Raw genomic sequence first — 498,399 nt, 5'->3', positions numbered from 1 at the left:
TGTTTGCAGGAAAGGAAAAAAGGGTTGTGAAACTTTCAACCTGCAGTGAATGAGAGAAAAAACTTAGCCAAGGTCAGGGGAAGCCCATCTACTATGGTGATGAAAGTGTTTTAAGAGCCTGCATAGACTAGAAGAACTAGCTGACACAGAAAAAAGTGTAATCACACTTAGAGGTCTATAAAATCCTTAGTGGTGTGAGCAAGAAAATGTTATTGACCCTTTCAGACAATACAAAAACCTCGGGGTCACGCAAGGAAATTAATATGCAGCTGGTTTAAAACTAAAAGAAGTACTTTTTCACACAATTTAACCTGTGTAACTCACTGCCAGGTGATGTTGTGAATGCCAAAAGTATAATTGGGTTCATAAAAGGACTAAATATGTTCATGGAAGATAGGCCTATAAATGGAAAATAGGCCTATTAGCCAAGATGGTCAGGCATGCAACCCCATGCTCAGGGCAATCCTAAACTTCTGACTGCCAGAAGCCAGACGTGGAAGACAGGTGGATCACGCCAAAATTGCCCTGTCCTGTGCACTCTCCCTGAAGCTCTGGTGCTGGCCACGGTGGGGGGCAGGATATGGCTGGATGGACCATTGATCTGACCCCATATGGCCATTCTCTTATGTATGCTGGATCCCCAACATCACTTCCTGAAGCATCTAGGTGTTCCATAGAGCTCTTCGATCCAAGTACTGACCCAGCCTGACTGCTTGGGCTGAGGGAGATGACAGGATCCTGCCACAAAGTGATATGACTGCAGGCATATCTTTCTCTGGGGATTCCCATAATACAAATGCAGATGACATGCAAGTAGCTTTTTTCAGAGGGTGGTATCATACTAGTAAAATATTTGGTGTCAGTTACTTTAATGCACAAATACAAATACATCCACATTTTGGAGTTCTATAGTCCAAATCTAACAGTAGCATATAACACCTCATGCTGGGATACCTAGGACAGCAGTGGTAGTTGCCAGTTCATTAAAGAATCTTTTGATACCAGAAACTTGACATCTTTCAGATAGTCTTTCTTCCCTCTCAGTTTTCCAATGAATAGCAGAAAGGCATCCTAAGTCTACTTAGATTTCTCAATTTCCCACTGGCAGATGACCTAAAGAGGAGGATTGGATAGATCCAGTGCAAAGAAGGGGAGGGGAGAGCAGGGGATGGATCAAAATGAGGCACAACACACAGGTGCGGATGATGAGTGATGTAGAAGAGAGGGTGGGCTGAAGAATAACCCAGCAACTGGAAGAGGCAAGATGATGGGGAGGCTGGACTAAAGGGTAGAAAGAGACCAGTGTAAAGGAAGTGGGTGAGGGAAATGGAGCAGAGGAGTGGACCAAAGCAACATTGCCAACGCTCACAATTTTATCTTGAGTCTTGCAATATTTGTCTTTTCTTAAAGCTCCAGCTCCTGGAATCATGTGATGATTGGAAAATCCAAGCTTTCATTTTAAAAAAAAGTTTCTAGCCTTCAAAGTTATTGAGCAATCATTGAAAATGTGTACCCTGGATGCTTACAAACTTTAAAGCAAACAAAAGGCCAAATTTGATTATTTTTTAAATCTCATGATTTGTAAGATGCTCCAAAAATTATGAGATTTTGATTCATGGTTCTTTAAAGGCTGGGTTCAATAATACCAAGGATTGCAGAAAATGAAGCTTTTTTAACAAGAATGTATAATTGTAGACACATATGGAATGTAAATTACTGCGCGTAATGCTCTTATTTAGTAATTGTGTAGATCTGGAAACCTCTACTATAGCTGGATCCACAAATACAAATCCCCAATTTTTTAAGTGTACATACCAGAGGATGTGTTTTTAGATTCAAGATTTCTTATAGTTTATATGGATTATACAATGTAATGTTTCAGCAGTGTCATTGACATTTTTTGTAAAGTGCTTTGAGATCTACTGATAAAAAGCACTATATAGGAGCTAGGTATTATTATTGTTTTATCATCATGCAAGAGCATTTGAAAGTTGCTGTAACGTCAGATGTTTTCCATATGCTGATATCAGGTGTGGAGATAGGAACATGCTGACATCATCCTCTCCTCTCTATACTGTTTAACACTCCAAACCGCCTCGGTTTTGTTTCTTTCTGTTTTCTAAGCATCTCTCTTCCAACTGTAAATTCTTTCCCTCATATGGTTCATAAAATGGTTTAAACTCAGTCTCAACAAAATCAAATAAACCTTCCCCCACAAATGTTTGTAATGCTCTTAAAGGAAAATAAAACAAAAATCCCCATAGTACTTCTCTAAACTCTTCTTTGTGTAGATATTAGTTCTTAAAAATGTCTGCCTGCTGTTTTCTTCCTGGACAGTCTTTCCCTCATACTAAATTCCCAGTCTGCTTACTGAAAACAAAATGTTTAACTATTTAGAAATCTGTTTTTACTTTACTAAAACTGTCTTATCTCTCTCTCTCTCTTTGTTAAAGCTAATTCTCTTTAAATTATACTTCATCTCATACTCAAACTGTAGGATTTTGCCTTTGTACTATAGACTAGCTGGTGTGCAGAGGCCATAGCAGCAATATCTGCATGCTATTACGCCAGTTCATTTATAATACATGAAGGTTATTCTACCTTTTGATAGTTTGGTTAGTCTGAACAAGAGAATTCAAGAGAAAAGTCTCATCATAAGCATTATTTTCACTTTTCTACTCTTATCTCACTGTTTTATGTTTGTTTTCTTTCTAGTCCTGTGGGAACGCTGAGAACCATCATCTACACAAAGAAGCAGCTATATAATCTCCCAATCCCAGTAAATACTGTTTCTCAGTTCCTTACTGATGGCCCTGGTTTAGCCTGAATTAGATACAGTTACCAACAACACCAATCCAAATGTTTACTGATGAAGGACAGGAGGACAAACCCAAGAGACAAGTGAGCTTCTCTAATATAAAGTAAATACCTTAACGCCAACGCTCAGCAGCAAGAAGGAAAGTTCCTGTTTTTTTTTTGTTTGTTTTTTGGGGGGTTTTTTGCTTGTTTTTAAATGTATACAAAATATCAAATATCTGGTACATTGAGAGGCTACTGTGAAAAAAACAGTATGGATGAAATTCACTCCTTTGCAAAGGTCCAACACAAGACCCACTGGACTGCATAAAGTCTTACTTTAGACTAGACTTGGCAGAGTTTGATTTTTTTAATATAATTTGGACCAATAATATCAATGTTTATTTTTAAACATTTTTATTTTGTCAATTTAAATTTTCACAGTTGTGGGAAATTATGTGGGGGGGAGTCAGACTAATTATTTAATGACAGTAGACATTGAAATCCAAACGTTAAAGCTTTAGAATAATTAAAACACAAATTGTGAACATCACAGGTCAAAATATACAACATAAGTAACCTAAAATCAAACTTGAATAAGTTCTCAAGAAGCATTTTTATTATTTTGCCTATTTGTAAATTTCAGTTATCATCAATGGAAATATTTTTTCATTGGTTTGTGTATAGTGAAATCAACATTTACTGACATTTACCAGTAGAAATCTAATACTTCCAAGCCTACTTAATACTTAATTTGAGGGCTTACACGGTGTATAGACTTCATGCTGGCCTTACAAACAGAGGAATTTCAAACCCTGTCAGTTTCAACCCCATCTGTTCTAAACATGAAATAAAGCGAGCCAAAGGGAAATTACTGATTCCTAATACTAGGATGTAGAATATCTAAAAAATTGACTAAAAGGTATAAATGGCTGTATTCAGCCTTGATGTAAGTGGGTGCAAGTCTCATTGACACTGAAGTCAGGAGCCATTGACTTCAATGGAAGATTTGCGCATTCATATGCGGGTAAATTTCTTGTTGAGATTACAGCCCTTGCCCAGGTAAGGACAAGGGAATGCAGGGAAATTCACATCTGTTCGTACGGCCATAGGGACAATATCAATGGATGACATTTTTTCAAGATTCTTCTTAGCGTATGTGCATTGTGCCTCAGGTGGCACGCGAACAGGATTCATCACCGAATTTCGTCCCATGGTTGGATCATTAGTTTCCCCAGGCTGGGTACTGACTGAGAGTGCGACATGAATGTTGCTCCATGCCCCTCTTTGCAATGAAGTAAGGAATTTGATGGAGGATATAATGGACTGGAAAATTACTTTGGTGCTGGTCCTGCAAGCTGTTTCACGTGGGTGGATCCCGTGGCCTAGCTGGAGCAGCTTGCAGAATTGGAGCCTTAGATGCCAAACCGGAATCCTTTAATAGTTCGATTGGAAAAGCTGGAAATTTGGAAATTAAATAAGCAAGATCAAGGATAGAACTGAGTATCAGTTCTTTTTTTGAAGTTATATGGGTGGATCCTACAAGACTCTGAGCACTCTGACCCCAATCCAGCATAGCACTTAAGTTTTCATTTTAAGCTTCACCTCAGTAGCATTACTCATATGCTAAAAGGCCAGGGCCAGGCAATCTGAGACCCTAGGACCACCTGTTGCTCTGCCTCCATGGACCCACCCCCCAGTCTTTGTCCCTCTTCTTCCAATGAGACAGGGGCAGTGGCCTGGGGCCCCCTTGTAATCTCAAGAGTGGCAGTAAGGTTCCTCTCTTCACTCACCCCTAGAGAGGCAGGGTGGCAATGTGATCTTTGATCGCATGACTCCAAGAGTTGGGGCCCTATAAGTACAAGTGTATTGTGCCTATCCCTTACCTGCCTTGTTTACAGTTAAGCATCTGCTTAATTGTTTTGCTGGATTGAGGATAGAGTGATCAAACCCATATCTAGAGTTGGAGCATATGAGGAAACATGATAAATAATCTTATAAAATCACTAGTCAACTTTATTTCCTTTGCTACTGAAAAGGAAGGAGATATGCAAGTATTCAGGTAATGTTCAATACTATATTCATAAATGGCTCATGTGCACAAAATGATTATATATGTTAAGACAGAAAGAAGAATTTAAAATCCCCATAGTGGTTAGGGACTGGGATTCCTGGCTCTGAGACAGGCTTTGTCTACGTTCTTTGGCAAGTCATTCAGGGACTTTAAAAAGAACAAAAAACAATTAGTGAAACCACTCACAGAGTAAGATCATACTCAGAATAGGGATGGCAGGCAGATCCACAATTCTTTGAGATGCTAGATAGGGGACACTATAGAAGTGCAAAGTATTGGTATTGTTTTTACTCCCATTTCAAGACACCAGTGCAGTGATCACATTGTTATATGTGGCTACATTAAGACCTAGAATATGATTCCAAGAATTATTCATTCATATAACGTGCAGAAGTTTAAAATGTCTAGTTTATGTTAAAATTAATTTACTCATTTGATAATTTATTTTGATTATAAACGTCAAAACAAATCTTTGATATATCTGCCATACACTGTGATGATTGTGATTCTAGATCACGGTTCTTGTTTATTCAGTAACAAAGGGCCAAATGCTTCTCACCTTATGAGAGTTTTCTTAGTTCAGGTGAAACAATACATACAATTAAAATCAGGAATTTTGTTGATATGAATAACTACTAGTGCAGAACACAGTCAGTTTCTTCATTCGGTTAAAATCTCAGGCTGATATTTCATTTTATGTATATTATTTAAACATTTTCTAGTTCCATAGTCAGACTCTTGATGTCATTTTCTCCTCCCTTGTTATTCATCCTCTACTGTAATTGTTTATCCTTTGTCCTGGCCCCCCACGCTCTAAATGATTTAGTCATCTCATTCTTACCAATAACCTCATCCTCACAGTACTTTTTCCTTTAAAATGTGCATTATTAAAGGTACATAACACAATTTTGATTATGTCCTTAAAATATACTTCCTCTGTGGAGTCTTTCAAAGCAAATGCACCAAGCTAAGCATTTTAATAAAAACAAAACCAAGTCTGCAATCTTTTGAAGCTGTACCTTTTTCAATTAGCAGTCAGTGAAATATAGTGCTTGCCCCCCAAACTGTGGCCCATGGTCTGTGGAGTACCTACTGATGGTTCATGGAAAGCTGACTGGTCATATGATGCTGACTCCCCTTATTTCCAACTGCAAAATTGCTTTACAAGAAAACTGAAATACATTGAATACATTACTATTATGCTTCTATGTCACCAGCTGCTATGTTTGCCACAGTTGAGGGAATGAATGGAAGCGGGGGGGAGGGGAGGGGTCAGTGCAGTTGGGAATGGGAATGAAGGTGGTTTTCATGATCACAAATGGAAGTGAAGCATCCACAAGACAATCTCTGTTAACATGAGGCCCCATCCACATGTGGAAAAAGTTTGAGACCCCTGCTCTGTCTAATTTAAAACATAAGCACCATAGGTGCATGGGCTATAGGGCAAAGCCTCAGCCAGTGTAAATTGTCATAGCTCCACTGAGTTCAAGACAAAGTCTTCAAGATGAAGTTCACGTGGCTATGACAATTTACAGCTGTTGGGGAACTGCTTCTTGTCTTTTTCTCTGTAACGTACAGGTCCAAGGACATTAGTGTCCTTCAGTGAAGGATAATGTTATGTTTTATGTCACATTTTTAGATTGACCTATAATGAATGACAGTGAGTGTAGCCATGAGAGGAGGGAGAGGTTACAAGAATGAATCAAAGTATCACCAAATATGCTTAATAAATCTATACAAGTTCATAAGTCACAAAAGTAAAGCTTGAGTACTTTGTTAATTTCAGCAGAATACTGTCTATTGCAGCCTTCCTTTATATACACTTGAAATACACATACATTATTTAATATCACAAAAAGAAATCCATGGTGCCACTGAAAACTGCCAGAGGCTCTGATATGCCCTGAAGCTACGTGGAACAGTAAGAAGTCATGGAATGGCCATAGCACCTTTGAAGAGCACTTGAGGTACAAAAAAAAACCATTTTGTTTTTCCATCATATTCTTTTTATCAGAAGACGGCTGGTTTTGCTTTTACATCTGTTCCATGAAATGTTTGATGACTTTTTTTTTTATGTACTTTTCAAATATCAGGAAAAAATCCTGGGACCAACATGGCTACAACAACACTGCATAGAGAAAGGTACATAGTGAAGCTACAAAATATTGTTAGTAATCAGACCTAATGACAAATATATACATATTCTTTTATATAGTACTATAAGCATTAAAAAACATTTTGGGAGCTGAGAGCCTGAGCACAACAGTTACTTCTTAGCTAATCAAGAGCATCACTTAACACAAAACAAATCTGTGTCATACAGATGCATGACACCTTAAAGAACCATTGGCTTAATCTAGTGAAGTACTGAGTGCCCTCAGTTCCCACTGTATTCCCATACACCTGTTTGGAAGAGGCCTCAAATTATCATGACTTTAATTTTGACTTCACTATATCAACTGTGGAAATTAATTTATTAAAAACTGGATTTTGGAACTTTAGTAATTTATTTTCAAAACACATGAAAAGCAGCTTTAACTATACTAGGAAAAAGGAGCAGTGTGAAAAATATATATATATATATACGAGAACGTGTGTGTGTGTGTGTGTGTTAAAGTTCTGTCAGCTGAGCTCAGCAAAAATAAAGCATGCTTCAGGTTCACTATATAAACTGGATAGAACGAGGATTCAAACAATCTGCCTGGCTAATTTTCAGGACATACATTCACCAGGAAGGCTTTTTAGATTACGATAAAAATTGCATCATCCATTAAAAAAATCAAAAAAAACTCTTGCCTATTTTTTTCTCGTTTTCAGTTTATAGTAACAATAAGAATCTCTCTGCAGGAACTTGGGCCATCAGCTTCTCCCAGCCTTTCATTTGTCCTGAAGAAATGCTCTTCACCCAAATCATTACTGTTTAACTGGAGTGCTGCTGCATAATACTAACACACTGTTGCACTTTCCATCTTTACAAAGACTAGCGAATTAATTCTCACCATGCCCTTGTGAGGTGGTGAGTAACATAGGTGTGCCACGTCCTGGTAAACATGGTAAACATGATTTTTGCTGACAATAGCAGACAGGAACTAAGAGAGAAGATCAGCACTGGTAACTTCTGGGCTTGGGTGGCCAGCCAGCAGCTGCCTCTGCCTCTATAGGAACCTCAAACTGTTTAAAAGGCAGGGTTTACTGTTTAAATGTTTGCATTCTAGGTTTATTTTCACCAGATACACATTTAAGGTGGGATCTTCAAAAGTACTAAGCATTGTGCCTTACTTGTGTAATACAACATGGCTTCATAGTGATAAGTAACAGTCAGCATGGATATGTCAAGAACAAATTGTGTCAAATCAACCTGATAGCTTTCTTTGACAGGATAACAAGTCTAGTGGATGGGGGGAAGCGGTAGACGTGGTATATCTTGACTTTAGTAAAGCTTTGGATACTGTCTCGCATGACCTTCTCATAAACAAACTAGGGAAATGCAACCTAGGTGGAGCTACCATAAGGTGGGTGCAAAACTGGTTGGAAAACTGTTCCCAGAGAGGTTTCAGAGTAACAGCCGTGTTAGTCTGTATTCGCAAAAAGAAAAGGAGTACTTGTGGCACCTTAGAGACTAACCAATTTATTTGAGCATAAGCTTTCGTGAGCTACAGCTCACTTCATCGGATACATACTGTGGAAAATACAGAAGATGTTTTTAATACATGCAGACCATGAAAAAATGGGTGTTTATCACTGCATAAGGTTTTCTCTCCCCCCACCTCACTCTCCTGGTGGTAATAGCTTATCTAAAGTGATCACTCTCCTTACAATGGGTATGATAATCAAGGTGGGCCATTTCCAGCACAAATCCAGGTTTTCTCCCCCCACTGCCCCCAACTACACCCCACTTTCCTGTTGGTAATAGCTTATCTACAGTGATCACTCTCCTTACAATGTGTATGATAATCAAGGTGGGCCATTTCCAGCACAAATCCAGGGTTTAACAAGAACGTCTGAGGAACAGTGAGGGGGGGGAAGGAATAAACAAGGGGAAATAGGTTACTTTTTCTAATGAATCAACCATTCCCAGTCTCTATTCAAGCCTAAGTTAATTGTATCCAATTTGCAAATTAATTCCAATTCAGCAATCTCTCTTTGGAGTCTGTTTCTGAAGTTTTTCTGTTGTAATAGCGCAACTTTCATGTCTGTAATCACGTGACCAGAGAGATTGAAGTGTTCTCCAACTGGTTTACGAATGTTATAATTCTTGACATCTGATTTGTGTCCATTTATTCTTTTCACAGAATCATAGAATATCAGGGTTGGAAGGGACCTCAGGAGGTCATCTAGTCCAACCCCCTGCTCAAAGCAGGACCAATCCCCAATTAAATCATCCCAGCCAGGGCTTTGTCAAGCCTGACCTTAAAAACTTCTAAGGAAGGAGATTCTACCACCTCCCTAGGTAACGCATTCCAGTGTTTCACCACCCTCCTAGTGAAAAAGTTTTTCTTAATATCCAACCTAAACCTCCCCCACTGCAACTTGAGACCATTACTCCTTGTTCTGTCATCTGCTACCACTGAGAATAGTCTAGAACCATCCTCTTTGGAACCACCTCTCAGGTAGTTGAAAGCAGCTATCAAATCCCCCCTCATTCTTCTCTTCTGCAGACTAAACAATCCCAGTTCCCTCAGCCTCTCCTCATAAATCATGTGTTCCAATCCCCTAATCATTTTTGTTGCCCTTCGCTGGACTCTCTCCAATTTATCCACATCCTTCTTGTAGTGTGGGGCCCAAAACTGGACACAGTACTCCAGATGAGGCCTCACCAATGTCGAATAAAGGGGAACAATCACATCCCTCGATCTGCTCGCTATGCCCCTACTTATACATCCCAAAATGCCATTGGCCTTCTTGGCAACAAGGGCACACTGTTGACTCATATCCAGCTTCTCGTCCACTGTCACCCCTAGGTCCTTTTCCGCAGAACTGCTGCCTAGCCATTCGGTCCCTAGTCTGTAGCGGTGCATTGGATTCTTCCGTCCTAAGTGCAGGACCCTGCACTTATTCTTGTTGAACCTCATCAGATTTCTTTTGGCCCAATCCTCCAATTTGTCTAGGTCCCTCTGTATCCTATCCCTACCTGCCACCGTATCTACCACTCCTCCTAGTTTAGTATCATCCGCAAATTTGCTGAGGGTGCAATCCACACCATCCTCCAGATCATTTATGAAGATATTGAACAAAACCGGCCCCAAGACTGACCCTTGGGGCACTCCACTTGATACTGGCTGCCATCCAGACATGGAGCCATTGATCACTACCCGTTGAGCCCGACAATCTAGCCAACTTTCTACCCACCTTATAGTGCATTCATCCAGCCCATACTTCTTTAACTTGCTGACAAGAATACTGTGGGAGACCGTGTCAAAAGCTTTGCTAAAGTCAAGAAACAATACATCCACTGCTTTCTCTTCATCCACAGAACCAGTAATCTCATCATAGAAGGTGATTAGATTAGTCAGGCCTGACTTTCCCTTGGTGAATCCATGCTGACTGTTCCTGATCACTTTCCTCTCGTGTAGCTGTCTCTTTTACGTAGAGACTGTCCAGTTTGACCAATATACATGGCAAAGGGGCATTGCTGGCACATGATGGCATATATCACATTGGCCGATGTGCTGGAAATGGCCCACTTTGATTATCATACACATTGTAAGGAGAGTGATCACTTTAGATAAGCTATTACCAGCAGGAGAGTGGGGTGGGGGGGAGAGAAAACCTTTTGTAGTGATAAACACCCATTTTTTCATGGTCTGTGTGTATAAAAACATCTTCTGTATTTTCCACGGTATGCATCCGATGAAGTGAGCTGTAGCTCACAAAAGCTTATGCTCAAATAAATTGGTTAGTCTCTAAGGTGCCACAAGTACTCCTTTTCTTTTTGTTCCCAGAGAGTGAGTTATAAGTGGTTCACAGTCATGCTAGAAGGACATAATGAGTGGGGTCCCCCAAGGATCAGTTCTGGGTCCAGTTCTGTTCAATATCTTCATCAGGGATTTAGATAATGGCATAGAGAGTACAGTTATAAAGTTTACAGATGATGCCAAGCTGGGAGGGGTTGCAAGTGCTTTGGAGGATAGGACTAAAATTCAAAATGATCTGGACAAACTGGAGAAATGGTCTGAAGTAAATAGGATGAACTTCAATAAGGACAAATGCAAAGTACTCCACTTAAGGTGGAACAATCAGTTGCACACATACAAAATGGGAAATGACTGCCTAGGGAGGAGTACTGCAGAAAGGGATCTGGGAGTTCTAGTGGACCACAAGCTAAATATGAATCAACAGTGTAACACTGTTGGAAAAAAAAGTGAATATCATTCTGGGATGTATTAGCAGGAGTGTTGTAAGCAAGACACAAGAAGCAATTCTTCCACTCTACTCTGCACTGATTAGGCCTCAACTGGAGTATTGTATCCAGTTCTAGGTGCCACATTTCAGGAAGGATGTGGACAAATTGGAGAGAGTTCAGAGAAGAGTGACAAAAATGATTAAAGGTCTAGAAAACATGACCCATCAGGGAAGATTGAAAAATTTGGTTTGTTTAGTCTGGAAAAGAGAAGACTCAGAGGGGACATGATTACAGGTTTCAAGTACGTAAAAGTACGTAAAAGGTTGTTATAAGGAGGAGGGAGAAAAATTGTCTTTCTTCACCTCTGAAGATAGGACAAGAAGCAATGGTCTTAAATTGCAGCAAGGGATATTTTGGTTGGACATTAGAAAAAACTTCCTGTCAGGGTGGTTAAGCCCTGGAATAAATCGTCTAGGGAGATTGTGGAATCTTCATCATTGGAGATTTTTAAGAGCAGGTTGGACAAACACCTGTCAGGAAAGGTTTAGATAATACTTAGTCCTGCCATGAGTGCAGGGGACTGGACTAGATGACCTCTCAAGATCCCTTCCAGTCCTATGATTCACTATTCCAAACCTCCTGGACTTTGGAATAAGCATTTCCCCCCATAATCTGGTCATTCGCCTCTGATCATTTGTCAAATCATAGCATTAGACAAGACGAGGTCAACTGGCCTAGATAGTCAATCTTCCTAGTCCTCACGATTATGGGCCACCGAGTGACCTGTGGCACATGCCCACATATGGGAATATGGGCCATAAAGCATCCACTCACTCCCTGTGCACACTGTCCACGCTGAGGTTAGCAATGCAAAACAGGGAGAGGCTCTTTCACTGGGTAGCTACTCCTCTTCTCCCCCATATGGTGTGGAGTAGGGAGCTGGCACAAGGGAGTGGGTGTAGTCTTGACTATGGCCCCTAAAACATATCTGTCAGCACAGCAGCATCAATATGGCGGGGCAAGTAAGTTGCACCAGCTAAAGTGCTGATGCAATTTACTTCCCCACTGGAGCAAGGGGGAACTCTGGATCACAGTTTGGTCCCTGGTTTTCTCCTAGGAGCAGCACAGCTATGAACTGCACCTTTTTCAGGGTCCATGACAGATTATCTAACCCAAAAGGAGCCTTATTGCTTAATATCATTTAGCAGCGGATTCAAATACTGCCTCTGCCACAGCACTGCGTGTACTGTGTCTCATTAGCATCCAGAAGTGATAAATGTGAGTAATCAGATTAATACAGAGAATTTTGTATCATTTCAGGAGCGAGCATCTTGATTCACAGCTTTTTCACTTCATTACTTGCACTGCATGTGACAAACCTACATCTGCATCCAAAACAAGAAAAAGTTTAAACATCATAAAACCAAACTAGACTTCAGAAATATTGGCCACAATTTTCAAACCTGGACGCCTAAACATAGGCCATGTCTACACTACAAAGTTAAGTAAGTCAACATCTAGCCTCTGATTTAAGCAAGTCGATCCTGCGTGTCCACACTACCCTCATTGTGTCGGCGGCGTGCATCCTCACTGGCAGGGCTTGCATCGATGCACGTAGCACTGCACTGTGGATAGCTATCCCACAGTGCATGTAGCCAAGTGGAATTTGGGGTTGGGCTTGCAATGCCTCGTGGGACCAGAACATTGGCATGGGCGGTTATGGGAACATGGCATTAGCCTCCCATGATGCACTTACCACCTCCCTCCCTCCCTGAAATCAATGGTAAATAAACCAAACCTTTTTTGTACCATTTTTTATAAGTCGGGGTTACCTGCGTGGATGCCATAGCACAATAAGCATGGACTCCGCTCAGCTGTACACTGTTGTTGTGAGCATTACAAACACCTCACGCCTTATCCTGCACTATTTACACAGCTGATACAGGAGCCCCCGCATGGAACAATGTGATGCCACGCAAGCAGCCCTGCTGGAAGACATAGAGCGGAGCAATTCGCACTTGCTGGCAACAGTCACGCATCACCTTGACATGGTTGAGCACCACTTCTGGCCCCAGGAAACAAGTACTGACTGGTGGGACCGGATCGTTATGCAGCTATGGGATGACCAGCAGTGGCTGCAGAACTTTCAAATGCGTAAGGCCACTTTCCAGGAACTGTGTGCAGAGCTTTCCTCAGCCCTGAAGCACAGCAGTACTAAAATGAGAGCTGCTCTGACAGTGGAGAAGCAAGTGGCGATAGCTCTGTGGAAGCTTGCAACGCCAAACTGCTACTGGTCAGTGGGGCATCAATTAGGAGTGGGTGTATCTACCATGGGATCTGTTATGATCCAAGTTTGCAGGGTCATTAACAGACTTCTGCTAAGAAGGGGTAGTGACTCTGCAGGCATCTGTGGATGGTTTTGCTGCAGTAGGGTTCCCTAACTGCAGTGGGGCGATAAAACACATATCCCTATCTTGGCACCAGACCACCTTGCCAAAGAGTACATAAACTGAAAGGGAAACTTCCCAATGGTGTTGCAAGTGCTGGTGGATCACAGGGGCTGTTTCACCAACATCAACGTGAGATGGTCAGGAAACGTGCGTGACACATGCATCTTTAGGAACACAGGTCTGTTCAGAAAACTGCATGCAGGGACTTTCTTTCCAGACTGCAAAATAACCATTGGTGATGTTGAAATGCCAATTGTGATCCTGCAAGACCCAGCCTACCCCTTTCTCCCATGGCTCATGAAGCCATACACAGGCAGCCTGGACAGCAGTAAGGACCAGTTCAACCATAGGCTGAGCAAGTGTGGAATGGTGGTGGAATGTGCCTTTGGATATTTAAAAGGTCGCTGGCATTGTTTGCTTACTAGGTTACTAGGGAGCAGATGCTGCAAGCCTCTGGGTACAGACCTGGTCCTTACGCTGCAATGCTGTGTGGTGCAATGATGCCATTGAGTTAATACCAGAGTGGTGTGAGAAAGTATCCTACCGTGGTGGACAGCCCTTCCCAGAAACCTTCTGCAAAGGACTACAGAGTACCTTCATGAAAGCTTTCTAAAGATCTTCATGGAGGATTCCCGGGCCATCCCCATGCACATAAACAGTCTTTTTTAGGGAGCACCTCCACATAGCTCAAGTGGCCCTTGGGAAACAGATACTCACTACACCTCCTTTTTTTGTTCAGATTTAAACATAAAAAATAATAGCATCTAATCCCTACAGTCTGATTGGAAGGGTGCCTTCCCCGGCATCACGCTCAGCCACCACCTGGTCCTGGGAGGGGATTGGCTTCAGGGTTTTAAACAATTCTTGGCTGTCGGGGAGAATGGATCCTCCACTTGGCTGCCTCCCATTCTCCTCCGCCTCAACAATATCCTTCTCATTGTTGCCCAACGTGGCCCAGGACTCCTGGGAGGTATGCACACTGCCTTTTGGGGTAGTGGTGGGGTCACCACCGAGAATCGCATGCAGCTCTTTGTAAAAGCAGCATGCCTGTGGGGAAGAACCAGAATGACTGTTTGCCTCCCTTATCTTCTGGTACGCTTGCCAAAGCTCCTTTATTTTCACGTGGCACTGCTATGTGTCCCTGGTGTAGCCCTTCTCCCTCATGCTTCGTGAGATCTTGGCATAGATGTCAAGGTTTCTACTGCTGGATCGGAGCTCTGCCTGCACAGTCTCTTCTCCCCACACAGCAATAAGATCCACCACCTCCTGTGTACTCCATGATGGAGTGCGTTTGCGGCCTTGGGTCTCCATGATCAGCTGTGCTGGCGAGCTCTCCACGCCGATCAAACAGGACATGAAAATTCAAAAGTTCCCGGGGCTTTAAAAAGGGGAGCAGCTGTTCCCTGTATACCTGGCTGACGTGCAGTGGAGTTGAAAGTTCTCTCCAGAGTGGTCACAGCGGAGCACTGTGGGACACCTCCTGGAGGCCAATTCATTTGAATTACACGACACAGTGTCTACACTATCCCAGTGTTGACCCGTGGATGTCGAATCAAGTGCTACGCCTCTTGCGGAGGTAGAGTACAGAAGCCGACTTACATGCCACTTAGGTCGGCGGAAGGGACTCGGTAGTGTAGAAACATACATTATTAGGTCAACTTAATGCAGCTTATGTTGACTTAAGTTTGTAGTGTAGAACTTAGGTTCCTAAATCCATATTTTGGCTCCTAAATAAGAGTGGCCTGAGTTTCAGAAGTGCGGACCACCTGCAAATCTCATTGAGGTGAACAGAAACGATAGGTGCTTAGCACCTTTGCAAATAAGGCCACTTTCATCTAGGTGCCAAAATATAGCTGTAGTAGCCTAACCCTAGGGACGGTTGTTATTTATTTGTATTGCTGTAGCACATAGGAGCCCCAGTCACAGACCAGGACCCTGCTCTGTGTGCTGTTCAAACACAGAACAACAGGACAGATCCCTACCCCAAAGAGTCAGATCTGACCATTTCTTAAAAGGATGGTTCCAAAGAAAACATTTTGGCCATTCAGACTAACCAAATTAATCCATTAAAGAAAAAAAAAGACAAGCACAGCAATTGAAATCCCCATTCAAAATCTTCACACAATCTTTGCTCTTCACAGTGAAATCCTTCCTGGAGGCTGTCAAAGAGCTAAATAAACTCTGTCTGCCCCTGGTAAGTAACTCCTATGAGCTCCATTTTACCGAGGGGGATATGTAACCGGAGAAGTTAAGTAGTATTCATAGACTAAAATGATGGGTGAGGTATAGGAATCTAAATACAATAGAAAGTGACAATCCCACTGCTGCTCGGAGAATGAGTAAGTGTCAGTCAGAAATAGCATTCATACGTCCTTGGTTCCCAGGCCTGGGTCTGAACTCTTCGGGCTTGTCCACACAGGAGTTGTACCAATGTAATTAAATCAATTTAGAAATCAATTCAATTAAATCAGTGCAGTCCATTTGTGCGGACATTCTTAAATCCATGTCTAAACTGATTCAGTCAAGTCAGTTCAGCTTGTGTGTGCAGATAAGGCTTTAGTTGAGACTGCTGTATGAGCAGCTCACATGTGACCCAAGATCTGTCATCTTAATAGGAAGTGGCCTGTGTTCCCTCTCCAGAAGTGAGAATGCAACCTTACAATGAAAAAAGTAACATTTTCATATACTGTTATTCTAAAAATCAAACCCAGTGAATGTTTTAATCCGTTTCAGTTAGAAAGACAATGTTTAAAAAAAATTAAAAATATTCCTACATCCAAAATTACAGCAGCAAAATCCATTCCTATGGCCGTAGGTAACATTGCTGGGTATGATTGTAGATTGCCCAGTGAAAACCTCTGTGCAGTACAAAGAGGTATGGAAAGATTTTTCTGTGACGAAAGTTTAAAAAGACTGGGCTGGTTGGTTTAGACAGAAAATGAATGAGGGCCTGATACTGATACACAAAATTATGAGCAGCATATAGACTCCTGCTTCATCCAACCCCACCATTCCCTGGCGGCCCCCCCGGGACCCCTCCCTCATCCACACACCCACCCCTGCTCCCAGTCCCCTGACTGCCCCCTGCCACCCCATCCAACCCCTCCTCTCATTCCTGATTGCCCCCCTGGGACTCCTGCCACATCCAACCACCCCTTCTCCCTGACCACCCCCAGAACCCCTGCCCACCCCCCACCACGCCATCCAACCCCCCCTCCTTCCTGACTGCCCCCCCCGGGACCCCTGCCCCATCCAACCACCCCTTCTCTCTGTCCCCTGACTGCCCCCTGCCACCCCATCAAACCCTTCCAATCCTTCCTGACTGCCCCTCCCCCAGGACCCCTGCCCCCATTCAACCGCCCTGTTCCCCGCCCTCTGACCGCCCCGACCCCTGTCCATGCCCCCACCTGAACTCCCCTGCCCTCTATCCAACCCACAGCGCAGCTCAGAGTGCCGGGTCAGGCCGGGCTCTGCAGCTGTGCTGCCCCAGGAGCTCGCAGCCCCGCTGCCCCGAGCATGGCGCCAGCGGTGCAGTGAGCGGAGGCTGTGGGGGAGGGGAAACAGCGGGGGAGAGGCCGGGGGTGAGCCTCCAGGGCCAGGAGCTTAGGGGCCAGGCTGGAGGGTCCTGTGGGCTGGATGTGGCCCGCGGGCCATAGTTTGCCCTCCTCTGGACTAGATGGATCACTGATTGCATTGGACATGATAGTTTTGTGCTATTTTTCCGAAAGAGACACTGGAATACTCATATAACATCTAATCTATTTGCTGAGCATCTGTATGTGCTTTATAATTAAGGAATCACTGGATATTTTTTAAAAAATCATGAGAATGGCAAATTTAAGTAAAGATCAGATTTTTCTTTAATCACTTATTAGGAGAAAAATGTTTTCTTGCTTTCACATCTTTTCATTATATTGCATACAGTTTGTGCAATCAAACTACATTTCACAGTTATACATTAACTTGGTTCATACTCAGCAGTTCCATAAATACTGTTTACAAAAGCGTTTTCAAGCTACTATATTATTACGAAGTCATTATTTTCTGCTAATTGGCTATTCTAGTTTGCTGACAAGAAAAATGAAAGTCATAACACAGGAAAGAGGAAGCCAGTAAATACCATTTGCTTCTTTCTGTAAATGGAAAGGGAAGGAAAAGGAATGCTTACAGGAGCTACATGTAAGTTAACTATCAGTGGTCAACAAGTAATGATGGTGTCACATGAGGAGGCAACTGTGAGCCTATTAATTACAAGATCCTGATTAGTTTACACTGAGGTCTGGGGGAGCCTTATTTTAAAATGACCTTGTTCCTCCTGTTATGATCCAAATCCTATTTTCAGTTACCCAGCTGAAATCCAGAGTAACCTCATTGACCTCAGTGGAATTAAAAACTGAAAAATGCTTTTCGAAAACTTTTGAAGGAAAACAAAGGTTGTGTAGTCAGACAGAGAAAAGTCAAGACATGCACAAATAAGGGCAAACATTCAACCTTTGCCCCTCTGCACACGTGCATTATAATATTCAGTTTAATTAAGGGCTAGATTATCACTGGCACCACATAGCTGCACAAGGAGGTAAGGGTGTGGGAGGGGGGCAGGGTGAGTAAGGCAGTACCTTGCACTGGGTATTTGTCGTTGGGTTGCAGCGTGAGATGGGAAATATATTCCACATAGCTACTACTCTCCCCTCATCCTCTGCGCAGGAAGGTGGGAAAGGACAGGGTAAGACTAAGCAAAGCTTTGGCTCTGACCTCACAATGTGCTGGTCAGCATAACTGCACCTGCATGTGGGGTGATGGTTACTGCATTGGTATAGACCCAGCATTGTTTACTTCTGCCCCAGAGCAGCAGGGAAGACACACCTTGTGTGTTGGAGCATAACAATCTGCTTCCTGGACATCTCCTTGCTCAGGGCAGATCGCAAAGTGACAGTTTAACCCTGAGTAACCACATGCTTTTTCAAATACTAGAGTACTTTTTATTGTGTACTTTTAGTGTTTCTTTCTTGTCATGAGACATGGAGCCAAATCTTGCTCTGTTACCCTGGTGTAAATTCAAAGGAATTCCATCCAGATTGAGGAGACTTTCAAAGGCACAGAGGGGAGTTGAGCTTCTGAAAATCACCCCCAGTATTAAAATGCACAAGTGCAAGGTGGCAAAGTTAAGATTGAAAGCTCACCCTAAACTATGGGTTTCTTGACTTTTGTCTGCTAAATTGCCCAGCTTTGATTTTGCTTTGATTTTGCACAAACAGCCTTTATTGCCAGGAATACCTACTGTGTACATGCAACTCTGTATGTGAGTTCACATTGCTATGAGGATCTTTGCTTTTTAGTATCTTACCTTTTCGGACTGAGAGCAATGCTATATATGTTCAGACTTAATATCGTGTTTCAAAGATTTTCCTTTTATTATATGTAATTTGGATATGATATTCATTAAGTAACATACAGAACTCTAATAAGACATGTAAGAGTACCTGATAATGCAGAGTACAGGGACTTCAAAAAATCCCATCTAAAATTTTATCAGTTGATGAAAAGAGCTTTCATTTCAATTGTTAACATACTTTCACCAAGGCTGGCTAGCAAGAATTTTCATTTTTTATATTTTTACTTGTTCAAATTGCAAAGCTACGAACAATTCTACAGCCCATGTAATAGAGGGAGGGCAGAAATACAAATTGATACAGGGCTTCATTACACCTGTATGACAGAAATCACAGATATATGCTATGGCTCTATAATCGCCTTAGGAAAATGGAATAAAAGGCCAAAGCACTGCAGATGCTTATACAGATAGTCCCAGTGAAGTCAGTGGAACTACCCATGTGAATAAAGGCTACTTGTGAAGATAAGAATTTGCAGGATCAGGCCTTGTGGGAGAGAAGTCTGTTTCATCCTTTCACTGCAAATGGTCAATCTTTGGAAAATTCATTCCATGGAGACCATGTTTCCATTTATGGAATGCCATGTACTCTGCTTTCTGATTGAGCAGAGAACATGATAGAATGAGGGCTCAGTCTGTACGTTTCCATATTTGTTGTGTATATGTGATTAGAAAAGTTAGAACATTGTCCAAACTTGGCGGAAGGACAGACGCATATCCCCAGACAGTGACGTTCTGTGCATGACAGACAGCAATGAAAACATTGCTGATTACAATGAGCATTGTTTTTTCTCCCAGAAACTGTTTCTGGGATTCAAGGCTGTTCTTGAAATAAAAATCATTGCTCATCTGAAATTTAAATATAGACAATTTTGAGATAAATGGAGACAAGGGAGCCCATAAGTGCTCCCTGTCCTATTCATATACATTCATTAACGCCGTTGATCAATGTGACAGATGACTGAATAAAATAATCACATGATGTATGGTATGTTCTGAGAAGGCACAGGAAGATGGGTTTAATGATGGGTATTTAGTACAGGAACTAAGATTGGCACTGGGGTCAGTTGTGCCACTTAGTAATTAACCTGTTTTGAGGCTGATATGCAGCCATACTATTCTAAAGGGAGCCCTTGGTGGCAGCCCACCACCACTTATGGGGTGCAGGTTGCTCCCCTGGGCAGTCAGTCAGCTCCATTGGCCAGTATGTAGAATTGACGAGGCATGGCCCTGCCTCCTGCCCTCTTTTTTGGGGGGTATTGTGTACCCTGGAGAGAGGTGGGAGAGAACTGTGCACAAAAGATATGAGCAGCTTATGGCTGGCCCTGAGTAAGCATCCTGCAGCGAAAGCCAATAAGTGGGTAACAACCAGCACATACTTCAAAGATTACAGAGTAGAAAGAACATCACCACATAAAAAGTAACCACAGAAGAGTGCATTAATCTATTGTTGAACTGTACTCTGCAGTTATTAACTGAATATACAACAAGCCTGAGGACAACACACGTGAAGACATCATTAAAGCAGAAACCAAGCTTGCCTGTCATTGATCAAACTGATACATAAGAACAGGCTTGAAGTGCTTTTGAAGCACATGCAGAACCCACCGTATGTGTACACAGGTGTAGAATAAGCTGTATGAGATATTGCATATGAAATAGTAGATGATCTTTAAAGATTATTGTACTGCACAAAGGGGCAGAGATTAGCTTGTACAGTTAACCCTAACATTAACATTTCCTGGGTTTTTTAGCACTTTACTACACAACTGTAAAACCAGTGTACACTCCCCAGGGTCAAATGCCATTGTCATTCAAATCTGAAATAGCAGTATCACTTCTGCATATCCCAATTCCATAAAAACACTAAGACAGACTCTACCACCCTTACTCACACTAAATGGCACCAAACCTTATTTTACCAATGGTCCCATTGAATGCAGGTGGTAGAATCTGGCTTTAATTAATTGACACAAGTGTTAAAGGAAAGGAGGTCTTAACATATCCTGAACGTTGCTAATTATGCAGTACTCTAACCTAGGGGAAATGTTTTCCTGACCTCAGAAGATCCAGTTATACTTTGAAGGATTAATAGCTTTAATGATTTTGTCTTAGCTAGTATAATTGCACTTGCTGCTGTTTGTTGAGACCATTTTTGTATTTTCATTATTGCAATTATAGTAGCTGGTGAAGCTCCCATTGCCCAACTAAGCCTACAATGATTAAACCAGGCAGTAAATCTAAAAAAATGTCCCTGTGTTCTCCCCGCCCCGTATTAGCTGCTCAAATGGAGAATTTTAAACTGCTAGATCAAAACAGTACCAGTTATTTGTTTTGTAACATCACACGCCAGTCCATGTTAGGCAACTAAAGAAAACATATTGAAGAAAACAAGAAACAAAAGTACAAAGAACTGCATAATACTATGTTAAACATTTAAAACAGCTCACTCTTAGTTTCTCCTCTCTGAGCTTAGTGCAGCATTATATCCATTCTCCCGCAGCCATCTCTCCATAGTCTACAAAGAAAACTAAAGCTTTGTTACTGCTTAGGAGTCAGTAAGGGTTGCCTGAAATGGGCAAAGATTGTAAGTATCTCTTTGTTTGCTTCCTGTCTAAATATGGTGAGGGTCAGGGCTTTTTAAATACTTGCATAATTTCAAACTAGAGGCGTGAGGTGTTGGTTTCTGTGTTTGTTTTTGCACCCAGGGAAGGCCAGCCACAGTCTCGTCTCATGACTTTGATCCTGCCTGGAAGCCAGCGGGAGTGGAGAGCGCTCAACACTTTGCAGGATCAGACCCTACCTGTCTAATTTATTATGCAGCTAACCCAGTTCTGCTCTCAGATGTGCATGCACAGCTCTAATTGGCTCCCGGCCACAAGAGCTGTATTCGGAGGTATCTGAGGGCAAACCTGGGTCCTGTCTGAAGTGGCAAAGAGCCTTCATTGCTACTGATGGCACATGCTGTCATTTTGGACATTTTCTCCCCCCAGTGTGTGTTATAAGCTTTTCTCTGTATTTCTTATGATGGAAATTGAGTTTCTGGAACAGGATGTACAGCCATGGTAAACCAGCATAGCTCTGTTGACTTCAATGGAGATGTACTGATTTACATCAGCTGAGAATCTGACTGGTTGTTTTGGAAGCGCCATTAACATAAAACACTGCCCCAGGGCTTATCTATCTACAGGGTAGGCCTGTGCTAACACAGATCAGTGTATGCTCAATGAACACCAACCAAGAGAACAGCACTGCATCTGCACTCCCCAAATGCTCTCATCCCCATGCCTGCACAAGTCTGAATCTGACTTCTCAATCTCAGGTTGGGTGGGGTGGGAGCAATTGCCTTTTGAAAACAAACACAAAAAGTAATGTTGATTTTTACTTTTTTTTTTTTTTTTTTTAAAAAAAACAACAGACTTACCCAAGCAGGTTTCAAACCAGCAACATTCAATCCCATGCCAAGCACTAAATGCCAGGGAGCTCATCAGGATACTCACCCCTACAAGGATCCAAACAGGCATGAGAAGGAGCTGAGGCTTGGGAGTGCACTTGCAAAGGAGCGGTGGAGCTAGGAATGCAGGGCAGACTCCTAGCAGGAACAATGGCCTCCCTACAGAGAAGCAGCAGGGTTTAGTTGAAAAATTGGAGAGGGTGCAACAAGGAGCCACAAAAACGCTTTGCTGGCTGGAAAAAATGCCTAACAATGAGAGACTTTAGAGAGCTCAATCAGTTGAGCTTCTCAAAAAGCAGACTGAGAAGTGGTTTGATTACAGTGTATAAGTACCGTGACAGGGAGAAAGTAGTGGGTACTAAAGGGCTCTTTAGTCTAGTGGACCAAATCATAACACAAACTGATGGCTGGAAACTGAAGCCAGAAATTCAAACTAGAAATAAAGCATACCTTTTTAACAGTCAGGGTGATTAGCCATTGGAACAAACTAACAAGAAAAATGGTGGTGGATTCTCCAGGTCTGGATGTCTGCAAGTCAAGACTGGATGCCTTTCTGGGAGATATGCTTTATCCAAACCCAAGTTATTGGACTCAATACCAGGAGCAATGTAAGGACCTGTGATAGACTGGAGGTTAGACTAGGTACTCTAATTGCCCCTTTTGGCTTTAAACTCTATGACTCTATGGTAGGGCACTGGACTAGGACTTAGTAGACGTCGGTTCTGTTCCGAGCTCTGATGTGTGAACCTTAGGCAAGTTATTCCACTTCTCTTTCCCCTCCCAGCCTTTATCTATTTAGAATTTTCTAGCTGTGGCCTATCTGTTACTACGTGTACGTACAGTGCCTAGCACGGCTGAGGTCTGTAGATGCCACTGTAATAATACTAGAGTTCATTGAGCCTACACAGAGATCTGTGCTAGCAGCAAGCAGGGCTGCTTGCATTGATTTATCCTGCAAATAGTTACTTCCTAAAATAACCTGATTTGAAATGCTTTTAAAAATAAACATTGAAAAAGGTGTTCATCTTTAAATAAAGAGATGAGCCACCCCATTCAATGCACTCTCCTGCCCTCCCCATGGGATCATAATTGGATCCCATCCATACGGTCTTCCAAAGTAAACTCATTTGTTCTCCTATGACTGGTAGTTTTTTTTAACGTGGAAGCCTTTCTGATCTCATAGTGTTTTACTGAGTCAGCAATGACGCTTTCTCCCAGTGGGATGGCATGTTTCATATATGCTATGACGCTTGATCTGTTCTTTAAGACGTGGGTCCAGCTTTCCTGGACTATTTTAATCACGATCAATAGAAATGAGAGCCCCGCAAAAGCTGCATTTCTAGAATGAGGCAATAAATGCACCCATTCAGTGCGCTTTGCCAAAACAGCCCATAGTATCTTGGAATGAAAAGACTCTTGTCCCTATAAACACAGACAATCCCAAGTGCAGACAGGATGGTCTTGCCTCCCAGGGGAAAATGCCTTTTTTTTCTTTTTTTTTTTACCATCAAGGGAAAGCACTGTTGTTAAGGCAAACAGATGTATCAAAGCAAATAACCAGGATGCTTATCCTGGAACGTGGGGGAGGAAGATGGGCTGTAGATAGGGGTCAGGGAGGTATGCATAGCGGTTTTGGGGAGCTGAGGTGAGGGAGAGAAAAGTGCACATCCCACCCTCCAGAGGCAATTCCCCATCTTATCTTCCTCACTGTCCTCCTCTTTCCCAATCCCAGTCCCATTATTTAAAAGCCTCCCTTGCTCCACATTTATTTTCTTTCTTCCTTGTCTCCTGCTGTTTCTATGCTCCCTCCTCTTCCTCCTGAGCTTTTTGTTCTCAGACTTTCTATGCCTTTGTCTTCTCCCGGCACCTACTCACTTACTCCTCTGCTTGTTCCCCCGCCTCCCTGTTCCCATCCTGCAGTGCAATTATTTCCATCTTTCATTTTCCTGTCCTAGATCCCTCCCTTCTGTCTGCCCGTTGGCATAGTTGGTGGGTGGTATTGCCGAGCTGCCTGTAGCCTGTACTCTTGCTGCTCCACCCACACTGCTCACCTGGGATAACTCACACGTGCAAGGGGTGCAGAATCAGAGCCGAAGTCTGTGCTAAGATGGAGTCGAAAGAAAATTAGAGGAAAGAGGACATTTCAAGAGAGGCATGCATACTGTTCTTATTAGCTAACTAGAAAGACATAGATTTGGGACTCCATAGACAGCTTTAAATTCTCCCACCAAAGTTCACGTTCACAAAAGTCCAAGGCAACAATCACATGTGAGGTACTCCTATCCAATGTGTATAAACATTCCATACACCCACAGATGGGAAGATGGTTTAAGCCTACCTTCCTTGTTCTAGCACCAAATTAATTCATCACTTCTTACTCACCTGCAGCAAAATTCCTGCTGGGAATTTGGTTTTAGTGGGAGGGGACAAACAGGATATTTATGGCCAGACTAAAACAAAGCATTTACTTACCAAAGCAAAATTATAACAAATATTTTGGTTAGATTCCAAATGGAAAGCTTCTGTCAAATCTAAGGATTTCAGGTACGCAGTTTTACAATCTGAAAATCATCCCTGAAACTGTCTTTTATATGTCCTTTGGGTCAAAACAATCTTACGCATTCAGGGTGTGGTGTTTCCAGCTCTTCCCTTGATCACAAATTCTCTGACAAGGGTGGATGGAAAAACAAAGTTTCATATCAATGAGTTCTTTTCATGTCTAAGATAAATAGACTTTTTCCTGTTGCTACTTGCACGGTGTTTGCATAGCTATGTTGGAAGTTCATCATTCTTTCTGATTGACATATGTTGAAAAATGGGAAAGCAATGTGACCTAGTGGGTAGAGCATTGGACTGGGACTCAGAAGACCTGGGAGCTGTTGCTGGTTGAGACAGTGGGCAAGTCAATTTACCTCTGTATGACTCAGCTACCCTATGTGTAAAATTGGGATGACGTTTGTAAAGCACTTGGATATCTCTGGAGGAAAAGAGCGAGGCCATATTATTAAATTGTGGTGATCTTTATCTCCCCTGGGTACAGAGCTAACTCTCTGAAGACCATTTAGTCACAGAGTCATCTGCTTTTTGAGAGCAATAGGATGTGATTTGTTCCAGGGCAAAGTGTTTTCTGAAGCAGCTGGTGCATGCTTTCCAGATGGGCTTTGCATTAGGCATCCATACTGTTAGGATATACTTAGACAGCACTGGCAGCAACAGGAAGGTGCTGATGTGCTTATTTGCATGTTTGACAATGTCTTAATGTAATCTACCAGATTTTCAAACAAAATTGTCTGTTCTGTATACCAAATATTTCTTAAAGAAAAAGTACTCCAAAGACTTTGCTTTTTGCCTGATTTTCTGGTAGCAGTCACTTGACCCGCTTGAAAAGAAGCTGAGTTTACAGTTATAGTAAACAGATAAGAACTATACAAAACTTTTTTTCCCCCTTCAATGTTAAATAATGCAAATAAATGGTTGGCTAAATAAATTAAACCTTCACATTTAACACACTGCATGTCAGTTGTTCTTCACGTTATCTGTTCTCCTCTCTACCAATATCAAGGAAGATAATTACACATGTGATTTTTCAAAAGCTCTCACTATCTTGTCCAGACTAGGATTTCAGGGTGTAATGGCACGTGTTAACATCACAGCATAAAATCTTAGCATAACCATGCCCATTGTTGGCCTTAATGGCAACTTCAGTGGGAACAAAGTTAAGCCTACACTGAGGCTTCAGAAAAGCCCGTTTTACACGGCGAAAGATAGTATTTTTTACAACCTGAACAAAAGAAATGTGCTGTGGGAACAGAAGCGTAACATCACCTTGGCACAAAAATGTGAACTGCGGTTATTAGGGTGCGCTTGCATGCTGGAGTGAGAAATGTGGCATGTATTTACAACATAAAAACAACCCCCAAAAAAAGTAGATTAAGAGCAGAAAATCCAAAGCATAGAGACAGTTCCCTGTGGACAGAGGCTTTTGTAAAGAAAAATGCCAATAATTAGTCTTAACCCTTTCGACACTTAAATAAATGCTAATATTGATATTAAAAAGAGATCTAAAACACACATGTAAAGTAAATGAATATTCCCCACCCCCCCACTTCCAGGCTCAGCTCTTGATCCCGCCAAGCGCTGAGCAGAGCTGTAAAGTGCTGACTCTCCTCAACTCCCATCAGAGGCAGGAAAAGTCAAGGCTCCACAGAACATCCTCAGTGCCTTACAGCAGTGCTACTCAAAGTGGTGGTCCGCGGACCGCTGCCGGTCTGCAAGCCATCGGGTGCCGGTCTACGCACACATTGGGGAAAAAAATTGCCAGTCCCCCACATCAGATAGCTTGAGAAGCACTGCCTTACAGGATCAGGTGTTAAGTCTGAATTGAGAGTTGTGTGTTTCCCTGTCCCTAGCTGATCACATCACAGACACTGACAGCACCGATGGGGACATTTCCCTTCTACCTTGTCAGCAACAGAAAGTTGCACTGCTTTAAACTGAGTTAGTTACCCCAGTGCTAAAGGCTGCATGGACACACATTTCATTTTAAACCAGGCTTGGTTAGGTACACCTTCAGTCTATTAGGAATTGGTTTAAACTGAAATAAGCCATTCTTAAATTGAAATAAGAGTGGCCACAGAGATTTGCACCAGTTTAACTAAAATGGAATTAAGTTAAACCAATGCAACTTTCTCATTGGACAAGGACACTCTCAAAACTCCCACTTATTTCTATAGGGCATTTGCATTGTCATCTGTTGGAATGTAATCAACGAGTTACCCTCCAACAGATGACAATTCAAATTTAAGGAGTACATTTTTAACAGTAAAAAGAAAAGGAGGACTTGTGGCACCTCTAAGGTGCCACAAGTCCTCCTTTTCTTTTTGTGAAGACAGACTAACACGGCCGTTACGCTGAAACCCATTTTTAACAGTGGGCATAATTAACCACTGGAACAATTTATCAAGGGTTGTGGTGAAGTCTCCATCGCTGACAATTTTAAAATCAAGATTGGATGTTTTTCTAAAAGATCTGCTCTAGGAATTATTTGAGGGAAGGTCTCTGGCCTGTGCCACATGAGAGGTCAGACTAGATGATCACAATGGTCCCTTCTGTCCTTGGAATCTATGAAAAGTCTGAATTTGGCAGGTAAGTGACATTTTCTTCAGGAAAAAAACTGAGTTCCAAAATGTTGATGGAATCTCAAGTTTAAACAAAACTACGTTTCTGCAAAACTTTGTGAACATGTCTCATATTTCTTTCATATCTCAGTGTAAATAAGCAAGCCTGATGCAATGTGAAAGGAACTAACAGAAATCAGTTCCCTAGTAGAGGTGATGGACAAGACAAAGTCAAACCAAATTGCACTGGAAGCTGTCAGGACACTTTGAGGCAGGATGGGTCTATTATTGATGCTTTTTTAATGCCATATTTGATTCCATCTATATTACAAAAATCAATTGTGTCAGGATGCAATTATAACACAGATGTGGTTACCAAATTGCCATGCCCCAGGCTTTAGCACAATTCAGCAGTTAGGGACAAAATTAAAAACACAGTTCAGTCCCATATACGCTGCGAGGTGGAATCATTTTAAAACCAAGTTGGGGACAACTGTGTTGTAACCAGAGCTCCTGACATTAGTACTGCCCATGTTAAGCACTCTAATCAAGAGTTAGGCCTCCCCCAAAATCATGAGATGACTTTAAATAATGACATTTAAATATATAAATGTACAGGTTCCTTTATTTGGCTTTTTGGTTGAGCTTTTAGGGTTGACTCACTTCACTTTGTCAAGCTTTTCTCTGCACAGATGTGGGATAGAAAGTTACTTTTTAAAAAAAATGAAAGCTGAGATTCTCACATACTCATATGAGTTCAGGAGCTGGGGATTTAAGAAAAAACACTAAATGTTGCATGACTGACAATAAAATTAACACAGTTGGCAACATGTTTATGGCTGATATTTGAAGTGTAGAAAACCTTTGAGTCTTGCAGCTCTTAGTCTAGCCAAAGTCCCACTTACTTGACATCAGTGGGAGTTTTGCTTGAGTAAGGACTGCAGGATTTGACTTTGTATTTTTCATACTGAAGTAGATACATGTATTCTGTTTATCACTTTGAGTCATCAGCTGTTCAAAACAACTTTTTTATGAAAGCTTAGAATTCCCCTTTAAGTTATGTAAGGGATTCATGCATTGCAATAGCTCATTTTTCTTCCTCCACACTTTTCTCACTTCCATATTGTGCATTCTGGCAGTCTTGATCAGTGCATTACAAAGCAAGGCTCTCTTGTGGAATTGTAAAGTTTTTGGAGCTGATTCTGATCTCACACTAGTGTTAATTCAGAGTAACTCTACTGAAGTCAATGGAGTTATTCCGGATTTATACCAGTGTAAAGTGGGATCAGAGTCTGATCCAAATTCTTTTGCACTTTGCAGAATTCTGCAAATTATTAATGATTGTAAAGTTCTTGAAAGATTAAAAGTATTCTTATGAGTACTAGTATTTATTCTTATTTACTGCATCTAAAATTAAAGTTCTTACTTGGAGTACTATGGGTCAAATTCTGCTGTCAGTTACATCAACATAAATCTGGAGTGACTGCACTGACTTCAGCCAATTTACACCAGCATAATAGAGAACAGAATCTGGCACAATATGTTTCCAAAAATATCACTGCAAAAGACTTTGGTAACATTTTTTTTTCTGGTGAAACAGAACCTGCCTTGAATTATGTCTTTTCTTATCATACAAGATGAATATCACACTTTCACTCCACTATGAATAGTCAGAGTCAGTCTTTTCTCAGACTCCTTATATTCTTGCTTCCAGTGGAGTTGCTCTTGCTTTATACTAGTATGAGTGAGAGAAGAATCAGACACTCAATCGTTAATGCTTTTGTTTCAAGGATAAATGACTGTGTTCTGCTGCTTTCCCCATGACTTATTCCAGAAATCAGGCTGCCAATTCAAACTGGCTCAGTGTCAAGGCTTGACAGAACAAAAACAACTGAAAAATAGCAACACTACATCTAGCTGGCTAATTTGGAAGTTATTTCCCCCAAAGATGTAACTGCTGGGAGGGTGAAAGGCCATTGGTATTTTTTATACCTATTCCAGTTACAGTACAGTGAGTTTTGCAAGATTTTGCTTTGCAAGTTTTCAACAGGAAACAGATGACTAGAAAAGCTGAACCACCAAAAGGGGTGGGAGGGAAGAGAGAAAGAGAGAAGCATAAATAGCTGCTATAGCATGCAGGCAAATGTAAATGAACAACCAAGGAAGAGAAGTCAGTGAGCCACATATGCATAGGAGATATCTGACAGCAGGGGTATTGCAACACTAGAAAGACATACTGACTGCATACAATTAAAGTCTCTTTTGTAAAGGATGGTCTGGTTTTACCATTTGATCCTTTGCAAGGAGTTGAGATTCTTTTATAACTTTTCACATTAAAAAAAAAGTTTACTCCTTGCAAAGTTTAAATAAAGAAACTAAAAGAAATAGGGCCTGATTCTCATTTATGTTAATGGCCATTTACACTGCTCTGGCAGTATAAATGAGAATCAGGTCCACAGACACCAGTTGAGAACTGACCACCCTTTTGCTAATGAAAATCACAGTCGTGAAAATAAAAGGGCAGTATGTGGTTCTGGTATCATTCTTACTGCACAAGTCCTATTTAGATGGATGGGAGCTCCATCATGGATAAAAGGCAGTTTATAGTCCAAAAGTAGGACTTAGATCTCAAATGGGGGTACCTATGATATGCCATTTTGGTAGCTGATTTTAACTGATTTTAAATGATACAAAGCTATATCTCAGTAGATCAGAACGGAGTTGCATTACTTTACAAGGTGCGAGCTGTGAGTAATCAGTCCTATTCACGAATGGGTCTTAGCTTTGCACACTGCATTCTCACCCATTTAGAGGAACAAGCGAACAGATTTTTTGAACATTTAGACCACACATTATTAAAAAACAAAACAAAACAAAAAAACAATTCCAGCTTTCTTGCAAAATGGTTTCATAATTTGGCTATAAAATTATTAAAGGATGGTTGGCTCTGAAATGGGACTCAGTAAAAACGCCCCCTTTTTACTTCTTTCATCTTTCTGTGCCTATCCAGAGTCATTGGCAGTCTTTATTGATAAAAATAAGCTTTGCCTACTTTTTACTCCTCTTGGCACTGAAGAGCAAATGCAACTGTGGGACAATAAGCTGGATTCTACTGCAGTTCATGAATTCTCACGGGCCTGATTGTGATACCATTAGTCTCACTGTGTAGCATCTTACTCCACAGCAATCTCACCCTGGAGGATTGTTAACTAATTTCCAAAAGCAGAGTCATTATTTGTGGGGATGTGAGACAGAGTGAACCCATCTTGACTGTCAGATTCCATACTTCAGCTCTGGCAGTTAGAAAGAAAAAATGAAACCTGTTTACTTGTCGGCCGGGCAGGTTTGATCTGACGAGACCCATGCAGAAACACATAATACAGTCACTTTTCAGAGTAGAACAGCATTTTAAAATCCAAAACTCCTCCAACCACAGCATCCAAAATGTTCCATATCAAAAATAAGGCCTCCTGATGGATTGTTCAATCAATTTTAAATTCTTGCAGTGGGGTAGGGACTTTGACTCGCTCTAACACAGACATTCTTTGGCCATCCTAGCAGCCCACCATCTGGAAAGAACATTGGACAGAATAACATTGGAATAACAGAGAGAACTAGAAGAAACTATCGGAAAGAGGGGACCATTGTCAAGTGCACTAACTCAATTTTTGATCAGCCTTACCTAAGTATTTCAGGATGTTCCAATATTCCTAACAGATCAATACATTTTATTTAATTTTATTTTTATTGTTTTGAAGGGGAGACCCCTACAGCTGGAAGTGTAGTCAGACACCAAATGCATCATCTCTTATTCACAACCAGCTCCATCAACAGCTCTGAGGTCATTAAAATACATGTGGGAGCTCTCTCCTTCCCCTGACGTTTTGGCTTCCACAGCCATAGTACCACTTAGTTGATAGTGATTAGCATTAGGAGAAGGGCTTGCAAGATTTTTCTGACTGCAGTATATTAAACTAGTATAGTCAGAAGAACACGTTTTCTTGGCTGCAGTCCAAAGGATTTACCATCGGATACTGACTCTGAAGCGATACCAACTTAAATCGGAATACCTGCAATAGATATGAAAGGTTCTGAATCCCAGAAGCAAACACCTGAGTCAGCTATTCTCCCCACAGTGAAAATGCAATGTTCTCATAGTAGCCGGTCAACACATTTCCAGTACTGCCAGCCCCAAGCATTCAAAAATCATGATTCAGGCTCCCAAACTAAGGAGACTAGGTGTGAACTCGTGTGACTTTTAAAAATAAAAAATTGGGGGCAATTTATTTGCCTTCTGGGTTTTGAGCTGTTAGGATTTGTAACATTTCTCCACAGCCAGGAGGGCTGGGAAAACACTTTTTTAAAAAAAAAAAATGAAAACCGAGATTCTTTCCTAATCACATGGCTCTAGGAGACGTAGCTTTGAGAAGACACCAGATAGCACAAGACTTGCAATAACATTGTGAGTGTCAGTAATATTGCAACTCCACAGCTTTCGGTAGCTCAACATTCCTTGACTGTCATAACAAAGGATATATTTTCCTCTTGGAGAAAAAAAAAACAGAAAGAAAAAAGAAAAGCTCCAGAAACTGCAAAATTAAAAATTAATGAGATAATCTGCTAGCAACAGTGAGACAACGAAAAGAAAAAACAATATCAGGCACAATAGGAAGCAAAGCAGATTGCCTTACAATGAATACTAATATTCACTGAGATCTGTTGAGTCCTCGTATGGAAACCTGGCCAATAGCACTGAATGTACATGAATGCAAAATTGTGCAGATTATGATCAAGAACATGGCAATGAATGTAATATGTAGACAGCACTGGGGAAACGATTTCAGGGTCACAGGCTGGAATTTCCTACGCTTACAGTACTTGGCAGAAAAAAAGAAAACAGAAAATAGGGAGCAGGATTCATGATAATTTTATTCTATCTGGGTTCTTATGCAGAGCTCATCACCACAGTATCTGAGCAGCTTCCAGCAACCGTGCATCTGTCATGCGTTTGTTCTCTTATCCTCTCTCTAGGGGAAGAAGTGTTTGAAGTAGAGTATCTTGTTTTAGTAGGGCAGTTTTGTTTTGTACTGTACAAGACATTACTACTGCCCTATTTCCTACGGGGTCAGACATGGGTTCTAAATCCCATAAGCAAACACCTGAGTCAGCTATTGTTTATTATTATAATAAAATAATGTTGTAACACCTGGCATCCTAAAAGATGCCAAAGTATTTGCAAATGATTGCTCTGATCCTTCAGACATGTAAATATGCATGTAACCTTACTCCTGGGAGTAGCCCCTTTGAAGTCAATGAAGTCAGGCAGAGCAGACTTGGGGGAGCATGAAATCCATGCTAAGTTTCTGAACTAGGGGTCCTTGGAGTGCCAGGGCTAATCCCATCTTTCATTTGATTGGTCAGAAGTATATTTCTGAAAGGGGAATGGACAGGGAAAAGTGTGTTGTCCCCTCAGAGTCTCATGATTCTTAGGAAGGAGAGATTCCCCACCCACTCCCTCCCTCCCAGGTCAGCGTAATGTGGACTGGGGTGCAAACATTCCCCCTTTATGGGGAATGGGGAAGAGAATATCCTTCCTCATATAAGTGGAAATGAGGAAGGGAGAAGATATTTTGATGCACACGCACTTCTAGGCCATTTGACTTGCACATACACCCTTGAAAATGTAAACTGATCAGTAGGGTTGAAAGTTTGTCACCAGCATTTCCTGAAGATCATAGGCTGCCCTTTGAGATCCATGAATCTCTAACTCTGGATTCCTTGATATTTGGGCAGACCCAGGCCAAGCCAGAGCTCTAGAGGAGGGCTGCTGCTGCCACAAGCTTCCTCCCGGACCAGCAATCATGGAACATCAGGGTTGGAAGGGACCTCAGGAGGTCATCTAGTCCAACCCCCCACTCAAAGCACGACCAATCCCCAATTTTTGCCCCAGATCCCTAAATGGCCCCCTCAAGGATTGAACTCACAACCCTCGTTTAGCAGGCCCATGCTCAAACCACTGAGCTATCCCTCCCCCAATACAATACAACCATCTGTACAAGGGTGTTTCCACACACATTTTCCCACCAAGCCTATGATACAAGGTCCCAAGGGTCTGTAATTATTGCTCTATGAAAAAGTGGGGGGAGGGACTGGGGAAACAATTAATTTCTTTTCCCATTTAAACAACATCACTTTCTCATCTTGAAGGAGGGAGGCCTCAGGACTTGGCAAAGGGGCCTACATTACAAGCCCTTGGCTGGAAGCGATTACACGTTGTCCTTGAAAAATATACTGAGTGCATTGATCACAATGCATGGTGTTCAGCTCGTGTTGTTTGAAATGGGAGGTGGGGTTAATGACTCCGTGGGACCTGATCCTCCTCCTCCCCCGGGAAGGTTTTTCTGTTTGGTACAACCTGGTCCACTTCAAAGTATTTTTATAAGCCCCAAAGATAAGTAATCTCTGGCAGTAGTATCCAGAAAGAGGGGTGACTGCTATCAGAGGCAGGGAATTCATCCCGAGTCTCACTTCAGCTGCATAGCAGAATTTTAACCAAGGAGCCCGAGATCTCCCTGCAGCATTTTGACATCTTAGGATACCTGCCTACTGCTGACCAGGCTTCTCCTCTGTGATCTCCAACTGCAAAGAGGGACAGAGGAGAGAAACAGCACAGTTTAGTGGACTAAACATGGGCCCGAGAGCAAGCAACACATGTATTCTAATTCCCACCCTGACCCTGAATCCTTCTGTATCCTTAAATCAAGTTACTTAACTTCTCTGCCTTAGTCTCTCCATCTGTAACATGTGGAATAATCTCCTCACCTACCTGCTTCACAGGGCGGCTGTGACAATCAGTTAGTTTGCAAAGTGCTAAGTAAGTGCTAGGATTCTCCGGAAAGCTTATAAAACCCTCCAGTGTCTGGCCCCTAGCTCATAGCTTATTTGAATGATTGACTCTTGCCAAATTCTTCTCAATATAGCAGCTGTGCAGGGACTCCAGCACAAACAGATGGGCTCCACTTTTCCCACAGCAGGAGTCTAGGGGATCCAAAGATCCCCATTACATGGGATTTTTATAAAATTAGACAGTTACATCTGGTTGCACTTAAAAAATCATCTCGCTTACCCTCTCCTCAGTCTGCAGGCTTGCCCTCTGCATAGTGGTAATATCGTGGTGGACCAGAGTTAGTCTTAGTGGGCAATGGGAGCCAGGGATGGTTGCACAGGCCAACCCAAAAATGCAAAGGCTATCTCTGACTCCGACAGCCTCAGACCGTGCTACTGCCGTTCCAAGGAGGAGCAGAACGTGCCTGTCTGAGCACTGGCTGCTAATGGCAACATACGCAAAGGGAGGCAGGGGACCTCAGACCTAGGCTGGCAGATCACAGATCAGATCCTGGGGCTGTGGAGCAGTGTTAGGCATGTTAGCTGGACCTTCTCACCAGCAAAAAGCCTGAGCAGTGCAAAATGGTCCTCAAGTGGTGCCTAGACCTTGTGCTGGCCCCTCCACATGCAGGAGAGGCTCCTTTTTCCTTTCCGGGGTATCCACACAAGACAAGGAAGATCCTGGCTTACATGGGAGAATTTTCAAGTTGTGTATGAGGCACAAGATTACTGGATCTGTAAATGTCATGAGTCTTGCCTGGCAAGAGCACTCTTGGCTATGTTACCCCACGCCACCACTGTAACTAATGGAGTGGGCATGAGGTGCCGATCTGCCAGTCCCACAAGGTGCTCTCTTTCCCAGCGACAGACTGACTGGACAAAGAGTTTCTTTCACGGTCACTGCTAAAAACTGGGAGGATGCTGTACAATACTGGACCCATTAGCCAAGGACCATGAAGAAAGAAACAAGTCTAGGATCCAGCTGCCAAAAAATTATGCCATGACCAAAGTGACATTTTTCATCTGAATTGGGACAGTTGCAGAATGTTTTTTGCTTTGAACATGCAAGGAGAAACAGCAATGCAAACCTCAAAACCCCAGCAACAAATGTCACTGTGTGTGTTACTTTTACACACACACAAAATATATTATAGGGGGAGCTGGTAGCAACCCCTATATTTAAGTCATCTAACACTTTCCATTATAAAAGATTCTCACAACTTTTTCTCTGAGAAGATCTTACAACTCCATTGTTTTCAGCAGGCCTTTGCTATTTGGCAGGGGGAGTGCCCCCAGGCTACAGAAGTGCCTTTTCTTTGTCCCATGAAATTCTTTGCTGAGAAACAAATGGCTAAAAATGGATATTTTCCTGGGGAAAATTGTGGCAGCCTGCCAAAATCCACACGTCTTCTCGGGTCAGGCTGATGCCAGCGGCAAAGCAGCTGATGTAGCAAATAGTGCACTGGGAACACCTAGATGCTTCAGCAACTCCTATGGGCGGGGGTAGGGCAGGAGAGAGAGAGCTGGGCTGGGTGCCCCCTCCCCACCCATAACCCAATATCTGGCTCCAGTGGCCCATACCCCCTTCTGGGGGCATTACATAGAGCAAGAGCTCCCTCAATATATAGAAAGGTAGGGATTGAGACCCAGAATGGGCTGGGTTCTCCCTCCCCCAAACTCAGGCTGCTGGGTCCTGGTGCTACCTGGGATAACAGCCTTCTCCCACTACCAGTGACTGTACTTAGGTTGCTCAAGGGGTAGCAGCCAGGGCTGTAGGGTCTGCGCTCACACCCTGCTGTGAATGCATAATGGGAGGTTTTTACAGTTGAACATTTTTGTTTTCCCCCTATCAAGGTTCCTTCCCCACTCTGAACTCTAGGGTACAGATGTGGGGACCTGCATGAAAGACCCCCTAAGCTTATTCTTACCAGCTTAGGTTAAAACTTCCCCAAGGTACAAACTGTTTTACCTTTTGTCCTTGGACCTTATGCTGCCACCACCAAAGTGCCTAACAAAAATAACAGGGGAAGTGCCCACTTGGAAACGCAACCCCCCCCCCAAAAAAAAAACGTCCCCCCAAGCACTACACCTCCTTTCCTGGGGAAGGCTTGATAAAAATCCTCACCAATTTGCATAGGTGAACACAGACCAAAACCCTTGGATCTTAAGAACAATGAAAAGCAACCAGGTTCTTAGAAGAGAATTTTAATTAAAGAAAAAGTAAAAAAAAAAAAAAAACCTCTGTAAAATCAGGATGGTAAATACCCTACAGGGTAATCAGATTCAAAACACAGAGAATCCCTCTAGGCAAAACCTTAAATTACAAAAAGACACAAAAGCAGGAATATACATTCCATTCAGCACAACTTATTTTATCAGCCATTTAAACAAAACAGAATCTAACGCATATCTAACTAGATTGCTTATTAGCCCTTTACAGGAGTTCTGACCTGCATTCCTGCTCTGGTCCCGGCAAAAGCATCCCACAGACAGACAGACCCTTTGTCCCCCCTCCCAGCTTTGAAAGTATCTTGTCTCCTCATTGGTCATTTTGGTCAGGTGCCAGTGAGGTTATCTTAGCTTCTTAACCCTTTACAGGTGAAAGGGTTGTTCCTCTGGCCAGGAGGGATTTAAAGGTGGTTAGCCTTCCCTTTATATTTATGACATCCCCCCAGGAAAAAAAAACCCTAGGAAATTACATACAAGAAAAGTACATTTGAAGAACACTATTGAAGTTGCAACCTCAAGCACTTAATTGGGACGATGCTCTGCCTCGAGTTTGGTGTGGTGTCTAGCTGCGCTATGCCAAGAGGAAGCCACAAAATGACTGGTGATTTAGCAATTCCTCCCCCTGCCCCCTTCTTGCCCCAGAAGGGAAGCAAGTTGCAATGCCCTTTTCAGGATACAGCTTATTTCCTCCCCTAGCACGTGGTTGATTCTAATGGCCGGCACGCAGGCAGGTACATCCATGGCTCTCCCCTCTTCCTGACCCTTTCCAACCCCTCACTACCCACTTCCTCATAGAAAAGAAAAGGAGTACTTGTGGCACCTTAGAGACTAACCAATTTATTTGAGTATAAGCTTTCGTGAGCTGCAGCTCACTTCATCGGATTCCTCATAGAAGGAATTATCAGATCTTGTGCTCCTCCCCCACCCACACCTGAGCCTTGATCAGATTAGGTCCTATGCAGCCTTGCAGGGTTTAGACTGCAGGATGCTGCCCCGTGCTATGGCAAGGGGCCAGAGTCTTTTTACAGTCTTGTCAAGCGGTAGCTTCCTCTTTCCCAACACAGTTTTACAAACTCGTTCAGTCAGTGGTTTTGAATGTTTTTGTTTCTGCTTTGGAAGTCGCCCTCCTCAGTGCTCTGTGCTCAGGTGGTGTTTTATTTTCATCATGCCTGGGGGGGAAACCTGTGCTGATAAGAATGGCAGGGTGATCACGCAGGAGCTGACCAACAGCCAGCTTGTAGATGTATGTTTAAAAACAGCTTGTTCCAGACTTTATAAGCTTCTGCTCCTGAAAAATCCCCAGCAGGAAGGACATTTTATCCACTGAGAGACTGCTCTGACTGTTCTGCTTTAGCTATTTGTCTTGCAGGAAAAACTCACCAAGTCTTCAGTTGGCAAAACAACCTTGTGACAAAAAGGTCATCACATTGCCACGGAACACCACAAAATGGGGCTACGCCAGCCCTTTGTAATTTGGGGTACACTTAAATTGCATTCCACATCCTGCTTGATCAAGATGACCCTTCAAGTTTTGGGATGGGTGGCTAACCAGCTGCTCTCTATCCCATCTGCCCACTCTGAGGTGTGCTGACTTCCAAGCCAGGTGTAGTTCATATACCTACATACATATGCACACAAATCTTCACACACTTTCGATCAAGTCTTAGAGTCCTCCCTCTGAAGTCTATGGGAGTTTTGCCTGACTCAGTCCCTAAGTAATCATTTCAGGATTTGGCTTGTAGCTTGATTTAGCTAATAGTGGGCAGGTGGCCACTAATCATGAAGTCTGCCAGATCCTCTTGATTTCAACAAGGTGGTCTTGCATCCTGCTGTTAAGGATTTACATTCCTGTTTCCCTGGGAGCTTCCACCTTCCAGTCTTCAGAAGCCCTTGCTCTCAGGGAACCTTTGAAAAAGAAAATCTCTCTGTATGCATATATATATTTAAATGGTCTGCAAAGCTTGTGTGGCATCCCATGGCAAGGGAAGCAATCATCCTAATGAACAGCACAAATTATTCAGTATTCAATGAGCAAAGCTAGGACTAAGAAGAGCTAGGATCTGGCTAAATCTGCTATCAGTTGCAAGACTGGGTTCTCTGATCCTCTTTACAATATTGTAATCTTGCCTTCCACTCTGCAAAACAGAAAGCACTAAACTTCTACCACAAGTGCCATTCTACATCTCACAGTCACTGCTTCTTTTCAATGGCAAAATGGTTTGCTTGCTGACATTTACATTTATACAGCAAAAACCCTCTCTTTCTTTAGGATGACATTTCACTCCTTTGAAATCAGATGGTCTCCTTAGAGGTCTAATTCCACGCAGGTGGCAGCATGGTCTAGGAGATAAGGCAGTGGCCTAGCAATTAGGAGCCCTGAATTCTACTGCAAGCTCTGTTTGTGACCCTGCAAAAATCACTTCCCATCCCACCCTTTGTCTGTCTGGATTTTAAGCTTTCAGGGCAAGGACAATTTCATACTATGTGTTTGTATAGTGCCTACCATAGTGGAGAGTGGATTTTGTCTGGGGATCTCTAGGCAAATTAATAATAATGATGATGGCTCAGATGGCATTTAGACCTGAAATGCTACACAGATTTGCCCCTGAATTTCAAGAAGAGAGTCACATCAGATCACGGGAATTATATCTCCAATGAGTTTATAGCACCTCCAGAGTTATGAGAACTGTTATGAATGAAAAGGTATGCTACAGCACAGAGCAAATGAACTTTCCATGGACTCCTAAATTCTCATGTTATTTGTATTTAGTGCCAGCTGTTTACATGATGCTGCGCAATTTATAAAGTGCCCAATATATAAGGAGCCTAAAGTCTAAGGGCCTAATTTTGCTCTATTGAAACCAGCTGCAAAATTCCTATTGTCATTCTATACTTGAACTATGTGCCAATGTACATGTATCGTCAACAGATACTGACCCCGATCCTCAGTTGCCTTGCACCTTGTGTAGTCATTTACACCAGTACAAAGTGGATTCTCCCAGATCAGCATAGTGGTGTTTTTCATTCATTCAGGCCTGGCATAAGGTATTACACAAAGAGGCTGATTGCCATTTAAATTAAGATCTCTTTATGTTGCTCTGCCAACGTAAAGTGGGAGTAAATGTGATTTTGTACCCACTTTAAGGCTTTTTATTGTGCTAGAGCAGTATAAAGAGACCTTCGTGTAAATGAGTTAGGCCCCAGGTACAGAGCAATGGGAAATCATGTCTTCTGTGTTTAAAAGTCACATTCAAGAGTTTTTGACTTAAGGAAATCAGTGTCAAACACCATGAAATGAAAGCAGAGTTGCAAAGCCTGTATAGCAGTGAAGATACTATCCAGCATGACTGCCATTGATGTCTTAGATGTGATACCGTCCAGTCAGCAGTTTTGTTGACTGAGTCATATCGAGGTCAACAAGTTTGCCAGTTGTTACACAATATCTCAGTGACTTGTGAGATTAGCAACCAAAGTCATCCTGCTTTAATCCCTAAAGCACATGGCTTCTTAAGCAGCACTATCAAACAACTTCAGAATACTGAGTGTATATTAAATATGGTATGAATTTCACTAGCCAAGAGAAAAGCCTCTTGAAAGTGGGTTTTGAAATGCAAATGCCGACAGACCCTTAAGTACCAATATATAGTGATACTAGAGGTAGTCAAAATGATTTGGTTGAAAGATCCCTCCCCCCCCGGCCTTTTTTCCCCAAAAAGCTTTTGCAAATTTTGTTTTTGTCTTTTAATGAAATTCCATTTTTTTTATGAAGTCAGAAAGCCAAAAAGTAGCTCTTTTTTATCAAATCAGTCCCCTGCACTCTAAAGCAGTGATAACCTAAGCGCAGAAGGAAAGTTGGACAGGACAATCAAATTTAAAGGGAAGAGCAGGCCAGATTCATCCCTGCATTGAAGTCAACAGAGTTAATCCAATCTAATGGTCTCTACTAACTTCAGTTTAGAGCGCGTCAACATTTTTTCCAACATATTTTTGATAATACGGAGAATTTTTCCATGAAAAACCTGTTGGTCAACATTCAAAGTAACAAGCCAGTTGCTCAAAAATGACTAGCGATATGACCATCGGGGATGAACAGGAGTTAGAGCTGAAAATGCCAGGGTTATGCTTCGATTATGAATTAACACTGAAAAAATCAGTATGGCAACCAAATGCCAGAGCAGAAAGATGGGAACTGCCAAATATAACTAACCACCCAACTCTTCTACGGGCAGCTGTATACTGTACAGATACTAGTTGTCAGTACTTTTGCATCAGTGGGGATTAAATTTGAATGCAGCATATTAATAAACTGGGCAGGTCTGCAGTAAATGAACAGTAAACCTTCTCTCAACCACTTGAAATAGAAGCTGGCACTTTCCTTCATTCCGGCTCCTTTCACTCTCTCACCCGATTGCCATAGGTTGCCAGGAGACAGTATCATTCCACATGCGGGCCAGCCATTAACTGCCTTTTGCTTTTTTTTGCTTTTCCGGGTCTGGCTCTTGCTTTTTTCAGTGAGAAAATCTGGCAATCCTCTGTTCTTCCTTCCCAACGTAAATGCCCCATTTTTACTTTGTCGTTTACAAAGCTGTCACTGGGTCTGTCAGGAGTAACTGAGGGAAATTCCAAACCAGCACAGATCCAGACGTGCATATGTAGACTGGAAAAGGATTGCTAATATCTTTAGAGGATGGAAGCTGTCCTAAAATGGAGGTCAGTAAAGTACTCAAGAGCTGTGTCAGATGGGAAACATCTAGGTTTGGGTCCTCAGAGGTACATAGGTGCCTAATTCCCACAGAAATCAATGAGAGTTAGGTGCCTAACTACCTTTGAGAATCTGGGTCTTAGTGTATACTGGGCAGACTCAGCGGCTTACCGCAGACATCATCCTAATCATTAACATTACACAGTCTCATTTATTTCGTCACTCCTACATTTGTTACATTATTACAAATCTTTAGTACCCCCCCCCCCCAGCCCCTTGAGCTATTTGAACTACTTTAAGGCTTCTATTTTAATACAGAGCTTGGAAAAAAATCCACTTGTGGGAAGCTCTCTCTGGTGATATGGTGACAGAAGCCATCAAAGTCTGCAAAACATAAGCTTTCATCTTTAATTAAGCAAGTTCATTGCCCTGGTGGTTGGAAAGAAGACCTACTGAATGGCATCAGAACGTAAACCAACGCAGTATTGCCCTCCTGAGTCTGCAAACTAGTCCAGTGCAGTGGAGAGCTGCCTACGTATGCAAGGTACACACTGCATGCCCTCCATGCTGCATGTTGTCCAGCTGGCGGCTCTCTGTGGGACGATTCTACCTAGGCCCCCTTGGAGGGCGTCATTTTGTAGAACAAAATGGTGTCCTCTGCATGACCTGACTTTGTGTGCACTATACCATGAGGACACCATTTTAGACTGCCTAAGTCATGCGAGTGAGTTCTTGCATGCCTCGCTAAAACGGTCACAGCCCATCACTGTTCCAGGCCCACTCCTGCAGATCGTACAGCAGCTTTGCTAAGCAGAAACAGTGTGAAGTTATTGAGACTTCAGTTTCACTGTTGCTTTTCAGAACATTATGGGTAGAGAGATTGCCAGGGGTCGTGTTTGTTTCATACTGCTGCTTGGGAAAGCTATTATTCATGGTGGTACAGGAGGACCTATAAAATGAAGGCTGAGGAGGGGAGAAAGTAGCAGAGGCCTCCTCACAGCACCCTGAACACTGTAGAAGAAACAGTGTAGCAGAGACTTGGCCCTAATGTAATAACTCCACAAAGTGCACAATCTGGCCTTTTGTCTTTTAGATCTACTTCTGGCTAATAGGTTTAGTCCTCTGGCCAGCAGGTGTCAACTAAATTTTCAACTTTGAATTTTTGTTTTAAAAAAAAAAAAAGTAGAAAATATTGTAGAACATAAAGCTGGAAAAGAGTTATGAAATCCGGCAAGATTTCCCCAGATACCTAGTGATTTTTGGTGCCTAACTTTAGACACCTTAAAGGGGTCTGATTTGGGGGAAGTGCTGAGCACTCATTCTCTGAAAACCAGTCCCCTTTTAGAAGTCTTAAGTACAATATCAAAAAATTGGGGGATTGAAAATCAATAGTAATTTGGAAAATCTTGGTCCCTTAAGCCCATCCCCTGGCCAATGTAGGTTTTGTCTTTATAACGTAATTCACAAATGTTTTGTCCAGTCCAGTTTTAAATATCAAACAATATCCCATCACTTCCCCTGGGAGACTATTCTTTATTGCTCATTCGGAGGAATTTCCCACTGACATTCAGCCTGAATTCTCCCATTTAATTAGGTGCCTCCTTTGCTCAGTTCCATATTATTACTCCTGATTATAACCCTCAGACCACTCTAAACAATTCTTCTCCCTCCCTGGCTCCTGATCCTGCTTTGATAGAAATAAATGGCAAAACTCTTATTGACTTGCACGTGCAGGACTGGAACGTTGGCATTTTCACCTTCCAGATGCTTGTAGACATGCATCAAATTCCCACTCAGCCCACTTAAACAATGGAGAAATGAAACAGAAGGCAGAAAACAGCGACAGTAACCTGATCAGACTGCTGTGCATATAATTTTACCACAGAATTTGCGTTCTGTTCCCCAGCCCGGCACTACACCATGAAACGTTTCCCCATTCTTTCCTTCTAGCGCTAGGAGCCAGTGACAAACAAAAGTCGCATCACACAGTGTTATTCCTTGTGGGATTCAGGCATTAAAAATAACTTTGGGGGAACGTCAAGCCTGGGAAACTTTAGTGTTAACCTAAGCCTATCACCGTGGGAAACAGATAAGCCATACCTGCTGAGACCAAAAATTAAAACAAACAGACTCCTCTCCCTTTATACTGGCAATGAAGTCGCAGGTTCTGAATCCCCTTAGCCAGACAGAAAGTGGAGCTGTTCAGCAGTGTGGAAATGGAAGAGCTATTTCATAGCCTTCAATCAGATAAATCTCATCAGCATAGCAGTTAGCATAACGGGCGACCTATTAGCGGCGCTGTATTAACAGGTGCATGTCAAATAAAAGCCAAACAGATAGCACCAGGCTGCTAATTGCACCCACTCTTGCCATGAAGACTAAATGATCATGTTAGGAAGCAAATTAGCCATGCTTGTAAACTTCACTAGCGTGGTTGTTTTGTTTTTAGAGCCAATTAAAATAATTGTAAGCAGGCCTGGTTAATCTGAATCTGTTTGCAAACTACATTTCCATTTAGCTCGAGATAGGTTTTCTAAACTTGCCATCAGTAGTTGGGGACTGTCAGACAGGATAAAATCTTTGGACATGGCAGAGTCATAAGTGAGGCACAGGTTAAAGGCAGGTCTCACTGTGCATGTGAGAAAGGTCAAGGGGTTATTTTGTCCCCTCGCTGCTTGCACATCTCTCCCTTTTGTCTCTCTTTGTGTGGTTTGTATCCTGCACCCATCCCCTTCGGCATCACTCTGGCCAGCTCGCGGACAGCCAGGAACATAAGTACAAAGAGGTTCACAAGCACACACACATACAGCCAAGGCTTTGTTCTGGCTGTGTTTACTTGCAAGGAAACAATCAGGCATTGTGCCTGTTTTTTAGACAAACTGTAGCTGTGTGGCTGCGAGTGATCTGGCTCTAGCTAGAGCGCTTTTGATTTCTATGCCTTATTTATTTAATACATTTCAGGCCAGCTTGTGCGGTTGACAAAGGAAGGTGAAGATACAGGTTGGTTCTTCACTTCTTCCATCACTCGGACAGGGGCTGAGCTAACTGGAAGTCCTTGCAGTCCAGTCTTTGCTAGCCACGTATTACAGGCATTAATAAAGTGGCATTAGCAAGTCCTACCTATGGTTGGTACTTACATGGCCCCCATTACCATCGTCTGACTACCTCACTATCATTAATGTATTTATCCCCCCAACACTGCTGTGAGGCAGAGCAGTGCGATTATCCCCATTTTAGAGAAGAGGAACTGAGGCAGAGAGAGCAAGTGGTTTGCCACAGTCATGCAGGAAGTCTGTGGTGGAGCAGGCAGGTGAATCAGAGCCCCAGGCTAGATCATCCATCAGCACTCCAGTCCAAGTGAATGGTCCACACTAACGGCTGGCCTGGAGACAGAGGGGTTAGAAGGAAGGCTCCTTGTACTGTTATCACTGCAGAAGGCCAGCCTCTCTCGAGCCCATTGCACATTATTGTATGTACATTCCTTGAAGTAACAATTATGACTTGACCATCTGTGTATTTTTCACAAAAGCTCCTGCTGCCCACTCTCTCCTGAATGGTCTCTGGCTTTGCACTTTACACTAAAGAGAGGGTGTGGAGGGATCATCATTTTAAAACAATCCTCTGGCTATGCTATACTGTCTGGCTAGGGAAACCGACAATCATTTCACCTCATCGTTTTAAATGCAACCACATGTTTTATGGCATCAAGGCACCAAATATTTCAGTCCTCTACCACTGCTAGAATGGCCGTATGAGGAAGAGAAACACTGACGCCGCACAGTGTCTTGTGGTCCTAGGAACTGCATATACTAAGATCCATTTAGGCTGCATGGAAGTATAGGCTTTTTTCAAGTTAGCTTTTATTGGAGAGAAAATATAGCAGTTCTGACACACAGGTGGGTTAACAAACAAACAATCAAAGTACAACAGATAAAGCATTCCATTCCCACAGTAGACTTCTCTGCTGCTTGTGATTGTTTTCCCACATCTTTTCCATTTGGTTTTATTTCCTTCCTCTGTAATTAAAACCCATCCTTCCCTGGTACTTAAATTCATTTGTACAATTTCCCATGGACAAAAAAGAAAACCTTTTTAATCCTTAATCTATTCTGCCTCGTCTCCAAAGAGCCCATCTATTACTAAGGCTGCATGTCACACTAATACAATAATTAATGCTTACACAATGTTCTGTTTTCAAAGAACTTTTAAAACTCTAATTGTCTGAATTACCTCATGTACAATTTAACCAACCTCTTACTAGAATTGAATCTGTGCTACAATGCAGCATTTCAAACACCTCTAAACTTTGGATCAAGAACTTTATGGCTTTGGCCTACAAGTATAATTCACTCTGAAATATTCAGAGAGTGGAAAACACTGTAAAACTTTTTACACACACACAGGCCACAATGGTTATTCCATCCTGACTGGAATCTTTGTTCCTAAAAATACTTTGCACTTGTGAGGCCTGCTTCTCTACTGCCTTACATTTTGTGTAGTAACTTTCACTTGTGCAAAACACATCTGATGACAACAAGAGCTTTCAACTGCAAGATCAGGCACTTAATTTTTTACAAGAACAAGTATCCACTCCAGTCTCCACCCAAAAGAAAAATCTATTCGACTTTTCAGGGTTGAGAATACTACACTAATCAATAGGGCATACAGATGCATGCAGAGTCAGCTGGAATCATACCACTGCACTGCAAGAAAGAATGATTCTAATTGTCTCTCTTGCTTGTTGCTCATATAGCAACTTCAAGAATTATTTTATAGATAAACTTCATTTTAGCTGAGGGGAGGAAATTACTGCAGGATGCAGATAGCCAGGAAGGATAGAGGCCTATTTCATGGAGAAAAAGCTACAGAAGTACACAGTCATTTTCCTGTGCAGATGGTAAAACAAGAACCTCCATTAACCACTCGAGTGCCATGCCAGTATAACTCAGTTCATACTGCATTGGCCTCTGTTGCTAGAGTGGTAAGTGACTAATGCCACACATCTGAAAAAAGAAAAGGAGGACTTGTGGCACCTTAGAGACTAACAAATTTATTTGATCATAGTCTCTAAGGTGCCACAAGTCCTCCTTTTCTTTTTGCGGATACAGACTAACACAGCTGCTAATCTGAAACACATCTGAAAGGCACTTACATTACTACCCCTTTTAAGCAACAAACAGGGATCGAAGAAGGCCATCTGGTGGATGGCGCTGACAGAGATGTGGGACCCTAAAACTCATTGACATCAATGGGAGTTCAGCCTGGACTTTTAAACCTAAGATGAGCAATTGATGTGCAGCGTGAAGCTGAAAGTGGGGTTTCGTCCTGCACTTGCCACCATGGTCTTGAGGGGAAAGGGAATTCTCCTGCTGGAAACAAAACCCAGGAGCAGGGAAGAGGAGTGCTGCTGCAGAACAATCCGTGAACAGGGAGGGTGTTAATACTGGTTTATATTTTAGGAGCTCTCTTTGGAGCACTGAAGGCCCTCCCTGACTCAGTTAGGTCTTCGTTTTTCCCTGGCAAGGAGCCTATATCACCTGTTGCAGATTGGGTTCAAGCTCCTTGAAACTTAAACAGGTAACCTGAAACAAAGAAACAGCTTAGCACTTTACAGCACACGACACAGTCAGCGATGACTGAATTGCTTTGGAGCACAGCAGAGGAGAGGTCACTGGGCACAGAGATGGTGCTTTATCCCAGGAGTTCTCTATGGATACATATGGGTCTAATCCTGTACTCCAAGTCCATGGGAACTCTCTCACCGGTTCCAGGAGCAGGATTGGGCTGTATGCCCAAAGAGGGGACAAATGTCTAATCATATACATGCAGCGTATGGGCATGCTATGGGAAATCAAGCACTTCTAAAAGATCAAGGAACGCAACGAAGTTTTCCGCTGCATAGTGTTTTGTTCAGTGAACCCTTTTCCCTTTTCACCAGTGGGAAAGTTAGTCCCAGCCCCTCACAGTTAGTTAGGCACTTAACACCCATGAGAGTTAGACACCTAAATAACTTTGAGGATCTGGGCCCAGGTCTTCCCGCATACTAACTTCCCAGCTGCATAACAAGCCCCTCAAGGGCAACTGACAAAGTTAATGCATTGGAAGAGTGCCACATTTCTAATTTAGAGAAAGAAGCAATGTTGCCTCACAGCTCCTTCTCCTATACTTCTTCAGTCAAAATCATACGTCTGAGGGTAGTTTCAAATATTTTTTCACACTTCTAGTCAAGAAAACAACTTAGAACAGGAGGCCTGTTTTGGCAGGCCCTTCACTTTGGGGGAGAATAAAAAAACCAAAACCCACAGCACTTCCATAGTATCTTCCTTTTGAGAATCTGGCCTGGGCATAGATGCTGTTTCAGTTAAAGACAGACTCTATATTCTATCTGCTTGATCAACTCACTTAGAGGAAGAAAAATTTCATCCTTATTCCAGGAGAAATATGTAGCTCTTGTGCTAGCTACACTAGCTATCCTGGAGGGCTGAAAGCACAGGCTACTACAGCTTGAGTGAAACAGCCAAGACTCTATAGATGAGGCTGTAAGAGGCTCAGAGCCTCCGCCGATTGGACAAAGAGTAACACACACTGAGTGCTGGGTTACACTGTCAGTAGAGAATGATAACTTACTGTCAGGTTTAAGAGGAATATCACAAAGCTTACATGTTAGGAGATTAATTACACCAACATCACCAAGGTACAGAGAAAATGGAAAGTTTGGCTAAAAATTGTTTTTGGTGGCCAGATTTGGACCTGGATATTGAAAGAGGTTAAATCATGAGTTTTCAGGGGTGGCAAACGGGCCAAAGTGTCACAACCATCCTTCATTTCTTTTAGGAATAGACAAAAAGCCTTTTCTGCTGTAACATAAGGACCCAGTATGGAAAAGGGTGAGAGCCATTGGCCTAAATCAATTCCCCCTGTCACGTGGTAGAGATGGGAACAAAACTCAGATGCCCAATTCCCAGAGCAGTGCTCTGACCAGGAAGTAGAGATAGAAAGTACAGCCCCTGAGTGCTGAGGGCCTGGGCCCTCTGACATCCTTTCCGCCATGCACTGTTCTTTCCCACATGCAACTGCAATTAAATGGTGTTCTGACAGCATGGGCAGAGACAGTTCCTGAACTCACTTTGTCAGAGGCAGGAGCGGCGGGTGTCAACTGTCACAGAGAAAAGGAAAGCACCTGGGAAGAAACAGCCATACTCTTCGAAAAAGTGGACGAAGGGTTTGCCAAGAGTAGGGAAATTTAACCCTGTGAAACCAAACTCATGTAAAAGGGACAAGGGACCAACAAGTAGGACTAGCCTTAGGGGTGGGTGATCAGGGCAGTTACCCTGGGTGCCAGCTTTCAAGGGCTCCAAATCAATATTCAGGAAGGGTGAGGGGTGCAAACTGTGTGGTGGGGTGTTTCAATGCTCAGCCATTTGGCAGGGCACCAAGAGAATTTTCTCCCCTGTGCAACAAAACACCTCAGACCAGCCCTGCCCGTACATCATGCTGGCACAAACCCCACCTTGCTGCAGAAAAGCCCAGCTACATTATGGGTTAGCTATTGCAGTGCAGCCGAGACCCCAGGACAGGCAAAGCCTCTTCATCCCCAGTTGTTCCTAGGGCCATGATTCTAAGAAAAGGGGGGGTGGGGGGGAAATGAGGAAGGGAGTGGCTCAGCTTGTCGTGTTTACCTCACCATTATTGGACTTTTCTCTCAGGAGAAAAACAGGAAGTAGAGCTTGGGACGCTTGCCTCTGCTTCAGAGAGCGCCTCCAAACACAGCACAAAGTCAGCTTTTCACTCCGAAAGAGAAGGAGAGCTGCTGGTTTCTTTTAGCAGGGCATGCTGGGAACGGGAGGAGTCTGGGGCTTGAAATAATTCAGGTTCTTCTACCTCTCAATCAGTAGCAGAAGAAAGCAGTAATGCTAAGGGAACAGGTGCTGGCCTAAAGAGCCTGTGATTGGGGTCTTCCTAGTTAAAAAGTGGCTATTGAGCGTTTTAAGGGAGAGACTTTGGGGAACCATTCATACTTTAATCACTGAGAAACTCGGGGATGTGGGACTTGGGTAACTTTGTCTATTCGCTGGTGTCACCAATGCTTCCCTCACTCCGGCTGCATTTACACACCATCTCTTTGGCTGTTCTTTATTTTGCTAGTTGTGTGGTGGTCTGTCTCATAGCTACAGCTTGCTGCTAGTGTGCTAAACATTGGTGATAACCAGGCCATTAGCTACCTGTAGGAAATAAAAAGTTAATGCTTGTATTTGGGGGAGCTTACACCTGTAAAAATGACCTAGGTCTTGCCTACGATAAGAAAATCTGTCCTGGAATACCTGTACTGCTGTAGCTACGCTATGGTAAACCTGTCACCTAGATAGGCTACACTGGCACAAAATTGGGCTTATAGCTGTCTAGCTTGATTTGCTAAAATACTGAGTCAGGATACACAGGTGTAAGCCCCACTCTGTGCAACCTGTAAGCATGATGGACTTGCCTCACTGTAATTACACATACTCCAGTGTAAGTTTTCCTAATGGAGACAAAGCTCCAGGGAAGCAGTTTGAAGCTGCAGATAAACCCCTCAAGGAACAACACAAGTTCACAAATGACTAAATTAACTCTAACGTTGGGCTACAGAAAGTGCTGAGCAGGAAGAACGCCTGACCAGGCTAGCTGGAACAGAATCGCTCCACCCAGATATTGTTAGCATTAATCCAAGCTGCATTTCAACCAAAAGGAAACCACACTCCTTCCTTTGCTTGTCGACAGTGGTTGTAGGTCAATATGGCACACAGTCGCTGTGAGAACCTCGCAGTCCTGACTCTTCATTGTTATGCTGCAGGAAGGAAGTTTGAAGAGGCACCAACACAGCTACCCAGGACCCTCCGTGATAGCCACAGTTTGTTCAGCACATCACATCAGACAGAGCCCTGGTCTATGGACTGCACATGGAACCTTCTGAACAGCAGCACCAAGGCTCGAGAACACCCTCCCCAAGGAGATTAGGAATAACCCTTCTATTTTCATGTTCAGATTCTACTTAGGATACGTATGTTCACCCCATCCCACAAAAAGCTACAGCACATGGAAATCTGACAGTGCATTCATAAATAACAGCCTGCAACTAGACTTAAGAGTAGAGAACTTGACAACTCTTCTGAACAGTTCTCTTTAGAAATGCTTCTAAGTAGATCGAAACGCTGTGCTTTGATAGGGTTCAATAGTACCGTGTTCTCTCCATGATCTGCAGTGCTACTTATGCAGCCCTTGAGTCTCCGGTTCCATCTCCTAAAGTCCCTTTCTTTCTCCCCTTCGTGCCAGCTTGCTTAATGCGCCAAGTGAGGTCTTGCGTGGATAGCATGGATGGCATAGAGTGAATAGCATGGATAACAGAGCATGGATGGCACGAGTGTGACAAACGCTTGGATTGCTCTTCCTGAAACCAGCCAGGCAGTAGCGTAGCCAGGGGTGGAGCGGGGGGGAGCAGCCGCTCCCCCTCTGAGCAAAAGTGGCACCTTTTTAATTTATAGTTGCCTTTTTTAATTTTTACTCACCCGGCGGCACTCCGGGTCTTCAGCGGTGGGGCCCTTCACGCGCTCCGGCTCCTCAGCGGCGGGGGCCTTCAGTGCCGCCGAGGACCTGGAGCACCACCCAGTGAGTCCACAGGGTGGCACCTTTTTTTATGTCCGCTGCCCCGTTCGCTCCACCTAGCTATGCCACTGTAGCCAGGGTGTGAGGAACTCCATCACAACTGTAGGTGGGACCACAAAGAGCCACATGTGGCACCAGCAATCACACAACAAAAACCACTAGCCCAGGAACCTATCCTTGCGACAAAGCCCGTTGCCAACTCTGTCCACATATCTATTCAGGGGACACCACCATAGGGCCTAATCACACCAGCCACACTGTCAGAGGCTCGTTCACCTGCACATCTACCAATGTGATATATGCCATCATGTGCCAGCAATGCCCCTCTGCCATGTACATTGGCCAAACCAGACAGTTCAAAAACCAGTTGGAGAACACTTCAATCTCCTTGGTCACTCGATTACAGACCTAAAAGTGGCAATTCGTCAACAAAAAAAACTTCAAAAACAGACTCCAACGAGAAACTGCTGAATTGGAATTAATTTGCAGACTGGACACCATTAAATTAGGCTTGAATAAAGACTGGGAGTGGATGGGTCATTACACAAAATGGGCCATCCTGATTATCAATACAAAAGGTTTTTTTTCTCCTGCTAATAATAGCTTACCTTAACTGATCACTCTCGTTATAGTTGGTATGGCAACACCCATTTTTTCTTGTTCTCTGTGTGTATATCTTCCTACTGTATTTTCCACTCTATGCATCCGATGAAGTGAGCTGTAGCCCATGAACGCTTATGCTCAAATAAATTGGTTAGTCTCTAAGGTGCCACAAGTACTCCTTGTTCTTTTTGCTGATACAGACTAACACGGCTGCTACTCTGAAACCTGTCAGAATTTGGGTAGTAAGGCTACCTTTCACTTGCATCAAACTTGAGAAAGATAGGTTAACTGGGATGTGTCAGTTAAGTGACTCGCCCATCATCATCTAGGAAGCCTAGAGGCTGAGAGAATCCAAATCTCTTAATCCCATTAGCTAACATGTTACACGTCACTGCCCTAGTGGAAAACTTGCAATTGCATATGCAATCACTCATTTTCCATTCAGAGTTTAGGAGTAGAATAAACTCTACACCCAGCCAATAAATCTATTAGTTAACAGTATTATCTAAGAATGATGCTGGGAGAAAGGTGGTGGGAAAGCTTCCACACTTTAAATTTTGCCTCACCTCACCCTGCACTGCTGCCTCTACCCAAGAGATTCAAAGTCCCAGTAACTGCCTTGAGTCCGCTGAGGATCAGTTACACTTACCCAGTCAAGGGATCAGGGACAATAACACATGACCAGTAGGCAATATAATCAGTACAAAACGTGTTTAAGTTAGAGGCATTGTGCCTTTAAAATGGCAGCCCACTGAATATCATGCAAACAGAGCGGAGGGAGGGGGGTTGCTAGTCTTAGCTTTGCAATTTCCCCTTTGTCACCAGTTCCTGAAGAAGTTACTGCTATCGATGCAACCGCCATTATTTCTGGAAGGGAAGGAAAAGGGGGCAAAGTTGCAAAGCATGGAAACAGAGCACATGGCAAAACAGGAAAGGAAGGTGACTACAGCCAAAAAGGAATATTTTTATATGAAACTCTAGGCAGTTGGAGGGCTGGGAGATGGGGGGGAGGAGTGGAAGAAAACCAGCTTGATGCTAATCCATAGATTTTAAATGTCATGTTCAGCCCTATGCTAAATACTTGCGGTGCCTGGTCGGGGAGCTGCAGACTAGAGCTGTTTGATGTACTGCCTGTAAACGACGGCCTGTCTGAATCTGGCCCATTCTGCTGTGACTTGTGTTGGTGGTTTGCAGTTCCAGGTGTAGGTCTTATGAACGGCGTACATTGGTGGTGTTTGCAAATTGGCCATAGCACAATAGCATGTGCTCTTCCAAACACCGTACTTGGAATCTGCTGCGCCCATTGTGTGATTGGGGTCTGAGTCACATGGTATCATTTCTGCTCCCTGTTTGGATGACCGAATGTTACAAACTAGAATGGTGCCTGTGGAGATTGCTGGGTTGTGAGTCTGTCGGGGAGAAGAGTGCTTAAGGAGAGAGACAGCAGAAGGTGTACAGGCCTCAGAAACTCAGTCTAAATCTTTCATCCACCTCTTGCATTACATTTGGCTGCATAAGTAAATGCCAGATCTTAAAAATAGCTGGTTTCCTTCCTGACTGAGGAGAGGGAGAAGCCATATTTATAAAATCTTCTCTTGTCCTCATTCAAACCAAGTAACTGTGTACACAGCATAGCTAGCACTTCCAGCACTAATACCCTCCTTCATACATATTTACCCGTGCTCACACGAATAAAAGCTCCTCCCCACTTATGAATGGGAACAAAACCCAGTAACAAACATTTCTAGAAACACAAACACACACAGCTAGCTCCAGAAGGATGGGCCTGTAGCTAAGACACAGGACACGGATTTAGATATCTGTGTTCAGTTCCCAGTATTGTCACAGTCTTCCCATTAGACCTTAGCCAAGTCACAATCTCTGTGCCTTTGTTCCCGCTCTGTAAAATAGAGCTATTTCCTTTCTCTTCCTGGTGGTCTCAAACTGGTCAGGAGGCTTGAGAATAATATCCTAACTTGGTTACAAAATGATCACAGACCCAAACCCCTGGGTCTTGGAACAATGGAAAAATCAGTCAGGTTCTTAAAAGAAGGATTTTATTCAAAGAAAAGAAAGGTAAAAGTCATCTCTGTAAAATCAGGATGGAAAATCCTTCATAGGATATTCAGATTGAAAACACAGAGGATTCCCCTCTGGGCAAAACTTTAAAGTTACAGAAAACAGAAAAAGAAAAGGAGGACTTGTGGCACCTTAGAGACTAACAAATTTATTTAAAACAGGAATAAACCTCCCTCTTAGCACAGGGAAAATTCACAAGAAAAACAAAAGAGAAACTAATCCGCCTTGCCTGGCGTACCTATACTGGTTGCAATATTAAAAAAGAAAAGGAGTACTTGTGGCACCTTAGAGACTAACCAATTTATTAGAGCATTAATAAATCTTTCATCCACCCTATTCATCATTAATAAATGCTCTAATAAATTGGTTAGTCTCTAAGGTGCCACAAGTACTCCTTTTCTTTTTACGGATACAGACTAACATGGCTGCTACTCTGAAACCTGGTTGCAATATTGGAGACTTGGATTGGGATGGGTTGGAGAAGATGGATTTCTGTCTGGCCCTCTCAGTCCCAAGAGAGAAAACACACACACCAAAGAGCAAACAAAAAAAATCTCCCCTCCCCCCCCCCGCAAGATTTGAAAAGTACCTTCTTTCCCCATTGGTCCTGTTGGTCAGGTGCTAACCTGGTTATCTGAGCTTCTTAACCCCTTACAGGTAAGGAGGAATTCTAGGCTACCCTTAGCTGTATGGTTATGACACAAGCCCTTAGTATTGCTAATTGCCACTGGCAGGGTAGTGAAGGGACATGACATAGACCTGCTCACCACTGCTGGGCACCTTGTTTCCTCCTGAGCAAAGCAGGTATAAAATGCCACCAAATCGTCCTCAGTGCTATCATCAGTGCTGGCAGCTTGTCATTGGAGGCTAGTATTTCCTGCTCCATCTCCTTCTGAAACTTGTGCTTTGGGACCCTCCCTGCTCCATAACACACCTTGCTGCGATTTAAAATGGGGTCACAGACAGGCACTGTGCTGGATTTTTGCAGCAGAGAGCATTTTTCTTCAGTACAGCAAGGCAGCTGGAAACCTATGAGTGGCAGCTACCTGTAAATAGCTGCTCTTTCCCTACAATGACAGGTTTCAGAGTAACAGCCGTGTTAGTCTGTATTCGCAAAAAGAAAAGGAGGACTTGTGGCACCTTAGAGACTAACCAATTTATTTGAGCATGAGCTTTCGTGAGCTACAGCTCACTTCATCGGATGCATACCGTGGAAACTGCAGCAGACTTTATATACACACAGAGATCATAAAACAATACCTCCTCCCACCCCACTGTCCTGCTGGTAATAGCTTATCTAAAGTGATCATCAAGTTGGGCCATTTCCAGCACAAATCCAGGTTTTCTCACCCTCCACCCCCCGCCCACACACACAAACTCACTCTCCTGCTGGTAATAGCCCATCCAAAGTGACAACTCTCTACACAATGTGCATGATAATCAAGGTGGGCCATTTCCTGCACAAATCCAGGTTCTCTCACCCCCTCACCCCCCTCCAAAAAACACACACACAAACTCACTCTCCTGCTGGTAATAGCTCATCCAAAGTGACCACTCTCCCTACAATGTGCATGGTAATCAAAGTGGGCCATGTCCAGCACAAATCCAGGCTTTCTTTTTTTTCCCGGGGACACACACACAAACTCACTCTCCTGCTGTTATTGTGTGTGTATGGGGGTGGGGGGGTGAGAGAACCTGGATTTGTGCTGGAAATGGCCCACCTTGATTATCATGCACATTGTAGGGAGAGTGGTCACTTTGGATAAGCTATTACCAGCAGGAGAGTGAGTTTGTGTGTGTGGTTTTTGGAGGGGGGTGAGGGGGTGAGAGAACCTGGATTTGTGCAGGAAATGGCCCACCTTGATTATCATGCACATTGTGTAGAGAGTTGTCACTTTGGATGGGCTATTACCAGCAGGAGAGTGAGTTTGTGTGTGTGTGTGTGGGGGGGGTGGAGGGTGAGAAAACCTGGATTTCATAGAATCATAGAATCATAGAATATCAGGGTTGGAAGGGACCCCAGAAGGTCATCTAGTCCAACCCCCTGCTCAAAGCAGGACCAATTCCCAGTTAAATCATCCCAGCCAGGGCTTTGTCAAGCCTGACCTTAAAAACCTCTAAGGAAGGAGATTCTACCACCTCCCTAGGTAACGCATTCCAGTGTTTCACCACCCTCTTAGTGAAAAAGTTTTTCCTAATATCCAATCTAAACCTCCCCCACTGCAACTTGAGACCATTACTCCTCGTTCTGTCATCTGCTACCATTGAGAACAGTCTAGAGCCATCCTCTTTGGAACCCCCTTTCAGGTAGTTGAAAGCAGCTATCAAATCCCCCCTCATTCTTCTCTTCTGCAGGCTAAACAATCCCAGCTCCCTCAGCCTCTCCTCATAACTCATGTGTTCCAGTCCCCTAATCATTTTTGTTGCCCTTTGCTGGACTCTCTCCAATTTATCCACATCCTTCTTGAAGTGTGGGGCCCAAAACTGGACACAGTACTCCAGATGAGGCCTCACCAATGTCGAATAGAGGGGAACGATCACGTCCCTCGATCTGCTCGCTATGCCCCTACTTATACATCCCAAAATGCCATTGGCCTTCTTGGCAACAAGGGCACACTGCTGACTCATATCCAGCTTCTCGTCCACTGTCACCCCTAGGTCCTTTTCTGCAGAACTGCTGCCTAGCCATTCGGTCCCTAGTCTGTAGCTGTGCATTGGGTTCTTCCGTCCTAAGTGCAGGACCCTGCACTTATCCTTATTGAACCTCATCAGATTCCTTTTGGCCCAATCTTCCAATTGGTCTAGGTCCTTCTGTATCCTATCCCTCCCCTCCAGCGTATCTACCACTCCTCCCAGTTTAGTATCATCCGCAAATTTGCTGAGAGTGCAATCCACACCATCCTCCAGATCATTTATGAAGATATTGAATAAAACCGGCCCCAGGACCGACCCTTGGGGCACTCCACTTGATACCGGCTGCCAGCTAGACATGGAGCCATTGATCACTACCCGTTGAGCCCGACAATTTAGCCAGCTTTCTACCCACCTTATAGTGCATTCATCCAGCCCATACTTCCTTAACTTGCTGACAAGAATACTTTGGGAGACCGTGTCAAAAACTTTGCTAAAGTCAAGAAACAATACATCCACTGCTTTCCCTTCATCCACAGAACCAGTAATCTCATCATAAAAGGTGATTAGATTAGTCAGGCATGACCTTCCCTTGGTGAATCCATGCTGGCTGTTCCTGATCACTTTCCTCTCATGCAAGTGCTTCAGGATTGATTCTTTGAGGACCTGCTCCATGATTTTTCCAGGGACTGAGGTGAGGCTGACTGGCCTGTAGTTCCCAGGATCTTCCTTCTTCCCTTTTTTAAAGATTGGCACTACATTAGCCTTTTTCCAGTCATCCGGGACTTCCCCGGTTTTGTGCTGGAAATGGCCCAACTTGATGATCACTTTAGATAAGCTATTACCAGCAGGACAGTGGGGTGGGAGGAGGTATTGTTTTATGATCTCGGTGTGTATATAAAGTCTGCTGCAGTTTCCACGGTATGCATCCGATGAAGTGAGCTGTAGCTCACGAAAGCTCATGCTCAAATAAATTGGTTAGTCTCTAAGGTGCCACAAGTACTCCTTTTCTTTTTCCCTACAATGTCATCATCATTTAGGTCCTCTCAGATCCTGTCCTCTCTCACTAAGACAGAGCAGAGACACATTAAACACTCAAGAGGTCAATCTAAACAGCAGCTACCGGTGAATGTGGTTTGATACAACAGATTGAGGCTCAAGCCTAAGGGCTTTTAAAACCCGCAGTGTGAAATGGAAGGGAGGCAGCTACCCTCTAAAAGCACTAGGCTACTACTGTTCTTCTGTATCACTGTAAAAACAAGGGAGTGGCTAACCCACAAATTTCTGATCAGGTTTTCAGTGGTTCACGGTGCTCAGATGCAGGTTGATGCTCTGGCCCACCCTCTAGCAGCATCTAAGCAACATACAAATGAAACATGCTCTGCCAGCTGGAAAAGCAAAATCCTTAGCAAGCTTTTGGCAGAGTTAATGAGCACATCTGTAGCCAGTTCTCCAACTGTCCCTGGGCTGCGGTGTTCTCCTCAACAAGCGTCCAGATGTGAATCAAAAAGCGTGGCTTTCCCTACTGCAAAAGTGTTGGGAAATAAATTGAGATTTCATGTGCATCAGTTGCAACTGTCCCTTTTCTGTGTTAAATGCCAGGGGATCTCCGTGCAAAAGTGAAATTGAAGAAACTGTATGTAATCCCATCATTCTTGCAATAACAAGCGGATGGCATTTCAAGTACATAGATGGCTCCTCCAGTCAAGACTTCTGAATTTCGAGGAGTTCAGCACTTTAACTCTCATCTCCAACGTGTAACGACGACTTCAGTTCAACCTCAGTTTTACAGACTTAGTTGAAACCTTTGTTGTCTGCAGTGTAGGGTTTCTCTCTTGCAGAGGAAAGTTGGCTTTAAGACACACACGCGGCACGCCCCATCCAGCCTCTTTTGTTGTGGTGGTGCTGGTGCATAGAAGTCCATTATCCATTCTGCCGAGTCATCCTTTTTTGTTTTCGGCTGGTGAAAGGCAGTTTTCAGATGGCCATCAATGGCGGACTCAAACTAGTTTGCTTTCATTGGCAGCTCTCCCAATTCTAACATATAAATTCTCTGCCAACAGCTATTGTGCACGACAAGTGACTCTTTGCTGGCAATACAGGACTCTCAGTAGCACAGTTCTTCGCACGAGTTGTGTTGCATTGCTAGCTTTTTCTGGTCCTCCGACATAGCTAGGATATCTGTGCCACATGACAATAATGTGCCCTCATACAGGAGTGCTGAAAGACTGTCCTGACTAAATTATCCACTAAAGTGCATAATATTTAATCAGTGATGGAAATACAAAATCTGTATGGACACAAGTGAGAGAGATTACTTTGTCAATTAGCACCATATTTTCCAAGGCAGGTGCCTAATCTGATGCTGCAAGATTTACTAAACCTTTATTTGTGTATGAAAATACCTATTTCATCAGTGCAAATTCTTAACTACATACTCAGGTGAGGGCTTTAGACCTGCACCCATATCATTTTGGATATCCAGTGACCCAGTGTTGTACATGCAACCATGGTAACTGTGTGCACGTCTATCTTTAGCTGTGCACAATTTAGGATTGAGCGCAGAGGGTACATGTAGACCTTTGCAGAGCTGACTTTAGGATCAATCTCAAAGTATGAACCACACTACCACCGCCAGGTATATGCACTCCAAATTATTGAACTTTGGTTGGTATTGGTATTTTAGTGAAGTTGCTATTGGCACCCTTCTTTGAAGGGAAGAGAAGTGGGGTTTAGATCTCTATTATTGCTAGTTACTCCCTATCTCTGTAGTATGGAACCAGGACACTGATACAAGAGCAGTCTAGGAATTCAGGAGTGCAAAGAGTAAAGCTCATTGAAACTTGGAATTTCTGATCCAGTAGAAATTCCAACATTTCCAAAAGTTCTCAATGGAATTAAACCAAATTTTCAAAATTGCCTGCAAAACTAAAAATCTGCAAAAAAAATTGTTTTGGATCAATCGAAAGATTCCATTTTGATAAAATTTTGCTCAGATTTCAACATTTTATTACTTTAAATTTAAAATACAATGAAATTTCCACAGTTGTTTTGAAATGAAAATGGAAACATCCCTCTCAAAAAAGAGCAAAATGCTCTTCTTCAACTTCTTTCTAAACAAAATTTCATCGAAATCAACAATCCCATAGAAAAGTTTTGATGTAGATGAAATGGCATTTTCCCTTGGAACATTTTTGACCAGCTCTAGTTAAGTGCATGCAGGGGACAGGTGAACTATTTATCTATGGTAGGTCTTTTCCTTGTAAGAGAAGTGAAAGCGCTCTAGATGAGTCAGAAAAAATTTCCCCTCTGTATAATGTGAATTGGAGAAGGAAGGTGGTTTTGGGCAATTCAGCACAGTGATTAGAGAGTTGGCACATCAGTGCATTAACGCTAACAAGAGTGACCTTAGCAGCTTTATCCCCATTCTGAAAATTGCCCCTTTCCGTGTCCATTAGCTTTCATGGAGAAAATTCCTATCAAGAAGAGTCTATGAATCTGTATTTATTAGTTCTAGTTGCAGGAATGCACTTACCTGCCAATACCTGGTTCTGTTTTAGCAGAGCTGAATCTCAGAGAAAACAAAGCTATGGAAGCTGATTTAGTAAGATACAGCAAGATGTTGGACCAAAGTAAAAGGTTTGCCACAGCCTAGTTATTTGGCATCTTATATGCCAAAGTTATATGCCACAGAACTGCTACTGGTGCCTTTTATGCCAAGTTTACAGTGGGAAATCCAGAGTGGGGTTTCAGTCCAGCCAAAATTAAACCCACATGCCAAAGGATCTAAGGAGTGGGGTTTTTTTTGTTTTTGTTTTTATTGGGGGAGGCCGGGGTTTTGCGCTTCACACAAAAGAGTTCCCAAAACTTAAGGGGGTGTTTAGAGATGGATGAACACAAGACAACAATTTTTTTTTCAAAAAACAAAACAAAACAAACCCTGCTGGACCAACCTCCAATTCAGATTTGCTTTAAAGAGGAGGGAACCTAAAGTGTGACAAAGCTGAATGGAAAATGAACCAAAATTGGAACTAATCAATTAAACTCTCACTTTTTACTCTGTATATAGAACAGTTTCCACCCACATTAATCTTAGTTTTGTTTTTAAACCAAGAGAAGAAAAGTGATGCAGGCACTTTGCAGAGGAAGTAACTTTTGCAGTAAACCATTTCAGCTCTGTGCTTTATTTTTTTCCATTAAATTCCATTCTTGTTTTGGGATGTTAGGTAAGTGTCACCTTCTCTGATGGTGGAGCAAAAATGTTCTTCTGCAAACCTCAAGCAAAAAACAAACACCCCCCCCCGCCCCAATGATGCACATTTTTGGTTTTACTCCCTTTATCTGATGCAATCCTTTTAAGTATCCTTGCACCAGAAGGGAATATGGATGAAATCGCAGAGTCCTATGAAAATGTACTACATGTGTTAGAGGAATTCTGTCTCCCTGACTATGTGCTGACAACCCTAGAGCTTTGACTAGATAAGTTACAGCTCTTCTTTTCACAGTAACACATGGCATGCCCAGAGATGGCTGCATGTCAGTGATGGAAGGAATAAACCCTGTGTATGATTGCTAAAGTTTTGACATGCATCTAGATGAAAGTCACCTTCATCCAGATAAAGCTTTAAGGATGGGATTTGTAGAGTTGCCTAGGAAATTTGGACACCCAGCTAATTTCTAATGGGAACTGGCTGTCCAAATTCCTTTGGCAGCTTTGAAAAATCCAACCCCAAACGTAACCACTTAGTAAAGTTCCAAGGCATGATAAAAATGTTTCATAGTTCTGTTTAAGACTAATCATTACAAAGAAACAACTGAGGCTTGTCAGGAATTGCTGGGTAGGAGAAGCATTTACATTCTGCCCACTCATAGTGCTTACAATTTCAGTTCAACAAGTTATCCTTTACTTTCCTTCCAAAACACTTGGTTATGTTATGTTGCTAGCACAGAGTGTCTGACATGCTTTCACTACCACAAGTGGCTGCATTTCCCTGCAGATATAATCTGCAATGCACTTAACACCAAAGTAAAGACACTATATACACATAACACATTACTGTCGCAGTCCAAAGGCTTTTCTGAGATCAGATCTGTAGATTTCTGTGCTTAAATATAAACTACGAGAGGAACTTGCATAATTCACAGTAAGCAGCTGTGGTGAAAGACTGATTTGTCCAAGTTTCAGAGTAACAGCCGTGTTAGTCTGTATTCGCAAAAAGGAGTACTTGTGGCACCTTAGAGACTAACCAATTTATTTGAGCATGAGATGCATCCGATGAAGTGAGCTGTAGCTCAAGAAAGCTCATGCTCAAATAAATTGGTTAGTCTCTAAGGTGCCACAAGTACTCCTTTTCTTTTTGATTTGTCCAAGGCATTCTAACCTTCCAACCACCTTAAGTCGTTCACTTTGGGTAATGGAACCCAGAGAAAAAGAGCCAAGGAGAGCCATTTCCCATTTTCTCCCTTTATCAATAAAAGCTTCTGAATATAAAGAATGGAACAGATCCTTCGCTATTGTAAATCAACCTTGTCTTTGAGGCTGACTTTCGCTAGCTGGGGTGCTGCTCAAATTCAGATCTAAAATGCAAGAACAGGATTACTCAGATTCCTACGTGCGGAGAATTTTGTCCATTTCACATATAAAGGTGCCACTTACTAAAACCAAAACTATTATACAACTGTGTAACAAAAACTCTAATCTGGTAGTTATTGCTTTCCTTTAACAAACCGCTGAACACGTGACACATTCAGTAATGTCAAGAATTCAGTCTGATAGCAGTCTCAGGCTAGATGTCCACTGCAGCTGGGAGGTGTAATTTCCCAGCTTGGGCAGATTTACAAGCACTAACTCAGCTTATGCTAATACACTAAATATAGCAGTGTGGTTGCAGGGCCACGGGTTGCAGAAAGGGCTAGCTGCCTGAGCACAATCCCAGCTGAGATCCTAGTACACACTCAGGCAGCTAGCCCCAGCTGCTGTTTGTGCTGCTATGGACATACTGTTATTTTTAGTGCACTAGCTCGAGCAGATGACATATGTCTACGTGAACTGGGAATTTCAACTCCCAGCTGCTGTGTAGGTAGAATCATAGAATATTAGGGTTGGAAGAGACCTCAGGAGGTCATCTAGTCCAATCCCCTGCTCAAAGCAGGACCAACACCAACTAAATCACCCCAGCCAGGACTTTGTCAAGCTGGGCCTTAAAAACCTCTAAGGAAGGAGATTCCACCACCTCCCTAGGTAACCAATTCCAGTGCTTCACCACCCTCCTAGTGAAATAGTGTTTCCTAATATCCAACCTAGACCTCCCCCACTGCAACTTGAGACCACTGCTTCTTGTTCTGTCATCTGCCACCACTGAGACCAGCCTAGCTCCATCCTCTTTGGAACGCCGCTTCAAGTAGTTGAAGGCCGCTATCAAATCCCCCCTCACTCTTCTGCAGACTAAATAACCCCAGTTCCCTTAAGCCTCTCCTCGTAAGTCATGTGCCCCAGCCCCCTAATCATTTTCATTGCCCTCTGCTGGACTCCCTCCAATTTGTCCACATCCCTTCTGTAGTGGGGGGACCAAAACTGGACACAATACTCCAGGTGTGGCTTCACCAGTGCCGAATAGAGGGGAATAATCACTTCCCTCGATCTGCTGGCAATGCTCAGACTAATACCGCCCAATATGCCATTGGCCTTCTTGGCAACAAGGACACACTGCCGGCTCATATCCAGCTTCTCGTCCACTGTAATCCCCAGGTTCTTTTCTGCAGAACTGCTGCTTAGCCAGTCGGTCACCAGCCTGTAGCGGTGCATGGGATTCTTCCTTGCCAAGTGCAGGACTAAAGGGATGCCTTTACTAATTAAAAACTCATGGCTGGCCTGTGCCAGCTGACTCAGGCTCGAGCTATGGGGCTGTTTCACTGAGGTGTAGACAGTTGGGCTCAGGGTGCAGCCCGGGCTCTAGGAAACAGACAGTTCTACGTTGATGGAAGAATTCTTCAACTCAGCTGCCACCTCTCAGGTAGGTGGATTACCTACACTGATGGGAGAGCCCCTCCGGTTGGTATAGGTAGAGTCTACACTGAAGCACTGCAGGGGACCAGCTGTGCTGCTGTAGCATTTCAAGTGTAGACAAGCCGCACCTTTTACTAGGGATACTGTGATACAGTAGTTTTTATTTTTCAAAGCCAAGCCCTTGACTCATCTATCTCAAACTGTATATGGCTACGTTTTTAGCCATTTGATTGAGAAATCTGGGAACTAAAGAGCTGATGTACACACTAATGAGCTTTTTCAGAGCTATTTCTCTCTCTAGAAGGAGATATAAACAGGGTCATTTTTCTTACACTAAGAAAATTCTAGAGGAACAACTTCCTCCTCTTCTTGGGTAAAAAAGATTTACATATAAAATTCCCCCTCAGTTTGAAAAACCACCACTCCAAATTCTGGTTTTATGGCATTTAAGCAATGAGCTGTTGCTCAAAACGTATCACTGCAAGGTGACTGCTAGATGTTGTTCTATACTCACTTGGTGAACCTGATTTAGGAGGGATAATTTAATCCAAATGTTAGCTGGGAATAAACAAAATGATTCACAATGCAGGGTAAGCCAACAGCTTCCTGGACCATAAGTTCATTAGGTATATCTGCACCTTAAAATGAGGAATTCTAATAGATGTAATTGCACTTTTAACAAGAATCTACATGTTATATACAGTCACCATATTACACATACTTATCAAATGGATCACTTATTGGTGTGCTGAACACGAAATAATTATGTCAATTCTCCCCTTTCCAAATTTCTATTGTTTAGAATTACACAAGCTACTTAAAAAAAAATGAAGACTTTTCTAAGTGACTAGAGATTTTGGGGGCTTTTTCTTATAGCACCCAACTTGAGATACTTTATAATGGGTCTGATTTTTATCAGAGAGCAGGTGCTTAGGACTTTCTGCAAATCAGGCCCCATTACATTAAATTAAATATCAGGCACCCAAAGTCATCAGTTGCTTTGGAAAATATTGGTCACTGTGTTGGAAGCAGGGATCATTCCCTGATTAATCATTATTAATTCATTTATTGATTAGTTCAGTGCTTGGAAGAATACCCTACTCACTAGAATTTCCATGCAACTAGTATACTAGACTTAGCAAACGGGAACCATATTCTTAAGGTTTTATCTGAAAGACCACAGGGTCAGCTGTACGGTACTACATCAGAAGGGCTGATGTGACCCTGCCAGGATTTAAATATTTGCTTTGAGAACGTCAAAAGTATTCACTAGGCCATGTCTACCCTACCGCGTATGTCAGCAAAACTTGTCACAGAGCTTCTCCCGCTGACGTAGTTACCGCCGCTCATTTATTACATCGATGGCAGAGCTCTCCCCATCAGCATAGAGCAGCTACATGAGCGATCTTACAGCGGCGCCGCTGCATCACTGCAGATGTGCTGCTGTAAGTTCACTAGTGTAGACATGGCCTAAGGTAACTACTGTAAGAAGAAATGTTTGGTAGACAGCCTTAATCACAGCTGTAAGTTCTGCCTTGTAAGGCCCATTGTTCTTTTTATGCAGTTCCCCTGGTCCATTGTGGTTGCTAATGATATGATCTAATTTTAATAGAGCTCCTGAAAGGCTACATGCTTTCTACGGTTATTAAAGTAATTCAACCACCACCACATTCTGTATTGAGTCTTTGACAATGGAGGCAGTTGGTTAGTTGACAGCTCTTTCCCGCTGGGTGTCCCACCAAAGGAGGGTTCTGCTGGTGAAGGAACATGAGACTCCTAGGTCAAGGCCAGGTCTACACTACAGATGTATCTCGGCATATCGACATCACTACAGGGCTGTACTTGAAGAGAAGCCACAAGACTGGCACTACAGGGTTGGGGGGTTTTTTTGTTTTGTTTTTTTAAATTGGTCAGTGAATGAGGGAAAGTCTTCACTTTAAAATACTTTTTGTTGGTGGTGTTGTAGGGCTTTTTAATGAAATTATCACTCCATCATTGCCAGAGTCTGTGAAATTCCTCTTCTCTGCTACCCTCCACTTAAAACAGCCTTCTCCACAGCTTGCTGTGCATAGTCTATTAAATAACTACCCTTCTCCAAGTTGAAGCCTGGATGGATGGCGGGCACCCAAAGCCATCATCACAATAAGGAGTTATACAGTCCAAGTAAAATGTTTTTTGCTAAACAAGGAAGCTGTGTCATGCTCCATCCACACTATAGCAAGCATGTCTGTGAAGAGGGTGCCCTTTATTCATCTCAATTCGGAGTTTAAAACTCATTTAAAACAGGCAAGGAGAACGATAGCAGCGAACTTCAATGCATCCTCACCCCTTGAATAGCGGTTTCTGAGAATTCCTCTGTTTCATTTAAACTTTATTCCCTCCAATGCCCATAATGTCCCTCAAGATGGACACGTGAAATACTGACATGTTTAGGTAGTCATGGCTATCCAGAAAGATAATTACTGACTTTCATTTGGCAATATGGTTTCAAAGAAAGCATGTCACAAGTTATATACAGTAACGGCTAGCTACAATGGTGCAAGTGATGCAGTCATGCCTGGGCCCACAAAGTATTGGGTCTCAACCAGATGGAGCGGCACTCCAGGACTTCACCTGAAGCAGAGAGTCACAACACCACTCACTCAAATTGGCTCCACTGCCCCGCTGTCCAACGGAAGGCTGGCGGGGCCAAATTCAATAGCATCGCATCTGGGCTTATAGGGCTGGAAGTGCCATTTAGGTTTGGCCCAGCTGCTTATCTGTCATGAAGAGGAGGCTGCCAGGCTAAATTTGAGTGAGTATATTAGGTCACAGCAGCCCTGTCTTTGGTTTCTGTGACACAAACCAAGTTTTCAAGAGAGGTCTATATATTTGTGACAACACGTGTTTGTATTTGGTGCCCAGCTACGTGACTGGCAAAAGCAAAGCAAATGCTGTTTGTGCTCACATTGCAAGTTCTTCCATGCACAAAATTGTGGGTTCAGCTATAAAGATTCCCCATTGCATTACTCCCCTTTTAGGGCCGGGTAAATCCATTTGTTTAGTTCCAATAGAGTTACACTAGCTTGAAACTGGAGTAACTTAATGTTGACTGAAGGCTTGGGCTTTTTGACTAGTTATATGTGTACTTTGGATGTGCTGTGCTACTTAAAGTTTGGTATAGAAAAAGCTAAATTACATGTTTTAGGTTCATAAGATGTATATTTATTGCTAATATGTGAAGTCTCAACTGCTGTTGCACAGATTTTCAATTAGATAAAATTTACTGGTGAAATGTTAGTTAGGTTTTGAATATGGGTGCTTTGTCTTATGGTGACATCACACACAAGACAGATCTTGGAGACTGTCACATGTGTCAAAATTACCATCTTGATATGATGTCTGCAGGGCTCCTGCACTATTAAACTTAACACTACCTCACTGCCAGTAAGCACTGTATTTCTTTGTATTGTTAGAAATTTATGCACTGTTTTTAAAACATTGAAACAACTGACTGGAGCTACTAAATTCAAGAAACAAAACAAGAGTAGGGAGTTGTCAAGGTTCCTTCCCCACTCTGAACTCTAGGGTACAGATGTGGGGACCCGCATTAAAGATCCCCTAAGCTTATTTCTTACCAGCTTAAGTTAAAAACTTCCTCAAGGTACAAACTTTGCCTTGTCCTTGAACAGTATGCTGCCACCACCAAGCGTTTTAAACAAAGAACAGGGAAAAAGACTACTTGGAGACGTCTTCCCCCAAAATATTCCCCCCAAGCCCTACACCCCCTTTCCTGGGGAAGGCTTGATAATAATCCTCACCAATTGGTACAGGTGAACACAGACCCAAACCCTTGGATCTTAAGAACAATGAAAAATCACTCACGTTCTTAAAAGAAGAATTTTAATTAAAAAAAAAAAAAAGTAAAAAGAATCACCTCTGTAAAATTAGGATGGTAAATACCTTATAAGGTAATCAGATTCAAAACACAGAGAATCCCTCTAGGCAAAACCTTAAGTTACAAAAAGACACAAAAACAGGAATATACATTCCCTCCAGCACAGCTTATTTTACCAGCCATTAAACAAAAGGAAATCTAACGCATTTTCTAGCTAGATTACTTACCAACTTAACAGGAGTTGGAAGGCTTGCATTTCTGATCTATTCCCGGCAAAAGCATCGCACAGACAGAACCCTTTGTCCCCCCGCCTCCAGATTTGAAAGTATCTTGTTCCCTCATTGGTCATTTTGGGTCAGGTGCCAGTAAGGTTACCTTAGCTTCTTAATCCTTTACAGGTGAAAGGGTTTTGCCTCTGGCTAGGAAGGATTTTTATAGCACTGTATTCAGAAAGGTGGTTACCCTTCCCTTTATATTTATGACAGGAGCAAATGGCAAAGTTTTTTAAAAACATCAATTTTGTGGCAAAGTATCACTACAGTAGATGTGCCCATGACAGCTTCAACTACCAGTGACAAAGTCATGGAAAATTATGACAGCAGCTGTTTAAAATGTTTTTAATTGCAGTAGCACAAGACATTTGAACTTGATAGTGTTCAAGGAGCAGACTTGTCTTAAATCCATTGAAGTTCAAACAGAGTTGTTCAGAGAAAATCCCACTGACAAGTAAAAACGTAGTGCTGAAACGAAGTAGGAGCAGAAATATTTTACTGTAAAACATGGCCCTTGTCAACTTGAAGGACAACTAAGCCAAATCAATGCTTTTCAACATCGTATTATGAAACTGTGTAGAAGGCTAGAATAAAAAACAAAAACAAACCTGGTTATACTAGTCTCCTGTGCTGGACAAACGTTACTGCCAACACTTGGCTTTTAGGGGAATCAGGAAAATAATTCTGATTACTCAGCATGGCTAAGTGGAATGAGAGACCGATAGCATTTACCTTGAAATAGTGATGACAATCCAGATGATGTATATTTTGAAGCTTGCTGAGTATCTGATCAGTGGTGTTTGCATAGTAACATTGATGAAGATCTTTAATCAAAAATAAGGAAAGGAAGATTGCTTCACCAACAAACAATGGCAGCTTTTTGTCTACTGTTGAACTATTGGCCAAATATGCTCCTGGTCCTGAAGAACTCATAAAGGAAGCCAAACAGCCCGACAACAAACCTCAGCCCCGAAATTCAACACAAGATCATATGGTTGCTATCAGACCAGGTTACAGAAAATTAAGGACATCAAGAATCCGCGATAATCAACACACCCCAGGACTTATCCAAAGTCAACCAAATAAGCCAAGGTTTTCGGTAGGTTGCCATAGAAAAAGACAAAAGGAATCCCGCCAAAACAAATATTAATGAGAGCTTTCCAGGATTTCATTACGTGAGTGGACAATCGGGTTCTAATCCTGAGAATAATTTTGAGAGTATGGAAGACAATGGTCTAGGACTACTGAGACGACGACAAGGACAGGAAGCTGAATGGCCCTATGAACATAAGTGGAATCTATTCTGGTGTACAAGCAAGAATGGCTGAGAAAATCTAATGCAAGACATGGGCATTGTGCTGCATACAATTTGCATCTAGAGTTAAACCATTCAGTACTGACAATCACAGAAGTTCAAAACTTTTATGATTTAGTTGAGAAATTCTATCTTTTTGGCCATTGTGTTAACTGATAGTCTTTGCTTTCTTCTTTTGTAAGCAAACTTAGCCTACCTCTGAAAACACTTTGTCCTATATGCCGGCCTTGGGTTGCCTTGAGATATCCACACAGAGCTATACTGAAAGCCTTGGCTCAAATTATTCTGAAGTCCAGTAATCCCAAAGCATGAGACAAAGCTTCATCTTTATGTAAACATTTAGAAAGCTTCAGTGTTGTTCTTGTGATTGTTTTTCAGACTAAAATTCTGGAAGAAATAAAGTGTAGTGTCCAAGATGTTGCAGCTGGAAAAATAAGAACTGGGTAACATTGCCAAAGTACTAGAAAATACATACAATTTAATGAAAGATTTAGAAATAATTTTTCTGATATCAGACTATCAGTGGTCAAAGTTACTCAGACATGGGGAATACGAGATAAGTTCAAATCTAAGTGAGCACCAAAAGCTAAGCATCATTTTAAAGCATGCCACGATATATAGCATCCACAGATGATGTCTGGTGTTTAACTCATCTGAAAGGCCCATTCATGGTAAAATGTAGTGCAATACATAAATTTACTGCACAAGGATTGGGCTGTCCCTGGTAGGATGTTAATAACACTTCATTCACATATTGCACCTTCCATCCCAGGATCTCCATATGCTTTGCAAACAACTTCTAACAGGAATGTTGTGAAGATATCACTCCCCATGGCACAAAAAGGGAAGCTGAGGTACAGATTAAGTTATCTCCTGATTCCCAGTCCAGTAACTGGACCATAAAAATCATCCTGTAGCTTGGTCTTGTGATGCCAGGGAGCTTAAGTATCCCAAAATGGACACTTCCAAAACTAAGTCCTCTTGTACTCCAGTTCCTACTGTAATGTATACTAGCATGGTCATGTTAGGCTTGAAGCCTGAAGGACAGGGTGATGAGAACTTTTCATGTTACATGCTGTTTAGGACTGGCCGAAGTGTCCAGGGTTAGATGAATTAGAAAGTCTCTCTACAGCTGAGCAAGGTTTTAGACCACAACAGGAATTTGCTAAAAACAGTATCTTGTAGATACAACAAAGTTATAGTGTAATAACTTAAGACTTTTGAACCATGCCATGTAACCCTACCATTCTGATGTAGGAAAGTTGGCTCCCACTCAGTGCTGCCAAGTCTCATGGGGGGGGGGGGGGGGAGAAAAAGAAAAAAACGGTGGCACTGCCCTTCTAAAGAAGCCCAACCCATTTCGGAGGGAAGGGAGTGCGGGTATTTATACAAATTTCTATTCTTAGTAGTTTGAGTTTTGCTGCATACAACATTAACTTGCATGTTAAAATACATCTGTGCACTTACATTATTAAGGTCCCTCTCTCCATCCTCTGTGGTCTTTTTGCCTCAACATCAGGTATGGGACAAAAAATTGGAACACAGGATGTGTCGAGTGGCCAGGCCAGAAAGTTCATGAATTTGAGTGTTTTCTTAATGGAACAGGATTGGGGATAGGAGGATTGGGGATAGAATTTTGTCTAAAATTCTGATGACACGTGTATACATTGAAACCAGTCAATCACTAAAACCACTCCTACAACCATTTTTAAACTATAACTTTGTGTTGAAGTCACCTATGACAAAAAAAGCCCCCAAACCCCACAACTCAAAAAATTTAAATGACTTCTTAAAAACAAACAAACCCAATTCTGCTTATTAGAAGTCCCTATTAACTGACCCTGCCACCTTGTGGAAGCGGCATAAAACTGCACTAACTCAACAACCAATGGGGCCTAGCAAAAACTCCAGAAACCACACGGCAACAACTGTTCACCCTTACCAACAGGCCTTATTCATCACAGTAAGGATTAAGGAAGTGAATTGCAGGGGCTGCACTTATATTTCTGGTTTTGAGAGAAGAAACCAGTTTCAGTCATCTCAGTCCTAGCAGCGTCAGTCCAACTGCAGTTCCAGTTTCACTTGTTTACCAGTTGATATTTTAAGAATGTTTTGAAGTGAACAGCTTCAGTTTTCTCATCTGAAATGTCCCTTGTATAGGTTCTGACCTACTTATTTGGTCAGGAATGGACATGAGCTCTGTGTAGTGAGACTAATAGGATATTGAGAAAATAGACAAATTCAGGGAGATCTGTGTCCACCATGATTTTACAGACTAAGGTGCAAAGGGATTTCTCCCAGTCCACTTATGTCCTTCCACCCCTCTACCATCTTTCTCCCAAATGGCACAGCCTTTGGCAGGCAGACGATAGTAGAGGTCAGTTGTATGCTGTCCTGGTACCTGCTTCTGATTTGTTTGAGTCCTCTCTGATCACACTAATGGAAATTGCATCACATATCACATTTTGTCTCCATAGTCTCAGGCTACATATGCTGACCAGTATTGTCTCATTGTTACCTTGTACCACCTGATTTGTTTGTTGCAACCACCTTTGTTGTGTGTCCTGTATTTAAATGTCCAGGTCACTGACCATATTTATGCTAGGTCAACCATTGCTGAAGTGTATAAACTGTCTGCGGTCTCCAACCATTTCAGCTCCTGCAGCATCTGGCCACATTTGTGTAGTACCTAGCACAATAAGGTGTTGGCTCCTGAGCAGGGCTCATAGGTGCTATCACAATAAATAAAAGGCTGTTAAGTGACTTAAAAATTGTGATTAATTGTGCTGTTAAATAATAGGATACCATTTATTTAAATATTTTTGGATGTTTTCTACATTTTCAAATATATTGATTTCAGCTACAACACAGAACCCAGTGTATAGTGCTCACTTTATATTTAATTTTGATTACAAATATTTGCACTGTAAAAAGTACTGTAGTGCAATCTCTCATGGAAGTTGAACTTACAAATGTAGATTTACAAAAAGTAACTGCATTCAAAACCAAAACAATGTAAAACTTTAGAGCCTACAAGTCCACTCAGTCCTATTTCTTGTTTAGCCAATCGCTCAGACAAATAAGTTTATCTCCCATAAATGTAAACAATGCTGCCCACTTTTCGTTTACAACGTTACCTGAAAATGAGAACAAGCATTCACATGGCACTGTTGTAGCCAGTATTAAGCCATTTATGTGCCAGACATTCTAAATACCCTTCATGCTTCAGCCACCATTCCAGGGGACATACATCCATGCTGATGACAGGTTCTGTTTGAGAATGATCCAAAGTAGTGTGGACTGACGCATGTTCATTTTCATCATCTGAGATGCCACCAGCAGAAGGGTGATTTTCTTTTTTGATGTTTTGGGTTCTGTAGTTTCTGCATCGGAATGTTGCTTTCAGAAGTCTTGAGAGCACGTTCCACATCTTGTCCCTTTCAGATTTGGGAAGGCACTTCAGATTCTTAAAGATTGGGTCAAGTGCTGTAGCTTTCTTTAGAAATCTCACATTGGTACCTTTTGTGTTTTGTCAAATCAGCTGTGAAAGTGTTCTTAAAAACGAAGAACATGTGCTGGGTCATCACCTGAGACTCTTAGAACATGAAATATATGGCAGAATGTGGATAAAACAGAGCATGAGACACTTAACTCCTCAGGGGACAAGTGTGTCATTTAATTAATGCATTTTTTTTTAAACTAGCATCTTCAGCAGGAAGCATGTCCTCTGAAACGGTGGCTGAAGCATGAAGGGGCATACAAATGTTTTAGCATATCTGGCATGTAAATACCTTGCAATACCAGCTATAAAAGTGCCATGCAAATACCTGGTGACATTGTAAAGAAGCAGGCAGTAGTATCTCTCGTAAACGTAAACAAACATGTTTGTCTTAGTGATTGGCTGAACAAGAAGTAGGACTGAGTGAACTTGTAGGCTCTGAAGTTTTGCATTGTTTTGTTTTTGAGTGCAGTTATGCAACAAAACAGATAAAAAAATCTACATTTGTAAGTTGCGCTTTCACACGAAAGAGACTGCAGTACTTTGAGGTGAATTGAAAAATACCATTTCTTTTGTTTATCATTTTTACAGTGCATATATTTGTAATCAAAAATATAAAGTGAGCACTATACACTTTCTATTCTGTGTGGTAATTGAAATCAATATATTGACTCCTGGGAGAATTCGGTGCCAAAAAATTAAAAATTCTGCACACAATATTTTCAGTTAATTGCATGGATTAAATGCAATTGACAGCCCTAAAAATATATAAAATAAATGGTTATCTTTGGAATAACTTTATTGACCTTCCATTGGTTTTTATTCTGCCACCACCCCGAGGTAATATCACTTTTTCTGACACTGTACAGCTGTAGAAAGATGGCAACTTTTTCCAGACAGACTTTTAGCTCACAGGGGAGCACTGTGTATAGCTGGAAGATCTGGCTTCTGATAGTCTAAGCACAGTTTATCCAGATGCCAGCAGGTGGTTAGATAACAGCTGGAAGAGATGCACTAAAACAAACATCTGTTTATTAGGATACTTGATGAGAAAGCAGTCAGCATGTTGCAATTTTACAATTGCTTAAACATTTAAAAAGCTTCAGAAGCAGCATTACTGTAGGTAGCAGGAAAGCAATAGCCCTGTGCTCCTTAGAAATTTACTTTCAGTCATCCCCTCCACAGATCATCAGTAGTGTAGTCTTGTAGTCCCCAGAGGTATCAGACTGTGCAGAGGAAAAAAAAAATAAAAGTGACATTAGTGACGATCACTGTATGCTTTCGTTTGCCACTTCTAAAATGATTTCTCCACACTTCCCCCCCCAACCTTTTTGGGCCAACCCAACATCATCATGTTAAGAGGAAATAAGATACTTGATCCTACTACTGAAATGAATAACTGAACTTCCATTTTTTTTTTTTTTTGGACTGGGAGAAGATTTAATCCATCATGATTGCAGTAAAATACTGAACCAGTGTAAAAAAAAAAAAAAAATCATGATTTTACAAAATCAACATACATCAGACTTCCTGCTAGTTTTACCTTCTCCATTTTGTAACTTTAAATTGCTGAAGAGGCTGTTCAGTACCAGTTTTCGTTTCCTACTTAGCATTTCAGATTTACATGGAGACTTTCTACTAGTAAAGTTGACACTTAATGCACATCTGTGGTGAAAAAAGACAAGTCCAGGGCCTCAGTAACTTCCCTAATAGCCTGTGCTACATTTACAACCAACACCACCTTCTGATATAGTGAACTTCCATAGGTCCAGAAAGCGGAGATGCTTTACCAGGCTGTACTCCTCCATCAGGGGTTTGTCATTTGGATTTGTGCTTTTAAATCTCTTAAATACAGATTTCAGGCTACTATTTGAAACTTTTGGCCCATGTGTATTTAAAAAAAAAAAAAAGGATGGTAACTGTCATGTTTTGAAAGTCAACTGTGCATTATTAACAAACGATTTTGTTTTGAAGTGATAGATCTCATGCTAAAGTCTTCATTAGCCCCCCCCCACACTACAAACACCCTTGCACATGCTTAACTGTGAGCATGAGCAGTGCCGCTGAAGTCATAGTTAAGCGTTTGCAGGATTAGGGCCTCAAGTTTCAGTACTGTTGCCTGCCTGCAGCAGCTTTACAGAAGTCATAAGAGCCCTCCAGCAGTAGTATTAAAAAACCCCCACTCCCCCACACTACAATTTATGACGCAGTTCATTATAAATGTTAATCTACATTTGCAATAGCACACATTTTTTAAGTTACGTTTACAAAGCCTCAACCTGGTTTAAATCCATGGGCAGATTTTTAGTTCTAAATCAACTCATTTAAATTAATGACTTAATTGGTCCACCCAGTACTAAACCAGTACTCAAAGACAGGCAGAAAGTAGCTGAGTGAAAATTGTTTAACCATAAACATAAAATCCAACACCTTCAAGCCCCGGCGCCTAAAGTTAGGTACCACAAATCTACATTTAGTCTCTTAAATGTGTGATCTCACTTTCCAGTATCACAGGAAGCTACAGGGGTTCAGTAATTCTGAAAAGTCAGGCAATTTTAACTTTTGAACCTATAAATGCAGATTTAGAAGCCTGCCTGTAGACAGCAGGTCAGAAAACGTTGACCACAGGAAGTTGTACAAGTTGAACTAATTGCTGTAAAAGGCTGTGAGAGTATCAATTTCATTTTAAGCCAGGGTTTTTTTGGTTTAGTTCAAACAGATGCTTAATCATTAAGCCACTCAAAGAAAAAAAAAAAAAAAGAAGTGTCCAGAAATGGGTTTGCATGAATTCAACTACATATGTTAGGACGACACCTTTAGTTGAGCCAGTCCAACTTTCTCATGAAGAGAAGAATCTAAGACTATGGAGGAGTACTCTGCAGCAGAGTGCCGGTATTAAAGAATACATAATTTTTTTCAAAATGTTTGGGGGGGGAGGGGGAGAAGAGAGAGAGAGAGAGAGAGAGAACACACAGTAGCATTATTACATTACAATGACAAGATTCTTTGAAGGCTGGATTAATATTTAAATGGTATGAAGGATATGTTGTTTCCCCTACAAGCTTAGCTACTCCTGGCATTTGTGTTCTACAGACATTAGCAATTTTATTCCATACATTTCTATGTGTTTCTCAGAGTACGAATTAAGTTATAAACAAGTTGATGGTTTAAAGGGCTCTGGCCCATTCAGTGAGTTTATCACTGATCAGTACCAGCTGATTGGTCAAAAATGGAATCCCATGTAGGTTTTCAGAATTCGTGCTTTGCCTGAACTAAGAAAAGTGGACAGGTTTAGCACACGCTTTAGCTAAACCAAACCTAAAATGCTACCATTTTTCCCAGTGCAGATGTAGGATAACAGACTACAACTTCCACCAGATGAATCAAGCAACAAGGCCTTACCCTGAATCTACACTAGGAAAAGAAAGATCAGGCTTAGCTAGCTCTTTTCCTAATCAAGAGAAAGCCTCAGGCACCCACTGATTTTGTATGGAACTCTAGGTTTTATCCTAAAGAAGAATTAATAAAACTCTAGATTACCACATGATTATGGTGCAGTTAGTTGTGATGATCAGCACTGTGCAATTCAGAGCTACATTATGGAACAGGGCTTGTCACATCAGTTCCGCCCCTAGCAACAGAACATTGTGCATCAATTTATGAAAGAGACGGACAGAAAAGAATCACTCAAGACTGTTTATTCATTTTTTAAAAGTACACTTCTGATTAATCTCCCAACCTCAGAAATATTTGAGCAGATGAGAGAATGTTGGCAGTTACTTGCTGGATTTAAAGCATTGAGGCAAGAAAGGATATCTGGTACATGCTCAGAAGGACTACCTGAGTGACATTTGGGGGTGGGGGCGGGGAACCACTCCAGCTTCCATTAAAGCAGAAAAAAGGTGAATAAGTCATTGGAAAGAGAAGGAAACTGTAGTCAGTGTTGTATGAACATAACTTTAAGAACTAAACCATTGTGTTCAATCGTATTTAAAATGAATTAACTATCTCTAAACAAAGTCACTTTAAGCCATTGGCATCACTTTCACAACTGGACTTTCACAACTACCCTGTTTCAGATAGCTAATAATGGTCCCTGATCTGCTTCTGAGACTATGAAAATTAGCTACCATACCACAAAACTAGTATTAGGGTGTAATGCTTCCCTGGTGCAGGTCAGCTGTGGGAAGAGTCACTGCAAGAGGCAGAATAACATCAGGAAACGGGGTCCTAAGCCTGCCTTTTAGCAATTTTCAATTCAGCTTTAAAACAGATGATTAAATGATTCTCTTAATGTTAAGACGTTTACCAAAGCTAGGCATTTCCAAACGTCCTGGGTATCAGACAGTATGGTCCTGTTCTGCCCTTATAATAGACTGAGCACCAAGGAGCACTCTGGCATCCTGCAGAGCTTCACTGGGTACTTCATCTTCTCCATTTATACCTGTTCACTGAGTCCTCACGTGGAGTCAGTGAGCTATGCTAATGGTTCACAAGTCTCTAAACATGCATTACTCACTGTCTGACAGATCAGCCTAGCTTGCCCACTGTGGGCTTGAGATGACCAAACTGAAGTCTCTTATTTTTCCACCCAAAATCCCCCACTTCCTTTCCACCCCATTCCCTTGGGAATTACACCACCATCTTCCTCCTAAGCACCTTGGGCTCCACCTCCCCATATAACTGGATCGAGTCTTGCCTCTTCTTTCTACAAAATGCACCAAACGTCTGGCACAATAGCACACATTCTTGTCTATTTCCTAGTCATCTCCTGCCTCCAGCTCTCTGACCTACTCAATTGCCATTTTACTCCATTTTGTCCAGAACACAAGTGCTAAAGCCAAACTGCTCTCCTCTTCAAACTCCTCTACTTATAACACATTTGGCACTTTCCAAATATAAAACTTTTATACATACCTCAAAGAGAAAAAAATTCTATTACAGGAGTGGCACATTTGTTAGGCAACTTTGTTCCAATATGCAAAAATAGTTCATTAAAATAATTCTTACTTTTATAGCAGAGTACAAGGAGCAGCCATAATGCTTCTTATATTCAGCCCGAATATCCAGCAGGTCAATTTCTGATCTGGAAACCATGATTCTATTAAGACTGAACTCATCAGTTCCAGCACCCTGATAAAATAAAAGAGAGCCATCTGGTACAATACACCATATAAAAGCATTATGCAAGTTAGGCTAAAATCAGCATCTCCATTTAGAAATGGCATTCTCCGTCCTACTTAATCTAACTCCAGGAATTACCTGTCGTAAGGGACCAGTGCCATGTTTATTATTTACAGACATCTTACAGACTCTTAGAAACTTGACATTCTCTTAAAGATATACAAGAGTTCAAGAATGGGTATGGAAGCTGAAAACCTACCTTCAAAGATTGGTGCAGCCTTTCAGCAAAGAATGCAGGAGTGTTAGTCACACATTGAACTATTAAAAGAAAAAGTTAAGAGTTAGTTTAAATGGCCTGCTCTACAACGATGCCACCATATAACTTGCTTTGGCTTACAAGCCCTCACTATGAATGGACAGGACATGCATGGCCAGATTTTCAAAGCTAGGTAAATACAATTGTATGCCCAGCCTTGTACCTGTAAATGACTGACATGCATGCACAAGTCAGGTATATACACACATGCACCTGGCCAATTCTGCATGGACTTTATCGTTCTCTTCCAGGCTGGTAAACTACATGCATGTTACACACACTCCCATAAGAGATGTACCCATTTATATGAAGGGTGAATCTGGCTATAGATTTTTAGTTAAAGCATTTCTGTTGTTAAGAACAAGACTTTATAGAACCCTCAGGCCTGCCCTGAAAGTAAAATACTCTAGTGCTTTTGAAATGGTTCAGCAGTATGGGTGGCTGAAGTCTGGTGACGAGTAAAATTAGTCATTAGCGTCACTACTAAAAATATCCCCAAGTATGGTTGAAGGTTTTTTGGCACTTGCAAAGTCAGTATAAATGAGGAGTGTGCCTGGTGTATAGGACTTAGCACAAAGCAGTCCTGGACCAAGATTGGGGCTGCTAGAGGCTATCACTGTACTAATTATAAACATCAACATAGTTGAATATATGCTACAGAACTAACAAGCTCTCTCTTCTTTTTGTAAGCCCAAGTCAGTGTTACAATGCTTAATGCAGGGATACTGCTTATCACTAAAAGCAAGAACTAAAGTCACTGTAAATCAAACTATTCAGACTAATATTTTACCTATCCTCCTTTTTTTTTTTTTTTGGTTTAAAAAGGCACAGCTTGTTTTCAGCCATGTCTTCCTCCTCCCCAAGAATCTTACCAATGGCTAAGAGTAAATCCTCAAAATGCCCTGACATTTCACCCTGTATACTTTCTTCAATGGTCTTCTTGCTGATGTTCCTGTATTCATCAAATGCTAAAAAGATAACCAAACATACGTAGTAAGTATATCAAACTATCACAAGGAAATGACTCAGTGTTCTCATGCATCAGGCTCCATTTGGGGTCTGATCCAAACCGTAGTGAAACTAACGAAAGTCTTTCCACTACCTTCAATATTGTTTGGAACATGCCTTTGATGAACACATATCCTATGATGAGAGCAACATTAGCCATCATTCTAAACTAATCAAGGTTTATATATGTAGAAATTTTGTTAAGGAACAAACAACCTTCAAGGGCCATCATTTTAACATTCACCATTTTCCTTCTCAAGGCAGTTTGCCTTTGTTCTTTAATGCGGTACGTCAGACCCCGCTTCAGTTAGCCCATTTACCTAATGGTCTTGCTTTAATAATCATAAAATTAGGAATGACTGAAATATATTGAGTGGGGTGGAGACAAATTTTATCCACTGAAGGCTTTCACAATCCCAGGTTTCTTTATGAAAAAAGAGGGTGTCTCATGCAGCACATTCCATCAGCCGAAAGGCAAAGATGCATTTAGTGAGTCACAATATAGCAAACAATTACTTCCTTATCAGAGGCTTGCTTGGTCCCCAAGTCTGCATGACATTTGTACATGCCAACAATTACATTTAAAGCATGCTATGCAATCTACAGTCTTTGGCGACAGGGATAAGTAAAAGACGACCTGTTGCCTGGGTTTAAGATCAAACTTTCATCTCTTCTCCTGCAAAAGTGGGAATGAAAATACCTTAGAGTAAAACTACACAGGAAGAGCCCATTTCAAATCTACATACATATTGATATGTGGCACACTCAACAAGGACAATACACGCCTCTTAGACCTATTGTTTCAGTTTGCAGCCTTCCATATGTGAACAGATACAGTACTGGCTATCTTCACAACCATAAGAGCTAGAAACTCAGGGGTTTTTATTCTGCAAGCTTTAGCAAAAGCTGATGGACCCACGGAAGTGATAGTGGGACAGTAACAGTGAGTGGCACCTCAATCCAAATTACACATAAAGATGCTTGGCTATAGAAAATAATTATCATTTACTAAGAAATACCACAAAATGGTCCAAAATCGATTTCATACTTAATTTCAGTTGAGGTATGCTCCTAAGGCACAGAATTTCAGTGAACTTATCTTCATCTGTACCCCATTTCTTCTCACCAGCACTATAGAGAACCTATTGCAAGGAAAGAAAGAATGTCACTGTGGCCACTAGACTAGACTTCTCAAAAGAAGATTGTTGAGCCATGCCACTGCAAACTAGTCTGCATTTTCCATAAGTTTTCGGAGGACAGGATTCTGAACCTGGCCGATGCAATGGACTTCACTGCAGTGCTGTGGTGTTGCTGTCATGGGCTGCTGAAACTCAAGCCTGGAAAGTTGAACTAGTTCTCTCTCTCTCTTCCCCCCATACAAAGCAGAACTTGCCTGTCTACTGACCTACACTGGAACACCTTCTACTGTTGGAAGACAGACATTAAGGGATTCATATTCAAAGTGAGAAGGAGATTTTTCTATGAATGACAGAATGGAAATATTTGCTTTATGAAAGATGCAATTTATCACAAAGTGAATGTTAGAGTTAATTCCAATACATCAAATACAAATCAGGACTTTATTAACATGTCTTATTCAGGAATGGGGGTTCCTTGGAGCTTCCCCCCATCCATTCCACTCAAGGGCATCAGTGGCTATGGTGTCTTCTTCAGACAGAGACTTCATTATAATCCTCCCACTGGCCAAACTGGGGATGGTGTTTTATGGATACCATGAGCACCACTCACACAGCAGCCCCAGGCAGGTTTTGAGCGAGTTATGAGCTGCACTTGCAGTGCGTGAGCCCAGCATTGCTGGGCCCAAATTCTGCACCTCACATGGTGGCAGCAAGGAGGGGGCAATCCAAAGTTTTACACTGTTAATGGGAAGTCTGAATAAAATGAAACTTTCCCCATAGGCCATTTAAAAAAAAAAACCTGCAAAGAAACCCATGTTCATGTCAGCTCTCACCACAGATAAAATGGCAATACTTACACTTCAAAGGTTATTACAGCAGTTTAACAACGCATTGTTGGAAATTGGGAAAACTGGGTACTCTAGACCGGATTATATATAGAAAACTAATGCCAGTTATAGGAAGGAGATAGGGAAGGAAGGAAAAAACAAAAAAAAAAAACTACACACATGTCTTAATCTGATGGTCTCCCTGCCCACTCCATTTCAACTTTGGGGTGTTCAAAATGCTGAATTTCTTGGGTGTGAGCCATCCCTGTAAGATGCTGTTTAGTAGATAATTTTGTATTGCAATAGAGAACACTTTATATCTATGTGTCAAGCGCAGCTTGGTTCAGCCGCTGTTTTGCTTTGCTGTACCTGTGCATCCTTCTTTGCAAGATGTTCATCCACTTTTACATTTTCATCTCTTCTGCCCTGCAATAAGGGAGAGTGAACTTTAAAGCCCATAAAAGTGCAAAATTTGAAAGTCTCAAATGGTCACACCTTCTCCCAGTCACCCACCCAAGAATAATTATTGTGGATTGTGAAACAGTAGCTCTTGCCAGCATCCTCCTAGGCCCAAAATTTGTCTGACAGTGTCATTAAAAGCATTGTGTGGGGAAGGTTGAGTACGAGCATTTGGGGCCTCCCATGTGTGGTCTAAGGCTAAAGCCACCACTCCTGCTATTTCTCCTCTTTACTTCACCCCCACTCCGAACAAGCCTGGAGTAATGACTCCCCCTCATCATGATCAACAATGCTGGGATCCAATAGGAGAGCGATGAATGAGGAAAACCGCATCACTCTGCTTCTTATGGGATAGGACAGAGCCTGACCCTTCAAACTTTGGATTTAGTACTCCTGAACGGAGCATGCAATAGCAAAGGTCAAAGCCAAGCCACAGCATGAACTGGCCATTGGCTTCACCACACAACTCCTCAATCCTGATCTGTAACACCCCAATTGCTACGGTGCTAAGAGTCCAAGAAGAGGATGCCAGTTATGGTTACTTGTGCTAAAACTATGGTGCTGTAACTGGTATAAAAGTAGCCAAGGATAAGAGGAGACCAAATCCATCTCAACCAACAAGTCCAGATAGGGACTCTGATCTCTCGAGGGGAAAATATTAGTACTCTAACCTACCATGCCACTCTCTTACCTTAAATTTAAATAAGCAAAGCTATGCACACCCTGTAAGTACTGTATCAGTTGTCAGATGATTCACTAGGACTGCCTATATTTACAATTTCAAGTAAAATCTAAATATCAAATCTGTACAGTAATTATGTTGACTAAGTTGAAGGAACTTACATCTGCCAGAGTTAACAGGGCTTTTCTGAAGTCACCAGAGGTGTCAGAACTGATGTCATCGCCAAGACTCTTCTTATATACTAAAAACAAAAATAATCAAACATTTTATTGAATTCTGTAATTTAAAAACAAAAAATCAAAGGTAAGATTAGCAAAAGCATCTAGATGTTAAGGGAAGATCACTGACCAGTAACGGATTTGTTGTAGCCTTATCCTCCCAGCAACAACTCTGACATATCAATGTTATGGTACTATGCAAGATCCATCAGTCCACCGACATAGGTTAGCCCCACAATCCAGCCTTTTCCCCTTAATACAGTGACATGCATGGTCATATATCTAGGATCAAAGAATGCAGGCCATACCTACAGAATGGGGGACTGTATCTTGGAAAGTGGTGAGTCTGAAAAGGATTTAGGGGTCATAATGGACAAGCAACTCAACATGAGCTTCCAGTGTGATGCTGTGGGAACAAGGGTACAATTCTTAGATGTATAAAGAAGGAAATAGTGAGTTGGAAAGTGATTCTGCTCCATAATTTACAGCACTGGTGAGATCAATACTTAAAATAGCATGTCCAGTTCTGGTGTCCACATTTCGGGGGGGGGGAATGTGGAAAAACTGGAGAGGGTGCAGAGAAAAGTCTTAAAAGTGACTTGAGGGCTGAATACAAATGCTATACACAGTGGGAGACTTAGAGAGCTCCATCTGTTTAGTTTATCAACATGAAGACAGGTTATTTGATTACAGTGTAAAAGCATTTTTATGGGAAGAAAAACACCAGGCTCTTTAATCTGGTGGACAAAGGCATAACAAGAACCAATGGGTGGAAGTGACAGCCAGACAAATTCAAATTAGAAATCAGACAAGTTTCTAACAGTGAGGGGTTTAACCATTAGAACAAACTGTGACATTGCACTCTATAGGATTTTATGGAAATATGCTAAGGAGTGTGAATATAATGTAACTGGAATATGCTTCATGCAAAAGGTCTCTTGTAAGGTATCATTACACAGTTTATAATCTACTGAGTGTGTTCATCCTATTTGTATGTATGGATCATTCTTGTATCTGAAACTAGAAATATGAAATATAACTGAGGTCCTATTGTAATTATGCAAAGTGTGGGCCATTAATGGTGGTTTGGAATTTTGATAGCTCCTATTAACCAGGACAACTGACTGTAGATGGCTTGTTTACTTGTAAGTCTTCCTATATACCTGTGTGCTGGCAAGGGGGTAACGAAGTCTTACAGTGACATGTGATTATGGCACCTGAACTGGAATCCATCTACAACCTGGTGCTTTTCCATTTAGAAGGAGGGGTGGGAACCAGAGGTGGACAAAGGATTCACGCCTTGTGCAAAAGATATATAAGGGGGTGGAGCAGAACAAAGGGGGCTGCAGTCATGAGAAATCCCCTAGCTACCACCTGAGCTGGAACAAGGGCTCTACCAGGGGAAAGGATTATGCCCAGACTAGGAAGGCATCCAGTCTGTGACAGAAGCTTATTGAAACATCTGAGGGAGAGATTTTATCTGTATTCAGTTTTCTTACAGTACTAGGCTTAGACTTGCATGTTTTATTTTATTTTGCTTGGTAATTCACTTTGTTCTGTCTGTTACTACTTGGAACCACTTACATCCTACTTTTTACTTATTAATTAACCCAGAGTAAGCGATTAATATCTGGGGGGGAAGGCAAACTGCTCTGCATCTCTCTCTCTCAGCATTAGAGAGGGCGAACAATTTATGAGTTTACCTTGTATAAGCTTTATACAGGGTAAAACAGATTTATTTGGGGTTTGGACCCCATTGGGAGTTGGTATTGGAGTGCTGGAGACAGGAACACTTAATCTGTTTTCAGTTAAGCCTGTGGCTTTTGGAGGACGTGGTTCAGACCTGGGTCTGTGTTTGTAGCAGGCTAGTGTGTCTGGCACAACCAGACAGGGCACTGAAGTCCCAAGCTGTCAGGGAAAAAGGGCTCAGAGGTTGTCTCAGCACATCAGGTGGCAGTCCCAAAGGGGGTTTGTGACCCCAACCCGTCACACAGACCACCAAGGGAAGTGGTGAATTCCCCATCTCTTGACGTCTTCAAATCAAGACTGGGTGCCTTAACTGAAGATATGCTTTAGTCAAACAGAAATGATTGGGCTCAAAACAGGGGTAACTAGGTGAAACAAAGGTCTTTGCAGGCTGCTCTGTGCTGGTTACAGCTTCAAAGCAGATGCTCAACTGCTTAGATTCTCTCTGTAAATATTAAATTGATTGACATTCTTACCTCCTGCTTCCTGACTGATGAAGCCATAATACTGATAGGCTGTTGCCATGTTGGCTAGGAGAAGAGGGACCTATAACTCACACCTGGAAACTATGGCAGGAGTTCTGCACATAGAAATTAAAATTCTGAGAAGTAAAAAGAAACTGAGCCATTATTATACTATTACTTGCTCATTTAACAGATAATTAATGCTACAACCATGTCCTTTTTCTTAAAAAACAGTTTTAAAGATTTCCCCAAGCCTGAGTTTGGTACAAAACAAAACGTTTATCATTTCCCCCATTTCTAGGTTTCCACAGTCATTTATAAATTCAAGTGTTGCAACGACAGCAGTGTTACACCGCAAGTTACAATGAAAAGTGATAGGGCTGCCAACTTGAGAGCAGTGTTTGAGAACCAAGGGAAGATTTGACATTTTTACCCCTTTAATAATCTTCATAATTCCCTAATCATTTAGGTACTTATATGCCCTCAACACTGAGCTGCAAGGGTTGCATCATCTGCAAACAGGTCTCTTAAGATGATCTCCTTCACCTTAGCTCTCTGAACCTTGCAATGTTAAGCAAGCCTCCATCATCTCTGGTGCTAAGATAGGCACCTTCTTGAACATCATGGAACGTGTGTTGAGGTGGGAATGAGAAGTAAATATTAAGATCTGTTTGCAGAGGATACAACATTTGTGGCTCAGTGTTGATGCTCTACAACATCTTATTACCAAGTTTTCCGATTCATGCAAAATCTTTGGGCTAGCAATAAGCTTGAAAAAGACCATCATGCACCTAGGCTCTTCAAAACCAGTTCCAGATATCATCTTAGATGGTGACAGTCTAGATGCCGCTGACTAATTTTGCTACCTTGGCTCTGTTGTTACCAACAATGTGGATCCTGATGCTGAGCTTACTAGTAGAATCAGCAAAGCAGCCAGAAACTTTGGTCTTTTGCCAGACAGAGCCTGGAACAATAACAAATTGTCAACTAAAGTGAAAATCCATACTCAGGAGACATGTGTTTTATCCACTCTTCAGTATGGCTCAAACATGGACAACTTGTGCCAAAATATCAAAAAAAACTAAACAGTTTTCATATCAGATGCTTGTGTAAGATTCTTTGAATAAGTTGGTAAGACAGGGTGACAAATGTGGAAGCGTTAAATCGTGCTGCTATGACATTCATGGGAATGTTGATTATTAAGAAGAGACTCAGGTGGCTTGGACATGTCAAGTGAATGCCGGATTACAGGATCCTGAGGAGCGTGCAGTACTCTGATGCTCGGGAAGGGTCTAGACAGAAAGGCAGACCGCTGCGCAGATTTCAGGGTGCTTGCAAAGCTGATTAGTATCATTTAGAATCTGGAAAGGGAGTGCAGAATACCACTCTGATTGGAGGAGTCAGCTTGTAGATGGAGCAAGGGATTGTGACGCGGATTGGATCAAGATTTGCGATGACCAGCGTCAGAGGAGGAAAGAATCCGCTGTTTGGATTCAGAGCATTGCTAATGCGTGGGTGTGCGCTGTGGACAGGACTGTTACTCATGCATTGGACTGATTAGCCATCAGATAACTCACTGGCGCATGCCCCATGCTCCGCAAAGAGCGAGGGTGCCATTGATATACCCTCATCACTGTAGTATGCAAGAGTCTCAGACACTTGTGGATTTTATCCTTCCAACACCTCGGGGAGGAGGGAAATATCTTCACCTTAGACAGGACCTGAAGCACAAGGTAAATTAAGCAACTTGTCCAAGGTCACAAAGAAAATCTGTGTCTGAGGTAGGAATTGAACCCAGCTCTCATTCTAGTGCCCTATTCACATACGCCATACTTCTGTCTCCACGAGCTTTTCTGTGCAAACAGACAGAACTATATAGTGACGTGTTCATTAAAGGGAACTTTTTTTGCTTTTCATTTGTTTTACCTCCTGCCTTCAGTTTGCAAAGCTTCCTGTGGAAGATTATATAATGCATTACAGTAGGCAACTCAAACTGCTCCTTATATGGTACTTTAACTAGCCTACCACCCAAGAAACTATAAATCTCCTAGGTCTGAATCCAAACAAGGCCGTACCACACATTAGATGTATCTGTTCCAAGCATATGCTTCCACAGTTTGCTCTTCTAATGTTCAAATCAATCTCACTTGCCATACTGCTAAGCAATTAGTCTCCTGGGAAAGGAGCAGAGTTGTTGCGAGTTACCATGAGAAACAATGCAATAAAAATCAAGTTTTCCTGTAATTATGTACACACACATACCGCCCCCTCCCCCAAACACCACACGTTCTGGTACATGAACATTTAAAATGAGAGCTGCAAGAAAGTTACTGCAGTGGTGTCAGGAGCCTTTCAACAATTTGTTTCTGCTTGACATGGACAGTATCTTTAAAATAGCATGACAATGAATTGCTCAGAGAATGTGTACGGCAAATAAAACATCGAAAAATATTTACTTAGAAACCTCAGTCTATCCTAGAATTAACACCTATGAGACCATTAGGTTACTGGATGCTATGCATGCCAAAGAAACAGCTCTTCAGTGGAATCACCCAGGCTATGCTGTGAGCAAGGGGGGGAGGGGGGGATTCCCAACTTCGCACACGTACTCGCGTGAGCTCAGCGAGAACTAGTGGGAAAACAAGCAGTAGTGTTGCCGCAGTGGCATGGCTTACCTGCCCTGAGTACATACCTGTGAGGTTCAGGCAGGTTTATACTTGGTCTTCCTGCTGCTGCCCATGCTAGGTCTTCCTGCAGCTACACGGCTATTTAAGCTCATGCTAGCTCTCTGAGCTAGCACAGCTAGCTACATACAAGATGGCAATCACACCCCTAGCTCACAACGTAGATGTAGCCATAGTGCAATGCTTAGCCATCGGTTCTGCACATTTTTCCAAAACACTAACGACGATGGACCCGATTCTCTGGTATCCAGTGGATGGATACAACTGGAGCGGCAGTCCCAAAGGTGCTGTTTGAAGCTCCCATATTATGGAACCGGTTCTACGCCAATCCTGGTGTAACAAATACCAGCCTTAGATAGCCTCAGTTACTTTGGATGGCTCTGTGCTATGGGAGCAAGTATGGTAAACTGGAGTAACAGGAGTGCTCTGGCCACGCCCCCTCAATATTCCTATGCTGTGGGAGAGGGTGGCATAGGAGACCACGATGCTAGATCTTCACGATTGGGACACTGGCGTAATCGTCACCTGGGTAGAGCTAGTGGCTTGATGGCACAAATGGGCCAGTAAGAGCAGCGTAAAGGGGCCAGAATGCAGAGAAGAATCTGACCCACAAAGTTTTCAGAAACCAGCACCCTCCCCCGCAGCATCTTAAACTTTATATTAGGTATGTTCAGACACATGCTGTTCGGTAAATACACATGATTCAGAAGTGCATCAATTATTAAAATAATTCTCCCAGACTCATATGCCAAAGTTTATTTTCCAAGAGTTTGTATGGCCGAGTCATTCGCTCCTGAAAGCGGAGCTTATAATGAAAAAAGACAAATTTTAAAGTCATTCCTATTAGTTGCTGTTTGTACTGTGCACTTTAAAGTAATTGCACGCACAACTCTAAAGGGAAAGAGCCTAATATGCAAGATATAAAGGAGCACATCACCACATTCCATAGGGAAGGAAAAAAAATCCATTACTGGCCAAGCCATGCATCTGAAACTGGAATTTGGCTGCAAGGGTAAAATTTTGCTCTCAGATGCTTGCACACGGCTCTAATTTCAATAGGAGCTGCCTGCACAGCGTGTTCTTAAAAAGCAAATTTGTTCCTAAACATGGAATTCAGTCCTGTAGGTACTGGAGTGGTACTACATGCAGAGCACATGCATCTGTTAACCGCACAGTACGCTGAATCTGCAATGACTGAAAAATATTTTTTGTATCTAAAGCTCAACTTTCCAAATTCAAAAAAGAGTCACTTTTCATAGATCACCTCAAGGAGGTGATCGAGCACTGGGTAGGAAGCAATCAGGTAATGGTATTAATATACATGTGTGAGAAAGCATTACCTGTATAGTATGCCTGGGATACCTCTTTCATTTGCTTACTGCTCCTGGAGGCTAGGATTTCTATCAGTGCCTTTTCGTTAGTTCCACTACCCTTAAACAAACAAACAAAAAAAACCAAAACCAACCACACACAATTGACAAGGAAAAAAAATACACAGTTTTTATAGCGGTTGTTTGGGGATTAGTTTCAAGTGAACTGAAGCATGAATTGTGAACATCACACATTGTAATACCCAAAATACTGTGATTTCAAATATCAAAATTCACGCAATTCCCATTAGCAAGGAAATAAAGTTTGTGAAAAGATTTAACTACTGAATGAAAAGTTATTTGATCCTATCAAGAGATTATTAAACCTAATGAGCTGTTTCTCAAATCTGCAACTAAGGGAACGAGCCAGTGATAATAGACACCAGGTTCTGCTAGAATCCACATGCAGCTCTGAGAATGCAGGTCACTCCTACATTTCAACACATTTGACATTCTAATCTGAGGACTCAAGCACAGAGCAGACATGCCACATTAAGTGTTGTTTTAGTGACCTGAAATAGAAATAGGCAGCAGAACACCAAACTCATATCCCCACTTACAACAAAGACAGGAATTGAAAACAGTTTCCGGCAATGAATAGCTAATAAATTGTGGCATGGTTTCCCCTGCCTACTTATAACTGAAGCACTACAAAAATGTTATAGCCCGCCAATATAACACCTAAAAAATGGATTAATTTTTCCATCACTCTGATATTTTGCATAACAAACTAAGGAGTAGAGACCATTTCAATTTGGTTTTAAAAAATTCCATTTTGACCAAAACAAAGATTTCAGTGAAAATTTGGTTTTGGTTACTTTTTGTGGTTTTCTCAATTAAACTTTTTTGAAATATTTTGAAAAAAAAAAAAAAGTCCTTTCAGATGTGTGGAACCCTCACTTCCCCACCCCAATCATAAAAATATGTTAGTGTTTTTCCTCTCCCTACTGAAACCAAAATATTTTTTTCATTTGGAAAAAATGTAATGGAAAATTTTAAACAAAAAAAAATTTCATTTCCTTTGAAATTTTTTACAAAATATTTACCTTCTTTCTAAACGCTCTAAGTCAAAAGTATGAAACATTTGCTTGCAGACTTACTTTCATGGATTTCTTAAGCTGTTTAGCATCAAACACAGCCGGTGGTGTTACAAGTGCAACTATAACACGCTCCAGATTGCCAGAGAGATCACTCTTCAAGTCATCTTTCAGGTCCTAAACAAACAGGCAAGACCCAGGGTGATTAGATTGCACTTTCACAGATCACATTATTTCCAGATGAAATGGCAAGTTTAGTTGTTGCTATTGGAATAATTCCACCCTGCTTCTCCTCAATCATTTCTACTTTCAGAAGCATCTTGCTCATGGCTGTGTTGCTTTTTTGTTTGTTCCTTCCAAACAAAAGGAAAAAACACAAACCACTACTATTATTTAGAAAGCTAATTCCACTCTTTCAAAATTAAGGCTAAATTAAGGTCAGCCCACTTTATGTCTTAAAAACAACCAAAAAAACCCCCACCCCAGAAATGTAGATATACTGATTCTCAAGAGAAAATGGAGGAGGCAGAGAATCAGATTCATGTTTTAGTTGGTCCGGGAAAAGGCAACTGCAGTTGCTGGAAAAGGGACCTTTTAACTCCCAGCCTTAACTCATTTGTCATCTTCCCAAAAATAAATGGTAAGAGTTACTTTATTTCAGTGCCTAGTCCACACTGAAACAAGAGGGGCACTTGTTTGGCTCCTTGTTTAGCACATGCTTCATTGCTTAATGGTGCACTGAAAAGAGTTTGTATTGGTTAGTTTTTTCCTAATCAAAGCGTTCCTTCTTTATTCTCAGAGCTAGCTATAAATTCAAATGAGTTACTTAGATGTATTCATTTCTCATATCCTGCCTCATAATTAAGCAATATTAGGGTTTGTGCACATACAGATTAGTTTTGCATAATGAAGATGCTACAGGATATTTTTACTGTCAGCTATCCTCCCCAAGCTGTACCTTTCCTGAAGCTGCCCTGTACTCCTTAGCCATCAGCTGCCGCTGAGCATTTGATCTCTCAGTGAGGATGCTGATCAGTGTTTTCTCATCCGTCCCTGAAAGAAAAATCATTTTACTCAAGGTTGTTCAACTCCCAGTTTTTTTTACATAACCCAACGAAACTCCTAATGCACTGAAACTAAAACGAGTTATTCCAACTCGCTTGAATTCACTGGGAAAAGAAGCATATTATTCACTTTTATACTTCAGCAAGGAAGCATTTTAGTAACCAAGTTGTTCTCACTGATTTGTAAATTTGTTCTGAAACTAATCTCCATCCTGGGCGCTGGCTGAAAGCAAACAGAAAAGGAGAAGGCAAAAACCCCTTCAAATGGAGATGAGACCTAGCCAGAGATCTTAGGGTCAGGGACTTTCAGGGGGGGCAAAAGACCTATCTGGCTTCAAGATTAAAGTCGATAAGTTCATGGAGGAGATGGTATGATGGCACAACATGATTTTAGCACTTAATTGATCTTTAAATATTCATGGCAAATAGGGCCAATGGCCTGTGATGGGATGTTAGATGGGGTGGGACCTGACTTACTACAGAGAATTCTTTCCTGGGTGTCTGGCTGGTGAGTCTTACCCACATGCTCAGGGTTTAGCTGATCGCCTTATTTGGGGTTGGGAAGGAATTTTCCTCCAGGGCAGATTGGCAGAGGCCTTGGGGGTTTTTCACCTTCCTCTGCAGTGTGGGGCATGGGTTACTTGCTGGAGGATTCTCTGCACCTTGAAGTCTTTAAACCATGATTTGAGGACTTCAATAGCTCAGATATAGGTGAGAGATTTATTGCAGGAGTGGGTGGGTGAGATTCTGCGGCCTGCATTGTGCAGGAGGTCAGACTAGAGGATCATGATGATCCTTCTGACCTTAATGTCTATGAGGTGGTTGAAGTAGTACCCCCTTATCAAAATGTGAACTTGCCCAGTCATCATAGTTACTGACTGCATGGAGGCATTACACCTTGAATACGGTGTGCAGCTCTGGCCACCCCATCTCAAAAAAAAAAAAAAAAAAAAAAAAGGATGTATTAGAATAGGAAAAGATACAGAGAAGGGCAGCAAAAATGATTAAGGGTACAGAACAGCTTCCATATGAGGAGAGAGATTAAAGAGACTAGGATGTCTCATCTGGGAAGAGAGACGACTAAGAGGGGATATCATAGATGTCTATAAAACCATGACTCCTGTGAAGAAAGTGAATAAGGAAATATTTACTACTTTATATAACAACAACCAGGGTTCACCCAATGAAATTAATATTCAGTATGTTTAAAATAAACAGAAGGAAATGTTTCAGTGTCAACCTGTGGAACTCATTGCCAGGGGAGACTGTGAAGACTAACAGCATAACAGGGTTCAAAAAAGAATTAGGTAAGTTCATGGTGGATAGGTCCAACAATGGCTTTTAGCCAAGATGGTCAGGGATGCCAGAAGCTGGGAGTGGATGACAGAGAATGTATCACTTGATGATTACCTGTTCTGTTTGTTCCCTCTCAAGCACCTAGCATTGGCCACTGTCAAAAGACAGGGTACTGGGTTAGATGAACCACTGGTCTGATCCAGTATGTCTGTTTTTATGGCACACAAAATTCCAGCATTTCTGTGCAAAACCTGACACACAGAATACCATAACTGCTTTTCTGTAACAATATAGGAGTGAAACTTAGATACATATTTACCAATTCCTTTGATTGCCTTCCGAACAGTTTCAGCGTCCTTGGATGCATTGAAACCTGTGTAATCTCGAATGGTTCCTCTGCTTCCAACCTAAAGATCAAAACAACATTTTGAGATCTAACAGCAACAAAAATCCCCAAAGAGTTTTAGGTTCGAAGTTTGACAAACTGTTTTCAGTTGCTTCATATTTTCACCATGGCAACAATAAACTAGTGTTTAAAATTTAACTGAGCTCAGCGCTGGGAGTGCAGATTTCCCACATTTTAATCACAGCTCTGATATCAACTCTCTCACTGGCCTTATGCAACCTTACCTCAGTTTCCCCATCCATAAAATGAGGAGATGGCTCCAGAGGTCCCCAGCTCAAAAAGCCCAACACAAGCGGCAGCAGCTCAAAAAGCCCAGATGCTGTAGCTGGGGCCTGTAACATCTCATATCCTCTGGGGATATGATAATACATACTCACCAGTGGGTTATATATGCACAATGATTTATTAAACCATGGTGACGTGTTTTTTCAAACTTATTTCTGTAGCAAAAGACACTCATTTTTGGCAGATTCACCAGCAAGGTTGGTGCCAATATATCCCTGTTCACAGGCTTTTTGAAGCATTCATCATCTTGATTAGTGATGCGGAGATTTGTCCCCCCCCCCATCCCCCATTGCTTTTTTTATTATATTATTATTAATTATTATTATGATGATGATGCCAGGATAACCCTTTTTGTATTGAAGGAAAGCTCTAGCATTGACACACAGGGGAAATGGCGATTGCACAGGCTTGAAATTCTAAATATTGAAATAACTTTCAGTGAGGCCTCTGGGCATGACTGGAATATAAATTTCAAACAAAAACAAAAATAATCAGATTATAGCAAAGCAAGTTACTTTAATCTCAATCATAATTACATTGCTTTCCCCACAAAACACCAATGTGCCGGAGGGAAGATGATCATTTTTAAAGCAAGCAAAATTAGGTCTGGGTGGTAACAAGGATTGCATCGTGTTGCTGAATACAATTTATGGTTAAATAGATCTAATTCACAGTGGACACTAGCTACATTGATCAAAAGCCTGGATTTTTTTTTTTTAACAAAGAGCTTCTACATTGTTAGAAAAAGGTACAAACACTGCTTTTTATAAGGCAAAATCCTCTTTCCCCACTACACCCAAATTGTGCAGAATATTATCGGCGAAAAATGTATCTGAAGTAAAAGGGTTATTGACTCATTGGTGGATGGTGCATTAGGGTAGTGGGTTAGCGGCTCACATAAAATGACCTAAATTGCTGGGGGATAAAAGGGAAAGTGAGTTTGATACTTTCATCTTACCTGGGATAGCCAAAGTTTTTCAAAGTGGAACCTGCTTTTGGATGTGTCAGTTTCATGTCAATATTTTGACAGGGGCCAATCTGAAACACCATAGCCTTGATTTTCAGAAGTGATGATGAGCAACCACAAATCCAGCTGAATTATGGGAGCTGCAATAGTTCATCTAATGAGATTCGGGGCCTTGGTGTATCAAACTGGGCACCCCAAAAAATTGCACCACGGCAATCAGTGGCAACTTTCAAAGATTTGTTTGCACGTGTACACATCACTAACGTACCACAACACAGTACGGTTAGCAGTCACTCCTCAAGAGAAGGCCAGGACGGAAACAGAAGGGGTTGCACAGGTCAGGACTCAAGTGAATCCACAGATGTTGGAAAGCTTCACCCCCCCGCCCCCACCCCACTTCTCATACTCTAGCTAGTTCCACTCAGTGCCTTAGCACAAATCTTTATATTAAAATAATTCCATTAATAGCTTGGTTTAAGCCTCAACTCTGACCTGCTTTAAAGTTACTGAAACCTGATACAAAGTCTCTATGCACTTTAATGATCTTATTAAAGTTAAGAGCCACTGGCCACAGAAAGATTAAAAACCACATATCATTGAACAGAGACACGTTGTGAGCTTCTTTTGCAGTAGCAGTTATATTCTTATTTCCAAGGCTACACAGACAGTGTCACAGTTCTGGGAAACTGCACCTGTGTTTCCCCCTCATGGTCAGTAAGGGCACCTACTCGAGGCTTCGGGCTCATCGGCCCTCACCTTTCTTGGGCAGACACCTGTCTCTCTTCTTCCTGATCAGGGTTTTTGGAGGCAAGGAATTGTGCAGCCTGCACTGTGTTCCCTAACACGTCAGACTGCCTACACAGGCCTGCGCTTTATAGCCACTGAGGACAAAGCAAACAGCCTAATTGCCCACAGTTATAAGTTACCTCACAGCCCTTTCTCTGCAAGCAGATTTATTCTTAAGGTGAAAGCATTACAAAGAACACATGAAAACAAGCACTCTGGTAGACAATCAGTCCTTCAAACTGAATCAAATTCATAACTGCCTTAGCTCTGAACAAGCACACTTATGCATAAGTTAGCCTTTTCTTTATACACTTGGGGTCTTTGATCTTCAGAGACTTTGTATCAGTCAGACTGATTCTCTCCTCAGGGATAGCTTCAGAAGGTGGAGTCTGGAGGTGGGACTTTGCATTCATCTCCCCCCAGGTATTTCTTAGGAAACTTACAACTTTGTCCCAAAAGTTCCTTCTCATCTGGCACATTGTATGAAATAGTCTTCTAAAGCTCGTAACACTTCCCAGGGTTTACACGGGCCACATCTCCCTCCTAGAGAGAGAGTGAGTTACACAGTCCCACAACAATACATTAACTTTGCATTTAAAATACAGTGGACTCCAAAGCTATTTAAACTTAATTCAAGAAGATCTCCCAAAGATATTGCAAGAAATTGCCATATCTGTTACAGACCTCTCATGTCAATTACAAGGAGGTAAATGAAAAGTGCTACACTGTCAATTTTAATTACCATTAGAAATACAAACCAAACGTATTTGCTAACTGGATGTTACAAACTCAATGAAAAATTTTAATTTTCAAGCTTTCAGGTGGGCATGGCAAACAATGACAAATAAAAATCCCACAAGATGCTGCTCCGCAAAGTTTTCACTCTGTTTTTACAGTGTATATTGTTACATATTGAGACAGTTTTACTTACCTTCAAATCATCTCTTTTCTCCACAGATTGACACTGACCTGATTTCCTTCCTCCTGCCCCCCACTGAGTTGTATGGACAGTTTGATTTTGCTTTTCCTGAAGTGTTTAACATTGTTTTCATAGACACTTGATTTTGTCTTTACTAACTGAATGGAGTGTAATCACCACCCTGTATTAGGAAACTTTGCAAGCTGAACACTTTTGAAGTTGGCTCCCCAACTTCAAGTAAAACATTTGGGGGGGGGGGTTATGATTAACCAAGTGCTGCTATACTTAAAGGATTGCTATATATAATTATAGAATTAAAGACAAAAAGGCATTAACATTAGTTTAGATACAGATCTGAAGGTGAAACTTCCTCATGAAAGTAATAGCAGTAAGCTTCCCTGTATAGGCTGTTTGGCAACTCCTGGAGTATTGTTTAATACCAGGATATGGTGCAACATTATTGTACAACTACTGCCTTCATCACGGACTCCTTCGCTACACCTCGTTCCCACAAAAGTTAATAGCACTTCTTGGTGAACATATGTCAAACACAAGCAAGTTATTCCCCAGCTACTAATATATATCTTGTGAATTATTGCCTGCTGACAAAAAATACTGTCCACTGTGGCTACCTTAATGAAATACATAAACAGGGAAGATTTACTTTGAAACAACAGCAGTGGTAAGATTCAGTCTCAGACTCTGACACGGAATAACCTCTGGGTCCCAATAGGACACCCCATCATTGTTTTTGTAGTTCAATATGGGATAATCTGAACATGATCTTCCTTCCTAGAATATCCAATAAGGCAGTACACAGAGCTCCAGTGGTTAACAGTGAACTGTAGAGTCCCAGAGTGATTATTAATTTGTATTAACAAAATTGAAATTAACACTAATTACTCAGATCACATTATTTTTTTTTTTATTAGAAGCAACATGACAAGTAGGGTAATTTACTATGTACTTAGCATCCAAACATATTTAGGGTATGCAAGGAGAAATTTATTAACTCTTGCAGCTCTGGAAACCTAGATCTTCTCCTCAGCAACAGAACACTTAAAACCCTGGCAGCAGCACCAGCTCCCTCGCACTACTCCAACAGCCTTCCTCAACCCTGTCCCTGACCCAAAAGGACACATGGTTGGAGACAGAGTGCAGTCTCCCTGCCCACTCTACCCTAGGGGGTCTCCGCCGAGATTGTCAAGCATTGTGCATTTTCACTGGTAACCAGCCTGAGATTAGGCACATATTTTAATTACCTAAACCTGGTAACTGACTTTATCTGATCCATGTTTTCAGAAAAGAAGGGCCAAATACTGTCTGATAGGTGACATTTGGTAACCTAGTCCACGAAACACTTCTTTGGATTTAAGTCTTAAAGAACTTAAAGATTTCTCAAGCGCTTGTAGCTAAACAACTCATCCTTCTTAGATTGAAGAGCAGACTGCCTCCAGGGAGAGAGGCTTGGCACAGCCACTTGGCTGACCTGACCACTAAAGAGCAGGTAACGTTTTGGGGCAGAGGAACCTCAGACAAAAAGCGAAAAGATTTGGTCTAACTTTTAAAAAATGTTTGATTAACTCCTAGCAGAAGGAAACTGAGGTGTTGCTCTCCTCTCCGATTCCCTTTTTGTTCTGTCTTCCCCCCGCCCCCATTCTCTCTTTATTGGGGGCAGGGGGGTGCAGCAGAGGGGGATTCAATAAAATTGAAATCCAAATATAACTAGCAGTCAGTTTAAACATAGAAAAATATTGCTAAGAAGTGACAGATTCAGTAGAGGTAAACTGAATGGGAGATCAAAGTAAGCGTACTAAAGCCACTGCACACAGTGGGCACAAAGGGCCAAATTCTCTTCCATGTAAGCTCACCAATTAATTTGGCCCAACATGTATACACATTGATTCACTAAGCAGGGAAACAGACATTTGTCAGCCATCTCCATTTCTGCCAGCATGTGTTTATGCTTTAAAGAAAGCATGGCCTTGTGTATAAAGACAACACTGGACTGGGATTCAGGTGGTCTGTTTTAAATTTCCATCTGCCCCAAACTTCCTGTGAGGACCTGGCCAAGTCACTTAGCTCCACTGTGCTTCAATTCCCTCCATCAGCGTTTCCCAAACTGTGTTCCACGGAACACTGGTGTTCTGCACGATGTGAATAGGTGTTCCGTGAAAGAATCTAGCATTTAATTTTGACTCTTGCACTTGATTTTTGTACTACTTTATACGCGCTTCCAGTTAGAAATTGTTCGTTCAAGTTATTTTAAATTTGTATTTTTGCTTTGTTGTATAAAATAAAATATATTTGAGCATAAATAATGCAATTTTTTATTTGAAAACCAAACGACTACAAAATATTATAAGTGTTCCGTAATAGGCTAAAAAGTGTTCTGTGGCCAAAAAAGTTTGGGAAATGCTGCTCTACATCTGTAAAAATAGCAATACCAACACAGTCCCTCTCCCCCATTTTTTGGTGCTCTCTCACAATTGGTATGGAAGCTGGCAACTTTCCTCACCAGCCAGATGAATTATCAGCCACGCCCAGATTAGTCTTCAGCTTTTACCTCCGGCCTCCATTTGTTGTCTAAACAATCAAGCTCACAAAACAAACAAAACTCTCTACCCAGCCACAACTCCCAAAGCTTTCTACCAGGAGTTTCTTTCCTCCAGGGTCTATCACAGGAGACTGTCCCTTCCTGTAGTCCATCCAGCTCCAGCTTCACACACACCCCTTCAAGGCAACACTTAGCCAGTTCAATTATGTTGACTAATTTAGACTGTAAAATCTGTGGCTGGGACTTTGTACAGAGCCTAGCATTATGGGCCCCTGGTCTCAGCTACAGTCTGTAGGCACTGTTGAAATGCAACTAATAAAATGAAGAACTAGAAAATATCAGCTAATGGCAGTCTGCTGAAAGAGCACTGGATTGAGGATATTTCAGTTGCTCCCACTGAAGGGTTACTGTAAGGCAGTGCGAGTGAAAAATCTTGGGAAGAAATTGGACAAACTTTGAAAAAAAAAAAATGCACTGATCAGCTACATAAGACAGGAAATCCATAACCAGAATCCTATTTCATTTCCTTGCCCTACTTGTATTTAAGTTTTTCAAACGAGGAAACAGGGCTATATCCTTATGGGTGTGGAGAAAAAAAGCAAACAGGCTATGACCTCAGTCTTTCAGGAATGTTGACTTAGTTACATCATTTAAAAAAAAGTTACCTTGTCCTGATTCTGCACTCCTATCTGTTCCACTGTTCTGGACATGTCTGGGCTCAAAGCATTATTATTATTATTTTTGACAGAAATAATAAGTATACATGGCTAGCACTTTCCTGAGATTGTTCCCACCAACACTGCATTGCCAGTAGAGTGGTGCACTGTATATACAGTTATCCTAAAGACAAAGTCTCTGCTATTTTTGGCACACATTCACTTTATTCAGATAGGTTTCAGAGTAGCAGCCGTGTTAGTCTGTATTTGCAAAAAGAAAAGGAGGACTTGTGGCACCTTAGAGACTAACCAATTTATTAGAGCATAAGCTTTCGTGAGCTACAGCTCACTTCCTCAGATGCATATCGTGGAAACTGCAGCAGGCTTTATATATACACAGAGAATATGAAACAATACCTATTCCCACCCCACTGTCCTGCTGGTAATAGCTATTACCAGCAGGACAGTGGGGTGGGAATAGGTATTGTTTCATATTCTCTGTGTATATATAAAGCCTGCTGCAGTTTCCACGATATGCATCTGAGGAAGTGAGCTGTAGCTCACGAAAGCTTATGCTCTAATAAATTGGTTAGTCTCTAAGGTGCCACAAGTCCTCCTTTTCTTTATTCAGATAACCCTCTGCTTGTCCTGAGGAAGCGTAGTTGAATGCAGGTCGAAACTAAATCACGGGAAGTAACCAAAACGGCACTGTGACCTTGCATCCCATACCCAGGCATGACTTCCTTTGGCTTTGGTGGGACTTCTGCCTTGCATGTGGACTGCAGTGCTGAGCCAAGTTTCTCTTCCTTATCCCTTCCTGTCCCACAACAAAACAAAAACAAGAAAGCCATCTGCCTACAAGCAGATTAAGCATCCCAAATCAATCAGATTCTGGATATGAATACCTATGAATGATAATGGTAAAACCAGGATTTTAAAAAGCATTTAAGTGAGTTAGGAGCAGAAGTCCCATTGCAGGTGAATGGGGCTTCTGCTCCTAACTCATTTAGGGTAAGTCTTCAGTGCAATCAGAGGTGTGATTTCAGCATGTGTAGACATACCTGAGCTAGCTCAAATCTCTCGCTAGTTTGGGTTCCAACAGAAGTGAAGCCATAGCAGTGTCAACTGTGGCTCAAGTACAAGCCTGCCAGAGACGTGACTAGCTCATGCTGCTATTCGTAGCCTCTGACTGCAGTGTGGATGTACCTTTAGGTGCTTTAAGGTCTCCTCTACAGAGAATGATACTCATGGAAAATAAAAACCACCCAATTAAAACCAATTCAAAAGAGTTGCTGTATTACATTAAAGGTAAGGGTTGTAGGATCTCCTAAGATTTCACTAATTTTTTAGAAAATAAACTGTGATAATGTTTACCAGTATACTATGATGTCCCAGAAATTTAGACTTGAGAGAAAATGGTGATAAAATAAATTAAGTCCATTTTGTAATTCAATACCCATTTTTTAAAATTGTTTGCTCATTTACTTGGCAAGGTATCTCCCAGTTGTGTGTGAATTAGCAAAAAAGTCTACTCTTCACAGTGCCAGTGCATAGGTGGATTGCTGCACCCACATGGAGTCACCGAGTTCAGTGGGGGTACAATGGTATCCATGTGCTATCAATTGCAGGGAGAGTGCCTAATCACACAGAATAGATGTCCAGACTAGGGGAGGCATTGAGTGCAGTGCTTTTCACAGTGAGACAAGTTCAGGTTGAATTTGTCATTGAATTTCAAGAGTTCCAATTATTTTTGCTACCAAAATTTCTTGAGTTTTATATCGTTCACTAGTTTATCCAGGCCAAAAAAAAATCCAAACAAATATTCTTGTTTATTTCTAAAGTTTAATCACAAGCTACTGCTGTAGACTGTGAATGTGTCAGTCCAGCCTGCTACAGTAATAAACCTTTTAAAAAAATCTCACTAAATCATCCCACCTTCAGCATTTTGACAGCAGGTGGGAAAGTTACTCTACAACCAGCTACTATCTTTACAGCCTTGGTAGTTATTTGGTCAATTTTCATGGCTGGCTAAGACATCCAGAGCTGGAAAACAGTCCTTTTTGGGGATTCTCGCATCTTCACCTAAAACACTGAGACTGAGGTCTGGTCTAACTACATTGCTCAGGGGTGTGAAAAATCCACAAAGTTATAAAAAAGTTATACCGACCTAACTGCCTGTTTAAAGTGTGCTATGTTGACAGGAGCACTTCTCCATTGCTACTACCTCTCAGGGAGGTGGAGTAACTACACGCTCCTCTGTTGGTGTAGCAGTGCCTTCATTTAAGTGCTCCAGCTGGGCCAATGCAGCATTTTAAGGGTAGACCTTCCCTCAGAGACAGGACACTGGACACCAGGCTGACCCAGTACGGCAATTCCTGTCTTCCAGTTTCATAAGCGTCTGATGTTCTACAAATCTCAACTTATTTTAATAAAGATAGGCTGAAAAACTGTAGCCAAGTATGGAATCTACAATCTGTTTTTTCCAGCAACTAGGGGGGTGGGGGAAAAATGGTGGTGGTATATGGTAAACCAGAAAGGTAACCACACTCATTAAGACAGTCACTAACCACCTGGGTTAGTGTGACTGGGACAGATGAAGCCACGCCTTGAAAAGTGACTATTTTACAAGTAACCGACTCGTGCCTCAAATACCATTTCCTCACAATTGAAGATTTGCCTAAGTTCTGATACAGCAAAACTGAGAATTTGTGGGGTATTGCAAAACTGTCAGAGTAAAACAAAATAGTTTTGAAACACTGAATTAGCACCACAGGCTAACAGATGTCAACTGAAGAGATCCAAGAGTACTTCATATTAGACAGCGTTAGGTCTTATGAAAAATACTAGGATCAAAGTATGACAGTAACATTTCCTTTCCTTCTCCAACCAGAAAACCGCCCCCATCTTTTAATGAATGCATGAAATAGGCCAAATCTCAAATATTCATACTTCAGATGAAATCATTTGAGGCCTCATGCTTTCCTTGCACAGTAGATACTCTACCACCCCCTAAATCAAACATGAGTCCTTTACATCTTAAGATCTTCCCCCCTCAGCAACCTTTTCCCTTATTTCATATGCACTATTCCCTTCATTCAAAGGTTATACTTATTATTTAGAAGGTCTCCATCCTAGTCAAGAAGGGTGTTTGAAAAGCAAATCATCAACGTGGTGATTTACAGCTGCAACAAAATATGCGTTCATGTTGTAAGAACCTGCTGTTGAAAGAAACAGCAACTCCACACTCTGTGCAAGATCGGGATCAGAGGCCTGCTAGTAAAAAGTCCCAGAAAAGGGTAGTTCCTGATTCAAGCTGAGAAGAGCGGAGAAAGGAGAACTGACCCAGCTGCAGCAGTGTTCAGAACTGGTGAGAGACAAGAGAGACGGAATAGAAAGTAGCTGAGGGTCACTGGGTTTAGAGAGTTAAGCAAGGAGGAGCTCTGAACCCAACCTGACCTAGAGGCTTCTAGGGCTAGGGACATCTAAGGCTTCTAGCAGTCTATCCTTGAGATCTCACAGCTGTTTATCATCCCAGCTGGGCTAATGAACTACAACAGTTAGCATCCCTTCTCCAAAATAATATGCTTTCACATCACTTTCCAGTGAACAGGATGAAGTACAATGAGCTTCATTCAACCTATTTTGAACTGTGGGGAAAGCAATCAGGGGTCCTGGAAGAACTAACATCCTAGAAGACTTTGTTTTTAAAATGCCTTCCCCACACCACATAATCCCATGGATAAATGGTCAGAGGTGAAGTCCAGGGCAAGCACCACCAGTAACGGTGCAGTCTCCAAGATCACAACCACTCTTTCAGAAACCTCCACATGAGTGGCTCAAACTCATTCCTTTCCATGCATTCCAAGCTACATTCTGAGTCACTGCACACCTGGGACTAGTTTATTAGGTCTGGCAATATCTCCCTCCTGGGAGGACTTTCTTCCTCAAAAGAAAATTTGAATGGTGCCAGACTGATTTCCCTGCAGCTGGATGGCCTCTCTTTATCCACAGAACAGGTACAGCACGCATAGCGGTAATATGAGCTTCCCTGCCCCCCCGCCCATGCACTGCTAACTTGCCTCAACCCTGTCTTGGTGAGACCATCTCTGTGGGCCAGAGAACAGATTCGTTTCCATGCCTATTCAACCTAAAGCCCACTTTTGGCAGCTGTAGCCCCTCAGCGTCCCTTATCCCACCAATCCTTCCCTGGCAACTGTCTCCTTTTGTTCCAGGAGACGTGAAGTTGTATAGGTACTCAACAAATCATTCATCAATGCAATGTTTTGACACTACCTTATTACAGAGCAAAATACAATGGTCATATAAAACTACTCATACTCAAAAGTTCAAAAAGAACTTGACTATTTGTAGGATAAATGGTCATCAGAAATGCAGCAGGGTGCAATGCTTCATATGCTACAGGGAGCATCAGTCCATATGCTGGGTTATGAGAAAAACAAATAAATGATCAGTCTGAAAACAGATGGACAGGGAATGGGGATTTGGCTTAGTTTCATGAGAGAAAGGACTATGGGGGGTGGGGGGGGCGGAAGGGTCATGGACAAGAAAGAGGGTCTAAAGACAGACATGAAGTCAGTTAGGTGCAGAGGGACTGAAAGACTGCATCAGATGACAAAGGTAGACAAAAGGATCTACTGGCTGCTATGAAGAGACATGAAGATGGAAGTCAATTTTTACTCCACAAACAAAATACCAGTTTAACAATCTTTGGCCTCTGCAGAGTGCTAATGAGGCTTCCACGTGCAATGCGAATACCTATGTTGGAACTGGACTGCTACCTCTTTGCACAGGCCAAACTGCTGTCAAATAACTACATTTCATTACTTTCCCAAAGGTCAAGCTGTTTGAATCTGTATTTTGGTTTGGACCATCTCTCTATTAATGCTCTAGTCTAGTTATGCAATACTGAGCTAGCAGTGAATGGTTATGAGAGATTAAGTCCTCTTCAGAGCTGAAGTATCTCAAAGTCAGGCAATGCTACCTCATGACCCCTGTAGGCAGGTTCATCAAATTACATAAAGCTTCAGGAAGAGAGTTTGCTTGGAATAGCCAAAATTTATGTTTTTATCAAGAGCGTACAAAAACAAAAGCGGTATCATCAGAGGAGGAATTGACAAAGTTGATTCATACCCAGAGCCTGAAGAGTTTAAGAAGACAGGCATGATCTGTCTTGTTTTAAGAACTCTTATCATATAACAACCCTTTTAAGCCATAACTTAACACTCTCCTTGTTAGTTTTCTGTTTAGAGGATTTACTTCATCTTCACTGCAGTGTGTAATTACTTCTTTCAAATTGTCATTGCAGAGAGTGATCTCAACCAGGTTTACTTCAATTTCTATTTAGTTCTGAATAAGTGGTTAAGCACTTCTCATCCTCATTGCAGACATACTTAGAAATACTTTCCCTTAACTCAAAGGACTATCGAGTTTCTCCACCCAGCTTTCTGGCTGAAAATTTTCCTAGCTTGAAATCCACATTGAACATGCTTTTCTTTCCTGTATTGCTTTGTGTACCATTGTTTGTAGCCTTCTTCTGAGTCAATATTTACTGAAGGAGGAGTTGCTTGTTCTCTTCCCAGGACATCTTGTTCACTGGAAACACACCTCCAGCTAGTCTCACAGATTCCAAGGCCAGAAGGGACTGTTGTGATCATCTAGTCTGACCTCCTGTATAACACAGGCCACAGAACTGCCTTAGGAATTATTTGAGAGCAGATCTTTCAGAAAAACCATCAAATTGTGATTTAAAAATGGCCAGTGATGAAGACTCCACCACATCCCATGGTAATCATTGGAACAATTTAATTACCCTCAGTTAATTTATGGCTTATTTCCAATCTGATTTGGTCTTGCCTCAAGTTCCAACCATTGGACTAGTATGGCAACTATAAAATATGCTCTTCTAACACTGGCATTCACAAGACAGCTTTCAAACATAAATGGATTCGCTTATTCTACAGCAATCTTTCAGTACAGATGTGTCATTTTTGTAACCAGTTTATGAATTTATGTCTGTCTGGAGTAGGGAAACCTGCAGGGATCAGAGTTCAGGTCTTTACAGTGAAGAGGACTGTAGAAGAATCTATATAAAACAGAACTCTCTAGTCCCTAAGCAGGGTTTTGCATTAGGTCAGTAAGGTGAATCTACCCACTGGGGCACTGTCCCACTTTGAAACATTAATACAAAGCAAAATGTTCTGTCTCAATTCTATATGCCATTAATTCAATGGCATAGCACTTCCACCTCTGAGATGAAATCGCCCCTGTGGGAGTAGTTGCTCTCATGCTCAAGCCAGTAAAAATGCCTGAACACAACAGCCTCCACACATCACTGAATCCAGGTGGTCCAACTAAGGACTCAGGGCCCATCAGAACCTGGGAAGATGAGGAAGGTTATGTGCATCTTTTAAAACTGGAGCAGGGTTGTTCCAGGACAGAATAGCAACCCAGCTGGTTCCTGTCAAGGCTAATCAGAAAGTTTCAGGTACCTGGCCTGGGGTAGATCGAGCCAAGTATTGTATGAGGTGAAAGTGAAAAGTGTATGAAGTTTATAGAAATAGAGATACCTTTCCATTGTTCTTATATTCAAAGCACACGAGAAAGTAAGACTTGCTTAAGTTCACGAGCGGTCAATGGAAGACTCAGGAACAGAACCTCATTCCCAGTAGTCTGCGCCAAATAACTCCCAGGCAGACTTCCTTTCCTGAGGTTCCTCGGCATTTATTTTACACATCCATAAAGGCACAGACGGATACTTCTGTAAGGTAAACAGGGAATTCTTTCACCTCACAGCTATTTCTCGAGGGTGCTGGGTGTCATAGATCCGGAAACAAATCAAAGAGGTGAAATGTGCATCTAGGCCAGGATTTGCAAAAATGGGGGTCCTAAATTAGGCTCCTAAATCCATATTTAGGTGCCTAGAACAACTGGCCTGTTTTTCAAAAGCAGCAAATATCCAGAAGCTCTAACTGACCTTCTAGTGATCATTAGAAGTGACAAACATCTGTGTGTTTGAAAAAGTTTGATCTTGTTTCTTTTCCACAGGGATACTCTTTTTGTGGGAGGTTTGCCTCACTTTTAGGGAGAAAAAACTTCTGGAAAGTCCTGTGATTTTTATCTTTAATAATTTTTTTTAAACTCACCCAAACTGATGCCATGATTTGATTGTTTCACTGAAAACCTGAAAAACAAATCAGATACTAATAGAATACATTGTGCTAATTTATATTTACTGATAATAAAAAACAAAGTTATCAACTTTCCAATGTTTAAAAACCAACACAGCAGATTTTTTTTTTAAGGAACCTTTTACTGAGAGCGAAGGTAAAAGTTTATAAGGATTAAAATAAATAAACTACATTCTCTCACTCTCAGGAAACTATAAAGCTCTGCTGAGTCTTGGATCAGACTTTATTTGTGTTCTGACAGCATACACAGTACAGAGTTTCTGAGTCTGAAGACAGAACCTTACATGGATTTTTCCATTTGGCAGACACATTGTTTAAACATACTCACTCAGCTCAATGTTTTGTTTAAAAGAAATCCTCCCGCCTCCCTTGACATTATAAAAACGAAAAATCTGGAAAAAATGTCTTAACAGTTGGCAGACTCTCCTTTCTCCCTCCCCCTCTTATCAGATCTGGTTTGTGTGCTTGTCCACCACCTTCTACCTTGACTGGGATAGCCAGATTTATTAACTCTGACTTCACCTCCTCCTGCAAACTGAGTTTTCTTTGCTGAATTAGACTCAAAGTTGCTTAACTGTAGGATGAAATAAGGGTGGTCTGAATCAGTGGTCTGCTAAAGCTTTCTACTAAAATTAAAGATCCAGGCTAGCTAATGGGTAATACTGAAAACAGTTCAGTTAGTCTCCCTTTCTACGCCACAATCAACACGAAATTACGAGTGGGGGTGGTCTGAATCAAAACAGTCTAACCTCCATTGGCAGGAACATTTTATGATGAAAGGATGTGGACTATTTTTTGAAAAAAATTACAAATCTTGGGCCCTTTTCCCCCTTACAGCTCTACCTTTCTGAACAACCCCATCGATTACAATGGCACTTCTTACAGGAGAATTACTCATGAGTAAAGATTGCAGGACTCTGTCCTAAGTTAACTGGTTCCTCACTCTGATAGGAGTTTTGAATTTGTTCATTGGTTTATTTATATTGCTTCAGATACACATGACTAATGCTGAAACACAACCATTTCTTTCACCACCCTTATTTCATCCTACAGTAAAATTCCATTCACACACAGGAACATACACACACATAACCTTTTTATCTTTTCTTTGGGCCTTTCTAGGTTCCTCCAAGATTCTGCATCACCCCAAGAAGAAGTTTGAGATTTTTAGGACTTAATTTTGTAGTTTAAAGATATGAAGTTGAAGTTTCTTCCAAATAAGTCTGGTCTCTATTTAGTAAAAAGACTTCATATTTTTATTTTGTATTGTTATCCAAGCCAGTAGATTTTAGCCTTATGCATCTACTGGCTGGAATCCTTGGACCCTTTTGGTCATAAGAACAGCCACACTGGGTCAGACCAAAGGTCCATCTAGCCCAGCATCCGGTCTTCCGACAGTGGCCAATGCCTGGTGCCCCAGAGGGAATGAACAGAACAGGTAACGGTCAACTAATCCATCCCTTGTCACACATTTGTCTACTTATCTGTACTATCAAGCATCAGAAAACCAAATGACAAATGCTATCAGTTAAATTCAGTGAATCCTGCATAAAGGATCACCTCCCCCACGTAAAATCCTGTTTTAAGCAATTTCTTTAAAAGAGCACCGTCAGGCAGCTTGTGTCCTCACTGTAGGTTTTATTTTAAAAATTGGATTAAAAAATAAGATCCAATGTTACTACAAATGTGGTCAGGAAGTGTTTCTCTTTCAGCGTTTGAAAGTCCCACATACCAAGGCTGTAGTAACTACCCCTGAAAATGAAACTGAGTAGTCCAGTGGCTCCAAAAGCACTTGTGGGTTTGGGGCCTAAATTTACAGAATACTTGCTGGTAATCTATGGACAACTGGTTGATCAAAAAGCAACAGCTGTTCCTCCTTGTTTCCATCTCCCTAATCATCTTTTTAAAAAGCTACAATACATATTAAAACACTCCCTTAATATTGTTCCATGTACATAATTGCCAGTGGGAAGGTACGTGGCCCAACAAGGGAAGATGTTAAAATATTTGAGAACCCCGGAAGGCGATCCAAGAGAGGGTTAAGGACACTGGTGCACAGACACCTGGTGAATAATTAGGTTTAATTTAGGCAGGGGTGTGGCTTGGCTTTCCAACAAACACTTCCGAAGCTCAGGGGGGCTCATCTCTCCGCTCTTGGGTGGGCAGTGACTGCCAGCTGCCCCCGATTTCACTCTTACCCGCTGGCGCAAGCGGACTGGGGCGGGAAAGGGGCAGAGACCCAGACGCTCCCCCCCAGCTGCGGGGTAATGCGCCACACGCAGCGGGAACCGAGCCACGGGGCCCGGGGGCAGCTCTGCGGGGAAAGCGCAGCCGCTGCCCCGGGCTTCGGCAGCGCCTGACACAGCGGGGAAGCCCAGCGGCCCCTGGGGAAGCACGAGGCGGTCTCAGTTTCCCCCCTCCCCCGGAGACACGTACCTGGAAAGTCCCCACAAACCACTTGCGGCGAGAGCAGCGGCGGACGGCGCTCGGAGCAGCCGGCAGAGGAGCGGGCGCCGCCCAGACTCCTCCTGCCTCGCGAGGGGCTTATTGGAAAACCCTCCCCGCTCCTCCGCCCCATCGCAGCAGCTTCCTTTCCTTCCTCCCCGGGCTGCTGCCTTCCAGCCTTCTCCACTCTTAGGGCACCTGACCTCTCCTTCTTGCGGTCCCTGGGCCGGGGGGGGGGGGAAGCTGAACTTAAATATATTTTTACCCTTTCCAACAAAATCGAACACAGAGGTGTTGAAGTGAGTCATTTCCTCCCGCCCCCCTTCTTAGATGGCCGAAGGCCAAGGCAGATGTCATAAATATAAAGGGAAGGGTAAACCCCTTTGAAATCCCTCCTGGCCAGGGGAAAGCTCCTCTCACCTGTAAAGGGTTAAGAAGCTAAAGGTAACCTCGCTGGCACCTGACCAAAGTGACCAATGAGGAGACAAGATACTTTCAAAAGCTGGGAGGAGGGAGAGAAACAAAGGGTCTGTGGGTCTGTCTATAGTCTGTCTTTGTCGGGGATAGACCAGGAATGGAGTCTTAGAACTTTTAGTAAGTAATCTAGCTAGGTACGTGTTAGATTATGATTTCTTTAAATGGCTGAGAAAAGAATTGTGCTGAATAGAATAACTATTGCTGTCTGTGTATCTTTTTTGTAACTTAAGGTTTTGCCTAGAGGGGTTCTCTATGTTTTTGAATCTAATTACCCTGTAAGATATCTACCATCCTGATTTTACAGGGGGGATTTCTTTATTTCTATTTACTTCTATTTTTATTAAAAGTCTTCTTGTAAGAAAACTGAATGCTTTTTCATTGTTCTCAGATCCAAGGGTTTGGGTCTGTGGTCACTTATGCAAATTGGTGAGGCTTTTTATCCAACATTTCTTAGGAAAGGTGGGGTGCAAGTGTTGGGAGGATTGTTCATTGTTCTTAAGATCCAAGGGTCTGGGTCTGTAGTCACCTAGGCAAATTGGTGAGGCTTTTTACCAAACCTTGCCCAGGAAGTGGGGTGCAAGGTTTTTGGGAAGTATTTTGGGGGGAAAGACGCGTCCAAACAGCTCTTCCCCAGTAACCAGTATTAGTTTGGTGGTGGTAGCGGCCAATCCAAGGACAACGGGTGGAATATTTTGTACCTTGGGGAAGTTTTGACCTAAGCTGGTAAAGATAAGCTTAGGAGGTTTTTCATGCAGGTCACCACATCTGTACCCTAGAGTTCAGATCGGGGGAGGAACTTGACAGCAGATTTTCTCTCTCTTCTGTATTTGTGACTAGAACGGCTGTGAGAACACCACAGCTGGGCTGGCGACAAACTGATTGAAAGGCGGGGGGGTGCTTGCTCTGTGGAGGTTCATGGTGTGATCACTCAGAAAGAAAGTGCAGAGGGGAATGGTGGGTGCCTGGGCTGGCTAAGAAGTCTGTTGTCACCATGGCCAGTCACAGCCCACTGTGTGATGCAAGCACCATTTGCAGATAGGAAGGCGGGGTGAGCGGGGGACGTGTGGCAGAATATTCTGCATCTTTAAAGCTTCGGTTTTGGGAGTGGCATGTCCCAGCTACTTCAGAAAGGTGCAGTGGTGGCAGGAATGTGTCACCCAGGGTGTCTTGAAGTATTTTGTCATTTATACATTCCCAAATCTTTTACTTAGTCAAATTCAGAGGCAATCCCACCATTTGGGGTTGGGGTCTCTCCTATAAAAATTGTATTTTTAAAAAACTGTACTTTTAAAGCCATGACTATATAGCTTATAAAAATTAATTTGTTCTGGGGAACTTTCTAAAATTGTAAACTTACACTGAATATTTTAAAAACGTGTGTGCCTTTGAATTAAAAAATGGCAATAAGGGACTGTGAATTAAAGGAACCAACTCCAGTTGGGAGCCCAGAGGAAAATATTCTGGACAGGCACCAGTGGGGTTTAGTGAGGGCTGGGACAGAGACAAGGCCCCTAGTGTGGAATCAGATGCCAGCAAGACTTTATTTATCCATGGGCCCTTCCATGGACGCATCTGTGGTTACTAGGAACGGTTTGTCAAGGTCTGGGGCCCTTAGTACAGGGTCAGACATGAGTGTCGCTTTAAGCTGGTTAAAGGCCTTCTGACACTCTTCGGTCCCCTGAACGGCATTTGGCTGTTTCTTTTTGGTTAGGTCTGTCAGTGAAGTGGCAATTTGGCTGTATTGTGTTACAAATCGTCTGTAATAACCGGCCAAGCCAAAGAAGGATTGAACCTGTTTCTTTGACTTTGGGACAGGCCACTTTTGGATAGTATCCACTTTGGCCTGTAGGGGGTTGATAGTTCCTTGACCCACCTGGTGTCCAAGGTAAGTCACTCGGTTTAGGCCTATTTGACCCTTCTTAGCCTTAACAGTTAGTCCTGCCTCCCTTATGCGCTCGAAGACTTTTTGTAGATGTTCCAGGTGTTCTGCCCAGGAATCCGAAAATATGGCCATATCGTCAAGGTAGGCGACTGCATGTTCTCCTAATCCCGCTAGGAGACCATCTACAAGTCTTTGAAAGGTGGCGGGTGCATTCCGCAACCCGAAAGGGAGTACATTAAATTCATACAGCCTGACACGGGTGGTGAAGGCTGACCTTTCCTTGGCAGATTCATCTAGCAGTACCTGCTAGTACCCCTTGGTTAAGTCCAAGGTAGAGATGAACTGGTCCCGTCCCAGTTTCTCTAATAGTTCATCTGTGTGTGGCATTGGATAGTTGTCTGGGCGAGTTACAGCATTTAGCTTACGGTAGTCCACGCAAAAACGTATCTCCCCATCTGGTTTGGGAGCTAGAACCACTGGAGATGCCCATGCACTTCCAGAGGGGCGGATTACACCCATCTGTAACATATCCTGGATCTCTCGTTCTATAGCAGTTTTAGCTTGAGGAGACACCGGTAAGGTTGGACTTTAATTGGGCGAGCATTACCTGTCTCAATGGAGTGGTATGCCCGTTCAGTCAGTCCTGGGGTGGCTGAGAACGTCGGCGCGTAGCTATTGCACAGCTCCTTGATCTGCTGTCGCTGCATACGCCCAAGGGTCATGGAGAGGTTCACCTCTTCCATGCCAGCAGCACTTTTCCCTTCGTAGTGGACACCTTCAGGCCACTGAGTGTCATCTCCTCCCTGGGCTGTAAACTGATAAACCTTTAATTCTCTGGAATAAAAGGGCTTTAGAGAATTAATATGGTACACCTTAGGCTTTCGGTTTGAGGTGGGGAATGCTATGAGATAATTAACAGCTCCCAGGTGTTCCTGGACCATGAATGGCCCTTCCCACGATGCTTCCATCTTATGGGCCTGGAGCGCCTTTAAGACATGACCTGGTCCCCTACTTTGAAGGAACGCTCTCTGGCATGTTTATCATACCAGGCTTTTTGCTCTTTTTGAGCATCCTGTAGGTTTTCTTTAGCAAGGGCTAAAGAGGTTCGGAGGGTGTTTTGTAGGTTGGTTACAAAGTCCAGAATGTTAGTTCCTGGAGAAGGTGTAAATCCCTCCCATTGCTGCTTCACCAACTGTAATGGCCCCTTAACATTGCGGCCATATACAAATTCAAATGGTGAAAACCCTAAACTGGGAGGTGGTACAGCTCTGTAGGCAAAAAGCAACTGCTGCAACACTAAGTCCCAATCATTGGAGTACTCATTTACGAATTTACGTATCATGGCCCCCAAAGTTCCATTAAACTTCTCCACCATGCCATTTGTTTGATGGTGGTAAGGAGTGGCAACCAAGTGATTTACCCCATGAGCTTCCCAAAGGCTTTCCATAGTTCCTGCCAGGAAATTAGTTCCTGCATCTGTGAGGATGTCAGAGGGCCAACCTACCCTGGCAAAAATGTCTGCTAGTGCCTGGCACACACTTTTAGCCCTGGTGTTGCTTAGAGCTACTGCTTCCAGCCATCGGGTGGCAAAATCCATGAAAGTCAGTATGTACTGCTTTCCTCTGGGTGTCTTTTTTGGAAAAGGACCCAGAATATCCACAGCTACTCGCTGAAATGGAACCTCAATGATGGGGAGTGGCTGGAGAGGGGCTTTGACTTGGTCTTGGGGTTTTCCCACTCTTTGACATACCTCATAAGACCAGACATAGGTAGAAACATCCTTGCCCATTCCCTCCCAGTGGAATGACCTCCCCAAATGGTCTTTGGTCCTGTTCACCCCAGCATGGCCACTAGGATGATCGTGGGCTAAGCTCAAGAGTTTTACCCGGTACTTAGTTGGAACTACCAACTGTCTCTGAGGATGCCAGTCTTCCTGGTGTCCACCAGAAAGAGTTTCCTTGTATAAAAGTCCTCTTTCCACAACAAACCTGGATCGATTAGAGGAGCTGAGAGGCAGTGGGTTGCTCCGTGCCGCCGTCCAAGCTCTTTGGAGGCTTTCGTCTGCTTCCTGTTCGGTCTGGAACTGTTCCCTTGATGCTGGAGACGTCAGTTCCTCATTGGATTGTGGACCTATGCTTGGTCCCTCTGGAAGCGATGTAGGGGATGGGGCTCTTTCCATTGACTGAACCGCTCTTCGCTGGTGCACTATGTTGGGGTTCAGGCTCTGGCTGAGCCTCTTGTGTAGGGTTATCAGCTGCTGCCAGTTCAGGTTCGGTGGGGCCCTCTGGTGTTGGTCTGGGTCTCTGGGACTGGATCCACTACTGTTGTTGCAGACATTGGCCCGGGGTCCGAATCCATCACCACTGACTGGGTTCTGGTAGAAGTTTCCGGAACAGAGCTAGGCATGACGGCTTGTTTAGCCTGGCTGCAGGTGACTATTCCCACCCTCTTGGCTAGCTTCACATGATTGGCCAAGTCTTCCCCCAACAGCATGGGGATGGGATAATCATCATAGACTGCAAAAGTCCACGTTCCTAACCAGCCCTTGTACTGGACAGGCAACTTGGCTGTAGTCAAATTGAAAGAGTTGGACTTGAAGGGTTGAATTGTCACTTGGATCTCTGGGTCAATTAAATTGGGGTCCACTAAGGAAGCATGGATAGCCGACACTTGTGCTCTAGTGTCCCTCCACACGGTGACCTTCTTCCCGCCCACACTCACAGTTTCTCTCTGCTCTGAGGGTATCTGGGAGGTATCTGGGCCTGAGGACCTCTGGTGTGATTCCGGTGCAATGAACTGTAATCTGTTGGGGTTCTTGGGGCAGTTGGCCTTTACATGCCCCGGCTTGTTACATTTAAAACATCGCCCAGCTGATGGGTCACTGGGGGCGAGGTGGGTTGCTGGAGAACAGTGTGGCAGGACGATAAGGAGGCTGGAGGTTTCCTTGGGGGATAGTTGGGGCCTTGGGCTGCCCCCGGTTGTAGGGTGTGGTCTGAGGTTGGCCCTTCTAGTATCCGCTCCAACTGCGACCAGTTTTTTTTTCTTCTCTGCCACCTCCACCCATTTGGCTCCAATCTCCACCGCCTCAATTACAGTTTTAGGCTTCCCATCTAGGATGTATCTTTCTATTTCCTCAGGAACACCCTCTAAGAACTGCTCCATTTGCATTAGGAAGGGCAAATCTTCTGGAGATTTAACACTTGCTCCTGATATCCAGGCATCCCAATGTTTCACAATGTGGTAGGCATGTCGGGTGAATGACACGTCTGGTTTCCACCTTAGGGCTCTAAATCGCCCAATGGGAATGCTTGGGTGTTAGCCCCATTATGACTCTCGCCTTGGTTTTAAACAGTTCATACTGGTTTATGTGTTCCTTAGGCATTTCAGCCGCCACCTCAGCTAAGGGTCCACTGAGCTGTGGCCTCAGCTCTACCATATATTGGTCTGTAGAGATGCTGTACCCAAGGTAGGCCCTTTTGAAGTTTTCTAAGAGGCCTCGGTATCATCGCCTGCCTTGTAGGTGGGGAACTTTCTTGGATGGGAAGTGGTACCTGGAGAAGGATTGCTAGGGTTTGTTGGTATATTCTGCTGAGCCTTTGCCTTCTCCATCTCCAGTGCATGCTTCCTCTCTTTCCTTCTCCTCCAGTTCTTTCTCCTTTGCCTCCATTTCTCTTTCCCTTGCCTCCATAGCTCTCCTATGGGCAGCCTCTTTGTTCTTTTCTGCTTCCATAGCTCTCCTGTGGGCAGCCTCTTCGTTTTTTTCTGCCTCTTTCGCTGCCTCTATTTCTTTGTCCTTTGCCTCCATTTCTCTCCTGTGGGCAACTTCTAGGGCTTTTTCTGCCTCTTTTTCTGCCTCCAGTCTGGCTAACTCCAATTTGTGTTGTCTTGGTTTCTGTCATCTTTGCCTCTCTGTTTTTAACTAACTTTACACCCGAGAGTTAGAAATAAAACAAACAAACAAAAAACTTGGCTTGTAAAATTTTGCTGTGCTGTAATATGATACCTATATTCTCTGATAGTGATTGTCAGCCTACAGAAAAATCCTTAAAAAAACAAAACAAAAAAACCCCCTAACACCTTTGTCTCCAGGCAAATAGACAGAAAACCCTCTAGTTGCATTTAGGTAAAAAAAAAAAAAAAAACTTCTTCAGGTCTGTGAAGACTTATGAATTTCCCTGCAGGAGGTTAACTACCCTGCCTTTAGGTAGAGAACTCCAGCTCACAAAAGACAATTCCCTTTTGTGTCTGCTCTGGCTCCCAAGCAGAGACAAAAATACCCCAAACCTCTCACTGCTTTCAGCCGAAAACCTGCTTTCCAACAGTCCAAAGGAAAAAAAAATTTCCTTTTTAAAATCTGTGCTTCTTGTTCAAAAAATCAAAATCTTAAAAAAAAAAAAAAAAAAAAAAAAAAAAAACCCCAAAACTAACACCTTTGTCTCCAGGCAAATAGTTTGGATACCAGTCAAATGGAATGTTTGTATCTTAAGATTCCATAGCAGTTGGGAGTGACAGTTGGGCAGTACAGGACAGAGAGGGGAGACCTAGAGTCCCATTGCTCTCCCATGCTGACCGACTGGGCTGGAGTCTCATAGCACTGCGGGGCATTGCCTATATCCCAACAAATCAGCATCACCAGGTTTCACACTCCCTGCTGTAGGGCACAGGACCTGTTTTCCCCTCAGGACAGAAGAGGCTTTTCCTGCCTCACCGGCATTAGCTGCCATCCAACAACTGTCTTGCATTTTAGAGGCAGCCAGAACAGCATACTGGCTGGACCAGCAGCACTCGGCCCAGAAGTGTCAGACTGGACTGCACCCGAACAGAGGCCACTGGGTGGATAATGATTTTGTGGGGGAAATGGGAGGGCAGTGTACGTGGGCAACATTGCATGCCAGGAAGGTCCAGTGGCAACCTAAACTCAAAGGGGCTGTTGACTGTGTGGGTAGATTAAGCAACATCGTCTGAGTGATGGTCTCTGAGAGAATGCACTGGCTGTGGCTTAGGAGACCTGAAAGGAAGAAAAGAGCACTGAGGGCTTAAAGTGTTTACAGTTGAGGAAGGATGGTCCTATAATTAGGGTGCTAACCTGGGACTCCCCATTCTGCCACAGACTTCCTGTGGGACCACTTATCTTTGTGCCTTGGTTGCCTCTAGCACTTCCCTACCTCACAGGGGTGTCGTGTGGATAAATACACTAAAGATTGTGAGGCATTCAGATACCACGGTAATGGGGGCCGTATAAGTACCTATGATTAGAGCTGGTTGGGATTTTTCTATTAGAATAACAAAAATGCCCTTTTCCCACCTGATAGGCAGTGGTATCAGTGTACCAGCAACCAACTCTTGTCAAGTTTTCTGTAGGCATTAGAGCAAAGGAGTGTTTAAGGAAGGATTTGAAGGAAGATAATGAAGTATCTTTGTGGATGTTTATGGGGAAGCTTCTCCCAAACGTGAGGGGCTGCATGGAGAAAGCATAAAGGTGCTTGTTTGAAAATTTGACAGGTAGGTGATGGAAGCTGGAGTCAGCATTTTGATAATGAATGAGAGATTATAGGAAAGGTGTGGATAGGCCACAAAGAAGCTTAAAAGTGAAAATAGGCAACTGATAGTTGATGCAATAGAGAAGGGGGAGACAGCAGAGGGACACAAAGAGAGAGAGGACATGATCAAAGTAATGGGCTACAAAAATGATCTTTGCTGCAGCAATCTGAATAGATACGAGCAGGCAAACTTGTGCTTGTCAAGGTGAGACCTTAAGACTACCCCAATGCCAGATGGTGCACTGTTATGATATATACCCAAAATGTGGCACGTAACATCTCACTGGAATACTAATAACTCACTGATCATTAATATTCTTGTGTGATGCATGTACAGTTAACCACAAAGAACTTTACAGATGTGCTGTAAATATGTGACTAAAATATATTTCAACCAGACAGATTAGAGGGAATTAAGAAACAAGCTTTTTCCAGACAAGCAAAAGAGGCCAGCACCTCAAACCATGTGTGGCCAAGTTCAATACGCTATTCATATCAGAGGTTGCAGGAAGAGATCATTAGCATTGTAAAAATAATCAGTGCGGGAGGAACCGGAAGGATGTCTACACCCAGCAGGGGAAAGGAACTTTATATGGGGATACCCTTCAAAAGAATACAATTCAAAGGTTTACTGGACTATCATGAAAGGAGGAGCCAACTCCTAAGTTATCCTTCATGTAAGGAAACAAAGGAACTAAGCACTTTGAGCTCTGTGAAGGGTCCTGGCTAAAAACTGGTCAGCCATGTTGGACAAATGGTAAGAAAAGCATCAAACAATTCATTGAACAATTGAAGTCTTAGAAGCATTCTTATTTTTGTTGGCTTGTACACATTTCTATCATTATTCCTTATGCTTGATATCACTTAAACCTATGTCTTTTTAATGAAATTTACTTTTATTATAAACCAACTCAGTGCTTTGATTAAGATAGAGTGTTTGTTAACCCCAGGTAAGGTAATAAGTTGCTGTGTACTGTCTCTTCAACAGAGCAACAAATCTGATAAGGTTTTGTGAGTGTTACAGTAAGAAGGGAGCTGTGCATAGTAGAAAGATTTCTCTGAGGAATTTGGGATTTACTAATTATTACCTGCTATGCAAGGTTTGGACTGGCAAAGTCCTGAAGAATTTGCTGGCAGAGCAGACAAGTTGGTATGTCAGGGAGCTGACACATAGCTTAGCAATAGCAAAGCTCTCACTTGCCGAGGCTGAGAGTGGTAACACAGTAACTCACAATTCTGGGAACCCCAGGAGATCAGGATGTTGTAGTAATCAAGTCATGAGGGGATGAGAGCCTGGATGAAAGTTTTAACTGTGTGGACGGATAGAAAAGTCCATGTCTTAGAGGTGTTTTACAAAAAAAAAATCTGCACCATTTAGACCATCTGGATGTGATGAGCTAGAGAAAATCTAGAGTTGAAGAAGACATCCAGGTTATGGGCCCAAGCAACAGAAGTATGATCCCTAATAACTTCTTACATAGTCCCCTTTATTCATGTCTTGAAAGTGGTGGCACTGACCAGTGATTCTGGGAAATGAATTTCTTTCCAAGAAATTTTTGTCATAGACTTCAGTGGGCTTTCAATCGGCCCCTGACTGTTGTCTGCTGCCCATTTGGCTTCTGTTTAATCATGTTTATTATTTAGGTACTTGTACTTCTGGTTCTGAAATAATATTTTGAAGAGATATTGGACTTGGGAGAGAGCAAACAAGGTATAACAGGGGCAGGGGAGGAAATAACTTGGCTTGGACACTGAAACTGCCCATTCACTGTGCATATGGTGTAACAATCTTGCTGACATCATTGTTTGTGTCAAGTGGTATTACCATAGCATTTTGAACCCTGCAGGTCAGTGAACCAGGAAAAGTCGGAGATTGAGTATATTTGAGATCTAATAGCTCATCTACAGAACTATTTAAATAATTTTAAGACCAGAAGTGGTCAAATAATATGGTGATGAGCACAATGTTATCAGTCAGGAAAGTAGAAAAATGGGGAGATGGATAAGTTATAGCTGGTTGACAGATCTTTGTATTTTTGACCCTCTTGGGCAATGATTTTTTGGCCTCTTTTTCCATGGGTGATGTTTTCCTTTTGGAAATTGTTGGAGGAATGAATGGTCAGTGAGTGTGAGCCTATTGAAGGATAGAGAATGAAACTTCTGCCCTTCCTAAGGATTCCACAGAATTCATTCGCTGAGGGAGGAACAATGGCATTCACAGGAGCAACAGTCTCCAGAAGTCCTTTCTTCATCTTCTACATCACCGGATGATTCAGTTTTCAGAGTATTGGAGAGCTTTTGACAAGTAAGCTGAGTCAGATGACCCAATTTTAGGGGAACATACCTTTTTATTCCTCAGTTCAAACCAAGCCTCCTGAGTGATTTGACATTCCTGAACAAAGGGAAAAGAAATGAGTCACCCTCCCTATTAATGTGGAGTATCTGGATCCTGAGAGAGATATGGGCTCACTCTGTTTCACTGCCATCTGTCCCTAAAGACGGGGTTGCATTTTTTTCCATCACCCTATCCTAGCTTCCCTTTTAGATTCTGGAGCTTTGTAGAGTTTGAAACCACTCCAGACCCTGGTGTCCTTTGTTCATCTCTTAATCGTGGCTATGCATAATTCCAGACCTTGATAATGAAAAGGCACAGAAAATACTGCAAGGTCAGGTCTAGATAAGAATATGTTCAGTACAATGTGCACCCTTCTGGGTTGCTGAGATTGTCAAGGAGGTTCACTAAGTGTCTGACAGGGATGGCTGCACAGTTTCATTGTTAGACTTGACAGATTTACCTTTAAACAAAGACTTGCTTGAAAGAATATGTTCTGATCAAATTGTGCTTGACACCTTGAAAATATTGCACGCGGTCTTCAGTGATTTGGTGTTGGGGGTGAAAGTAGAAAAGTTAGTTCCGAATCCTGCTCAGCTTCTGACATTTTTAGAGGCTTTTTTTGGATTCTAGATGGGCTCTTGTTTGTCTGCTTCAAGAGAGATTTATTTAATCCTTAGAAGGCAATGCTAGCTGTGAGGTGTTGAAGCAGCCATTTGATGAAATTTTTCATCTGGGTTACTAGGACTGGTGGTTTCAAGCACTGTTGTGAGGGTTTGCTTGCGTGCACTTAAGGATAGGGTTAACTCACTTTGCATCTGAGAAATTCAGACTTGCTAGAGAGTGAGTGGTTCACTGAAGTGAATCTTCAAAGGTTACCTAATAATAGAAAAGTTCCATACGTACCACTTCCGAAGGGTAGCACAATTAGTGGTCAGGACTTTTAATAATGATTCCTTTAATGGGGAAGCATTCTGTGGGAGAAGTGTCAAGTTACCTGTGGAAGTCAGTAGATTAGCAGAATTCCAAAAGTCTTTGTGTAAATGTTTCTTCCAATATGACTGAGGAGATATTGATAATCTTTGGAGATTGGTCCTCAGAGTATCTCTAAGCCTCAACTGTCATGGATTCATTGGCTTTTGACAGAGTTATTTCAGGGCTGAAATTGGTCCAGTGTGATTATTGTGGAGAGGAGATGCATTTTTGGCTGTACAGTGTCCAGGTCATATTTTATAAAACAGTAATTTGTGTTTACACTGTGCCTGGATGGAAAATCATGACTTAACAAATAGATATGTGTCAGGAGAGAGTGGCTGGCCCTATGAAGGGCAAATGGCAAAATTCAGAGGCCAGTTAAGAATTGAAATAGGGGTATGATTCTCGCACAGGAGTCAAAGGGAGGCTTTCTAGATTAAAACATGGAGCTCAGCAGGTGACTGTGTCTGTTCCATCCTCCAGAGGGACTGCACCCAATTTGACCACTCCAGGTCAAACCACTGATTGTTTAATCAGATTTATTATGAAGGGTCTTGTGTTTCTGATTGTGAAATAAATATTTGGATATTGGATGAGAGTGCAAGAGAGCAAGCAAGACATGAGGGCAGGGAGGAGATAGTTTAGTTTGGACACAGCAAGTACAAATTCATCACACACATAACGATGCAACTGCTTTGCTCCTGTCATTACTTATGACAAGTTGTGATGAAAAGTTGTGCGGTGGGTGCAGCTGGATCAATCACCAGAAGATGATTGGGGCAGCTGGAAGGGGAGATGGGAGGGCACACCATCCAAGTGAAAATTTCATTTAGCACTTTCCAAACGGCTATTACAAGTTTCAGTTCAGTACTAAGTTTGGCAGTGGAGGAAAGTGTCTGATGGACCTAATTCTGAAGCAGTACAGCAATGAAATGAAATAAAGAAGAGTTGAAACTGCTAGAGGCCAGTTGATGGATCTGATGGAGATTACTGCAGTTTGCATTGGGAATTTCAATGCTTGTCAGGCTTCTTTACTTTCCAGTCAGTTCAAAATGAGGAGAGAATTCCGCAGTTTGCTCCAACTTGCGGAGTTCAGCATCTCTGCTGAAGTGGGATGGTTTGGTTCAATGGCTGGTGTGGAGTGTACTTGCCAGAAAATGACACTAGCAGCCATATTTTGTAAGTCAATGGAATCAGAAGAAAAGGGGACTGAAGAGGAAGCAAGAAGGAAAGAGAGGATAAAAGGAAAGCCAAATATGAAAAAAGGAAAACCTACTGACAGAAGGAATAGTAGTAAAATTTGAGGAAATTTAAGAGAAAAGTAGCACAACTTTTGAATCTACCCTCTGTTTAGGAGGAGAATTGTTATTTGTGAGTTTCTGGTTTTAGTGTCAGAAATAAAATCCCTAACAAACCCCTAAAGAGTATTCATGCCATGCCTGTATTCATAATAAGGGAGTGATGGATGGATAGAAAGAGGGGGTTTTGGTATACTGTGGTGGTTTTGGCCAATTTGCACATAGATTTCTTTGGACTTTTATTCTTAAAATGCTGTATTAATGGATGGGTTGTGTGAGTCTAGGCCTGTTTCATCTAAGCGTTCAAGGGTAGAGAGTGAAACTTCTCCCCCTCCTGAAGATACTGTATGATATATTGTGTTGTGTAATGAGCTCTGGAACTCAGCTGAGGAATTGTCTCCAGAAGTTTACTTTATCATGTCCTTAGGTGATTCAGTTCTGATATCATCTTCTCCTCCTTTCTTCTGGAGATTCTGGAACCCGTAAGAAAGTTATGGGCTCACACTCTTTCAGCACCATCTGTCCTTTAGGAAGAAGAAGCCTTTATATAGCTTCTTACATTTGACTTTGTTTTCCAGCATCACATCCAAGACTGCATTATGTTCTCTGGAGTTTTGAGAATTTGAAACCACTCCAGAATCCAATGCTCTTTGGTCACTCCTTGCTCTATGCAATGAAATCTACATCTTAGTCATTAAAAGATTGGGAAGCAGGGACCATTTTCAGCATAAAGTAATCCTTTCTGGGCTCGTGGCATCCTCAAGAAGGGTCACCAAGTGTCTGACATTGATTTCCACACACCATCAGTGCCAGACTTCACAGGTATAACTGAGATAATTGGCTTGAAAGAACATGAGACAATTCAACTGTGCTTCTCACCCTCCAACTATCGTACTCCATCTTCAACATTGTATAGCTGAGGCTGAAAGTGGGAGAGTTACACCTGAATCCTACTGAGCTTCTGACATATTGGGGGGCTTTTCTGGAGCCTAGAAGGGCCCTTGCTTATCTGCTTCAAAAGAGGTTCTTGGATCTTTAGAAGGCAGTGCTGGCTGTGAGAGATCAAAATAGCAGTTTAATGAGATTTTTCTTATGGGTCCTGGCACTGTTGACTTCAAGCACTTTTGTGATACTGTGAGGTTTTGTATGTGTACAGTTCCAGGGTGAGTCAATTCATCTAAGAGGCCATCAGTTCAGTCTAGAAATGGTCATGAGACCTGCTCAGATAATAGTGTCACACCTGATGAGGGTGCAGTGGTTCTCATTCACGTCACAAGATTGCTGATGTTCAGTAAAACATTCATAAGTTACCTAAATTTACAAAATATTTATAATGTTTGACCCAAAATCTGGTGAGGACTTTTAACCTCTCAGTTTGGAGGAGATGGAAAAGAGACAATGAACCTCTTCCTTAGAGACCCGGGTAGTTAATAATTGTTAGAGCTTTTTCCACAATCCCCCCGCTGAGATTCTCTTTTCATAAATACAAAAAGTCTGTCTCCCTCATTATGAGGAACTTATTAGCGCAAAGGGAGATGAAGCTTGACAATTCCTTCTGCAGATTTTAGTATCTTGAGACCAGATTTGCACAAGTGTTTAGCTCACATTTTGTGTGAAAACTAGAAGACCAGATTTATAAAATATATCTGCAAATGACTCCTGAGCTCTTTTAAATGTATGACCAAAAGTATCACACTAGGAACTAATCTGGGCGAAGCACTTTTGAAAATGTGGCCCCAATTATGCATCTTGAGAAACTGAAAATCTAACCTAGAGCTATTTTGAAAATCTGGCATTTTCTGTGTTCAGTGCAGTACCTGCAACCACCAGGAGAGAATTGTGACAGCTAGAAGGTGAGATGGAAGGCTGCATTATTACAGAGAATATATTACTTGAAATCTAGAAATGGCTAATATGTGTTCTAGTTGGACACCAACTGTGCCAGTGCAGAAGGCTTCTGTTTTGAAAGTTGCAGAGCATTGTATCCATACAAGTGAAAGGAAAAGAGGAAAGCAAAAGAAATAAAGGCCACTAGAAGGGAGCTAATAGAGACACTGCAATTCGCAATTGGAATTTCAGTGATTCGAGGATTCTCTCTCTGTGGAATTCAGCTTTGTGGGAGTTTAAAGATTGGAAACAACTTCTAGTTCTAATCAGTTTATAAGGAGGAGTAAGATTCACTTAATCCACCAAACCTGTGCTAAAAATGGAGCTAAGCATTGTAACAGAGAAAACAGCACTAACTTATTCTCATCCAGCTATTTAGTGAACAAAATCTCATTCCCGCCAAAAAGTGTGAAGAGGAAATTATTCAGCTAATTTGTAAGAAAAATGCATTTTTCAGTGATTTTTATTTGCAGAAAACAGTATGTGCAGCTCTTTCGCCCACTGCAGTAGTTAGTACCTTCCCTTCAGATACATTGGAAGACCAATGATTTTTGGAAGAGTTTACACCATTATATCACTCCTATTTTCATTTAAGTGTAGGAAACAGAATGTCTACCTCCATGTAAGGAACAAAGCAACTCAATGGGAGAAGTGAAGCTCCCCACTGCCTCCTGCAGTTATCAGCTTCTTGGAAAGAGGCACATGGCCCCTTCAATCAGCAAAACCGGTTTGGGAGAGCTACAGCGGGAGATAAGAGCCATAAAATAGTAAGTCAATATAAAAGCTCTTCAAGTCTTTGCCAAAATATCTCTTTAAAAGTGATTGAAGAGACTGGTCCTTCGCATCTGGTTAGGACTTGCCCAGGCACTTTGGATGGAGTTGCTTAAGGCTGAAATCAACCCACTTGGACAATCCTGGGCAGGAGATAGAAAAATCATGGCTTCAGTTCAATGTGAGCTGTGTATTTGGAAGGAGAAAAGATCTGTCCCACGAGGCGAGCTGAGAAAATTCTGAGACCAGGTAAGACTTGAAAGAGGGCACATTTACCACACAGGTCAAATGGCACTTTTCCAACTAGGAATAAGGAGCTGGGCATGAGGCAGTGTTCCTCATCCCCACTTGGAGACTGAAAGACTGTCGTGTTGGGAGCTGCTTGCAGCATTCCACAGCTGATCTTCTAATTAAAGTGTAGGAAAGAGTCTACGCTGTTCTATGGAAGGAATTAAGCAACTGAAAGGGAGAAGTGAAGCTCCCCACTGCCTCCTGCACTTGTTAGTGTCTCAGAATGAAGAGTGTGGCCCCTTTAATCAGTGGGAGAGGCTAATGGTGGTGAAAAGGGGATGGGAAGCCGCACCATCGCAAGTAGAAATTTCCTTTGACATTTGGCAAAAGGGCTTCCAGTTGTTTCAATCAAAACTCAAGAGGAGGAAAGCGGCTGATGGACTTTTTGTTTCTGAGGCTGCACAACACTCAAGTGGAAGGAAAGGAGGAATGTTCAACCGACAGATGCGGGTTGAAGGATCTAGTGGAGCCAGCTGCAACTTAGTGTTATTTAAAGGATTGTAAAGTTTTATTCTTTCTCTCTGTGCCGCTGAACAGATCTGTGGAAGCTGGAAGCCTGGCAACCAGCTCCAGGAAAGCAAGTCGTTGTGTGAGAGGAGTCAGGTTGCTCTTCCCAGTGTGGATTTCAGGGCTCAAGCCAAAAGCTGGTGAGGAGTGGAATGGGTAGATAGCACGGTGGTAGGTCAATGTTTCGCAGTGGATGGAAGGAAATGAAAGACAAGAGAAGGAATAGGAAAAGAGAAAAAAGCATAGGTGTAAAAGAGAAGAAATGAAAGGCGAGGAATTGAAAATCAGGGAATTAGTGGGCCGGCGGAAGCATTTGACAAGCACAAGAAGGGAGAAAAGAAAGTAAGACTTACTGGAGCATTGGAGGAAACTCTGTCTTGTCTGGGAATCTCAGCTGGGGGCAAGGAACCCCTTTCCAAGCAAGTTCCTTAGTACATTCCTCAAGTCTTTGCCTAAATGTCTCTTCTAATGTGACTGAGGAGACACTGATGGGCGCTGGAGACTGGTCCTTTGTGTCCAATTAGGCCTCGCACATCACTCCATGCACTTTGGATAGAGTTGCTTCAGGGCTGAAAATCAACCCTGTTGGGAATTCCTAGGCAGGAGATGGTGTTTGACCATCCTTTTGTCCTGTGGATGTTTTAGGAAGCCCGACTTTCTGCACTTCCATTCTTGCAGAAAAAGAAAATAATGGCTTCAAAGTGCGGTTTGTATTTGGAAGGAGAAATGGTCTGTCCTGTGAAAGGGAGCTGAGAAAATTCCAAGACCAAGACAGACTTGAAAGAGGGCACATTTACCACACTGGGCACAAATGGCATTTTTTCTACGAAGAATAAGGAGTTGGGCATGAGGCAGTGTTCCTCCTCCCCATTTGGAGATGGGAAGACTATCGAGTTGGGAGCAGCTTACAGCATTCCACAGCTGATCTGATTTCAGTGGCTGGAAGAATCTATTTTGTTCCGTGGAAGGAACTAAGCAACTCAGAGGGAGAAATGAAGCTCCCTACTGCTTTGTGCACTTCTTGGAATACTGGTCTATCAGAAGGTGAGTCTTTGTGTGGCCTAAAGGGGAGATCAGACAGTGCATGATCACATGTGGTTATTTCCTCAGAGTTTCCAAAGGGCTTCTACTGGTTTTGATCTAATATCTATAAGAGGAAAGGTTTTGATGGGCTCGTCTAATGTGGCTCGAGAATATTTAAATAGAAATAAAAAAAGAATATTAAAGTGACAAAAGCCAATTGAAGGATCTGGTAGAGTCTGTTGCTTCTTGTACTCAGGATTCTTATTGTGAAGGTTAGGAGCTCCATGGGATCTGGAAGATTTTGAATCAGCACAAGTAGACCGATAGATTATGTAATTTTGAGAGTTGAAATTATTCAGAGAACGGATTAAGAGGACTGCAAAACCAGTAGAGGCCATTTGAAGGTGTCTGATTGACATTACTGCAATTTGCACTATAAATTTGTAATGCTTGTGAAGTTTCTTTCTTTCCCTGTGGTACTGAGTTCTTCTGTGGGGGCTAGGGGATTTGAAATGGGACTTACGAGAGTCATTCATTTCAATGAGGAGGATTAAGATTTCCCTGTTACACCCAACTTGCGGAGTTTAGCTCTTTTTCAGGAAATGGTGATAAGTGTGTAGTGGCTGGAATTTTAAGTGGCAGTCATATTTTTTCTGTGGAAAGAATAAAATGAAAAGAAGAAAAGTGATGGGACACTAGATAGGGAGGGCTCTGAGTTACTACAGAGAATTTATTCCCAAGTATCTGGCTGGTGGGTCTTGCCCACATGCTCAGGGTCTAACTGATTGCCAAATTTGGGGTCGGGAAGGAATTTTCCCCTGGGTCAGATTGGCAGAGACCCTGGGGGTTTTTCGCCTTCCTCTGCAGCATGGGTCACGGGTCACGTGCAGGTTTAAACTAGTGTAAATGGTGGATTCTCTGTAACTTGAAGTCTTTAAACTATGATTTGAGGACTTCAGAAACTGAGCCAGAGGTTACGGGTCTATAACAGGAGTGACGTTCTGTGGCCTGCAATGTGCAGGACGTCAGATTATCATGATGATCCCTTCTGACCTTAAAGTCTATGAGTCTATAAAAATATAGAGAAGAGAAGAGAAGAAAGGACGACAGAGGGAAAAAATCCGAGAGTTCAATATTTCAAAAAAAAAAAAGGAAACAAAATTTTGAGAATTTTTTAAATAAAAAAGAATAAGTAAGACATAGTGGGGCTGTCTTATCCGGGATTCACAGATTGGGACAAGGAAGTAGTTACCTGTGGAGGTGAGTAACCCCACCTAAATTCCTGAAGTCTGTTTCTAAATAGTTCTTGTAAAATGATTGAGGAGACACTGATAGCCTTTACAGTTTAGCTAGATATGAGGTAATTTTTTAAAATTTAATGCTGAACAACGATAACATGACTGCTAATTTAATGGGAAATAATTAGGCTATAACTGAACTTTTGGATAACACTATGCGTGTCTAACTTTAAGACATCTTTCTTCAAAGCACTGACTAGAGAGATTCAGGTGCTTCATGTGTGTCATGAAGAATTAAATAAATTGAAAGCTTGTGTCAAAAAGTAACCAAAATGTTGTTTATTAGCCAAAAAATTTGTATTGTGACATGTTGTACTGCATGAAAAAAACCATTAACTCCATAACAAATAGAGTGATATTCAAAATACATACATTATAATGAGATTCAAGAAAACAGGTTGACAGCACAACAAGTTATATATTCAGATCATATCAGATGGTCTTCACTGGGGGTGCAGTGCACAGTAAAATAATTTGATATAACTGAAGGATATCAAAACATATGCACACACAAGGTCAGAAAAATGCAGTCATACATAAGCCTGTCTCAACATTATTATTTCTTAGGAGCAGAAATATATAATGTCCCCAGTGTCATCAGGTTAAAACAACTGTACAAATACGGAGAACTGTAACATTGCACCTTGGCTCTGTTTTTATTTATACAGCACCATAATACACAAGAGAAAATGAACTTCCAAAGTTTTATTTGTACTAATTTCAATACTTTAAAAAAAAAGTACACTAGGATTTATAATTCATTAACAAGCAAACTGCAGAAGCTGAGACTAGGTGGGTGCGACATATCTGAATGAAATAAAATAGCATCCACAGTCTTTGATCAACATATATAAAATACAGCTGACAATTGTGAATAAAATGATTAAGTCACAAATCCAAAACTTCAACACTTTCATTTGAAGTGTACATCTAACAGAGCGGATACTGACAATCAAAGTGAGATGAAGGAACACCCCAAATTTTGCAGGCGTTTTAATTTTCCATAGGCAAGTCACTAGTGTGAGGTTGTCATAAATAATATGGTGGTTCCTATATTTGTTTTGTGGACATTACACAGGAAGGATCTCAGGTTCTGTTATTACACAGTGTTGTGTGAAATCAGATGGCTTTACTGCCACTTTCCACCTCTCAGCTTCCATAAACATATGCATAAAACTCCCATTTAACACTATGATATATCTGGTGTTAGGCACTGAGCAACTCAGTGCTGTTCAGGACACAAAGCAGACAGTCCTTGCCATGTAGAGCTTGCAGTCTAAAACAATCACTGATGGGAGCAGTCTGCATGCATCACAGGGAGAACAGACCCCCCTGTAAATATTTAAGCTGAATAATCAGATCTCACCGCCACTCAGAAAATGCACATTACATATTATATTTACACATATTATCCAGTTGCTGTTGAATCTGTGGGAGAAACAAACCAATACCTTCTGGCCAAATGCCTAAAAGACCCAGAAAAGTAATATCAGCTCTTTGACAACCCAAAATATTGATTGTTTAGGTATGTCTGTGTGATGTTGGTGTGAGTATGAGTATGTAAACCAAGTACCTGAGCTACCAGAAACAAACCTGAAATGGTGCCACATCAGGAAATATTATAATAGAGATGGGGGACACAGCTAAAGGAATCATGGTCACACTTCATAGTGATGTTCCATTTACAAATAGTTTGAAAAGGGTTAATACATGAGCAGTGATGTTATAAGCCTCTGGCAGCCATAAGATACATATGTTTATCAGCACATCAGTAGAATGTGTCAAACGATTATAAGCAAACTCTTGGCCTCTATAACAAGTGATTAACCCTTGTAGCCTAGTGACTAGTGAACTGTCCCCTGAGACTCAGGAGTCTATTCCTGGCTCTGCCACTGGGGTCTGCTGGGTCATGTTGGGCAAGTCAGTCCCCGTCTCTGTGCCTCAATTTCCCCATCCATAAAAAGGGATAATGAAACTGACCTTTATTATTATTTACTAAAACATCTATTAATAATTTGTAATTTATGATTTATTAGATTTATGAATGGAACCTTACTATAAAGTGTGAATGGAATCATTAGGTACCAGAGTTGCAGTTGCTCTACTGCGGTCAAAACAAGTTTTGGCTTTTTTGTCCCTCCATTTTAAAAAATAATAAATTTAAAATGAAGAGAACCTTCTTAAAAACAAGGACACATGTTGTGCTGTGGGTTTTTGTAATGGTGTGGGAAAACCTAAAACTGGCAGGCAGTAGTGAATACCAGCTGCTTTACTTCCAGTTTGCACATAGCTGGAACTCAAAGTCTGGGGGATGAGTGTGTTCCACACTCCATGCAGTTTAAAATGCACCCAGGAGTGTAAAGGTTACTGAGGAGTTCGGAAATCACTGCAGATAAGGCAATATTGTTTAATAAATAACAGGCATGGCATGCTTGTGCACGCTATTTTCTAGTGCATCATGCAATAGAGCAACTGTTCCATCTGTACTGTATGTGACTGAGGGTCAGGGGAGAAAAGGTTTGGTATCGCACCAAAATCAAATATCAGGTTTGGAATAATGCTAAGAGGTTCATTAATATCGGTACAGCACCATGAAAATGTAACACACTACAGTACAAAGTGCTCAGATCATTGTAAACAAAAGTTAGAACATTTCAACTGCTTTACCCTTATCAATGGTTCTTGCTCTTTTCAATACTAGGACTCTCCTCCCATATAGCTGGGATTTAACTAGGATTCCATCCCATTTAACAATATAGGAAGGGCACTGTGGCCCACAACCAACTGTCTGCAACCCCCAAGTGGACAACCCCCTCATCTAGACTGCTCCAAATAGTTCTTTGCATTGACTTTGTGGAGGGTTCTCAATGAAAGGTGTTTCAATCTTATTATGTTGCTGCTGCTACTGACTGGGAGACCAAACAGATGATTTTGGGTTCCAGACTTCACTGAGTTGGAAGGACAGGTGATGGGATTGGTAGTTCAAAGAGTCAGAGTGAAGTCAATGGGAGTTTTGCCATTGACTTCAAGGGGGCCAGGATTTCACCCTAAATCTTCAGGATGGAGAACAATGGAAGATTCACACTCATTTGAGAGTGACAATCACTCCAGTGCAGAAGGTCCTGGGCACAACTTAATTTCCCTTTAACATGGAGCTTAAGTGATACCTGCTGCTATGTGTGGGCCCTCTGCATGCGGTGATTTTCTCAAAGAGCATTTCACTCCCATGCAGATCATCCATTGAGAAGATACTGGCATTAGTTTCAGAACTGGCTGTGTGTGCCTGTATGCTTGACCAAAACAGTCATGTTCTGCGTGACGTCTTCCAGCAAAAAGGAAGAGCAAAGGAAAGCAGTATAGAGTGGAATTGAATAGATTCCAGCTCTTACAAGGATCTTTGCGAAACACTGTGCATCTGATCTAAGGATACTGCACTGCCCTGTTCATCTTACAGCATTATTAAACCCCATTACAATGAACGGTTCTTGTTAGAATCACTGTAGAGCTTACGTAAATATTTGGATGCCAGGAATGCTGTTATGAAAGTGGTGTAGCGTAAACCAGAACTGAGTGTTGGTAGAGATACCACATGAAAGTTTCAATGTTTTCTGCCCTGGGTGTGTCACACAGTCCTGCTTTGAATGAGGTAGCTCAGTTGTGAGTTGAAGCATGGGAGGATGCATTGCTGTCCACCACTCAAAGCTATATTCTTCCCTTTTCCACAAGACTATAAAAATACCAGTAAATTTTTAATTTTTTTCTTTTACAATTTATAAAAAGCTTTTACAAAAAAAAATGTGCACTCTCAAACTTCTGTTCCATCATGTAAATTGTTGTGAACTTTGACCTCTAAGTTCACTTGTTTGACCTTAGCACCTTTGACCTTGTAGGCACCCTCATTGTCACTTAATATATTGATATTCCTTACAGTGCAGTATTGTCTGTTTATGTTCTTCTCCGCCCTTTCTATATTTTTCTTGGGTACTTCTATCTTGGTGTTGAGCGGATATTCCTCCATGATGTCTTTGGCAGGCTTTTTCTTCTTCTTCTTCTGCTTTCGACATTTCCTAGTTATGAAGCAAACTAACAGGAGCACGAGCAGCAGCAGCATGATGGCAGCAAAAGCACTTCCTATGGACGCCCCTGTTTGTGATAAGGAAGCAGCCGTGACTGCTTCCTGCACCTCCAGGCTCAGCGATTTCATGTTGGTGCCATTCTTGACTTGGTCGCCTTCATTGTCATAGATCAAGGAGTCATCCAGAATCAGTCTGCCGTTGTTGTCCACCAGGTCCCTGCGGCTGCGTTTCAGGTGGTGAGTGAGAGACCGTTGAACACGGGGCCCTGCAATGGTTTCTGGGCCAATTATATAGATCACCTGAAGGTACCACTGGTGTCCAGCTTCCACCTTTATGACAGCACATACACACAAGAGACTTTACTCTGGGACTTTAGCTAAAGTGATGCTAGAATTCTGTTCATAGCAGATGGAAATAGGTAAGTGCTACTCTATAAGCCAGGAACAAGTGCATGTTATAGGTCCCTGTCTGTGCCTTTTTCACAGATATTATGGGTCTGTTACAGTCCTTGGGGAGCTTTAGCTCAAGCTGTAGCAGCTCATGGTTTTAGCTCTGGAGGTCCCCATTCAGTTCTCCATGCACCGACCACAATGGAAGCCATCACACTATCACATAGTTTGGTGACCAATAGCAATATATTAACAATTTTTGGTGACCAAAAGATGGGGGCAAGCATTGCCCAGAATATTTTGTCAATATTTTGTTTCAGTGTTAATCATTTTAAAATGTTCTGTCCAGTTCTAGAAATAATAAATAAATACCTGGTTGGATTTTTTTAAAATTTCCTTTATGACATTTTGTGTCAACATTATTTGTCTGATGCCCAAAAATTCATATTTTTTTCCATTTTTAACTTCTGAAAGTTTGACAGTTTTTGATTTTTGAAAGAACAGTAAAATTGTTTTTATAAATTTGTTTATGGTTTTTGACCAGCTCTGATAACTATGATAATCCTAATAAATTATTCATTAATAACAACTCTTTTAAAAGAGACTCTTTGCTGAATGGCTTGGAGAACTGTCATTACAAATATTTAATTACAAATATATTTTAAAAACTAAATACAGCACTGTCTTAGGAAAGGTCAAACAAACAAATCCAGTCTGGGCGTTTGTGGGGAGCTGAACTTTGTCTGAACGGTATTCGTTGTCTAATTTAGGGTCTGATCCTGAAGAATGCTGGGCAGCCCTAAATCCAAATTGAGTTCAGTGGGAAAATGTGGGAAAAGTGTAAGGGAGGGGAAGGGGAAAATAATGCATATTTATTTAATACAGTTTATAAAATTCTCCCATCTAATGCCTCTTGTTCCAACATATGATGATTTTAAAGTGAGCTGAGATGAATCTCAGGGAAGAGCAAGTTCCTTGTCCAAGAGCCCACCATAGCTAAGGGGCTGAATCAATGTGCAATGAGTCAATAGGAACCTTCAAATTGATTAACATACAGCTCCAGTAAATCCCACTGATAGATGGCTTCCTTCAGGTAGCTGTTGACAATGTAGATCTCACCTATATTCTAAACTTGCCCATTGAGTCATATCTTGCTGGGTAACTATGCAGAGACAGCACCCACCTTCTAGGAATTCCACCTTTGTAACTGAGTGGCTTGATCCCGGGAGAACTGCTAAGTACTCTAAATTCCTGTGGACTTCAGAATAAGTTAAAGGGGCTCAGCACATTCGCAAACTGAACACTAAGGAATTCCTCCCTGAAGATTAGCATTAAAAGAAGTTAATATGACCTGGGCTCAATGAGACTCTGCATGGATACAGACACTTGTGCTAGTGGATCCCAGTATAGAATTAGGGCCCTAAATTGTTGAAGAGTGTTTCTGGCACTAGGAAATATGTGCTGCCTTTGTCCACAGAAAATTAGATAAGACTGCAAGGCTTGCCCTAGTGTGTGTTGGACTTCTATACATGCAGGTTCAGGCCTAGAGTCTGTAAAGCACAAAGTATCTTGGACTGTTTGCATCACAAATTTTGGTTTGTGGTGCTGTACATCTCATGCAACACACCTTGTAGAGAGCATCCACTTTCATAGTAAATCCATCCACTCCTGGCATGCTGCTCACCAAGTGGAAATCAGACAATTCAGAGGCAAAGTGGGCATCAAAAGGTACATCGTGGAAGTACTTATCAGTAACTTCAGGTTGGTTTCGGTCCTGGAATTTACAGAAAGCAGTATGTACTGAAGAAATGTGAACATACTCTGGGTGACACATGCATTAGTAACAAACTGGCAATCAATAGCTACATGACAACTGAGGTTTGTCAAAGTTGACTTTTTGGTTAATGTGTTATAGGAAGCAGCAAAAGAACACAAGAAGAGCATCTCTCACTCATGTCCTTGTGCCTCCGTCCAAGCTGACCCAGCACAGCTCTCTTCTGGTGCATCTAAAGGCCATCCTCTCGAGACAAAAACTTCCTTAAAACACACTCCTTCCTTAACTCCGGGTGCTAATCCAAAGACATAAGTGTCCCTGTTCCTAATATTGCCTTTCATTTTTTCCCCAAGAGAAATTTAACCATTTTTTTTCATAAATTATCCAGTTGCCGTTATTTTCCCCAGAGAGAGACTTCTGTGCTCCTGTTAGAGTTCTGCTACTCTCACAGTTTCTTACTTCAGCTTCCCTTCTTCCTGCAAAGACCAAGGCACAGCCAACAATTCCCTGCTGAACTAGACTCAGGAGGACTTCACTAAAAAGGACATCCTCAAGCGCTGCTCAATCAAACATAAAAATGAACACAGAGGCTCTAATAGTGTTGAGATCCATGTGGGTATGCGTCTGGCGCTCAATAAATTAGCCACAGCTACCTGAGGCTAAGCATGTCACCTCTGCAGATCTCTCAGAGCGGAAGCAAGAATCCAGGTCCAAGAATAATGCCCCACCTCTCTCAGCCAAAAGTCAAACCCAAGACCCAGGTCCATGCAAGTGGTTGTGCAAAGTGCCAGCTCCTAGGACTTAGGTAAGAATAATTTTTAATAAAGGCATTTCAGAGCATAAGAAATAATTATAATTGCAATTTGATTTACAGCATTTCATATTTTGTTGTAATAGACTATTCCTAGATTAGATTTATTAAACTAAAAACCCCAGTGCCGTGTGTAACCAGCCTAATACACAGATGCATGAAAATTTACTCAGAATACTAAGGGTACCTTTTATTATGCTGCTGAATGGTAGCCTGGCTGCCATCCAGGACCCTGGTAAATGTTAATTTCAAAGTCTGCACTTATAGTTCAACATGTGGTGTGCACTAGTCACTATTTCATACAATGAAAGAGGATTTTTGTTAAATTGATGGGTAAATGTCCCTCTGTACGCTGAGGGGGCTGTTATTACAAATATATTTGTATAACCCTTTCTCCATTAAAAATGAGGTCTAAATCACAAGGACGTTCCTCAACTTTTTCCTAGTCCTCAGACCAATGGAAAGGTGTCTGAATAAGGAGTGAGGAAAAGATGGGTAACGTCCACAAGATTTGGATTTATATTTAATATGATCTAAAACCCCCACCCTCCTGCCTTTCACATAGCTGTGCAGTAAGATGCTACTTGCATTAGGAACATATAAGAAAAAGTAGGATACAGACAGCACTGTAGGCAAATATTTCAGTGAAAGCACACAGAACTAAAGGTGTGTCTACTCTACGGGTGAGAACCTCACCCCTGCTCCAGCCCACTTATGCCGCATAAAGGGGCTAGAGTGGCCTAAAAGAGCCCTAAAGGCCTTGTATCCAGCTATGGGAGGATTCCCCCAGTGCTGGCACTGAGGAACACAGGTGTACGGCTGCCTCCGGAGGATCCCTTTAGCTAGCATGCTAAGAACTGGAGCATGGCTGTGGCAGCAGCTCAAGCTAGCGACCCCACTACAAAACCTGCCTGATCCCTGGGTACATACTTGGGTGGCTAGCCTGAGCTGCCACGATCTCACTGCTATTGTCGGTCTACCTGCACTGGGAGCCATGCTGCAAACTTGGAGACAAAAAAGCCTGGTGTAGACAAGGCCTGAGGAGAGCGATTGAGCAGACTAAAGTAAAAAATGAGAGCTATGGATCAAACAAACAGCCTGGGTTTTAGTTACACAGTGTATGTGAAGAAGAGAAAGCGAATTTAGTGCTCATGAAAGATGCTGGATCAACAATCCAGAACATGAGGTTGTTTTATACACGGAATGTGCACAGTGCGGACAACAGCTGGGAAAGCTTCCCCTCCTGTCCAGTCAGAGCCTGTCTACAGTAGGAAAATGTGGTGCCATTTCGCAAACATGTTAGCTAAACACAGGGACCGTAGTGTTACCCACGACAAGCTAAAGTGTGTTACAACATCACCGCCTTGGTCTAAACGAGGTGATGTTTAAAACATTTTATTTAAGATGTGGCAGCTATCATGCTTGCTAAATGGCTCATTTTCCTCATCTGGAATGGGCCTCATTGTGCCTCACTCCTGACCTGGGTTAGAGAGTAATTTCGTCTCCATCTCCATTCAGTAATTTTGTGATGTGAACTGTGTCTTTGAGATTTGCTCAACCTCACTGGCTCTCCATGGAATTTTATCAGACCAAAGGCAATATCAGAAATACAAAGTGTTCCTGTCACAGAGTCTCACACGTTTAGCAAAGAGATGGTTCCAGAATCTGCCCTGACATAACTACCCACAACTCCACAGCTGCCACAATTCCGTGTCACAATTTTGTCCAGTGTACAACCTACCAGTAGCAGAAATCTGTGTTTTAGGTACTTGTTGGGTTGAATACAGCCATACTGTGGCCCTTCATTATAGATTGTTCCAGTAGGGTCAAAGAAAGGCACATAACCATCCTTGCCAGTACAGAGATAGACTTTTTCCAGCTGCAGTTTGTAGGCAGCATTTAGATTTTGTTCGGGATTCCAAAGCACACGGCCGTATAGGATTTGACCTGACAAGGTTGAGAGAATAATAGTCATATTTATATACATGGGAGGAAGAGGAGCTATTCAGAAAGACTAAAGAGACCACCTACACAGCCAAATTAACCAGGCTGGGGAATAATATTATGATAGAGTTTAGAGTTGCCGATGTAGATGGTGCCATATTGTGGTATGACTGTATCATACAACAGTTATAGGCATGGTCTTACAGGGTTGTAGCATGATTCTATAACACAGCATGCTCACATAGGCAAGACAAATCTCCGATATCACATCATTTCTCTTACACAATAATAGAGGCTGCACAGATGGATCCTTTAGCTAAAGTAAATTAACAAGGCGAAGGAAAAAGCCTTACCCTTTGAAAAAGCTCCTTTGTAATCCATTTCTGCCAAAGACATTTCAGATTTCGTGGGATCCATTAAAAATACTTTCTCATTGTTACAGAGCTGAAACTCTGTGTTCAGAGAGTATACGACAGGAACTGGGCGGTTTGTCTGCTGGAAAGCAATTGGGATCAAAAATCTAAATTTGGGAGGAGAAAAAAAGAAAAGACAGTTACCTTTTCCGGAACTGGTGTTGAGATGCGTTGCACATGCCCAGTCCATATTAGGTGTGTGTGCTCGTCACATGCACCGGTGCCACAAGTTTCTCCATCAGCAGTATCAGTAGGGGACCGGCTCTGGCGCCCCCTGGAGTGGCGCCCGCATGGCACAGTATAAGGGGCACGGCCACCTCCCCCAACCCTCAGTTCCTTCTTGCCGGAAATTCTGACAGTGGGGAAGGACAGCAGGTTATAGAATGGACATGAGCATCACGTCTCGAAAAGCACCAGTTACGGAACAGGTAACTGTCTTTTCTTCTTCAAGTGCTTGCTCATGTCCATTCCATGTTGGGTGACTCCAAAGCAGTACCCCTGGAGGTGGGTAGGAGTTCATGGGCCATGGATGGGCGATCATGATAACCTGCGCCTGGTCTCTCTTGATCTTTGCCAGGGCCAGGGTCTGCCAGCACCTGCTGGTGTACATGACAACATACACTTGTGTGGTCTGCCATGCCAGGCTCCAGATGCGGCCCCTGCAACAATGGCTGACGACAGTCTATTCCCCGTCCCAAGACCCCCTGGAGAAGATTGTTACCATTCCCCAGACGATACTTACCTCACTGAGATGGTGGACTGACCACAGGACAGTCCTGGAAAGGATTCCTTCTGTTCAACAACCCTCCTCACTCCATCAAGTTGGTGTTGGACACCTCCGACTTCGGCTGGGGGGGCACATCTCGGCAATCTTCAGACACTGGGGAAGAGGTCTCTGGAGGAGGCATGATTACATATAAACGTCAAAGAGCTCCAAGCAGTCCAGCCGGCGTGCAGTGTTTTCTTTCTCCACCTGTCTGGCAAGGTGTTACGAGTCCTGATGGACAACACAGCCTCAATGTTCTACATCAACAGGCAAGGGGGAGCATGCTTGTCGGCTCTCTGTCAGGAGGCGCTCCGTCTGTGGGACTTCTGCATCAGCCATAAAATCCACCTGGAAGCTTGTCACCTTCCTGGTGTCAGGAATACGCTGGCAGACCAGCTCAGCAGGGACTTCTTCTCTCACCACAAGTGATTGCTCCATCCAGAGGTAGCCTGCATGATCTTCCAAAGGTGGGGACTCCCCAAGTGGACCTGTTCGCTACCAGACAGAACAGGAAATGCCGGTTTTGTTCTCAACAGGGTCTGAGCAAGGACTCCCTCTCTGATGCCTTTCTCCTGTCGTGGTCAGGGAGCCTGGCATCATCCTGAGGACCTGGGTGAAGGGGCCTCGTCTGGCGATGACTAGGGTGATTCCAGTGCCGCGGGAACCTCCACATCCATTGGTGGTCCAGCAGCTTGCGCCACTGGGTCCTCTTGGACCTTTGGGGTCTTACCCCCCCAAAGTATGGAGCACTGGAGGGGGACGGGATACCGAGGCCGCTGGCCTCTCCGAGGTTCCCCACACCGATTGGGCAGCCTGGGATGGTTGGGTGAACCCCCAGGGGTTCCACGGATACCATGGAGCCGGCCATTGTGCTTGGGGCCATGGGACAGCTTTCGGTGCCGATAATATAGATGGCATCGCCAGTAGCAGGGCTTGTCCCACAGGCAGGGAACCTCGTTCTGAGCTGGAGCGACCAGCGCAACAGTCGGTAGTGGGCGACCAGGATCGGGCCGAGCGGTAGCTCTTGTCCAACCGGTGCCGGTCGCTGCATCCTGAAGTCAACCTGTCCATGCGAGACTCTCTTGGTTGGGCTCTCGGGGACCACCAGCATTCGGTGTATCTGCGTTGGATACCCGGCGATCCACGCCTCATGCTACTTGACCAGTACTGGGATGTTGAATGGGACCAGGAGCTACTACTGGGTGGCTGCCGGGAGGATCGTCCTGAGTAGGGAGACCTCCTTCTAGGAGACAGGCAATGATGGCCCAGTGATAGGTGGTCTCTGGTGTCCGATCGGTCCTGGGCCCTTGGAGATGGTCGGGGCTGGTCCCAGAGTTCTTGCTGGGTGACGCGTGCCTCAGAGTCTGTGCCAATCTACCAGCAAGGTATGCTTTGAGTCCCTCTATTGGCGCCCCCGGTGCGGGGACCAAAGAGGGCTCCACTGAGCCTGTCTCTCCAGTCTTGAGGCGTGACAGCTTCGGGTGGGCGAACGCTGGCGGGACGTTCTTCTTGATGGGGATCGGTACCGCTGAGGCAGGGACACGCATAGGTCCCAACATGGGTTTTCTCCAAGACCAAGGTACTGCAGGAGCCGATGTGCGTGGCAGCGGGAGCGTCAGGATCTCTTGAGCTGTTCAAAGAGCTTCTGGTGTTGACAGCACCTAAAGCTGGATAGGGCCTGCACCGCTACCCGGGGTCGCAGGCGAAGCATGGGATGGGCTGCACCGCTTGATTTGTGCTGGGGGTGTTGAGCTGCCTGGCATGGGTTGTGGCTCACCCCAGGCCCTTTTCTGTCCCTTATTGGAGGTAGGCGATCTTCCCCGCCCAGTCTTTTCTGGCTTCTTCTCTGGAGCCGTGGAGGCTGCGGTGCTCCGTGTGGAGTCGGGCCGCTGCTCTGCTGCCAGAGTGAGTGCCGACTCCATTAGGAGCGCTCTTAGACAGATATCACGCTCCCTCTTCGTCCCAGGTTTGAAGGACTTGCAGATATGGCACTTGTCACTTATGTGCCCTTCGCCTAAGCACCTTAGTCTCGCTGACAGGCATAGGCCATTTGCAGCGATCGCAGGGCTTAAAGCCTGGGGACCGGGGCATGCCCCATCATCCAGCTGAGTCCTGTTTGGGACTAACGAAAAGTTGAGAACTACTGCTAAGGGTAACTAAGAAACTACTAACTATATACAACTATGTTACAGGTTTTCAAAGTTCACAAGAACAGAAAACAAAACAACGCTAGCTGAAGCAGCAGATGTTCCAACACCGTCTCTGGCGGCAAGAAGGAACTGAGGGTGGGGGGAGCCGGTGGCACCCCTTTATACTGCGCCATGCAGGCGCCACTCCGGGGGCACCAGAGCCGGTACCCTATGGATACTGCTGAGGGAAAATCTTCCGGAGCAGTGCATGGGGCGAGCACACCTACCTAATATAGAATGGACCTGAGCAAGCACTCGAAGAAGAAAAGAAGGTAATGTAGCTTGGACTTGTCCACACACAAAAGTTATGCCACTTTAAACATACCCATATAGTTAAATCGGTACACCCTAGAGTGGACACAGTTATACTGACATAAAGGTACTTATACTGGTTTAGCTTATTGCCATATGGGAAGGGGAATAAGCTATACTAGTATAAAGCACCTTTATACAAGTAATGGCATCTACACTAGGATTTATGCCGGTGTAATTATTTCTATGGAAAAATCACACCCCTAACCAACACAGTTCTACAAAATCTGTGTGTAAGACTCAACCTTAGACTCTTATCTTCCCCTGAGCTGCAGACACCACAAGTCAGCATTTTCCTCCAGAGATGTAGCATCTGCTAAGAGCATGGGAGTCTACAGAAGAACCCAGCAGCTGTGATACTATTGTTTGACACTTTGGAGCTTTATTTCCTACTGTTTATATGCTCAAACTGGAGAATATGGGGCACAACACTCATTAATAACAAATAGCTGTTGCCTGGTATAAAGGCTATGCATCAAGCGTGACATTTTCTCAGTTGAGGAGGGCTACTGCACGCTATTTAAGCCTATGGGCAGGGCTGTCCAGGGGGGAGCAGACACAAAAGGTGGGTGAAGTAATATCTTTTACTGGATCAATTTCTGTTCAGGGGGGAGCAGGCAGATTCATTGTGGGCTTCTGCATCACCTACAAGCCATGGAATTGGGGCTGACTAAACCAGCATGGATCTGGGGTTTGCAGGCAGACCAAGGGAATGAGCATGAGTTTCATATACCCAAATGCCCCATAAGGGATGGAGAAAGACAGCGGCCACTAAACCACCTTTAGTAGTGATCACAGAAGAGCTACAGATTAGGACAGCGAATTTCATCTTCTACAACCCAACTCCTACTTAGTAGCCTGCATGCGGGTGGGGGCAGTGAACTTCACCCCAAAAGGAGAACGAGAACAACGCGGTTCTGATTTTCAGTTGTCCTGAGCACTGCAGCTCCCACTGGAGCCCCTGATATTCAGCACCTGTGACAATCAGGCCTGCGTAACAGATTGTCTTTGACAGAAGCAAAAGGAAACAAAAAGATCTCATGCTTTCCCCTGCCTTTCTGACCATTTTTTGCTGACATCCAAGCCAAGGGCTCAGAAGTAGTGAAACTAGCCACGTTACAAACCGTTCTGAGTGGCTCCAGTCAAAGTATAGATTTAATGTTGAGGGAGCCCTGTTCAACTATTTTGATGGAGGATAGTCTCATTCACTGCTAGAATTCAAAGCCAATGGGGAGTTTTCTCCCCTCTCGTTTCTGCTGTTGTTATAGCTCATAGCATATTCCTGCTGTGTCTATTCAAATGATGCAGCCAGACAGACAGTATCCTTGTAAAGCTAGCACAAAGTCAACACTGATCTAAGCCATTTCAGCTTGTGGTGCTGTGTACATTACTCCTCCTCCTCTGGGGACATATTCCACTGCACACATTCTGTTTGAATAACTAAGTAGCTTTATTGAATATCTATGAAATTCGTGTACCCCAACCACATTCACATCTTAATATAACTGCCTCATTCCTATGTCCACACACTTCGATCTTTCAGTGGAGGGTTCTTCATTTCTGACCCCACAAACTATCAGTTACTCATATGCTCCACTCCCTTGAAGTTAACACATTTATAACAACTCTGAATGCAGGCCTTGAAGTCTGAGAGAGCAGTGAAACAGGAGAATAGTGCCTCTCCTCACCTTTCTGGGGCATGAGCAGTACATGCCAATGGCTTGTCTCCTGGGTCAATCCACGGCTGCGTGGGCTGCACAGTACAAGGGATTAAGTAGATTGTGTACTCTCCAGAATAGTCCTTCCTGGAAACAGATGGGAGATGCCATGGTTACCGTATTAATCTGGGAGTTGTTTACCTGCCTGGAAACATTTATCAGATGGGCAGTTGCATAGCTTCTTGCATCCAGCATTTTCTCATTAGTATAAATGATTATCCATGCATGTTGCACTATTCTAATACTGAAGATAAAAGTTTTGAACCACCACCACCAGATGTAACTCCATCAATTCCAGTGGAGTTACAGCAGGGATGAGAATTTGGTCCACAATAATTAAAGATGCTCTATTTGCCTGTGTGAATGAACACAGCTGGATGAGAGACAAGGGATCATTTACTAAAATGATACCAAGAAAAGCAGAGTGAATGAAGATATTTCTAGATCATAGCATAAGTACTTATATCAAGGATAGCCTTAATTTTAATTAAACTGTGAAACACAGGGATTGAAATCCTGCTTTAAAGTGCAAATCTCAATGCGCCCTTAGGAATGAAGTCACTACCAGTACCTCCATGCTACTTACACAAATATTTTGTTCCCCCCCAAAAATGAATTCAGTATACTTGAAAGGAACTGGATTGACAGCCCTGGAGATTAAGCTCTTCCTTTACTCACATGACAGACACGGCGTCGGCTGTAGCAGTGAAAGCTGCCCTCCTATGTGCCTCATTTCAAAACCTTGAGGTAATGCAGGTTCCATAGGCCATTCAATTCTAGCTCCCTTTGCAGAGCCTGCTCACCAGGCAGATAGTGATGACTGGACTTGAGGCCACTGAATCCATTTTACATAGGCCACCAACAATCCTTGTTATGAAAAACCATATAGGTATATATGGTTTTAGGAGGTTTAGATTGGATATTAGGAAAAACTTTTTCACTAAGAGGGTGGTGAAACACTGGAATGCGTTACCTAGGGAGGTGGTAGAATCTCCTTCCTTAGAGGTTTTTAAGGTCAGGCTTGACAAAGCCCTGGCTGGGATGATTTAACTGGGAATTGGTCCTGCTTCGAGCAGGGGGTTGGACTAGATGACCTTCTGGGGTCCCTTCCAACCCTGATATTCTATGATTCTATGATATAGTGCTTACTAACATAAGGCCAGATTCTAATACCTTTACTCAGCCAGTAAAGTAGTATTTCATTCTACAAGTCGTCCCATTGACTGAGGGTATCAGAATCAGACATATTCCCTGCTGTAAAGGGCCTACAATTTAAGGTAAACAAACAGAAGATAGGACACGGAGAAGAGGAGAGGAGGCAACTGGATAAAGAGAAGAAGGGGTTTTGAAGAGGTGTCAATTATATAAGATGATACAGAACATAGCTGGAGGAGGAAGACAAAGGAGCTACCAGATAATAACAAAATTAGGGGCTACCCACCAACCAGAGTATAATTCAGCTGTTGCCACTGAAGGGAATGGAAACCTTATTGTCAGTTGCCTTGCACCTTGTGTAGTCATTTACCCCAGAGCTACAGAGGTGCAGGGCAACCGAAAATCAGACCCAAAGACTCCATATCCCATGACCAATCCCCTGACCTATCCAGGCCCCTACAAATGATAGGTGAGAAGTTCTTGGAGAGTCAAACACTTACGAGCATATAAAAAGAAGCCCTGACCATGTGTTCAGGACATCTGACAGATGAGACTGTTGCCATTCACTTATTATACCTCTATTCTTATATCCTAGGCCCAAAAGAGCCTTTCGGCTTAGGCAAGATCCAAACAGATTAGAGGATTTATCAAGACCACCCAGGCGACAAACAGAAATAAAGTTTCATGCTAGTGGCTAATGCCATAACAGCAGAGAGAGAAATTAAGTGCTAGTACGACTGAACTGGACTCTTCGCTCCAGAATGCTGTTAAGGCTGGCATTCTCAGCACGCACAAACACCATTCTGTCGATGGAAGCTATAAAGCCGATTGTACCCACAGTCCTCCTTCCTCACCTGTTATAGGAGCTGGTTGCCCTCCACAGCTGATAGGGGGAGTCAAAAGTCTGTGCACTCCACAAAAGCTGCAGATCGAACTCAATCCCTCCTAGGTGGTCTGGAGTCATTATAAAAGACTTCACATCTGGCAGAGTGTGGTGTTCCATCACAAAATGCCCTGGATGAGGAATACAAATACATCACCTACAGATACATATTTTTACCTGTATCTAGCCTTCTTGCAAACTTGTGTTGAAGTCATATGCTGGAGAGGTGGTCAGTAGAATATCTAATGTTCCATCAAAGGTTTAAAATAAAACAAAATATGAAAAGGTCCAATCTTGGACCTCAAGAACTTGGAACTCAGTGGGATAACTCATGTGAGTAATGGCTACTTGTGAAAGTCAGGATCAAGCCTGCCCTAAGAAAAATTTACAAACACCACAATGGTAAAACACTGGCAGCTGATGTACAGTAGCATTCCCACTGTTGCCAGAGCAACAATCAGAGGATTTCAGAAAGTCATTCGTCTAGACAGGGCCATGACAAAAGTAGTCTCCTGCAACGACCAACTGACTCTAACAGCAGCCAGCAAACTCTGGAGTATAGGAACCTCACTCCATCCAGCTGCCTACTATTAATGCCGACACTTTCGCTGCTGGCGTTGGGAGTCCCCAATACCTGGCATTAAACTGGGCTTGCTCTGGTTTCCTGTTCCTTAGATCACTGGCGCTTGAAGGCAGAGAGTACAACTGGCCTGCCCTGGGCAGGAACAAGTGGAAAAGGAGTAAGGCAGACAGAATACTACCAGTCCTTCCCAATGCAGGTGAATTATGGTGCAAATAAACCCAGGGAATGAATAAAACAAACAGCAACCAGCTAAGAGGATAACAGCAGAAAAGCAAATTGGCCTTTGGGTAAAAATAAATTCTTTGAACGTGAACATTGCCCTCACCCATATACAACAATCCTAGAACTTTATCATCCCTGTCCTCAGGACCAATCAATATTTGTATAATGTTCTAAATCAAAGCTGACACTCTTACCTCTGAATTTGGCATGGGTCTTGAACTCAATAACCAGCCGGCCATCCTCTCGGATATAGATCCTTATTATCTGCAGCCTGGCGGAGAGAACACTGTCTGTCTGAATCCCTGTATGGCCAGATCAAGGAGAAAGTGAATGTAACAGCAAGGGGACTGTCTAGAACATCTGCTTGCAACGAACGAATTTACATCACCAGCATGAATTCCAGAGGTAGAAAATCTGATAACACACACCCAGGGCCCAATCCTTGCAGCTCTTACTCAATGTGAGTACCGAGACTACTCCTGGGAGGGCTGCAGGGTTGGGGTCTCTGCTTCAGCTGGTCGGAAATTTATTGATGAAACCTAAGTTACCTCTAAGCTATGCGGCCATGCAGCAGGCTATCAAGGGCCGTGCAGACAGGGAGAAGCACCTCTCCCCAGGCCCCAGCTTCGGAGCTGCCGCAGCCGAGGCAGGGCGCCTCTCCCCCAGCCCTGGGCTGCTGTGGCAAAAGAGGGTTGGGGAGAGTCCTCTCTCCACGCTGCAGTCCCGGGGTAGCCTGCACTCCAAACCCCTCATCCCCAGCCCCACCCCAGAGCCCTCAGCCTCTGCACCCCACTCTCGGCCCCAACCATGAGCCCCCTCCCACACTCTGAACCCCTCAGCCCTTCCCCCGCTACACATCACCTCCATATTGGTGCACATAACAAAATTCATTCTGCACATGGATGTAAAAAATTAGAGGGAACATTGGATGAAACGTTTCTCATTGGAAAATTCCTATTTGTCTAAACATATCAGGATGGATTTTCTGGTCAAAATGAGAGAGACACAGCCCAGAATAGCCTGTAGTCCCGTGGGAGACGCAGATACAAGTCCCTGCTCAGCTTGATTCAGATTGCTGGCTATTTTGCAGTGGCGCGCGCTCTCATGGGTTTTTAAACATTTTTTAGAAAGCTCTTGGTTTTGTTCTGGCACAGAATGAAAACAAATCCTGAAATCTCAGCATGTTTTGCAAAACAGAATTCTTGCCCTACTCACCACAAGCACAGGTTTCAAGGAAAGGGGAACCTGGAGGGAAATTAAAAGGAATACGGACAGCTTGACTAAATAGAAAGGACGGGCTCATGCACAAGATGACCACAGACAGGTGTCGGTTCTTTGGTGTACTCATCAAAAAAGGAGAGAGACTGTGCAGAGTTTATACCTGACAGTAATTGAACAAAAGTCAGTTTGGACCAACTACTGGGAAAAAATTCCAGATGGTGAGATCTGTCAGACTGTGGTAGGAAGCACCAACATTTGAATAATTTCAAAGAGAGCTGGAGAAAGCACTAAAAAGTATATCCCAGTGAACAATCTTGCCAGGACAGTGAAAGAGCTAGATGATCCAATAGGTCTTTTCCAGCTACAATTTCTACAACTCACTGAAGGCAGTTTCATTTGTTAACAGACAGAGCTAAGAAGGTGAAGGACAACTCCTCTTGCTAAATATTTACAATTTAAGGGTCTGATCCCATGTGTTCTGACTCAGACAGAACTCCCATGTGCTTCAGCAAGTTATGCCCAAAGTGAGGATTGCAGTAACAGCTGAGAAAAGAGGAAAAATGTGCCATCTACCTGTTCTCCAGAGAACAGTGTCGTAGAAGAAGGAAAATTCCATCTCTGTGTGATGTTCGAGAGAAGCCCAGCCTCTTGGTGCGGTCACATAAATGTAGGACACATAGAGAGGGACATGGACTGTCAGGAAGGACTGGGCAGAATCTCGCACCTGTCAATCAAACAAAAAGATGGTTATGGATTTTTTGGGGGGCGGGGGGTGTGAAAGATACTGGGACCAGTTCATAACAATGCTTTGTAGATTTATTGTAACTAGTAAACCCTATACACTCAGAGCTGCCACAGAAATAGCAAAAACTCAGAGCAGCATTCATAGAATTCTTCTCCCATGGGTCTAGATTTTGTGCCATGTGGATGCCAGGCTACCTCTTTCCACAAGGAGAATCATGGATGTCCTACATGTAGGATGTACAAAGGGAGGACGCAGTATTTCTAAGGCATTGTAAGGTCTTGCTTCCCTGCCCCTGTAAGGGTGATACATTAGGAATCATCAATTGCACAAATACAAAATGGGAAATGACTGCCTAGGCAGGAGTACTGCAGAAAAGGATCTGGAGGTTATAATGGATCACAAACTAAATATGAGTCAACAATGTAATACTGCTGCAAAAAAAAAAAAAAAGCAAATATTCTGGGATGCATTAGCAGGAGTGTGGTAAGCAAGACAAGAGAAATAATTCTTCTACTCCATTCAGCACTGATAAGGCCTCAGCTGGAGTATTGTGTCCAGTTCTGGGCACCACATTTCAGGAAAGATGTGGACAAGTTGGAGAAAGTGCAGAGAAGAGCAACAAAAACGATTAAAGGGCTAGAAAATATGACCTTATAAAGGAAAGACTGAAAAAACTGGGTTTAGTCTGGAAAAGAGGACTGAGGGGGGACATGAAAACAGTCTTCAAATACATAAAAGGTTGTTATAAAGAGGAGGGTGAAAAATTGTCCTCTTTATCCGATAGGGCAGTGGTTCCCAAACTTTAACAGCTTGCGAATCCCTTTCACGAAATTGTGAAATCTCGTGAACCTCCTCCTAAAAATGAGTATTTCCAGGGATTTAAGTTTAAATGTCCTCCACACTCCATGGGGCTCCTGCTGCTGGACCCCGTTGACCGCCCCGGTCAGCTGAGCTCCACTGAGCTCGGGCTGCGGGTCCCGCTGACCGCCGGGGCTCGGGCTGCCAGCCCCAACTGCCCGGCCCCGCTCTCCCTGGGGCTCGGGCGGGCTGCCCTGCCCAGCAGGTCCCACCTGCTGCTTCCAATGCCCGGGGTCCTCTGGCCGCCATGAGTGAAATTTTTCTGGCGAACCCCCTGCAACGTTCTGCGAACCCCAGTTTGGGAACCACTGCAATAGGGACAGGACAAGAAGCAATGGGCTTAAATTGAAGCAAGGGAGATTTAGATTAAACATTAGCAAAAACTTCCTAACTGTGAGGGTGGTTAAGCACTGGAACAAATTATCTAGGGGTGCTGTGGAATCTCTGTTTTTAGAGGTTTTTAAGAACAGGTTGGACAAAATGGTCTAGATCAGCGGTTCTCAAACTTTAGCAACCCAAGGACCCTCATTCTGATTTAAAAGTTTTCAGGGACCCCCCAAGCCTTCCCCAGCTCAGTCCTTGCTCCGCCCCTTCAGACGCCCCGCTCACTCCATCCATCCTCCCTCCATCGCTCACTTTCACCAGGATGGGGCAGGGGGTTGGGGTACAGGAGTGGATGCGGGGTGTGGGCTCTGCGAGGGAGTTTGGCTGTGGGAAGGGGTGCAGGGTCTGGGAGGGAGTTTGGGTGAAAGCTCTGGGCTGGGGTAGGGGGTTTGAATGAATGAGGGGTGTGGGCTCTGGGAGGGAGTGTAGGAGGGGGCTCTGAGCTGGGGCAGGGGGTTGGGGTAAGGGCTCCGGCTGGGCAGTGCTTACCTTGGGTGGCTCCCAGAAACGACCAGCACAACCCTCTGGCAGTGACTCCTAGGCAGAGAGGCCAGGGGGTCTCTGCACGCTGCCCCTGCCCGGAAGCACTGCCCCCGCAGCTACCATTGGCTGCAGTTCCCGGCCAATGGGAGCTGCGGTGTCATCACTCGGGGTGGGGGCAGCACGCGGAACAGGTAGAAGCCCGCCTTCACCCCACTTTTAGCGTGCAGGAGGCACTGGGAGGGGGGGGAGGAGTTGATCAGTGGGGCCTGGGGAACCACTGGGGTACCCTTAGGGACCCCCAGGGTCCACAGACCCTAGTTTGAGAAAAGCTGGTCTAGATAACACCTAATACTGCCTCAGTGCAGGGGACTGGACTAGATGACCTTCTGAGGTCCCTTCCAGTCCTGCATTTCTATGATTATTGCTGATTAATGAACAAGTATGGTTGGGAGGGGGGGAAGCTTGTCTAGTCCTCCCTCTTGGTGCACAGACAATTATAGTGTGCCTACAAACCATTCAAGACCCCCTGGTAACTGGATTTTTGTGTATGAAATCGGCAAGGTATAAAGATATCATATTATACCTATCTTTACACGTGCCCATTTCATGTACTGTATCTTTACACAAAGCCGTTTTTTCTCTCTTCACAGTACATCTTCTTGCATACTGCCATTCTGGTGTTGTGTTAAATAGGTATTTTTCTTTGTTTGCCAATTCATAGTACGGAGGCAAATGTACACAGGTGGAGTTGATTAAAGCTCTTTTTTAAGTGCTTGAAGCTTTGATTGTAGCAGATGTTTTGAAAAAGAAAATATTGTAATTTGTCTAGGATCTTATTTAAGATTTTCAGGCAGTAAGAAAATACTTACAGATAAAAAAAAGTTTGACTCTAGAGTTTAACAGACAAATAGTTTTCTTGATTTGCATAATAAAGAAATAAGTAGCATTTATAATTATTAAAGCCAAGATTGTGATAAATGTTCAATGTTGGCCTTTCTCTGTTCTCCCTGAAGTCAATGGTAATTTGATCCATTGCCTTAATTAGGAACAAAGTTAGGTCAGCATTTATTGCTGTTAAAAATCTCTCTATAATTGTCTAAAGCAGGCAAATTGAGTGATGTGCCGAAGGTCAGCTGAAAGCCTGCGAACCACTCGAGACCTCCTGATAACTGTATTTTAACACATGAAATGGGCATGTATAAAGATAACAGCTCAGTGGATCATCACCAACGTTGCTGGTTTTCAAAAAATACTGGAATAAAAGTAACTGTCACTAAAATGATGAATGAGTTTGCCCATGTGAATAAAGAAAGTCTTTTCCTGATTAGCATTTGAGAAATGAAAAATACCTCCCTCCCCCTGTTCTGCTGAAAGAACATTATGTAAATACAAAGCTGTTCCTCACTCACCGAGAACACTAGCGTTAGTCAAAGCTGAGTCTACGAACATGTCTTTATCTTTATGTGCATGTACCCTCGCTCTGTGTGCAGTATAAATGTACGGGTATGTGTCTGGAATAATACCTGGCCTCCACCACATAAGCTAACTGTGCGCACGAGGTACTGTGAATCATGATTTCAGCTCTACAAACGCAAGTCTCTATTCAGTACATTAAAAGAGCAGCTCTGCTTGCTCAGTCAGTAAACACACGAGCCAGTCTGAGTTATTATAATATATTGCAAAAAGAAAAAGAGTATTTGTGGCACCTTAGAGACTAACACATTTTTTTGACCATAAGCTTTCGTGAGCTACAGCTCACTTCATCAGATGCAAGTGAGATGTAGCTCATGAAAGCTTATGCTCAAATAAATTTGTTAGTCTCTAAGGTGCCACGAGTACTCCTTTTCTTTTTGCGAATACAGACTAACAGGGCTGCTACTCTGAAACTTATAATATATTGGTTATACATATTGCAACCAGTAGAGGGCAGTGGTACTCATACACACAAGCCATTATTTTATACTAGATTATTACTCTCACTGTGCTCTTCTGCAAATTTGAGAAATCTCAAAAAATTCCTGAGAGCTCACTCCACTATTCACAGAGGGCAAAATTCTCAGCAACGGTAAATTAACATATATCCACTGAATTCAATGCTGATTTACACCAGCTGAGAATCTGGTCCGAAATAGTTAATAGCAGAGACAGTCATGAATTTTCATATTACCAATACATTATTACACTTGAAACATTTACAGTATAGTCTCTAGCATATGATGGAATAATATAATTAAAACAATACCATTCTTATCAAAATAAAAGAGCCAAGTACATTTCATGATGTACCATTCTGCCTTAAATAATAGCCAGGGGAAAATCAAATGTGTACTGATTCCGTGGGATGGAAGGCACGCCCAACGAATATTTACTGCTATAGGACTTCTGCCTTAGTAAAGAGGTCTGGATTGGGCCCAAGTCTTTTGGAAATGAACCCTCACCTGGAAGTCAGCAGTTACAGATCCCCCACAGACATCGATTAATTCTGTCATGTCATAGTATGCATCAAAAGTCCAAATACAGCTCTTCAGATTGAGGTGTTTGTAGAGCTGGATTGTCTTTGGTTCTCTCACTGTGGGATCAAACTGGTATGGACGGTCATATCCAGGACCCAGAATGATGCTGTCATACGTCACTTCATCCAGGAATCCCGCTTCTGGAATTAGGAAACAAAAGGAGACATATCTCTGTGAATTAAGGAACTCTAGGTACTGACATAACATTTTAATTATCCAATGAGGTATTGGATATATACTGAGATGATGATTTTTATTACAGTACTGCTTAGAGGCACTTTTCACTATGTTAAACTGGAGTTAAGGCTGAATCCATATAAATAACATAAAGGTAAAAACTAACAGGGATGTTGCATTTATTCCAGAACCAAATATTATAAAGCCAGGAAACTCAGGGCTAAGGTTAAACTTCTAAAATATCCAAACGTGTTAAGGTCTGAAAACGCACAGTTAGGGCATCTAAACAATCTTAACTCTGCCCTATAGTGACACCATGCAATGAACATACAATTCTGACTTGTGCATTAGAGTGTTTGCAGTGCCAGGGTAGCTTAAACTAAATTTTAAAGACAAGTTTTGGATTTTTTCCTTGGCTCATGGCGTCCCTTCCACATGATTCGTTTGCTGATGCTGCTTTCTGTGCCACAAGGCAGAATGAAGCACAGGGGCTCACTGTGTACCCTGCCACAGAACATATACGGGAAAGGGGAAATGACCTGCTCAGTGCATTCCTCCCCATTTATCTCCCTCAAATGTAGCAACTCTACTGCATATTGATATCTCAATATTATTAATTATATAGTGCCAATAGTATGCTAGGTCCTTGCCTTAAAGAGCTTACCCTCTGTTCATGTTTCCTTTTTCATTTACAAAGCAATCGCTTGCTTTAAAGCTTACCCGAGATGCCCTGCAGGTCCCTGATGGTGACCAGGTTTGAGCAGACATGCTGGTGTCTGTAGATGGACTCGGATAAGAGGAAGTGCAGGTTGTGCAGAGGCATAGTGGAGATAAGAGGCAGCATTCCATCCTGGTGGGGGATTTGCACTGAAATATGGATTCTAGAACAGAATAAATAAGCAGAAACAGCTGTTTATGCAAAAACTGTTCACAAAAAGGGTGCATATTGTATCAGTTTACACAGCACATAGCTACCGTCTGGTCAACAGCTCAGAGCACAAGTTTGAATTCATTGGTGTTGTATTTATTTAGGGCTGAATTTCCTCGCTGATGTTGAGTAACACTGTATTCCTTGATATAGACCCACTGACTACAGTGTTTCTAACTCAAGGAGTAAAGCATGACCCCAGAGGCAATTATATGAATGCTTGCTGCATCCCTTCACTATTAAGTATGAGGAGGAGACGGGGGGAAGAGAGCCAGTTCATGATATACAAAAGAGACCTCATTTCTTAAACACATCCATCTTTTTTCTGTTCTGTTTGTTTTGTATGTAAAAACATGAATTAAACCGTTAATCCCCTGGAAGACCAGAATCATGGTCAGGTGAGTGCCCATTTCCAGGCTTATACCTGTTGGGATGTTCCTTGTGTTTGACATCCAGATACTTCAGAGTGGCAATGAACGACTGAGCCTGGAATCCTCGGCCCGTTCCAGCTACCACAGGAGTATGACAAATGGCACTGTCGGTCCCTATGGTAACTATGTTGCTTCTCAGTGGGGTCCCCACGTGCCCAGCCTTGTCTATGGCTTTTGCCACACAGCGCACATGGAACCGCCGGCTGAAGTAAATGCTGTCCAGCACCTGGGAGGAATGAGGAAAGCGGTTTGCATGTATGTAAAAGGCAAAACCAGGCCCGCCCCAACACGTACGGGCTGATTCGCAGAAGTGCTGAGCACTCACAACTGCAACGAAGTCAGTGGGAGCTGTGGCTGAATATACGAAGTGGTCTGTTGTTATTATGGATTATTATTATCAATTGATTTATATTACCGTAGTGCCTGAGGCTGCTAGCCATCAGGACCCCATTGCGCTAGGTGTTCTACAAACACAGAACAAAGAGATGGTCCCTGTTCCCTAGGGCTTACAATGTACTGCTAAGTACTCTCAAAGTCAGGTCCTAGGGCTCTTAGTTGGGCATGCGAAATTAGTGGAAACTTCTGACCTTGATCTCTCTCTACCTCAGTACCCCTTCTGTAAAATGGGGATAATGCCATCCCCCTCTCCCCCAACTTCACAGAAAATAGATTCATTCATGTTTGTGAAGCACTTTCATGTTCTTGTGAGGAGCACCGTGGAAATGTCCGGAAGGAAATTAATAATTGTCTTCAGAGAAGGGTTTGAATACTGTGCAGTAAATAATGCCTAGGGCCACCCGTTAAACAACCAGAATAAAACAAAATATTGAATGGGTTTTCATTCAGTGAGCACCATCCGTCCTGTGCACCGAATGAGGCAGGGGTCCTATTGATCAGGGAATTAAAGACTGTATCATAATGCATATGCACCAGCAGGCTGAATTAAGGTTGCACAGGCAACCTTATGTCTGGCACATCTTAACTTTTGTGTGCTGGACTTTGCATCCTTAATAATGTTCTCTTAATGAAGCTGGGGGCTTTGTGGGTGGCTGGATGGGTGTGAAACATACACACATTACTTCAACTTAGTTAATGGTTCTTCAAGAACTGATATTCTACTGACCTAGAATCTCAAAACAGCAAATGCTTCAAGGATGTGCTTTGAGCCCCCTAACACTCACCATGAACTGTTATGCATAATCCACACCCTCTTGCACTACCGTACACAGTCACGTACCATGTGGTTGATGCTAGTGAACGGCGTATTGTCCGAAATTGTTTCAAAGGGTGATCTGGCCCCATTCCCATCAGTGGGCGTTGCCACCTCCCAGTTGAACTGTACTGAAGACTGGTTGATCCCGGCCTCATCACAGCGCTCCTTCATGAATAAGTACTTGGGGAAGTGAGGATCACAAGGCGTTACACAGATCAGTGGGTAGCCTGGAGAAGGGGATTTCTTTACACCCTCTTTGGTTACTTCCTCCACATGGTCATAGTCTGCCAGGGTGACCACCTGCAGCAATGCAATACACCAGCTTTCACCAGGAACTGAGGGAAAGACACATGAAACAAGGGCTGGGCTGCCTGTTTTCTCAATTTCCAAACCTTGTTACTGGTGCACTGTATTTATTTTACTTCATAAATCCCACTGAGGATTACAGGGAAGGAGAGAGGTGTATGGACTCAGCAGGAATGCTCAGCGCTATCAGCATATTGGAGCATCCTATGCTATTAAAATACTAAATCCTACATTATGGAACACATCCAGTACCTGAATTGCAGCCGTGTCCCTCAGAAGAGGGACAACCCAAGTCCTACACCTGCCCAGCTGTTCGCATTCTAGCTCAGATATCATTTAGGCTCTCTGCAGTAAAAGGTGAGTGGGATGCTACCAACATAATTGTATTTGATATTATTTTGGATGCTGAAGCACACAAGGAACATAACAGTGCACGTACCGTCCCTTGCCCAAACTAAGGGCAATGCCAGTGTAACAACTTCCCTGTTTGAGGGAAATAAACCCAGGAACTCTGGATCTAAAAGCATAAGCCTCTACAACTTAGGCAAAAGGACAAGCTCCATTAGCTTGGAGGTGGTAGCAGACTCAGACATCTACAAGTGATTTGCCCACTAGAAAGGTTCCTACCTTATGATAACAGCTTAGTTAAGTGGGACTTTCCCATACTACTACCTTATTATCTGCCATTTTTGCCTTGGCAATCTCCAGCCCATCTCACCTTAACATAAGCAACTATGTCTCTTCAGTCATGCCACAGTTCAAATGGCAGGAAAGCATGGGCCCATGCCTCTGTGAAGTAGGTGAAGAACCATTATGCAGCCTGTTCTCCTATTCACTGCCTTGCCTGCCTCCCACACCACCTGGAATACCAGTATCAATTTACCCTGAGCCTCTGCTGGTCCAAAGAGGAATGCTGTGACTACAGAGGGTGTGTCTACACTAGAGTTTTAACCTTGAGTTAACTGGTCACATGAACAGGGGGTCCGCTTAGCCACAACTGTCTGTCGCCTAGATCAAGCATTCGGGAGTCTCCACACTCGTTTTTTAAAAGGCCGTGGCTTCACAGGCCTGCATGTTCTAGTGTAGGCAAGCCCAGTGTGCTTCGCTGCGTGTTCTGCTTTTCTGTAGGTTCTCCCCTACCACTAACTTACATCATTCACGTTTTGCTACTTACAATGGGAGGTGCTGGTAAAATAAGGCTCCCTGCTGCTTCCTGATCCAGAATAGTGACTACTGCAGTGGTGATATCCCCAAGAACAGCTTCCACTGGATCATCTGGACCCAGCACCACAGAAAAGGACTCATGCCACTCCCTGTCTTCGTTAGACAGGATCTCCACCTTAAATATGATGTGGTCCACCCCTACATGAATGAACACGAGAGAAACAGAGAACCTGATATATCATCTGACATTACCCTAACAGCTCCCATAAAACACTGCATAGCTGCCTCAGGTCAGGATCATTGAAACATTACATAAAATACACATTACAGGTTTTATCTGAACTCTAATGATTTAGCACCTTCCAGCCAGGATAGATAAATAAATAAGTCATAAATAAAACTCCAGCTAAAACGACTGGTCCGATTGATCATCTGGCAGACTTACAAGCAGATGCTATATGAGGATTAACAGTGCCTGTCTTATATTAGCTGACTGTAATAAAAATCTATGATCCAAAACATATCCCATCCCTGTTACTAGTGTCTCTGTTTTAACTCTTTGGCTCTAACATGCAAAGCTACTGCTGTTGGACCCGTGGGGCATGGTTCGAGTTATCTTGTAGGATCTTGAGGGGTTTCTGCAGAACTCCTGTATACACAGGCTCCTTGAGGAATCTGTATTGTTAGCTGTCAACTGGCAATATTCTCTCTCTTACAATCACTCTCATTCTCAAACTTCATCACCGTAGCAGGAAGAAGGGTTACACCGTATCAGGATTTCGGCCATAGCAGAAGGCAGGGTTGTAGCCAGGGGATTCCTACGGACTTTAATGGCAACTGCCTGGCTAAAACCTTATGCAGAACATTTATAGTTTATTACAAAAAACCCTTGTCACCCAGCAAGGGTGTTGTGAAGGGATGAAATATGGGATTCGCATATTCCATGGTACCAAACATGAAAGGTGTTGTGGTTGGGGATGGCCTTCCAATCTGTTCAAAGGCAGGTAATCCCTGTGAGCACACAGGCTAGGCCATCTTTCTGTCTCCTTATATTCATCACTCCTTGCTCACTCACGCTTTGTATGCAGCGTGAGCACCCCCTGTATGCAGAAGGGCGTGAGGGGGAATGCGGTTTGGCACCAGCAGAAAAGTGATGGTCTGCTCCAGTGGGAGTCTCAATTCCCCACCTCCACTGTTTTTCAGTTTTTATTTTTCTCAGCTGCCTGCAGGGGAAGTGGAGAGAACCCTGACATCCCCAGTGTGTGCTCTGTCAAAACATCGTGTTGGACTGCTTTTTGTGGTCTCTCCAACATACTTAAAGAATTCCTCTGAGGCTTATGACTGATTTGGGAAAAGTAAATATAACCACACTGTGAAAGATTATTGAAAGGATGACATAGGTGTTTCCTATTATAAATGCTGCATCAAATATGACTGCAGTGTGTGTGTCTAGAACAAACCCCAAAGCATAAATACTTTAGAGGGGGTTGGTGTAGCTCATGTTTTAGCTTATATATGAAATCATACACCCATGAAAAGCAAGACACACACAGTGACTTCAATGGGAGCAGAGTTGGGTCAATGCCAAATGCTTTTGAAAATCCCCCACATAGAGCATTGTTGTGTAAATTACTTGCACATTTTCCTTTCATTTTAATTTGTTTTGGCCTGTGTTAAATGTCACTGAGTAATCCCTCCACCTCATAATTCAATTCCAAGTATCCTTTACCAGGGCTGAACTTGAGGACTCGACTCTTTGGATAGTAATCGACTCCGGACTGGGCTGAGCCATCACGGGTGCTGCAGCGGACCTTTGAGGTCCTGTTCTGGTCCCCTCTTCTGAGCACCTTGATGTTTAGAATAGCAAGACCCTCAGGGCCTGGAGGCTCCCGTACTTGGTATGCAGTCTCTTCAAACTCAATGGTGGGGGCTAGAGAAATGGTATGAAGAACAGAAACACGTATTTGTAGCAACTCTAGTAGCCTCAAAATGATTTGCACCACAGTAAGCTTTCCAGCAGCCAAGGCTGAACTGACATAGCTCCTTTTAAAACCCATCAACATTATTCCGCACATCAGAGTGAAGTCTGAGAGGCACTCCTGACATACAGGGGCAGAGCCTACAGCCTAGACATGGCTCTCTGATACCCTGCTGGGCCCAGGAGCCATACAGTAAGCTTGGCAGTCATTCCTTCAGATTGCCCTTCCAGCAGACAGGTAGGCTGCCTTACCTGACCTTTCCAAATACACTAACTCTACATTTTGTCTAGCACTAGTGGTCCTTTATCTATGTGCCACAGCGTACCACTAACATGAGATTCAGAATCAATTTTAAATGTGAGTTAATACAATATAATGGCAGGTTTCAGAGTAACAGCCGTGTTAGTCTGTATTTGCAAAAAGAAAAGGAGTACTTGTGGCACCATAGAGACTAACCAATTTATTTGAGCATAAGCTTATAGTTCACGAAAGCTTATGCTCAAATAAATTGGTTAGTCGCTAAGGTGCCACAAGTACTCCTTTTCTTTTTACAATATAATGGAGCACTGATCAACAAGTCAACCATTTAATTCGAGGCAGTTTACATATAATGGCTAACATTCAGACCTGGTGTAAATTCCACTGACTGCCCTGGAATTGTACCTGCTCCATCTAGTTCCTAATGTAGCCCATTCTCTCTTACCATCTTCATCATTGGAGACAGTAATGGTGGCCATGTCATTCTTTCCGATTCTAGCTCCGCTCCAGTGGTTTCCAAGGGGACTGCCAAGATAGATCCGGAATTGCTCCTCTGGTTCAAATGCAGAGTCATCATTGATATAGACAGTGCAGTTCTTCACCTACAGCCAAATACATCATCAGTTAAAGACTAGCAACTAACACGAATAATTCCTCTGAATTTAATGGAAGATTAGTGTTTCTTCACTACCTACCATTTAACACCACAGTGTTAAATGCTAGGTATGATGAAAGAAGGCTTAGAAACTCTGCGTGGGCATCAAAGTGCAGCTATATGATGAAAAGCGGCTGTGGAAAAATGGCACTTCTTACTCACTACAGCTGGTCCTCGTGTGTATTCCAAGACTATCTACTCAAAAAGCACTAGCTGTAATGCTAAATATTATTGATACCCAACACTTGTTTTTTATGTGTTAACTAATACTTAGTTAGTGTTAAATGCAGATTCTCCATGGACTCATCTTTTAATTCCAGAACAGTAACAATAGCTAATCCAAAGCAGCTGGAATATTACTTCTGAGAAAGGGGGTCTGGTAAAGCCACTGAACAACAGAGTGCCCAGGAGAACATCCAGCTTTTCAAAACCTATTCTGATGATTGTTCTTGGTTCTCCCCCAACCCAGTTAGGTTTAACTCGCCTTCTCCCCTTTCAAAAAAGTGATGCGAGACTCCTCCGCATTTCTCCTCTCCTCGAAGTCCTCCATGACTGCTGCTGTCTGGCTGCGGGTGTAGCACCTGACAGAGGACTCATAGCTCAGGTCTCCGGTGCGGATGATGGGAATGTGCAGGGCACCCTCCTTCTCCTTCACAACGTACAAGTCCTTGCCAAACTGCATGATGGGTACTGCAGGGGGCACACAACAACATCCACACCTGTACCGTGATAAAAGCTAAATAGCGGCCAAAGCAGGCATGCAATCTATTGAAGAAGTACCAGGTGGGGCTGGCAGTCCTGTAGCGAGATGTCAGATTAGACAGTCAACTGTGCTCACGAAGAGTATTCTTGACTTTAACCAAGCAGCTGATCATTGCTCCCACTGGGAACTGGAGATTCTGTTGCTCTTGCTAAAGAAGCAAATCTCTCATCCTACCAACCCTCCGTCACCCACACAAAAAGTTACTGAACATTTTGCTTTCCCTAATATTTTGTTGCCTGAGGTAACCACCTGTTCTGCACATACTGGAGAACTAGCCATGCTCTAAGGCAGTGGTTCCCAAACTTGTTCCGCCACTTGTCCGCCCCGCTTCCAGCAGCTCCCATTGGCCTGGAGCAGTGAACCGCGGCCACTGGGAGCCGCGATCAGCCAAACCTGCAGACCAAACAAACTGGCCCGGCCTGCCAGGGGCTTTCCCTGCACAACCGGCGGAACAAGTTTGGGAACAATTGCCCTAAGGTATATGTGTCTGAGCAGCATGCGTACTGTATGCTGGGGATACATACGAAGAATGGGTAATACTTAGATAGGTTACTGTTCTTAGGGCACTATTGCAATCATAACATCTTCTGTGGCTAGGGATAGAAAAAGCCTGACGCCAAGAGGGCAAGTCTCAGCAGACGGTTCAGGAGCAGAGATAATGACAGATTATTACAGAGCAGTTTTTCTGTGGTTATGTGACTGATGCATTTCTTTAGCAAGCAGGTACCTCCCAGGGAGAAAATCACAAAGGTCAGGATCACGTTTAAAACACAGGAGGGAGGAAAAATACTGTGAGTTGAAATTAATACATGTAAGCTTCAACCCAGCTGCTAAAAAAAGGGCCAGATTCTCATGCCCATACCCACGCTGAATAGTGCCTGACTTCTCATGAAGCATGAGTGATTTCAATGGGACCATACAACGGAAAAGACACTACTCACAGTGAGCAAGGGTCACAAAGTCTGGCCCCACATGGGAGGAGAAAATAGGAATTTTATTTTGCACTTCCACCGACCTTAATTCCTTGAGGACAAAAAAACTAGGGAGAGAAACTATGAAGGACAGGTGCCATGGAATGTGTTGTGTGATGTCATCAAACGCATCCCAGGTGTTTTCCAATTTCTCTTAGTACACGAGGGAAATATGTAAAGGACGGAGCTAGAATGGATTCGATATAGATTCACTGTATAGCTTACCATCTTGGAAAGTGTCATTAATGGCCACTATAGCTTGGAAAGGTTTGGTCAATTCAGCCCCATGGGGTGAGCTTAGGTATACAACAAACGTCTCCAGCCCTTCAATCACTGGGTACTGGGCATCGTCCAGGATTGTCAAGGTGCAGTACTAGAGGAAAAGTAAAAGAACCAGATTATAAAACCTGTTATCCTCCTTTGGCGAGAAAGAGAAAATACCCTGGGATTCATCCTCAGGTGACTTGAGTAACGTCACTAAATGTGGGCTCTTCTAGGTGCACAAACAGCAACAGTTCATGCAAATACTATGGTCTTCACATATAACGCACACTGTATCAAAGAGTAAGGCTCTACCTTTATCCTGGAGAGATTCTTTCAGCTGAACCTTCTTCAACCAGAACGTTAACTTGATTTGACTAGATTTATATTAATCCAAAATGGCGGATGCATCTATCTACTGTAGGTGCTTATAGGGCTCCCATTACTGTAGTCTCAGAGCACCTCACTATCTTTAATGTGTGTATCCTCACAATACTTCCATGAGGTAGGGCAGTACTGGTATCCCCATTGTACAGATGGGGAACGAAGACACCGAGAGGCCAAGCGACTTGGCCCCCCGTTGCACAGGAAGTCTGTGGGAGAGCAGGACATTGAACAGAGATCTCCCACGTCCTAGGCTAGCACCCCAACCACCAGACCATTCTTCCATCTCATCAGATTCAGCTACTGGGGCTTCGATACAAACCTAGCAGGTAACTCAGCAATATGATCGGAGAGTAATTGTGCTGTAATCCTCCCCTCTCCTCACCCCAGCTCCACCTTACTGTTGAAGTTGTCACCCTCATGTCTAGAATTTTAAGACGCACAGGAGATTTTCAAAGGCACAAGGGAATGTCAGGCACCTAATTCCCTCTGGAAGTCAATGGGAGTATGGTCCTTAATTGCCATTTGTGCCTTTTAAGATAGCCCCTTGTAAGCTTTTTGTGGCAGGACCATTATCTGTCTATGTCTCCCGTGAAGTGCCCGGCATATTTTTGGTCACTATAAAACAGACAGACAGAAGTTCAGCTTCTTTAAGCATTACAAATTGTGACCGCCCACAAATGGAGGAAGATTCCATAGACTCTGTGGCATAATGGGACAAAATGAACAACTTGACTTGGCCAGTAGGCCCCGAGTATCACTGCGCTTTATAAAATGAATATTACGTTTTTATATTGGGGCCCCACTGCGGTAGGTGCTAAGCACGCATAATGAAAAGATGGCTCCTGCCCTAAAGAGCTTACAATCAAAGGATATGGCAAGAGAGAATAGGTGGATACAATGGACAGATGGGGAACACCAGGTAGCACTGAAACAATTATGATTAGTGTGATATGCATCAGTAAAAGTCTGCAGTCTGGAAATGGGGATTTTACATGGGAAATCAGGCTGGTTTTGGCTGATGCTTGGAAGGTTTGTGGCAACTCCTTCTGCCATTTATGCTTTTCTTTATTTGATTAAAATGGTTCTTGATGCAGCTGTATTGGCATGAACCTGGGATCAACTGTATCTATAAAAAAATAGATATGTCTCTTTTATTCTGATGTCCCCAAACCCCTGTAAGTAAACAACTGCAGTAAATTTAACTTTCAAAAACAGTGAGTATAGTGATTATGTACGAGAAAGAGACACAGACTGAAATCCGCTCCATCTAAGCGCTGGGTGTGTAGTCCAATACCTCCTCAGTTCTGCCTGGCCTGAACTCTACTTTCTTGGAGCTGGGGATATAGTCAATTCCTGGACTGGCTGAGGGTGGATCTGAAGTCCGAGTCGCACACCATACCGAGGTGGGGGTTGAGAGGTCGGTACCATGCCGGATCACTGGAATGTCAATGATGCCTGGAGGCAAAGTTACACATATTAAAGCCATGATTAGAAATTAGCTGGACATGAGAAAAAAAACACATCTGAAATGTCAATAGGTGCCATCACGTTGGCTTTTTCTTTTCCTTCATGGTGACTCTGTCCATGGCACTTCAGAAAGGACAATGCCTTGCAGACAGTAATAACCAAAGCTCAGCTCCAACGTGTGGGGCAGGATGAGGAAGTGCCATAGCTGCCACCCTTTTCCTCCACAGCGCACATCTGGTTGGAGGGTTCAGTTCTTTACAACACCCACTGGTAATGCAGTGTTTCCACTGCAAGTATCTCACAGTGACAACAAGCCCAGACCCAACGGAATTACTGCTCTCCCTTACCTGCATCCTCATTGACAGTAAAAGTTGCGTTTCCCAGGAACACAGTGGAGGCGTCGTTGGGGCCACTGATCATCACCTTGGCCGAAGCCACGCTTCCTATGCGCGCATTGCTAGAGGCATCCGCCAGGGCAATTTCAAACTCCTCCTCCTCCTCGTACTCGCTGTCATCGATCAGTTTGATGTCACAGGTTGACATGGTGACACCGGGCCCCAAAATAACACGGTTCTCATTCGACATTCCCCTCGACTTAAAGTCGGACCCCAACTCCAGTGCGTAAAGGCTGCTGCCTTTAGCAGATTTGGAGATGGTGTAGCAAAGAGCAGATACAATGCTGCTGGCATCCCCTACAATGTAACATCCACAGGGACAGAAGTGTTATGGTCAGAAAATTATATGATGCTTCATTAGCTGTGGAGGAACATAGGCCCGCATTAGACCTGAATGAACTCTGGGTTTAAACTGAGTTTGGATCTCAACATAAGTGATAGGCCTTAAGCATGTGAATTAAAAAAAAAAAAAAAAACAGAAGGAGGAATTGTTTGTGTTAAACTTGAAGTTTCCCTGGACATGCCAGTGTTATCTCATTTAAGGTGTGGGTTGAGGTAACAGAAATCAAGAAAACATGGGGAATTGGGCACCAGGTCCGGTAAATAATTGGTGTGTTTAATTTATTATAAAGAAATGCACAGTTTAGTAGTTAGAAAGAAATACAGCAACATGAGATAAAGAGGAAACCTTGAAAAGAAAGGGGCTCAACCAGGAATCTTGTCTTAACTAAGCCAGGGGCAGGGTTCTGCTCTAAAACTCCCTCAGTTAGCTTTAGTTAAAGTCCAATACCCAGCCATGACATCACTTGTTTGTTATAGTATATAAAAAGCAAGGTATCTAGGGAGTTCTTTGTCAGTGCCTTTTCTTACCCCTCTGGAAAATAGCATGATGGCAATAGGTACCTCCCAGGCCTCGTCCTGTTGAGAGTATTTGGGCCAGTAATTCTAACTGTATTGCTGTTGGGTATAGAATATAGATTATATATATGCTTGTTTGTACACTGTGTGCAATCACCACCAAGAGGCCTTTGAACTGATAAATGAATGCTTGTGTAGAAACTGAGTTTCCTCAACTTACTAGGAAAATAATTTCTGACACACTGGATGAATTCAGACATCGTCCATTGTAATTTCTACAGTAAGGGGAAAATATTTATGCAAGGGGAGAGTGGAGGACACTCCTGCTGTTCTTAACCATCTACAGAAATTGACCTAGCATGAATTCAAAAGAACATTTTGATATTTTTAGCCAGCTGAATCTCTGGACACTCAACTCCAGCCCCAGTACTGTTGCCTTCTGTGGCTGCTCGCCTGAAATCAGAGATTGAAGAGGGTATGTCTCCTACTATACGCAGCAGCACTGCAGGTGTGTTCCATGGGACGCATAGCACCCGACACATAGGGAAGAAGCCAAGAGATCCCCTGGTTTGCTTCTGTCTTCAGTAGGAGCTGGACTGAGCCCTAAGGCAGCAGGCCTAAACTCAATTATTGAATCTATAAAGGAAAACCAGGCCAACCTCATTGCCCTCTTTCCTTTATTTTCAGATATCCTTTTCCCTGTAGATAATGCTATATTTTTAAAAAGAAAGGAAGGAACCCTGTTTTTTCCTCTCTTTTGGGGCTTTGATATCTGCCCACCAGAAGGGAAGATCGACTCGCTTAAAAGCTGGGAAAGCTTGCTAGCTTCAAAGAGCAATGGAGCCAGATGAGATAAAACTGAGTCCAGACAAGCACAACAGGTCCATTCCTGCCACCCTTCCTCATGTAAACAGTCCTAGTCGTACTTCTACTCCTGTGACAAGAGGCTGCAGGATTGGGACCAACATCTCAATCAATAAAAATGCCAACTGAACACTTTTATGTTTTAAAATTCTATCATCAAAAGCAACATCAGAGATGGGACTAAAGACTCTGAATGTAGCAGAAAGTTCTACAGTTATCTCCTGTGACACAGAAGGCACTGATTTTGCACTAGAGAGATAAATCCAGTTATTGCTCACAACTTATGTGTCTGCTCTAGTGCTGACCAATGGTGAAAGCAGGAATTTGGGGATCAGGGCTTCTAAGTTGCCTTCTTGGCTCTGCCACTGATTTATTGTAGGACCTTGTCATTTAATCGCTGTATGTTTCAGTTTACCCGTCTGTAAAATGGGCCTAACACCACACAATGGAATTTCAAATCTTAGTTAGTTAGTGTTGGTAAAGCAACTTTAGCTCCTGTGCTGAGTAGCGCTATTTTAGTGCAGTATCATCGTTGCTATATCTAATACCACAAACCTTTCCTTTCAATGGGTGCAGACAGGAAGCCAGCACTCTCGTTGACATGGTAAGTCTTCCTGTCAAACTGCAGAGTGGGTTCATCCTCTGTGTCGTTGATGATGACTTTGGCCTGGGTGATCTCCCCCAGCAGGGCATAGGCTGGCATGCTGAGCTCCACAGTGAAGCTCTCCGTGTTCTCAAAGACATCATCATCATTGATAGCAATGATGCAGGCCTTGGTGTCCTCCCACTCATCAAACTGCACCTGCAAGGAAGTGAACAACTAGGGGTGTACATATGGGCTTGCAGCTGCAAATGCAGAAACCCTCCCTGCTCCCCTCTGGAAAGCACGAATGCCCTGAATCTTTGCTAATAATCACAGAACTTTAATTGTCCTGGTATGTTTCAGAGCTGTGCTTTACTTTTGTTCTCCTGGGACCCGATCCAAAGCCCACTAGTCAAAGGAAAGACTCCCAATGACTCAGTGGGGTTTGGATCAGAGCTCTTGGGAGCTCCTGAGCTCAGTTCTTCACTGAACTGTCCCTTGTTCAGTCACCTACAGTGAATGCGAATGTACAAAGGGAATGCAAATCTCTACCATGCTCTCTTGCTTGTGTTTTGCACAGAGGGAAACAATTACACAAGGCAAAAGGCACTGAAGAATCAGGCCCCTTGATTCTGACCTCACACTAGGTTTGTGCTTGAGTAATTCCATTTACTTTAATGGAGTTACTCCTGATTGACACCAGCATGAATGAGATCAGAACCTAGGCAAGCCTGTATTAGACACGGTCTTGCAGAATATTCCCGTACAGGGACTCTGTCAACATAAAACTCATACTTTAAAAGAATGTCCTCTCACCTACAGGCGCAAAAACACCTTAGATTCTTACAACTGAAGTCATCTAAAAGTCTACTTCATGTTTTACCACTTATTTTACTAAGGTGGTTTTTTTTTTAATTCCATGAAGCTTAGATGATGAAAACTGACTGATCACTTTCAGTTTTTGGCTCTGATGTGCTAACTGAAAGTTGAAGTTGTTTAGGATGACAACATGGCAGAGAATTACTTGAATTTCAAAAAACTGGTTTCCCAGATTTTTTTTTCTTAAAGTCATAAATATATTTCTATTAAATTAGTAAGTAATAGCTAACGCCAACTTAGGCCTGAAAATCAGGAGCAAGTCCACTGCTGGCAAACTGATGTCAGAGGGGACTCAAACTGACATTTTAAAAACAAATTTAAATGAAGGAATTTGACATTCAACATTAGAGTCAAAGATCTGAAGATGAGAAGGGACCATTAGAGCATCTAATCTGACCTCCTGCATACCAGTCCTGGTCTCACCAGTGCGACATACAGAGGCAAAATCAGCTCCCCTAACTCCTCTCACTATTCCCCAGTTAATATATCCAAGGATTGCTTTAGCCCTTTTTGCCACAGCATTGCACCGGGAGCTCATGTCCGAGTTGTATGTTCACTATGACCCTGTGATGGGGTAGACATACCCCACACTGGACAACAAGGGGTTAAGGAGCTGTTCCGGGCTCAGCCAGCCCAACCCCGCCACACCTGCAAAGGCACGTAGGGGCTGGAGCAGAACAGCTCATTTGTGGGCCGTGCACGGAGAACAGACCTTCAACCCTCAGCTCCTGAGGATAAATAAGAGAAGGCAGGAGCTTCCCTGACAACAACTGCTTGAATGTCCCTGCCTAAGGGAAGGGAGGGCCTGATCCCGATGCAGCCTGAAATAGAGGTGTTCCTCCCTCTCTCCCATTAACTTAGTTTGTGTGTGTTAATTCCCCTTGTTTTTGTTTATGGACTACCCCAGAAGTGACCTGGATGGAGAGCCATGTCACAAGAAGAGGCAAGGCACCCGAGAGGCAGAGCAGCCACTGGCTGCAGACCCCAATCAGGAATGAGTTGCCACACCATGCCCGACCATGAGGAGGCGCCAGCAGTGAGCCAACCCCTTCACAGACCCCAAAGTCTTTTTCAGCCGTTGCTTTCCAGGATACAGTCCCCCTTTCTATAGGTGTGACCTACATCTAGGAAGAAAAAATACACAACCTTACATATGGCTGCATTAAAATGCATTTTGTTGCAGTGCAGCCTGTCCTCATCATTATTTACCACTCCGCCCACGTGGGCAGTGTCCTTCTAATGTTACACAGTGCAATGCATGTGCTTATTCTATGGTGAGATGTTGAACTCTGCCACTTCCTTCTTCTCCTCCCCCACATGTCTCAGACATGTGAAGCAGGGCTATAACAGCTAAGGTAAAAGGATGAAACAGCAGAGTCCAGACATCCTTAGGGGAACACAGATCAGGTACAAGCAAATAAAAAACACGCTGTCTGATTCACTGTATCAGGTTTCCATAGGGCTATTTCTGAGGGTATACAGTCCTTCCAGCTAGAATTTCCCAACCCACCTGGCCTGCATACTCTACGTAGTCCTGCTGTCCTGGCTTTGAACTGATGCTGGAGGTGGCAGTTCCCTGCTCCGTGCGGCACAGGACAATGGCATATTGATTGAGGTTACCGATTCTCTTCACCGTTACGCTGACAGAGCCAGCCTTCTCACTGACATTGTAGCTGAGAACGTACACAACACAAACACGGGAGATATGTTAGGCACGTCACTTAATGCACAAATGGGTGCTCAGGTAGGTACTAAGGTGATGAGCGCGATATAAGAACCAGAATGGAACAGACCAGGAGCCTTGTATGTTTTTAGTGATACTAAGCAAGCCCAAATCCAGTCTAATTCATGCCTCCAGGGAGGTGAGATCTGGAGATACAGTAAGGGTCTGACAAACATAAGGAGGCAAACTTTAATCTTAGATATATGGGTGCTACTCCCACCGATCACAAAGGTAACACATTGGATCTGCAGTCATCCCAAACTCAGGCAGATAAACGCTATACTCCACACTGTCATGCATAGGCAGTGTGTCCTAGTGATTAGGCTACTGGACTGGGACTCGGGAGATCTCTTTCTGGCTCTGCCACTGGCCTGTGAGTTACCTTGGGCAAGTCACTTCATCTCTGTGCTGCAGTTTCCCCATCTGTAAACTGGGGCTAATGACACTGCCCTCCTTTGTAAGGCACTTTGAGATCTACTGATGAAAAGCGCTGAGTAAGAGCTGGGTATTATTATGCTCTCTCCATACACACTCATAGTGATTTCTCAGCTGAAACTACTGGGTTCTATTTGGCTTCATTGTAGGATTGAATCATCACTTGGGACTGACCTTTACTCATGTGTAGCACCACAGGGCTTCGGACCTGACTGGGACTGCTGGGTGCTACTGAGATATACTCATAAATGATGATGATCTATCCCTATGGGATTATTCTCATATGCTAGGCCCACGCCACTTCCCAGCACTGCGGCATGAAAACCGAGGGCCAAAATCCGAAGTGAGTCTACGAGTCTATCTTCTACCTCCTTGTAGCCACCTCAGCGTCTTAGTTACACCAACTACTTACTGATGTGTAACTTAACTTCCACCCCACCCACCTCACCTCTGAATAAGGCCCTGTATGTCAGATGAGTGCTGTAACCCATAGGATAGCTTACCTGGTGTATTTAAAACTGATGAGAGACCACTGGATATGGAAGACATTGTCACTGACAACGTTGGGCTTGCTGTCTTTCACTAGAAACTGAAAGCTATCCATGGTTTCCTGAATCTTCTCTTCCAGCAACACGTACCGAATCAGTCCCAGGTTCACATCCTCTGTCGGGAAGAGACTCTCAGTGCGTCAATCCAGGCATTCATACATCTCTATGGGCCTGATTCTGATCACAAGTTTGACACTGGTGCAACTCTAATGGCTTTAACAGTTATTTGTCATTCACACCAGTCCAAGAGCCATCCGAAATTATGCTGCATCTCTCTTGCTCTCTCAAAAAACTGATCCAATCTTTTCTTCCACAACTTAGAAAAAAAGGATTTTTTTTGGTAGGATTTTTTTTTAACTAAATTTGACTGGGACTATTTTAATACAAATTTGCTTAAGAAGAATTTAATTAAATCCCCTGGTCTGTATTTTGGTGTGTCCCTTTAACGCCGCTATATAGCTGCAGTAGCGTCTGAGCTTTGCCATAGCATTAAACTGACTCCTTGAACTCTGCCCATAAAATAATATTGGGTCTCTTCCTTTGTATTAGCCTGGATTTACTTTACGCAAGATAGGACAGACTTGGCTGGGGAGTTCTGATGAGAAGCGATAGACAGAAACCTTGACTGTGTTTGCCCAGCGCCTAGCAAAATGGGGCCTTACTCTTGACTGGCATCTCTGTGTTTTACTGTAATAGAAACGTGAAGGGCTAGATGGAGGTGTGACAGGTTGCCCTCCTTTAAGGTGCCACCTGATGTACTGGGATACTACTGAGCCTGCCTGGACCGCCAGCCTGGGCGCCCCTTTACCTGATCTTGCTGAGCCAGGCTCTTAAGCCTCCTCTAGCACACACACAGGCAGGGCCACACCCAGCTGCAGGAAGACACAGACACTGAGATCAGCTCTGGGAAGACCCCAGCACTAAGGTGTCCACCTCCCTTGGAGTGCAGACCAAAGGTAAATTGTCTTATGCTGTATAGTAAGATCTACACAGTGCAAGCTCATAAAAATTCGCCCTCTCCCTCAATGCGAAGAGAGATATGACAACTTCTTCCCCCCCGCATTAGAAATTGCACTAACTGGGTTTAATAATAAGCAAAACAAACTTGTTAACTATAAAAGGCATATTTTAAGTGATTGTAAGAGATAGCAAACAGAACAAAGCAGATTAATGAGCAAGTAAAACAAAAACATGCATGCTAAGCTTAAGATCTTAAAGAAACTGTAATTTCTCACCCTAAATGTTATTTTAGGCAAGTTGCAGAGTTTCTGTAGCTTAGAGTTCCAGTTATTTCTTCTCACAGACTCGATCCCTGCCTCAGTCTGGACTCACCCCTGCCTTTCCCCTCAGGTTAGTTCCTTTGTCCCTTCAGGAACTTTCAGTCGTCCTTCTTCTTGGGTAGGCAATGGAGGAGAGTCCAGATTAACCCCCTCCCCAGCCTTAAAAGGGATTTACCTAAGGCAGGAAACCTTTGTTTGATCTCCATTCCCCTACAGAGGAAAAGAACCAGCAGTGTCCAAGGTGATATTTTGTATCAGGTGATCTTAGCACCTGACCTTGCAGTGTCAATGCAACTATGAAACCAGGCTTATTTGCAATGTCCACAGGAAGGAACTCCAGGCAGATGGGAGATCCAGTCTTTCACCCTGACCACACCACACGATCCATCGTCTACAGCCAAGCTCTGCGATACAACCGCATTTGCTCCAACCCCTCAGACAGAGACAAACACCTACAAGATCTCTGTCAAGCTTTCTTACAACTACAGAAGTAAAGAACTACAGAAGTAAAGAAACAGATTGCCTGCATAAGTAAAGAAACAGATTGATAGAGCCAGAAGAGTTCCCAGAAGTTACCTACTACAGGACAGGCCTAACAAAGAAAATAACAGAACGCCACTAGCCGTCACCTTCAGCCCCCAACTAAAACCCCTCCAACGCATTATTAAGGATCTACAACCTATCCTAAAGGATGACCCAACACTCTCACAAATCTTGGGAGACAGGCCAGTCCTTGCCTACAGACAGCCCCGCAACCTGAAGCAAATACTCACCAACAACCACATACCACACAACAGAACCACTAACCCAGGAACCTATCCTTGCAACAAAGCCCGTTGCCAATTGTGCCCACATATATATTCAGGGGACACCATCACAGGGCCTAATAACATCAGCCACACTATCAGAGGCTTGTTCACCTGCACATCCACCAATGTGATATATGCCATCATGTGCCAGCAATGCCCCTCTGCCATGTACATTGGTCAAACTGGACAGTCTCTACGTAAAAGAATAAATGGACACAAATCAGATGTCAAGAATTATAACATTCATAAACCAGTCGGAGAACACTTCAATCTCTCTGGTCACGCAATCACAGACATGAAGGTCGCTATCTTAAAACAAAAAAACTTCAAATCCAGACTCCAGCGAGAAACTGCTGAATTGGAATTCATTTGCAAATTGGATACTATTCATTTAGGCTTAAATAGAGACTGGGAGTGGCTAAGTCATTATGCAAGGTAGCCTGTTTCCTCTTGTTTTTTCCTACCCCCCCCCCCATGTTCTGGTTTAACTTGGATTTAAACTTGAAGAGTGGTCAGTTTGGATGAGCTATTACCAGCAGGAGAGTGAGTTTGTGTGTGTATGGGGGTGGGGGGGATGTGAGAAAACCTGAATTTGTGCAGGAAATAGCCCAGCTTGATTGTCATGCACATTGTGTAAAGAGTTGTCACTTTGGATGGGCTATCACCAGCAGGAGAGTGAATTTGTGTGGGGGGGTGGAGGGTGAGAAAACCTGGATTTGTGCTGGAAATGGCCCACCTGATGATCACTTTAGATAAGCTATTACCAGCAGGACAGTGGGATGGGAGGAGGTATTGTTTCATATTCTCTATGTATATATAAAATCTGCTGCAGTTTCCACAATATGCATCTGATGAAGTGAGCTGTAGCTCACGAAAGCTTATGCTCAAATAAATTGGTTAGTCTCTAAGGTGCCACAAGTACTCCTTTTCTTTTTGCGAATACAGACTAACAGGGCTGTTACTCTGAAACTCTTCAAAGACTCATTGTCTTTTTCTAATGGCCCATTAGGTCTGATTGTTTACTGTCTGGTGGGCATTTCCCCAAGTACATACACACAGTTGTAATGGTTACATAATCAATATTCCTAACTCCAGATACAGAAATGATACATGCAAACAAATTGGATAATCGCATTCAGTAAATCATAACCTTTCCAATGGTATCTTACATGAGCCATCTTGCATAAAGTATATCTCAGTTATGCCATATTCATATCAAACATATTTATATGAAGAATATGGGGTGTCATGTCACAGGAGGGTTTATGCTCATCCTGACTAAGGGGAAGTGTAAAGTCATGTCTCTAAATGGAGCACCCAGAGAAGGCACTTTGAGATTCAAATTACTTCCCTGCTTCCACCTTGCAAGTCACCACAGCCCTGAAAAGGCTAGTTTTCCCCCGGCAAAATAAGACAGAGGGTAAAATTTTCAAAAGCACCCAAGTCAATTAGGAGTCTACGTCCCCTTTTCAAACCTTATTTTCCAGGAGGTTTAGGCTCCCAATTGCCTAAACCCATTTTGTAAATGAGAAATTTTACCCAGTAGCACTATAAAGCCCTAATTAGCAATAATAACAATTATGTGTGTCTACACGACTGTCTTGCAGAAGGTGATCAGAAGAGTCAGGAGCACATTATCCAGCTAGGGTAACATTTTTCATAAGACAAGACAGGAAAGACCAGAAACGAGACCATCAGAAGGCATTTTTAGCTCTTCAGCAAGTACCGCAAACTGCATCCCAAACATTTTCTCTCTCTTAATCTATAAAAAACTGCTGGGGGATATTATTTGCACAGTGCAGCTCTTTAAAACAGCAAGCCTCTGCCATCAGTACTGAAAAAGCTTGGAAATCTTTTTAAAAAAATCCAGCCATAAAACAAAATACTTCGAGATGGATAAAATACTTTTTCAAATACGTTAGAAAGCATGGGTGAGCACAACCCAAATCCTTACATTCAAACACACCCAGACTTTGGCGATGTTCAGATCCAGGTGCAAAATCTATGACTGGCCCTAATCAAACCATCAGCTCCACACAGCCCTGAATGCTGAGATGACTGGGATCTGGATTCAAGATCATCTCCACGGGAAACATTTGATTTATTTAACTGAGAGAAAAATCAAAGTTTGGGTTGTTTGGTTTTTTTAATAACCCCCCTGTAACCTTCTGACACGGGAGAGAAGGACCTTCCTTATTCTACTCTCCTGGCACTGGTGTAAATCAATAACTCCATTGAAATCAGGGATGGTACACATCAGAATCGGTCTGTCTGTGTTTCTTTCACGCATGAGCTATTTTGCCATAGTGAAGAGGAATGGAAGGAAGTAAAGAGGAGGTCAGTAAACTGCAGTCCTGCTACCCTACCTTGTGTAAATGTAGTCACAGCTGTCCCTGGTTTCAGCTTGCTCTCCACGTGACCATGTTTGGGTCCAGTTGTTATCTCATAGATCAGCTGTTTGTCCTCTGTGTCAGGGTCCATACTCAACAGTTCCTTCTTGGTGATCAGATTTGTTGCCTGGATTAAAGCCACACCAAAGAGGTTACACAATTCCTGAGATGCGGTCTGAAAGAATTGATCTGTTGAACGTTACTCAGACAGGGAAAACCTCTGGGACTTAACAACACCAAGGACATGCAAAGAGTAGCCTAGGATAGACAGGGACGGAGGAGTCCTGTTAGTGCCTTAAGCAAAGGATTCAGATTCGGATTACGGTCTGATACGAGTTTGTGGTTTGAACAAAGGGAAATTTGTGCAAAATGGCCAAGTACGGTCTGGTCTGGTCTTGAATCAATGACAAACCTCTAAGTTTTACATGAAAACAAACCTCTCAACACAGCTGGTTGAAACTCGGCTCAGGCCATGCTTGAAGCTTTGAGAATGGCCTGAGTTTTGGGTTCCATTCAGAACATTTTGCACAGCTTTAGTGAACAAGTGCTACCCCTCTTTCATTGCCCTGTCACGTGTGTGTCTCAGTCCAGCTCTACTTTTTCTACGTTTCCTTAAGAGAAAACAACATGAATGGAAAATTGTGGCAATAAAACTCTGATGCCTGCACAATGCTTTTTAATAAGTCAGGCATGTGGAGTTGAAATAGCCTTCTCTTAATAATGTGTGAACCTATTTTGCTGTGAATAATTTGGAGTATTTCTTTACAACTTACACTGACTCCTCAAAATACTATCAGGCGTGTCTGTCCCTGATATCCTATTTGGAATTCAGCAAAAACAAACAAAAGTTAATGGGGGGAAGAAATCCCTGCATTGAGAAACATATTGGAATCATTCCTTTTGAGGCCCATCGGGGAAGACAGTTTCAGCCATTGCTGGCACACCACCACACAAAAAAGGGATACTTCCAGTCATCATTCAGTCTGCGAGTAAAAGAAATCTCCCTGGAACTTCTACTAAGTTCAACCGATTTTGCTCTGTCAATGTCATGCCTGCAGACAATCAGCCTCCTGGTGCTGTCTGTACTCCAGTGGGAAACATCCATATAGCTATCCTTCCATGTTACAGAGTGCTGGCTGTCTGGGGAGATTTCTGAGGAGATGGGTTTCGCCCCTCCGTGGCAGTATCTCTATGAGGTACCTTTACCTCATCCCCTCCCACCACCGTACATTGATTCCAATGTGCCCTCTGTTGTCATAACGCATTTCCCTAGACCAAGGCGGGTACTTGGGTTTTTGTTACTCCCATCACTGAAAGAGAAGTGATGAGACATTCTGGATTTTCTTCTGCCTGTCGCTCCCCTCCCTCTTTCCCTTCTTTCAGGAACATAATCAGGCTGGTTTTAACAAAGCTAAACACAAGCTGTTACCTTGCCATCCATGTACTCCAGCCACTGCAGGCCCAAGTTGGTGACAATTCTGGGAGTCCCATCATCCACAGGGAGAATGTCCACTTTGAACCGCTGGGGCACCGCTGTCACAATCTAAGCAAGAGTCCCAACACAGAAGTGGCCATTTACGCCTCATACACATCATTGCTTAACATTGAACGGCCAGAGGCATTATTTATTGATCTATCACTACGGGCATTCCGGATGTTTCACGGAAGGGGGCGTGGTCCATGTCTTGAAGAGCTTACATGATTAATCAAACCAAACACAGGGGCGGGGCGGGGGAAGGTTTTCAAAATCTCTTTCTCCCACTGAAGTCAATGATAAAACTCCCATTGTTTTCAAGGGAAACAGAGGTAGACCCATGCTGAGGCTACTGAAAATCTCACCCCAAAGAGCTCCTGTCTGTTACTCCTATCTGACTGTCTTATCTATTTAGATTGTAAATTCTTCGGGGCAGGGTCTGTGTCTTACTATGCACTGCCAAGCACAATGAGGTCCTGTTCTCATTTGGGGCCTATCATTATTACTGTAATATAAATAATTACAGATGTTGAAACCAATTAATAAAAAAACCCTTGTGAAATGTTTCCTGAAACGCTCACAAACATACATTGAAAATACATTTGGAATGTATGTTTCAGAGACTTACGGCTTCAGGGATGATTTGGGTCTTTTTATCCCAAATATCTGCTAGGCAGAAGAAGTGGGAAAAGAATAACCAACAAAAGAGGGTGCTCATTAAATTAATACTCCCTGGTTTCAGCCTCTGGGATTTAATGCCTTTCTCTCGCAGTGGCAAAGCTAAATTGTGCTGCATTGCGATTTCACAGCGCTGTCTGTTCAGGGATGTTTTGTTTCCATTCTTTAAAAATACACTTTCCATTTTTCACTCGAACAACTCTTCTCTCACTCCGAGTCTGCAATAACCCCTCCACTTGCTGTTCACTCTCAGCACTGAAATATCATGGGCCAGATCCTCAGCTGGTGTAACTTACAATAGCTCTATTGATTTCAATAATTCAGAGAGATTTCTGGTCTTCTGAGAGCTTCTACCTGCTCCGAAAGGCTGAAGAGCCAAGAAAGCCTCATCGCCCTGAGACAGGTGAGCCAGCACATAATTAACCGAAGAATACCCGGTGCCGATACTGCAATGGCAGACAATATTTGCTGCTATTCAACGTGATGCTGGCTGTCTATAGCATTGCCGCACTTTGCAGTCAGTAGCGCTGTTTCTTTACATTAGTGAAGATGCAAAGAATTTTTCCTCTCTTGTCTCAGCCATTTGAATGGACTAGATCAGGGGTGGCCAACCTGAGCCTGAAAAGGAGCCAGAATTTACCAATGTACGCTGCCAAAGAGCCGCAGTAATATGTCAGCAGCCCCAACATGAGTACCCCCCACCACTGCCAGAGCCTCCCGTCCACCAGCAGCCCCGCCAATCAGCGCCTCCCCTGCTCCCCACACCTCCTGATCAGCTGTTTTGTGGCGTGCAGGAGGCTCGTGGGGGGGGGGGGGAGGAGTGGGAGGAGCAAGGGCACGGAAGGCTCAGGGGAGGGGTGGAGTGGGGTCAAGGCCTGTGGCAGAGCCAGGGGTTGAGCCGTGAGCACCCCCCGGCACATTGGAAAGTTGGCATCTGTAGCCCCAGCCCTGGAATCGGTGCCTGTACAAGGAGCCGCATATTAACTTCCGAAGAGCCGCATGCGGCTCCGGAGCCACAGGCTGGCCACCCCTGGACTAGATGATTTAAGATTACACTGAAATGTACCGCTGGGCAAAGCACAAGGCTACTACTCCACACGATGCTGCAAGAGATCTAGAACTGCGTCGGGATAAATGGTCGATCCTCAGCCAGCTCAAATCGATGTAGCTCTGTGGATTTCAGCGCTTTTTTTTTTTTTTTAAACTGTTGGGGTCAGATCCTCAGCGACTGTAAATTCACATCGCTCCACTGAACGCAACAATCTGCATAATGTCAGCGCATGGGCGCGTGCATACACACACTTGGGCACAAAAGACACTTTAAAATCATGAAGCACACACCAGCTAGCACACCCAAACATATGGTCAAAGCACTCCACGAGCACACAAGGACATGGTGGAACACCAGCGTCAAACCACACTAAGGTCATGGAGCTCTGCCAGTTTACACTCGCTGAGGATCTGGCTCCGAAGGTATAAAATGCAACAGCCAAGAGCCACTGGACATGTTCAGGGAGGTTTACATCACTCCTAGGAAATCTCTTTCTCCCCACACCTCCATCCTCCCTTACCTCCTTCCCTCCATCCTCCGCAATGAAAAAGGGATTGGTCCCATCAGACACCGTGAAGGTGAAGCGATCCTTCAGGGAGTTGCTGCCGTCGTGGCTGTAGCAGACCCGGTTCTGGTAGATGTCGTCCATAGTGAAGGTGGCCGTCTGGCGATAGTGTTGCCCGTTGCTGGTGCGTTCAATCAGACCGTGTCGAGGAGGCTGCACGATGGTGAATGTGACCGATTCCGCCTGTCCAAAGGAAAGGGGTTGGTGGGGAAGGTTGCAAAGCTGGTAAAATTTCCTTGTGGGAGTGGTGGGTTACTTGGGTCAACAGAGCTGGAGAGGGATATGACTGGGTTTTAACTTTTCACCCATCTTCTTTCCAGGGACAAGAGTTCAAAGAAGTAGAGAAGAGCCACTGTGCACTGAGCCAGCTCAGCACGCTGGCCCCACTGAGCCAACCACCCTTTCCCAATGTCACTGTCTCCAGGAGGACATCAACAGTGGTCACATGAGAGTCAGTCAGGCTAGATCGGACCATAGGTTCACCTAGTCTGACATGCTGTCCCCATACTTCATGCAGTCGTAGCATACAGGCACGCTCATTCTTTTCACAGGAAAGTGCAAGCTGCTTATTCTGTCAGTGAAAGACTGTTGTCATGTCCACAGGACATGGTCCCACGGCTCAGGTTAAGGAATGACACACTCAGAAGCCGGGTGCTTGGTCCAGCATAAGTTCCCATTGTGCCCAGATGAGGCAGCTGGGGACTTCTCTGTTTTAAGTGAAGTCATCAGAGCCAGCTCTACGCCCCCCTCGTAGAAATGCTTCAGCATTACAAGTCTAGGCCATGTCAGTTACAGCAGCCCTGTGGCTGCTTTAACTTGTGCCCTGGGCTTGCTTAGCTCCTAGTGAGACCCAGGAGAAGGGAATGAAGAAAGGTGACTTGCATCTATCCCCTTCATCCGTGCCAAGCTAATCTGAGCTCAAAAGGGATAGAGCCCACAAGGTTTATAGAGGAGATGGGGGTGGGGTTTAGGTCCTAGACCAATGATGGTTTTTCTTTGCTACACATAGAAGGGAGACACAAGAAATGAAGTATGACATTTCTCGAGCCAAGACTTTGCTTTATTCAGACATCATTTCTCACACAGACCTACCCTCCTCACAGCTGTTTGTTTGAAGCTGTCTAGCCCCTGTGGTCACACAGAGTATGTGCTGGGAGGAAAGACATTAGTTTGAATCCCTCTGATTACAAACGCTGCTGTGCAACAGCACAGGAGAGAGAGGATATGGAAGCGATGCGCGCCTTACCTCTGTGTCGGCATCTGTGGCTTTCAGCTCAAACTCCGTGATGGTTTTTCTCACCCCTTCCTGCACCCGCATCCCAGGGCTCTGCACCACTGGCAAGGAGTCATCTACTGGGTTTATGGCGATGTCAAATGTCTGACTGACCTGGGAAAGAAAGAAAAACAGACCTTTTCTGACAAATACATTCTACTCAGGATATGTCTGAATCGAAGCAACAACGTTATGAAGAGCCAATGGGGACAGCTCATAGGTAATGCTCCAGATTGTGTGTGTGTGTGATGGTTTCTTCAGCTGGCCTGAACTCTCTGTCACCCTGCTACCCCTCTGCCACTTCCCAGCTCCACCTCACACACTAAATGCGTTCCCTCAGTGACACATCTGACCTCCGTCCGTATGACTAGCAAGAGTACACGCCAATGCTAAATTAGAAGCTCAGGAGTCAAAGCTTGTTTCATTTAATTTTTTTGGTGTAACTATGTCTCCCATATGACATCAGGGGAATTTACTCCCAGCACATCCATCAGTCCGGAATCAACCATCTGCATCAACTCAGAGAGCCACGTGCTCAGACCTACCTCATTCACTCCATCAGAGACGGAGAAGGTGAACGCATCAGCATGCTTCTCCGCCTCACTGGTGTGGATGTACTGGATGCTGCGCGAGGCCAGGTCTGCCTGGCTGAATGAGTTAATCCTTGTGCCTGGACCAAAATGATAGGAAAAATGTACAAGAAAAATGATGAAAAGTAAAAAGAGCAGGAAACCCAAAACAACCTCTAGGAAGGACAGAAACGTGTCGCATACATGGCTCCAGCGCACAAGTGGAAGGAACATAGGGTGGGTCTTTCACAAGCATGCACAGTTGGCCTAACTCTGCTCGCACTGAAGCTAATGGGAGTTTTACTGCTGACTTCAATGGAAGGAGAGTTAGGCCAATGGTGAGTGCTCCTGCAAATCCCAGCTGTGCTGTTCTCCCATCCTAAAGGATGAGATTATATGAAGTTGAGTCACATTCTCAGCAGACTGACCGGGGCATGGTCATGCAGAGTATCTGTGGGGAATCAGTCTATGAGGAACAGTAAATCCCACAGTTCTATTATCTCTCAGACAACAACCCAAAGAGGTTTTGTTGAACATGGGCAAAAGGTTCTCACAGCTTTATTTGGCATAAGAAAAGATCCAGGATAAAATTTTCAAAAGTGGAGGAGCTGCAGGAAAAGAGGAACAGCCTTGCACATGTGGTGGCTGTGTTATGGACTGTCCTTGAAATTGAAAAAAACTTTCACACCAAGTACATACACAAGAGAAGTGCCAAAAAGAGGGTCGGTATTGAGAAATGTGGTCACACTTAGTAGCGTACTCAGAAGAAGACTCCCCAGCCAGGAAGCCAGAATCTTTAGCCAGGTTCTCTGAATATTAACCTGATCCTGAAAAAGTAATAAGTAATGCATGATGTATATTAACATTTTATTGTAACTTTGCCTTAATAAAAAGTTTCAAAACCAAACCAAAACCCTAGGCTCCATTTTCAAAAGTGCTTAGGCACTTAGATATTTTAAAGTATTTAGGTGCCTACTGATGCAGATAGATGCCTAAAGTGGGATTTTCAAACACATGCAGGGGCCTAACTCCCACTGATTTCAATGGTGCTTTTGAAAATTTTGCCCTTGATTGAAAACACCTGGACAAAATTGGCGATCTGTGTTTCATAACAAATGGCTATCAATTAGCGGTAGGCAAACTTCAAACCTTCAGAGGTTTGGTTTAAATAAGCAACACAAAAAGAGGATGTTTATCCAAAGCTTATTTGGCGCTCATTAGGTTAGAAGGCCTGTGAGAACAGACTCTCTTCTGAGAGCTCCAGTATTTTTTGCTTAGAGCTGGGGCCAGATACACCATGAGAACAACCTCCTTCAGAGTATTCCCTCACATCACCGTCTGATGCCTTCCAGGGTCTGAAAGAGCTGTGGTACTAGAACCAGCACGCTTAAACTAATGAGAAAAACGTTAATCCAGCTATTTCCAACTTCCAAAGTATGATGTTCAATGTTTGGTTTGCATTTTAGGCAAAAGATTTGGAGGAAAGAAGAACACTAACTGCTTATTCCTACTTTCGTTTCTTTCTAACACAAAGCTGTAAGGGCACAGACTGCTTTCTGAAAACACAGCAAGGATTGACAGTCCATTAATCTAATGAAAGGTCACACTGAAAAAAAAGATAAACATAATCTAAGCCAAAGGAACATATTGTTTGAGGATACAGGTTTAGAGTAATTCATTAGATAGGATTAGAGGACACATAATATCCTGGGATAACTGGCACTGGAAGGCAACAATAAGATTTAAAGATTGAATTTGCAGCGAATTGTTTTGTAAGTCTGACAGAGGGGACAAAAAAGCTACTGGCAGGTCTCCGGAAAAGGTTTGTTTTGAAAGTACTTAAATATTAGGTAATTCATGCAAAAGTGTATTAGCAAATTCCAGGGCTCAAAGCAGTCTCCCATAAAGCTTTTGCTGATTCAGTATATGGCACATTGTACCTTGGGTATCTGGATATGTCTTTCTTTCAAACTTTGTGATTAAATTCCCACATCTTAAGCATTGCTGAGAAAGGGGTTGGAGTTTTCGTACCAAAACACGTACAGGGCAAGATACTGAGGTAAAAACAAGTCTTTTGGCTGCTGGGCATATCCACTGACAAGGGATGCTGGTTGTGAATTTTTGAGAAGTTCTGGAATCAGTTCTTAAGCGTAGGAAAATGAGTCCCCAAGTTATACGCGGTATGAATTTCAGTTTAGTGACAGAGGAGCTGCAAGTTTTGTGCACTAGGGTTGTCTGAAATAGTGGGTTACAAGAAAGGGAGATTCACAGAAGCCGGTAGCATGAGCTTGGATTGCTGAGTAAAACCCAGCAGGTGAGGTTACTATGAGTCCTAAACTCCCCAAGCTGTGGAATAAATAATCCTCTCTGTGGGTCCCAGATCATGCCTCATCTCCTTTGGCCTTGCTTTTAAGCTCCCTGGGTTAATGGTTGTTTGCGATCTCATCCAGGATCTAATTCCAGGCAGACATTTTTCAAGAAATGAACTTCTAAAAACCTTTAAATCCCTGAAAACCTGTGTTCCGTAGAGGACGTGACAGAGCAAGAGAGTGCTTTACAAACCTGGTGATGCAGCATGTTCCAGGTGACCCAACTGCGGCTGTTTGGTGATTCTGTACAGGAGCGTTGCAGGCTCGCTGTCCTGGTCGGTGGCGGAGAGCTGCAGCGTTGTGATCTTCTTCACTGAATTTTCATCCAAGACCAGCCCTTTGTTCACTATGATGGATGGGGGGAGTCTGTCCTCTGAAAGCAGCAGGGGCAAAATGGTTTGAATTATGATACAATCAGCTTCCCTTCCTTGGCTTTACACACACACCCACACACACACACCCACCACGTAGCAAAAATTTTCAAAGACAAATAATTTTTACCTGAATATTTTGGGCATGATTTACATGATGCTTTACTCAAAAGTCACCAGAGCAGGTCAGGGGCGGTTACATCACAATGTGCCTGACTCAAAACACCCAGGCCCCAGTTTCAAAGGGTTTTTTAGTTGCCAATAAACGAAAACCAAATCATCAAGATTTTTTGCTTAGAGATTTATTTAAATTATGATAGGATGTCTTTCTAAAAGATATGCTTCCAGCACAACCAGAAGTTATGGGCTTGACGAAACAATTGATGAGTGGAATTTTATGGCCTGTTGGTCAGATGAGATTATAAGGTCTATGGGTGAGTTTCTGTGCTGTGCCGCTAAGAATCCAGCAGCTGGTGACTGTCCTTCCCAGTTCTTGCACCAGAGAAATTCTTCCAGACAGATCTAGGCCTTTTAGGGCTCCTTTACGCCACTCCCTTTATCTGGCCGGAGCAGGGGTGAGAATCTCACCGTATTAATCTATGATCTTTCATAGCTAAGAAAATATTGCTTACATAGCATCTTTTACCTAAGACACTAATATAGAATGACTGGTCGACCAGTTTGTTGCCTTCTGCATCGATCACATCAAAGTTGAATGCAAAACTCCCTCCAGGCTCCCCCTTCTCATGACTATATTCCACTTGTCCTGGAGAGAAGGGGAAAAAGAAGTGGTTTCATACAATATAAGCTGCAACACTGGCTGCTGTGACCTATTTTGGAATCTGCCTAGCCGGCAGAACATGGGGGTTGCTACAGTTTCCAGATTTGTGTATCAATTTTTTCTCTCCTTCTTTTTCTCCTTTTGAGAGAGAGTTTTTAAACACTTGGTTATTGAAAATAAATTCTCCCTTCACAAATCGGTCTTCTGCTACTTTTCTTTCTCTCCTCTCCCGGCTCCACATCATCATCCCTCATTGTAAAGATTTTGGCTATTTTAGAAATACAACTCGATGCTAGAATCGGTGATTAGCTAAAATATCTTTAGCTTAATGTTGCATGGGAGGGAATGGGGGGGTGGTATTACAACATTTGCAGACATGCCCAACCTGCTCACAGATCAACTAGAACCAGATGGTGGGTGAGATTTTCAAAAGTGCTGAAGTAATTTAGGAGCACAATTCCCACTGAGTCAATGACACTGGTGCTCCTAAGTCACGTGGGCTCTTTTGAAAATCTGTGTCTAACACATGGGTCAGGACACACTGTCCAGGAGCGACTGGACTAGTTGTCCTTATAAATTGCATCCATATATATCTATAATTTTATAATAATTTTAGATTTATGTTTTATGCCTTGTCTTTTTCTCATTACATTGGGATTTATTGGGACAACAAAATACCATGTAAGTCTTGCTCATTACACAGGTAACAATCTTATTGTTACCCTGTTCTCCCTCGACCTGTTGTATCTATCTGTGGTCTCTCATCGTACATTTAAATTATGAACTCTTGTCTTTATGCATGAGTACAATGGGCAGCATAACTGGCCCTGATTGGCATCCCTCCAGATGTTACCACAATACAAATTAAGAGGAAGAGCCAGGCAACTGTCTGTCTCTCTAATTTATGCCCTTATTTGCTTTAATGAGTTAATTTGCACCTTTGTTGGGAGGTGAAAACAGATTCCAAATAGCACCACCTCTTAAAGTCACACTACTATCCCCTTACTGCCCACTCTTTCAAACCCCATACACGCCCTCTCCTACACGCAAACACACATTCAATGTGGCCCTAGATATATGCAGGCTGATTTTTTAAAAAAAGCTTTCAGGAACAGTTCTATGAGTTTTACATTAACCCAGACAATGGAGACACTATCCCTAATTATCCTGTAACAAGACATGACCCTTAATTACAAGAATCCAACAAAGACAAAAAAAAGAGAGTATGTGTACTTTAGATGAGAAAGATTCAGTTCACAGTTCTCATTTAAAGCAGATTATAACTGGTGCTCTCTCTCTCATTACTATAGGCAAAATGAGTCTTTTCGTTGTACATTCTATTCCTTTGGGGGGGTTGTAAAAGAGCTGGCAAAAGTTAGTTTTATTTATTGGAACTGAAAGGGTCAAGAAATTTGCTCACCTTTATTTATATCAGCTTGGGTGAAACTTTTGATGGGTCCCTTCACAGAGATCTGGACCAGGTTATCAATTTTAGTCATCTGCAGATGTCCAGTACTAGGATCTTTCTTCAGGACATATCTGATCTTCAGGTCATCCGAATCAATAGTTGTAGCTTTTAAGTGCTGACCTGTGATGTGTGCTACGGAGCCTAGATAGTAACAGAAGATACATAAACAGCCCCACTCAATCCTTCCAAATCGCTTGCCAAATCATTTTGAAAGACTGGATTCCATTATTTATAAACAACGTGTTACATATTTAGAAATTTTGTTCTTTCAAGAAAGCTCCACTTATTTCCCTCCAAGGAAAGCACTGTAGGTCCAATTTTCAAATGAAAAGATAGCTTAGTAGGTAGCCTAAATCCTGCATCGGGATGCTCAGTTTAACATTTTCTTATTAGGTGCTGATTTGAGTACCCAAATGTCAGTCCTGTTAAGGAGCCCATACTTGAAATTCAGGCTCCTCAGAGCTTGGCACTTCACCAACATGTGGGACCGACATCAGATCTAGAGTATTGGCGAATGTGTGTGTCCTTAACAACCTTGTAAAAATACCAGTACAATATAGCCTTAAAAATCTTATCCTTACTTATCCCAAACTCCCTATTATCCCAAATATGCTCACGCCCAAAAAGTTCAGTGGGAGACCTGACCCTGTTTCAGAAAACAGGAGCTCAGACAAGCGTTGCTCAGATAACCAGCTAGTGAGGGATGGGACATGCCTCGAAGGAAGAGGATTACTTGGGGGCTGGAGGGTTAGGGCACTTTTGATGCTCCACTGTTGCAGATCTTAGAAGCATGGAGTCTCATTCCTAAGCATCACAGCAAAGGACCTTCATGTCCTATCCATGTGGGGCATCAAAGCACCCACAGCACTTCCCTCCTCATTCTGAACCAAATCCTTTCCCAGTCCTCCCATCCCTGAATACAGCATGCAAAGCCCACTGGCTAATCAAGCTCCCAACGAACTGATGATTTCTGGTGTACCCTGGCACGTCTGAATATTCAAAGGCTGCACTGAATTATTCTGGATCTGGGGATATGGCAGTGGGTAATTCTGAATTCTAGAAGAACGGCTCATAGCTTTAGAGCAGCTTTCACTGTCTTCGCCATGTGACAGGGTGGAGACAGCTGGAGTTCCACTTTGGGCAACTCAGTACCAGGAAGTTTGGAGACAGTACAGAGAAGAACAACAGACTGACTACGGGGCCAGAGGAGAAAATATTGAACTATGTTAACAGGCCCGATTCTCCTCTCACACCCATGATTATCAAGGTAAACCCCACCAATGCCACCTGAATTACTCCAGCGTAGGACTGCTATGAGAAGAGCATGAGCTCCAATTATAGAGGTTGGCTAAGGAGCGGCAAAGTGTGGGGCAGAAGGAGAAAGGACATGATAGCTATCTACAAATATTTCAAGGGGAGCTGCCAGGAGGGAGAGGAATTACTTGGGGAGGTTCAGGACAGTATGACTAGGAGAAATGAATGACATTTTCAGAAAGGTTGGTTAAACCTGATCATCAGGAAAATACTGCTAATGAAGAGCTCTGGCAGGCTGTAGAAGCGTCAAGGGGACATGGCAGGAGCCCAACACTTAAGACATTTAAAACTAGACTAGACAAAGCACTTCAACTGCAGGGAACTTGCCACCTGAGGTTTGACAGATCGCCCTTGCCTGCACCATTTTTAACTTTTATTAGTCCTTTGACATGTCAAGCAACTTCTGTTGCTGTTCCTTGAAGCACAGCAATTTTAAAGGTTTCCTTCTCCCCTCCCTTCCCTCCTTCTTTCACCATTCCATCAGTTTTAAAACCTTTTTGACTTACTGGGACAGAAGCATTGGTTGAGATGTACAAAGTCAGCTTCGGGATTTAAACACGCACACTTCTGATTACAATCAATAGGAGGTGTGTGTGTCTAAATGCCTTGGCCAGCTTTGAAAATCTTGACCATTCGTTTCTATCAAGCTTGTTAGTCTCTCCACTCACTCCGTACCAGCTGAAAGCTGCAGGCCCCTGTTCACAGCTAATCTGGGTGGCTCATTCTTTGGCAGCTCCACAGAGAACTCCACTCTCCCCATCTCAGTGTACAGCCCATCCGTGAGAGAGAATCGGAACTCATCTGTCTGCGTTCTGGAACTCCCCCGCGTGTAAACAATCAGTTGGTCCAGGACATCCTGATAGGTGAAAGAGGAGCCCTGAGACAGAACACGCCCATTCTCCAGAGGCTCTGAGGAAGACTGTCTCCTGAGGAGGTGACCTGAGGAAGAATAGGCACATTAAACATAAATAGCCACATGGGAGTCTCTCTGATTCTCAGCGTTAGTGTAACATTCCAACATCAAAAACACTATGGGCTGGATTCTCTACTGCCCTACCACTTGTGTGCTCCTTGACACCTGGGAGGCCAGGCATTAACCACTACCTTTCCACACCCACTTGGCACAGGTGTTGTAAATCACTACTGAAGGCACAGGATGATGGAGTCTCTGGCCCTTTGATTCCTTACTACAGCTGGGAGAACTTTTGTGACAAATAGTAAATTCGCCCCCAAAATGCTTTTTTTAAAGACATTATTTAGGACATTTGGATCGAATTTGGTGAGTTGTGTTGGCTGGAAAAAATGAAAACAAAAACATTGAAAATGGCAAAATTAATTATGGCAAAAAAAGTCCAAATTGACATTTGAAATGTTTTGTTCAACCTGAATGGAACTGTTTTGGTTTTTCATTCCATTGAGAAAAATGGAAAAAATTCAGTTTTTGTGAGAAATTAACGGATTTATTTCATTTTATGTTTCAATTAGCTGGCCACACTGAAAGATCAATTATTCACTGAGAGTCCTTTCCTGACAACCATAGCTTGCTTGAGAGAGCCTCAAGACATTGCTCGTGGCTTTCTGATCACTACCAGATCTGGTTAGAATTTGACTTTGTCCAGAGGCTGGCCTGCTCAGATCCTCTGCCTCTCATCTCTTAGATGTAATGATTAGTTAAAATGTCTGCTGTAGTTTCAGTTGAATTTGGCATTTATTTCCTGTTTTAAAGTGTTAAGCAGTGTTTCCTGTGCACAGTTCACTTATACCTGTCAGGTGACTACTTTGCATTGGTAGGTATATCCTGGAGGCCCTTGTATTCTTCTTGAGTTACACTGGTTCAAGTGAGCTAAATGGATAGGTGTGGTGGAGAGCAGAAGCACTGAGGGCCAAATTTTAACAGGTATTTAGATGCTTATGGCTGGCTTATTTAGATGCCAGATTTTAACAGGTATTTCGAGTGGGATTCTCGAAAGCACCTAGGTGCCTAACTCCCAGGGGAATTTAAAAATGTGGTCCCAAGTCCCTGTACAAGTGTTTCAGTCCCCAGCAGATGGCCTGAGATCCCTAGGCTGCCCCACTGAGCTCTGACCATCTGGATTTGTGGAGTCCAAGTTCCCTGTCTATTCTGGGAGGTGGCAAACCCCAATGGAAAAGTTGTAGGAAACACTTCAAACTGAAACTCGTGGAGTTTTCTGTCTGCACAGGGGAAGCGATAGACCATCGTTTGTCAAATCAGTCTGCGACTTCTGGGGGAAAGGATCATTAACACAATGCACTTCCATCTAGTCTTTTAACACATCCCACCCCCACTGGACAAAGCCAGCATTTGCAATGGAGACAATAGCGCTAGCTTTTACCTCGGCCACTACCCTTTAAAAACTTTCTCTCTTCTTAAAAACAAAGATATATGAACTGGGAGTCTTTAAAACTCCCATCAAGTACTTAAAAACCAATTCCAAGAGAACTGGTGATTATTCTGGATCAGGCGATCAGCACCATTAAAGCTGTCTACACACAGAGCCATGCTGTGTCCAGAGACTCTGTTCTTCAGACAACACGGGCATGCCAGCAGGGCGGATGGGACAAATGCTGTCAGAACAGTTACTGACAACTGTGCTTGACCGCCTGTCTAATATGCAATGACTGGCAGAACCATGTCAATCGAGAGTTTTGAGGACTGGCTCTTGGGATTCATTTCTGGGGAGGGCAAGTTTCAGAGAATCTTAGACTATTTTTCTCAGGTTTTAAGTGACAAAGGTCTGATTATGCCCACGAGGGACAGGTGTGCACTGGGGGCAGAGTGGATCTGCACTGGCCCAGCTGGAGCTCCAGGAGGGATGGTGCCAGAGTAACCTGGTGCATAGGAGAGGCATGCTTGCTACACCATCCATTAGACGGGTACTGCAGAGGCTTCCCTCCTGGGCCAGCTGATTCAGCTGGCCAGGGCGGGGGGAAGTGTGGTCTTGATCCCACCTCATCCCTTTCCATTTAGAGGTGCTGGAGCCTGAACTGTGGGGTATGGTGTGGAGAATAGGGGAACGATTGCAACTACAACTACAATCCAACCCCTACTAAAAAAAAAAAAAAAAACCTGCAAGAATAAGTTGTTGTAAATAATGAACAGCAGGTTTCGGGCTGCTGCAAGTTGTTATTTCCTGGCTTCATATCCAGAGCTACACATCAGTTCAATCAGCATCGGAGGAACATGCAGAGGAATGGTTTACAGCTCAAGTGTTTGCTTTGGCATATAGAACAAAAGGATCCCATATGCCCCAGCAAAGCATAACATGGTTTTATTATTATTCTTTGACAGGTAATTTTCTCCATAGTGAAAATATATCCCAGCACTCTGTGCATTGCACGCGCTCTCTGCCGGGGTTACAAAGGGACCCATTCCAGCGGTATGCAGCAGTTAAGCTGGCTTCAAAGTGCAAGAAGTCCGACAGGTTAGCAGCGTAGCTGTGTGTGCCCCACACTCCAAAGTTGTTGTCAAGTTGTTCTGCCCCCTGAATTCAATAAAGAAAAGGAGGCAGGAAGACTGGGTAGTGGAAAGGTGGGGGTGGCCTGGGTTAACTTGAATGTCTCCTGTAGGGTCAGATCCTTAGCAGAGTACCAATCTGTGTAGTTGGGCCAGGACTGAGGGCAATGGGGGTGGCATCCTCTCCTAAACTGGCAAAGCAGCTGAGCAGCTGCTCCATGGAGGTTTCTTCAGTCCAGTGGATGAAGTAGCCCTGCGCTCCCCTACTGCAAGCCCCCTGTTGAAAGGATGCTAGCAGGCTCCATGTAGCAGCAGCTCTTCCAGCTGTTGCTTCCCTTCAGACCCATGCCATGCAGAGGCAGTACTCCTGTGTGTCTCCCACTCCTTGTCAGGTGACACCCCCCCGCTTGCATGGCCAGGCGGAGCTGGAAGGCCAGGAGGAGGGGAACGCAGTTACCTGATCACTTTATAAATCGATTATTCATTTTCTAGTCAGAATGCAAAGTAAGCAGGGAGAGAGGCTTGTGTGCCATGGTGATGAACTCCGTGCTGGCCACTGCCACTGAACTTGGCCCCCGGCTGCGGGTAAAACCCATGTCTGGGGATGCTGTAGCAGGGCAGGCTGATGGAAAAGAGCAGCCTGAGAGAGATGGGTCTGGCGGTACTGCCACTCTCCCACCCCAGACCAGTCCCTCCTCCCCCTAGCCATAGACCCTGTGTCTCCTCCAGCACAACATCCACCAAAAGGCCTCTAAAAACCCTCAGGAACTGGCCTGTCACGAAGGGTTAAATCGCCCCTGGATTAGCCAGCACATACGTATTTTACGTGAACAAATCAGGCCTGTCTCACAGCAAGAGATATTCCACCTATGCTCGGTCTTACCATGGTCAGGCTTTTTGGTAACTACAAAGACCAACTGCTCATCTGGAGTGTCCAAGTCCTGCAGGCTTAGGGAGGTATTGCTGATCACCACCCCCGAGCTGCCGTGCACTCTGACAGGCACCAGCGTCATCTTCGGGGGCTCATCATTCCGCCGCTACAGAAACACAAAGACAGGCAGGATGTCCCAGAAGAAAACTCACTCACAAGAAGGGCAAACTCACCATGAAGATGTAGTAAAGAGGAAATTCCCCTGAGATAAAAATACACACCCTTTACTTGTTTTACTGTTCACAGTTTTAAGTTTGTTTTTTTTTAACTAAAGTGTTGTAAGAGTCTCCTGCAAGTTGGTCAAAGTCCTGCCTCTTCCGAGATGGAGGGGGACCAATAAATGCCTTTGCCATGCGCTCTGAGAAAGGGGAATTGGTGCATAGTTGTGTTGCCCAGCAACAGAGCAACAGATTGTTATGCAGTCACACTCTGATCCCCCGTTTTCCCCTTGCTCCATGGGAAAGCCTATCGAAGGGAGACTGTGTAGCCTTGTGGCCAGAGCACCAGGATGCGACTCAGGAGAGCTGGGTTCTATTGCCAGTTCTGCCATGGGCCTCCTGGGTGATCATGGGCAAGTCACTTCCCCTTCTGTGCCTCAGTTTTCCCCTATGTAAAATGGGGATAACAAAACTGATCCTCCTTTGTAAACTACTTTAAGATCTAAATTTGAAAAGCGACACAGAAAAGCCGGGTATTCTTATTATCTATGCCAGCCCCAGGTGAATGTGTCATCTCTGCCAGCACTATAGCGGATTCATATTATTTCCCTGCTCACACTAGCCTAGCTGCCCTGGCTGGTGTTTTGGTGGGTGAAGCTATCCACTGCCTGCCTGCCACATAGGGGAGCGGGGGCCCTGTAATTGCGGTAGTGAGCAGAGAGGCGTAAGGGGGCACCTTATCCTCACTCCCTCCCCTGCATGGGTATTCAGAGCGCGGCACAATCTGGTGCTAGGTCAGCGGTGGCAACAAGACTTGAAAAGCCATCCACATCGTTGGGCGTGGGGCAGGGCTTAGTTAACCACACGTCGTATTCCTTCGACGGCGTGTACCTGGATGGTGATGTTGACGCTGTGAGTCTCGGACCGGCTGAAGCCATCGCTCACATAGAATGCAAAGAAGTCATTAGTTGGCTCGATGCTTTCATGGACGCTCTGAAAGTAGTAAATACTGTTCTCCAGCACGTCGTGAATGGAAAACGATGCATCTGAGCCTGCAGAGCCCCCAGGGCCAAAAGTACCACCTGGAAACAAAGCACCATCTGTGAAAAGATGCTCGTTTCACGAAGAAAACAACGGGAGTAAGGAAACGATCCCAAGTTCTGCTTTCCCATTCCTGGAATTGATTGTTAATGTGTCTAGTGACCCACCCAGAAAGCTGCTTCTTTGGCACTACGAAATGTAAAGATCTTGTTGTTTTACATACAGCGGCTGGCTTCAGTCCCCTTTTATGAGGTTTGCCTTCCATGATGAAGCAGTTACGAATGCACCATCTTTCCCCAGCAGAACCAACAGCCCAGCTCACCCGTGCAAAAACAGTTTGGCTGTCATCCATTAAAGGTCTGTTTAATCAGAGAAGCTCAGTCTTTTTCAAAACACTGACTTATAATGGCTCTTCCATAGGATACAGTGAATATGTCTTGCTTAGCTGCCTGCAGGCCCCAGAGGAAAAACAATTGCGATTGCTGTTATAAACCACTACACATTTGCGATCATGTACCACACAGAGGTATCTTAGAAACCACAGTTCTTCCCCTGTACTTAGAATACAAAGTAACTGCGATAACTGTGTGATATCTTCTGGCAAACAATGCCCCACTGTACTTCACGTAGCTGTGTTTGGAGAGTGCCTAATTTGGTCTGGTGGCTACAATTATCATGAGAACTTTGCTCATGTCTAAACTCTGAGTCCCCTACAACCTAATCTATTAGAAAGAGAAAAAACATCACAGCAGCTGAGTGATTTACAGTTTGTCCCCTCCATTCCCTGGTTCTAATCCTGGGAGCATTGATGGATTTCAAATTTCCTTCCCCAATGACTGCTTTTACAGGGGAGAGGGTGAAACAAACATCTCCGCCATTAAGGTCTCCCTGATGAGACCGAAGCAATGAAAAAAAACAGGTTACGGCAATGAAAAAGACAGGGATTTACCAGTGTCCTAACAGTAACACGGGCTTGTAAATTAACACAGTCCAGAAGGGATGCTGACAAGCCAAGCCCAGAACAATAGGAAAGGCTAGGAAAGAGGTTTAACAACAAAAAGAAAAAAAGGTTGTTACTCAGATTTGTTTTACTCAGTCCTCTCAAAGGCAAAGCTCTCATGTATCTGCCTGCACAAGGACAGGGCAAAAGCTGAGGGCTGGATTGTATCTTTAGGGTCCCCAAGCCGGGGGAACTCTCTGTATGAAGATCTCCCACTTTACGGCGTCTTACCCACCAGGCAGGGGGTGGAAGAAGCAAAGGAAGGTTAATGCAGGTAGAATTAATTAATTTCTCTGCAGAGTTCCTTCTATGCTGGGGAACTGCCCCTCACAGGGGGATCCCAACAGGAAGTGCTGCCTAAGAAGTCTCTGATAGCTCAGCTCCAAAGTAACTGTACTGCCAAAGAGCTGGATCATGGCCAGAGGGAAGCAAGGGCTGCTGCAGAGGCATCAGATACCCGAGCTACGTGCATAACTTGTGGGATCTGCAAGGTCTGTGAGCCAAGCCATTGGGTTCTTCAGTGCAGCCCTCCAGGATACGGGGAGCAACCAACCGCATAGGGGGAAAAGGAAATTATAGGCAAAGGAAACTGGGACCAACCACTCCTGATAAGAGCATCTGCATGATTTAGGAGCACAAGTTCCAGGAGGAATGTCCACAGATAATATGAGAATCTAAAGCTCAGGTCCTGCAGCGAAATAAGAGAAATAATAGCAGCCACGCTTTGCAGCTTAGCTAGTTTTAAAACTGCAGTGCAACATTTATTAGTTGGAGTCAGGGAAGGATTTCTATGGATAACAAGAACAGCCCAAGTTACAATAGTAAATATTAAAAATTAAACAAGGTCTCTGTAAAGGATGTAAACCCCCTTGCTGGGACAACCTCTAACTTTTGAGGGTTAGAAGGAAACTTTCCCTGGGGCAGGTTATCTCACCACTGCTGACTGCAGGGTTTCTCTGAAGCAGATGGTGCTGGCCATTGTCAGAGACAGAAACATGGGGTACCCCGTGCCTCATCCAGTCTGGCAATTCCTGTGTTGCCATTTCCTGACCAAATACAAGGAAAAACAGGTGTAGATACAGTTTACCTGTCCTTGTGTTTTCAATGTACCCATATATTGGTAGCGTAATTATTGTAACCATTAGGTCATCTTTGGCTGTATCATAGTCAGTGGCTAGGAGATGGTGAACTGACAGCGGTACACTGCCTCCCTCATCAACCTGAAAAAAAAAAAAAACAAGGTAAAAAGAAGCGGAACAAACATGCTTCTGAAACAAAAACAGGTTCAATAACCATTGCCGAATGGCCTTTATCAGCAGTTCAAGGAGGATTTCATCACACGAGTGTCTTAAACTTATCCCTTTACCTGTTTCTGCACGAATTCTCTAGCTCACTCTTACTACAGGTCACCGCTGGAGTATGCAGGGGGATAAATCCCAATTCTTCCCCTGACACTGCATGTTTTACAAAAGTTCCTGCCCCTCCCTACCCATAGGATATAAAAATCCAATGTAACGCTGGGGCTAGGTTGAGTAAGAGCTTATCTTGCCCCAGCAGCAGTCTGCATGCCACTGGGCAAGTGTCAATACAATGGGAGTGGTCTAAGCAGCAGAGTGTACCCCGCAGTGTCACAGTGACCTGTTGGGGGTTGTGGTTTGCTCAGTGGGTTTGATGGCTAAGGATGGGGAGTGGAAAGCTGGGAAGGGAGGGAGAACACATTAAAGGGTTCAGATAAGCACTCTGAAATGGGACATGCTGAGCCAAACTTCCAGATGTTTTTAGGTTCATCCATCCCGAGACTTGTGTGTGTCACCTGGTGATACAATGAGCCAGATCCCCAAAAAGTGGAAAGCAGCACACTGCCACGGATATCAATGGAGGCACACTGATTTACACCAGTGGAGGATCTGTGCAATGGAAATGACTGGATGAGGTTCAGGGACAAGGTGGTACTGTTAACTTCACCAGATAGTTTCACAACACTTTAAACATACAAGATTGCACGTGAGACACCATGCTTTCTCGCATCTGTACTAGACACCAGTTCACCATGGTTGCACAGCAGCCAGGAAAATAACTGTTCAATTGTTTACGTCACACGTGCTTCTGCTACAACTTCCTACATTCTGGGCAATTACTCACAGTGATAAGGTCAGCAAAAGCAATGATCGAAGGCTTGTTCTGGACAGAGGCGATAGTGATGGTAAACATCTGGCTGTCGAGCCGATTATTGTCAGCATCGAAGACATTGAAGTGGAAAATATCTGTGACTGGCTGATTGTCAGTCTCAAACTCAGTTGAGTATCTGTATCAAGAATCAGATCAGCGAGTCAGACAGACAGCCTGCTGAAAGGATTTCACTTCCTATGTTTAAGAACTGTGCGGGCAGGAACATGCCTCTTTTCAAGGAGATAACAAGTCAATCCTTTCCTCCTCTATCTCGTCCATCCAGCAAGAACGAATATTTTCCCATGTCCTTGGGCGAGTGATGTTGATCAGGAAAAGGCGGGTCTGAGCGTGCTGGCTAGTCAGCCATAGTGAAAAACATTCAGATCATTTTTCACATAGCGCATTGCAAACCCGATGTGCAATCATGCTCTGAAAGACTCTCAGGGAAAGCAGGACCCAACACTGGGGTGGTTAGGGAAGAACACGGGAGGTGAAGGTTATTGTACAATGAGAGTATTGTCCCAACAGATCAAACCTGCCTTTCCTGAAAGAAATATGGTTTCATTTTTCTTTTCTTCTAAACTTTTAAATCTGGACACTTGTCTCCAGTCCACCTGCATGGCAGAGACGTGGAGTGGGACTTTCAAAAACACTCAGCATTGGCCTACCTCTGCTTCTCACTGAAGTCAACAAATTCTCATCATCTTCAGTAAAAGCAGAGGCAGGCCAATGTTGAGCACTTCTGAAATGCTACTGTTTCTATCATGATTTTTCTGTGATTTTTATTCACTGACTTATTTATAAGTTTCAGAGTAACAGCCGTGTTAGTCTGTATTCGCAAAAAGAAAAGGAGTACTTGTGGCACCTTAGAGACTAACCAATTTATTTGAGCATGAGCTTTCGTGAGCTACAGCTCACTTCATCAGATGCATACCGTGGAAACTGCAGAAGACATTATAAACACACAGAGACCATGAAACAATACCTCCTCCCACCCCACTGTCCTGCTGGTAATAGCTTATCTAAAGTGATCATCAAGTTGGGCCGTTTCCAGCACAAATCCAGGTTTTCTCACCCTCTGCCCCCCCCCCCAAACTCACTCTCCTGCTGGTAATAGCCCATCCAAAGTGACCACTCTCTTCACAATGTGTATGATAATCAAGGTGGGCCATTTCCTGCACAAATCCAGGTTCTCTCACCCCCTCACCCCCCTCCAAAAACCACACACACAAACTCACTCTCCTGCTGGTAATAGCTTATCCAAAGTGACCACTCTCCCTACACTTTGGATAAGCTATTACCACGGTATGTATCCACGGTTTCCACGGTATGCATCCGATGAAGTGAGCTGTAGCTCACGAAAGCTCATGCTCAAATAAATTGGTTAGTCTCTAAGGTGCCACAAGTACTCCTTTTCTTTTTGACTTATTTATGTGCTTAAGCATTATCACCTTCAGTCTCCACTTTGCTGATGTTAATACACAAATGTTCTAGCAGCATCATTCCCCTGTACATAGTTGTTCAGTCTAGTCTGTGCATGTGTATGAAACTACATCTATATTGTTTGGAAGGATACAGCAATGCATGGATCTTAGTTTGGTGTCATACAGCAAGAGCAAGTATTGGCTCCTTCTGTGTACGAGCCAATGACAGGCTCAGCTTTGACCCTGTCTGGAAGGGAAATCCACAAATCAGTGGTGCAGTTTATTAACATAAGAATGGTCACACTGGGTCAGACCAAAGGTCCCTTTAGCCCAGTATCCTGTCTTCCGACAGTGGCCAATGCCAGGTGCCCTAGAGGGAATGAACAGAACAGGTAATCAAGTGATCCATCCCGTCGCCCATTCCAAGCTTCTGGCAAACATAAGCTAGGGACACCATCCCTGTCCATCCTGGCTAATGGCCATGGATGGACCCATAGGTGCCAACGTCTCCTGGCGCCGGTGGGTGCTCGCGCGCCCCCACCCCACCCCGCCCCGACTCCACCCCAGCCCTACCCCCATTCCAACCCCTTCCCCAAAGTCCCCGCCCCAACTCTTCCCCCTCCCTGCCCCTATTGGACTCCTTCCCCAAATCCCCGCCTCCTCCCCTGAGCGCTCCACGTTCCTGCTCCTCTCCCCTCCCTCCCACAGCTTGTTACGCGGCAAAACAGCTTGTTATGCGGCGGCAAGCACGGGGAGGAGAAGCAGGGGTGCGCCGTGCTCAGGGGAGGAGGCAGAGGCAAGCTGGGGAAGGGGGGCGGGGAGCATGGCTGCTGGTGGGTGCAGAGCACCCACCAATTTTTCCCCATGGGTGCTCCAGCCCCGGAGCTCCCACGGAGTCAGTGCCTATGGATGGACCTATCCTCCATCAACTTATCTAGTTCTTTTTTGAACCCTGTTGTAGTCTTGGCCTTCACAACATCCTCTGGCAAGGAGTTCCACAGGTTGACTGTGTGTTTTGTGAAAAAAATACTTCCTTTTGTTTGTTTTAAATCTGCTGCCTAATAATTTTGTTTGGTGATCCCTATTTCTTACGTTATGAGAAGGATTAAATAACACTTCCTTATTTACTTTCTCCACACCAGTCATGATCTTACAGACCTCTATCATATCCCCCCCTTAGTTGTCTCTTTTCCAAGCTGAAAAGTCACAGTCTTATTAATCTCTCCTCATATGGCAGCTGTTCCATATCCCTAATCATTTTTGTTGTATCACTTTTTCAGCATGGATAGTTAGAAAACACTGTTTCCTGTTGGAACAGGAGGATACCACTGTTCACACAATACAAGCCAAGTATAGGAGAGACATAAATTAGGTGTCAAATGTTTCATGACTGGAACTACTTCAAGTAAAGGATTTTTTTCTTTTATATCATCATATTTGATATTGCCTAACTAAAAAATCAAAACGACAACACATATAGAGACAGATTTTGAAGATATTCAAGCTAAATAGCACTGTGTGAGTGCAGCAATACCCTATTTTGTATACACAATCACGGTCATTTTTATTATCACAAGATACAACAGTGTAGTTATGAGACACCGTATCTGCTATAATTTATAAATACTGTATATCCCAACATTAATAACATATGTTCCCTGCAGATGGTGCTCTGAAATTCTCGCTGAGCCCAACAAGATACGGTGTGGTGAAAAATACGTGTTTATTACCTGATTCTCTGGTTGTTGATATCGTCCATGGTGAAATTATAAACCTCAGAAAGCTCTTCAGAATGCTGCCCAGGTGTGGTCCGCATGAGGGTGCCATACATGGGCAGAGAAATTAACTGAATTCTTATTTTCGAGCCAGCAGAATTATTGTCCTAATAAGAAAAGCAAGGCCAAGCAGCAGTGTTTGCTTTTGTTTCTTTATGGTGAACATGAAAGAAAAAAGTCAAGGGGTGAAATATATAGATACTGGGCTAGAGCCTCAAGTAATGTAAACGGAGCGCCTTTCATTTCAATGGAGCCGTACTGATTTACACCTGCTGAGAATCTTGCACAACGTGTACCTTCATTCTCTCATAACTGAGAAAGTGTTCTATCTATCTGTGTCACACACACACACTCCTTGGGGTATAAGTCGAGCGTATTTCATTTTCAAATCACATTAAACACCAGAATTAAAAGTAGAATTTACCTTCCCAATAATACCCAGTTGCTGCCCCCTCTCCCCCAAAAGGTGGACTGAAACATAATTTCTATATGGCAGAGAGAATATACAGAGACTGAGCTAAATTCAGCTCTTCGTTACACCAATGTAAATCTGGAGCAAATTCTATTGAAGTCAGTGGGTTAGTTCTGGATTTACACTGGCACACTTAAGAGCTGCACTTGGCCCATTTAACTATATTATGCGTATCCAACTGTATGATATTATATTGACGTCTGCATCTTTATTAAAAAGTTTCAGGTGACCACATATACAACAGTGTCAAAGTTTTAAGTCACCGTAGCCTCAACATACAAATAAATAAGCCTCTTTCCCGCAATTGTAATTTCACTGACTTCAATGGAAGTAAGAAAAGCAGGTTTTGACCCATAGACTTTCATTACATACATTAAGGGAGCAAGATTTATGTTTTACATAAGATTTGAGTGCCCACAAAAATCAGACACCTAATGTCGACTTTCGATCATTTCACCTTCCTCCACCACAAACAGTACTATTAAAGTGATGGCACCTGAAATCCTTTTTAATGTATTAAAGTGTGTCTGTACTCTGATCTCTTTTCCTGGGTCCTTTTAAAAATGATTTCCCAACAGTGTAGTCAATGCAAATCTGATAAAATGCCCTAACATAAATTTTTCAGTGCACTGAGTGGTGATTTAACCATATAACCACAAGTGAAATCCCCCAACTGCCATGTGGAAAACCTCATTGAGTGACATCAGCCTAAGTGACATCAGTTTATGTAATTACGTATTGTTCATGATATCACACCAGTGATGCCAACTCTTGCCACATGGGTGTTTCTCTTACAGCCGCAGCTCCTGCAGTCACGTGATTATGTGAGACTCTGCTTTCATTTTTTAAAAAAAGTGTCTAGCCTTCATGGTGGCAGAGAAAAGCCTGAAAACATGAACCTAGAAACCAGAAAGCAAAGAAAAAGTCACCATGTATTATTTTTTAAAAATCTTGTGATTTTTAAGCCAAAGTCATGATTTTTGAATGTTTGGGGTTGGCAATAGTCATACTGTGACATACAAAAGGCTGTTATTTCTAAGAGTATGACAGGCTACCCTCTAGGACAATCGCATACTAGCATCAACCTCCTGGACACCACGATCAGTTTCAGCAATGGAACCCTACAGACAACTATATACACCATACCTACCTTCATAGACCCAGTAACCACTCAAACACATCAAGAAATCTGTTATCTGCAGCCAGACACTCAGATACCACAGAATATGCTCTGAGAAGGAAGTTCGGGATATATACCTTAACACACTTAAAATTGCCTTCACCAAAGAAGGACTGACTACCAGAGAAATAGATCACATCATGGAACAGACCAACCAACTATGCTGAGAGAACTTGCTTCATTTTGGAAAAAATACCAACCCTATGACTGCACACCCTTAGTTATCACCTACCACTCTGCACTGGCACCCATATGAAATATCAAACAATTACAACCAACACAGTCCTTACTCAATTACAATCCAAACCCCTTCTTCTGGCCTTCAGACAACCCTCCAACCTCGCCAAGCTCATTATCAGAAGCAAGCTCCCTAGAGACCAGGCCACACCAACTCAAAGCAGCACCAGACCCTGCCATAACAACAGATGCAAAACCTGCAGACACATCTCCACTACTACAATGATCAACACTGCCCACAACACACCTTTCAAGATCCATGGGTCCTACACATGCCTGTCACAACATATGGTGTATCTCATCCAGTGCACTAAATGCCCTGACAACAACTATTTATGTTAAACAATCTATTGCACCTTGTATGTAGCTGTGAAGCTTGAGTACCTTTCCAAAACCTGAAAAAGAGTTCTGTGTAGTTTGAAAGGTTTTCTCTTTCATCAACAGAAGTTGGTTCAATAAAATATATTACCTCGCCCACCTTGTCTCTCTCAGGTATTTGTATGTTATTTGCAGAACAAAGAACAGGCAAGTAAATTACTCAGCTGTAGAAGTGAACTAGTGGGATTTTAAACCAGGGGAGCATAGGGTCAAGTAATCTGTGTCTTCATCAGAACCTGAAGAGGAAATTATAACTCCCCCAACCTAACTTAAAAGTTGTCAGCTTTAAACCATTACATAAGATATGGATGGGACTCCCACATCTGCATCCTCCAAAAACTCCCCCTCTCCTGTCTTACTCCAACTCCTACACCCACCCCCCCCCAATTGTCTCCTCCACAAAAATTTGTATGACAGCTCCCGGTGTTGCTTTTCCTCATCCAGAAACCACCACCGGGACAGTTGTTCTGCCTCCCTCATGAAAACTTTGTGATAGTTCCCATTGCTGTTTTTCCTCAACACACACACCAAAAAACCTCATCCCAATCATCGGCTCGTTGATGCCTTTTCCCCTTCCAAGCGCTCAGGATAACACCGACCACATTTCATCTTCAAAGAGCTTTACAGATATGAGGTAACGTTTTCAAAAGTGCCTAAGTCCTATTCTCAAAAGAGACATAGGCGCTTCGGAACCTAAGTTCCATTGACGTTCAATTAAAAATAGGCTCCCATGGGCCAGATTTTCAGTGGTATTTAGGCACTTAAAAATGCAGATTGGCACCTAGCTGGATTTACAGAAGTGCCGAAGTGTATGTCTAACTGAAAAACAAAAACACAACCCCACAGCAGCGCACCTGAGAGCCCACGTCATGTCAGGTTTGTGCTACAGGGCTGAAAATAGCAGTGTAGCTGTTCCGACTTGGCTGCAGCCTCGGCTCCGAGATCCCCCTGCTCACGTGTTTTCAGAGCCAGGGCTGCAGCACAAGCAGGAACGTCTACACGGCTCTTCTTAGCCCCACAGCACGAGCTCCAGGAGTCTGTTGACCTGGGCTCTGAGACTCGCTGCCCTGAGGTGGGTTTTTTTTCGCTGCTTAGGTACCTAGCTCCCATTTAAGTCAGTGGAAACAACTACACACAGGGGAATGATGCTACCCTGCTTAGGCACTTTTGTAAATGCCAGTAGTCACCTATCTGCCTCTTTAGGTGCTTAAATACCCGAGTAAATCCATCCCTAAATCACTTATGAAAGTGGGACTTAGGCTCCTGAGGCACTTCGGCTGAAGTGGTGCGTGGACTTTGTAGTAGTCATCTCGACAGGAGCGAATTTGACCCTGGGTGCCTTTCTGGGCTATTAGGTACAATAAGTATATATTCCAGGAGCTCATTCAAACCTGTACTAAGTATCCAAAGGGCTAGTACTTTAAAATGCAGAGCAAGACATGCTGTTAATAAGCAGGAACGACCCCCTAGGGGCCATTTTAATCTGTCAGATGAACAATTTTCAAGCTGCAATGGTCTATTGATTCAACAGACTTTTATAATTCTGTGATTTTTATAGGCCAGAATATTGGCTCAACAGATAGTAATACACGATGGGGGAAATCATTTGGCTTTTTATTTATGTTTTAAGTCAAAGCAGTTTTGTTTTTTTTTAATTTTGCGTTTTAACAAAGACCAAAAACGTATCAGAAATGAGTGAACTTCAGTACAAGGTGGGTAAGGTAATATCTCACTCTGCGTAAGCTCAAACGCTTGTCTTTCTCACCAAGAGAAACTAGTCCAATAAAAGAAATTACCTCGCCCGCCTTGTCTCTCTGATATCCTGGGACCAACGCAGCTACAACGCTGCATGAATTTTTGTATGTCATTTAAATCTGTAAAACTTGAAAGAGACCAAGGAGATTTTTTTGGAGAAATGGTGCAATAATATTGCTTTCTGGATCTGACACCTTTATATGGGTATGTCCCATGTTTCTACCCAAAGCCTTTTTTTTTTTTTTTTTTTTTTTTTTACAATTAAGTTATATAAGCCCTGAAAATAGGCCATTAAAATGCTTATAGTCCCTTAAATTGTGAAGCTTGTGTACAGGTCCCGTCTACGAAATCCACTGCTAATTCCATTGCTACAAAATCCATTGCTTCTAGCAAAGCACCACACTTCTGTGACACCATTGATACTGGAAAACTCACAACATACGTAAGCAATGTATCACAGCATGATGTCACAGAATTCCAGGTCCTTCTTTAGCAAACCAGGAAGAGCCAGTCAATATCAGGGAGGGAAAAGAAGTTTTAAAGAAGATTATTGCTGAGCAAACTCACAGGCCCGGTTAGTGAGGGTGTTTGGTGCATAAATATGGGATTAACTCAATTTTCTCTTTTGCTTTGCAGTTCACCTTTACTTCAGTCAAATATGTATAGCCTTGAAAATCTGGTAGGATGAAAGAGCTCATTATTCCCTTTTTGGCAGCTGTAGTCAGGGTATAGTAAAAGGTTGAAGTATTTGACAAGTATCAACATCCTGTAGGTGCAGTGGTCTCCTGAGGGGAAGGAAGCTAACTGAATGCATTGGGTTTAGGAAGGAATGGATACAAACTTACAATGTAAGCAAGGTGTGATCGGGAGAGAGTCACAGAGCTTTTACTAGCCACCGTGACGGTCAACGAGCAGCCAGGGGCCAGCCGGGGACCTTCGCTATCCATCAGGGATACTTCAACTTTCAGCACCGTTGTTGCAGTGGTAACGCCGTCAGTTACGGAGATTTCCATGCTGTCCTCTGCTACTGATGAGCCATCGTGGACATATTGTAAAGCATTTCGGCTGACTTCCTCATACGTGAAAGTGTCTCCTTCCCAAAAAGAAATATAAAAACAGTGATGACTCTATCCACTGCATGAAATTAATACTTTAAGTTCAGATCAAATGCCTCGGGCCCAGATGAAGCAAATCACTTAAGCACATGCTTATCTGGTATTTGATGCACCCTTTACAGCTGTGTGAGCTCTGATTCTATCTGAGGGTTTCATTAGTGAGCTAGAATGTATGCAGGGAGAAGCCATAACCTTCATAGTGGTACAGAAAAACTGTGACAAAATGAGTAGTATTTTAATAACAAACTTTCCCATTTCTTATCAGCGCAGCATTCTTCTTTTCCTTCCACGTCCTTCTAAAATCCACATCTCTCGCCAAGGCTTCCAACACCAGGGCTACTCCCTCCCTATCTATTCTTTGTATTGCTTTCCCATTATCCCCATTTTACAGATGGGAAAACAACTTGCCTAAGGTCAACCAGCAGGCCAGATGCTAAGCCAGCAATAGAACCCAGATCTCCTGAGTCCCAGTTCAGTGCCCTACCCACTAGGGAATGCTGCCTCCTGGATCAACAGAGCTGGGACTTGATTTGGAGTCTCCCCCTTTCCAGCTGAATGCCCAAACCACTGGGCTACTGAGGGGTGGGGAGTCGCTTTCTCTCCATGGCAAATTTTGAGAGGTCTCAGTTTCGTCCAGATACAGAATGGGAAAATTTCTGGTGGACAGGTGAACTGGTACCTGCCCAGCTTTAGTGAACGTGTTCAGTGCTCTGAAAATATTACTCAGTCAGCTCTCTGAAGAGCTCGTGACAGGCAATTACTAGCAATTTATTATTGACAAACAGATCCTAGCTCAATTGCTTATTAAAAATTAACAAAAACACACAGATAGGGAAAATATACTGCCTTGGTGACTTCCCCCAACTTGAATTCCTCCTCTTCCTGCTCAACTCACCTGCTTTCATGTGCTTGTGGACCCCAGCGTTGTACCTGAGCAGAACCCCATGGTGAGGAGATTCCACCAGCTCAAAGAAGAGATCTTCAGGAGCTGTGTCTGCGTCACTTACTGCCAGTTGTATCCCTGCATCGGGGGAATACACAGCACTAGCGTCAGAACTGTAGTCTGCTCTACAGCGAACCTTCCCTTACAAGCAGCAGGTCTAGCATATGCAATTTTACATGCATTAAGTGACAGAAATTAATGGGCTCTAATTGAGTTCATATTTTAAAATTAATGTAATTCTGGAGCTCTCATCTCCTCCACACAAATGTCTGTGGATCTGCCTGCCTGGAGATCATTTGTCCCTGGTGATGCTGAGGTCATGAGTTCAAACGGAGACGTTACTGCCAATCAGACTTACAAGTGACAGCTAGCATGACCTTCAACTCCTAACCATGTGGGAGGGGACTGCATCCAATTGTCCATGTGTTCAGACAGCCCCACGACGTAGCGTGAGTGGGTCTATGAGTCCGTCTATAAAAATGCAACACTTCCTTACCCTAGCACATAGAGCTGGGCAGCATGTTCTCAGAGACCAGACAGTGTTACGTGCTACATTGCTAATACCGGGCCAGAGTCTGCCCCCTGCACAATGTGAGGGAGAGAGTGGGGAGCCCTCCCGCCTTGCACAGCCCACCAGAGCAGGTCCGAATGCAGCCCCTGGACTAGGCAGAACACAGGGACCGGAAGCACGATGCTCCCCTAGCAGCAGCTCGGCCAAAAGGGGGAGAGCGTGGGGAACAGACGAAGCCATGGGGAAGGGGTATATGCCGGACCCTTCCAAGAGGTTCAGCAGTTTGAGCTCTTGGAATGGAGGTGCTGGGCTCGGCACTGCTACCAAAGCAGGTTCTGGGCTAAATGACACAATCTAGCCCCTAGCAAAAGAGAGAGGCCCACACCGGAATTTGAACCAGCTGCATGTGCTGGGCTCATGGCGATGACCCCAGCCTGTTCAGCATGTTCTCAGAGTAATCCCTTCAGCCATGCTCGTTCAGAATAGTGCCTTTGCTACACGCCCTCATGGCGCCTCACCAATTGTAGCCTTGCCACCCTGGCTGACCTCCAGAAATGGAGCTGTGACGTGGAACACCGGAGGCTGCTCATTCGTCGAGAGCAAGCGAATGGTAAACGTCAGTTCAGGGGTGGTATGTTCTCCGTCGGACACTACAACCAAATGTAAACACATCTGCATTAACTGGCTTGTTTTAATCGACACATGTTGAAACGCACCTAAAAAACACATTCCAGGCTGGCTGCTTTTCACCACTGCTTGTCAAGCCACAGTAGTTTCTCGCCCCATCCCCCTCTAATTACCATCCAGACACCAGACTACATAATTTAGGAGTTCTGAAAAAACTGTCTTCCTTTATCCCTAATCCGTCCCTGGCAGAACTAAAGTACTGGAAGAGCAGTGCTGACTCCATGTGTGCGTACACACATGTGTACGCCTCTCTCTATTACAGACTGCAGTCTGGAGCCAGAACACACGTGGGTTACCCAGAATAAGGGATACTTGGCATGCCCATGGTAGGCAGCACATTGAAAAGGCTTAAACAAGGTAACAAGTTATTACACACTTCAGTTTTCTGAAATGTTTCCATACTACATTTAATAATCGTTGAGTCAAACTTTGCTGTCCTTACTCACGTCAATGGGATTTTTGACTGAATCAGACCTGCAGGATTTGAATTGATGGTTAGAAAAAGAGGCGTATCTGCTATTAAGAAAACCAACTCCTGGCTCCTACCAAGGAGTCATTGTCCTCCATGCATCTTAATCCACAATTTGTGAAAACAACCAAGTATTCAAGTATTTCTGGTGCACTTTTACTTTCACAGACTTTTACTCAACACTCGCAAGTCCCTGAAATGGGAGCTGGGCGGGCGTCAGGCAGGGAGAGGTAAAGCAAAGGACATTAACAGGAAGGAAAAAGTACCATGACCCCTATGCCAGTGAAAGAATAGTGATTAATTTACCTGTGAAACTGAAGTTCACCGACTCCGGGAGACCTGCAGGGGGAAAACAAAGTAGAGCACATTTATGACTAACATAGGAAAAGAAATAAGGTCACATGGATTTAAATCCATTTTGTTTTCAACAAAAACTGGAATATCTTTCCTGACATTTTATGGAGGCAGCTTACTACATATGCCTCAATTCTGGGTGTTACAGTCAGGAACTCCTAACTTTTAATTCCAGCAATGCCACTCGCCTGCCGTGCAGCCTCAGAAAAGCCACTGAATTTAGACACCTCCATTAGTGGTTGTTTAATTTGCAACATCTTGGGCCTGGTTTCTGGAAATGCTGAGCACTGACAAGTCCAACTGAACTGAACTCAGCTCTTCTAAAGCAGTAGGTACAAGACGTCCCAAGATGGGTACTCGAAATCAGTGGTAACTTTTGAAAGTGTAGCAGTTAGCTCCCCTCTGTCTCAGATTCCGTATCTGTAAAATGGGAATGCTAATACTTCCCTACTTCCAGGGCTATTGTAAGGATTAACTGCTTGTACTCCGCTTTGTAATTGTTAAGAACTTGGAATTTAATACAATTAACAGAGAAATGTTCTGCTATTCAATGCTACAAGGTAGCCAACATTACAAAAGAGAATTGCATAAATTGGTGTTTGTATACCCTGACAGGCCCAGTGACTTACTGATAATTGCTTCTAGGTTTCATTTCCTCAGCACACACAGCTCTGCAAATCAGGGAGTGCTAATACCACCATCATATTTCACTGACTGTGTTGAGTTCACTGCAGACAGAGTGATGCTACTCTAATAAAACTTGATTTGCACATTGTAAGAAGGCAGAGTGGGGTTTACCGGCCTGTACTTGCGCCAGCCCTCCTGTCAGTTACTCATCTTCGGCTGTCTTTTCAGAATGAGGCTCCAGGATTCAGAACATTGCATAGCACAGCCACCCATCATCAGCAAATACAGAGTTGCTCACTTGTTACTGAGTCAATTTCTACACTTCTATTTACAACAGAAAGTAGCTCAGTACATACAGACCATGAAGAAAAGCTACAGTAGAACCTCAGAGTTACGAACGCCAGAGCTACAAACTGACCAGTCAACCACACACCTCATTTGGAACTGGAAGTTCACAATCAGGCAGCAGCAGAGACCCCAAAAAAAAAAAAAAGCAAATGCAGTACAGGACTGTGTTAAAAGTAAACTACTAAAAAAATAAAGGGAAAGCAGCATTTTTCTTCTGCATAGTAAAGTTTCAAAGCTGTACGAAGTCAATGTTCAGTTGTAAACTTTTGAAAGAATCACCACAATGTTTTGTTCAGTTCTGAACTTTTCAGAGTTCCGAACAGCCACCATTCCCGATGTGTTCATAACTCTGAAGTTCTCCTGTAATTGGTTCTATATGTCACCACCAGTGAACTAACCACTCCAACACAAACAGAGTTACTGTACCCTGTGAGGCACCATACACCTCTATGATAGAACATTAAAAAAAATCAACTAAAACACTCAGGGCTAGATTGTGCCAGACGGGCACTGCTCTAAGCAGGGGAAATACAGAGCGTTGCCTTGTCCTCCCTCGTGCCCGTGGAGGGACTTTGCATGAGGGAGGCTTACTCTGTTCCTGAACTTCCCAGTGTGTAACTAGGAAGGCAACATCTTGGTATGAAGGGAGGGGATGGGCCACGGCTTGACTGCCTTTGTCTAGGGCAGTGTGCAAAGGGAGAACACGGAGACTGCAACTGTGAATGGCTCTTGCACTGGGTGCAGAAGCAGGGGGACAGGGAGTCTCCTTCATCCTCTCCCCCACACCCATACAAGGGCCAACCAAGTCAAATTAAAACAAGTTTCTAAATATCACATGCTTTCTCTTCTTATTCCACTACAAAAATAGAACATCCCAACAGACACTAAAAGTCAGTAAGAACGCAATGATTTCTTGAAGAAGAAGGAACTTGCTTTGGCCCATCAGACTCTGTACTGCACGCCTGTGCATTGTTGGCTTTTGTTTTCACAACACCCATTTAGGTTAACACACAGTTTTGAAAGACAGCCCCCTCTTTCCATTGGTTTATCTCCACATTATGAGGGACTCTTATGTGGAATTACAGGATTAGAAGACAATCAGCTTGCAATACAACCTGAGTGGTTGAAGAACATTTTAAGAGAGCCCCTCTTGATGCCAAGTGGACAACGTGGCCCTACATTCTTTTTAAATGTACGTAATACACTTTGAAGAATGGCATTTAACGTAAGGATTTGTGCCCGCTGAAAGAACTTGGCTGCATATCGTATTGCCATGAGGCCTACAGAGTTATGCATGTAACATGATCCCACACTTGTCAACTTGCCATACCCAAACTAGGAAACAGTATGGGGCAAAGATCCAAAATATAGGAAAGTAACGGTTACCATCCATCCATCTACTGCAATATCCAATTTCCAAGAGCGGGTCAATGCCAGATGCTTCAAAGGCAGTCATGAAACCCATAATGCATTGAGTTTTGCAATACTGTCCCATAATTAGAGATTTCTGTCATGAGTGACAAAAAATAAAGGGTAGAATCCTGGAACTATTGATGTCAATGCCAAAAGCTCCTATTGATATTCATGGGGCCAGGATGTAACCCAAAGTACAGAAAGTTGTGGGATCATTTTCCATGGGACCCGTAACATTCTGAACAATCTCAATTTCACAATTCAGCATTTCCACTGTAAAGAGTTCACAGTAATTCAAGTCCTAATCCTGCTCCTCTTGAAGTCAATGGCAAAGCTTGCATTGACTGTGTCTTCATAGTTTAATGGAAGTGAGTTTGGCCCATAACTTTGAGAGAATGCTAGCTTTTTGGAGGGAAAGAGGCACACCCAGGTCTGTAATGGGAATTAGTGGAGATACTTCCACATTCTTGACACAGAGCTAGTGAAGAGCTGGTGTTTCTTACCAGCAAAAGAGAATGCCATAATCTCTCTGACATGTGGAGCTGCAGTGGGTGGACGGTAAGCAATCTTGCCATGGTTTATATCCGCTTGCGTGAAATACTTGACTGGGGAGAGGGGCCTGTCTCTGTGCTCCACAATTCCTAGAGAGACAGAGAGCTCATATTAACAAGAGGCATCCATTTCATTTTTAACACTGAACAATCAAGGCTCTGCCACTGTCCGTTCCTCCCTTGTAGTGCTATTTATGTCTTCGACGTTATCTCTGCTTACGGTCTCCAGAATGGGTCACCCAGCCATAGCCCAAAGCCCAAATCTCTGGACCTAACAGAGGACATTGGGAATTAAACAGAGATTTCTAATTAAGTAAGCGCTGCAGATGCTTATGGATGGAGAGGTGAAAAGAGCAAAACCATTGGGTGCAGTGTGCAATGTATTCTAGACGCTGACATTACAGAAAGCTGGCTGGGCACTGCTCACCCCTCTGCTCACCGAAAGAATCAGATTGAGAAACAGATGGTCTGAAAAGTATTGAAGGAAAATAGAGAGATTAATAGCTGCCTGCACAGACAGATACTTTGGATAAAGCTAGAGAACTTAGAAGAAATGGCAATAAATGCACAGAAGTCCTTAGCCTCCAACACTAAGACTTTTGTTTAAAAAAAAAAAAGAAAGCACATTAATAGCACATCTTGCCTTGATTTGGCTGCAGAGGTAGAGTCACGTTGAACACGATTTTCCCACTCGGACTCTCTGAGTCTACAAAGGAGAGATGATGCGGCTCAATCACGGTCACACGATCCTCCAGCGCCTAAAAAACACATTATACAATGAACACAAAAGCCAATGGTACCTGGAGATTTGCTCAGAAATATAACAAATCGATTGAGAGATTTGTTTTCCAAACGAACCAATCCTTAAACACAAGAGTCTCCAAATACCTGATCTTTAAAGTTATACATTTAAATCCCCGACAGCGACGTGGGAGAGAGCCTTGGCCAAGTCACTTGATCTCACTGTGCCGTCTGTCCAACGGGGCAATACCCAGCTACCTTTAGGAGGTGCTGTGGGGTTCGCTAGTGGGTGAAACGTACCTCTGTGCAGAAGGCCAGCGCAAGGCTTTTTCACCGCCTATGTCTCACTTATGACCTAATGTTTGTGAACCAGATTCAGATTCTCATATGGAAGGGGCTACAGGAACGTCAAGTATTAAGCATTAAGAAGAGAGAGCACTTTATTTTACCATCATGAGTCTTCCTTTCTCCAGAGAACCAGTGCCAATGAGAGATGAGCTAAACTGAGATTTTACGTCCATGCAAGAAAGTTGGACCCTCCCCTCCCCCCTTATACTCTTGTGCTGGCTATCCTGACCTGGGCGTGGTCTGGGAATGGAGGTGTGAACAGAGCTATTGCTGCCTCGATTTCCCTCACCAATCCAGGGACTGGTAGGCCAGGAGCGAACAGAGTCTTGTCTCTGCCTCTCCCCCACATCCAGACACACCAGCCAGTACAGCAGAGCTGACGGGGGAGGGTGTCTGCTTGTCCTGGGATGGCCTTGCTGCAGCCTGGAGCAAGGGGGAAGCAGAAAGGGATATGTGCCTCAGAGCAGTGCTTCTTTTACAGCCCCCCTCACACACATGTTTAGCAGAATGGATGAGGAAAAAATAATAAATGTGATTTAAAACTACTGGGTGAAGATACAAGTCATTCCCTAGCCAGCTTATTGGTCTAGTCAGATCTGTTTTCAGTGAATCTGCTTTTTTAAAAAGATCCTGAAAAATTTCCAGCAATTTCCATGGGAATGTCAAGGAATAGCAGCTTTTCCTTTTCTTTTCAACCCTTTTAAAAACAGCGTACCGTTTCCTGTGCTGGGTCAACACAACACTTCAAAGGAGCCACTGTGGGTGTGAGCACACTGTACTGCATATTATATATTGTGACGGGGCAAGGCCAGATGGCTATAGAAAAGTAGTGGGAGATAGATATACTAGCTCCAGGCTAAACAAATCCCTGGTACCAGGATAAGTGAAATGGCAGCTGCTCCAGGTCAATTAAGACACCTGGGGCCAATTGAGAACTGTCCAGAAGGCAGGGGGAACGCTAGGTTGATTGGGACATCTGAAGCCAATCAGGGGCTGGCTGAAACTAGTTAAAAGCCTCCCAGGCAGTCACGTGGGTGTGCAGGTCAGGAGCTGTGGGAGGAAGTTGCGCTGTTGGAGAGGCTGAGTAGTACACACCATATCAGGGACAAGGAAGGAGGCTCCTAGGTAAGGGTGAAGTGGAGCTTGAGGAAGTGAGGGCTGCTGCGGGGGAAGTAGCCCAGGGAATTGTACATGTCATGTTTCTAAAAGATCAGCTACCATAGCTGATACTATTAGGGTCCCTGGGCTAGAGCCCGGAGTAGAGGATGGGCCTGGGCTTCCCCCCGCCACCTTTGCCCCCTGATTAATCACTGAGACTGGGAGACAACAGAGACTGTGCAAGGAAGGATAACTTCTCCTCACCTCCCTTGCTGGCTTATGATGAGAATGGCTCAGTAGACTGTGACCCTTGTCTCTAGGGAAAGAAGGGTTACGTGGAGGATCACAGAGAGCCTCTGAGGCTAGCGAAATCCACCAGGAAACGTGGGACCCACGGAGGCAAGGACAGAGCTTTGTCACAATATATGTAATTTGTGGATGTATGATAGTCTTAATCCAGTGGAATTAACTGCTGCAAGAGGTCATGGAGTTGAATACTCCAGCAGGATCCTAAAAGGACCCAGATTATTTCATGATCAACATCTGTAGCTACACAAGCTAAGTTAATTACATGGGCAATTAAACCCCCTGCTTTAGAGCATGAGATGATCACTTGCTGAGGATCAAGAAGATTATTTTCCTCCCATTCACCATATCGTGTATAGTCTACTACCTTATAATACTGAAAATATTGTAATGGCAGTATATAAATCAGTGGTATACTGCTACCCTAGAATACTATGTTCAGCTCTGATTACCGTATAGCAGAAATAGAAGAGATTTAGAAAAAAGAAGCTACAAAGAACAGAGGAATGGAAAAATCTCCTTATGAGGAGAGATTGAAAAGACTAGGAGTGAAATCCTGACCCCACTGACGTCATCAGTAAAACTCAAATGGACTTCAACAGAGTCAGGATTTCACCCTGAAAATGTTTAGTTTAGAGAAAAAATGAAGAGGGAATGTGATAGATATATACAAGATAATTAATGTTACAGGTAGGTTTGGAAAGATTCAATTTTTATCGGTCAATGTCAATAAACAACGATTTCACTGGACACACATAAACCAATGAAAAAATATTTCCATTGATAATAATCCAAATTTACAGACAGGCAAAGTAAGGAAACTGCTGCTTGGGAACTTATTAGAGTCCCACCTCAATGTCTATATAAAAAGGGTTTATAATGCCAGTGTTAGCAGAGGATTTTTACTTCGTATATTTTGACATGTGATGTTGATAGTTGGTGTTTTAACTCTGATAAAGGTTTTAATTTTTAGAACATCAGTGTCTACTGCTATGAAATGGTTGATGTCCTCCCATCCCTTCCAGTAGCTGCTAAAATTTCAATTGATAAACATCTAAAAACAAATGCTTAAAAATAAATAATGATATTATCCGTCCAAACCATATAAAAATAAAAAAAAGTGAATTCTGCCAAGCCTTGTTACATGGAAGGTAAACTGAGGACTCATATCTATCCTCTCTTATAATACAAGAAGGGGATATTCAGTGAAATGAAAAGACAACAAATTTAAAACTGTAAAAGGTAACTACTTCCCTAATTAATCTATTATTTATAGCAGATAATATTGTGGAGAACAGTAGGATTTAAAAAAAAGATTACATTTATATGGATAGGAGAACATGTGCAATATTATTCAATGGGATATAAATAACTATAATATAGGTGGGGCTGGTACCACCACCTATTACTGAGGTTGCACAACGCACCCATTATAAGACCCTATTTTCAGTTGCTTATAACTTTGCCAAACTTCAGTTGTTTGGACAGAAATTTTCCATGCTGGGTGCCTGCATCAGGCTGATATATATATATTTTAAATTTCAGCCAACATGGTTCTGCCATTTTAAAGAACAATGCTAGGGGGAAATTTCTTGTGGCCCTTACTCTGACATGCTCTAGAGCCCCTGTGCTTTGGATCAGGGACTTGACATTTGGGAGGGGTCCTTTTACCATCTCTGTAAAAATCTGCCCTCCTCCGGCCAAGTTATAAGCCTTTGAAAGTTTGCACATGCTCACTAGAGACTTGCTAGAGCTTTATCGTTAAAATCTCCGAAGATTCTATCCTCACTGAGCATGTCCAAGCTTCTCATGGCTTCTAGTGCTGTGACCGGACTGGGCATGAGCCATTCCCAGACGGAATATGTTCCACCCTTCCACAAGTCCCAGGACTTTCCTAGCATTTGAGTGCTCAACTTTGTAACCTTAATAATGTACTTTTAACACAATATTTTGCTATGATTACATAGATAGATAGATAGATGCTTTCATGCTTTAGAGTATAAACCAACTACTAATAGGTAAGATTGAGAAGAAATTTCCTCTATTCCATAATTCTCTCATCTAAAGGATTCTTGTACCTTCCTATTAAGCATCTGATACTGGCCACTGTCAGAGACAGACTACTAGACTAGATGGACCACAGGCAATCCTAGGATGTGTCAGGAGAGGCATTTCTAGTAGAGAAAGAGAAGTATTAATGCCAGTGTACAAGGCACTGCTGAGACCTCATCTGGAATACTGTATGCAATTCTGGTCAGCCACATTCAAGAAAGATTAATTCAAACTGGAACAGGTGCAGAAAAGAGCTACTAGGATGATGAGGGGAATAAAGGGCCTACCTTATGAGAGGAGACTGAAAGAGTTGGACTTATTTAGTCTAGGAAAAAGAACGCCGAGAGAGGATAGGATTACTCTTTATAAATACATCAGAGGTGTAAATACCAGGGAGAGTGAAGAGTTGTGTAAGCTAAAGGACAATGTTGGCAGAAGAACAAATGGATATAAACTGGCCAAGAACAAATTGAGTCTGGAAATTAGAAAAAGTTTGCTAACCGTAAGAGGGGTAAGGTCCTGGGTCAGCCTCCCAATAGTAGTTGTGGGGGCAAGCAACTTAATTAGTTTAAAGAGAGAGCTGGACAAATTTGTGAATGTGATTGTGGGATGGGGTTGTTTGTGATGGTTGGGGGCAGGGCTTCCAGTTTCTGTCATATGTTCCTAAAGCTCATGCTTTAGGGATTTCTCCACCCCTCCCGTACCCACCTAATGTGTTGGGTTGGGTTTTTTAAAAATCTCCTTCCTGTGAAGCATCAGGATGGCCACGGTTGGAGATGGCACACTTGATGGGGAGGACCAGGACTCTGTGGTGGTACTGAGAATTCGCTCTCTTGGGTGCTTGGCTGGCTGGTTCTTGCTCACATGCTCAGGGTCTAACTGATCCTTACAAGTCATGTCAGGAAGGAGTTGTCCCCCAGCTCAGATTGGCAGTGACCTTGGGGTTTTTTCACCTTCCTCTGCAGCATGTGGGTGCGGGTCACTTGCAAAGATTACCTTAGAAGTGTCTCACAATCATTTCCCTGCCACTGAGTGGGCCTTGGTCACTGGTGAGCCTCAGTCACTCCTATTCTCTACCTGTGGCATATAATAGCCTATGCTTCTATGGGCTGTAATACTTTGGTCTAATTTTGGTTGTTGGGTTACCGTGCGGGTGCTGGGTGTTGCTAGGGGCCTGTGATATACAGGATGTCAGACTACATGACCTGGTGGTCCCTTCTGGTCGTAAACTCGATGACTATGTATGGAATTCCCATGTTTCATTATTACACAACTGGCTAGATCTATTATGAGGCATGATTTTACCTGTCTCTGTAGTGTCAGATACTGGCTAATGCTGAAGGCAGGATTCTGGACAACATGGACTAATGGCCCTAGGGGTCTAAGACCATGATTCCATCCCTGGCTCTGCCAATGTATGACCGTGGGCTAATTATATGTGTGCTCTGTGCCTCAGTTTCTCCATTTGTAAAATGAGGACAATGAGATTTAGCCACCTTTGTAAAATACTTTTGAGATCCTCAGATGAAAAAGTGTATTCATTATCTTGTATGGTAAGCCTGTCATTCCTACAGTATTTTCTTGTATCCAAATACAGAGCACAATGCATAAAAAAAACAGACAACCCCAACCTTACGTCCAGTGCTCAGTGTGGAAGTATATTTGTCCTCAGCCTAGCTGGATTGAAATTATAGTTTTTATGCTGCCATTATGCACCATCAAAGCAATGTTCCTGACAGAATACATCTTAAAAAACAGCTTGGAGTAAAAAGCAAAAGAAAATTTACTCTAATATACACCGTTCATTAAATAAATCAGTATTTCGGGACACCTGTTCAACCCCACTGTTTTCAGCACATTTGCACAAGTGTATCTGAAAGGAATTTAGAAAACAATTCTGCTGATGATGCACATGAAGGAGAATTCAGCTTGCTACCTCTCAGCTACATTGTCTCTGCACAGCTAACAGAAATTGATGGCAGTGAAAGTTACTTTTTGACATTGACGCCAGCAGATATGGCTCTGAATGCATAAAGAGAACAAGTCTCATGGTAACGATGGTGTCAATTTTACAGAGCCACTTTTTGGAATAAAAACTGCACTTTAACAATCACAGAATTTTCTTCCACACCACAAATCTGATCTCAGCTTACACTCAGCTAGCGTTTGCCATCAGAGAAGCTGCATGCTCACCTCATCTATCATATCTTTTGGGGAAGGTGTAACTTGATGCATAATTGAAAAAGGAAACACTATAGATACATGCCCAGCTTAATCGTCAAACTTTCACTTAACTTCCTTTGACCTTTCTAGTACAGATCAATCAAACCAGTCTTCTGCCGTAGAAGGACTTAGCAGTGAGCTCATTCTTCAGCAAAGACGCCAGTCTAATTCTGAAGGAATTTAGACATTTGAAAACAGATTAGCAGAACTCAATCACGCTGATGTGGGAAGTGCAGTCTTTTATGATGAGAAGATTTAATGTTATGGTCCCTTTGCAATTGCCTCCAAGGCATATTTGTCTCTCAAAGAGGCAGCATTTGCAGGTTGTGATGAGCCCCCTCAAGTAAAGCACAATATTTTATGACACTGTTGGATTTTGTGGTGTGTAATTAGCTATAAAATCCAGCATTGCATGGAGCAATCAGACACCTCCCCCGTGAATCTTGTTTTAAAAAAAATTCAAAGGAAAAAGATACATTACTGAATATTGCTCCAAATAACAGCCTGAACAGATTTTATTGTTGCCTGCAGAAGGTTGCCCGCATTTTAAACCTTCATAAGACCACTGGGAGCGGTGAGATAATCATGGCACGGTTTCACCACTCCCTTCAGTTCCTTCACCCACTCCTGTATTCCTACCTCACCAACCTCAACGTGTGGAATGAACTCCCTCTCGGACTCATGGCCTTCCTCCCTCAATGCCACCTGGAAACCTATTTCTTCTAAGAAATCACATGCTATCACTCGCCAGGTTAACACTGATCCTTTACCTACCCAATATGAAATGGCAAGAACTCCCCACCCATCCCTACTACACCTGAAAGGATGGTCCAAGGATTAGGGTGCCGGTTCGGGGCTTGTGAGACCTGGCTTCACTTCCTGGCTTCATTACAGACTTCCTGTGTGACTTTGGGCAGGTCACTTAAGGGCCAGATTTTCAAAGGTATTCAGGTGCCTAAAGATGCAGATAGATGCCTAGCGGAGTTTTCAGAAGCACCACGGTGCCTAACTCCCATTGACTTTCAATTTCAGTGGGAGTTCGGTAACTAAACGCTTCTGAAAATCCCACTTGGCGTCTATCTGCATCTTTAGGCACCTAAATAGCTTTGAAAAGCTGGCCCTAGTCTCTCTGCTCCTTAACTGCCTATCTATAAAATGGGCATAACAGCACTGTCCTACTTCACAGAGGTGTGGTGGGGCATGCAGATACTATGCTAATGGAGGCTGTATAAGTACCTACAATAGGCAGATCTAAAGTTTTCTCTATCCTCCCAGTGTGTTTTTGTCTATCTGCAAGGTCGTTTGGGCTGGGACTCTGTCTTTATCTGGGTCTATGACAGAGCCAAGCATGCCGCAGGCACTTAACACATCATGAATAAAGAATTAGTAACTAATAAGGTCAGACGTGCCTGTGCATCTCATTCAGATGGCTAGCCCTGGTTCCCAAAGCCAGGCTTCAAGTACTCTGCCTACAGCTCTGACCTCCTCTCCTAGCCCCTCCATTCCGCAATGGCTTTTCTCACAGGCAACTCCAAGCCATCTCCCTTATGCTTGGAATGCCTGCCCCAAAGTTGTTCACCAGGCCACCTCCAAATCCCTCCTAATGCCTCACTTCGGCCATCTTGTCTGCGAGCAAACATGGCGGGGGGGACGGGCAGGGAGAATATACCGTCTAACAAATAGCAGAGCCATTGAGATGTCCACTTGCCTTAATCACCACATGACCCTATTACAACCCACTACCAACTTGTCTGTTAATGACCCTCGCTTGCTGGGTCACGTTGACTCTCTGCAGCATGGACTGGGTCTTTATTTATTTTCATAAGGCAATGTCAGTGGGTGAGTGGCCCCTTTAAGGGGAGACAGGTCAGCCACACCTGGCCATAATTAATTAGCTGCTTCCAGCCTGAAGTGGAGGGACTAAGGAGGGTCAGGTGACAGCTTAATCGACATATGGGCCTTATAAAAGGACTGAGAATGAGATAAATCTGGAGGTGGAACCACAGGCAGTGGGCAGGCTACTGTGGAAGGCCTGAGTCAGGGTCTGCAGGAGACTAAGTACTCCCAGAAAACCAGCCTGGGGGCCCAATGCTCTATACCACAGCAGGGAAGGCTACAAGGAACACAGCCCCAAAGCAGCTGAGAACGGTACTCCACGGGAACCAGCCCGGGGACCCAGTGCTCTGTCCCAGAACGACTCACACAGGTAGCCAAGAAACCAGCTGGGAGCAAGGCCCAGAGGGTGGGCTGAAGAGGCAGAAGGACATTTTTGTTTATTGAACTGTTGCTACGGGTTTGCTTGTGATTTGGCCAGCGGGCTAAGTCACATCTCCAGCACAGACCAGCATGTGGAGAGCCAGAGACCCACCTCAGAGAAGGAAATGGAGGGAGAGACAGTTGTACCATGTGTAGCCAGCGCTGTGTGCTATGGGGTAGCCACTCCCCTACAAGAGGTACCCAGTACACTTCTGAGCGTATTAATAATAATAATGTCATTAACCCAGTGTCACAACATCTTTGCTCAGTGCTGTCAGGGGTTGTACAACCCAACATCAAGACAACAACGCTGCATTCTCCCTGAAGATATTTTGAAATGATCTTAAAATCAGGGTCATGCTGAAAATAACAAGAGTGAATAGCCATCCTACACTTCAAAAACAGGCCATATAGACCAAATTCAGCCCTGGTGAATCAGGTACAGATCCCACTGAAGTTAATGGGAATTGCATCAATTTATGCCAAGGCCGAATTTGGCCCAATTTGTAGAAGGTCTGAGTTTCTCTGTATTAATCACTGCACCATGACCTTCTTGCACTGTGCTACACTTGTGGATCTTGATGCCCACTGACCTAACTGAAAAGACTCTTCTTGACATCAGTGGGCTTTGTATCAGTCTGCACTGAGAAAGAAACAGTCGAACCAAGGTATATTTGTTGGCATAAAGCATAGGTTTTAGTGGGTTATGCTATCACCAGAACTCCAAGGAGGATTCAGGTATACAACAGCATTCTGCTAGTTCACAGGAACAGAGCACATAGCAGAACAAAGCAAAAATATATGCCATATACACTACATATACCTGCCAACCCCTACAAGGCTTGTTGTGTGTCTAATTTAATTCCCACGAGCCTTGCAGGCGTCTCTTCAAATTAAAATGATTAGGGGAACAACTGCATTAGATTACATGGCATAGTATAAAAACGCAATACTTACTTCCACTGCCAATGCTTCAAAAAGAGTAATTTACAGTCAAATGTAATAGACCTGTCTGAATGTTTTAGGAAAATATTATAATATATGTTTCTGGTGTCAGACTGGTGGATTAGAACTTTGTCATGTGAGCAGATTGTGATCTTTGTAAAAATGGATTGCAGTGTAGTTACTCATAAGATCTATTTGTTATTGTCTCACTTTTTGCCTCTTCCCACTGTACTAGTCTCTGTAATACATGGGATTTTAAGAGCTGTGGGAATTCTTTGAAAAGATGTAAATATGTAGTTTCTTCCTTTCTCTTCTTTATTAAGAGCCTCTACAATCTCCTTTTTTATCTCAATCACCTCTATTCATATTGACTTTCCAACTTCTTTTTTTTTTTTTACATTTCAACATCTGAGCTATGATTCATTTCACTTTTCTTTTTTCTACTATGCATCCAGCTTCCCTTGATCCTTGAATCAGGTACAATGCACAGACTGAACAACATTAAGAGGAAGCAATATTAAGCGATAATTGTTCTGTGCCAAAGTCTGGTCTCAGTACACTCCCAGAATGAGAAGGAAAAATGCAGTGACAATTCGCCAGTGGCTTTGAGTTAGACTTACAGTCATATGGAGAGAGGACCCAAGTGAGAGCTGCGGTGCTTTGGGTATCTGTGGGAGAATGGCAATGTTGAATGTGTGGGTCTCCAGGTGGGTTTGTGGAATAGCAGCACTCGATACCTGCAAATACAAGTTCATACAAATGGAATCCTTGATCACAATTCATGATCACAATTCATTTGCAATGATGAAGAACTGCTATTGTTTGAAAACACAACTGCCTTTCTAGGCCCTCCTCTTAACCTCCCCTACTCCTCCTTCTGGCTTTGGGAGGACAAAGTTAGGGGCTGATCCTGAGAATACGAGCGCAGCAAAACTAGATGATAAATGCTGAAAAAAAACCATCCTGCACCTTCAACCAGATGTCTCTTAGGGTTGCTTCTCTGTGATCCAAATGCACTCACATAGTAGGTACCAGACTGTACTATTCTTTGATACGATATACTATCAAGGTCAAGGCTGCACAAGACGACTTTGTGCTCCACACTGGAAGATGGTCCATACCACCATCCCAATATCAAGATGAAATTAATATCTAACTCATCACAGTCCAGTTGCAGTTGCTTTTTTTTTTTTTATAAACACATGGATCCAGCATAATTATTTTTACAAAAATTTAAAGGCACTAAAACATAGTGTAGAAACTATGCTAGAAAGGTTTATAATAATCCTGAAAGTCGGCAACCACCCTTAGCTCTCATTGCCTTCCCTACACTCAACACCATGGAAGGATTAGGCCCCAGTACGTCCTTGACTTCAATAGAACTTAAAACAGTTTGCTGAGTAAGAATGGACTTAACACCCGCTTCAAGTTGAGAACGTGCATGAAAATGCTTTGCGGAATTGAGGCCTGAAAGAGTAAAACCTAAATGATTTTAGTCACTCAGAGGGTCTGTTTATGTTGATGTCATTTGAACTACAATTCCCAGGGCGTTGTTGAAAACACACAAGCCTGCCTTTTTTGGGAAGTCACAATCCACTTTTCTGCACTCAGAGAGATGTATTATGATCTTCTGATGTGATACCACACGCTGTAGCTTCTTTTCCCTATAGGGCTCGCTCCTCATACAATTATTGTCGCTGCACCAAGAAACTAAACCCACACGTCTGACTCATGCAAAAGGCAGATACCGATGAACGACACAGCCATTAAATTAAAGATTAGCTTGCTCAACATCTGGCACTCTCAACTTCCTCATTATCACTTATATTAATTACTTCAGAAATTACCTTAACTGCCTGTCAGTAATAGCTTCTAAGTTGTAAACCAAATGTAACAAATATTGCACGCAAATGTTCATGTTGACTTAGCATTATGGGAGACTGTTAAACTTCCCAAGCAAAATGCAAGATCCTGTCTGAGGGATTTTATGATCATTCTGCCTGCTGGGAAGGTGGGGTTTATTTTATTATAATGGCTGCTGGGGTGTATTTTGTGCCTTTTTGTCTATATATACACATTTATTGGTGGAGTGAGAGCAGCAGTCTATTAAGAAAATTAAATTATTACATGAGAGAACCCCAGGAGAGAGATGGGCTCTTGGCCTGGGTGTTTTCAAATCGAACTCAACTCTCAAAAAAACCCACTCACTGCTCAGAGTGAGCACAGTAGGTTTGGGGAGGGCATGCTGCATTATTCATACCAAATAAAGAAGTTAAATCCCTGCTTCAAGAGCAAAACAGAACTTAATGCTGGAGTCGTGAGCCACACCTCCATAATTGCAGCAGCAAATCTCAAGGTGATGCTTTTCTCAGGGATGAAACACCCCGATACAGAAATACACATATGGGAGGGGGCCTGGGCAGAGGAAAACTCTGCAACCATCTCCTCATGGAGTGTTGTTTCCCTCCCCTCCTTCTGCTCCCCACTCAGTCATTCCCAGGACATCGCCTAAGGCACAGGGCCATCCATGCTGCCCTTGGCTGCAGCTGCCCCCTGGAAATCCCTTATCTTGAAGAGGGTTCCTATTACAAGGGAGTAAAGAAGGATAAGAGAGCAATAAGCTGTGTTATGTCTTCCTAGCCATCTCTGTGGGGCTGATGGGGAAAATACACCTCCCTGCCCCACTCCCTTCCACACCTGGTCTGCCTGGGCATCAGTCCCAGACCCCTCCCACCAATACTGACTCCAGGAAGACCCCCGTCGCAGGGCTCCTGAAAAGTGGCATGCCCTGAGCATCAGCATTTTTAAACAACAAATATTCTGTGTAGATCCAAGCGTGGAAAGGGAGGGGGGTACTATCACTACCCCAGCAAGCATCCGCCTCCGGGCACACTGCTCCAGTCTGTGTCTTTTCTGCTGTAATGAGTCTGCGGTTTTCATTCTCGGCACAGTCCTAAGCGAGGGCACGCACGTATAGGCCATTGTGCACCTGTTCACTCTGGGGACAGTCATTCTCTCACACCTTTTTAATGACTTTATTCCTCCATCTCCTGCCTAGAGAGGCTACCAGCAGGATATCACTACTGGAGTGGTGCAATTTAACTTCCTCTCAGGAGTCTACTCCACTTTGAGATGGACGTAGAATCAGACAAACCTCAAGGAGTTGGCAGTCCCTTGGTAAGTTGTTTGAAAGGCAATTTTCCCTAGATCTGCGATGTGGTCTGTGACGTGCTAAACGAGGTCAACATCAGCATACAAGAGTTAGCCTAATAAATCAGCTCTACAGATGGATACCTCTACTACTGCGGTCATTACAAGGGGCCAAATCCTGCAGGCGGACAAAACTGTCTCTAGCATCAGTGGGAGTTTTACCTGCATTAAGACTAAGATTTGGTCCTACCTATAGGGAGCCTTTTTATGATTAAACCTTTCTGTCTCCAGGCACAAACATTGATCCTGATAATGGATAAGGCACAGCAAACAGAGTAAGTCTCAGAGGAAAATAAAAGCTGCTCTAGGACAGATGGCAAGACAGGCAGTACCTGGAAGTAAAAAGAGTCGCTCTCCGCGCGGGATCCAGACTGCCTATACCACACAATGCCTTTGTTAATGTCCTGCTGGGTGAAAGAGGTGGTTGGTGTGGCAGCTCTTCCATCAGGCAGATGCTGCCATGAGGCAGCTGGGCCATCTGCTGGCACTGGACCCAGAAGAACGACCTCCCCTAAGAAAGCAGAGGTGAACAGGGAGAGACCATGCATGAGACAAGGAAGCGTGTGTGTCCTTCCCCACAACCAACCGTGCATTCAAAGGGAAAAGTCTTCACCCACTGGCAGCCTCTTCTGTTCACTGGTCTGCCTCTAGATTAAAACACTCCAAAATCACCAGCCTCCAAACACTCGTGTGAAGTAGGGAATCCATTTCCGGAGGTGGGTGACAGGCACAGGGAAGATGCCAAAGATCACATAGGAGGCATATGGCTGAGCCAGCAACCAAACCCATGTTTCCCAAGTGCCACTACACTGCTCCTAGACCACCCTACTTACTCCTATGTGTAGGGAGAGCTGACTCTTTGTAAGTGTTTGTGTCAACATATGGAGTGCACTTGAATTCTTTCTGGCCCAGTTTGTTTGATGCTTTTGTGCACCTTTTAACCCCATAATTTTATTCTTTACTAATTTAATTAAGCGGAAATATTCAGCACATATAGAAATGCTGAACTAATACATTACAACACCCAGTATTATTAGCTGATGTAAAAACACTGCAAAGCTATAGCTTCTGGTCGGAATAATATTCAGTTTAAAGATCCCCTGATATCACACAGAAAACACTCTGCTTATATCAGCTTTTACACACAGCCAGACACATCCTCAGCTGGTGTAAACTGTCCTACCTCCACTGGGTTCAACGCAGCCATGACAATGTTTATCACTGGAGGATCAATCCTGTTATTGATCAACTTTGACCCTCCAAATATATATAGAAGATGATTCTTATCTCTTACTCATGGTGAACAACATTTTACTCCATGAGTAGCCCCCTAACTTCCATGAGATTACACAGAGTCAAGTGCTACTCACTGAAAGGGCATCAAAATGTTGGTCCTAAATATTTTATTTATTTTATTGTGCAACACATAATTCAAAGTTTGTCCAAAATCTCATATATAAATACAAACAAATCAAACAAAAACCTTATGAAAAATGACACGATCAAAACAATAAAACATCTTTTAAAGTAGATTATATCTAACTGATAATCAAATAAGAGACCCATGTGATCTTAAATGTCTTTGTATCACCTCTGAATGGGTATGAGGAGGTTCTCTTGGGATTCATGCATTCCTAACCCTTCATCCGTTCTGACACTAAAGTAAATGATTCTATTACGCTGAAGGTGTAGATTCCTTTGTTCGGTATTTTCTTATAAACGTTTTTGCAACTGACAGTGCTATTCCCATAGGGCTACTGTGATGTCTATTTAATCTAGAATTTATACATTATTTCAAAATGCAAACACCTGGGTTAAATAAACCCACACATTTAGTAAATCAGGTATATATTCAATAACTTCAGAACCAAACTTTGTCGCATGTTCAGAATTATGGCCCGACCCTGCACCATTGACTTCAATAACAGTTTTTCTGTTAATTGCAATAGGAGCATTATGGACATTTTTCCTAATATTAATGGGTTTTATATCACATTTTGTATACAGTTCTAGGGCTAGATCCTCAGCACATAGAGTTTAATAAATTTTAAGGACAGAAAGGACCATCTGGTCAGACCTTCCGCATAACATGATATGTCTACACTGCACATCAAGCCCAGATCTGTGGGACCTGAGCTTGTAGACTCAGTATTTCCAACCCCATGCTTGAGTGTCCATACTGCATTGTAATCTTGGCTTTGCAACCACTACACCTGGATCTCATAGCCATGCTAACACGTCCATACTGCACTATGCAGACCTTGGGTCTATGGCTTGACCTGCATCCACACTGCAAAATGCCCAGGCTTGGCCCTGAATCACGGTGTAATTCAGGCTCTGACCCACCCTCCTAGTGGTTCTTAAGACCAGGGTCCTGAGTGCTTGCTGACTTGAGTCAGACTGATTTGTGTGTGGATGTTAAGGGGTTTTGAGCTCACACTGGAGTCAGAGCCCGGGGTTAGCACACAGTGTAAACATACCCACGCAGACCACAGGACTTCCCTGAATTAATTCCTGCCTCAAGTGTAATAGCTGTGGCTGAACTAGAGCAGATCTTTTAGAAAAACCTCCAAAATCTTGATTTAAAAATGGTCGGTGACGGATAATCCACCACAACCCTTGGTAATTATTCCAATGGCTAATTATCCTCATTGTTAAAATTTTTCACCTCATTTAGGGTCTGAATGCGTCTGGCTTCAACTTCCAGCTATTTGATCTTGTGATACCTTTGTTTGCTAGAATGAAGACCTCTCTATCATCAAGCTTCTTTTCTCCAGGTAGGTACGTATAGACTGTGATCAAGTCACCCTTTCCCCTTCTCTTTGATAAGCGAAACAGACTGAGCTCCTTGAGTCTTTAACTATAAGGCATGTTTATCAATCTTTTAGTCATTCTCACATCTCTTTTCTGAACAGTCTCCAATTTTTCAACGTGCTTCTTGAATTGGGGACACCAGAACCGGACACAGTATTCCTGACTTCACTTAAGTCAATGGAGCTATGGTAATTTATACCAGCTGAGGATCTAGCTGGTCCTCAACATTTAATTTTACTCATTTGTTTTAGAGTTACATATAATCTGTGCTAATAATTACATATCGTCCTATGTTTTAGTACTCATGGATAGAAATGTAGTCTGCACATATAGCAAACTCCAGTCTCCCACTGAATCTGTATTTAATTGTGCATTCCACCTCTCTATTGACCTTTGAAAGTATCCCTTGTAGCTACTAATCAAAACCCATACAAATTATTTAGCTCTTTTTGTAGCAATAATTCTCCTTTGCAAAATATTCATTTTAAGCTCTCTTAGTTCATTTCCCAAAATCGCATTTGAATGATGTTTGAGTAATAAAAAAACGCAGGCTTGCATATCATGTTTCTCTCTTATCACTATGTGACATTCTGTACCTCAAAGTAGCATCCTGGAACCCCCATATTCACCATTATGACATGATTATGATCGGTTTTGTACAATGCATGCCTTGGGAGGTATCATTTGAAAAGTCTTGATCTGTTGAACATTAATATCCTTTTGCATTGTGTGTGCTACATTATATGTGCAGTTATGAAGTGTAGCAATGTGTGTTACTGAAATATGTTGTGAGGTTGGAAGACACCCCCAGCCAACCTCTCGACTACAACAGAGGACCAGCCAGACACATTCTGATGGCCCATTAAAGGGAATCCACTCTCCCAAGGGCCATCCCAGAGACTTCTCAAAGAGAGTATGTACGCCATCGAGACTGCCTGACCAATGAAGGTTGCCTAACCACCCCGTCACAGCAAGGATCTTTCTAGTAAGCAGGAAGAAGATATAAAAAGAGAGACAGTGACATCAACACTTGGTCTCTCCCCCACAACTCAATACCTGGAAGAATGTCTCAATGGACCAACTGGGGAAGGGTGGTCCCAGGCTGGAAGGTAGTCCCAGCCTGTGTACTGGGGAACTGTAACCTGCTTGTACTATCTGTCAGGGTGAGACATTGTTTGGTTCAGTTCCTGCTTAGACTAAAAATTTAGGATTTAGAATGAATGTTAACTTTTCTTAAGTTAACTATCTCTGACTTGTGTGCCTACCACTTATAGTCACTTACAATGTATCTTTCTGTCATTAATAAATCTGTTTTGGCTGAAGTGCTTGGGAAATCTCAGCTCAGTTTACAAAGGCTAGCGTGTATCCATTCAACACCGAGGGAGTGGTGAACTAATGAACTTGCACTGCCCAAGGAAGCCTTAAGCAGTGTGGGACAGTATAGTGCTGGGGTGCAAGGCTGGGGGGGAGCCTCCCTATTGGCGATTCATGAGTGGCTGGGACATCATTCATGTAACTCAGTTCAGTGTGTGCCTGCCCGTGGATGTCTGTGTAAATGCAGTGCTGATCAGAGTGTTATAGCTTGACGTCAGCATCACAACGCGAGAGGCAGCCCAGGTTGGTGAGTTCAGCGATCCCACAGTCCAGGTTGCATCTGGCGACCCTGTCACGCACTGAAAACTACACTAATATTCCCCTAGAAGCATGGTCCTTCAATCTAATGATAGGCCTGATTCCGATACTTTACTCACATGAGTCAGTCTCTTAGGATGCCCAATTCCCATTCATTTTACTAACATTACAGACCTGGAGTGAAATCCAGATCCTACTGAAGTCAACTTGCAGTTTTGAGACTGACTTCAATTGGGCCAGGATTTAGCCTCTGGAGTAGCTATTCCCCCACAAATCAGAAGGAAGCATCAGCAAATAAAAATACATAGATGGTTCATTTCTAACTGGTCTGGAACAACAAGAAGCTGAGACTAGAAAATGCACACACATTTCACGGATCTGTAATTCTGCTTGTACTGGAGCCCTATGTTGACCCTTTTTTACTCAGGACCTGTTTTTGTATTTCCTTGCTTTTTCTTAAATTATTATTACCACCACCAGGAATAATATTTCATAGAAAACTTTGAAGATCAAAGGCTCCTGCTGTTTATTTCTCATCTGAAGCCATAAACCTCTGTTTATATAATCACAAATAGTTGTTGTGGAGATATTTACGATGATACATCCAGAGGATTATAACTTCAAATGAGGATTAGGCAGCAGGAGATGAACTCCTAAAGATCAAATTCCTGTTTTCATACGAATATTTCAAATGATTAAAAATGAGACACACGCCTTACCCAGAGACAATATAGGGCATATTTAAATATGAACTGAACAGTAGCACTGTGTTTATCAACATCTTCTGTGAGGCTTCAGCAGCTGTTTAAGAATTAAACCTATTCTAAAAACAACACGGAGAAGAGTAGAGTCTGTGTTGTTAAAGTGACCCTTTCTAAATTGATCTGGTTCAGCAAATTAAAACAATACAGTTTCATTTGGGTCTAAAGCATGTTTAAAGATTATTTGTCCTTGTGAATGAAACAATACATCTGATGGGGAAATTAATGTCGTTCTCTCTTATTCATATTTATTTTCCAGCCCGATGTGCTCTGTTCTCTTTCCCATCCAGCTTCTCCGAATTTGTACCTCAGTCACAAATCCCATTACTTACCACCCTGCCTTCCCCTCAGCCTGTAGAATGCTTTTACCACCTTTGTTTCTATAGACTGTGAAGGCAGCCACTCAGAGATCAGAGCCCACAGTGGGAATTAGGAGATAAGGTTGACATAAGAATTGGTCCAATAGAAGATATTCTCTCACCCGCCTTGTCCTTCTAATATCCTGGAACCAACATGGCTACAACGACACTGCATCACATCATGTTACCATTTGACAAACAGTGGGTGACATCGTGTTCCCATGAGGGTCTTTGTCCCAGGTCCTCACAAGATACTTGGTGCCCAGCTTCCACTGAAATCAATGGGAGTTAGGTGCCTAAATACCTTTGAGCATCTGGGTCTAACTCCATATTAACTGCCCTGAGCTCAATGCATCTGCAACCATGGACAATGAAACGGAACACGCAGCCCCACCATTTGGGCATTCAGACTGGAATCTAGCCATGACTGTTTTACAAGCTGACGCCCATTTTAACTGGCCAGATGTGGGATTTGGACATCATATGTAAGTATTCGTAGCTGATGGTATTGAAACGCGCACTATAACTAACTGCGTTCTCCAAAGATATTTGATGTGTACAAAATACCATGAAATAATGTCCTTAGCCAGTGCTGAGCATGCCTGACTCCCAGAGAATTAGAAACCTGCACTTCTTCTGTTAAGGGTGGGAGACGCCAGGGAAGGAGAAGGAGCAGCCCAACAGCAATGTCCCCTGGTAGTACAGGATCTACAATAAGTTACCGTATCTTGGCTGGTCCTTGATGATCGTGTAGGTTATCTCAGATTCACTGGCACCAGGCATCTCTGCTTGCAAAATTCTGTTGGTGATCTGCAGCATCCCTCCTTCTGGGACCCACACCAGGGGGTTAGTGACCAGCCGGGGGCCTCCATCACTCTGCAGGGGATTGGGGGTGGGAGGGGGGAAGCAGCAGAGGCTTGGTTGAAGAGCAATGATAATGGGCCAGTGTAAACAAATTTTTAAACAAGAAGGATGAGGTTGAATATTGCAGAACACATGAGGCAGCTGACTCTCTGATTCTCATCTGCTTCAAAGAGGGAAGCTCCCTGTCCTACCAATTCCATTTCCCACCTTGTTTTCCTTCCCACCTTCCACTTTCTCATTCTTCAGTCCCATTTGTGACTTTCTTCTTGTCCTCTTTGAGCCCAGCTTCTCCTGATCGCAAGTCACTCCCTCCCTAATCCTCTCCGTACCATCATCCTCTGTCTCTGTCAATGGCCTTTTCACCTCTTCATTTAAACAGTATTGTCTTCCTTGTCCTTAAGTCCTGGTGCATCTGCTTCCCTTTCTTTCCCTTTGCAGCTTCTCTCTTGTCAGGTTAACCTCCATGACACTGTCAAAAATCCTCACTATCTCCACTGCTAAAACCTTTGTCCAGGACTAGAATACTTGTCTGATGCTATCTCTCCCCCTTTTAAATCCCTTCCCCACACACACTTCTTTGAGGATGGTTATAAACCACACCCTCATTTAAAAACAAGCTATAAATAAAAACACTCTCAACCTTTTTAAGTATCTGTAATTTTCATCATAGTGGAACAGTGACACTTCAATACACACAGGCCCTGGCAATCACTTCAATCTCTCACCCCTTTCACATCTTAGGAAGCATGTCAAAGTATAACACCTTTAGAACCAACAACACGCTGGGGAGAACTTTTCTGATATAGTTCTGCCATTACAAAAGTGTTTGCGAATACATGAAATGACCGAGGGGTTTGGGTGTGGTAGTGTGTCTGGAAGAGACACATAAATAAACCTGATGTTCATAAAATATCAGAGACTATCAGGGTTGGAAGGGACCTTACTTGTGGCACAGGAAGTTTTCCAACTGGAAAATAAATATTTGGGAGCCAAATTTATCCCAAGGCAAAGTCAGTTTTAACAACAGTGACAAGTTCTCAAATACCTCATCCTAGATTACTGGGCTCTAAGGCTAGAGGTGGCCCTTGTGATCATCTTGTCTGACCTCCTGTGTAATCCAGGCCACAGAATTTCACCCAGCAATTCCCGCATCAAGCCCACATTTTGTGGTTTAGCTGGAACATATTTTTAATAAAGACATCCAGTCTTAATTTAAAGACTTCACGTGATTAAGAATCTACCACATCCCTTGGTAAATGTTCCAATGGTTAATTACCCTCAGTGTTAAACATTTATGCCTTATTTATAGACTGAATTCACCTAGCTTCACCTTCCAGTCACCTTATTATACCTTTGTCTACTAAATTTAAAAGTGCTCTCCTATCAAAAATTGTCGCCCCGTGTAAGTACTTATAGACCATGGTCAAGTCACTTCAATCTTCTCTTTGATAAGCTAAATGTATTGAGCTTCCTAAGTCTTCCACTGTAAGGCAGGTTTTCCAAACAATTCTTATAGCTCTTCTTTTGAAACCTTTTCAATTTTTCAACATCCTTCTTGAAGTGTGGACAGCAGAACATGTCACAGTGTTCCAGGAATGGCTTCATTAATACCATATACACTGGTAATAACACTCCCCTCCATCTACTCGATATTGCCCAGCATTACAGCCAAGAATCATACTAGCCGTCTTAGCCACAGCATGACATTGGCAACTCCTCTTCAGCTGGGCTATCCACCAGGACCCCTATATCCTTTTCAGTCACTACTTTCTAGGCTACAGTCCCGCACATCCTATAAGTGTGACCCACATTCTTGGTTCCTACCTGTATGACCTCACATTTGGCTGCATTAAACTGCATGTTGTTCAAATAAACCCATTTTACCAACCAATCCAGATTGCTCTGTATAACTTAACTGTCCTCACTGTTTACTGCTTCATCAAGTTTTATGTTAGGTATAAACTTTATCAGTAATGATTTTATATTTGCTTCCAAATCATTTATAAAAATATTGAACAACACTGGACCAAGAACAGATCCCTGCAGGATCTCTGCAGGTCCCCATTAAAACACCCCCATTGTATGATAACTCCCCCCTTACAATTACTTTTTGAGATCTACCAATCAAATTTTAATGAATTTAATATTGATTTTGCATAATGCAATTTTTTTAAATCAGAATGTCATGTAGTCCTAAGTTTTACATCATTTAGGATCAGCAGATCCCCTAGGACAAATGACCGCTTTATTCTTTAAAAGAATTGAGCAGAAGTAAGACAGGACTGATTGCCAGCAAAGGAGAACCCTAACAATACCCATGGCAACTTTCCACCCGTCTTCAAGTGTCAGTGATGTCACGGCACTTATGGAGTTTAACATCAAAGCATAAATCAGCAGCAGGAAATTACCAGCTTGAAAGGGTCAGAGAAATTACCAGATTTATTATGGCAGGGGAGAAATGAGAGAGCAGCCGTGCTTCAGAATACTTTAAGGGCGAGGGCCAAAATGCACTGTATGAGAAGAAAAAATTTCCAAGAAAATGTTAATTAAAAGTAAGGTCACAGTTCCAGAGCAACAATGGCATTTCCTCATTTCGAAGGGATGGATGAATGAATGAAGGGCTCTTCATTCCCCACAATAAATCATTCAGTCATTTTTCAATAACATTCCCGGCTGGCTTTGATGCTGTGATTCAACTAATTAATAAAAATGTACTCAGCAAAAGGTTCCTTCTTGCTTGCTAATCCTTTTATTTTGTAAGTGACAAGTTATAGCTAGGCCAGAGTCAGTTCTCCTGCAGAGGTCAGCGACAACTGGAATCATGTCAGATTTTTGTTTACTGGTGGTAAGGCTGATCGTTACATTTCCACTGTGTGTGTGCGCGTACCCACACGCATGAATTCGAATGCACCTTTTGTGAGTACTGAACAGTCCTGAAGACTAAAGTCCTCTCTATTTAACCACTCAGCAAGTATAGCACAGGCTATTGCTGGTCATGCTTCCGCCACACTGCCTTGCCAATGTGCCTCAACCCCAACCTGGCTGAATCGCCCCTAGTGGTGAGAAGGTAGTTCAGTCTCTATGCCCGTTCAAATCTGGGCCTTCCTGCTGAAACTGCCCACAAGAGATACTCATCCACTGCGAAATGAACCGAGACTATCAGCCCTTACTAAACTGAACATCACACAACCATCTGATCTAAGTATCTTTTGGCCACCTGGAAGGCAAAGGGTTCCATATCCCATTACCCAGGCTGATACCTACAACAAACACACAACATGCAGCCAGGTCTAACTCCCGCTTTGGCTGATCTGATGCTGTCAGATGGCACATTTTCTAGGGTGTGGACTCACTGTTTCCCAATAGAGCAGGGGTCTCAAACTCAAATGACCACGAGGGCCACATGGGGACTAGTACATTGGCCCGAGGGCCGCACCACTGACCACCCCCCAACCCACTGCCCTGGCCCCGCCCCCACTCCACCCCTTCCGTGAGGCCCCACCTCTGCCCCGCCTCTTCCAACCCCTTCCCTGGAAGATTAAGTGACTTGGCCAAAGTTATATAAGGAAGTCAGTTGTAATTGTTGGGTTCCACAATACACAATAGCAGGACTGCACAAATCTGACCTCTTCTCAGGTGGACAAATCCTTGACTTTTTGACGACTCTTATCTTATGACACCACACATTATTGAAATGATTGTTACACAATGTATAGTGTCTGACATAAAAATTGTCTGCCACAATGCATTCTACTTTTTTTGTTTTTTAAAAGTGATGTGATTTAAAAATAGATACTGCACCATAATTTTCTTTACCACCGCATTCCCTGTACTTAGAATGGGAATAACACAACTACAGGTGGGAACATCCAGTTTTTAATAAAAATGGAAGAATTAAATTAAAATAAATAATAATAATTGTTAAATTTTAGGGATCTCTTCTCAAATATCTCTAGGAACATGATTAAATATTAAGAAGGGTCAAGTATTAAGTAAAGTTTATTAAACTTCAGTGATCTTGATAGCTTTGGGATGTTGATCAGCCATGAACTCACCGCACTCAATACCTCCCCATCCCTTTAAAGCTGAAGTCAGCAATTCAAACACTTTGTTAACTAAGCCTTTTAATTTATGTAGGTTTCTTTTCCTGATAGTTTCCTGAGATCCATTCATTTTCCAGATGCATCCACTCTTCTCACAATTTAGCATGGACTGTGTAATACTAACTTACTGTGTCGGGCACTCACAGAAGAGCTCTTTTTTCCCAAACACCAAGCTGTCCTGTTTTCTCCTCCACTGATGTTACTTAGCTACATAACCTAACCTCTGGTCAAATGAATAACCCACTTTAAAGCCAGTCATAAATGAGCCTCAATCACAACCCCAAACCCAAACACCTCCACACTTTGGGGACATTTGACTCCTTATTACAACCCCAAACCCAAACACCTCCACACTTCAGGGACATTTGACTCCTTATCTGGATCAGAACTTTGCCTCTGGCCCCTAATTTTATAATTTGCTGGCCCAAATCCCCTAATCAGTGCACCCTCAGACTTTGGGGGAAGTTTGGATCCAGATGTGAACTTTTTAGCTGGGGGCCCATGTCCAATATCATACTATTGCCTGCAGATTGCTACCAGCCTCTCAGCACCCCTTCCTCCAGGGAGTGAGGGTAGAGTCAGGCCCCCCTCTTCTCACATGTCTATTGCTCCCACCGCAAAAAAGAATGGTGCATTTTCAACTCTCAGACTGCAGCTACAGATGAACTGAAACAGGAACTATTTAGCTAAGCTGAACCACTAAAGTGGAACCATTGTGGGTCTACAAACCAAAACACCAACAGACAAGATTTTGCAAACCCAAACCCAAACCCAACCTGCCACTTTGCCCCTCCCTTGCTGCACCCCTGTCAGCAATGTCTGGTCTCTAACCTCTCCCCCAGATATACTGCTTTTATAAACTACTAGCTTGGCCACTGCAGAAAGGAACATACCTTTGGAGAAATCTTAATGTGGAACAGGATATTCTGGAAGTGGTGCCCATCATTCACTTGCAGAAGAACCGTATCATCCCGACTGTCAGAACCATCATGAGCGTACCGTAGGAGTCCATTCGCCAGGTCATCCAGATGGAATACTTGGGCTGCAGAAGCTGTGTCCCCTGGAGCTTTGACCAGCTGGCCATGACGTGGAGCATCTAAAACCATCACTGCTACATCCTGGGGATTGTCATTGTCTCGAATATCAAGCAACATGTTTGTTATTGATCCAGTATCCCCTCTGCTGATAAAGAGGACTTCATTCCTTAGCACGTAGGGGGCCTGAAACATAAACACAGCTCTTAGCTGTTTGCTAAACAACAGTGCTCTAATGCTGTTGGAAGTCTGGAAGTAAGGTGTGGGGTAGGGAGATTAATTCCCTTCATGTGCTGGAAAGCCCCTATTTGTAAACAATAGGAATTCACTAACTGCACGTTTCCCCAGAAGGGTAGAACTTAAGACTATCTTGACGAATTTAATTACATTAGAAGGTGGGATTCTCACACTGCAGCAAGCTGAACAAAAAGCCTCAGGACATTTATGCATAAAGAATGTAGTTACCTGCTCACGGTCTGTATCCCCTTTGCTGCTCTGCTTGGATAGCTCAATAAGAACCTCAAGGGACAAGGCCTGGTTTTGCTAAAGTCAATGGGAACTCCGAGCAATAACTGATTTCCAGATCTTTTCCCCCTGATTTTGGTAGAGCTGCCCTAGTGCCTAGTTACAACCCTCTCGCTTGCCCAATGACCAAGAAGGAGAAGGCATCATTCCTATCAAGGAAAGGCTATAATGAGGAGGAAAACGTACATAAAAATATGACCTGAAACTTCATGGACCAGACAATGCCGCCTCCTCTTGCACATACTGGGTAATGGCTCTAGATGTAGCCCAAGAGAAGAGTGCCGCCTTTTGCATTCACCACTTCCCATTTCTGCAGCTCCTAGGCGTTCCGTGGAGGTCTCCCATACAGGTAATGACCAGGCCCACCATGCTTTGCTTTTGTAGTAAAATGAAATTGCAGTCCCAGGTGGTATGGCAACATCATTATTAATCATATTTATCATGGTAGTGCTCAGGCAGCAACCGAGATCAGGGCCGCCTTGCGTTACGCACTGTACAAGCACAGAGCAGCAGACTATCCCTGCTCCGAAGAGCTTAAAATCTACCAGACAAGACAGACAGGTTAGGGGAAGGGCATATAACGCAGATCACTGTTTCATTATAACCGGTTACGTATCTGGGTAAATGTGTTTTCTTCAGGTTTCAAGTGTCCCTTTATCTAGGAAACAGGCAACATGAACCTTTAGAAAAGGGATTTTTTTTTCTAATCAAAACCCAAAGCCAAAGAACACAGATTGTCTCCACCTGTTGTCTATTGTCACCTACTTTAAATTGCAAGCTCTTAGGGACAGAGACTATCTTTTCGTTCTGTGTGTGTATAGTGCCTTTCATCATGGGGCCCTCACCCTGGTTGGAACCTGTAGGCACAATCATAATACAACTAAATAATAATCTTAGTTTAATATCCCTCTGCTGAAATAGGGGTTCTTTTTAGAACAGCACTTCTTCTCAGACCCACTCTTTTCCTCAAAAACAAAGGTTATTAAACCGATGATATTGTCGTATAAGGAACACTGCTGCAAACGCACATGATACAGACTATGGGTACTTATCTATTCCCTGACATGCAAATTAAAAAGAAATCTAAAGGGATGGCTTCACACAGACAAATGACTCCATGTGACACCTAATGGCTGGGAGACCTCAGCTTATGTTACAGTGTCTCAGTGGAAGTGACTGAAGGGAGTAACATGGGAATGCACAGGGTTTCATTATTCTGCTGGTGAAGAAGTGAGTCTGAAGCAAAAAGCCACCTCCACTTGGCTGGGCTTTTGATCTCTTGTCCAGCAGACAAAATGAGAATTAAGCAGCACAGACTTTGGACTAAATTTGGCATGGGCATAAGTAGGTCCAACTTCCACTGAAGTCAACGGAATCATGTCTCCTTATGCGGGGACTGAATTTGGCCCATTGTCTCCAAAAGAATCGGGCAATAGCATTCTTAAACTCTTCACCTCAGCTAGTGTATGAAGTGTTTGTACAGACACAGACCCTAGGGCCCGACCCTTAGAAGTCACTGGAGTTGGAACTGACCTTCAATAGGCTTTGGTCTAGTCCTAGCTCACCTAAGTCTCTACTCTGCTTCCACTCAGACCCATGGGAGTTCTACTACTGACTTCAACAGTTATAAGACTAGGCCTGTAATGAAATATTTTCTTGCTGCGCAAAGTACAAGGCCGCCAAATAATGCTCAGACATATGTTTTATGGAAAACAAATTCTATTTATAGATTGGACCAACCCGGCTACACAACAGCTTTAACTCCAGGGCAAAGGGGTACCTAACCTCCATCTTGAAGACATTACATAACCTGGGAAGAAGTCCGGTTACAGTCCAAATTTTACCAGTTTCAAATTAGTTATCTAGTTCTTTCTTGTAAGGAGCACTGTTGAGTTGTATAAGTTATTGTGTAAGCTATTAATTTAGCCCACATAGAAAATAATGCTTAAAAGCAAGAAAACACAATCAAGATATTTAAAAAAAAAAAAATCCTCAAGTTACCATTAAAGGGCCCAACCCTGCGAGGTGCTGAATTCCTACTGACTTCACAGGATCAAGAGACTATGGGTCCCCCAAAAAGAAAAAACCTTCTCAAACTGGAGGATTTATTCCCTATCAGGAACACTAAATAGATAAATAAAATGGTCACCAATGCTATACATAGTGAGGATGTCAGTAGTTCAATGTGCCAACATTTCTGCTTTGGAGCGGTGTTGCAGCTGGTTGTGATCCTACATAATTAGCCTAAAACACAGCATAGCACTACAGCCTGAAATCTGAACCTAACTGGAGAGATTAAAGAAACTTTTATATATTTCTTAAATGACTCACGATTAAGGGTGCGGAGTCAGGCAGACAAAAGTCAACACTAAAAGACTGTGGCTCTGATTCTCAGTAACACTAAGGCTGTTTTACACTGCTTTGATGATATAAAGAGGCCTTGAAGTTTATGATTCTCATTCTCCTTTACACTGGCCAGACTGGTGTAAAACAGCCTTTGTTTAAATGAGAATCAGGTCCCATAAGAGTATAAGATGTGATTACCACTACTGATTGGCTAAGAATTGCGTACCCAGCTAATCTGTGCTAAAACATCCAATTAATTTTGTAACCCTGTCCTCCTTTCACATACTTGTTTCTCTCATCCACCTTTTATATTTTGTGTTTCAGACTGTAAGCTCTATGGGGCATGAACCTCTTTTGCTATATGTTTGTACAGCCCCTACCACCATGGGGCCTCAACTTAGTTGAGGCCTCTAGGCAATAGCAGACTACAGATATTAAGTAATAATGATAGTAAAATAATCATATACAATGGGAACACAATGGACTATAAGCTCAACATGAGTAAAAGTGGTGAGCAGTTTAAGGGGTACATAAATGACTGCAGAGACATTTAGAAATCTCTTTTGCTCTGTTTGTTCCTACTAGTCTACTTAATCAGCAGCCCGGAAGCAGACACTCTTACTACAGGCTTTCAAGTGCAAAAGATTCTCCTGTAGAGATCAATAATGACTCCGTTGAAGTGGAATAAACATCTAGATCATCCACTAACTGTAAGACTATTTTAAAAAGTAAGTGACTCTCAACCTTAACGTTAGAAGAGCTGCCGTTCTGCTATACCATAATAATTGTGCACAGCACTACAGTCCTCAGTGGCCCAAACTCTGCTCTCACTTAAACTGTTTTTACATGGTGTAATTCTATTAAATTAAATGGAGCTTCTCCTAATTCACACCCGTGTAAATGAGAGGAGAATCCAGCCCTGTGTGTCTCTGGTATATCCTCTTTGGCCTGAAGAAATTCAGATCGACTGACTTTTGCTCAGGTTCATTTGTTATTGTTACAAGATACCAAGTTTCTCTTGTAAATTTAAAATCTATATAAAAAAAATCAGGGATTTCTTCAGCTTTGTTATATTACCTGTGTCGACAGTGCTTGCACGGTGATCATCTCTAACTGGGAGAAGAACCGCTGGTCGCTGACCTTCAAGGAAAACTGACCTTTCCTAAACAAGTCCCCCGCATAAAAATAGAATAATATTAATGGATGAAATGTGCTTGTGGAACAGAAGAAAGACAAAATACTATATATTCAAAGAGGAATGAGTAGATTAGTGGCAGGTGAACTTAATACTTCTGCAATTAGGTTTATATAGTATCTTCAGTAAAGTGCATTCACAGTACATAATATACTCCAATTTCCCTTTGCCTATTATTATCTACAGTAAACCAGTATGTCCAAAATTCAAAAAACTAGTCTCCATTAAAGAATACTGGGTGGGATTTTCAAAAGCACTGAAGTGACTTTTTGAAGACCACGCAGAAAGAAATCTCTAGCTCAATAGAAAACCACATGCTCCTGCCCCTTCTCTCATCAGAATTAGCTTACATTTTTAAGTGCTTTGAGATTCTGACATGAAGAGTGCTCTGAAAGTAAAAAATTATTATTGACAACAATGGGCCAAATTCTGCTCTTAGTTACACAGGTGTAAAACTGGAATAACTCCACTGATTCCAGCCCACACACTAGAGCTTATTCTGGTTGCAGGGTGGTGTAACCGAGTGTGGAATTTGGCGCTCAGTCTCATTCAGGCACATATGAGTGGCAGTCAGTAGATGCAATTTCCTCAAACATTACAGATCTGAACACACCCAGGTACTATACACGAAGTAAGGGAACATACTGTCAGGACCTAAAAAGCAAGAGCATGACGTCAGCAGTGGCTAAGCGCAGGTCATGCTGGGATGTGGATCTACATAATTATTTGAATATTTTCCTGTCGGTATCAAATAACTATGTATCACAACCACCCTTAAAACATCAACATTTACCGCCACCATCACCGTATCCCAAGCATGGGAGCTACACTTGCTCCCACTGAATCCAACAGCAAACTCTCATTCAATTAAACGGAAGCTGGAGCATAGTTCTCTCCTATTCTAAACACGGAGTGAAATGTGCGGCCTGTGATACCATGGTACAGCAACTTTGGTACTGTGATGGAAACATTGCAATGCGCCTCACAGAAAGCAGTTTCGGTGCTGTGCCGACTGACAGGTGAGTAACTCTTCGAGACGCATCCATTGTTGCGAGACCAAGAGATCAAAACAAAGACACACTCAGTCACCTGGATTTCTCTTTGCTGTGCACAAAGCGGACTCTCTTCTCCTTCACATCCTTCCAACTGAAGTGGTCACCTTTGTCCAGTTGCACATCTTTCCCATTCTCCATTATCACTAGCCTGCCATTGGTGGGAGAGCGGACCACATGGAACAGCAGCTCTCCATCTTGGTCACCCAGGTCACGTGCATCCATGAAGGACAAGTTTAGTGGCTTTACCCCACCAATCCCTACTGTGAGTGAACCATTCACCTGGGGAGCAGACATATCTGTACTGGCTAGAAACAAGGGAAAAACGTCATTAATACCTAATGACAGGTTTCAGAGTAACAGCCGTGTTAGTCTGTATTCGCAAAAAGAAAGGGAGTACTTGTGGCACCTTAGAGACTAACCAATTTATTACCAGCAGGAGAGTGAGTTTGGGGCGGGGGGGGGGAGGGTGAGAAAAAACCTGGATTTGTGCTGGAAATGGCCCAACTTGATGATCACTTTAGATAAGCTATTACCAGCAGGACAGTGGGGTGGGAGAGGTATTGTTTCATGATCTCTGTGTGTATATAATGTCTGCTGCAGTTTCCACAGTATGCATCCGATGAAGTGAGCTGTAGCTCACGAAAGCTCATGCTCAAATGAATTGGTTAGTCTCTAAGGTGCCACAAGTACTCCTTTTCTTTTTATTAATACCTAAGACATGCTCTCACTACATAATCAGAGGCAATGTTTATTTGTCTCTCTGTCCTCCTAGACGTGCATGTTTGCTGCTGCCCTCTGCTAGATACTAGACCAGACTCACCTAATATCACTCTCATTACTGGAGGACACAGTGGTCTAGAGGAATGACCACAGAGTAGAGTATCAGGAGGGACCGATTTCTAATCCAGGTTCTGCCACAGACTGTGTGAGCTCAGACAAGACACTTCTTATCTCTGTATCCCTATCTGTAAAATGGGAACAACCACCCTTACTGATCTACCCTTCAGAGGTATTAATTAGTTCATGTCTACATGGTGCTTTGTACATATAAAATGCTATGTATCATTGTTGCCTCAGTAATGTATTTTTTCCACATGGTTTTATTCTGCATCCACGAATGATGGGAGACGGGGCTGCGGGGAACATGCTGCAGCTGAAGAGAATTATCCCTAACTATACAAATTAACTTTACTTGGAATGCCAGCTGCATGCATTTTCCTGAAAAGAAACATTACAGAGAACTAGCTTTCTACTCCTTTTAATAGCCAGTCCGTGAACAGCATGGAGTGTCTGTACAAAACTTGAGTTTCAAAAATACTACTAAACAAGTGCTACCTCTCGACCCAAAAACCTGTCAGAAAAACACCAGTTAAGTTCCCTTATCCACCATGGGAGGAACTCACCTTCACACACTCTGGTCCTGGTGTTGCCATAAAAACCATGAGCACAGTAAGAAACACAAAGCTTGTTCTTCAGAAACATGGTGGCATCACAGAGGTGGCACTCACTGGCATTGTCACACTCCAAGCATCCCACGGGGCAAGCTGAGATGGATGGGAAGGCACAACCTCATCAGGCACCACAAACAATGCAAGAACTGATATGTGCAGGTGTCCCAGTTCTTAGATTAGGAAACAACTACTCCCATTACTACCTTGCCTAATGGTAAAAAATGACCCAAACTGTATCTACAAGTGCTAACACACCCACTCACAAATACACAGAGAGTGGTGTCCTTGGTAGGAAGCTTTTACCAGTGTGAGATTCATTGCTGGTTCTACTAGTATTCCCCCATTTAACATAGGAAAGCTCTCTCACACTGACAATCTTTCAAAACAGAAGAATGTTTTAAGTGGAACCATGGTTAGCTTTGCACAAGTGAAAAATCTGGCCGTGCACTCAGATCCTGCACAACTAGCTAATCTGAACGTACAGGAGAAAGCTATAACAGAGTGGATCTATTACATAACAGTGAATATTATTTTCATTATGGGCAAATGTCATAAGTAGAGGTTCACTAAAACCAGAGTTGCTGTTTGCATGGAATTTCACTCTATCCAAACTCATCGTAAGTGGGTTCTAGGGTAGGCATAGCCTATTCCTTAATTCTCAATCTGATTTCACCGAGTCAGCAATGAGTTTCATATCACTGCATATCAATGGTGCTCTCTGTTTGCCTAAACCACCATGTGAGAATTAACAGTTCACAGTGTTTAAAGAGTTGCACCCTCAATCCCATCCCACCTTCTCACCCCAGTTCTGTTCACCTGTGCATTTCTGTTCTGCACGGTCTGCATAATATCGCTTCCCACAGTCCAGGACACAGTGTGTTTGCAAGAGGAAAAAGGGAGCTTCACAACGAGCGCACTCATTTGGATGGTGACACTGGAGGCAATGGTCATCACATCCTGAAAACCATTTGCAAAACCAAAACAATTAACTACCATCTATGTACTAGCAACTAGACCTTTTATGGCTGCCTGCACAAAAGCGAGATATGCCTAGGTCTACGACATTAATACCTATATGTCTAAAGAGACACATTGCGTGTAGGGGGTTTGGAGGCTGACGTTAGGGCATGCCTTCAGAATCAAAAACTTGCTATACACACAAATGAGAATTAGAGAGAGACTGAAAAACAAACTAGGGAAGCATGGCACCGTACTGATAGCTAGAAGCAGTTTCACAGAGACTTACGTTGGCATGTGTCTGATTCCCTGTAGAAAGCTAATGGGCACTGTTCAACACAGGCCCCATCCTGCAGAATGTAGCCATCCATGCACTGCAGACAGTCAGTCCTTGCGGGGCCTTTACAAGCATTACAGCTCCAGTCACACTCTGGAATCAAGAAAACACCAAAACGTCTGTGTGCACATCCAGCACTGTACACGCGTTTAACACATTAGGCAGCTGTCCGCTGTGGAAGCCTAATCCCTAGCAGCAAAGGGTAAAGCAAGGACAGTGTAATAGATGTAAAATAAGAAAGATTTCTAGTATGGGGCCTTCTTCTAACAACAGGAATTCCCCTCTTCGGCTTCACATTCCCTAATTACGTTAAACACAGGTATTGTTCAGTGTTTGGACCTGCTTATCAGTGATGCAGCTTTGCAGCCAGAGAAGTCTGCTCTTGTCCCTTAGGCACCAGTAGGTCCTTATTTGCCAATGCTAAGCATTAGTATTTATCCACATAAATCCTCAATCTCTTATCTTGCACAGACTGGAACTGCTGGGATGCCGAAAGCTTTCCCAGTTCAAACTAACCAAAGAGGAAGGTCACTCACTGAAGAGAGTCCTCAGGCCAGAAACATAGCAAATACAGTTAGGCCCAATTCCACCTGCAGATTCCCAGGCATGGCTCCTGCCGCCTTTAGTGGAGACCGCGTGCATGTGTCCGTGTCCGCCAGGGCATAATATGACCTATAATATTATTATTTATCGTACAGTAGCACCTCGATCAGGGCATCGTGGTGCTAGGCCCTGTACAAATACATCATTCAAGACAATCCCCGCTCTCAAAAGCTTATAGTCTAAGTAGACAAGATGGACAATGAGGAGGAGGGGAAACAAAGGCCTAGGACGGTGAGGTGACTTGCCCAGTGTCACATGGTAGATCTGTGGCAGACATGTAGAACACTCTCAGTCCAGTGCCCTGTACACTGCTTCTCTACAGTACTGAAATATCATCAGACTCTCACTGCCTAGTTAAACGAAGCATAGAGAGAGCCAGTCAGAAATAACTATCTAATAACAATTGATTTGCAATACTGCTTTGAATGGTGGTGGTAGACGATAAGGCTACATCGTCCTCAAACTACATTTCCAGTACGGAATATTATCTAGGAGAGTTTTGGAAATCTCTCAAGTCTTCTAAATCTTTCTCAGTATTTGTTGTTGTTGGTCAGAGATGTCGTATTTATAAGCCAGAGATACTCAGGTCAATATACAAGACCCTACATGCACTCAAGACAAAAAGATTTAAAACGTTAACCTCATTCATTATTCCATTGAGTGGCGACTGAAAGAATTGCTAAACCCGACCCTTGGAAAGTTTGATGGCTCACTTACTAAATCATTTACAAAGGAAGGGTTTGCAATAATCTTGAGGATTTTTTTTTTAACTGAAAACTGAAGTATGTGACAGAGGGCGGCTGAAAAAAGATAACAGAAAAAAATCTGTTCAGTAATAGACCCCCTAAGCAGACCATTCTGCAGCCATCCTAATGGCTATTTTTAAATAGAAAATATGCGTTTTTCACCTCTGCAAGTCTTGGTGGAGAAATCAAGATAATACTGCTGAGTGCAGTTTTCATACTGACATTCACCAAACAACAGAACCTTGGCTGAGTCTCTGCATGATGTACAACCCATGGCCGATTCACAACCCAAACAGTGGACACTGCAAGCTGTAGAGAAATTAAGAACAAAAAAAATCACTGCAATTACTGAAGCACTAGCCAAATGAGGTTAGATTTACCTGAAGCGCCACTATTCAATGTTCTCTTGGAGAATCTGCTGGGGTAACTCTTCATAGCTTTCCCTGCTTACCATCCCCAAGCCCTGCTTCATGGCTACCCTCCATCTATCCAAAAGGGAGTTCTGGACATATCTCCACATAGGACTTAATGTTGCTCTGAGTGTCTACCAATCCTTGGAGGTTTTTAAGGCCTGGCTTGCCACTTGAGAGCAATTTAAAATATTGCTTTCTCCCAGATGGACAAAGTTTGCGTACTAATAATCTGATGAACCACCAGAGTCAAACATGGAACTTGGAATTCAAATCCCTGTATCCAGGTGTTCTTAAAGCATTTTTCTCCTTTCACCTTGAGTAACTTAAATTTAACCCGTCCAGTTCTTATTCATAGACTCAGAGTTCTGAAGGCCAGAAGGAACCATCAGGATCATCTAGTCTAACCTCTGCATAACACAGGCCATAGAATTTCACCTAAGTGTTTCACCAAGTGTTTTACATTTTGCTCGAAATGTGGGATGTCGTGGAGTTTACAGAAACAGGAAGCAAAATCTGACGGTTCAGCTGGACAAGGTGCAACACCCAGAGGTTCAAAATATTTTGCTCCAGGATGTTGGGAGTCTGAATTTCTCAGCATGATGCAGGTGCATTCAACATGAATGGCACAGCTCTTGACTATCCTTGACAGAACAAGGAGCAATGGTCTCAAGTTGCAGTGGGGGAGGTCTAGGTTGGATCCTAGGAAAAAGTATTACACTAGGAGGGGTGGTGAAGCACTGGAATGGGTTACCTAGGGAGGTGGTGAAATCTCCATCCTTGGAAGTTTTTAAGGCCTGGCTTGACAAAGCCCTGGCTGGGATGATTTAGTTGGGGATTGGTCCTGCTTTGAGCAGGGGGTTGGACTAGATGGCCTCCTGAGGTCTTTTCCAACCCTGATATTCTATGTTTCTATGATCCCACAGCAAAACTTTAATAGCAAAGTGCTACAAAAGAGTGGAAAGCAACTTTGGGTACGTCTCCACAGACAAAAAAAAAAACAGCAGTGAATCTCAGAGCCTGGGTCAACTGATCCGAGCTCAAAGAGCTCGCGCAGGGGGTGGCTAAAATAGCTGTGTAGATGTTTGGCCTCAGACTGGAGACCCTCCCCACCTCATCAGCTTTCAGAGACCAGGCTCCAGCCCAAGCCCAAACGTCAGCACGGCTATTTTTAGCCCTGCAGTGCAAGCCCAAGTCAGTTGACCCATGCTCTGAGTCTTGCTGCTACAGGTCTTTTCTGCCATGTAGACGTACCCCTCATAGCATCTAGCCGATGTACAGAGAGAGTCCACTATGGCACTGACCTGCCGTACTCTTAATGGTGAGCGATCACTTGGAGTGGTACAGTGCACATCAAAAGCCATATTTTCAGAAACACACATGCAAAAATCATGTGGATTTCCACACCTAACCTGCATGTACAGTTACCAAAGCCGTGCTAGCAAATGCAACAATTAGGCGTACAAACGGTCAGCTCGAAACAGAACTGATTCTTTGAGCACGCAATTATCTCAAACACAATCCTGGCATTTGCTCATGCAAATACAAGTACAATTTTATGCACACAATCATGCAGGCACATTTCTGGAAATATGGCCCCATAAGTCCAAAGGATCAAGCTCGACTGGTTGTTTTTATGGTCAAAAGTTCTCACGGGCTTGAGAATGAGTTCAGTGTGGCTGGGAAGTAGAGATCTATGAAACTCAATGGTTCTTATTTAGGGGGGTGTATGTGCACTTGTTCTTGGTTCAAGTTCACTTTGAGTTCTAAATCTGAAAAACTCAAAGCACAGATTAGCTGTAAATACCTATTTTTTCCTGGTGTCTTGTTGAAACTAGGAGAAACCACCCATTTTGTCACTTGTGACATCTGAGCTAATGATTTGTTGCTATATAGTCCAAAAATGTCATACAACTCTGCAGCTCCTGGGAGAGAACGTGTCTCCAAGAATACATGTACATTGCAGCTGGAAGTGTCATTTCCAGGTTGGGTAGATATACATGAACTGGCTTTGATGAAGGGCACTCAGAACAGCAGTGTGGCCCCAGCAGTGTGGGTGACAGTTCAGGCTAGTCACCTGACTACTTATCTAGGGTCAAGGATCGGATTGTAATTGGGCAGCTAAACTATGTTGCCATGGCTACACTGCTATTTTTGGCAAGCTAGCTCAGTCAAAGCTACCCTGTGTACATCAATCTGAAATTACACCTCTAGCGGTAACATAGACGTACCCTAAAGAAAAGTCTATTTAAAGAATCTAATACCTATTTATAAATGCACCAGCACTTGTCTCATTTCACTGGTCCTTACAAAGGTGTGGTGATCATTAATTTAGTTTTTCTCAAGTATCTTTAGATAAAAAAGTCATGAATTAGAAGACCCATGAATGATAAAAGATTTGTGGAGTTCAAAACACGTCGTGGTCACACGATCCAAAAAGACTGCTCCCAAAGGGGAAAACAAAAGCTGCATTTAAAAACAAGTACATGCCATTTCTTTTATCAGCATTGCTCTGCAACAATGTTTTTAGATGCATACCACTTTTGTGAAAAGCTTCTTAAGTTTGCGTCGTCGTTTCTCTACAAACACTCCAGTAGACATATCGAGAGCAAAGGAGTACATAGCTCTACTTCACATTCCTTTGATTTAATCTAAGGTATTTTCAAAACTATGGGTTCTTCAAAAGTGTAGTGAAATCAAAACAAATAGGGGAGGAGGGAAAGAGACCAAAGATTCTGATTAAACTTTTGTTGTTATCTCTACCTGGTAGTTGTCCAACAGAGCAGATCAATCTATTTCTAGATGAGTTATCACTAACATTGCACCTGAACAGGTCTGAGTGCCCCCTGAAATTACACAAATTCTACACATCAACACACTCTGCCATAAGGCTCTCATTAGTTTTCACCAGCCACAAATTTTACATACAATAAAGAAGTTATTTGCAAACTGGGAGATGAGACGTGTGTGGTTGGAATGAGACTGTTTACAGAAATAAACGTCTCACTCAAGTTTGGGTGCTAGAACTGTATTCAGCAAGGGCTTGTGACTGGACTAGTGAATGGACAGCCCAAGGGGAGAAACAGATATTTAGCACATCCACAGAAGACTATCCAGGAGTTTGGCACAACACTGAGGCTTGGCAAGCCTTTCTACTTGGAAAGCAGGTTTTCTGGAGAAGTTAATAAGAGTGGAATCCACTTTGTGTTCATAAGCTTCGATCCTGCTGAGCAGTCTGGTCCCAACCCAGCAAAGTACTGAAACACATACTTGGACTGACTCATTAAAGCAAATGGGACTATTTACATGCTTGAAGTTAAGCACATGTTTAAGAGCTTTGCTGGATTGTAGCTAGAGTGCTAAGCACCTTGCAGAAGTCTGCCCAATCAGAATGGTAGCATTTTGCACTGGCATAAATGACCAGACCTGTACAAGGCAGTAGGCAATTAGGCCCTTGTTCTGTATAGTCACTGTTGCATGTATAGCGATGCTCCTTAATTATTAAGTCTAGTTCAAGGTCTTCATAATGTCACCAACAGCATTTTCCTGACAGTTACAAGCTTTTCATGATGGGACAGACTGGATCAAGAAGCCAAGAAACCATTTGCAAGGGCACTCTGAAGAGGAGGGAGTGTTTGGCAGGAGACACTTACGTTTGCAGGTCCAGCTCTCATCCCTGTAGTATCCCAGGAAACAGGCTGAGGTACACATGCCAGTGTGGGACAAAACGAGGCTGGAGTCACAGGAAGAGCAGGAGAAAGGACCTCCGCCACTGCAGGTTTTGCACGAGGGGTGACACTCTGAGAGGGCAAAAAGAATGAAAACACCGTTCACGCAAAAGCAAATCTTCAAGCAGGCTGTAAAGGTTCTTTACAAGAGCACATCACCAGACTGATCCTCAGAGTGCAGAGCACCCACCATTCCTACATGCACACATGTTCTCGCTGTGGGATTTCTTGCTTTCCTAACTGTCCTGTAAGTAAAGAACTGTGCCCTCATTAAATGTAAAGGGCCAGATCCATCACTGACTAAGTGGACAGAGAAATCCATAGAGATACCCACCTTATTCAAGGTTGAATTTGGCCCAAGGCAATGTTAGGGATCTTAAAAGCTCACCCTAAATTTAATATGCACTTTGACATAGCTTGAACAACAGAACGTTTTGGGTAATTCATGAAACCTTTACACCCAAAGGCAGAAATGCTCTATCTAAACTTGGCTTTCCAGGAGGAAGGAATCCCCCCCTCCCTCCAAGAGGCATGCCCCACTAGATGACATATTATAGCGCTACCGGGTGAAACACACTACCTGGAAGGCTAAGACAAAGCTAAGAAACACAGTTAATATTTCTGTCAGTGTGGAGCTAGGTAAGTAATGATACAGCGACCTTGTAACTAAATCTTGGGCCAGTAGAGAGAAGTTTTTGCAATGCTGATCTTGTACATTTAGTCTGGATTAGGCAGTGCCCATCTCATGCAAAGAGGCCAGATTGGACATTTAAATATATAATGTTTCTTCTTTTGGTCTCTTTCTCGTCTATCAGTCCCTAATATACTTTGTCTCATGTAAGATGAACTGGGCTTTGACAAGCTCTGGGTGGACATGCTGGAGTTCTCATAGGAAACGGATTTATGTCCTCTTGAGAAAGGCAAAACGGTATGAAGAAGCCTGCAAAGAAAGTGCCACTCAAGCACCAGCAGGTACCACGATGGGCAAAAAAGGGCTAATGGCCCAGAAGGCACAAGGCACCATCAGAATGCTACCACCAACACTGCTGGCTGACCGCCGACAACACACTACCCCCACAGACCGAGGAGTCAGGCTAGCTTTTCTGGAGCCGGCTCGTTCTCTCTGGGACAGGCCGGAATTACTGCCTCTGGCAATGCTGATTCAGCGAGAGCCTCAGTCAACTGCAAGGAAGTTCTAAAAACTGGGATAATACTCAGCTTCCGGCGGCAGGTTTTCTGTTGGATTCCTAAGAGCACAGATAAAAGATCCCGCTTCACGATGTAACAACCTTCCTCATTTGAGATCCTACCGTAGACTAATGCAGGGTCCTGTGCCCAGTTGACGTCCATACACAGAGTGAAGTCCGTGAGAGTTTTGCCATTAACTTCAATGGGGCCTGGATTTCACCATAGTGTACCAGTAGTTCCCGTCTTAGTGAACAGAATTTGTTTTTTCTCCTCTTGGCACATGCCTAGAAGCTCCCCTGGACAATCAAGCTCCTAACATTGTGCTACCACCACAAGAGCAGAAGAGACATAGCAGCTTAGCGAAGGACATCTGAAGTGACCCCTCTTTAACGTGTTCCTTGAATATGGAAAATCTTTGAGTCCCACCTACCTGAAAACAACCCCCAGAAGTGACATCACTGCATCAGCCAAAACTGAATGGATGAGGCGGGGACCTTTCGCAAGACTGACACAGAACCACACTCCCACCCCCCTTCTCCCCACAAACTTCCTGCTATCTGCAGTATATTAACTAGTATTCTTTGTGTAACAGCAGTGCTTGGGGGCTCGGCACAGTACGAAGACATACGGTCCCTACCTCAAAGACAGCTTCCCATTTAACAACAGACAAAGGGCGGGAGAGGAAACAGGAGGACAGAGAGGTGCAGCGACTTGCACAGCCACGCTTGAAACAGAGATTTCCTGAAATCTAGCTCAGCGCCTTGTCCACTGGCCTCTCAAGAGAAGCAATTCCAAGGGAGCAGCTGGGCAGATCTCACCACTAAGCTCCACCTCCAGATGTTACTCACTTTTACAAACTCCGCTTTCTGCATAGGATCCCACGGGACAGTCAGGAACACAGCGATCCCTCAGCAGCAAGTGACGGGCGTTCTGACACTTCAAGCAGACGCTGCCCGTGTCGTGGAGATCAGCCACGCACTGGTGACACAAAGGATGACAGTCTAAAGAGAAAAGAAATAGGGGGTACCAATGAAGGAGGCTTCTGACCATCATCTCGCAAAACAGCCCTGCTCAGAGACAACGGCACTGAGAGAGCACAAGGAATATATTTCGGAAAAGTAACATTAAGAGCACTTTGCATGCACAACTCTCATTCGGAGCAAAAAGGGATCAGGGGCTAAGACTGTCCTTATGAAGGTTTGCAAGAGGCATTATCAGCAAATATTAGGCCCACCTCCTCCCCAATTTTTACTGTGTGTTATTTTCAGGCACTGTGGTGCTGCAGCTTTTTACTTAGCATCAGACAGCGCGCACACTGCTTGAACGTTCTTGAGCTGCCTTTTGCTGAATTCAAGTGTCCTCCCCACTTCCCCCCTAATGGGCGAAGATGGTTCAAAGCTCTCTCCTAAAAAAAAAAAAAAGGCACTTTTTTTTTTCTTTCTAAGATTAATCTTTCTAAAAAGGATGCTGCTGGCTGTACAGATTCTATGCTCCCAAAAAAGCATGATCGGAGCAAGTGGATCAATTTTCTCCTGCGGTTCACATTGCCCAGGTTTTCCCACCCGGCACTCCCAAAAGGATTAGCCAGCCTTACAAACCTCTTTTTCAGCAGCACACCAATTAATGGCTCCTGACCTTCCCCTGAACCTTGAGAGCTTCAAAAGGTTTTACAGCAAACCTTTTGTACATATATAAGGACAATGCAAGGTACCCTGGAAGCCAAATTAATCCTCATTACAGTAATTCAGAAAATTACCAGGGAAATGATGGCCGTCTTGAAAGAAATGTAATAATGAGATTTCTACTGAGAACTAACCTTTCTGTCCTTTGTCTCTCCTGAAACTTTCATTGAGAATTGTAGTGTTTTGATTCTAAAGAACGAGGCTGGGATTTTCAAAGGAGCCTAAGAGAGTTAGGCCCCCATTTCCATTGGGGTAGGGATGCTTAACTCCCTTAGGCTCCTTTGAAAATCTCAGTCTGAATTCTTCCCCGGGTTACACATGCACAAGTCTTCCTGAATTCAGGGGGAGCTCTGTGCACGTGCAGCCGAGGGCAAAATTTAATGCAGGAAGTATACAGTATTTCAGATCATTCAGGTAGCTGCATACTTCATCCCCTAACCTACTACATATTTCATTCCCTGAGACTCTGGCATAAGGTGCTAGTATTTTGCGTCATGAACTTTTTAAGCAGTGTGGTGCATGCACTTTGGGTCAATATTGTTTATTTATTTATTTTAGTGCCTAAAGAGCGCTGAGCACCCCTATGGTAATGGCCGGCAGCGTAAAACCCTATGAAAGGCAACATAAAACCCTAAGAACATAGAAGACACAGCCCTGGCCCCAAAGAAGCAATCTTACAGATAGGGACCTAACAACCAAAGGGAAAGGAGAACAAATGTTATGGCTAAGATCATGAAATTGCTTTTTCTAAGAACATATGTTTCTTGATAGTAAAGATCAAGTAATGCCTGTAGTGTGCCATGATTCACAATGGAAAACCTCATCCATCCTGCATACACAGCATGCAAGGGTTAGTGTATTGTGTGCTTCAGAATCCTGTGTGTGAAAAGAACTAATAAAATATCACGCAAAGCTTCACACTACACTCTGTGTAATGCCATATATTTGTAGTATGCTAAGGCCCTGATCCTGCAATGAACTCAGAGTGGATAGAACCTGTACCCCCATGTATTCCCCCCGAAGTCAGAGGTGGTTGGCATGATCCCAGATGTCTTATCCTGCAGAGTTTATGGCGGGATCAGGGACTAAGGTTCCATACATATGATTATATATGTTGGTATGTTGTATGTAATTTATGTGGGATAGTTTTTTGTTTTTGTTTTTTTTTAAGAAGTAAGATCATGAGCATCTATGTACACCCTCCTTAAGCACTAAAATTAGCAGCAGTAGGTTTCGCTAATTTCTCATGCTCCCCCTATTCACCTAGTAATTCATTTACTCACCCTACAATATTAGTGTCCTACTGTCTCCAAGTGTCTGTGCTGGATGGTGATAATTGGATAATTGTTGGTTAGGTGCAATAAATAGACAAATACACCAGGCACTGAAATACTCTAGCGATGAGCATGGAATAAATATCTGTGGCAGGTAAACGCGATAAATGCAGACTAAGAGAGAGAAAAGTACCTGCCGAGTGCAATTAACCAGATTCTCATCTAAATAATTTTTTGTTCTCATGTTGGAAAAGTCCAAAGACATTTAAAAGGTGTAAGTGCCTACAGAGCTGGGTGATGGCATGTTTTTCTCCTCTTTACAGGCTTGCTGTGTTTGTTCCTATGTGTTAAAACAGTTCCTTTAATTCGGCTGTTGCTTCCTGAGAAATCAGTCCTATATTCACCCTCGATACTTTCAATGCGGAGCTCAAAGAACACTCACACGATTGACTTACCCCAGAAAGCCAACGGCTTGTGGTGAATTTGAAGGACCATGGGGAACAAGTGGTAGAGAAAAGGAAGAACAAAAGTACTTTGTACTGTAAAATGTTACATAGATTTTCACAGCAGGCTCCCTTTTGGCTAAGAAGGAAAAGGAGCAGAGTATTCTCCTTATAGTTCTGAATGGCCCCCCGCTATCAGCCCAGCACCAATATTTGTCTTTTACTTCTGCTTGACCCCTTCACACCACTCCTCCCTGCACCTTATCTAGGATGTGATTTCAGCTGCAGGAGTGTACTGGCTGGCATTTTCAAGGAGGCCTAAAGGAGTCAGGCATTCAACTCTCATTGAAAATCAATGTGAGTTAGGTACATTACTCTGTGAGTCCTCTTTCAGAATCCCACACAGACTCTTCAGAGTATGACGGTGTCACCTTGATGATAGTCCCAGTGTCCTCTCGCTCATTCTCCTCCTCACGATCACAGAGCTGCTTTCATAACAGCCAACGACTTAACTAACCTTGTTTCTCAGCAGGCACTAGGGTTCCTCTTTCTTCACCTGGTTCCCCACCAAAATCTTACTGAGAGGGAGCAAGATGTAACAGCTACAGCAAGATTTCACTCCAGAGCACTATCAAGCCACCGCTATGCACGTCTTTCACTAGAAATGTAAAGAAAACACTGCCCTCCTCTGCATGGAAAGGGATCTGCAGCTGACCTGCCTAAACTCACAGGGGCGACCGCTTAGCTTGTGAAACACACAGAACAGGGACTCATCATGAAGCCAAAACTGTTCCTGAAGCATTAGTCAACACTCAAAGAACCCAGAGCCATTCATGCCCTCTTGACTCCTCCATTAGCTAAGCTAGCAAATGCTTGTGTTGACTTGTTTAACTATACCTAGCCTTTTAAGGGCTCCTGGGGACATATTTTCCCTTGCAAATGCTTATCCATATTGTACCCATTAGGATAACAGAGAATATGGGGATAAGAACAGGGCATTATATTAAATCAATAATCTAATACCATGTAATTCACAGGCATGTCATCATGCAAACTTCCCACAACAACTTACAATGAATCCAAAGAGAAAAGTCAATAGAGTTTAGTCAGAAGGTCATCTAAAAACAAAAAGCTTTTTACCTTACTCTTGAAAATGCTGAAGGGGGCATTCTCCCATAAACAAGCACACTCAGCTCCTTATAAAGTTAATGGGACCTTGGCAGTCTCATAGAGAGATGCTTATATTACCACAAAGAGCAGGAGCGTCTCTGAACACACTGACGAGAGGAATTCCAGAGGAATGGGGCATGAGACAAAACAGCCCAGACCAAAGCAGGGAGGTGGTTCTTGCATTTCTTCACCTAGATCCTCAGCTGGTATAAACTGGCATCCCAATTTACACCAGCCAAGAACCTGGACCCTTATGTCCACATCCAGCCTGAGGATCCGGTTAGGGGGGCTGACCAACTGTATGTGTGGATCTGAAGAATACCTGTAAGAATTCCAAAATGGAAACTTTAACTAGGAAGTTTGGAGTTATTCAATAAGAGGTGTCATCCCTGTGGAAACTGAGGTGATCAAGATCAAGAGCTGTCTTGAATTCCATCACCATGTCAGTCATCTTCTCTATCAGTTCTTCTCAGAAGCCTTTGATGGCTGGAGGTTTATAGGTCAGCAAAATGCCCAGGTGAGCCTGGGCTCTGAATTCTCAGGCTCTTCCACCATGTGAGACCTCAGGTTTTCCTGTGATTTTCTCATGGATCTTCAGTTAAGTACTTGAGAATACTCTTGAAGAAATCTGAAGAAACTCTGAAGAGAAGGTGGGATTTCACCAGAAGGACAGTAGATTTCACCAGAAGGACAGTAGTTTTGAAGGCGAAACTTTTCAAGTAATTGGTTCCCAAGGTTTATGAAGCTGAACAAAAACCTTTACTAGTAGTTGGAAAATGTCAAGTAATCTTTGTCAAATTTTGGAAAGATGAAAACACCACAGACACCTAAAACTGGATTGGAAACAGCTAAAAATCCAAACATACACCTGAAAATGATCCCTAACTCTTATATGGCGTTTTCCACCAATTGATCTCAAAGCTCCTTATAAAGGAAATCAGGATCATTATCCCATTTTACAGACAGGGAAACTGACTTGCCCACACAACATCTCAGGAGTCTCAGCCCAGCGTACTGGCATTGCCCCACACAGCCCCCAGGTAACCTGTACATTCCTCGGAAGCTTTTTCGCAGAGGCTTTGGATACCTTGGACTAGAGTTTGAAAACCCACTTCTGCTTCAAAATATTTGAAGCATTTTTTCCTCTTGTGATAACTGAAGTGCATTTCTGTGACCGTGTTAAGCATAACACTATTTTATTGATATTATTAAAAAATGCAACAATAGAATTCATTAGAAGTTAATAGTTTCACTTGACAGCTGGCTTTCTCCATCATTCATAAAAGATTTTCTCCCCGTGGATAGAAAAAGAAGAAGATGAGGCTCCAATGCACAGTGCACCCTTTAAGTCCTGACAAAATTCTGCCCCCAGGGTCAGCGAGGGACTGGAATAACAAGCAATCGTGATGATGGATAGATAATTGTAAAAACATTGCTTTTGAAGCAAAGTCAAAAACCTTGCAGATATTAAAGCAAATTGTACATAATGTAAATGTAATGGTTTCTGATGTTCGCTTTTATGGGACAGCTGCTTTCAGACTGATCATTAATAACCTGTAAAGGCAAGTGTATAGAGTAACATTTCAATCTGTGTTGAGTGAGGAGGCTGACTGAGATGCAACAACAGCACAGATGCAAGGGACAGGGGCCATCAGCATGTGTAATTTGTTCTAACATTAGACAGAAGTTTGGAACAAGGAGCAACATCCCCTCCGGCCACAAATATCTCCCTCAAAGACCCACCCATAGATGTTTTAAAAAGTCAGCCAATAGCAACACTCTTCCTACAGCACTTTTCATCAGAGGATCTCAAGGCACTTTACCTACATCCGTGCACACACACCCCCGCCACTGCCACTGTGAAGCAGGGAAGTATTATTCCCACTCTATAGAAGCACAGAGAGATGAAGGGCCTCATCTTGTGCCTTTGAAGACATTGGCAGAACTACCATTGACTTCTGTGGTGCAGGGTCAGGGCCTAAGTGACTTATCCAGGGTCACACAGCAAGACTGAGGCAGAGCTGGGAACAGAACTGAGATCTCCTGCCCCTCTTTGCTGTACTGTAACTATTAAGCCTTCCCTCCTATTCTAGGGCTTGAGCCAAAGGCCACTGAAACTCTTTGACCTCAGTGGGTTTGAATAAGGCCTTTGAAGTGTGGTTCTACTGAGAAGTGATTCTGTAAAAATAGCACTGTGGGGGGCCAATGCTTGTTGCTTCAGTGATTTCCAGATCAAACTTGGCTTTGTTTAGAAGGAAAATGATGGTCCTTCCAACTGCCAGTGTTTCATATACAGCCTAAGCTCTGAAAACTAAGCTTGGTTCTTTCGGGCTCGTGCATCATTGCCAATAATAAAGAGTCTGCAGGCCAAATCCAAGCCATGCAGGGCCCAAGGACATGAAAATAACAGTGTGCTTACCATCCTACAAGACTCTACCAAACTTATAGAGATGACAGTGAGCAATTAAAACATACGCACAAACCAGAGGCAAAGAAAACCAGTCCCAAGGCTAACCCTGACGTGATAAATATTACTCATTCTTTCCAGTAAATCTTACAGCTAGGAATGGCAATTCAAAGGGGATCTGCTAGAGGGAACACAATGAAAGGTAATGGCAAAATAAAGTGGAGGAAATAAAGGATTTCTCTGCATAGAGCTACAAAGCATAACACATTAATGAGCTTTCTAATGTGCTAATCCTACAACAGAATCAGCTAGCCATGGGACACTGGAATCTGTGGTAGCAGATCCCTACGTAGGATTGGGGACCTAAATAAGCAATTAATGCTTCAAACTGGTTTCAAAAGAAAAAGCATTCAACCACCACAAAAGGCACACTTTTTCATACAATGAAGACCCAGGCCACAAGCAAACACAACGGAGCAGATTCGCCATTGTGTTACACCAGTTCTACAGTGATGTAACTCCAATTAAATCAATGAAGTAGTGAATCAGGCCAGTGAGCTGGAGTAATATTCTGTTACAAACAAGCACATTTTTACATCCTCTGAAACTTTACAGAGAAATCATAGAAGTTATAGAAATGTAGGGCTGGAAAGGACCTAGAGAGGTCATCAAGTCCAGCCCCTTGTGCAGAGGCAGGACCAAATAAACCTAGATCATCTTGACCTAGACCACCTGTTTGTCTAACCTGTTCTTAAAAACCTCTCACGATGGGGATTCCACAACCTCCCTTGGAAGCCTATTCCAGTACTGAACGACCCTTACAGTTGGAAAGTTTTTCCTAATATCTAACCTAAATCTCCCTTGCTGCAGATTAAGCCCACTACTTCTTGTCCTACCTTCAGTGGATGAGGAGAACAATTAATCACAGTCATCTTTATAACAGTCCTTATCATATTTGAAGACTTATCAAGTTCTCTCCCTCCCCTCACTCAGTTTTCTATTCTCAAGACTAAACATGCCCAGTGTTCCCAATGCTTTCTCACAGGTCAGGTTTTCTAAAGCTTTTTTTCATTTTTGTTACTCTCCTCTGGACTCTCTCCAGTTTGTCCACATCCTTCCTAAAGTGTGATACCCAGGACTGGACACAGTCCTCCAGCTGAGGCCTCACCAGTGCCGAGCAGAGCAGCACAATTACCTCCCGTGTCTAACATATGACACTCTTGTTAATACACACCAGAATGATATGAGCCTTTTTCACAACTGCAACACACTGTTGACTATATTCAATTTGTGATCCATTATAACTCCCAGATCCTTTTCAACAGAACTACCACCTGGCGAGTTATTCCCTGTTTTGTAATTGTGCGTTTCATCTTTCCTTCCCAAGTGAAGTACTTTGCAGTTATCTTCATTGAATTTCATATGGTTGATTTCAGATCAATTCTCCAATTTATCCAGGTCATTTTAAATTCTAATCCTGTCCTCCAAAGTTCTTGCAACTCCTCCCAGCTTGGTGTCATCCACAAATTTTTTCAGCATACTCTCCACCCCATTATCCAATGTAGCTTTTAACTCTTTGAAATGCTGAATTATTTTCATAGGTGTCATTCACTGTAATCATTCGGCTGCAGGCATTAGCTAAACAAAATCACGACTCATGTCTCCTACTTTCTATAAATTGATAAGTAACCCTGCTTTGTGTACATTTAGAGAACTGCAGAATACATTTTGGACATTTCTCCCCTCTTTAGTATCTTGTTCCTTCCTTTCCCATTTCTGCGGTGGGCAGGCAAAATAATATATCTCCTAAAAAAAAAAAAAGGAAGTCCTGGAAGTTGAGATCAAAGAAACAAATCTTATATTGGAAAAAAAAAAAAAAAAGAAGTCTATGTTGGCGGTGGGTGGGAGTGGGGAGTCAGGACTAACTTGAGAGTGATAATCCTTGAATAGATTTACTTATTACGTCTAGTGCATTTTTTCCCCCTCCTTTTTTCAGATCATTTATCTTTCTTGGAGCCTCTCAGTGCTGCCATAGGCCTCACAAGCTGTATCTTTTCTTTGATAAACTAAAATAAATAAATAAATGGAAACAATACAGCTCAGAAGTGACTGGAACTGTTCCCAGAATGTGTTTATCCTTGACTGCATGGTGGATTAAATGAGATTTTTCTTTTTTAAACAGGTAAATGCAATTAGTGGCTTCTGATGATAGGCTGAAGTGCATGTATACAGTACCCACAGAGAGTAACCTCTGAATAAATCCTCCTATCTCTCAAAAGTGCACACATCAAACCCAGCTATGCCAATATTCCTGTTAGGCCCAATAAGCTGTTTCTCAGAATCATGGGATGGGTTTTTAATTCATCTTTCTGAAGCCCTATGCTGCGGTAAAGCAGCATCCCTGGCTGCTGGCCCACCACGCTGTTCCTGATTCTCCAGGGATACCACTCTCGTCAACAGCTGCCGAAGGCCCCTTCAGGCATTATGACCACCTATGATTGCATCTTTCTCTGGGGTGGAGCTTGTGATGGTGCCCTTCCTGGTATGGTAATTGAGTTCAGGGCACTGACTTAGGGGATGAACACAGCATGTCCAGTGTCTTAAGTGGCAGGCTATTCCCCATGAGGGGCCACAGACCCAAAGACAGCTGATTGCCATGACTGGCAGCCCCATTCCAGAGCTTCGCCTGGAATAGGAGGTGGTCCAATGGTCTGACTGCCTAACTGAACTGTCCACAAAATTGTACAAGTTCCAACTACTTAAAACCCTCTGAAGAGGATCAGCAATCACTGAACACAGCAGAGTTGAGGTCTGTATTATACTCTGGCAGCAGCTGTTAAATAAGAGCTGATTTGTTACGATACCATTAACTGTGTGAACACTCTACTGCTTTTCATAATATTGCAACGTACCACTTTCCAGACATAAGCCCAATCCTCCCAAAATAAGCAGCAACAAGCCGGGAAGGACAAGTCAGCCCTCACCTCCCTCTCTCATGATCAGAGATGAGAACCCCCTTCCATTCTCCATAGAGATCAAAGCTATCAGAGATCTCTTGTCCCTGTTGACTCACACCAGCTAGTAGCAGGGGGACAGGCATTAGTTTGTGTGGGGTTTTTTAAGACTGTCCATTGGACGATCAGAATCGGCCTATCTCCCCTTTTGGGGCTGCACATGGAATGACTGCATATACTGGGGCTGGGGCTAGAGAAGTCAAGGGGAAAAGAAGAGAAACTCAGGTGTGGGTTCATTTGCCCAAGTTCTCCTCTAACTCCCTGCCTCAGAGTGGCTTTTGACCCTCTGCAGAAGACTGCATCCCACCAACCTCTTCAGGAAGAAGCACAGAGTCAGCACCCATGGGCTTCCACCATCTGTGCAGCTTAAACTCAGGGTCCCTTGTGCTGGATGGGTGGTAGAGCTGAAAACCTCTGTATTTCTATAATTTGCAATTGGCCTCACACAGCTCGAAGAGAAATAAAACGCAGTGGTAAGTGGTCGTGCCATATGGTATGTCTAGTGGTTTAGCAGTACTTTTTAGTCATATTATTTTATCAGTAACTATCATTTTGACTCCTTTATGTTACAGTTGTACACTGAAATATCTGGTTACTATTGAAGAATGGCCAGGAGTCTGTACAGGAGTCTCCTCTCACTTACCAACACAATATCCCACAAGGTTCAGGTACTGCTCCTCCTTGCAGCTGGTCCTGCACTTGCCACTCACAAAGGTTGCATGGGGATGGCAGGTTATGCAGTCAGAGTCTGAAGGACCTTTGCACTTTTTGCAGGATGGATGGCAGGCTGCATGAGAAAACACCACTCACTGTTAAGATAATCAGTACCTCAGCAAAACATACATATATACACATATATATATATATACACATATATATACACACACACGGGGGGGGGAAAGGGGGAGAATCATAGGGCCTAATTCTCCATTGCCCAGCTCCTTGTGTCATCATTTACACCTCTGCAATGGAGGTGTAAATTGCTACCACGGTGTAAGTGACTAAATTCTGATCTGGAAGGATTTTACCCCCTCTCCTCTTTTGGCTCAACAAGGGGCAAGCAGCAGGAAATTAAAGACCTTTGTGCTTGTCCTCTGCATAAATCAAGATCTAAATCCATATAAAATATAGAGATCATCTGCCAGCCTGTGTGTATATATACACATACACACACGCACGCACAGCAAGAGACAGGGGAGAGATAAAGGATCATGATGGCATGGTATAAAAGTTTTATTAGCATGAGTTCGGGATGGCCACATTACTCATGAATGGGGAAGCCAGGAGTGATTTATGGAAGTGTCCCCCAAACTCACTCAATAAAACCTAAATACCATGCCACATATTTTACAGTAAAACTACTCCAGAAAGAGATGAAGAGTGTTCTAAAATATTTTTATCGAGACAATGTTTTGCATCCTTCTACCTACAAAGCCAGGAGTCTTATTACCAGGATTCCAACTGTGCAGACCTCTGAGGGAAATTTAAAAAAAAAAAAATACTGAAACTAATGATGTCTAAAAACCTCTAAAAATTCCCCTGAATAAAAGTGTGCAACTTCAGAAGTGTAACAACATCGCAGGACCTCCCTGGACTAGAAATAATTGCTCAATCTCTAATGGAAAGCTAGGAATCTCCCATTTCATATAATATAAAGCTCCTTCTTCTAGTCCTGAAAAGTCATCACCACCTATTTCTGACTGAGCCACCTGACTATTATTATTCAGAGGCTGGAATGAAATGGAATGAAACATTTTAAACACTGTAAAAATCGGGTAGACACAGGTTATGTTAACATTATTGCTTGTGCCTGTTTAAAAGCTACAGATGTTCTACGTTGGCAAGGTGTGAGATGAGGTAATTTTCTTTATGCCTATGTTTGCCACTTACACAACACCACCATCCCAGGATCAGACACATTTCAATGCAACTAACAGTTAGCCATGAGCCAGGATCTCCTCGGTGGCAGTACAGAACACCAAAATCAATGTAATTTTTGTAATCATTTGCCCAATAAACATCTTTATAGAGTATTTCTTGGCTAAAATCCAATAAATAGAACATGGGATCTCAGAGGAACTTCGTTTCTCCAATTTGGAGGCCTCCTACCCAGTGGTAACCAGTTCATTGAAGAAATTTAGTATCATTTTTGAAAATATCTAGCCCAGTACACATTTATGGACAATGGCTGCAATCTGATAAAACCAGTTGATGACCTTGAAACGAAGTCTGAGAAACATATCACATTTCAAACCTCCCCCCCCCACCTTCCTGGGGTCAGCAGCTAATAACGAAAGATTGCACCAAATCCCCAGATTCTGGCTCAATGGGTACATAGGAATTCATTGTGCCATTCAGCCACAGAGTGACTGATTCTGGTAATCTGATTATATTAGATTAAATGACGTGGATGAAAACTGATTGGCTGAAGAAGCTTATACTCATAATTATACTGCAGCTGATGTGCACGTCAGAAATACAACACCCTTCCCTAGTCCGATAAGTACACCCATTTAGAATTATGTGTTTTCTCACGCAATTACATAATTTCCTCCTCATAAACCCAGTGCTATAGTAAACTACAGAGTAAAAATAATCTAATTCGCAGTGACAATGTGTTTTTCTAGCCTTTTGAAGCATTGAGTATAAACCATTCAAAGGTTCTTAAAAAAAAAATCTAGCTGCCTATTGTCTTGCTTATTTTCCATTATTAAAATAGAATGGTAATTCTTTGCTGTCTGTGGATGCACAAACTAGATACTGCTCTTGATCCATACACACAAATTCCCATGGAAATTAAATGGGAGCTTTGTTGAAGACTTAGGTTAGCATACTTCAAATGTTCCTAAGACCACAAACAAATAAATGCTATAAAAACAAGAGATCTGTTTCCTCATCCCAAATACAAAATTATTTGTTTTGAAAGGCAGAAAACTATTTCCAGCTACATAATGCCTAGACACAGAGCATTTGATGGTTTTCTTAAAGATGTTCTGGAGCATTCTGTGTAATGAGAAAATACGTTACCCTGAGCCCTGATGGCTGGAAAGAAAGATAACCCAGTTAAGTCCACTGCTTCCCCTCCCCAGCACAGTCCAATTTTGTTTTCATCTCTTTATTTAAGTCTATTGGAGGTAACATCTGCACGATAGCCTGAGCCCCACTCGTACTCACATGCACAACTCCCACTGAAGTCATTAAGCCAAATACAGCTCCGGCACAAATCCACTTTAGTTAGTGGAGTTGCACCCAGTGACACCAGCATTGAATTTGGCCCTAAGAGAGTGGCACCCGTGTATATGAGAGCATCACCGGACAGCCTAGCTTGGTCCTTCACTCTACTGTTTCTGTTATGCATTTAAACTGTAAGATCTTCAGAGCCGGGACTAAGGCCACAGTCTTGCAATGCTCTATCCACTGGACAATACTGCCTTAGTAAAACCAGCCCTTCTGAATGCAGAATCCCGCTTAAGCGCCACACAGTATGTTAAAGATCTCTTCCCCCATGGTATGTTGGCTGAGAACACCACCGCAGCCTATTGCAATAAAATGCAGTATATTTTCACTCCAATCCAGTCGAGCAGAGTGGGTTATAATTTTTTATTTAACATCTCTCTCTCTCTCTCTGATAAAATAATCCAGCTGCTGAAGCTGGACCATATGAGTCTCTCCTAAAATTACTGAATAACCTCCTATAACCTGACAGCATGTCTAATTGCATTGAAATGTTCAAGCAGCAAGATGCAGCAGTATACACTGTAGGTCTCTCTGCGATGCACTCACAGTGGCAAAGAGCATTCTGGCTGTACAATCCTTCCGGGCACTCGGATAAGCACTGGCCATCATGTAGGACACGGGGGGAGGAGCAGGCCGTGCAGTTGTGGGGAGCTCTCCCCGTACAGGCTGAGCATGAGGAGTGGCACTCTACAGAAAAAGAAAACAAAGAGGAAGACAAATTGGTTTCCAGCCTGTGCTTGCTGTCGCTGTCCTAGACTGAGATGATTTCATTCACCTGCTAGCTTACCTTTTCCCCTAAGGCAATAAGCCACATACTCGACAGGCTTCTCTGCCAGTGAGAGGCCGTAATACAGGCAAAGGTACAAATGTTGTCTTCCGGGAATATTTATACAAAGAGCAACCACAAGTAACTGCATTTAACCCTCTCTCACAAAGATCATGCTTGCGTTCTGAGAACGGAAGAATTGGGTGCAAGCTGCTGTCTTAGGCCAGGTCCACACTTACAAGCTTACAGCGGTGCCCCTCCAGGAGCGCTCGCGCAGCGACAGAGAGCTCTCCCGTCGGCCCAACAAAACCAGCTCAACGAGCGGCGGTAGCTCTCCCACCAACACAGTGCCGTACACACACGCGCTTACGACGGCAAAAAGATGTTGGTCAGGGGGTGTGTTTTTTCACACCCCTGAGTGACAAAACGTTTTGCCGACGTAAGTGCTCGTGTAGAAATGGTCTTGTACCTTCCCCATCCTCCCTGGAACAGTAGCGGGCGTCTGCCCTTCCACAGGAGTAGCACATCAGGAAATCATCTGTCACGGTCGGTCCACACCCTGCGTGTCGGTCTTCCCTGTCGCTACCTTCCGTGGCCTTGCCCCAGCACCATTCTGTGGCAGCAGCAACAGCTCTATTGAGGACTAGTCACTTGACTTCTCAGCTAATAAGGGAAATCAGCCCTGATTAACAGGACTGTCCAGCCTGAAGTCAGAGTGTGAGAGAGAGCTGAAATAAATCACTGCCACATGCACAATCAACGACTCTACGCTTTTGCACCCCAAAACAGGCCAACTGCAACCCTGCTGATTGTTATCCATTTGTATTAGAGCAGAGACTACAGGACCCAGCAGAGAGCAGAACCCCATTGTTTTAGGCACTGTACAATAGAGGTTCTCAACCGTGGGACCAAAGCCCCCTGTGGGTCTGAGAGCCCTTTCAAGGGGGCTGAGAGGTCCCGCAGCTGAAACCCAGAGACCAATCCCTGGGCACCTCCTGCGGGGCTGAAGCCCTGATCCCCACCACTCCCCGCAGGGCTGAACCCAGGAGGTGCGGGGCTGAAGCCCTGATCCCCAGCACTCCAGTGGGGCTGAAGCCCTGATCCTCGACCCCAAGGCCCTCCGACCCCCGCTGGGCCCTGGAGTTTTTATAGCAAGTCAAGGGGGCCTCAGAGAGTAAAAGGTGGAGAACCCCTGCTGCAGAACACAAAGCCTGGGGCTGGCAGGGACTGTTTCTAAGAGCTTACAGTCTAAACTGACAAGACGGACAAAGGATGGGAGGAAACGGGCACTAGGAGGTGAAGGAACTTGCCCAAGGTCACTCAGTGGGTCAGTAGCAGAGCTATGAACAGCGCCCAGGGATCCTGACTACTAGCGCGGTGCCCTTTTCCACTGGAGCACACAGCCTCTGGTGTAGCTAATTCCACTGAAATCAAGAAAGTTAGACCAGGGATCAATTTGACCCAATGTTGTCAGGGAAATTTCAAGAGTTTCAGATTACGGACAAGAATGTTTCCATGGATACCTGAGATAATCCAAACCTGTATGGAGAAAACTTTCAAGCCCGACCTCTCAGACAGTAAATGCAAATTTTGCCTATTTATAGGCATTTGTTCACGTCAGTTGCAGAGTTTGCATTGCTAGAAGGGTGAAGCAGCATCCATCCAGTTACTTTTAGAGCCAAGCCCCAGCAAGAGCTGGGGCTCCTGGCTTCACGGCAGGGAGTCTGGGAGCCCTGTAAGGCCAGCGCTTTCTCCACGCTGTGGGCCCTGGCAGCCTTTGTCATGGCAAGTTCACTGAACCCAAGATGCTTCAGTGTAACGTGCCAGGTTCTAAAATTGGCATCTTCCAATGAAATTGTTTCTTAGAAATATTCCAGCCTGCTCTGCGGCAGACCCTTTGCTGATGTATTGCCACAGCTCTATGGACTTAAATGGCGCGATGACAATTTGCACCCACTGAAGATCCGCCTCTAGAAATTTAAGAAGCAAGAAAAACAACAAGTTCTTGTTATCCATCCCCACGCACAGAACTGCAATTGCGCTGAAAACAATGACTGGAATGCTATTTGAAGAAAAATGTCAAGAGTGATTGAATTATGGATTTGAGGCTGGCACAGAAAACACTTAGGACAATCAAGAGATGTTCTCTTCTCTTGCTTGCCTCTTAATCGCTTAAATCTACATACGTGCAAATTCCTTTCACTTGGCACCTGTTCAGCTGACTGTAAGATGGATACAAACCTGACGCGGACGCCTTTGAGAGGAGAACCAGAGCGCTGTACCTGTTACAGCCTGTACAGCTGATTGTTTTGCAGAACCATCTTGTTGTGTTAACAATGTGTTTTTCTCTTTTAAGCACCTCTAAGGCAAGAAATGACCCTCCAGCAAATTTCTGTGAAACGAATACACTAGATAAGTTTTATGTTACAGTCATCGCCAGCAAACACAAAGCATGTATGGGGGAAGCACTCAAATTAGCCGAATAGGCTGTACAGTTGTAGAGTATCTAGCCTATGAGAATGCTCATTCTGCGTAGGGGCTCGTGGGACTCTTTCTGCAGAGCTGTCATTTGTAGAAGTACCATTTCACTTCGGACTCTGGTTGGCGGTGTCATGCCTGCGCTAAATCTGATCAAGCCAGCGCTCTCAAACTAACAGCCGATGCAGGGGCAGTGGGAGAGGCTAGCTGTCCCGAGTATGTCCCCAGGGTTTCGGAGGGGATTGTACTCGAGCGGCTAGCCCATCCCACTGCTTGCATTCCTGCAGCTACGCTACTGCTGTTAGCGCACTAGCTTGTGAGTTTGCCTACCTGGAACTTCCACCCCCGGCTCCAGTGTACACACAGCCTAAGTCTGAAGGTGGGCTGAGCTGGTTCCAGGCTTCCACAGTAAACTCTTCACCGGCCCTGCCTGCACCGCGTGAAAAGTGGTTGTAGCAAACCGTGCCGTGTACCTGCTTGCAAAGCTGTCCCAAGCTGTATGCAGCCACTGGTTCTACTAGCTGGTTGCAACATCCAGACCAGCACTCTTATAGTCTGGGTTTGGCTGACCCAGTGCCATCTACAACGGTTTCCTCTCAGCATGGCTGGGAAGCCACAAGCATTCCGCCTGTATCACTTCAGCCTGTCCTCCTAACGCCATCCCACAATGTAAGGCCTTCTGTTTGGAATTTACCTAAAAGTCTCTGTTCCCAGTCACAGTGCTGGGCATGATGGGATAGGTCCATCAGGATACCCAGAATGCATTAAGATAGCCATGGCTGAAAGGTGTGCTGGGTGCAGACTTGCTCATACAGTTCTTTACAAAAGCAGCACTCCTGTTAAACTGCTTCAGGAACAAGCAAGACAACTAAACATTTTCTGCAACCCCTGCAAGAATTTCCTCACTTGGAGCTTGCTCCTGCTCCAGTTGAAGTCACTGGTGAAACTCCTACCATTGTGTTCAATGGAGCGGGAACACCAATGCAGACCTACTCTAGGAGCCATAAAAACGTACCTGGACCTGCTAGAATCTGACACATTTTTAAAATGATATTTTCTCTCAAAAACACCAGCATTCAGGACAAACATCAGCTGAGCACATTTAGGTTACGAAACGCTACACGTTTCAGGTTGATAACTTATTGGTGCCACAAGCCAGACAGTAGCTTGTAGCATGTCACAAGCACATCCAGTATATCTCACACACACACACCATCAGTCATTCCCAATACTGTATTTAAAACCTAATGAAGACCAGCACGTACGCTGAAAGCACTTAAGTATCATTTGGCCAGTCTTTTCCTCACCTCTGCACACTCTGGTGTTCTCGAGGTAGAATCGGGCTTTGCACTGAGAAAGGCAAATGCCATACGGTGCTCCCTCGAGGAGCTGTCCAGGCTGCAATACCTCCTCTGGCTTCCTGCACTGGGTGCAGTGAGAGTTCTCTGGCCCCACACAGGCACGGCAAGATGGATGGCAACCTGTACAAGAGCAATGGAATATGAAGTCATGGATCAAAGGACATCATCCTTAAACTGACAGAAGCCAGATAATCTGAAGGCAAACCACAGAATCCTGTCATAAAAATGAGAGCTGGTGGGAAAAAAAATAGATAAATCATCTTCTTCAGCCACCTCGGAGTGTTGAATTGCTCCTTACAGGAGATTCGTCAAGCATTACGCGTGGGTGGGTTTCTCTCAAGCACCCGCCAAATTCGACTCCCATTGAAGGGAATGGGAGTTTTATCACCCATTTCCAAAGGAGCAGAATTAGGCCAATGCATCTGAAAATCCCACCAGATAATTTTAAATGAGTTAACTAATGGGGTATGCGCAGCCTCCTTTGGGAGGCTATTCCACAATCCAATGGGATGCTTTGTTTTATATAATGAAATGGTGAAAACAGATTTGACATCTTTTCCCAATTAAAAAATAAAACCTATTTTTTTTCAAAATCCTAAAGGGGAGCACACGGCAGCTTGGTGTTTTAGGCAACTCCATTTTCCTTTGACCTGTAGAGCTGCCTAAACCAACACTGTGTTGTTGGGGAAGCAGGGGGGAGATGGGGAGGAGGGGAAAAGGAGGGTTTTGAAGGGTTTATGAGAAGTGTAAACTGAGTCCCCTGAATGTTCATACTTTCCTTTGCAGCCCAGGGGAAATTACCTTTTGCATGAGCAAATCCATTGAATTTTAATATGAAATTGTATGCAAAGTTAACTGTCATCAGAAAAATATAGGAAACATTGTCATGTTGGCCTACTGCAACAATATGGGGAGGGAGGAAATCTCCAGAGGGAGCAAACCCTGGGGGGAAAAAAAATAATCATTTGTGTGTGTTTGTTGTGGGGGGAAAATGAAGCAAAAAGTGGGAATTTCACACACCTCACCTTACTTCAGTATACGGTAATGGGGCAGACTCTCAGCTGCTCTAAATCAGCTAATGGAATTTGACTGATTTATACTTTACTGAGGATAGCTCAGTGGTTTGAGCATTGGCCTGCTAAACCCAGGGTTGTGAGTTCAATCTTTGAGGGGGCCATTTAGGGATCTGGGGCAAAAATTGGGGCTTGGTCCTGCTTTGAGCAGGGGGTTGGACTAGATGACCTCCTGAGGTCCCTTCTAACCCTGATATTCCATGATCTGGTTCAGAATACATAGTTTACCTTTGCAGACATTGCGATCGTGATAAAAGCCTTCTCCGCAGGCAGGCAGACACTGGCCCTGGTGCAATCCCAGAGAAAGGGAACAGGAAGTGCATTGGGTAGCCAATGGTCCAATACAACTGGCACAAGAATTGTGACAAGCTGGTGGAGAAACAGAGAGCATATAAGTGGAATCTGCTTGTAGTCATGCTGCCGGCTACTGTACCATGCTGCCAACCAAGTCATCTCTCAGTCCGCACACATCCACAGTATTCGGTCACATGTTAAAGTAATGACAGTGAGGATAATAAATAATAAGAAAAATAATTTCCTCTTGCATAGTGCTTTTCACTCATAGATCTCAAAACGCTTTGCAAAGGAGATCATTTTAAAATAATCCACCCCGAGTTAACTGAGCAACTTAAAAACTCAAACCCCGTCTCCTCAACTAATTCTGTACCCCACCCACTCGTAAAAGAAGATGAGCTTCGGAATGTGCCTTGAAGGTCATTAGAAAGGTCATGCAACAAGTGCCAAGCAGAAATGCCTCTTACCTCTGCATCTCCGAGTGTTGTCTGTGTAATACCCACCAGGGCATTCTGAAATGCATTTCCCACTGTGTGACACCTTATCTGAAGCACAGGTTAAACATCTGGGTTGGTCTGAATAACATATTTCACAGGACTGGTCACAAGCTGCCAAGAGGACAGATCATTAAGGAAATGCACCATTATGAAAGGAACAGCAGTGTTTCCAATCTGGTTGTATGTATACAATATAGCAAAATATAGTCATGCCCAGCTCCTTCCTTGTTACGGAGACACTTTCAAATGTTACAGTAAATCAAACCCTTCCTCTTGCCTTTCACTGCATGCCGAGTAACATATATGAAAGAAGTCAGAACAGATCTCTAATTGCCCTAAAGAACTAGTGGAATTCTGAGTTACACCATAGTAGAAACAGCAGCAGCTGCTCTGCACTAGTGCTCTCACTACTGCTATCACCAGTGGAGATGCACTTTTATTACAGCAACAGTGGAAAATTGTCAGTAAAGAATCAGTGAGACATGGCCTCTGGAGGCTCCGAAAATCCTAAAGGTTTTCTTCTCAGGAATTGTAGATTTGAAAAAAATAGGCTTATGTCCCATCTGCTCCCGATCCAGATAAATTCTTAGCAATGTCTACAATTTTCATTTTCCATCAGAAAGAGACTTGAGAGTTAACACCCCATTGAGATGAATGTAAGGTGGAAAGGTCACAGCCCTCTTTCACATTTTCTGAATGCAGCAGACATCAGTTTGCATTCAGAGGGTTTTCTTCGTAACCATAAGTATTACTAAGGACATCTGTAGAGGTGTAACTACAGAGATAACATACCAGCAGAATCAATTAAGAGTGATGGAGAGACACTCATACACACACCCCATAAGCTCATGGTTTGGGAGTCTGGAATATGGACCAAGACTTGGATACAGTCCCTGATGGTTCCTGTTCATAAAAATGGGAACCCAGCTGTTTGTGCAATAATTTCCACAATCTCATTATTGATATAGCCCTAGCAAAATAATGCTGAGCACCATCCTGAAGAGAAAGCCCAAGAGAGAGAACTTTCTGGCTGAAGAACAAGCTGGGTTTAGATCCAAAAGAGACATGGTGGAGCAAATATTCAATCTGCATGTGCTATGCAAGCTAGTGCTAGTAAACAGCGGGAAGGCGGTCCATGTCCTCATGGATTTTGCTGAAGCAGATGGCATAAGCCTCTTTGGACAATCCTGCGGCTGGTTGGAGTTGGTGAAAATGTAATACAGCAGATACAAAAGCTCTACAGCAGTGCAACGGCTTTGGTGTTTGCGGGGTATGAGCAAAGCAGTTGGTTTGACTTGAGGATAGGAGTCAAGCAAGGCTGCATGCTATTCCTGACCCTTTTCAATGGTTATCTTGAAGAAATTGTAAGAAGAGCCACTGATGGAAACCTACAGGAGGGTGTACACGTGGACAAACAATTAGTCATCTGTGTTTCGCCAGTGATATTGACCTGATTGGATGGTCACAAGAAGAGGTGCAAAAATTTCTAGACAGGGCAGTGAGGAAAGCAGAGAAATTAAATATACAGAGATCAAAGAAAAAGACAAGAGCAATGGTGACATCTAAGTCTGTTGAAAAGGCGAAGATATTCCTACCCACATCTGAGGAGGCACTGGAGTGTGGTGAGCACTCCAAAGAGCTGGGTAGTGTGACGACAAGGGATGCCGAACTCTTAGAGACACCAGACATAGAACTGGATTCATGATGGCTGCTCTAGCAACATTCAACCACATCTGGAGAAGCAAAGGTATTACCATGAAGTATAAAATGACACTGCTGCAGTCTCTTGCCTGCGTGTGCGTGAGATACGGATGCTAAGACAACAGACACCCAAGAGGCTTTCTGCCTTTGAATTGAAATGCTACCGGTGACGGCTGTGCATTAGCTATACCTCCCACAGGACTAACAAGAAGGTAATCACCCGAATTTACAGCATAAATGGAGTGACAGCTGATATCATCAAGACTTTCAGACGAGAATTGGAGTTTGCGGGACACATGGGTTGGATGAGCAGAGGAAGATTGCCAGAGCAAGGTTTGCAGCGATTGGTGTCAAATGCCAGCGGAAGGGGACACCCACAACGAGCGTGGTCTGACGATGTGGCCGGCTGGATGGGAGGCAGTATGGTGCACTTCTTAAGGCTGCGTGAAGACCGTGAAACGTGGCGGAAGATGGCTGGACAGCGACTCCTGCGTGCTGTGATTTTACCATTCATTGCGATGTGATGCGACAGTGCTTTGCACGACACGAATGACAATGAACAACATCGATGCAGAGCCAGCCCCTCACGTACATGAGTTTGCCCCTGTTCATCTCACTTTGGCGAGTTCCCGGGTTAGCTGAGGCAGCATGCTTACTTTCGGCATTTGTAAAGTGCAACAACCACCACGTAATCACCCCAGTGCCAATTTCCTTCAGGTAGCTGGGACATCAGAAACTCTTAGGAAGGGCAGATTATCCCACATCCGCCTACTGAAGGGTTTGTCTCACCTCCTCTGATGCAGCTGGTAGCGACCACTGGCAGAGATAGGTTAGTACACTAGATAGACCTTGGGTCTGATCCACTCTGGCAACTCATTCGTTTTTTCTCATTATCTGCCCAGCTCTACCTGTCTCTAAAGACTTATATTCGTTGCCCCCCTTTCCTTCTCTTTCTCCCTGTCCTTCAAAAGATTCCCCCATGCTGCAGGCATTGTTTCGTCACCGAGCTGTGGATTATTGCACATCTTCAAGCAATCTGCTTGCAAAAGTCGTTGCTCTTTCCACAGTCAAGCAGATGTGTCAAGCCCAAAGAATCATCTCATTTTTGCTTTCATGCTGCTCAGTGAACAAAACAGCCTTAAACCTTTCAGCACCTGATCATTTTAAATGAGCTAGTAAATCTTATAAACAAGAAGCAGCATTTCTCACTAAACATTTATGGAATAGGGTGTGTCTGGTCTCTCAGATATACATCTACAATCGTGTTTGCTGGCTGGCTACACAACATATTGATTCCCTTCTGTCATGCACGTGCAAAGTTCATGTCAGAGAAAAAGAGAAACAAAGATTTACCATTGCAGATTCCATTCTTCACATAAAACCCATGACCACAGTTGGCCACACAGAGCCCGGCATTTAAAACGTGAGACCCGTCCTTGCAGGCCAAGCAGTTGTTCTCTGCAGGCCCCCAGCATGCAGAGCAGGACTCATGACAAGCTTAAAGGAAAAAGATTAACAGATTAATGAAAAACCACATTGCCACTGAGTTTTTAAAAATGAGTTTTGTAGCAATTTGCCTATTTGCACTTTCACTCCTAAAATAACATGGGCTTTTTGTGCTTTCAAAAATCACTGGTGTGTTGAGTTTGGTATTTTCATCTAGGCTAGTCACGCTTTTGAGGAACTCCATTTACATCCCAATTTTGCATCTGCAAAATAGCTACGTGCAATATAGAATAGCGCCTGCGGCTACAATTAGACACTTAGAGGAGCAACTTTGATTATTGTAAAATATACGTATTGGTATAGCATTGACCAGGATTTGGGCTTCATGGTACTAGGTGGAAACAGTCTGCCCTGCATTACATGTAAACAAAACCACCAGATCTTTACAGGCAGACTCCTGCAAGGACCCACGGATATCAATGGAACTACATGAGAGTGCAAAGGTCTGTCCATGAGGATCTGATTGCAAAAGGTGTTGGGGGGTGGGAGGGGGTTCATCTAAGCAAACTGCCATTGCCAAAAAAAAAAAGAAAAAGAAAAAGAAAGGCCACCCTTCTGGAAATGATTTTTACTACCCTCCAAAAACTCTGCATTGATGGCTATGGGCTGCTGAACTCTTCCCCCCGACTGATTCTGTCTGAACAGGGAAGGAATTATGTCATGGAATCATAGTTTGCTGGGAGCTAGTAATTCATGGGGACAGGTTGAAACTGTCTCTTTGTGGCAGGTTCCCATGAAAGTGCACATTGTGCACTGTGAATCTTTTCCCTTATATGGCCAAAAGAAGAGAATGGAAATGCCCTAATTATAATGAGCCGGCTAATATCTTTATCTTTGGGTAAACTCTGCAGTAAGGCCATCACCCAGTAATTGTTTGGATATTCCGGCGCTATATTACATACATACACCATTCAGGCAATAGATATGCTCTCTCTTAAGCAGAAGAAGATACTCGTACATGCACAGGACTCGAGCAACCTTTCAACATACTCATTTTTTTGCAAAGAAATGAATGACTGTATGGAGCTAAATTCTGCTCTCCTACATAGCTGTGAGACCCAATTCACTTTGAGACTATGAGTTTAATTGAGAGGAAAATCCAGCCGACTCTGGTTAGCCTTTCATGGTCTTTGTGTGGTTGTTACATCATGTTAAATCATGCTGCCAGTACTCACACACCCTGTGCAAATTACAGCACTTTCAGAATTAGATTTTTTTTCCTGATTACACCCATATATGTTCTAAAGATTTTCTCAACTTTTTGTCTCACAAGACACGCCTATGCTTGTATTCCCACCCTATGGAAGGTGGGGTGAAACAGAATCCTAAAGGCGTATGTCCTGAACATGCAGACATTCATGAAACCCACCTCTCAGGAAAACACAACTGTGTTTGCCATTTGTAAAGTAAGATGCAATCCTCCAGTGTGGTTATACCGGAGGTTCTGCAGTGATGTTCACATCATCTCAGCAGCACTTGCATTCAGAAATTCAAACGGTATATGAAAGCTATTTCTAACACAGAAGGAGCTGCAATTATGGTACCCAGACTGTATAACACGCAAAAACCAGAAGGCAACAACAACAACTCGTGAGGGAATAAATGATCTGCGTTGGGGAGCTTAAATTTCATTATCTAATGCACATTTATTTAAAGTAGGGATAGCAGAGAAGCCCATTTAAAAAAAAAAAGAACAGACCCATGCTCCGCAGCGATCTGCCCCAGAATAGATGAGAATGGGTTTGTTTCCAATAAAAGAGGAACATGCCTAACTTTTGCAGGGCAAGCGAGGACAGAACGAAGGAGAGGATACTGCAATTAGTGACCAGAGTAGATGGCTGCCACTGATTCTAAACATGTTCATTTCCACAAAAGTAAGAGGTCACTTATTCCCCCCTCCCCCCGATTTATTCCAAGTGTTTTAATTCCTCTTTTATCTGCTGGAGTACACAGCATTCTTCCCTGTTGTTTCTGTTTTATTAACAAGCTGGAGCATCTGTCTAGCTACTTATATCACCCTCATCACCATAGCAGCTGAGAAGCTCCCGACCATTAAGGGATTTTACCCTCACAAAACCCCTTTGAGGCAGAGCAGTGCTATTACCCCCAGTGAAGAGATGGGGATCTGAGGTACAGAGAGACTAAGTGACTTGCCCAAGGTCACACAAGAATTGGCCCTAACATTCCTGAGTCCAAGTCCAGTGCTCTGTTCACTAGACCATCCTTCCTCCTCTATCATCCCATCCTACTATCGATTGCTCTTCTCTCTACCCTTTTCTCTCTTCCCCTTCTGTTCCCTTGCAATTTGCTGCTCTCTTCCTCATCTTCTTCCCTCCTGTTTCTTCTTGCCTCACTCTTCCTCCCTTTCTCTGTCCTGATTGCTCTAGAGCATTATGGGCAGTCTGAGTCACACATTTTAAGCCGGAAGAGATCAACACACAGGCTGCAGAATTTCACCAGTAATTCCTGCGGAGAAGGCCATTATTCCATTTCATGGGTGACCACTATCAAGCCCATAAACTTGTGATCAAATTAGAGCAGAGATCCAGGCTCAATTTAAAGATTGCAAATGATGATAAATTTACCACTTTCCTTTGCAAAATTAACCAGTGATTAATTTCCCTCACTGACAGAAAGTTGTATCTGATTTCCAATTTCAATTTTTCTAACTTCAACTTCCAGCCATTGGATTTTGTTATGCTAAATTTAGGGGGCCCTTGAAATCAGGTGTACTCTTCCTTTGTAGGTACTTACAGGTTGTTATCAAGTCCCCTCTCAACCTTCTCTTCAATATGGTACATGGATGGAGCTCCTTAATTCTCTCATCCTAAAGCAGGTTTTCCAGACCTTGAATCCTTCGTGTAGTACATCTCCAAACACCCTCCAATTTTTCACCATTTTTTTTCAAGCATGGACACCAGAATGAAACACAGTATTGCTGCAGTGGACTCACCAATGCCACATGAGCAAGTTACAACATCTTCCTGACATTCTCATTTACACACTGGAGGACTGCAGAAGCCCTCTGGGACACAGGATCGCATCGGGAGCTCATGGTCAGCTGATTGTCTGCAATGACCCCTAAGTCCTTTCCAGAGTCACTGCTTTCCAAAATAAGCTCCCCATTCTGTAAACATGGCTTATGTTCTCTGCTCCTTAAGGTATGTCCCTGCATTTGGCTGCCTTAAACCATATGTTATTTTACTGAACCCAGATCAGTCAGGGCAATTAAGATTGCTCTGAATCAGTAACTATTTTTCACCCTCATTTACTGCCCCAACCCCTATCTGCAAAGTGAAACTTACTACAGTCATTGGCAAGTTTCACTTTGAACACAGGCAACAAAGAGGAAGGAATTGGAACAGCATGGGCAAGTTTTAGGCAGGGTGAGTTTCGGGACAGGCAGGATGCAGCACACTTCATTGGAAACCAAGCAGATCCCTGCTCAAGCCAGACGCGGATGCAAACCAGCACTATTTGAAGGTCAGATCCATTTGGTTAAGTACTCCCCCTTCTCCATCTTGCTCTGATTCCCGGTTGCCTCCCCTGCCTTTGGCAATGATCCTGCAAAACCAATGCAGGATCTCAGCAGCTCTGGAAGCCTCTACTAAGGCAGATGTTGTCTTCACATTTTATCTTTCTCTGGGGTGTGATAACTTCTGAGTTATCTCTGATCTAGCAGAGCCAGAGAGAGAGACCTGACAATAACAAGTAGCTCAGCAGAGGCTGCCAGACCTACTGAGAAGATGGAACGAACTTGGCAGGATAGCACCATGAGCATGGAACCTTTTGGGGTCAGGGCCGTTGGAAGTCAGGGAAGGAAAGAGAAGTATTGAGAGTCTGTGGAACAAGCCAGAGAGCTGATCTTGGAGGAGGGACAAAGGAAGGATCAGGGACCAGTAGCTTGAAGAGTCTGAGGGGGAAGAGGAGGATGAGGAGGGGCAGACTGGTGGAGGCTGAAAGAAGGGAGGGAAAGAAAAAGAATCAAAACTACAGATCATTCTCAGTAAGTTAGCAAACACTCAGGGTCTTCTCTGAATCAAAAATCTGAGTCTCTCAATTCATTTCAGCCAGGTTACCATTGGCAGCGAAGCTAATTGCTCAGATAGGGTTAATGAGTAACTTCCTCAGGTGGCTCCACTGAACGAAGGTATTTGCCAGGAAAGACAGTGATTAGCTTGGCCTCCTTTAAATGCACTGCTGCAGCTGTCAGGTCTACCATGCATGCTGGTGCTGGACTCAGGCTGCGCTAACATGGCTGGCAGCAAAACCCATCCACTTCCATAGTCAAAGAAGCAGCACCTGCATAAGGTATCAGCTGCAGGTCTCCCAATGAATATCAAACATGGCCCAATTCATGCTCTTATATAAACCTTCAGCTCTCACGCCCACAATGACAGGCATCAGGCAATTTCTCTTTGCCTACCTGCCCTGAGGGTTGCTGTTTTAAAAATGCAACAGCTATTGATATCCCCAGGATATCTTTGTTCTGTTGGTCTACAGTAACTTAAACACTGAAGGAAAGTGAATCAATAGAAACTATGTGGTTGCTGGAGAGCAATCTCAGACCGCTCGGCTTTGTTCAGCTCAGATCTTTCTAGAGATAACTGACTGGTGGTGTTGCTTGGAAGGCAGGCCGGAACGCAGAGCATGCATGGGGCCAAGGGAGAGAGGACATGTGCTATGGAACCAAAGAGAAAAAAGTGAGTGTCACATCACGCCCATATTCTTCATAGAAATATGCTTATGATATGAATATGGCATAACTACAATGTATTGGATGCAAAATGGGTCTTTGAGATATCAGTTGAAAGGTTATGATTTATCTAATACGATTATCCTATTTGTATGCATGTATCATGGCTGTATCCAAAGTTAGGAATATAAACACTGTATCAATTGCAAAAGTGTTTGCACCTGGGAAATGCCCACCAGATAGTAGGCCATCAGCCTGAATAGGCCATTAGGAAGAACAATAAGACTCTGAATACACTAATCTCCCACCTTCCTGAGACGCTTCCCAAGTTGCTGCTTTGACACTACAGGGTCAGGTAATCGTGTCACCTGATTCTAGACCCCCATCTTGGGCTTTCAGTGTTTTTCCCTTAAGAGGGGTCAGACTGGGACACAAAAGGTTTTATTAAAGGCTGGAGAGTGAGTTAATCAGGGTCGCTGGTTCTTCACAGAATCCCTGCCCAGGATGACTTCTGGAAACACCTAAAACTGATTTGGGGTGAAGGACTGGGATCCAGGCTGAGAAAGGGCAACCTGTGAAGGGTATATCTGGAGGTTTAAGCTGCAAGCAGTGCAGATTACCTTCAAGAAACTCTGCCACCGGCATAAAACAACATTTAGGGTCAGAAATTACTATTTGTAGACAGTTTCTGTAATGTATTAAGCCTAGTTTGCATGTTTTGCTTTATTTGCTCAGTAATCTGCTTTAATCTGTTTGCTGTCCCTTATAATCACTTAAAATCTGTCTTTTGTAGTTAATAAACTTGTCTTTGTTTTCTATAAACCAGTTTGTACAATTCATATCTAGGGAAGGAGAGGCAAAACACTGTGCATATCTCCCTCCAGATTGAGGGAGGGGACCATTTTTTATGAGCTTGCGCCGTACAGATCTCTCTAATCAGCACAAGACAATATTATTTTGGATTTACACCCTAAAGGAGGTGTGCACAGGAGTGCTGGGTAAATCCCCGAGCTGAATCTTCCCACACAGAGCTGATTTCAGTCTGTCTGCAGCTAGGTGTGGCCTTACCTGTGTGTGTGCTAGAGAAGGCTTGAGGGCTTGGCACAGCAAGGACAGGATGAGGAAAAGCCCAGGCTGGTGGAACGGGCGGGCTCAACGGGACCCCAGTATATCAGGTGGCATCCTGAACAGGGGGTCCACCCCGTCACATGAGGACCCTACAGGGTTGGGCCAGAAGCCAAAGGGGCTTTCTATACTTCAAATGGCCTATTTCCTCTGCTTAATTTAAACATTTTGTTGTACAGAGAGCTGTTCCATCTAGGAAACAAACTCTGTTCCATTTTTTCATTGATAGTATAGGATACCTTATCCTTCCACTTGTCTTCCACAGCATATATCTTTGTTCTCTAAAGAGACCCAGCAAATGTTGAGTGCACAGATTCTCTGTGAATGCCCACCAAATCACCCTCCAGCGGCTATATTACCCATCCTCTCACCTCTTCCCCCAAAAACATATAGGAGGAAAGAGGGCTGGGTGTGGGGAAGGGGAGTGGGTAAGATTTTGTTTGGGAGTGAGACATGGAAGGTTGTAGACACTGCTGATTTTGAAAGCAGGGATTATGCAAACAAAGCCATTTTCAGTGACTCCAAGCTGTCAGGATGTAGTCCTCCTGAATTGGTTTTTTGTCCTTTATCGTCACAAGTGGTGACACAAATGTATCGTTATGAAGGTTCACAGTGTGCCTGGCCCTGCAGAGAGAGAGTGCAAGGACTCCATAGGTATGGCTACACAGCAAAGAAAACCCTGTTGCTGGCCTGTACCTGCTGACTTGGGCTCGAGCTGTGGGACTGTTTCATTGCTATGTAGATTCCTGGGTTTGGGCTGGCAGGGTCCCAGAGCCCGGGCTCCAACCGAAGCCCAGATGAAACAGCCCCGCAATCTGAGCCCGAGTCTGCTGGCACAGGCCAGCTGCGGGTGCCTAGTTGCTTGCTGTGTAGACCAACCCCATGAGTCGGACACCAGCCATGCTGACCCATTCCCCAGAAGAGCAGAGTCAGTGGAGCTGGCAGTGTACAGAGGAGGCCATATGCTGTATCTTCTCAAAGAGGGGCAGCAGCAGCTAGACTCCCAAAGGCATCGTCTTCCCCCAAATGCTCCCACTGAGCCAATGAACTTTCAACATCACTGTAAAACAGCCAGGCCCTTTTGAACCACCTTAGGCGTGCTTGCCTCATCCCATGATAGTACTTACTGCTTCTACGCACCTATTTTCATCAGCACAAGTGATGGCCATAAAGCTGAGCATACAGGGAATTGTGTCTGCTCACTGGCAAGTGCACAAACTTGCAGACCCCAAACCCAACAAGATGTCATAACCCTCATCACAGAAAGATATCAACGTCACCGTGAGGTGCAGCAGGTGAATATTGTTTTCTCCATTTTACAGAGGGGGAAACGGATATGCAGACGACCCAACTTTTCAAAGTCCCTAGTGAGCACAAGCACCTCAATTTTTGGGTGTCCAACTGGAGAGACCTTAAAGGAGCCTGATTTTTAGGAAGTTCTAAGCACCCACACTCAGAAAATCAGGCCCCTTTCAGCCATCTTCAGCTTGATACCCAAAAATCAAGGCACTCAAAACCACCGGCCGCTGTAGGCTCACGAGACTCGCTCCCAGTCATACAGCAAACCTGTGTCAAGAGCTGATCATGGGGAACTCAGATCTCCTGACTTCCAAGCCTTTGCTTTTCCCATTAGACTAAACTTCCTTCTACAACATAGCAAGCCATAACGAGGTCACCATCAGCCTTATCACTGACTGGCTTATCAATTATTGGTTTCAGTGATTTGCTTATTATATATAAATGAGCTCATTCGGGTAACAGAGGACAACACAGGTGGTGAAAATCTTCTCCCTATTGATTTTTCAGGACTATATTGTAAGCTTCAAGGAGCCTTCCTACAGTCTAGTACTCTCAGTTTTGTTTCTTTATATTTCAAGAGGGGAAAGGGAGGCCCCTTCCCCCCGTTCACTTAATTCTTCATGGATGGATGAGTCTTTTTCAAATTTTGGTTTCACTTCAGTGCTAAATTAGGAGCATTCCAATGCTGCCAAGTTAAAGGGTTTGATCCACCTCTCTGTTACTCTAGGTTTACGAGTTCCAGCAGTATAAAACTGGGTGTAGAACAGAGCTGAGCCATGCTCAATGTTTTCAAGAGAAAAAAACTCTCGCAAAGCACTGGCTTCCTCCTTGAGGAAAAGAAACCCATGCATTTATAAAAGCATCTGTGCTCAAGATTAATATGAGTCTGCCCGGAATCACTAGTAAATGTGGCATAACTGACATGTTTCATTAAAGCTGTTTGACTAAAGCATAGTGCTTCCTGCGCTCAGCCATTTAACTCCTTTTCAGTTGGTCACAATTCAGAATAAAAATTCATTTAAAGTTTCTTTCCTCAAAAGATTTCTCAGAAATCCCATCTGCATCACTGCAGGTGTGACGATCACAAGCCGTTTTGTGACTGCAAGAGATTAACACTAACGGCGTCGTAAAAGGAACTCATGGAATTATTTGAGAAATAGTTGCCTGACTTGACTTTTTTTGTCGACAATTCTGCCCTGGATATCTAAATGACTCATAAACTGAACAGTTCGTTGCAAGGTAGTGCTAGCTACCTGAAGTAATTCTATTTAGCAATACCAAGACCTCTGTTCTCAAAAGATGAGCTTCTATAACTAAGATAGTCTAAAAAACCATTAATAAAGAGTCTAGGGAGTCATTAATAAAAATCCAAGCACTTTGGTATGATGTAGGCTTTGTCTGTTACAATCAGGTTACATATTTCAATATTCTCATTTGGATAGGACAAAGCAGCACCGCCAGAGTTTTGTCTAGACTTTGCAGGGAGCATTAATCCTGAAAATGTGCGTAAGTGAGTTGCAGGAGAAAGCAAGAATGGGGGCACTGAAGACGGCAAGTCCTTCACCTGTCTTGCATTTCAGGGCAGAGGTCCTTCTTTTTCACTCACTTGACTTTTCTTCTCTCAGCCTTTTCCTTATTCATTTCTGTCTCATCTCAGCACAGCAGACTCCATGTGTCACTCTGCTCTGCCTCGGTCTCTCACTGATCCCGTGAATATTAATCACGCAGTTAGTTCTCTGAATAAGCCTCCTCACTGATTTTCAATTTCCCTTTTTCCTTCGTGGCTTTACTGTTTTACAGCAAAACAAACCCCATTATTAGAGCTGGGGGGAGGGGGAGAAACCCACCACATCAAACCAATTCAGTCAAATGTTCTTTTTAGTTTTAGATTTTTTTTTTTTAAAAGAAGAACTAAAGTGATGAAGCAAGACTGAATCTTTGTGGCTTGTTCATATACTGCAGAAAGCAGTCCTGCAAAGGCAGAAGGATGGACTAGGTAATCTGTTCTCACAGGTCTTTTCCCTTTCTAGGGTCAGATCCTCTACACCAATTTATACCACTTGAGGATCTGATCAATCCTATATATGATTCTATTGACAAACTTACTGCAGACGTTAATAAAACATGCTGCTTCCTGGACAGCTGAAGGACAGTTTGGACAACCTGACTGCATGCATACGAAAACAAAGAGCATACAAAGAAAGGTTGGATGGAAATGAATTATGGAATGGGTCTGAAATTTGAGGCTTTCTCTGCCAGTTTTATTTTATGCAGAAAATGCAGCCGGGCAGAACTAAAGCAAATTGGTTTAATTCCCTGGAGGAAACATGAACAAATTTTCCCAGCAATTTTCCACTCCAGGCATGCATGGGTACGAACATGGATGGAATGCAAAGCCAGTTCACTGCAAACTGGCAATAAAATGAAACATTAGCCTTTTCCAGCTGCCTTTACAGTGCATGGCCATTGCCACTTAAAAGACCAGGAGCAGGCAGAAAGGGAATGGTAAAATAAAACAAACTAAAAGATTAATTAGAACTTGGATTGCAAATTCTTTTAGGCTGGGGACTGCCTTTTCATTATATGTGTGTACAGCACCTGGCACAATGGGGCCCAGATCTTTAATCGGGGTATCTAGAGGTTGATCCAATTCTATTACTCAAAGATAAGGTCATTCAGCCCTGGTCTACACTGGGGGGGATCGATCTAAGTTATGCAACTTCAGCTACATGACTAACGTAGCTGAAGTTGATGTACTTTTAGATCGACTTACCGTGGTGTCTTCACCACGGTAAGTCAACTGCTGCCGCTCCCCTGTCGACTCCGCTGCGCCTCTCATGGTGCTGGAGTTGACGGGAGAGCGCTCGGGGGTTGATTTATTGCGTCTAGAGTAGACGCGATAAATCGATCCCCACTGGATCGATCGCTGCCCGCCAATCCGGCAGGTAGTGAAGACATACCCTTAGACGGGAGCATTCAAAACCTGAAATCTATCGTAAACCCTTTGGGCCAGACAGTTATAGAAAAGCAGTGGTCAAGAATCCAACTCCTGCTTTAGATCTCAATTCAGCAAAGGCACTTCAGCATGTGCTTTACTTTGAGCAACTGGGTATTTCCACAGAAGTCATTAGGACTGCGCAGGTGCTTGAAGCCCACATGCGTGCAGGTGCTTGGCTGAACTGGTCTCAGAAAGAATTACAGCCCCTCTAAAAAGGCCAATATCACAAGGGGAGAAGTGCTGACTTTAAATATCTGTCAGGATGAAAGAGGCTGAATCACAGTTTGGACAAAGAAAAAATATTTCAAAGGAATCGGACAGAAAGCCCCACCTTCCCTATCCTAATCCCAACCTTTAGAAACGTGCAGAGATACACTCATTTAGAGACACTTTCCACTGTTCTGTAGAACTCGTGATTAACAGAGTAAGAGTCCCTAAATATTCCTGATGCGAACAGCTACCACAAGAGATGTTCTGGGAAGGAGAAGTGTGAAAAGCAAGAAAATATCACCAAAGAGGAAAGGATGTTTGTGTGTGACTCTGGCTACCTGCCATATCCCATGTCGCTCTCTAATTCGCTCTAATAAACACCTGCACTGCAGCCTCCTGGTGAGGGCTGATTTCATTAGCTGTAGTTTAGCCTGTGCTGGAAACAAAGTATACACCAAAGAATCGGATTCCAGTAAATGGCTATGGATTTTAGGTCAATGGTAAAATATAGCAGTTCTCTCACCCTCCCAAGAGCAAGACACAATAACATTTCCCTGGGAGAAACTTCTGAATTGAAATAGGACTGATTCAATCACAGTGTTGAGAAGTAGGGATTTCAGAAGCAGATGGTTAAAGAGTGCATTCTTCTCCCATTTGCCATCATCTTAACGTTACATGATTCTGTTATTTTGTGGCGTTACGGCACTGAAAACTTTTGTCCTCATGTTGGCAATGGATCTCTAAACACAGACTCTGCACTGTAGCTTAGACATGTGGCTGTTTTACCAGGCAGCCCTATTTGTAAGTTACCTGCACAGTGGAGGTGATCCTGGAAGAATCCATCCCCACACAATGTCACACATTGCCCGTACTTCATCAGCAGGGATCCCTGACATGAGGTACACTCAAACCCATTGGTGCAAGTGGAGCACGTCTCCATGCAGGCTGCCCACACAAAACAAAGGGAAAAAGAGACAGCGTTACCTTAACATGTCATTGTGCACTGATACTGATCTGTGCATGGTCAGTCTGCAGGCTAAATTCAGGGACGCATCCCTATGCAGGAAAAGCATTTGAGACTAAAGATGGTTGAAAAAAACTGGTTCCTTTTTTTGCTGAAATTTTTTGAAACTCTAAATTTTCCAACGAGCTCTAGTTTAGACCAGCTGAAATCAATAGGACATAAAGAGATGCTTTGTGCTTTCCTGAATCCAGGACTGAAAGACTAACCTTACTGATATCCAATTTGGTGTTGTGTTTCCACATCCATAAGAGATAACAAGGAGGAAGGTTTTCATACAATAACAGTCCATGACTGGGAGGCAATGTGAATAAGCAGTCCTCCAGGACTAAAGCAAAAGCCTGAAGGAAATCCAATCAGCTGAGATTGGAACATAGGCTATACCTAAGCAAACCCCAGCATCCCGATAGAATCCAGAATCACAGCTCCCCACACAGCGTCCATTCTGGAGCCACTTGGTTGCATCGCGGCAGACATCACAGTGATCAAAGGACCGAGAGCAGGTCAAGCAGTCTGAGTGGCATTGCACTAGCATGAAGAACAAAAAAGAAAGAAGCTGTCAGCACTGTGTGCCTTGTGTCAAGAAGTCTGGAAATAACACATACGCTATAGTCAAAGCAAAACTCAGTTCATGGCCTCTCTGCTAATGGCTCAAGGCATTGTCTCATAAATTGCATGCGATCAGTTAAATGCTGCATTTTATTGGACTGGGTAAGTAAGCATTGCATTTAATTCAAGTTCTCCAGCTTGGTGTTAAACAGTCCATTCACAATCCATGTTGTCTCTTTTCATTGATATTCTTATACCATCAGGAATTAATGGCCCACAGCAATTGGAACTTGAGTTACCTCAGGCCATATCCCGTAACAAAGTCAATGGGAGTTTGGCCAAGTCAGCTTGGAGCAGGGGTTGCAGGCTTAGTGATGCAGAGAGATCACCTGACGGGACAGGGTTACGACAAGATATTTCCCTACAGTAGGTGTTTCTCACACTACAAGGCTGGCCTCCATGTGGTGGCCAAGGGACTGAATATTTTTTCTTTATTGCTGAATCATTTTTACCTAAATAAACAGAGAATGGTCTCCTCTGTCCCTATGCACACGTAGCAGCGTCTCCACTGCTTGACAATCACCTTACTGCTGAGAGAGATAGGGCACAGTTTAGGCTCCATTCAGGAGCGAAGCTCTCTGCACTAATCCAAAGTGTTCCCTGAAAGTAGAACCAGCTGCTGTCCCATGAGCAGGCCTCAGCTTAGAAAGAGCGACACTATGCACTGGGTAGGGGAGTGTGGGTTTCCCCCCCAAAGCGCATCTGTCAGAGACCAGTAATTTACAATGGCTTCATGAAAACATTTGGGTGAGGGAAGCTCTTCCCCTGCTATAGTTTGTGGGAAGGTGGGGACAACGCCGTGGCAGAGTTTGGAGAACTCTGGGCTAAACAGTTAAAATTTTGGAAGGTTTTACAGGATCATCAGCCTGGACCCTGCATTTCAAAACTCTCATTGCCTCTGTTGCAGCATGGAGAGACGTAGTGGGCGGGTCCGTGGAAAGGAGATTTCAAGGGGAGCAGGGAGTATGCAGAACACAGGCTTGGTTCTATACAGCCCCAGGCAATGATCTCCGTAGATCGTATTTTCCAAAGAGCTCAGCACGCAGTTAGGCACCTAAACGAAGTCAGCAGAATTTCAAAAGCACTCAGCACCCAGTGAGAGATAAAAAGGCATCTTTTACAAAGTGGAAGTCAAATCCTAGTGAGGTAACTAGAAAGGAGCATAAACACTGCCAAATTAAATGTAAAAATGTAATAAGAAAAGCCAAAAAGGAGTTTGAAGAACAGCTAGCCAAAAACTCAAAAGGTAATAACAAAATGTTTAAGTAAAGTATATCAGAAGCAGGAAGCCTGCTAAACAACCAGTGGGGCCCCTGGACGATCGAGATACAAAAGGAGCACTTAAAGACGATAAAGTCATCACAGAGAAACTAAATGAATTCTTTGCTTCAGTCTTCACGGCTGAGGATGTTAGGGAGATTCCCAAACCTGATCCGTCTTTTGTAGGTGACAAATCTGAGGAATTGTCACAGATTGAAGTGTCACTAGAGGAGGTTTTGGAATTAATTGAGAAACTTAACAGTAACAAGTCACCGAGACCAGATGGCATTCACCCAAGAGTTCTGGAAGAACCCAAATGTGAAATTGCGGAACTATTAACTATGGTTTGTAACCTGTCCTTTAAATTAGCTATTGTACCCAATGACTGGAAGATAGCTAATGTAACGCCAATATTTAAGAAGGGCTCTAGAGGTGATCCTGGCAACTACAAACTGGTAAGTCTAACGTCAGTACCAGGCAAATTAGTTGAAACAACAGTAAAGAATAAAATTGTCAGACACATAGAAGAACATAAATTGTTGCACAAAAGTCAACATGGTTTCTGTAAAGGGAGATCATGTCTTGCTAATCTATTAGAGTTCTTTAAGGGGGTCAACAAACATGTGGACAAGGCGGATCCAGTGGACATAGTGTACTTAGATTTCCAGAAAGCCTTTGACAAGGTTCCTCACTAAAGGCTCTTATGTAAATTAAGTTGTCATGGGATAAGAGGGAAGATCCTTTAATGGATTGAGAACTGGTTAAAAGACAGGGAACGAAGGGTAGGAATAAATGGTAAATTTTCAGAATGGAGAGGGGTAACTAGTGGTGTTCCCCAAGGGTCAGTCCTAGGACCAATCCTATTCAACTTATTCATAAACGACCTGGAGAAAGGGGTAAACAGTGAGGTGGCAAAGTTTGCAGATGATACTAAACTGCTCAAGACAGTCAAGACCAAAGCAGACTGTGAAGAACTTCAAAAAGATCTCACAAAACTAAGCGATTGGGCAACAAAATGGCAAATGAAATTTAGTGTGGATAAATGTAAAGTAATGCACATTGGAAAAAATAACCCCAACTATACATACAAGATGATGGGAGCTAATTTAGCTACAACTAATCAGGAGAAAGATCTTGGAGTCATCGTGGATAGTTCTCTGAAGACGTCCACGCAGTGTGCAGCAACCGTCAAAAAAGCAAACGGGATGTTAGGAATCATCAAAAAAGGGATAGAGAATAAGATGGAGAATATCTTATTGCCCTTATATAAATCCACGGTACGCCCACATCTTGAATACTGCGTGCAGATGTGGTCCCCTCATCTCAAAAAAGATATACTGGCATTAGAAAAGGTTCAGAAAAGGGCAACTAAAATGATTAGGGGTTTGGAACAGGTCCCATATGAGGAGAGATTAAAGAGGCTAGGATTTTTCAGCTTGGAAAAGAGGAGACTAAGGGGGGATATGATAGAGGTCTATAAAATCATGAGTGGTGTGGAGAAAGTGAATAAGGAAAAGTTATTTACTTGTTCCCATAATATAAGAACTAGGGGCCACCAAATGAAATTAATGGGTAGCAGGTTTAAAACAAAAGGAAGTTCTTTTTCACTCAGCGCACACTCAACCTGTGGAAATCCTTGCCTGAGGAGGTTGTGAAGGCTAGGACTATACCGGGGTTTAAAAGAGAACTGGATAAATTCATGGAGGTTAAGTCCATTAATGTCTATTAGCCAGGATGGGCAAGGAATGGCGTCCCTAGCCTCTGTTTGCCAGAGGGTGAAGATAGATGGAGGAGAGAGATCACTAGATCATTACCTGTTAGGTTCACTCCCTTTGGGACACCTGGCATTGGCCACTGTCGGTAAACAGGATACGGGGCTGGATGGACCCTTGGTCTGACCCAGTATGGCCTTTCTTATGTTCTTATGTTTCTTATGTTCACCCAGCAGCTCCTATTGATACGAATGAGAACTTCTGGTGCCAGGAATATTTTAAAACCTGCCCCCCTCATTGAAGTGCCCTCATGCGAGCTGAGCTCTTTGGAAAATCCAGCCCAGAAAATATAGACCTGTTAATACGATGCAGTGTTTTCAAATCACAGACACACTTTCTCCCAAATCTGTTCCCATTAGCTTAGCATCTGAACTCCTCACAGTCTTTCGTTAATTTATCCCCACAACACCCCTGCAAGGAAGGGCTGTGCTATTATTCCCATTGTACAGATGGGGAACTGAGTCACAGAGAGACTAAGGCTAAACATTTTTAAAGCCCCTAAATGACTTTGGCACTTAGAAGCCTAAGTCTCACTGGAAGTCAAGGGGACCGAATAGCTGTCACTTTTGAAAATGGGACTTCAGGGATAACATTTTCAAAAGCCACGGAGCAGTTTGCCCAAGTTTACAAGGGAAGTCTGTAATAAATCAGGAAATTGAACTTGGGTCTCCCAGGCTAACCCCCTCCCACTTTCTCTTTTCTTATGCCCAAAGAGCTCCCCTTCGGTAGCCTGCGAGATGTCTCTACGTTTAGGTGGCCTGTCCCAAAGGCTTTGCCTTTTGGATTTACAAACGCTTTTTTTTTTTTGTCCGTTCAACAAATACGCTTTAAATATTTATCTGACAAGCACTCTGAGCCACTTCTGCAATGACAGCATAATTAAACTGCTAAAGCTGTTTTCTTTTTCTTGTGACAAACTGGAGCTCTCTGATTAACCAAAGCCCGTTGAGTGCAACACGAGCGGCTGCCAATACAGAAAATTAGGAATCTGCAGATAAAACCGACCAACTATGAAATGGAAACGAAGGGGAAATGACAACATCCTGTGGGAAAAATAATTTATATGAAACATTGCTCCATAGCCAAAGCTATTCAAATGTTTCCAGATAATTATTAACTGGCTCTAATTCGACTCCAGGTGAACTGGAAGTGGCATTACAGTATAAGAGAGCACATTTTTTTAAAGGAAATTAATCATATGCCCATAAACTTGTTATAATTGAGAGAGAAAGTGCACGAGCCTTTTTTTGTTTGTTAGAAGATTTCAGAGTTTTTTTAAAAAGGAATGAAAAACATTTCCAGGACAACAGTCTCCAAGTAGCAATTCTTTTTACTTTGCCAAAGGATGGCTCTGAGGGTCCTGATCCAATTCCACTGAAGTCAGAAGGAGCCTTTGGCTTGAGTCCTGAACCTATCCTGAAATCTTATTTAGATTATATAGAGGGGGTGGATAATTACTGATCACCAAACCAAACAGACACAGCAAAGCTGAAATCAAAACAGTTGTCGCAAGAACGTTGATAATACTGAGAAGCCCGAGGAATACGAGGGCTAAGTTGTGTGACCTTTACTCACACTGGTAAGCACCTACGCGTACCCCCAATGAAGTTAACAGTATTCATAGAATCCTAGAATATCAGGGTCGGAAGGGACCTCAGGAGGTCACCTAGTCCAACCCCCTGCTCAAAGCAGGACCAATCCCCAACTAAATCTGATGCTCAGATTAACCAGTGTGAGTAAGGATTGCACAATCAAACCCCTAATGTCCGCTTGTACTTCCTGTGACCCAGAGAGCCAACAGGCAGATGGCACAGGGAAGTGCATGGGGTTTTACAGAGATCCTCTGGGTTGGCTATCAGCATAATAGGTCAACAAAGGGTGGCATCTGAGGTCTCTACCAAGAGCCAGTTGCCCACTGGTCATTGTAATCACTGAGAAATGTCTGTACGGATAATATTAAGGAATTATGTATCCATACTGAACATTATGTTCTGAAGGTCTTGGTGATAAGGCAGGTCACCAGGAGGTGACATACCTCGGAGATGTTCCTTTCGAGCACAAGGTGACTGACAGCTATCTCCCTGTCCAGCCATTGGTGTATTGTCTACCTATTTTCACACTGAGCCAGGGGCACATTGTGAGATTGCGAAATCGTCAAGAGAGGAAATCCACAGGAAGAAACAAACAGCAAGGGGTGTCCTGTTTCTGAATAAAAACAAACGATTGGTCTGGTATATCTTGAAGCACAAAGAGAGACATGGAATCCTTCGCCGAGGAGGCAAACCAAAAGCACGCATGTCTCTTGAAAGAGTCAGCCTGGCTGTAACACGTTGCAAGGATGTTTGATAAGCAATACTCTAAAAGACATTAGAGTATCTTGTTCATTACGTCCAGGCTCTGAAATGCGTATTATGATTTTATTTTATATCTAATCATGTTTCCAATATTGCTACTTGCTATTAATTGATTCTCTATGTTTGTTAAATAAAGTGATATTTGGTTTCACGATTAACCTCGTTCAGTGCTGTGGGTTAGTGGCGGGTCGATGGAGGTGGAACTGGTTAGCTGGGGGTATACCGATTTTCTGAAGCAACAAATCTGTGAATATTGCGAGTGTCCACAGGACCAGCAGCTGGACATTGCAGGCTGACGCTCAGAGGCTGGTATGTGTCAATGGGTCGCTAATCTGGACAATGACAGCAAGGCCTAGAGGGCAGTGCTCGGATTGGCTGTAGCGATGGAGTTGGGGAGCTGGCTCATGGCAGGCACAAACTTCCTTGTCCTAAGGGCAGGTGGTAGTGAGGTGCCTCACAACCCTGGGTACCCCTGAGACGCAACACACACCCTCTTTAGGCCCCTGAAACACCAGTGCCTCACTGGGGAGCATTCGTAAAAGAATTTCATTTCCTGGCCTCAGTTATGAGGGGCCGGCTTACAAAGGTTTATACCCCTGTAATAAGACAGGGATCAGAATCCAGCCTGTACAGAACTACCAATGTCAGCAGAAGCTGCCTCACACAAATACCTGACTGGCACTGCGAGCAGCAGTCTCCCTCCACCTTTACTGCCAGGCTGCCCAATGGGCAGGACGGACAAGAGCGTCGATAGCAGATCACTTTGGCGTCCCGGCATTCACATTCCTTGCACAGGTCTTCTTTCCATTTCTCTCCGTTCTGCAAAAGACAATATTGAACGTCTTACGTGAGGGCTCCGTTCTCTTTGCATTGATGCTGAGTTCAGCAGTGGGGCTAAATCCAGATCCTGCGGCATGTGATGAACAGTTGCAGGTCTAGCAGCCAGCTAGAAGTTTGCATAATGAGCAATGATACTAATCAAAGGACAGCCTCTGCTTTGTGACCTATAGCAATCCCCAAATAAAGCAGAGAATCTAATAGAGGGATAACCATTATCAGCCATATTTTAACAACAACAACAACAACAAGAACACAGGAACACACCAATTGCCATACCTGTGCTCCATCTTGTCCAGAAGCCCTGTCCATTCCTGTCTTCTAGAATGGACAGTGATAGATACTTCAAAGTAAAGTACAAGAATCTCTATAATGGACAAATAAGCTGCCCAAGGGGGAAGTGGTTTTTTTTTCTGAATCACCATCAGTTACCTCTGGGCTTATGACATGAAAAATAAGGGTTTGTGTCCCATATAATTTAGAGAGTTAATTTATTAACAATGAATTCTGATTGCCATTGTGCTGTGCTACCTCTATCTTCTCTAAGTCTTGACCAACATAAATACTTGTGTTTCATCTGCAAATTTTGCCACCTCATTAATTAATCCCTTTCCCCCGTTGATTAATAAATCCATTAAACAACTCTGTGCCAAGTACAGAATCTTGGGGGTCCTCCACTGTTAATCTTCTCCCATGGCGAAAACTGACCATTCATTGCAGTTGCTTGTTTTCTATCTTTTAGCTGGTCTCTAGTCTAGGACAGCACTTTGCTTCTCACCTTCTTTACTGAGTTTCTTAAAATCCTCTTGGGTGGGACTTTATCACAGGCTTTTTGAAAGTCTAAATAAGTTTTTGTCTCCTCTTTTTCCTTGAACAACTGTTCTGTCAACACACTCAGGGAATTCTGGAAGACTGAAAGGGCACGATTTGCCTTGACAAAAGCCAGTCTTTAGGATGGTGCAGCACACTGCCCTTTCTGCACCCAGCTAGTTTTGCTGGCGAGGGCCAGGGGACAGCAAGAGCCATTGTCCCAACGACTCCCTGTCCCACTTGGGTATGTCTACACAGCTCGCCGACGCAAGCCTCCCAGCCTGGGTCGACAGAGTTGGGCTAGCGGGATAGTTCTCTAAAAATAGCTGCACCTATCTAAAGTCTCGGGACAGGGGTGGGCTTCAGAGCCCGAGCTGAAATTTGAAAGCCTTGTCTACACAGCTGTTTTCAGAGCGCTAGTGAAAGTCTCACGAGCCCAAGTCTGTCAACCCGGGCTGGGAGGCTCTCTGCCATGGGCTGTGTAGACGTATCCTTTGTGCCCCTGGGGCTGCTGACAGGGAGCACTACCTACACTCATTGACTGTAATTGTGCTTGACCCCCATAAGGGAGGGGGTAAAAGCATGGGGGAGGCTCAGCCTGGTTCTTAGATGACCTTATATCATGGATTTCTCTGTTAAAAAGGATAATGCATGAGGTGAAATATGCAATATACTCACCTTGATGTGTTTTACTCCACTCACATCAGGGAGTGAGATCTACAGACAGAATGAGATATGGTCCTGTTTAGAAAACACCCGAATCCTCTACTTCCTGCATCTCTTAAAAGTATTCTGTTAAGAGCTATTAATTTCTACGTAAGTAGTGGTTAGCGTCATTACTCATTTGTCACAACAATGAAAGGTCTCCTATTGTACTTCATCAAAAGAAATTGCATCGTCAATTTGAGAAGAAAAGCTGATAACAAATATCCCTGAATAACAGACTCCTGTTGCAGTGAAAATAGTAACCAATGGGCAACATTTTCAGAAAGCTGCACTGAGCTTCAGTTGTGCAGCTCCCACTGACTGAAATGAAAGTCAAACATCTTAAACCTCAGGAGATGCACTGAAAACTTAAGGGTATGTATATAAAACATTAAACAGGAATGATTGATTCAATTTGCTTTGCTTTCCTCTGTGTAATAAAAAGAGCCTTAGGAGACTTATGTGGTGCAGAAAATTATAAACTAGCAGATTTTATAAAATGCAAAAACCCTCTGGGTAAGTAATATTAACGGATTATTCTTTTATAAGACTCAGCAAATAATGTTCTTTCCAGACTTTGAGGAGACAGACTTTCACTTCTCCAAACCCTCACAAGCTTAACATGCTGTGTTATGTGTTCCAAATTACCAGGATACTCACATCTTTGGTATGTTCCTTGTACACACAGTAACTACCCCTTGAAGTACATTCAGGACAGCACTTCCCCTCCAAATGAATTAATTCTTCACCCTGCAGAGAGAGAGAGAGAGAGAGAGAGAGAGAGAGGTTGCCGCATGAAATTAGCATTTCCAAGCAATACTGCAGAATGCAGAAGCAGAATGGTTATCACACTGGAATGCAATCTTCAATATCCAATTGCATCTTATCTTCCCTACATCCTACTTCATCTGTGTATGTATGTTTTGAAAAGCGTGTTTAAATAACATTGTGGTTGCAAAACGAACCCCTGAAAAGTTCAGGAAATTCACTGATAAAGCAACTGTATCATCCTTAACTCTCGCCGCTGTAAAAGAAGCCCCCAAACCAAACCAAACCATTAAAAATACATAGAAACTGGTTTGTCATTTTTCACTCTGAATTCCTTGGACTTTACTTGAAAACTTTCACAACCTTAAAATACAGCTCTCTCTCTTCATTTTCTATGTTCCATTTTTCTCTTAAAGACTAAAAATTTAAAAAATGTTCATGGTAAATTTTAAAACATACATTATATTGATCTAAATTCTATTCTTGATTACAACTGTAACAGAGATATTGTGATTACACCAGTGTAACTGAGATCATAATTTTTCCATAAGAAATGGAAATAGGGCCTTCCATCTGCTCCAAGTCCGTTGTGCGTGAATGGAAGTGAAACACTTACGGGAGAGAAAGAATGGTCTTATGTTTAAAGAACCTGGATTAGATTTAGGAGAGCTAGGTTCAATTCCTGTCTCTGCCTTTGATTCTCTCGGCCGGATTCTCACTTACATTAAGACCTCTTGACACTGCTAAGGTGATATAAAGGGGCCTAAAAATGGATGTACATATACAAATTAAATCAAAATAGGCTATTTTAATTCCATACATAGACTTGCACCAAAATAATAAAAGGTGAACTAACAACCAATTTAGCTATTTCAGTGCAAGTTAGTTCGTGGACCAGCCCCAGGGTGAGATTTTTAAACGAACACAGCATTGGACTAATTCTGCTGCCTGGGAAGTCAATGGTGAATGCTGACTGCTTTTGTAAATTGCACCCTTTAATCCCTCTCTAAAATTTGGGATAGTATTTACCTACCTCCTAGGGGTGTTGTGCAGATTATTCATTAATATGTAAGAAGTGCTCAGATACTATGGTGGAGTGGGGAATATTAATAGATGGATAGTGCTTTTGGATATAGTCAAACCCTGTTTATAGTGAAGTGGAACAGTTTTCTCATACTGTTTCTATGCACCAGAATTCTAGCTACAGGGTGTGATTCAGTCTCTGCAGGAGTGAGTGGGATTCTTTTCAATGACTTAAATGGGGTTTGTATCAAGCCCTTAATGAACTTCCAGTCATGGGGGAGCTGTTCTATATGTGCAGAACTCTCTTTTCAAATTCTGTTATTGAACTGTTAATATATACATAAATACACACACACACGAAAACCACAGCTAACAAAAACTCCCCATGAATGGAAAAGCTGGCTACATCCCCGGGTTCATTGCAGTCTTCATTGTGCTCAGGATTTTCTGCTCTTGAGTGAAGTGACAGTGAAACACTCCTGGCCACCTACGCTGCAGGGGGAGGTTACACCTCAGCTCCCTAAGTCTGGAGTAGAGTGAAGAGAAAACTGGTGAATTCCCACAATCAAATGAACTGTTGTTGGATTCAAAGGTTTCCATATATCCGCCAGGATTGCTGGATAACCAGCCATTGCTCAATCACTAGTATTGTCACAATATTAAAACAGAGGTAAGGGGCAAGAGGCAAGTATAGAGTTCGACAGTGGCTGAGATTTTCAAAGCCAACAAGGGGATATTGCCCACAACTCCCATTAACTTCAACAGAAGCATGCGGCTACTTCCCATGGCTGGCTCATAAAAGTCAACCGTTCCGACAAGCCAACTGGTATTATTTGATGTAGCTCTATTATTTACGGCAGCTTAGGGTGCATCCCTAAAGAATATCTGTTCATAGAATCACAATGGTATATTTTACAGTGTTCCACTTAGGAAAACATAGCATGCCAGTTTGGCTACATATACACAAGTGCAGCCGCGTTACCAATGGCAGATTATGCCAGAATGGCCAATGTGGGCCCAATGCTTTGAAAGGGCCACCAACTGTAGTAAGTTGAAGCACTATGATTTCAGTCAATCGGGGAGACATTTCACTTTAATCCATGACTGGGCATTTCTACAAGTATCTAGATATTGAAACCATTCTTGCAAAACTCCGTGGTGTATGGTAAGAACCCATGCCACTAGTATGTACTGTGAACTTTCCCACCTCCAACACACACCGACACTTATACAAAGGATGAGGGGGGAAAATGTGCATGGGACATGATTCTCCTTGCCAAAAAAGGCAGCCCTGGCCTGCCAAGACTCAGAAGTGGGAGGCACTATGCGAGATAACTATGTCATTTGCACTCTTGTTTAAGAGGCTTTAGTCATTACATTCAATATTAAGAATGTGGAAAGGGAGTAAGGAGGGGTGTCAGACTGAGGAAAATAAAATGTTTTTACACACACACACCTTTAGATCTTTAAGATTTCACTGGTGTGCAAAAGTAACTAGAACAATCTGCAAGGAAAGGAGAAAAGCTGTGCAATACAATGATCTAAATTTGCTCCTTATCTTCATAACATTAGGACCAATCCTAAGACCTGCTGATAGCATGTTAGTCACGCAACACCTTGGAAGATCTGGCCCATTGTTCCCTTTATGACGGGATTGTTTAGAGAGAGTCTCCAAAATGGGATGATGTGGAAACAGGAACCTCATTCTTAGGCATGGCTCAGTCTCACCTTCAGCCACCCATGAGCTGTACTTTTCAGAAACGTCCCTGAAAGCTGTCTCTACAGCAATTCATGGAAGGGACGGTGGGAACTAGCATGATGGGTTATGTTTCTGACAGCTAAAGTGGTTTTGGTTGACCAAATACACTTCAGCAACCACCCTATCCACACCTACCAGACAGTTTCCAGCAGCCCCCCTTGAAGACTACAACTCACAGCTCACCTGAGGGCCCCTCAGAGTCATCACAGTCATATTCACTCTGCAATTACTGGGTAGGTTTTGTTTGAAAGGGTTTTAAAATTAAGCCCTAGCTCTAGTCCCATCAGCTGCTGCTATGCTAGGTCGAACTACCTAGGTTTACCTAGCTAAACCCCACAGACTCCTTGCTTCAGTTAAGCTCTGATTTACTGAGGCAGGCAAAAAAATCTCAGATTTTGCCAGCAAAGCTGCAAGACTTGGAGAAGAAGAGGAAAAAATGACAACCTACCCGCTTTAAGATTCTTTTATGAGACATTTCATATTGTCCTTGGAATAAATTAATGCATGTCTTGTACTACTGAGCCGGAATTCTATCACAAATGATCCAAGACAGCTGCCTCACCTTTTTGGGAAGTCTTATAGGATGCAAGTCCTCAAACAAAACATCTTTTTTTATTTTCTATCCATTAGGACCAAAATTCTTCTTCAATATGCAAAAAAACACTTTTCCTGTCTTTTCCAACGCCCACACTTCACTGATTTCAATATTACTTATTTTGATGCCTAACTTGGGACACCCAGGTTTGAAGAGGTTTTCCACGGAACCTAATTCAGCCAAGCTTAGCATGCTCTTAATGCCCACTGAATTCAATAAGTGTTAATGGCACTCAGCACCACTCAGGATCTGTCTCCTGCACACAAAACACAAGCAATTTTTTCTCCGTAAGAAAGGGAAAGGATCCAATTTGTCAGTAGAAATTAGATCTGCTACTTTATATATTTGTTTATGAGTCCACATTTTTATTATCTGTCTGTAGAGTGATCATAAACGTTGGATGGTCCAATCTGGGGCGGAATACTAAGTATGATGAATCTGTATCGGTGAGCGTCTTCAGTTGTACTATAATACATCCCAAGTTGTACTGAATACAAGTTTTTCTCTCATGGGTACTAGTAAGAGTTCAAGATATGGGAATGTCTGCAATGCACCAAATGGAGCTGCTAAATCATTTTCAATGTTGAGCCATGATGGTATGTAATCATTAGTGTAAGCGTTTCATTTTACAACTGTGTGCACGTGGAAAGCGAAGTAAAAGAGATACAAACCCAGAAGACCTATTCCCAGTTTACCCCTTGATCTTGTCTTGTTTATATAAGAAGCTTGACTTTCCATCCAACTAAATTCAGTAGTAGTTTAGGTAGTTTTATTTAAGCATTTTAAGGTAACAAGGCAGCATTCCCTTTGACAATAAAAGTTTGGATCCAATATTCTTCTTTGTAACGTCAATAAGAATGAATCAAGAGAGGAAAATACAAAGTATTTTTAATATTTAAAGAGATAATGTTACATGAGTTAGCACATAACTTTATTCCTAGATACATGATCTCTGCTTTTGCTGGAATGAAAGTGTGTTTGCACTGTGTCAGAACCCAACTTTCTGATACAGCCATTAAATTAGACTTACTCCAATTCACCTTATATCCATGCATATACTCAGATTTTGGGCTAGACCGTGGGCACAGCCTTGATCCGGGGTATTAAATAAATTTTACCATCCTAGGAGTGTTCTTGCCAAGTATTGTGAGCTAGAGATATGCCTAAGGCCACAATTCCTTCCCTGCATTACTCTGGCCCAGTTGGAATGAAGCAGGTATTAGCCCACTGGTTAGCAGTGACACTAATAGTGAAAGAAAGAAGTTTTATCTAGTGGAGGAAAGTTGATCCAAAAACCTTTTCTTTATATACAGCAAATAGATAGGGCCCACCAACCCTACCAAAACCATTTCTGCATCCATTAACAGGGCAATTATAATATGAACTATGATCTGAGCTTGAAGTAAGAGGTAAATATATTTATGGTGTTGTCCATCACAAATCTCCTTCTCATAAACCCTGACTGCTCACTGTCTGAAAATAGGTAGGGGGTCACTAAGTCTAGTGGCTAATACCTTAGCTAAGATCTTGCTTTCTAGTCCTAGCAAAGATCAAGGGCAAAATTCTTCACAGTTTTTGACAGAACTGGCTGCCTCTGGTCTATGGTTTCTGCACCAAATTCAGCACACTCTCTCCTGAAGCCATTTCTTACCAGGTAGATAGTGACAATGCTGCAGACAATCAAAAAGTAAGGTAGCCACCAATTCACCCAGGCACGCTGCTTGCACAACACAAGACAGTTAACCTCCTGCCTGCCTTGCACATACAAATTGACTGTCATTTCCATTCCTTGTTTCCAGTTAAGTGCTTTGGAGGCAAGTGATGGAATCACAGCCAAATTCTTAAGGTATCTCATTAAATCAATCAGTAAAGAAAGAAAATCAGGAACTGACCATTATATTCTTAAAGAAGAAATCTTTTCTTACCAAGGCGCACTCCACTTTGGCACACTCTCCGTTCTGACAAGTGACTTGTCCTCCATCACACGTGCAAAATTCACAGCGAGTACCATTCCATATCTCATTGTGATACCTGATGTTGCCTTCGTAGAAGCAGCTTCCTTTGGAAGAAACGCACTCCTCGCAACATTTCCCAAGACGCTGCACTTTGTTCTGATCCTAGCAAACATCAATACTCAGTAAGTGCTAACCTTTCAAGCCCTCCTGCAGCCCTTTATGAAAGGGGCGAGTGAGATACGCAGCCTGATCGCGAGGCCGTGCACTGCTGCATTACCTTCTCACAGGTACGTGGGGAACAGTCCTGTTTAAGACACTTTGCTTCCCCTCTGTCACATACACAGGTAGTGCAGGAATTTTTCTTCCACTGCTCACCATGCTGTCCAGAAAGAAGACAGATAGATACATATATAAATAAAAAATAAAGCAGTAACCATCACCACATTCTCTCCTGGACTATGTATTTCCCCGTGAGTTCCTTATATGTACATGCATCCAAGTACAGAGATTTTTTTTAAAATCAGTGCATATTGCTTCACGTGCATAGAAACAGTGCATATTGCTTCATGATCAGGATATAAAAAGGGAAGAAGAGAGGAGAGAGTGACTTTCATCAATGATTTGTTTTCCCACTTAAAAAAAAAAAAGATACATGAACAGTAAATATCTTATCTAATTTATCCCGTCAACCTGGCTGCAGCTTGCCAGCAAATTCCTTTATATTTCTAATCCCTTTCAACTCTTAGCTTCCCAGGAAATAAAAAAAACAGCCATTGTACCAAGTTATTAAGGCTGGCAGAAAGTCAGATGTTAGGGAGGGGAAAAATAGAGATGTGCCAGAATTCACGTCAGGTTGGTTTTTGGTGTGGTTCATCAAAGGTTACCTCATACACTTTTCCAGATATGGAACAGGGTTTTGGAACACACTCTGGGCAACATTTTCCAGGAGACACAACCATAGCTTCATCCTAAAGATTAAAAACCAGAAAACTTTATTTAAAAAAAAAAGAGATGAGCAGAGTAACAGTTTGAAAATTAAATATGCAGCCCAGCAGCCTAGACCTGTAACTCCTGCAAAAGATGTTTATATCTATGTGATAACCATCAGCCACCTAAGCCATGAATTAGGGTAAGAATTTTGGGGTCAGCTTTGCATTCTGCTGTAAAAGTAGAAGGGCAAGCACCAAGACACTACATCTTATTCTTGGGGCCTCTTGAGACAGACAATGGTGGAACCATGACTAAAGAGAAGCAGTATGGTCTACAGGATTAGGCTCAAGACTAGAAATTAGGAGAGATCTAGAGTCTAGACCTGGTTCTGCCACTGATTCACTTTGTGGCCTTGGATGAGTCACTTAACCTCTCTGCCTCAGAGGTTGTCTACACACCAACTGGCACCAGTTTAGTTAAATTGGTGTGGTATAACCCTCTTCAGTCTAAGAGTGGCTTACTTTGGTTTCGTTTAAACTTGTTGCTAATTGACCTAAGCGAAAATGAAATAAGCCTGCTGGTTTTAACCAGTAAGACTGTTCACACAGCCTTTTGCAATGGCTTAACTGAATCAGTCTAAGGCCCGGTCTGCACTAGAAAATTAAGTCGGCTTAACTGTATCAGTCGGGGTATGAAAAATCCACACCCGAGCAGCGTAGTTAAGCCAACCTAACCCACAGCGTATTCAGCGCTAGATCGATGGAAGAATTATTCCATCAACCCAGCTACTGCCTCTAGGGGAGGTGGCTTACCTATGCTGTGGGGAGCACCCCTCCCATTAGCGCAGGGAGCATCTACACAGAAGTGCTACAGCGGTGTAGCTGCAGCATTTTAAAGGCAGACATACCTTAAAAATCACATTTAGTTAAAACCTGCACAATTCTGTGTGTTGATCAACCCCCAGTATCCCACCAGTGAAGTGGGAACAATAATATTTACACCAGTATCTACCTCCTGCCGCATAGGGATCTAGTGAAGATTAATTAGTTAATATACCTAAGGTGCTCCAAACGTGGAAAGTGCTATAGAAATGCAAAATATTATTATGTTAGCTCCTGCTTCAGGAGATAGCATGTAAATCACAAGCGTCCAAAGGGAGAACAAAGATGACTGTCATAGAATCACAGGACTGGAAGGGACCTCGAGAGGTCATCTAGTCCAGTCCCCTGCACTCATGGCAGGATTAAGTATTATCTAGACCATCCCTGACAGGTGTTTGTCTAACCTGCTCTTAAAAATCTCCAGTGACAGAGATTCCGTAACTTCCCTAGGCCATTTATTCCAGTGCTTCACCACCCTGACAGTTAGGAAGTTTTTCCAAATGTCCAACCTCCAAGGGATGGGCTGGAGAGCCAGAAACCTCCTGGGAAAGTTCATGGTGGTAATTCATAGATTTTGCCAGATGAAGTCTAACAAATGACCCTTTCTCTGACTTGGGTTTTGAGGACTGCCTCTTGTTCCCTGGAGACAAGCAAGCAAAGCGAGCTCTGAAACTGCCAGCCACTCTTTTCATGTTCCACCAGAAGCTGCCTGCTCAGGCCTAGGGAACTTTCACTTGCAGGGCATTTTTCCTCTTCTCTCCTGGCTCTTTGATGGTACGCACTGTACAGAGCATGGAGAGCTAAACAAACCCTTGGATTACACACACTGACCGTACCTTTTCCCCACACATCGTCCCATTGGAATAAAGGAGTAAAGTACCACTTCAGGTGAATGAGAGTGGCGGGATCTAGCCCTAAAAGAGCTTTGAAGAAAACACTGACAAAGATGGCAGAAGCTTCCTAAGTTCCCTCTCTGCAGTGAGGCAGGAGAAAGACTATAGAGAAGGGACAGAGCATGGCTATCTGAAGGATAGCTTTCCCTAGCTTGCCATTCTGCCTGACGTAGCATATAAGAGAAGCTACCCGTTCTTGTGTGCTGTTGGAAGCCTGGACCAGGCAATACAGGTATAAATACACAAGCACAGAGCACTGAAAAAATTATAGTTATAGTGAGCAGAATGGGATTCTTGCCATGCCTGCTAATGCGCTTTCCATTAGGGCACCTTGTTAGGAAATCTATGGAACATTATCAGTATTAGCTAGGGGGGATTTTTGGTACATTAACTTGGATGCTTCTAGCTGATTAGTCTCAGACACGTCATGGCAACCATGTTCTCATTCCAGTTTCTATTAATTACGTTTTAATGACTAACTGATTAAACATTAGTGCAATCAATCAAGAGTACATTTAAGTACATTTAAGAGGAAAAATTCTAAACATTTAGAAATTTTGCTTTAATTTGCTCTAACGAACACCACTTAATCTCGTAATATTAATTACACAACTCAGCAAGAAGCAATTAGTATTCAGAGAAACAGCTGGGCTTTTTTCAAACAGGAACCAGTGTTAATTACATGAACACCTGGTCCCCTAACACATAGGTGGGCGAGCATTAAAAGAAAAAGCTTTGTAATGGGTGCTTTATTTTCCCAGTTCTAAGGTGGGAACCTTCATCACCACACACCCAGGGAGACAAAATTCTGGATTTGCGACTGGAATGCGCTTGACAGGGAAACAAAAATCAGGAAAACTACAGCATCTCGAGAACAACAGTAAAGCAGAACACTGTGAACTCCCTGGAAGCTGCTTTCTTATTTTACAGATGAATGGGGTTGCACATGAGCAGTTAAACCCAGGGTTGTGAGTTCAATCCTTGAGGGGGCCATTTAGGGATCTGTGGCAAAAATTGAGGATTGGTCCTGCTTTGAGCAGGGGGTTGGACTAGATGACTTCCTGAGGTCCCTTCCAACCCTGATATTCTATGATGCTAAATCCAACCAGATCCCTTGCTCTTTTTTTGGCATTCTTGCCTGTCATCCACCAAATATATAAAGTACTAAGTATGCTTTTGATTTTCTGGATTACCCAGCATACTGGAATTCTTTTAGTTAACGTTCGTACAGTGCTTTGAATGTGAAAATCATTGTGTACGTGCGAGGGAATAATGACTGTCATCTTAAGCAAAGAACTGGGAGCCAGAAGTGCTCAGATTCTTTAATTAGGGCTAAATTACTGACTCGCTGGGTGAAGATGAGCAAGTTATCTTCCTAGCATTGCTGGCTCCCAGGCTTTTGCTGTAATCAGTAGACAACACGGTCACCTTTTGGGAGTAATATTGTAAAGCTGGCTGAAACTTTTAGTTTGAAACATTTTCAACTAAATTTTGGGAAGGTTCTTGTCAACAACAAAAAATCAGCAGGTTTCAACAAAAGCTCAAAAAACTTTTGAAGAAACATTTAAATAAAACTTTGCTTTTTTCAGAATTGTTCACAGAATCAAAAAATATTTCCTGACCAGCTCTACAGAATTCTCTGGATTACAAAACCAAAAGCACAGCTGGTGTTTACACTAGATTAGACTGTAAATAAATGGACATGGCTGGAGGTTTGGGGGACTTACTTTTTTGTGGAGCATACACTTCTCTTTTCTGAATCATGTTTCCTTCAGTAATAACTATTAGCCTGCCAGTAAATATGTTCTTTTGAGAAATGCAGATTTCCCAGGGAAAGGCAAAGCTAATAAATTGCACAGATCATTGACAGGACAGTTCTTACCTGGCTGCACAACACTGGCTGACATTCGGCTGTGAAGCATTGAGCTGCCCCATTCCTGCAGACACATTTGGAGCACTGGCTGAGGTGCCACTCCTCGCCATCCCGAAACATTTGGCCGTCAAAGGAGCAGGACTCTAAGAGACAATTAAGACCATCAGAGGAGTGAAGTTCTGGAACAGCCTTCCAAGGGGAACAGTGGGGGCAAAAAACCTAACTGGCTTCCAAGATGGAGCTTGATAAGTTTATGGAGGGGATGGTATGATGAGACTGCCTAGAATGGCATGTAGCCGATCTGCAACTGATAGCAGTAAATAACTCCAATGGCCGGTGATGGGGCACTAGATAGGGAGGGCTCTGAATTACTACAGAGAATTCTTTCCCAGGTGTCTGGCTAGGTGGGTCTTGCCCACATGCTCAGGGTCTAACTGACTGCCATATTTAGGTTCAGGAAGAAATTTTCCCCAAAGTCAGATTGGCAGAGAAGTGTTCGCCTTCCTCTGCAGCATGGGGCACGGGTCACTTGCAGGTTGAAACCAGAGTAAATGGTGAATTCTCTGAAACTTGAAGTCTTCGAACCATCATTTGAGGACTTCAGTAAATCAGCCAGAGGCTAGGGGTCTATTACAGGAGTGGGTGGGTGAGGTTCTGTGGCCTGCAATGTGCAGGAGGTCACACTAGATAATCATGATGGTCCTTTTTGGCCTTAACATTTATGAGTCTGTGAGTCATTCTGTGTTTCCATTTTCATGTTTTCTTTAATTCCCTCTCCTCATGCAACTCCTTTCATCTCAGATCCATCCCCTACACTCTAGGAACTTCTGCCCCCTGGAAAGCCCAGAAGTAGCATCAGACCATGACTTTCCTTACTAACTCCATTTGGCTGCACAGCGTTCACCTGTACACATTTTTCCTGGTTTCTCACATCCTACCAGCACAATTTCACATGTGCAATGACTTTATGGACATTCACAATCATACAAAAAAGACTGCAGATGTAGGACTCATCTACTGATTAGCATCTGCAAGGAAGAACTTTAGAAGAGCCATCTCCATGAAGCTGACCCAGAATAATTGCAATATTAAAAAAAACCACTGCACCAATTAATTGTCCTGTATGAAATTATTATTTATTATCTATTTGTTTCTGGTAGCATCCATGATGTACGAGATGCTTTACAAACACAAAAGAAAGCATGATCCTTGCCCCAGTAAACTGCTGGTCTCAGTCTAGTTACCAGTGGACAAATGACCTAATTGATGTTGACAGCCTCAGCAGAGAGGCCAAGGATTATAAGAGTCCAAAGTTACGTCTGAGATTTAAACCAATGAAAGCAGAAGAGATATCTCAGTACTGGAGAAATGCATCAACCATGATACTTCCTTCTGAAATTGTCCCAACGTGCTTTGAGATCTACTTCTGGGTTCTGACATCTGTATGAGAGGTTACAAACTACAGGTGGTACCTATATTCGCAGTGAAGTAAGTTCAGGATAGATTCATAGAGTTTAAGGCCAGAAAGGAACCAGTAGATCATGTAATCTGACCTCCTGAATATCGAAAGCCATTAAATTCACCATGTTACCCCTACATTAAGCCCAATAATGTGTGTCTGACTAAAGCCTATCTTCCAGGAAGGTAAACAGTCTTGACTCTAAGACATCAAGAGATGGAGAATCCCCCACTTCCCCTGGTAGTTTGTTCCACTGGTTAATCATGGTCACTGTTAAAAATTTGTATCTTATTTCTAATTTGAATTTGTCTGGCTTTATATTTCAGCCATTGCTTCTCGTTATGTCTTTATTCGCTAAACTACAGAGCCCTTGAGTACCCTTTACTTTCTCCGCATGAAGGTAGTTACAACCTGTATTCAAGTCACTTCTCAATCTTCTTGTTGATAAGATAAACAGATTGAAACCTTTAAGTCTCTCGCTGTAAGGCATTTTCCCCAACCTTTGAATCATTTTTGTGGCTCTTTTCCGCAACCTCCCCAATTTTTCAATATCCTTTTCAAAATGTTGACACCAGAACTGGATGCAGTATTCCAGTAGCGGTTTCTCCAGTGCCGTATACAGAGGTAAAACCACCTCTCTATTCCTACTCACTACTCTCGTTCATGACACTGAGGATCACATTAGCCCTTTAACCATAGTATCACGCTGAGAGCTCATGTTGAGTTGTTTGTCCACTATGACCCCTAAATCCTCTCTCAGAGTCACTGCTTTCTAGAATATAGTCTATTCAATACACATGGCCTGCATTCTTTGTTTCTAGATGTTGTAACCTAGCATTCAGATGTATTAAAACTCATTTTGTCTGAAAGGACCCAGTTTACCAAGTGATCCAGAGCACCCCTGTTTGAATGCCCTGTCCTCACCATTACTTATCACTCCACCAATCTTTTAGGATCTGCACATTTTATGAGCAGTGATTCTAAATTTACATCCATATCACTGATAAAAATGTTCAATCCTGGAAAAACCTCACAAGAAACACCCCATTTGATGAGGATTCCCATTAATAACCAGTTTTTGACATCTGTCACTTAGCCAGTTCTTAATCTATCCAAGCTGTTCTGTAGTGCTAATGTACAGAACTAATTTTTTACAGAGATATGCAGCCAGAGCCATCCCTTGTGTAGGGCAAATTGGGGTGACCGCTCTGGGCCCCACACTTCGCGGGGCTCCACAGGCCAGTGCAATTGGCTAACGCAGTCGGTCCCAGAAGAGACGAATCCATCACTTCTGCCCTAGGCCCCCCCACTCTGGGGGGCCCCGTGGGCAATGCGATTGGCCAGTACGGTCTGTCCCGGAAGAGATGAATCCGTCACTTCCACCTCGGGCCCTGCACCCTCTAAGGACGGCCCTGCATGCAGCACTAAGTCAATATGCCTTACAAAACTCGAAGGTAACTGCATAACATACTTAATGAACCAAACTTGTAATCTCATGAAAAACTGAATCATAGAATCATAGAATATCAGGGTTGGAAGGGACCTCAGGAGGTCATCTAGTCCAACCCCCTGCTCAAAAGCAGGACCCATCCCCAATTATATCATCCCAGCCAGGGCTTTGTCAAGCCTGACCTTAAAAACTTCTAAGGAAGGAGATTCTACCACTTCCCTAGGCAACGCATTCCAGTGTTTCACCACCCTCCTAGTGAAAAAGTTTTTCCTAATATCCAATCTAAACCTCCCCCACTGCAACTTGAAACCATTACTCCTTGTCCTGTCCTCTTCCACCACTGAGAATAGTCTAGAATCATCCTCTCTGGAACCACCTCTCAGGTAGTTGAAAGCAGCTATCAAATCCCCCCTCATTCTTCTCTTCTGCAGACTAAACAATCCCAGTTCCCTCAGCCTCTCCTCATAAGTCATGTGTTCCAGACCCCTAATCATTTTTGTTGCCCTTCGCTGGACTCTTTCCAATTTATCCACATCCTTCTTGTAGTGTGGGGCCCAAAACTGGACACAGTACTCCAGATGAGGCCTCACCAATGTCGAATAGAGGGGGACGATCACATCCCTCGATCTGCTCGCTATGCCCCTACTTATACATCCCAAAATGCCATTGGCCTTCTTGGCAACAAGGGCACACTGCTGACTCATATCCAGCTTCTCGTCCACTGTCACCCCTAGGTCCTTTTCCGCAGAACTGCTGCCTAGCCATTCAGTCCCTAGTCTGTAGCTGTGCATTGGGTTCTTCCGTCCTAAGTGCAGGACCCTGCACTTATCCTTATTGAACCTCATCAGATTTCTTTTGGCCCAATCCTCCAATTTGTCTAGGTCCCTCTGTATCCTATCCCTGCCCTCCAGCGTATCTACCACTCCTCCCAGTTTAGTATCATCCGCAAATTTGCTGAGAGTGCAATCCACACCATCCTCCAGATCATTTATGAAGTCAGGTTAGTTTGACAAGACAAGTTTGAATAGTGTGGACACTGCCACGAAGATGTGCTGTACAGCCTAGGGCCACCGATATTTTACTCACGCCATTTCTACCTTTTTTCTAGTCCAACAGTTGAGTCTATTCAGCCTGCATGTCACAGCTGATATCATGCGGCTAAGATATTGCAAACAATCTGACTCATGCTAGTTTCAGCCCTGGTGTAAGCAGTTGCAAGTCTACTGAATTCAAGTAGAGTCAGGGTTCCCCTTTCTTAAGGAGGGGTGAATTTCGTCTGTAGGCCCTAAATGATGGATAAAGTACACAGCTTCAAAAGTAAGTATAAAATCTGAAGCATCTGTGGATTTAAGTGAAGATTTTTGAATTATTTTTGTGCATGTGGTTGAAATAAGACTGTGTGTGTCTCAAAACGCAAAAGGCCTGATTTATCGGCGGGGGAAAAAAATCAATAATTTCACCAGCCTTTAAGAGATTTTGCCTTTAGGTTAAGGCTGAGATTTCAAAGGGACCTATGGGAGTTGAATGCCCAACTCCCATTTAATTTTAATGGGCTCTGCACCTCCAAATCCCTTAGGCAGCTTTGGAAATGTCAGCCTTTATCTACAAGAGCCAAAATGAGCAGCGTGAAAAGAGAATTCGGAGAAGTTCTATACCCCAGTGTGTGTCTGGGCAGGGTACTGCACAGGAGACGTGAAGCAAACGGATTCAAAGCAAAGGGGAAAAATACTCTTCATTGGTTTGAGAACTGAAGAGATGGTCTCACCTAATCACTAAGACAACATGCAGAGCAGCAACGTCAACCCCACTCCTTGGGGCCACTTCACTAAGGCCAAATTCACTGTGTGGGGCACCCCTTTCAAAACACTCACCACCAGTGCCCACGCATTTGGGACAGCACTCTCCTTGAGCGACGTACTCCAGCTCCCCCCTGCCGCAAGAAAGGGGTGGGCAGGACTTGCGGGGGCAGCTAGCCTTCCCATTGGCACAGGAGCACGCCGTGCATGCAGAGCTTGCCCACTCCGTTCCATGCTGCAATGGAAAAACAAAACGGGAAATGTGTAAGCTACTTTAATAGCCAACGAGACTGGAAATAATCTTTGCTCCAATGAGTTACCCCGCGCCAGTGCCTAACTTTCCTCTTCTGCCAACATGCCCAGGCTCTGTAACTCACGGCCGAGGCTGCAGTGCAGACACTGGTCCCTGCAACAGGGGGACAAAGTAGTCCTAACACGGCCATAGTAGTCCCGTTGGGATCAGTTCAATAGAGAGGGTCCCCCTGGTGGCATCGACATAGCATAACCTAGGCCAAAGGACATACATCTAATGGATACATTCTCCCAACCCATGACTCCCTGTGTGATGGGCTGAGCTGCCATGTCTAAACCAGACACAACCCTGCAGCTGTTCTGTCTTTACCTGGCTTCCATTAAAATGTCCAGTAGGATCTACACACATCTAAGGACAATATCTGTCCTCAGAAGTTTAAACTACAAACTACAGTGTATCTCACAACAAGCCAAACCCTGCTTCCCTTAAAACCCACCAACTATGCTGGATCTGCTCTCCTGAGCAGGGTTTGGCCCAGTAAGGAACCCACTGCTTTTTGCAGTACACTCCAATATACAGAATCTTCTTTCCTTAGGATCATTACTGAGCAGAAAGCCGTCTTGGAAGACTCTACTAGGTCCAACAGCACATGCATCACCACTCACAGAAGGCAAGGATATAAGCTGTGATATTGTTTGAAACGAGAAATGCAAAATTTTAATTTAGGTGAAACACGCAACATGGAAGTTGGGCATGGACAAAACCTGCTGTCAGCTGCAGTGTAAGCTTTTCTTTCCTGGGGTGATTACTGGGGACAGTTCTGCTGGCTAGATATTTCTAAAACAATGATGAAGACAGAAAGCATTTGCCTGGCTCATTGACAGAAAGATAATCATCTTCCCTTATGTAATCTGCTCCAGCCATTAGGCTGTACGCTTCGAATATGAACGTTGCCTAAATATGCAGCCGGCTCTATAGTAAGGATGAGACACATGAGATTGCCGGCATGAGGCTGATCTTTATTTCCTGCCTATGCGAGGCAAGTCAAGCATACTAGAGGTTACATCACAGTCACATGACAGCAATCAGCAGGCACCAACTCCAGCAGCTATGGTTACATCTCTCCCATTAAATAAACAGAACAAATGAAAATAAAACATAATAGGAGCCAAAAACAACTGCAAATTACTGCAGCCAACTAGTAAAACACTTCAGTCAGACAGAGGGGAGGGTCGACAGCTTATCTATGGTACTTATATGACTCTCGTTACCATGGCATCTGAACACTTCACAATGTATTTATCCTCACAACATCCTGTGCAGTCAGGCTGTGCTATTATCCCCATTGTACAGATCGGAAACTGAGGCACAGAGAGGCTAAGTGACTTGCCCAAGGTCACCAGGAAATCTGTAGCTGAGCCAGGAATTGAACCCAGATCTCCCAAATGCCAGGCTAGTGCCCTAACCACTAAACCATCCATCTTCTCAATTCCCCTTTCAGAGCAATTCTGCCTGTTATTGGACATCTGTCAATAAGTACCATCTCTGAACCTCAGTGGGGTTTTTTAATCACATGGACACTTATTCCTTCTGCTGTGGCCTGTTTGACTATCGAGGTGGATTGGCCCTCCTGGAGCCTGTGTTTGCATAGGCACGGGTTACAGAAGTGTATACGCTGTCACATGTCAGAGGTCAGTATCTAACAATGCAAGTTTCTGATGGTAATTATAGCCTCCACTTTGAAGAAGGCAAGTGTGCCCAGGTCAACACTCAGTTCTTTTCCCAACAATACTATCTTGTCTCATTTAACTGCAGAGCACAGCTGAATGAATGAATGAATGCACCAGACTCTCCACCCTTCTCAGCCAAACAGGCCAGGCTATTGTGAATTGGCCCTTTCCCTTTGCATGAACTGTAGCAAACAAAACTCCCCATATGGCCATTATCTGATGGCGGAAGAAATTATAATGGGGCAGGGGAGCGGGGGACGACAACGATTAATGGTGCCTTTTGCTGCCTTCCACAGAGTGCTGGATTGAAGAGGCAGCCGTGAGAGGACATTCCAGCATTCTTTAGTGAATACATGAAGGCTTGGTTATCTGCCCGAAAGTTCACTTGAAGAGATACCTTTCGTGTATGAAAGAGCCAAAAATTTCACTGACCCGGTTCCCGCGTGTCATAAAAGCATGTGCATTGTGGAGTCTGAAGCCGCCCCCATATTAGCCAAGTAGATGAATTAAACATTTTGCTGATATTAGCAAGGACCACGCTCAAAGACCTGGGCTTAACTTGACTTAACTAGAGAGCGACGTGCCTGCCAGACGACATCTTACCTAGACAAGATCTACGAAGAGTGGTTTACTTGGGGAAAATAATTAACAAGTTGGATTTCAGTGAGGGGTGTGCAGAACCAGCGTACAATGTAGAAATTCTGAGGATTTGCTGCTACCTAAAAGGGCTTCTCTGTTACCAATAGGCCAAATCCTGTAGTCTTTACCACGCTCCTTACATACTCAATGCTTATGTAGGAAAATCCCATTGGGGGTTTTGCTCGAGTAAAAACTGGTAAGGTGGGTAAGGGCTTCAAGCGGTAGGCCTCTTGTCACTAGAGAGGTGATTCTTTTATCACATTTATAGTGGCCTGGATATTCACTTTCAGAAAAAGACCACTGATCAATATTCTCTCTCACTCCTGAAATGCACTACAAAAAGTGGGGGTAATTGTTACACGTCCCTGCAGCTAGAGAACCCAATGCACTGGGTTCTTCATAAACATACTTGTCAGCCATGTTTCTAAGCCACACCTCCATCATGGTTTTGTACAATATCTACTCTGCAGTGGCCTCAATCCTCAACTATTCCCAGTGGGAGGAGCTGGGACTGAAGGAGCCATTTACTTCACTCTGATCCTGGGGGTGGCCCCTGGAGAAGTTTAGAGTAGCCCCAGAAATGAGGATTGCTCCAAACACCCCCCAATACACCAAGGGCTGCAGGGGTTAGAGGTGCAGGACCCGTACACATCCGCTGGGGACTCTCAGCTGCGAAAAAGTTGTCTGCTTTCCAGTCCCTCTAGGGGTAAAGAAACCAGAGTGAAGGTCAGGACTGACCACAGTGTGACCTTGGCGGGGAGGTTCTTTGCTTAACAACTTCGTCAAGGCCAGGAGATAGCTTTTGAAGTACCTAACCAGCCACTGATTTTGCACAGGCAAAAGCTGCCGCCCCTGAATTTAGGTGGACAACCGGAGAGCTAAGGAAGGGAAAATAATGTTAACGCCAATGGATACTTAAGAGCACTTACCGCATGGGTTTGGCCTTCATGCTGGCAAAATCCTTCCGTTCCTGAGGCACACTCAGGGCAGCACATATTGGGGGCTATCCAGAGCACTTCCCCCTGAACAAATAAAAGAAAGCCCTATAAGCAGTACAGGTGGAAGGGGTGACTCGGGGCATGGGGGGGTTTCTTGTTGCACATGGCGCTCTCAGTTTAAAAAGGAATGCTACTAATCAAGGACTTTCCTGTGTAGAGCTGTTGCATTGCTTTGGGATGCTGAATTCATTCTTATCCCCAAGGTGTGTATAGGAAAACACACACACACACACACACACACACACACACACACACACACAGCATAAACAATCCTTTGGGAATAAGACTCATTTTTCATTAACTCCCTGACACCAGCCATTTCAGTGACAGATAGGAAAATCATTAGGAAAAACTGACTCTCAACAAGGCAAAAAAATAAATAAATAAAATTAAAAAAAGATTAACCCATAAGTGATCGCAGGGAAACTTGTTTTCTTGTTTTAAAATTTAATTCATTGCTTTTTAAAAATATCATAAGTGGAAACATTTTCTTCCTTTCTCGTTAGAGCTAGTTGGGAAAAAGGAAAAGGAAATTAACTGATTATCAGTTTTGTTTTGTTTTGAAATTCCCAATTTTTATTCAAGTTCCAAAATGTGACATTTTCAAAATTTGAAAAATATCGACCATCTGTATTATATTGCCCCCTCAGTGTTCCCAGAAGAACAGTGCATAGTTTGGCTGCCACACTCTGTGCAGCAGCAGGGTAACAGATGAAACCAACAGGCATGTGTGTTCAAGCTTCCATGTCACACTGAGGGCAGGAGACATTAGTAAAAAAGTTGGCAAAAGCTCTGGAGGTGCTTTGCTTCCATTCCTGGAGCATCTCCAAGGGTTGTGCATAGCAGCTTTTGCATTCTCATTCCAGCCTTCTCAAATGTATTTTAAATATCCCAGACCCTGGCAGTATGCCGCACAGATGCCACAAAGGAATGTGATATGAGACCTTATCCTGGCAAGGATTTCACAGATGTCAACCGTCATCTGAGGATGCTTGGTACCTTCTGGGCAGTACTCAGCGTCCCTCTTGATTAGGCCCACAGTGACCAAACAGAGACAGACAGTTTTACTTGTTTCAGAGTAACAGCCATGTTAGTCTGTATTCGCAAAAAGAACAGGAGGACTTGTGGCACCTTAGAGACTAACCAATTTATTTGAGCATGAGCTTTCGTGAGCTACAAACCCCATCACCATCTCTCTCTCTCTCTCTCACACACACACACACTCAATGAAGTAGCCGAGAACATGAAAAGGCAGCAAAGAGGGGCCATAATTTAGGGTTTTGCCCAAAAGTCACCTTCTTGAAAATAAAACTCTAAAAATGCTGTAAAAACTCCACGGCCCACCTGTGCTGCCACAACTAGTTTTCTGCATCGAAAAGCCAGGGCTGGCATTACAGGATAGCAAGCAGGACAACTGCCTGAGGCTCCCTGCCACAGGGGCCCCCCACCAAGCTACATGGCTCAGGCTTCAGCTTTAGCTTCAGCCCCGGGTGGCAGGGCTCAGGGCCCCAGATTTCAGCCCCATGTGCTGGGACTTCAGCTTTGTGCCGGGGCCCCAGCGAGTCTAATGCTGGCCTTGCTTGGCAGCCCTCCTGAAACTTGCTCGTGGCCCCCCAGGGGGCCCCGGACTCCTGGTTGAGAACGAGTGCTCTATGCCATACTGTTGGAAGTAAGATCAGCAGAGGCACTCAAGCTGGAGCTCCCTCCAATAGAGACCAGTACCAGCTGCTTCCAAGAAGGTTGGAGAAATCCTGCAGCATATAGTTAAAGAATAAATCAATGATAGGAATAGTTCCTTCCTTACCCCCTCAATTAGTGGCTGGTTTATGCCCTGAAGCACGAGGCATGACCCCTTCCTAAAAAGTTCTCTTAAATTAACGTAAAACACAGAATTTTCTCATTATCCATATAACTGTCTATTCCTTTTTGGAACCCTATTCCACTCTTGGCCTTGATGATATCATGTGACAATGAGTTCCACCGGTTAATTATGCATTGCATGAAAAATTATTTCCTTTAGTCAGTTTTAAATTTGCTGCCTTTCAATTTGCCCTTGTTCTTTTGTTATGAGAAAGGAGTAACAGAAGTGTCCATGCCATTCATTATTTTGTATGTCTCTTATGTTTCCTTTTATTCACCTCCTCTCTAACATAAACAGAACCAATATTTTCAATCTCCCTCTAACAAACAAACAGCATTAATGATGGAGCAAAAATTAGACACCACCTGTTCTTTCACTGTGAATAACCTATGGCTGCTACCAGGAACACTAGCAAGACCTTTTTAAAACTACACGATTTTTATATTGGCAGGGTCTCTTCAAAATACAGACTTTTGTTGATATTCATATGTTCCTGCCCTCAATCTGGGCCCTACAAACACAAACCCTGCACCCAATTAGCTACAATCATTAATGAAGGCTCACAAGAAACAGAGAAACAAAAAAGACAATGAAAGCCCAGCAACAACAGCAATAATCACCAAGGCACACCAAACGAAAAGATGGACCAAAAGCACAATTCTAGCTCTCTTACTGTTTGTTAGAGTGGAAAGTGTCCATCTGTTTGTTCTACAGAGACCCAGCCCCCTGGGCTCAGTCTAAAGGTGATTATCAGCCATGCTTAAGCTGTGGTCGAACACGGCAGCACACTGGCATCTTTTGAGATCAGAATACTCTTGGCAGATCACTTGCCATATGTAGCATGCAAATGGTGCCATTGCCAAGTTTCCATGTGAGAAGGGAACAAACTGGATGGACTTCAAAACACTGCCTTTTCTGTTCACAGGGGGCCAAATCCCCTTCTCATCTATGCCTGTGCAATTCTGTGCAGTCATTTACATCAGCGTAGAGTGGGTGGAAAATGTTACCATTTTGCACCCACTTTTCACTTCCTACCGTTCCCACTGATGAAAATGGAACCGTGACAGGGCTGCTGCTATGCTAGAGAGGAGCCATTAATAATCGGGTGGTCTATGCAAGTTTAACCATGACACCCACGAAAGAAAAGAGATGCTTTGCTTACATTGTGGCTACAGAACTAAGCCCCTTCTGATTGTCCATTCCACTCCTGCATGAATCATAGACGGTGTATATTCCAGTATAACACTTTCCCAAACCTGTAGTTACCCAGAAGGCTTAGGTTGAACATAGAGAGAAAAACCCAATGATTCAAATACTTCCCATCCCTTGCATAGCAAGCCAACAGGCATATTTACCTTCTGAAAGTCACACCGAGGGTTTCTGCAAATGGCAGGTTCACAGATGACAATGTCACTATGGCATCTGCACTCCTGGCAAGAATCTGGCTTCCAAATTGTGTTGTTCTGCAAACAAACATAAGCTCTGAATTAAACTCGCATCAAGTGTAAAACGTGTGGAGTTATCTCATGGCTAACAGTTCAAATCAATTAAATAGGCACAGAATAGAAAGGCAAACTCTACAATGGACTCCGTCTACTCGATGCTGATTAGTAACCCCAGGTACTAATAAGTCCAGGGCTATTCATTTCATAATTTAAAAATTAATGAAAAGACAAGGCCATGCACAGAAAAACAATCAATCAATTCCAACTGCAAGATAATTGATTGTACGTGACCTGCAATAGCCACAAGCTGATTTGAAATTGCCTGTTTTCTGTAAACAAATCTAGGCTGAGAGTTTCAAAGCTGCCTCGGGGCATCCAAATCCGCTAGGTGGCTTTGAAAACAAACAGCTTTGGCTATCGCTGATCATCCCAAAACATATATTTGCTGCTGCTAGATATTGACACGAGCAGCAGTTTGATGTTGACTGCGGCACCATTAGCCACACCACTTGCACCTCCGTAGCTCATCAGGAGTCAAGCCAATAGTGTTGATACAGCACACCATTAAGGGACTACTTTCAGAGGTGCTGAGCGCCTGTAATTCTCACCAACTTCAAGTGCAGCTGGAGGTGCTCAGTATCTCTGAAAACTAGGCCCTAAATCCATGCACAGAGTGAGAGGTGAAAATCATTCCTTCTTGAATTCACACCTATGGAAGGGATAATGGCGGGGGGGTCCAAAAAATTCAGCTCATGCCCCTCAAGAGGGAGGGCTTAGGGGTCTATGGAGGAGGTGCACAGTAGGTTCTAAAGTTATGGGCATAATTTTGCAGACTTAGGGCCAGACTCCAATCATTACGTTTTGATGAAGGCAATTTTTCTATTATCAATTTTGCCCATGCATAAAAAATCCAGTCTTGTATACGAACTCTGTATTGTCATGAGAAAACTGACTGCTGTGGGTTCATCACCTCACTACCCGCTGTCTGTGTGCAAAAGCAGTGTCCATTCCTACAGAGGTTTTGCATATGCAGAAACGTGGCAAGGAAATGTTTATGTGCAAATACACAGGCACACAGCACTGTACTTACTATGTCAGAGATCACTTCTATAACCCTAAGGGAAAATTTCCTACTAAGGTTCATTTACATTGTTCGGGCAGCAAAGAGAGGGCGTAAAGTGAACGTAAATATAATCCACTCTCTAAGGCTCTCTTGCATTGTCAGAATGGTGGAAAGTGGACTTAGTGCAAATGAGAATCAGGCTATAACTGTTTTGGGGTGGAAAGAAAGAAACCAGAAAAGGAGTCTGTAATCCACTTTTCTGAAGTAAATTTAGAAATTAGAGATCAAAGGCCAAATTTTGCCCATTTTGCTTAACGTAATCTCACTGGCTTCAGTGAGACAACTCACATGAGTAAAGCAGGCAGGATTTCACCTCCAAGTTTCTTATTGTGAGGCTTATGGACAAATTAATGGTTCCTACCTCCTTTGTTTCAGAATTCATGTTTCTTGTCCAAATTGAATTCCTCTGCAGTTGACAGTTTAGCTAGAGCAACCACTTTCCTTCTCTGTTAGCGTTTTTTTTTGTTTTGTTTTAAATAACTGACAGCTTTATAGACACATGAAAAGTACTGGGTGTTAGGAACACTACAATTTCTGGGTTTTGTACTAAATACTTATTTGATCATTGTTTATTTTTAAAGCTTTCAGTTAACTAACTAAAAACAAGGGAGAGGGTAACTAATTTCTTATCTGAACATTGTTTTTCATTATGCTGCTATTATGTCTGCACCAAACTGCCTTTTTGCCCCATAAGAGATTAATTAACTCTGCATACAGAAAAATTTCTATGGAATCAAAGTTAAATCTCATTGAAAATTGAGTCGGAATAGTGCCAGATTCTGCCACCTACTCACACTGAGTAGTGACTTGCTTCAATTAAACTGAACTACTCCTGGAGTAAGATGCTACTCAATGTAAATAAAGGAGGGAAAATGTGGCCCATGGTTTAATACTAATGATACATTTCAGGCTAGCTGCAAATACTATTCTGGCCACGGGAAAAATATGCCAGTGTCCTTTAGGGGCTGCATTTTCACAAGCGCTCAGGCTCCAGCTAGACAGCTAAATGGGAGCTGAATTCTCTTCAAAATCTAGCCACTCAATCAGGTGCCTAAGCAAAAACTGTTTGGTGTGGAGTACTTTTGAAAATCTGGCCCTTCGTGTTAAAAAAAACCAAACCTCTCCAACTTCCTGGGATGAAAGATTTTTCCACTCTCACATACATAACTGATGGGGTCTTGTGATACTAGCCTAGGGGAAACAGGCCATCAGTGGGGATTCTCCTGCACTTCCCTTCTCTCTCTCTTTCCCACTCCCCAGCCAGGAAAGATTTTTGATAGAACTGGCATTTTCTCTGCTCCAGAACCTGCTTTCTCATTAAAGTTTCCTCCATCTGACCTTCAGGAAGTTGACCCAAGTTTTCTCTCACTTTAAAACTTTAAATGCTCCGCCAATTCATTGCACAGGGCTAGGCTTCACTTCAGCTCCTGTCCTGCGTACAAGACAGCAGAGTTGATGAGAGAGGCACAGCTCCCTCCCAAACCTTTCCTTGCTCTTTGGGGATAGTAATCTGCTACTGCTCCAACTCAGCTGTGCAGTCTGGCATGGGTGGAGGGGGGCACCAAGGTTCCTCCCACCTCCTGCCCTCCTAATTCAGAGCACACTGACTTAACGTGCCCAGATGCAAGCTGTTAAACCCTCTTATGCCCCTGTGCAGTCTGAGCCATGACTGAGCACCCAATTTCCCTGTCACACCACTACCAGCGGTGACTATGTTTGGCATCAAGCTGATCGGATGGAAAATTAGATTCAGGAATCCAGGAAGAAGTCAGAGCTTTAACTAAGAATTTAGTCTCTTGTCACTTTAAATCAGGCCCATCAGAGAACAGCATTTTGACCTCGTTTTCTGTGCTAATATCCCATGGAGCACGAATTCTTTTGTGGGAGAGAAGGTGGACTATGGAGGGGGGAAAGCTGGAGCTGCCGTTACAACTGTAATTGAAGAAAGCCTGGTGTCCATTCATTGACTTGCAATAGCATATCATTGATGGCAAACGTTATCCTTTGCACATAGTAACGCCAGCATACAGCTAACGAGCTCTGAGGCTTCTGTGAATATAAAGCCTTTGGAACTCAGTCCTTTAGGTGGATCCTCTAATAAAGCCGATGACTGTATTAATCCTCAATACAGCAAGGGATGCGCATAAATGTACAGCTCAATTGTACAAGATATAAATGATACCCAAGAAGGATAGTCATTTCTCCTCTGATGATATAACTGCCCCTCCGCACACACAGCGGTGAGAATAGAGTGCTGGCTTAGAATCTCTCTTTCTTGTGTGATTTAGTGTATAGTTACAGAATCAATTCGGGTGAGTTGTAATGGTGTCAAGCTCTGCCTAACATGCATAGTGTAGATAATTCACTCCTGCTCCCTTTCAGCTGTGCAATGTCCTACACAGCTCATTTCTAGGACTCCTGGAGTCCTGACAATACACAGGGCCTCAAATATCTCTTCACTAGCAAGAGTGATGTTTCACTTCTTTGCCAAAACAGTTTGATTTATCTATTCACTTGCCCGTTGCGGGTGTATTTTTCACTTAAAATGAACATCAAGGGATTTTTTTCTCCACCAAAGCTACCATAATTATTAGCATAATTAATGAGACAATGTTTGTAAAGCTCTTTGGAGGTGCAAAGCACTGTATAAGTGCCACGTATTACTACTGTTATGAAATCATTCTTAGCACTTTTCTAGAGCAAAAGGAAGGATCTCGAATTGAATTGAATGTTTAGAGGCCATATTAGAAGATTAACATTACAGCATATTAAAGGTGATTTTTATTAATAAAAGTCATTTATAGAGTACCATAAATGCACACATCCCTTTACAAACAGCCCCTTAATGAGATTATAAACCAGATCCTCACAGGCTGGTCCTCAGGTCTGTGCAGCGTCCCACTGAAGCCAATGGAGCGCTGCATGGGGGAAAGGGACTGCCCATGTGAACCCAATTTCAGGGTCAGGACCACTGTTCCCTCTAAGCTGTGGGCGTGTGCACGCGCACACAAATCCTAAACCCCGCACACACAGCGAAACACCGCAAGCACAAAAATTTGCGCAGAAGCACAACAATTTGCACAGAAGAAATTTTTTGCGCATATGGCCTGTCAAAAATTAGAGGGAACGCTGGTCAGGACCATAATCCCATTGGCTCTGCATGGCCACAGAAGTCCATGCTAACAGTTTGGATTGAAGGGACAGCGTCACAGAGTGAAATCCATTCTCAGTCCGTCAGTTTCTACAAGCAGAGAGACAAGACAAAATAAACCGAAGGCCTCGGAACACAGCTCAGATACAGCAGAGTTTGGAGAGTACGGGTGAGAAGAACAGGGAAAAAAATAGCTCCACGAACTGGGCTTTAAGGAGGGATTGAAAGGAGGAGAAAGTGAGTACTACGTAGTCATGTACAGAGAGACTGTTCTAAATTTAGGAGCATCCTGTAAACTCAAGCTAACAGCTGAAGAAAGACAAAGGATGTATGAAGGCTAGAGATGGGAAAAGAAGATACTTGACCCTGTTTTGCAGTCACCACAGCTAGCCACCATTAGGTTAACGTAACCCTTTAAAAAGCTAATCCTCTCCTAACATGACTGTTTTGAATGGATATCGCAGTTTTATGTGGCCAAACTGTCTTTCTTCTAGCTTGGCTTTTTCCTCTGTTCTTTAACATGACAAAGTTGAGCCTAATATTAAGCATATAATTCCTCAGTAACACGATCTGATACATGTGATGTGGGATAGCATTCCATTGGATCACAACCTGGGCTTAATTCTGAGGCACTCTCACAATGGAGATGGGAAGCACACAACAGCTGTGCATCTCTCCCCTCCCCGCCGCCCTTCTGTTTCATCGGACTGTATGAACATATTCAGTCCATCCATAAAATGTCAACAGACGCTAGATACTGTGCTAGGATATGCAGACCTCAAAGCAGGACACCTGTTTGGGGGCATTTCTAGAATTAGTAGGTTGGGGAGAAAAGTGGCTTGGGGAGGGAAGGGAGCAGGGAATGACGCCTGGCTGGGGCCATCAATATTAGCTCAGGATTCAAACTTGCAATTCTTCTTGTCTTGTAGAAAATCTACATGATCTTTATTCATTGATACCCATCCTTCTGACCTCTTCTTCTGAAAGTAGAAAGCGGGGGTGCGGGGGGAGAGGGGGAGGAGTTGGTAAAATATACTTCTTGGGTTCACCAGCTTTCACAATGGAGCCTGCTCTGGGTACAGGCCATGACTGGCATTGGTATCTTCACTCTAGGGAACCTGGATACCATAAGTGGGGGGAAATTAGCTTCCAGTTCTGCTGGGAATGACATATTGACAAAGTACTTAGGCCAAGTTATGTATGACAGCATTCAGCAGTACACACAGTTGTTGTATTCTCTAACCCCACAAGAATGCATGAGGGGATGGATTTACTTCACATGCATCTCTCAATCAGAGCACTGAAGAAAAGCAGGTATCAGATGTCTCAGAGGAAGACTACTGGGCCACACTGTCAAAAACAGAGGCAGAAATCAGAGCAATTACACTTCTGGTACAACGACCAGCATCACCTAGTCGCTGCCAAGTAAGGAGATTTGGCAGCTTAATAAGGCTGCTTTCATTTTACATTTCCACTCCAATTAGTTGACAATACAAGGCAACTGGCAGAATAAATCAAAACCTAAAGAAAGTTGAGAGACTTGTATGTGGTTTGGAGAGCTATGCATTAATGGAACAATAAAGAGATGAAAAGAATTCTACGAAATATAAATGACCCCTAGTACAATTCAGGTTGGTGGGGGTTTTTAAACCAACTCTATGAAAGAAATGTTACTACTGCGGATCATATGTTCAAAACCAGCCTGTGTGCATGAAAAAGCAGGATCTGCTAAGTGAGGTTTGCCACTATTTTGAAGCATCACACATATGATATCAGAATGGCCTGAATGAGCTTTATTGCAGCACACTTGTGAGCAGATGGATTTGTGCATGTCTTAGTCAAATTGAAATCTCTGGCAAAACTCCCAGGGTACATTCATGCAGCATTTTGGAACAAGCCTCCCAGGATGAGTCGATAGACTCGGGACAGCAGGATTAGTGCTAGGGCTCTAAACCAGAAGTGGAAAACTCCGGCCCTCCAGATGTTTTAATCCAGCCCTTGGGCTCCTGCTGGGAAGTGGGGTCTGGGGCTTGCCCTGCTCCGGCGCTCCAGCCAGGGAGCGGGGTTGGGGTCTTGCACGTCCCCCCTCCAGCTCCTATACATAGGAGCAGCCATGGGGCTCCGCACGCTGATCCCACCCCAAGCGCCGCCCCTGCAGCTCCCATTGGCCGGGAACCGCAGCCAATGGGAGCTGCAGGGGCAGTACCTGTGGACAGGGCAGCACACAGAGCCTCCTGGCCGTGCCGCCATGTAGGAGGCAGAGGTGGGACATGCTGCTGCTTTCAGTATCATTAGCCCTACTTTACAGATAGGGAAACTGAGCACAGAAAAGTGAAGTGACTTAACCAAGGTCACCCAGTAGGTCAGTGGCAGAACCAGGAACAGAACCCAGGTCTCCTGAGTCCCAGTCCTGAATCCCTATGGGCTATCAGTAAAATTTTGAAAACTGTAATCCCACAGACTTCCTCTAAGAATTAGGTACATAAGTCACTTAGGCACTTTTGTAACTTTTTATCCTATATCTCATATAGGCACACAAAGTGAGGTCTGCAAAGCCCCCTAGGGGATTTACATGTGCAATTTCTACTAACTGGGTGTCCAAATCCCTTGGAAGGATTTGAAAATTTCAGCCAAAAAGTACATGAGTGTTTTCAGTCTGAATACCAGCTGAGGCTGCACGGGCAAACACCACAAGCTCGGAAAACTGCACATGTGTGTGTGTGTGCATATGCTTGTGTGTGGCACGATTAGATGGCTGAAATGGTATCCAAGACCTTCCCTTTCCTTTTCAGAGTGTCTACTATATTTTGCATTTGATCTCTCCTGCGATGAGTAAGGCTACGATTTTGTCATGGATATTTTTAGTAAAAGTCAGGGACAGGTCACGGGCAATAAACAAAAAAAAATCACGGAAGCCTTGACTTGTCCCTGACTTTTACTAAAAATATCCCTGAAGAAATGAGAAGGGAGGCAGTTTGAGCATCCTGCCCTTCGCCGCAGGGACCCCATTGCCCAGTGGCTGGGAGGGGTCCCCCCACACCGCACTGCAGTGGGCTCCACACCCGCCCGCGGCCACTGAGCAGCTCCAGGTCCCTCTGCTGCCAAAGGCAGCTGGGAACTGCAGGGGAGCGGGCCACCGCTGCTCACGGCAGCTGAGCCGCTCCAGTGGGGACCCTGACAGTGGCGGCGGCTGGGCAATTCAGGGGTTGGGTTGCTGCAGGGTTCCCCGCTGCCAGCAGCGGCTGATCAACTGCAGGGCCCCCAATATCATGGAGGTCACTGGAAGTCATGGATTCCGTGGACTTCTGCAACCTCTGTGTCATAATCTTAGCCTTAACAATGAGTAATCATTTTACGCTGCTTTATTACTGTATTGTAAAATCAGGAACTTAACTTGGTTATACAACCTCAACCAAGGGAAGAAGGCAGAGAAGGGGCAGCCTTTAAGGTTCACCTCTCCTAATTTAGGTGGCAGGGTCTGGTTGCATAAACCAGTGGCATTTCCTCTCTCCCCCGTGCAGACAATGCAGAGGAAGAGGATCATTGCTAATTCCCTAAGGGTATGTCTACACTACGGAATAAGGTCGAATTTATAGAAGTCGGTTTTTTAGAAATCGGTTTTATATATTCGAGTGTGTGTGTCCCCACAGAAAATGCTCTAAGTGCATTAAGTGCATTAACTCGGCGGAGCGCTTCCACAGTACCGAGGCAAGCGTCGACTTCCGGAGTGTTGCACTGTGGGTAGCTATCCCACAGTTCCCGCAGTCTCCGCTGCCCATTGGAATTCTGGGTTGAGATCCCAATGCCTGATGGGGCTAAAACATTGTCGCGGGTGGTTCTGGGTACATATCGTCAGGCCCCCGTTCCCTCCCTCCCTCCGTGAAAGCAAGGGCAGACAATCGTTTCGCGCCTTTTTTCCTGAGTTACCTGTGCAGACGCCATACCACGGCAAGCATGGAGCCCGCTCAGGTAACCGTCACCCTATGTCTCCTGGGTGCTGGCAGACACGGTACGGCATTGCTACACAGTAGCAGCAACCCATTGCCTTGTGGCAGCAGACGGTGCAGTACGACTGGTAGCCGTCCTCGTCGTGTCCGAGGTGCTCCTAGCCACGTCGGCTGGGAGCGCCTGGGCAGACATGGGCGCAGAGACTAAATTTGGAGTGACTTGACCAGGTCATTCTCTTTAGTCCTGCAGTCAGTCCTATTGAACCGTCTTATGGTGAGCAGGCAGGCGATACGGACTGCTAGCAGTCGTACTGTACCATCTTCTGCTGGGCAGGCAAGAGATGAGGATGGCTAGCAGTCGTATTGTACATCTTCTGCCGGGCAGGCAAGAGATGAGGATGGCTAGCAGTCGTACTGTACCATCTTCTGCCGAGCAGCCATGAGATGTGGATGGCATGCAGTCCTTCTGCACCATCTGCTGCCAGCCAAAGATGTAAAAGATAGATGGAGTGGATCAAAACAAGAAATAGACCAGATTTGTTTTGTACTCATTTGCCTCCTCCCCTGTCTAGGGGACTCATTCCTCTAGGTCACACTGGCACAGTTTACTGACTCGCTTAGACCTCAGCGAAACCAATATTCCCACTGTTATTACTGCTTGCTGTGTGCTCCACAATATCTGTGAGAGTAAGGGGGAGACGTTTATGGCGGGGTGGGAGGTTGAGGCAAATCGCCTGGCTGCTGGTTACGCGCAGCCAGACACCAGGGTGGTTAGAAGAGCACAGGAGGGTGCGGTACGCATCAGAGAAGCTTTGAAAACCAGTTTCATGACTGGCCAGGCTACGGTGTGAAAGTTCTGTTTGTTTCTCCTTGATGAAACCCCCTGCCCCTTGGTTCACTCTACTTCCCTGTAAGCTAACCACCGTCCCCTCCTCCCTTCAATCACCGCTTGCAGAGGCAATAAAGTCATTGTTGCTTCACATTCATGCATTCTTTATTCATTCATCACACAAATAGGGAGATGACTACCAAGGTAGCCCAGGAAGGGTGCTGGAGGAGGGAAGGAAAATGCCACACAGCACTTTAAAAGTTTACAACTTTAAAATTTATTGAATGCCAGCCTTCTGTTTTTTGGGCAATCCTCTGTGGTGGAGTGGCTGGTTGGCCGGAGGCCCCCCCACCGCGTTCTTGGGCATCTGGGTGTGGAGGCTATGGAACTTGGGGAGGAGGGCGGTTGGTTACAGAGGGGCTGCAGTGGCAGTCTGTGCTCCAGCTGCCTTTGCTGCAGCTCAACCATACACTGGAGCATACTGGTTTGGTCCTCCAGCAGCCTCAGCATTGAATCCTGCCTCCTCTCATCACGCTGCCGCCACATTTGAGCTTCAGCCCTGTCTTCAGCCCGCCACTTAGTCTCTTCAGCCCGCCACCTCTCCTCCCGGTCATTTTGTGCTTTCCTGCACTCTGACATCATTTGCCTCCACGCATTCGTCTGTGCTCTGTCAGCGTGGGAAGACAGCATGAGCTCGGAGAACATTTCATCGCGAGTGCATTTTTTTTTCTTTCTAAGCTTCACTAGCCTCTGGGAAGGAGAAGATCCTGTGATCATTGAAACACATGCAGCTGGTGGAGAACAAAAAAGGGACAGCGGTATTTAAAAAGACACATTTTATAAAACAGTGGCTACACTCTTTCAGTGTAAACCTTGCTGTTAACATTACATACATAGCACATGTGCTTTCGTTACAAGGTCGCATTTTGCCTCCCCCCACTGCGTGGCTACCCCCTCAACCTTCCCCCCTCCCTGTGGCTAACAGCGGGGAACATTTCTGTTTAGCCACAGGCAAACATCCCAGCAGGAATGGGCTCCTCTGAGTGTCCCCTGAAGAAAATCACCCTATTTCAACTAGGTGACTGTGAATTATATCTCACTCTCCTGAGGATAACACAGAGAGATAAAGAACGGATGTTGTTTGAACGCCAGCAAACATACACTGCAATGCTTTGTTGTACAATGATTCCCGAGTACGTGTTACTGGCCTGGAGTGGTAAAGTGTCCTACCATGAAGGACGCAATAAGGCTGCCCTCCCCAGAAACCTTTTGCAAAGGCTTTGGGAGTACATCCAGGAGAACCGCAAATGCCAGGGCAAAGTAATTCTTTCACATGCTTGCTTTTAAACCATGTATAGTATTTTAAAAGGTACACTCACTGGAGGTCCCTTCTCTGCCTGCTGGGTCCAGGAGGCAGCCTTGGGTGGGTTCGGGGGGTACTGGCTCCAGGTCCAGGGTGAGAAACAGTTCCTGGCTGTCGGGAAAACCGGTTTCTCCGCTTGCTTGCTGTGAGCTATCTACAACCTCCTCCTCATCATCATCATCTTCTTCTTCGTCCCCAAAACCTGCTTCCGTATTGCCTCCATCTCCATTGAAGGAGTCAAACAACACAGCTGGGGTAGTGGTGGCTGAACCCCCTAAAATGGCATGCAGCTCATCATAGAAGCGGCATGTTTGGGGCTCTGACCCGGAGCGGCCGTTCGCCTCTCTGGTTTTCTGGTAGGCTTGCCTCAGCTCCTTCAGTTTCACGCGGCGCTGCTTCGGGTCCCTGTTATGGCCTCTGTCCTTCATGCCCTGGGAGATTTTGACAAAGGTTTTGGCATTTCGAAAACTGGAACGGAGTTCTGATAGCACGGATTCCTCTCCCCAAACAGCGATCAGATCCCGTACCTCCCGTTCGGTCCATGCTGGAGCTCTTTTGCGATTCTGGGACTCCATCATGGTCACCTCTGCTGATGAGCTCTGCATGGTCACCTGCAGCTTGCCATGCTGCCCAAACAGGAAATGAGATTCAAAAGTTCGCAGTTCTTTTCCTGTCTACCTGGCCAGTGCATCTGAGTTGAGAGTGCTGTCCAGAGCGGTCACAATGGAGCACTCTGGGATAGCTCCCGGAGGCCAATACCGTCGAATTGTGTCCACAGTACCCCAAATTCAAGCCGGCAAGGCCGATTTAAGCACTAATCCACTTGTCAGGGGTGGAGTAAGGAAATCGATTTAAAGAGCCCTTTAAGTCAAAATAAAGGGCTTCATCATGTGGACGGGTGCAGGTTTACAACGATTTAATGCTGCTAAATTCGACCTAAAGTCCTAGTGTAGACCAGGGCTAAGAGAGCAGCAAGGTCTGTGTAAATGCCTGAGAGAAGCACTTAAGAGTTGAGACGGTTTCCCAGGCAGACAGGTTACTGGAAGGCCACTGGAGCCCAGAGGTATAAATATCCATCCTGATGCAAAAGGGGAAACCCTCTTATGTCCAGTTTTATTAATCTAGCAAACCGCTCCTTTGACCTGACTGTTGTGAGAAAGCCGTAGTGCATGGAACAAGAGAGAGTGAAACTATTACCTATAAATGGACAATGACACAACGGAGACAATTTGGACTCCGACTTTAAGGCCAGAAGGGCCCCTCAGATCATCGAGTCTGACCTCCTGCGTGTCACAGGCCACAGAACCTCACCCACCCACTCCTGTAATAGACCCATAGCCTCTGGCTGATTTACTGAAGTCCTCAAATGATGGTTTGAAGACTTCAAGTTACAGAGAATCCACATTTACTGTAGTTTAAACCTGCAAGTGACCTGTGCCCCATGCTGCAGAGGAAGGCGAAAACCCCCAGGGTCTCTGCCAATCTGATTGTGACGGGTTCCCCCCGGGGTGCCACCTGGAACTGGGGTACCACTGAGACCGCTAACCCACCAGCCTGGGCTCCCTCTTTCACTGTGCTGCTGTGACAAGCTGCAGACTCGCTCCCGCTCCTACACTTCCACCAGCATTCACACAGGTAGGGACACACCCCGTTGCAGTCACATGCAGGCTCTCTGACTAGCCACTGCACGAACCAACAGTAGAAAGTCTAAAGCCAAGGTAACTCTCAGCTTCGCAGGCACACACCCCCTCTGGAGCATAAACCCAAAATTACACCTTCTTGTGCTGCACAGGGAACTGTACAGCGTAAACTCATAAAATTCACCCCCTCCCTCAAAATGGAGAGGAATATGCAGCAGCCTTTGCCCCTGAGCTATGATTCCCACACACTTCGCTCCTACTCACTGGTTTAGATAAAGCAAAAACAAGTTTAACTACAAAATAATAGTAGTTAAAAATAATCTGTTAACTACAAAAAAACAGTAGTTAACAGATCAAAGCAGATTATGTAGCAAATAAATAAAAGATGTGCTGTGAGGTAACCCTGCTGCCTGAGACAGTGGACCCCAATCTCTGAGCCGCCATGGGCAGCAGGGGTACCCCGCAACTCCCTGGCTGCCGCAGGAGGCAGGACGCACGGAGCTCCCCAGCGCCCCACAGCTGCCCAGCCCCTTCCCATTTTATCATGGATATTTTTAGTAAAAGTAAGGGACAGGTCACAGTTTCCATGACTTTTTTTTATTGCTATGACCTGTCCGTGACTTTTACTAAAAATATCCATAGCTGTACCTCAAAGGCTCGCTGTGGGTGTTTTCCAGAGTAAGCCCATTTGAAATACAGATTCCTAGTCAATATTCATAACTTCAGATACAAAAATGATACATGCATACAAATAGGACAATCATATTCAGCAAATCAGAACTTTTCCAATGGCACTGCACATGTCCCATCTCATACAAAATGTATATTAATTATGCTTTAATTATATCATCATAATATCACTGTGAAGAATATGGGGTGCAGTATCCCACTGACCTTGGGGAAAATTCCTTCCTGACCCCAAATATGGTGATCAGTTAAGACCCTGAGCATGTGGGCATGACCCACCAGCCAGACACCTGGGAAAGAATTCTCTGTAGCGACTCAGAGCCCTCCCCATCTACTGTCCCATCACCGGCCATTTGAGATGTTTGCTGCTAGCAGTCACAGATCAGCTACATGCCATTGTAGGCAGTCTCATCATACCATCCCCTCCATAAACTTATCAAGCTCGGTCTTGAAGCCAGTTAGATTTTTTTTTGCCCCACTGCTCCCCTTGGGAGGCTGTTCCCGAACTTCGCTCCTCTGGTGGTTAAACGCCTTCATCTAATTTCAAGAGTAAACTTGTTGATGGTCAGTTTATATCTGTCTGTTCTTGTGTCAACATTGGTACTCAAAAAATAACTCCTCCCACGCTCTGGTGTTTATCTCTCTGGTGTATTTATGCCCAGCAACCAACCATATCTCCCCCTCAGCCTTCATTTGGTTAAGTGAAACAAACCAAGCTCTTTGAGTCTCCTTTCCAAAGGTAGGTCTTCCTTTACTTGGACTACCCTAGTAACCCTCCTCTGCGCCTGTTCCAATTTGATTCATCTTTCCTAAACATGGGAGACCAAAATTGCACACAGTATTCCTGATGAGGTCTCTCTACAGTGCCTTGCATACTCGTACTAACACTTCCCTATCTCTACTGAAAATTCCTCGCCTGATGCATCCTAGAATCACAATAGCCTTTTCACAACCACATCATATTAACTACTCATAGTCTTCCTGTGATCAACCAGTACACCCAGGCCTGTCTCCTCCTCTGTCGCTTCCAACTGATAAATCCCCAGCTTATAGCAGAAATTCTTGTTGCTAATTCTTATGTGCATGACCTTGCATTTGATTCTATTAAATTTCATCCCATTTCTATTACTCCAGTTTTCAAGTATGATATTTCAAGTATTGTATAATATTCCAGTCCTCTTCTGTACTGGCAATACCTCCCAACTTCGTGTCATCTGCAAATTTTATTAGCACACTCCCACTTTTTGTGCCCAGCTCATTAATAAAAAATTTACCAATTGATGTGGCAAGTGTTCTGTACAAGCTCTATGAATTGCTATGGCACATGTGCAGAGGACTCAGCTACACATGAACAGCTCAGTAAAATATATCCTTGTATGTCCAAGTGCACTGAGATTGATTCCTTTGTCCAAAAATTGAGCAAAGCTAAATCTGCCAGAACGTTTGCAAGCAAAATTGGATTTCAAAGGTTATGGAATTGCAGACAGCTACTGTACACTGAACCATCACTTGAAAAACCTTTGCAGACTTGAAATTGGCTATAAAGTTGACTTAACCCGGTGCATAAATTAGACTTGAATGACCGGGGAAAGCCTGCAGAGCACATTCTAGAAGAACACATTGGCCTTCTTTGGCATATTAATTCATATTTCAGAAGAAACCATTCAAGTCCCAGTGTGGATATACCAAAGGATGAAACAAAATTCCCAACGGGACAGATAACTTTAAAATAATTCTGTTACACTGTAGAAATGCAGGTACTGGCAGGGCAAAAGCCTGAACGTCTCCTGAATTTAGCCAAGGAAGAATGACCATGATAGGCTAAGCCTTTTATCCCATCTCTAACGAAAAACACCAGGGCATTAAAATCACTGCAGCTGCAGCCAGCTGAGTCATCTCAAATGGAAAATATCCTTCAGTACAAGCCCTTTGCTGTTGCACCTCCAACATACTGTACTGTCTGAAGAGTGACAAAGAAAGCAGGAGATGACAAAGAACAGGATTATTTCTGCAGACCACCTTAACCTATATGGAGGGATACATTCAAAGTGCTAAGCAAGGAGTTGTGTCCCCCAAATCTCACTATCACTAATGGGAATCCAAACACACAGGTCTGGGAAAATACAGCACTTTATATCCATACCTTTAATCTGAGCTCCCTATGCAGCAGAATAAATTGGGTCTCTTGGCTTTTTTTAAAGTAAAAAAAATGCCCTGCAAGAATCTTGCCGAAATGCTTCATTACTGAGTGAAAATGATGAGGAGGCCTGCAGAAAATGGGCTTTCACAGGCCACCTTAGTGCACTCCAGTACTGTTTCCAAAGCCCTCCGATCATCAGTAGCTGCCAGGATTTATCTAGGTTATAATTTTATGGCCAAACAAATTGAAATAAATGACAGCAAAAGGTATGTAACAGCTTAGTATATTACTTGAATACACAGTCAGTGTTGCCATCTACTATGAATGAGTAAATTAATTGGTCCTGGCACCGGCAGACTATTGGCTCCAAAACAAAATTAAGCTTCCAAAAAAAAAAAAAATCCCTAACTTAGAAAGATGGCTGCCCTTTTTCAGATGGGGAAAGGTGTCCTGGCACTTCCTGATGGTCACAGTACAACTGATATATACTCCCTGACATGCACACTGGAAAGCCACAAACCTACCGAGTTGCATGGTGCCAGGCAATAATGCTAAATGGTATTAAAGAATAACTTAGCAACACTACGGTTTAAAGACCTCTTCTGAGCTTTTAACTAAGGGTCTTATTTCCCCTGATGAGTCATAGGGACATGTGACATATGCCTCAGGTGGCTGTGGTCACCAGCTGTGCATTGATCCAGATTCCCAGAGGCATCACTGGCCTAAAGCTACCTGAACCCCCACCCCCACATTACATGGCCTGAAGCCTCAGAGGCGCTGCTCCCTGAAAAACGCAGCCTATTCTGTGTCCATTCTTTACCCTTTACCCTACTGGGGCAGTACAGGATCAGGAATTAAGTCCGACAGCTATGGGAAATCCTCGTATGTCTCCAGTGGGGAAGCAGGGATGGGTTCAAGGAGGGTTTTTTGTCTACGTACATAGAAAGGCAGCAGGGCAGGAGATGAATGCCCCCTCACACCCTAAACAATGATCAGTCAGGAGTTTCTGCTCTCACCTGGTAGTGAGAGGAGATGGGAGCTTCTATCAGCCCCCAACTCCTTCAGAGCTGCTGTAATTCCCACCCCTTTCTGATCGTATAACTATATATGTGCCATCCCTCAGTCCCAGCCCAATGGGAGAAGCTACGTGAATGGAACGTTACTAAGTGAGAAAATACAGGCTTCTCTCTCTGTGTCTCCCTCTCTAGATCACTGAGGAGTCTCTTAATGCCCTGAAGTGAAAGCTGATATTTATATCACAGGCTGGGAGCTGCTTTTCTTGCCAGCTTTACAACTAGCCCCTTGTGTGACTATAACCAAGTCACTGAGGGGGAGATTTTCAAAAGTGTCTAAGTGAGTTAAAAGCAGAAGTCCCATTGAAAGTCAGCTCCAAGTCATCCAGCAAGAAATCTTATTTTACATTAATAAATAGTAAAGGGGCATAGGACATGTGTCAATGCTGTACTCTGATATGACACAGACGATTAAGCTTGGGATGTGAAGACACCATGAGGGAAAGGCAGGAAAATCTGTGGTTTTGTCTTCTGCATGGGTTGGGTTTTTTTTTGGTTTGTTTTTGGTTTGGTTTTGTTTTTACAGTGAAAGAACAAATGTTCCATAATTATCTGGCCATAAAATCCCACATGGAAACAGGACACTGGTAGCATTTACCAAGAGGTAACTAGGAGAGGTCAGCACTCTACCCCCACACAGAGTCAACCTCACCTACTTTACCTCGCAGTAAAACTACGGTTCCTTGTCTCCAGGATGTTTTCACAGTGAGACAGCCAATGCCTCTTACCCCACAGTAAAAAACACCTAGTCAACACAGACGAGCCCTATATGATTTGTTCATCACTTGGGGAGGAGGGATATTTATATGCCAACTGGCCATTCTCAGCAAGGGAGAATACACTGTGTGAGGAAGATGGATACACTGTGTGAGAGACACTGACTGTTGACTTGAGAAGAGAAATGGCTACATCATATTGAATCATATTGATTCAATGGAAAATAATGTAATATTGGTTGGTCCAGAAGTCACCAGGAGATAAGTCCTGCTGCTCAGAACGTAGCACTTCAAAGAAAATAATGGATAGGACACTGCAAATGTGTGTGGGGGAAGGTTATCTGATGATGTGGAACTGGAGCTCTGAGACACTGGCATGCAAAGAGAGAAAGACTCTGAAAAGTTGAACCAAAAGAGGTGTTGAGATTTTCAGACCAGTCTTTGGGACATAAACAGGCATCTTCCACTCTACAGCGTAGTATAAAGAAATAGGAAAGTGTCCCTTAAAACAGTCGGTGAACCTCCTAGAGGTGATCGCTGTGGTCTATGCTTTAGAAGCAGCTGGAAACAAGTCAGAGATGCAGTTTATATGAAGCTAAGCCTTCCATATTTGGGTATAAATTAGCAAACATTTATTTGGGACCAACTGTGCCAGTCTGATTTCTTCATATTGATCTTGTTGTGTAAAAAGCAAAAGAGACACATGTCTAAATCCCTCAGACAGCTTTGAAAAATCCCAACTAGGGTCTCTAAAGGGTGAACATTTTGGTTTCTGAATGACCTCTACTGCAACTAAAGACTTGAGACCTGCTTTGCTAAGATCAAATGCAGACTTAGGTCTAAGTATATTTTGTACCATTTAACTTTGATTTAATTTGATTTTTCTCTCAGTTTTACAACTAACTTAGTTTTCGACTTAGGCTACTGTTGGGAAATTCACTGTGATCTGTTCTCAGCCAGGAAGAATGGGAACTACCGATGTTTGGTAACAGTCAAACGCAGGACACCCGGGGAAAGGTGCGGGGGGAAGACTGCCCATTCCCAATATGTGTTGCCACAAATGCTGGATGAATTCAGTAACACTCGTAGCGAAAAAGTAGTAAGCACTAGGAACAGCAGCAATGGGAAACTGTCAGTAATACCTGGATAAAGGGTGCTACATGCAAAAGGAGCAGAATTATTACCCATCACATACCATGTCTATCAACAGAACAAATCTGTTGGCCCAGATAAGTGTGGAAAGATGATTGCCCCAAATGGTCAATGTATAGACACTAAATAGTGCATAATGTAACAGCTAATCTATTAAACGTCCATAGAAAAAGGAAATTGGTGCTCAAGGGAAATACTGGAGCAATACCATCTTATAGTAGGTTAATATCCGCACTCTCTGAGCATATGGGAAACACACCGACTGCCATCAGCAGTACATGTTTTCTTGTTAATATTTGATTTAGGGACTACATTTGTCCAGCCATTATCTGCATTATCAGCACATTCTGCTGTCTTGAAAGCTTCCAGAGCAACAACACTCACAAACATTTCACCTTGAAATATGCCAGAACCTTTTTCTCCCCCCTCCCTGTCTGCTTTTGAAAAATGTGCAATTTCTAAGGTAGTGACTCATATTTTAAAGATGAATCCTCCCATTGTAATTTCAATTTTTGGCTATCAGTGAGATTTTTTTTTTTTACTGCGTGCATGAAAGAAAGAAAGAAAGGTTCCCCTGCCTTTTCCCTAGAGACGTTCGATATAAATAATCTCCTCTAATATACATACAGCAAGGAGAGAAACAATTCCGAAGATGTGTCTTTTGCACCTGGGACAGTGATCCATTCTGAGTGCTGTACAACAGCAGTGACAGAAGCCCTTGCAGCACAGATGGGAGAGGTGGAGAAGAAGCTGAGTGAAGCGACAGGATCCCTATTGCTCACTTGGATACACATCCACCAAAAACAATGCTCAGTTTTTACAGTGACAAGAAAATGCATCCCATGTAAAATAAGTGGGGGGAAGCAAAGCTGCTCATTATCTCCTGTCTCAAGGAAAGAATTTTTCCATGATGTAAATGTTTCCTTGGCAGTTTTGCTGTTTTAATCTCCTTCTGTAAATCTATGTTTGCTGCCGCCAGTGAAATTAAAAGGAATTTTGTCACCGATGGTAATGCAATCCGGAACAGGCTCCTGTGGGTGGTTTTTAATGCACGTTTTATCCTCTCTAGTCTGCAACTCTTTCCTTAATCTTTGCTGATTATTCAGTTTTGACTAAACTTCTCAGGGGCCCTCACAATTTTGCTTCGTATCAGCACATTTAACTATTTTGGCAAAGGTCAAGACTAAAGATCTGTGCACAAGGATCTGAAGGGAAGGATGCAACAACACGGGAACAGACAAAGTCTGGCTTTGTCAGCGGAAGTGACTGAATAAGATTTCACTTACCATTTCACTATGTACTGTTCCCTTAACAGAAACTCTGTGAGCTCTAACACAATCTTGGCTGCCATCTCCTGCAACACAACACTTGCCATGTCTCTGCATCAGGGAAGATTACCAACTTCCACCACCGGGAAAATTGCAAACTGATAAAATGCCAGTGGTAATCTGTTATTTCTCTGTAAATTACAATGTTTAACTATCAAAGTGGCATATCTGCAAGGTACAAATATTTGAATACCTGCTAAAAACCCAGAGTGTGGTTATGACTTGAGACCATGACCTGGGGCCAGCTGAACTAGCCAAAGGGAACAGCTTAATAGGTTGAGCAGCAGATTTGAAATAGCAAGACTAACTAGAACCACAGGTATGAAACCCTACAGGAATGAGTCAGCCCTTCTTCCTTTCCAGGTACATAAGCAGGTCTATACAGCCTGCTGCATGCAGTACACTTGGGAGGAGACATGAACTATGGCTCTTCTGTGAACGATGAAGATCCTATGGCTCCAAAGGACAGAAGTCATGCAAATTCTTAACACTGCCGTTGGTCTGCCTCAACTTCAATGCCTTCCTATATGAGTGAGAGGGGCTCCATTCCTATTCCTGAACCAGGATGTTGAACACCAAAACAGGTGTTTCGTGATGTGGCCACAGAAGTACTGGACCAATAGCACCAGTTCAGTGCCCACAAGCTACAAAACAGCCATCAGGTGGCATTCAACTTTCAGTCACTACTGACTGAAGCTGGAACTGAACTAGTGACAGGCTCCAGCTAGATCCATGGGCGCTAACCATGTAAGGAGAAACAAATCTTTAGAGACGGAGGCTCTGAACCCAAAGCCAACCTCTGAACATCCAATTTTGGATCCTGATCCAAAATTCTGGTACTGAGGCTCATCCTTATCCAACAGCAAATACACACATGGGGTAACGCCTTTGAGGTACGGAGCACATTTATCAGCATCAGTTTCTAAAAGTGACACATATTCTTCACTGATGAGACTGCTGACAATGCCAACACAGCATTTGTGCCCTGTCACAAGCTCAGAAGTGATAAAGAATGAGAGAGAAGGAGGGCAAATATGACTTAGAAGACATGTGAATTGTAATTAGAGCTGTGCGTAATTTTCACCTGGCTTCAGGTCTCTTGGCAAAACAAAATACAGTTCAAAAAACCTTTTGCTGAATTTCCTTTGCCAAATCTGAATTTTGCAGCGTGTTGCAAGGCTAGCTAATTAAATGTTTGAGTCAGAGTGGCTAGCTTCCATAAAAAATCATTTTACATCAATAAATGACAATATTCAATAGCATATCAATCATTGGTTCATACATACTGGTGCTGGAAGAAACCATTTAGTTCATTCAGTCACAGTCATGAAGTAAGAGGTCACTGAAGGGAGAATTCTATTTATTTAAACTAGAAATACTCTCATTTTATCCAAAGGGTATTTTTTAGATGCATAAAATGTAATTTTTGGCAGATCCTTTGTTGCTGGAGTTCCATTAATCACCCTTCCAAACTTTATAGCATAAGGGGGATGAATAATTCAGAAGTGTTCTAAAAAAATAAAATCTGCACTTAACTCATCTCCCCAATTTGCTTCCCTTATTGGAATTTTTTTTCTTTAAAAAAGCCAATTTTATGCAACTTGACTTTTGAAAAACAGAAGCAAGGTGAGAGACAAAGACCAGTGTATGTCCACATTAATGGCTAGCTGCTAGACCATGAACATGGATTCTTTAGTACTTTGGTCACAGAATAAATCAGGGGTAAAAGCTAGTAAAGGATTTATAAAGCAAGTGTGTCATGACGACTAGGACAGTCAGACAGAGCATTTACCCCAACTTTTGAAAACAGACCAAATCTTACACCTTTAATTTCAAATTACTTTATTTCTCCAGTGTATTGTTATCTTAATCTACAGACACTGTTTCTAAGAAATATTTAACTTGAGACACACACACACCCCCTATCTCCAAGGCATGGACGGAGGAGGACAACTGATCTTTCCCTCCATCCCCAGACATTACAAGAAAGGGGTGACTAATATTGAATGTAACACCTGAAAAATTGCATTTATTAAACTTCTGCTAGAGCCATTTTAATTTTGTCTCCTAAACAGGCTTAAATGAATCCTAGCTAACATCTTTTTCAAAACGTATCTCTTGGGTACATAAAGCTTCAGGCATCAATGTCTACACACATTCTGAGACAAGAGACTGACAGAGTTTTCAGCATAACTCTTTCAGTGTTGCTTTTGATATCTGCCTGTTTTCATATCACTCACTGACTGGTGTCAGTTAATACCTGCCACGCTACTTCATGCCCCGCTAGGAATAATTGCTTGCCCATTACAAATTTAATAATGATGCTGTAACATGGTACGGCTCTCCTTTGTAATTGTCTTCTTTCATTTATTTCGAAGGAGACGTGAAACAGATTAACTGCCCTGGATCTGGGGATTTTTAATTAGTTGTTCCCTCTCGGAGGAGGGAGAATTTTGCAAGAAGGATCATTTGGCTCAAGTGGTTTTAATGGGGTTTTGGAATCAATTCACAATGCTTTAGAGCAAGGTTGGTGCAGTGTTCTGAAGAGGTGTTCAATTCCCCAGGCCCATATCTACTGCAGAGCTAGCTGGGAATAACCGGACACTTGACAGCTCTCACAAACCCATGCCAGTGGGTCGTATGGTAATCAATACCGCCCCAGGAACAGAGGGGGAAAAACACTTCTCTCGTGGGATTATTTATTTAGTCAAATGCACTCACTGCCCCTACCCAGCACTGTAAGAGGCAAATCCTTCCCCTCCATCCAAAGCCCTAAGGTGGAGGCTCCCTGGCAGTGAAGCCAGAACACCTTTGAACAATGGGAAGGATATGGGAAGCTCTGCGGCAGCTTCCTGCACAGGAAGAAGGTTGGGAAGGACAGGGATAGGGCTAAAGGATGCATTTCCTATTCCTCTTCACCCTCTTCCCATCCTCTTGCTCAGAAAGAGGAGTACTGAGGAGCAGTCCCTGCTCTCCCTCTCCAATCTGGAGTCACAATCATAGCAGGGATGTATAGGGGAAGGAAGGCCAACTGTCTCATTCTCTTATACAGCCGACTCTGGGTTGTGACAATCTAGGCCATGAAGGAGTCACCGCTGCCCTTCAAGGCTCTGAGGGAAAACCACAAAGGCAGCAGAAAGGACAAATTCATGACACAGATTAATTTTCGTATTTTCTGTTGCTCACTTACTAGCATCGTCTTATCACAGAGGAGAACAGCCATCACAACACAACGTCTTGGAGCAGTGAGAGACACGCTCAGGCAGGTAAACACTCTGAGCAATGGCAGACAACAATGGGTTGGAAAAGATTACAGCAGGCGGATGCCTCGTGAACATCTCTGCCAGGCACTTGAATGACAAATGTAGTGTCAGATGCCATAACAAGTCTGGATTTATCTCCTTGCTGTATGGATCACTGTCATCACTGCACATGGTTTCTCATGCCCGAAGTAACACAAGTGAAGGAGTCTAGAAACCTCACCCCAATGCACATTAAAAGTTTCTCTGCGTTTCTTTTTCCATTCTTAAACATGAATGAGGGAGAGAGATGGGTGGGGGAAACTGGGCTCTATAGTTTATCAGTTTTACACGGGCAATCCACAGAAACCAAGCGCTAACACTGTATGAGAAAGCGTATGTTTGTGTGCTCCTAGACACGCTCTCAGAGGCGGGCAGTCATAAGGTCTGAACTAGTGACCTCCGCTAACATGGGAAGTGGCTATATTGAGGATCTACACACCATCATATTGTGCTTATAAAAAGGTTACTCACACAAGAGCCTCAAAGAATGTACGTATGAACACAGGAACCGTCAGACTGGATCAGACCCAAGATCCATCTAGTCTAGTATACTGTCTGTTAGAATGGCCAATACCACATGTTTCAGAGGTAGATGTAAGAACCCCACAGTAGGCAGATGTGGGGTAATCTGCCCCCCACATAGAGATCAGGCTCATCTCTAATAATTAAAGATTGGAATAAAACCTGAGACACAAAATTTCACATCTCTTCCAAAAATAAACATTTGTGTTAATTATAACGCTGGGTATTCTTGTTATTCATAGAAAGTGTCCCATCCCTTTTAGACTCTTGTTAAGTTCTTAGCCTTAATGACTTCCTGTGGCAACAAGTTCCAAACTGTTATAAATTGCCTTAGTTGGAGTAATGCTGATTTACAACAGCTGGCGATCTAGCTCTATATAGTTTGAAATAATTTAAGTAAAGGTGTTTTTTAAGGCATGTAATATAACATGGTTAATAAAGAAAAGGAGTACTTGTGGCACCTTAGAGACTAACCAATTTATTTGAGCATGAGCTTTCGTGAGCTACAGCTCACTTCATCGGATGCATACCGTGGAAACTGCAGTAGACATTATACACACACAGAGACCATAAAACAATACCCCCTCCCACCCCACTGTCCTGCTGGTAATAGCTTATCTAAAGTGATCATCAAGTTGGGCCATTTCCAGCACAAATCCAGGTTTTCTCTTGTGCTGGAAATGACCCAACTTGATGATCACTTTAGATAAGCTATTACCAGCAGGAGAGTGGGGTGGGAGGGGGTATTGTTTCATGGTCTCTGTGTGTGTATAATGTCTACTGCAGTTTCCACGGTATGCATCCGATGAAGTGAGCTGTAGCTCACGAAAGCTCATGCTCAAATAAATTGGTTAGTCTCTCAGGTGCCACAAGTACTCCTTTTCTTTTTGCAAAGACAGACTAACACGGCTGTTACTCTGAAACCTATGGTTAATAAAGAAATCCCCTTCAAAACATGTAGGGCTCAATTACTGCTCTTACCAGTCTAAGCTGCACTAGAAAGGGAAGGCGGTACCCCCCAAACAGCCATGTCCTCGGGTACTATGCCACTGAAAGGTAGAATCGGCTAGAACCTCGGTTCGCCATCTGAGTCACACTGCTTCAGTGGCACAAAGCAGTCTGAAAGCCAGGACAACTGGCTACCTGGTGACTTCCCTAGCATGATGGGAATCCCCGAGTGGCATGAAGACAACATTTCCAACCACAGAGAGGAACATAGTTTCAGGACAAAGCACTTCTAATGGAAAAGCAGGCTAATCCCCGGCTCTTTGGGACCTATCATTCTCAGTGCATTGCCGGTGAAGTCAAAGGAAAGATCCATAGCATTGCAAGACCAAACAGGTTGCTTCAATGACTAGATTCTCATTATAAGCCTTCTCCCGTTGCACTCAACTATCCTTCTGAAGGTTCCAGGGGACATAAGCTTCTGTCAAAAACTGCCTCCCCTTCTCCTCCTCTGAAACAATTAAAGATAAACCTCTAGGGCCAGATTCTGATACCATTACTCATGTCAAGTAGTACTTTACTCCACAAGGGACCCCATTCAATCCACCACAGAAGAAGGTATATTCAGTGTGAGTAAAAGAATCCAAATCTGGCCCTCGGTGCTTTTGTTATTTTCAAATGTTAATTCCAATTTTCCTTTGTTGTTTAATCAAAAATATGCACCTTGGAACTCATCAGATATTCATAACAGGAGGATTTGTTAGAAAACACTTTACTAGCTCTTTTCACAACCTTCTTATCTGCTGTATTAAAAACAAATGGAACCATTTCAGATTTTATATATACATCAGTAGCATATATACCGCAGTAGCACCTGAAGACCACAACAAGGTTAGACTCCATTGTGCTAGGTGCTGTACAAGTATATAATAAACAACAGTGCCTGACCTGCACAGAAATTATTGTACTATCTACAGCCCTTTCTAATAGCCCTGGGTCAATCTAGCTATAGCACTCAGGGGTGTGAAAAATTTACTAGATAGAGTTGAAGCGGCACTATAGTAATGCAAATAAAATAAAAATAGTGTTCAGGGATACAATGGGGAGCACTTCCTGTTTCATCACCTGGGCTGTCAAGCTTGATTTTTAACAGCTCCTCCATCGGCGAGAAAAGCAGCCATAGTACTTCAAATGTCCATCCTTTAATGAACTTCTCAATACAGATGATATGAGGGAAATCCAGATGCATTGCAAACAATTATTTAATTGTAAAGATTTAAGCAACGTTTAATTTTGTTTATAATGTAACTATTGTTAATACACAGGGATGCTGTACAGAACTGTAGTGGGATAGAGGGAATCATTACGAGCCCACTGCAGATGGAAAAGCTTTGAAACTAGAAACTTACAAGGACTCCATTGCTGTAGCATGTGAAGACCTCGCCATATTTAATGTATTTATCCTCACACCACCTCTGTGAGGTAGGGCAGTGCTACTATCCCCACTTTACAGTTGGGGAACTTCGGAAAAGCTATGTGATTTGCCCAAGGTCACATTGTATGTCTGTAAGGGGGTGAAGCGAATTCAATCCAGATCTCCTGAGTCCCAGAGGAGAATCCTAACCTCTGGACCATCCTTCTTCTCTTGGTGGCTTGACGTGCCAACCCCAAACCTGCAGACAGCACCTCTGCCCCACCCTACGGTTTCGGTACAGAAGGGTTTCAACAAGACCCGGGGTGGGGGGTTGGGTGAGATGTAATGAGTAGCCAGACAGGTCCACCCCATCCTTCTGCTAATCCAGGGGCCTCTCCATTCCTCTTCTCCCCTCTGTGTCACACAGCCAAGAGGAACATGTGGTCCAAAAGGCAGATATTTATTAATTATTATTATTATTGTTGCTATTTTGCACAAGAGGAACAAAGCCTAGAGAGACATAGTGCTGCCGGCTTTCCTCTGCTTAGGATACTTCCTCATAGCCACCCAGTAATCTGAAATAGAGAACAATAAAACCACCCAAACCTTAAAGGAGTGTTGATTTGAGGGGGGCCTCACAGCTTTACGAGCCTGTTACACCGAAGAGTATTAAGATGAAACACATGCTTGCTTTAGTTGTGGTGCATTGTCGAGGGGCCATCGCCTTCTTTGTGCTGCCTGATAATTAAGCTTGAGAATGCAAGGAATCTTAGGAGGAGTGCAATATATAATCAACAATCCCTATTATTGCCAAGCACCTGGATGCGTTTGCAAAGGATTGTAATTAAAACAGATTAAGAGATACAGAAATGGAACAAAATATCACGGTGTTCAGTCAGAGCATTCTGAAGGGAACAGACGATAAAGCGCTGGGGTCAAATTCAGGTTACAATAACGATGCTGGGTATACAGAACCTTTGCAACTCCAGTTTAGATCGAGTGCTAACTTCAGAGAAACTGGGGAAACACTATTTTAATGTAAAAATCATGGAAAAGAAGCCAAGTGAGGCTACTCCACACAAACATTTCTCCTCTTTCACCTTTCACTAATGCACCAAAGGACCTGCTGGGCACCCTAGAAACCATTCTGGAGCCTATGCTGTAACGCTACCAAAAAGCTGTAAAAATAAAAAAATTTAAGACACTAAATCCCAGGCTGGATTTTCAACAAACAATTTGATTCTGCTTTGATCTTCTTTGGCTTTGGTTTCCATAGGCCATCTGCTGTTTTAGAACTACATCTGCGCTCTCTCTTTCTGTGTTACTACAGTTGCCTTCCATCTGTATGAATCGCCTTCATGATTATACCCATCCTTGCAGGTGAAAGAGAATGCAAAGTGGGCCCTCTGTATCCACAGTGCACAGCTGACACTAAGGACTTGATCCTTTCCTGCCTCTGAGGGAGATGATTATGGCTTCATGAGCCAATGCAGTCTGGACCCCGCATTAGTTAGAGCAGCTGAGGGGCTGCTCTAAACTTAGACCAATAGAGAAGCGGCAAAATGCAGTTCTGCTCCACCACACCACTAGCTGCCCTGCCACATCCAAAACCAGCCGTACTCCAGGGTAGGAGAAGGCAGCTGATGCAGGAGAAGGCTCTAATGCCTCTGCAGGCTTCACACCGGGGGGGGGGGGGGGGGAAGAGTTCCTGTCCACAAGTGGAATTCTCTGCTGGCCATTTCATGCCTGAATCAGAGTCTCTTTGAACTGCCTAAGCTGCATGATGCAAATGGATCACAGTGGAGAACCTGGGCCTAGGTGTTTATCTGAATACCTAGTAGTTACATAGTTTTCAAAATCTAATAGAAGTGCACACCCATAACATGTGGTGGCACCTCTATTTCAGCACCATGAGAACTAGCTTATGAAATTCTGGAGGAAAACTGACCAAGCATGTGATCAAGGAATAGCAAAGCCCAAGAACCCATGTTCTAGTGCAGCAGTTCTCAAACTGTGGGCCAGGACCCCAGAGTGGGTCATGACCCCATTTTAATGGAATCCCAGGGCTGGCTTAGACTTGCTGGGGTCTGTGGCCAAAGCTGAAGCCTGAGGGCTGCAGCCTTGGGCGGCAGAGCTCAGGTTACAGGCCCCCCTGCCTGGGACTGAAGCCTTTGGGCTTTGGCCCCTCCACGTGGGGTGACGGGGCTCTGGCAGGCTCAGACTTCGGTCCCCCCTTCCAAGATCATGTAGTAATTTTGTCATCAGAAGGAGGTCGTGGCACAATGAAGTTTGAGAACCCCTGCTCTAATGGGTTGGAAACATTAAGTATTCTAATGCTTTCTTCTAAACCGTAGTTAATATCACACTTCAGATCCTCCTAAAAGGTGTTAAAGTCCTGCTGTTAATCTCAGTTTCAAGTTCTGGGATATAGAGTAAAAGGTTTCTGGTTTCATCCTGTGAGTTCAGAAAGCCTGAGAGAAGCCATGGTAAATCAATCTAACACTCACCAATTACTCAGTAACAGCCTAAACAAGAACATTCCTTAGACAGACATCTGTATACAGTACAGTGTCTTTGTGTCAGCACAGCCATTGCTCTCTTGACAAAGAGTTTGTTTCCTCTTTTCCTTTTCCAGTTTAGCAGTTGTTTTTTTAAGGATTGGTCTACATTCCGTTTTTGTACCTCGAACTACATCAGTTTAGAAACTGGCAATGTTAAAATGGTGCAAACCCCTAGTGTGGATGCAGTTCCACTGGTATAAAGGTAGCTTAGAATCATAGAATATCAGGGTTGGAAGGGACCTCAGGAGGTCATCTAGTCCAACCCCCTGCTCAAAAGCAGGACCCATCCCCAATTAAATCATCCCAGCCAGGGCTTTGTCAAGCCTGACCTTAAAAACTTCTAAGGAAGGAGATTCTACCACCTCCCTAGGTAACGCATTCCAGTGTTTCACCACCCTCCTAGTGAAAAACTTTTTCCTAATATCCAACCTAAACCTCCCCCACTGCAACTTGAAACCATTACTCCTTGTCCTGTCCTCTTCCACCACTGAGAATAGTCTAGAACCATCCTCTCTGGAACCACCTCTCAGGTAGTTGAAAGCAGCTATCAAATCCCCCCTCATTCTTCTCTTCCGCAGACTAAACAATCCCAGTTCCCTCAGCCTCTCCTCATAAGTCATGTGTTCCAGACCCCTAATCATTTTTGTTGCCCTTCGCTGGACTCTTTCCAATTTATCCACATCCTTCTTGTAGTGTGGGGCCCAAAACTGGACACAGTACTCCAGATGAGGCCTCACCAATGTCGAATAGAGGGGGACGATCACGTTCCTCCATCTGCTCGCTATGCCCCTACTTATACATCCCAAAATGCCATTGGCCTTCTTGGCAACAAGGGCACACTGCTGACTCATATCCAGCTTCTCGTCCACTGTCACCCCTAGGTCCTTTTCCGCAGAACTGCTGCCTAGCCATTTGGTCCCTAGTCTGTAGCTGTGCATTGGGTTCTTCCGTCCTAAGTGCAGGACCCTGCACTTATCCTTATTGAACCTCATCAGATTTCTTTTGGCCCAATCCTCCAATTTGTCTAGATCCCTCTGTATCCTATCCCTGCCCTCCAGCATATCTACCACTCCTCCCAGTTTAGTATCATCCGCAAATTTGCTGAGGGTGCAATCCACACCGTCCCCCAGATCATTTATGAAGATATTGAACAAAACCGGCCCCAGGACCAACCCCTGGGGCACTCCACTTGATACCGGCTGCCAACTAGACATGGAGCCATTGATCACTACCCGTTGAGTCCGACAATCTAGCCAACTTTCTACCCACCTTATAGTGCATTCATCCAGCCCATACTTCTTTAACTTGCTGACAAGAATAGTGTGGGAGACCATGTCAAAAGCTTTGCTAAAGTCAAGATACAATACAACCACTGCTTTCCCTTCATCCACAGAACCAGTAATCTCATCATAGAAGGTGATTAGATTAGTCAGGCATGACCTTCCCTTGGTGAATCCATGCTGACTGTTCCTGATCACTTTCCTCTCATGTAAGTGCTTCAGGATTGATTCTTTGAGGACCTGCTCCATGATTTTTCCGGGGACTGAAGTGAGGCTGACTGGCCTGTAGTTCCCAGGATCCTCCTTCTTCCCTTTTTTAAAGATTGGCACTACATTAGCCTTTTTCCAGTCATCCGGGACTTCCCCTGTTCGCCACGAATTTTCAAAGATAATGGCCAATGGCTCTGCAATCACAGCCGCCAGTTCCTTTGGCACGGATGCAACTCGTCCAGCCCCACGGACTTGTGCACATCCAGCTTTTCTAAATAGTCCCTAACCACCTCTTTCTCCACAGAGGGCTGGCCATCTATTCCCCATGTTGTGATGCCCAGCGCAGCAGTCTGGGAGCTGACCTTGTTCGTGAAGACAGAGGCAAAAAAAGCATTGAGTACATTAGCTTTTTCCACATCCTCTGTCACTAGGTTGCCTCCCTCATTCATTAAGGGGCCCACACTTTCCTTGGCTTTCTTCTTGTTGCCAACATACCTGAAGAAACCCTTCTCGTTACTCTTGACATCTCTCGCTAGCTGCAGCTCCAGGTGCGATTTGGCCCTCCTGATTTCATTCCTACATGCCCGAGCAATATTTTTATACTCTTCCCTGGTCATATGTCCAACCTTCCACTTCTTGTAAGCTTCTTTTTTATGCTTAAGATCCGCTAGGATTTCACCGTTAAGCCAAGCCTGCCATATTTACTATTCTTTCGACACATCGGGATGCTTTGTCCCTGTAACCTCAACAGGGATTCCTTGAAATACAGCCAGCTCTCCTGGACTCCTTTCCCCTTCATGTTAGTCCCCCAGGGGATCCTACCCATCCGTTCCCTGAGGGAGTCGAAGTCTGCTTTCCTGAAGTCCAGGGTCCGTATCCTGCTGCTTACCTTTCTTCCCTGTGTCAGGATCCTGAACTCAACCAACTCATAGTCACTGCCTCCCAGATTCCCATCCACTTTTGCTTCCCCTACTAATTCTTCCCGGTTTGTGAGCAGCAGGTCAAGAAAAGCTCCCCCCCTAGTTGGCTCCTCTAGCACTTGCACGAGGAAATTGTCTCCTACGCTTTCCAAAAACTTCCTGGATTGTCTATGCACCGCTGTATTGCTCTCCCAGCAGATATCAGGAAAATTAAAGTCACCCATGAGAACCAGGGCATGCGATCTAGTAGCTTCCGCGAGTTGCCGGAAGAAAGCCTCATCCGCCTGGTCCGATGGTCTATAGCAGACTCCCACCACTACATCACTCCTGTCAGTGGAACGTCAGTGGAAATAAGCTATACCGATATAAGTACTTTTATACCATTTTAACTGTTTACCAATTTAACCATACTGGTTTCTAAAACAATATACTTAAAGCAGTACAAAAGCTGTGTGTAGGCAAGTATGAAGTGCTGGATGAAGTGCTACATGGGGAACGAGTTTATATTATCACCTACTTTGACTGACATGTAAAATGCTTACTAGATCTAATGGGATTTGCACATGTCAACCCTTAACGCATCCATCTAGGTATTTCAAATGTGCACAACAAACAGTATCTTCGCACCCTCACAACAAGAACAGACCCTTCAAAGAAAGGGTGATAAACCTGACTATTAGATAACGATTCACTTCATCAGCAATACATTGCAAACTCTTCAGTGTGTCACATCTAAAAGACATCATCATTTTTTAGAAACAACACAAAGAGGGCATACGCACAAGGCAAGTGTGTGGGTACATCTGCGCTGCAGCTGTGAGGTCTGATTCCCAGCATGGGGTAGACAGACTTGTCCTACCTCAGCTTGAGCTAGCATGCTAAACATAGCAGCGTGGACCCAGGGGGATGGGTGGGTTTGGATTCGGGTGGCGAGCATGAGCCATCGCCGTTGCCACAACATCCACGCTGCGATTTTTAGCCTGCTCACGCAAGCTGAGCTAGCATGAGTCTGTCTACCTGTGCTGGGAATCACATCTCCCAGCTGCAGTGTAGACGCGCTGCCTCCCCGGGTCCAGGGATGTTTGTGTGTAACATTGATGCCGTGAAATAAAAGCTAATGAAAGGAGCCAGTTTGAAAGCCCTGCAGAGAGCGCAGGGGCAGTGGGTGCAACAGAAATGCAAAGTTCCCCACACTCCCCTGCCACATGCTCAACCCTTTACCAGACAGGCAGAGTTAGTTCAGTCCCCATGCCCATGTCCCCTCTGCTGATACTCCCAACAAGGCTCAAAATGTGACGAGGAACACTAGTCACCTTGGAACCACACGGACACTAACAGACGCATTTCAAATAGGATGCTGAATATCCACCAGACTGCAGCTTTCTCTGCCAACCTGCACTGAATTTGGGCCAGCAACCTACAGCTGAAGAGAGCTCCTTATCCCATTACTCATCTCCAGAGCCATCCAGTTCCGCCCCGAAGTAAAACACATTACAAAATTAAAATGCCACGCTGAGACGGAACACAGCATAAAGGCTGGCCCGCATGCAGCTTTTGTATCATTTTGATTGCACCGGTGTACAATTAAAAGTAGTACAACCCCCTAGTGTGGATGCAGTTATACCAGACAAGGGTGCTTTAGGACTTGTCTACACACGAAAGTTGTACCATTTGAATTATCCCAGTATAATAAAATGGTACAGCCTCCTCCCCCTACCAAGAATCTCACTATATCAGCATAAAGGTGCTTCAGGCCAAAATAGGTATCCCTGAGTGGGAAGACGAGTAAGCTATACAGGTATAAGTCACTTTGATACTGGTAGAACTGGATCTATGCTGGGGTTATACCAGCATAACTATCTCGGTTTACAAACAAAAAAATCACAGGCATTTTAATACTGGGACAACCAAGTCCAATAATAGACAATTAAAGGGTCAGGGCCAGATTTTGCCTGTACTGTGTCTACTTTAGACCAACAGCCTGTGCAAAGTGACCCTAAAACTGACATTTACACAGGATCATCCCAGGGGCACCGAGACAATAGACCACACCCCGCACTACCTCTCTGTTGGCTGTCAGCATAAAGCTGTGGCCATTGCTTCCCTGTTCCCCAGGAATGCCTTCCTGCCACACCACCTCCTTGGAGTCAGTAGCAGCTGGTTAAATTCAGAGCTTCATTCAGGCTGTTCTAGCTGATAGCAGACTGGACCCGGCCACTGATGGCAAGTGAGGGAGTGAAAATATTAACAGGTTTCAGAGTAGCAGCCGTGTTAGTCTGTATTCGCAAAAAGAAAAGGAGGACTTGTGGCACCTTAGAGGCTAACAAATTTTTTGACCGTAAGCTTTTGTGAGCCGATGAAGTGAGCCATAGCTCACGAAAGCTTATGCTCAAATAAATTTGTTAGTCTCTAAGGTGCCACAAATACTCCTTTTCTTTTTGTAAATATTAAATCCACCATTGCACACCTCCCCTAACTCCAAGCTGCACTATGCACAAGCAAGGATCTTTACTGCAGTTTGCTTGCGTGACAATGAGCTAGAGCTGGTTGAATGAATGGATTAAAAAAAAATTCTTTTAATTTCTCAGCACTGAAATTGGGACATTTTAAAATGACAAAATATTTTAATCCATTTTTTAAAATTTTCTTCCCCCCCACCTGCATTTTTACTCTTACATGCAATAAAATTAATAATTGGGGGGAGGAGGTGTTTGGTGTGTGTGTGTGTGTCTCTCTCTGTCACACACACACTAACCTTTCCCTTGTTTTTCCTCCTTCCTCATCTCCCCACACTCTGTTACTTTCTGTAACTTTTAAAAACTTCTCTAACTGTGGAAAAGTTAAGAGTGGCACGAGGGAAAAATTGAAGCCTGGAATCCTTCCACTCAGTAATTCTTCAAAACTTCCTCAACTTTTGAAGAGCTGCAGATAGTAAACCCGAAGCAGCAACAAAAGAATCCAATTTGAAATTCCACAGAGTTTTTCATTTTGTTTTGAAATTTCTCATGGAAAAATAAAAATATTTAATTTTTAAAAGTTTTCCTGCGAAAACATTCCTTTACAATAAAATCCCATTTTTTGACGAGAAAACACTTTTGGTCAAAAACACCAACAACAACTCCATAATAAGCATGCCAGTATTGCATCTAACTTCAGTAATGCTGAACAAAGGCTGTGAAAAGGCCCCCCTCTTCTCCCTCAATCCATAGAGTGAAACCGCTTTATAGATTCAATCCAGCAAATTATTTCATCAGGCAGTAGAAAGACAACCACCACCACCACTTACCTGGCAAAAGTTCACAGCCAGTGATTTCTTCTTACAGAACAAAGTCCGCCAGGTAAATTCTAGTGCACCAGTTATGCTGACTTCCAGAATCTAGGTCTGTAAATCGCCACCACCAGCAATGAAGACAGTAGCGGCCAGCTAGAGTTACGTCAAGAGAGTAAAACCTCTTAACAGCTAGAAAGCAATTACCTTTTCACTGAAAAATGTCTCACTTGGACACTCTGACCAAATTTTTAACTAGTCTCTATGCCAAGAGGGGAAACTTTGATTTGAGCAATACCAGTGCAATATGAAACAAAAAACTTTAATGTTTCAAATGGATGGATTTGGTTAATCCCTTCCCTTATGTTGTCATTTAAATTTTATGAAAAAGTATAAGGAAAGTGATTCATGCAAGATGGAAGTCCCACGAAGAGCAGCCTGTCACACACAATTCAAGTACTTCATCGGTTGTTAAAACGTAACAGCTTATTGGAAAATTTCAAAGCGGGAGATGCATGGGAATGGGGTGCCTTGAGACTGGCAAAGCAGAGTCTTTTACCTTAATGTCACCAAGTTGGTAATGACAGATGGTCACTCCTGTTTGGTGGCCTCCATAAAATGAGTAGATGGTCTCAATTTAACTCCGACTTGGACATGTGTCTAAATCATAATTGGTGTTAAGTGTCCCCCTAGAGGACAGTCTCAGAAAAATGGATGAAGATTGAAAGGACATGGAGGACAAACTATCTCTTCATCCCCTATAGGCCAGTTGTTTTCAACCTTTTTTGATTTGCAAACCCCTAAATATTTTCAAAGAGAGGTGCAGACCTCTTTGGAAATTTTAGACAGTCTGCAGACTCCCAGAGGTCTGCGGTTCACAGGTTGAAAACCACTGCAATTGGCAATTCCATCAACCAATGATGAGCAACAGTAGAGAAGTCATTTGTGGACACTGGCCTACCCTATCCTACGATTTTTTAAAAACAAAAGCTACACTGGGCCCACACTGCTTGCTCGTGTCCTGTTATGTTACAATCAGTTTTGGGTATTATGTACTTCTAGTTGTGCACTTGGTATTTTTATCTGTGAATAAAGGAAATTCAGAACACTCACCTCCTTGCATTTTGCAAACCCAAAGCCCTTCTGAAAAATATTTCAGTGAACAGGCTGAGAAATTATTTTTTAAACTAAAAGGAAGGAGGATCCACAGTCAAATAGCAGAAGGTTACTGCATGTTGGCTTTTAAATTGCAGCTTGTTGGCAAAGCCAACTGAAATGCAAATTTTTATACAGCAGCTAGAGACAGTGAAAGCAGCTGTCAACTGTGCTGCTCAGGAAATCGGGATGTTAGAAAACATGTATAAGCAAAAGCTTAAGACATCGATGGAGGTAGAGAGAGGGTAGCCAGGAGACTCCTAAATCTAGCGGAGGTTTAGATTGGTTACAAGCGGAATCTCATTTGTGCAGGATTCCACAAATACATAACATTGTCCTGTACTATTATAGTTATGAGACTGCAGGGGTGGGCAAAATACGGCCCATGAGCCATTTTAAGCAGGACTTCGAGCTCCCGCTGGGGAGCGGGGTCTGGGGCTTGCCCTGCTCCAGTGCTCCAGCTGGGAAGCAGGGTTGGGGGCCGCTCCATGCGGCTCCCAGAAGCAGGGTCCGGAAGCAGGGTCTGGGGGCTGCTCCACCCCTCTGCACAGGAGCCAGAGAAGGGACATGCCGCTGCTTCCAGGAGCCACTTGAGGTAAGCACCAATCGGAGCCTGCACCCCGAGCCTCTCCCCCTGATGTCCAAACCCCTTGGTCCCAAACCCAGAGCACCCTTCTACACCCCAAACTCCTCATCCTCAGCCCCACCCCAGAGCCCGCACCCCCCAGCCGGAGCCCTCACCCCGCCCCACACACACACACACACACACCACTCCCCCATCCCTCTCCCACGCCCTAAACTTCTCATTTCTGGCCCCACCCGGAGCCCACACTCCCAACCAGAGCCCTCACCCCGCTCCCACACACCACCCCAATTTTGCGAGCGTTCATCGCCCACCATACAATTTCTATTCCCAGATGCGGCCCTCGGGCCAAAAAGTTTGCCCACCCCTGTGATAATGCCACACACTACACTGGCAGTATCGCTATATATTTTATTAATAGGAATGAGCACAGGGCTCAAATTTTGGTTTCTGGTATTCAGTTGTATGTAGTGCCCGAGTCGATTTGCAGTATGTGGCCTGTATTCTTGTCAGCTGATGATTCTGTTGCTACTGGCAGGATGTGATAAAAGGATACAAAACAATGATTGCAACGTAAAAGCTGGATCAGGACCTTCCATTCACCCTCTCCCGTAAAGCAAGGCCAGTTGCCAATGCAACTGAATGACGGCAAATTCAGCAATGCTGCAGGGCACCAGCCAGCCCTTAACTATCGGGTGATTACAGGAGGAAGCTTTCCCTGAGGACAGGTTATTCCATACCTGCCTGCTGCAAAGTTTCTTGCACCTTCCTCTAAAACAACTGGTAATGGCCAGTCAGAGACAGGATCTGCACTACATGGACAATTGGTCTGATCCAATCTGGCAAGTCCTACATTGTCTCTTGCTTCCCTGGCCTTGGGGAAGGAAGCACTGCCCATGCCCTGTTTCCCTCTCTCCCCAGCCACAACGCTGTCCTTTTCCTTGCTCCACAGAGTGGGCTGGGCCAATATTTCCTTCTTTCCCCCTTCTCTTGGTGTCAGAGTGGAACCTGGCGATCACCTCCAATACAAGTCTGCACCTACTAGGCACAACCTGGCCCTCAGAGACTGCAATCTGGGGCGAGTCAACGTTGCCATGAGAAACTTATCACGAGGATTCTCTTCCATTTCCTGACTTGTGTGCATTTAAACGGCAGCCTTACTGTTGCATCACCTGTTTGTGTTCTTTTCATTTCCTGGTTGTGGCTCTTTAAGAAAGAGAGAGGGGAAAGAAACTACCCCTATATCGTAATGCTGATGTGAATAATTTCAACAGACTGCAGAGCAGGCCTGTGGACTTTCCAAGACAGAAATTGCTAGACTGGATCAGACCCAAGGTCCATCCAATCCAGTCTCCTGCCTCTAAGCAACTGTTTCATAGGGAGATGCAAAAAACCTTGAAGAAATAAATTATGGAATAACTTGCCTCAGAGAAAGTTTCCTCCCAACCTCCAATAGTCAGGGTTTGTTTTATACCCTGAAGCAGGAGAGATTATATCCCTTCCGTAACTCTTGATTATTTTGTTTAATATTTACTATAGCAATTTGGGATATTCTTATTATCCATGTAAGTCTTCAGCCCTTTTTAGAATCTTCTTAAGCTCCAGGTCTCAGCAACAGCTTGTGGCAAGGAGTTCCACTGGCTGATTGTGTGAGAAGTATTAATTTTTTTTCAATTTTGAACTTCATCAAATGACCACTTGTTCTTTTATAGCAAGAGGGTGAACAGATCTTCTTTCTACACCATTCCCAATCTACACCATTCATTTATTTGTATAGTTTTATCAAACTTCCAACACCACTCTCTGCAATTTAGGTTTGCCAGGCGTCCAGTTTTCGACTGGAATGCCCAGTCGAAAAGGGACCCTGGCGGCTCCGGTCAGCACTGCTGACCAGGCCACAAAAAGTCTCGTTGGCAGCATAGAGGGGCTAAGGCAGGCTCCCTGCCTACCTGCCCTGGCACGCGCGGCTCCCAGAAGCGGCTGGCATGTCCTGCCCCTAGGCTCAGGAGTAGACAGGGAGCTCCGCGCACTGCCTGTGCCCCAACTGCCAGCTCCCCAGCTCCCACTGGCCGGGAACCACAGCCAATGGGAGCCACCTGGCCGCGCCTCCACCTAGGAGCCAGAAGGGGGACATGCTATGGCTTCTGGGAGCTGCCTGAGATAAGCACTGCCAGGATCCTGCACCCCCTCACACAGCCCAACCCCCTGCCCCAACCCTGAGTTCCCTCCCACACCTGAACTCCCTCTCAGAGCCCAGACCCTGCACCCCAACTCCCTGACCCAATGCTAAGCTCCCTTCCACACCCAAATTCCCTCTCAGAGCCCATGCCCTGCACCCCTTGCTGCATCCCCCTCTGCCCCAGCCCTGAGCCCCCTCCTGCACTCCAAACCCCTTGGCCCCAGCCCGGAGCTCCCTCCTGTACCCCAAACCCCTCATCCCCAGCCCCACACCAGAGCCTGCACCCTCAGCTGGAACCCTCACCCCCTCCCGCACACCATCCCCTGCCCCAGCCCGGTGAAAATGAGCAAGTGAGCGAGGCACGGGTAGAGCAAAAGACGGAGGGAGGGGGATTGGAGTGGATGTGGCCAGGGCCTCAGGAAAGGGACGGGGCAAGGGCATTCGGTTTTCTGCAATCAGAAAGTTGGCAACCCTACTCTGCATGCCCCCCATACTTTCACTTGTGTCATCTGGACTTCATGGATATAAAGATCCTTTCTCCAAGTTCGTTTTAAAAGGCAAGGAGGGAACGCCCATCCATTTCCACTGCCACAAACAAGACACACAGAGTTTAAATTACTTCAGGGTCAATCATGTGACAAATCAAGTTTACTTTAACAAAGCACGATCCAAAAAACACCCATGTAGCCAAGTGCTATAAATTACTTCTAGTAAGAACGGACATTGGTCAGCTTTGAAAACTAACAACGCTGGCGTTGGGTCTTTGGGTCTAATTTTTCCCCAAGCGTTCTTCAGCATTCACATTCGCAATTTAAAAGAAAATATTGACTAATACTTTGTCTATAGTGGTAACAGAATTACTTACCCTCTCCCCTCCAAACTTTAAAATCTGTGTTTGTTTTGTTAACATAGTTTTTAAACATTAGAATTAGGGTTGTGCAAATAACCAATTATTTTGGTTACGGGGCCAAAACAAAATAAAACCCACACACCCCACAATTCAGATCAACTCGAAATGAAAATTTGAGTTTTTCAGCAAACTGAGAACTTAAAAAAAAAAAATCGTTTCAGGACAAACAAAATGTTTCATTCAAAATGTTGTGTTCCTTCTGAGGGGTCTTTTTAAAAAAATCTTTTTTAAATTTTGTAATAAAGTTGAAGTAAAAACACTAAAAGAAACATTTTTACTTTTTCGGGGGTGGAGGGGAGGGGGTTTGGACAAAACCAGTTCAGCAAATTCTACACAAATCCGAAATGTTTGTGCTCAGTCTGAAGCTGCTTTGATCAACCTGAATCTGCATCTTCCAAATGCAAATAAAAGTTTCATCCAAAAAAAAATTTCACCCAGTTCTTGTGTAAGAGCCACGTGACTGCAAAATAATCATCAAACATTTTCAATTAGGGAGAAAGTGTCAAATCTTCAGCCAATGAATGGAGTCAATGGAGCTATGACAAATGACACCAAATGAGAGCATGATTGACAATAGGGTATGTCATAAAAATAAAGGGAAGGGTAACTGTGACGCAGCAGGGAGGGGGGAGTGTTGACCTGGGCATGTGGCAGGGGAGTTTCACTGGGGATGGGAGACGTGAGAGCCTGTAACCTGAGCCAGGAGAGGGAGGGGAAGGTAACACCTCTGCCCGGGAATGTGGACAAAGGCTGCAGGAGAGAGCCTGCTAGGGGAGGTTAGTTTCAGTTTGGTGCTGGGTGGTGGAAGGCAGGGAACCCCAGGGCTGGGGTCTAAGCTCCCTGCTCGCGCAGAAGGACTTGACTGAGGGGTCCTGGTTGTACCCACAAGCTCTGTTTTAGACTGTGTTCCTATTGTCCAATAAACCTTCTGTTTTACTGGCTGGCTGAGAGTCACAGTGAATCCCAGGAAGAGGGGTGCAGGCCCCGGACTCCCCCACACTCCACGACAGTAACCACCTTTCTGTATACAGAACTATAAAATCCCTCCGGGCCAGAGGGAAAACCCTTTCACCTGAAGGGCGCAGGGGGGAACAAAGGGTTTGTCTGTCTGTGTGATGCTTTTGCCGGGAACAGATCAGAAATGCAGACTCAGAACTTCCGTAAAGTTAGTAAGTAATCTAGCTAGAAATGCGTTTGATTTCCTTTTGTTTCATGGCTGGTAAAATACACTGTGCTGGATGGAATGTATATTCCTGTTTTTGTGTATTTTGTAACTTAAATTTTTGCCTAGAGGGATTCTCTATGTTTTGAATCTGATTACCCTGTAAGGTATTTACCATCCTGATTTTACAGAGGTGATTCTTTTACTTTTTCTTTAATTAAAATTCTTCTTTTAAGAACCTGATTGATTTTTCATTGTTCTTAAGATCCAAGGGTTTGAGTCTGTGTTCACTTGTACAAATTTATCAAGCCTTCCCCAGGAAAGGCGGTGTAGGGCTTGGGGGGATATTTTGGGGGAAGATGTCTCCAAGTGGGCTCTTTCCCGGTTCTTTGTTTAACACACTTGGTGATGGCAGCATAGCGTTCAAGGACAAGACAAAGTTTGTAACTTGGGGAAGTTTTTAACATAAACTGGTAAGAATAAGCTTAGGGGGTCTTTCATGCAGGTCCTAACATCTATACCCTAGAGTTCAGAGTGGGGAAGGAACCCTGACAGGGTAACTGGTCAATTATATGTAAGGCTACAATTTAGTCACAGGTATTTTTAGTAAAAGTCATGGACAGGTCACAGGCAATAAACAAAAATTCATGCACATGACCTATCCATGACTTATACTATAAATACCCCTGCCTAAATCTTGTGGGGGAGGAGCTGCTGCTGCAGGGCCGCTGCTGTGGGGGGGAGCCAAAGGGGCTGCTGCTCAGGGGGCAATGGGGCCAGCCACGACACCAGCTGCCGGGAGCCGCCAGAGCAGCGGCTGCCCCAGCCGCCCCAGGGGCCAGCCGTACCACCGAGCAGCAGACTGTGCGCCTAGCTGCATGCTGTGGCTGTCCCCGGAGCCAGCTGCATAGGTGGCCCTGGGGTCAGTCACGCTGGCTGCGGCAGAAGTCAAAGAAAGTCACGGAATCCATGACTTCCACGACCTCTGTGACAAACACGGAGCCCTAATTATATGTTGCCTCTCGTCCCTGGGAGTCCAGATTTCCTTACATTCAAAGCATTAGGGTCTTACAAGGTTTGGCTGTGTAGGTGCCTGGCAGAACGGAGCTTATCTTGGCCTGGTGCATTCCTGATTATTCCTTCAGGCATTGTGTACACTGTACACTACCCACGAGAGGAAAAGGAGGAGACCTCATACAGTGTCACAGAAACAGCTACACACGGGCTATGCAGCCAGGAGACTTCCTAGGCCTCCAAGGCCTAGCCTCTCCTTTCTCTCTTTGAGCTAATTTAAACAGTCAGCCAGCAAGGAGAGCTGCTGCATCTGCTGGAGAGAGAAACAGCTGAATTCCATGAGCCAGGAAGCCACTGATATGCAGGAGGAGAATGCCATCAAGGTTTAGTTGCTCTGTCTCTCTCTGCTGGCTGGGAGGATCTGCATTCAAGTGTCCGGACTGGTATAGAAGAGCTTAATGAGGGGTATGTTGTTACTGAATTAGCATCTCCAATTAGCAGTAGGGTTTGCTGTTTGCCTTACAGTTTTGCCATTCACTCCTTTGATAAGCTACGGCTAGCGTAACGAATAATCGTGTCTTCATCGGGAAATAGCTGAATGGGGGACCATTCAGCGTCTGACTTGCCATAAAAATACAAAGCAGCACCTAGGAGAATAAGAGATCGGCAAATACAGTGACTGGTCAGCCACAACCCTGTGTTCCTTCTGTTTCAGACTCTTAGCGTACCAACTCTGTCTAGACTAGAGACACGCCAGATGAGTACAGCATGTTACGCTACACGAAGAGGCAATCCCAGTCCTCGTATATTTAGTTTATATACCAGAGGTGACAGATGACAAGATTTAAATTCTTTGAACCTTTTTCAATACATGGAATTGCTCCCGAGAGAGTAAAATTCAAAAGGCCACTGAACACAGTCAAGCCAAAAGGACAATCTGATGAGAGCATGTGAACACAACAACTGCTCTGAGATCTAGCAATGCTACCCAAAAGCCGCAGTGCTCATAGAATCATAGAATATCAGGGTTGGAAGGGACCTCAGGAGATCATCTAGTCCAACCCCCTGCTCAAAGCAGGGCCAAGCCCCAACTAAATCATCCCAGCCAGGGCTTTGTCAAGCCTGACCTTAAAAACTTCTTAGGAAGGAGATTCCACCACCTCCCTAGGTAACGCATTCCAGTGTTTCACTACCCTCCTAGTGAAAAAGTTTTTCTTAATATCCAACCTAAACCTCCCCCACTGCAACTTGAGACCATTACTCCTTGTTCTGTCATCTGCTACCACTGGTAACATGTCAACACAGCCCATCTTTTCCACCTTCCAAACTCAGCTCTGCACTTACAATAAGCGCAAAGACAAAAAACAGGAGTTAAATCACTGACAGGCTTTCTAGGGCAGAATCACTACACCCGATTACCCACATTTACCTGGAGGTTTAAAACCGTCAGCAGATTTTACTCCTCTTCTTGGCAGCTCTGAAAAAATATGACTGACTGATTTCCTAACTACGGTACTTGCATTGCAAGGGCTTCTAAACCCCAGTGTAAACGGGGAAATAAACTGTCACTAATAAAGCTATTCTAAAACAAAAGCTGAGACAAAGAGTGGGAACAAAGAGTAGGTTAGTCTAGGGAGGATGAGACACTAAAGGCAAGATTTACCAAAAGAGTCACCTAAATTTAGGGTTTTAAATCCATGGAATCCATTGCTATGCCAGTAGTTTGCAAATAAAAGTGTAATGTACGTTCAAATGCCTATTAACAAGGATAAATTAGGATATTCAGTAGAGATGCCTCCCTTCATCTGGGACTCTAATAGAGGCCTAATCCATCATAATCTCACCATTTTAGCACAGCAGCAAGTATCCATTTGAGCCAAGATTTTCAAAAGGTATTAATGATTTTGGGCTCCCCATTTGAAACACCGTCCAGAGACTTGATGCTCCAAAAATGCTGAGCACCTGCCCTCTTCTGATGACTCCCATTCAGCAACCAAAATATGAGGCATCCAGATTCAAAATCTTGGCCTCTTGCTGTTGCCAAAAGTCAACTGAAACACACTTATATTGGTTTTTCCAGTAAAACAATCAATTCATGCAAAGGTTCATCTGTGAAGACCCATCCCCCGCATCCTCAAGCTAATGAATGAAAAGCAAAAGCTTGTTTTAACATAATACACTTCTGACCTCACATCAGAGCCGTATTTCAGCTGACTGGTTTCTAGCCTGGGTTTAAAAAAGAAACAGACAATGTCTCTGATTTATAGTCACCTCATCTCATGCTTAAACAAACTATACACCTTAGTCCTGTTAAATATGCAGGCATTGAAAATGCTCCTGCACAAAACACTTGTTTTATCTTAATCAGTGGATCTTTGTGTGCTCAGCATTCTGGAGACAGATGAGTGAGTACAGGCTCCCTCTTCTAACCCTCCCCCACCTCCGTCATGGCTGGTTAAATCCAGGGTAACTAATCCTTCAGTTAGAAGTGGAGTTAAAGTAAAACTGCAGGGAAAATGGCATGTGAAGCATATATGTTTGTGTCTCCAGCATTTGAGGGGACCATAACCATCCATCCAGTTGTCACGGGGCTTTGCATCATGTGGTCAGACCATTATGATTTAATTCCTTTGGATGGCACATAAGAGTCAATTTATCTGCTTCCTTGCAGGGATTTGTCATTAAAAATGGACCACACCAGCCACAGATGTACAAGATGCAGAATCTGTTACTCCCTGGGTTTGTCAGTGTTGAAACAGGCAATACAATTCTATTTGACTAAGAGCTTGGCAGTTATAGGGAAGGACACAAGCCAATTTGATTTCAAGTTAACCAAATGTGACCAATAAAAAGGAATCTTGTAAAACAACCATCTTCTTCTGACAGCTGAGTTAAATAGACTTTTCTACTATGCCTCTCTCCCAGAAGGTAACTGGTTGCAATGGTTGTAAGACACAAATGGCTTGGCAATGGGTGATGAGCTCTCCAAGATGAGAATCAAGATGCAACCAGTGTTCTGTCCAAGACCAAATTGCTTCATGATGGTGTACACAGCAGCTGTTTCCGCTCCATTCATGTGGAGCAGGCAAGACTTATTAGTCCCTCTCTAATTCCAACCTGCCATCAGGTGGAGCTCTAAAAAATAAGAAATAATTCAGAGCTATTTCACCCCTGCTTTCATGTGTGTTCTGCTGGCTAACCAGAAATTTAGCCATTATAACTATTCAGCCTTATAACACTTGTGCCATTAACCTCCTTTCCCAAACTCATATTCTCAGCACGAGCACTTAAAAATAAAATCGTCTTATTTATTTACTCTCACATAACCTTGCAGTAAATTAACCAGTGCCTCAGAGTATTTTCAAAGGTACTGTAGAGAAGTGCAGAGGATGGAAATGTTACTCTTGCCAAAGAAGAGTAAGCATGTCCCAGAAGATTAGGGTCCTACAGAATGTCCTTTCCTCCGCCGTACGAAAGCAAGAACAATGGAAGTGACATTAACAGGTGTAGCTCCACTGTGAAAAGTTATTTGCAGAATTGGCATGAAGGGATTCTATGTTTACTGTCTCCCGGTGGCTTTTTAAACAAACCTGCTCACTTTACAAGTAAAAGAGGTTTTATTTCTAGCTAGGAGAACCACAAAGTCAGCCTGAGATCCGAAGGTCAGGCTGTACTCTTCCCGGCACCTGCCTCATTACCAGTATGGTAAGGTTCTGCAGGCCAAATTCTGTTCTCAGTTATACCTCTGCAACCCTATTTTCTTCATTTACTACTTTCTTTTACCCTTCGATGAGGTTTCTCGGGTGTAACAAAGGGCAGCATTGGGCCCTTACATCTCCACAACATACACTAACAATATACAAACCATATTTCTCACAAGTACCACGTAAGGCAAAACCATAACTCCAACTTCATGCCTCCCTGTGGGAAAATAACACATCACGCACTTCATCTGTGCGCAGATGTCTAACTGATACATCTGTTATGTTGCTATAGTTTTAAGTCATGCAGTGTGTGTACAGTATCACTGCACACATTGCAGGTCCATGGGTCTTCGAGAAGAGCAGTCCTTCAAGGAAAGTAGTGAATCTGATGTGTGGGGGTTAAAATATTTTTTAAATCAGTATCTTAACTAACTAGTTCATTAATTTTAGTGTCAGTAATGTCTTTAACCAACCTTAGTCATTTATTAATGATGGGGTTTTTTTGAGGGAATGAATATAGTTTTAAGGCTCTTTGGGAAATTTCACTTTGAAAAGCAACATATATTAATACTACACCTTTATCTTTAAGGCCACACGTTCCTTAGCTGTCGTCCCCTAACGCCCCTAATCTACTTGCGCTACATTGAGGACATCTTCATCGTCTGGACCCATAGAAAACAAGCCCTTAAGGAATTTCACCATGATTTCAACAATTTCCATCCCACCATCAACCTCAGCCTGGACCAGTCCACACAAGAGATCCACCTCCTGGACACTACTGTGCTAATAAGCAATGGTCACATAAACACCACCCTATACCGGAAACCTACTGACCGCTATTCCTATCTACATGCCTCCAGCTTTCACCCTGACCACACCACACGATCCATTGTCTACAGCCAAGCTCTGCGATACAACCACATTTGCTCCAACCCCTCAGACAGAGACGAACACCTACAAGATCTCTATCAAGCATTCTTAAAACTATAATACCCACCTGCTGAAGTGGAAAAAACAGATTGACAGAGCCAGAAGAGTACCCAGAAGTCACCTACTACAGGACAGGCCCAAACAAAGAAAATAACAGAACGTGTTAACACTAGTGTTACCTTCAGCCCCCAACTAAAACCTCTCCAGCGCATCGTCAAAGATCTACAACTTATTCTGAAAAATGATCCCTCACTCTCACAGATCTTGGGAGACAGACCAGTCCTCGCTTACAGACAGCCCCGCAACCTGAAGCGAATACTCACCAGCAACCACACAACAAAAACACTAACCCAGGAACCTATCTTTGCAAGAAAGCCCGATGCCAACTCTGTCCACATATTTATTCAAGTGACACCATCATAGGACCTAATCACATTAGCCACGCCATCAGGGACTCGTACACCAACACATCTACTAATGTGATATATGTCATCATGTGCCAGCAATGCCCCTCTGCCACGTACATTGGCCAAACCGGACAGTCTCTACACAAAAGAATAAATGGACACAAATCTGACATCAGGAATCATAACATTCAAAAAAATCAAAACATTCAAAACATTCAAAAACACTTCAACCTCTGTGGCCACTTAGTAACAGATTTAAAGGTGGCAATTTTGCAACAGAAAAGCTTCAAAAACAAACTCCAACGAGCAACTGCTGAGCTTGAATTAATATGCAAACTAGATACCATTAATCTGGGTTTGAATAGCGACTGGGAGTGGCTGGGTCATTACACATATTGAATCTATTTCCCCATGTTAAGTATCCTCACACCTTCTTGTCAACTGTCTAAATGGGCCATCTTGATTATCACTAAAAACGTTTTTTTCTCCTGCTGATAATAGCTCATTTTAATTAATTAGCCTCTTACTTTACTTTTCATGTTCTCTGTATGTATGTATACATCTTCTTACTATACATTCCATTCTATGCATCTGATGAAATGGGCTGTAGCCCACAAAAGCTTATGCTCAAATAAATTTGTTAGTCTCTAAGGTGCCACAAGTCCACCTGTTCTTATTGCTGAATAGAACACCCGCTCTGCAATCTGCACCTGCTCCTTCGAGGGCAAGGACACAATCAACCTTTCCTCATCTCATGCTGTCTGTCGCTCCAGGACCTTGCTCATATAAACCATTTTTAACAGCTCTTTTTGTTCCTCTAAACTTTAGCACAAGCAACACTTTCTTTTCACAGTGTCCTATTCCTGGCCCCATTTTCATTCTCACCCAGCCTTTGGTTTGAAATTGCAACTATTTCAAGAGACGCTTTTAGTTAGTATTGGCTGGATGAACTCAGCCACCTAAGTGCAAAGTAACAGATGTCTTTTAACCCATCATTTTGGCTTCTCCGTGCCCTTCCGCACCAGCCCAGATAAGTAGGTAGCACATCACACAAGGAGACAGTTGCATGTCACTCCCTACAAAAGGAGGCTGACCTGGTCACTTAGAGTATGTCTACACTATGAAATTAGGTCGATTTTATAGAAGTCGATTTTTAGAAACCAATTTTATACAATCGATTGTGTATGTCCACACTAAGCGCATTAAGTCAGCGGAATGCGTCCCCACTACCGTGGCTAGCATCAACTTACAGAGTGGTGCACTGTGAATAGCTATCCCAGAGTTCCCGCAGTCTCCAGTGCCCATTGGAATTCTGGGTTAAGCTCCCAATGCCTGATGGGGCAAAAACATTGTCGCGGGTGGTTTGGGGTACTTGTCATCAGTACTTCCTTCCCTCCCTCCCTCCATGAAAGCAACGGCAGACAATTGTTTCGCACTTTTTTTCCTGGGTTACCCGTGCAGACGCCGTACCATGGCCAGCATGCAGCCTGCTCAGCTCACCGTACATCTCCTGGGTGCTGCTGGCAGACGCAGTACTGCATTGCTACACAGCAGCAGCTCCTTGCCTTCGCGGCAGACGGTGCAGGAGGACTGATTGCCGTCGTACGTCTCCTGGGTGCTTCTGGCAGACCTCAGTGAGGTCGATCAGGGGCGCCTGGACAGACATGGCTATTCTCCTCTTAGAGCACCAAATGGGAGCCAGAGACTCCAGGTCACTCTCTTCTTTAAGTTTCATCTCATGGAGATTCAGTCCTGTCTGGAATATCATGCGAGCTGGAGGCTTCTCCCTCAGGCTGCTATCCCAGCCGGCTGCACCGCGCAATCACACCTACCCCAGCCTACCCCTTGCTCCCATGGCTCATGAAGCCTGGAGCAGTTCAACTATAGGCTGAGCAAGTGCAGAATGGTAGTAGAATGTGCCTTTGGACATTTAAAAGCTCGCTGGCGCTGTTTGCTGAATAGGTCAGACCTCAGCGCAACCAACATTTCCATTGTTATTGCTGCTTGCTGTGTGCTCCATAATATCTGTGAGAGTAAGGGGGAGACGTTTATGGCGGGGTGGGAGATTGAGGCAAAATCACCTGGCAGCCGATTTTGAGCAGCCAGACACCAGGGCAATTAGAAGAGCACAACAAGGCACGCTGCGCATCAGAGAGGCTTTGAAAACCAGTTTCATGACTGCCCAGGCTTCGGAGTGACAGTTGTGTGTGTTCCTTCTTGATGCAAACCCGCCCCCTTTATTGAATTTAATTCCCTGTAAGCCAACCACCCTCCCCCCTTTGAAATAAAGTAACGATTGCTTTGAAACTATGCATTCTTTCTTTATTAATTAAAAAACAATGAGATAACAGACAAGGTAGCCCAGGTGGGGTGGGAGAGGAGGGAAGGACAAGGCCACATTGCTTATTGTAGCCATGCTAAAAATCAAACTGTTTGAATGACAGCCTTCTGTTGCTTGGGCCACCTTCTGGAGTGGAGTGGCTGGGTGCCCGGAGCCTCCCTCTCCGCGTTCTTGGGCGTCTGCATGAGGAGGCTATGGAACATGGGGAGGAGGGCAGGTGGTTATACAGTGGATGCAGTGGGGGTCTGTGCTCTTGTTGGCTTTCATGGAGCTCCAACAGATGCTTCATCATGTCCATTTGCTCCCCCAACAGACGCTTCATCATGTCTGTTTGCTCGCCCCTTAGCCTCAGCATCACATCCTACCTCCACTCTTCGTGCTCACTTAATTCTTTCCTGGCCTCTGCCACTGAATGCCTCCATGCATTAAGCTGTGCCCTATCAGTGCAGGAGGACTGCATGAGCTCGGAAAACATGTCATCGCGAGTGCGTTTTTTTCGCCTTCTAATCTGCAATAACCTCAGGGACGGAGATGATAGGTGGAGCGTAGAAACATTCTACGCTCTACGATTCTGGGGGGACTCCATAGTCACCTGAGCTGCTGAGTTTGCCATGCTGACCAAACAGGAAATGAAATTCAAAAGTTCCCGGGGCTTTTCCTGTGTACCTGGCTAGTGCATCGGAGTTCAAAGTGCTGTCCAGAGCAGTCACAATGGAGCATTCTGGGATAGCTCCTGGAGGCCAATACCGTCGATTTGAGTCCGCCCTACCCCAAATTTGACCCAGCAAGGTCCATTTTAGCGCTAATCCCCTCATCAGGGAGGAGTACAGAAGTCGATTTTAAGAGCCCTTTAGGTTGACGGAACGGGGTTAGTTGTGTGGACGCAGTCATTTTTAAATCAACCTAACGTGGCTAAATTCGACCTAACCCCGTAGTGTAGACCAGGCTTTAAAATGGGAACCTAAGTGGATGTGAATACTTATGTCCCCACAGAATCCCATTAACCTGAAGAGGACTCCATGGAGACACGAAGGATCACAGCAGTGCATCAATATGCAGGATTGAGGCCACAGAGACTTCCTGAGCAATAGAAATTCTGCTGTTCAGAATAATTACAAAATTTAAAACCACCCCACCCCTGCATTCAAAAACTCAAGGAAAATAATCCAAGCATCTGCCAATACAATAATAAAAGGCAAGATATCTGGGCTAGAGGTTAAAGATTTGTGCAATAATAATATCTAGAGCTTTTCATCAGCAGATCTTACAGCATGTCACAATTTTTAATGTATTTATCTGCACAACACTTCTGTGGAGGTAGGGCAGTGCTACTATCTCAACTGTACAGATGGGGAACTGAAATAGAGAGAGACTAAGTGACTTGCCCATGGTCACACAGGAAGTCTGTTCTCTAGCATCCTCCTGTGTGCTGACCTTGCCAAGGAAAAGCTTCCACCGTGGTGTCAATTTGCCTACAGCCAAGTTGCCTGTCCAGTACAAGGGCTGGTCAGGAATGTGGACTTTTGCAGTCTATGATGATTATCCCATCCCCATGCTGTTGGGGGAAGACTTGGCCAATCATGTGAAGCAGGCCAAGAGGGTGGGAATGGTCACCCGCAACCAGGCTAAACAAGCCGTGAGGCCTAGCTCTGTTCCGGAAACTTCTATCAGGACCCAGTCAGAGGTGATGGACCTGGACCCCAGGCCAATGTCTGCAACAGCAGTAGTGGATCCAGTCCCAGAGACCCAGACGGAACCAGTCCCAGAACCGGAACCAGCCGAACAACCAACACCAGACCCCGTGTCAGCACTGAATCCAGTACTTGCAACCTCAACACCAGAGGGCCCCACCGAACCTGAACTGGCAGCAGCCGATAACCCTACACAAGAGGCTCAGCCGGAGCCTGAATCCCAACATAGTGCACCAGCGGAGAGCGGTTCACAGTCAACAGAAACAGCTCCATCCCCTATATCGCTTCCAGAGGGACCAAGCCTAGGTCCACAATCCCATGAGGAACTGATGTCTCCAGCATCAAGGGAACAGTTCCAGACCGAACAGGAAGCAGATGAAAGCCTCCAGAGAGCTTGGACGGCGGCACGGAGCAACCCACCGCCTCTCAGCTCTTCTAATCGATCCAGGTTTGTTGTAGAAAGAGGACTTTTATACAAGGAAACTCTTTCTGGGGGACACCAGGAAGACTGGCATCCTCAGAGACAGTTGGTAGTTCCAACTAAATACCGGGCCAAGCTCTTGAGCTTAGCCCATGATCACCCTAGTGGCCATGCTGGGGTGAACAGGACCAAAGACCGTTTGGGGGGGTCATTCCACTGGGAGGGAATGGGCAAGGATGTTTCTACCTATGTCCAGTCTTGTGAGGTGTGCCAAAGAGTGGGAAAACCCCAAGACCAGGTCAAAGCTCCTCTCCAGCCACTCCCCATCATTGAAGTTCCATTTCAGCGAGTAGCTGTGGATATTCTGGGTCCTTTTCCGAAAAAGACACCCAGAGGAAAGCAGTACATACTGACTTTCATGGATTTTGCCACCCGATGGCCGGAAGCAGTAGCTCTAAGCAACACCAGGGCTAAAAGTGTGTGCCAGGCCCTAGCAGACATTTTTGCCAGGGTAGGTTGGCCCTCCGACATCCTCACAGATGCAGGGACTAATTTCCTGGCAGGAACTATGAAAAACCTTTGGGAAGCTCATGGGGTAAATCACTTGGTTGCCACTCCTTACCATCATCAAACAAATGGCATGGTGGAGAAGTTTAATGGAACTTTGGGGGCCATGATACGTAAATTCGTAAATGAGCACTCCAATGATTGGGACCTAGTATTGCAGCAGTTGCTCTTTGCCTACAGAGCTGTACCACATCCCAGTTTAGGGTTTTCCCCATTTGAACTTGTATATGGCCGTGAGGTTAAGGGGCCATTGCAGTTGGTGAAGCAGCAATGGGAGGGATTTACACCTTCTCCAGGAACTAACATTCTGGACTTTGTAACCAACCTACAAAACACCCTCCGAACCGCTTTAGCCCTTGCTAGAGAAAACTTACAGGATGCTCAAAAAGAGCAAAAAGCCTGGTATGATAAACATGCCAGAGAGCGTTCCTTCAAAGTAGGAGACCAGGTCATGGTCTTAAAGGTGCTCCAGGCCCATAAAATGGAAGCATCGTGGGAAGGGCCATTCGTGGTCCAGGAGCGCCTGGGAGCTGTTAATTATCTCATAGCATTCCCCACCTCCAACCGAAAGCCTAAGGTGTATCATATTAATTCTCTAAAGCCCTTTTATTCCAGAGAATTAAAGGTTTGTCAGTTTACAGCCCAGGGAGGAGACGACGCTGAGTGGCCTGAAGGTGTCTACTACGAAGGGAAATGTGCTGGTGGTGTGGAAGAGGTGAACCTCTCCATGACCCTTGGGTGTATGCAGCGACAGCAGATCCAGGAGCTGTGCACTAGCTACGCGCCAACGTTCTCAGCCACCCCAGGACTGACTGAACGGGCATACCACTCCATTGACACAGGTAATGCTCACCCAATTAGGGTCCAACCTTACCGGGGGTCTCCTCAAGCTAAAACTGCTATAGAACGGGAGATCCAGGATATGTTACAGATGGGTGTAATCCACCCCTCTGAAAGTGCATGGGCATCTCCAGTGGTTCTAGTTCCCAAACCAGATGGGGAAATACGTTTTTGCGTGGACTACCGTAAGCTAAATGCTGTAACTCGCCCAGACAACTATCCCATGCCACGCACAGATGAACTATTAGAGAAACTGGGAAGGGCCCAGTTCATCTCTACCTTGGACTTAACCAAGGGGTACTGGCAGGTACCGCTAGATGAATCTGCCAAGGAAAGGTCAGCCTTCATCACACATCTCGGGCTGTATGAATTTAATGTACTCCCTTTCGGGCTGCGAAATGCACCCGCCACTTTCCAAAGACTTGTAGATGGTCTCCTAGCGGGATTAGGAGAATATGCAGTCGCCTACCTTGACGATGTGGCCATATTTTCGGATTCCTGGGCAGACCACCTGGAACATCTACAAAAAGTCCTTGAGCGCATAAGGGAGGCAGGACTAACTGTTAAGGCTAAGAAGTGTCAAATAGGCCTAAACAGAGTGACTTACCTTGGACACCAGGTGGGTCAAGGAACTATCAGCCCCCTACAGGCCAAAGTGGATGCTATCCAAAAGTGGCCTGTCCCAAAGTCAAAGAAACAGGTTCAATCCTTCTTAGGCTTGGCCGGTTATTACAGACGATTTGTACCGCACTACAGCCAAATCGCTGCCCCACTGACAGACCTAACCAAAAAGAAACAGCCAAATGCTGTTCAGTGGACCGGAAAGTGTCAGAAGGCCTTTAACAAGCTTAAAGCGACACTCATGTCTGACCCTGTACTAAGGGCCCCAGACTTTGACAAACCGTTCCTAGTAACCACAGATGCATCCGAGCGTGGTGTGGGAGCAGTTTTAATGCAGAAAGGACCTGATCAAGAATTCCACCCTGTAGTGTTTCTCAGCAAAAAACTGTCTGAGAGGGAAAGCAACTGGTCAGTCACTGAAAAAGAATGTTATGCCATTGTCTACGCTCTGGAAAAGCTACGCCCATATGTTTGGGGACGGCGTTTCCACCTGCAAACCGACCATGCTGCACTAAAGTGGCTTCACACCGTCAAAGAAACTAACAGAAAACTTCTTCGGTGGAGTTTAGCTCTCCAAGATTTTAATTTCGACATCCAACACATCTCAGGAGCTTCTAACAAAGTGGCTGATGCACTCTCCCGTGAAAGTTTCCCAGAATCAACTGGTTAAAATCATCCTTGAGATGTGGAAAATATTGTTAGTCTTTATGTACTTGGTAGTATATTTAGAGATGCATGTGTCTTATTAACTCTGTTTTCCTAGAGCTCCAGGAAGAAATCCCAGCCAGTGTTTCACCCTAGCTGAGATTTGGGGGGCGTGTCATAAATATAAAGGGAAGGGTAAACCCCTTTGAAATCCCTCCTGGCCAGGGGAAAGCTCCTCTCACCTGTAAAGGGTTAAGAAGCTAAAGGTAACCTCGCTGGCACCTGACCAAAATGACCAATGAGGAGACAAGATACTTTCAAAAGCTGGGAGGAGGGAGAGAAACAAAGGGTTTGTGTGTCTGTCTGTAGTCGTCTTGGCCAGGGACAGAACAGGAATGGAGTCTTAGAACTTTTAGTAAGTAATCTAGCTAGGTATGTGTTAGATTATGATTTCTTTAAATGGCTGAGAAAAGAATTGTGCTGAATAGAATAACTATTTCTGTCTGTGTATCTTTTTTGTAACTTAAGGTTTTGCCTAGAGGGGTTCTCTATGTTTTTGAATCTAATTACCCTGTAAGATATATACCATCCTGATTTTACAGGGGGGATTTCTTTATTTCTATTTACTTCTATTTTTTATTAAAAGTCTTCTTGTAAAACACTGAATGCTTTTTCATTGTTCTCAGATCCAAGGGTTTGGGTCTGTGGTCACCTATGCAAATTGGTGAGGCTTTTTATCCAACATTTCCCAGGAAAGGGGGGGTGCAAGTGTTGGGAGGATTGTTCATTGTTCTTAAGATCCAAGGGTCTGGGTCTGTAGTCACCTAGGCAAATTGGTGAGGCTTTTTACCAAACCTTGTCCAGGAAGTGGGGTGCAAGGTTTTGGGAAGTATTTTGGGGGGAAGGACGCGTCCAAACAGCTCTTCCCCAGTAACCAGTATTAGTTTGGTGGTGGTAGCGGCCATTCCAAGGATAACAGGGGTAATATTTTGTACCTTGGGGAAGTTTTGACCTAAGCTGGTAAAGATAAGCTTAGGAGGTTTTTCATGCAGGTCCCCACATCTGTACCCTAGAGTTCAGAGTGGGGGAGGAACCTTGACACGTGGTACACATAGAAACAGAGTGGGCACCTAAAAGACACAACAAGTTAATGGACTAAACACATACAGGATCTCTCTACCGAAGACAGCTTCATAGAGGCTATACCCTCACAGCTGTGGTTGGCTGTGAAATGTAAGAGTGCTTAGGTGGATGCATTAGCATTCAACATGTCTAGCATTCCCTCTTTTAGCAGCTAAGGCAGAGAGAAATCTCTCTTGGACGGAGCCTTGACTGACGGCAGAGCACCTCTTTACATTGCACAGTGTCACTTCATTGAATTTGGGACTGCATCAAGACGACCATATTGGCCTACAAGGATGTGGTACCAACATTTGCTTCAGATGCAGCTGTGGGCAGTCAGCACTGCTGAACACCAGATCTTGCATGTCTAAAGTTGGGCTCCCAAAGTGGGAGCACCCAGGAAAGAGCTGACCTTTTAAAATTTGGCCCTATCTGACTTGCCAAAAGTCCCATATGGAGTTGAAGATGGAGGCTGCAGTTCAGCAAAGTACATCCATTTTAAGTGAACTGGAGTCTAATATACCCAACTTAGATACTTACATGGCTCCCCTATGACCATAGCACCTCACAATCTTTAGGTATTTATTCTCACAACACCCCTGTGATGTAGGGAAGTGCTGTTCCCATTTTAAAGATGGGGAACTGAGGCGCAGAGAGGTTAAGGCCCAGATTTCTAACGGTCAATGGGATTCAGGCTTGTAAGTGCCTAAATGCCTTTAACAAATGAATTTTACGGCCCTAAATCAGGTTGGCTTTGCCATGCTGAGCCCCAGAACACCTAAATACCTTTAGAAATCTGGGTCTAAGTGACTTGCCCAAGGTCACACAGGAAGTCTGTGGTGTGGAGCAGAGCAGGTGACTGAGCCAACACCTCCCAAGTCCTAGGCTAGTGCCATAATGACTGGACCATCATTCTTCCCCATAGTCAGTGGGACTAAATAGATGTTTAAAGCCAGGCACTGGATTCAGAGCTTTAATGAGTGTGGAACCGAAGCCACAGCTCCTGACTAACTCAGTGCTGGCTCTCCCTAACTCTCCTCTCAGAAACAAACAGTCCCAAAGTAAAATCTACCCTTCCAGAGCACAAACAGTCCCAAAATAAACAGAAACTTTCTCATTGTGATTCATCTTCAAACAGGGCAGCTTCCTCCCTGCACTGGTCCCTAGATTCCGCTTCCTGCCTGGGATATAAAGTCGCTGGGCATGGTGCCTGATGACCTCTAGTTCCTTTGACCTCCTGGACTCTTTCCTGCCTGGTCCCCAAGTCCTGTTGACAAACAGAGGAGGGGAAAGGGTGTTTGAATCTGAACCATCTCAGCTAACCCCAACGCCCAGAGTTCTCTCCAGGTGGCATACTCCATTATGACATGTTTTAATTTAAAACAATCATCTGTCTTAATAAAAACTAAGGGCTTGTCTACATTTACAGCTCTGCACCCGTGCAGCTGAACTGCTGTAGCGCTTAGTGAAGACACGACCTACACTTACTGGAGAGCTTCTCCCATCGGCATAAGTAATCCACCTCCTAGAGAGGCGATAGCTATGTCGACGGGACAAGCCCTCACATCGACATACCCTGTCTACACCAGGGGTAAAGTCGGTATAACTTTGTAGCTCAGGGGTGTGGATTCACCCCTGAGCAAAGTAGTTATACCAACATACATTCAGAGGGTGGCCTAAGTGTGGCTAAGGGGACTTTTATTCCTGTATATTAATGAAAGTAATTCTATCCTTGATAAGAGAGGAGTGTCACACTGAACTTTAATCAGGACACAGCATGTTTAGTAGGGTTTTCTTCTCATACTCACAGGGTTATCTTTGGCAACTAAAGCGAACTTATGATTTAAAAGGATAAGGCAAGTTACTCCTGGATGCCTTGAGCGGATTGTAAGTTGTGACAAAAGTTTCCTAGGATGGCAGGGCTTTGCCTGTGAACCCATTCACAAGCCTTAATAAGCACATGCTGCAGTCTGACTTGGATCAAGATCAGCTTTCCATTGAGGAGATGCCAGTACCTGAAAGCGGACACTACTCGATTCATTTTTCATTCTGTCTGTTAATTGTACCAGACATTTTACACACCAAGTACCTCCATAAAGAGCGAACAATGAGCAGGCTTAGCACAATGGCTCTGGGCAGGGGAGTACCTCCTAGGCATCTTTTCACACTGGCACAGTCTCTCAATCAAGAGCGCTCTTATAGAACCAGTTTTCAAAACTGAACAAATGGGTCGTTTATATCTCACAGCCCATCAGCATTCACCATTCAAGGAAACAGATTGTGGAGTAAGCGACTGATCCAAAAGTCTTTCCATTGGCTTTAGTGAGCTTTGGATCAGGCACTTGGGTCCGAAAGAAAAAAGGTAGAGCAGTAATAATAGGCCAGCTATAACCCCAGTGCAAGTGAATATGCTACTTAAAAGAGTTACTTTTGCAAGTGCTGCAGTGTTTCTCATGCATGGAGGCACAGACATGGATACAGATTACTGGTAAGAGCAGGGCTGAGAGGGAATACTAGCTGGATAATAAATGAGAAATAATTCTAGAAGGAATCTTTTCTTTGTGTATACTGTAGAAAAACATACATTTTTACATTGTGTTTGATCCCAATCTCATGTGCAGAAGAGGCTGGGGACGTGTCATTGAGAGCAGGGAACCCACTTGCATTTCTCTGGTAAACAACTGCAATCTGGACATTCTCTCCAAGGACAAAAATGTGCTTCTGAAGGTTGTGTCTATCACAGCTGGCTGACGCCTTTGAATTTTGAAAAAAAAAAAATTGACGAAAAATGGAAAGCAAAGGAACTTTGCTAAAAAATCTTCATTTTCTCCCATTTTTTTGGACCAGCTCTAGTGCCAATCACTTTTTTGTTATTTTACATTTTTAGACAGGGATAAAATGAAAATCCATTTAAATTTCCCTAAATTGCCACAGGGAAAAATATCAACCATAAAGAGGTCCACGTGCGCTCAGCTTAACACATGTGAATAGTCCTACTGAATTCAGTGGGAATACTCAGCTATAAAGTGAAGTACAGCTGTCTTTGCCATAAGTCGAGGCAATAAATGAGCAAACCTAATTCTTAAAAGAAAGAAATTACAACCAATGTGTAATGGTAAATGACCCCTTTGTGTATGGTTCAATCCACCGTGTCATGCCCCTCCTAAATAAGGTTTGGTTAAAACATAAACAAACAGCTCTCCTCTGGCCTACGCCTCTGTAATTTCCAATTCTCAGAACAATGAAGAGCACAATTTTAGTTGAAAATTGAGTAACTGTTTAACAATAAAATATTAAAGATCATATACACTCATTCCAAGCTCAAGGGAGACAGAATTATCTCTGGAACTATGGTGACCAAGACATCCTGAAATGGTTCCTTTCCTTTAACTTTAGTTTGATGGATTTGTTGAGCTATTTCAGGTCTAGAATTAGACCTAGATTTGCCCTTCCTCTCCTCTTGGGGGCCATGAAGTACAGAGAATAAACTCACTGACATCTTTATTCCAAAGCTACTTTCAACTTCCAACACTGGTTTGACAAACACGATGAAAATTTTCCCTTGATCGGAAAGGCAGGAATAGAGACAAAATAATAATAATAAAAAAAGGAGTACTTGTGGCACCTTAGAGACTAACCAATTTATTTGAGCATAAGCTGTAGCTCACAAAAGCTTATGCTCAAATAAATTGGTTAGTCTCCAAGGTGCCACAAGTACTCCTTCTCTTTTTGCAGATACAGACTAACACGGCTGTTACTCTGAAACAAAACATTCCCTACTAAGGAGCTGCAGGGTCCACTTCCTTCTTTCTTATGGGAAAGGAAAGAGTCAATCATCCATTAAAAAAATTAATGGACATGGTTGTCAGGCAGGAACAATTTTCTCTTCAAGGAATCTGTCTTTCTGATCAAGCTCAGAGTCATGTTCTTGTTCCTTAGATATTGTGGCCCTTATTTTTCATATGGCTACTAAATGTATTAAGTGCTTTCAGATGACAAAGTAAAGAGTCTTGTTCTGAACCAGGATATGCTATAAACCTGGGGTTCTTAACCTGGGGTGCGAAATGCCCTTTCCAGGGGTGCGAGACATGCCAGATTGTTTTAGAAGGTAAATCACCGAAAATACAAATTAAGCACAGACACGTAAGTACAACTACTTTGTTTCATCAAACCTATTAACATAATACATTTTTAACGATTACTGTAATATAAAAACAAAAAATTTATTTTCAAGTTTTTAAGCTAATTGTAGTGAAATTATCTCGCTACAAAATACAGCGTACCGCCACGTTGCGGGGTATTTCTTGACGCATGCACAGATGATGATGTGGCAGCACCGTGACTTTGTTTGAATTCAGTTAGCCGCTAACTGTTAGCGCGTCAGTTACAGTTTACTTCCACAGCAAAACTGCGCAACATAGTACTTGCGTATTTTTGTGTGCCTATTGTACTATTATTTGTGGTGAGTAATAACAAAACTATTTTACATATATTTAATAGGCGTTTTAAAAGTGTATAGGCCCCCCATCTCCATTTATATACTTTTTCATTTCAGTAACCCTTGCCATGTCGAAGAAACGCAAATGGAACGACGATGATGTTCGTTACGGGTTCACTTGTATGACAGAGAAGGATGGAAATCAACGACCGCAATGTGTACCGTGCAGCTCGTTATTTTCAAAACGCCAATCTCAAACCATCGAAGCTGTCTGAACATTTCAACAAACAGCATGGTGGTGCAGCGGCTGGACATGACATTGACACCCTGAAGTCTACGAAGGCACGATTTGATCATAGTGGAACCTGGAGGATATTTGGGTTTGTGTCACTTGAGAAGCCTTTGTTACAAGCATCCTATCAAGTTGCATATTTGTGTGCCAAAGAAAAGAAGCTTCATACAATAGCTGAGGAATTAGTGAAATCTTGTGCATTGGAAATGGCAAAAACCAGTATTGGGATCAGATGCACAAAAGAAGTTTCAGCAGGTTCCCTTGTCAAATGGCATGATTCGTTCTAGAATTCATGAGATGAGCCAGGATATCTTGCAGCAAGTTGTAGAAGATATCAAAGCTAGTCCTCTTAAAGTGGGTATTCAGCTTGATGAATCAACTGACGTTGATGGCTGCAGTCAGCTGTTGGTGTTTGTGCGGTATGTAAAGGAGAAAGAAATCTTAGAAGAATTCTTGTTCTGTGAACCATTGCAATTAACTATAAAAGGAATCAATGTGTTCAATCTTATCAAAGATGTCTTTTTGAAGCATAAGATAACGCTTGACGTGTATGGATCAATTTGCACCGATGGTGCCCCTACCATGCTAGGAAAAAAAATAGGATTTGTTGCCTATGTAAAGAAAGAAGTACCTCATATCCTGATCACACATTGTATATTGCACCATCATGCACTTGCCGCAAAGACTTTGCCTACAAAATTGAAGGATACTTTGTCTACTGCGGTGAGTGAAGTGAACTTCATCAGAGGACATGCTCTAAATCATCGCTCTTCCGTGCTTTTTGCCAAGAAATTGGTGCCGAACACACTCTCCTTCTTTTCCATACAGAAGTGAGGTGGCTTTCCCGTGGCCGAATGCTTACTCGTATTTTTGAAATGCGCAAAGAAATAAGTCAGTTTCTTTGTAACCAAAGCAGTAATTTAGTTGATGACTTCGAAAATAGAGAGTTTATCCTTTGCCTAGCGTACATGGCAGATGTATTCACACACCTAAATGAACTCAACATATCTATGCAAGGAACTGGGATGAACATGGTAACGGCCAGAGAGAAGTTATCTGCTTTTATTCGGAAACTTCCAGTTTGGATAAAGCGCGTTGAGAAAAGAAATTTCACTAACTTTCCTTTTCTTGAAGAAACAGTTGTTTCAGAAAATGAAGGAATAATCATCGCAACTGAAGTGACAGAGCATTTGCAACAGTTGAGTGATTCTTTCCAAGGATATTTTTCCATTGGAGATCTTGATGTGGCAAAGAAATGGATATTGGATCCATTTCTTTTTAACCTGGATTCCATCAACGACAGCGATTTGATGAAAGATGATCTCATTGAATTACAAGCCAATGGCGGAATCCAAATGGAGCTTGAGACAATGAAGCTTGAGAATTTCTGGTGTGCTCAATTAGCACCGTTTCCAGAACTGGCGAAGACAGCGCTGGAGATCCTTTTGCCATTATGACTACATACTTGTGTGAGAGAGGATTTTCATCACTCTTAAACATCGAAACAAAGGCCAGAAACCGCCTAAAAGCGAGTGATGACATGTGTGGCTATTTCAAAAAAAGTTCCTCGTTTCTCAAACATCATTGAACAAAAGCAACAGCAGAAGAGTCACTGAGCCAGTAAACTTAAAAAAAGTGTGTAATTTTTCATGTATTCTTAATTGTACTGCAAAATTAAAATAAATATATAATTCTCTCTTTCATTCTATAGTTATGATATATCTAGGTTTAATGAACTGACCTACTTCAACAATTTTTGATGAGGGGTGCGAGAACATATTTTGAGAATCAAAGGCTGCAGCAAAGGTTAAGAACCACTGCTGTAGATCAATGGTTTTCAAACTTTTTTCATTTGTGGACCTCTAAAAAATTTCAAATGGAGGTATAGACCCCTTTAGAAATCTTACACATAGTCTGCAGACCTCCCAGGTCCACAGACCACTGGTTGAAAACCACGGCATATCCCGTATGCAAGAATACCCTGTTTTCTTTATGAATTCAGTTCTCAATAAAGGTGCCAGCGTACTTGATGACTGAATTGGTGGGTGGAGCCCATTTGAAAGGCCTACCCACTCAGGTGAGGGAGGAGCCACCAAACCCAGACAACTGAGTACACAGGACAAAAAGTGCAGATGCAGACTGAGCACTCTGGAAAATAAAAGCATTTTACCTACAGAAAGCACAATACAAGCAGGACCTTACAATGTCCCACCAAGGTGATTTGACTGACCATGATGGACCAGCTATATGAAGGAGTAGCCCTCATGGCCAAAAACTGACCTTTCTTCTGAGAACAGCAGCATGGCTGCTAACTATAGCAGAAGTTTCTGCAGCAGGAATACTTGACTATTAGGAACAGGTGGAAGACCATCAAATCTTTGCACATTGGACACCAAACTCCCAGTAGAGGGCAACAACTTTCAGTTGCTCACTACAAACTTGGGCTAGATTGGAACCAGTTACCTAGAGATACAAGCCCACTAAGCATATGACCAATCCTCTACGCTCGCAAGTCATGAGAAGTTACTAGGGCCGTGTCTACACTACCGGCTAAATTGGCACTGCTGCTATCAATGCAGTGGTGTCAATTTAGCAGGTCTGGTGAAGCGCTCTCCAGTCCACAACTGTACTCCACCTCCCTGGGAGGCAGAAGCTATGTGAGCAGGAGAGCATCTCCCATCGACATACAGCAATGTCTACACCGCACTAAGTCGACCTAAGTTACGTCTACTTCAGTTACGTAATTTATATAACTGAAGTAGCGTAACTTACATCAACTTACAGCATTATTGTAGACCAGCCCTTCGTCTTAAACAGTAAGCTGAAGAAGAAAACATATTGATCAACATTACATATTAGAGAGACCGGATGGGTGAGATGATATCTTTTATTGGACCAATTTCTCTTGTTTCTCTCACCCACCTTGTCTCTCTGCCATCCCAACATGGCTACAATCTCACTTCATACATTACATATTATGTAGTTTATTAAGAAGGTTTCCATATTTTTTCTTAAAATTCCAGGTATGAAAGACCCTGTTCACCCAACCTAGCACCACCAACCAGTAAACTGGTATCAGTGACCTTTTCAGAACAATCATGAGCTTTTAGTATTGCTTACCACATTTCCACCCTCATATTTCATTAGGTGTACACACACATGCTGAATAAAAAGGACAAAAATTAAAACTTAGAATTAAATATTAAAGTATACCCTATTGCTTTGGAGAAAATATTTGCTAATCTCCTACAGATGTGGATGGTTTGTGTTTACCCAGAAAATGTGATCAAGGCTTATATTTGTTTCTATGAAATATATGGCTATTTCGCACACACACACACTCACACTGTAATGTGATTGCAGGCTTCTAAATTGAGACAGATTTTCATTTTATGTTCACCTTCTTGATTTGCTGCCAAGATTCCTTTCCTACTATTTGCACACGCTGAATAATATTTATACTTCTGCTTTCTGAAACTCATTTCTGTGAACAAAATTCAAGTTTCACATATCACTTGAACAAGTTTAGAAGACATTCATAGAATATTTGTACACTACTTCCATAAAAAAAAACTAGATTTTTTTCCTAATAATGGATGAAAGTACTTAATTTAGTTAATCTGTGCTTTAAATGACAACATTTGAGCTATTTTTACCTATTTGAGGTCACAACAACTATAGTTAAGGCAGAAGAAAAAATATATTTTCTGTAATCAACATACCCTCTCCTATATACAGTCAGAAAACAATCACAAGCAATTGTCATTTGCCTACTGCATCGTGTCTACTGTTTGCCTAAAAATTTCCCCACACTTAAACTACATTCCCAGTTTTATAGACACAAGCATGGAGCTTCTTAACTTTTGTTTACACTCCTGAATGTTTCAATTCCAGTGCAGGCTCCTCCTCTATGACAGTTCTAGCCCCAGTTGCAATTCTCAGGAGTTTGCCGTACTGAGTAGCAACAAGATCAAACAGCATACTTAGGATTCTAAACCGAGAGCCATCAAAGTAACTTTTAATATCCCAGTGTAAATGGTTCCGCGTGCAGCTCATGCTGTTTTATGTTGTTCCAGTACAGAGAATAGTTTCCTCAGTAATAGCATTCAATTAACACAACAAGTGGAAACACACCTGCCCTCAAAGAGCAAAGAATGCCACGCTTCAGAACAAAAGAAACAGCATAAAACTTACGTCATTATAGCCTCAAGAGACATGCCTCAGAATTCGGAAGTTACCAGTCAGAAGCAACCTGCTCACGTGCATCATCAGACATTCTGACAGAACAACAGGAAATGTAGCCAGAAATAAAAAGGCACAATAAAACGGAGAGCAGCAGGAGTCTTTCCTCTGGAAGCCCATCATCAAATGTGGTTTGTGTCCTTAGGATCATTTTTTTCTCAAAATGCTTCTCATCCTCTGTTGACTAACATAAAATATTGCCTAGTACTTATGGGGAACAGACAACAGTTTCAAAATAACATTAGCTTCCTGTAGTGAAAATGAGGGTAATTTTTTTTTTTAATCTGAGAAATTTCTCTCATCTAGATTTCAAGCCTTGAGAGAAATATAGGAAGACCCTTTCCCCATGTCAAGAACTCTTCTCCTAGTTAGAACCATTTTATTGCAGGAGCCCCAAACTGGCCCCGAGCTGGGATCCCAAGGCTCCATTGTGTCACATGCTTTAGAAACAAACAGTTCTTATCACCTTGGTTACTCTTTTTTTCATCATCCTCATTTGTATTACAGTAGTGTCTATAGGCCACGTTTGAGATCAGGACCCCATTGTGCTAACTGTAATACATACATATAGATGGTAAAAGAGTTTATAATCTAGACAAGGAGGATAAAGGAAGCACTGTTATCCCGTTTGTATAAATGGAAAGCTAAGGCACAGAGAAGCCTTTATTTTTTCTTTTTAAACTTATGGATTTTAAGTACTTTATATAAGCCTCATTACCATAGCATCTGAGCATCTTGCAGTCTTTAGGGTACTTGTCCTGGCAGCACCCTGTGAGTTGCAGAAATGCTATTACTCCCATTTTACAGACGGAGAACTGAAAGGCTAATGACTTCCCCCAACGACACACAGGAAGTCTGTGGGGAAGCAGGGAATTGAACTCAGATGTCCCAAGTCCTAAACTTGTGCCTTAATCACTGGACCTTCCTTACATCCATCCAAGTAAACTTTCTTGCATTACCTACCTAAGCGGTTTTCTTTGTGGCTATATTTCTGATATGCTGAACGGGTTGCTGTTTGCCTGTCCTGAAGGTATCGGATGAGAGTTCATCCTGCTTGTACATTAAATTTTTCTTTCCACTCTTTTTTGTTTTGCTTATTTAGATAACAAGTTCTTCAGGGCAGTGCTCTTGCTACCTTGAAAGATTTGGATTCAGTTTTGGACGCAATTCAGGACAGTTCTTAAACTATGGATGCCAGTTCACACAGTCCTGCCCATTTTTATGATGGGTGAAAGGTAATGCACAACAGGTAAAAGTGTGCGCTATTCAGCTGGGGGATTGGGTACCTTTTTTTAAATTGTAGCTGTTTAGCAACTTTCCTAGTTCACAGCCTCAGGAAAGCTGGATCTGTCCCTGCTGAAAAATGAGCTAACAGCAATTCCATTGATACTCCACTCATCAGCTTTGTAGAAGTACTCAAGTTTAATTCCTTGTGTATGATTAAACACAAACTGACTTCCTATCCTGTACTTAGGGGGAGAAGTATCAAGTGTTTGGTTGTTCAAATCTGTAAGACACTGTATGAGCAAGGTTTCAAGTCATCTTGACAGTACTAAGCAGTCAGTAACAAAGCATTTTAAATGTATGATTGAACAATTTCTTATTTACGGTAGTTTTAAGAGGGGCAAAGAGGAAAACATGCAATATTTTAAAATAGACTACAAAAATCACATGAATGTTTCCCTAATATGCACCCTTATAGAGGTTACTTTAAGTATAAAAAAAAAATTCAAAAAACCCTTACCTGTAACACAACTATTCAGTTTATTAAAGCTGTAAGTCTAATTTGCTTTCACCATTTATGCTGTTTGCTTACTTCTTATACCTCACTCAGTTAGAAACAAGAAACCAGACTGGCCGGTTTCACTTTCTGGTTCTCGTGCCTTTAGGTTTCCAGCATTGCAAGGGAATGTTTAAATTTAAAAAAGCCCAAGACTTTCCAAAACAGGTATCTGAAGTCAGGCTCCTAAGTCTCCTGCTTTTCAAAAGCACAGAGTATTCAGCAGCTCCCAGTGACGATCGTGGGAGCTGCTAATTACTCAGCATTTTTGAAATTCAGGCGCCTAAATCTAGACGCAGGCACATGACTTTAGACATCTACTTTTGAAAAAAGTTGTCAACCTACCTATCCATTTATTTCTTTTAAAGCAATTTCATGAAGATAATTCTATTTATACACTTGGTAAAATCATCTCTTTTCCCCTCCCAGGGGCCCAGACAAATATGAAAGTATCCCTTCAAGGACGGATCACTATTTTATCTTGAGCAGGTAAAGTATAAGAACAGAGAAAGGGGCCAATAGTAAATGTCACAAAAGGAACAACAATTCCAAAAATATTCTGACAGAACAACTGTGTGTGGCGCTTGCTAATTGGCATGCTCTCTGAGAGCAGGAGACGAAGTCTTTGTCCTCTTGTGACAAGAGTGGGAAGTGCTTTTGCCGCAGGTCCAAACTTGTAATAAAATGCAGATACCGGAAAAGGATTCAGATTTGCCCAATAACTCAGCAGGCCTCCACTGTCCTGCTGGATACACGTGTTCAGCTCTGATTAATGTTGGCATTTGCTTTGCAGCATCCTAATGATAACATAAAACTGCACACCTTCTGCACTGTTTAGAATGCAGAGAACAAGCAGAAGGAGGAACAAGCAGAAGCATAGCTATCCCATTTTCACAACTTCAGTATTTTCAAATAAATTAACAAAGTTCTATGGGTTGGCCAGGATGATGATGGTTTAAGAAGGAGACAGTTAAGCATGTGGCGATCTTCTGCTTTTGCTAGCTTTGTAATTCTAGACCTTTGATTATTGGGGAAGGAGAGATATCAGATACCTTATAGCATCAAGAAGAACTGGTATGTTTAAAAGGAGCACTTTTAATTTAAAAATAATAAATTGTAAACAGTTATCTTTACGTATAGACCTGACGACACATCACAGAATCCCGGGCATTCAAAAAAATCATGGGTCAGACCCCTGAAACCATGAGATTTGCCTTAAAAAAAAAAAATTGTAAGAGATATTAAATTTAAGGTTCTTTTTATTCGCCGGCTGGTTTTTGAACCAGGGTTCACGTTTGCAAGCTTTTCTCTACAGCCATGAGAGCTTGAATTTTTTTTTTAAACTGAAAGCTGAGATTCTCACCTAATAACATGATTCCAGGACCTGAGGCTTTAAGGAAAACAACAAATATCGCAATGTTGACGTAGCATATTAAAAGTAGAAGAGTTTACCTACAATCTTTTTACTTTTTTCATTTCCCTCAGTTTGGGCAATAAAAATTGTTAGAATATAGATATTCAGGCCTGTCTGTAAAGGCCTATACTCTAAGAATTTAGGTGTATTCTTATCACTTAGCTAGTTATAGAGGTATAAAAGAGAATCAAAATCACTGTCTGATTGTATAAGGCCTTTTCTCACTCTGACAGTCTGAGGCCCTGTGCTTAGGCTAAGGCCTCTGGCTAAGCAGCAGAGGCAGCCATAAGCTGCGAAGCGAATGGTCACATCTTTACTTTCCAAACTAGTCACATTGAAATAAGGTGCTATTGGGCTGTTAGGAATACAATCCTGTCCTGATAATGCCTATCGCCTCCAGAGAAAGGTAAGTGCCAAGAAAATGTAAAAGGAAACTTAGTTTGATAGCATCCTGTCTGGCAAGAACTCACTTATTAATAGCTGGGATGTGAAATCCTCATTTCTGTGTTGTTCTATCACTGTAGTCCCCATTTCCCGATTGTTTGTCTGTATAATCTCTGTGGTTGTTTCTGTCTGCTGTACAATTAATTATGCTGGGTGTCAACTAAATAAGATGGTGGGATATAACTGGTTAAATAATCATGTTACAATATGTTAGGATTGGGTAGTTAAATTTCAGTAAAATGATTGGTTAGGTATAGCTAAGCAGAACTCAAGTTTTACTATATAGTCTGCAGTCAATCAGGAAGTGTGGGGGGGGGGAATGGGAACAGGGAATGGGGGTGGGGAAATTGGAATCATGTTTTGCTAAGGGAGGAGAATGGGAACAGGGACACAGGTAAGGCTCTGTGGTGTCAGAGCTGGGAAGTGGGACACTAAGGAAGGAAACTGGAATCATGCTTGCTGGAAGTTCACCCCAATAAACATCGAATTGTTTGCACCTTTGGACTTAGCGTTTTGTTGCTCTCTGTTCATGCGAGAAGGACCAGGGAAGTAAGCAGGTGAAGGAATAAGCCCCTAACAAAAATCACTGAAGTAAATTTCACTTTCAGTTTCTTACTGCTGCAATACTTGGGTTTCAGATGCTGTAGAGGAATGTTCAGAGGTTTCAAATTTTTAATTGTGCAATATTTCTCAAGCTTATTTTATTATTGCATTTTCATTTGAGGCCAATTTTAAAATCAACAGCGTCCCTTTAAACACTGCAGGTCAAATTAATTTCAGTATTATTCCAGTGGCTTCAGTAGAATCACAGCAATCAAGAATTCGGTCCTCCCTTTTCCCCTCTCATGTTTACACAAACGTTAGAGGATCAAAGCCCAGCTACATTCAGTTTCACAAGATTGGGAGGAATAACTTTTAGCCTATCAAATACAGCTAGCCTTGCTGAGTAAGAATTCAGCAGATATTAGTAAAAAGTTATTCTCAATTCAGGCTACCAGAGCTTTACCAGATAAGAAGTTTAAAAGCTTGTAATTTAAAAATTCTTATACTTAAGTTGTGGAAGAAATTGCTTCAAAGGGTTTAGACACAGAGGGGATTTTAACCTTTCCAATATGTATTTTCATCTCCTCCCAGCACCATTCTCCGTAGGGGTCCAGTACTGCTACTTGAGTTTGCTTAATTATATCATACCGTAGGTATTTGACTTAGCTTTCCAGATATCACCTATATTTAAACTTTCCTAAAGCTAGAAATTTGGGTAAGTTTCTTACTGGAGTGTATGTTTTGTACACGGGGAAAGCTGATAATTTCTATCCATTACAGTTCTCTCTGATTCTGATCTCAAAATCAGTATTATACCAGTGTAGCACCACTGATTACAATGGAAATGGAGTTGCTCCTGGATTTATACCAATATGAGTGGAGAATCCAGTCCACAGAGAACAGAAACTGAGGAAGCTGAAATTAAAGGTAATTTTTTTTTGTAGCAGATAAAATATGGTTTTGGGGCTTAATGCCGCAAACATGCACGCATATGTGTTACATAACTTTTTGCACAAGTAGTCCCACTGAAGTTGGCTATGCTGGAAGATTTTCTTCTCTGTAACAAAGAAGGGAGGATCAGATTAGAAAGATTTCACATGCTGAATTTTTGAAGATCCTGATTGTTTCTGCACTGCACACTAATCTCACCCAGAATCTCACCCAGAGCAGGTTCTTTGGCAACAAAAAGACTAAACTGTGACTCTGGCCCTGGCCTCTGATGCAAGATAAGAAGAAATGAATGCTTTAGTGGTAGGTTCCCAAGATAAACAATATTAACTGTGCTCCAAGGAGTAATGTGCAAACACGCTTGTTGACTCTACATAATAAATCACTTTTCCCAAGCAAATTCAGCTTTGAATTCCTAGTTCGCTATCTTGGTTGAAGCAAACAACACAGAGGAACCTTTATACATTTTGTATGCCTTTATGAACTGGGTTTCCCCTCCATTGGCTTGTCATAAGATCCCACACTGGAAGAATGCTTAATATGAATGACACGAGGGGCTCAAAGACAATTGGCTTTCATTTTGCGCTGCCATTTCTAAAAATACAGATGGGCCTCTCTCTTTATCCACTTCAAACAGGAACTGCAGAAACACTGACATATCTGAAAAAAGAAAAGGAGGACTTGTGGCACCTTAGAGACTAACCAATTTATTTGAGCATGAGCTTTCGTGAGCTACAGCTTACTTCATCGGATGCATACCGTGGAAACTGCAGCAGACTTTATATACACACAGAGATAATAAAACAATACCTTCTCCCACCCCACTGTCCTGCTGGTAATAGCTTATCTAAAGTGATCATCAAGTTGGGCCATTTCCAGCACAAATGGCCCAACTTGATGATCACTTTAGATAAGCTATTACCAGCAGGACAGTGGGGTGGGAGAAGGTATTGTTTTATTATCTCTGTGTGTATATAAAGTCTGCTGCAGTTTCCACGGTATGCATCCGATGAAGTAAGCTGTAGCTCACGAAAGCTCATGCTCAAATAAATTGGTTAGTCTCTAAGGTGCCACAAGTCCTCCTTTTCTTTTTGCGAATACAGACTAACACGGCTGTTACTCTGAAACCTGACATATCTGAGCAGATGGCTTTGGCAAATCAGTACCTTTGTCTTTGCTTTCAATGAAGGACATATAGTTAAAGGGCTTGTCTACATTTACAGCACTGCAGCAGCACACCCGACTTCCCATCAGCGGCGTAGTTAATCCACCTCCCTCAGGGGTAGTAGCTATGTTATGAGAGAAGCCCTCCTGTCGACATACTCCTGTCTACCCCGGGGGCTAGGTCAGTATAACTGCATCGCTCAGGGGTGTGAACTTTCCACACCCCCTGAGTGACATGACTATACAGACACACATTGGTAGTGTAAACCAAACCTTAAAGTAAGACAAAGGGGGCAAAAACCCATTTCATGTTCTGAAGCAATGAAGACAACAGTAGAAAATAAGACTTCCGTGTTCATGAAAATATAATGGGAAAAAAAACCACATAGGTAGATGTCATTGTGAAGTGATGCACCTTCATGAACATTCTTCATTGCTAATTATCGTTTGTATTAGCAGTAATGTCTAGAAGCCCAAACAGAGATCCAGGCCCCATTGTGGTAGGTCTTTACTTTCACATAAACAGAGACAGTGCTGGCCCTAAACAGACAAGGCAAACAAAGGCTACGAGGAGAAACGAGCACAGAGAGGTGAAGTCACAGAACCAAGAATAGAACCCAGGTCTCCTAAACGCCAGTCCAGCACCATTATCCACTAGGAAATGCTACCACTCAGTGGCATATTACAAGTAAATGGTTTGTGATATGTTAATTAGAGTGAGTCAACATTTTTCAAACAAAAAAAATTTTAAATTAAAATAATGGCCTTCTTTCAAAAATAAATGTTTTAATATTTTGTGTAAAATTGTATCACTTATTTCAGATTTATGGAAATAGTTCTTGAAATGGTTACCAAAACCCCATTTCCATAAGGGTTTGACTATGCATTTTAAAATAATTTAAATACAATAATCCATAAAAATCCCTCTCCCCACAAAAGAAATGGATCCATTTCAAATCCTTAGAAAGTGAAAACAACTTGGAAATGACCAGCTTTAATACAAATGAAGAATTTAAAACAGGGATGTTGAAACATTTCTCAGAAACATGGCCAATGATGTACCTCAGATACACACTCTTTACCTGAACGCTTAAAAGGCTGGGGACCTGCAACTAATGTAGACAACCACAGTCAGACTATCCCCCAGTGCCTAGTTCTGCAGCTGCTATGTGCACAGAACTCATACTGAATGAAGTTTCATATACTGGGTGAAATTCCACACACACAGCATGCAGAGGGCCATAAACCTTAAATCCCATTTAAAGCCACAAAATAGGTTAACGTGGGACTTAAGTAATGCATCAGCCTCATGTTGTCCCTCTGCACAAAAGGAGAATTTAATCTACGGCTCAGATGCACAATAGCCTCTCCTTGATTATTTCCCAATCCTTCTTTACTGGCCCAACCTAAAGCCCACTGAATTCAAAGGAAAGACTGCCACCAAAGCTGTAGCATAGCAACGGCTACAATTTTTGGTCACTCACAAGTTCCTCAGACTTTCATCGTTGGACTGAAATTTTCAAGGGTTGGTCTCTGCCCAAAAGTGAATACTCTTGAAATATTTAAGCAGAAATAATTCAGAGTAATTCTGAGCATGAGGACCACCTTCACTGCCCCTGTTATAAAATGGTTCTACAATTAAAAAGAAAACAAAAACAAATAGTGACATAACAGCTGGAGGGGCTGAAAGATGAATATGGCAGGGAAAGAACGGACACCTTTGAGTATTCCAGTGAAAACTGTTTGTAATTTAGCCAAGTTCTGACGGTCTAAAGAGCATACCCTGGCATTCTCTTAAAGTAGCTTTTTGAATGGACCCAGAGTTTATAGTTCACATATGTATGTTTTCCACGACTTGGGAAGATGCCATTTTAACCTTCAACACAAAATCCAGCCTGGAGCTATATGATTATTTTTGTATCATTTCTCTTCAGTTGTATGTCTGGACTGGATAATACAAGCTCTGAAAATAAGACAAAGAGTTAGGAAAATACTACTGAGGTCTGTTATTGTAAGGAATTGGAGTATTGATTTAAAATTAAGAGGCAAGTATGGAGCCCACTGTTTACTGTTAACCTTTTAGCCCCTTTGTTTACTTTCAAATCACCCCTGCTACATGGAACAATGGGATTTGATCTGACCTTACAATTTTAGACAGGCACGGATAGTTTAACTTGTGAAAACAAATTAGTGTTTTTGCACTTGGCATCAGTTTCTTTGGCTCTCCAATCTCTACAGCTGGAAGGGATTCACCCCTTTGAAGTATAAAATCATGGCCAGCCTAAAGAAGGTAAATCAGGAGCTCCCTTTTCCAGGCCTTGTTTACACACAAACATGCACCAGTTTAACTAAACTTAGTTAAAATGATGCAAGTCCCCCTGTGGGCACACCTAAACTGATTTGAATCTGGCTTGTAAATTAAACCCATGCCAGGAGGCCCTGATTCAGGAAAGCAATTAAGCATGTGTTTAAAACAAATGATCTTCAGGAAAGATATTAAGGATGTGCTTAACTTTACTTGTATGCTTACGTACCATTAGTTTCCTCGCTTACAGACAGCCCCCCAACCTGAAGCAAACACTCACCAACAACTACACACCACACAACAAAAACACTAACCCTATCCCTGCAACAAACCTCGTTGCCAACTCTGTCCACATATCTATTCAAGGGACACCATCATAGGGCCTAACCACATCAGCCACACTATCAGAGGCTCATTCACCTGCACATCTACCACTGTGATACATGCCATCATGTGCCATCAATGCCCCTCTGCCATGTACATTGGGCAAACTGGACAGTCTCTATGAAAAAGAATAAATGGACACAAATCAGACGTCAAGTATTATAACATTCAAAAACAAGTCGGAGAACACTTCAACCTCCCTGGACACTCAACAACAGACTTAAATGTGGCAATTCTTCAACAAAAAAACTTCAAAAACAGACTCCAACGAGAAACTGCAGAATTGGAATTAATTTGCAAACTGGACACCATCAAATTAGGTCTGAATAAAGACTGGGAGTGGATGAGTCACTACAAAAACTAAATTCCCCCCATACTAATTTCCCCCTACTGTTACTCACACCTTCTTGTCAACTGTTTGAAATGGGCTACCCTGATTACCACTACAAAAGTGATTTTTCCTCCTGTTGATAATAGCCCTCTTTAATTGAATTGTCTCGTTAGAACTGACCCCCCCCATTTAGTAAGGCAACTCCCATCTTTTCATGTACTGTGTATATATATCTTCCTACTGTATTTTCCACTCCATGCATCTGATGAAGTGGGTTTTAGCCCATGAAAGCTTATGCCCAAATAAATGCGTTAGTCTCTAAGGTACCACAAGTACTCCTTGTTGTTTTTGCTGATACAGACTAACACGGCTACCACTCTAAATAAGGATGCTTTCCTGAAACGATGAGCCAGCTGAAAACTGATATTAGCTAAACTGTTGCAACTTATGTGTGTAAACTAGACCTTGTAATACAAGGACAAGGAGTTCTTGAATGAAACTGAAAACTAAAACACTGAAAACTGATAAAACAAAACCTCCTGCTTTGTTCGTTTGCTTGTTTGTTTGAGGGAGGGTTGTTTTTATACAAAACAATTATCCTGCCACAAATACTATGAAGGCTGAGCGTTTAGGAAGTTTCAAGAAAATATTACCTCACCCTCCTTGTCTCTCTAAGGGTTTGTCTACACTTAAAATGCTACAGCGGCACAGCTGCGCCAATGTAGCACTTCAGTGTAGACACTACCTACACTGACAGGAGGGGTTCTCCTGTAGCTACAGGTAATCCACCTCCCTGAGAGACAGTAGCTATGTCAATGGAGAAATTCTATGTCCCTTCAGCACTGTCTACACAGGAATCTAGGTCAGTTTAACTACGCTGCTCAGGAGTGTGGATTTTTCACATCCCTGACCAATGTAGTGAAAATGACAGTTTTCTAGTGTAGACCAAGCCTAAGATAAGGGCATGGCTACACTGGAAACTTCAAAGCGCTGTTGCGGGAGCGCTTCTGCAGCAGCGTTTTGAAGTGTAAGTATGGTCGCCCAGCACTCCTGGTGATCTACCTCCAAGAGGAGATTGGCTCCCAGCACTCAGAACCTGTCCACACTAGCGCTTTAAAGCGCTCAGACTTGCTGCTCTCAGGGGGGGGGTGATTTTTCACCCCCCCTGAGCCAGCAAGTTAGAGCACTACAAAATGTAAGTGTAGACAAGCCCAAAGATTCCCCCCACACACACACTTTCTTTCCCGCCCTTCCTCCAGCCCCTATGAACAGGGACGTGTCAACAGGCCACTTCACCTTGAATGGTCCTTAAAATAGGTGTTAACGGCTTATGCTAAACAACCTGTTCCACCTTGTATCAGAGTAGCAGCCGTGTTAGTCTGTATCAGCAAAAAGAAAAGGAGTACTTGTGGCACCTTAGAGACTAACAAATTTATTTGAGCATAAGCTTTCATGAGCTACAGGTCACTTCATCGGATATATTCAGTGGAAAATACAGTGGGGAGATTTATATACACAGAGACCATAAAACAATGGGTGTTACTATCTCCCCACTGTATTTTCCACTGAATGCATCCGATGAAGTGACCTGTAGCTCACTTCATCAGATGCATTCAGTGGAAAATACAGTGGGGAGATGGTAACACCCATTGTTTTATGGTCTCTGTGTATATATATCTCCCCACTGTATTTTCCACTGAATGCATCCGATGAAGCGAGCTGTAGCTTACGAAAGCTTATGCTCAAATAAATTTGTTAGTCTCTAATGTGCCACAAGTACTCCTGTTCTTTCCACCTTGTATGTAGCTGTGACTTTGAGTACCTTTCCCTTACCTAAAGAAAGAGCTCTGTGTAAGCTCCAAAGCTCGTCTCTCGCACCAACAGAATTTGGTCCAATAAAAGATATTACCGCACCCAACTTCTCTCTTCACTAACTTGGGACCAACAACACTACACAGAACAAGAAAACATGACACATTTAGATGGCTGAGAACATTCAAAAGATACATTTTAAAAGTGTCAAGGAAATAAACCCTCCTGCTTCAGGGCAAGAGGGAACCACTCACTGACAGGGGTTAAGAAGAAACTCTCTGCGAAGGCCCGTTATCCCATAACAGTCCAGTTTAGGGTTTCTTTCCTCTTCCTTTAAAGCATTTGGTACTAGCCAGTGTCAAAGGAGGACGCCAGATTAGATGAACCAATTATATCCAGTGTGGCAATTCTGGTGTTCCTAAAGGCAGCCACCACTCCATCAAAAGCACTCAAACCAAAGGTCTGTCACAGGTTTGATCAGACTGATAAGACTTACACTCCGTCCTGTAGCTCACTAAACGTATACCTTGTCTACACTACAAAATTAAGTCTACCTAAGGGGCTGTACACACTATCACTTATTTCGGTATAACTTATGTCACTCGGGGGTCTGAATAAGCCACTCCCCCCAAGGGACCGAAGTCACACCGACCCACAGGCTGGAGTGGGCAGCACTACATGGGTACTGCCTCTCGCGGAGGTGGTTTATTATGCCGGCTGTCAGCCCCAGGGCGCAGGGGGCTGACACCCAACAAGCCATGTAAGTAACACAGTGTCTGCACAGACACTGTGCCGTCCTAACTACATCAACCTAAGCGCTACACCTCTTGCGGAGGTGGAGTTATTCGGTCGGCATAGTGGGTGACTTACATAGGTGGGAGCAAGGTTGCAGTGCAGACACTTACAGAGTTAGGTCGACATAAGCTGCCTTAGGTCTGGCAGACTGCAGGAGAGAGCAAATTCCAAGGAAACAGGCCTCCCATCGGAAACGCCCCCCTGCCAGCCATGGACAGTTAACTTCAGGAACTGATAAGAGAAAAAGCTTCCAAGGTCATCCCTGCCGCGCCACAGAGGCAATCCCAAAACTATGCAAGGCTTCATAGGCTGCAGCCAACACCATGCGCTGCTACTGGCAAAGAATCCAGTAGTGGCTACAGCAATGTATGGAACGATGTGTGCACCATTCTCAGGTTACTTCTGTAGCCCTCAGCTGGGAAAAGTTTGATTTTCCACCACAAACGCAAACTCCACTGTCAGAATCAGTCTTCAGTATTATACACAGAGCACAAATGACTCGGTGTAGGAACCACCAGTGACTCAGATGTCCCTCATACAGGCATTCAGGTCAAATGTCACCTCACTGATCAGTAACCCACTTGCCGTTTTTCTCCCCAAAGCCAGTTACATTCTAGCCTCTACTGTGGGGGGTTGAAATCCACAAGTAATAAATAGCATGAGGTTTAAAATTCCTTTCCTACACTTACAAACAGGCTCCCATGAGAGCATATTCTCCAAATGCGCTGTGCAAACTTGATGCCTGCAGTACATATAAATAATTCATGCATATGCCTGTGATAACAGCCAGAGAAAGGCACTGGGGAAAAAGAGGGGGATGGGGAAATCATCTTTCGAGCTTCTTGGCGGGCACCTCATTGTCACTGATCACTTTCTGCTTCCTGTATCTGAAGGCATTGAAGAAAGCAGGAGATTTTAGTATACTGATTATGCTGAACTGCCTGCGTTCCGAGGTCTTCCCATGGATAGTGTATTCAATAAACAAGCAACCGAAATACAAGGAGACCAAAAGCTCATCAGAAAAAGCTCTGTAAGTCTTTATTGTATAATGATTAAGACACATACGCAACAAGAAAGGAAACGAGAAGCAATTTTCTTTGAATTTTTAAACCTCTCTTCTCTTTGGCACATGGGAATCATTGCCTTCTTAGCAACGTAAATGATAGTGCCAAGATAAAAAAGACCTAAATTGACTTCTCAGCAGTTACAGCAATTGCTTGGACAGGAAAAAAAAAAGAAAAAAAGAAACCATATGGGGCTCGATACTGGATTTCAACAAGAGCATGCCAAATGTTCTCAAAATTAAGAACCAAGAATGGTAAGAATACAGATTTCTGGCCAGATTCTGATCTCAGTTACTCCACTGTAACTCCAGAATAACCTCACTAAAACCAATGAAATCATTCTGGATTTGTAACTGCGAGCAGAACTTGGCCCTTAATCTCAATGCTAAAGGTTGCACATTGCATAGTATAAGAATCAGAGATATAAAAGGAGTTCCGCTGATGGGTCTCAGTGCTTGGTAGACAAGGATTTGAAAGAGAACGCTTGGCCGACCATACACCTGCGGGGTTTACAGATCTCATGCAGCAAAATACATTAAAATAACTCTGTATTAACAGAGCACAGTCCAGGATGTGCAGTTAAGATGCTAGAGGATCGTGAGCTGACAGCGGTAGCTGTTCAGGGCAGGAAATGTCTTTTTGTTATGTGTGAGTATAGCACCTAAACCAACAGAGCCTTCACCCCTGATTAGAGCTTCTAGGCTCTGAAAATAAATAATCATACTCACAGCAAAGCCCCGAGTGTTTAAAAATAAGGAATGAACGAGGCCACCCTGACAAGGCTCAATCACAGGGCAAAAGTTCTGCTCTTTGATCTGCAGGGCAAAGTTTTGCACTTCCTTCACACCAGCATCAACCCCTGGTCTACAAGCGGTTATGCTCCTTTGAGATAGCTGGGTCTCATTCCTTTCACACCACTGCAAATCAGAACCAACAGGGATGTCTGACAGGTCTCTTGTAAGGTCACTAGGGAGTACCAACTACACAATAAACACGCCACAAAACAATCATTTCATGGGACCGGGTGTCTTTCAGTGGAAGGTTAATATATTTGCCCAAAAGCACATGAAACCTCATTTTTCAGAGATCTCAACATAACGGGAAACTCCTCCCCTTTTCCCTGGAGTCCACACAACCATCACCTCTCAAGGTACAGCAAACTGTGTCCTGTAATACTACTTTACACTACTGACTGTTGACCCCCAAGCTGATCTTGGAGAGTTTGTGGTTTGGGGTAAAATATAATCTATTTGTTAAGCATGCAGATAGAAATAATAATGGAAGTTACCCAAGCTGTGACAGTAAGTAGAAGAATCAAAATATATGTATTAAAAATACACTTGGCTACAGGTTTTTAGTATTAAGGGCTTAGAATTAGGCCCAGTAGAAGGCAATTGGCATAAACTAGCATAAGTATTATGTGCTTGACCTAAGGTTATAAAATTTAACAACGTCTCTTTTGATGATTTAGCATGCACTATGTGATAAATAGGTACACCACAAACATACATACGGTTACATCTTAGGGTACTTTTGCAGTAAGGTAATCATGGAGATATCTGCACGGACGTATCAAAGATACTGGGACATTGACACAAAAGTGACATGTTAACAGTCAGAAATTTAACTTTGGTTAGTTGTAAAGCCACACATGGCTAAGGGCCAAAACCTTATCAGATATGGTCCCGGACATGTGTGGGTGGAATAGGAAAAGGTACATAAAAGATATCTCCCCAGAGACCCCACAACAAGTTGGATAATCACAAGGGACTGCTGCATAGGAAGCCTGGTTCAGCAAGGTCCTTCTGGAGTGATTGCCACTTACTGTTTCTTCCCTGGTCTCCATAAAGTTGTAAGTACACACAGTGTAAGATTAAGAATGAACAATGCAGGAAACCACTTCACGGTACTTATCCTTATACTTATGTATATTTGACTTTTTCTATTATTTTGATTATATTTGTCTGTATTAACTAAACGCTCAGAGTTCTGTGTGCTTCACCAATTTTATCTTCTTAATTAACTGCAAGTAGCCCCCCACCCCTGAACAAAGAATCTGTTATTTGTAACTAGTGTATGGTACACGGCAATAAATAATTTTATAATTGGAACAAAAGGTCAGGCTACAACACTATGGATCCAATTCTACAATCCTTACTCACATGGGTAATCCCACTGAAGTCAACTGCATGAATGCTTGCTACTGAGAGCAAAAGTAACAGAATCAGATATCAAGTTCATAGACTCATAGACTTTAAAGTCAGAAGGGACCATTATGATCGTCTAGTCTGACCTCCTGCACAACGCAGGCCACAGAATCTCACCCACCCACTCCTGCAATAAACCTCTCACCTATGTCTGTGCTATTGAAGTCCTCAAATCATGGTTTAAAGACTTCAAGGTGCAGAGAATCCTCCAGCAAGTGACCCGTGGCCCATGCTGCAGGGGAAGGTGAAAAACCCCCAGGGCCTCTGCGAATCTGCCCTGGAGGAAAATTCCTTCCCGACCCCAAATATGGCGATCAGCTGAACCCTGAACATGTGGCCAAGACTCACCAGCCAGATACTACAGAGAATTCTTTCCTGGGTAACTCAGATCCCACCCCATCTAACATCCCATCACAGGCCATTGGGCCTATTTACCACGAATAGCCCAAGATCAATTAATTGCCAAGATTAAGCTCGATAAGTTCATGGAGGAGATGGTATGATGAGATAACATGATTTTGGCAATTAATTGAAGTTAGTGGACATGGTGTGATAACTGGCAGGTGAGGCCCAAAGTCCTGGATAAGGATTATGCAGCATGTGAGTCTGTGCGAAAAAGGGCCTATTTCCACTCACAACACATGTCATATAAAGCTGAGGGATTGTCACTCCTCAGTAGGTTCCCTGAGCCCAGCTCCAGTTGCAGTGTAAACTCACAGAATTCTGTGTGTCAGTCATTTTCCCCACAAGGATGTTTTAAAGATTCACAAGCAAATAATTTTGGGTCATTCACCAAGTTCAACAACTGGCTAGCACATACTTATGGTACACACAGCTCTCCCGAGCTGATCTAAACAACCGGGTCTGCCCTCAGCCAGGGAAAGAGACGCAACCAGAAGATAGAATGGAGAGAAGCCCCTCTTGATGAAGAGGGCAGATATGAAGACATCTCCCTAAATGCCCACGGTTTTTCTTTTAAATGTACACCAATACTAAAGGGGAGTTCCACAGCAGCAGAAAAGGGGGAAGTGTCACATGAAGCAAGTCTCTGAATGAAGATAAAGAACTGAGACGGTTTGCAATGAAGTCTCCTCCTGCTGCTTTCGTTGCATTTCTCCACAGCCGACAACCGCGAGGTAGACGGGCATGATCGAGGAGCAAAAAGCAAAGAGTATCCAAAGCACTGAGCTATTTCTGCATTAAGAGTGCCCTCATGAAGAATGCCTTTACCACGCCTTCCAAATCTGGCTTGGAGCTGGAGCTAAAAGCACTGGCCAGAATATTAAAAGACTTTCTGCTGACACTGCTGAAAAGGAACTAGAGAGGATTCTGAAGCATAAAACAAAAAGCAACGAGGCTGCAGTTCGGAAGTTATCCTGCATATTTATTGGAAATTTATTATAGAACAGCGCCTGAGGTTGCAGATCATCATCCACGGTTATACGTATGTAAGGGCTCGTCTGCACGGAAGGTCGGGTGTGAATTTACATGTGGACACAAACCACACACTAGAAGTACCCTCAGGCAATTTAACTCAGTATACTTTAAAGCGAATTAAGCGGAAGCACATAAAGGCACTTTTAGCATGCATTAAGCACAGCTACACAGAGACGTAATGTGGAATAGCTAGTGAGCAATAAATTCACACACTAGCATGCCGCACACAAACCATATGCGTAGACAAGCCTGAAGAAGAATCAGTTCTGTTAGGTGGCTTCTTACCGCCATCCAGACTCCATGACTTGTAGAGTGACTGCCAGCTACAGGGCCAGAACCTCAGCATAGTTCCATTGCAGCTATATAATTTACATCACCTGAGGACCTGGCCCTTAAAGGCTGGAGAGTTGGAGGAGTTTCCCTGACCCATATTGTTACACTCCTAGTGAAAATACCGATCACGCTGCCATAAACTGCTCACGGCTCCACTGCCATTTCTTTTCAATACAGGTGACAGACAAGTCCACACTCCCCATCTAAATCACATAAGCATCGACACACAGAGGTAGAAAGTTTACAAGAGAGGTCACCTTTCATGCCACCAAAGGGTGCAGACACATCTCGGCTTCTGAGCTGCACAGAAAATTTAATAGGCCAGTACATGCATCTCAAAACCAAAACCCTGCTGTGTCACTTGAGACCTGAATTATAGTGATCTTTCCAGCTGTAATACAATCTTTACCATCAAGGCTCAGGGCGAATCAGGGAGAAAACAGAACACTTCCATATTAAAAGACAAGATGGAGGAAGTGAAGCTTGTACAAGGAGTCTTCCCTTCCCCCCCGTCTGCACACACAATTCACGCTATACAAGAGCAAGAGACAATAAAATTCCTTGCACTCAGGGAAGCGAAGGTCAGGAACTGCCCCCTCCAGGTGCCCCCCCCAGGATGCAAACAGCCTCAAAGAGGATGTGAAGGGGTAGCCCCACCACTCACACCAGTCCCAAGAGCTGAGCAGGCACGCAGAAAAGGAGCATTGCAGGCTGCACCATCCCAAGCATATCCCTTACTTCACCGTCACAGAGCTCAAGGAGGAATCATGCCTTCTGAGATGCACTCCTTTCCTGGTCTCCCCTTGAAGCGACTCAGCTCCCCATCTGTCATCCCTACTCCGGGTTAGGACGACAATGTCACTATTGACCTCCACTTTCCATGGTCAGTGGAGATTCATCAGGGAACTGCTGGTCACAGAGCCCGCGGATTATTGCGGAAGAGTCAGAAGATGAATAGTTTATAAGGGATCACAGTGATGATGAAACTGCCCCCCAAATTGAGAATTCTCTTCCACCAGGAAAATTCTCAACCGACATAAAGCCAGGGGAGCAAGCACGTACATCAACTTCTTCCCACCCCAGTGCAGAAGGTGAGCCGGGGGACAGAAGGGATATGATGGGGTGAGAAGGAGATAGAATGGCTCTCCTCACTGTAATTCTTACCTGGTGTGTGCTCCTTAGTGCTACACTGACATTTAGGTTAGATTAATATATCTCATAATAATGAAGTTTTCTCCTTGAGCCCTTTGTTATATTCTTGCCACTTGTCTAGGTTGAGTTGTTGAATTCAGTGCAATGGAACACATTTTAAAGTCTGCAAATTAATACATATCTAGAGTACCATTAAAGACCAACTATTCCAGAAGAGTAATTTTAAGATGGTAGCTATTTGCAAGGGTATTTTTAGAAAAAAACTAAGGCATCTGTGCACAGACTCTGAAGTTGTAATACAACAAGAAGCTATTAAAGAGCGCTGCGATGCACCAATATAGAAGGTATTAAGTATAAACTGAAATGCATCTGTTTTTACAGCTGTTGTAACTAAACTACGTCGCCTTCATTGAAGAAAAACACAGTGGTGACACCACCATGACAACCCTGATTATATTTAATTGGGGATGGGTCCTGCTTTTGAGCAGGGGGTTGGACTAGATGACCTCCTGAGGTCCCTTCCAACCCTGATATTCTAGGATTCTATGATTTAATATCTAAAGCCATAAAGTATTACAGCCGCTATAGAAGGGCAAAAGATTCAATTATCAAGATTAATTTTTTTTAATCTAACCAAGAACAACAGAGTTTAAGAGAGTGCACCCTACAAAAATCGGATGGATCCAACCAGATGCTCTCATAACTTCATTCTCCATAATGAGGTTTCCCTTTTGAACCTTTCAAGTGCCTGTATTGCTCTGGGAGAAACAAATGTAACATCTATAAATACAAAGAACAGCCCGCGAATTGCAGAAGCATGAAGTTACTTTGATAAAACTGAAGACCCACTGATACCCCACGGACAACACTGAAAAATATTATAAATTAGCAATCACTACTGCTGCTCTTGGACAAAACTTTCACGGACTGTAATGGGCTATTCCTTGTAAAGAACATAAGATCAGGGCACATTGGTAACCAGCCCTTCCATGGAGCTGTTCATTGTGTGCAAGTAAGTCAGTTTCGAGGATGAAAGGAAGATCTATGTATACACAGGACTCTGGTTAATAGATTTTGGCCATGGAAATGAGCTCCACCTTTCTTGATGTTGCTTACACAAGAAGGGGAAGATCCATACGCAAGAAAAGAAGTCTAATGATGAACAACTGTGGTCCATAGTCTGAGGCTTTCATACAATCAAAGAGTTTGGAAACTAATCCATTCCTGATCCTTCTGAATGTTTTCTGAATACAGATGAACACCATAACTAATAGGCTAGCTTATGTTTCAAAAATGAAAGTTTCTGGTTGACCCTGCTCCACATTCCTATAGCAGATGACATTAATGAGAAACCCCTGTTGATCTCAGTCTGAGTTGAGCAGGAAATAGGAGAACAAGGTTGTATGAAGTAAGAGATAACGGCAATAAATTCAAAATCAATGGAAAGGACCTGAAAAATTGCTTGTTACTGTGGGACGTGGGGAGGAAGAGATGGGGGAGAAGGCGAATTTAGCATAAGAGTCCGTTTACAAAGACAGAACTCTGCTTTATGTATTTCTCTTTCTCCGCTTCTTGGTGGCAACGTCGGCATTGAAAACTGTGCATCACTCAGCGTGTTAGTGTCTCTGAACAGCCTGAATAGCTCTCTCTGTGTGACCCATTTTCTAGGGCCTTCATGTCCAAGTATCACGAGTCATTACTTGATCAGAGGGGATGACTAATCCAACCACAGGAATCTGGATGCGATTATCAGAACAGAAAATGCAGCCTGACGGCCCAGCCCACTCCTGGGACTCAGAATGTGACAGATGATGCCTTGTCCTGGGCAAAGGGCTGTGAAAGGACCCTTCCCTTATCGCCGTGATTTTCCTCTAGCTACGTCAAGAAGAGTTTCAGAGTAACAGCCGTGTTAGTCTGTATTCGCAAAAAGAAAAGGAGTACTTGTGGCACCTTAGAGACTAACCAATTTATTAGAGCATAAGCTTTCGTGAGCTACAGCTCACTTCCTCAGATCTGAGGAAGTGAGCTGTAGCTCACGAAAGCTTATGCTCTAATAAATTGGTTAGTCTCTAAGGTGCCACAAGTACTCCTTGTCAAGAAGAGTGAGTCTCTCCAGAGCTGGGTCCATCTGCCAGTTCTTACAATCACAAAACTCCAACAATTTACTAGTGATCAGGTTCCTGTATAACAGAGAATTATTTACTGTTTATACGCCACTACATACCAGGTGCTGTGCAAACAGTTCCCTGCCCCCAAAGCAGTCACATCTTATGGCCTCCAATTCAGGCAAGTATTTAAATCAGTGCTTAATCCCATCCCTATTCAGGGCAACACAATGGCATAAGTTTAACTTGAAGCATGCGATCATGTGTCATCTTGACTAGGCATGCTTTGCTGAATTGGGGCATCCATGAACCAGACAGGCAGACAAGCAAAGTGTTCCAAGTGATGTTAGTTACTTCCCCACTCCCTCGCTTTCCCTCTGCCTACATGCCTCTGCCAACTTGCTCCATCACTTCCCCCCTGGCAACCCTGCCAACCCCATGACCGATTCACTCAATATGAGAGCGAGCCAGCCAGTTAGACCACGTCCATGGTACTAACAGTCTGCTTGGTGCAGGGAGACTTGAGATAGGACCCAACAAATCGGAAGGTATAATATATCTATATTTATTAGTCCACTGCGACCATTAAGTCGTACACCTGGGTATTAGCTTCTGATTGCCATGAGGTAAACAGAACTAGGGAGTATGGACATGTCACTTAAACCCATAAATGTACATGAATCATACAAGGATGGTGCTAGCAACAAGAAGGAGATCAGTTGGTGAAACTGCTCAGCATGTTAGATGTCTACATGCAAATGCAAGGAGAATGGAGAACAAAACAAGAAGTACTGGAAATATCAGTACATAAGCTAAATTATAACCCAACTGCCATCACAGAGACTTCGTGGGACAAATCTTATGACAGGAATATTGCTACAGGTGGGTACAGGAGCGACGGAAGCACCCTGAAAGTGGGGGGGTCACAGGCACCAAACCATGGCCCTGCTCCCACGCCAACCCTTCCCCCTGAGGACCTGCCCCCCTCTCGCCCTTACAGCTGGTAAAAAGAGGGAGGGGCTATGGCCCCCTGGCCCATGGAGGGATATAGCTTGTTAGAACATAAGAGCGGCCCTAATGGGTCAGACCAAAGGTCCATCTAGCCCAGTATCCGGTCTTCCAACAGGGGACAATGCCAGGTGCCCCAGAGGGAATGAACAGAACAGGTAATCATCAAGTGATCCATCCCGTCGCCCGCTCCCAGCTTCTGGCAAACAGAGGCTAAGGACACCATGCCTGCCCATCCTGGATAATAGCCACTGATGGACCTGTCCTCCATTAATTTATCTAGTTCTTTTTTGGACCCTGTTATAGTCTTGGCCTTGACAACATCCTCTGGCAAAGAGTTCCACAGGCTGACTGTGTGTTACGTGAAGAAATACTTCCTATTGTTTGTTTTAAACCTGCTGCCTGTTAATTTCATTTGATGAAATCTCTCTCTTGAGTGGTAACAGCTACTTTAGACCCCCATCATTTTATATTTATAGTTGGGATTATGTTTTCCAAAGTGCATTACTTTGCCTTTATCAACACTCAATTTCATCTGCCATTTTGTTGCCCAGTCACCAGTTCTGTGAGATCCTTTTGTAGCTCTTCGCAGTCTGCTTTGGACTTACCTATCTTGAGTACTTTTGTATCATTTGCCACCTCACTGTTTACCCCTTTTCCCAGATAATTTATGAGTATGTTGAATAATACTTGTCCCAGTACAGACCCCTGAGGGACACTACTATTTACCTCTCTCCATTCTGAAAATTGACCATTTATTCCTACCCTTTCTTTCCTATCTTTTAACCAGATACCAATCCATGAAAGGACCTTCCCTCTTACCCCATGACAGCTAACTTTGCTTAAGAGCCTTTGGTGAGGGACCTTGTCAAAGTCTTTCTGAGGGCTTGGCTACAATTGCGAGTTACAGCACAATAAAGGAGCCCCGGCGCACTAGCTCACTACCAGTCCACACTGGCAAGGCACCTAGAGCGCTCTGACTCCGCGGCTACAGCGCTGCTGGTACTCCACCTCGGTGAGTGGAATAACGTTCACTGTGTCCCCACTGGGGCGCCGCAGCACCAGTGTGGATGAGGTGTTGCTTTACTGCGCTCTAATCAGCCTCCGGAACGTCCCATAATCCCCTTAAGTCAAGTGGCCACTCTTGTCATTGTCTGGAATCGGCTGTAGGAATGCGGAAATGCCCTTTGAAAGTTCCGTTTCTGACAGCTGGCTGTTTATCTGCTCCGAGACAAAGCAACCATTACTGTGGAATGCTGTGTATGAGAGAGAGGGGCGGGGAAGGGGAGGAAGGGGGTCTACTGCTGTCTGAACTTACAAGACAGCATGCCGACGTGCTCTCAGCCCCCCAAAAACCCACTCTCTCTCCCCCCACAAACACACAACACACTCCCTATCGCACTCCACCCCACCCCCCACCCCCATTTGAAAAGCACATTGCAGCCACTTGCATGTTGGGATAGCCGCCCATAATGCACCACTCCCAATGCCGCTGCAAATACCACAAATGTGGCCACGTCAGTGCGCTTGAAGCTGTCACTGTGGACACACTGCAGCGCTTTCCCTACTGCGCTCTCCGAAGGCTGGTTTAACTCAAAGCACTCTACATCTGCAAGCGTAGCCATGCCCTGAAAATCTAAGTACACTAGATCCTCTGGATCCCCCAGTCCACATGCTTGTTGACCCCCTCAAAGAATTCTAGTAGATTGGTGAGGCATGATTTCCCTTTACAAAAACCATGTTGACTCTTCCCTAACAAATTTTGTTCATCTAGGTGTCTGACAATTCTGTTCTTTACTATAGTGTATAGTTTGCCCAGTACTGAAGTCGGGTTTACTGGCCTGTAATTGCTGGGATCACCTCTGGAGCCCTTTTTAAAAATTGGTGTCATATTAGTTATCCTCCAGTCATTTGGTACAGAAGCTGATTTAAATGATTGGTTACAACTACTACAGCTAGTAGTTCTGCAATTTCACATTTGAGTTCCTTCAGAACTCCTAGGTGAATACAGAAGCACAGAATATCAGGGTTGGAAGGTACCTCAGGAGATCATCTAGTCCAACCCCCTGCTCAAAGCAGGACCAATCCCCAATTTTTGCCCCAGATCCCTAAATGGCCCCCTCAAAGATTGAACTCACAACCCTGGGTTTAGCAGGCCAATGCTCAAACCACTGAGCTATCCCTCCCCCCATCTACTACTGGTCACTTATTACAGTTTAGTTTATCAGTTTGATCCAAAACCTCCCCTCATGACACCTCAATCTGGGACAGTTCCTCACATTTGTCACCTAAAAAGAATGGCTCAGGTTTGGGAATCTCCCTCACATTCTCAGCCGTGAAGACCAATGCAAAAAATTAATTTAGTTTCTCCACAATGGCCTTACTGTCCTTGAGTGCTCCTTTAGCATCTCGATCGTCCAATGGCCCCACTGGTTGTTCAGCAGGCTTCTTGCTTCTGATGTACTTAAAAAAAAAAAAATTTCTATTTCTTTTGAGTCTTTGGCTAGCTGTTCTTCAAATTCTTTTTTGGCCTTCCTAATTATATTTTTTAAACTTCACTTACCAGAGTTTATGCTCCTCTCTATTTTCCTCACTAGGATTTAACTTCCACTTTTTAAAGGATGCCTTTTTGCCTCTCACTGCTTCTTTGACTTTGCTGTTGAGCCATCGTGGCACTTTTTTGGTTCTCTTACTATGTTTTTTAATTTGGGGTATACATTTAAGTTGAGCCTCTATTATGGTGTCTTTAAAAAGTTTCCATGCAGCTTGCAGGGATTTCACCGTTGGCATTGTACCTTTTCATTTCTGTTTAACTAACTTCTTCATTTTTGGTAGTCCCCCTTTCTGAAATTAAATGCTACCGTGATGGGCTGCTGTGGCGTTTTCCCTGCCACAGGGATGTTAAATTTAATTATATTATGGTCACTAATTACCAAGTGGTCCAGCTATTTTCACCTCTTGGACCAGATCCTGTGCTCCACTTAGGACTAAATCAAGGATTGGCTCTCCTCTTGTGGGTTCCAGGATTAGCTGCTCCAAGAAGCAGTCATTTAAGGTGTCAAGAAACTTTATCTCTGTTTTAGGAGCAGCAGTGATCTGTATGCTATGTATAACCTGTATGCTCAAAAGGTTTGTTACACTTCCTCCCCGTCCCCCCCCCCATCCCCCACTTTATCTCCTCTCCCTTTTTGAATGCCTTTGAAGTGGTTTTCCCCCTCCCCCTCCCTCCTGGAATGCTTGTGGATGAATGGGCTGCTTGAACAGCTGGAAGATCAGAAGAGCTCCCAGGTAGACAAGGTGTCTGGGGCTCTAATTAGGCAGTGATCACACACCCAAAGCACGGACACTGCCCGAGGTGGAGTGTGACCAACCAGACACGGCCAAGTCATCTCCAGTTGTAGACCATGAGGAGTAGGTCCTTAAAAGGGGAAGGGGTCATGTGCTCAGCAGTGTACTCACAAGATTGTACCTCCCATGAAGGCCCTTCGCCCAGACCGCCTGGCCAGCGGTTTGCCACATTGCATTCCATTGTGCCTCGGGAAGACTTACCTCCATCGCCCTGTCCATCGCTGCGCTGTGGGATGCGTACCTTGAAGGATCCTATGCCACGCCTGTCCTGGGAGCGTGAGTATGCGAGTGTGAGTGTGACACCCCCTCCCCTTTGCACTTAGCTATCAGTATAATAAACATGCTGCTTTCTGCCAAACTCTGGTGGGTCATTAGTCCTCCCTAAGCTTACCAGCTGGCCCAATTTCAGGTAACACTGCCCATAATGCACCACTCCCAGTGCCTCTGCACGTGCTACAAATGTGGCCATGCCAGTGTGCTTGCAGCTAACAGTGTGGACACACTGCAGTGCTTTCCTTACAGCGCTCTCCAAGGGCTGGTTTAACTCCCAGCGCTCTACATCTGCAAGTGTAGCCATGCCCTAAAGCGTTAAACAGTGACAAGATACTCAGCACAATCAATATTAACAACAAGGGGGAAGGAACGCAAACCAAAATAAGGAATGAACACATTAATGAATATTTAGATGAGTTCAATGTATTCAAGTGGAGAGGGCCTGATGAAATTCATCCTAAGGTACTTAAGGAACTAGCTGAAGCAATCATGGAATCCTTAGCAATTATCTTAGAAAACTCACAGAGGACAGAGGTCCCAGAAGATGAGAGAAGGGCAAACATAGTACTTATCTTTAAAAAGGGGAACAAAGAGGACCAGGGGAATTACAGACCAGTCAGCCTAATCTCAGTACCTGGAAAGATACTGGAACAAATTATTAAACAATTAATTTGTAAGCACCTAAAAGATAATAGGGTTATAAGGAACAGCCAGCATGGATTTGTCAAGAACAAATCATGACTAAACCTACCTAATTTTTTTCTTTGACAGGGTTACTGGCCTAGTGGATAGTGGGAAGCAATAGACTTGATACATCTTAATACGTCTATGCCGACAGCTTGTGCCACACACTCTCAAAGAAACTGCGGAACCACCTGATCAACATCCTCTACAGCAAACAGGGAAAGATTAAGAATGAGCTCTCAAAAATGGATACTCTCATAAAAAAACCAACCTTCCACACAAACTTCCTCGTGGCTGGACTTTACAAAAACTAGACAAGCCATTTACAACACACACTTTGCTTCTCTACAAAAGAAATAAAGGACACTAAACTATCTAAACTACTACATGCCAGAAGGGGCCACAGCAACGGTTCCCTTAACCCACCCAGAAATATTGTTAATCTGTCCGACTATACTCTTAGCCCAGCAGAAGAATCTGTCCCATCTCCGGGCCTCTCCTTCTGCCCCTCCACCCCCACGAACATGATACAGTTCTGTGGTGACCTACAATCCTATTTTCAACGTCTCCAACTCAAGGAATATTTCCAACACACCTCTGAACAACATACTAATCCACAGAGACCTTCCTACCAAGACTACAAAAAGAAGGATTCTGGGTGAACTCCTCCTGAAGGTCGAAACAACAGACTGGACTTCTACATAGAGTGCTTCCGCCGACGTGCACAGGCTAAAATTGTGGAAAAGCAGCATCACTTGCCCCATAACCTCAGCCGTGCAGAACACAATGCCATCCACAGCCTCAGAAACAACTCTGACATCATAATCAAAAAGGCTGACAAAGGAGGTACTGTCGTCATCCTGAATAAGTTGGAATATGAACAAGAGGCTGCTTGGCAGCTCTCCAACACCACTTTCTACAAGCCATTACCCTCTGATTTCACTGAGGGTTACCAAAAGAAACTACAGCATTTGCTCAAGAAACTCCCTGAAAAAGCACAAGAACAAATCCACACAGACACACCCCTAGAATCCCGACCAGGGATATTCTATCTGCTACCCAAGATCCATAAACCTGGAAATCCTGGGCGCCCCATCATCTCAGGCATTGGCACCCTGACAGCAGGATTGTCTGGCTATGTAGACTCCCTCCTCAGGACCTATGCTACCAGCATTCCCAGCTATCTTGGAACTGACTTCCTGAGGAAACGACAATCCATCAGTGATCTTCCTGAAAACACAGTCCTGGCCACTATGGATGTAGAAGCCCTCTACACCAACATTCCACACAAAGATGGACTACAAGCCGTCAAGAACAGTATTCCCGATACTGTCACGGCAAACCTGGTGGCTGAACTTTGTGACTTTGTCCTCACCCATAACTATTTCACATTTGGGGACAATGTATACCTTCAAATCAGCGGCACTGCTATGGGTACCCGCATGGCCCCACAGTATGCCAACATTTTTATGGCTGACTTAGAACAAGGCTTCCTCAGCTCTCATTCCCTAATGCCCCTACTCTACTTGCGCTGTATTGATGACATCTTCATCACCTGGACCCATGGAAAAGAAGCCCTTGAGGAATTCCACCATGATTTCAACAATTTCCATCCCACCATCAACCTCAGCCTGGACCAGTCCACACAAGAGATCCACTTCCTGGACGCTACGGTGCTAATAAGCGATGGTCACATAAACACCACCCTATACTGGAAACCTACTGACCACTATTCCTACTTACATGCCTCCAGCTTTCATCCAGACCACACCACACGATCCATTGCCTACAGCCAAGCTCTATGATACAACCGCATTTGCTCCAACCCATCAGACAGAGACAAACACCTATAAGATCTCTATCAAGCATTCTTACAACTACAATACCCACCTGCTGAAGTGAAGAAACAGATGGACAGAGCCAGAAGAGTACCCAGAAGTTACCTACTACAGGACAGGCCCAACAAAGAAAACAACAGAACGCCACTAGCCGTCACCTTCAGCCCCCAACTAAAACCTCTCCAGCGCATCATCAAGGAGCTACAACCTATCCTGAAGGACAACCCATCACTCTCACAAATCTTAGGAGACAGGCCAGTCCTTGCTTACAGACAGCCCCCCAGCCTGAAGCAAATACTCACCAGCAACTACACACCACACAACAAAAACACTAACCCAGGAACCAATCCTTGCAACAAAGCCCGTTGCCAACTGTGTCCACATATCTATTCAGGGGACACCATCATAGGGCCTAATCACACCAGCCACACTATCAGAGGCTTGTTCACCTGCACATCTACCAATGTGATATATGCCATCATGTGCCAGCAATGCCCCTCTGCCATGTACACTGGGCAAACTGGACAGTCTCTATATAAAAGAATAAATGGACACAAATCAGACGTCAAGAATTATAACATTCAAAAACCAGTCGGAGAACACTTCAATCTCTTTGGTCACTCGATTACAGACCGAAAAGTGGCAATTCTTCAATAAAAAAACTTCAAAAACAGATTCCAACGAGAGACTGCTGAATTGGAATTAATTTGCAAACTGGACACCATTACATTAGGCTTGAATAAAGACTGGGAGTGGATGTGTCATCACACAAAGTAAAACTATTTCCCCTTGTTTATTTCCCCCCTTACTGTTCCTCACACGTTCTTGTCAACTGCTGGAAATGACCCACCTTGAATATCACTACAAAAGGTTCCCCCCCGGACCCTCTGCCCCGCTCTCCTGCTGGTAATAGCGCACCTTTCCTGATCACTCTTGTTACAGTCTGTATGGTAACGCCCATTGTTTCATGTTATCGGTGTACATAAAATTTCCCCACTGTATTTTCCACTGTATGCATCCAATGAAGTGAGCTGTAACTCACGAAAGCTTATGCTCAAATAAATTTGTTTGTCTCTAAGGTGCCACAAGTCCTCCTTTTCTTTTTGCGGATACAGACTAACACGGCTGCTACTCTGAAACCTGTCATAAAAAAGATGGGAATCAATTGTTCTCTGTGTCCACTGAAGGTAGGACAAGTGCTAGTGGGCTTAATCTGCAGCAAGGGAGATTTCGGTTAGATATTAGGAAAACCTTTCTAACTCGAAAGGGGAGTTAAGCTCTGGAACAGGCTTCCACGGGAGGTGGGGGATTCCCATCACTGGAGGTTTTTAAGAACAGGTTGGACTTCTCAGGGATGGTCTAGGACTAGGTTTATTTAAACCTGTCTCAGTGCAGGGAACTGGACTTGACGACTTCCCTTCCAACCCTACATGTCTAGGAGTCTCCAATTGGTTGGCCCAAGATGTACTCAAAAACCTGTTCCATGACAAAAGAGATCGTATTCAATCATCAGAAGAATGGAGCAAGTCTACTGTATCCCTCTGTCTTACAATCAAGGGTCATCACTCCAATTCACAAAGGGCTCAGTTATGCCTTTAAAGGCTCGCCCTGCATTGGGGTAGTAGAGAGACATTTCCCCTACAGAGGAAGAGAGCTACTCTTTCTGGAGGCCATATACACCCATGAATAGGACCCTACCAAATTCACGGCCATGACAAATGAGTCACTTACTGTGAAATCTTGTCTCCCCCTGTGAAATCTGAATTTGTGTGTGCTTCTACCCTACACTATACAGATTTCATGGGGGAGACCAGCATTTCTCAAATTGGGGGTCCTGACCCAAAGGAGAGTTGCAGGGGAGTCACAAGGTTATTTTAAGGGGGTCTTAGTATTGCCACCCTTACTTCTGTGCTGCCTGCAGAGCTGGGACGCCGGAGAGCGGTGGCTGTTAACCAGGCTCCCAGCCCTGAAGGCAATGCCCCGCCATCAGCAATGCAGAAGCAAGGGTGGCCATACCATATAAGGCCACCCTTACTTCTGCGCTGCTGCCGTCAGAGCTGGGCAGCTGGAGAGGGGTGGCTGCTGACTGAGGGCCCAGCTCTGCAGGCAGATGTACAGAATAAGGGTGGCAATATCATACATGCCACCCTTTCTTCTGCGCTACTGTGAGCGGCGGCCCTGCCTTCAGAGCTGGGCTCCCGGCCAGCAGCTGCCGCTCTCCAGCTGCCCAGCTCCGAAGGCAGGGCCGCCACCAGCAGCGGCGCAGAAGTAAGGGTAGCAGCACCGCAACCCCCCCTACAATAACCTTGTGACCCCCCCCCACACACACACACACAAAACTCCTTTTCTAGGTCAGGACCCCTACAACTCCAGTACTGTGAAATTTTAGATTTAAATAGCTGAAATCATGACATTTAGTGTTTTTTAAATCCTATGACCGTGAAACTGACGAAAACGGACTGTGAATTTGGTAGAGCCCTACCCATGAGGGTGGGGGGAGAAGATTCACTGTCCCATCTCCCACCCATCCCCTGGGGGTGCCTTGTATCTCAGGGTGCACACAGCGGGAACATAGATCTGATACTTTTGTGGACTTTACGAATAAAGCTGACCGAATTTCATATTTTGGTGCTCAACATAGGGTACCCAGTTCAGCACTTAGCTGCCAAAACACTCATTTTTGACACCGATGTGCCAATTAAATTAACATAATTGTCCAACGTTTTGAAATTGGGATCAGAGTGTCTGTTGACCATACAGTACCACAAGTGGCCCTTACTGACCAGGAATTATCTGGTAAAAATCACATCCAACTCAGATTGTTTCATCTCTCACTCCATTATCATGTCAATTTATCAGAATCAGTTCTTCAAAGACAGAGAAACAAAGTTGTGAATACAACAAGGGTGAAAGGATAAATTAGATCAGTATTAATGATCAGTTTTCCATTTGATTTCTAACAAAGAGGCATATTTTGCTTTTGCCCTTCTCCCCATTACACAATGACTCTCAGTGTTACATACTAATGATTTCAAAATTTGGGCTGGGATTTTCAAATCCTCTAAGGGACTTAGCTGCCCTGTTTCCATTGAAATCCAATGGGAATCAGGCACCTAACTTCCTTAGACTCCTTTTAAAAAAACGTATCTTCAACTAGCCTGGGGTCAGCAGAGCTCAAAAATATGCATCAAATTTCTATTCGTTTTTGGCAGTCGGATAAAGAGCCAATTATTTTTTCAGCTATTTAAAAAAAGAAGAACCCTGGCCCACAAAAGCTGTTATTGTGCCAACGCCATCCCAAAGAAACTTTATGACGGAGATACAAACCTCTGAGAATTAGAGATTACTATGGAAATTAGAAACAATGTCAGAATCCTAGTTATACCACTGCTAGGAAAAAATATTTTTAAAAAGCAAAGAAATCCTTTTTCATCTTCACTTGCTACAGGGCAGGTCACAAATTATAATGGAATTTCAGTTGCAAACGAAAAAAAAAGAAAAGAAAAGAAAACCCACACTTGCTCAGCACTGACTCGTATTCAGCCATGTGAGAGCACAAGCAAGAGGCAAAAGAGAACAGAGCTGTGAAGAGACATTGTGCTATTGTTTTCATTGAAGAAGAACTCAGGGCTTTTTGCAATGTCTCACAAAGGAAAGGTGTCTAGGTTTTTTTTCCTTTTCAGTCACTTTGGTTGCCCATCAGATCACGTGCAACAGAGAAAAATAAAAGTTTTTTTCCCCTGTGAGACAGTAGACCATTGCGATTTTCAAGTTCGCAGCACTTTCCAGGGTCAACAATATCTTTTTAAGATTCCTCTTTTCATAGTTGCCTTTGGGGAAAAAATTAGAACAAACAGGCCACACTGCTTGGTTTTTAAAACTAAAATCATATCCTACAGCATTTACTCACTTAAGGACACAGTAAAAATCCTTTCTGCAAAATGTGGCTGTGCTCTGGATATATAAATGATTCACAACTTTAACGACACAACACTCCATCTGCAGAGCACTTAATGTCACTGCGATATATTGATACTATCTGACTGAACTCGACAGCTGTTCAAAGATACAGGGCCAAATTCTGCATTCAGTTATACCCGTGTAACCCCTCTGTGTTCGGACTCAAATCTCCTGATTCCCAGTTCCACACTTAATCTACTGAACACCACTGTGTCACATTTAAATTTCTGGGCGAACTCAGGGATATACAGTATATGCTATCTAGACCACACTGATTATTTGAGTCATGATTTATATTTTCAAAAGCATTTGGCTACACAGTGCAAAAGAATACTTGTCTGCTATTGTTTTCCATTGTAAATAATACTATTATCTGATTGATGGTGGAAGTGGGATGGCTGTAAAACTTAGAATTTCACCAAGGACCATGGGCGGTTTCTAATGGCATAGCCAATGGCATTTGTACCTGTAGAATCACAAACAGATTTTTTAATATGTGACTAAGCCAGAAGCTTGCTCTATACTCCAAGGACACTGACTTGGTAACCGATTTCAGCTGCAGTAGTTGTACAGTTTGGGCCAGATCCACAAATGGTGTAAACTGGCAGCTCTCTAGACCTGTCCCTATTTACACCAACTGAGGATCTGCCCCCATTACTTGATATGGTACGCACAATCTGCAAAGGCAGGTTTTTGCAGTGGAAATAGCTTTAGTAGAATTTCTTCAAGAATTACTTGAACCGAAAGACCAGTTTCTGTTATTGTTGCTGCAACATTTAATAACCTGCGACCACAGATATAAAGAGACAGATCTGAAACCTCTTGGGTGTCTGATGAAGATTAGGAAGGAAGGGAAATAAAACCATAAGTCAACTGACCTAGAGGAGAAAAAAGAAACCCTTCATGCTGTGAACTTATTAAAAAGTTATATGAAAGAAGGCATGATGAATGTTGAATTGCAATGACTACTTCTGCTGGCTATAAAGTGTTGTGAAAAAGCAGTCAGAGTAGATGGAAGGGCAAAGGGAAAATTGGTCCAATAAAAATGACAGTTGGGACCTAGAGACAGAAGAAAAGGAAATGGCAGCTCTATTAACTCTTAGTTCACTTTTCCTGCTTAAAAACATGCAGATCCTTTTTCTATCCCAACGATGAGCCAACTAAAATATGCAGGTCAACATCATCATCATCTGGTCAGCATCCTGTCCCTCTGATGGCTGAAACCTCACAGTTGCATTCTGATATGGAAGCAGCGACAGCTGGACATACACAGAAAGCAATAGAATTTAAGGGGACATTATTTATTCACAGTGAAACAGCTTCGGCAGGAGAAACTGAGAGACCCCCACAGCAGAATATCCTGTAGGCCAGTAGCTAAGGCACTCACCCAAGAAGTGGTAGATCATTGTTCAAATCCCTTCTCCCTCAAGCAGACAGGAGACATGAGCTAGAGGTCTCCCACATCCCAGGTGAGTACTCTAGCCATTGGGCTCAGTGTTATACAGGAGGGGCCCGATGGGGTAAGTGAGATCTGAGCACGCTTACTGGATTTGCCGCCACAGGTGTGTTAGGCAGAGGAATGTCTGTCTTTTCCCAGTTCATGCACTGCTCTGGGGCACAGACGTCCAAATGCCTTTTTGCTGTTGATGAGACAAGTGACCAGCAATGACCAGTCCCAGGTCCAAGAGACCACTGAGCAATCCTGCCACAGGCCACAACCCAAGACAGACAAAAATGGTGATTATGGGGAATAGGAGGATTCTGGCAACTGGGGGTTCAGGCCAGGGAAGCTGGTCACTCCAGGGACTGGGGAGCATCAGCAGCTGGTGGGTTGGGGTCAGTTTGGGGCACTTGTCACTGGGTGCAATACAGCAGAGTCTGGCAGAAAGGAGGCCTGGGCAGGGGGATGCTCAGTGTGACCTTTAATCCCCTCTACTGCCCACCCACTGGGTGTCCAGGAGGAGGCCTGGAAACCACACTTAAGTTTCTTTGTGAATCTAACTTGTTGTGTAGGACAAGTCAGTAACTAATATCCAGCATCACAGCCTTGATTGTGGTAGCACCCACCTGAGAGATGTAGGTCTATAGGCAAGGAGGAGGGAGAAACTAGTCTGGGGCTTGCAAGGGAGACCCCAAATTTAAAATAAAGTACAAATTTAAAATAAAGTAAAATAAAGAGGCAAGTGATATTGATGTTCTATGAGCCACAACAGGCCTCACTTAGAACACCGTGTAAAAGGCACTTCATACATTAATAGCTTTTCGTACAAGTCGCGTATTTCAATAAGCATCCATATGTCCACAATGCATTCACATCATAATCAGAAAGGGAGCATAGGAAAAGTACTGGTAACACAACCAGTTTTTAACTGTCCTTTTCCATGCACAAATGTATCCTCTTGTCAGTATTTGAGGAGCTACAGGCATAAACCTCACTAATCAAATAAATATAGACCCCTTAGATGCAAGCGAAGAGTTTGCTTTTGGTTTCTTCATTGAAGCTCTACAGGGAGCGAGTAAAAACACAGGGTAGTTTATATATGTTAACATGTATTCTCCCTTTCATTCAGGCATCCGTTTATTTCTGACAAGCAACCCATTGAAACAAAAAGAAAAGGAGTACTTGTGGCACCTTAGAGACTAACCAATTTATTTGAGCTATTACCAGCAGGAGAGTGAGTTTGTGTGTGTGGTTTTTGGGAGGGAGGTGAGAGAACCTGGATTTGTGCAGGAAATGGCCCAACTTGATTATCATGCACATTGTGTAGAGAGTTGTCACTTTGGATGGGCTATCACCAGCAGTAGAGTGAATTTGTGTGGGGGGGTGGAGGGTGAGAAAACCTGGATTTGTGCTGGAAATGGCCCAACTTGATGATCACTTTAGATAAGCTATTACCAGCAGGACAGTGGGGTGGGAGAAGGTATTGTTTCATATTCTCTGTGTGTATATAAAGTCTGCTGCAGTTTCCACGGTATGCATCCGATGAAGTGAGCTGTAGCTCACGAAAGCTTATGCTCTAATAAATTGGTTAGTCTCTAAGGTGCCACAAGTACTCCTTTTCTTTTTGCGAATACAGACTAACACGGCTGTTACTCTGAAACCCATTAAAACAGTAACTCACAAGCAATCAAGTAAAACAGTCCTGATTCAAAGTTCACAGAAATCAATGGCTCATATCAACTTCCAGGGGCTTGCATCAGGTCCCAAGTAGTTAATCATATAAAGTAAGATTCTTCCCTGTCACCATTTTTCTATAGATGTAGGTAGGATTACAAGCTTTGCACAGGGATCTCTTGACTTATGAAGGATGCTACCTTAGCCGACCTGGCTATTTCTACAATGCAATTGTTTAAAATTCAATAAATCATAGTATGAAAGTCACAATTTACTTCAGCTGGGGAAGTTAAATTGACAATAGATTGAACAGTGCAAGCTATGCTGATGGTCATAGGAAGTGTGTCTTGTATAATGCATTGGTTTCTAAGATGTAAATTCTATTGCAATATGTGAAAGTTCTGATGTTTCTGGAATTACTTCCACTTCGTAGTATATGAATGAATTGGTTTTAGGCCTGTCACTGATAGGGAACAGCAGGGCACTTCAACCTGCTAAATCTTAGGGGTTTATTTCTACATATATCAATCACATTCTTAGTTCATAAAGAAAAAAAAAGTGACACTTAATAGTCTTTCTTCTGGGATGCACTATCTTGCGAGATGAAAACAGAATTATTATGAGACATTAAAACGTGTGCCTTGATCCATAAAAAAATAAGTAATTCTTTTCCGATTAATAGACGAGATTATACTAAATCCTCAAGAACAAACCTCATTTTATTCCTATGCTTCCTTTACCTTGCACCATCAAAACCGAAAAAAATCTTACCTCACTCTTCTGAATTACATTCATTCATTTTCATAGAACCATAGGGTTAGAAGGGACCACAAGGGCCATCTGATTACTAGTCTAAGCCCCTGCCAAAATGCAGGATTTGTTGCGCCTAAACCATCCAAGACAGATGGTGACCAGCCGCCTTTTGTAAGCCTCCAGTGAAGGAGCTTCCACAACCTCCCTAGGCCGTCTGTTCCGTTGTCCTATTGTCCTTACAATTAGGAAGTTTTTCCTGAGATTTAATCTGAATCTGCTATGGTGTAGTTTGAACCCATTCTTCCCTCTTGCCACAGAGGGCAACAACTTTTCTCCATCTTTTTTTGTGGCAGCCTTTCAAATATTTGAAGACGGCTATCATATACCCCCCTTAAACAAGGATACTTCCCAAAAAAAAAAATCTCTTCAAATTTTTGATTTCTGTGCCTTTAAATTTTTGTGCTTCAGTCAGCATATCTCAGCCCTTTGAAACCCTCAAATGGAAGGCATTTTGTAAGAGAAAAGTGTTATCACTATTTTAGTAGTGACCCCCTACCTGCACGCAGTTCACATAAATACCATGGGCCTGATTTTCCACTGCAAAAGAGGCATGTAAAGCACTACCAGCAGTGCGAGAAGAAAATTCTGATTTGGTTGGGTTTTTACATTCCCTTTGAACAAGTGCAAATGATTACACAAAGCACAAGGCAATGGAGAATCAGGCCCTCTACATATAGGATTTCCTGACCTATTTTACATCTTCACTTTGAGGGATGTTTTTGAACCAAGATTATAATAAACTAAAGTCCTCAAAGCATCATCAAGGCATCCAGTTCTTTTAACACAATATTTATATACAAATACCACTGAGGTCTAATATCCAAAGCAATAAATGACAGAATGTTTCTAGGTAGGTATAACTAATTCTTTAAGCTTCAATTTTTGAGATATACAGTGGGTGCCTTAAATAGTCTGGCAATATTTGCTTGCAATACCCCCATCCTATTAGGAGGTGTTGATCCTGCTGGGAAAGAGTTAAGTGGATTTTGCTGACTCTGAAGCAGATGATTTCATACCCTGTTTCAGTATAAGCGGAGTGGGTCTTTGGAAGAGAAGATCGAGGGTGTGGGCTGAGTAGTCCTGAGGGAGGAACTCTTTGAGCAAAAAAGCCTGTGGAGATGTGGGCTAATCTTTATGTTATTTCAGTGTTTTGTTTGTTGCTATAGCTAAAACCTCAACAAGCAGTTAAGGTTCTTCATATAGTAAAGGGGATTGTTTGCACACCAGGTTGGGAAAGATGCTTGCATACAACATCCTTAATGGTAAAAAACAGAGCTCGTTGAAGTTCTTACACATTTTTCAACAATTTTTTTTAAATCATTTATTGTTAAGTTTTTTAACCATATCCAAAAGCTGTTTGAGTATTTCTGAAGATCTGAAATTTTAACTAAATCTTTTCCCACAAAAAATATGTTTTCTTCTTTTAGGGAGGGGGAGGGAGTAAATGTCACCATTGTTCAAACATCACTAGAAAAAAAAATGTAAAAGGAATGTTGATAAGGGCACCCACAGAAGTATAGCAGACTACCAAGAGCTGGTCCTGCAGAATTTACCCCGAGTTGAATGAACGAAGGAAACAAATGGTTTACTTCATGCAGCTCAACTGTTCTCACCTCTCCCTATCTGGAACGCCTATCAGAGGTAAATGTCATTTATCACACTCAACCTTCCACTCAAACGGACTGCCTTCAGGGCTCATACTTCTGTCTTTCACCACCACCACCCCTCTTTCCTGCCTCCCCCTCTCCCCAAGAGACTGAAAACTATTATTTATAAGCAGGGACACTGATAGAGAGATCTAGAAACAGAATTTTGTCAGAATCTCCCCACAAAACTATTGACTTTCATTGCAACTCAAGTCCTCCCTCCATCCGACTGGCACATCCCACCTCCCTCCTATTAAACAAATGCAACAAGCCGAAGAATTCTGCTACTTTTAGAACAAAGCAAGTGGCTGAATTAGCTCTGCTGCTGCCAGTTCTTTCAAAGGCGAACGAAGAGGGGAACTCCAAGCCTCTTTTAAACACTGCAAGGTCAAACCAGTGGAAGTTTTCTTCTCGGAAGAAAAGCACAAAGGCGAGTTGACCCTTGATATTTAAGTGAGCTGCTAACTAAATCAGGTGAGATGTGGACTGTTGTGTTCAGCTGCAAAACATTCAAGTGACTTTGCCCTTACTGAATTTACCACAGGCTCAGGCTTTGAAAAGTTGTCAAAGCATAAACACATTAGTTAAAAGCTCAGGTTTGCTTCAGTGGACAAGCCAGCGAACAGCCGTAAGTCATATTCTTTGGTTCAGCTCGCAAAAGCCTTTTATATACACAAAACCCTATAAGAAAGCTAACCATGGCTAGCAGCGATTTCAGACACAGAAACATTTCTAACCATCTGTCTGGGTTGATCTGAGTGATTTCCTTAGTTCTATGGACATGTTTCATCCCTTCCAAACCAGGAGAGAAGCAGGTTTTAAGATCATGGCCTTATTCTCAACTGATATACATCAGGAACGTTCCATTGATGTCAATAGAGCTATGTCATCAGACACCCACTGAAGGCCTGCCCTAGCGTTCTAGAACTAGTATTCCTGCATGCACTGAAGTCAGTGGCAATATTCCCATTAACTTTAGCTTGGCATTGTCCACAACACCTGATCCAGCTACAGGAGTAAACAGCCGAGCTGAATTTGTAGCTCACTCTGAGAATGACTCCTATACACATGGCAGCAAGCACTCCATGTTTATCATGCCACAGGGATTTCTAGATCATTTGTGCTCATTTTACAAGGTTTGTTTTTTTTTTTTGGTTTGTTTGCATTGTTTGTAAATGGGAGCCATGCAAAATCACCCTTGAATCTGAAATCCGTACTACTTCCTGGTCATGTATCAGCACCTGTAATAGAGTCTGCAAGCCAAATTCTGTTCGTGGTTACACCTGTGTCTTTTATCATACCTGTTTTATCTCATTAACCTTCAATGGGGTGGCACAGGTGCATCCGAGGACAGAAACTAGACCTGCAGTTGGAATTTAGATCACAACTCTGCTGCTGATGGATAAGCCGGATTCTATTGTTTAACCTCAGTCTTGTAGGCCCAGCAGAGCTAACAGGAGTTAAAAGCAGTAAAAAATGTATGTACATCTGACTCTGAATACAATAGGAACCAGATACCATTCTTACACAGGTTTCAGAGTTGTAGCCGTGTTAGTCTGTATCAGCAAAAAGAACACAGAGTACTTGTGGCACCTTAGAGACTAACACATTTATTTGGGCATAAGCTTTCGTGGGCTAAAACCCACTTTATCGGATGCATGCAGTGGAAAATACAGTAGGAAGATAGAGAGAGAGAGAGAGAGAGAGAGAGAGAGAACGAGAACATGAAAAAATGGGTATTGCCATACCAACTCTAACGAGACTAATCAATTAAAGTATGCTATTATTACACCGTCACCTTTCAAAGCAGAACCATGCTCTTCAAGAGGCCAATGTAGACAGGACCTTAGCTGAAGACAGTACCAACTAAAACTCAGGATGTCCAGGATTCATATATGGCCCCTTCCATCTCATCTAGCCAGGTAAGGAGAGAGAATCACATATGCACTGTGGCATGATGGGAAGGGGAAGAAGGCTAGAAAAATCGGCAGCCATACCGTGAACTTGTCAGGCCATTAAACAGAGTTGGGCGGAATTACTATTCCTCATTGTATTTAGTTGTTTCAGAACATCATTTATGAGAAGACACAAAGAGACTGCCATACTCCCTAATCCATGACACATCTCCCAGCGTAGAAAAGGTGTGGTCTGTGGACAGAGACCTAGCTGACCTAGCATGTCGCAGCCTAAAAGCCATGTGTGCGAGGTCTTCGGTTTCAATGAGATGTGCTGCTGTGAAGGAAATAGCGTAACCTTAACTTGCAAAATGGATACACCAAGTATCGGCCAAGCCTGGCTGGGCCAGACGCAATTTGTTATTGCGCTAGTCACAGACAATGCTGGAAAATAAGAGCTGCAAATATGAGAGACATCATAATACTGTATTGAATTACACTTCACACTTACATAGCACATTCTGTCTTCAAAGTACTTTGCAATCTATGGCCCCAATCCTGCAAAGGCAGAAAGAGGGCCATTATCATTTACCTCAGAGCTAGTTTTATCCTGTGGGATGCCCAGACACATCAACAGCCACCTCCTTGCTCCGGGCCCCTACCAAGTATTTTTGTTGCCTTGCTCTTTACTTTGCTACTGGCCACTTTATAGGACTGCTTATGAGCTGCCTGTTCTTTGGTTATGTACTGCCTATTATTTGATCATCAGTTGTCAGGTCACTACTTCCGCTGAGTGTTAATTGCCAGTTCATTGCTTTTAACTGCACACCAACTGCCGGTTCATTGCCGTCACCGCTTAATTATTTTGCCAGCTCATTGGCCCTAATTGCTAGTTTCATCTTTGCTGTTCTTCTGGCTACCTCTCCCTTCTTTCCATTTCCCTGCTCTCTTCCTCCTCCTCATCACTGCCCATCCCTCCCCCGACTCATCTCATCTGCTCCCACTAACTGCACCTCTTCCCCTTGTTCCATCTGCTCACTTCATCCTCTGTCACCCGCATGCTCAAACACATTTTCTCTTCACCACTTTCCCGGCTGCTTCCTACCTGCTGGTGGCATCTGTCCTAATCCTGAGCCTCCCCCATATCCACAATCTCTTCTCCTTCCTGTCCCTGCCTTCTTGTCTTTCAGCATCTAGTTCAGACTGCTCATCCCCACTATCAAGGTCCTACGTGTCCCTGACCCACCTTGTCTCATGCCTTACTCTTTGCCCACTTTCCTGCTGTGCTGCTCCTTGTCTTCGTCCCCCACCAGCACCCTTGTGCCTTTTTCATACTATCCCATCTTACACACAGATGCACACTCCTACCCTGCCACTTCACCAAGCAGCCACACTCTGCTCCTTCACTCAGAGCTCACTGCCTGCAGTCATGGTATACCCCATGGACCCTACACCGCCCCCTCGAGCTCACTATCTGCTCTGCAGTCACGGTATCTCCACCCAGCTGACTTTCACTCCAACACTATCAATTCCTGCCCTATTTTCAAAAAACAAAAAGACACACAGACACACGCAATTTGTTTGGTTTTGTTGCACAACATCTATATTTGATGTAACCCCCTTCCCTCCCTTCTTGTAAGCTCTTTGAGCAAGATACCCTGGGCCAGATTCTGGGATGCATCTGAGCTGTCCCTGTTCTAGGGTGTCAAGGTTCCTTCCCCACTCTGAACTCTAGGGTACAGATGTGGGGACCTGCATGAAAACCTCCTAAGCTTACTTTTACCAGCTTAGGTTAAAACTTCCCCAAGGTACAAACTATTTCACCTTTTGCCCGTGGACTTTATCGCTGCCACCACCAAATATCTAACAGGTATATAATTGGGAAAGAGCCCGTTTGGAAACGTCTTTCCCCCCAAAATCCTCCCAACCACTACACCCCCTTTCCTGGAGAAGGCTTGATAAAAATCCTCACCAATTTGAAGAAGCGAACACGGACCCAAACCCTTGGAGCTTAAGAACAATGAAAAAGCAATCAGACTCTTAAAAGAAGAATTTTAATAGAAGTAAAAAGAATCACCTCTGTAAAATCAGGATGGTAAATACCTTACAGGGTAATCAGATTCAAAACATAGAGAATCCCTCTAGGCAAAACCTTAAGTTATAAAAAGACACGAAAACAGGAATATACATTCCATTCAGCACAGCTATTTTACCAGCCATTAAACGAAAGAAAATCTAACGCATTTCTAGCTAGATTGCTTACGAACTTTTTACAGGGGTTCTGAGCTGCGTTCCTGATCTGTTCCCGGCAAAAGCATCACACAGACAGACAGACCCTTTGTTTCCCCCCCGACTCCAGCTTTGAAAGTATCTTGTCTTCTCATTGGTCATTTTGGTCAGGTGCCAGCGAGGTTACCCTAGCTTCTTAACCCTTTACAGGTGAAAGGGTTTTTTCCTCTGACAGGAGGGATTTTAAAGGTATTTACCCTTCCCTTTATATTTATGACATAGGGCATGCACATAACACCAGGAACTGGGAGGGGGAATAGCTAGGATCACTACCCGCTATAAACTACCCTACACCAGAGGATTCCTATCCTCGTCATTGGAGGAAACCAGGATATCATTGGAGGAATCCTCCATGGGCCAGAGGAGCAGGTCCATAGCTGCTTTCACAGGCGCTGATTTTTGGTTTTGCCGGTGTGTACTCCTCCCCGCCCCCTCCCATCCCCGTGCGAGCAGTGGGCGGGAACTCAGGGGAAGAGGTCGAGCAGGGGCAGGGCCTCATGGTGGAGCACAGGCAGGGTCTCAAGGGGAAGAGGCCAACCGGGGACGGGGGCTCAGGGTGGAGCACAAGTGGAGGGGCCATGGTCAGGGCGCTGGGGCCCACAAAAGATGAATCCGGCCCTGTGGGTGCTGAGTACCCCCCGCCTTTTTTTTTTTTCCAGTGGTTGCTTGAGCCTTGGAGCACCCAGGGAGTCGGCACCTGTGGCTGCTTTGCACTGACAGACTGCTGCAAAGCAGCTACAGTGTGGCCAAGAATCTGGACCAGAGTTGACTTTATTTCTGTGAAGCGCAGTGGGCATTTATTGTGCTATAAGAAGTTCAATATTATATTAATTATCAATGCTCACAACAGATCTCTCAGGATGAGAACCATCCCCGAACGTTCAAATCCAGAAACTGAGGCAGTCAGCTAGTTTATTTCCTGCCCCTACCTACAGTTGCTTGCTGTTCAGATTCTGCCGTTCCAGCTGGAGAATTTAGTTCTCAAATACCTGTAATGCCAACCTCATTTACTATTTGGATCCAGCCTGATTATATCCAGTACTAAAATGGCTAGACAGAATGGAGGCACATGGTAAAGAAAAGACATATAGATTTGTAGATACAGGTTGAACACTGCCCATATTTGAATGCCACACAAATATGAAAAGCCTGCTGACAGTCAACACACACACACACACACACACACAGACACCCCTGCTAACACAAACACAACAGTGTACCTGGTATAAGTTCTGCTGTTCTCATAGCATGCAGAGAAGCACCTATTCTTTCCACTTAATATTCTTCCCACTGAGTTCACAATCCCCCTTAGCCATTATCCTTCATTGCCTTAGCTTTATTTTTCACACACTGTAAAAATAAATCGTATATAAAACATAGGAACACAACAGCTAGGTCACACATCTTACTTCCTTAATGAATGCAACTATGCAAGGATCACGTACAAAACTGTGTTACTGCAGAGTTGCTGTACAGTAATGAATTTGGTTATTTCTGTTGGCTGTAAACTCATTATACTTTTCTTCCCCACCTCTTGACTAACCCTCCAGGCTCTATTCTATATTCACTTACACTAATGTCTATATATCGCAGCCTCATATAAAGTTATACAAAACACAGCCTTGCTATGCAGTGAAATATGACAACGACCAGATCTTTCAGATGAGTAATTGTTTTCAATAGATAACCCTGTTCTACCATGAAGACGCTCAATAAACGCTGCGATATGATGTACGGATCTGTCCCTGGTTTCATTAACACCAAACAGCAATGCAGATTTTGGCATTTGATGACCAGCTGATCTCAGAATACTATAGAGTTCTGGTTCAGAAAATGATCCAAGTGACTAAAGAAATTAAAATTGAATTAAAAGTCCATTGTTTGAGGAACAGTCTCCCCTCAACACACATACAATACTCCCATAATGCTAACAGGGGTACATATTGAGAGTTGAGAGTACATACTGAAGGGACAAATATACACCCCAGAGAGGAATCTAGTGGTTAAAAAATTGTGCTAGGACTCAAGAGATCTGGGTTCAATCCCCAGCTCAGTCTTCCTCTCTGACCATGGGGGTGTCACTTAATTTCTCTGTGCTTCAGTTTCCAATCTGTAAAACGTGGGATAACAATCCTTCCTTCTTCCCCAGTCGTTGTCTGTTTAGACTGTAAGCTCTTCAGGTAAGAGACTGTCTCTTGCCATGTGTTTGTATAACTGCTGGTCCAAAGGGGCCACCCATCTCAGCTGAGTACTCTAGGTGCTATTGAAATATTAGTAATCAATAACTTATGCTAGAAGCACTGCTTATATACAATCATAGTCTATCCTCATGAACTGGTTAGCATTTACATTCTAATCTCCCCTGAACAAAAGCAGAATAAGTGTATATTTTAGATTCCTGTTGTCATGTAGTAATTACTAACCTGTTTTAAACCTGAAGCTATTCTTCCATAACACTCAGATTGTTCTATGCTACTATCAGCCTTGGTCAGCCCTCGGTCTCCCTCCTGTCTGTGCCATCTTCAAGTAATTAAGGTCACTTTTCCAGCTGTTGTATCTGCAAGAGGCCTCATTGACTTCAAGAGAAATAATTGTCAGCCTGTTTCTGTTTTTCTTAAAACGTGCTTTGAGTTCCATCTGCCCCGCTTCCTGTCCCTTCATCTTGATTACAGAATTAGAAGAAAAGAGTCAGTAAAATTCCAGGCAACATCAAAGATGCTTTCACCACACAGTAGAAATCCAAGATAACCAGTACCAACAAGGTGGGGATGGGAAAAATTATAGACTTAGTCTGATGTTGTTCCCTGCTTTTATCAATAATCCTTCCTCCCTCTTGCAAAACAGTTTCAGGAATTTAATTAAAGGGAGTGGGAAGGTTTCTTAGGAGCAGCATTTTTTCCCCTACTCAGAAAATATTCCACATGTCCCAGGGTAAGCATGTTGGTTTCACAAGGATGAAAAACCCAGGACACATGCCCATAAGCCCATTAGGCAATTCCAGGATTCCCATTAAATGGTGCTCCAGTCCAGATGTGGACTGCCTGCTAACTAAACTGAGCCAGTTATTTGTATAGCTAGCACAAATGTGCACTGCTGTTTGATGAATTATTGATTCTGCACACACCCCACCTCCAAGTGGTATGGGTAAGAACCAGCACACAACAGAGTACGTGAGAGGGCCATCGGTGAGCATAGTTCCACTGATGCCGCCTGTGGTCGTCATAGAGACCGACAGAAGCACCAAGGAAAGCAATTTTCAAGGTACAGAGAACAGGCAGAGTTGGGCCTTCTGTGAAGGCTGAAGATCTGTGGGAAAGGAGAGAAACTGAGGCAGAAAGGGTTCAGGGTCACATAGGAAGACTGTGGCAGAGCTAAGACCTGAACCCAGATCTCCTGAAGATCCAATCCAATACCTCAGCTGAAAGACCATCCCCACTGACTTCAGTTAGGCCGCTCCGGATTTACACCAGGATAACAGTTCAGAATCTGGCTCACAAAACGTTCCTGTCCAGAGCTGACAATCATTCTTTGGGAGTGTTAATAAAAGATTAACAGACTGAATTGCAATGGTTTGTCTTCACCTTCAGATTTGTTATATGCATGTTTATCTTCAGGACTGGGACACCACAGACAGTTGATTTATGTAGCACTGACTGGGTCTATTGACTGTTTGCAATTCAGATATAGAGCTTTCTACAGTTGCAAGAGGGGGTTAAATAAATACAAGTTTCATTACCACACATGGCTGGGAATTTCCCCTTCCCGGACTACAAGTTCTTGGATGGACAATTCTCAATAGGAGCCACTTTTTAGATAGCAAATACTTTTTATTCCATATATTGTTGTGGGTCTCCCATATAGTCTGCTGCTGCCAGATCTGTTTTTATTTTTGCTTGTAATTACATGTAAGGTGCCAAGAAAATGGCAGACTTTGTACCTTTACTATATTATTTCTGGTTATTGCTTATCAAACTGTACTGCTTTGAATATGCAGAAAGCCTAATAAAATATTGTAAATTCACTGACATACAAATGATTTTCATCAGGTTAAAAAAAATGAAACCTCCTGAGTAATTCACAACAACTAATAAAGAATAAGATTTGTGCTATTTTTCTACTGCCGCAGAACTTGTGCAAAATATTCATATGTTCCAGTATATTGTACAGGTGTAACTGAAATCAATTGGAATATTTCATAGAGGTATGGTCTAGGTCTCTGACCACAGGACTGTAAACTGTGCACTCCTGAGTTCTAATTCCCACTGTCATCTCAAGAAAGCCATTTAACCTTTATGCCTTTTTTCCTCCACCTACCCACCTAGAAACGTTATATAGATGGTTAATGCTTGAAAAGAGCTGTGTAGCTTTAGAAGGCTGCAAGTGACAGTTTATTAATGCATATAACAACCGATATAAAAAAAAGCAGCGTTTGCTAGTCTCAAGCACACAGTACCATTTGAGACTCTTCTAGATAGAAGTCTTAAAATAAGAATGGTCGATGTACAAATCAATGAAAGATGGCAGCCTCTCTCTAGGCACTATCCTTAATGCGGAGCTATTTTTTCAAACTTGGTAATTTTTCGTTTGGAAATGGCTGAAAAATTCTGTTTTCTATGAGATTTTGCAGGTTTGGAGCAATCCCTCTCTGAAGGAAATAATGTAATTAGACTTTTCCTTGATTTCCCTCCTGGGGTGGAGAGAATCCTATACAAATGCTTTCTCTGCATAGAATTTCTCTTTTCAGCAGTGGCTCCTGTACACAGCCAGAGGTGCTTAGGACACAGGTACAGCAGCAGCAAAATAATCAATTCCTTTCTAATGCACTTCCTTAAATGCCTCTCCGAGACCACTTAGTCACAATACCTACAAGAAACTAGCTGACTAAGTCATCTACCTATTTCGTGAGTGAACTGCTTGGAGGGAGACGGACCAGTGCTGGGAGGGAAGTGCATAAGGACGTTGGAATGGTATTTGGAAACTGAGGTGGGAGAAAAACAAGCAAGAGCAGTGTGTGGAAGAAGGCAGAGAGGAGGAATTTGGACCCCCGTCCTGCAATGGGTGGAGCTCTGCATCCATTCAGAGCCTCACTGATGTTAACAGGGCCCCTGTGCCTGCGAGGAGCTCCTGGTATCAGTGCGGGCCTGGATGGGCACACATTTCTGTTCATCCAGCTCCAACAACAAAGGAAAGAAATAAGTCGGGTCCCCATCCTCCTCCTGATCACGTTGCTTGAACGTTTCATCGTTCTTTCCCATCCTTAGTGTATCTTTGTCTTTTTAAGTTATATGTTCCTCAGGGCAAGGATTTCAGTAATTGTTATTATTATTGTCTTATAGTTTTTTGTCCTTAGTAGCACTCAGAATGTGAAGGTTGCTGTTGTCTCCAGCTGTGTTCAGAAAGCACCTTGCATGCTGTGGGAGCTACTACAAACAATATCGTATTGCTTTTAAACAAACTGGGATTCTGAAAGAATCCAACAAACAGCATGCAGCTGGTCTTTCTCCCCTTTCAATGTTGCCAGGCAGTGTATGTCTTGTTAGCACACATCTTGACCTGGTTATAACTAGCCCTATAACTTGACCTGGTATTTTTCTTCGAGTAGTAACATGTTGAAAAATACCAACACCGGTAAAATGCTAATATACTTTTTTCTTCTCCATAGTGACATTTCAATGACGGTCACACGACAGGATAACTACACATGTGTACAGTCCTCAAGCCAAACAAAATATAGGATTTTCCCCAGTGCAGCATTCTTTTTAATCAAAGCTGCTTTAAGATCCGTATACCTTTACACACACAGAGTAGTGTATCCTACGCCACGAGTAATCCCACTGACATCAACATACTGAGTAAGGAATTACTTAAAGTGAGGAAGGGTTTCCATAACTGACCCTTAATTTCTATAATTTAAACAAAAAACAACCTTCAATTTATTCCGTATCTTCATCAACTCCATCATCCAGACAAGTGTAAATGTCACACACATCATCATCATGCAGTGACATAGATGAACATCTCATTTCCTATCCCCTTATTATACTATATTACAGTCCTTATTGAGACAAAATGAGTAGAAGAGAATGATCTGCCACACAATTTATTAGAGTTGATGGAGTGTAGACAGACTTTTCAATCTCCTTTAAAACATTGTGATGCTCCATAGTGTATTATTAATGGAAACAAATGAACACAATCTGCTTCGGCTTTTCCCCAAGCCATCCACCAAAGACACAGTGATGTAAATCAATTCCACTTCATTTCCCCCTTTAAAGTGCAGGAGAACTTTAAAAGAGTCAGTGTCAAGGTTGGAAGGCAAAAGAACCCAACTCCTATAAAATTTGAGATTATACAATAGTTATAGATTCCAAAGACACTGCAGTAACTTTGCTGGAGGGGTGGTATTAAGGGAAATAAAACATATAAACCCAGTCTAGCTATTAATAAACATGATGCACACTACTTTAGATTCCACAACAAAAAACCATTGTGTAGTTTCGTTGTGATAGCACGCCTGTGTGTAAGCACTTCAGGAGCAACGTTCTTGTCAATTTCTTTTTACTGTTTGAGTATCAAATTGAGGCAGCCAAGTATTGTATGGAAAAGTACTATTTGCATGAGATTCCCTCCATCACATATCTGCCCAATGATTAAGGTGGATTATTTGCAATTGTGAAAAATGGAGAAATCATGGTTTTGTCACAGCAAAAAATGCAAGAGTCATACTTTTAGTTTGAAAAAGGAGAAGTCACAGCACACAATGAATATGAAGTTTTCCAGAAGAAAAGTGTTAAACGATCATCATCGATAGCAAAACATCAAATACATGCAGAATATACAGGGAGATTTTAGACAACACTTGCTGGCCAGTCTTGTTTTGCACATTCCTGAATCCCATTGCTTAAAAATGCACAGGACAAACAAAGAGCCAAATTTGTCAATATGCACGGAGTCTTGCTCAACAGTAGCCTGGTTGGGTTGACAAAGACCACAGGTGAAATCCTGACTCTACTGAAGTCAACAGGAATTTTGTAATGGATTTCAGCGGGGCCAGGATTTCGCCCCATTGCATATTCATGAAAGCATCACTACAATTTGTGCCAAGGAAGTCATGTGGCACTGACAAAACTTGTTGAGTCATAAGTGCAGCCTATCAACCTCAATGTAACCATGAAACGTATTAAGGTTCACCTACCTCAAACAATGAGCCTTGGTAGACACAAGCACCTGTAGGACCAAAAAGAAAGTCGATTAGAAGGAAGCTGATATCAATAGACTCACCCATAAACCAGTGCTTCAAAACTACTTGACCTTGCATTCTTTGAGCATCCACAATTCCCCTGAATGTCACTAGGGTTTATTTTAGGGATGCCCAGACAAAAAGCAACCAAATATAGAAAAGGAAATGCAATTATGAATCCAAATGTTTTTGTCCTTTTTCTATTTGCTTTAAGACAATACAGCTCTATCAATCCACCACTTGCTCAATCACTCCATTGAAAACTCCATTCAGCCCTAGCACCTCCTTGTTCACCTCCTCCTGGCATTGGTCACCTTCAAATCCAGAAGGCAGCACAAACAACGAACTAGAATGGGGTAAGTAATGTAGCCACTTTATCATGGCAGCAGCTTCCAGAGACATCATGCACATCCATCCATCATCAAAAGGATAGAGAGGGCAGGCCATAACCAGCTGGCATGCTGTTTGTTCTTGAGCTCCACGGAGGCAGGAGGGGGAGCTGAAGAAGCCACAACTAGAGGGATGACAGTTAAACTGCCCGTGACCACAATAAGACCTGTTATAATGAAGGAGGCTCTTTTGGTACCTATTTACTACTGAGGGCTGCATATGCAGCTCTCTCTGTATTATGTGGGCCGCATCTATTCAATATATATGCTGCCTGTAAGGTCCTGAGGCTGTCACATGAGATGCAGCTGGATGCTGCTTGGACCGCAAGGGAGAACCACTGGGCTCAGGGATGCAGTAAGTTGTCTATCTGCCAATAAATGTGCCATCGATCCAAAATATAGTCCCTCATCACCCACTGCCACTGTTCCTTGGATAGTCATGTCTGATGTACTGCCTGAGGGAGACAATTATCTCACCCATTCGAGCAGAGTGCCTCTGGGTGGCATCTATTGACTCCCCCGATCTGTCATAGGGTGCTGTCTGAGGTACTCTGCTTGGCACTGCCCACTGGCAAGCTTTTATCATTTGCAGTGTTGTTATAGCCACGTTGATCCCAAGATACGGAGTGGGAGGGGAGAGGTGAAGACCTATCTTTTATTGGACCAGCTTCTGTTGCTGTAAAGCTTGTCTCCTCCACCAACAGAAGGCAGTCCAATAAAAGACGTTAATTACCTTACCCACCTTGTCTCTCTCAAACTCTTACACATTTGACCCCACCCCATTTTAGCACAGGTTTTCATGGCCTTTCTTCTGACTGAATAGTGGGCCAATGTTGTTCCTTCAGGAAGGCCTCCTCGTTTGGCTGTGTCCATCCTTCCAGCTGAGGTCAAAACAGCCCAGCACCAGAGAGCACAGACATGATGGGCAACAGCACCACAAGCTTCACCCACACTGAGCCAATGGGCCTCAAAGCTGACCAGAAAGGCCCTGCCTTTATGGGGACGGTAGTTTAGTTTCTATGCCAGGGCATTCCTTGGCTTCTCCAGTGACACTGCCAGCAAACTGACCTCCCAGTTTGGTGTCTCCCCAGTGGTAGGCACTAGGCACAGGACAGACACAATTAGCTCCTTGTACCTCACGCACCACTGTGTACCTTTCACACAGGCCAGAGATCAGAAAGGACAGCTTCCTGGCCTGAGTCTGAATTAGTGACCTAGAGGTGAACGCTTCCTATCCCTCTTTTAATCCCTTGAGTTGGCCACCTCCACAAAATTGTATTCCTACTAATTAATTGGCCGTCAAGCCAGAACACTTTAATATGCATCTACCTATAATAAAACTCACCTGGCGTTTAGGCAATTTGTGTAAAATGTGCGGGTTTCCATCTTGTCCTTAACATGCATCATGATAGGTTTGAAAACTGCACATTCAGGACTCAGTTCTGCCCCCATTGGAAACAGCCACTCGGGCTTCTCTGGGAGCAGGCGCAAGGCTATTAAGTAGCACATTATATATAAGGCTAGTTTAATCAAAATAAAAAAAGTGACACCAATAAGTCTGAAGGGATGCAAAACAACTGACTACGTGCTCAGCAGCAGGGGAAAACCCAACCCAACCCAAACCAAACCAAGGTTTTGGTCTCGCCTGGCACATGGGATGGCCAGGCTGGCAGCAGAGCAGGGAATTTTGGCTGCGAACCAGAGTGGAGAACACAGAAACAAAGAAGGCATCAGAAAGCATAGCAGTTGATCTCCAAAAAGGTGTGGGCACTTGCTTACACCATATACCTGCCAGACCACTGATAAAGTGTCATGAGCATTAGCTTTGCAGGAAACTACTTGCCTGCTTTCTCATCCAGAGGTCAAGTGCAGAGACAGTAATCGAGAAAGGCAGGAGAGGAGTCTGCCTCCATACGCAGTAAAATAAAGGACAGAATGAATCTCTGCGAGAAGGCAGATAACCCCAAATAACCAGTCCAGCGTACCAAGATACTGCTTTAGGAGGCAGGTCCCCAGCACAAGAGGTAGGGGAAATGGATATCCCTCCCCGGCGTTATCAGCGCACCAAAAGGACTGTGGGGAAAACAAGAATGGGCAAGTTTAGGTTTGTAGCTTTTTATGTAATCAAGTGCTCTGGACACAGATAAATCTGTGTGTCTCTCTCCAATATTCATTGTCCCACTTGCCTTGAAATGGGAACTGCAGGTACTTTGAGGCATGGATTGAAAAGTTGAATCTTTTCACTGGTAGAACACCACAACTTTAGAGGGGCTTCTAGACAATTTAAAAAAAAAAAAAAAACCCGTTGTAGCCAGAAAGGGTTTTGCCCCCCAGTAACTGATTCCTCTATCAGCTACTGAATGATAAATATCTTTTGCTGCAATTGCCCTTCCTTATCCTAGGATTACTGCTTAGTGAGTCAGAACAGCTAACCTCTCACGTTCTTAGCAGGATCAGATACTGTGGTCCACACTCAGGCAAACCTCCCATTAACTTAAATGGATGTTTTGCATGAATGAGGATTTCCAAGATTTGGTCCATTATGCATTCAGGAGATTGTTTATTCTCTTCTTCCAGTGTCACCGAAGGCTACATTCTAGTTCTCTCTTCAGAAGTAAGGTCTTATGCTTAAAGCCAGAATCCATCCTTGGATTGCTATGCTTGGCGCCCATTGAAAAACTGAAGGCACAGTAAATATACAAACAAATAAATAAATAAAATACATCAAAATGTTATCACTTTAAACGTTTGCCTGAATTCCAGATCTTAAATCATACTACACACAAAGGGTCAAATTCTGCCCACAGATCCGCTCATGTGACTCCCACTGAAATCACATCTATCTGAGAACGGAATTTGACACAAATGGCGTTATTTCATACATTTCTTCTGGTGATTTCTCATGACGGTTTCTCTACACCTAGACTTTCTCAATGATAATGCAACGTTATTCTGAATAGCAAGCACATCCCAAATACTTTGACTTATAACATCACTCACTCACTGTTAATACCCTAGTGCCTATCGCTAACACTGACAATAATGAAAGAGAAAGGTTACCCAAGCAAATGATTGGCGAGGTACCAGTTTCATACATTCTATCTCAATAAGTCAAAAAATGGGGCAGGGGAATGAAATCGTGAATGAACTGAATGGCAGTTCTTTTATTGATTTTTCTGGCAGACAGTCCTCTTCAAACAGCTGCACGCATCTGGCTACTAAAGATGTGACAAGAAATTACAAAAGAAAAAAAAGAATGCAGTGACAACTGCCTTAAGGGACCACCCAAAGGATTAACAGAACTTGGCTGTCTGGTAGAGAGGATGCCTTTAAAAACAGATGAAGCAAAACTGTGCAAGAAACCTTGGATCTACAGTAAAGTGGTTGCTTAAAACTGAGAGTTATCGATTGAATTGGTCTTTAGTCCAGGTGTAACAGATTGCGAAGGCATAATCTGGTTCTTGGCAAGTAAGGGATTATTTTCCTTTCATCAGGGGAAAGGCCATAAGGACCCAATCAAATTTCCACTAAAGTCAACTGGCTGTGTTCCCACTGATGTGAATGGGAAATCGGTCGGGTCCTCAGAGTTGTGACTTTGGACTCAGAACAGAGAGAAAGGCTTGGGAAGATTCCCTCACCCAGAGGACATAGGACTGGATTCAAGTTCAAGACACTGGATTTGATTGATTTCAGTTACACTCAGATCTCTTTACAACACTCTGGCAATGCGTTCAAGTTACAAGATTCCATTTACACGTTCTGTATGGCCGTTTTGCAGAGCCACTATGGTGCACAGGGGCATTACAGTAACAGACAGCCAAGCCCAGGAAGTTTTTCCAGTTTGACCATTTACAATGGTTTTGTTATAAACACTCACCACCGAGAGAGACTTTCCTGCACACGATTTTTCCCTTGCTCTACTATATTCCACTTTACTTTTGTGTCCTACATATTTTAATTTATTTTTAAAAATTGAGAAGCCCAATCATAACAGCTTCAGCCCTTAAAATCCACTCTGATTTGCCCAAGATCACATAACAGGGCAGTGGCGGGCTTAGAATCTACATCTCCTGATGCTCAGTCCCACATTCTATTCACCTGACCACACTGGCGCCCCTCAGCAGCACCAGACATGCCTCTGAATGACTGCACAGGAAAAACACAAAGTCTGATTCTCTCCTAACTAAGCAAAGGTATAGTTCACCTGCTCACAAACTGTAATGGGAGAAAGTCCTCTTCAAACACTTATGTTCATCCCGTACTGCATGACTTGACATACATAGATTTTCAAAGACATTCTAGCTACATTTTTGCTAACTTTTCTACTACTGAACTGTCCTGCCCTCAAGACAGTCACCGAGAGTGCTCCCCAACACTTTATTTAGAGCCTCACGCAGACACAAAATTTGTATCTCCATTCGATCCGCAATCTGCGAAAATGATCCGCGGACATCCACTAATTTGCAGCGCTCCAGATATAAAATTTGGATCCACATCCATCCGCAACCTGCAAAAATGATCCATGGATATAAAACAGATATCGGTGGATTTGCAGGGCTCTACTAATATGATACAATATGTGTGTATAATGTATTTTTCATTCGAGTTTATAGAAGCTTTGCCTGTGTTTCCAAGTTACCCAATGGACTTTTAGATGAATGATCTTCTGCTAAACCCAACACACAAGAAAGAAAAGTGTCTCCCTGCACCTTAAGGAATACATTCTCATTCACATACTGAACCACCTTGGTGGGGATGAGAGGGACCAAACTCATTATCACTTTTGTGTTGGGTCCCCTAAACTCAGAGATGTTAATATTGTGCTCTATCAAGATTGTTGTTGTCGGGAAGGAGGGTGCGTCACTCGTAATTTCACACACACACAGTTTGGATTATCTGATGTCACACCTGACAATGCTGCTCTTCAACTAACACACCCACACCTGTTATTGACAAAGATAACTATTGCTGCCGGGTCACATTTTCCAAAGTGCCTAAGGAAACTGAGTCTCAGGGACTTTCAGTGAAACATAGGCTCCTAAGTGACTTGGTTTCAGAGTAGCAGCCGTGTTAGTCTGTATCCGCAAAAAGAGAAGGAGTACTTGTAGCACCTTAGAGACTAACCAATTTATTTGAGCATAAGCTTTCATGAGCTACAGCTCACTTCATCGGATGCATGCAGTGGAAAATACAGTGGGGAGATTTTATATACACAGAGAACAAGAAACAATGGGTGTTACCATACACTAGTGTAATGAGAGTGACCAGGTAAGATGAGCTATTACCAGCAGGAGAGAAAGAGAAAAAGAAAAAAAAAAAAAAAAAACCCCAAACCTTTTGTAGTGATAATCAAGGTGGGCCATTTTCAGCAGTTGACAAGAACGTGTGAGGAACAGTGAGGGGGGAAATAAACATGGGGAAATAGTTTTACTTTGTGTAATGACACATCCACTCCCAGTCTTTATTCAAGCCAAATGTAATGGTGTCCAGTTTGCAAATTAATGCCAATTCAGTCTCTTGTTGGAATCTGTTTGTTTTTGAAGTTTTTTTTTGTTGAAGAATTGCCACTTTTAGGTCTGTAATCGAGTGACCAAAGTGTTCTCCAAATGGTTTTTGAATGTTATAATTCCTGACGTCTGATTTGTGTCCATTTATTCTCTTACATAGAGACTGTCCGGTATGGCCAATGTACATGCCAGGGGGCATTGCTGGCACATATCACATTAGTAGATGCACAGATGAACGAGCCTCTGATAGTGTGGCTGATACGATTAGGCCCTATGATGGTGTCCCATGAATAGATATGTGGACACAGCTGGCAATGAGCTTTGCTGCAAGGATAGGTTCCTGGGTTAGTGTTTTTGTTGTGTGGTTGCTGGTGAGTATTTGCTTCAGGTTGGGGGGCTGTCTGTAGGCAAGGACTGGTCTGTCTCCCAAGATTTGTGAGAGTGATGGGTTGTCCTTCAGGATAGGTTGTAGCTCCTTGATGATGCGCTGGAGAGGTTTTAGTTGGGGGCTGAAGGTGACGGCTAGTGGCGTTCTGTTATTTTCTTTGTTGGGCCTGTCCTGTAGTAGGTAACTTCTGGGAACTCTTCTGGCTCTGTCCATCTGTTTCTTCACTTCAGCAGGTGGGTATTGTAGTTGTAAGAACGCTTGATAGAGATCTTGTAGGTGTTTGTCTCTGTCTGATGGGTTGGAGCAAATGCGGTTGTATGGTAGAGCTTGGCTGTAGGCAATGGATCGTGTGGTGTGGTCTGGATGAAAGCTGGAGGCATGTAGGTAGGAATAGCGGTCAGTAGGTTTCCAGTATAGGGTGGTGTTTATGTGACCATCGCTTATTTGCACTGTAGTGTCCAGGAAGTGGATCTCTTGTGTGGGCTCGTCCAGGCTGAGGTTGATGGTGGGATGGAAATTGTTGAAATCATGGTGGAATTCCTCAAGGGCTTCTTTTCCATGGGTCCAGATGATGAAGATGTCATCAGTGTAGCATAAGTAGAGTAGGGGCATAAGGGGACGAGAGCTGAGGAAGCGTTGTTCTAAGTCAGTGTGACTGTTCTTAATGTTTCCTCTGAATATTGTGGGGGTGCCTCAGTTTCCCCTATGGAGTTCTTAAGTATCTAGGTGGTGGGATAAGGGTGTATGATCATTGCAGAATCCTAGAGGGCAGGTGTGTGCACGGGTCTGGACACAGAGAATGGCCAACATCCTGTTTCCTGGCAACTGATGGTCTGGGCCCTTCCCCGCTGCAAGGTGAGAGCTAAAGGGTTGAAGACAAACAGATCAGGTGAGCTCCTGGCCTGGGAAAGGGACAAGGCCCAGAGGAGGAGGGGCTGGAGAGAGTTTCAGTTGGGGGCTTGCTGGGGACATGGATTGAAGTACAGATGTGGGTGTCTGGCTCACTGCCCCCAAAATGGACCCAGCTGAGGAGTCCTGTTCTCTGTACCTACAAGCTCTGGTTTAGACCATGTTCCTGTCGTCTAATAAACCTCTGTTTTACTGGCTGGCTGAGAGTCACGTCTGATTGTGAAGTTGGGGTGCAGGACCCTCTGGCTTCCCCAGGAGCCCCGCCTGGGCGGACTCGCAGTGGGAAGCGCACGGAGGGGCAGAGAATGCTGAATGCTCTGAGGTCAGACCCAGGAAGGTGGAGGCTGTGTGAGCTGTTTGTCCTGAAGACAGTCTGCTCACAGAAAGGAGACTTCACCAGAGTCCTGCCTGGCTTTGTAGGGAGCAGTTCCAGAGCATCGCCAAGGGACTCCGTGACAGTCAGCCATTAAAAAGTTGGCACACTGTGGAGCCATGCGGGTACCCATAGCAGTGCCGCTGATTTCAAGGTATACATTGCCCCCAAATGTGAAATAGTTATGGGTGAGGACAAAGTCACAAATCAGATGTCAGGAATTATAACATTCAAAAACCAGTCAAAGAACACTTCAGTCTCTCTGGTCACTCAATTACAGACCTAAAAGTGGCAATTCTTCAACAAAAAAAAACCTTCAAAAACAGACTCCAACAAGAGACTGAATTGGCATTAATTTGCAAACTGGACACCATTACATTTGGCTTGAATAAAGACTGGGAGTGGATGTGTCATTACACAAAGTAAAACTATTTCCCCATGTTTATTTTCCCCTCCTACTGTTCCTCACATGTTCTTCTTAACTGCTGGAAATAGCCCACCTTGATTATCACCACAAAAGTTGCCCCCCCCCCTCCTGCTGGTAATAGCTCATCTTACCTGGTCACTCTCATTATAGTGTGTGTGGTAACACCCATTGTTTCATGTTCTCTGTGTATATAAATCTCCCCACTGTATTTTTCACTGAATGCATCCGATGAAGTGAGCTGTAGCTCATGAAAGCTTATGCTCAAATAAATTTGTTAGTCTCTAAGGTGCCACAAGTCTTCCTTTTCTTTTTAAGTGACTTGGGAGATTTTACCTATTGACTGAGATAACTTATTGTTATTGACTAAGAACCTTGAGCATATTAAGTTCAATAAAACTTAAGTTAATGAATCACTATGGTTTAAATGTTAATGAAAGTCAAGAGTCGTGGCTCCTAAAGGAACTGCTAAATTTCACATGCGTAGGGTCATCTGTTTCTCCTCTGTTGCATGGCACAGAAGGATGCAAAATGACAGTAAAAAGAAAAGGAGTACTAGTGGCACCTTAGAGACTAGAATCATAGAATATCAGGGTTGGAAGGGACCTCAGGAGATCATCTAGTCCAACCCGCTGCTCAAAGCTAACCAATTTATTTGACAGGTTTCAGAGTAACAGCCGTGTTAGTCTGTATTCGCAAAAAGAAAAGGAGGACTTGTGGCACCTTAGAGACTAACCAATTTATTAGAGCATAAGCTTTCGTGAGCAATCAAGTTGCAGGAAATAGCCCAACTTGATTGTCATGCACATTGTGTAAAGAGTTGTCACTTTGGATGGGCTATCACCAGCAGGAGAGTGAATTTGTGTGGGGGGGTGGAGGGTGAGAAAACCTGGATTTGTGCTGGAAATGGCCCACCTGATGATCACTTTAGATAAGCTATTACCAGCAGGACAGTGGGGTGGGAGGAGGTATTGGTTCATATTCTCTGTGTATATATAAAGTCTGCTGCAGTTTCCACGATATGCATCTGATGAAGTGAGCTGTAGCTCACGAAAGCTTATGCTCTAATAAATTGGTTAGTCTCTAAGGTGCCACAAGTACTCCTTTTCTTTTTGCAATTTATTTGAGCATAAGCTTTCATGAGCTACAGCTCACTTCATCGGATGCATTCAGTGGAAAATACAAGATCGTCCAGCAGCTGGTGAAGAAGTGGCTGTTCCTTCCCCAGAGAGCCAGCTGGTCTATAACGCCCACAGGCATGGCGGTGCCAATGTCCCCCGCATGGGTGACCTGTGTGACATCGCGGTGATCACCCATGCTTTCCGCCTGCTGACGTGTCCCGACGCCAGGGTAAGGAACATTGCAGCAAACGCCCTCCATGATGCAACAAAGCTGATCGGCAGAGCCCCCTCCAACCAAAACAGAATGACAGTAAAAAGTCTGTATTTTCCACCGAATGCATCCGATGAAGTGAGCTGTAGCCCACGAAAGCTTATGCTCAAATAAATTGGTTAGTCTCTAAGGTGCCACTAGTACTCCTTTTCTTTTTGCGAATACAGACTAACACGGCTGCTACTCTGAAAAATGACAGTAATGCTATGCAAAGTGGCATGTAGCATGGAAAAAAGCAGCTATGGAGTATGATCGCACTACCAGATATTGGCTGCTGGCAACCCCTCCATTCCACTTCCACATTGATGAAGGCAGAGTGAGGAGGAGGGGAAGAATCATAACCAGCAGACGGGGCAGACAGCAGGGAACATACCCTTCTACACAGCACGTGCCCTTTAGAAACCAGCGTAAAATCCACCAGCAAAACATCATGTAAGTCCCGGCTGCCTTGAGCAGTAACAACACACACTGCACATTGCATGAAACCCACCTGCACCTGACATTTCCCCCCACCCATTCTTCAGTAACTGAGAAATAGCTAGTGGATTTTCTTCAACTTGTTATTAACTATTATGATTTATTCCTGGGCCAAGAGCAAGGATAAGACATTGCAGCTCAGAGGGTAAATTTGAGCTTCCTGGTTTTGAAGTGGCTGAAGAGTGGGGTTGAGAACAAAAGTGCCAGCTCAGTCACAGAGATGGAAAGGCCCTGTTTGGTCAGGGAGGACTGGACGCAGCAACGTAGGCACCCCGCTCAGGGGAGATGCACTCCCCAGCCCTTGAGGTGCTTTGTAAAAAATCCCGCCCTGCTGCACCAGTCCTGCCTGCCAGTGCAAGACTGCCCCCTATTGTGCGAGAGACACAGGGCGGGGGCGGTAATGCAGTGGTTCTCAACTTTTCCAGACTACTGCACCCCTTTTCAGGAGTCTGATTTGTACCCCCAAGTTTTACCTCACTTTAAAACTACTTGCTGACAAAAGCAGACACGAAACGGCAGAAGCCTCACGGCACCCTGTCACTGAAAATTCACCTATTGTCTCATTTTTACCATGTAATTATCAAATAAACCCACTGGAATATGTCTTGTACTCACCTTTCAGTGTAGGGCACACAGAGCAGTATAAACAAGTCCCTGTCCCTGTTAAATTGTAGTTTGTCCGGACTCCGCTAGTGCCTGTTGCAAAACTTGGCAAGTATCTAGATGAGCTGGGGTCCCCCTCAGAAGACCTCCGCGTGCCCCCAGGGGTACACGTACCCCCCTGGCTGAGAACCACTGAGGCGATGTCTTTGATTGGCCTGTCTGCTGTTGGAGGGAGAGCGAGACCGGGCACATGCGTGTGTCGGGGGGGCATCACACCCTGCAGTGTGTGTGTGTGTGTGTCAGACCGGCAGAGGCCTGGCAGGGGGTGCCACAGGCCAGAAAACAGCAGCAAGCCCCCCCCCCAGTGGGAAAGAGGCGCGAGGCGGAGAAGTTTCCCCAGCTGCTTCGGACCCCACGCCTTGTCCCGCCTCGGGCACCGCCTGCAACCGGGACGGCTGCAGGGCCCGCAAAGAGCCCGGGGGCACAGGAGAAGGAAGGCGGGCCACGGGCTCTGGTTCTCCCCGCTTGCAGCCAGGAGGGCGCTCCCCTCCCGCAGCCGGCCGAATAAGGAGCGAACCCCAGGGCTGGGAGCGGAGCGGAGCTCAAAGCCACCCCCGCCGCGCACACACAACCCCGCCCCCCCCTAAGCCGCCCCGGCCCCCCAAGGCGGCCCGCAGGAAACACCGGGCGGGGAGCAAGGGGCCGCCGGCACGCTCGCACCCCGGGGTCCCGCCCGCTGTGCGCTCCCGAGACCCTCCTGCCGCCTTTCAGCTCCCCTGATCTCCGAGGTCAGCTCGGAGTCCCGCCCCAGCGCGGTGGGTTTGCTTGCAGAGGGGGCGGTTTGCTGCAACCCCTCCTGCCTTTGTGGATTTCACCACCCTGCGCCCCTTCCAGCAAACCTCTCCGCTCCGGTGCGTCCTTCCCTCTGAGCGCCGGCTGAATTATGCAGCGGGGGATTCTGCAGGCGACTCCATTTAATGACACTGGGCCAACGGAGGGGACAGGCATACCGGGGAGAGGGGGGCGGAATTAACCCGGATCAGAGCCATCTTCAGCGGGGAGAATTCCCAACGCGTGCAACCCGCCTTGTAACTACACGAAGTCAATACCCGTCCAACCGGGGTGCGCTTTGTACTCACCTTCCGCCTGCTGCTGGGGCAATACGGCAAATGCCGCACAGAGGAGCGCGACCCGGAGCCACACTTCCAGGTAATCCATTGCCAGAGGCGAAGCCGAGTCTGGAGCCGGGCACCCCCGCAGCCCCCTGCAAAACCTCCTCCTTCCGCCCCTTTTTTGGGGGGGTGCTGATGGGGTGGGGGGCAGACTCCACAACTCAGCCCCGTGTCAAACGTTCCCGGTGCTCCTGGCTGCTTCGGTTGAATTAGATTAAAAGGCTCGAAGCGGTTTGAGGGGCCAGCAGCACAAACATGCCCAGCGCGTGGAAAGGGAGTGACTGTGTCCTTAGCTCAGCAGCTGCTCACACGAGCCCAGTCAGCAGCATGGTCCCAAAGTTGAATCCGGATTCATCCCTCTGCAAAAACTTCCCCGTGGCCGAAACCCCCCCACCTTCCATCTCCGAGCGCCGCAGAAGAAACCCACCGCGGCAGGTTTGCCTGCAAATCAGCTTTTCAAGTTCACTTGACACCAGCCCGACGCCCAGCTCTGCGCAGAGGGGCAGGAATCAAAGCGGGCGGGGGCGGGGACCTCTGCGGCGCAGCCCCCTTCCTCACCAGCAGCCCGGCGGGCAAATAAGATCCCCTCGGCGAGGCTCCCTCCCAGGAAACTTTCTCCGGCGCTGCAGTTCTGTGCCCAGCCCCGGTCTCCTGCAAAGACACAAAACGTGAGCCTCGCTCGCTCTTGGGGCTGATCTCACTGCAGGCGAGGGCTACACAGAAGCAGAAGAATTAAACAGCGCGGTTGGTGGTGGGGGTGGCACTGTGGCCCCCCCTTCCCCACATTTGCCTGAGCGTGTATTATTCCCCCCCCCCCCCCAGCTCAGCAGATCCGTGCAAAGCTCCTTCTGCAATGGGGTCTTGGAGCAGCGGGAAGGAAAGGCGGGGTGGGAATCAGAAAGGGGCCGTTGCAAAGGGGAAAAGAACCTGCAAGGAGGAAATCGAGTGAGCTCCAGAGAGCCCAAAGCAACGTGCCTGCAGAAAATGACCAAATAAACCTGGAGCTAGGAGCCCGAGACGCTCCGCCCCTCTCAGTGTGAAAATGGACCCCGGGACCCAAGGAACGGGCAGAGAGTCACGTGAGAGAGCGAGCAACCTGATCCCCTTATTCATTCCGCAGGAGTTTGCAAGCTTGCCTTTTGTCTGAGCCTGGGTCCAAACTAGTGCCACACAGCCAGGAAGGGAGAAGGTAGCAAGCTCCCTCCTGCGATCCGGCAGCTCCCACTGAGAAAGTTAATACTTAGTACCAGTAACACGGGCTATGGGCTGGATCCTGGTCCCACTGAAGTCAAAGAGAGTTTTGCCACTGCCTGCCGAGAAAACAGGATCTGGCCCTAAAAGCAAGCTGCCGCCCAGTGCTTTGTGACATACTGCAGCATACTCTAGCATTAAAAAAAAAATCTGAGCTCTTATGGTGGGGCAGCATAGTCCAGTAGCTAAGGCACTGGACGAGGGGACAAGAGACTGACCAGCTGTGTGACCCTGAACAATCTCTTTACCTCACTCTGTCCTCCTCTCCTTTGTCTATTTCAATTGTTGGGACAAACACTGTCTCTTAGGATATGTTTGTACAGTGCTTGACACAATGAGACCCCAGCCTTGCCTGGAGCCCCTAGGTGCTACTGTAATACAAATACTTAATATTTATATTAATATATTCATATACTTTTAATGGTAGTATTAATTACCCACTACCCCTTGTTTTAACATTCAGGACATGGATTCAGAAGGGCTTCATACACACACACAAAGGTCTGCCCCTATGGATCTGATTGCAAGATGGGAGTTTTCACTTACTCCCGGGGACAGGGTCTGTGTTTCCTTATATCAGTTTGTACAACACCAAAGTCATTCTCCAGTGCTCAATAAATAGTAAAACCGTAATACATTTTCACTGGCGCAATAGGGCCTAAATCTAAAGCAGCTTTTCCCTCAACTGAGGTTTCGCTTCTGATATGAAGAGAATAATCGTTAGCTTTGCACCCTCTCCTGAGAAATCCACAGCACCTTCATCTTTAAATATATTTAAGGGATAATGTCAATGGAACAGCATGTTGTCACAGAATAATGGTCTCCTGCTGGTACTTACAGAAAATAAATGTCAGGGCAAATTCTAGATATTTATCATCAAAGCAGGAGGTGTTGATCCTATGCCAGTGTTGAATTCCAATGACTTTATTTCAATTATCCCAAATAAATGACTGATGTAAATTTAATCATTTGGGGCTAGAGTCTGATCCCCTTACTCAGGTTGAGTAGCACTGTGCTCCACAACTGGTCCCACTGAAATGAGGAGTGTTCTGATTCCCCCACCCCCTTATTCCCTTTCATGGGCAAAGCTAGCCCAAAAGGAAACAAAAACAAGTTTGCTTAAAACAAAACTACATTAATAACAAATGTATTCTTAATAAATATTGAACCTTACCTAAACACAGCCCTGAAAGCTGTCTGCTTTTCCCGTTCATTTTTTGTGGAATGAATTTCTCCCGCTCCCTAGTTCCTTGGAAATAGCTTCTTAAAAGTGAATGAGATTTTGTGGATTTGGTTTAATTACAATGTATTTTTGCAGCCATGCTGTTGGTTTTGCTAGTAGACTATATATATATATAGTCTATATATATATATGAAAGGGAAAAAAGTTATTTTTAATGTACAAATTATGTCGATTCTGACCATTACATTGCAGCATATTACAATTTCTCAGAGTAAAAAATGCAGTGGGACTCAATCCCCTCCCCTTGAAGTCAACGTGAGGTTTGCCATACACAATATATAACCCCCACTGGCTTCTGACTGGTTAAAGTGTCAGCACATAATGGCCAGCAAACCAGCAATCTAGCTCGTTAATACAGATTCCATTTGGCATCATTTATTTTAAGAGGGTTACAGTAAACACATTTTTGTGTGGGAAAGTTTAGGAACTACCTTCATGAAGAGCATTTAGGCATTCACTTCCTGTGGTTTTATTCAAGTCAGACAGCCAAGCAAAGACTGATAGGCTGGAATTAATAAACCAATGTCAATGGTAAATATTTACCACTCTGAGGTAGACTCTATGTGTCTTCATAATTTTGGTTTGTTCTTGCTTTGCTTATTGTTTACAGTTTTTGTCTGTGAAGGGAGGCTCTGCTTAAGTTATTAGAGTACTGTAAGGAATATATTGTGCTGTTGGTATTTATATATATATATAACATCCAAAAGGTAACATTAAAGGAATGTTAAGGTTGCAAAGCCAAGCACTGAAAAGTTAGGAAATGCCAGAATTAAGGTTGCTGATACAACCTTAATTCAGCCCCTTTGTGTGTGTGCGCACAATGCTACCGTCTTTAATTATACAATCATACATCCTGTTTTTTCCAGAGGATCCCTGCCTCTTCCCTCCCCCTCCCCCCAAGAGGTACTTGTCATTTTGGGTGCCTTGAACACACAATTTGAGACAACCTACAGGAGACAAATTTTTTTCGGAGGATGGGCGCTCAGCACTTTCTGCAAATCAGGCCCCTTTACGGAGTTTCAAGTTGAGCACACAAAATCAGTCAGTTTGGGTCATATACACATATATTATGTGTAACAATATATTATAAATAGAGTGAGAATCCGATCTTAAATACACTGGTGTGAATGTGAAGTAATTCTATTGCATTCAGTTCAATCGAATGACTTGATATACACCCCAGTGTATCAGAATTGAGAATAGTGATTGGTTCAGTTGTACCTACCATGCTGCTGAAGTCTTTTTCTCCAACTCACTTTAAATAAAATCTATGTACTAATAAGATGTGATCATGCCAACAACTCTGATCATCCATTGTCATAATCCAGTCTGGTCTAAAAAATTGATATTTACTAAGAGAAACCAACTCTGAGATGGAGAGCAAACCTCTTTTGATACTATATGAATTCCATAAGTCATGATACTACAATTCATAAAATTTCCGCAGAAACAAAAATGTAAGCATGGCATGGATCCAAACTGCAAATAGCAATTTGCATGATGAGTTTTGTGCTGCTTTATCAGGCTATTGCTCATTAGTTAATAGTGGGAGGTGTTAATTATAAAGATAAAAGCAGAGAGAGAAATAATGAATACCACCAGTACATACATTTAAACATCAATAAAACAAATGTTTTGCATTCATTTAAAATCTAGTTGAAATAATATATATATATATATATATGAGGGAAAGGGAAAGAACAGTTGGCCCCAAATCTCCCTGTCACTTACACAGGTGAAAATCAGGAACAATTGCATTGAACTCAGTGGTGAGTCACTGGTGTGAGTCAGAAGAGGATCGAACCCACTATTCATCCCTTTAATAAACTCAGAACACCCAGACACACAACTTTCTGCTGCACGGTTTCATTTTTACACCTAGCACACATGCAAGGGGGCAATGACTATGTGAAAAATTTCAGGTTGCTTGTTGTCCTCATAGTCCGTTAGCCTTGGTTGGAACGAAGGCCATAAGCAAAGGTTTATCCTTTTAAAGGTTTAAAGGAGACCAAGGAGGAGCATTTTCTTGCCACATAACCATCCTGCTGAAATGGATGGATGGCTTCTTTTGAATTATTGCTGCAGAAAATTCTAGTTCTTCGTTTAGGCTCTTCAAAAGGTGGGAGGAGGGAAGGAACAGTACTCTTGAAACCTCTTTGATTCTCTTTCAGATAAGGAAGAAAAAGAAAAGCTTCAGGATTCAGCATGAGCTAGCAGACGGCGCACTGGACTGGGAGCCAGGAAACCTGAATTCTATTCCTTGCTCTGCCATTGCCCTGCTGTATGACTTGGTCATGTTGCTTCAACTCTCTGTTTCCCATCCACCCCCCTAGCTGTCTAGATTGTAAACTTTTTGGGACAGGGACGGTCTCTCATGATGAGCGTGTACAGCCCTTTGCACAATGGGGCCCCAATCTTGGGGGAGGAGGGATAGCTAGGTCACTGTAATGCCAATAATAACAACAGAAATATTAAGTTGCCTCCTTCTGGGCCATTGGCCTCTTTTGCTTCTCCCTGGAAGGAGACAAATGCGGGATGAAACGTAATCACTCATTATGGAAGCTAGCTCAGTGCTTGCCACTTTGTGAGCATTAACTCTCCTGCACACATTCTACTCAGATTGTTACCTGCCACCTACATAAATGACACCCCCGCTCCCCCATGATTTCAGCTGGATGCAGAATTCTTCGCTTCCTGCCCTAAACTGTTGCACAGTGTTGATCTGTGCTTCTGTTTGGTTGCAGTGTTCCACCAGGGAGGCAACTGCTGTTCAGTGGGGGAGAAAGTGATTAGTCTGTTGAAGAAGGGCACTGGACAGATGTAAGACATTGTTATTAGAAATCTCTGGTTTGCTGAACCAGAAGGAAATTACTCCAGTGATCCCAGCCCTTCCTGTGGCCATTTAACGCACCAGTCTAAGTTCACTGCAACTGGCACAGGTTAGTCCTCCCTGCACCAGCCTCACCTCTTGCATCCACCTTCCCTGAGTTTCCACTGCAATCCCCAGATCCGCTGTAGGACACCTGGTGGTGGAAGCTACAAGAGGATGCAGTAACCACCCAGTGCTCCTCCCCTCCCCCTGACCACCCAGCACTGCTCACGTTTGAGACTCCACTCGGGGTGCTCCCAGACATTTTTCACATGGGCCACACAGTTGAGCTGCACTCAGCTTGCATCGGCAGCTCGGCTCCGGTTCTGTGGGTCGGGCCTGGATCTCTGGGCATTGCGACCTGGTGCGCAGGGTCACAGTGCCACTCAGATTTAGCCCAGTGGCTCCCCTCCATCATGACAGAGAGGCCAAATTTCAGGGAGAGGCTCTGTGACCCCGTGCGATAGGTCACTGCCTGCAATGCTTGGTTTGGGGACCCAAGGAAAACTGCCCCTTCTTCCCCCCACCCCCACTCTTGGCTGCACATGCCCCTTCTCCCAGTGGCATTCCATGGACTTCTGTTGACTTCAACACAAGCAGGATTAGGCCCTTAATTACTATATTACATGGGAATGAAAACAATGTCTGAAGACTATTAAAATAAAATACAGCAATAACAGCAGTAGCATTCCAGGGCTTTGTCTTTGTGTTTTTACCTCTATTGTTTATTTCTAATATTTTTCTCATTTTCCTTCTGCTTTTTATTTTCCAGGGTTTTTTAATACGTGTATGTATTTTGTCTCTTTCATTTTGTTGCCTATCTTTTCTTATCATTCTTTCCTATTTCTGTTGCTTTGTTTTCCTTGTTAGCTTCAGACTTCTTTCTTTTTCTCTTCTGTTCCTTCGCTTCCTCTCTCTCTTCCATCCCAGACTTTGTTTTCTCTCTGCTTTCCACCCCATTTCTCCTTTCCTCCCCTCCACTTCTGTCGTGTTCCCCTGTGTATCCATCCCTGCACCACTCTCTCTCATCGTCACATCTTTCTCCCAACAGGGTCCACAACACATTTTACGCTCACTGACTCTTAAGCAGCTGTAAAGTGACAAGACTCTGAACTGTTGCCCACTTGGGAGAAGAGGGTAAAGTTGTTGCCGGATTCAAGCTCCTTTGGAAAGGGCATTGGCTTCTTTTTCAAGTTGTGATAACGAAATACAGCAGCCTGGGGGAAGGGTCAAATAATCCTGCATGTTTTGGTGCATCCAGCCCTTCCTTGTGCACTGTCTCTCATTTATCTAGGCTACCTATGGAAGTCCCACCTACCCATCCAACAAGGCCAAAACAACCTTTCTCCAATGAAAGGAATCCTCCAATGCCCCTCCCTAGATCATGCCCATCCCATGTAAACTTGTACACTCCTGGTATGAATCACATTTAACTATAAATGGGTTGCAGGGCCCAACTGTACATAGCCCTTGTGCCTTGACTAAATGTTGTGCACTGGGGCCTTGCACAATTGGGTCCTACAAATTACCTTTAAGGGGGGCTTGTGAGAAGGGATAAGAAGGGAGGATTATGGTGGAGAATAGAGAAGTCGTGGTTGGCCACGGAAACTCCTTAATGGGAATCTAAAGGTAAGCAGGCAGGAAAAGCTGTAGGTCCAGTTGGGTGATATAGAGGATCTGAGTCCTTGGACAGGGAACCTCCTTCACTGAGCTATTCCAGACCTTAATAAAAGGTTCAGACTCAATTCAGCAAGAGAGCATAGATTCAAGCTGATTATCTCACATACGCTCTCTCTCACACACACACCCCTTCTCAGTATCAAAACAATCCCAGTCCCATCAAAAGAACCATACACCAAATATGTCAACAGAAGGAGAGTTATTTTGCAGTGACAGTGTGAAGGCTGTCACAATTCTATAAAGTCTGAAGCTGCTGTTATAGTAACTAATTAAGTCTATTCAAAAGATCCTGCTAAGTCAGTAATAGAAAAGCTCAAATTCCATAATTTAAAAGCTTTTAGAAATGTATCAGCTCAGGGGTTGAAATGAAGAATATTTTCCCTTTGGAAAAAAAATGTGGATTTAAAAATAAATCTGAAATCTTTGGCCAGGGCCTCTGTACGGTTTCAGAATTTTTCATAGGCTTTATAAAGCTCACATATCTATGCATTTTTCCATCCCTAATGATGATATGAATTGGAAGGTGAGGAATTTAATATTGTTTCATTTTTATTTTGAATAAATGTTCAAAGGGAAACATCTCTCTCAATCACAGAATCATAAAATATCAGGGTTGGAAAGGACCTCAGGAGATCATCTAGACCACCCCCCTGCTCAAAGCAGGACCAAGCCCCAATTTTTGCCCCAGATCCCTAAATGGCCCCCTAAAGGATTGAACTCACAACCCTTGGTTTAGCAGGCCAATGCTTAAACCACTGAGCTATCCTTCCCCCAAAAAGGAGCATGTGTCCAACGTGGGGCTCAAACACAATCGCAAAGTAAATCTCAGAGTACCAAGGTTAAAATGAGCTTTGAGATTGCATTATTACAGTGGGCTTGTGAGGGACCAAAGTAACGAAAGTAATATCTCCTATACAGTTATTATTAATTATTTCTATTTGGGTAGTACCCAAAGACCCCAAGTAAAGGTCAGGGCCCCATTATACAAAGAACAGAGAGGCCCTGCCCCAGAAAGTTCACAGTCTCCAATGCTGCGCATCTTCAAAACACTGACAAACTTTGACGAATTCTGCACCTGGAAACCACTTAATCTCCTAAAGGTTAAATCCCTCACATCCACATGTTTCAGAGGTCTAAGTACTCCTGACCAACAGAGTCATCCCAAATTTGTAGGAACAAAAGCTTTGTCGCACCCCACTATAAAATCTTATGCATGTGAAGCTATGGTTTTGACATGTATACATACTTAGAGGCCCCATCTTCAAATCTATGTGCCCAAATTAGGGCACCCAATTTTGCAATTAGGCACTCAAAACAAGCATTTTAGGCAGCTAAATATTGATTTGAGTGGCCAGATGAGAAATTTGGTGGCCTAATTTAGATGTCCACATTTGAAAATTGGGGTCAAGATTACATACACACGCACACACAGTAGAAGGGGCCTGATCCTGAGAAGTGTTGAGTACCTTCATACCCCATGGAGTTTACAGTGTCTTTCAAGATCAAGCTCTTAGCTGTCTTGGTTTGCATTTAGAACAAATAGTGCAGGCCTGGTTCAAAAATACTCCAATATTGACACAGGAATTGCCAAACTGAATCAGACTTAAAATCCATCAATTCTAGCATCCTGACTCAGCTAGGGGCCAGCACCAGCTGCTTCAGAGGAAGCTACAAGAAACCCTGCAGTAGGCAATTATAGGATAACCAGTCCCCAAGGAATATTTTCTCCTAACCCCCGGTAGTTAGAGGTTGGCTCATGCCTAGGAGAATAAGGATCTGCCAAACTCTAGGCCTTTTATGCTTACTGTTATAACTCTAGATATTCTTGTTATCCACAGAACTGTCCAATCCTTTTCTGAATCCAGCTTACACTCTTGGCCTCAACAATACCATATTTTGTTATTACAAACATAACAAATCCCTTGTTCCACAGGCTAATTGTGTGTTTCGTTTGATCACTTCTGAATTTGCCATTTTCCAATTTCATCCCAATGTCTCCTTGTGTTTGATTTATGAGAAAGCGTGGCTAGAAACACCCCCATCTACCCGTCTCTGTACTGTTCATTATTAATAACCTGTTTCTGAACTCACCTCTATTTCTGCTAGACTCTGTTGGGGATAAGCTAATTTGATGGACTAGTGCAGAGCCTGGAGACTGGTATAAAAATATGTCTGAAACAGAGTTGAAAAGAAGACCACAAACCTTTGGTGAGTGACAGATGATCAGATCTGTGATGACAGGGATCAGTTCTGTACATCTTCTGAACTTACCAGTTGGTCTTCCCCAAAAGAAAAAAAAATATGTAAAATAACCAAGAATCAAAAGTCCTGTTTCTAACAATGGAGGAAGCATAGTGTAATATGTTTGGGGAGGGGAGTTTCTTCTTACCCATCCCCCACCCCAAAACATGTCACTTAAGACTTCCTAACAAACATTCAATAGCAAAGGCATTCAGCTTTAATAACAATGTTTTATTGAACTGGAAAACAAACAGCAGTTCCTTCTGAAATGAAGTGAAAACCCCTTTTCTTGGGGTGTTTTCCTTGGCATGGGCCAGTAATTAAAGATGAGCTGCTATTCTCTGCAGCTATACCTCAACAAATTCACAGTTCGCATAAGAAAAGTAAATACAACAATGGTATCAAAGGGCATGTTCTTTCTGGAGGATGGATTAAACTTCATCCTCAAGACAATGGCATTTAATTAATAATGATTGGTTTAACATTAGTGCATTCATACTTAAATTTACAGCTAGTATTGTTTTACCTGGAAGGATGAGGGATTTGTTATGTCTGTAATTACAAAAAGAAAGGAACCTTTTGGATTAAGAGCACACATTAAGGCAGGGGTTCTCAAACTGGGGGTCGGGACCCCTCAAGGGGTCACAAGGCTTTTACAAGGGGGATTGCAAGCTATCAGCCTCCACCCCAAACCCCACTTTGCCTCCAACATGTATAATGGTGTTAAATATATAAAAACGTGCTTTTAATTTATAAGGGGGGGAGGTGTCGCACTCAGAGGCTTGCTGTGTGAAAGGAATCACCAGTAAAAGAGTCTGAGAACCACTGCATTAAGGCATTTCATGGGTTTTTATTTTCCCAGAGAACATACAACTTCCTCCCATCTATTCTGATTTGCGATAAAGCTATGGAATGAAATTCATCCCTACAGCACAAAGCCTATTACATCATTTAAATCTCTTATTGTATTTCATTTAGTCTTATTTGAAAAGCTGTTTTTTTCCATGTACCTTTACGTATTTCCTTACAACTACTTGATTATTTAAAAACACATGCCAGTAGCTTAGAAAACATAGCCTGCCCTGGCTTTGTGTCCTATTTCTGCCACTACGTCGGCTGTGCTGCCTTGGGGAAGACATACAGGCTGAGGTTTTTAAAAGAGGCCAGTGATTTTGGGTGTCCAAACTGAGACTCCTCAAGGGGTCTGATTTCCAGGGGGTGAGTGCTCAGCACTTTCTGAATATGGGGCCCCTTTCAGGTGTCTCAAGCAAACATCCTGGATCGTAAGTCACTTTGCAATAAAAGAATCTCGCTTTGTTTCAGTTTTTCTGTACATAGACCGGAATACCCATATGAACCATTGGCAGCTCACAAAGGTAGCAAGAGGCTTAATAAATAGCTGTCAAATACTTTCAGCTCACCCCATGGAAAAGGTGGTAAGTAACAGATTTCTCTCTCAAGTGGTTGTTAGGCAGAAGCTGAATTTAAAATTGGCTTGACAAACAATGAAGAACACTTCAAGGCATTGGAACTGTGCAGCTCCCTGAGACCAGCCCTTCTCTCCCCAGCCCCAATACATAAAACCCCTATAGAAAAACTTTTTTGGGGGAGGGAAGGGGGGGAGAAGAGGGCCATTTCTCTAACTCCCCTATATTCACTAGTCCAGCACTCTCACAGAGGTTCACCTTTAATGGGGAGGGAGCTGGGAACTGGGCAAAACCATCTAAGCCTGCACATTCCTAGGATCTAGGGGGAAAGAGCTGGGAAGAAGGATAAAGGAGTTTGAGGTGCAAGTGGTGTTCTCATCAATCCTCCCTGTGGAAGGAAAAGGCCTGGATAGAGACCATCGAATCGTGTAAGTCAACAAATGGCTACGCAGATGGTGTCGGAGAGAAGGTTTTGGATTCTTTGACCAGGGGATGGTGCTCCAAGAAGGATGAGTGCTAGGCAGAGATGGGCTCCAGCTAACGAAGAGAGGGAAGAGCATCTTCACAAGCAGGCTGGCTAACCTAGTGAGGAGGGCTTTAAACTAGGTTCACCGGGGGAAGGAGACCAAAGCCCTGAGGTAAGCGGAGAAGTGGGATACCGGGAGGAAGGAAGAGCAGGAGAGTGCAAGAGGGGAGGGCTCCTGCCTCATACTGAGAAAGCGGGACAATCAACGAGTTATCTTAAGTGCCTATACTCAAATGCAAGAAGCCTGGGAAACAAGCAGGAAGAACTGGAAGTCCTGTCACAGTCAAGGAACTATGATGTGATTGGAACAACAGAGACTTGGTGGGATAACTCACATGACTGGAGTGCTGCCATGGATGGATATAAACTGTTCAGGAAGGACAGGCAGGGCAGAAAAGATGGGGGAGTTGCACTGTATGTAAGAGAGCAGTATGACTGCTCAGAGCTCCAGTATGAAACTGCAGAAAAACCTGAGAGTCTCTGGATTAAGTTTAGAAGTGTGAGCAACAAGGGTGAGGATGAGGTGGATGAGGCTTTCTTCTGGCAACTCACAGAAGTCACTAGATTGCAGGCCCTGGTTCTCATGGGAGACTTCAATCACCCTGATATTAGCTGGGAGAGCAATACAGCGGTGCACAGACAATCCAAGAAGTTTTTGGAAAGCGTAGGGGACAATTTCCTGGTGCAAGTGCTGGAGAAACCAACTAGGGGCAGAACTCTTCTTGACCTGCTGCTCACAAACCGGGAAGAATTAGTAGGGGAAGCAAAAGTGGATGGGAACCTGGGAGGCAGTGACCATGAGAGGGTCGAGTTCAGGATCCTGACACAAGGAAGAAAGGAGAGCAGCAGAATACGGACCTTGGACTTCAGAAAAGCAGACTTTGACACCCTCAAGGAACTGATGGGCAGGATCCCCTGGGAGAATAACATGAGGGGGAAAGGAGTCCAGGAGAGGTGGCTGTATTTTAAAGAATCCTTATTGAGGTTACAGGGACAAACCATCCCAATGTGTAGAAAGAAGAGTAAATATGGCAAGCGACCAGCTTGGCTTAACAGTAAAATCCTTGCTGATCTTAAGCAAAAAAAGCAGCTTACAAGAAGTGGAAGATTGGACAAATGACCAGGGAAGAGTATAAAAATATTGCTCGGGCATGCAGGAGTGAAATCAGGAAGGCCAAAACACACCTGGAGTTGCAGCTAGCAAGAGAGATGTTAAGAGTAACAAGAAGGGTTTCTTCAGGTATGTTATCAACAAGAAGAAAGTCAAGGAAAGTGTGGGCCCCTTACTGAATGAGGGAGGCAACCTAGTGACAGAGGATGTGGAAAAATCTAATGTACTCAATGCTTTTTTTGCCTCTGTCTTCACAAACAAGGTCAGCTCCCAGACTACTGCACTGGGCAGCACAGCATGGGGAGGAGGTGACCAGCCCTCTGTGGAGAAAGAAGTGGTTTGGGACTATTTAGAAAAGCTGGACGAGCACAAGTCCATGGGGTTGGATGCGCTGCATCCGAGAGTGCTAAAGGAGTTGGCAGATGTGATTGCAGAGCCATTGGCCATTATCTTTGAAAACTCGTGGTGATTGGGGGAGGTCCCGGATGACTGGAAAAAGATTAATGTAGTGCCCATCCCTTAAAAAAGGGAAGGAGGAGGATCCTGGGAACTACGGCCAGTCAGCCTCACCTCAGTCCCCGGAAAAATCATGGAGTAGGTCCTCAAGGAATCAATTCTGAAGCACTTAGAGGAGAGGAAAGTGACCGGGAACAGTCAGCATGGATTCACCAAGGGCAAGTCATGCCTGACTAATCTAATTGCCTTCTATGATGAGATAACTGGCTCTGTGGATGAGGGTAAAGCAGTGGACGTGTTATTCCTTGACTTTAGCAAAGCTTTTGATACAGTGTCCCACAGTATTCTTGCCAGCAAGTTAAAGAAGTATGGGCTGGATGAATGGACTATAAGGTGGATAGAAAGCTGGCTAGATCGTCGGGCTCAACGGGTAGTGATCAATGGCTCCATGTCTAGTTGGCAGCCGGTATCTAGCGGAGTGCCCCAAGGGTCGGTCCTGGGGCCGGTTTTGTTCAATATCTTCATTAATGATCTGGGAGGATGGTGTGGATTGCACCCTCAGCAAGTTTGCAGATGACACTAAACTGGGAGGAGTGGTAGATACACTGGAGGGTAGGGATAGGATACAGAGGGACCTAGACAAATTAGAAGATTGGGCCAAAAGAAATCTGATGAGGTTCAACAAGGACAAGTGCAGAGTCCTGCACTTAGGACGGAAGAATCCCATGCACCGCTACAGACTAGGGATCGAATGGCTAGGCAGTAGTTCTGCAGAAAAGAACCTGGGGTTACAGTGGATGAGAAGCTGGATAAGAGTTAAGTGTGCTCTTGTTGCCAAGAAAGCTAACAGCATTTTGGACTGTATAAGTAGGGGCATTGCCAGCAGATCGAGGGACTTGATCATTCCCCTCTATTCGACATTGGTGAGGCCTCATCTGGAGTACCGTTTCCAGTTTTGGGCCCCACACTACAAGAAGGATGTGGAAAAATTGGAAAGCATCCAGCGGAGGGCAACAAAAGTGATTAGGGGACTGGAACACATGACTTATGAGGAGAGGCTGAGGGAACCGGGATTGTTTAGTCTGCGGAAGAGAAGAATGAGGGGGGATTTGATAGCTGCTTTCAACTACCTAAAAGGGGGTTCCAAAGAGGATGGATCTAGATTGTTCTCAGTGGTAGCTGATGACAACAAGGAGCAATGGTCTCAAGTTGCAGTGGGGGAGGTTTAGGTTGGATATTAGGAAAAACTATTTCACTAGGAGGGTGGTGAGGCACTGGAATGGGTTACCTAGGGAGGTGGTGGAATCTCCTTCCTTTGAGGTTTTTAAGGTCAGGCTTGACAAAGCCCTGGCTGGGATGATTGAGTAGGGGATTGGTCCTGCTTTGAGCAGGGGGTTGGACTAGATGACCTCCTGAGGTCCCTTCCAACCCTGATGTTCTATGATTCTATATTCTATGAAAGGAACCAGATACACAAAGGCTAAAACTGTCCTACCTAGGTGTTTGACCCTCTGTGCCTTTGTTCTGGCTCTCCTGTGCCCCCGAGCACAGCTCTTGAAAGAGCCATGCTGCCTTTGGCTGAATCCTTCTACAGCTGCAGAGATCTCCTTTGCTGATGTAACTAGTGGAGATCATCTTGGCCTTAATTAAACACGCAGTTTCTTCCAGCCTGTAATCTTGGCTTTGCCAATACAAAATCACCTGAGCTTCGTTTAGGTTGAGCGCCCCCTCTTCCCCGAAAAACATGCCTCTCTTTAACACTGCAGCATTTCATTTAAGGTGACTGCCAATATTGCAGGTCTTGGCTTATTTCTAAAGCTTCTACTGGGAGCCAACCTGTCTGCGTGTCATTTCTGAAGCTCATTTTGCTACATAGTGTTTATGGATTTTACAGTAGCTGGGAAATAAGATTTAACTAGCCTCACACAAGGGACATTTTAGGGATCTTTTCTCTGTATTTCATACCTTTTTTGTTAGCGTTAACAATGTTAAAATAACATGCAGCTTTTTCCATAGCATTTTCAATCTGGTCTGGTTCTCTTGCGATCTGCCAGAGCGAGCCATGGAAGACATGCTGATAACTACTTAGTCAAAGGACTCCTGTCATAAATATAAAGGGAAGGGTAAACACCTTTAAAATCCCTCCTGGCCAGAGGAAAAATCCTTTCACCTGTAAAGGGTTAAGAAGCTAGGATAACCTCGCTGGCACCTGACCAAAATGACCAATGACAAGACAAGATACTTTCAAAAGCTGGGAGGAGGGAGAAAAACAAAGGGTCTGTGTCTGTCTGTGCGATACTTTTGCCGGGGACAGAACAGGAATGGAGTCTTAGAACTTAGTAAAGTAATCTAGCTAGATATGCGTTAGATTATGATTTCTTTAAATGGCTGAAAAAATAAGCTGTGCTGAGTAGAATGGATATTCCTGTCTGTGTGTCTTTTTGTAACTTAAGGTTTTGCCTAGAGGGATTCTCTATGTTTTGAATCTAATTACCCTGTAAGGTATTTACCATCCTGATTTTACAGAGGTGATTCTTTTTACTTCTATTAAAATCCTTCTTTTCAGAAACTGAATGCTTTTTCATTGTTCTTAAGATCCAAGGGTTTGGGTCTGTGGTCACCCATGCAAATTGGTGAGGATTTTTACCAAACCTTCCCCAGGAAGTGGGGTGCAAGGGTTGGAAGGATTTGGGGGGAAAAGACGTTTCCAAATGATGCTTTCCTAATAAAAATAAACCCAGATAAACATTTGGTGGTGGCAGTGGAAGTCCAAGGGCAAAGGGTAAAATAGTTTGTACCTTGGGGAAGTTTTAACCTAAGCTCGTAAAAGTAAGCTTAGGAAGTTTTCATGCAGGTCCCCAAATCTGTACCCTAGAGTTCAGACTGGGGAAGGAACCTTGACAACTCCTCCTGCTGGAAAGACATTTACCCTTCAGAGGACAAGGAAAGAACTGCTACCGATTACGCTTTGCATCATAATTCCTTTTAAAAAAAATAGTTGTGTGGGGTTTGCTAAGGGTGTACAAGGCCCCCATTTCTAACCTAGTTTATCACACCCCCGCAGCTCAAACAGTTATCCCAAAGACAGCTGCAAACGAATTTGAGATACAGAGTCACCCGCCTGAGTTGTCAGCCGTGAACCTACAGGAGCGTAAAGAATTGGGCCACTTCAGATGCATTGTCACCGAACAGAGGCAGAACGTGCTATAGCAGTCTGGAGCACACAGCTTTATCCACCACCTGGGACATAGTCAGACTGGTCTGACCAGCTTGTGTGGGAAGTATAATCTTAGCTTTGCTTTTCCCAGTTTCCTCCTGGTTGCGGTTGGTTTGGTTTTTTTATCATCATTCTAATATTATTGGAAGCCATGCGTAGGGGAAGCTTTAACTCCATAGTTCCTAGCCTGCCAGCATGTGAGATTGGAGAATTGAAGTCTCTGGGGCAAGAAGGGAATGCAGAGCACTGGGCACCTTTTTGCAGCTGCATCTGTTAACTCCCTGTTATAGTTTTTGCATTTGACACAGATTTTTCCTCACAAAGGGGCAGGTGCTGGTGCCTGAACTCACACAGTGTGTGGCCTCATTCTGCAAGAAGGGCTTCAAAAGCTCGTTACTGCAGGCCACAGGGGGTCAAGCTAACGTTCATGAGTATTCCCCTTGAAATCAATGCCCACCTAACAATAGCTATGAAGCCAATCGAACTGCTCACGGTAGCATGCCCTACCCTCAGTTGTAAACAGTTGCTGGACTGACTCGTATGATAGTTATACCAGAGATTAGGGTTGCCAAGCCTCCAGGATTGTCCTGGAGTCTCCAGGAATTAAAGAGTAATATTCAATTAAATATTATGTCATGTGATGAAACTTCCAGGAATACATCCAACCCTAATTGGCAGCCCTACCAGAAATTCTAAAAAAAAAAAAAAAAAAAAAAAAAAATCATATAATGATAAATGGATGAACCGTCGCATTTTTGACTGACTTTTTTTAGGGGTATGTTCACTGAATATTCAGCACACAGGCAGACCCGAAGAAGAGCTCTGTGTAAGCTCAAAAGCTGGTCTCTTTCACCAACGGAAGTTGGTCCAATAAAAGATGTTACCGCACCCAACTTGTCTCTCTAGCCAGCACTCCTGGCTTTCCTCTGCCACTGACAAGAGCCCTTCATTCTCTAGTGCAAGCAGGGACTTAAAAAACACACCACCAACAAATCAATTTTCCATATCAGCCGTGTAATTTATAGCTTTAAAATGACCCAGAAGCTGTGAAAATTCTTTCACCACAGACATCTCTGTATAGCCTTTTTGGAGGAGTACATGGAATTCAAGCTTTTACATGATTTATTAGTTGTATTGTGCTGGCAACTAGGAGCCCTGTGATGGGTCAGGGCTCCATTGTGCTTGGTGCTGACAGAACAAAAAGCTGGTCGTTCGGTCTTTGGCATGATTATTTCTCCTGTATCATTTCTTGTCATTGAGGTTGGAATTAATCTGGGAAATGTCCATTGCTTGCAGTTTATTTAAATCAATAATCTGTGTTTAGGAATCTTCAAAGCTAGTCAGTTCTCAACTGACATAACTGAAATTGCCAGCGGTTATACCAAAATGGGGCTGTAAAGGTGGGGGAAAGGGGGTTGTAGGAACTGTGTTAGGGAATTAAGAAAATCCGTTAGCACTCGCCTTCAGGCAACTCCATCCAAATAGTTCTAGCCCTGGTCCAGAAAACACTTACACATGTGAGTAACATTATGCCTGTTAATTGTCCCATTGAGTTCACGTGGACAACTCACACGCTCCTGTGTCACTGAAATCAGTGGGAACTTCACTACCAATGCAGAATCAGGCTCCAAATCACTTGTATGTGTAGGTGATGGCAGGAGTGAGGTCTTAGGCAAATTGTACACTTGGATGGTATTTTCATATTCCAGAGTGGGACCTTCAATTCCTTCAGCATTAGCATAAGCTCCCATTCATTTTGATGGGAGCAGAATTCACCATTGGCTTCAGTGGGAACAGAATTGGACCTGCTCAAAGGTTGAACGCTGGCATTGGCTCCATTACTCAGATACTATTAGTCTTGGCCAACATTTTCAAGACTGACTAGTGATTTAGGATGCCTCTGTTTTCGGTGCTCAACTCGCCTTATCTTAAAGGGGTCCCAATTTCGGCAGTCAGGTGTGCAGCACTTTCTGAAATTCACACCCTCAAGTTGGGCACCCAAAATCCACCATTCTGAGATCATCTGTCACTTTAAACAATCTGGTTCATCTCTGCTCATTGTAGCTTGATGTGCTTTGTTCCAGAACTCATTAACCCTGTAGCTGACCAACTTAGTCCTGGGCACAGCCCATATCTAACAGGTTAAATTCTGGTGACATAGAGAAGACTGGTTTTATTTCACCAGGGAAATAAAATAATTTTAGCGGTCGGCTGAAGATAACTCTTATCTTTAGAATCGGATCACTTACTGTGAATATTTTGAACTGCATATTTTGCTCTGAGTGTAGTTAACAGGCAGCTGTTGCACAGCACGAGTGATAACGGTTAGCAAACTGGAAAATTCAGCTCCTATCTCTGGTATGGAATGGCTAATCTCGCTAGCTTTAATTTTGGGTATGGAATGCATGACATCTATATTCCACTTTTTTAAGTACTTTCCTTTCCACGCCACTATTTTTGATAACAGCTTTGTCAGCTTAGTCTGACCCATGCAGTTTGAGTTTTCTAAAGAGAAACATACCAATTTACATTACTGGATTAGACATGAAGGTCAAGTCACTCACTCTGCCTAAATTTGCGTGTGCTCTTCTTTTTATATTTCCTCCTTAATTGGGCACACTTTCCCTTGTCTATTAATTGCAAATCTGTGGTTTCATGGGCTGTTCCTCCTTGCTTAAAGCTATAGTTAGCTTCACAGAGGATAACTTAAAATGGAGTCATGCACCATTTTGAAAGTAGTACATTTATTGAAGTGCACTATTCTTACCATTAGGCACAGTGGGGGCCGTTATTTTTGACACCAGTATTAATAACAATCATTCCTTGTCAGAATCGCAAACCTTATGGGTAACAAGTGCACACATTTTTAGCTTCAAAGAGGATCTATGACCTTAGATGTTGTAACCTGATTCTACTTTTGGGGGGGAAGGGAAGGTTGTTTAAACAAATATTTTTAGATGAAATCAAAATGACCAAATCCAGGTTAGTCTGGACAGGCACAGTTAAAAATGTGAGTCTGTTAAAATGTGGCAGGGAGAGAGAAAGCAAGTGTTATATGTAGAATGGGCTAAAGGCCTTTTGTGGGGATTTTGAGCAGTGTATTCTTTAGGTTTACAGTAGATGGAGGGCCTGTTATTTCCTCTGCCCCACAACCCCTGCCTTTGCCTTCTTGGGGAACCTGTTCTTGTTCCCCATTTCTTCCTTCTTGCTGAATCATTTCCACTTTGGTCTGAGCAAAGGATATACCCTTTGTTCATAAATCAGTATTTGACAGTCTTTTGGGTAAGCCATTGGCCCGGGACGCAGGGGATCTGGATTCAATTCCCAGCTCACCACATGTCCCATGGGACTTTGGGCCAGTGACTCAGAGTGGGTCTACACTCCGTTTTTGTACCACTATAATACCACCAATAATAGTTAAAGCAGTATGGATGCAGTTATTCTGGTATAAATGTCTGGGGGTAAGCTAGACTGATATAAGCACCTTTATACCAATACAACTGTGTCAACACTAGTGGTTGTAACACTTTAGCTATTATTGGTTTCTAAATAGACACAGTTCTAGTGCTACAAAAACTGTCTCTCAATCAGCCCTTAATCTTGCTCAACACCATGTCTAAATGGGGATAATACTGCTTCCTTCTTCCACCCTTTATGTGTCCTCTCTATTTAGACTGTAAGCCCTGCAAGGCAGAGATATTCTATGTGCATGTAAAGCCCCTTGCACAGTGGCGTGCAAATATCAGCTGGGGTCTATTGCCATTGCAACTCAAGTAATAATGGAAATAGGTACTTATTAAATTCTGGAATTAGGTCTTGGCATGTGCTTACAAAACAACACCCCTGTTAAAAATTAAAGTATCTTTATTTGGCTTCCGTAAAGCTCATATAGAGATGAATCTGTAATGCGTGGGACAGAGGTAGAAATTTAGGGACAGAGAGAGGTTGCTCCCAAACACTTTACTGACCTTTGCCCTTCAGGTTACTTGACCCATGTTAAAATTTTGATAGAATATACCAACTTTGTGTACTTTTATGGATTTTATTAAGAATAAGCAAGTAAATATAAAACTAAACATACATATCCCTGAGCTATGTAAGAATAAAACAAAATTATTAACTTATTAATACTGAATCAATAAATCAACAGGTTCAAATTATCCAATAAATAAATCAATACAGAGCGTAATTAAATCAAATTATGAGGTTGACACAAGAAGAATCACTTTTGCTAATCCTGCAATTGGGAGAATTTCAGGAAGAGCCAGTTTCCTCACAATCTATGACCCTAGCCAGCTTAGTGCTTTGATCTAGCTGGTGAAGGACATGAGTGGCCATAGAATATAAATGTCCATTCCGATCTTAAGACCTTTGCCAAGTGAGATGACCTAAAGTGGTAATTCCATCTTGGTTCGCTTTAAGAAAGTACAACTATTAGAATGCTTCTCAGAAATTCCACTTTTACACCTCCAAGAATTCTGCTCTTCCATGCTATGTTCACACACAATAACACAGAAGCCTTTCTACAGTCTTAATTACAGTGGTGATGGTGAAATCATACACAGCAGCAGCTTTCAAAAGTGACTTTTTAACTTTAGAGAATGTTCTGACAAGTTGGATGAAACGTCGATTTTACTTTTAGGAAACCATGAAAGGCACCATTTACACACAGACAGACAGTTTCTCTCTCCAAGGCCAGAAAGGACAATTGTGATCATCTAGTTTGACCTCCTGTATACCACAGGCCAGAGAACTTTCCCAAAATAATTCCTAGAGCAGATCTCTTAGAAAGACATTGAAGTGTAGAGGTATCCCTCCTTTAAAATAAAAGGAAAGAGTTCAAACTTCATTTCTTGGGATCTTTAACTCTTGTGGTGGTTGTTAACTGGTACCAGCTGATGGAAAAGGTCAGAGCTCAGAACACAGGGCAGTCTCAGTGAGGGTTAAGCAGGCATATAGCTGATTACTCGAGTCTTTCACTTCTTTTTCCTCCAGATGACCTATTCAGGGAAGGGAGGGGCACATCACTTTCAATGTTGTCAGTGTCCGCTCTGGAGAGACTACTCCTCTTCAATGTGATCTTCACTTTCACAGGGGTAATCTTCTGCTTTCTCCACCTCATGGACCACTTTTGTAGCTTCAGGGCTAATTAGGTGATCCAAGTATTCTGGATCCAAGACAACATGGCCCAATTCTTTCACAGTGGGAAGTCTTTAGGCCTTATTTCTGTGTGAAGAGTGCCAGCATGAATGATCATTGCCTTGCAAAAGTTTGCTGGATTTACCACAAACAGATGGCCTTCTAAAAAAGCAAAAGGCAGAATGTATGGCATCCACCTTCTGTGTTGAGTAATGGGGTCCAATCTTTGCAAAAACTGATATTTTATGAAAATAGCTAATGACCTAATCAGCACATCCGTCAACTCGCATCTTCTTAAAACAATTACCTCAGTGTACTAAATTAGGTGGCTGATACAGGAAAAAAATCACATCTTGCCCTAATAACTTCCAACCCAAAGCCACGTTATTTTTACAATTTTATCAGAATAATTTCATTTACCATCAAACAATTTAAGTATTTGCAGAGACAACTAAATAGGACCTTGATCCCAACATTACAATTGACAACAGATAAAGTATTACTACATGGTTTTTGCACCAGGACTATTGAATTCTACTGGCTTTTGTTTTGTTTCAAAAAAGGACTTCTCTGTGAAGGTCAGCCTTACCGTTTCAGAAGTAGTGGTATAAAATTATCTGGATATTTGTGCTTCATTAATTGGACCATCTTTTAATACTCACTTTAGATTTGACTGCCCTCTTCCAAAAGGGGTAGGAATCTTTTAAATGAATGAGAGGCTGGAGGAGGGGGGAAGGAATAAAACACATGCAATAGATGCTGGAAGACATTCTTCATGATGGTAAATATCTTCTAATTTCACTAAAAACAGCTAGCTGCCTTCAATTAACGAGCCTAAAGTGTTCCATATTACAGTATCTCATAAAAGTTACTTCTGTATAACATTACTTGGCATAAAAAAAGGCAGTTTTTATGGAAATGGAATGAACACAATATAGCCTTTGTCCGAGTGAACTATTCTCAATAATAAACCATTTCATACTCTACAGCACTGGTAAAAAATGAAAAATCATGGACAGCTCCTTCAAGATGTATGCACAACCCTACACAGAGATAGCAGGCACAAATTTAATTCTCATATAACACATTGCATGTTCCCAGGGTTATCTATTAAACTGCTGCTCTATCGTGTGAATAGAAATGTCTCTGCCTTCATCGATGGGCTCCCAAATTCAAAGTGCAGCTGAGCTACACAACTTGGAAAGGCCCATTTTCCTATTCCTTTTTGTCCCCAAAGACCACCCTGACCCACTGCCCATTTCTCTTTTACCACCTTGCTCCTTCTCTGCATAAACAGAGCTTGCCTCAGGTGTACGGGTGCCACAGGCAAAACATTTTGTGCCGCCTACCTTCCTTTGCTGTAATAATTAGGGCTCACCAGATGATGCTTCTACAAAAAGTCTTACAAATTCTATTTTCCAAACTGCAGTTATATCTTTGAGACATGCTTATTGTTGTGATACAGTTTTACATAACTTAGGAATGAAGTCATATGTCCTGAAAAGTACAAAACACAGCAGCCCACAGGTTGCTGCGAACCATTAACTCAGTGCTCTGATCTGCACACTGGCTTCCCATTGAATACAGAGGACAGTTCAAGATATTCAAATCCCTTCAAGGGACTGACCCTAGCTGCCCAAGGAATTACCTCTCCTTCTGTGACCATGATCTTCCATGAGATTAGAACAATAAAACTGCTGACCAATAGGGAGACATCGGTGAGTATAGGGGACAGAACTCTCATCACGAGAACAGGTCTTAGACCAGTGGTTCTCAAACTTTTGTACTGGTGACCCCTTTCACACAGCAAGCCTCTGAGTGTGACCCCTCCTTGTAAATTAAAAACACCTTTTTATATATTTAACACCATTAGAAATGCTGGAGGCAAAGTAGGGTTTGAGGTGGAGGCTGACAGCTCACGACACCCCTGTAATAACCTCGTGACCCCCAGTTTGAGAATCTCTGCCCTAGACTATTGACTCAGTCCTGCTAAAGATAAGAACTACCACATATCACCACTTCCAGAATTAAACACAAACCCCATTTCTTAAATTTAGGATAGCAATTGAGACAAATTGTGAGGGTGAGTTTTGTTATGTACACACTTAAGATTACCAATTCCTTAACACAGATCACCAGGCAGCCGTCCAGTAGCAGTTATTTTGGGTCACATTTTTCCTGTATTTGAACTTGCAGATTAGAGGCAACAGCTCCATAGTCCTTTGTCACTGGAGGCATCCAGTGCTCTTGGCAGGAGTTTCTAATACATGAGAGCTGTACGGAGTAATTTCTGCTCAGTGTACAAAATATTTCTGGTAGTTAGATTGCCTTTGTTGTTGTTTGTTGCTTTTAGAGTCAGTATGGACTAGTGGATATGACACTGTACTGTGAATCAAGAAACCTAAATTCAATTCAAGCTCTGTCATTGATTGTTGTGTGACCCTGGACGCATCACTTCACTTCCCTATTCCTATCTTTCCCCTTCCAACTTTCCTCAGTCTTGTCCATCCAGACTGTTCCTCTTCTGGGCAGGGACTGTCATATACTGTGTTTGTACATTAGGGCTTCAATTTCAGTGGGAGGTTCTAGATGCTAACTGTAGTACAGATTCTTTAGTGAAGCTATACATAAAAATCTCCTGGGAGTTCTGGGAACAAGTTTCATTTTGGTATTACTAAAAAGTTACTATAAAATTCTCATCAATATTTACACCTTTCCAGTGCCTCAGTTTGAGACTAACCATATTGCACTCCGAATACGTTCTACTTAACATTTAATGTTGCCTCCCACTCTTGAGGTTGCTAGGATACTGGCATCAGTATTGTGACAAAGCTCTGTCCTTGTCTTCGTGGGTTCCGCGTTTCCTGGCGAATTTTGCTCGCCTCAGAGGCTCACCGTGACCCTCCATGTAACCCTTCTCTCTAGAGACAAGGGTCACAAGTCTACTGAGCGATTTTCATCATAAGCCAGCGAGGGAGGTGAGAAGCTATCCTCCCGTGTGCAGTCTCTGTCTCCCAGTCTCAGTGATTAATCGGGGCAGGGAGAGGGGGGAGCCTGGGCCTGCCCTCTACTCTGGGCTCCAGCCCAGGGACCCTAATAGTATCAGCTACGGTAGCTGACCTTTTAGAAACATGACACGTACAATGCCCTGGGCTACTTCCCCACAGCAGCCCCCCACTTCCTCAAGCTCCACTTCACCATTACCTCAGGGCCTCCTTCCTTGTGCCTGATAATGGTGCATACTGCTCAGTCTCTCCAACAGCGCAACTTCCTCCCACAGCTCCTGACATCTACCCCCACCTAACTGGGAGGCTTTTAACTAGTTTCAACCAGTCCCTGATTGGCTTCAGGTGTCCCAATCAACCTAGCATTCTCCCTGCCTTCTGGAAAGTTCTTAATTGGCCCCAGGTGTCTTAATTGACCTGGAGCAGCTGCCATTTAACTTATCCTGGTACCAGGGATTTGTTTAGCCTGGAGCTAATATATCTGTCTCCCACTACTTTTCTATAGCCATCTTGCCTTGCCCCGTCACGGTATACAGAAGAATTCAGTGGACACCACATCCCGTGGTCAGAGAGCATCCAGCAGGTGACAGAGATATAACTGAATCAAATCACAGGAAAAGGTGAACAATTCTATGTATGAATTTTCTCCCCCTTCCATCCATTGGTTGTTGCCAAAAGCAGTGGCTCATAGGTTAATACGCCAGAGCTTCCCAAGTGCTATAAGAAATACCTTACAACTTATTCTAACTTCTGCTAAAAATGAAGAAAAAAATGGCAAAAAGTTTTATCTATGATATTTACAGATTGTTTTAATATCTATATTTCCACTACTTTAAACTAGAATACAGACATTTCTATAAGGACAGGTGATACAGTGGATTAGCTTGTCAACTCTCTGGAATTTGGTCCAACTCCTAATTTAGTCAACATTTAAAGTAAGTTGGTTGTTTCAGCCTAGCAGATGAGAGTCTACATCTTCAAACATCACATAATTGGACACTATTTTTGCTAGTAATGTCAGCCACTCACTTTCATGAACATCAAATTAAACCAGGTCTTAATATTCATATCTTGGTAAAATTTTTGGTGGCAAAAAAGATTACTTGAGGGAAAAAGTATCGTGCAATAAAGTCTCACTGGATTTTATCTCCAAACCAAGACAGTATTTATTCACCTCCTGCCTGAAAGAGAGTCAATAGAAGGACTCCCTTTGATTTGAGGGGGTCAATGGATCAGGTGGCAAGGTCCACATGGACCAGCATCCTGTCTCTGACAGTAGTTAGATACTTCAGAAGAAGGATGAGGGATTATCTGCCTCCCACATTAGGCCTCATCCTGATCGCTAGTATTGAGAGATTGTTTTAGACCCTGGACCACAAGGTTTAATATTTTTGTCATTGAAAACTCTAGATTTCTGGATATTCATATAAATATCCAGTTTCCATTCTGAATCATGTAAAGTTCTTGGTCTCAATTTTCTTGATCTGTGCTTTGAGGACTTGAGAAAACACAGAATGACAAATTAAGTTGAACTGTTCTGCACAGAAGATGAATGCCACCTACTGGTTATGATCAGTGAGTTGATAATGCTTTGGTAGAGCGGTTTTCATTTGTTTTTACACACAGTAAAGTGGAGTAAAATTATTTTTGGTCAACTACTTAAAATTTCATGTTTTTATGCTACAGAATCAAAGCTTTTACTCAAACACTATGTTGGGGAGAAAAAAAGACATTTAATTACAGCCCACATGTACCATATTAATCACATCAACTCTGAGGTAAACATAATGGTCAATTTTTGAATTACAATGATTAATAGTAACTGCTAGTTGGTGCCAAAAGCTTTCAGTGTTATTGATTCAACTGATTGCATAACCCTACAGCTGGTCAAAAAAGTTAAACACTAATTCTGCAAAAAATTCCAAAGTTGTTTGCAGTTTAAGGGGTTTGAAACCAGTCCCAATTTTTGAGTTTTTGTAGTCAATCAAAAACTATCAATTTTTCATTTACTTATAGCAGATCAATTTCTTTTTACATATTTTTCACATAAAAAAGCCATCTCTCAATTAAACATCTTTCAGCCAACTCTAATAATTTTCATTGGCCAAGAATTGAAGGGTCATGCAGGTAAAGCATGCAGAAGAGACAGGAAAGTCACGGAGTTTCCTTTACATTGTTCTGTCAGGGGGCTCTGGGCCGCCAGATGCACAGATGTCCTGAAGTAGTCAGGTAAATTCGACAAACTGCAGTGCACATATGCAGGTCTGGCCCATCACTATGCCCATAGCAATACAGCTCCCAGATACTACTCATTCCCTACTCACACGTGTCCTACAACCCCAGGGCTGTTACAGAGTCTGCATGGAAAATCTATGTAAGAACGCTACCTATTGTCATTCTTCTGCAAGGAAATCTCTGCAAGCAAACAGATGACCTCAGGAACAGCACTCCACCACTGGCCTCACTGTGCCCAGCCCCCCATGCGGGGTGGGGTGGGGTGTGTATGTGTGTGTCTTCTATAGTGTCAGATGGAAGACAAGGTGGGGGGGGGAAGGCTTCTCGGGGTATGTCTACACTGCAATTAGACACCTGCGGCTGGCCCATGCCAGTTAACTTAGGCTCACAGGCCTCAGGCTAAGGGGCTGTCTAACTGCAGTGTAGATGTTCAGCTCCGGCTACAGATCTGGTATCCTGCCACCTCGCAGAGTCCTAGAACCCAAGCTCCAGTCGTTAACCGTTTTAGAACTGAACAAACAGGATATTTATGTATATCCACGTGATCTCTCTCTCTCTCTCTTCCTTTAACAGAATGTCTTCATTTTAACAAAAGATAAGTACCTCTTACCCCAGGGGCTATCCTTCATTCAAAGGCCCATATATCACAGAAGTGCAAAAAAAAGCGTATACCTCCTTGCAATCCCCTCCCCCCGTGTGCAGAGCAGAATGATATTTCCTGCAAATTTCAGGAGTAACACCACCTGCCTGCAGTGGAGTTATTCCATTTTTATACTGGTGTTACAGAAAGTGGAATGTGACCCATTTCTGCCTAGTAAACCTACATCCACCTCCAACAAAATGAACTAATTCAACTACCGTGCATTAAAGCTTACACAGGACCCAATCCTGCAAAGTACTCTTTTCCCATTGGTTTCAACTGGAATAGAGCATACTCAGCACCTTGCAGGACTGGGCCCATCATTCCCAATAGTACTAATGAAGAATTAAGCATGCACAATTATGAGACTATTGCCCTGGAAGGTTATATAGTAATGATGGGAATTTATAATAAAGTAAGTTTTGGTTAAATTACAATATGATGTGTAACAAACTGAACTTGATGAAAGCTTTCACCTGCACACGGAGGAAACAAAGTGGCTCAAAGTCTAAAGGTACCTTTGATACTGCAGGAATTAAAAATGAAATCTCAAACATGACATTTATTAACTTTCTAAAGAAGATGAGATCAGGGCTACACCACCAATTTCTGAGAGTAAACAAACAAATTAATAGGAAAACACATTTTTAAATACTCCTGGGGATTCTTGAATAGAAAATGCTAGGAGAATTTGCAGTATAATACACTGGCAGGCTATCTTGGAGCTTCTGCTTCTTTAACATCTTCTTTGTCCACTTCTTCTACTTGAGGAAGAAAACGCTTTAGATTTAGTTGTAAACCTTCACTGGTTGAACTTCGAATAATCAAGCGCTGCACAAATGGGCCTAAAAAACAAAACACAGAAAATAACTTCTGAATTATTCTAGTAGAATTTTTGATACCTGCAGGCTGACTTACCTTGTGATGTATGCCATATCCACCCCTACTTCCTACCAGTTGTTAAAGACAAGCAGTATCACCAAGCCGTACTGGGTTAAAGAATGTCTTGGGGGACAACCTGATCTCCATTTTGTTTATTTCTCAACCACAATGTTGTCAGTTTACACCAGTGCTGATATGATGCTTATATACAGACATGGAATCAGAGATATGCAGAGCTAGCAGGGAACTTGAAAGGTCATCTAGTCCAGCCCCCTGAGCTGAGCCAGGACCAAGGATATCTAAGATCATCCCTGACACATGTTTGTCTAACCTGGACTTTAAACCCTCTAACAACAGGGATCCCACAATCTCCCTTGCGAGCCTATTCCAGTGCTTAATTACCCTTATAGTTAGGAAGTTTTTTCCCCCAATATCTAACCTAAATCTCCCTTGCTGAAAATTAAGCCCATTGCTTCTTGTCTGACCTTCAGAGGACACGGTGACCAACTGATCACAGTCCTCTTTCTGACAGCCCATAACATATTTGAAGACAGTTCTCAGGTTTTTCTCCCTCCCCCCCAATCTTCTTTTCTCAAGACTGAACATACCCAGTTTTCTTAACCTTTCCCCACAGATCAGGTTTGCTCTGGACCCTGTCCAACTTGTCCACAAGATTCTTAAAGTGTTGCACTCATAACTGGACATAGTACTCCAGCTGAGGCTTCACCAGTGCCAAGAGCAGTGGAACAATCACCCCCAGGTCTTATATGACACTCCTGTTAATATACCCCAGAATGACATTAGCCTTTTTTGCCACTGTACCACATTGCTGGCTCTTATTCAATTTGTGATCTAGTATAACCCTCACATCCTTTTCTGGGGTACTATTGGCTAGCCAGTTATTCCCCATTTTGTAGTTGTACATTTAATTTCTTCTTCCTAAGTGTAGTACTTTGCACTTGTCTTTACTGAGTTTCATCTTGTTGATATCAGACCAATTCTCCAATTTATTAAGGTCATTTTGAATTCTAATCCTGTCCTCCAAAGTGCTTGCAACGCCTCCCAACTTGGTATCATCCACAAATTTTAGAAGCATGGTCTCCACTCCATTACCCAAGTCATTAATTAAAATACTGACCAGAACAGATCCGTGCAAGACCCCACTAAGTATGTCCTCCCAGTTTGACTGCGAACCATTGATAACTGGTCTTTCAACCAGTTGCGAATCCACTTTATAGTAATTTTATCCAGACCACATTTCCCTAGTTTGCTTATGAGAATGTCATGTGGGACTGTGCTAAAATCTTTATTAAAATGGAGATAAATCATGTCTATTTCTCCCCCTTCATCCACTAGGCCAAATTACCCAGTCAAAAAGGAAAATTTGGTTGGTTTGGCATGATTTGTTCTTGACAAATCCCTGTAGGCTATTTTATCATCCTATTATCCAATAGGTGCTTACAAATTTGTAGTTTAATAATTTGTTCTAGTATCTTTCCAAGTACTGAAGTTAGGCTGACTGGTCTCTAATTCTTTAGGTCCTCTGTGTTATCTTTTTAAAAGACAGGTACCCCATTTGCCCTTCTCCAGTCCTCTGGGACCTCACCCTTCCTCGGAGTTCTGAAAGATAATCACTAATGGCTCTGAGATTGCTTTAGCTAGTTCTTTATAGCTCCAAGGGTGAATTTCCTCAGGCCCCGCCTTAGATATATCTCATTTATCTACATATTCTTTAAACTGTCCATTCCCTATTCTTGCCTCCCTCCTTGTTAATACTGTGTTAAGCATCTAGTAGTCACCATTAACTTTTTATTTATTATTATTTATTTAAGAGAAGACTGAAGCAGGATAGGCATTAAAAACTTCAGCCTTTTTGATGTTGTCCACTGGTAGCTCTCCTTCCCTTGTAAATCGTGGACTTACATTTTCCTTCATCTTTCTCTTGCTCCTAATGCATTTATAGAACCTCTTCTCATTGGCTTTTACGTCCCTTGCTCAGTGCAACTCATTTTGTGCCTTCGCTTTCCTGATTTTGTCCTGACCTGCTTGGGCTATTTTTAATACTGATCTCTAGCTATGCCCATGATTCCACTTTTTTGTAGTAATCCTTTTTGATTTTCAGGTAACGTAAAGTGCTCCTGCTCGAGCTATCTTACGATTCTTCCTATATTTCTTTGCATTAGGATAGTTTGTTGTTGCCTTAAATATTTACTCTGAGAAACTACTAACTCTCCTGAATTCCTTTTTCCCTTACATTTTCTTCCCAGGGGACCTTACATACTAATTATCTGAGTATGTTATAGACGTGTGTGTATTTATGAGAGAAGTACTGCAGTTTTTAAAATTTTACAGATTCATTCAAAATCAATATAGTTATGGTTCAGTTATTCTGACTGGAGCAGTACTACGGTATATAATGCAGATGCCTTAGCAGCCTATAAACTGCTTGTTCTTGCAACCAAACATGTAATCCTAGGGTAACATTTTCAAAAGTAACTTAGGTTCCTAAATACGTCACTTAGGGAGTTTTGAAAATTGTACAGTAATGTACATAATTTTCCCTGATCATAAAAAAAGCTCATTTCAAACTGAGGCTATATACCTATTAATTAAAAATACCCACTTTGACCATTTAGAGAGGCTCCATCTATTTTCCAGGATGGTGGGAACTAACTCCAGTGGGCAGAGTGGAGTAACAGGGCAGAGCTCTAGAGTAAAAGCTCAATCAGACTGAGGAAACGTGTTACACCTCCAAAGAGATATGCATCTCACAGAGCTCTTCTTCACATTTGAGCAGAATGAAAATAAAGAACAGCACTCCTGCAATCAACCTCGATGTTGCATGGTCCATATTTCCGCTCAGAAGAAATATGGTCCAGGTCAGCATTACCCCACAGACGTCACCTGACAGCGAGAGAGGAAGGTAGAGCACCTGGTGAGCACAGCCACACACCTGAAAGGGGAAAAGGGGTAGACAGGGAAGTCTGACCCTACCTGGAGGCCCCTTCAAAAGCACAAAAGGAATGAGGTTCAACAGTAATGCAGAGCTTGCTGAGGGGCTGGGAAGCCCCACTCCTGTGAAAAGGAGAGAGATCAGGCTTCTGTTTGGGTTATACAGGTTTTTAAGCTTCCCTCATCACAATTTGAGCGTCCTCCAGTAGAACATTAAGTAATGTGACCAACATTTGTCACATGCAGTTCACTCTCTCCCATATCCTCTCCCACGGGGAAGTGCATTCTGTGGAGTGTTTTTCATTGTGTTTTTAAATAAGTTATAAGTACAGTATGCTCTGTGTTTATATTAGCTACAGCAAGGTCAAAGAAGTGTGCCTTGCACCTGGAGAACAACGTGGTGAGGGCTCTGGTGGTTCTAAATTCCTAGTTAGGGTGAGAGGGGAGTGAGAAGGAAAAGCCAAGATGGATTCAGGAAAGGGCTTAGTGGTCCATTTGATGTGGAAGGTCAGGAATCAGGGAGGGAAATATCAAAAGGGGAAATGACAAAATTTGATAGCACTAAATGTATGGCTGGTGCTAAAAAATGCAAGCAATAGAATAAAGCATTGCAAATTGACTGAATAAGGAGTTTAAATGGAATACTGCATTGAAATATAATAAATAAGGCAAATAACGTAATAATGCAAACTTCAAGTGTGCTGCAAACAAACACAATATTGCTCTAGTCCCAAAGTAATCACCACTTTGATTAAATATTCATCTCTGTTATCATTATTCCTGGGTAGCTCTGTTTGTGATGATTTAAAATTTCTCATTTAGAACAGTTAATCTTTTTCCCCCTTGCTAAGTGCAACTCAACATTAATATACAACGTCACTGACTGCAGGGAAGCTGGCGTTTCTTTGATTTTTTATTAGGTATGTCAGGCAAGAAAAAATAATCTTAGATTTCATATTTTTGTCTCCAGGGATATGGAACACAGCAGAATTAATTTTCCTTATCTGCAGATCTACAGAAACTGATAAATTAGTCATTTATATTCCAAACATTCATAAATGGAAAAACACCAACAACTTCCCCATGCCAGCTGGACTCCTGGTATTGAATGGAGAATGAGCCTTTCTACAAAAGGAACCAAAGAAAAGCAAATCCATTAGGTTTTCTTTGGGGGAAGTATGAATCCAAATTATTTTATGTTGCAACATATGAATCTGCAATCTTAATTTGGTGAAAATTTTTAATTTTTCATAAGGAGAGCTATACACTAAGCATGCATGTTCCATGACATGGTTATGTGCACATACGGTAAAGAAAACATCCTATAACTTTTGGTTGTTATACCTTGTGCACAGGGGGGCTTGAGAGGAATGGAAAACAGGAAACTAGCAGCAACTACTTCGAATGGTAGATTTTGTACATCACCTTTCAGTTGTTACACCTAGGTTAACGTTTGACTTTTAGGAAACTAAAATAAATTAACCCCCTTGTGGTAACCACCACACACTAAAGTCGCAAGGATTAGTCACTGAAGAGCAAAACTGACTCTTCCTCACCACTGAGCCACTCCAGCAGCTTATGTCCATTTATTAGATTGATGTAGTTATCAAAACACCTTGGAAAGTCAGGATGCCCGACTTCTATCATTTCTGCTGATTACTAATCCTTCGGGTGATCCAATCAGCCACATATTTTCTAAAACACTGAACCCTTTAAAAAAGTTTATTTTCTATAGGAAAGAAATAAAATCATGCCAGGAATTCAAGCACCACAGATAACATGTAACAACAGTGAGAGGTGTTGATTAACCACTCCTGTTCCTCCAATCATGCAGAAGCTATTCACTGCGAGTTTACTTTATGATGAAGTCAACAATGAAAAGAGCATGCTGCAGGAAGTGAGCTGTAGCTCACGAAAGCTTATGGTCAAATAAATTGGTTAGTCTCTAAGGTGCCACAAATACTCCTTTTCTTTTTGCAAATACAGACTAACATGGCTGCTACTCTGAAACCCATTGTTAGGATTATAAATTAAAAACACTGAGCACAGTCAATTCTTCTCTGAAGCCTGTAGGAAACACGTGGACTGGATTTTTATTCCCAAGTGACCTTATCCTATTGCTTAGAAAGGCAACAGAAAATAAACTGACAAATTTGTAATATCAACAGCAAAAATATGGCCGATGACAGTTCTCTGCACAGGTGGCTGATGTGTGACCCCAGAACCTCTGGTGAAGTGCAGCCACGTCGGGTAGAACTATCGATGAACACTGGCCGTGGAATCCATACATCCAACCCACGTAAAGGCTCACAACAGTGCAAGAGGCATCCACCAGTGGTGTAGAATTGATGCAGAGGCCTGGAAGAATTTTCTGCTTGCTTATTCTTTCCTAAACTTCTAGCTTGGCAACCCCCTCGTCCTGACCAAATTCCACTAAGTCCTATGTAACAGTCTTCCCTGCAAGCTCAGTTGGGTATGGTAATGTTGCTTATTTTCTGACCTATGCTGTCCTTTAGTGCATAGCAATGCTAAACTCCTGATTTAGCAAGGCACACATTAATAGTGCTTCTGTGCTCAAGGGGACCACTCATATGCTTAAAGCTAGACATGAAGTTTAAGTAACATGGTGGATCAGGGCTGAAAAGCTGCCTCCATCCTAAAGGCAGATGAAGTGATGTGTGTTTGTAGGGTGTTTGGCAATAGTTAGTGATGAAGAGCGCTTCCTTATTACTTAATTTATGTAATTTGCTTTAACTTCAATTAAGAGCCTAAAGGAAAAACTACTTACCATAGCTCAATGGCTTGTATGTACAGACATCCTTAATAATTGCATCCAGATTGGCAACTATCTGCTCATTAGGCATATCCAGCTGAAAGAGGTTAATGCAAAATTAATTATACAGAAACAAGTGTTGATGATTAATAAAATTAAAAGTGGTTGGGTAAATATTTAATTGGTGTTTTGGGTATCTGAATTTAAAAAATTTCCCTTGGTTTAAGATGTCAAGAATTACCAATTCCATTAGTGACATTAGCAAGAAGATACCTCGCTGTGAAGAAAAACATTTAAGTAAACCACTAACTTAGTGGCATGCACACGTGACACCACAGTCACATGTACACATCCATGTTCTCAGATGGCAAACCAGGATGCTCAAGATTAAACATGCACAATCACTTTGGGGAAAATAAATGTAAAACCATTTTCAAATCTCTTTCCTTGAACAATGTGTGGATGACTTCAAATCTATTTTCGAAAGCAACACTTTTATATACATTTATTGGCGTTAGAGATGTCTATTAAGGAACAATCCTGCATTGGCAGGTAGATGACTTCACAGCATGTTTTCTAGCGTTCTTCCCCACTCTAGATTTAAGTGCCCTATGAGATAGGGTTTCCACCACCCCACTTTTGGAGATTTTTCCACAATTTACTATATCTCACTCAGATGATGTGAAGCCAAAAGAGTTCCTTCCTCATTTTAGGCCATCACTTGTAGGTTCTAGCCATAACCATCCACCCTGATTTTTGTCCATTGGTGGCATTTCCACCCTTCAAACCGTTGTAGATTTATATCTCCATTTGCGATCGCGAAAGCCCTCATTCAGCAAAACACTTAAGCAAGTACATAAAATTTCAAGCACACGAGTAGCCCCAACGTCAATGGGACTACATACATTCTTAAATGCTTTGCTGGATCGAGGCCTTAGCTAAGTAAAAATGTAGCTCTTTTCACCTTTCCTCAAATCCCAACCAAACCCCTAAATTACTAATATTCTTGTCTGAGCTCCCTCTAACTTGTCAATATCTTGTTAGTAATGAGATACCCCAAACCGAACACATTGTTACAGATTTAGTTACATCGAAGCCAGAGAGAGAGAGAGACGTATGAAGACTAACTATTACCTCTGGCTCTGGGATGCCGCAATACATGCCGCCCAAAATTGCATTCACATTTTTGCTACAATAAGGTCTTGCAGTCTCATGTTTAATTTGCTCTCCACTATCACCAACAGGTTTCACTCAGCATTTCCGTTTCCCAGAAACGTCCCTGCCATCGAGTACGTTTTCAATTACTTTCCTGTACGCTTATGAGTTGTATGTTTTGAAGCTCAATCGCCTTATGTTATTTTCTGTCCATGTTTTTAATTTCACTAATGGGCTGTTTATTCCCCCTTCTATACAATTAATGACGACAACACTAAGACAAGCTCCTTTGGTACCCTAGAGCAGTGCTTCTCAACTATCTGATGTGGGGGACTGGCAATTTTTTTCCAATGTGCGCGCAGACAGGCAGCCGATGGCTCACGGACCGGCACCGGTCCGTGGACCACCACTTTGAATAGCACTGCCCTAGTGGACACATTCCCCCAATTTGATACATTAACCTTTCTTTATGCTCTTTTAACAGGTATTCAGCGTGAAGGTCAAATGGTCCTATGGTATCCAATCCAGTTAGTATTCATTTTTTCAAGTAACACTTTGAAAGCCAACTAAATAATGCATTAAGGCAGCAGTAAAGCAATAGTTATGAAAACTGCCATTACTGCAGTTTACTCTATTGGTAAAGCAAGCAATTCAACACAAGGGCAGATTAAATAAAGGACAAGAAATTGTAAGGGTAACAATAAAAAATCTCATAACGTAAATTATATTTTAAGCACCTATTTTTACATTGATGTTCAGAATTGCAGTGATTCTTAATTACATTCTGAATGAGCTGCTTTGCATTTGTTCTATAAAAGTAAGATATATTAGCATTAGCAGTTTGCTCTAAATACAACATCCTTTATAAGTCTTTTCAATGGAATGAGTAATAAAAGGAGTACAGTACACCCTAAAAGAGAAGACAAAGAAAGCAGGAGGTGGAAGGGATGGATGACCAGGGAACTCAGTTACTTACACTAATAATTAATATTTAGCATTCCTATAGAGCTTTTCATTTATAGCTCTTAAAGCACTTCAAAAAGGTGAATAAGAATCTTCTGTATGTGATGGAGAGGAAAGCTCAGGCACAGAATGAAGTGACCTCCCCAAAGTCATAGAACAAGCCATGATAAATCTGAAAATCAGATGCAAGTCTCCTAGACTTCCAGTCCCCGGGGTCACACTGTCCCAAACATGGATGTGCTTTTAAAAGGTCATTTTCATTTGACAAAGAACACACTTCATTTTAACGCACATCACATCAGTTACTTCCTCTTTGCTCTCATGTAAGCGTTCACCTAGTATAGTGGCATGCAGTCGTCTGGTACAGTGTAAAGCCAAATAGTCTTTCATGATGCACAATGCGCAACCGCCATGCTAGTCGATGGCTGGAGTTTATCATGTCCTCTCACGTGGGATTACAAAGGTCCTACTGTAATTAATTAAGAGTTTCCTTAACCATTTAAAAAAAATGCAAATACCCATAAGAATTGGCAAGAAAAAAAATACTGCAGTTTGCAGTTCAGTCGCCCTGAAACAAACCCATAGTCTAATTTTAAAACAAGTGTCAACTGGTGCTGAGAAACTAAGCAAAACCTCATGTTTTGATCCACAAAAGCATTTGAGAACTGCGGTAGCTAAAGACATTACTACCACATCTGATACACATTATTTGATTAACTAATCCACCAATTTTTGATCACAGTTACTCTAAGACCCTCTTTACAGTAGCTGACGAACCAATGTTATTCTAGGCCTGTCTTGTCAGGCAAAAAGCGTTTTTCAATTGTGTTAGCTCAATAAGATTGAAAAGCTCTGTTAAAGTGCAAGCTAACATATCTGAACCATTGCTCTAGGGTAGGTTACAACACTGCCAGTTAAAACCGCTTCAAATAAGTCATCCTGAATCATAACGGGTTTTTTTGGATTGCGTCAACACCTTTTATGCCCATTCAGACATACCCCTAGGGAAACAGCGTTTCATTATTATTCTTGCTTTTAATAATATTATTATTATTCTTGCTTAAGGCGCTAACAGTTTCCCTGATCAGTAGGCCGCTGGTAGACAAAGCCTAACTGTGCTATAGTTTACAAAACGGTAGTACAGACTAGATAGGGGCTTTACAATCCAATAGGTTAGTGTTTAGATTAGTCTAAAGGAATACTTCAGTATTGATGTATAGCCTAGCACATGTACACACTGTCTGTACCAGCCAGGGAGATCGCTTTATTATTACTTTTTAGCATTATTCCCTGGAAAATTACTTCATGCAATGTCCCCAGCTTGTGCAGATAAGCCTCCCAAGTGTCCAAATTCATTAATAACTTGCATCATGAGGGCAGCCAGCATTATTTTCAAAATGTGTCAGTCATAAAATGCAAATTCAACCAAACTAATTTACTTTTTTAATCTCAAGTTTATTTTCAAAATTATTCCACTGTCTGGATATGCAAATAGGAAATGTATAAAAAGGTGTCTTATATTATATCACAAGCTTGAAATATGAATTAAAATATTTAGTTTATGTCATTCATACAAATGCATCACACCTAAGTCCATTGTATGGACTTAATCATCAGACAATTCAATTACATATACATGTGGCTTCTGAGGATATGGCAGGAGAGCGGTGGCATGCAAGAGCCAGATGTCAGAATTAAGCATGGAGAAAATAGAAGGCTCTAAGAAAAAGGATTTGTTTTTTTTAAATCAGAAAGAGGGTTAGGAGTCATGGGCCAGGAAGGATAAAATTGGAAACTAGGTAAGAAGCCAAAATGAAGCTGCTCTAGATGGTGGAGACAGCATGGGAGAGCATACACCACCCGTGTGGCAAAACATGGATGAACCAAGAGAGGAGTCCGATATTTGAAAGACTCGGAGGCAGAAAGAACAAATATAGAATGAGATGCAACAGAGCCAAAGAGGGGCCCAACCAAGTCCACAGAAACAAATATTGTGAAGATGATGAGGGAAGGCTTTGTCCTTGATTCTGAAATGGGCAAGAAGATAGAAGCACAACCTGAAATTTTGCCTGTTTCAGCATGATGGGGAGATGAGCAACTATAATTTGGAGAACAGATTTAGGTTTGATGAACTGGGACTTGCATCATAAAAGCTCCCGGAAAAAACAGACAATGAAATATCAATTAGCTCACAAAAACAGAGTAACTGCTATGTTTATTTTTGCAAATAATATACAAATATTAGCAAGAATCGACATACTCTGAAAACCATCTGATTTATGAAATTAAAGTGAGCCCAAAATAGAAAGTGTGAAATGCATTTAAACATGTCACCTGTACTATTTTTCCCCGGCTCACTTCCTGGTTTGTTTGCATAATTCTGTAACAAACTGAGTTTAAAAAAGGTAAGTGGCCAGCTTTTACAACAGATATGTGCAATGTTCAAAGGCAAGCTAAAGTAAATTAAGCACGGTTCCTGCACAGAATAATGTGCACAAAGCAATGTGCTTATTTTATTTTGCAGCTGAATGATACTGAACATTATTATACAGTCACAATAGCGGTGCTAATGTAAAAGGTTGGAAGATGGCATATATATTCTAACCTCTGAAGTCTCTGAATTTATCAATCCTCTCTCCAGTAACACCTCCCTTACCCCACTTTGAGTACCTAACACCAGTCAAGACACCTCCCTGTCATATCAGAGTAAGCATGCTATTAATACCAGCTTTTCCACATGAAGTCAGCCAACAAAATACCTTTTTTTTTTTTTTTTTTTTAATATACTGAAATCGCACATTTAGATATCACAAGAATGGTACCTTTGTAAAGTGAGATGTTCGGGCTGTTCAATTTTACACACTACAGATTTTTAACAAGTTAATTAAAAAAACTGCAAAAAAGTGTAGAATTAAAATCCATACTAGGTTAAGAAAGAGGGGTTGATGCACCCCATGTTACAACATTCATGTGTGTTGGCGTACCTTATTAAGGTAGGCTGTCTAACCATAATCTCAAATCTTCTACATTTCTCTTACTACTAAACTGCTGTTCCAACTCATCTGCTATTTTCCTACTGATATTGCATGCTCCCAATATGGTCTTCTGTTGTGTTTGACACTTCGATCTCATCTGAACCACATTTCATGCACCGAGACCTAATTTTTCAGACGTAACTAATGAGTTTTGGTTGCTCAATTTGAGACAACTTAAAGGGTCCTGATTTTCAGGGGACAGGTACTCAGCGCTTTCTGAATATTAGGCCCTTAAAGGAGTCTCAAATTGGGAATCCAAAAAACACTAGCCACTTTTGAAAATATAAGCCTGTACTTCTATTTGTTTTTTTAAAAACCAGTCTCCTTATGTGTAAAAGCCTATATACCAACGGGATAAGCAACATACCTCCACTATTTTTCCCTCCCAAACAAGTGATTTTAAATTCTCCAACATGGATTAAATAGCATACCTCTTCTATTTCTTATAAAAAGCCCATTTTCTAATAACGGAAGCAGAATTTTTAGAGAGAACGAAGAGTTTGCAGTTTACAGAGGCATAACAATACATGAATATGCATTTGTTTTACGTTAAGGCTGAGGGAACTACCTTCTGATTTTTATGGGACATGAGGAAAACAAACAGTTTCGCAACTGCTTCAAAGTCTATAGCACTGTATGAATGCATTCCAATTTTAGTGCCTTGTTAGCAAATAGGTTGTCCAATTATTCCTGAGGAGGAAAAGTTTGGTTGTGCATACTATATAATTTAACACGAACATGAAATATTAGGTCTTCACTTAGAATTTATTTTACAAATTTAAATGCTTGCAAGAATTTTGATTGACAAAACCTGTAGCAAAAAATATATCTTATTTCTATGAAATTTCTTGCACTGGAGTGATATTTGCCATTTTGTTTCATTTATGAAACACTCTCTCAATAAAGTCTTCAGTTAAATTAATAAAATGGATATCCCTCCTGTAAATATCCATTTTCAGGTTTCCTGTCCAAAGGAGCTACTGTAAACTGTCTTGCCCGTGCTCCACAAGCAAAAAAACAAAAACAAAAACCCCCCCAAAGCCTGTAACCCTATTTATTTAATCCATGTCACAATTCTACAGGTTGTGATATAGTTTGTGGAGGATATGGTTGGTAAATATGGGGTGCTCTTAGAAACACAGCAATATGTTGCTTGTTAAGGAAAAAGAATAAATGGAACATTCCACTAAAAACAAAGTTATAGGCATACGTAAGGCCCAGACCTCTTTGGTGCTAAATTAAATGATACAATCCAACCAGAGGGGATTGACTTCCCCTTCTGCTCCCTCTGCTCCAAAAGTCTGAGACATTGCTATCTCATCTTACTTTTCATAGTTAATTCACAAAGCCAGTTCAAGTGCCCTCTCCTCTCCAGTGTTTAATAGTCTCATCATACTCAGCTGAGTTTCCATGCCTTTTGTTCTAAAAAGCAAAGCAAATACAAATAAATACAGAGCACCATCTCATTGAAAAGAGCTTTTCCTTCTTTGCAGTTGTAACTCACAATCACTTTCAGTTCAGTCAAATTCATTTCATGCAATGTTCAAGAGTTTTGAAGAAGGTAATACCTGGTCCTCAATCTCAGTCATCATTTCTGTTTTTGCAGCAAACTGAATATAAGAGAGCAACGCATGTAAGATACATTCCTGCAATAATCCATACCAGGGAGCAAATCAATCCACCTTCCATTTTATTGTGTGCTATCTTTTTTCTGAGTGAGGTGTCTAGAACATATATATATTAGTGCCGATTTAGCCAATACATTTTCCAGCCTTCAGTTTTTCTATGACAGCTTGCCCTATGAAAAATAAGAGCTCAGCCTCAAAAAAATAAAGATGGCCATTCTCAAATAATTAGAATTTTAGTGACCTTATTAATAAAAGGCAGGCCCAACTTTACTAACCTTCAAGAGCTGCTACTAAAAATCAGTCATTAAAAAAAGGAAGTGTCCGCCCCCAAAACAGAGGCTGATTAATTATGGCTTATTTCACAGTGACAAACTAGAAAGCTGGCCAATTTCTCACTGTACATTAGTTGGACTTACAGGCATGATGTTGTATCATAAGGAACCTACACTGAGATCCTTACAGTGGCTGCTCTCTTTAAATAAAGTCGGAGTAAAAAAGTTGGATAAGGAAAAGAAATACAGCGTAAACATGAAGGACCCTACCTGAGGTCCTCACTCAGGCAGAACTCCAATTTAATTTGCCTGAGTAAGGGTCTCAGGTTTGGGTCCTTAGCGCTCATGCTGCATTTTTCTCAGCCATCGTTTTTACTCATAATTGGTTTAAAGAGAGGAGGCCCAGGAAGGGGCTCTGGATAGATTTCCTCCAATGCAACATCACAGCTGAGAGTCCATAAGAGTCTGCATAATATTTGTCAACTAAGAATTTCATTGTAAGGAAGGAATAGAAGAGAACTTCCCACAACCGTGGTTCTTTATCACACGAATTTAAGTGTAATGTTCAATGCTCCTCTATGCATATACTGCCTCTTTTGGACAAGTCTAAATGCAGTCCTCTCCCCCTAGCTCAGAGTGAATGTTGAGACTCCTTCATGGAGTTCAAACTGCCATGCAATTTTTGCCCTGTAAACATCCCCCCCCTTAATTAGGGGTGGGAAAGTGACCAGGATCCCAATATGATACACAGCTTCTAGATATGTCTGTATAATACTCAAAACGAAACCAGATTTATTCTTTTAATTTCAGCACATGAAACACTTCAGTATCCTGAAATCTCTCAGACCAAGGGGCCCTTGAATGCCCTCCTGGTGTGAAACATGAATTGCACCTTTTTATAGTAAGCTTTAGGGAGACCTACTCGGAAGTGATTTTGTTTTTCGTTTCAGGCGCATGGCGTAATAAACTCCTTTATGAGGGTATTCAGGGATGCCAAAGGTCTCATTCCATAAAAAGGAACAGGAACAGCCCCTTCACTTCCACTAGTGCAGGGGATTCCGACCCTGCAAAGCCACTGGGGGGTGGGAGGAGAAGAATGGGGGGAGGGGGGCGTTGCCGCAGCAAGAATGGAACCCTGTCTCTCTTTTGCCTGAGTCCAAAGCCCCTCTAGTGCTGTCTGCCACTCTTTACAGTGTCGTTCCACTGGTTGAAAACTTGTGTCTGGGGGAGAATCGGCAAGCACGAGAACACTGATTCAATCAGCACTATCTTATTTCCTGTATTCCTCAAGGACCTGAACCACCCCTCCAGAGGACAGGAGAGTCAAAGCAGCAGCCAGTAGGAACACACAGGAGCATGGATTCTGCAAAAGCCATACTGTCATGCAAATGTTAGGGGGTAGGCGGGAATCATTTCTGAGGTTCTCTCTCTCCGCGGGTCACCCCAAAACACTATCTATTTCACTGGCGCTAAACAATGCTCCCCACAAACCTAATGACAGTAATATGGTGGAAATTGAGAGTTTCCTACCTTCTATATAGCTACAGAGCACCACAATGGGGGACAATTTGGCCCTTTGCAATTAAAGTAAGGCAATGGGTAGCCATGCTCCGGTTGCTTTGTACCACAATGGCATTTGTAGTTTTGTCACCTTAGACAAAGCATATGTACCCCACCGCCAGCTGCTTGCTCAACCAATGGACCAACAGTTATCCTAGAAGAAGCCTGTGTCTGGTAAGCTAGCCAACTCTGTAGTTGTAATTCACCATGAGAGCAACGACAGAAGCAATCATGGGGACAGGACTCAAGTGTTTTTAGCCACTAGCATAGGGTTAGTCTGAGTCCTAACTACACTATAGTTTCTATTGTTGCTACCATCCAGAAGAATTGTGACCAGAAAGTTTGCTAGAATACACAAGGCCTTTATCTTGATGCTTCAATACTCTAACACATTTAATTCAATTTCATTTTGGTCCTTCCTTGCTCCAACATGCTCCCAAGACTGCAGGCATTTTAATTTCATCATATAATTTAACTCTGCTTTCGGAGCAACCATCTGTACTTGTTTACTTATTCTAACCCACATTTAAGTCTTTTGGCATCACTAGCATCGTCTGTGTGAGACATCATTGGTTTTTTCCATACGAGTAATTAAACTGCAGTCTCATTAATGCTGTCTAGAGTTCTAGCCAGGGTGGATAAAAATTAATTACATTTTTTAAAAAAATAAAAAAAAAATCCCTGAAGAGTGGCTTGACAATGCTTTTCTTTCCTTCAGTTACTGCACAACTGTGCATACATGACAGCATTTCCACCTTAGCCAAGGAGATCTGTGATTGTGCAATGGCCAACACCAGAAAGCAGGGTGTATAAAACTGACATTTTTAAAAAAAGAAAAAAAAATGGATTTTTTTATTTAAATCGGATTATTTTGATAAAATGCTTTTTGAGGAAAAAAGATCTATCTAAAGATAGTTTTAATTAAGATACATTATAGCTCAAAGACATCTCATCATGGAATAGGGATTATAAATTCTAATTCTATAGTATGAGACAATATATTCAGGTAATGTTTAAGAAAAGTTTTGTAAATGAGTTCCAATAGTTTATGGATTAGGGACCCAATTTTATGGGGTTCCAGGGACTTCTGTGTAGATTATTTAGGTTAATCTTTCTATCTACCCGATGGGACTCAGTGCTCAGTATAGAAGATACCATCAGAGATGCTTAGTTTTGCAGTTCTCAAACTGTGGATTTATGTCTCCAGAGATAAAATGCTTGTTAACAGCAAAAAGGTTTTAAAATAACTAACTAACTAACTAACTAACTAAAGAGGTGAGAAACAACAGACCTCAACCCTATTGTGCCTCTGCAAATTTGTGTACACAAAGTCAATCCCTTACCTCTCTCTAAAAGTGCAAAGTTTTGAAAAGTTCAATGAATAGAAAGAAGATTGTTGGGGGTGGAACAGATCTGGACAAGGAAAAAAGTCTGGAGATAAATATGAGAAGGGAGGGACAGGCAGTAGAAACAAAAGTGAAACTGTTTGACCAGCATATTCCAGAAGTCAAGAGGTCTTTCTGAGTGTAGCACTCACTGATTTGAGATCTACCATACCATTCTCTCACGAGAACAGAAAATCTATAATGGCAGCAGGCCGTAAGAGAGACCCAGTTTGGGAATATTTTAATGAAGTTCCTCTACCTGTGGGTAAGACAGGCATGCATGCAAAATGCAAACAGTGCAACAAAGAAGTGCAAGGCCTAGTGATGTTCTCCTCCTAATACAGCATGGCAAGAAAATCCTCCGAATATTAATGATTAACCTCCCAATTACTTCATAAATATCTGCTTCAATTACCTTTGGTAAATGAAATAACCAAACAATTGTTCATTTTCTGACATAGCTGTAAAACTAATCTGAAAAGTTTTCAAAATAAATTACTTTTAAAATGTATAGTATGTACCTGCTAAAAATGAAACCTACATCTATCGCTGAGTTGTGAAGAATATGTATTAAGATTATAACAACCAACAAGAATGCATTTTTATGTAGAAATCCTTGATTAAATCGAGTCTTCCTGACTAGTGATTTAAATCAATTTGATTTAAATCAAATCCACCCTGGTTCTAGCTCAAAACTCCTTTAAGAATAAGAAATACAAGGGCCGAATACTGTAAGGTGGTAGTGCCTTCAACTCCCTCCGAAGTTAAATAATTTTAAAAGGCTCACTACTTCTCCCACTCAGGGCTTGTCTACACATGAAGTTATTCAGGAACAGCTGTTTAGCAAGGGCGAAGTTAAACAGGAACAAGGCACCCTTATACTGGGCTGAGATTGTCCACACATGCAGTTATTCAGGAACAGCTTTCCTGAATAACTCCATGTGAAGACGGCTCTTACATTTGAGACCTGAAAGAAAGAACAGCTCAAGCAGGTACTAAAATTCATTGTTAAGTCTATTAGTTTTCTGTCTTACCAAAGACAACACAACATAAAATTACCTTGGATTTGTCTTGCCAACACACAAAATGCAACACCTGGGTTTTTACAAGTTCATAAAACAAAATATCTACTAGATTAAAAAAGAGCACTAACTTCTGGCCTTAAGTCATGTTACTGTGGGAGGGGAAAAATAGTATGCATTAAAAGTGGAAGCAAGGATCTCAGGTTTTCAGACTTAACTCTATTTCCTTTTATATTGGTTGGTTTTTACAACTGATGTCATTTACACTTCTATTTTTTATTTGTACTCATTTTTATTTAAATTTGTACCGTTTAGTTATAAACCAATGAAACCAGAAATCCGTAAAGAAAATAACCATAAGATCTTTAATCATACCAATGAAAATGATGTTGCTTTAACAATTATATTCTTTGGAACAGGCCATTTATAACTTTCTATTTCAAGGAAATTAAACTCTGCAAAATATACTTTACAGAGACTGCCCCTCTATCCAAGACAACTCTCTGGAAGCGCTTTGCATGGATGAAAGGAGACAGGAGTTAAATTCCTGGTCTCACTTACTAGGTCAGAAAGGCTGAGAATTTTGTGAATGCAGCAAACACAGCTTTGGAGAAAGGGAAATGTTTTGTATTATCAGCAGCAACCTATCCATCTTAAAAAACAGCTCTAAAACCATCCAAATATAGTCCCATTCTATCCTCTGCAGCTGGAAGATTATGGTTGCTAAATGGGTCCTTTTGGGAGATGGAGGAAAATGGGACACACAATTTCTCCATCTCAGGTTCCATCACTCCAGATTTTGCGAGCTGAACACAGCTGTCATCGCTTCTCTGGTTCCTCTCAAACATCTCAATTATTTATTAGACTGGAAAACATCACAACTGCTGACTTGTGCGGAAGAGAGGTGTGACATCGAAAAATAGGTCAGAACAGATTAATGGACAATTTAAGACAGCAACACCGCAGAGAGTCTTTTACGCTTTCTCTTTGAGAAAGGCCACCTTGATTGAAAGGTGGGCTGGAAGTACCGTGCTGTTATTGCGAGTACTGCAAGGCAGCTTTACCCTTTACTGCAGTTTGTAATTATGTTATCATTCACAAGGTTTAAATTCAACAGTTCTTTATTTAATAGTGAGCAAGTCTACACGACACTGCGGTAAAAAAGCCAGCAAGCTCCCAGAGTCTTGTCTGAACTAGCTTTCCTACCTGTGGAGCTGCATTAGTGTTAGCAACATTGAGGTCTTGTCTATGCTAGGCTTTCTTTTCCTGAAACATTTCCCAATGTTACTCTACTCAAGACCTGTGTTACGTAGTGAGAGTCAGCAGAACGTACTCTTCTTTAAGTAGGATTCTAGCACCTGAGACTAGGAGAATTCAGGAGAAGAGCCCTGAATTTCTATGCAGTGTCCTAGATCTTGTCACTTCCATAGCACGGTCTCTTTCCCAGCATCCAACTGATGGGCCCTCTCCTGGGACTCCACATGGAAGAGGTTCTGTGGGGTTTCAGGATACAGCTGGGGGCTGAGCAGAGGGCTGGACACCAATCACACAGTCTCCTGTTGATCGTTTGGACTACCACACAGAAGCCTGAGTGAGAGTTACTTAGGTTTGGAGTTTCATTAATTGCTTCTGGATCCCCACAACAGCAGCTGCTTAGCAGCCTCAGGGGAAATAGCTGCAAGGCTCATACAGGAGCTCTGCAGCAAATGTGCATCAAAGAAGAGAAGACAAACAATGATTAGTGTGGAGATCTCCATATATCCGAGTTCACCCTTTCCTAAGGATCCACAGGGATTGGGGAGGGCTTTGTTCCCTACAAACTCCTGAAGTCCCAAATTCCGCACAGTTTTCAATTATCTCACTGTTCCCTTGGAATTTCCCAGTCTGCCTTCTGTATCCACCTGTTGTCTCTTGTCTTGTATTTAGATTGTAAGTTCCTTGGGCTATCTTTGTGTTGTGTGTCTGTACAGTACCTAACACAATGAGGCCCTGATCAGGATTCCTAGGCACCACTACCATACAAATATGTTTCCCATGTCATTGACCCCTCTTTGCCCCCTTCTCCAGAGCGGCTCACAATCTGACCCATACTTTCTACAAGACATGCTAAACTGTTCTGAGCGCTGAGCTAAGATTTTAGAAAAAAATCTTGAACATAAGGGGAATTTTCAACTTCTATGAAACTTACAATACATCTCACGAGGAAAATGTTCATGGAACTTCAGTTTCAAATTTTAAGAAGAGGATCAAATCCTGACTGACATGCAGAACCCTCTAATTACACTTTGCAAGATTCTTGATCCTTGAAACACTACCAGAAAAAGCTTCAGGGATTAAATTTCATTTTGCTGGCATCGGTACACAAAGCCAAGCAGAGTCAGGCAGGGCAGACAGCTAAGGAGAAAGAAGAAAAAAAAATGTGGAGGGGGGAGAAAGAGGGAGAGTCTTGAGGAGAGAAAACAAGTACAGAACAGAAACAGAACCCAGAGCAGGAAAGGTAACAGACAAAGAGATAAGAAAAGCAACACTGAAAAGGGAGGGGAGAAAATGAAAGATTAGAAAGACACTATACCAACTGAAATCAGGTTAAAAAAAAACAAAACAGTATTCAACGTATAGATGTACTACATGATGTGGCAGATATTATCCAAAACTAACAAACTTTTTAAAAATGTGGTCATACAGATAGGACTTTAAATGCAATAAAAAGCCTGTACAATTTATTAAGGTGTATGCAGCAAGTAGTTCTGGATCTGCCTACACAAATAAGCAGAATATTTTTATACCAACAGAAAACACCCTGGAGATTAAAACTAAGAAAAAGCAAAATGACCAGTAACCCAGAAAGTCAAAATGTGATTACTGTGAGCTTGTTCTACTGTGGAGGAACTGAAAAAGTTCAAGTGCAAAATCTTAAATGGCATTGATACTGAAGTATTAAAGTTAAATACCGTTCCCAAGAATCTGTCTGGAATAGAGGTCCTAGTAATATTTGAGTTTTATCCCATGCTTTTGTTTAGCATTACTGTCCATTACAATATGGTGGCAAATTGTCATGCATCACAAGACTATTTCTGACAACTTTCATTTCTCAGTGTGTTAGGCATAGCTTGCTTTCCTAATTTTTTAAATACGAAAACTCTTAGATTAGCCGAGGTTTAACGATTTACAGGAACTGCTCTAACTTAAATCATTCAACAGCACAATGTATTTAGTTAACCGGTTAGTGAATCACATTCCTAAAAAGCTACAAAACATAAAGATTACCAAGGGCATACTGTGTACCTTTCAGTAAATTATTAACTACTCCGCTGAATAATAAAAGGAAAGTACATGAATTATTTGCTAAAAAATTATTTGTAGAGCATACCGTTGCTATTCTTGTCTCGATACGGTTCTCCTCTTCTACGACATACTCATGGCCCACTTTGAAGAGTTCCAGCATTTTTGGAATGTCACGGCCCAGAGAATCTAATTAGAAAAACAGAAAGTGGAAGAAAGCATTAGCGTCCCTACATCTAGTACAATCAAAATGAGAGTTAGAACGGTTTCCTCTAAATGTAATCAAGACAAAAAAAATCATCACCCTTGACAAACCTGCAGGATACTGAGGACACGGTGAGGGCCCCCAGTGGACCCATATTCTATACATTTACACCCCTAGGTTAGACTGTGTTGTTTTAGGAGCCTATGTACTTTTAATCACCCATTACTGCACATGAATTGTTCTATAATAGGATGTAATTTATCTGCAAGAAATATACCAAGATCATTCAAGATGAGAACCCTGTAGTAGAGCTTTATAAAAATGAAGGCTCTTGCAACACAGTCTTATTATACCAGTTAGAGATCTGGTTTGGAAAATGTATTTCTAACCTGAAATTAAAAACAGAAAAAAACAAAACAAACCTGTACATTTTAAAAATATCCCAAGAGGATTAAAATATAGTTAGTAAACTACAGTATTAGACATTTTATACAGTGTCCTTACTCAATCCAGCCAAGATGGATACAGTAACTCCTCGCTTAACGTTGTAGTTATGTTCCTGAAAAATGCTACTTTAAGCGAAAAGATGTTAAGCGAATCCAATTTCCCCATAAGAATTAACGTAAATGGGGGGTTTAGGTTCCAGGGAAATTTTTTTGCAACCGACAAAAGACTATATTATATGTATATACACACACACACGCAGTTTAAGTTTCAAACAAACAATTTAATACTGTACATAGCAATGAATGATTGTGAAGCTTGGTTGAGGTGGTGCAGTCAGAGGTGGGATATTTCCCAGGGAATGCCTTACTGCTAAATGATGAACTAGCACTCGGCTGAGCCCTCAAGAGTTAACACGTTGTTAACGTAGCCTCACACTCTACAAGGCAGCATGAATGGAGGGAGGAGACAGCATGACAGAGACACACCTTGAGTGTGTGTGTGTGTGTGTGAGAGAGAGAGAGAAAGAGATGCGCATTGCCCCTTTAAGTACGCTGACCTCACTCTAAGTACATTGCCTTTTTAAGTAGATCAGCAAGTTGAGACAGAAGCTGCTACCGGCCAACTCCCTCCATCCTGAGCCCTGTCTATCCCACCCAGCTCTATCGAGATGCGGTACACGAGCTGGGGGAGGGAGACACCTTGACATCAGCACCCCTCTTCCCTCCCCACTGCACAGCAAGCAGGAGGCTCCCGGAAGCAGCTCCAAGGCAGAAACCAGGAGCAGCACATGGCAGCGAGGGGAGAGACAGCTGAACTGCCCGGCAATTGATAGCCTGTTCTGCAGCTACCGCTCAGAGAATTTAGGGGAGCTGCCGGTCCCCCCTGGTTCCAAGCCCCCACCAGCTAGCTCCAACGGGCTGCTCTTCCTGCAAGCAGTGAACAAAGCAGGCAGCTGCCAAACAACGTTATAAGGGAGCCTTGGGCAACTTTAAACAAGCATGTTCTCTAATTGATCAGCAACGTAACAAGAAACAACGTTAACCGGGACGATTCCCATCAGTAACAAGAAGAGAAAAAATAGTTAGCTGAGCTGCAAGGGCCTATTTGGCTTATAATGTCGCGAGGTTGTTTGAAACGTACACTCTGTTTTACCCACTTGTTCTGTTGGCTGTAGCAGAAATCAGGTTTTGCTAAACTAGAAACTGAATAACCTCTTAAGGGCACAATATAGGCTTTCATGTATTCTAATGCACCTGTTACATTTTTGACAGATTAGTAGTTTGCTCCAACTGTTTAAAGAGCACAAATGTTGTTTGCCTGCTTGTAAATACTTTGTGCAGACACTTGTGGAGGAAAGAAAACATTAAAGATGAGAAAAAGATCTTGATTTAAACTCTCAGTGCATAACAATGTCAGCAAGAAAAAAAACCAGCGCCTGAACAGCCACAGGATTTTAATTTGGATCATGTTAGAAGTAACAAATTAAGATCATTTAGAAACAAAGGAAGGTCAAAAAATAGAGAAAGATATTGTACAGAATGATGTTTGTTGTTGTGGGAGATCCGATACCAAGAGAGGGAATATTTATAGCATCATGAAGAAACAAGCCACAGATATGAAGAAAATAATTGTGAAAGAGAAATAGGTTAAAGACAGATGTCATTCAAATGTGGTTAAAAAGTGGGCAAAACATACAAATAACTGGTAAGTTGTGGTGCTCGTGACTACACAAAATTTCCGCACATTTTTCACTGTTTTAGTGAAACCATTTTCCCCCACAGAACTTTGCTATAAGCAGAAGGTTATTATAGCCATATTTCAGTTCTTTGCAATGTGTAAGTTTCAAAGTATGTGACTTTGCGTGTATTTCTCTAACTAGATCTCTCACTGTAAGAGGTTTCTTACATATACATAGTTCCCATAAGTTTATGCAGATAGGGCTTGACTCTAAACTCAAGCTCATTTAAACTGAAGAACTGGCTCAGAGTACCAGATTTTTCAAAGATCATATTGGTCTCAAATCACAATCAAACTCAGTAAAGGTCCTCTCAGTAAAACTTCATTCCAGAGATACATTTTACACAGCTTCATTTCCTAAATGAAGAGGCTGATTAAATTGTTTCAAGAGAAAGCTCCTGCTCAAGGGCTTAATATTTAATATTAATACATTAATGTGATTACATATTTAATATATATAAAATAACATTTAATGAAAATGTCTTACTTCTGTTAGTCTTTGGAAACTTTTTTCTTAGTTTGTTTTTTAAAGGTAGCAACTTTGCTATTAGTTCAGGAACGGCTATGTAAAAATCTGCGTTGATTTCATCATCCAAAATCTGAAATTAAAAGAAGCCAGAATAATTAGGTGAAAGTTTGCACTATAAGTATATTTAACAATGGAAGCAATATTCATTTTTGAGATAAAATGCTCAGAATTAAAAAAAAAAATACCCCCAGGAAAGGAAAAGCCTTCTGTCTCTTGTGTTTCTCAGCCATCAGACTTTAAACATTTGGCAATATGACCAATGCAGCGGTATCAAAGTAGTGCCAAAGAGTGCTAGGTTCTGTACTAAGGAAGACAAAGTCCCCGCTTCAAAGAGTTCTTGGAACCAACTTTGTAGTTTTTAGAAAGATCACATTCTTAAAGTCAACCACAAGAGAATGTAAAACTAAGATGTAAATAAAGTAACTCCTCCCTTAAAGTTGTCCCGGTTAACGTTGTTACGTTGCTGATCAATTTCGGAACGTGCTCGTTTAAAGTTGTGCAATGCTCGCTTATAATGTCATTTGGCAGCCTGCTTTGTCCACTGCTTGCAGGGAGAGCAACCCGTTGGAGCTAGCTGGTGGGGGCTTGGAACCAGGGTGGGCCAGCAGCCCCCCTATCAGCTCCCTGCTCTCCTAAGTTCCCAGTGCGGCAGCTGCCCAGCAAGCGACCAATTGCCTGCAATTCGGCTGTCCTTCCCCCCCACTGCCATGTGCTGCTCCTGCCCTCTGCCTTGGAGCTGCTCCTTGAGCCTCCTGCTTGCTGTGTGGGGGGAGGGGAAGAAGAGAGGGGCTAATATCAGGGTGTCCCCCTCCCCCCTACTTACCCCATCTTCCACAGAGCAAGAGAGACACACGACAGGTCTCAGGATGGAGGGAGCTTCCTGGCAGCAGCTGTGGTCTCAGCTTGCTGATCTACTTAACAAGGCAGCATACTTAAGAGTGGGGTCAGTGTACTTAAAGGGGCAAAGCACATCTCTCTCTCCCTCACACACACACACACACACACACGGTATGTCTCTGCCATGCTGTCTCCCTTTCCTCTATTCGTGCTGCCTTGTAGAGTGAGAGGCTACATTAACAACAGTGAGTTAACCCTTGAGGGCTCAGCCAATTGCTAGTTCATCATTTAGCAGTAAGGCATTCCCAGGGAAATATCCCACCCTCTGACTTCACCACCTCAACCAAGCTTCACAATCATCGTTGCTGTGTACCAGTATTAAATTGTTTGTTTAAAACTTATACTCTGTGTGTGTGGGGGGGGGGGGGGGCGGGGACGACAAAAGACTATATTTTTTCACCAGACAAAAGACTATATTACACACACCCACACCCACCCCTTTTGTCTGGTGAAAAAAAATTCTCTGGAACCTAATCCCCCCTATTTACATTAATTCTTATGGGGAAATTGGATTAGCTTAACATCGTTTTGCTTAAAGTCGTATTTTTCAGGAACATAACTACAACGTTAAGTGAGAAGTTACTGTATACTGGTTTGTAAGCTTTAGAGAGTAGTGGAAGATTACACTCCATAAGTAATTTTTTAAAATTGTTAAAAATAAAACAGGCTTTATTTTCATTGCCAGAAAAGGCAAAAAAAAAAAACAACCCTGCAAGCTTCCTTTAAAGCGGTGGTTTTCAATCTGGGGTCTGCAGACTATGTCCAAGGGGTCTGCAAAAGACTGCCATTACCATGGAACAATAGTTTTCAACCTGTGGTCTGTGGCCCCTGGGGGTCTGCAGACTATGTCTAAGATTTCCAAAGGGGTCGGCACCTCCATTTTAAATTATTTAGGGATCTGCAAATGAAAGGTTGAAAACTCCTCCTCTAAAGCAACCAATAGAAGACTAAAGTAAAGGAGGGCATACCTGTTTTATCTTACATCTTATAACATATTCCCATTGCTTACTTTTCTTCTTACAACCCCATTCTCCATCCTTATCAGAGCATGTGTTTCATCTACTTACAGATCAGTAAACTGGCATGAGTTTAACACCATCCTGTGTGTCACCTCTCAGTTTAGACCACTGAAACTTACAAGGGTAAAGCTTCCCAGCCTCGACAGGGTTTTTGTAACATGAAAAATGCAATTTACACGGATATTAAAAAAAATACCTTTTGGATTAATTCAGTCCCTCCCACAAAAGCAGCTCCATTTTCTTTTGCTATTTTAATTTCTTCTGCATTCTGTTAAAAAACAATAGCCCAGATATAACATATGTACTATCAGCCATTCTGTTATTACTTCAAAGTCATCAACAGTAGAATGATTTCACCAACACAGTCATATGCATTGAATGAAAAACCAACTCACTTGTTTGTCAAACATGAAACTATCAGATGGGAACAACTGTTTAAAAACTAGTGAGGTTTAGAGATAGGTAGCTCTGGGAATCTTTAATGGAAGCTTTCTCTCTAATTCACAAATTTTAATCAGGTCCCAGTAAGGAGTGGCAACAAAATCTTTGCCATGATCTCACCAAATCTAGAGAACAGTGTTACAGTGAGACAGGAAATGCTAACAATTTATGCTGGGTGGTTTTCAACTCAGTTTCTTGCTTTCTTTCTCCATGATCAGGATGAAGCAACCAGCCATCTGCTAGATGGAGTCTTATCCTTTAAGGAAAAAGTGGAGAAAGTTTTAGTGCACCAGTGAAGATGATTGTTACTAACTTCCTTGAGGTGAACAAGCTACCATTAAACAAATACTGAAGAGACCTTTACTTGAAAAGATGTTTGGAAATTACTCATTCATTCTCTACACATGATCCAATTAGTTTACTTTCAGTACTGAACAGAAACCATCAATATCATCTAGTGATCTGTCAATAGCTTTTAATACCATTGATGAGATATTAATGGTTTGATTACATAAGCTATTATAAAGTCACGTTTAGTTTTTATAAAAAAGAAATTACATAGCTTCACACTTTCTTCTCAGAGGGGTCCTGGTGTGTAAAATCTGGGGAAACTACTTGTCCTCCCCCAGGTGCTCACATAAGAAGGGTCACATTGAGTTGCATCCTGTCACACTCTTATCCACTATGCATATGGTACAACAAGAGAGAGAAGTTTCTGAGCTGCAGTATCATCAATCTGCTGGGGATACTCAGTTCTACATCTTCTATTTAACTCTGATTCTACAAAACCATTTCTTTCCGAGTATTTGACTTAGGCAGGGACCTTGATGAAAGCAAACTGGATGACAAGTGGAAGCTTTTGTTAGAAGAGAGAGTCAGAAAATAATGGCATGAATATTCAGAACATCCTAAGAAGGATGCACACTATGCCCACCTTCTAATATGTGAGCCATTTTAGTAAATGTCCTACTGGAATCATTACTGCCCCTGAATTCTCAGTTGGCAAGCTGGCCTCTCGTGCCTTTCATTAGCTATAGATGGCCAGGATGCTGCAGGTATACTTTTCCAATACAGGCAATACAACCATGATTCGTGTCTCTGTCACTTGATATTAGACTACTCTACTGCATCATGCTTAGGGTTACCTTCACAGTCTACACTAGGTGGAGCTTGTGGGTAGAATGCTGTTGCTTGTCTGAGCAGCGCAAGCCACTGTGAATATAGCAAACACTTGGACTCAAGTGTCTGCAGTGGTTTCCTGCTATCTTCTGGGTGATCATTATCCATACAACCTTAAATGGTCTGTGATATGGTTGTTTGGTAGATTGCTTTTCCCTTTATACCTTGTCAAAACTATTAAAAAGTCAGCTGGAAGCCTCTACAGCTGAACTCTCCAGAAGTGTGGCAGGACTCTCACATTTGATTAAATTTGCTCCCTTTGGTGATTTTCTACAATTACATGACCAAGCTCCAGTGCCCGATGAAAAATATTTATTTGGTTTAAATTTTGGTCTATTTTTGTTTTAGCTCAGCCTGTGCCTGAAGAAATGGCTGCTATCAGACCGCAGCATAGGTTCTGCCAATGCTTGTGCTGTACCTATTCTTTGGCTAAGGGAAGATCTGTGGCTGTTAATGCAGGACCTTTCATGAGCATTTAAGTACTTTAAATGAAATGTATCAGCAAAAGTTCTATAAAAGACTCATTCCAAAATATTAGTTTTCTATTATGTACATAAGTCAGGCATTTGGCAGTCTTGAAGGAAAGTAGAAAAGATTTAGGGAGGGCAACTAAAAGATTGAGGATTTGATATTAAGACAAATCAACTACAGAGGCACAAGCTTTATATCATATAAATTGAATTTTAAATAAATTAAGATGAAAAATAATTATGGACACATGGGGAGAAGGAGAAAAACAGCAATGGATTCTAACTAGGAAAGGACACTTCCTTTAGCCAGTATTAAGTTACAACAGAGGTGGGCAAACTACAACCTGCGGGCCACATCTAGCCTGTGGGACTGTCCTGCCCAGCCCCTGAGCTCCCGGCCGGGGAGGCTAGCCCCCAGCCCCTTCCCTGCTGTCCCCGCTCCCCTGCAACCCCAGCTTGTCGTGCTGCCAGCGCTCTGGGCAGCAGGGCTGCAAACTCCTGCCGGGCAGGACGGTGGCGGGGCTGGCTCTGGCATGGTAAGGGGGCAGGGAGTGGGGGGGCGGGTTGGATAAGGGGCAGATGGTTCGGGGGGGCAGTCAGGGGATGGGGAGTAGGGGAGGTTGGATAGGTCTGGGAGTCCCAGGGCAGGCCTGTCGGGGGGTGGGGGTAGGGTCCCCAAAGGCCGTTTGGATAGGGGCAGCGGGTCTCAGGTGGTGTGTGTGTCAGGGGACAAGGAGCAGGGGGGGTTGGATGGGTCACGGGTTCTGAGGGGGGAAGTCAGGAGGCTGGAAGTGGGAGGGGGTGGATAGGGGCGGGGCAAAGCCTTCCCTACCTGTTCCTCCATACAGTTTTGCAACCCCGATGTGGCCCTCTGGCCAAAAAGTTTGCCCACCCTTGGGTTACAAGAACTCCATTATGAGTTGCTTCAGCCTTGGTACTCAATTCCTCTTAAATTCTTAAATTTACAGCACTAGAATATTCTGCTAACAGATAAGTGTACACACACAAGACAGGAGAACAGAAAAAAGTAGGAACAAACATTAAATTGCTAAGCATCCACAGCCAGAGGTCGCTCCTGGCCCAAGAAACTTTGTAAAACACTTTGGGATCCTTCAGAACGAAAGGCCCTACACAAATACAAAAGTGAACCATGTACTAAACATTTGTTGTATACATAAAATATCTGAAATGCAAGACTTAAATAACACGTTTACTCACCTCTGTGAATACCAAAACTTTATTGATTTCGTTAGCAAAAGGATATGGCAGAAGAATGGTGCTGACAAACTGATCCACTTTTTTCTAACAGATATAAAAAAAAAAGTGGTTGGTGCAAATTTAAAACTCTCTTACTGTAGGACATCTAAATCCTAACTGGAACTTTGTTTATAAGAAAAGGGGGTTTTGTATATTTTTCCCACTTGTGTGGAGCTGGTCCACTAAGTACTAACATTTGTGTTGTAAGTTGGCTATGAACTACTGAAATTACAAATAAAGAACAGCTCTACCCATAGATTATGTTTTGGTAAATTTAGTTAGCTGTTGACTTGATAACTAGATAGCCTAAAATGCATTACTTGAAATATGAGACTAGAATGAACTGACACTTTACACACTTCTGTATTTTTGTCCCTCTAGTTCAATTTAGGACTCCCTCAAAACTAGGACCGTGCCTATGCCATGCCCATACATGATGCTTTTCCTGTTGTGCTGCCAAGAGAGAAGTGACAACATTAACACAGGGCAGAAGGAAGAGAAATAAAAACAGGAGGGGAAGAGGAAAGAAAATTATTGTCTCTACTCTCCTTCTCGTAAGGAGTGCACCCAGGAACAGTAGGTGATTAGATGGGGATTGCTGTTCAATACAGCACAATGGCAAGAGTACTAGCAAGGCAGGAAAAAGAGAGAGAGAGAGAATATACAGGATTTCTCCATGACTGGATGCCAACTTTTAAATTATACAAATCTTCTAAAGGCACTATATGAACACAGACAATCCTTATCAAAATAGGTTGTGTCTTAGAATAGGACTTTAACTATACAGCAGTCTTTAAAACATTAGAAGAACAACAGAAATTGTTGATCAGAGGAAACATCTTTAAGTCCTGAATTTGAAAGATACTATGTACAGTTCTGCCAAAGCACAGTGTCGTCTAGGAAAGAACAGTGAATACCCTGCATAAACATGTCGCCAAATGGGAAAGAGGTTTGGAGGATGAGCCAGAGCAAGATGACAGGAAAGACTCTTCACTGTATTACATTTCTTTCCCTTGCCATTAAGAAAGGTAGTTTCTTAAAATATCACAACTGCAAATCTGTAGGTACTGTCAACATACCTTCTTCTCTAGCATCATATCCAGGGTGAGGTTAGCATATACATGTTGTTTTGGGTAAGTGAAGTCCAACTGCTGAAACTTCTTCAGCATGTCCACAGCCACCTCTGCATCATAGACTGGCCTTTCATACAACCATGTTAAATACACATCATCCACTGGCTTGCTTGCTAACTTTCGTCTGTAAGTGTTCTTTTTTTTTGCTAGCTCTGCTTCCGAAGTTTTCTGCTTGGCATCCTTTGAACCTTTTTTTGCAGTTCTTTTGCAAACCAAAATGATAAATATAAGACCATTAACCTTAATGCTTAGTACGTACTTGAATAAAAAACAGTTTGGTTTAAATGGCATCTCAATAAAAAACAATGTCTTGTGTGGCCAAGTCAACTCATGAAAGGTCAATCCGTCAAAACTGCATTGGACTCCCCACTTACTTCGCCTACCCACCTACTGTAAACATAGGAGGAAGAGTAAAGACAAATCAGAACCAAAACACTATTAATGAAACTGAACCTCAAAGGCTACAAAGCAATAGATGCAAGATTACCTAGTCAGTGACTATGAGTATGGTCACAGATGGACTTTGATAGTCATCTTAAAGGAGATTTAAATAATCAGAACATAGCGCCTGTTAAAAAAAATTATCATAATCCCTCTAAACTAATCTGCCTCAGTAATCCAGTAAAAATCCCTAAAGAATTAAACATTACAATGTTCTTTTCTTCCTGGCTGCAAGTTTCTTGTGGGATGTAGCTCCCGCCTCACGATGGCAGGATAGCTCAGTGGTTTGAGCATTAGCCTGTTAAACCCAGGGTTGTGAGTTCAATCCTTGAGGGGGCCATTTAGGGATCTGGGGCAAAAATTGGGGATTAGTCCTGCTTTGAGCAGGGGGTTGGACTAGATGACCTCCTGAGGTCCCTTCCAACCCTAATATTCTATTCTATGAAAGGCAACAATCCTGAATAGCCTCTCAGAGATCAGAAGCTTTAAAATCTGTTTTTGTGCAGTCAGTTTAGTGAAAGAGCACTAATGATTTTGGAATCTGAATTTGTGCTCTGATAATGACCGACTTCCTAGACAAATATCAGAGCAAAGTATCTCGACTTTGGCTCAAAGGTTAATTTAGATAACTGCGTTGGCTTCACCACTGATCTGCCAACGTTAGCGCACAAGTTGCATTCCATTAATGTTACCGCTTAATTTGCATTTAATGGCAAAAAACAAACTGAAATTCCAACTCTGAAGTTGTCGTTTCAGGTATTACAAAAAAGGACAAGTTCCACTTTTAGAAATTCAAATGAACGCTTCCAAAAGCATTAAGATTTTCTTCTCAAAAAAGGCAAGTGGGACATTATCCTGGCAATCCTATTTATGCACAGATCTGTAAGAGTTAGTTCCCCCCATATCTTAAGAATATCCGGAAGCCAGCAAGGTGAATGGCAAAGATGACAAAGCAGTTTCCATGAATTTCCTGTAGGAAGGAATTAATTCAGCTCCATACTGAACAATCCCATCTTCTGTGCCTAAGGGAAAGATATTGTAACCCATTACAACTAGTACAGTAGAAGCCATTTAAGATTGGCTACCCAGGCAGACCAAATAAATCTGTTTTACCCAATGTGGGTCATACATGATCAGCCCTCTCCACCCCCTTTCTTGCAGCTCTCTGCAACTTCCATAAGTTTTCTCTACTTTTAAGAATCCCATTTTGGGAAGTCCAATAGGTTTGGCTCTGGTTCTGCAAAGTAAACATTTAACACCTCTTGGGCTCTGTAATCTATTGAATTTTAAATTTTGTTTTTATTAAGGAAGGGAAGTGGTCTGTTTTTACGTGAGACTTTGGTTATCATCACAAAGGAGCGCTGAAGGAGGGTTCTCAAGGATTGTCACATGATCATAACAGAAACCAGAATATTCCCATGGCAGGAAAAAGAGCAGTTTACTCCTAAGCAATTCTTTGCTATCTTTAAAAAGTTAAGGTGCTGATTTTTAAAGGTGCTGAGTAACTACAGTTCCTGTCAAAGTCAATGGGAGCTGTAGCTGCTCAACACCTCTGGAAAATCTGGCACTAAGTGTTTTGGCAATAAATACTCTCAAGGTGTTTTGCACCTGATACTCTGCATTTCACATGACTGTGTTAAAGATCTAAATTAATGTTGCATAGTTATGTCAAAACACTGAAGTTAAGATAATATTTGCAACTCCACTCCTTCATGCATATGCATTATGGTACAGTCTCCAATCAGGTGATCACATACTGCTATTCAAACACAACATAATACCAAGCTCTTGTAGAAGATGCTGTATACATGTGTATCTAAGACTGTAAAAATAATAAAAGTTATGGACAACTTTGTGCATGTCTGACACAGAATACACTCAAATAATTTATATATCCTTTCTTCAGACCCACTACCACAGCAACCATATATCGATCTTAAGATTTTATCCTGTGACCTACCACCATTGTATCTGAGCACTTTCCATATAAAAACAAGAGTAATACTGAAGTCTACCAAAAAAAAAAAAAAAAAATCAGCCAAAGTTTAATGACTAGGCTAAGAGGCAATTGAGAGTATTGATATATATGTAATTACAAAGCTATCCATATATTCATACAAGTGTTGTATATATTTCATGGTCTTCCCTTCCTGAATCCATTTGAATGTTGCTCATCAACTTATGTTCCAATCCTGCAAACAGCTCTCTGCAGGCAGACCCAAGTGCCTTCATGACATCATCTAGTTTTCAAGGCTACTGAGAATGGGAGGGTGAAGAGCACATAAAGAAACAGATAATAGAAGGATAAGCATTAAAAGTATGTTGTGAATTTAAAGCCATACTTCCATTAAACTATACTTCACCAATCTTTTCAAGTAACGCTTCACATTAGTAAAACTGAGAGAAATTAGAAGCATTGACAGTATTTTGTGTACAGTAAGTTTTACTGTAGTGTCTGCATAGTTTTCTTCCTCTCATCTATGTACATATTTCACACAACAGACAGATTTTTTAAGAGGAAAATGTGATTGTAAAACCACACCAACTGCCAGGAGAAGCAGGAGCATATGCACCACTTAAAATTACTAATTTTTATAAACCAACTAGCTTTTATGTTGATATCCTCCTTTTAGTAGTCCATTTGATAACAGTCTCAGTGGTAGGATTGACTAATTTTTACTAGTCTATTTTGTTTTGTAACATTTGTATTTATTTTACTGTTCATAAGCAAGTATATAGAAAAGTGAATTAAAAAAATATATTGTGACTATGGCAAAGTGTATGATAAACACCCATTTTTTCATGGACTGTGTGTACATAAATCTCCTCACTGTATTTTCCACTTTATGCATCCAATGAAGTCAGCTGTAGCTCACGAAAGCTTATGCTCAAATAAATTTGTTAGTCTCTAAGGTGCCACAAGTACTCCTTTTCTTTTTGCGAATACAGACTAACACGGCTGCTACTCTGAAACCTGTCATTATGCAAGGCACTGCATTTAGCCGTATGGAGTGGAAATCTATCAACTTCATGAAAAAACTCGTACAGATACAGAGACATCATCTTCCTTTCCAAATGCAAACAGATGGACATCATACCAAAAGGACTGAAGGTAAAAAATCCATTACAATCTACATACCACACAGACTACGCTGACAGCTTGTGCCACACACTCTCAAAGAAACTGCGGAACCACCTGATCAACATCCTCTACAGCAAACAGGGAAAGATTAAGAATGAGCTCTCAAAACTGGATACTCTCATAAAAAAACAGCCTTCCACACAAACTTCCTCGTGGCTGGACTCTACTAAACTAGACAAGCCATTTACAACACACACTTTGCTTCTCTACAAAAGAAATAAAGGACAGTAAACTATCTAAACTACTACATGCCAGAAGGGGCCACAGCAACGGTTCCCTTAACCCACCCAGCAATATTGTTAATCTATCCAACTATACTCTTAGCCCAGCAGAAGAATCTGTCCTATCTCTGGGCCTCTCCTTCTGCCCCTCCACACCCACGAACATGATACAGCTCTGTGCTGACCTCGAACCCTATTTTCGACATCTCTGACTCAAGGGATATTTCCAACACACCTCTGAACAACATACTAATCCACAGAGACCTTCCTACCAACACTACAAAAAGACGGATTCTGGGTGGACTCCTCCTGAAAGTCGAAACAGCAGACTGGACTTCTACATAGAGTGCTTCCACCGACGTGCACGGGCTGAAAATGTGGAAAAGCAGCATCACTTGCCCCATAACCTCAGCCGTGCAGAACACAATGCCATCCACAGCCTCAGAAAAACTCTGACATCATAATCAAAAAGGCTGACAAAGGAGGTGCTATTGTTATCATGAATAGGTCAGAATATGAACAAGAGGCTGCTAGGCAGTTCTCCAACACCACTTTCTACAAGCCATTACCCTCTGATTCCACTGAGGGTTACCAAAAGAAACTACAGCATTTGCTCAAGAAACTCCCTGAAAAAGCACAAGAACAAATCCGCACAGACACACCCCTGGAACCCCGACCTCGGGTATTCTATCTGCTACCCAAGATCCATAAACCTGGAAATCCTGGGCGCCCCATCATCTCAGGCATTGGCACCCTGACAGCAGGATTGTCTGGCTATGTAGACTCCCTCCTCAGGACCTACGCTACCAGCACTCCCAGCTATCTTCGAGACACCACTGAATTCCTGAGGAAACTACAATCCATCGGTGATCTTCCTGATAACACCATCCTGGCCACTATGGATGTAGAAGCCCTCTACACCAACATTCCACACAAAGATGGACTACAAGCCGTCAGGAACACTATCCCCGATAATGTCACGGCAAACCTGGTGGCTGAACTTTGTGACTTTGTCCTCACCCATAACTATTTCACATTTGGGGACAATGTATACCTTCAAATCAGCGGCACTGCTATGGGTACCCGTATGGCCCCACAGTATGCCAACATTTTTATGGCTGACTTAGAACAAGGCTTCCTCAGCTCTCGTTCCCTAATGCCCCTACTCTACTTGCGCTATATTGATGACATCATCATCATCTGGACCCATGGAAAAGAAGCCCCTGAGGAATTCCACCATGATTTCAACAATTTCCATCCCACCATCAACCTCAGCCTGGTCCAGTCCACACAAGAGATCCACTTCCTGGATACTACAGTGCTAATAAGCGATGGTCACATAAACATCACCCTATACCGGAAAGCTACTGGCTGCTATTCCTACCTACATGCCTCCAGCTTTCATCCAGACCACACCACATGATCCATTGTCTACACCAAGCTCTACGATACAACCGCATTTACTCCAACCCCTCAGACAGAGACAAACACCTACAAGATCCCTATCAAGCATTCTTACAACTACGATACCCACCTGCTGAAGTGAAGAAACTGACTGACAGAGCCAGAAGAGTACCCAGAAGTCACCTACTACAGGACAGGCCTAACAAAGAAAACAACAGAACGCCACTAGCCGTCACCTTCAGCCCCCAACTAAAACCCCTCCAACGCATTATCAAGGATCTACAACCTATCCCGAAGGATGACCCATCACTCTCACAGATCTTGGGAGACAGGCCAGTCCTTGCCTACAGACAGCCTTCCAACCTGAAGCAAATACTCACCAGCAACTACACACAACACAACTGAACCACTAACCCAGGAACCTATCCTTGCAACAAAGCCTGTTGCCAACTGTGCCCACATATCTATTCAGAGGACACCATTATAGGGTCTAATCACATCAGCCACGCTATCAGAGGCTCATTCACCTGCACATCTACCAATGTGATATATGCCATCATGTGCCAGCAATGCCCCCTGCCATGTACATTGGTCAAATTGGACAGTCTCTACATAAACGAATAAATGGACACAAATCAGATGTCAAAAATTATAACATTCATAAACCAGTCAGAAAACACTTCAATCTCTCTGGTCACTCAATTTCTGACCTCAAAGTGACTATTCTTCAACAAAAAAACTTCAAAAACCTACTCCAAGGAGAGAGTGCTGAATTGGAATTAATTTGCAAATTGGATACAATTAATTTAGGCTTGAATAGAGACTGGGAGTGATTGAGTCATTATACAAAGTAAAACTATTTCCCCTTGTTTATTCCCCCCCCCCCCCCCCCCGTTCCTCAGACGTTCTTGTCAACTCCTGGAAATATGCTGGAATTGGCCCACCTTGATTATCACTTCAACAGGTTTTCTCTCTCCCCCCACCCCACTCTCCTGCTGGTAATAGCTCATCTTAAGTGATCACTCTCCTTACAATGTGTATGATAAACACCCATTTTTTCATGGTCTGTGTGTATATAAATCTCCTCACTGTATTTTCCACTTTATGCATCCGATGAAGTGAGCTGTAGCTCACGAAAGCTTATGCTCAAATAAATTGGTTAGTCTCTAGGGTGCCACAAGTACTCCTTTTCTTTTTGCGAATACAGACTAACACGGCTGCTACTCTGAAATATGGCAAAGCAATTATCCTTCTTCAGTAACAGTGCTTAACCAAAAGGTAGCCACTTCCAAAAGGGCTTCTAATACTCCATAAGAAAGGGAAGTAGCCTAAGTTGTACTAGGGATATGTCCAACAGCGACATTTACACCAATATTCAAGATATTATTAAGTCTTCTTAATTTTAAAAGCCATTTGTGTAACCCATGACTGCAGACACAGCCTGTTAGAAATATAGTAAACACTCACTTTGCAGCAGCATAGGGTCTAATGGATCGCTGTATGTTTCCAAGGCAGGGAACTACTGAGGTACGTTGATCAATCCTGGGAAACTGAGCCAGAACTGTTTAAAAATACAATATATATATATATATATATATATATATTAACATTCGTAATACTCTAATCAGTTAGCACAGAAAAGGAGCGATTTTTTTTTTTTTTTTTGCTTTAAGGTCTATTCAGGCCTGATTTGTGACGCTATTTTTACAGATTTCCCTTGCCTGCCTATTCGTAACAAAACCCTGGAGCAAGGCCTGCCAGCTGTCCCTCCCCGGAGGAAGCCCCCCCCTAGTTTAGGATTCATATTACACGCCCTTTTCGGTCTCTCCACCGGATGAAGCAGAGTTTTGCTGAAGGCGTCTCAAGGACACCTTACAACAAGGCCAAACGCTCGCTCGCGGCCCCGGCCGCCTCCAGCGGGCCCGTGGGGCGGGAGGGGTCTGGCGGCCCCGCTGCCGGGCAACAGGCTCTGCGGCCGCTCCCCAGCCTCCGGCCGGGACGCTGCTGGGCGTTTCAGGGCCGGGGGTTCCCCTCCAGCCCGTGTGAAAACCAGACCCGAGGCCCAGGCGATCAGAGCCGTAGCTGGGCGGCCCCGGGCTCTCCGGGAGCCGGGACGGGGGAGCCGGCCCGCCGGGAGGAGGAGGCGCCCCCACCCCCGTTACAGGCACGGGAGGATCCCCGCTCATCGCGGCCCTTTCCCGCCCCGCCCCACTCACCTCTCCGCAGGCAGCACCTGCCGGGGGCCGCCATGTCGCCGGGCCGGGCCGTGTCACACTCAAAGCGAACCCAGCTGCCGCGCGGAGCCCGGGAGGAAGGTTCCGGGGAGGGGGCTCCGGTGTCACACCCTTCCCCCTCCGCCGGGGGAATCGGGATGCTGGGGCGGGGAAGGTGGAAGCCGGGTCCGCCCCCCCCCCCTTCCAGGGTTCCAGGAAGGTCACTGGGAGGCAAGAGCCCCTGCTGCCTGGGGGAGGGGGAGCTGCCCCCAACTCCAACCTGCCCCCCAAGTGCTGGAACTAGGGGAGCTGCAGCACCCCCAGCTTTGAAG

The 498,399-nt window shown here is 43.3% G+C and overlaps 3 protein-coding genes across 7 annotated transcripts; all 3 read right to left on the bottom strand.

Moving 5' to 3' along the window:
• Positions 1-73,375: 73,375 nt before the first annotated feature.
• On the bottom strand, positions 73,376-108,145 carry ANXA3 (annexin A3). The gene is made up of 13 exons (XM_084626902.1): positions 108,015-108,145; positions 105,534-105,571; positions 92,114-92,201; positions 90,393-90,487; positions 89,498-89,611; positions 88,368-88,458; positions 82,077-82,156; positions 81,144-81,200; positions 79,857-79,950; positions 78,673-78,768; positions 77,744-77,802; positions 77,371-77,493; positions 73,376-73,586 (listed from the first exon to the last, which is right to left on the bottom strand). Exons 2-13 carry the CDS (start codon positions 105,546-105,548, stop codon positions 73,527-73,529), a joined length of 972 nt encoding a protein of 323 aa, XP_084483028.1. The 5' UTR covers positions 105,549-105,571; positions 108,015-108,145; the 3' UTR covers positions 73,376-73,526.
• Positions 108,146-126,584: 18,439 nt separating this feature from the next.
• FRAS1 (Fraser extracellular matrix complex subunit 1) lies at positions 126,585-434,992 on the bottom strand. 5 transcript variants are annotated; one of them, XM_084627178.1, is made up of 74 exons: positions 433,351-434,989; positions 421,705-421,736; positions 310,498-310,605; positions 307,213-307,305; positions 303,737-303,896; positions 298,966-299,099; positions 295,264-295,347; positions 294,657-294,758; positions 294,350-294,541; positions 288,940-289,029; positions 288,253-288,291; positions 286,599-286,746; positions 280,317-280,460; positions 279,722-279,856; positions 268,431-268,574; positions 265,347-265,487; positions 264,814-264,954; positions 263,459-263,632; positions 259,454-259,594; positions 256,314-256,457; positions 246,529-246,681; positions 244,418-244,564; positions 240,517-240,663; positions 238,958-239,098; positions 238,528-238,668; positions 237,664-237,804; positions 236,295-236,565; positions 235,088-235,172; positions 230,999-231,325; positions 225,861-226,014; positions 219,905-220,083; positions 216,983-217,099; positions 207,037-207,151; positions 206,346-206,483; positions 203,407-203,439; positions 202,463-202,594; positions 201,386-201,511; positions 200,221-200,468; positions 195,309-195,460; positions 192,128-192,290; positions 191,073-191,205; positions 188,836-189,026; positions 187,739-187,892; positions 184,056-184,319; positions 182,019-182,207; positions 180,464-180,583; positions 179,640-179,819; positions 177,054-177,178; positions 176,482-176,622; positions 175,191-175,418; positions 172,897-173,010; positions 171,444-171,594; positions 166,944-167,103; positions 165,793-165,955; positions 163,376-163,622; positions 161,051-161,395; positions 160,531-160,691; positions 158,814-158,961; positions 157,339-157,544; positions 156,645-156,801; positions 155,692-155,892; positions 153,973-154,160; positions 152,517-152,792; positions 151,273-151,505; positions 150,641-150,801; positions 149,669-149,883; positions 145,334-145,484; positions 143,734-143,841; positions 142,706-142,865; positions 140,667-140,783; positions 135,652-135,818; positions 135,096-135,301; positions 132,397-132,543; positions 126,585-130,709 (listed from the first exon to the last, which is right to left on the bottom strand). In XM_084627178.1, the coding sequence occupies exons 1-74, from the start codon at positions 433,427-433,429 to the stop codon at positions 130,110-130,112; spliced, it is 12,042 nt and encodes a 4,013-aa protein (XP_084483304.1). In that variant the 5' UTR covers positions 433,430-434,989; the 3' UTR covers positions 126,585-130,109. The 5 variants fall into 5 exon arrangements, 4 of the variants coding, with proteins under 4 accessions (XP_084483304.1, XP_084483305.1, XP_084483306.1 ...); XM_084627181.1 differs by having other exon boundaries at positions 130,469-130,645; positions 433,351-434,991; XM_084627179.1 differs by lacking the exon at positions 268,431-268,574.
• A 25,973-nt stretch (positions 434,993-460,965) lies between these two features.
• MRPL1 (mitochondrial ribosomal protein L1) lies at positions 460,966-498,156 on the bottom strand. The gene is made up of 9 exons (XM_084626025.1): positions 498,071-498,156; positions 497,322-497,415; positions 490,593-490,848; positions 489,475-489,558; positions 486,363-486,434; positions 484,209-484,320; positions 481,421-481,521; positions 467,046-467,127; positions 460,966-461,268 (listed from the first exon to the last, which is right to left on the bottom strand). Exons 1-9 carry the CDS (start codon positions 498,102-498,104, stop codon positions 461,138-461,140), a joined length of 966 nt encoding a protein of 321 aa, XP_084482151.1. The 5' UTR covers positions 498,105-498,156; the 3' UTR covers positions 460,966-461,137.
• Between the last annotated feature and the right edge of the window lie 243 nt (positions 498,157-498,399).

This window comes from Lepidochelys olivacea (genome assembly GCF_965140295.1).
Source record: "Lepidochelys olivacea isolate rLepOli2 genome assembly, chromosome: 4".
Taxonomy (NCBI): domain Eukaryota; kingdom Metazoa; phylum Chordata; order Testudines; family Cheloniidae; genus Lepidochelys; species Lepidochelys olivacea.
The sequence above is the reverse complement of the archived record's forward strand: the minus strand, read 5'-3'. Positions and strand labels throughout refer to the sequence as shown.

Excerpts from the sequence above, each read along its gene's own strand:
- ANXA3 (XM_084626902.1), bottom strand. Across the intron at positions 88,459-89,497 it reads AGCTTAAGAAATCCATGAAA|GGTAGTGGAACTAACGAAAA; the intron begins GTAAGTCTGCAA and ends TGTTTGTTTAAG. Across the intron at positions 77,494-77,743 it reads GGCTGCACCAATCTTTGAAG|GGTGCTGGAACTGATGAGTT; the intron begins GTAGGTTTTCAG and ends TTATTTTATCAG.
- FRAS1 (XM_084627178.1), bottom strand. The coding sequence starts at position 433,429 with ATGGATTACCTGGAAGTGTGGCTCCGGGTCGCGCTCCTCTGTGCGGCA. Across the intron at positions 206,484-207,036 it reads ACCTCTGCAGCCAAATCAAG|GAATTGTGGAGCACAGAGAC; the intron begins GCAAGATGTGCT and ends CTGTCTCTCTAG. Across the intron at positions 165,956-166,943 it reads ATCAGTTTTAAATACACCAG|CTACAATGTCAGTGAGAAGG; the intron begins GTAAGCTATCCT and ends GTACGTTCTCAG.
- MRPL1 (XM_084626025.1), bottom strand. The coding sequence starts at position 498,104 with ATGGCGGCCCCCGGCAGGTGCTGCCTGCGGAGAG. Across the intron at positions 490,849-497,321 it reads AGACCCTATGCTGCTGCAAA|AACTGCAAAAAAAGGTTCAA; the intron begins GTGAGTGTTTAC and ends GGTTTGCAAAAG. Across the intron at positions 484,321-486,362 it reads GGACTGAATTAATCCAAAAG|ATTTTGGATGATGAAATCAA; the intron begins GTATTTTTTTTA and ends TTTTAATTTCAG.